This window comes from Prionailurus bengalensis, chromosome B1 (genome assembly GCF_016509475.1).
Source record: "Prionailurus bengalensis isolate Pbe53 chromosome B1, Fcat_Pben_1.1_paternal_pri, whole genome shotgun sequence".
Lineage (NCBI taxonomy): Eukaryota > Metazoa > Chordata > Mammalia > Carnivora > Felidae > Prionailurus > Prionailurus bengalensis.
Genome location: NC_057344.1, coordinates 171,235,659 through 171,800,562, shown reverse-complemented (window position 1 = coordinate 171,800,562; position 564,904 = coordinate 171,235,659). Strand labels below are relative to the sequence as shown.

The 564,904-nt window shown below is 41.9% G+C and overlaps 3 protein-coding genes across 16 annotated transcripts; 2 read left to right on the top strand and 1 right to left on the bottom strand.

The window, feature by feature from the left end:
- The first annotated feature begins 4,686 nt into the window (after positions 1 to 4,686).
- On the top strand, positions 4,687 to 18,809 carry UCHL1 (ubiquitin C-terminal hydrolase L1). Its single transcript, XM_043572779.1, has 9 exons — positions 4,687 to 4,808; positions 4,926 to 4,937; positions 5,413 to 5,541; positions 8,526 to 8,676; positions 10,749 to 10,834; positions 10,913 to 10,960; positions 11,837 to 11,903; positions 13,055 to 13,113; positions 18,373 to 18,809. The coding sequence occupies exons 1-9, from the start codon at positions 4,776 to 4,778 to the stop codon at positions 18,457 to 18,459; spliced, it is 672 nt and encodes a 223-aa protein (XP_043428714.1). The 5' UTR covers positions 4,687 to 4,775; the 3' UTR covers positions 18,460 to 18,809.
- Positions 18,810 to 82,397: 63,588 nt separating this feature from the next.
- On the top strand, positions 82,398 to 413,063 carry LIMCH1 (LIM and calponin homology domains 1). Of its 14 annotated transcripts, XM_043572765.1 has the most exons (34): positions 82,398 to 82,623; positions 209,842 to 209,912; positions 233,684 to 233,753; positions 304,130 to 304,236; positions 309,757 to 309,787; positions 311,996 to 312,106; positions 319,096 to 319,291; positions 325,300 to 325,552; positions 326,646 to 326,912; positions 334,984 to 335,286; positions 337,751 to 337,993; positions 338,767 to 339,096; positions 340,463 to 340,578; positions 340,688 to 340,799; positions 341,242 to 341,502; positions 346,511 to 346,546; positions 351,642 to 351,768; positions 353,191 to 353,348; positions 353,803 to 354,211; positions 358,100 to 358,315; positions 373,775 to 373,865; positions 375,754 to 375,917; positions 380,152 to 380,257; positions 385,229 to 385,269; positions 389,991 to 390,071; positions 393,240 to 393,332; positions 394,210 to 394,314; positions 395,678 to 395,808; positions 397,557 to 397,678; positions 397,949 to 398,072; positions 400,161 to 400,238; positions 402,073 to 402,181; positions 404,388 to 404,490; positions 410,134 to 413,063. In XM_043572765.1, exons 1-34 carry the CDS (start codon positions 82,528 to 82,530, stop codon positions 410,157 to 410,159), a joined length of 4,887 nt encoding a protein of 1,628 aa, XP_043428700.1. In that variant the 5' UTR covers positions 82,398 to 82,527; the 3' UTR covers positions 410,160 to 413,063. The 14 variants fall into 14 exon arrangements, with proteins under 14 accessions (XP_043428700.1, XP_043428703.1, XP_043428702.1 ...); XM_043572766.1 differs by lacking the exons at positions 82,398 to 82,623; positions 209,842 to 209,912; positions 233,684 to 233,753; ... (1 more) ...; positions 309,757 to 309,787; positions 311,996 to 312,106 and adding exons at positions 318,406 to 318,719; positions 384,387 to 384,461 and having other exon boundaries at positions 389,988 to 390,071; XM_043572768.1 differs by lacking the exons at positions 326,646 to 326,912; positions 334,984 to 335,286; positions 337,751 to 337,993; ... (2 more) ...; positions 340,688 to 340,799; positions 341,242 to 341,502.
- A 53,920-nt stretch (positions 413,064 to 466,983) lies between these two features.
- PHOX2B (paired like homeobox 2B) lies at positions 466,984 to 470,139 on the bottom strand. The gene is made up of 3 exons (XM_043554930.1): positions 469,525 to 470,139; positions 468,490 to 468,677; positions 466,984 to 467,499 (listed from the first exon to the last, which is right to left on the bottom strand). The coding sequence occupies exons 1-3, from the start codon at positions 469,763 to 469,765 to the stop codon at positions 466,984 to 466,986; spliced, it is 945 nt and encodes a 314-aa protein (XP_043410865.1). The 5' UTR covers positions 469,766 to 470,139.
- Positions 470,140 to 564,904: the final 94,765 nt, after the last annotated feature.

Sequence of the window (564,904 nt, the reverse complement as noted above, 5' to 3'; positions counted from 1 at the left end):
TGGTAATTACTAAGGTCCATAGGGCTGGGCTGTAGATGGAAGCAGGCAGAAGAGTTGAACATGCACAAGTTTTGAAAGCAAATGAAATTGGGTTGAACCCCAGACTCAGACACTCAGCAGCTATGTGAACTTTAACAAGTTAAACAGCTTTTCTGGAGCCTCAGTTTACTTATCTGCAAAATCAGTGTAGACATGTGGATATCCAAAAATTGGTATTGAGGAGTAAAGGAGGATAACAAATACAATGTCCTTTGTATAACAACAACAAAAAAGCCAGTATTCTTGCCTTTCTTATCTCCCTCCTTGGGTAACTTCTGTAGAAATACCCACTCCGCAAAATATTTGGGGAGTATTGCTTCAGTGCTTGAGTATCCTGCCTTCATAAACACACTGCACACTCTACCCCATCAACCAATAAAGCTCTTTTGTCATCAAGCAGAGTTTTTCTATCACCGTGATTTGTGAATGACTCCTATAGTTTTTGCAATATCCTTATAGACCAATGATACTATTTGCTTAGTATAGGTTAGATTTGCCCAAAGGTTTAATACGGGTAAAATCACAAACTTGCTATTCTAATTATACACATATACAAGAACATATAGCTTTTCTGATGAGTATTAAAATAAATATTCCATTTTTGTGAGTCACCTAAAATGCATGCAGTATGCCAGTATAGGAGTCCAAAACCACTCTAGGTATTTTAAGTAGAAAGGGATTTAATACAGGGAATTTGGTGCTTGCATAGCCACTGTGAAGTGCTGGTGGAATAAACCTGGGGCTGAGCCTTCAGGATTGACTCCCATAACACTGTAAATCTGATCTGCCAAGGACATTCGAGTTTCTGTTTTATTAAGTCATCAGAATTATCAGAAGGTAGATTTAAAGTTTTTTAAATGTTTATTATTTATTTTTGAGGGGGGAGGGGCAGAAAGAGAGGGAGACACAGAATCTGAAGCAGGCTCCAGGCTCTGAGCTGTCAGCCCAGAAACCGATGCACCTCATCGTAAGATCATGACATGAGCTGAAGTCGGACGCTTAACCAATTGAGCCACCCAGGTGCCCCTCAGAAGGTAGATTTTAAAGGTTCATCCCAAACTTTCATTATTGTTAGAAAAAGAACACTTGTGATAAAAAGAAATCCTGCTGCTGGTGCATCAGAAATAGCATGTTTATTTATGAAGGACAACTTATTCATTCATTGATTTGTTTCTCCACCTATAACAGGTCTATTCTGTTTGTCTTGTGTGTTAACTGATTTTTTAAAAATGTTTTTCTGTCACTGAAAAAAATGTGTTCCTGCCTTTGTGTATTCATTTATTTTAGTGTTTATTTATTTTTGAGAGAGAGAGAGAGACAGAGCAGGAGTAGGGGGAGGGGCAGAGAGAAAGGGAGACACAATCTCAAGCAGGCTCCAGGCTCCTAGCTATCAGCACAGATGCTGGGCTCGAACCCATGAACTGCAAGATCATGACCTGAGCCAAAGTCAGACACCCAATCGACTGAGCCACCCAGGCACCCCATGTGTATTCATTTTTAAGTGAGTATAATCCAAATGTTGACTTTTCACTTGATATTTTCCCATATTATTACATACTTTTGTAACCATAGATTCTGGTAGATTAAAAAAAGAAAAGGTGAATATAAACTGTACTATGCTAATTGGCATGAGAAGCTTCACACATATCCCTACTAAGTTTTTAACAGCTTTATTGAGATACGTTCACCATTTAAAGTTTTTTGGTATATACATAGGGGTGTATAATCATCACCAATATCTCTATTAAATTTCATCGTTTTATTTTGAACTCATTTTTCTAAATCTCATAATTCTGGCTTTTAGATTGTTTATTCTTTTTTAAAAAATGTTTATTTATTTTTGAGAGAGAGAGAGAGCAGAGTGTGAGCAGAGGAGGGGCAGAGAGAGGGAGACACAGAATCTGAAGCAGGCTCCAGACTCTGAGCTGTCAGCACAGAGCCCGACACGGGGCGCGAACCCACAAACCGCAAGATCATGACCTGAGCTGAAGTCAGACACTCAAACGACGGAGCCACGCAGGTGCCCCAAGATTGTTTATTCTTGCGTGCATGCATGCGCTCTACCTCTGCTCTAATAAAACCGCCCAAGCAAGGGTTAAAACCATTGCCAGGTGGCTGCAGGTTGAAATTACTCCATTCAGCAGCACTTTTAAGTTTTTAAAGGTAGAATAAGTAAGTAAGCTATAAAACCGCCTCTACTCTGATATCAATTGATGCCAACCCAGGCAACACGAAGAAGACAATGGGAAATGATTTGCCTGTTCTGCTAGCCAGTGACTCCAAAAGAAAAGGCGAGGTGCTGGCTGGCATAACTTGTTCTAAATGCAGCCATTCTATTTTTTCTAAGACTCCCAGAATTTTGCTAATGACTGATATCAAATCTCCCAGGCTGCAGTTTCAGCAATATACCCCTCCCCCGCCTTTTTTAAAGATCAGGATAAGATTTGTTTTTGTCCAGTCTCTGGCATCTCATTGTAAGCAGGGAGATGTTCTGTTCATTGCTCTGATGGTTCCTGGCACATAGTAGGCCCTTCATATACATATTTGTTGTGTGAATGAATGAATGCCTTTCACAGAGATTCTAGTGTTTTCATGACCATTGTTACTATTTATTGTGGTAATAACTGTCACCTGCTAACTTCTACCTGTCCATCAGCCCTTATCTTGAATGTCACTTCCTTCAGGAAGCCTTCCGGAGCCTCTCCACTAGGTAAGGTGTTCCTGAGCTCCCTCTTCCACATGACTCTTATTACTGATCAAAGCTCCATGGGGGAAGTTTCTGTGTTTATTTGCTGTGTTCACCTTTGCATCCCCAATTCTAAGCTCAATGCCCATCACAGAGTAGGTATTTAATCAGTATTTGTCGAATAGTTAAAGTAAATTGGAATGTCATTCATCTCTAAAGGCAAAAACTCATTCAACACAGCCAGGTGTTCTTGTACCTATTCATCTGTCTTGACTCTCAAGTTGTCTTTTTTTAATGTTTTATTTATTTTTTGACAGCGTGAGAGAGAGAGAGAGAGAGCACGCAAGTGGGGAAGGGGCAGAGAGAGAGGGACAGAAGATCCAAAGCAGGGTCTGTGCTGACAGCAGAGAGCCCGATGTGGGGCTCGAACTCATGAATGGTGAGATCATGACCTGAGCAGAAGTCAGATGCTCAACCAACTGAGTCACCCAGGTGCCCTGTTAAGTATCTTTAAAAAAAAAAAAAAAAAGTGCTGAGGCATGGTTTAACATGTCATAAAATTCACCCATTAGAGTCTTCTTACTCATGTTTCTCTCTCATTTTCTGTGTGAAGGTCATTTTACTGATGGTAAAAAATGGGAGAAGATAGAAGTGGATTATAGTGTTAACTTGGATAGAGAATGGGCTCCTAGAGCCCAATTTACCAGGATTTACTTCTGTTTTATTTCTCTTTGTGATTGTAAGCTAGTTAACTTCTCTAAGCCACAAATTCTAACCTGTAAAATTGTACTAGGAAGAGTTTGTTTCATTGGATACTTCAAGGATTCAGTGAGATAACATCCAAAAGATCTGTCAACTGATCCACTGTAGGGATAGTAACAAAAAAAATGTAGATGACTTCTCTTCTCTCTGTAACTGTTAACTTGGACCCCCTAAACAGGTCTATTCTTTCACCATTATCATTATTTTGTTATGAGCATATTTAAAAACAAAACAAAAGAAAACAACCTTCTTGCTTCCTTAGCGTCTCTGCAAGCCCCACTTCATTCTGAGGTTTAGCTTTACCGACACTATTCCTACAGATTTTTGTCCCTCTTTTTATTCATTCTCCCGCATATGCTTTTTCTCTCCATCTTCTGAATACGCTGGTAGGAAAAACAAGCCCCACCTGAGATCATTAGAGAACAGCGGTTCCTTTAGTTGCCATTCTCTTTCTCCTTCATTCTAAATCTTCCACCGTGAACACAGAATTTTATTTTTCAAAGCCTCCCATTCTTTTAAAAATACGTTTCCTTTTACACTCTCTTGTCTCGAAATCACACCTGTCTTTCCCCTGGATCCGTTTCTTAAAGTCTCTGACCGCCTGCCTTCTGTGCTACATCACGGTCACATCCCCCAGGTTTCTACAGCTTCTCGGCGACCCACCAATTCTTCCCCGGGAGTCACATTACATCAGCATTACTAATACAATATCGTTTACATTCCAGACTGTTTTATTCTAGGCAATCAATTAAAAACGAAGCTCGGTACTGGCTTGATTTAACATGGAGGATGAATTGTCTAAGGTCAAATGCAAACTGCTGCAAGATGTGGGAGACCTATATTTATATTCATACTAAATATATACCTGTTGAATTTGGGCTTTTTCTCAACGCTTCAGAAACCCTGAGCTCTCGGGTAACTGGGATGGTAAGAAGGATAGGTTTCCAGAAACTTCGCAAAAAAAAAAAGACTCCATCTAAAGCACTGCTCCATACGCTCAAGGAAAACCCACCAACAAAAACCATCTCCACAACCACCAGATTATCTCACCAGCAAGTGAGACTGCAAGGTTTGGGGGCCCGGCTGTACCACTCTGCGCGGCGCACGGGGGGGTTCGTACCCATTTGGTAGCGACTGACCGTTTCCCCGTCTCTTGGTTTTGCCCCTGCTCCCCCTGCGCAGGCACCTAAAGTGCGTCAGGCCGGCGCTTTATAGCGGCAGCCTGGGCGGCTCCGCTTGCTGTTTTTTCTCTTCTTCTGGGCAGTGGCTCCTCCTGCGGTTCGCGAAGATGCAGCTCAAACCGATGGAGATTAACCCCGAGGTGAGCGTCAGGTGCATCGTTGCCCCGGGAGCTCAGGGCTGAGGGTCCGCCCTGGCCAGGTAGCTGCATCGATGACTGGCCTTGTTTTTGTATTTTTTCTTTGCGTTTGCCTTTCAGATGCTGAACAAAGTGAGTGGCGTCTCGCGCCGCCTCTGTCCCCATCCCCCGGAGGCGCCCGCCGGCCCCGGCTGTCTCGCAGGGACCCAGCGGCATCCTGCGCGCTCCACAGGCGGCCGGGCTGGGGCGCAGTCCGGGCGCCCTCCCTCCGCCCCTGCATCGGGGTCGGACGGTGACTCTGCGGAACCGTCAGCGGTAGGAGGGAGGAGGGGGCTGCGCCCAGATGTGAGCGCTGGCCCGGCCCCCGAGGGCGTGGCGCGGGCCGCGCCGACTCGTGTGCCCGGGCTTCGCGGGAGCCACGTGTGGGCCGCGCTTTGTGCTGTGTCATTGCGCCCGCGGGGGTGAGGGGTGGGGGGCGGGGCGGGCCGCTACTCCTCCCCGGCTCGGGTCGGGGCGCGGAGGCTGCCGGGGGGCGACCCCGGAGCCCGGCGGGTGCCCGCGACTCCAGGGTCTCCGCTTGCCTGGCCGCCCTGTTTCCTCTCTGCAGGTGCTGTCCCGGCTGGGGGTCGCCGGCCAGTGGCGCTTCGCGGACGTGCTGGGGCTGGAGGAGGAGGCTCTGGGCTCGGTGCCCGCTCCCGCCTGCGCGCTGCTGCTGCTGTTTCCCCTCACGGCCCAGGTAGGGCGTGGGGCCCGGGGTGCTCGGGCCTTGGACCGTGTGCGCTGCTCCCAAACCCGAGTGAGGCGTTGAGGACAGTGTAGACACCCGGCTTCCCTCCTCCCGGCCTGCGCGTCCACACCTGAAAAACTGCCCTCTTTCTGCGGGGGATGGGGTGAGAAGCCCTCTGTGTCATGCTATCTACTCACTGGCTGTTAACAATTTATTGGCTCCTCGCTCGTCCATCCAGCACTGCCTGGAATTTCAAAGAGAAACAGCATCTCTGTTCTATTATCTCAGTTATCCAGAGAAAGCACTCATCCTACTCTACTCATAAGTAAGCTTGAACCTGCGCTTTTCATAGCCTTCCACTCCAAAGAATGGCTGGTTGTTTCCCTTTAAGGGCTGTGGCCTGTCAGTTTATTGTTTGGTTCTCAGACTCCCACCTTACAGTAAAACAGGGGGGCGGGCTTGCCTGCCTAGACCACAGGGAAACAAAATAGGTTGTTTAATGCTCCATCCCCACTCTTGGGTCTCCACTGGACTCCTGTTTCTTCCCATCCCTCCACTCCCTACAACATGCACACTTGGTTTTTAACCTCCCCAATGTGCTTTTAAAAAAGACCTTACTCATTTGCGTGTGGTTCCTGTGTGGGGACCTCCTTCCACCTCTCTTATCCTCTTTCCTCTCTGACCTTGTAGCTAAATGAAATAGGTGGGCATTAGAGCAGTCTTGGAAACACCTTTTCATTTCCCTTTAGATGGTCTTCCTCCTACAAGTGTGCATGGATGTATGTACCTCAAAGACTGAGCATCAGATATAAAAAGGTAGCTGGGATAATTGTTGTCTTGCGATGTATGAAATCCCACTAATTGGCATGGCATTGTCTATCTCCTATTGCTGTCACTTGACCCCTGACTGGGGAGTGATGAAATCTGCATTAACAAAACTTGGGATATTAGCATTTGGGGCATCATTCCAAACACAGTAAGCGGCACTGAAGCACCATGCTAAGGCTGGGTATTCTAGAAGCATCCTCGGCATAAATTATTAAGCTCTGTGGGAAGTTCCAGGCGTTCCTCCTAGTAAATGGGCTTTGTGTTGTGAGTTAAAAACGCTTATTAAAGCTATTAGGTTAATCCCACTGACATGTTTTTTATTGTTAGGTAAAACGGAGCCGCTAAATAATTGCAAGGCAAATTAGCTTCCCTGTTGACCGAATCAGACACCATCTCCTCTCTCCTTTGAGCTTCTCTCGAGCTCTCTTATTAGAGGAACCATGATGACTCGGAGATTTTGAGCAGCACTCACAGGCAAGGCCTCTGGGAGGCAGTGGTGCTTCGTGTTTGTCTTTCAAAAGCCCACTGCTTGCTTTTTGCTGATCAAGCTGCTCTTGGTAGAGAACCGGTCTGGTTTGAACAAGCGCGATACTTCATACAACTTCACCTCCAGCTGGGCAGTCAGATTTATTGAGCCACCTGTTCTGTGACACGAAACACCGACTAGGCTAAACACTGAGACAAATTCAAAGAAAAGCTGAAGTTTATATGTTGATTTCCAAACAAGCTGATGTTAATTTAGAAAGGATCCACTTTTGTCTAAGAGGTTATGAAATCCTAACTGGATCACCTCTGAAACATTAAATTTTAAGTGGTAATGAAAAATTTGCAGAAGTATTTCCATGCAAGAGCTCAAACAACTAAAGAATGGTGCTATCCGATTAAAAAAAAAAGTTAACCTAGAAAAATGAAAACCCTTAAGTCCATGATTAACACATTTCAAAGATGCGGTAGATCTTTGATGCTAGAACTTCCTGTTGGTTGGAGCTTGAATTGGTCTGGTGGAACAAGCCCTCTTATTCTTATGGTGTCACAGACAAGGCTTAAACTTCAGTTATGTGTACAGTAATGAGAGGCAACTGGAATTGGAAATCTTCTGGTATCGTGTCTAAATTACACTGGTTATGGGAAATTAGTGTTTCTATAACATTGGCACCTTGCTTTTAACTGAGAAGTCCTACCTTTAAGGTCTAAAATTCATTAGCAAAAGGTCCAGACAAGCCCACTAAATTACTGTACAAAGAGCAAATGGATTCTTGGAGGGACACTATCTCTACTCTTATTCATTTATTGATTTCTTAGGACTGCCCCCCCCCCCATTGTTAATCTGTCCTCAAACTGTAGTTTGCAAATGTGACACAAACAAGTGTCCTATCTTGCTCTTGTAGGATGAGACGATTTTGTAAAATCACAGCCCAGAACCCTAGACCAGTTGTCTTTCCTTCCAAAAGAATGAGGGAATAGTTAATTTTTTTTAATTGCTCCTTTCAGCAGTTAAGTCTTGCTTTGTGTTTGTTTTTGAATTATTTTTTTTTTTTCAACGTTTATTTATTTTTGGGACAGAGAGAGACAGAGCATGAACAGGGGAGGGGCAGAGAGAGAGGGAGACACAGAATCGGAAACAGGCTCCAAGCTCCGGGCCATCAGCCCAGAGCCCGATGCGGGGCTCGAACTCACGGACCGCGAGATCGTGACCTGGCTGAAGTCGGACGCTTAACCGACTGCACCACCCAGGCGCCCCTTGTTTTTGAATTATTATACTTGCACACAATAGAGGTCGAACTTCAAAGAATACTAAGATAGTTGGTGGTGGTGTTTAAGGAAGAAAATAATGAACTTGTGTGTTTTTCTTCAGGACACCATCCATTTCAAGCTAAAAGGTTGTAGTGGTGTCTAGACAGATCCTTGGGCAACATCCAAGGCCATTACTGCACTGCAGCATGAGGGTGGAGTCTCCGAGCCTCTCAGAACCCCACGGGCTGGCTGACGTGGGTGTGGGAGGCAGACAGGCCATTCTCTGGTCACTGGCCAGCACCTAGGACCAAGGCTCCTGGTCCCACATCCCACTTGTGTTCCCATTTAGGTGGTAGAACTCGCTGTGCTGCCATCTGTTAGTTCTTTGCATTTTCATTTTGAGATACAAAAATGTTTTTTTATGTTCACAGCATGAGAACTTCAGGAAAAAACAGATTGAAGAACTGAAGGGACAAGAAGTCAGTCCCAAGGTGTACTTCATGAAGCAGACCATCGGGAACTCCTGTGGTACCATCGGACTGATACATGCAGTGGCCAATAACCAGGACAAACTGGAGTTTGGTAAGTGGGTGTGGAGGGTAGTCCTCCTCTAGTTGACCTCTAGTTCACAATAACTTGTCATTCCAAAACCCCCAGGGGTCTACTCTGCAAAGTCTTTGCCTTCAATTTTTTTTGAAACCTACTTCTCCAGATATAATCAGTAGGCGAATTAACATTGATTCTCTTTTGAGGGAAGGAAACTCATTTTCCAAGAAGCATGGTCTAGCTTCTTCCACCTGGAGGGGAAGAGGGAGTGATACGCAGTTTTGTAGTGCCTCTCTGCCTCTGCTCTTCCATTTGCAGACAGCCAGTCGTCATGATTCCCCTGTGCCCCTGTGCAGGTCTCAACAATTCGGAAGAATTAGAGATGATGTTCAGCCATAAAATAGTAACACCAAGGACCTGTCTTTAATGGTTCTGGGTCTCCTAAGCAACAGGAGAACCAAAAGCCTAGAATAGCTGGACAAAGGTGTTGTGAACATTCCTTCAGGGAAGCATAGCAGCAGCTCAAAACCTTGAAAAATCCAGCTGTGAACAAAGTCATGTCGGGGGGTGTTAGCTCCCCTCCAGTGAATGCTGTGGAGGATATAGAAGAAAGCAGTCTCTGCCCTGACGTTTGTCCGAAGCACAATTAATAGCACTAAGCTATGTTAAGATACACGGTGTACCGTATGATATAGGCCAAGGGTCAATAACCTTTCTTAAAAGGTAAGAATAGGTCTTTTAGGTTTTGAGGGCCATTTGGTCTCTGTAGTTCAAAAGCAGACATAGACCAGATGTAAGCCAATGGGTGTGGCTGTTTTCAATAATACAAAAATAGGTACAGTAGTTGGCCAGCTCGTGATCTAGACAATGGATGGGAATGGCTAAGAATTGCATAATTTCAGCTAATAAAGTCCACGGTGTGGCCTGTAGCAGGTCAAATACTTTTTTAAACAAGGTAAGTGTGGCCAAGACGACTGCTAGTGTACTTTTGAAATTAAAACAACAACAACAAAACTCGTTTGGCTATAATAATCCAAATCTTCTAGAACCTACTTTTTTGAATGTTGACTTGCCATATTAAAGAGTATTGTAGCTTGATCCTTTATTTCTTCTGCAGTAAGTCTCCCTTTAGAGTACTGTGTTCGGAGGTCAGAGGGATACTGTAACGCTTTGTAACCATGGTCATGATAGAGCCAAAGATGTAATCTGAGTCCTAGCCCTCCCCATAAAGTTAAGAGGATTCCTATCACTTCCAGATTTTAAACCGTCTTCACTTAACGAGTATGTTTTCGCTTAGAGCTGAAAGTTCGAATGCAGTCTTTTGAAAAATAACTCGCTCTTACTCTAGCTATGTATTCAGTGTCTCCTAGACTTACCCATATTGAGCAATGACAAAACGCTTATTCCACACCGTCAGCCGGTCACTTGTCTCTGGGCCAGGCTATAAGGCTCTTTCCATTTCTTAAGATCCTTAAGTCAGGGCGCCTGGGTGGCTCGGTTGAGCATCCGACTCTTGATTTTGGCTCAGGTCTTGACCTCAGGGTTTGAGTTCAAGCTCTTACTTAAAAAATTGTTTAAAAAAGATCCTTAGGTTAATGTCCACCTGGATAACCATACTACGGAGATTGCATTTTCTACCCTGAAGTAAAACATCTTGGTTTGAGAATTAACTAGACTAGAATGTAGTTGCACCATGTAGGATTGTGTACTGTCAGGTGCTGTAGGTAACAGTAACACACAGTAACACACAAGACCCATAGTTCCTGCCTTTATGGGATGACAAATCTCACAAATACATGTCACAAATGCACAACCACTGTAAAGAAGACGGTAAGGGATTGGAGAGGTGAGTGTGAGGTGGGAGGGAAAAGAGGTTGAGAGAGCAGGGAGGAGATGCAAGAGGGCTTGGCACACCGGGGGAATGGAGAGTTCTGTGACTTGAATGTGGTAGAAGGGGGGTGGTTGCAAGAGCGGCTGAGGTGGAAAGGAAGGCTCTTCCACCTCCGAGACCACAGTAAAGACTTAAGTCACTGAGCATGGCTGGCTGCACCCATTTGCGTTATTTTATTTATACTAATAGACTTTTCTCCCCCCCCCCCCCCCCAAAGAGGATGGGTCAGTCCTGAAACAGTTTCTTTCTGAAACGGAGAAGCTGTCCCCTGAAGACAGAGCAAAATGCTTTGAGAAGAATGAGGTAGGAAGATGGCTTCTAGAGCATCAGTTTTCAATTCCTACAGAGGTTTTTGTGCTAATTATTCTCTCTTTCCTGCAGGCCATTCAGGCAGCCCATGATGCCGTGGCCCAGGAAGGCCAATGTCGGGTAAATACGTGCAGATACAAATCAGAGCCAGGCTGCCCAGGTGCTGTCTGTGTTTCCCCTGATACGAACAAGAACCTCTTACCTGAACACAGCAAATGTTTCCAGCCACGGCCAGCTAGGCCCATTAACACCAGAAAATTCTACCAGAATAATACTTTGACTACACCTGTTCATAAAATGGCTCCCCACAAATCTAATTGGCAATAAAATAGTCTTGAATAAATTCAAACTGATGGTTTTTTGTTTAGATCCAAATGATTCTACAAGAGTAACACCCCTCCTGGAAATTGAGCATTTCACATACTTCTCTCACAGACTCTTGGCCAAGTGTAAGATTACCAGCTAGGATTGATGGTTTCTAGAAGGCTTAAATATACCATTAATCTGAATAGAATCCTCCTGTCAACTGTTAATTAGATTTACGTTGGTTACCAGTGCCTTTATGACTATAGTTGACCCTGCCACTTTCTAGTCTTGACCTTGGGTGAGATGCGTATCCTCCCTAAGCCTGAATTTCTTTCTTAGTGAAAAGCAGAGTTCTGATAGGTACGCTATATCTACCATAATAGATGAAGGTATTAAAAGAGTCTTCTAATATTGTCTATTATATAGGAAATACATGTTAGCTATACTGATTTAAAATGGTACATAAGCGAATCAGTTCAAGCGCATACTTAGTGACAATTTATTTTTTAACAAATTAAGCTCTGCTTTTAAAATCCTTGCAGAATATGTGTATTACATCAACATGTTACACATTTTGAACTTACATGATATTAGGTCAATTATATCTCAGTAAAGCTGAAGAAAAAAAAATTTTAATGCAATGTATATTACAATAAAAACTCATTTTCAAAATATTTCTTGATTCTTCAGGTAGATGACAAAGTGAATTTTCATTTTATTCTGTTTAACAATGTGGATGGCCACCTCTATGAACTTGGTAAGTTTGTCCATTTTGGGAACCCAGTATGGTTTCATGCATTCTTTTATTTTTAAAAATTTTTTTTAATGTTTGTTTATTTTTGAGAGACAGAGACAGAGCACGAGTTGGAGAGGAGGGGCAGAGAGAGAGGGAGACACAGAATCCGAAACAGCCAGGCTCTGAGCTGTCAGCACAGACCCTGATGCAGGGCTCGAACCCATGACTATGAGATCATGACCTGAGTGGAAGTCAAACGTTTAACTGACTGAGCCACCCAGGCGCCCCATAGTTTCATGCATTCTTTCAGATGAGATTCCTCTTAACAGTATTGGTGTGTGACTTTGTGGCACTTAATGTATGTTTGTGGAGTGTATCTTCAGGAAGTCAGGACAGCAAGGTATTCTCATGGGGGCACTTAATCCTTTATCATACCCAGACCCTTCCCTTGACCAGTCAGTCAGTGACCTGCAGAAGGAATGACTTTGGTCACACACCAGTAAGGAGATCAGTGCCAGTTCAGGGCATTCATGTCAGACTTCCTCTTCCCTCCTTCCACTACAGCATTACTAGCTTAGGAGTGCTAGCAGCAACCTGACAAGGAATACTTTTGGAAAAAGATAAATGCACGTGATCTTGCTTGTATAGAAAGAATTTGGATGTGTTGGGGGATAATTTCCCTTAGCTTGTATACGGCAATAAGAAAGCTTATCCATCTTGTAAAAGTCCTCCCTTCTGTATTAACGGAGGAAGACTGGTAGCCATGTTGCCTCAAGTCAGGAACTACCTTTGAGCAAATAAATGCAAAGCTAACGTGGGGTCAGTTGGCAGTCATTGAGGGGCAGTGAAATCCAAAGCATTCCTTCTTGTCTCTGCTCCTCCCTGTACTTCGGAGGCTGCATCTGGCTTTTGTTTTGGGTCCTGCCCGGCAGATGGGGCACAAGCCTTTCTGTTAGGATGGTTACGTTTCGCTTGTGTGGACCTGTTGCTTGTGGATTAGAATTGCCTGGGATGGGCATCTAGGAGCATTTGAACCTTATTTGCTTCTGACCAGCCTTCCTTTGTGGAGTGGCAGTGGTATTTGGGAGATCTAAAACTTCCCTTTAGGCTGGGTGAACACAGTAGCCAGCAAATGTGCAGAGAAATTGACACGCCTGGCTTCTTCATTGTAGATGGACGAATGCCTTTTCCGGTGAACCATGGCACCAGCTCAGAGGACTCATTGCTGCAGGTAATCTTCGGAACCCGCCTCCGACTGGGTCCACGTTTCTTTAGCCATATTATCTACAGTGCTAATACCTTGTCAGTGCGGCCAGCACCAATCACCTGGGTTAATAGCAGTCTTTAGGGTTTAAGGATTATTCCTGTCTACCTTATCTTATAAGATACGGTTTTAAACAGGATCCTTCAGAACAGCCCCCACTAATCTGTCTCGTGTGCTGACTTTAGCCTATGGTTAGAATTAGTCTGAAAGCTGTTGCTTAACTTCCTCTCGGGATTAAGGTGACCATTGTTCTCTTGTCAAATTACATCATAGCTAATGACTCAAAGAACAGCAGCCTGAGCCTTTCCTAAACCCTCTCAAACTGATGGATTTGGGTCAGTCTTATAGGTAGTGCACTATGGATTCTGGTTAGGCCGTCAACTTCAGTTTTTTCTTCTCCTTTGGTCCACTGTTACAGCACAAGAGAAGCAGATTCAAAATCTCGATACGAACTTAAGATGCAGGATCACTATCCTACTCTAAGTGACTATAGAAACCTCTTAATTCTGGACAATAGGCTACTGTAGGCCCCTTCACCCTAAAAACAAGTTTCTAGAATCAATTTACTGTTATAAAGGAAAGCTGTTTCATCGTGATACAATAAAAAGTGCAGTTAAGGTAAAAGTACTTCATTTGTACTAATAACTAATCTTTTTTGAGTGCTTGCTATGTGCAGATGAAGGGCTGGTAAACTTCCTGTAAAGAGCCAGGTAGAAAATGTTTTCGGCTTCGTGTGGCATTTGGCTCCGTTACAAGTACAGAAATACTTCAGGGATATTGTGGGCTCTGTTCCAGACCATTGCAATAAAGGGAATATTGCAATGAAGCGAGTCCAATGAAATTCTGAGTTTCCCAGTGTATGTAAAAGTTATGTTATAGTATAAGTATACTGTGGTTTATTAAGTGTACAATAACGTTATGTCTCAAACAGTGCACCTACTTTAATTAAAAATACTTTATTTCTTGGAGTGCCTGGGTGGCTCAGTGGGTTAAGCGTCCGACCTCGGCTCAGGTCATGATCTCGCAGTTTGAGTTCAAGCCCCTTATCGGGCTCTGTGCTGACAGCTCAGAGCCTGGATTCTGCTTCAGCTTCTGTGTCTCCCTCTCTGCCCCTCCCCTACTCACACTCTGTCTGTCTGTCTCTCTCTCTCTCTCTCTCAAAAATAAACAAACATTAAAAAAATAAAAAGAAAATACTTTATTTCTAAAAAATGCCTACCATCATCTGAGCTTTCTGTGAGTGGTAGATAATGTTTTTGCTAACGGAGGTCTTGCCTCGTTCTTGATGGCTGCTGACTGATCAGGATGCCGGTTGCTGAAGGTTGGGGTAGCTGAGGTGATTTCTTAAAATAACACGGCAAGGAAGTTGGCCACATCCACTGACACTTCTTTTTACAAACAATTCTTTTTACAAACAATTTCTCTGTAGCCTGCGATGCTTTTGATAGAACTGTACCCACAGTGGAGCCTGTTTTAAAATTGGGAGTCCGTCTTCTCAAACCCTGCCGCTGCTTTGCTGCCTTGGTCTGTGTGATGTCCTAAGTCCTTTGGTTGTTTCAACAGTCTTCACAACATCTTCACCAGGAGTAGATCTCATCCTAAGAAATGTGCTCATCCGTCATCTGTTAAAGTTTGATCATGGGGTTGGAGCAACTCAGGCCCATCCTCAGGCTCCACTTCTCATTCTTGTTCTCTTGCTGTTTTCACTGCATCTGCAGTTACTTGCTCCACTGCGTCTTGACCCCCCTCAAAATCACCCACGAGGGTTGGAATCCACTTCCTTCAGACTCTTGTTCATGTTGATATTTGATCTCTTCCCAGGAATCAGGAATGTTCTTAATGACATCTAGAATGGTGAATCCTTTCCAGGAGGTTTTCAATTTATTACCCAGATCTATCAGAGGAATCCATATCTATGGCAGCTTATAAGCCTCACAAAATGTATTTCTTAAATAATGAGACTTATAAGTTGAAATGACTCCTTAATTTGTGGGGCCACAGGATGGATGTTTTGCTAGTGGGTATGAAAACCACATTAATGTCATTGCACATCTCCATCAGAGCTTTTGGGTGACCAGGTGCATTGTCAGTGAGCAGTCCCATTTTGAAAGAAATCTTTTTTTCTGAGCAGCAGGTCTAACGGTGGGCTTAAAATATTTAGTAAGCCATGTTGTGAACAGATGCACTGTCATCCAGGCTTTGTTCCATTTATAGAGCACAGAGTAGATACAGCATACTTGGTAAGGGCCCTCAGATTTTCAGAATGGTAAGTGAGCACTGGCTTTCGCTTCCAATCACCGGTTGCATTAGGCCCAAACAAGAGAACCTGTCCTTTGAAGCTCTGAAGCCAACTATGGACTTCTCCTCTCACTGTGAACGTCCGAACTGGTACCTTGTTCTGGTAGAAGGCTGTGTCCTCTGTGTCGGAAATCTGTTGCTCGGTGTAGCCACCTTCGTTGATCCTAGCTGACCTTCTGCATGTACTGCCTCAGCACGGGCTGCTTCACCGCGCACTTTGATGCTACAGAGGCGCCTTCTTCATTACACTAACTGAGTCAGTGTCTGCCAGCTTCAGACTTTCCTTCTGTAGCCTCCTCACCTCCCTCAGCCCCCGTAGAATTGAACAGAGTGAGGGTCTTTATTTTCGTTGGGCTTTGGCTTAAGGGAATGTTCTCGCTGGTTTGATCTTCTATCCAGACCCCACAGACTTCCTCCATACCAGGAATAAGGCTGTTCTGCTCTCTTCCCATCCGTGTGTTTGCTGGAGTAGCACTTTTAATTTCCTTCAAGAACCTTTCCTTTGCATTCACGGCAGGGCTGAGTATTTGGCACAATAGGTGTAGCTTTCAGTCTGTCTCAGCGATCGACGTGCTTTCCTCAGTAAGCCTAATCATTTCTAGCTTTTGATTTCAGGTGAGAGACGTGGGACTCTTCCTTCACTTGAACACTTACAGATGACTGTAGGGTTATTAACTGGCCTAATTTCAACATTGTCTCGGAATAGGAAGGCCTGAGGGGAGAGAGACACAGGGGGACAGCTGGCCACCGGAGCCGTGAGAACACACACGACATTTATACTAAGGTCTCTGGTCTCGTATGGGCGTGGTTTATAGCACCCTAAGACAATCCTAATAGTGACCGTCAGATCTCACTAAGCACAGGTCATCGTAACAAATACAAGAAAAAAGTTTGAAATGTTGCAGGAGTCACCACAATGGGGCACGGAAGCACAAAGCAAACGAGTGCTGTTGAAAAATGGCGCTGATAACTTGCTTGATGCAGGATTGCCATAGACTTTCACTATAAAAATGCAGTGTCTGAGACGTGCGGTAAGGAGAAGGGCAATAAAATGAGGGTGCTCGTATCCAGTTCTGTTACAGCTGTCCATTGAGGGACATGGTGTCCAAGTGAATGTGTGGCCATATTCTATTAAAACTTAATTCATAAAAACCGGCAGTTGGCTGCAGTTTGCCGACCCGTGTGCTAGATGCTCTTCTAAGTGACCTACAGCTTTTAGGGATGCTTTTAACGAGGCTCTGAGGCATTGTATTCACGTTTTACAGATGAGGAAAATGAAGTTAAGTGAGGCACGGGGTCGTCAGTGACTTGAATGACAAAACCATGGTTCAAATCTGGACAATCTTAGCCACTGTTCAATACTACCTTTCTGTGAAAAAGACCGGACTTTGGAACATCCTAAACCTCATGACCTGCAGGTGTTAGTGGGCCAGATTATGCCACAGTAGGTGGGGTCACTGCCTCAAGTTTGCTGTAACACACCTGAGATCAGTTAGAGACAAGTCTGGATTTACGAGGGGTATATGGGGACAGTACGGAATGAGACCTAGATATAGAAAAGCAGGATTGAAGGATATTTGCAGAGTCGAATTTACTTATGGGAGAGCATAAGAACAGAGGCGGAACTTCTGCTTATGACCCATTTGGGGGAAAGACTGGTCCTTCTAATAAGGTCTGAGGTAGTTACTGTCCTCTTGAACACTGCTGGTACGATAAGTGTGCCCCACAAAGGAAACTTAAAACTGTTACTTTGAGTAGAATTTATGAGGTGTGGGGAAGATAAAACTTTGTTTTAAAACAACAACTATTTAGAGTCTCATTTAAAATTAAATGGAATATAAACCAGCATCATAGTGAAAATTCTTATCCTCAGTAAGGCTGCTGGTATATGTGGTTACAGTTGTTTTAGATTGTCTAAACTGTAAATTACTGCTAATCTGTTAAGAAAGTAAATAAACTTGATCCAAGAATTCTGAACGTGAAAGGACTGAGGTCACTGCTCATTGTAGGGGATGGCTCTTCCCTTTATAGACACATCTTTAATGTTAATCATCATTGTGGGCCCTATAGGAAAGTCAATTTGGGGAAGGAACATCTGGAATATCAGTATATTAAAAATTCTGACAGTGAAATATGTAGATATCAATCTATAGAATCCACTCTAGTTTTTACAAGTGGTTCTAAAGCAGGAGCAAAACTCTGGGTGTGGTTGATGCCTTTTAAGGGCCAAACTCATGGAGTTGATTGGTTTTAGACCTTGGGAGCTGACTGTTGTATCCTCTTAAAGGTCATATTCAATATGGTTTGTGGAGCTGTCTTTCCACTGGACTTTTTACAGGCTAAACAGTGATTGATATTTACTATGCCAAGGCTGTTAAAGTCTAGAATTTGGTAAATAACTAACATTGGCATCAATTTTCTATTACCAATCTTTGTAATCTAGGCCTTAGAACTAGTCACACATGTCATTCCATCGTCAGTAAGAATTCATCATCTGCACCTGGAAAACCAGGCTGTTTTGTGAAATGTTCACTTGAAATGTGTGTCTCCTAGGAATTTGAGTTAGGGGAACTTTTCTCTTATGCCCCCTTATCCCTTATGGGAGAGAGGATCCATTTTTTTTTTTTTATCTTGTTTTGCTTTGAGGAGAAGAGCACTAATAGTGTTGTTTTCTTGTCAAAACCAGGCACAAGGCGGGAAAAGCACAGAGTATTTGGTGGAAGTAAAAAAAAAAGTCAGAGCTTCCGAAGTCAAGTCTGTGTGTTGTGGGTTCCTGTCTGCCCATCACCTGATTTTTGTCTTAAATCAGCCCTGGTTCTGAAGTTTAAGGGGAGGTTTGAAGTTGATCAGGGTGACCTGTTCCTTTCCTTTTGAAACTTCATTTCGAGCTGCTGCTGCTTTGGATATTAATGACCTTTCTCCTTGCAGGATGCCGCGAAGGTCTGCAGAGAATTCACTGAGCGTGAGCAAGGGGAGGTCCGCTTTTCTGCTGTGGCACTCTGCAAGGCAGCCTGATGCCCTAGGGGAGGGACACAGCTTCCCCCCACCCCTTCCCTTCAGCGTGAAACCTGTCCCCACAGTGCAGTCTAAAATGCTTCAGTACTTGTGGAACACAGCTGTTCTCCTTTGGTTCTGCAGATACGCTCTTACCCTCCACCACACCCAGGCACTAGCAGAGCTCAGCTGTTGATCGAGCAAAGTTTGATAGAAGCTTCAGATGGCGAAGCATTTTCCCCCAGTGTATGTATTGTACCTCAATAGCTAATGCTTTAAATGACTACTTTTGGTTTGTGTCTGTAAGTTCAGGCCTTGGATGTGGTTTAATTGTTTGTCCTTAAAAGAAATAAAACTTTTCTGCTGATTAAGGGATGAGCCTAAACTGGTTTTCATTTTCTCCTTTACCTTACCCTCCAGTATGTTTTCCTAGTGTTACACGTTTATGGCCTTCCATATAAGCAACTCCTACAGCCCATAGGAAAATGATGATGAAAATAGTATTGGTCCAGCGGGTCTCCAGACTTTTTCCTATATATTTATTTGTTTATTTTCAAGCTTTTATTTTTTTAAGCTTATCTTGAGAGAGAGAGAGCAGCATGGTCTGGGGAGAGGCAGAAAGAGGAGGAAAGAGAATTCCAAGCAGCCTCTGTGCCATCAGCACAGAGCCCAGTGCGGGGCTCTATCTCATGAACTGTGAGATCAAGACCTGAGCTGAAATCAAGAGTCGGACATTTAACTGAGCCACCCGGCTGCCCCTCAAGACTTTAATCTCTACGCCCAGTGTGGGGCTCAGATTTCACTCTGAGATCAAGACTTGCATGTTGTACAAACCGAACCAGCCAGGTGTCCCTTTCTGTATATCTCTATTACTGTATATACCTGTAGACTTAAAAGATTTTTAAACTTTATTTGTTTAGAACAATTTTAGGTTTATAGAAAACTGAGAGGCTATTGCAGAGTTGCCATATATTCCTCATCCATTTCTCCTATTAACCTTTTCTGTCAGTAGGAAACATTTGTTACAGCTAGTGAACCAACAATTGAAATTACTGTCAACTAATGTCCATAGTTTGTTTATTCAGATTCTTCCAGGTTTTGACCTAATGCCCTTTTTCTCTTCCAGGATCCCATCTAGGACACCATGTTACATTCAGTGGTCATGTCTCATTAAGCTCCTCTTGGCTTTGACAAGTTCTCAGACTTTGGTTTTGAGGACTTAACAGTTTTGAGGAGCACTGGACAAGTATTTTACATGATGCCCCTCTACTGAACTTTGTCCAATGTTTTTCTCACACTAGGGTTTTGTATTTTGGGGGAGAAAGACCACAGGGACCAAGTTGTCATTTTCATCACCTCATATAAAGGTTACATACACAGTATCAACAGGATTTATCACTTGATACTGACCTTGGCACCTGGCTGAGGTGGGATTTGTCAAGTTTTCTCAACTGTAAAGTTACTTCCCACCCTCCTCCCCTTCATACTATACTTTCTGGAAGGAAGTCTATGCACAGCCCACACTTTTGGAGTGGGGAGTTGAATTTTGTTCTCCCTGAGGATGAAGTATAAATTATCTGGGATCTTCTTCCAAGGGAGATTTATCTCTTCTCCCCTATTTATTCAATCATCAGTATGAACTCACAGATATTTTATACTCTGGGTCATAATCCCATAGTACGTTTTGTTCAAATTGTTCTAGCGTTGGCCATTGACCTACCTTATAAATGTAGGGGCTTTTTGTTAAGCAAGTCCTTGTTTTCCACAAATTGGGGTGTTTTTGAGCAAATGTCTGCCATTTGTTAAGGCTTACTATTTTATAGATAAGGATACGCAAAAATGTGATGTGTAAGCTTGCATTAAAGAGTAAATGACATTCTCAACAATCGATGCTTGGATATAATTGATTCTCACTAATTAAAGGAATTAAGGACAATGGGGAAGAAACTCAATGCTCTTAACTGTGATCTTCACAGAAAAGCTTTGTTGCCAGGAGTCCAGATAATTTGGGTCTCTGTTACCTTAAATTTTTCAGCTCTGATTGTTCTATGGTGGTAACACATCTGATTCCAACTTCCAAGTGAAAGATATTTGGGTTCTCAGGAGGAAGATGGTCACTACTATTGACATCCTTTTAGTGTAAAAAATAAAATACACAATGATTGAGAGAATTCTAATTGCCTTTTAAGGTTGAAGCCAGAGGGATGTGGTTTGAATTTTACCTTATTGTGTGACTTCTATACAATTACTTCAGAGAAGGACTTAAGGGAAAGGAAGCAAATCAAGGCTTCTTCCTACTTATGTGAGCTGGAAAAAAAAATCACTTGGCCTCTGAGATACAAATTATGTCACAAAATGTAACTATAAGCCTTTATACTTCGTGTACGAGAAACCTATTTATTAAAATGATTCCAAACTAACATGCCTTACCATGCCACACCATGAAAGGTTATGCAATAGCTAATATATGTGAGTGGTCCCACCCCTGGAGGTGCAGAGAAATTTCAGTTTTACAGGCACAGAGGTTAGGTTACATGCCCAAAGCCTCACAGCTATTCACTAGGGAAACTGGGCTTAGACTGTGGACTGACTACCCAAAGGTAGCTAGCATAGGTTGGGAGTCAGTAGAATAGGCATTAAGGTTTATCAAACCTGTCTTTGACCTCCACTTCTGCCTCTCAGTAACTTTGGGCAAAGGAATTACTCCCCCACCCCCGCCCCCAATCTTCATTGTTTAATATTACACTGGACACAAGAGTGAAGATGTTGGGAAAGTGCCTCTAGAAGGTTACATCCAGTAGCAACATCTTCCCCACTGCTCTCCCTGGGGCTCCAGCCATGTACAGCCCCAAGGGGTACCACTGACTTTGTATTCCATGCAAAGGCAGTATGCACCTGTTTCCCTATTAAGCCCTCTTAACTGACATCTTGGACTTGTCAAGGATCTGTGTCCAGTTGGCTTCTTCCTTTAAAATGCACTTGAAGATGACTAGTGCTTTCAACAGGCAAAGCCACCTGATGTTAAGCATCTCCCTTTTTAAACTAACACTCAAAATGTCCAACTGAGGACATCTTTAGGTTACACATCTATTGAGTATACGGTCTGTCTGAAAGACCCAAAAACATGGGAAAATATTCATGCATGAAATGAGTGAGATAGTTTTATAAACGTGGATACATATGTGCTTAGAGAAGACCATAACAGCTAAGTTTTTGGCTATATTCTGAATTAAATTTTGTCATCATAGGAGATTGGTATTATCCCCATTTTGCAAATAGAAAACTAAAGCGCCGCAAAGCTTAAGCAACCTGTTGAAGGTTATTTGGTAGTAAATATTACCGAGATTCAAACCAAAGCAGACTAGCTCTAAGAGCCCACAATATTGATTATTGCCAGGCATAGATAGACCCAACTTAAAATCAAGTTTAAGCTTCAGGGTCTTATACTTCAATCACCCCTTCCAACATCCTGGCTGTGCGACTTTGTGAAATTTGCAATTTCTCAACGTGGATCTGTCCCTGTCTCTAGATTATGGGTTATTTTAACTTTATGTTCTCTTTTTCCAAGCTTTATAAAATTGCTATATTATTCATGATAAAAAAGTGTGAGTTTTTTTTCCCTAGGACTTAGAAATCTGCAGTGAGCTCCTGCTGGTTACTCTCAAGTTTCTTTAATTTATGGTTAAAGTCAGAGGAACTTATTAACTTTGTCTTCTGTCTTCTACAGGCTCCATTATAAGGCTATTTTAGTTAATTAATTAGTTAAGTTTTAAATAGGCTCTATGCCCAACGTGGGGCTCGAACTCATGACGCCGAGATCAAGAGTTGCATGTTCTACCGAATGAGCCAGCCAGGCTCTCCCATTATGAGGCTATTTTAGAATTGTAAATAATCATCGTTATGCTCTCCTAAACCTTAAATTATTTGGAACATGTTCAATTTCCTACACAGCCTGTCATGCTAAATAATGGCTTGACATGCTAATTTGGCAGTTACTTTCTTTGTCCCTTGAATGATGGGATCTTAACTCGTTGGTATAATAGCATTAAGTTGTTCACCTGTTTGATTTTTTGACTTGGCATTAGCTGAGGAACAAGGTGTGGTTTGGCTTAACCATTCAGAGTATGCTACTGTGAATTGTCGATAGTCAGTCTTGTCTGGTGCAATCCTGTAGAATGGGAATGATAGGACCTGTCCCACAGGATTTATCTTAGTTTATCAAGCTAAGTTAAGCCACATGGAGCTTAGTACATAGAGAACATGCCTTGAGTAATTGTAGTAATGTAACATAAACTGTTAATACAGGGTTGAGGAGTGTGTGTGTATGTGAATCTTTATGAAAAAGGACAAAGAGAAGTCTCAGCAGAATAAACAGTATAGGTGATGTTTTCTCCTAATACAAAATCTCTGGATTTGGACAATTTAAATAATTTGATGATTGCCTTTCACTGCTTGTGTTTGCAATCAATATTCTTAAACCGATTCAAAATCAAATTTTATACTGATGTGTTTCCTAATTCTTAGGAATCAGACATTTTCCATAGTGTTAATCGTTCTCTAAAAAGCAGGCTTAAAAATAATCTTAACCTGGGGCGCCTGGGTGGCTCAGTCGTTAAGCTTCCGACTTTAGGTCATGATCTCGCGGTTTATGAGTTTGAGCCCGGCATTGGGCCCTGTGCTGACAGTTAGGAGCGGGCTTCAGATTCTGTGTCACCCTTTCTCTCTGCCCCTCTCCCGCTCATTCTCCCTCCCTCTCTCTCTCTCTCCCTCTCTCTCTGTGTCTGTCTCAGAAATAAGCATTTCAAAAAATCTTCACTTTAGTACGATACATTTACCACAGTGAATGAACCAATATTGATAAATTATTAACTAAAGTCATAGTTTATTCATATTTGTTTTCACCTAATGCCCTTTTTGTGTTCCAGAATCCCATCGAGGATACTGCAAATCATGTAGTTGTCATGTATCCCTTAGGCTCTTTTTGGCCGTGATTTTTTAAAAATAAAATCAATTACACGAAAGCAGGGGCTGCTTTGGCTTTGGCTCCTGGCAATGCCGCTTGTCAGTGGGACAGCATAGCTTTGTGCTTGAGAGCTGCAGCCTGTGCGGTCAGTTGCATTACCAGCCGGGTGCCTCCAAAGCTCGTCTGTAAAGTGGGTTCAGTACTTCCTCATAGGTTTGTTGTGAGAATCACATGAAAATACTTCTGAGGTTCTTGGGCATGTGCCTGGAATACAGTAGATACTATTGTTTTTATTTTTGTCATCAGCTATTTTCTTTCTATCCTTCTCTCTTTGTTTTCCAAGCTAAATCCTAAGGTAGTATGTGTCCTTTTCTGCTCATTGCCGAGCCAGACCTCATTTTCTGGGGTAAGACGCTATTTCCAAAACAATTCTTCCTAAAAGTTATCTTAAACGTGGTTCCTTGACCACTGGTGCCTGTTCTTTGCAGTGAGAGGGTACTTTTCGTTTTGCATCAAGACATGAACGGTACCAGTGTATTTACCCTCTTGTAGGGAAGGGATTTTTAAGGGACTCATGATTTAACTATCTTTTCTAAGGACAGAAGAGGTGTTTTGCAAATGGAGATTCATTGGTTTGTTTGCTTTGGTTGACATTAAGGTATCTCTAGGCATTAGAGAAAACGACCTTTAAAGGTTCAGTATTTGGATATTTACGGCCAAATTGAGAGGCTAAATAAATTCTCTATTCCACATCCAAGCCCGTCGAGTAAAAGACAAAATCTTTATTCGAAACTATACTTCTTGTTTCCAGTAGGTGGCAGCATAAGAAAACTTATGGCAATTTTGTAGCTAAGCAAGTGAACAAAATTGAGTCAGGAAGAAAAACCAATCGCTATTGGGGTCTTTGGCCCTTCTGAGCAAATGAAGTGTGATAGTGTTTGGGCTTCATTTTGGCCCAGTGTTTTGGACTGGACTAACCAGTCTTGATATAGATTGGCCAAAGCCAGCCTTCTGAATTGCTTGTTAGGTTATTCATAATTTACCCAGGTTCTATTTATTTTTTATGATAAAAATAAATAGAAATAAGCAGTAAGAAAGAAGTTCAAATCACAAGTTCACGAAATAAATACTTCGCCTGCCAATGCTGAGTTAGATATTATCCCAAGTACAATCGATGTGAGATAACCAATTCTATAATCAGTTCTGCCTGTAGTAAAACCTTGCTTCTAAATCCATCTTAATGTTAGAAAATACTGGAATTAATTGTATCGTATTAAATTGTTAGATCTTTAGGGAAGCATTGTCCTTAACACTTCAGTTAAAAAATGTCAATTTTATTTTCAAGTAGTTTCATACTCATTTCATACTTGTCTCATTTGACCCTCCCATTATAAGTACTGGGTCTGGTCCCAACGTTGACATTAGCTAGTTGGGTGACATTAACTAACTCCCTTTTTTGTTTGTTTGTTTTAGTTTCTTCCTTAAAAAAGAACAGAATTAGAAGTCCTTTGTATCTCTGCGAGTTGATATATCAGACGCTCCACTACTCATTCTCTTGGCCAGTCCCAGCTTCAGCAAGTCCACACTGTAAACCTTTGGCCCTTTCTTACAACCACTATGTGGTAATGCCTCCTTTGCTATCCTGAGACTTTCGAGTTGATATAACCTATCCACACATGTGATTTTAAAAAGTCAACTGAAAGAAAGAAAACATGGTGAAAGGTTCAGCGTTGGGAATACACTCAATGACTGTTGCAGCAAGGATAGTTGTAGGTGACGGACGGTAGGTACACTGTGGTGAGCAGAGTATAATGTATTGACTTCTGGAATCACTATGTTGCACACTTGAAACTAATGTAATGTGGTGTGTCAGCTAGACTGTAATAAAAAATGAAAAAAGAAAAGGAATACATGTTCAACAGGTAAACGCTTAGGTAATGCTATATTATTAGAAGACAGGAAGTAGGGTGAGGCCTGTATTTAACATAAAAACGCCGAGACAGGGACAGCCACGACTTCAGTCGGAGGCAGGAATGGCACGTTGACAGTTCAGATTCCACGAGCAGCCTTGGTATTGGTCATGTGAATTTTCCAAGATGGCGAATAATTTTGGGAAAGTCCCCAACAGAATAACCACATTATTTCTCTGGAAATAATTTATTCACGAAGTGCATTTATGGACGCGTGAGTGCAAAAACTGAGCAAAAAATAGAGAGAAGTTCAGAAAGCTACACAGCTTTTTCACCGACATGAATGCCTGGAGGGACATCCGAGACTGTGCAGTACCTTGTGCAATTCCTCATTGTGTGAGCTGTCATCCAGAAAGCTGGCCCTGGACACTAAGTGCCAGTGGAACCTACCTTCCATCACTACAATCCCAAAACAATTGCCCAGCAATTTCCAGAACATCCATTAGGGCTTGGTACCGCCGTACCCTGAAGATCACTTACCTAGACTGGAGAATCCTTCCTAAGTAATTTGCTGCGGGCAGAATTCTACAACGGCCCTCAAGACTCCCAGCCCCCAGTGTACAAAGACTTTCTCCCAGGTATTCAATCAAACGCTAATCTAGATGTTGCTCTGAAAGGATTTTGCAACTGTAATTAAGGTTCCAAATAAATTGGCATTAAGATAGATTATCCCTGTTGGGCCTGACCTAGTCCTTAAAAAGGATTTGGTTCCTCCTGGCAAAGGAGTGTGGTTAGCATTTAGGAGCCGAGAGTGAGTCCAAGCTGACAGTCAGCAAAGAAATGAAAATCTAAGTTCTACAACGGTAAGGAACTGAATGCGAGCAACAGCCAGGAGGAGCTTGGAAGCAGAGCTTTGCCTTAGAGCCTCCAAAAAGAAACACAGCACACCCAACATCTTAACTTGAGCTTTGCGAGATGACCAGTCCTGCCATACTGGACTTCTGACCTACAGAACTCTGTGCTAAGAAATGGGTGTTGATTTAAGCCTCTAAGCTTGTGGTCCTTTATTACACAGCAACAGAAATCTCACACGTAATTGAACAAGGCAAGGCAGCATGGTCACTGAGTCACTGGATTGCCCTGTTTGTCCACCATAAACCACCCATCCACAGTCCCCACCACTGACCCCATGGCTGCACTGGGAAGAAATCACACTGATTCTTTTCAGTTCCTTGCCCTCCCCCCATCTCTGAGTATAAGGGTGTGAACAATGTGCTGAAATGACAGGAACTGACAACCCTTCCTTATTCTACATCCTCCCTGGGGATGTTTAAGGTCACTCTGTTCCTTGGTCCAGCCCACAGCCTGAGTTTGCCTTACTAACACGTTCGTAACTCTGCTTATGGTTTTCATCACAAGGCACCAGGTTGGTGAAATATAAACAGGAAAAATGATGTGTAACCGTAATCACTTATTGAAATCTGACCTACGCATTTTACTCATTGCTATAGAAGTTCACATAAATCCAATCTGCATGAATATAATTAAAAAAAATAATGTTCTTAAAATGCACGGTACTGACCATTTACATTTCTTCTGCTATACTGTTTCTCAACATCTCAAACATTTCTCAAACTTTTAAAATTACAGCATGCATTTTATATTTTCTTCCTAATCTTTCCCTCTGATTACATTTCTTCTCCATCTTGTTAATAGCTTTTAAAGTGTGATCTACATACCATGAAATCCATCCATTGTAAGTATGCATTTCAATTATTTTAGTAAATAGAGTTGTAAGCCCATCCCCATAAATCCAGTTTTAGAACACTTCCATCAACCCTAAGAATTTCTCGTGTCTGTTTACAGTTAATCCCTGCTCCCACTCTCAGCCTGAGATAACCACTGATCTGATTTCTACCTCTATAAATTTGACTTTTCTAGATATTTCATATAAATGGAGTTCTACAAATGTAGTCTTTTGCACCTGGCTTCTTTCACTTAGCATAAGTTCATTCACATTGTAGCCTGTACTAATAATTCTATCTTTTAAATTGTGGAATAGTATCCCATTGTATGAAAATACCTCGTCTCACTTATCCATTTCTCAGTTGATGGACATCTGGGGTTTTCTTCCCATTTTGGGGATATTATGAAGAATGCTGCTTTGAATATTTATATACATGTGCTTGTATAGGTGGGTTTTCATTTATCTTGGGTAGATTCTTAGGAGTGGAGTTGCTGGGGCACATAATAAATTTAAGTTTATAAACTGCCCCCAAACAGAGAGTAACATTCCTTCTCAATAAGTACATACTATTCAAAAAGTGTGATAAGAAATCAATTTTGAAATATGTATAAAAAGTCTTATAAATATACACCATCTAATTAAATAAGTCCAATTCTTAGAAGTAATCAAAGATCTTTGTGAAGATTTCTGTATTAAGCTTTGTTCTTGACAATATTATAATAGCGAAAAAAGGGAAAAATACAATCGACCGCAGCACGGGGAATGGCTGGCTACATAACCACAAAATAGACAAAAACCTGGGCCCTTGGGCAGGGGAGAGGGGAAGGGTACAAGACAGACAGTAAACGATAAACATGTGAGTAAAGTATCTGGTACAACAGAAAGTGAAGAAAGCTATGGAAAAAAGAAAAAAATAAGACAGCAGAGCAAGACAAGAAGGCGGGGCAGGGGCATTGGCAGTGTTGATGGGGCAACCAGGATAGATCTCACTGAGAAAATGATGTGTTATCAAACAGATGATCTGGGGAAGAGGGTGCCAGGAAGCCAGTGGGGTAGGAGCGAGAGAGACCGTTGGTGGGGGCAGGTCATATGGGACCTGGAGGGCCATCGTAAGGGCTTTGGCTGTATTCTGTGTGACAGCATTGATGAGAAGCCATTGCAGAATTTTGACCAAAATGGTTTGATCTTAAAAAACAAGACAAAAAAAAAAATCCCTGTAACTGCTGGGTGGAAAATAGACTGTAGGGGGCGCCTGGTTGGCTTAGTCGGTTAGAGGGCAAGTCCAGCTTCTGCTCAGGTCATGATCTCGCTGTTAGTGAGTTGGAGTCCGGTGTCAGGCTCTTGTGCTCACAGCTCAGAGCCTGGAGCCTGCTTCGGATTCTGTGTCTCTCTCTCTCTGCCCCACCCCTACTCGTGTTCTCTCTCTCTCTCTGTCTCTCTCAAAGAATAAATAAGCATTTAAAAAATTTAAAAAAAAAAAAGAAAGAAAGAAAATAGACTGTAGGGAAATGAGAGAGGAGCAGAGAGAAAAAGTAGGAGGTTCATAACGACCAGATTTAAATGATGTTAAAACTGGTAACTTCACAGTACTGGACTTGTCCACCTTCTCTTTCAATATCTGCTTCTTTTTCCTTTTCTTCTTTCACACACACACACACACACACACACACATTCCAATATGCACACCATCACATGTGAGTGGTGATGCAGTTGGGGTTGTGGTGGGGATTCTCCCCTTCTGGTTCTTTCTCATCTCCAGCAAAACCATGTGTGAACATGGTGCTTGTTCTGGAGGCACAGAAATAGGAGAGCACAATATGTCCCAGAGAGAGAGGGAGAGAAAGAGACACAAACAGACCATGGCGGGGTGGGGGGTGGGGTGGGGGGTGGTGGAGACAAGCAAAAGCCACAACGATGCCAAGACCCAGCTGGTCATATGGTCTCTGGCACAGCCCCAGGGGTTTGGGAGGGGAGGAGCGAGATCCCTCACTCTGTGAGGATGGGGAACCAAGGGCGCAGGTGAAGCACCTCGGGTGGTTGGGGGCTGAGCTAAGCCTGGAGAAAAAGGAGGTTGTCAGGCAAACACGGCTGGCGGGAAAGTATGCCAGGCAGAGTGAAGTCCAAGGCACAGGGGAAAGCGTGCCTTTCTGGTTCAAAAACTGCAGACAACTGAGGGTGAGGTTGACATAAGGGAGGGTAAGGGTTCTGGGGCAGGGGGTGGGCAGATGAGAGGTGCTGGGAATACAGGCAGGGACCAGATTATGAGGGTTTGAGAGCCCCAGCTCAGGAATTTGGACGCTATCTTTCAGGCAGAGGGGAATTGTCGTGGGTGGGGTTTAAGCAGAGGAATGAGCTCAAATGATTTTCCGTGTAACTTCTGTGATTTTAACAGAAGTGGCAGCCCCTCCCCTTTACCATGGGGGGGGGGCGGGACTTGGAATCAAGATTATTTAATGGAGCTGGCACCATTGCCCGTTACAGCAAGCATTTACAGCTGGGTGGTTCCTCTAGTGATGCAAGCCAGGCTCGGCCGGGCAGGAAAGAGGTAAATCTCCTTCATGCAATAACAGCAGAGGCTATCTTGTTCCCGAACAGGCAGGGCTAGCAATCTTCTACCATTTGTCTGCCAGACCCCCCGCTAGAAAATGGCGAGGACAGGGCCTTATATGTACAGTGGCGTTCCCAGCCCCAGGGCTTGTGCCTGGAGCTTGGTGGACATTCAAGAAATGTGTGGGTTTTTTTTTTTTTTTAATTTAAAGCGGGTAGAAAGGGTCAAAGCCAGATTAATGGGAGAAACATCCTTTCCTCTAAATGAGAGTGCATCACATTGACTATGTCATTGTGATGTGCGCTCACTGCTCAGGTGCCCGTGGGAAATCATCTATACCTCTCTCTGGTGGGAAGACTGAATACAGTATCTGCATCCTCCCTGGTAGGACTTGAAGCGCCCCAAGCCCGAAGCCCAAGCTGAAACTGAGGCTAAGACCCTCAGAATCCTCAGCCTATAGTAGGTGCTCAGCAAATATTTCTTTGCTGACTGAGCAGAGGAGAGTCCTAATGAACATCTCGTTGAATCTAAAGCATTGCTCGGGTTTGCAAAGTGCAGGTAGAGACCAAGAGACTGGAACTCCTTTTCCTCAGTGGAGGGATTGAATTTTCTCACGGAGGTCACCAGGCTGAGGGATTTGAGATGTGGCTCAGGAAGTATAAAGCGGGTTTGGGAAAGGAGAGAGTATTCCTGGAGACCTGTCCTGGAGGAAGAGGCAGTACAAGGAGAGGTCAGAGTCAGAATTCCAACACTGTCCTCTCACATCAGACTGGCATTCTGGGTCCACTACCCTGGCTCTTCCTTGAAGGTCTTTGGATGCACAGAGCGAAAGCTGGTGTTGGTGTAACGGAGTCCATTCAGGAAGGTAGCCTGGGGAGAGGATGGGCCTCATTCTCTGCCACTGTCCTGAGGAGCGTCTGCAGAGAAGGGAATGGGAGGGACAGGTGACTGTCTTGTCACTGGTTTTCACACATGAGCCATGTGTGACAGTGGCCTCCTCAGGCTCGAGAGTCTCTAAAGCTGAATTCCCTGATGGCCCCCATGGATTCCCCAAGAGCGAATGTCAAGACCTCCTTGTAAAATGTGCTCTGTTAACTATTTTGAATGTGCAGCGAGAGGTAGTGTAAGTCGGTAAGAACTTCGGGTCCAGAAGACCTGGATTTGAATCTTGGTTCTGTTATTAACTATACACATTTCCTTGTGCAAGCAGCTTAAATGTCTCCCGATCATCATTAAGCCAGGGAGAGAATAGCTACCCAGTAGGGCTGTCATAAGGACTGAAGGAGAGAGAATGCTTGTAATGCACTTAAAAAAATCGGAATGAATATACTTTATTGTTTAAGCCTTTTTTATTCTAATAAACGACACATACAGCAAGACCTCATAGACAATCATTCAACTTTAAAACTGTTATTTTTTTAATGTTTGTTTATTTTTGAGAGAGAGAGAGAGAGAGAGAGAGAGAGTACAAGCAAGGGAGAGACAGAGAGAGAGGGAGACACAGAACCCAAAGCAGGCTCCAGGCTCTGAGCTGTCAGCCCAGAGCCCGATGTGAAGCTCGAACCCACAAACTGTGAGATCACGACCTGAGCTGAAGTCAGAGGCTTCGTCGACTGAGCCACCCAGGCGCCCGGATGATCATTCAACTTAATGAATTATTTTAAGGCAAACACACTTGGAGCCACCACCCAGATGAAGAAACCACTTTGCCTGCCGGTCGAATCCTCTGGGTGCCTGGTCTCAGTCACATCTCCCTGCCTCCCCACAAATGTAACCTTTGTCCTGACTTAAGATGGTCACTTTCTTGCTTGTCATCATTCAACAGTGCAAACCTACATGCTGTGATTTTCTCTTCTTAACAGAATCTGTCTCTTAAATCCCTTTTCATCTACAGAGCTTTTTTTCAACCTGCTTTTTAAAAAATACTTTATTTTTTAGGGGCACCCGGATGGCTCAGTTGGTTAATCGTCGACTTCAGCTCAGGTCATGATCTCGCAGTTCATGAGTTCGAGCCCCGCGTCAGATTCTGTGCTGACAGCTCCAAGCCTGGACCCTGCCTCAGATTCTGTCTCCCTCTCTTTCTTCCCCTCCCTCACTCATGTTCGGTCTCTCTCTCTCTCTCAAAAATAAGTAAATAAACATTAAAAAAAACATTTAAAAAATAAAAAGTACTTTATTTCTTAGAGGGGTTTTAGGTTCATAGTAAAATTGAGAGGGCAAGTACAGAGATTCCCATTTCTCCCTGCTTCCACTTATGCATAGCCTCCTCCATTGCCAACACCTCCCACGAGAGCGGTGCATTTTTTACAACTGATGAACCTCAGTGTCACCTCGTCACCACCTGAAGACCAGTTTACGTGAGTGTTTCCCCAGTGTTGAACACTCTATGGGTTTGGACAAATGTAGAATGACCCGTATCCATCATTATAGTATCATGAGAGTAGTTTCATTGCCCTAAAAATCCTCTGTGCTCCACCTACTCCCCCCCACCCCCTGCCCCTGTGATACACTTTTTAATACAATGCCTTCAACTGTCTACCGGCATATTCCGAGAATGAATTCTAACAGAGATGGCTAATCAAGGTCTCAAACATATCAAGTCCTAAAGAGTGAAGCCATATTGGCCTTTTAATTTTTCTCCTGTTCCTAAAATCTTCTGAGATCATCTTTGCCTCGTGTCCTTTGTACATGAGGTTGCCTCTATCTGAAATACTCTTCCTCCATATCTTTGAAAGACAGGCTCCATCCCATCATTTAGGGTGCAACTCACTTATCACCCTGGCAGTGGTATCACCCTCACTGTGAGTTAACTCACACCTCTTGCTCACTGATACTGTTTTGGAAGTTGCCTGTTTTCCCCTCACTAAAATCATCTTGAGGCCAGGGACTCTGCCTGTCTTTCCTGCACTTACCCCAATGCCTAGGATAGTGCTTGCAAGATTGTAGGACTCAGCAAACATGTGTTTAGTTCAGGATTTCCTTTCGTACGTTTCTGTGACATAGTCAATCGCTTTTCTTTTATTCAGCTCTGTACTCTACTACCTTCTAGTCATTTCAGAATTCGTGGAAACCAAAACTCCTAATCAGTTTTCCTGGAGGATCTCACATCACAGCTTCTAAGGAATCAGCAAACTTTAAAGAATTCCTGGCCAGAAGTTGGAAGATTTGTGGCAGATCTTTATGGGTCTCCATTTCATCACCTTACTGTGAAGTGTGGATAAAACGATGTGTCCTTTCTAGCTCACTTACCTCCCAAGACTGAAACCTGGAGCCCCTCCCTCATCTCCATACGCACTCTTTGATTATTTTCCCCCCAAATGTATTCAGAATTTGTCTTCTCTGCTCCATCTTCACTGACATTGCCTCAGGTCAAACTCAGCACTTCTTACTCGATTATGAAGAAAACATTTAAAAAATATTAAATTGTGGTAAAACACAACATAAAATTTACCATCTTAACCATTTTGTTTTTTTTTTTAATTTTTTTCAACGTTTTTATTTATTTTTGGGACAGAGAGAGACAGAGCATGAATGGGGGAGGGGCAGAGAGAGAGGGAGACACAGAATCGGAAACAGGCTCCAGGCTCTGAGCCATCAGCCCAGAGCCTGACGCGGGGCTCGAACTCCTGGACCCCGAGATCGTGACCTGGCTGAATTCGGACGCTTAACCAGCTGCGCCACCCAGGCGCCCCCCATCTTAACCATTTTGAAGCGTGCATCTCAGTGGCATTAAGTGCATGTACACTGGGTACGATCATCACCATCCATCTCCGGAACTCATCTTGCAAAACTGAGACTCTGTACCCATTAAATAATATCTTCCCATTTACTCTTCCCCCGGCCCCTGGAGCCATTCTTTCTGTTTCTATGGATTTGAATTCTAGGTGCCTTATACAAGTGGAATCCTACAGTATTTGTCTTTTTGTGACTGACGTATTTTACCCAGCGTAATGTCCTCGAGGTTTATCTGTGTTGTGGCACATGGCAGCATTCCCTTCCTTTTTAAGGTTCAGTAACATTCCATTGTATGCATATGCCACATTTCTTTATCTGTTCATTCATTGATGGGTACTTGAATTGCTTTCATGTTTTGATTATTGTAAATAATGCTGCTATGCACATGAGGGTACAAATATCTCTTCGAGACCCTGCTCTCAATTTTTTTGTGCATATACCCTGAAGTAGAATTTCTGTAGCATATGGTACTTTTACTTTTAGTTCATTTGAGGAACTGCCATATCGTTTTCTACATAGTTGCATTTCACATTCCTGCCAGCAATGCCCAAGGGTTCCAGTTTCTCCCCATTCTCAAATAACCTTGTTATTTTCTGTTTTGTTGGTTGGTTGGTTTTGATATTAGCCATCCTAGTGGGTATGAGATGGTATCTCATTGTGGTTTTGATCTGCCTTTCCTAAATGGTTAGTGATGTCGAACATCTTTTATGCGCTTACTGGTCATTTGCGTATCTGGTTTGGAGAAATGTCTACTCAAGTCCTTTGCCCATTTTTTAAAATCAGGTTGTTTTTGTTGTTGAGTTGTAGGAAGTCTTTATACAGTTTGGATATTTATTAGCCCTTCATCAAAGGGTTAATTTGGGCTTTTACAGAAAAAGTTTATGGGCTCTTGTTTGGATGCCTCTCTTTATGTATTCCCACTCTCAATCCTGCTGTGATAGAATATGTCACAGTATTGGCCATCTTGTCATATATCTGTCTTCTTTCTTGATTCCCACCATCAGAGTAGGGCCCATGGTAACACAATGCTTAGTATACAATTGGTTCTCCACCGATGTTTATTGAATTATGTAAAATGTTGCTTCCTACAGTATCATCATGAGGTCACTCTAAATAAACTCATTCAACTAAATGAGAACTTTTGGGAGCATAACTATGACTAGGGCAATGGAAGAGGTACAAAAGCTATAGGAAACTTGGTCACCATTCCTTAGAAGGACATGAGAATTTAAGGGTTCTTGATGGGGCACAAGACTCAAACTAAGCAGCACCTCAAAAAGAGAATGGCAAAGAGCAAAGTGGTGGTGTACATAGGGAGTGTGGAGTAGCAGCATGAGAAACCGGGTAGGATTCATTACTGCACTTGACTGCAAATGGTAATCACCTGGAATGCTATAAAGAGTACTGATGCCTGGGTCCCAACCCTGGGATTCTCATTTATTTGGTTGGGGTAGAGACTAGCCATCTGGATGTTTTAAAATCCCCAGATAAGTGATGGAAATATTCTAGAACTGGGTAGTAGTGATGATTGCACAACTCTGTGAATGTACTAAATTTACACTTGTGTGTAAATTTGTTTGTGTATTTTAACACACACACACACACACACACACACACACACACAGAGTTCCCAGATGCTTCTAATGAGAAGCCAAAGTTGAGAATCAATGAGCCTTTATTACTATTTCCCAGAATCAAGTGGAGGTCTTTATTAAATCCACAGACTGCCGGATCTCTGAGCCAGAAATTCTGATTCTGTTGTTCTGGAAGAGGGCAAAGGAATTTGCTTTCCAACTAGAGGTGATTCTTATCATGAGAGAAGGTTGGGAAACCCAGCCTAGTTTAGTGTTTCCCAAACTTGCTGAGTCCTAAAAATCACTGGGGACTCTCTTAAACTTTCAGATTCTGGGGCCCCACCCCAGACCTATCAAATAAGGATCTCTAGAAGAGAGAGGGGACTCAATGGGTTTGACAAGCTATCCACATTCTTTGAAGGAGGCAAATTTGAGAAACACCATCTAGTCCAGTCCTCAGTGTTGGATCTTCCACAAAAACTCCAGTGAGCTTGAAAAGAGGCAAATTCCCTTCTTCTAGAGATGCTGTTTCTGGGGCAGGGCTTAAGTATCCACAGTTTTGGGGTTTTGTTTTGTTTTGTTTTGTTTTTTAAGGCACCACCTCTGATTTTGAGGAATAACATTATTGTAGCTATTCCTTTTTTTCTTTCTACTTCTCTGAACCCCCCTCCCCAGCTTTGTTGAGCTATAATTGACAGATAAAATTATATGATATTTAAAGCATACAATATAGTGATTTGATATACATACACATTATGAAAGGAGACCCCCCATTAGGTTAATTAACACATCCATCACCTCACATATTTATTTTGTTTTATTGTGTGTGAAAACATTTAAGTTCTACTTTCTTAGCAAATTTCAATTATACAATAGTGTTATCAAATACAGTCACCATATTATACATTAGATCCGTAGACCTTATTCATCTCATAACTGGAAATTTGTACCATGTTTACTAACCTTACCCTATTTTCCCCACGTAACAGCCCCTGGCAACCACTTTTCTTTTATTTATTTTTAAAATATAATTTATTGTCAAGTTAGCTAACGTACAGTGTATACAGTGTGCTCTTGACTTCAGAAGTAGATTCCCGTGATTCATCACTTATATACAACACCCAGTACTCATCCCAGCAAGTGCCTTCCTCAATGCCCATCGCCCATTTCCTCCTTACCCCATCCCCCATCAATCCTCAGTTTGTTCTCTGTATTTATTTATTTTTAAATTAATTTTTTTTAATATAATTTATTGTCAAATTGGCTAACATACAGTGTGTATAGTGTGCTCTTGGTTTTGTGGGTAGATTCCCGTGATTCATTGCTCACATACACCACCCAGTGCTCATCCCAACAAGTGCCCTCCTCAATGCCCATCACCCATTTTCCCCTCTCCCCCACCCCTGCCAACCCTCAATTTGTCTTCTGTATTTAAGAGTCTCTTATGATTTGCCTCCCTCTCTGTTTGTAACTATTTTTTTTTCCTTCCCTTCCTCCTCCATGGTCTTCTGTTAAGTTTCTCAAATTCCACATATGAGTGAAAAAATATGATATCTGTCTTTCTCTAACTGACTTATTTCATTTAGCATGATATCCTCCAGTTCCATCCACGTTGTTGCAAATGGCCAGATTTCATTTTTTTCATTGCCAAGTAGTATTCCATTATATATATATCCATATATATGTGGATATATGGATATGGATACTTATGGATATGTATATGGATATATGGATACAGGTATATATATGGATAAAGATATTATATATATATATGAATATATATATATATATATATATACACATACACACCATATACCATATGAAATAATGGAAAGAGCCCAAATGTTCATTGACTGATGAATGGATAAAGAATATATATATACCATATCTTCTTTATCCATTCATCAGTCAATGAACATTTGGGCTCTTTCCATAATTTCACTATTGTTGAAAGCACTGCTATGAACACTGGGTTACATGTGCCCCTATGAATCAACACTCCTGCAAACTTTGGGTAAATTCCTAGTAGTGCTATTGCTAGATTGTAGGGTAATTCTATTTTCAAATTTTTGACCAACCTCCACACTGCTTTCCAGAGTGGCTGCGCCCATTTGCGTTCCCACCAACAGTGCAAGAGGGTTCCCCTTTTTCCACATCCTCGCCAACATCTGTTGTTTCCTGAGTTGTTAATTTTAGCCACTCTGACGAGTGTGAAGCGGTATCTCAATGTGCTTTTGATTTGTATTTCCCTGATGAGGAGTGATGTGGAGCATCTTTTCATGTGTCTGTTGGCCATCTGGATGTCTTTTTTGGAAAAGTGTCTATTCATGTCTTCTTCCCAGTTCTTCACTGGATTATTTGTTTTTCAGGTGTTGAGTTTGGTAAATTCTTTATAGATTTTGGATACTAACCTTTTATCCAATATGTTCTTTGCAAATATCTTCTTCCATTCCGTTGGTTGCCTTTTAGTTTTGTTGCTTCCTTTGCTGTGCAGAAGCTTTTTATCTTTATGAGGTAACAATAATTCATTTTTGCTTTTATTTCCCTTGCCTTTGGAGATGTGCTGAGTAAGAAGTTGCTGCGGCTGAGGTCAAAGAGGTTGTTGCCTGTTTTCTCCTCTAGAAATTTGATGGTTTCCTGTCTCACATTTAGATCTTTCATCCATTTTGAGTTTATTTTTTGTGTATGGTGTAAGAAAGTAGTCCAGTTTCAGTCTTCTGCATATTGCTGTCCAGTTCTCCCATCACCGTTTGCTAAAGAGACTGTCTTTTTTCCGTTGGATATACTTTTCTGCTTTGTCAAAGATTTGTTGACCGCACATTTGTGGGTCCAATTCTGGGCTCTCTATTCTGTTTTTGTGGCAACCACTTTTCTACTGTGTTTCTGTGAGTTTGACTTTTTGTTTTATTCCATATATAAGTGATGCCATATGGTATTTGTCTGGCTTATTTCACTTAGCATAACACCCTCCAGTTCTAACCATGTTGTCCTAAATGACAGGATTGCTTTAAAATTTTTTTTTAACATTTATTTATTTTTAAGAGAGAGAGAGAGTGTGAGCAGGAGACTGACAGAGAGGGAGACACAAAATCTGAAGCAGGCTTCAGGCTCTGAGCTGTCAGCACAGAGCCTGACCCAGGGCTTGAACCCAAAAACCATGAGACCATGATGCTTAACCGACTGAGCCTCCCAGGTGTCCCTGATTTCCTTCTTTTTTAAGGCCGAATAATATTCCATTGTATATAAATATATACCACATTTTCTTTATGCATTCATCTGTGGAGGCTCACTTAGGTTGTTTCTATACCAAGGTTAGAGTGAGTAGTGCTGCCATAAACATGGGAGTACAGATAACTCTTTTGAGATACTGATTTTATTTGTTTGTTTATTTATTTATTTATTTATTTATTTATTTATTTCTACTCAGAAGTGGAATTGCTAGATCATAGCGTTGTTCTATTTTTAATTTCTTAAGAAACCTCCATACTGCTTTCCCAGCAATAGCGCTGGGAATGTTCCCCTTTTCTCCACGTCCTTACCAGCACCTGTTACCGCTTGTCCTTTTAATAATAGACATCCTAACAGGTGTAAGCTGATATCCCATTGTGGTGTTGATTTGCGTTGTTTTGATGATTAGTGATGTTGAGCACCTTCCCATGCCCTTGGTCATTTGTACGTATGTCTTCTTTGGGGAAATGTTCTTTGGCTATTTCTTAAGTTTTTCCTGCTATTTAGTTGTGTCTTTTGCCCATTTATTTTTGAGAGAGGGAGAGAGAGAAGGAGCACGAGCTGGGGGAGGGGCAGAGAGAGAGGGAGACACAGGATCTGAAGCAGGCTCCAGGCTCTGAGCTGTCAGCACAGAGCCGGATACAAGGCTGGAACTCACAAACTGTGAGGTCGTGACCTGAGCTGAAGTCAGAGCCACCCAGGTGCCCCTCTTTTGCCCATTTTTAAATTGGGCTATTTGTTTTGTTGCTATTGGATGTTGTAGCCATTTGTTATGAAAACTAATTGTCCCCGCACTCCCTGGTTACACACGGAGTCACTGAGCATGCTCAGTTGTACATTGGCACTATACCCACAAGCTGAGAGTTCCAAGGTGAGAGACCTGGACCTGCCTGCTCAAGGGGCTGAGAAGTCACAGAAGCAGCAGAGGGATTAAGATGTACCCAAAGTAAAGAAATAGAATCCCCCATAACAACTTCGTGTTGTGTGGGGGGGAGTAGAGACCCTGGGTGACATCTCCAAGGGGCATGGTTGGCAGAATGTTCAAGGCTGGGTCCTGGGAAATTGTTCTGTGGATTATGTCCATCCTCCGGCCTGGTCCCCTCCTAATTAAGAAGTTAGATAGCTCAGTGATTAGTGCTGACCAGGATATGGTTCTACCTGGGGTAGAAAATCCACAAGACGAGGATTCTTTTTTAGTGTCTTAAAAAAAAATATTTACTTATTTATGCAATCTCTACACCTAATGTGGGGCTCAAACTCACGACCTTGAGATCAAGAATTGCATGTTTCTCTGACTGAGCCAGCGAGGCGTTCCTCTAGTATCTTTTTAGGCTTGACAAGAATAACACGAGTTTGATAATCAAGTAGAATAAATCAAAAGTCATTTATTGCAGTAGTATTTTTTTTATTTTTTATTATTTATTTATTTTTTTTATGAAATTTATTGACAAATTGGTTTCCATACAACACCCAGTGCTCATCCCAAAAGGTGTCCTCCTCAATACCCATCACCCACCCTCTCCAGTAATATTTTTTTTAAATGTTCATTTATTTATTTTGAAAGAGAGAGAGAGCACACACAGGGGAGGGGCACAGAGAGAGAAGGGAGAGAACCCCAAACAGTCTCTGAGTCGCCAGTGTAGAGCCCAAAGAGGGGCTCAAACCCATAAACTGTGAGATTAGGACCTGAGCTGAAATCAAGAGTCAGATGCCTAATTGAGCCACCCAGGCACTCCACTAATCTTTTTTTAAAAAAGTACGCTCTATGCCCAATGTAGGGCTTGAACTCACGACTCTGAGATCAAGAATCACATGCTCTACCAACTGAGCCAGCCAGGTGCCCCATATTTCAGTAATCTTTATATCTGCAGAAGGAAATCTATTTCACTTTGCCTGTCCAAGTTATGAGTTTTAAATAATTTTCTATAGCCATCATAAACATTTTCTTTCTGCCTCGCCACCATCCAAATACTCTTTTCTTAGGTTGAGAGCATAGGGGGAAATAGACACAGGCATGGCCTATTGTCCACAGCACCTTGAACAGTTGTTTGTTAGAGCAAATGCATTATCAATCCAGAGGGAAGTCCAGCCAAAGCCATGACCCATAAGGATGGTGCTTATGCAGCTTTGTCTGTTCTGGCCCCCGGAATCTTGACAGTCATGGTCAAGTAGAGTTCAGTGCTCATTCCAGATGTGAAGGAGAAAAATTATGATTTATACTCCCTCTAATTTTTTTTAGTGTTTATTTATTTTTGAGAGAGAGAGAGAGAGAGAGAGAGAGAGAGCGTGAGCTGGGGAGGGACAGAAAGAGAGGGAGACACAGAATCCAAAGCAGGTTCCAGGCTCCGAGCTGTCCAGCCCAGAACCTGATACGGGGCTCAAACTCACGAACCGCAAGATCATGACCTGAGCTGAAGTTGGTCGCTTAACCAACTGAGCCATCCAGCTGCCCCTATTTTTCTTCTAAATTACTTATTTACATGTCTGTCCCCTGGCTGGCTGAAGAGCTTGAGAAGGGGAGCCTGACTTTATTTATTGTTGCATATCCAGCAATTATTTCAGGGTCTGGTACAGAATGGAGTTGTAATTGTTGGTAAAATTAATGAATGAGATGGACTCTATCTCTTTGGAAATAACAAAATGATGGTAAGTCTAAATTTATAAGAGGAATCTAAACCATTGCATAGATCCGTCCACTTTGATACGTATATACCTGTACTCTGCTGGTAAAGTCCCAGTGGTCAAACATTCCCGAAAGAAACACTTTCTACTTGGAATTCTGTCGTTACTAACATCTGCTTCGCATGGCTTAATGCACCTTTTAATTTTTGTTCTACTCTTCAGTGCGCTTTGGAGAAAATGTCCACACCTTTGCTGTGTGCTTTATGTTGTTAGTTGCCATTTTTTCCTCCACATTTTCAGTGGCCAACTTGAATGTATTCATCGCTTGATTTCTCATCAAATCAACACTTTTGGAACTCCTCTCCTTGTTGGATTTTCCACCTTCAACAATAGTAGAGCAAGAAGGAGGAGCACGTCGGAAAGTAAACATTAAATTTCTGTCTAAGAACACAACAGAAATGTTCACCCGAGTGATTGCCATGTACAAAGGAAACCTGCCACAGAAATCCCGCTGCAAACGTTAGTGTCCATTAGAATCAGCCTCGGTGACCTAGATCGGCAGAGGCGAACCATTGTGTTACTACATTCCCCTAACCAAGCCGCTGAGTCAGCTTGTTGGGGGAAAAAACCCCACTCATTTTCAAAATAAACTTGAACTTGGATAACTGGCATCTCATCAGCTTGTTTAACGGCAGCACAATAGTGTTTGCTACAGTTTAACTTTCTTTCTGAAGAATCTATGTCCCTGGACTCTCGTCTAAGTGAAAACTGACGTTATTGCACTTAAAATGCCAGACATTCAGAACCAACAGAGAGTAAAAAGAATGGGCAGATTTTCATATGTGTCCAAAAGACAATGGATAGCATTGACTGTCAATTTGTTTGGGACTCTGTCTCACATGCTGGGCTGGCATCTCTAATCCCTACTCCTGTGGGATCTGTGACCTTCCTCACCCATACGGCCACTGTGGGAGACGCTATTTTCTTATGTGACCCCACCCTGTCATCCTCGATGGCTGAGTCTTTTCCTCGAATTTATTGTAATGTGAAGACAGCAGGAGCGCAGTGACAGATCATCGTGCCGAAATGGAGCGAGAGGCTGAGAAGAGTGACCAAAAAGGGAGCTCTGGTCGGGTTTAGGAGCGTGGTTCTGGTCATCCCTTGGGTTCAGCAACATCCCTGCTGGGTTTAGTCGTTCTGCTCTTTTTGGGTTCTACAAACCAATAAATTCTGCTTTTTGTCCAGCTGCTCCGAGAAGTGTTTCTATCATCTGAAACCAAACAAACACAGTATTAAGAGCAGTCAGTGGTCACCTCCAGGCAAAGACCTTTTTAGGGAACTTACTTCAATGATTTGTATTTCCAGACCCTGTTTGGTGCTAGATACAGTATTATTTGAGTCGCCTTCTTCATTTGAATTTGCTGGAGGAGATAAAATGGAAGAACTAATGTCCATAAAGATTTGTGGCGTTTTTTTCCCTTAGTATAAAAAGATGTTATTATGGATGTATGATAGAATGCCTTTTGAATAACTTTTTCAATAATGATGATTAACATTAGTGTGATTCAATAGAAAAGCACACATTGGACACCCACTACATGGTGGCACTGAGCACACAGAGACAAGAGGCCAGTTCCTTCTCTACAAGAAGCTTATGGTCTAGGGCCTGGTGCTTAAAGTGGTTTTTTAGCTGGCCACCTCAGCGTCACTGGGAACCTTGTTAGAAATGCAAATGAGGGGCAGTCGGGTGGCTCAGTCCGTTAAGCTTTCAACTTCGGCTCAGGTCATGATCTCCTGGGTTTGTGGGTTGGAGCCCTACGTGGGGCTCTGTGCTGACAGCTCGGAGCCTGGAGCCTGCTTCGGATTCTGTGTCTCCCTCTCCTGTGCCCCTTCTCCGCTCGTGCTCTCTCTCTCAAAAATAAATAAACATTAAAAACAATAAAAAAAGAAATTCTGGATGTGGCCCCAGTAATCTGTTTTAGGAAGCCCCCCGCCCCGGTGATTCTGATGTGGTTAAAGTTTGAGAACAACTGGTCCAGGAATTTATTATATATACCTGCTTACCCCATCTTCCGTTTCACTAATGGCACAGTTTGTGACTCACCTGAACTATAACACAAACCTGTGTCTTCCCTTTCCCCCCATTTTAATGACGGAAAATGGAAGTCATTTTGAGCTTTCTGAACAATTAAACCAAGTTTAAAAATCCTGGGAAAATCTCTCGGCTCTTTGCCCCAGGGTCAACAAGAAAGGAAGGTGTATGCTCCAGGCCTGTCTGAAGTGGCTCCAGTTTATCTCAGCAGATAAGACAGCATATGGAAATGACTGGAAAGGGTTGGTCCCTGCAGGTCTGGACTCCATCTTGGCACTGTCTCACTCAAACCCAATCTACGAGCAGGAAGTCTGTGCCAGGGCATCCTTGGGAAGGTGTCCAAGAAAAGCCACCGATATCAGCCCTCAAACCGCATTCGGAGCCCCATTCTTCCTCTATTAAAATTTACCACTTGGTTTGAAAAGAGACAGAGAGAGAGGGAGAGAGAGAGGGAAGAATAAACTGAGAGCTAATTAAAATCAAAATGTTCGGAGAATGTAGGAATTCTTCCACCCTGAGAAGTTCTAATTGGCATTGTTTTTCTGAAGACTGTCTTCTGGCTACTTTCTCTCAAAGGACTTTCTTTCTTTTTCTTTTTTTAAATTTATTTATTTATTTTTGAGAGAGAGTGAGCAGGGGAGGGGAGAGAGAGAGGGGGGAAACAGAGGATCTGAAGTGGGCTTTCTGCAGAGAGCCCAATGTGGGACTCAAACTCACCAACCGAGAGATCATGACCTGTCTGAAGTCAAATGCTTAACTGAAGCATTTCGGTTAAGCATTCAGCATAACTGAAGTCAAATGCAGGTGCCCCTCTCACAGAACTTTCTAATTTGCTCTTTTCTGTCCTTTTGCTTTCTCATTTAACTTCCTATTTCCCATCACTCAATTCAATTAAATATTCAGTCAGTACTTATCACGTGCCAGTCTCCAAACCTAGCACAATGGGATGAATAATATTTAGGGCTTGCTCTCAAGAAGCACGTAGTCTGCAATACTCCAGTCAACCGCCATTTGATGGCTGAACTACGTGCCAGGCATTGAGTGAGGTTCTGGGGGTTCAACGACGAATACAAGATGGCCCCTGCACCACAGGAGTTTGTTGTCTGTAGGAGACTGGCCTAAGTGATACATCATAAGGACTGTAATGGAGGTGAGCAGGTGCACAGAGACAGGAGTGATTGACTTTGCCAAAAGGGGTTGGGGAATGCTGGAAAGAGAATCTGCCCTTGGAGTTGGGTTGGTCGTGTGAAGAGTGGTGGACAGAGGATGGCATGTGACAAGCTGGTGTGTCCGGAGATAGAGGAGAAGCTCGTGGTGGCTAGAGTTCAGGTTTCATGGTTGAAGATTAGGTTGAAAAAGTAAGCTGGGGCTCAATTGTGAAGGATTGCGTATGCCCCAGGGCAGAAGAAGGAGTTGAGACCTGATTCCGTATGAGTGGAAGTCCATCAGGGTTTACTTAGGGAGGAGATATGGCCAGATTCAGGCTTTGGAAAGAACTGGGAAGGAGTGTGGAGGATGGATTTTTGGGTATAATGGCAAGTAGTGAGTGTTTTAGTTATCAATCACCGTGTACAAATGACCCCAAACTTACTGACTTAAAACAATGATGAAATATTATTTATTGTAATTTTGTGAATTACTTGGGTGGCTCTTCTACTGGTCTCACCTGGGCTCACTCATGTGGCAGCCCTTCAGGTGCTGGGGCAGCAGAGGGCTGGCCAGGACTCTTTCCACATGGTGTCTGTGCTTGCTCATCGCTCAGTGTCTAGGCCATGTTTTCTTACATCGTGGTGAGAGTATTCCAAGAAGGCAAAAGCTGACGCTTCGAGTCTTCTGAAGGCCTCCCATGGAGGTGGCACAGTGTCATTGCTGCTGGAGTTTACTGCTCAAAGCCATGCGGGAGAAGGAGGAGGCACAAAGATGAGAAGCACGGTTAAATGGGAGGCCACAGAACTAGGGGGTTACTTTCAGTGTCGGTGCAATAGACAATGAGGGGCTGAACTACATTAGCGGTGTGTCAGTGTGGAGAAGCAGACGTTTAGGAAATCTAAGAATTAGCCGTACGATGGGACGTTGTATTAAAGCTCAGGTGAAGTTACAGGCTGAGCTCGAGTGAGTAACAGGCTGCAGGCGGAGTGCATGCACCTGGTACTCTGTCCCTCGTCGTCTTTATCTGCCAATCCCCCACCCAGTGCTGCTGTGAGCCTTGGCCGATAACAACTCACAGGTTTCCCTTTTTCTGGAAAATTGCCCTCGGCTGGAGAGGAGCTGCCTGCCCGGGGAGGTGATGTACCCCACCCCAGTGATTGGCACAGCAGTACAAAAGGCCAGCCCCCTGCCTCCGGGTGGGATGTCCTGTGGGCTCAGTCTTCAGGAGGAATGGCATCTTGTTTAGCGGCTCCACTGTCCTGTCTCTCCCTGAGAACCTTCCTCCACTCTGCTTCTAGGGACCCCAACCTAAGAATGGAGGAGGGAAAATACTCAAATAGGTGCTGGGATTTCTGATGGCTTTGCTCCTCTCTGCTTTCTTGGTTACACCGTTTCGCCATCTATTTTCAGTTCATCTTTCTCCGTCTGCTTTCTGTCTTCTCTCCTATAACTTAGTTTCCCTCCCTTCTTACGGATTCTTCTGCATGACTGCGCAGATTTATTTAAGACTGTTTAAATTATTCTTTCTGTGAACCTGGATAGATCTATCTGCAAATGATATGGCCTTGGGGCACCTGGGTGGCCTAGTCAGTTGAGCGTCCGACTTCGGCTCAGGTCATGATCTCGGGGTTCGTGAGTTTGAGCCTTGCATCAAACTCAGATCCTCTGTCCCTCTCTCTCTCTGCACCTCCCCTGCTTGTTCTCTGTCTCTCAAAAATAAATAAACCTTAAAAAAAAAAAAAAAGATATGGCCTTTAGAGAAGTGAAGCCAACAAGCTAGCGTTAGATAAAAAAAATAATAATAATGACCTTAATCTTATAAAGTAATGGTCTCTGGGTCTAAAGACCTGGCACAGTAGCCACCTGGTGTTTTTGTTCTTCAGCATCTATTCATCCTCTGGCATATAGCCCGATGCCTCCCCTGCGGACCCTCTCCCCCACCCTGAGCCATGTTCTTCAGGAGGGGCTGCATTTCTGACTCAGAGGAGAGTGTGTAACCTAGATATCGGGCAATCGGAACATATTACCCAGGAGTTCACAGATACGGACCTCAAGTTAGGCCAGTTAGGGGCGATGAGATGCAATTTGTGACTCTTCCTTCAGTTCTCAGAGAAGGAGTTTCCTGCTTTTCTCCTGTGGTTGTGAATCAGGAAATATGGGGCTCCAGGAAGCTACTGGCCGCCATTGTTTGTGGGTGAGGGGAGACTGTAAGCCGGAGGGAGTCAACACAGAGGAAACAGAACTAACAAGTAGACAAGCTGGTCCTGATTTCATCGTGGGAGCTTCTGTGTCTCACTGTGCTTGTTATTCTTGGATTCTACAGCTATGTGAACCGCTAAAGGCTTTTTTTTTTTTTTTTTGGTTTGGTTTCACTTAAGCTGGTTTGATTTGGGTCCTGACACTTGCAACCACAAAAGACCCAACTAAAACACGTGGAATTTTTTTTTTGAGACACTTGGTCTATTATACCCACGCGCCCACTTTCTGTTGGTCAAACACATGCAGTGGATAGGAAGAGCTGATATGGACATTTAAGCAGGGCTGCAGCTTCTTAATTAGAAAGATCATAAATAAAAAAGGAGACAAGTGTTGGCTGAAATGAAGGGAGATTGGCTGCTAGGGGAGGAAAACATGGATACTTATCCCAATTCTGCCACAAATCGCCCTAGGACTCCTGGTCCAGCATCTGTTTTTGTCACATGGCTACTCAGTCCTGAAGCGCCTCCCTGCTTCCACTCCATCACTCTTATTCCTATTGGGTCTTTGGATCTTCTTCTTTCCCTCCTTCCCTTTATCTCTCTATTCAGGGGACGGAACTACAAAATTGAGGGATCCCTACAGATGATTAGAGCCCTTTGCAAATATAAAACCCCTGGCTTCCGTGTCCCTGGCCCTGTTTCAGCGACGTCACCTCAGGGTGGTTCCCGGACCTTCCCAGAACACAGCCACGCACACAGATGGCCTCACCAGTAATTTGCGAATGCTTCCATAAGTGACCATCAGCTCACATATGCTAATGCCTTCAATTCTCTGAGGAACCTTGCAGGGTATGTATTCCTGTATCCATCTTATAGGTGAGAACATTTGAGTTCAGAGTAAGGGCTTTCCTCAGATTAAAAAAAAAAAAAAGCTAAAAGCTTGTAGGTGAGAGTCAGGACTGAAAGAGCTCTGACTCCATGTGCCACGCTCTTTCCGTTCTGTCCGCTCCCTTGCAGGAGAATGCGAGGCTTTCTGCAACTGTGCTGGGGAGACAGGTACTTTTGCACACCCTCCCCCGACCCTGAAACCTCTTTGAAGGCTCTCTGGGGTTAAATCTGCATACTCATTCACTTAGTCATTCAGGAAAAATTAGAGCCTATCAGGTGCCAAGCCAGTTCCAAATGCTGAGAATACAGCAAGGAACAAGAGAGAAAACGTTCCTGGTCTTCAGAGAACATTACATCCTAGTGGGCAGGACACATAATAAACATGCAAACAGATGATGTATGTCATAGCAGGTGATCAGAAGTCCTATGAAGAAATAATGAAGCTGGATAAGCGTGTTAGAGAGTGAGGAGGTGCTATCTGAGATGGAGTGGTCGAGGAAGACACCTTTGAGGAAGGACTTTTGAACAGAGACCCAAATGGAGTGACAAAATGAGGTATGCAGTTTTCTGGCACAGCAGTGTTTTCTGCAGAAACTTTTTCACCACCATGGAGTATCATCAGCTGTAACTTCTCTGCCCTACCATCCCTCCATTAGCCAACTCCCTGCATGTGGGGAAAGCCCTGTAGAAGACAGCAGAAACTGCGCCTGTCCTGGAAGTGACCAGAAATGAAGCCACTTCTAACAAGCAGATGCTGACAGGAACTCACCTAAAAAATGCTAGCTGCCTAGGGGCGCCTGGGTGGCGCAGTCGGTTAAGCGTCCGACTTCAGCCAGGTCACGATCTCGAGGTCCGGGAGTTCGAGCCCCGCGTCAGGCTCTGGGCTGATGGCTCAGAGCCTGGAGCCTGTTTCCGATTCTGTGTCTCCCTCTCTCTCTGCCCCTCCCCTGTTCACGCTCTGTCTCTCTCTGTCCCAAAAATAAATAAACGTTGAAAAAAAAAAATGCTAGCTGCCTAAAAGCTATGTGGTAACCTGAATTGGATCCTGGAATAAAGAAAGAATGTTAGTAGGATGACTGATAGGAATCTAAATAAAGTCTATAGTTTAAGTTAAAAATAGTTACCAATGGGGGCACCTGGGTGGCTCAGTTGGTTAAATGGCCGACTTCAGCTCAGGTCATGATCTCACAGTTCATGAGTTTAGGCCCCGTGTCAAGCTCTGTGCTGATAGCTTGGAGCCTTGAGCCTGTTTCAGATTCTGTGTCTCCCTCTCTCTCTGTTCCTCCCCCGCTCACACTCTGTCTCTCTCTCAAAAATAAATAAAGATTAAAAAAAAATAGTTACCAATGTTAATTTTCTTAATTTTGGTAAATATATCATGATGTTAACATTAGGCAAAAGTGAGTGATGGATATGTGGGGCTCTGTACTATCTTTATAACTCTTTTGTAAATATAAAATTATTTTTAAATGTTTTATTTTAATTAATTAATTTTTAAAAATTTTTAGTTCTTTATTTTGAGGGAGAGCATGCATGCATGAGCAGAGAAGGAGCAGAGAGAAAAGGAGAGAGAATCCCAAGCAGGCTCCATGCTGTCAGTGTGGAGCCTGATGGGAGCTCGATATTGTGAACCTTGAGATCATGATCTGAGCTGAAATCAAGACTCAACACTTAACCAACTGATCTACCCAGGCACCTACTATAAAATTATTTTTAATAAAAAGTAAAACAAAAACAAAAAAATACTGAAAACTACAAAATATTGCTGAAACACATTAAACAAGACCAAAATAAATGGAGAAATATGCCATGTTCATGAAGTGATGGACTTCATATTGTGAGTTTTTCCCAGAAGGATCTCTAGATTTGATGTAATTCCCCTTAGCATTGCAGTAGGTTTTGTGTATATATGGAAATTGATGATTCTAATTTATATGGATGTGCAAAGGACCAAGACAGCCAAGGTAATCTTGAAGAACCTACTAGGTATCAAGATAATTGCTATAATTAAGACAATGATGATGCAAGGGTAGACAAAGAAATGAACAGAATAGGCAATCCAGAAACAGACCATATATAATAACTAGATTTATGACAAAGGATCAAGAAATTGCAAGGAAAGGAATGGTTTTTAGTAAACAGCACTGAGTCAATTGGATATCCACTTAGGAAAAAGTGAATTATGACCTCTGTCTCAAACAATACACAAAATCAATTCCATATGTATTGTAGGAAAACAAAATAAAGCTTCTGAAAGGAAACAAAAGGGATATTTTCATGACCTTGGTGTAGGCAATTATTTCTCAAGACACAAAAAACACAAACAACAAAGAAAATAAGTAATAAATTGGACTGCCTAAAACTAAGAACTTTCATTATTCAAAGATCTCTTTAAGGAGAATAATAACAATGGGAGAGAAGATATTTGTATTTCATATATCTGACAAAGGACTGGTATCCAGAATATGTAACTAACTTCTACAAATCAAGAAGCCAATTAAATACTTCCCAAACACAAAGCAATATGGATGAATCTCACCAACATGGTGAGTTCAAAAAGCCAGACACAAAAGGACATATGCTCTATGAACCCATTTATGTATAGTTCAGAAGCAAGCAAAACTATTCTATGACCATGCTGGTTGCCTTTAGGAAGAAAGTGGTTGTGTAATTGGTAAAGGGCATAAGGAATCCTGGCAATATTTTATTTCCTGGTCTAGGTGCTGTATAAAATGATGTATTCTTTTAGGGTTTGTACGCTTTTCCATATATATGTTATATTTCAATAAAAGTTTATTCGAATGCTATATGACTTAGTGGATGAGGGAAGTCTAGGTTAGCATGTATGTGACTAATTTTTGGATGAGCTTGTAAACTGGTTATTATATTTTTTTTACTGCTGCATAGCAATTATTCCAAAACGTAGCAGCTGGAAACAACAAATATTATCTCACACAGTTTCTGAGGGTCAGGAATCTGGGAGTGGATTAGATGGGTAGTTCAGGCTCTGAATTTCTCATGAGGTTGCAGTCGTCTGAAACCTTCATGTGTTGGAGGATGCACTTCCTGGCCCCTTCACCTTGTTGGCAGGACTCAGCTCCTTGCCAGCTGTTGCCCGGTCCTCAGTTCCTCGTTATATGGCCCTTTCCATAGGCTGCCTGAGTGTTCTATCAAAATGACAGCTAGCTTCCCCTGGGATGAGAGAGCTGAGGGAGAAGAGATTCTAAGATGAGAGAAACAGTGGTTTCTTTAAATAACCTAATTGTGGAAACGCCATTCCATCACAGCTGCTGCATGCTGTTGGCCATCCAGACCAATCCTAGTATAGTGAGAGGAGACTACCCAAGAGGAATACCAGGAGGTAGGCACTGGGAGCCATCTTGTTGGCTGGCTCCCCTACCCATCTTCCTCACCATCCCCTACTAGAATGATTGTAGAAATTCTAAGATTCCCAAACTTCCTTTTGTGTGTGTATGTGTGTGTGTGTTACAGTTTCATCAATATACACAAAGATTTCCAGCTGCTTGTAAACTGGTGACTCTGTTGGAAGAACTTGCTGGTAGGAGTGAGGAGAAACTTGGGAAGAGGGACAGATTCTTCCATTGCTGTCTCATAGGACATCTGTTCTATGAAGATGCCTGTTCAGGCCTGTGATTACAGAAATTCTGGCGGGATTCCTATTCCTATTACCTCAACCTAACTTCTTCCTTTGATCTCTGATGCCTGAAATACCACCAGTTGAAACCAGTACCATTAGCAAAAGCTTTTTTTTTTTTTTTCTGGTCACTTGCAGGCACATTAATCAGAACACTACAGCAGTGATTTTCCACTGCTAGCTGCTCATTAGAATCTCTTGGGTAGCCATTAAAAGTACCAATTTCCAAGTCCACTTAGATCCACTGGTTCAGACCCTTCAGAGTTGGGCTCCGAGAATCCATATTTTGAGAAAAGCTCCAAATAGGTTCCGAGAGAGTTGGCCAAACATCTCCCAACTGATTCTGCAGCGGTATTTGGAAACCCCTGATATATACCATTAATGTGCGTGGATTACAGAACCTTTCTGGAGAGTGGGTTTCAATGAGGGTAAACCATTTGTTCACAAAGAGCCCATTTTCCTTTCCACCTCCATCTGCTCAATGTGTTGAGTGAGATAATGCTTCCCGGCCCCTTTGAATGCCCTCTTGTTCCTCTGCTGCACTTTGGTTCCCATCACATCAGCCTTGAGGTGGAGTGGCCTGTCAGCACCGTGGGCTTCTGCCTCGCACTGCAGAATCCACTTTCTCTTCCCCGCTGCAGACTCTGTGAACCCATGCCAGGAGGGGTCCGGGGACTTATGAATAAGAGAACACATGGCCATCTCTTGACACAGACAGGAGATGTTTCCTCTTTGGCAAAGGACGCAATGCCTTCTAGAGTTGCCACTTAACATGAGTGAGATTACGGTTTGTGGACTGGATGGATCTAGAGACTCTTTTCTCACCTATGGGAAAATATACGAATAGTGTGAAAATCCTTCAAAGTGAATTTTAAAAATAAATATTGTTGGGGTGCCTGAGTGGCCTCATCTCAGGTCATGGTCTCACTGTGAGTTTGAGCCCTACATCAGGCTCACTGCTGTTAGCACAGAGTCTGCTTCCTGTACCCTGTCCCCCTCTATATCTGCCCCCCCATTTCACATGCTTTATCTCTCTTTCAAAAATAAACATTAAAAAAATAAAAATAAGTGTTTGTTTTTTCATTCATTTCCTCGACAAATATTTAAAAAAAATTTTTTTAACGTTTATTCATTTTTTGAGAGACAGAGAGAGGCAGAGCGTGAGTGGGGGAGGGGCAGAGAGAGGGAGACACAGAATCCGAAGCAGGCTCCAGGCCCTGACCTGTCAGCACAGAGCCCGACACCGGGCTTGAACTCACAAACCATGAAATTGTGACCTGAGCTGAAGATGGACGCTTAACCGACTGAGCCACCCAGGTGCCCTCCCTTGACGAATACTGATTGAACATTTCTGACCTCTCTTCTGCTCTCTTGCTTACCCCATCCCAGCCACACTGACCCTATTGCTATTCCCTGAACAAAACTCGCACTTTCCTGCCTTCGAGAATCTGCTCTAGCTGCTCCTTCAGCCTGGAACACGTTACCCAAATACCTGTTGGACTAATTACCTTTCCTCCTCCAAGTCTTTGTTCAAATCCTACTGTCTCATTGAAGTTTAACGTGGCCGCCCTATTTAACACTGAAACCAGCTCCCCTTCCTAACCTGGCTCTACCTTTTGTTTTTCTTCCATGATGCTTTTCAACTTTTGACATGCCATATACTTTATTAGGTTGGGCATTTATTTTTTGAGTTCTTGCTCCTGAATCTAGGTTTAATCAGGACAGAAATCTTTTTTTTAAGTTTATTTATTTATTTTGAGAAAGCATGAGTGGGAGAGGGGCAGAGAGAGAGGGAGAGAGAGAATCCTAAGCAGGCTCCACACTGTCAGCCCGGTGTGGGACTCAAACTCATGAAACTGTGAGATGACCTGAGACGAAACCAAGAGTCATATGCTTAACTGACTTAGCCACAGGCACCCCCTTTTTTATTTTTAATTTTAATTTTTTTAGAGATAGAGAGTGTGTGAGTGGGGGAGAGGGACTGAAAGAGAGAGAGAGAGAGAGAGAGAATCTTAAGCATGCTCCACACTCAGTTCAGAACCTGACTTAGGGCTCGATCCCAGGACCCTGGGACCATGATCTGAGCGGAAATCAAGAGTCAGATGCTTAACTGACTGAGCCACCCAGGCGTCCCAGAGCAGGGATCTTTTTTTGTTGTTCACCATGCATCCCAAGTACCTAACACAGTGACTGTCACATAAGAGACATTTGTTAATACAAGCATACCTCAGAGATACTGTGGTTTTGGTTCCAGACCACTGCAATAAAGCATATACCACAATAAATGAGTCAAATAAAGTTTTGGTTTCCTAGTGCATATAAAAGTCATGTTTATACTATGTTGTAGTCTACTAAGTGTGCAGCAGCATTATGGCTAAAAAAAGCCAATGTACATAACTTAATTAAAAGATACCTTATTACCAAATAATGCTAACCATTATTTGAGCTTTCAATGAGTTGCAATCGCTGATCTGGAGTTCACCATAACAAATATAATAATAATAGTTATATATTGCAAGAGTTACCAAAATGGGACACAGAGACACAAAGTGAACAAATATTGGAAAAATGGCACTGAGAGATTCAAGGCGGGTTAACCACAAACCTTCAATTCATTAAAAAAAAAACAAAACCCATAGTATTGGGATGCCTTGGTGGCTCAGTCAGTTAAGCGTCTGACTCTTGACTTTGGCTCAGGGCGTGATCTTGAGATTTGTGAGTGCGAGCCCCGTGTCGGGCTCTGCGCTGACCCTGCAGAACCTGCTTGGGATTCTCTCTCTTCCTTTCTCTCTGCCCCTCCCCCACTTTCTCTCTCTCTCCTCTCAAAAATAAATAAATAAACTTAAAAAAAATTTTTTAAAAACCCTCAGGGTCTGTGAAGTGCAATAAAGTGAAGTACGATAAAATGAGGTTTGCCTGCATTGGTTGAGTCGATAAATTGGGGCTGGAATAGTGGCAAACAATGCAAATATGATCATTGTTGTCACAGAGCTTATGATTTGTTGGAGGAGATCATTCACACAGAAATAATTACGAAGATGCGTATTCAGTGATTACAGTGATTGCTAGGATGGAAATATACTCTTCTATAAGAGGGTATGTGAGGAATCAGCTTGTCAGGGTGTTAGGGATGGTTTGCTGGGAGAGCAACATTCAACTTGAGGCTGGGAGGTTAGATGGAGTAACCCAGCTAAAGGAAGGAGGGGAGGCAGAAGAAATCCTCTTCTACATTTTGAATAGTTTACAGTAGCCCAGCTACTTATAACCATTGAGCGAGCCTACAACCGCATCTGGAGGTGCCTCTCTTTCCTCTCCAAGTATCTATTCAAATTAACTTTCTAAAAATCTGTCGACCATTTACCCCCATTTCTAGTGAATATCAGCATCTGAAAATCAACTTCAGAAAACTTCTCCTGCTACAGGGATATTCTTTGATGATATTCTTTATCTTCTGGACTCCTTAATCAGATGCAAACACAGTAAATAAATCAGCTTTCAAACCTCATGGATCTGTCCAGTCAATAAATAAAATTTAAATACCCTTGGCAATGACTCAAGAGTTTTAGAGATGTTGTCTCAGAAACAAAACCAAATAAAAGTGCTTCACACTGAGATGAAAGCCTTAGTTGATGAGATGAGTAATTCTCCAGGTATTCTTCTAAGAATTTGAAATAAAGTACTTTGCAAAGGCAAGTAAAGAAAATGTCTGTGGGGATTTGAAGGTCAAAGTTATAATAGCTAATCACCTGCTAGAGATCACCTGACTGCATTAGGCAGTTTTTTTCTTTTCGTTTCTTAGAAGGACAAACACATTTGTAACAAAACACACAGGTATGGAGTAATGAGCATACTGTGAAAGAGATTAGAAAAGCTCATAAACACTAACAGAACTTAAACATTCACTTGTTGGCCAGGACATGAAGAAAAAGAACCCTAGTGCGCTGTTGGTGGGAATGTAAATTCCTGCAGCCAGTGTGGAAAACAGTATGGAGGTTCCTCAGTATTAAAGATAGAACTACCCTATGACCCAGCAATTATTCTAGGAATTTATCTGAGGGAAATGAAAACACCAACTTAAAAAGATACCTGCCCCCTTATGCCCTTATGTTCGTTGCAGCAGTATTTATAATAGTCAAGACATGGAAACAGCTGTCATGTTCACTGATGAATGAAAGGATGAAGATGTGGTGCACACACATACACGCATGCACGTGCACACCCATGCACACACACACGCTCAAACGTTACTCAGCCATAAAAAAAAAAAAAAGAAAGAAAATTCTGTCACTTGCAACAACACGGATGGACCCTGAGGGCATTATGTTAAGTGAGATAAGGCAGACAGAGAAAGATAAATACTATTTGGCCTGACTTACATGTGGAATCAAAGAACAAGACAAAAACCAAAATAACAAAACTCGAAACTTGTAGACACAGAGAAGAGATTGGTATCTGCTGGAAGCGATGGGTGGGGAGGTGGGCAAAATGGGTGAAGGTGGTAAAAAGATGTAAAACTTCTAGTTATAAAATAAATAAGCAATAGGGATATAATGTGCAGCATGGTGAGTATAGTTAACAATATTGTGTTGTATTTTTGGAAGTTGCTAAGAGAGTACATTTTAAAAGTTTTCACCGAAAGAAAAAAAAGTAACTGTGTTGAAAGACGTTACCTAGACTTATTGTGGTGATCATTTCTCCCTCTCTCTCTCTCTCTCTCTCTCTCTCTCAGTATATATAATTATGTTGTACACCTGGAACTAGCATAATGCTATAGGTCAACGGTATCCCAGTAAAAAATTAAAAATTAAAAACAAATTCCCTTGTTAACTCACGTCTGGGAACCCAGTCGTGGAACTGGAAGCAAGAGGAAAAACAGTATCATTTTTTAAGCCCCATGTTCCCAATTTTAGAGATACCCCTGAGGTTAAGCCACACGTAGTACGTGAAAACCGACTGAATGCTTGTAGGAGGAACATGAGGGCTCCTTCATCAGAGGACTATGGTTCCATTAATAAGGTCTTTGGGGGCTGAGTGTGCTTTTTGCTTTGTTTCTGTTTTATTTTGTTTTTGCCAAGTTGTGGAGAGGAATGGTAAACGTTCACTGAAGTGTTGTGGTGGTCGTGATTACTTCAAAGGAATCAGGGACTTTATCTCAGTATTTCCCTCTGGATCCATCAGGAAAGGCTAAGCTATGCTGCTGTAACAAACAAGCCTACAGTCTCAGTGACTTAAAATGATAGAGGTTTGTTTTTCACATGACTCTATGTGTCCATTTTGGGTTGGGCAGGAGGGATTGACTCGTCACAACTAGGAACTCTTACTGATGGAGCAGCTAACATCTCTAACGCTGTGGGTCACCACACCAGAGGAGAAAGATCTCTGGAAGCTCTCCCACTGTCAATTAGTCATAATTAGTCATTATTATGTCATAATTAGTCATAATTAGTCATAATTCGCTGCCCAGAACTAGTTACATGGCCCCACCCAACCCCCAGAGGAATAGGAAGTACAATCTTTCTATATCCCTGGAAAGGAGGAAAATAAGAAATATTTGGCAAAGAGCTTTAATAACTGGCATGCCAATCCCCAGCCTGGCAACTTATCACCTGGGTATACTACTCTCTCTGAAAGAGATGGGAGTGCTTCTTTTCAAGGGTCAAAAGGAGGCTAGAAATTGCTGCCCTGGTCTTAAAGAGAATGACAGAATATGTCTCTGCCAAGTCATGGAGAGAGTAACTGAAAGGAAATTGAGAATCCACATCCGGTTATATATCTATTACTTTTATTCTTGATGAAGACTTGTGTTGTTCTCATCCATCCTTTTCTTTAATACATTTACTACGCTGATTTTAGAAAATTGTATCTGTCAGGCTAAACTTATTTTTGCTGTGGTTACAAGTAATCCCCAAATCTCAGGTACTGACTGTAACAAAAATTTACTTCTTATTCATGCTACAAGTCCACTGTAGGTAGATTCTGCTCAGTTTAGTCACTCAGAGACCTAGGGTCTTTGAGGCTCATCAGTACACATTTCCATAATCACCCTGCAGTTGTGAAGGGATATGGTGATTCTCAAAAATGCTCTTCAAGGTTCTTTTTAGAAATGACATATATTGTTTGTGCTCAAAATTCATCAGACAGAGCGAGTTATATAGCCATATCTAATTTCAAGAAAACAGTGAAGTGCATTCCTATCATGTGCCCAGAAAAGGGGAACAAACAGGAAAATTTGGAAAGCAACCCCAAAGACTACCCTCCAAGGGAAGCATGGAATACAGAGAAGACATGCCTTGGGTAGAATCACCACATTAATTTTTAGGCAGGCCCAGGATTGAGGACTGACACATGGAGTTGAGGAGTTGAGGAAGAACTTGAGTTTTCCAAGGCATTTTAAGGTTTAAAACCACTTTCCTACTCCTGTTTTTTTGTCTTTACAAGAATGCAATGAGACAGACCATGCACAAGTTACCCCCATTTTATTTTTTAAAAAATGTTTATTTATTTTGAGGGAGAGTTTGAGAGTTTAGAGTTTGAGAGCATGGGAGGGGCAGAGAGAGAAAGAGAGAATCCCAAGCAGGGTCCAGGCTCAGTGAGGAGCCCGACTCGAGGCTCCATCCCACGATTGACCGTGAGATCATGACTTGAGCTGAAATCAAGAGTCAGATGCTTAACGGACTGAGCCACCCAGGTGCCCTGAGTTATCCCCATTTTAAAGAAAAGATGCCCAGAGAAATGACAAGTTTTCCTAGATTCCTCACGGCCCCTAGTGACAAAGTCAGGACAGACACCAGAGCTCTGATCCAGAACCATTTCCCATCTGTACTTGCCAGCCACCAGCCTGGGTGCTTTCTTGGGCATTACTAGTGACTCCTGGACCCTACCTAACCTGTGTGCCAAGGTAAGGAGCCACGTAGGAGATTGGAATGGGTAATAAAAATGCAATAATTCTGGCAATTGGTTTGATGCTTTAAGTAAAGATATGCTTAGTTCATCAAAAGTAATATTCAACATTACTTTTAGAATAGATTAAATCATATAAATAATACGTGGTCATTACAAAAATGTTTAAAAATACAAGAATATTCAGAAGAAAATAAAAATCACCCCCCCATATTCTGCTTTTTAAAAATTTCTTGTTCAAACGAAAATTTTAGCACATGTAATAATGTGATATGTGATAAGAAAATACATATTTGGTTTTCATCCCTCTTTCTGGCACAGAGCTAAAACATTTGGAATTTCCTAAATGATGAAAGTAATAAAAGTCTTGATGTTCACAACAAACTCCTTTCAACCACCCCTGAGGCTACATTAATGAGGTTACTTTTGGAAAGCACCTAAAGATGCGAGTTGGTTGCCACGTGATTATAGAGGGTTGGAATTCTCAGTCCCACATCTTTGAATGCAGGAGAGGTGGGCATGGCTAGAGGTTGAATCAACAGCCAATGGCCAATGATTTAACTAACCATGTCTATGTAATGGCGCCTCTATAAAACCCTAAAGGATAGAGCTTTGGGATCGGCAAGCACGTGGAACTTCTGGGAGAGTGGCATGCTGGGAAAGAGCATGGAAGTCCTGCCCCCATTCTCCATCTCTTGCCCTATTTATCTCTTCCATTTAGCAATATCTCAGTTATAATCTAGTAAGTAAAATGTTTCTCTGAGTTCTATGAGCTACTCTAGCAAATTACTTGAATTGGAGGTGGGTGTCGTGGGGACTTCTGATTTACAGCTGGTTGGTCAGAAGCATAGGTGACTACTTGGACTTGTAATTGGCCTCTGAAGTGGAGGGCAGTCTTCTGGTATTGAGCCATTAATCTGTGGGATCTGGTGCTATCTCAGGGTAGATAGTGTCAGAGTTGAGTTGAATTGTAGGACACCTAGCTGGTGTCAGCAAATTGCTTGGTGGTGGGAACATCCACCAGTGGCCCCTGCTACCCCTGCTCCCTGGCCCATGTTAAAGAGGAAAACAGAAATGGCCCTCAAATGGAGTCACTTGTGCTAAGCCCCATGTCAGCAAACCAAGACTTAATACATAACCTAAGTGTAGTTTCAGCCTCTCCCAGGAATGTGACCTTCAACTAGTCGATCTGGAATCACCTGGTCAGCACTAGTAAAGTAATCTGCCCAGTAGACCCCTGCCTTCTCCCAAAGGAGGGTGACTTTACGTGAAACAACCGGTGCTTTGCAAGAATGTCTTCCTGGACCCACTTCCTTCTGTTTATAAAAGTCTTCCCATTTTCACAGATCCTTTGAGCTCCTTTCTATCTGCTAAGATGGGAGGTGCCTGATTCATGAATCATTAAATAAAGCCAATTAGAGCTTCAAATTTACTCAGTTGAATTTTGTTTTTTTTTTTAACACCCCTCCCCCATACATATATCAAGAATTGGGTATCAGAATCATTAGCATGTAAAAATTAATGAAAAATCGAAGTGTACTTGTCATGTAGCTTGAGAAAAAAATAATTATAATTGCAATTGAAGCTCCTCTATAGTTTCCTAATCCCCTCCCTCCTTCTGCAGAGATAACCAGTATCTAGAATATGGTGTTTATACAGTTCCCTACATGTCTAATATCTAGTACATACAAACACATTCATAAACATATATAGCATTATTGTGCATGTTTTCAAATTTTATTTATTTAATTTTATTAAAAAAATTTTTTTTAAGGTTTTATTTATTTTTGAGACAGAGAGAGACAGAGCATGAACAGGGGAGGGGCAGAGAGAGAGGGAGACACAGAATCCAAAACAGGCTCCAGGGTCTGAGCTGTCAGCACAGAGCCCGACGCGGGGCTCGAACTCACGGACCGTGAGATCATGACCTGAGCCGAAGTCAGATGCTTAACCGACCACGCCACCCAGGCGTCCCTCAAATTTTATTTAAATGACATTGTACTATACTCATCCTTGGCAACTTGTATTATTTTTCTCTGAATATTATGTTTTTAAGAGTTATTCATGTTGACCCAAATAGTCCTGGTTCATTCATTTAACTGAATAGGACAGCACAAACTTTAATTGGCACATGACTTACCAGGATCTTGTTAAAATACAGATTCTGGTTGAGTAGGTCTTGGAGCTCTCGGGTGGAGTCAACAAGATTGGTCGGGAATCTCATTTTGGGGAACAAGGCTGTAATATACTTAAAGTACACATGGAACAATTAACCTGTCTTGTCCCTTGTTGATGGACTTATTCCTTGTTTTCCTTTTTGCCTTTACAGACACTCTTACAGTGAGCACCCCTTGCATATCTCATGGCACACCTGTGCAAGAATTCTCTAGGTTATACACCCAGAAAGGCAATTGCTGGGTCATATGGTCTAAAAATGTTCAATTTTATGTATGTATGTATGTGTATATGTATACATGTATTGTTGACATACAATGTTATATCAGTGTCAGGTGTATAACATAGTGATTCGACATCTATATATGTTATAAAATGCTCACCCATGATAACTATTGTTACCATCTGTCACCAAAGTTATCACAATATTATTGACTATATTCCCTATGATGTACTTTTCATTTCTGTGACTTATTTATTTTATAGCTGGAAGTTTGTACCTCTTAGTCCCCTTCACCTATTTCACCCATCCCTCCACCACCCTCCCCTTTGGCAACCACCAGTTTGTTCTTTGTAGTTATGTGTCTATTTCTGCTTGTTTTGTTTTTTTAGATCCTACATAAAAGTGAAATCATACGGTATTCGTTTTTCTGTCTGATTTATTTCACTTAACATAATAGTCTCTAGGTCCATCCATGTTGTGGCAAATGACAAGGTTCCATTCATTTTTATGGCTGCTTAATAGCCCGTCACACGTATACATCACATATCCTTTATCCATTCATCTCTCAGTGAACACTTAGTTGCTTCCCTATCTTGGCTATTGTGAATAATGCTGCAATAAACATAGGGGTGCGCATATCTCTTTGAATTGGTGTTTTTGCTTTTGTTTTGTTTTGTTTGGATAAAAACCCCAAAGTGGAATTGCTGGATTGTATGGTAGTTCTATTTTTAATTTTTTGAGGAACCTCCAGATTGAATTCCACAGTGGCTGCACCAATTTACGTTCCTACCAGCGGTGCATGAGGGTTCACTTTTCTCTACATCCTGTTCGATTTCATTAAATGTTGCTAACTTGCTCTCCAAAGTTGCTGTTTTCACTGATTACTCCACCAGCAAGCAGTTCGGAAGCGTTCTTTTTGTTCCGGATGCTTGCTGCACATATTATTGTCACCAGTGGAGTTCTTTTTTCATATACTTATTGGACATTTGACTTCTTCAGTCTTTTCTTTAAAAATAATTTTTTTTAACGTTTATTTATTCACTTTTGAGAGAGAGAAATAGAGCGAAGCAGGGGAGGGGCAGAGAGAGAGGGAGACCCAGAATCTGAAGTAGGTTCCAGGCTCCGAGCTGTCAGCACAGAGCCCAGTTCAGGGCTCCAACCCAAGAACCATGAGATTATGACCTGCGCCGACGATAAATGCCCAACCAACCGAGCCACCCAACAGCTCTGTTTAGTCTTTTTTTTCCAATCTTGCCTGGGAGGTACAATTTCAGTACGTTAAGTCAAAAGTACAATTTTTTTCTTTTTGCCAAAGCACAACTGAATTTCAATTATAAGCTCGTATTTTGCCAGACTGGTAGAAAATTAATCTTAATCAGTTTGGGATTCTCTTACCACTTCTTTTCCATGAGATTAAATCTAAGTCCCAGGAGGTTTATGCAGTTACAGGGTGTTAGGGGGAAGTCCCTAGGTCCTTCCTTTCTCTCTTACATTGTCACTGAGATGCCCCTCATTCCTGCCAAGCTGGTTCTTCTGTATCAGTTTTGAGTGCAGTGGAAACATGTGCTCTTTTTACCACACTGAGCAAGGAAATGGCTACAAGATTCTCGAAAGACTTGGGGCATATGTTTTCCAGCAATTTCCTCTTTCTGCTTTGTGGAGTCTAGTCACCAAGGAAAGCATGCTGCCCACCTAACAACCACCTTCTGGGACCCAGTAACTATGGTCTCATCTCTTCTGTCCCATCTCCTGTCTTCTTCCCAGCCCTGGAGGAAACTTTCCTTGTACTGAGGATGGGGTGGAGTGGAATGCATGAGGGAAGTCCTCCCTCTAATCCTGTTTGTCTCATCTGCCAGTCTTCATTGTTCCCCCGAGGGTGTAGGCTTTTGGAAACGAAAGTCAGGAACACCCCTTCGTTTCTTCTTTCAGCCAGTCACATCCTTTCCTTGCGGCAAGGGGAGAAGAAAGGCCTAGCTACTCGCATGGAGGGTCCAAGGAAAGAAGGGGAGATTATGGCAATGAGAAATGTTGCCGCCAATTTGGAAAACAGTCTGGCAGTTTTTCAAAGGGTGAACACAGTCAGCATATGGGCCAACCATTCTACTCCAGTGCAGGTGCCCATGAGAACTGAAAATATATGTCCACAAAAAATCAAATGTTCGTAGCAGCACTATTCACTAGCCCAAAGTGAAAATAACCCAAGTGTCCATCAACTGATGAATGGATAAATCAAATGCAATGGAATCTTATTTGGCAATAAAAATGAATGGCTTGCTGCTACATGTTACGAAATAGGCAAACACTGAAAGCGTTATACGAAGTGAAAGAAGCCTGACACACACAAAAAAACACACATTGTGTGATTCTATTTGTAAGAACATCCGGAATAGGCAAATCTATAAGACATAAAGTAAATTAGTGGTGACCTAGGTCTGAGGGGAAGGGCTTGGGGAGAAATGGGAGTGACTGCTAGTGGGCTTGGGGTTTCTTTCCAGGGTGATGAATGTTCTAAAATTAGTTGCGGTATTGGTTGGACAATTCTGTGGATATACTAAAAACCATTGAATTGTATACTTTAAGAGAGTGATTGCATGGTATGTGATTTATCACCCGATAAAGCTGCTTAAAAAAGTGAGCCAATTAAAAAAATACTGTTACTCCCCACCAAACCACTTTTCAACTACATGGACATCATATACATTACAGATATTTTAACAGTTGGGAGCAGATCCTATATACAGGTTATCTTACTTTCCTTCCTAAATGAGTATTAGGCGCCTCCTTTGAGCAAAGTACCATGGTGGATACTGGGGAAATACAACGATGGATAAGGCATGTCCCTTCCTTTGAGAATCTTACAGTATCATTGTTTCCATCTGCTTGACTTCTAGCTGCCAAGGACGTGTTATCGATCATTTTTTTCACCTGCCCAAATTAACATCCCAAACTTTAGTGAGTTGAGAGCAGCGGTTAAAATAATCAAGAGGACAGAAGGATTCAGTAAGAAGTCATACTAAAAAGCGTTCAACTTTGTAGTCAGTAAAGACGTGTGGAGAAGGGCAAAGTTGGCTTGAACTGAAATGTACGCTCGAAATCTAGGAACCCTCACCTAAACTTTTGAACCTCTAAAGAGGTTGCACCTTGTGTTTATTAAGCCAGACTCCAAGGGTGAGATACAGGCATAGTTGGTTTGAAATGTCTCTCTTGATTCCATGTGCAGGTTGGAAACTCCTGGTTAAATACTTGAACTAAGTAGTTTGTTTTGAATAAGGGACAATGTTACTTTATTAAGGGGAGGAGCAGTTAACCTAAGGGATGCATTTCCTATCAACGAGTGTGTGTCTGGAAGGTTGGGCCATACTCAGTGTGACTTGTCTGGGTGTCTGGATAAATATAGAAGATGGCTCCCAACATCCTGGTTGTGATCAAAAGCCATCAGAGGGACATAGGAGTTTACAAACCAAGAAATAGAACCTTGGGGTAGACTGCAGAAGAGGTAGTCATCAACTCATTAAACTGGAGAGCCAGGAAAAAAAGAAATGCACTGAAGGATGTCCAAAAAGTGATTGAAGAGGAGGAAGTAAGAGAAGAGGGAAGTTTAGGAGTTATCTCCTTGAATGCTGAATGATGACTGTATAAACTGACTCAGTCTGTTTGGCTGGGTTCAAGGTAGAAATGTCATATGACTGTGTTAGTCTTATGAGGACTTATAAGCTGTAATTAAGGGCAACTGGAGATATCTGGGGTCCACTGATACCTTGGGGGCTTTACATCATGAAAGGCAATTATACTATTCCTGGGGGGTGGGAGGGAGGGGAAGGTGGGTGATGGGTATTGAGGAGGGCACCTTTTGGGATGAGCACTGGGTGTTGCATGGAAACCAATTTGACAATAAACTTCATATATTGAAAAAAAAAAGTTATTAGTCTCCACTCTTAAAAACAAAATATTGGGTTGAATGGATTCCTGACCACTCTGACTCAGTGGTTCCCAGTGTTCTGATGTCTTACATTTCTTTTTTTTTTTTTTTTTTTTTTAAGGATTGATTTGTTCAGAATGAGAATTGTGACTGGAAGTCTTTGTCCACCATACGATCCAAACAGGGACAAAGGTTTCTGTGTTTGCTCAAGGCTCTATGTTGAACAGGATGCACTTTAGACATCATGCTTTTTTTTCCCCCCAAAGCATTATCCCATTAGTAGCAATGGAATTAAACACAGAATGTCAAACTCCATATGATTGTGGTCTTGGCATTGGAGTTATGGTCTTGGCACTAGGAGCCATTTCCTGGTACAGGAACCTAGAGGAACTGCTTTCCTGTTATGTTTCAACTATCCAACTTGACTATCTTCTCTCCCAGAGTATCCATAGAAGCAGGCTAGCTCAGTTGTGGGGAAACCCCGCCCAGGCTTTTAGGACTGATAGGCATAATTTCCCATGGCAGGATGGCTGTCTGCAAAGCAGGGGCAGACAATGCATTGGAAGGGTCCGACTGAAGGTCAAATCAGTGCTGTGGAGGACACTAGCATTCAGTCAGGCAACCCGAAGGGTCTTCGGTTTAGGATCAAGCCAGATTGTCTCAGCATCTCTGAAATCCCTAAACTGAAGAGGTGAAGAGGTCTTAAGGTTGGGCGGGGGGGGGGGGGGGGGGGGGGGGGGGGGGGAGGGGAGGTTGGTCTTTCATTTCCTTCTTTGATTACATTTCCAAGTACGTTTTTACTTAAGTTCTAATTGCTTACAGGATTTAGCCCTGGAACTTTAAAAAAGTCAGAATATTTGAGATTTGAAAACCTTGTGCTGGGAAAGATAAGGAATCCTAAGGAGTCTGTTAATGCTGCCACAAAAAGCAACTGTAGTTTTTGCAAAATAAAATGGATTTTTGGCTGGTTTTATTGTGATTTGGATAGAATGAATTGATTATTGATATTAAAGTTGGAGAAATGGGTGAGATTTTGATAAAAGGGATAATGGGGTTGTGTTCTCTGTTCTAATATCTTTTTATTTGGCTACTGGTCAAATATTTGAATTGGTAAAACAAACTTGTTAAAGACTGGAATTGTCTCAATTTTGCTTTTACTTTGATATGTTGACACTGGTTGATTAAAGACATTACACATTCAGTTTATTTTCTTGAAGTTTGTTATAGAAGCAACCAAAGTTCTGCAGATTTGTAAATAAATTATATCTCACTGTACATAACCTGGGTTACATTCTTGGGTGAATCACATCAACATTGGCAGAACGTTTAAATAAACATTCTAGAGAAGGTTAAACAGAGGTTAAACAGTTTATGTTCTCCTTCATACCAAGTTCCTTAGGCATTTGAATTCAACTTTAAAGTTGCTATTTTGCTCAAAAAAAAATTTCAAAAACAAAATTTTCATGTTCAGTCTTAGTAAAAATTATTAGTATTCCTTAATATGAAAGCCAATTAATCTTTCACTAATCACTCACTTAATCTAAACAGATCCATTAAAAAATCAGTGCCCCCCAATGTCACAATATTAAAAATGTTTGCTACAGAGATTTTCTCACTATAACATTAACAGGAGTTTCAGCTTTTAACAAAGTTTATGGGTGGAGTGGGCATTGGGGTAAAAGGGATACAAATAAATGAACTAGAATGTTGGAATTCCTTTGTGTTTCTAGCAAGACCCGAAACCCCTAACTTCTTTCTCTACTAGACTATCCTTTTGAACACAGAGGTTGACACAAGACCCAAGTTGGACCCTGTCCTCTTGGCCTCAGGGATTGATCCAAGATAGACATGTGATCCAAGCTGGACCGGTTTTTGTCCTTCGTTGGAACTTTTCAGCCTGGAGTTGGAAGTAAATAGTTCTTTTTCATTCCTGAACAGGGAACTCTTGGGATGTGAGTCCATCACCACAGGCCACCATATTCCATATCACTCCTTGCACGGAGAACGAACTTGCGGAGTATCAGAGAAAGAACAGCAGGCAAGTGAAAGCAAAGAGGAACAGAGATGGATAGAGTAAGAGGAAATTGCAAAAAAATAGAAGACACTAGAACTACTCAAGTACAAATGGTTTCTTGGTAGCAGTGTTAGGAATGGCAGAAAACAGCTGTGTTTATTATTTAGATGCTATTGAAGATGCTCATCCGTGAAGTCACTCAATGCATGCTTTGTAAAGGAATACACTCCTCACTCTTCCTGTTTCCTTGTGCAGAGAGATCCTCAATGTCACACCCTTGGCCTCCCTTGCCCATTCCTACTCTGCCCTATGGCAAGAGAAATGCCTGGTTTAATTGGTAGTATGGAAGAAGGAATTGGGCATGCTCAGCTATTCTCCCTCTTTCCTCTCTGTAGAGCTTTGCCTGCCACCAAAGTGGTGTTCTGTCCTAGTTTTGTGATATGCATCCCTGAAGTGCTTGGAGGGGAGAGACAGTAAGACGAATTCATGGACAGATAGTACATACAGATAGATGCATACTTTTTTAAAAACTTTTTTGATGTTTATTTATTTTTGAGAGAGACAGAGACAGAATGCGAGTGGGTTAGGGGCAGAGAGAGAGGGAGACAGAGAATCTGAAGCAAGGTCCAGGCTTTGAGCTGTCAGCACAGAGCCCGATGCGGGGCTCAAACTCAAGAGCTGTGAGATCATGACCTGAGCTGAAGTCGGACACTCAACTGATTGAGCCACCCAGGCGCCCCCAGATAGATGCATATTTATAGAATAAAACAAGAATAGTAAAATGTTGTACAGAATTTAGGTAGTGGTATAGGTGCTAAATATAAAATTCTTTCAATTCTGCTTCATGTTTGAAGTTTTCCATAATAAAATGTTGGGGGAAAAAAAAACCAGTCTGCATTATGATGGTCTAGCTTGACACAGGCATTTAATATAAGCTGGGAAGCAGACAGAGATTATATTCCTTGAAAAGAGCCTGGTATCAGGTATTGAGTTTTGCAGATCACATAGGTCTTGCAACCAAATGTAAGTCTAGCTGTACAGCTTCAAAAAGTGGCCAAACAGGTCATACTACTGATTGTCTAGAAGAAGCAATTCTTCCTCACCGGTGAAAGCTTTTGCTCTATTCACTGGCTGGAATTTTGAAACGCAACTCTCCTTACCAGAAAGCAAAGTAATGGAAACTGGATATTTCAATAGCTGATGTGATGTAGAGGGGTAGGTTAGGGGAAAGACATTTTGTAACTTAATTGAGATAATGCTTGTAAAATGCTTACTACGTTGCCCGAATATGTTCTCCATCAATGTTAGCTGTGATTATAATTAGCTTCTTATTTAAAAAGAAAATCATATATTCCTAATATATGTAACTTGTAGTAGGTTGAATTGTGTCCTCCAAAAAGATATGTGCAAATCCTAACCCCTGGTGCCCCAAATGTGACTTTATCTGGAAATAGGTTCTTTGCAGATGTAACTTGATGATAGCAGGCTGGATTTAGGTGGGTCCTAAATCCAATGACAGGTGTCCATAGAAGACAAAGAAGAGAAAGACACAGGAACGAAAGGCACTTGAAGATGGAGACAGAGATTGGGTTATGCTGCCACAAGCCAAGGAACCCCAGGAGCCCCTGGAAAGGAACCCACACGGAAAGATTCTCCCCTAAACCATCAGAGGGAGTGTGGCCCTTCTGACACCTGACACCTTCTGGCTTCCAGAATTGTGAAAGAATAAATTTCTGTTGCTTTGTCTCCACATCTGTGGTGATTTGTTACAGCAGCCCTAGGAAACCAACACAAATGCTAAACCGAGAAAAAGGATGCGGTTTGTTACAACTGAATAGTATAGATCGGGATGGGAGTGTTTGGGGGAAATGTATTAGGATCACCTGGAGGAGGTGTCAAGTCTCAAGTACGGCACTTCTTTTCCAGGGAGGAAGGTACCAAACTGGGGGCAGGTTCTGCTTTAAAAATCACTACCTTGTTGTTGGGAATACATGGGGCCCTCAACCGGGCTGGATCTGAATCAAAGCAGGAGAACCACAGTATAGATAATAATTGTAGTATATCGGATGGCAAGCAGATGATTCTCACCTGGAAGGCATGCCAATCTATATTTGGTTGCCTAGACAACATAGGCAAAAGGAAATAAATGATCTATACTTAAGCCATTTACAGGAGATTTAAAATGTTAAGATATTGGCTGTCGTATTAATTCTCAAGGCTCTCAGTGCCTGCTGAGAGAAATAGCTCAGTCATTTTTACAGCTATGTTGTTAACTGGAATGCTGGGGAAAAAATGTCTCTGTGATGTATAAGGCATGACAAATATTTTTGAGCTTATGATGTGAACCTTAAGTGCCTATCCATTTCTCACCTATGTTCAAGTATGGTCATGGTACGTTTCAGCCATCTCAATGAACTTTTTTCTTTTAAGTAAAATTAAGAAAATAGTAACACTAGCAATCCCTGCCCATTGTAAAATAGAGCATACAGAGAAGTTTAAATTATTAATAATCGTATCAAATATTGTTACTGTTCGTTATTGGTGTTCCTTACAAAATTTTTCTATGCAAGTATATGGTTACAAGAATTTGATCATAATATACACACCATTTAGAAACTTATTTTTCTCCTCTTTCACTATATATTACAAGCATTGAATATGTTAGTAAGCATAGAACATCCTCAGTGATTTTTAATGGCTATATATTGGTCCATTTAAATGTTTTTAAATGTTGATTTTTGACAGAGAGAGACAGAGACAGAGCATGAGTGGGGGAGGGGCAGAGAGAGGGAGACACAGAATCTGAAGCAGGTTCCAGGCTCTGAACAGTCAGCACGGAGCCCGACACAGGGCTCCAACCCATGAACCACGAGATCATGACCTGAGCTGAAGTCGGAAGCTTAACTGAATGAGCCACCCAGTCGCCCCTATATTGTTTCATTTTAATAATTTATTATAATTTACCCCTGTTGAATATTTTGCTATAATTATTCACTATTGTAAGTGACACTGAAATGAACGTTCTTTATATATACTAACTTGCATGTCCAAAGATTTCCTTAAAATTGATGCCAAAATGTCAAGATCGTTTATGTTGGTTTTTTCTCCCACCAATGGTATTTGTGAGTGCCTGTTCCCCTACATTCTTAGTAATGGATCATTACCAGCCTATTTCATGTTTATCAATCTGTTAGGCAAAATAAATGGAATTTTGTTATAATTTGTGTATCTCTGATTGTTAATGATTTCTAAAAGATATGACACTCTTTCCACAATGCAGGAGTGAAAAAGCCACTATTTCTTTATTTTTCTGTACTTGGCCTCTTTTCTCAGCCTTCCAGTCCTCATTCCACTGGAAGGCTGGAAACAACCTCAGTCCCATTCACTCCTCTCAGGGATTGTAGCCAAATTCCAGGGCACTGAGGTTGAAAGCATTGGGTGTGTGTGCTTTGGGGGAATCCAACTGACTGGCAATGCCATTTTTTCCACACTAGTGTCTACTGGAATGAGATGGCCATCTATCCTTTTGATTCTTGATCACCTATCTGTCCCTGCAGGCTAAGGGACAACAAGATGTCAAGATGTCCAGAGGAGCTTTCATTGCTGACAGCTCACTTTGCCATTTCTGAGGCTCCCTTTGGGTACAGGTAGCGTTGTGCTGCTCTGTGACAGGCCGGCACTCCGGAGAGATCCTGAGGCTGTCAGAGGCTCCATCTGCCTGGTAGGGCCACCACGTCCCTAGGGCAGTAAGTGTGGAACACCCAGCTGTTGAAATGCAGGGAAGGAAGGGCAAAGGAAGAAAGCAATTCTCCCCAGTGAAAAATACCTGCTACTGTTTCAGAGTATTATCTTATGCTAGGATCGGCCAATTGCACTAATCCTTTTATGAGACGCCTGTTCTTGTTCTTTGTTTATGCCCACTGTTTTCAACTTTCTCAAAGGACCATACTCTCGTGTACTTGCAAATGTCTTTGTGCACACTTTTTCTTCCGGTTAACTCCTTCTTCGATTCTACGTATAATCATAGCTCTAGTTCCCTCCAAATTAACATTTATCATGCTGTAGGTAACTGCATATTTATTCATTTGTGGGCAGTGTTGACAATAAAACCTGCTAAAACAATTATCCTTCTCATTGAAATACTGTATTTCTTGAAGGAAAGGACTGTGTTATAGGCTTCTTTTTTTCCAAACGTCCTAAAACAGATTTAGAAGTACAGAAATAGTTTAAGCCTTGGGGCGCCTGGGTGGCTCAGTCAGTTGAGCATCTGACCTTGGCTCAGGTCATGATCTCATGGTCTGCGAGTTCGAGCCCTGCGACGGGCTCTGTGCTGACAGCTTGGAGCCTGGAGCCTGCTTCGGATGCTGCCCCTCCCCCGCTCATGCTCTGTCTCTCCCTCTGTCAAAAATAAGTAAACATTAAAAAAAAGAAATAGTTTAAGCTTTTGTTGAATACACTTCACTAAGATGAAGATTAATGAGCAGGAGTGGTTTAATGTGCAACCTCTAGAATCAGAAAGAATCGAGTAAAGCTGGAATTTGTTATTTACTAACCGTATGACTTTGGGCAAGTTATTGAACAACCTCAGTGTTCTCATCTACAAAATGGGATAGTGACTTGATACGGAATTATTTTAAAGCACAGTGCCTGCCACTTAGTAAGCAAACAACAAATACAGGTGATTATTGTTAATAAGTATTCTTAGGTGGAGAACAGAAAAGCTGACATGCTTACAGTCTTCTGCTTTGCTGATACTTGGTGGGCAGCACTACGAATTATTGAAATCAAGTAATTTATGCCAGAGAATTAGTGCTAGAGAGGCAAAAGAAATGGTTAATATAACTGATGATTAGTGACTATGACTGATTCTTTTGCTGCTTCTGTCGGGCTGGTAAAAATAATGTCTTCGGTGAGCTAGAACGTGATTGAGTTTATGTATGACTTTTTAGGAAGTGAGCGTTACATGAATTTAAGGCAGACATTGTCAATGCAAATGCTGTAGAGGCCAAGCAGCGACTACTAATGAATGAAGCAGGCTAAAGTGAAAGGATCAAGAGTGACAGGGGTTGCGGCAAATGGGAGCTCCACGCCCCTCCCAGGGGACAGCTGCTGAGCCCTGGCTTTGACAGTAATGCAGAACCAGCCACATCTTCCAAGTTTTCGAGAGAAGTTGGAAATCTAGAGTTTTGTTTTGTTTTTGTTTTTGTTTTTCCTCCCCATGAAGTTTCTGAATTTCTAGAAGCTGGTAAGTAATTCAAGCATTGTTTTGAAACACTCTGCAGGCCAAAAAACGCTGTCTGCAGGCCAGAACTGATTCACGGGTCACCAGTTTGTGACCTTTGATTTGAGATATCATTAGCATTTTCAAGAAGCACATAGAAATGCGGCAATTTTAGAGTTTAAAGGGCTGATAAAACATTACACAAACTTTGTCCAGTGTAATGTGAACTATTTTTAATAGCCCATCTAGTTAATTTGCATTATACATAAGTTAATTAAAAAAAAAACTGCACACAGTATTTTTTAACTCTTTTCATCCTTCAGCTAATTCTGCATTTGGGTTCAGCTGACTCTGTTTTCAATCCTGACCCCTGTGGAGATAGCCCAGGGAGTTCCTAAGTAAACTTCATTCTCCTAACAGGCCTCTGCATGATATCAGCTGGAGAAAGCCCTGTAGCTCAACAGGCAGATGGCAGTAAGAAATTAACTTGAACTTCAGCAAGGCCAAGGTTTCCATGGGAACAGAGGAAGCAGCCATACTGCCTGGCATTTGAACTGAATAGGAAACAGGCTCCCTATCAGCATAGTTTTAGAAATGACTGTACTATTCTACCATTCTCCCAGTGTATATTTAGTTTTCCCTCCTAGCGCGCTTTAACTTTAGCTAATAACCAGATAATAAATGATACTCAGGGACATGCTTAAATGGGTTAAAGTGTCTATGAGTATCAGACATAAGAAAGAAAGTGTAAGCATCTAATTGCTGAAATCTGAAAATCATTAATAAGCTTTAGTTGTCTCCAGCACAAAAACTGTGTTCTTTACTAAGCGAGCCCATGCCATGCAGAAATCATTGCTTTAATCTTATTTTACTTTAAGGAATTCAAAACTCAAACAAATGTATTTTTTCTGTCCGTGTGGGTTTTTTTTAAGGAATAAAATATATCATTAATATGTATTTTGTCTGAACTTCCAGGCACTCAACATGTGAGGAATAACTAACTCTGGAAAGTACTATGCTTTTCTGAATTAATGACTGAAGAGGATTCATTTCACTTGTGTCTTTCACCCAGAGGTGGCTTCACCTGGAAACTAAGGGAATTTAAGCTTCGTGTCCCCTCAGTTATGTTAGCCTCTTCCAAGGCCCTGGAGTGAGCCTCCAGAATATTCACATTGTCATATATTTCTGTAAACTTTTTGTAACATTTGTAAAAGATATTTTCATTGCAGTGGTTAAGACTGCTGTCTGTTTCCACTCAAACTTGCCCTCCATTGTAATTTCCCTCCCGTTGATGGATGATGAGATGGCTACAGGTATTTTTGAGGTGTGGGTAAGGGGAATAGAGTTGGGGATACATTAATTATGGATTCAGTGGGATATATGTGGGTCACAGTTTTGTGTATGGGTGTGTTACTGCCAGTTGTCCTGGAGTAGGAATAGCTTCTAGTAATATTCTTACTGCCCACTATGTCAATCTACAATGTGTCAGCTCCATAATACAAGGGGCCAGCTCAGAGGCTGGATTGAGGCAGGAGTATGGCTCCTGGCGTCCTGGGATGTGGGTGTGGGAGAGAAACAAAATTAAGTAGAGCCAGGATCTAGCCTGTGGAAAATTCTTTCCATCATCAGACAGGTAAAGTTACAAATGGAGGATTTGGCTTTCAATATGTTCTAGACAAATTGGAAGTTCTAGCCTATGGGAAATAGTCTTGATAATGCAATGCATACAATTATAAACACAATGTATTCTTATGGGAATTGTGTGATACGGAATTTAACAGAATTTCTATGATTAAATTCCCATCTGAAGTTCATGAAACACTGATGACAAAGGTAACATAAAAATCAATACCTGATTACCACAGTAACACCGATGACAAAATGGTTAATGAGACCAGTTGATTCAAAGAGCATTTAAGATGGGTCATTACTACAGTGACTGTAACTTACAGGAAACTTGAAAGGCTTAAAATCTCATAACTTGTATAAAAAAATTAGAAGTTTTCCCAAATTTGATAATAACCTTGAAAATTTACATCATGTTGTCAAAAATGAACTGTTGCAGCTGAAAGAAACTTTCTGAACAATAACAAAAGTCTAGAATTTATTAATGCCACGTGTGCCACTGTTAGTGATAAAATACTCCTCTTCTACAAAATCATTTACTGGTCTAAGTCCTAAACAATTAGTGCTGTTACTGTTGAGTTTTTACAACATAATATATATACATGGCTTAAATTAGTTCATCTGGTATTATTGTTCTTTAATCAGCGTTATATACTACATGGGAGTTACGTATTTTTTGCGGGGGAGGGAGTTATGTCTGAAAAACTCCCAGTTACACAGTTAACCTCAGACACACACTGATGCGGTCACATGTTTTGTTTTTGTTTTTGTTTTTGTTTTTGTGAGTAAGCTCATAATGGCTCGGAATTATTCCAATTTACCGTAAACACAGGTGTCTCTAATGCCAGTGATAATATGTACTCTGCATGTAAACTAGCAGCTTCTAAATAAACAATGATAGCATGACAATTGTAAATATGAAGAAATAGAACTTGAGTTATTTTAATGTTGTTATTCTTCATGAAAATCAACCTCTGAACTTCGCGAGTTTCTTTTTTGGAATCAATTTTTCATGTGTTTTCTCCCCCCATTTTATAGTAATATAACTAAATACAGTAATGCAACTAAAATATTAATCTATTACTGTTGTCCTTTCTGTAATGTATGTTGTGATTTTTATTATTTTATTTATTCCTCTTATGAGTATATAAAGTCTAATAAAGGAAAAGTTCGGTGAAAAAAAACCAAATGTCAATTTACATGCAAGATATAAGACTGCATCTCTCTCTGTCTCTTCTCTCTACAGAAAATGATTATACTAAATATCATATGAGGAAGTAATCAAAAAGGATAACCCCCAAAAAGGTAGGAAAAAACCTTACAGAGATGTGTCAGGCAGTCAATTAACAAAAATAATTTTATTTTTCTGGATTTTGTAATGGTTATGGTATTTGATAGCCTCTTAAAATTTGTAATTTGTTTTATTTCCTTTATCATTCTAAATAAATATTCATGTTCAAAGCCAATTTCGTATTTGTAATTTGTAAAAGGTCCAGGATGAATAAAACCCAGATCTACCCTATTCTTATTCCCCCATAACAGCAAAGTCAGTTTTTTTAGAGAAGAATTTATAGAGAGTAAAATTCACAAACCTTAAATGTATAGATTAAATTTTTACCTATTTACATAACTGTATAACCACCATCCATGAAGATGTAAAACATTTCCGTCACCTCAAAAAAATGAAAATTTCTAATATTCTCAGGTTTGAAGAGTTTCTGTATCCATGAGAACATTTTGCCAAGAAAAAGCAATATTCAACACAAGCAAACTCTTAGTAATAAAATTAGAGTTATTAAAATTAAGAAATTTAACAGAGAGACTAGAAGTGAAGGTTGAGGAAAGTTGAGGAAGGTTGAGGTTGCCCAGAACATCAAGTGGAAAGACAAAGAGATGGAGAAAAGAAGAGAAAAGGTGAGGCACAGGGGACCATCAAGAGGAACAGCCCCAAAAAATAGGAGTCCCAGAAGAAGAACATGGAAGGGAAAAAACTTTGAAAGAAATAAACATTTTCAGACTTGAAGAATGATATGACTTTTAAGGAATCTCTTACTACCCAGAAGATCCATAGTTCAGAAGTGTTATATAGTATAGTTTTTACTTGCATTTCTCTTACAAAATCTTCTTAAAATTTTGTGAAACAAATATAGTTGAAAAATTAAAACGATTAAAAATGAATATGTTAGACGTGTAATTGATCTTCACTATAGTCTGGCTCAAACTATTCGTTGGACATTTGGCCATTGTCATTCATTCATTCACTCACTCATCCATCCATCCATCCATCCATCCATGCATGCATCTATTCAGCACTTACTTGGTGCCAAGGCATGGCAGTTCAGTGTCAAAGGAAAGGACTGATTCCTACTATACATCTAACCACAGTATAGTATTATACATGCTGTTGTAGAGGCACAAAGAAGCAGCCATCCAAGTATTTATCATTGTAATTAAACAATGTATCTTTTAAATAAGTGTAATACATTTTTCTTGACTCATGCTGTTTGAATCTAATGATTCATATGTTTCATAAATTCTAAAAAATTCTAGCCATTCTTTTTTGAAATATCACCTCTCCTCATTGTCTCCATTCTCTTCTTCTATAATTCCTAGTAATTGTTTTGTGAGAAATTTGTATTTTCTTAACCATTCTTTAGTATTTTTTTCTGATTTTCCTATGCTTCATTCCATATAATTTCCAATGATCTATCTTCCAGTTCATGAATCTTGTCTTCACTTGTGTCTAACCTATTCTCTAACCCATCCTTTGCATTTTAAATGTATCACCACAATTTTCTAGTTGTTCTTTTCACACCTGTTCATATCTGTGTGTCCTTTTTACTGTATCTTGTTATTTTCTTCTGTTTGGATTCATTATTCTATGTCTTTAATCACTTAAAAATTTATTTTATAACATTTACTGATAGCTCTATTAAATGAATTCTGGGAAACTTAATTGGGTTCTTTGTTGTGTCTCTTAAAATTTTGTTTAGATTACATTATTTTTGCGTGCATTTTGTACTTTTATTTAAAAAATTTTTAAATGTTTTTATTTTATTTTTGAGAGAGAGAGAGAGAGAGAGACAGAGTGTGAGTGGGGGAGGGACACAGAGAGAGGGAGACACAGGATCTGAAGCAGGCTCCAGGCTCTGAGCTGTTGGCACAGAGCCTGATGCAGGGCTCGAACTCATGGACTGTGAGATCATGACCTGAGCTGAATTTGGATGCTTAACCAGCTGAGCCATCCAGGAGCCCCCGTATATTGTACTTTTAAACTGAAAACTCATCTTTATCAGGGTTTGTCTGTGAGAGTCCCATGAGGATTGGATGGAAGTCATGTCTTCCAAAGGAATTTTACATTTGTTTCTTCGAGGTGTCCAAGAGGTCCTAGACTCAATTCCCAGTTAGGGTCTTGGCTTGAGGGCCCTTGGATCATGTATATGTTGTCCATAAAGAGGATTAGGCTTTTGTTTACACATTCTCCAGGGAGGCTCACCCACATCCCCCAACCCAAAGCCGAGGTCAAGACAAAACAGCTTCCTTATTGTCTCCTTCTCTGGTGATGGAATATGTTCTAGTGCAGTCTCTCTCTGTGGAAGCAGTGTGTGTGTGTGTGTGTGTGTGCACATATGTGTGTGTGTGGGGGGGGCATTGCTGCTCAGTTGCATTCTCCACATGGCACAGGCCCCAGGCCTCAACTTCTATTACTTCAGTCCTAGCCCTAGGTTTCCTGGTCTAGCAGCTACTATGCACTATGGCTCTCCATGGGACAGTCAAGCGTCAGATCGTGAATCTACTGCCCTGGTTTTATCTTTCCTTTCCATTTTGCCTCCTGGGGAACCTCTGTTAGTTTCTTTTGAGCTCAGCTCTTCATGGAAAGAATATTATTTTGTGTGGCATTAATAGGAATTTTGTAGCAGAGAAGTTATTTAGTCTGTCATAGTGTGGGAAATTGAAATTGCTATTTATGTTCTTTTCATTTTTTATATTAAAACTTTTTTTTAGGTTTATTTATTTATTCTTGGGGGGGGGGCGGGTGGTAGCATGAGCAAGGGAAGGGCACAGAGAGGGAGAGAGACAGAATTCCAAGCAGGTCCTGCACTGTCAGCACAGAGCTGATCTTAGGGCTTGAACTCATGAGCTGTGAGATCATGACCTGAGCCAAGACCAAGAGTCAGATGCTTAACCGACTGAGCCACCTAGGTGCCCCTATTCATGTTATTTTTAAATGATTTTAAATGTCAAAGCAATGATGAATTGAGAATATTTTTCAAAACCCTCCTTAAATATTCTCACACTTATTTCCCTGTGTTGAGAATCACTACATTATAGGAAAAGAGAAGGAGAGGTGACTAATTTTGACTTGGCTGTTAAGGAAGTCACCAGAAAGGTGGTGTTAAAGTCAGACTTTGGAGAATGAGCAATTTGCACACTTATTTACCATCAACCATAAATCTTCAAGCTGTTTTGCACAGTGAAATTTAGAGTTAGTCTTTGTCCAATTGATTTACTTCATCTTATATATTAATCGATATACATATTTTAATATACGATGTCATCAAAGTTATTATTAACCATTGACTTCTAAGTGTCAGGCAAGGAAGCAGATGCTTTATCAATAAAACTGAAAACCTAGGAAGACTAAACAAGATTTTCACTCATGTAACATTAATGAGTGACAGGGCTGGATTCAAACATTAGTGTGGCAACTGTAAAGCGCACACTTCAGGGAGCTTAGCTGGCCAATGGCCCCAGCTGCTGTGCTCTGAGGTCCATTGCCACGTTTGCGCTGAGCCCCACTTTCCCCTGCTCTCAGGCTGTTACTAAATATGGCAGGGATACTAAGGCAGGCTTTTCTGGGGCAGACATGGGACTCCTCTGGCAGCAGACTGGCTCCCTGACCTCCTTGCTGAACCTTCCTCCAAGTGAAAGGCAGCCTAAGATGACTATCTACCCGACCTTCCTTCCCTCTCTTGGCTTGAGGTCAGGCTTACATTGTACTCTGCTTCCTCAGCATTTTCTCTCGAAGTCATTTCTCTAAAAAAATCCTGACGCCTTTAACTCCATCTTGGTTCTGCTTCTCAGAAGACCCCGACTATCACACTCAATTTGTGTGACCTCAAAACCCATAGGTTTTTATAAAAACTAAGTAAAAACACTAAAGATCGAAACATAAGAGTGACAACTGCAAAGTCGTTAGAAGAAACATAGGCACAAATCTTCGTGACTCTCGATTAGGCAACGCTTTCTTAGATATGACTCCAAAAGCACAAACAACAAAAGAAAAAAAAATAGGTAGCTTCGACTTCATTAAAATTAAAAATGTTTCTGCTTCGAAGAACAGGATCAAGAAAGTGAAAAGTCAACACATGGAATGGAAGAAAACATTTGCAAATTATATATCTGATAAGGGACTCCTATCTAGAATATATAAAGAACTCTCATAACTCAATGATAAAAAGAGAAATGAGTCAATTAAAAAATGAACAAAGATATGAATAGACACTTCTCCCAAGAAGATGAACATGAAAAGATGCTCAATTAAAGGAGCATCAGGGAAAATTAGTCATCAGGGAAATGCAAATTAAAGCCACAATAAGATGCCACTTCACATCCACTAAGATAACTATAATCAAAAAATCAGAAAATAGTAAGTGTTAACAAGGAGGTGGGGATGCTGGTGGGAACGTCAAAATGGTACAGCCATCTGGAAAAACAGCCTGGTTGTTTATCAAAAGGTTAAACATAGAATTGTCATATGACCCAGCGATTCCACTTGGCATATATCCAAGAGAAATGAAAACATATGTCCACACAAAAACTTGTACGTGAATGTTTATTGCAGCGTTATTCACAATAACTAAAAAGTGAAAATAACCCAATGTCTATCAACAGAAGATTGGGTACACAAAATGTGATATACTCCTACAATGGCATATTATTTGCCTGTAAAAAGGAATGAAGTACTGATACATGTTGCTACATGGATGAACCTTGAAAACATGCTAAGTGAGAGAAGCAGTACACAAAGGGCCACATATTATGTGATTCAGTTTATACAAAATGCCAGAATAGGCAAATTTATAAGGACAGAACGTAGATTAGTGTTTGTCAGGGGCATGGGAAATTTGGGAGATGACAGCTGAAGAGTATGGGTGTCTTTTTGGAGAGATCAAAATGTTCCAAAATTAATTGTGATTGTTGCACAACTCAGTGAATGTACTAAAAAACACTGAAATGTACACTTTAAATGGGTGGATTGTATGGTAGGTGAATGATATCTCAATAAGTCTATCACTAAAAATTTCGTGTTCTTTGAATACACTATACTATCCTTCATTTGGCATTTATCATAGAGTACCTGGTCTTATGGTTATTTTTTCCAACCAAAATGTTGCTTCATACCTTCCAAATAGTGACGATCGTTGAATTGTGGAGTTTCTTCTGGATTTGGTTTCTTCATTATAGTTTTCAAATTCTCTCCAATGGGTGTACATTACTTTTATATTTGAAAATTACATTACAGAGAAATGCAAACGTTGTTTCATTAACAAAATTATTAGCTCGTAAAGAAAAAGGTCTGTGTCCCTTGTGGATTCTTCTGAATCTGTTACACATAGTAGGTGTTTAACAATAATTTGTAGATATTCTTGATAATGGCACTAGGTGTGAACTCTATTGTGGTTGTAAGTCCTTGGGTCTTTGCTAATCTACATGAATTTCTTATTGGTAACAGAGTCCCAGAAAAGTAGGTGCTATTGTGTGATTATAAACCTTGAAAGACAGAGTATTTTCACTTAAAGAAAAAAACCCATGTTTTAGTTTGAGTGTCAGTTTCAGTAGCAGATTTTTACAGATATGATAGATTCCATCTTAATGAAAGCATTTTCAAACAGATCCAGATATGTCATCTGGGGCAGTGGTTTCCCCTCCTCCTAGCGACAGTCCTGTTAGCGTGTTCGAGTCAGTTTGTGAATTATTTACTTTCCCGTGGTTCTTTGTGGAGACAAGGTCATCCTCTGACAATATTTTATTAGCCCCTTTCCTCAGCTTGTCTTCTTTACTCGTCTTTGTAACATCATCCTTCCCTCCTTTTTTGGAAGGCGGGAGGGGAGGGATGGTCAGCTGGCTTACACCGAGCACTGACTATCTGCCAGCCCCAACTTTGGTCCTTTCGCATTCAGAAATCCTGTTTGCTCCTCACACTGATTCTGCGGAAATGTTGCCATTTCAACCTCATTGGAGATGAGGAAACTGAGGCACACATTGTCAGAGGCAGGGTCTGGACTGGGGCTGGCAAGGCAGGGCGGTGTGTGGGTAAAGGCAGATCTGGCACCAGGCTGTCTGGGCTTGAATCAGGGCTTCAGTGCTCACCAGCTGTGGGGACTCTCCCCCCTTCTTTCTCCTAGTTCCTTACAGGGTTGATAATAGTCTATCTTACATGGTTGGAATAGGGAATGAGTTAGTCAATTATTTGTAATGCACTTAGAACAGTGCCTGGCACAATGTGAGTGCCATATAAGTGTTTTAAAAGTAAATAAACTGAAAGCTGTCTGACTCTAAAGCCGGTAATGGTGGAATTTCAGGCCTGCTTTTTGTTCCATTCCCCTATTAAAGCAGCAGAATTGGGCAAAAACTAAACTTGGACTCTGAACAGGGAACAGAGACTTAGCTGCTGAGACGTTCATGGATTTCCTGCCCTGACCAACCCCTCTTGCCATCAGCCGTTCTAAAATGTGAATCCATTTGCTTAAAGTTAGCTAAGACTATTGAGTTCTTATGTACCAGCCCTGGCCTCACCTGTGGATGCCCATGCAGTAAAACCCCACCATGGCCTGACCTCACCTCCCCCTTCCTCACCCCAAGTGTGGCCTGGCCTGCGTCTCCCATGTTGTCACTCCCACTTGGTCCCTTCCCCAGCACACTCCAGTCATGCTGGCCTTCTGTGGGCTCCTTGACCCCCACCAGGCTCATTCCTATCTCAAAGCCTGTGTATGTGTCTGGAAACGTTTCCCCAGATTGCTGCGTGGTTAACATCCCTCCCATTCATGTCCCCTCATCACCTCATCTCGTCAGAAAAACCTTCCAGGATCATCCGTTGGGCTCTCAAGCAAAACAGAAGGCATGCTTCAGGAGACTGGTCGAGGGAGTTTATTAGGACACCATTAGGAGGAATTGGGCAGGGTGGGGAAACCACAATAAGATGGGGAGGCCTCTACCACCACCTGGCCTGGGGAAATAGGATGGCACAAGAGGAGGCAGGGAACTTTGGAGAACCCAAGGACGGGCCCCAGACAGAGCTGTGGTCCTCAGGGGATTGGTGCAGCCCATCTGCTTCTGCGGTAAGGGGCAGCTTAAACACTCCTCCTCCCTCTCCTCCACCCCCCCCCCCCCCCGCCCCACCTCCTGCCTCCCTCCCATTCACGGAACCTGGACACCCAGATCGGATCAGCCTCTCAGATGGAGGATGGAGAGGTAATCAGAAGTTAGCCAACGCTCTCTCTTCCCAGGTCAGCGTTTATCTTCTCTTTTACCTTCTTTTTTTTTTTTTTTAATTTTTTTTTCAACGTTTATTTATTTTGGGGACAGAGAGAGACAGAGCATGAACGGGGGAAGGGCAGAGAGAGAGGGAGACACAGAATTGGAAACAGGCTCCAGGCTCTGAGCCATCAGCCCAGAGCCCGACGCGGGGCCCGAACTCACGGACCGCAAGATCGTGACCTGGCTGAAGTCGGACGCTTAACCGACTGCGCCACCCAGGCGCCCCTCTTTTACCTTCTTAACATACATGACTCTCCACAATTATTTTGTTTTACACGTTTATTGTCCCTCCCCCCATTCCCTCTAGAATGTAGTTATCTTAGAGGGCATAGATTTCGGAGTTATTAATTTTTCTCTCTTTTTTCATCTCTGGGTCCCCAGCGCCAACCTCAGTGTCTGATATATAGCAGGAGCACAGTAAATATGGGTTGAATGAACCCAAAGACTGGGTCACAAATAGCTCTCTTGAAGAGAAAAGGCTTATAGGGGTCGATTTTCCTTTTTCGTACAAAAGGATCGGGTGAGTGAACACTCCGGAGCGCCAGGACCGAGGCCGCACCTCTTGCCCCCACTTCCGCGGCCGGGAAGGACGGCAGGTGCGGCCAGGCCACTGCCCGAGCGTCCGCCTGCCCCGCTGCGGCCGCGCCGGCTCGCCCGGGGACGTGTGCGTCACGGTGGGCACGCGTCTCCCAGGTGCCGCCAGACCCGCCCGTCCGCAGCGGGCCCGGCGCGGGGACGTGCGGGGCGGCTGGCCGAGTCCCTCTCCAGGCCCCGTTGCGGGCAGGGAGGGAGACACCCAGTGCTCCCTCGTGGTTATTTTTAGTCGGTAGCTGACACCCTCCCCCCGGAGGTGGGGCGAGCCGCCCGAGAAGGTGGGGAGAGAGGGAGCTCCCGGCGCCTCCGCGCTCGCTCCCGCCGGGGACTCAGGGCGCGGCGGAGCCCGGGCGGCGCAGGGAACAGCTGCCGCGGCGTCCTCCGGCAGCGCGCCGCTCTCCTCCGGGACCTGCGCCGGGCGGGGGCGGGGCGGGCAGGGGAGGGGAGAGCGAGCGAGCGAGCGGGCGGGCGGGAAGGGGCGGGGAGCGCGCTCCTGCGGCGGCAGCGGTGGCGGCGGCCGTCCTCATCCCAGCGGCCCAGCGCTCAAGTGCACGCGGGGCTTCGCAAATGGCTTGTCCCGCCCTGGGTCTGGAAGCTCTTCAGCCTCTGCAGCCGGAGCCGCCCCCCGAGCCCGCTTTCTCTGAGGCGCAGAAGTGGATCGAGGTAGGTGCTCGGGACTGGCGGGAGGCCTTGCAGGGGCGTCCGAAGCCACCTACCCGCACACACGGACGACAGGTCCAGTCTCTCCTCCCCCCCCCCCCCCCACTTTCTTTTGCCAGCTGCTCCGGGTCACCCGCCCGGGGCCTCGGGCGAGCTGCGATGCCTGGCACGGGTCTCGGGCGAGGGTGGGCGCGAATAAGGGACGCTGCAGTCTAGCTGCGCGCGTGGATAGCAGGAATCGGGCTCCTGCGCCTCCATCCCTCCTGCCTGCCAGCCGCGCAAATCTCAGCTCCCGCCGCTTCCACGCGGGGCCAAGGGAAGCGCTGTGCCCGCAGAGGCGCCGCAAAGGCGCAGGACGCGCGAGACCCAGAGTGCTGCGGGCGCCGCATTTCAGGGGGTCTTGCTCACCGTCCTACCTTCTGCCTCTTGACGCCCCCCGCCCCCCCCCCCCCCTCAGCTACTCCCGAGCGGAGTTGGCAGTGTCTCCACGGAAGCGCGTACCCACCGGAGCTTCTGGCTGTATTCCTGGCAGTGGGTCAGGTGTGAGCCTGGCATAGCGCACAGGGCCGGCAGCCTGCAAGACCCACCTGCGAGCGCGCCATCCGCATAGACGCTGCCTAGCCATTGGCAGCTCCCACTCCATGCCAGAGGCGGTGGGGCGGGCTCCCAGGGGCCGGGTACCCGGCCCCGCTGCATATTTCACTTCTTAAATGACTCGGTGGCAGGCCAGGGAAATCACTGGAGCTCTCGGCTCAGTCCGGGAAGCGCTCGCCGGGTGATCCTGATTCTCGATGTCTATCTGTAGATGCGGTTTGGTGGCCCTGCGCTCTCGAAATGACGTGTCTGCCGGGGATCAGGACGCTTGGAGGGCGCGAGGGGGAAAGGTGACCCCCTGTGATCCGTGCACTGAGCCTCTGTTTCGCTGGACCACCTTTCTGAAGGCTTAGCGGAAGGCAAATTTGACCCTTTTTCTCAGTGACAGGCAGCCCTCCTTGCCGATAGTTCAAAGGAAGAAAGGTACCGCTAAGTCATTGGCCCAGCAATGGTGAAGCCTGTTTCCACCCAGCTTGTCACTCAGTGACATCCCCTGTGGCACAACAGTTCTCAAGATGCTGCTGGGGTAACAGCGCTACATGGTACAGATTTGAACCTGCTGAGCTGCCTGCAGAAACCACCCTCATTTAAGGCTGCCCTAATGCTCCAGCAAGGGACCTCCACCTCACTGGGTTAACCCACCGCCCGCAGGATTGTTAGGCAGAGTTTAGAAACATCTATTTAAAAATAGGGCTAAAGAAACAGAAGAATAAACTCGAGGCTTTTTTGATAAAAACCCCAATCATATCTCTCTTAATGTGATGGCTCATGATCAGATGAGAAGACGACTCGGGCTTTTAATTTTTGGTATGTGGCTGGAAAGGCTTGGGGCGCGATGGTGCTGTCTGTGCTGCCCCCAGGGCACACAGGAGACATATCCGTGTTCGCTGGCTTATTGAGAGTTGGAGAACTGTATTTTTCATGTTCTTGAACTTTAAAATTCTCAGGCGAGATTTTGGATGTGGAGAGTAGGTAAGGGGAGGGTATCAGGGCAGGGCAATCTTGCAATTCTTGAAGGCAAGTGGTTTATCTTCAGTATCCTTAATCTAACATTGATATAGCCTACTTAAAAAAAAATGTGTTGTAGTATAAATTACATGCAGGAAAGTGCACAAATCTTTTTTTTTATTAATTTTTTTTACATTTTTTATTTATTTTTGAGAGACAGAGCACAAGTGGGGGAGGGGCAGAGAGAGAAGGAGACACAGAATCCGAAGCAGGCTCCAGGTTCCGAGCTGTCAGCACAGAGCCGGATGCAGGGCTCGAACTCACGAACTGTGAGATCATGACCTGAGCCGAAGTCAGACGCCTAACGGACTGAGCCACTCAGGAGGCCCAGGAAAGTGCACAAATTTTAAGTGCACATCTCCACGAATGTTGTCACGTGTATATATACACAATTATAGTCCTCACCTAGGTGGAGACCTAAACCGTCTCCTTCAGCCCAGAGGACCACGGTCTGTTTTTAAGTGGTGGTGTACATTAGGCTACATATTTATTATGCAGGGCAGGATATCAGCTTTTGTCTTGGTTCACTGGTTTTAAAAAAAGAAGGGCTTCCTTAGGAAAGCAGAGCCCCATTAGGCCCTGGAGACGGTCTGGCATTATTCGTCCTACCTTACCAGTATGCCAGTTTGAGCCTGCGAAAACCGAGGGGCGCGCGTGCCTTTAGGACCAGGCGCTCCGCTCTGCGCGTGCATTATTGAAGCGGCCTATCTCCTTTCAATTGCGGAGTTCGGTTTCTGGGAAAGGAGAGCTTCCCCTCCCAGGCTGTATAAAAAGGTATTTGCTCCAGGGAGAGATAGTGACCTCCCCCTTTCCTTCGCGGAGGTTCCTCTTGAAATGTAAATGCCGCGTCTACAAACCCGGGGAACCAGGGAGCAGTAACAGATGGTTTTGCACGCAGTTGCCCGGTGAACAAAGATTCCTCGGCTAATATAGCAATAATGTAGCACTCGGAGCGAGCTGAATTCCTGGATGGATCGTTATCTCGAGACAATTGCATCTCCTTTAGGGGCCCCATTGTCTTCAGCGACATCCTCATTGGTAGGGCTTTGTTTTTCACTTTTGTTCCGTCGGTGATTAAATTTCCCACAGGCGCCCCTCCCCCCCTTGAGTAGTCAGGAATTTCACCCTTTCAGAAAAATGTTCCCTTGGGTGCAGCAGGTTAATAAACAAACTTTGCAGCTTGTCTCTCCTCCTCAGTCCTTGGTCTTCCTTGAGTCATGGGTTGGCGAGAAAAGGTTCATTCTTAATAAAGGCTTGAGGAACAAGCTCCAGGAGATCACTTGTTAGTGAGGAATTTCTCAGCCTTCAGCCGGGGCTGTTGGAGGGCGGGGTTACTGGCAGGAAACGGTGGCCTGGGAACTGATGCTGCCACCTTAGCCCACCCCAGTTTCTGCCTTAGCTGGCAAAGGTGAAAAAACCCTGATGGGGGTCACAGACCATGTGGGAACAGCTCCGTAAGGCGGTGCCTCATTTTATAGCTGCATGTGTTCATGTGGGTTTGGGGCACCCCTGAAGGAAACAGCAAACTTCCAGTATTAAGTGTGGCTACCAGCAGGCAGGAGCCTAACTTCCTTCCAGATTCCTTTTGTAGAAGGCCTTCCTAAACAAAGGGGCAGCCAGGACAGCACTGGGATTAAGAGGTCAGACTTCGGAGCTGGGGAGTCTGGGTTTGAATCCTGGGTCTCTTGCCCTCTAGCTGCGTGACCTTAGGCCACGTTTCCTCTCCTTTCGGTTCTAAACATTTTCTTTGAAAGCTAGCTCTATTTGTTAAAATATATTGTGGAAAGCATCTGTAAAACAGGGGCACTAATAATAGCTTGCCTATCTCTAGTGTGAGTGTGTGAGAATTAGAGAAGTTAATAGTTTTTAAATGCTTAGAATGGTACCCACTATTAGGAAGTGCCGAGTAACTAGTGGTTGGCATTATCTCCATTACTACTGCTAGAACCACGACCATCATCACTATGAACATGATTAACACTCCTATTACTGCCATTATTGTCGTCTTCCTACAGCTGTTTTGAAAGAAAATCTTCAGGACCCTGAGTTTCTTCCCGTAAAAGTGTAATTCAATCACCTACCGATCTCATGCCATTATTTACCTTGTTAGCTCTGAACACCTGGCCTAGAACTTAAGTAGATGCTCTGCTAACTGACATTCAAAGAGATTTAGGGATCAGAGCAAAACCAGTAATGTGTACTCATAAAATGATCCTGGTAGTCCATTAATGCTTAGAAAATCATTCCTCAATACTGTGTTGAAAATTTAAGTTTAATGCAGAATCTTTGTTACTAACCACTAGGCAGAGTGCTCAAAGCCTCTCCTCTGGCAGACGACCCAGTAGTTAGGTTATTAGACAAATAGTGGCTGTCTGAATATTCATCTCAAATATGGCAGTGTTTTGTTCACTAAAGTTGTACCTGCGCCTGCTGGGAAGAAGGAGAAATCCCCCCCTCTGTTTCCCTTCCTTCCTTTCTTTCCTTTTTTCCCCTGATGATATTTACTGACTTACAGGAGTTTGTTAGCAGGTAGATGATTCTAATTTTTTTTTAGTAATCAAGACCCCCCCACCCCCACCCTTTGCCTCTCTGCCCACAACAATATTTATCTGTTCTCATCTGTAGTTCTTCTCTGCAGTGCCAAACACTTTCTGGAGAAACAGATGTCCCTTCAACTTGGTTTCAGTTATGATTTGGAATAGGTTGCCAGGTCTTTGAGGAGGGGTTGGAAATTTCAACCCAACTCAGCCTTGCTTGCTTCTCAACTCGAGAGGTCTCTGGACCCCTTTAACTTTAATCATAGCATGCCTCTGGGGCTTGGTGCTGAATATAATCTTATTTGTGACCTAATCCGTATTTCGCAGGAGTGGGAACTAGTGCTGGGAGGGATCAGTTCCTCATTTTGGGTCATTTCCCCTGTCCATATAGAACTGTTTTCTTATTCAACTGGGACCTGATTTTGAAGATTAAAAGCACCGAGGATCCCTTAGCTCTCCAAGACTGAAAGATGTTGTATTGTTTGGCAGTGGGGAAAATTTATGAGTAGTCTTTGAGAGAATCTAGCATTTAGCGGCCAGTAATATATGACATTTGCAATGTAATGACAGGTGAACATGTGCCATAAGTTATATAGTCGTTCAAATTCTCCACCTCTTAGGGACCCCATGAGTCTTACGTCTTTTTACCACAGCGAAGATGTAACTTTGCACATGCTTCTCCAGCATTGCCTGGAGACCTGAGGAAGAGGAAGAAAACCTTTGCTGGCTCGGTGGAGAAAGGAGTAGGGGTCTGAATGGCTATGTAAATTAGAGCAGGCAGCGTCTTTCTCACAAGGACATTTAAATAATCTGGCCTGTTTGTATGCAAGGGCTGCTGTGACACAAGGTTGTCCTGTGGTAGGAGCACAGAGAGGTCCCACAGATTTGGGGAAAGGGGAAGCGGAATAGGAGGTTGAGCGGGTACTTCTTGCCCCAGCATCTCCCCGGAAACCGAGTTTGCATCAAGGGAGCTCCAAATGCAAGCCTGAGCTCTGGTCACCAGGAAGGGGTAGGGTGGGACGTGTGTTCCCGGCGACTGGAGCCCTTGGCCCCCTGCTCTCCGCTGATGCATGACAATGGAGCCGTGATGCAGACATCTGGCTGTGATTCTGTGGGTGGCAGTCAGTACTAGGTGGGACCAGGCAGCTCCTGGAAATCAGCCTGCCAGCTTCTCTTTTTGCTTTGAATCATTCTGAAATTTAAGAGTGTTACAGTTAGGAGTACCATGGTAGTGATGATGATGGTAATGAAACTGAGGCTCATGATGAAAAAAGCTGACACTTACTGAGTACTTACTGTGTGCTAGGTGCTGGGTTAAAAAGTCTGTGTCTGCATAAATCCCTTAGAAGTAAGTACTGTTATCATCCCCATTTACAGATGAGAAAATTGAGGCTCTAAGAGATTTGGTATCTTGTCCAAAGTTAAAAGTAAGTGGCATAACTAGGACTTAGGCACCATTTCTCAACTTTTATGAATATCTATATCTTTAGATACCTCAAATCTATAGTTGAGGAAATTGGGGCTTTCAGGAATCAGGAACATGTCCAGAGTCACCTAGTCAGTAAGAACTTGTCAGAGTCAGGATTCAAACCCAGGCTGTCTGACTCTGCAACCCTTGTTGTCTGATCCTTATGTTGCTTTCCACATCAGGACCGGGTTTAACAGCTCCTGTAAGGACTAAGCATCCTGTTCCTCTGACTGCAGAAATCTCCCATTCCCCCACCCCATTTCCCTGTAGGTGCGGACAGGATGTGGATTTCTGAAGCTGTGGGTCCCTAGACAACTCCCATGGCTGGTCTTTTTCAGCTGCAGGACCTAGAGGCTCTCCTCACTTGGACACACCACGTGTGGGGTGTAACATTGGTGGGGAGCAGGAGACCAAGGAGGTGCGCTATGGAGGCCCTCAGGTGAGAAGTATCAGGCTCCTCACCTTTGCCTGCTGCCTTCAGACCTCACATTGCTAACATAGGCATTGGAGTTGTTTGTGGTTCAGGATTGCTAGAATCTGGTTTCTGTCTCCTGTTGTCACTGCCACAGCCCACAGTCACTCCGCTGAACTTTAATAGGGCCAAGGGGCCAATAGGTAGGTGAGAAGGTTTTAATTTTTTTAAAGCTTGCTGATTCATTATCATATGCTTGTTTAAAGAAGGCAGGTACCAGAATATTATGTTTACGATCTTCAGGACCACGGCTCTCTCATTACAGTTTTCTCCCCAGTGCCTGTTGCACAGTGGGACGGAATAAATGCATAGTCTGTGTGTGCTTTTAACATTATCTAATGGAGAAGGTGCACTATTCCATACTTTACATTCCCCAGAGAGTTTGAGCCAAGACCCATGTGGCCTGTTTTATTTTCCAAAGATGGGTGCGAAGCGATGTCTTTTCTCCGTGCTGATGTGTTTAAGCGCTGTTGGCGCATCCGTCTGAGGCCTTTCCCACAGCTCCTTCACCTTCAGCTGAGAGTGCTCCCATCTGGCTAGGATCGCACCTGGGAACAGCTTCGTTGTTGAGTTCAGCCAGGAAGCAAGTCCTTCCGAGAGAGGAGCTTGTCAGCCTCCCCTGGAGGTATCCCTGTCCCATCCCGAAGAACCAGAGGGTCTGAACAAAGCAGCTCTGTGACTTCTGGGAATCTTGGCAGGTAGTCAGCATCCCTGTCACCTCCCTTGCAGTCTAACCTTAATCGTTCTGGCCTTCGTTTTCACGGGTGAGGACTGAATCAGTTAACGCTGGTTGATCTTTGACTAAACTACTCTCACTGGAGATAGGTTTTCTTTTTAGGGCCAGTTTGCTCTTCTGTGGTTCAGAAAAATGTGCAGAACAATTTTATCATATTTCCCCTCATTTGTTCCTAAGGATGTGTGTGTGTTTACATTTGAAGCCAAAGAAAGGTCTCAGATATGGTCTTTTTGGGGTGGAGGGTTGGGTGGGAAAAAGGACAATTTCAGTGAAGTCAGATGAGGAAAGGAAAGGATAAGAGAACTTTGTTTTTAAGTGATTGGGAAATATAAAAATAGCCTAAACTAGAGGGTTACTAGATGATACGGGGGAAAAAAAATAGTTCTTAAAAAATGACAAAATATTGGAAAGACTTCTGCCTGGACATGTGGAGATGTTATATCTCTCTCTGCAAGGAAAAATGATGTCATGGAGTTCAGGGCTGCTGTGGTAGAATTCCATGTGTGCAATGTTGAAAACAACACTCCCCGAGAGATGTCCTTGTGCAGCTAACCCTGACGGGATGGCCCTTGTATCTCAGGGAATTATCTTTGGCGTAAGGGAAAAAATGAGGTGACGTAGTCATAGAACATGGACTTAAGGAATATCTTGGTGGGTACCTTTTCTCACTAAACTCATACTATCAGCAAAACTGCATCTTGTATCTAGCGTGGGACCCTAAGAACAAAATATTGGTTAGGCTGAGGAAGCTCCATGTTTCCACGGCTCTGCATTCTGCCTGTGCTAGTAACTGTGGGGTAGCTAGTGCAAGATGCAGCTTGGACACCTGGTCAACCATAGAATTTAGAGCCATACCCCACCCATCTATCCCTAAATAGCCCATTAGGAGGCTATGTAAGAATAGACCTGCACTTGTTCTTTTTTTTTTTTTTTTTAAGTAAATGTCAAGGGCAAGGGCTTGTGGCATTTTTATTTCCATGACCCAACACTGTTATAAAAAATCCTCAGCCTTATTTTCCTTAACAAGGGATTGAAGTTTTATTTATTATGCTGAGTACACAGCTCTCTCTTCCTTCCCCAAGAAACATTTAAAAAAGAATGATATTCAAACAATTATCTTATTCTAATAGGAAACTGAACGAAGGCTAGGATAGGCTCAGCCAGATGGTTTCAAATATGAAAATAATCAAATAATTATTTGGGACACTTGGCTCTCATTTGTAAGTTCACTTCAGTGTCAACACTAAAGATACGCATTAATGGTGGAAATAAATATCAGTGTGTTAAAGCGTTTTAAATGAATTAAAAAATTTGTTTCCTGGAAAGTGGTTACTAAGCTCCAACAATGTGCCAGGCATAGTGCTAACAACCAGGGTCAGGTGGTGAACAACATACCTCGACTTCCCATCTACATGAAATACACAAGGTAGTATGTGTATGAGTTGAGCTTGAACAATAAATACACAATTGCAAATTGGGGTAAGTGCTATGAAGACAAAAAATGGGGGCTTAAGAGAAAAGTATTTGAGGTGGACAAGGACTCAGTGAAAGTAATTAAGCTAAGACCGTTGAAGGGTGCTGAACGGGGGAATTAGTTGGATACTGATTTATTGAAACAAGAGCTTGCATGCTTTTAGTGTGATTATGCTTTGAGTAAAGGTAGAATAGAAATGCTGTTAAAGTTCTCCAGATGTATTGAAGGTGCGTGTATGTGGAGGGGAGGGGGCAGGAAAGGGGGCTGAGTAAGAGTTCTTGAATGTTCTTGCAGGCCACTCAGAGTAGGGTTTGCATGATGATCACTGCACCTCTTAGACCCAGGCACTGAAAAATCAGGAACTCTTGTAAGAGAAGTGACAGAGAGGATCTTGGGATTTCTTTTTTCAGCCTGGACTCTGGAATTAAAATTCTTCTAGAAAATCTTATAAAATTCTTCTATAGAAGCCATACCTCACTCTGTGGTAAGAAGAGGCTTGCAAGAAACCTGCCTGCCTTTTAGCGAGTAAGCAGAATGATTTTGTATGAGAATTTCCGTGATGACCTACACATGTCCTTTAACTGAGGAACTTGCCCCAGACTCCTCTAAAAGAAGGAACTTTCTAAACTAATAAAGTTATGTGCCATTTGGGAACCCCAGAAATTGTAAACTCTGGAGGTCTGTGACTTTGGTTTCTTTAAACCCTTGAAACCACCATCTCTAGACCCCCTTCCTCATGGTTCAATGTGGCTGCTAGAGACTCATCATCACATCATCTCTCCAGAAAGTAGGATGGAAAAATGGAAAATGAAGACTACATCCTTCCCTGATAAGATGCCTTTTAGACAATTCTTCCTGATACTTCTGCTTATATTTTATTGCCCAGATTTTCAGTACCATGGCCACTCCTGGTAACAGGGAAGGCTGCAGTGTCCTCAGGTCATACTCTGGGTTCTGTTACTCAGAAGAAAGGGGAAAATGGCTCTTGAGGTAGGGGGACCCTGGGATGTCCTTTCTTCACTTCTCCAGGGACAGATCCTTTCCAGACGGAGCTTCAATATGTCTGCCTCTGAAAAAGACTCCCTGATTCCTCTAAGCCCATTAATCCTTCCTTCTCTGTGCAAATCTGGCATTTAGTATTCTGTTAGAAACGTTGTCATGTATCATTGTAACAAATGTATGGTTGCCTGGGATCTGCCTCCTTTGATAAACCCCAGAGCTCTTGTGGACAAGGACTGGGTTTTCGTCCCTGTCCCCACTCCTCCTCAGTCTGCTCCCCACTGGAGCCCCGTGGCCACATTACCCACGGCCTGAAAAGTTTCTCAGGGAGCCTGTGCCCGGCTACAATTGCCTGATTGGCACTTGGACTCAGCCGTGGCAGAGAAAATAGACTCTGTTGCTGCCCTGACAGGAAGCAAAGCTTTTTTTTTTTTTTTAAGGCTGATTAAAAAAAGCAGTTTACCCAGTGGTTGCCTGGAGACAGTCAGTGATTGGACACTTGGAAAGTGATTTCACTGTTGGCTCTTAAGCAGGTGATATCAGTTGAAGGAATGACTTAGGAGGCCAACTTTCTCCTCAGGTTGGATTGGACCGATGTGGGGCTCACAGTTCCTGTCTGCAGGGATGGAGAGCAAACATCTCTTTCTTTAAATAAACATGCCCCCGGCATTCTGGCCTGGGACTCTCATCCCTTCCTCTCCCACCTCAGAGCAATCAGTCAGCTTCCTCTCTCTTACCTGTTGTGGGGGTCCGGATAAGTCCCACCTCTTAGCATGAAAGAAAGATCAGAGTACTTCTACTTACAGGATATTTTTTTAAAAAAAAAGGCACTGAGGAATTTTTATTACAGTGGTGGCCTGTATGAGTTCTTATTAGATAGGTATTTTTAAAAGGCGAATATCCCATAAAAACTAATGACCAGTAGCTGGCAGTAAAAAATGACCCTGGCTATGACCATCAATTGTCATGACCCAATGGAAACCCCGAGAAATAGCATCCTCTCTGCCTTTCCTGCAGAAAATGTACAAAGGACCTTTTGGAGCTGAATGTTGTCATCGGCCAACAGATGTGGTTGCCGCCTGTTTCCACAGAGACCTTGCAAGATGTCATAAATAGGAGGGGTGGGTGACAAGTGGAGCCTGATTCATCATGTTGCAAAAGTTGACAGAATGTGATAACATCAAGTGATAAAGTGGCGAGTTCAGTGCCAAGGAAAATAGTAATAGTTAACATATTTCCAGACCACTATGTGCCCGTGCCTAGTCTAGGCCCTTGTTTGAGTTAATGGGATTATCCTATATGTATAGTATATCTATACTATATATATAGTATATCTATGTTGCATAATTATAATTGTATAAGTTATATTGTATAAATATAATTGTATATATATCTATAGTATATATATATAGTGCATACAGCACACCTAGCATTGTGCCTGGTACATAAGTGCTTCTCAGGTAAGCACCATTTTATGCCCATTTTACAGACAAGAAAACTGGACTACAGTTACCTGATTTGCCTGGTATCATACAACTAAGTGTCAGGGTTGGAGTTTGTACCCAGGCAGTCCCATTCCAGAGCTTGAGCTTGGGCTAGTGACTGCTGTGCTCCAGAAGAAAAAGCAAAACTTCTAAAAGTCATGATCCCAACTAACTCTCTAACCCAAGCAGGTGACCTGCCCTCCCACTCTCCCTCCTTTCCCCTAAACAGCTGTTTATTGAACATCTTCTTTGTGCATGGTGCTATTAGTTGCTAGGAAACAGTTTTGTCTGTGCTAGTAATTTGCAGTGGTCTTACTGCCTTTTTTCAGTGTTCTGGTTACAAAATTGAATGGGATTTGAGCCTTCTGCCTGAACTCTCTATTTCCCATAAGCCCTGTTATTTTTTAGTGTGTGATTTTGCAAAACACGAGGTTGGCTATTTGTCTTACTTTGGGACATTATTCATTCACTTTCAGGGATGTGTGTATTGTTTTGCAATAGAAAGACTTGGATCTTAACGTTTTATACAGACTTACTTTCTTTTCACTCACAAGCTCTTGCGTACAGCTGTGATCTGGGAATCTGGGGTCTTGGGTCATAAGGAGACTTTTTTAGGAACTTCACATTTCCTATCCACTGTCACAAGACCTTGGACGCTCAGCAGTATGTGAGACACCCGTGGTTGCTGCCCTTGTGCGATCATATTCCACCGTGAACACAGACTTCTGAGCCCAGAATTCCACGTGTCATACATGTTCAGAAAGGGAAGAGCAGGTCGTGTGGATCGTGGAGAGGCTGGGACCACCTTGGGCCGTAGGCAGGCCTCTGAGGAAGGGCTGTTTAGGCTGAGACCCAAAGGATGAGCAGGAACTGGCCAGGCAAAAAGGGGGAAAGGGACAAAGGACAGTGGAAGGACTGCTCGGCCCTCAGGCAGAAGGTGTCTTCAGTGCTGCCTGGCCCGAGCCTGGGGCCATGGATGGCTCTCTCTGGAAGGTCAGATCTTCTTCAAACTCCCGCAAATTACCATAGTCCATGACAAAAGTTTTTGAAGGCTGGTAACCTGGCTGGCCCTGTTCTAAGCATTTTACTTCCCACCCATCCTGTGAACTCTTTTTAATTCCCACTTTATAGAGAAACAAGTAACGTCACACAGTCATTAGGTTGTGGAGCTGACCTTCAGACCCAGGCAGCCTGGCTGGTAACCACTGTGCCATGGGGTGTGATACAGGCTCTTCACCAAGAGCATCCTTGAGGGATAGTGGCGAGGGGAGCGTAGTGAGGAATGTGGGGTGGGGTTGGGGAATGCCTAAGGACGCAGGAGGCCAGTGTTGGCCTTAGACATGCTTTCGGCATTTTTGAAGAAATCTCCCCAAATGAATCTCATCACCCACTGCACTGCTTGATAGTTGGTGCCACCTAGAAAGGAGAAAGAGCTTATCCAAAGGAGGTTCCAGGCATGTCCCCAACTCCACATTCTAATGCATATGGGGACTCTGGGCCCCTAGTGGCCTGATGGACCCTGTTGTTCTGATATGGTAGGTACTGTTGTGATATGGTGGATCCCCACTTCAGAAAAAGCTGACTCAGCAGCAAAATGTTATCAGTAAGGACAAGGATTCCCTCAGCCTTTCACTGAGCTGTGCATTATGGGGCTTTATGCTCAGGATTTACACGGTGCATCCACACCTGTCCGACACTATCCTGGGAAGTCTAGGCTTTTCCTGTTGAAGGCTGGCTGGGCAAGACCAAATCCAGTCCTCATATTCTCTTTACACCCTCTGGGCAAAGGAAGGAGACCCATCCCTCTTCTGTGATCACCAGGGGAATACATGAGTTGATTAGCTTAAGCTAAACAGGGTCCACCCTGGTCCATCTCTAACAAAGATTCTGGCTACTACCCAATAGGAAAGCGCTGAATTCCCTAAAGTCAAGTCTGGGGAAGTAGATACCAACATTTTAATTAAAATGTGATAGTATATAGGAATGCATACACGGGGGTGGAAAGACTATAGGGAAAAGCAAGGAAAATTTTTTTTTAAATAAAAACTCAGAAAACTGGCTAGTTCTTGGAAGTGAGCATGAGGTTTGAGACTTTAAAGAAGGCTTTAAGAGATTGTTTTTTTCCTGTTTTTATAAGACTAGACAAGGGTCAGTTTTAAAGATGTCATTGAGGGGCGCCTGGGTGGCTCAGTCGATTAAGTGTCCGACTTCAGCTCAGGTCATGATCTCGCGGTTTGTGAGTTCGAGCCCCGTGTTGGCCTCTGTGCTGACAGCTCAGAGCCTGGAGCCTGCTTCAGATTCTGTGTCTCCCTCTCTCTCCCTGCTCATGCTCTGTCTCTCAATAATAAATAAACATAAAAAAAAAAAAAGAATAGCAATTCAGGAATTTAGTGTTGCAATAAAGTTGATTTAAAAAAAAATAAAGATGTCATTGAATGGCAGGTGCTCAACCCAGCATCTCACTGGTTTTCCTAGCATCGGGCTCTGCGCTGGCAGCTCAGAGCCTGGAGCCTGCTTCGGATTCTGTGTCTCCCTCTCTTTCCCATTCACTCTCTCAAAAATGAATAAACATTTAAAAAATGAAAAAATAAAAAATAATATAACCCATACAACTCAATAGCAAAAACCCCAAACAATCCAATTAAAAAATAGGCAGAGGAACTGAATAGAGATTTTTCTTTTTTTTTTTTTCAATATATGAAGTTTATTGTCAAATTGGTTTCCATACAACACCCAGTGCTCATCCCAAAAGGTGCCCTCCTCAATACCCATCACCCCCCCCCTCCCACCCCCCATCAACGCTCAGTTTGTTCTCAGTTTTTAAGAGTCTCTTATGCTTTGGCTCTCTCCCACTCTAACCTCTTTTTTTTTTTTTCTTCTCCTCCCCCATGGGTTTCTGTTAAGTTTCTCAGGACCCACATAAGAGTGAAACCATATGGGGGCGCCTGGGTGGCGCAGTCGGTTAAGCGTCTGACTTCAGCCAGGTCACGATCTCGCGGTCCGTGAGTTCGAGCCCCGCGTCAGGCTCTGGGTTGATGGCTCAGAGCCTGGAGCCTGTTTCCGATTCTGTGTCTCCCTCTCTCTCTGCCCCTCCCCCATTCATGCTCTGTCTCTCTCTGTCCCAAAAATAAATAAACGCTGAAAAAAAACTTAAAAAAATTAAAAAAAAAAAAGAGTGAAACCATATGGTATCTGTCTTTCTCTGTATGGATAAAAAAATTGTGGTTTATATACACAATGGAGTACTACGTGGCAATGAGAAAAAATGAAATATGGCCCTTTGTAGCAACATGGATGGAACTGGAGAGTGTTATGCTAAGTGAATAGAGATTTTTCCAGAAAGGACATGCAAATGGCCAACAGGTACAGGAAAAGATGCTCAACATCACTAATCATCAGGGAAATGCAAATCAAAATCACAATGAGATATCACCCCACACCAGTTAGAATGCTTATCATCAAAAAGACAAGAGATAACAAACGTTGGTGTGAGGGTAGAGGAAAGAGAGCCCTTGTGCACTGTTGGTGGGAACGTAAATTGGTGCAGTCACTATGGAAAACAGTATAGAGGTTTCTGAAAAATTAAAGATAGAATTACCATATGGCCCAGCAATTCTACTTCTGGGTATATATCCAAAGGAAATGAAAACAATGAGAAAAAATATTTGCACACCCATGTTTATTAAAGCATTATTCACTATAGCCAAGATATGGAAACAATCCAAGTGCCCATCAATGGATAAGTGGATAAAGATGTGATGTTTGTGTATGCATACACACATGCATGCACACACACGTGCACGCACACGCGCGCGCACACACACACAGAAATATTATGCAGCCATGAGAAAGAAGGAAATCCTATCATTTGTGACAACATGGATGGAACTTGAGGACATTATGCTAAGTGAAATACGCCAGACAGAGAAAGACAAATACTGCATGGTATTACTTACATGTGGAATCTTAAAAAAGAAAAGAATTTTAAACTCATAGAAACAGAGAGTAGAAAAGTGTCTGCCAGGGGTTGGGGATGGAGGAAATGGGGAGAGGTTGGTAAAAGGATACAAACTTGAAGCTGTAAGAAAAATAAAGTTGAAGATCTAAAGTATAACATAGTGACCATGGTTGATAACATGTGTTGTATCACTGAAATTTGCTAAGAGTAGAATTTAAATGTTCATATATATATATATATATATATATATATATATATTCTCATATATATGTTGTCATATGTATATTTGTGTTTATATAATGTATAAAAATAAATAGGTGAGAGATGAGATGAGAGAAATTCTTTCACAATGCATACATATATCAAATTATCACAATGTGTGCTTTAAATATCTTACAGTTTCATCAATTATATCTCAGTAAAGCTGAAGATAAAAGAACATAGAAAGATCCATCCTGGGGACTCCTGTTTTCCTTTCTTCCCAGTGTATCTGGACCTTTCCACTGAGTTATAAAACAGCTTTTAAAAAATATTCAAAATGAAAGTATTCGATACCAGCATCTGATTTGTTTTCCCCACTTAATTCCATGTTCCTCAGGTAACAATGTATTTTTTTAAAGCCTGAAGCCTAGAAATAGCAAAACCACACAGTTGCTATTTGCTGGATACTCTGGCTGGAGAGTGTTGGGCTCCGGCCTGTGCACTCCCCAGGCATGTGGGGCCCTTCTAAAAGTGGAGAGGCGGCTGTTGCCCACTGATCCCCTGGTTGAGTGACCCAGATTGGCACAGCGCAGCTGGGTCCTATGCAGAGCCAGCACGGAAAGGAGGAGGGTAAAAATAAAAACAGGTTGGACAGCTTAGATGGGGTCAGGATACTTGAAAGCTTACTGGTTACTTTGCTACTCCTTGATCCGATTTTCACTTCATTGTAATATTGTTTAGAAGGATGGTTTTCTAGTTTCTTAGATTTGGTAAAATAATTTCATACAGCATAGCAAAATAAAGTCTGGGTTACTTTTTGTATACATAGAAGATATGTTTTTGGGGGCACCTGGCTGGCTCAGTCGGAAGAGTGTGCCACTCTTGATCTTTGGGTTGTGAGTTCAAACCCCATGTGGGGTACAGAGATTACTAAAATACATACATACATACATACATACATAAATGCATACTTAAAAAGAAAATGTTTTTTTGTGTTTAGAACTTTTCCCCCTTGATACGAGCCTCTTATTTATCTCATTATTCAAGATACAAGAATTCAATAAACTTTGTTTCCAAAGGCATCTCTTTTATGGAGTTACTCTTTGAAATAAGATCTCTCTCTCTCTCGCTCTCTCTGTTTTGGTTAATACAATGAAATGAGCCTGTCATTATAGAGTGTTTTTTAAAAATATAGTTTTCTTTGTAACAACAACAAAAAATGAGTAACAGTGTTTAAATACGGTGTCGATTATCCAACCAGAATAATTTTTCAATCCTGCCATTCTTTGGGATTTTGACATTTGTGTTTTTAAAGTGTGAATTTGCTAGTTTTTAAAGCTCTTGTCCCTATTATTAGAAATATTGAGATTTTAGGAGCACCTGAGTGGCTCAGTAGGTGACGTGTCCAACTTCAGCTCAGGTCATGAGCTTACCATTTGTGAGTTCGAGACCTGTGTCAGGCTCTGTGCTGACAGCTCAGAGCCTGGAGCCTGCTTCAGATTCTGTGTCTCCCCCCTCTCTGCCCCTCACCCACTCACACTCTGTCTCTGTCTCTCTCTCTCTCTTAAAAATAAATAAATATTAAAAAACAAGAAATATTGAGATTTTATTTTTGGCATTTGACCAAGAGATTTTTTCTTTCAGTACTAAAGCAGATTCCATATCATGTTTTCCTCAGTTACTGATAGCTTTGAACTATGTGAGATTTTTTTCTTCCATCCTGTATGCTTTGTGGCTTTTAATGTAAACCTCTCTCTGTGATCTGTAGATCAAAATTAAATCTCCAAATGGCCTCTTGCAATAGAGTTATAAAGAATTAAATATTTATGTTTAAAATATATGGGAAATATGTGTATAAGTTATTTAAAAATGACCTTAAAATACCTAATAGAGAAACATTTCTGAAAAAGATTCTTTTTCTGCAATGTTTATATCATCCTGCTAGCTTGGAGTAAGAGTTCTAAGAATTTCCTTACATTTTTCACTCATTCAGTTATTCATTTACAAAAACCTAAGGGACTGCTAATGGCTCTGAGTGTCTTTCTGGGGTGATGGAAGCATTCTAGAATTAGGTAGTGGTCATGATTGCCCATTCATTTATAGTACCTAGTGAAAGTACTAAAAGATTCTGATATATACACTTTACAAGGGTGAGTTTTATGGGTATATGAAATAAATCTCAACAATGTCAAGGGTTCTTAATGTCCTAAGCATTGTTCTCAGCCTTCAAGACATGTAAACAAATACATGAAATTAAGACTTCTGTGTATGTATTAGTCAACTCCTGGTACAGTATTGTGGTGTAACAAACCACGTCCAAAGCTCAGTGGCAGATAGTGATGCTTCTTTTTTCTTGCTCACGGATCCAAGGGACGGCTGGAGTGGTTCTGCTTCAATCTCTGGGTTGGCCACATTCAGCTCAGGGCTGTGGGTTGGGTACAGGTCCGCTTCTCGTGTCTCTGTGTTCTCCTTGGATCAGAAGCAAGCGAGGGGATGTTGTCTTCGTGGCAAATGAATGACAGGCGCACTACAGCACAGTCAAGTCATAAATGGCTTTAAAATCTCCACTTGCTTCACATCTACTCATGTTGTACTATCAAAGCAAGAAACGTGGCCAGGTCCGGAGTCCTGGGATAACGAAAGACAGTCTAACTTAACAGTGGGAGGGGAGTGGAGGGAATATATGGTGAATAATACTTCAGTCCATCACAGAGTATTAGGAAACAAGTTTGTGTATGTTTTCTTGAAGCCACAATGGAAGAAGTGAACATTTCTTCCTTGGCAGGGATTGGCATCTTTGAGGAGATGGGTGTTGGGTTGCGGCATGAAAAATAAGCAAATATTGATATTTGGATGAGAAAGGTAAGAGTGAGGAATGGTGAGAACAAGGGCTGGAGAAGAGCCTTCTAGATTGTGAGAGTGGCTTAAGCAGAGGCATGGAGTTTTGTGGGAGCAGGGCACATTTCGATTAGCTGCATTGCTGGAGTAGAGCATTTGCTATGAGAAAAGACTCCGGGTGATATCAATGAAGGCCCTGCGCATCATGCTTTAGGATTTGGTGCCCGAACTAAAAGGGCTGGGCTCCAGAATCAGACGGCCTGAGTTAAAAACTTGACTGTGCCATTTACGAGCTCTTTGACCCATGGGGAACTTACTTGGCTTCTATGGAGACTTAGTTCATCTTCTATGTAATGGTAAAGGTATTCTCAGTGTCTGAGTCAGGAATTGTGGTTAGCGTTAGAGAATTAATACATGTAAGGCCCCAATAAAGGCGTTTGACACGCGGTCAAATGTTCAATAGGTGTTAACTGCTATTCATGTTTTAATATTGAATTTGGATTTTATCCGTAAGGCATAGGGAATAACTGAAACGTAGGGAAGGGACATAATTATAGTATTTTTCAGGATGATGACCTTGGCGGCAACATAGGGAGTGATTATAGAGGCCGGTGCTAAAGCAGAGGGGCTAGAGTTGTTGCAGGAATATAGACAAGAGGTGATGATGGTAACAACAGGGGGAGCGAATGTGAAGGATGGAAAATTGATGGAATTCAGTGGCTGAATGGATGTGGGAGGAAAGTGGAAAAATGGAGACATCGAGGGCAGCTCCTGAATATATAGCTTGGTGACCGGGGTGCAGTGATTTCCCAAGGTGGGGAAGCCTGGAAGAGGGGTGGTGTGAGGAGACAGGATGAGTTCCGGCTTGCGTGTGTGCTTTGAGGACCCCGTGAGATACTCAAGAAGCAGGTCTGTGGTTGTGGGAGTTAGGAGCACAGTGTGAACTGCTTTGTTATCACAGTGGTTGCAGTGGCTCAAGGCTTGTGGGAGGCGTGAAAACAGAGAGGGACTGTAGATTACTACTTCATGGTGCCTGCCAGTGGAGAAGGGAGAGCAGCGAGGACCGAGAAGAGAGGAGTGTGGCCACGGTCAGATTTTTTTGGTTCTGCGTTTAAGGACGGGAGAGACTGGAACATATCAGAAAGCTTTCAGAGAAGAGAAGGGGAGCTACAGCTTATCTGAGAGAGAGAAGAAAGGATTGGTAAAACAAGGTTCCTGAGATACACAGGGAGGGTATTGAGAGTATATAGAAACATAAGAAGGGACATTTCTAGCTATTTGTCAAGAAAACTTAAAGTTTTGTGATGGTGCATTTTCTTTGCTCTATAACAAATTAGCCCAAAGCACAGAAGCTTAAACCAACACATATTCATTATTTCATTGTTTCTGTGAGTCAACATTAGGGAAAGATTGAACGGATAGTTCTGTGTCAGGGTCTTTTTTGAGGTTGCAAACAGGAGGTTGGCTGGGGCTGCAATCACCTGACAGCTTGACTGGGGTGGGGAGGGCCTGTTGTAAGATGCTCACTCATGTAAGCAGGAGCTTCCGGTCTTTGCTGGCTGTTGGTAGGAGGTCTTAGTACCTTACTATCGAGGCCTCTCCGTGGGGCTGCTTGTGTGTCCTAATAACATGCAGCTGACTTCCCCCTCCCCTCCTGAGTGAGTGACTCAAAAGAGCAAGGAGGAGGGTACAACTCTTACTGTGAATTAGCCTTAGACTTACAGGCTTCCATATCTGCCACAGTCTATTCCCTAGAAATGAGTCACTAAGTATAGTCTACACTCAAGAGGAGGGGAATTAGGCTCCACTTTCAAAGGGAGGAGCCTTAAAGAAGTGGTGGACATATTTGAACCCACCACAAGTAGCTATAGAATCAGCACGTCCTTTTAACTCAGTGTTCATGTGTCATGTTTGATATATAAAGGATTCATTATTAGATATTCTAATCTGTAATCATTAGTCCTAATCTAGTCTATTTGGATAAATGGTAAGTTTGGGATGTTCTCTCTAGATATGTCTTCCAAAATGAACCTAGTCTTTTAAATTATAAGGTTATAAACAACACCAAACAATAGAGTAATAGAAGAGCTTCCAGACCTGAATCTCACCCTGATGCAGGTAATCACTGGTCCTATGGACCGTTGACACCCAAATCCACATTGCCCCCAATTTTGCTTAATTCTGGGGCCTTTCATTCAAATGAAGTCTTAGAGGAATTTGGGATATTCTCAAATTTTATTTTTTAAAATAAGCCTTCAGTAATGATTCCCATGGCCCTGCTAGCAGATATCTCTAGCTCAGCAGTTCCCGGCTCGGGTTGCACATTACGGTCACTTGGGAGCTTTCGATTTAAAATGATCTGGATCAGGGCCTGGGCATTGTTAGTTCGTAACGGTTTCCCCCAAGTGATTCCAGTGTGCAGTCGGGGTGGAGAACCCAGCAGATGACAAAACAAGGGAGTAAGTTGCACAGGGCAATATTGGCAGATGTAAGATTCAAAACTTATTTTAATGATTATTTCCGTGGGGGGTGTGTGAGGGATGTGCATCCAGGGAATATTATATTTTCTGCCAACAACATCATTCCTGGCTCATGTGATGGAATAAATAGTCAGTCTGTCATGGCAGACGCTAAAGAACAGTCTGAAATTCCAAATATCTGAGCAAATTTGACAACAGTTTCTTTAGGAGAATCTTCCTGTTTTCTGCATTGAGTCACAGATGTCCCAGGGCATGTGCTTATATCCTTGTCACTGTCCCTTTTATGAATGCATTCACTTATTCAGTAAACACTTCTTGAACAGCTGTCGTGTGTCAGGACTGTGCAGGCAGAATAAGACATAGATGTTTCCTTCGAGTGAGCAATTCTCCATCCCAGTGCAGGAGACCAGCAGGCAAAAAGGAGGCAAAGGCGCTGAAATTTTAAGAGCTGTTCTCAAAACAGCACAGCGCCTACTGGTCAGAACAGCGCCGTTATGGTGTACCAGCCATCGGCAACTGGTTTAGTGCATACCAGCTGTCTATCACCCCTGAGTGTAGGTAGCACAACATACGATATTTTAAATACGAAAAGAAAAGTGTCAACAAGAGAGAGCACAGAGAAAGGGGAACATATATAATTCCAAATTCGTGTTGCCCTTGTAGAGGGAACAGAATTCATATGGTTGACTGCACCGATGCTTCATTCTGTCCTGTCTGTGTATCCTTTGGGAAGTGACTGTAGTTCTTACTAGAGAGGTGGAGTCTGTCTCCCTACCACTTGGATCTGGGCAGGCTTTGTGACTTGCTTTGGCCAACAGAATGTGGCAGAAGTGATGATGTACCATTTCTACGCTTAGACTGTAAATGCCTTGCAAAATTCTGCTTGTTCTTGCTTCTCTGCCATCACTATGACAAGACGGCCAAGATAGCCTGCTGAAGGAGGAGAAGAGACAGTGGACAGAGCCAAGTTGCCTCAGTTGATGGAGGCCATCCTGGATCAGCTGACGGCCAGCCAACACCGACAGCAGGGTTTCTCAGCTGTGTCCCTATCGACATTTGGAGCTGGAGAATTCTTTGTTGTGGAGGAATGTCCGTTTTAGGACATTTAGCTTCATCCCTGGCCTCTAACCACCATCCGCCTCTAGCTGTGACAACCAAAACGGTCTTCAGATATCCCCTGGGGGACAAAACTGCCCCTGATTGAGAACCACCGCCCTAGACTTAGGAGTGTGTCCATCCAAGATCAGCAGAACTGCCTAACTGCTGACCTCAGATGCATGAGCAATAAGTACTTATTGTTTGCCATTGAAATTGGTGGTTGTTTGCTATGTAGAATTATTGTGGAATAGGTAGCTGATACAATGAGTTGTGTGAGTACACGGAAGCATGACAAAGGGAAGTGGAACTGGACAGTAATGAGTAGTCCCGTATGATAGTAGCACAGAGTGGGTTGCTAGGTAGAGTGGGGGTCAGTGTAGTAGACAAGGTTGAAAGCTGGGTTGGGAGCTATATCCATGGAGACTTAAGGTGCCTTGGGAAGAATTGTGGACATGATTATTTGTGCACAGAGGGGAGCCATCAGAAGTTTTATTTATGTGTTTATTATTTATCTGCAGCAGAGGGAACAGAGTTATCAGTCTATACTTGAGGCAGCAGTGGTGAAGGGCGATTGGAGGCTGGGGTGAGGGTTTTGCAGTAGTTCAGCTGATTGGTGCAGAAGGCCTGAATTAGGAGGATGACTGTGAGTTTAAAAAGGCAAGGATGGTTGGGGCGCCTGGGTGGTTCAGTCAGTTAAGTGTCTGACTTCAGCTCAGGTCATGATCTCACAGTTTGTGAGTTCAAGCCCCACATCAGGCTCATTGCTGTCAGCACAGACCCTGCTTTGGATCCTCTGTCCTCCCCTTCCCCTCCCCTGCTCACACATGCTCGCTTTCTCTCTTCCAAACGTAAATAAACATTTAAAAGAATAAAAAAACAAAAAAAGGAGAGGATGGCTGCCAGACACATTTGGGTGTAAGACTGATACAACTTGGTAACCCATACATTGCTGCCTTTGCAGATTTGGTTCCCTTGTGTGAAATGCCCTTTTCCTCCAGCGATCCTCTACTCAATCTTTAATACTCAGCTGAACACTCAGGGAGGTCTTTTGGTGAGGTCTTCTATGCCCCATCGTGGTAGAGCTCATATGGCTCTTACCTCTGTTTTGTTTTGTTTTGTTTTCTTCCTCATAGGACTATTGAATTTTCTATCTTATCATTTAATCAGTCGTAAGTCTGTCTCTTCCACATTATTGACTTCTAATTCTCTTATTAAGCATCTACTCTGTGTTTGGCTTGGTGCTTAGTGCTTGGGTATAACTGAATTAGAGAGGTATATGCTTTCTTGAAGCTTATGGCCTAGTGGAGTATCACACAGATAAACAGGCAATCACAGTAGATGCTCTGATGAGAGAGATATAGAAGGATATAGGGGGATATAGGAGGGGCACTTAATCTGGAACAGAGGGTTCCAGTGAAGGCTTCTTGGAAGAATGAAATGGAAAAGAGGTATTGGTGTGGGAGGTATTAAAGCCAGGGAACTGGGGGTTTTATGACTGGATTGAAGGAAAACGCACACATTTGAGAAACATACAGTTGAGCATAGCTTGACCATGAAGGGCCTTGTAAGATATGATCAAAGGTGTGTTGGGAAAAATCACTCCGATTCATTTTCAATCTTGGCTGCACATCAGAACTGCTGTATGGAACTTGTAATAGTACAGATTCCTGGGTTCCACTCCAAACCTGTTGAATCACCATGACCAGAGCATGTGGCCTGTATATGTGGATATAGGTACATGTCCATATACATATATGTGTATATGTATATATTTAAAACCCCATGGTGATTCTGGTGTGTGGCCAGGGTTAAGAACCCTAGGCCTGCACTAGAGATGAAGGAGCAGAGGGAAGGGGCAAGATCAGAGTCAAGGAAAGGAGTAATCTAGGTGGCTGATGATGGTGGCTCCAGCTAGAGTCATTCAAGTGGGATTGGAGAAAACATACATGCATTAAGAGATTGAGAAGTTAGAATCCGCGGACTGTCAGGTTGATTGCTTGTAGGGAGATAGAGGATGTGGTTCATGGATGACACCCAGAATGACCACAGAGTGGTAGGTAGTGCTCTTTACTGATCTAGGAAATGTCAGAGGAGGAGCAGGTTTTGTGAGGAGGGTAAGGCTTTTAGTTTTAGCTGAGTTCGAGACACTCAGTGGAAGCTTCACCTAGAATTGTTCGCTAGGTAATTTCAAGAGTCTGGAATGCAGAAGAAGTATCTAGCTTGAAGAACTGTAGATCATCACTGTATACCTGACACTTGAGGCCATGATAACGGGTGAGATTGACCAGGGAGTATGCAAAAAGTAAGAAGAGAATGCGAAGAACCACGTCATTTAAAGGATGAGTAGAAGAGGAATGTACTGAGAAGCTAGGATAAGGACATCAGAAATGCTGGTGGACAGCTAAGAGGGTGGAGTCCCAGAAGCCACTGGGAGACACGTTTTCAAGAAGGAAGGGGTGAGCACATTTGTCAGATGCTGCAAAGAAAGCAAATGATGAACTGAAAGTGGCCAATGGACATGACTCCTGAAGGCTGAAGTGTGGCATGATGGGGGAGAAACTTGGTTGCAGGGGGCTGAGCGGTGAGTGGGAGATGAGAAAATGAGGGCAGCCAAAGGCCCTTTGCATTGGGTTCTGCCATCTTGGTCATCATAGAGTTCCTTAGCACCTGGGTTGTAAGTAAGTAGAAGCATTGGTAATGGGAGAGGAAGGGGTTAAAGATGGCGCAAAATTTTAGCCTGGGAGCTTCTGGGTGGCTCAGTTGGTTGAACATCTGACTTCTGGCTCAGGTCATGATCTCACAGTTTATGAGGTCAAGCCCTGTGTCCAGCTCTGTGCTGACAGCTCAGAGTGTGGATCCTGCTTCGGATTCTGTGTCTCCCTCCGTCTCTGCCTCACTCTCTCTCAATCTCTCTCTCTCTGTCTCAAAAATGAATAAACATTAAAAAAAACCCAAAAAATTTAGCCTGATGTTTGGGCCCTTGGTAATGGCCTTTGCTGAGATTTGCAGCAAAGCAGGAAGAACAGCCTGAATTTGATTTTGTGTCTTAGGTGTGCAAAAGAAAAGAGTGCATGTGCGCTTTTGTGCTTGTTGAGTTTGATACTCTTCTTCTGATTGTTCTATAAGTAGAATATTGCCTTCAAAGCCCATTCTAAATACAACCAGGGATTACTTGCAGTTGCCAAAACTAGCCTGATAAGCTTGGGACTATGACAGAGCTTGCATGAAAACACAGTAATAAATCTAGGAATTTAAGAAAAAAGGGAATGAAACAATTCATTTCTGGGCATAAATGAAGTAGAGCTGATGGAAGAGAAACAGTCTTCTTTGGATGACCAACTTGGACTGCCTCTGTTATATCTTCAAACTGTGTATTTGGTTTTTCAGTGTATTTAACTTCTGTCCTTTGGAAATTGGGAAAATTCAGTTGTACTCTGGACCAATGGTAATTGTGATCTGGCTCTGTTACTCTCGGGCAAGCTTTGTTTCCTTAATGAATGCACTTCCTCATCTGTTAGTGATAAGCAGGCGAGTGAAGAATTCTTATCTGCATATACGGATTGAACATCTGTTTCTATTCCACTGTGTTTTAGTTTAGACTTCTCTACTAAGAAATTAATGCAAATAAGTAAGCCCTCTCTTGTGTAAAGCCATTTGGGACTGTGAGTATTTATTATCTGAACACCTTATATGGATTAAATTGATAAATCAGATTTTTTTCCTGATATTTTGAGTGATGCAGAAATCATTGTCATGGGTTTTCCCCAAATGTCTGCTGCAACAAATTTTTTGAAAATGTAATTTTGTGGACGATAGCTACCAAGTTTACCCTCTGGGATAATTCAGATTTGTCAGAGTGCTATAAGATATCTTATTCTGCATATAAAAAATGTTCCAGAATGAGCAAAAAAAAAAAAAAAAATCACCATGGAAACTTGAGAGAATGCTCATTTGTTTTTCTGAAAGTAAAATTCTAAAACTAAGAAATGAAGTAAAAGAGCAGTGGAGAACGTGTAGCTGACTTCCAGGAAGCGAGCTCAAGAAAGAATGGATTTGGTGCCCTGTGTAGGTCAGTGTCATTTAGCATCTCATTTCCCTTTTCTCATGAAGAAAAGCTATAAAAAGGTCCATCAAATAGCCTGCTGAATTTTTGTTTGCAATGCAGCCTTTTAGAAGTCACCTCCAAGTATCAAGGCCAAGGATGAATAAAGAGCTGCAGGGATTGGTGAGAGAAGTTCCTCAAGATGCCAGAATTACCCAACCTGTCTGCTTGTCAGAATCATTTGAGAAATTAAGAAAGAGCCCTGAGCCTAAAGCCCAGCCTTAGCGCCCTTGCTTTCAGTGTTCTTCCAGGTGGTTGTCCTGGCCAGCTGTGTGGGTCACCACTGTTCTGTGGCTCTAGATCGTGAACTACTGTAAATACAAGAACATGCATAGTCAATAGGTGTCGATTTCACCTCTCCTTCCGGTCTGTGTTAAATAGACGTCCAATCCGACCCTCAGAGCCCCATGGTTTGCTTTGCAGCCTTTCTTCTCATACTTAAACCCGGACTTGGTATTTCTTTGCATTCACCATGGGGAGCTAACTCACCTCACAAGCATCAGCGCTATGGATTTTTTTTTTTTTAATTTTACTTTAAAGACAGAAAAGTAGCATTAATCACAGAGCAAACAACATTCTCTTTCCCCCTAAATCCTGGGTGTCCTCTTTCTGTGACCCTCTGCCAACTTGCTGATGTATGCCTCTTATGCCACTGCTTTCCAAAGCTTAGGTGACCCCGTGTATTACTGCTGCTTCTCAGAGAGAGGTGACTCCTCAGGCTGGGCAGCCTCCGACTCCCTAGAATTCTGGGGTGTACAGTTTTGTTCATTTTGTTGACTGGTTGTTGTTTGTCCCTTTTGTTTGAGTATGTATCCTGCTTAGTTCAGCTCAGGTCATCAAATAGCTCCGGAGGGAGTGTGATGTGTAGAAGATCTGCTGTGTCATAGTGTGTGATGTTCCTGTGCTCCTGGATTATCAGAGGTACCCATGCTTTGCAGTCTAACTAGGGTTGCCAGATTTAGCAAATAAAAATACAAGGTGCCCTGTTAGGTTTGAGTTTGAAATGAGTAACAGAAATTTTAGGTTTAATGTTTTCTTTCATCTGAAATTCAAATCTAACTTTGTCTCCTGTGTTTTATCAGGCAACCCTAAACTTTCCATCAGACCTGGCTTCACTCTTGGCTTCTCCACTTGATGAGTTAGAAATTCAGCAGGTTATTTAACATCTCTGAACCCTGGTTTCTTTATTGGAAAATTAGGGTAAATATCACCTATAAGTGTGGGCTCCCCTCCTTCTCGGTGGACTTCAAGCTCACAGACAGCAGACAGTGGTTAGCTTTATGTGCTGAGCTTAGAACTTCTTTTTAAAAATTTTTTTTTTTCAACGTTTTTTATTTATTTTTGGGACAGAGAGAGACAAAGCATGAACGGGGGAGGGGCAGAGAGAGAGAGAGGGAGACACAGAATCGGAAACAGGCTCCAGGCTCCGAGCCATCAGCCCAGAGCCTGACGCGGGGCTCGAACTCACGGACCGCGAGATGGTGACCTGGTTGAAGTCGGACGCTTAACCGACTGCGCCACCCAGGCGCCCCGAGCTTAGAACTTCTTATATTTATTGTCTGGAATTTAATCAAATGGCTACACATTGCTCTGTGGGTGGCTTGGATTGGGTCTTTATTCTGGGCAACCATATGCCTAACCTACAAATTGAGGATTCTATTATATGGGAAGAACTTGGGGACAATTAACAGTCTTGCCCACACATTTTGTTTTCTTTCTACAGTACTGTTAAATAAATGCTATTGATCAAACACAATTAATAGAACAAAGGGTATTACCCAGTTGCAACAATCAAGAAATTATTTGGGTCATTGCCAAGGATGCAGAATGGGAGATTATTCTTGGATTCAATTCACTTGCTGTTTTGTTCTGCCATGTTGGGGAAATATTTTAATCCTTAAGTGTTCTACTTTTTCTACCTCTGTGGTCATACTCTGCCTACTCCCCCTGCCCCCGTTCACATTGATTGGGTCCACAGAAATAATCATAATATATGGCTGCTTATTGATCCCACTTTTGGGACACGTCACCTTCATTATATAGACCTCATCTTGTCTTGGTGACCAAGTGAAAGTGGAGGTGCATTTTTTTTATTAAAAAAATTTTTTTAATATTTATTCATTTTTGAGAGACAGAGAGAGACAGGGCACAAGTGGGGGAGGGGCAGAGAGAGAGGGACACACAGAATCTGAAGCAGGCTCCAGGCTCTGAGCTTTCAGCACAGAGTCCATCGTGGGGCTTGAACTCACAAAGTGTGGGATCATGACCTGAGCTGAAGTCGGATGCTTAACTGACCGAGCCACCCAGGTGCCCCTGTGGTGGTGCATTTTTGCAAGAATTAGGTTCTAAAGTCAGCACATGAAGCAAACATCATATGTAGTTGGAAAGCACTCCTGAGTGTGGGCTGACATGGTGACTTAACTTTGAGCAAATAGAACATGGAAAGGGAAAGATAGTATCTTCTTGGTGCAGGAACCTGGTAGCACTGGCTTTACCAACTATTCAAGGTTAATGTCACTAATGATAATGATAGTTGGCATTATATGCCCTTTGATATGATGCAACGAGAAGGGTGCTTCAAATCTGTGTTATTCTTCAAAATCCATATCCCAGACTAATAATGTGAAAGCATCAGACAAACCCAAAGGAGGGACATCCTATAAACTATCTGACCAAGTGCTTTTCAAAAGTGTCAAGATCATGAAAAGCCAGGGAAGACTGAGAAGCTGTCACTGAGGGAGAAGAGTAAACAGTCAAGATGACTAAATAGAATAAGGATGATCCTGGGGGGAAGAAACTGTGGTTTAGTTAACAATATTGTACTAATGCTCATTTCTTAGTTTTGATAAATATAAGTGGTTAGATACAATGTTAACATTAGAGAAAGCTGGGTGAAAGGCATACGAGAATTTTCTTTGCAATTCTTATTAAATCTAAAGTTACTCTTTTAATGTTTTTTGAAAAAAATACTCCTGAAATTCTCTTGAGAATGTCCCATGTTATGAATGAGAACTATGGGCCGCCTTCAAAGAAGATTAGCATGTCTGTTTTTCTTCCAGTATTAGAGCAGATTATTGTTTTATCAATAGATATTTACACATGGATTTTTCTGGTACTGGGTATACAACAGTGAACACAACAGTAAAAGAAATTCTCTGCCTTCCAAGAGCTTACATTCTTGTAGAGGAAGATAACAAACAAGATAAAAGGGCAAAACGTATATATAGCATGTTGAATAGTTTTAAGCGCTGTGGAGAAATATAAGGCAGTGAAGGAAGAAATAAAGTGTTGGAGCATTGATAAAGTTTCGTTTGAAGGCTCAAAGAAGACTTTACTGAGAAGATGACTTTAATGTAAAGACATGAAGAAAGTGAGGAAATGAGTCATATAGGCCATATAGATATTTCGAGGAAAAGCCTCCCAGACAGAGGAAATAGCATGTGCAATGGTCCCGAGGCATCACTTGCTTGATATATTTGAAGAACAACAAGGGATGCGGTTTACTTGTTTGAGCCTCAGATTAAGTGGCTAGTTTTCATTTGGGGTCATACTGTAGGCAAAACATGTTATCTTTACCTCCTGGAATCACACTCAGCTTGCTGGGATGCTTATACTGTGAGAGGCACGTGGGAACTCAGCCTGATGGGAGGGGCCGTGTTCCATCTCATCCAGTGCCTTAGGCTTCTCTGCTGAAATGGAGGGCTGAAATGGTCACAGTATTCAAAACATTATTTTTCTCTCTTTTACTTTTTTGGTCAACCACATATGGTTTATATTGAATTTTTTTTTCTTTTTTAAATTTTTGCTTAAATTCTAGGTAGTTAACGTACAGTGCAATATTGGTTTCAGGAGTAGAATTCAGTGATTCATCACTTACATACAACATCCAGTGCTCATCACAAGTGCCCTCCTTAATCCCCATCACGCATCTAGCCCATCCCCACCCACTTCCCTCCATCAGGCATCAGTTTGTTCTGTATCGTTGAGTCTCTTACGGTTTGTTTCCCTCTATTTCTCTTTTTTCCCCTTGCCCATATGTTTATCCGTTTTGTTTCTTAAATTCCACGTATGAGTGAAATCACATGGCATTCGTCTTTCTCTGACTGATTAATTTCACTTAGCATAATACACTCTAGCTCCATCTATGTCATTGAAATGAAAGATTTCATTTTTTTTGGTGGCTGAGTAATACCCCAGTGTGTGTGTGTGTGTGTGTGTGTGTGTGTGTGTGTGCCACATCTTTTTTATCCATTCATCAGTCAATGGACCTTAGGGCTCTTTCCATCGTTTGGCTCTTGTTTACATTGAATTTGTTAAAGGTGAGTTGGATGTGACTACATAGTGCATCCATAATGGACATATTGAGTATAGCTGGAAAAGGATGACTTTTTCTTGATGGCCATCAGTCTTCTCTGACTTTCTGCATTTTGTGCCCACTTTCCTCCCTGAGAGAAGTGGCCAGGAGGAGTGCGCTCTGTCTTTCTTCCCTTTGGTAGAGGATGAGAATGTGGCAGCTGCTGCAGGTAGCAAATTACGATGATTGTGGTCTGCTGTCCATGAACGTCACTGTCACCGGCAATAAAGTGTGTGTTGGGAGAGTCTGTGGGATGGCTGCACTTGGTTTTGGCAGGCCCTCTGATAAAAGGATTCCTTTATTATAGGGTCATAAAAGACAGCCTCTTTAAACATACCTGGTGAGAAGGACTGGACTGGTTATACAGTTGTGGTTCGAGTACCTCACATGCAGCTAGTCCCATGCTGGAGGCAGAATGGTGGGAAACTCCACAGGAACTAAAACAGTGAAGGTTTCTCCCACAGACCAGAGAATCATAGTTTCATTTGGAGCTTTAATACCTTACAACGAATACCATGGCTTTAAAACTGTTTAATGGGGCGCCTGGGTGGCGCAGTCGGTTAAGCGTCCGACTTCAGCCAGGTCACGATCTCGCGGTCCGGGAGTTCGAGCCCCGCGTCAGGCTCTGGGCTGATGGCTCAGAGCCTGGAGCCTGTTTCCGATTCTGTGTCTCCCTCTCTCTCTGCCCCTCCCCCGTTCACGCTCTGTCTCTCTCTGTCCGAAAAATAAATAAACGTTGAAAAAAAAATTTAAAACTGTTTAACAAAAGAAAATATGCTTTTATCTTGACCTCTTCAGCCTATAAAAATGGATCCCTTTCTTAAGCATCTAGATGCGTATGCCTGAATATAAACTGTAAAATGGGAAAGACGTGAAGATACTTGTACAAAAAGAAATAAAGTTTCCTTTTACTCAGAATGCATTTTTATCAGCTGGCTCAGACTTTGTCATTTTTAGGAGACTGAATTATCAGTCTATTCAGCCTATTTCAACTGCATTATCTCAGGTGCTATTTTTACTGTGTCATTAGGAAAAATAACAATGGTTTCGGAATAACATAAAATGTCCTTGAGTCTGAAATTTATAGGCTTAAGTAGAAACTTAATATGTGAGGGCAGCTTTTTATCCTTGTTTGGGGGATGGAATTCTTTGTCTGTGGAAACTTAGTTCCTACAATTTTAAAGTAACAGCATAAGGGATTTTCCCTCCAGTACCGAAGCATACTATGCCAAAATTCGTTCTGTTTTATGTATTATTGGCAGTTTGCGTTTGAGCCCTACCAGCATGGTCGGGAGAGGATTGTTGTGTCCCTTGTTGTGATATGTTAAGGAACGAACACTTCCAATAGAACCTAAGTTGTGGCATGTTGATAGAATCAGAAGTTGGCTTCTTAGGTTACATCTAAACCTCCCAATGAAAAGGACTTTTTATTATACTATGAAACAAGAATGAAATATTCGTTTTCTTGGAGCCTGTTAAATTCTTAAATTTCATATAGGAGGTACAGAATAAAGACCTATTGTGGGCTAAACCTAATCTGAAAATCTCTATCATACTTCTCTGCAAGCTGGAAAGCTGTGCAGTCGTACCCTCGGTCTTGGTATTTAAAACCTTTGGATTTCCTGAGATTGGCGGCGGAAGGGAGTATAGAAGTGAAAATGCCAGGGAAATTACTGCTTTTCCTGATCTGGGATTGTAGGGGCTTCTGTGACCTTTAATTCAAGACTCTTTATTATGAGTCACCTTCGTGTTCCCCTGGAAATCACATGTGTCAGGGAGTACCTAAGTAGCTGTCTCTTGGTTCTGTAATTGGGAAGTATTTAGGGCAGGGCAGCTGATTCAGAGCAGCTTTTGTGGCTGCAGGAATCTGAGTTCTCGGAGACCTTGCGGCAGGTCGTGACATTTCCACGTTATGCTCAGAGCAAGGGCGCTGCCTGGATCCAGGTCAGAGCAGAAACTGTGGACTCTGCATGAGTTCTGAAGATCTGTGCAGACCGGATCATTAAACCTAACAGAACGGCCTTGCTTCCCTCTCTGGACAAAAGGAGAAGATATACTGCTGGGTGTCAGAGAGAACGAATTGCAAATGCACTTAAAGAGACTATTACCGCACTGTCAGCATAAGACGGGAAGTACCAAGAATTTGTTCTTTACGGGTCTAGCACCTTTGTCATCCTAAATTAGTGTCTCATAAAAACAGGGAGCTGAAGAGAAAAAGTTTGCCTATGTTGGGTGGTTGTTGGGCATCACATGTTAATTTTAGCAAAATAATTTCATTGGACTCCTTTTATGGGCTTACCCTGGAAAAAATAATTTGGTATTCTAATTTATATTTTTTAAATGGATTTTCTTTATCAGCTGGTATTATACTCAGTGGTGGTATAATTATTTTCACATTTGACTTCAGGAAAGAAAGAAAAATATACTGCTCTCTTAAAGTACTTCTTAGTGGCTAGGTCTTGATTTCCTTCTCTTAAGCTTGGGTGTGCTTTTATGAAAGTCTTTCCTGCTATGGTTTCCTGTTCTCTCCATTCTTCCATTTAGCAAATATGTATTTAAAAAAAAAATTTTTTTTTCAATGTTTATTTATTTTTGGGACAGAGAGAGACAGAGCATGAACAGGGGAGGGGCAGAGAGAGAGGGAGACACAGAATCGGAAACAGGCTCCAGGCTCTGAGCCATCAGCCCAGAGCCTGACGCGGGGCTCGAACTCACGGACCGCGAGATCGTGACCTGGCTGAAGTCGGACGCTTAACCGAGTGCGCCACCCAGGCGCCCCACAAATATGTATTGAGCACCTATTATGTGCCAGAAACTTTTCTAGTTCCTGGGGATCCCTGTCTTCAGGGAACTTCTATTCTAGAGGGTAAAGACAAAAAGAGAGATACATATATATGTCAGGTAGTGATGAGTGCTATGGAGAAAAAGCAGGGCAGTTGAGATGGGGCATATTTGGGATGGGAATATGCTGTGTATTTAAGGTGGTCTCACTGAGAAGGTGACATCTGAGCAGAGACCCGAAAGGAACCAGAGAGAAAACCATTGTAGCACCCAGCAAATGAGCCAGAGTGGGGGAGTGGGTGGAGAGAGAGGAGGAAGCAGTGATAGGAGATGGCCTCCGAGAGGTCACGGGACCAGACGTGTAGGCTCTCATAGGTCAAGGGAAAGATTTTGGATCTTGCCCTGTGTGAGTTGTATCCAGTGCGATTGCTGCTCACTTTCTGCCCAGCCTCTTTCCTCTTCCAGCACCAGCCCCAGACATGGTATAAAGTTCTACCATCCAGACATGGTAAAGTTTAAAACCAAACCAACAAAAACAACCCAAAGAACAAAGTGCTAAGTGCAAATAAGTGGAATCTGGGTGTCTATTTCTATTAAAACACTCTTCTTTATGTGTGTCATTTGCTGGGGAAAGCAACATTTGCTCCTGACCTATTTAAATATGCTGAGCTCAGTGCCCTTCCCGGTCCAACAGAATGTACTGAACCCTCTGTGGGGATAGAAGCTTGATATACTGTTTGTTTCGGGATTGTATTGTGTAGTTTTGTGATTGTGTGTCTGGCTTTGAAGTTCACCTGCCTCAGGACATTTTTAGAAAGCAAGCTCTGGGAAAACAGGTATGTGTTTGGTATGATGGTTATTGTGGTTGACTCCTTGACATCCAGTCTACCCCACCCCACGCTGGTCACTGTGGTTGGGTCCCTACATCCAGTCTTTTCTACTAAGCCAGTCATGGCTTTCCTTTGCTCCTTGCCAGGGGTTGGTTATGGAATGGACGTGGCCAAAGTTGGGGCAACTTCTAGGAAGTGTTGGCTTCTAAGAAAGACACAAAGAGAAGATTGCCTTTTTGCCTCTGGTCATTGCTGTGTCTGTATGTGATGCCTGGGACAGCTGCGGCCACCTTGCTACAACCTGACAATGAACTCAGTACTCTCTGAGCTATGGAATCATCCAGCTCTGGAGCCCACCCACTTTGGGCTTTTTGTATCCTTATTGAGGTAAATTATATCCTTATGGCTTGAGGCAGGTTTGTTTGTTTATTGTTCCATTTACAGCTGGAAGGATCCGAATGGATCAAGATTTGTTCTCTTCTGGCAGCTCTTTTCAGAATACATTATGTGGATTTACACTTAGTATATTCCAGGGACGCTTGGCTGCCTGGACTCTCAAGTTACTGAAGTAATTTAGAAAATTAAAATGGAAACATGGTTGCATTAAATAGCCTTTGGATAATATCTGGAGTTTCGCATATGTGAATATAGATTTTTGCATATATGATGACTTTGTGTGTTTAAAGAGCGGATAGGGCTCTTTAGACAATAGTAATTTATTCTTTTTTTTTTTAATTTTTTTTTTTCAACGTTTATTTATTTTTGGGACAGAGAGAGACAGAGCATGAACGGGGGAGGGGCAGAGAGAGAGGGAGACACAGAATCGGAAACAGGCTCCAGGCTCTGAGCCATCAGCCCAGAGACTGGCGCGGGGCTCGAACTCCCGGTCCGCGAGATCGTGACCTGGCTGAAGTCGGACGCTTAACCGACTGCGCCACCCAGGCGCCTCAATAGTAATTTATTCTGACGATCATTACTCTGTTCTTTAAGTTAAATTCTTTAAACATCGGAACTGGCAATGCTAGAAACGTGAAGGCAAATGTTAAGGTACAAACCTATGCCCATATGCCAGATGCTTTGGGAGCTATTCTCACATAAACCCAGAGACCTTAAGAACTTAAAAGGTACCATCCAACAGCTTTGGATTCATGCCTTTATCCCGCTTATTTACTGAGAGTATCCCTAAGCACAAGTGAAAATGGTAAATTGAGACACCAGGATGCAAGGGTTTTAAGGTGGGCAGAACGGAAGCCTCATCAATTTCTGTACTTTTCTGTCACCTAAGTTTAGGGGATTAGGAACATTACTGCTTTATTTATTTTGAAGCAATATTGTTGGTGTTTTGTCCTAACTTACACATCTCTCTTAGTAGTCCTAACGGCTTGGGAAGGATCCTTGCTGCTCCAGTGAGGAGTGAGCAGGTAAAATGAAAAGTTTGGCCGAGACCCTGGGAAAATGCTAACAGCGAGTGTCTTTTCTGTATCGGAATTGAAATCTGAGAGGTTCCGAGGTTCTGCACAAGGTAGCTTTGTGCATATTCCTCTGATTGCTGAGTCTGGAGTGAGCTACGTGACAGGCTTCTGCTAATCGATTCCAAAAGATTGGAATTCTCTTTCTCTTTTAAAACCTTATAGGAGAAGGTGAACAAAAAACCATGAAATAAGTATTCTCTGCCCAAGCGTCCCCATCCCAAGCAGAGCATGGCCGTGGGATACTGACAGACTTAAAAATACTTCTCTCTCTCGCCTCCTTCACCCCTGAATGCAGCCACCCCAGATGCCTTGCAGGAAGGCAATTCCTTTTTTATTTTGGCAAAATGTAGGAACTGCTGTGTTTTGGTGTCCGCAAACATAAAAGGCGAAATCTATGAAAAGATTTCAGCTAATTAACATTTACAGGGTACCTGCCGTGCCACCATGTGATGTGTTAAGTTCTGCTGAGATAAATTAAAAATTTGCCTTTGTCTCCTTGCCCGCTTAGAGGGGAAAGCAGGAGGCGTCATTATAAAGAGGTCAGTTTTCATGTGAGGCTTAGTATAAATCAGTCTCATTACTTTGTCTTACTGTTTATGCTAACAAACATGATGTTTTATACAAAACAGACTCCTTTACTTATTTGCTTGTATACTAAGACTGCTCAATGGGATACATAAGAGGAAAACCGCCCCCATAAGATATAGAAAGGGGGCGCCTGGGTGACTCAGTCGGTTCCGCGTCCAACTTCGGCTTAGGTCACGATCTCACAGTTCTTGAGTTCGAGTCCCGTGTCGGGCTCTGTGCTGACAGCCCAAAGCCTTGGAGCCTGCTTCAAGTCCTGTGTCTTTCTCTGTGTCCCTCCCCTGCTCGTGCTCTATCTCTAAAAAATGAATAAACATTAAAAAAAATTAAAAAAGGTATATAGAGAGGCTGAAGGGGATGGGGAGAAGGGAGGGAAGGTAGAAGGAGAAGAAATTACATGATTCACAGGAAATCAGCCGAGGAGATGAAACAAGTGGAGGTATGTTAGTTCAAATAAAAGAGAGCAGTTGTTGGTTGAGAGAAGGAAGACTCCCTAATACAAGATTTTGCATGTAGCTGGTCAAATACGTAGATTCTAGACACACCTTTCAACAGTACTGGCTGATGGTTCATGGATGCTTGTCACATGGGCACCCACACTGGGAAGAAGCAAGGCTCTGTGTGCATTATTCAGTTCATCTTACTCTTAACTGTCCTGGGAGGGGAGTACGATTTTCATTTCCATTAAAAAATTTTTTTTAATGTTTATTTATTTTCGAGAGAGAGAGAGAGAGAGAGGGAGGGAGGGAGGGGCAGAGAGGGAGACAGAATCTGAAGCAGGCTCCAGGCTCTGAGCTGTCAGCACAGAGCCCGACACGGGGCTCGAACTCAAGAGCTGGAAGGGTGACCTGAGCCGAAGTCTGACGCTTAACTGACTGAACCCCCCAGGCGGCCCTCAACCCCTGTATTTCAACTCTCCAAAAAGAGTAAAATGCATATTCTGCCCAGTCAATTTGTTTTCCAGCTTGTTGTTCATGATAACTGTCAGGGCAGATCTCTATTTTAAATTGGACCCTGTCACGAGAAATGCTTGAAGAATTATGTGTACTTGGTAGCTCATACTGAATGCCAAGCTGGGATGCAGTAAATTTTCCTATCTCGTATCCCTTGTAAATTTTCTCTACACATAGAGTAAGAAGAGTAGAGCTCTCGTGTAGAGCTCACCAATAGTAACTAAGATTATTCCTGTGCTTAATTCTGCCAAGGGCTCTAGAATATAGTTCAAACATTATTTGGTGTTTTCTAGATGATCTTAAAATAGATATCAATATAAAGCAAATTTAGTGGGGCGCCTGGGTGGCTCAGTCGGTTAAGTGGCCGACTTCGGCTCAGGTCATGATCTCTCGGTCCGTGAGTTTGAGCCCTGCGTCGGGCTCTGTGCTGACAGCTCAGAGCCTGGAGCCTGTTTCAGATTCTGTGTCTCCCTCTCTCTCTGACCCTCCCCCGTTCATGCTCTGTCTCTCTCTGTCTCAAAAATAAATATTAAAAAAAAATTAAAAAAAAATAAAGCAAATTTAGAGGTACAGAAAATTGAGCCTACAATGTCAATTCTTGGACATATTTTGGTGAGAATGTGAGAGATTAGCCACAAATCACACTTTGCAATTTAAAATTTGGAACAGAAATTTCAAAGCTAAATACGTTCAAGTGTTCTTTGAGCTCACTTTTTTTTGTTGTTTTATTAAAAAATAAAAGACCTATCCAAATGCTGAAAATGAAATGAGTAGGGAGTTGGTAAGGGTGAAATATTTCATGCTGATGGTTCTATGTAGTTATCATGACCTGTTTTCCAAGTCCAAAAAACAAATAAGCTTAGTGAGTCAAATCTAGGATAGTAGACTAGATGCTGTAAAAATGCTTCCACTATCTATCAGACATTTTATGACTAAATTTTCTCTCGGGGTAAGGTTGGAAGATGGAATTTCCTACTTGATTTATCACATGAAATTTAAGATGTAAAGGACTCTGTTCCTGTTTTAAAGACCCACTACTTTTTGGTAGTAACCCTGTAATTCCTACCTAGCTCCTGCAATGATCCTATATATTTTCCAATCCGGTACATTTGAGTTGACTTATTTGTATGTTGAATTCCCATGGCAAGGTTCATTAATCTCATTAATTCCATGGCCTTGTCAACTGCTGGGAAGAAAAGTTGGAATTATGATGGCTTCTGTTGGATGAAAAGATGGAATGCTGCACTCCCTCCTTCCCTTTTCTCTTTCTCTTTTTCTGTCCAAATAGTTTGCTTTAAGGCAATATCATAAAAACATTGATCTGGGGTATTTAAGATTTAATGTGTTCGGCAAGTGAGGGGTGTTTGATAGGGTATAGGAACAGGGGAAATGGGAATGATTTTATGTGCTTAATAGCGTGTGCCTGAGCCAAGATAAGCTATATTATCCTTCAATAACAAGCAATCCCAAGATCTCACTGGTTGGTACAACGGAAGTTTTTTTCTCACTCATGCTATATATCTGATATGGGCTGGTGCCCAGACTGGCAGAAGCTTCCTCCACAATATCTCCTAAATGACCACCCTTACAATGGGAAGGGAAAGTAACTTTTTTCTGGGAAGTGAGTCACCGACCAAAGTAAGTCTTACAGGATGCCCAGCTGTAGAGGGGGCAGATAAGATCCATCTGGCCATGTGTGAACAGAAAAGACAGAAACCCATGATAGCTAACAGTACTCCCTGCCTTTCCTTGACAAAGGGCAAGATCAGTACAGGTTAAGGTGGGTATAGGGCCAGCCACTTGAATCCTGTGCTGCCCCTCTGAGAGTGTCTTCTTTTTAAAAATCTGAGAACAGAATTCAATAAACCAATATCGCTTGCGGAAGCAATGGCGGCATAAGTGGTCCCAGGGCATGTTTGTCTATTCATTCTTTTCTTCGTTCTTTTGTTCCTTTATCCCTTCAATAAATATTGATTGCACTATCATATGTCAAGGACATAACGTAAGCCTTGACTTATTTATTTCTTGATTTTTATTTGACGTGTATACTCTTTGGTGTTTGTTTCTTTAACACATTTTTACTGCCTTACCGATTTCTTGTATGTGTGTTTATTTTGAATCTGTTATTTTTTAGCCTCCTTTGGGGTATGAACCTGATCTGTTTTCTTTACCATACTATCCTTAAAAAATTTTTTTTAATGTTTATTTATTTTTGACACACACACACACACACACACACATGCACACACACACACACACACACACACACAGTGCAAGTGGGGGAAGGGCGAGAGAGAGGGAGACACAGAATCTGAAGCAGGCTCCAGGCTCTGAGCTGTCAGCAAAGAGCCCGATGCGGGGCTCAAACCTATAGACCCTGAGACCGTGACCTGAACCGAAGTCAGACGCTCAACCACCTGAGACACCCAGGCACTGCTTTACCATACTATCCTAATGTTTTCTTACTAAAGATTTGATAACCAAGGAGTAAGCATAGTGTAATGGTTGTATTTTTTCCTCAGTAGTTCCATAAAGCAATTTCAATTAAAACAAAACAATCCCAATTTATTAACATTTCAATTAACATCTTAAAATTTTATCTAGGACGCATACTTTTTCCCTTGCTGTCTTACCTATAGAGTCAAATGACAGACATGTCATACAGGTCACTCAAAACACTTCGGAATAATAAGAAACATTAATCTAGAGGAGTGGTCTCAATTAGACAGTGAAACATGGCAGAGTCCTTGAGTGCAGCTAAAAAAAAATTTTTTTCCCCCAGTAATCACTGTCCCCTTGGTTCCTCTTTTCTTTGCTTTCCACATTTCTGTTGCACGGCCTGCCTTAATGCGATTCTATAATTTTGTCTCTCTCAAAACTGGTTGAGCACAGGAAGTGTCTTACTTGTCTCTGTAGCCTACCACCCCTTGTAAACCTCACATGGTACCTCATCCATAGTAACAGGTGGATAAAAACTTGTTAATTGGATGTGGTTTTCATCATCCACAGTGGGTGAAGTTTTCATGTGATGCAATGTGAAAAACGAACTCACAGTCATTTCACACAGAAAGCAGTTGCAGAACTAAATCTGGGGGAAGGTGGGACAAAAGAGACCGCATGGAAGGTTCTCTGTATGGAATGTTCTAGCCTGCTTAGATTGTCTTGATGTGTTTCAAGGGAGCCATGTTTTTCACTTTGCCTCTACAAAATTAATGTTTCTGAAATTAAAACAACAACAACAACAACAACAGCAACAAAACCCCCTTTATTCTGATATAATACAGTGTCCATCAATCACTTGAACTTTCTTTTCAGTAACTTCAGTATCTTCCTTTCAGGAGAGTGTTTGAAGTAAACTCTTCTGGGACCAAATCCAGTGTTTCTGCCTTGGAGAAACATAATTAATTGACATTTTAAAAGCTACTCTGACTGTAGGCAAAGAATATCAGTTGATTTATAGTTTATGAAAAGTCGACATGCAGAATTTGGTTGGGTTTTATGGCAGTTCTTTTAGTTGATTAGTTTCATTTTTATTTGGTAAATTATTTACAGCAGCTGTGTGATGTCATCAGAAACTTGACTTTTCCTGTACTGTACTTGGAAGGCTGAAGCACAAGAAAATATTTCACAGTGAATGGGAAGGCTACACTTGTGTTCACAAAGGGAAGGTAACTGTGGATGACACTGTCATTTATTAATTTCCCTCTTACTGTAGTGTAGAAGCCAAGGGTTTGGACATTGTTGAAAAAATTATTGAAATGTCAAGGAGTTTGTTTTGTGACTGGGATTCTCTGAAGACTTGTTCTAAAAGAATCCAACAGTGGATTACAGTGTCACATTCTAAAGAGACTGGCAAGATTTTTGGCAAGACTGGCATTAAAATTTTTTAAAAAATACAAACAAAATTTTGTTTGTATTTAAAAACAAAATACTGGATAATTGTACCTTCCTTTGGTGTGTGTGGTAATAATTTTATTCCTCTGAGCTGAAGGCAGGGTATATATTCACTATAAAAGATGACAACAAGGCCATGAGAATCTTCCATGAGAAGATTCTTCCAGAGTTACCATGCTTCAGGAAATATGGTTGAGAGTTTGTGACATTTGTTCGGAAGCCACAGGCATTCTTGTCAGTTTCTGTGCTTCCAGGCATAGGTGACTACCACTGCTGAGTGTTCCAAAATGTTCCCAGCGTCTCATGTATCAGTTCAAGTTGATGTGCCTTGTGGCTTTAGGATCCTTTAGTGGAGCCCAGCACCATTTTCATGATAATGGGCTTCTAATGAAGAGGCTTTGTGTTGGTCCTTGTGTTGGTTCTGGGGATTTGGGTAAAAGAAAGAAACCCCCTCCTATGTGAGTCCAGATTCCCCACTGGGTGCTTCCTGTTGTCTTCATCCTCCACAGGAGGTCCTGGGGGGAGCAGTCAGTGTCCCTAGGTGGGTGGTGTCAGTATTGCCATTTGGCCCGGGAAGGTGCCAGGTTAAGAAAAACAAAAACAAGACAAAACCAAACAGCCTAAGTCTAGACTTGAATATTTGAGTATTTGAAAACCATTAAGCCAACTGCTGCTACTTTTTCGGGTTCTTAAACTCTAGGCTGTTAGTGTTCTGAATACTTCAGTTTGTCATTCAGCAGGTTCACTAAGTGCATACTGCTGGGCTTAGTTTATGAATGTCATTAAAAAAAAGTTCCTGGTGGGGCGCCTGCCTGGGTAGCTCAGTTGGTTGAGCTTCAGATTCTTGATTTCAGTTCAGTCATGCTCTCATGGTTGTGGGATCGAGCCCCACGTTGGGCTCTGTGCTTTTTAAAAAATGTTTATTTTTGACGGAGAGAGAGAGAGAGAGAGAGAGAGAGAGAGAGCCAGCAGGAGGAGGGGAGGGGCAGAGAGAGAGGGAGACACAGAATCTGAAGCAGGCTCCAGGCTCTGAGCTGTCAGCACAGAACCCGACGCAGGCTTGAACTCATGATTCACGAGATCATGACCTGAGCCAAAGTTGGCCGCTTAACCTGAACTACCTAGGCACCCCCCCACCCCCAATAAATAAACTTTTATAAAAGAAGTTCCTGGAAACAATATAAGTAGGAAGTATTTTAAGGTCATTGGCCTGGCCTCATTTCATACTTCCTCTTGCTCTGTGTCTTGTCCATAGCTGGTGCTCAAAATATCCGGTTAAATGGACGAGGAACGAGTGGTAGGCAGATTTACTAATAGAAGGGAATGAAACAAGCAAGGAACAAGTGGGCAGGGGTAGGGAGACCTGCCTGGGGGTGCTTTAATGAGTCAAAAATAAATAAATAAAATGCTCTCTAGGTTGGTGAGGTCAGTGAAGTTTGCACAGAGATGGCTGGGTTGGAGCACAGGAAAAAGAAAGATTTTCCTGAAGCTATCACTCTGAAATGTTCTTTGGAACACAGCAAAGCTTGTGGAAAGGATAGGGTTTAGAATTAGACAGAATTGGGCTCACACTTATTGGCTGTGACCTTGAGCTGACTACATAGTGTCTTTGGGCTCTTGGTACAAGTTGAATAATTAGGATAAGGTTATACACTGCTCAATATCTTCTTGAGAATTAATAATACACATAAAAGTGGCTAACAGCAATGTGTATGCATGTGTTTATGCATGTGTGTGTGTATAAAATTTCATTTTATGATTTATTGTGTGCAGCTTGGTGCTACTTTCCAAGTATTAACTTATTTATGCGACATGTTAGGTTGGTATTATTATTATTTTTTTTTCTCAGATGAGGACACTTAGGCATTGGACAGTAACAACGTGCCCATAGTTGTCCAGCTATTGAGTGGTGGGGCTGGACTGTGAACCTGGGCTATCTAAGATGAGCCAGTCTTCTAGATGCTTACAACCAGAACAAGACCTTTGAGTTCCTCCTGTGCCCACCGGGGCTGGTTAGCCTGTCCAGTGAAAATAACATAAGTTGCCACTGTGTTAGCTTTCATTGTGGTCATGTTGCCATGAACCCTCCATCCCCTTTAAAAAATACTTCAGAGAAATTTTGAGGTTAAAGATTTAGTATTTACTGGTTATATTATAGTAATAATATAGCGGTAGGGTCCCAGAAAAATGAAGGACACTATCACAATACTTAATGTGCTGGCCTTGATCTAATGCATCTTTATTTTCCTAGTGACAGCACGTAAGCAGAATTATATCGGCTATTATTTGTTAAGCATCCATGATGCTCTTAAGCACCTATAATATCTTAAATTCACTTCCAAGTCTCATCGTACACAGGGATTAGGTTTTAAACTTAAAAGTCAAGTCTATACAGTGGAAAAATGTATACAGTAAAAATTATCCCTAAAATACCTTAATTTCGACCCTTTCTCAATTCAGTTAGAATGTTAACTCCAAGGACTTGGTTGCTTTCGTTCATTTCTATAGCCCAGGGATTAGAAGAGTGATCAGTACATATTTGTTGAGTATATTAATAGTTGACTTGCACTAAGGAGCCAATTTCTTGAAGACATGACACCTTTTAATGCTAGCATCCTGTGTTGTGCGGTAAAAGGCTCATCTTAAGAATTCCCCATGGAGGGGCGCCTGGGTGGCTCAGTCGGTTGAGCATCCGACTTCGGCTCAGGTCACGATCTTGCGGTCCGGGAGTTCGAGCCCCGCGTAGGACTCTGGGCTGATGGCTCAGAGCCTGGAGCCTGCTTCTGATTCTGTGTCTCCATCTCTCTCTGCCCCTCCCCCGTTCATGCTCTGTCTCTCTCTGTCTCAAAAATAAATAAAATGTTAAAAAAAAATTAAAAAAAAAAGAATTCCCCATGGAAACTTCCTTTGTGGAATCCATATGGTTGAATTTCTGCAACCTAATGCAAATATAACATGACTCCATGGTGTATGTTTCCGTGATTACAACATGCTGCACAACATCCATTATTATCCCATTTTGGAAATGAGGAAATTGAGACTCAATAGAGTCAAGAAACACAGCCAGAGCCTCCCTGCTGGTCCTCAAAATGCAGTCTCACATGAAAAATGTTGGCTTTTCCAGTCTTTCTCCTGCAGCTGAGGATATAGCGTCTGTTTGCCCTGGACAAAAGTAGGGAGTGGGTGAGAACCAAGTAGTGTTGTTTCTTGTCTGATTCTGTGGGATCAAAAAGCAACAGGTGTTGCTTCCACCTGGATTGATATCTTCATTTTGTTTAGCCCCTTTTGAAGCATCTGTGATGGTTTGAACTTTTGAGAGTTCACTTGGACTATAATGAAGGTAAGCTTTCAAGATGGGGCAATTATTGGCCCCAACAACTATTGCCATAGAGTCTTCTAGCACTTAAATTAGTCCTGATGTTTCTGATAAGTTCCAAGATGATCAGCAGTTTGGTCTTGGAATCAAGGCTTATCACCTTAGCTGCAGGGACCGATGGCCTTGAATAATTTGTCCGCATCAGTACCTTGATTAAAAGTATTTGTGAAATTCACCACCCCTGACTTTGTCAGCCCATGCATTGTGTGTAGATCAGTGTGGAGGGAGTGTGCTTGCTTCATTTTGAGGACTCTTTCTTACATAAGCTTACATAAAGACTTTCTCACTTGACTTGAAATTCTTTGGTGTGACTTCTTATTCCTGAGTTGATGCCAGGACTTGGCTTATTTCTCATGCCAAATTAAAAAAAATATATTATTTGTAAGGAATTACATTTGACTCATTATTACTAATGAACACCTGAAGTCAGTGGCTTGAATTTTAAGTTGCTTCATTAGGAAATATTCAGCAAACAATTCTCGGACCCCCTCTGGGCCTGGAGTATCAAGGGGATTATTGCAGCTAGTAGACTATTTCCATTATGATATTTCAAATTTGAATGATAGCCTTTGAGGGGAGTCAGAAAATGTATCTAGTGATAACCAGTAATAGCTTAATATTGGGTAAATATTGACTGATTTGATTAATCTCTAAAAAATTTGGATATCCTTACTATAATTAAAAATCTGTCATTTATACCTAAGTGGAGAAGAGTGATGATTTGATAGTTGTAAGCTGGTGGAGTCTTTATTCAGAAATTGTATTGAAATTAACATATGGGTGGTTCCTATAAATGACGTCATGATACAGTAACAGTGTATTAATCTTTTAGAAGTCAATTCTTGGCTCTTTTATCCAAATAATGTTGCCAGATATTACAGCTGCAGTGTAACTTGAAACAATGTGAAAATTGCCCTGTTTACTCATTCCAAGCAAAAAGGCTAATGCTAAGTTAGTTTCCATGCTAAAAGTTGATGGAATTGGTAATAGCCAGCTGTATTAACTCTTCTCTGGTCCTTTTAATGAGAGTCTTTCCTCCAGTGCAATCCTTTTGATTTAAATTCTTTAAAACCAAAAGAGGGAAAAAAAATCCTAAAAAAGTTACTTTTAAAAACAAAATCTTCCTCGGAATAGCTGAGAAAGAGTATTGTGTTAGGAATTCCTGAAAATGAATTCATAAAGGGCTTTATATCTCATGCTACCAGAATCCTTTTATGTAAACTGGGGGAAAAAAAAACAAATCCGTCTGATTCTGAATGAAAGCACAGGGAAAAGAAAAAAAAAATGTTAGGGCTGATTTTAGTGGAGTAGCCTCAGAGGATGAATGTACTTACACTGTGATGCCTTTCCAAAACAAGGGTGATTCTGGGCCCAACTGATACCTGTGTGCTTTCCTAGGAATCTGTTTAGGATTCCTAGGGTCTATGGATTGATTGCATCTTACACAGTGTGATTCTTCTGTCTTGTCCATGAACTCAGCTTTACGGTCTTCAGTGTAGCTTCTTTTGGTTCAGTGAAGATCTGCACTCCTCTCCACATGCTTGTTCTCTTCCATCAGGGCCTGTGTTGCTGGTGCTGTAGGAAAGAATGATTTCTTCCTGTTCGCGTACTATCGCTTTTTACTTTTTTATCCGCAGTCCTTCTTTGCTTTGCTCCAAAGAATCTGCCCTCAAACTACTTTACATTTCTACCCGATGTGATAGCTCTGCTTGGGCGCACTTTAATAAAATGTGGTGAAAAATAGAACATGTATTCCCTGCAAACAGTCCCCCTCCCCCATGTTGTCCATCACTGTCAGCAGTCCCTCCCTTATCCTTGGGATTCAGAGACAAGTGTTTGGGCCCTAGACGTTTTGGGGTTGTTATGTGCTTCTGTTCCCACTGCATAATTGGTTCATTAGCTGTCTTCTGGCATTCGTCAGCTCATCCTTGAATTAGTGAAATCCTCTGATTTTTCTCCACGCTTGTTGCAAAACTCAAAAGAATTACTATCACCTTTTTGTTGGATCACGGACGCTTTTTATTTGAACCGCTATTGATTTGTCTCTGCCCTGTAGGACTCTGCTTATGGCCAAGGGACCTTCACATGCCCTGGGCCCCTTTGATTGTTTGGTGAAGCCTATGGACCTCTCTCAGAATAATTTTTAAACATATCAAATAATGTACCTAGTGCTACAAAGGAAGCCAGTTATGTTGGAATAAGTTATGAAAATGTTAAGTTTACATATGGCTACACATATGTGCTTTTTGAAAAAGCTAATTAAATGATGAGATTCAGTGGTGGATCAAAACCCTACCATAATTTTAAAGTAGTGGCAGTGGTAAAAGATGTGTTTGATGCCTAAAATTGTAATGTTACAAGCAAAACAATCTTTGCTCAGAGATTCTTTCTTGGTGACAAAAATCACAGATTCTGCCAATGGTTCTGTAGATTCTACTGTGGTTTTTTTTATTTTTATTTTTATTTATTTTAACGTTTATTTATTTTTGAGTCAGAGAGAGACAGAGCATGAACGGGGAAGGGGCAGAGAGAGAGGGAGACACAGAATCGGAAGCAGGCTCCAGGCTCTGAGCCATCAGCTCAGAGCCCGACGCGGGGCTCGAACTCACGGACCGCGAGATCATGACCTGAGCCGAAGTCGGACGCTCAACCAACTGAGCCACCCAGGCGCCCCTGTGGTTTCTTAATTAAAGGAAATGGTAAATTTCAGTCAGACTTAGTGAAGTAAAAATGTAATTTTTCTTCTTCCAAACTCACGGATACCTCCAGCATGATCAGTAGACTCCTACCTGTCTATGTGCAATGCTCACTTAACCTTTGGCTTTAGCTGACTTTCCTGCGCCACAGCCCTAATCTGCTTGGGACAAGATACCACCTGTTCTTTCTATCCTACCTTTCCTGTCTTTTCCATGTCCTGATTCTGCCCTGACCCTGAAAGCAGATAAACTGACCCATTCTGCAGTCTTGCCCTTTGTGTTTGTACATGTTTATAGAGCCCAAGAAATTATTCGCCATCATCAGATTGTTTTTTTCTCTTCTGTTAGATTGCATTTAAGACTCTCTGTCTTCTCAAACTCAATGTTTAGTAATAGCTTAAATGTCTAAAGCATTTTTACAGTGTGTATTTTCACCTCAATGTCTCATTTGATCTTAAGAGGGAGGAAAGGTTATTATTATTATTATTATTCCTTTCATCTGTCCTTCCATCCATCCAATATTTATTGAATCAACTATCTACCAGCTATCTCTACATCAGATCTAGGCACTTGGGACATGGTGGAGAAATGCTGTGTGACTGTACAGGATGGAGACCTAGTCTAATATCAAGGATGGGAGATGGCCAGAGGCCAAAAAGTTTAAATTAAGATCTATAAGATCTGGTGGAAAGAGTTGGGGAGTATGTGGGGGGAGTGGTCAGGAAATTGAGGGAATGTTTCAGAGAGAACAATTAGCAGACAATTTTCTATAGATGAGAAAGGAAATGTTCCTGCAAGTTAAATAACTTGTCAAAGCCACACATCAGGAATCCGGGATTCCTCATCTCTTTTCTTTGTGCCGTCCCTGGGTTAGAAATGACATTATCCTCTGTAGTACATAGCTACATGTGGAATTAACCATTCTGATGTATCTGTTTCTTTCCTTTTCAAGTTGGATGTTTATTGAGAAAACGTGTGTGTGTGCGTGCACGCACGTGTGTATTTAAAATCCAGTGAAAATTAAAATTCTATGAACTCAGTTGGCACCAGGGAAGATTTAGCATTTCATAATAACGATAATGATGATGATATGAAATGGTAACAGTTAACGTTTACAGAGCTTTTCCTGCGTACCAAGCACTCTTTTATATACTTTGCACATATTCACTCATTTATTAATCCTCAAAACACTCCTGTGAGATAGACAGTAATATTGAATTACATAGGGGTAGAGTGGCCTGAGCTTACAAATATATCCAAAACCTAGGCTAGGATTTGAACCCAGGTAGTCTGGCTCCAGAGCCTATTTTCTTAAATTACTAAATTTTGTACTTGGGATAATAGAGAGATAAGACCTTGCACAAAACTCTGTGCTATATATAACCTGTTTTGTTTTGTTTTGTTTTGTTTTATTTTGTCTTTTTGCCTGCCTGGTACTCTAACTGATCATGGCCAAGTTGTCTTCAGGTCTCATCAGTCAAAAGTTACTATGTTGCTGTTTTGCATTTTCTCAGCGCGTTTCCTTGCAGGTTTAAAGAGACCTTCAAACTTCACCTTTTCATTGCCTGGGTGACACTTGTACCATCCATTCTTGTGTCCTACACCTGCCCACGGACTTAGCTCCTAGAGAACGAAAACCTAGTCGTGACACAGGTTGAAAATGCCTGTTTAAAACCGATTGCAGAGAGTGTAAATTTTTAAAAGGCAACTCCATTAGCAGAGGTTATTAGCTATATCCAATTTAAATTAAGTTCCTTTTTAAAAAAAAAAATGTTTTCTCCCTCTCCTTAGAGCCTGTGACCCACAGCTCCCGTCCTCACACTCGCACCCTGGAGTTGATGCAGCCGAGCCACGATTTATTAGGTACAGATTGAAGGTTTCATATGGAGTTGGGTTTTCCTCTTGCTTCATGCAGCCACATATTTTCGAATGTGTCTAAGAAGGGGTCCAGTTGAAAATGAGAGGATGTTAATACATGAAATTATGTCCTGGAGATGCCTGACAGCTGTTGTTCTAGGTGCTGAATTGCATGTCTCAACTCATATGTTTCCTTCGCTTTTCACGTTGGAAGACTTAAAAGAATTTTTTTTTAATGTTTATTTATTTTTCAGAGATAGAGAGTGACAGAGAACGAGCAGGGGAGGGGCGGAGAGAGAGGGAGACACAGAATCCGAAGCAGGCTCCAGGCTCTGAGCTGTCAGCACAGAGCCCGATGCGGGCTTGAACTCATGAACCGTGAGATCATGACCTGAGCCGAAGTGGGCCGCTTAACCGAATGAACTACCTAGGCGCCCCCCAAAATAAAGAAACTTTTATAAAAGAGTTCCTGGAGACAATATAAGTAGGAAATTCGAGCCCAGTGTGGGGCTTGAACCCATAAACCGCGAGATCATGACCTGAGGCGAAGTTGAATGCCTAACTGACTGAGCCACCCAGGTGCCCCAAGGTTTGAAGACTTTTAGATAATTCCATCATCTATAGAGGTTACTCAAGGATACTAAGTGACTTTAGGTTTTATAGTCATAGGGGGAAATAGAGGTAAAATGGGAAACTCTCAAATATTAATATTTAGGGCAGTATTTAAAAAAAGAGCGGTAATTGGGTCAGCTTATATATGTATGCATGCATATGAGAAAGACAAATGCACTGGAAAAGGGAAGACTTTTTTGCATTACATTTGAATACTGTCACATATTAGAATAGTGCTTCACAGATGGAAAAATGAGCCTTTGAGAGGTTAAATGAGTTGACCAAGGGGCCATGGGGTAGTTAAGACAGAGCCAGCGTTGAAATACATCCTCTGCTTTCATATATGCTTCACGTTTGCCTTCTCTCTAAACAGATTGTAAAAAATTCACCATGTCAAGAGAAAAAAATGGAAAGAGCTGTTTGTCTTGGGGGCCAATGTGCTTTACCTGACTCTGATTCACAAAAATGGGTTAGTACAGCTCTGGGGTTTCCAGCTTTGTAACCCGTGTAAGTTTCAGGGCCTAGACCACAAGTGTGGAGATCCTCATCCCTAACCTGAAAGGTTTTGGGGGGATGAACTTCCCTGCTACCTCTGAGGTTAACTGAAATTATGTATATGAAAGTATCTGGTACCTGATAAATGTGAAATTTCTTTCTCCTTCCTTTACATACTGGTTTATAAATTGTTTACATTTTTCCTGATGACATTATTTGTGTTCTGCTTAGTCCTCTTCGTCTTATAACACCTTATAAAGAATGATTTTATGAAATGCAGCATGTATACTTAAAAAGTTAAAAAAAAAAAAAAGGCAGAACTTTGGATGTTGTAAGATAACTTCCAGGAGGTTATTATCTGGCCAAATGGTTTGAAGTCTTGTGAAGCCATGAAGATTCCATTTGGAATTTAACTTTTAGGAAAACAGTAGGATGTAGCCTAAACAACTGAAGAAATGAAGAGATGTTAGTAACTACACCATTTATACTCATGGCTGTGAGTTTTGTTGTGGGGTGGTAAATGACCAGATCAGTTCCACATAATGGAAGGCTGACCTCAAATACGAGCAGGATAAATGGGCTAAAAGAAAAAAAAAAAAAAAAAAGACTAGCAAACATTGCTGTGGTTTCTACGAAGGAAGTGTCTGGGGAGGAGACTGATCACTGAAGATGGTTAGGCCAGGGATAACTGGTGCAGGGTTTTGGTGTAGACCTTGAGCGTAAGAGGTGGTGGGGCCATGCCTCCCTCCTTCCTGGTAGAATGGGAAATAGCATTAGAGGGTAATAAATATATTCAGTTTATACTTCAGTTCTGTATATTTATATGAGAAGAGATTAGATTACAGATTTATTACAACTCATTCCCCAAAATATCTGGGAATGAGTAAATACCCAAATAATCCTCTATTATTCATATTAACAGGATGGGGGAGGCAGGAAGAGGGTGTGTATGTGGACAATATAGAACAATGAATAACATAAAAACCATTGATGGCTGACAGACTCCCACAGAATCTTCTTCCCGGTCTTCTGCCTGACCTTCTTGGCTGGACAACACTGGACACAGCTGAATCCTTCACAAGAGGAAGGGGAAGTGGAGGAAGAGACAACTCACCTACTACTGACAGCAGATGATCTTAAATTTTAAGAAAACATTACCCCACCCTTCCCCCTTAAAACCTGTTTTCCTCTCAAATTCCCACACTCAGTGAAATACACTTATATGCTTCTAATGCCTGACTTGATCCTCCCTGTAATGATTAGAGTCAGATGTTTAGACACACTAGGCTAATGGGCTTTGACTTGGCCACAGTTGAGACCATAAATCCATATGACAGGTACTGGGCGGCTGCCATGTTTGTTATGAATGTAAATTATGTCGGACCTGGAGCCTGATGTAAAATGATGCATTATGTTGCTGTGTCAGCTAATCATCACAGAAGCCTTTGTTTGATGTTGGTTCTGATTGTCTAATTTCAGGAGTATGAAATGCAGTAAAGGGTGCCAATTTCAAATCCAGATGTCAGCCAGCCATGATGATAAAGTTTTAGACATTCATGCTTTGAAGGAACTTAAATCTTACAAAGGGTTCTCAATATATAAAGAACAGAACTGTTCAGTGCTTTCGAAGAGCGCTGTGCACATACTGCACTCACAATATTAAAAGAATGTGTTATAGATAAAAAGGAAAGTGATCGGGAACATGAGATTTGGTTTAGGTCTTGATCCTCCCGTTTAGTAGTGAATGTCTCTGAACCTTATTTCCCCCATATATACAACGGGGAGAGCACGATACCTGTTTCATGGGGATGTTGTGATGATTAATTGAGATGATGCTTACAAAGGCGTTAGCCAAGCATATTGTGAGTGCTCAGGAAATGCTAGCTGCAATTAATAATAATGATAGAAATAAATAATAAAAGTACCACTTGTAGCATCTTGTAGTACCTTCCCGAAAATGCGGGAGGGTTAATGTCGTTGATGCGATGTTGGAGAACATATTTATTCTGTCTTTGAGCACTCTTTAGAGTCATATGGAGAGTGCCAGTAGCGTGTCCTGAAGGGAGATGACTTTATACTGATTTCTTTTTTAAACATCCAGTTAAGGTGAAATGTTCTTTAAGCTTTTCATCTCCTCTCTTGTTTTCTCCTCAAAGAGAAATTTGGTGGCAATAACGTGGGTATGAAATCTTTGCTGGCCTAAATGATCTCAATTCTTTTTTAGAAAGTGTTTTAATGTAGGGGCGCCTGGGTGGCTTGGTCGGTTGAGCGTCCAACTTCGGCTCAGGTTACGATCTTGCGGTCTGTGAGTTCGGGCCCCGTGTCGGGCTCTGTGCTGACAGCTCAGAGCCTGGAGCCTGCCTCGGATTCTGTGTCTTCCTCTCTCTCTGCCCCTCCCCCACTTGTGTTCTGTCTCTCAAAAATAATAAATAAATGTAAAACAATTTTAAAAAGTGTTTTAATTTAATTTAATTAATTAATTTTTTTTTAGAGAGAGAGCGTGCACATGTGTGAGCAAGCCAGGAGGGGGGTGAGCAGAGAGAGAGAGAGAGAGAGGGAGGGAATCCCACGTAGGCTCCACACTCAATGCTGAGCCTGACTTGGGCTCAATCCCACAACCCTGGGATCATGACCTGACACTTAACTGACTGAGCCACCCAGGTGCCCCCTAAATTCTATGAGTTAATGAAATAACGTGCTGCAGGAAAAAAAAAGCAGGATTAGAAGCAGGGGTCTGAAACCCACCCTTGCTTAGACATCTGTTTTCAGCTTTGGAGGACAGCTCTTAGAAACATCACCAGCTCTTTGATGCTTCTGTGCTTCAGGTATGCATTGCTTCCTTTGTCTACATGCCTGGTGGTGCTATTTGTGTACATGACCGCAATTATGCCTGGAATACCATATGGTTACTAAAAAGAAAAGCAGCTGCCTGTCCACCAGACTGGGAGTTGTTTGAGAGGATTTAAAAATTTTTTTTTTCAACGTTTATTTATTTTTGGGACAGAGAGAGACAGAGCATGAACGGGGGAGGGGCAGAGAGAGAGGGAGACACAGAATCGGAAACACGCTCCAGGCTCTGAGCCATCAGCCCAGAGCCCGATGCGGGGCTCGAACTCCCAGACCGCGAGATCGTGACCTGGCTGAAGTCGGACGCTTAACCGACTGCGCCACCCAGGCGCCCCTAGAGGATTTTATGTACCTTTATATTCTCAGTGCCCAGCATAGAGCCTGGCGCTGAATATTGACTTCATAAAGCTTTGTTGCGTGATTACATGGCCCGGATCAGGACACGACTGCAGTCTTCCTTGTTGGATGATCCTGTTTTTAAACCCTTCATCTCTTTGTCTCTCCATTGAGCATTACACCTAGCTTTGTCTCCTACAGAGCGTTGATGTGAGCTCAAATGAACACGTGTGAATATTTTTTGGAAATTTCAAAATGTTGGGCAACAGAAGGTAATAAAAAAGAAGTCACGGTACTGAAATGTAAGCCGTAATCTTTATTGTGGTATCATCTGGAATAGAATTGGAAACAACTGAAACTTGTACCACGAGGGCATTTGCTGAGTAGCTGGTGCCATGTACATGGCATATAATACCGGGCAGCTGATAATAAGGTTAGTGAAGTTTTTATTATGTCCCAGGTCCTATTCTAAGCACTGAACAACAATCTCATTGAATCCTTCTAACGTCCCTATCAAATCTGGATGCGATTATCCTCAATTTCCAGGTGAAGTAGGACGACATGGCTAGCACAGGAAGAGGTACTGAGTATTTTGGACTTGGAAAAAAACCAGGTTGAAGCCAGGATGTAGAGTGCCATCTGCATTTATTGAGCAGAGAAGAAACAAGCCTGCTAGGTCATCCACCAAGGAACCAACAGCGGTTGTCTCTAGGGACTGAATTTGTGGAGATGCTGTTACTCTCTGTAGGGTGCTTTTCTATTTGGTTTGATTTTTTTTTTTTTTTTACAGTGAGCATGTATTATTTTATAGTTAATAAAATGAAGCGACAAATGATAGTTCTAAACAAAAGAGACTTTTGCTTTCTTATTCAAAACAAGAGATACCCAAGATTTCTTCTTCTTTTTTTTCTCTCACCCTGCTCACCATTTTCCTGTTTCCCAGATCGCAGCAATTCCCGTGACTTTCATTTGCAATGTTTGTGCAGCGAGTGAAGTTTTAGCTTGTGCATAATATAGTGTGATATCTCCGTGACTATTAAAAAGACTACAGCTTGGGGCGCCTGGGTGGCTCAGTCGGTTAAGCGTCCGACTTCGGCTCAGGTCGTGATCTCGCGGTCCGTGAGTTCGAGCCCCGCGTCGGGCTCTGTGCTGACAGCTCAGAGCCTGGAGCCTGCTTCGGATTCTGTGTCTCCCTGTCTCTGACCCTCCCCTGTTCATGCTGTGTCTCTCCCTATCTCAAAAATAAATAAAACGTTAAAAAAAAAAAAAAGACGACAGCTTGCTGGCTGGCACATGCCTCTTTCCCTTAGGGAACTAACTCTTCAACTTTCAAAAACTGAATAAGCCAAAGGCGGGAGCGCCTGGGGGGCCCATTCCGTTAAGCCTCCGGCTCTTGACCTCATCTCAGGTCATGATCTCACGGTTCGTGAGTTCGAGCCCCACATCAGACTTTGCACTAATGGAATTCTCTCTCTCTCTGCCCTGCTCGTGTATACTCTCTCTCTCTCAGAATAAATAAACTTAAAAATTAATAAACCAAATGACTGTATCCTAGATTATATGGAAGTTGTAAAGCTTAATTAAACCTGCCTTCTTCATTCAGCAGTGTGAGAAGGGACTTCACCTGGCTGAGCAGTTGACAGCTGGCCGGGGAGGGCTTGGCCACACGTGCGCACATGTCCGTAGACCGTACGGGTCCTAACGGCGTCCAGGTCCGCTTTGGGAGTCCACCACCAGGTGACCGTGTGCCAGCGAAGTCTCCAGGCTCCCAGGAGCTGCCCAGAGGCAGCGAGGCTGTGGGTCCTGTCATCCGCTCGGCGGCCTCCCCGCGGCACCTGCACCTTGCTGCCCTTGGGATGCCAGCTCTCGTTGTTGCTTCAGAAACTTTTGTCACCGCAGAACTTTCTCACACTCGCTGGCCCAGATGTTTGCTGAATTCCAGGGCTAGAGTGTGTGGTCAGGCAGCCAAATTCCAATTTTAGAATGCTGCTGCTTGTGACTGTGAAACTCTGTTAACTCAGGCTTTTAAAGGGCTGACAGGGTGAGTGTGTGTGTGTGTCTGTTGTGTGTATGTACGTGTTGTGTGTGTATGGTGTGTGTTGTGTGTTGGGGAAGGGAACGGCAGTGACGAACAGTCAACAAGCAACTTCCAACCCGAGAACAAGCATCTATTTTGAGAGGTTTTGAATGTTAGCAGTGATAAAACAAAGGTATCTGAAAGGTTGAATGTCCCTGGAATTTAAAGTCTTCCACATTTCACAAAGGGTTATACTAACACTTTTTTTTTTAGAGGGCTAGAACACTTCTTTTACCTCTGAATTTGTAGTTATTTCACAACTTTCTTCAGTGAATGTGCCTCAGAATTTGACATCATTTCTAAGTTACAAAGTTCTTTCTAATGCTCAAAATAAGCCTTTCTCCTTATGGAGGAAATTATGGAGGCATCTGTGTTCCCTCCCTCTCTCTCCCTCCTTCCTTCTTTCCTTTCTTCCTTCCTTCCTTTTTTCCTCTCATACTTAAGTGCCTATTCTTTTTTTTCTAATTTAAATTATTTTTTTTTATTTTTATTTTTGAGACAGAGAGAGACAGAGCATGAACAGGGGAGGGGCAGAAAGAGAGGGAGACACAGAATCTGAAACAGGCTCCAGGCTCCGAGCGGTCAGCATAGAGCCCGACGTGGGGCTCGAACTCACAGACCGCGAGATCATGACCTGAGACGAAGTCGGACGCTTAACCGACCAAGCCACCTGGTCGCCACTTAAGTGCCTATTCTTTACCAGGTATTGTTACTGGCATTGAGTTCGTTGTTACTCTCAGAAATTGTCATTCCACGGGAGACAGACAATAAATAAATTAATAATTTCAGATAATTTTAAGTGCTATGGTTAAAACTAAACAAAGATAATGTCATAGAGGGTCTGAGAAGTGGAGAGGGAGGGGACTTGCTGCTTTCAGTTGGGTGGGTGACCTTTCCACTGAGACTTGAATGATGAGAAATTATGGGGGACTCTGTTGGCCAGACTCAGGAGCTTCAGCTGTCCTGTGTGTAAAGGTGGGTCAGGATGATGATACCTACCTCACATGTTGGTTGGGATTAACTGACGTAGCATGCAAGGATGCCCAACATAGTGCTTTGGCACACGATAGCCTTGAATTCTAATAATAGTAAGGCTTTTAAAAATATTTCTCCCCACCACAGTTCTGCATGTCTGTTAGTGGAAGTAGTCATCGTATCATCTGTGTAAAAATCTGTTGGCCGTAGAGGCCAGAATAAAAGATCTACCGGAGCCATGGTTTGGATTTAGCGTGTAGGACCAAACAAGATGATTCCAGAATCTAGCCTGGCCTCTTGAGATTACTGGAGGGGCTGATTGTGTTCCATAATATGCCAACTTTATTTCAAGAGTTGGCTAGAACACAGTTATTTGATAGATGAGCTGGACCTAAGACTTCAGAATATGAACCACGCCTTTGGTTTGCTTAATTCAATTCCTCTTCCCCAAGGAGGTGAGTTTCTGGAAGCCCCGAAGGCAGGGCCAACATGCTAGCCTCAGGAGGCTCCTGAGATATGCTCAGACCTTGGCAGGGTCCTCCACCGAAATTCCCCAACTCTGCAGTGCAGAGCGTGGAAGAGATGGCTTTGGCTTTGGGAAGATTTGACAGCAGGTGTTACCTTGTGGCTGCCAAGTGCTAGATGATAGAGATTCCTCATTGCAAGAATGCCGGAGAAAGCACATTTTACTGTACATGGGCCAATCGGAATTTATTCTTACCAGCCATAATTGCTGTAGACTTTATTTCAGAACTGGATTCAAGGCTTCCTGAAGTAACACCATAATAACTAATGTTCACATTTACATAGTAAATACACCTTGACCTGGATCTTTGGACCTTACAGTAACCTTGATGGTTCTTAGCATTTGCTCAGGAATGGTATCCCCAAGCGATGTGACAGAATATCAATGAGGGCCGTCGGTGCTGTGATGCTAGACTTCTGTGAGTTGAACCCAGGTCCTACCATGAGCTGTGAGATCCTGGTTGACTTCTTTAATCGCTCTGTGACTTGGTTACTCATTGCAAAGTGAGGCTCATGGTACTCACCTCGGGAGTGCTGTGCGGATTAAGTTCATATGCGTAAGCCCTTAGAATAGTGGCTGGGCAAGAACCAAGACTTTACATGGGGAGAGATGGAGACTCCAGGGGTCACGTGGCTGGCTTGCCTTAGCAGATTTGCAGAGCGGGGACCCAACACGAATCTCTTGATTCTGAGTCTGGTGATCTTTCTACTTTTTCTTGTGTTGAACAAGTTGTTGTTTTGATGTTAAAACATGAATTCAGAAAGGAGTGTATGAAGATATTTGAGATCATCGTAATAAAATATTATTATTTTTATTATTAGTAGTAGTAGTGCTGTTAACCCTGCTTTACATATGGGGAAACTGAGGTTCATAGTAGTATTTTTTTAAGGTAAGCTTTGTGCCCAGCATGGGGCTCGAACTCATGACCCTGAGATCAAGAGTTGCATGCTCCACTTACTGAGCCAGCCAGGCGCCCCACATAGTAATTATTTTGAAATGACTTCTGATGTTACTTTTGTTGATATTTTTAAAATGCCATTCGTCTTTTCATACCTGCTTCCTAATTTTATAATGAACACGGAAAGCATATGACTGAAGATGATATTTCCAATATAACAATCAAACGAACTTTCCTTGAGGGCAAGACTATAAAAAGGATGGAATTTAAAAAATGAGCAGAAACGAGGGTGCCTGGCTGGCTTAGTCGGTGGAGCGTGCGACTCTTGTTTTCAAGGTTGTAAGTGTGAGCCCCCCGTTGGGTGTAGAGATTACTCAAAAAAATGAAGTCTTAAAAAAATGAACAAAAAGGTGTAAATCATAATGCTCATTTTCCCTTCTAAAGTGAGGCTATAGTCGTCTCACTGAGGCTGTCACTCCTCCAATACTCTCTTTCTCTTTGGAAAACGTTAAGGTTCATACTAATTAAAAAAAATATTTAAATGTAGGGGCGCCTGGGCGGCTCAGTCAGTTGAGCGTCCGACTCTTGCTTTTGGCTCAGGTCAGGATCCCAGGGTGGTGGGATTGAGCCCCAGATGGGGCTCTGTGCTGAGCATGGACCCTGCTTGAGATTCTCTGTCTCTGTCTCTGTCTCTGTCTCTGTCTCTCTCCTTCTCTCTCTTCCTGCCCCTCTTGCCACCCCCCCTCCTTGTGCTCTCCCTCTCAAACTGAAAAGACAAGCAAAACAAAACAAAAACTAAAGGCATGGCAAGATTATGATTTTCCTATGTGGTTCCAGCTGAGAGGAGGATTTCAAATGCCAGTCTCCGCACCCACAGCAGCCTCAATGCAAAAGTGAATACCCTGAAAGAGACTACACTGAAGGCTAGTATTCAAAGAGCGCTTGATAAATATGGCCAGAAACCCTCTGTGTGACAGAAAGAAGTAAAAAAGAGCGCATTTAGGAACAGGCTTGAAGTCATAACTTTTCTTTCCAAGGGTAATCGCCTAAGGGAAAGTCTTCTGGCTCTGACTACAGACATCAACAAATGGAAACATTTGAATTTCATGAAGCCAGGGAGAGAGATTTGGGCGGGACACACACCAACGTGCTCAGGAGGCGGCTAAAGTAGATTTTGCAAATGAGTAAAAAAATGATTTGCATTAAATACAAGGCTGTTGTCTTGGGGTAAGAAGAAATCCTGCAGGGCTCCGAGGAGAGCACCAGCTATTGATTTGAGAGTGGGTGGAAGGCGTGGGGTGAAGCTTTGGTGGTGGTCTGTTGGGAGAGGCAGAGGAGGGCAAGTTATGGGCTTCTAGAGAATTTCCTGAAGGCAAGAGGAAGTAGTTAGCCACGTGGGGCGGCAGTGGCGGGGGGGGTGGGGGGGATAACCTGGAAGTGCCCCCAGACCAACTTGATGTAATTACCCAGTTGTCTTCATGTACACCATGGACACACACATAGACAGGAGCTGTCTGCTTGGAGCTATAGATTGGAGGATAGTAAACTCAGGCACTTCCCTGGTTTATTAAAATCTATGCAGAATCACAGATGTTCCTCATCCATTCAGGACTGAAAGCTATCAATCCGTCTGAGGCAGGACACCGGACCTACTGAATGTCTCTGAATGTGACACCGGTACTTTCTTCTAAAACTTTTAGATCAGACCTACAAAAGCCAGACGTTTATTTTACAGCGGATTTAATCTAGGATTTCCAGTCATAGCTGTGGCTCTGGTTGTTAACTTCCGCCACAACTTACTTCACTCGTATTTTAAATCGAGTCCGAGGCAGCAATTTTTGCAGACGTCAGATATGTGAATGCGTGATTGCATTTAGGAAATTTCAGCATTGGGAGATGATTTTAATTTGGTTTGAGATGAGAATAAGTTGCTGCTCATAAGTTGTTGAGATGAGAATAAGGCTGACATCATCACGAAGAATACAAGCCAGGAAGCTGTTCCACAAACATCCAAATTAAAAAGACCCTTCCACGTACCTGGTCTACTGGGGAAACAGAATTCTTGCATCCAGGGAAAGAAACAAGAGCATCATTCTTTCTCCACAGCCTTAGCTGGGAACAGGAAAGGAAAAGAATCACTCTATGATCTTGAATAAATACTCCATGTCTCTAAGTGTGTTTCCTCATATCAGAAGTTAGATTAATAATGGTATCTATATTATTGAACTTTTGCAAGAATTAAGTAAAACATATAGCACCTGGCATATTAAGTGTACAGGTGAGGTAAAAAAAAAAAAGTGTTATTTGAAGTGTTGTTCTCACAGTCCAGTGAGGTAACCTCTTTTATGTTGAGGAGGTGACAAATCAGAGTTCAAGTCCTGTCCTCATGGCCACATATTTACGTAATGGTGGGGCTGGGACTCCGACTGAATTCTTTCTGACTGCAGAAGTTCATATTCTTCCCACTACACTTAACTTTTTCTGATTGTTAGCCTAGGCTGTATAACTGAGTAAATAATAAATTCATCAGTTCATTAATTCCATCAGCTTTTATTGGATTTCATCCTCTGGGTCCACTGTGTGTTAGCTGAGTAGGCTTCCCTTAGTAGGCTTACCTGAGTAGGCGTACTAAGTTATTTCACCTTGCCATACCTCAGTTTCCTCATCTGTAAAGTGGGAGCAATACTGGCATCTATTTGTGGGGTTGTATGAGCCTTACGTGAGTTAGAACACACAAAGTGTTTACCAGAATGCCTGACACATACATAGTATGTGCTCAAGAAGTGCTGGTTATTATCAATTTTATTCTTCACACTTTTGTCATTATTGGTTCAAAGTTGGCTCACGGGTTCTGTCTTTAGTATCAGCTTCCAGTACTCCATTTGACTGCTGCTTTGGTGGAGATGGGGGTTCTGGCACTATCCCTCCAGCTCTCAGATACCAGAATTGCAAAGTGAGTGTTTGTTAAGAGCAGGCCAGCATATTCACTTATGTAATATAGGATATGTGTCCTGTATTAACTTTATAATATCTAGACAAGTCTGAAGTATAAAACGTATCCAGACTCAAGAGTTTCAAATAAGGCTCTGTCTAGAACTGTACATGGTAAGATTACTTTCAGCAGTTGAAAAGAATATTTGAACCAGGGCTCAGTATATACTTTTTGGCACAATTGTTAAAATTAAGTATAAAATAAAAACAATACTTGAGCAAGGAGTAATCAAGTTTCCTGAGACCTGTATCTCACTTTTACTTAAAATTCTTTAATTCATTTAACCAGCATTTTTTAAAGGCCCCGTATGGTGCCAGACACTGTGTTAGGCAAACAGGTCCAAAGTCCCTGCCTTTTCAAAGCTTACAGACTCTGTGTGTGTGTGTGTGTGTGTGTGTGTGTGTGTGTGTGTAAGTTTTATAAACTGATGCAGTATATCTCAGTTGGTTGCTGTGATCATCTCAAGCTGGGAGAGTTCTTGGTTGAAGGCTGAGAATTGAGAAATTAAATTTTAAGGTGAAGTCAAGGCCCGGGCTTTGGGGAAAAGGAAGGGTTTAGGGGAGAGAAGGTGCAGGTGGCTTGGGGGAAAACTGCAGGGTAGCATAGTGGTGTCTCGGGTTGGCGGGACCAGTCAGTGGATTGCTCTTTCCCCAAGAGTGATGTTCTGAGCCTTAAATAATTGCAGGAAGGTTCTGCCGATAGTGCTGTCGTGTGTGTCTGTCTCTGTCCCTGCCTCTTTTCCCCTCCCCCTTTCTCTTTCTCTCTCTCCCATCTCTCTCCCTCCTTCCCCCACTTCTCCTTCTTTCCTTCCTTTCATGACCTGTGAACATAGAACTCTGTTGATAACTTAAGCAGCTATGGTGATTCTTATTACTGATCATGTTTTACGGTTAAGACAAAAATAGAGCCGAGGCCTTCTGGAAATAAACACATTGATATCTCGCACTGTTTCAGGCGCATAGTGCTTTACAAACGTTGCCTGAATGAAAGAACACAGGTGAATGTTAAAAACTGTTTCAGAGGGGCACCTGGGTGGCTCAGTTGGTTTAGTGTCTGACTCCTGATTTCAGCTCAAGTCATGATCTCACGGTTTGTGGGCTTGAACCCCGCTTTGGGCTCTGCGCGGACCGCACGGAGCCTGCTTAGGATTCCCTCTCTCTCTGCCCCTCCCCTGCCCGCACACACACACTCTCTCAAAACAAAGTGAACTTAAAAAAACGGTTTCAGAGATTCTTATTGGCAACTTCAAATAATCTCACGAGGTTCAGATCCGTGAACACTTATCTGCAACTTTGCAGGCTAAGTATGTTTCATATTTCAGGATTTTCCAGTTTTAAGAGGTTATATTCAGGGCACATAACATGTATTATGTAACATCTCTAGGTCGCAGCACCTTACATTCAAACGCATTAATTTTTTTTTTTTTAAATGAAACTTAAGAATGTTCACGTTGAATACAGCTTCGAGTAAATTCAGGTCAGGTTTTGTCACAAACTGAGTTTTTACCAAACTTACATACTTTGTGTTTTTGGAGCTCTTGGGATTTGGGGATTGTGGGCATCAGGAATTGCGGGTCACGGTAGCACTTTGCAACTACTTCTGCTTATGTTGCTGCTGGCCGTTGCCTTTGCAAGTTGGATTCCTCTGGGTCAGACAGAGTGGCCATTGATACCATTTGTCTTCTGTTTCCTGCAGGAAATCTGTATTTCTTTCATGTTCCACGGTCAAAGAGAAAACCAGGGGAACATTCATCTTTGGTCTTCCCTCTGGGTGTCTGTGTTAGATCCTGATTAGCCCTGTAAAAGTATTCCCTCTCGGCCACCAAGTTTCCCAGTCCCTCTCCTGGTCCCTTTCTTTCTTTATTAGTGCTCAAAGAATGTGACGCCATTCACCGCTTTGAACAACCTAGGTCTGGCCGTGGATATAAATGGATTCTTAAATCCAGAAGAGCGTATCTGTTTTTCTTCTGAATATTTAAGAAGATTCTGAACTTGAAACAGATTGTAAAGAATAATCTCCTTGTTTAAATACAGAGAGAATGACTTCTAGTGGCTTCAAGTCGGTAAAGGGTTGTGATCCCATGAACAGTTCTGGCCTCATCTGTTTCTTGTTCCTCGTCCTAGGGACACCAGCTTCCACCCTCACTTTTCAATGTATTCAGGGGAATCTTTCCTGCCACCCCATCTCTATTTCTGTTGTCCACTGCCTCTGTTTCCTGCTGTTTTTTAGCCAATTATATGGATTTTTAGTTATTTTTCCACACAGATCGGGTGTCTGTGGGCTTTGGCTTGGGCGATCAGTTGCCAATCCCTAAGAAACAACTTACGTTGCCTCTTCCTCACTCTTCACATCACAGACTTCTCTGGGATTCTGCTCACATATGCAGACACTTAGACTTCTGGTTTCATGGCTGTTTTAGAGAACTGGGGTTTCTGGGCAGCTGAAAGCTGGATGTCTGACGTGCTGCAATTTTGGGGAACATTTATATGCATGTGAACAGTTTTGATCTGAAACTGAGGCTAGCTATGAAATCTGAGAGAGTGAAAAGATTCCTATAAAATTGCAGGTGATTCTTAGTTCTTTTCATGTATGTATATAAGAAGTGTTTTTCTACATTCTTCTTTCTAATAGTGAAAGATTTATTCTGTGTAGATGTTTCATAGGAGACTTTAGTGAAATTTATGAGTCATAACTGTATCCTGGCAATTTTACTTTAGAAATATTATATGCTTAGAGTAATTCAGATAACTGAATCTCTTGAAGGTTGTCTACATATTGCTGCCTTTCATGTTTGAGGAGAGATTTGGAAAAGATTATTCTCTGGGTGTAAAGAATCCAATATGTACTACAGTTGTTTCCACACGGCCTTGTCATTTCCTACCAGGGACTCTCCCCTTTAGAGTTAGGGCTGGCACGGAAACAGTATTGCTTAAATAAGCCACCCCATTCCCGAGTGCAGTTTGACAGGTTTTTGTAAACAAACTTCTTCAGCCTTGTTGAAATTCATGGACAGATCTAAGCTGTCACATTCACAATTCACAATTATTGAGCCATTGTTGGCTTCTCTTTCATGTGAAATAATCATTACAGGTAAGATACTAGGTAAAAAGTACATTCATTTATTCTTGGTATGTAAAAGCACATCTGCTTGGTGTGTTTTCATTGAAATTCTAGTGAACTTGCGAGCCCCCTGAGGCCACAGATGGAGACGTGGGGTGTTAGTTTCTACACCCACCGCCTTGCACAACCACTGGGCAGAGAGAGAGGCATCCGGTTCACATTAGGTCAGTCAACGGACGAATTATCTTTGGTACTTCCTGATTCCATCTGATAATCAGAGAAAGTGGCCAGACCTAAGTTATTTTACATTTGCACATTTCTTGGGAAGTTTGGAGGGGGAGATGTTTTGAGACTAATGGCTTGAGATCATTTGAATTTGGGGGGAATTTCCATTGCTCTTACCGCCCTACCCTCTTTCCACCATGAACGGTCTAGGGTCTTCCTGTATGCACTTTTCATTTCTTCTGACTCAAAGGAAAGCCGTTTCATGTATATTCGAAGAACTACATAAAGTTTGTCTTCCAAGTAAAGCCTCCTTTGCCAAGCTCGCAAATGATGGATTTTGTTTTCCTTCTTCTTGAGGGTCACGAGAGTGGGCAGTTTTGTATTTATCGGTCTGCATGGCCATTTCCTCTTTCCTACCCTACTGTCCTCTCCGTGTCTTATGCAAGAAATCACTTGGTCCAGTGTAGTGAGTGACCTCCTCTGTGTCAAACAATTCTGGAAGCCTTTGTGTGTGCTCATTTCCTTAAATAAATGGAAGGTGAAATATTTGAAAGCAGGGCAGTTCTGGGCTGTTCCAAAACATCAGTGTTGATTGTTTGTTTTTCTGGATTTTAACAAAGGAGCTTTAGCCAGAAGACCTTTGCACTCCTGCTCATACAGCCCCCCAATTACAAAAATACATAACAAAAATAAAACAGAAGCCAGACTTAAGGTTATCTTACCAAAACAGGACTTCTTCCTTCTTTAGATTGTACAAACAAATGAGTTCCCCAGTTAAGTTTCAATCAATCATCCCTGATGAATTCAGTGCAGGTTTAGCTTTGTCGCTAACTCATACCACATTGTCTAGTCCTCGGGGCTTAGTTTGGTTTCCTCACCTTGTTTACCCAACAAATGGTGAGTCCATTTGGAAAAAAAAATAATGGTTTACCGGTTTCTTTTCCTCTCCATGTGTTCAGCAATTAGACTGAAAAGGCTCCAAAATGTGTTCTGGGGAATAATAAGCAGTTTTCCTTGGGTGGTCTTAACAGCCCAATGGCTAGATTACTCTGAAATTGAGATTTTCAAAGGTGACCTCTTGAGGAGGCAAGGAGATTGTTGACTTTCTAGTCTTTGGGAGAGAAGGGGATGCAACAATGGAAAGAGACAGCAGTGGGCAGTGGCAAAGAACAGAACTCTGAGGCCAGTCTACTTGGTTTCCTGGCTCTTCCTCTTATTAGCAGTGGACCTTGAACAAGTCACATAATTGCTTTGTGCCTCATCTGCTCATCTGTATAATGGGGATAATAATAGTACCACCCCATGTCATGGTGATTAAATAAGTTAATATTTCTTTCTTTCTTTTTTTAAGATTTATTTAAAGTAATCTCTACACCTAGCATGGGGCTTGAACTCACAACCCTGTGATCAAGAGTCACATGCTGTACTGACTGAGCCAGCCAGGCACCTCCAAATAAGTTAATATTTCTAAGGCACTTAGAACAATGGCCGATAAATGTTTGTTATATAAATTAAAAAGAACTGAAGATGGAAAAATGCCAGGAAAGATTAGTGTCAAGATCCCTAAGGAGGGGGTCGATTTAAAATGAGAAGAGATGATTAACAGGGAGAAAAGTGGAAGAGAAAGCAAGTAGGTTGGCAGTCAAAAGGTAGACAATAAGGTGGCTGTTTGGAGATCTTAAGTGGCTTTTAACTATTCCGATGTGTGACCTTTAAGCAAGTCATTTAACTTCCCATCTATAAAAGGTGACAATCCACTGGCTAGATGGTCTTTTATGTTTATTACAACTCTGGAAGTCCATGGACCTGGTTTCTGTTTTTAGTGAAATGCTTGCAGCGGCAGCTAGATTGTGGTTTCAGGTAGGATCGAGGAGAGATTATAGAGTCCACACCTGGTATCTGTCATTATCTGAACATGAATGGAAAAAAGAGGACAAGGCTGAGGGCATGAGTTGAGTTGCTTCATGACAACAGTTGTTCAATGTTGCCTTATGGCTTTCATGGGTTTCTTACATGTGTTCTTCTTTTACCCTCTCAAACATTTGGTTCCATTTCCCATTTCTTTTTTTTTTTTTTTTTTTTTGATCCTTTCCCTTTCTAAGTTGCATGTGAAAGGGCCTTATTGTTTGAAATCTCTCTGCTTGGGAAGGAAGAAAGTGGCATGCATAAGATGCTAACAGTAACATAAATAGCAGGTGCAAATACTCCAGATGAGTTCCAACAAAGGGAGAGTGCGTTCGTGGCTGTGCTGAATTCTTTCTGCCTAATTTGATAGCATATTTTTGATATTCTGGTCCATCTGTGCACCATTTTCTTATGTGTATGGTTTGTGTGTGTGGGGGTGTGCACGTACGTGCATGGGGGGGTGCATGTATTGCTTTATTGTTTTCATTTTTCCTTTGGCCTCTTTAAGTATTCTTGTTCTATGAAGCAGCATTTGCTTTTTGCTTCTAGTACTCTGACCCCTTGGTTACTTGAATATAAATTTACTGTGTTCAGTCATTGAGTGAAGGGTACTTATTTCTGAGGTACAAATCTGTTATTCTGGCATAAGGTATGTGAACAGACTGTTCTCTACAGATTTTAGTATCTTCGAGAGGTGATGCTGATAATAGTGGCATTTGGTAGCATGATATTCTATTTAAACAGATATTCAACTTGGTTGTATTAATATTTTTATCAGGCTACTTACTGCACACTATCCTCAGGTTTGAACCTGGAAAGAATTATGAAGAAAATACTGTGAGTTCATAAGGATTCTACCTATTGTCTTCAAGTTTCCCTTTCTTGAGTTTTCTTTGTTAAAAAGTTTCATTCAGAATTTTTTTTTTTAATCAGTCAGACTGTGCTAGGTTATGCTGCAGTAACAAACAACAGTCATTGCTTAAGACAACAAAGTTTTCATTATTGTTTACATTGCAATCTAGTGAGGGCTGGCTTTGGGCCCCATGTAGACCTCATTCATGAATGCATGGTGATGGAGTCTTCCCCATCTGGAATGTTGTCAGTTACCATGGTGAAGGGAAGGAATCATGGCGAATCATGCGTGATTTAAGGGATTTGTCTTAGAAGTCATATTACTTCCACTCGCATTTCGTTGGCCAGTCAGTAAAAGGCTGGTCAAGGCAAATCAATGGCCATGCCTAACTCCAAGTGGGCAGGAAAGCATAATCTTATCATGTTCATGGAGGGAGGATAATCAGAAATATTTGGTGAGTAGCACTAAATGCTTACCGCAGACTTTACATATAACAGATACTATAATGGTTGCTAGGAGCACAAAAATGAATGGAGTGTACCCTAGTCCTAGAGAAATTAAATTTGGGAGAAACAGCTTTATGTAGGAATTTCAAAAATATAATGATGAAGTAAAGATGATTTAAAAACGATCTCTGTATTTAAAAAGATTGGGAATGTTTTCTTTATCATTCCATTTCCCTAGTTTTTATAATTATTTTCCAAAAGTTACAAATAGCTACCAAATAATCTTCAGAATGTAAATCTGTTTGAGAAAAATTGGCTTTACTTAATTTTACACAAGTTTTGTGTCCTCTTTATGAAACGCACACTTTTTGTGTTTTTGCCATGCTTTAGCAGTCTAAAAATTGAATGTGCCTAAGGAGAATAACTTCTTTATTACATGTTGGCTGAAAACTCAGCCAAAATTCCATTGAAAGCCAATTGGTTTTCTTTCTTTCTTTTTTTTTTCCCCCCTCTCTGTGTCCTTCAGTGCTGAAACTGGAAATAAACCAGCATTATGGGTTCATAACTGAGCATGTAGCGTTTCTGCACAATACACAAGGAAATTTGTCATTTAAAATATCAGACATCTGTCTGAAGTTGGTGCTGACCTTCTAAACTGCAACTGAATGTCCAGATTGTTACTTCTCATCCTCCTCAAAGGCTTTTTCAGTGCTGGGTTCGCAGCCCCATGCTTCGTGTCTGCTTCCTAGTGGGTTATGGGTTGTTTCCTAGAGTCTAGACATGAAATGAAAAATGATTGTGTAATTCATTTCCTGTTCGTCTCTGCAAAATTCAGAGCAAGGTCGCAAAGCTTTAAGACACACCACCTTCTCGTACTTGGTAGGAGGAGCAGACATTCTGGCTCTGTCTACACACGTTGAAATCTCGGCCAGCCCCTTGCTACCTGTAGAACCTTGGGCAAGTCGCATAATCTCCTTATGTGTCAGTTTCTTTCTCAGTAAATGAGGACCAGAAGAACTGTTTCAAAGGGTTGTTGTGAGAGTTGAGTATATAGTTTATAGAAAATGCCAACGATATCTGACATGTAACAAGCACCAAATAAATATTCCCTACTGGCACAGTGCTTACTGGTTTTCAAAGGATTTCATTGCATTTTTATCTCATGGGAATAAATCAAGGACATGGAAGGCATATAGCTAAATTGGTTTTCCATTTACTTGCAAAAAAAAGAGACTTTGAATTCTCTTGGAGTCAGAGTCACAGTTGACTTAGCAAAGATCTTATTTAATTATGACGTGTGTCTCTTCTCCTCTGTTCACATTTTTCCTCACTTATCATCTTTTTAGATTCTATATAGACTGAGTCCCACTAACTACCTTCCTTAATTTATAAATCGTTTCTCATGCTCTTTTGACTTTTGAGTGATTACTTTAGTGAGCAATGATCACGGACTAAAGGGGGTTAGTGCCAATACTATCAGAAAGCAAAAACTTCTGTATTTTTATTTAAAACAATTTTTAAATGTTTATTTTTAAAAGAGAGAGAGAGAGAGAAACACACACACACACACACACATACACACATACACATGCACACACACACACACACACACACACACAAAGCATGAGCTGGGGAGGGGCAGAGAGAGGGAGACACAGAATTCAAATCAGGCTCCAAGCGGTCAGCACAGACCTGGACGTGGGGCTGGAACTCATGAACCATGAGATCATGACCTGAGCCGAAGTCGGACGCTTAACCAACTGAGTCATCCAGGCGCCCTGTATTTTTAATAATAGGGGCTAACATTATTTGAATCTGTACCTACCTCATAATTAAAGACTATTTTTTCATATGAAATCATAACTAAAACTCTGTCAACCCTGTTGAGGTAGCTCTGAGGACTATTTGTACATTACAGAAGAAGAAATTCAGGCTGGGAAGTTAAGTAGTTGGCCCTAGGCAACACACTTAGTAAATGATAACAAGCAGTATTCTTAGAATTTGAATCCAAGACATTTTGACTCCCAAAGAGCTTGTTTTCCCCCACTAAGCTCTACGGTCCAGGCAAATTTGAGTTCAAAATAGGGAGGTTGTATTCCTGGCTGATGAATGCTGTGTGAGCACTGTTTGAATAGATTAATCATGGCAACTAAAAATAACAGGGTGTTTTGTTGCCTTTTTGTACATTCTACACTTGCTTGTCCGGATGACTGTAAAATACAAGCGTGGTCTGTTCTTGATTCCTGACAAAGTTTTGAGGCTTAAAAGCCTGTTGTTTGTGTAACTCTCCATATGTACTTTCAGATTTTGTGTACCTCTGGCCTTCCTAGGCATCCATGATGGAAGGGTGAGTAAGAAGAAGAAAGATGGAAAATAGACCCTGCCTTCCTGTCTGAATTGCTCCCTCTTTTTTTTTTTTTTTTTTTTTTAAATTTTACCCCTGACCACTTTCTAAACAAATTGGCCTGGTAAAGTAAATCTAGGGCTCCTCTGTCCTTGTTTGGAATAGTATCATTTGAACATGGCTTCACTGTCAGTTTTCCATTTAAAAACATTTCCTAAGGTAAATGTTATGGACCAGGTGACAGCCAATGGATCAGGATTTTTTCTTTGAATTATGATGATTACTTGTCTGGACAGCATTTTAGATGGTAGTGATCTTTCATGACTTAAAACCTGATTGCTAAAACGTAGGGCAGTTTGGAGATCTTAAAAGGCCCAAATTCTTACATGTTTATTTATTTATGCATTTTTTAAGCAGGCAGTGGAAGCTGGTGCATGATTTTCTAATCTAGTTTCACGGTCCTTTTGATCAACCACAAATAAAACTGAACAAGACAGCATCTCTCAAAGGGTTAATACCCTGGAATTTCACACTTCACAATTGGCATTATGTCCTCTGCATTCTTGAGGAATTTTCTCACTGATGTCAAAAGACTTTGGTTTGTTATGCAAGCCAGTGGTCCAGTGACTTTGCATATTACATTCTCTTAAAAGGGAGGGAAATCCTTGCATGCTAATTGGGGAAGAAAAAAAGTAGCGTAAGTGGTTCTTTGGCTACAGAATTAAATGAGTAAGTGCATTCAGTGAGAAAAAGCACAACAAAACTCTTGCAAATAAGTGGGCATTCTGTTGAAATGTCTGCTTACCACATTTTTGTCATTTTCTGTATATCTTACTATTGTGTCACCATGATCACATTTTTAAGGAAACACTTCAATATATTTATATAGTTTGTTTTCTGGGTTTTGTTTTTGCTTTTGCTTTTGTTTTTTGTTTGTTTGTTTGTTTTTTTACTGACTGCTTTAGTTACCTATTACTGGGTAAGAAACCACTCCAAACTCAGTGGCTTACAATAACACCAATTTATTATTTCTCAACATTCTCAGAGTTGACCAGCTCAGCTGGGCAGTTCTCCTTCATGTAGGGTCAGCAGGTAACCGTATTCAGCTGGTGTCAAGGCTGGGCAGGAAGGTCCAAAAAGTCTTCTCCCACCTGTGTGGTACCTCAGTGCTTCTCTTCATGATCTCACTACGTGGCTAGTTTGGGCTCTCGTATGGTGTGGTGGTCTCGGTTTTGTTGTATTTCCTCAGCTAGCTGGCTTCCAAGAGAGAGAAGACAGAAGCTGCCGGTGCTCTTAAGACTAGGCATGCAAGTCCCAGAACACTACTTGGACCATATCTTATCGATCAGAGAAGTTATGGAGTCAAGCTCAGCTTCCAGGGCGGGGAGTTGTGGGAATAGATCACACCTCTTAATGGATGGAATAGGCATGTGCCTAAAAGGAGGGAAGGAATTGATGACCAAAATTAGACAGATAGAGAGTAGTACCGAGGGCAGAGGGCCTTGTGGCTGATGGAAATGCCAGAGGCGGAGGTAAGTTTTGTCCCACTTCCTTTCTAGGGTTCTGGGCAGAGACTGCTACATGGGCTAACTTCGTGCCAAGTTGCAAGAAGTGCCCAGCAACATAAGGGGACAAAATGATGAGGTCAAGAGGGGACTCAGAAGATAGCTGATTAAGAGGAAGTGGGTTTAGGTCAGGAACTGGATGGAATGTGAGACCCTGTGCTGGCTGTGGCACCCTATGTGGCATCCCAAGGCCCTGACCACCAGCTTGGATGTCAGCAACAGATGCCCATGGAATATCCAGGGTTGAAGATCTAGCCAGTCCCTAGGCCAGGTAGCAGCCCAGACTAGCCCAGACTAGCCATTAGCAGCACAGGGCAGCCAGGGTCCAGGGGACACCATTTGATTTGCATTTTCCATCTCCCACATCATCATGACAAAGGGAGACACACACCCTCTCCTCAGGCATCTGGTTACTCTCTTGGAGATGGCCGGAGGAGGGTGACAAATCTGAGCAACTCATCATGATGCCCAAAGAGACTGAGCCTAAAATAACCGTGTAAGTTAATTGCTTTGGACTAAATATTCACCAACTTGTCTACAGTTAGGTCTTTTTCTTTCTGGTAGTCTGAATAATCCCCTCCCCCGGATGTGTTCATGCTCTACTCTTCAGAACCTCTGAATATGTTATCTTCTATGGTAAAGGAGACTTTGTAGATGTGAATACGTTAAGGATCTTGAGTTAGGGAGATTTTCCTAGATTATCTGAGTAGGCCCAAGGTAATCACAAGGTTTCCTTATAAGAAGGACACAGGACATCAGAGGCAGTAAAAAGAGATATGATGATATAACCGGGTGCTGGAATTATACATGTTGAAGACAGAGGAAGGAACCATGAGCTAAGGAATGCAGGTGGTCTAAAGGCTACAAAAGCCGAGGAGAGCTCCCAGGAAGCCTGGAAAAGGAATAGAGTGCTACCAACACCTTGATATCAGACTTCGGAAACTGTTAGAAGAATAACATTTGTGTTGTTGTAAACCACTAAACTTAATGTGGTAATTTGTTACAGCAGCAATAGGAAAGGAATCCACCCCTACCACCTTCTGCCAAAGTCCCTTGGAAACATTGAAACTGAAATTTCTTTGTTCATGTGAGTGCAGAATAAAGCACTCCCCATTCATTCTCCTAGTAAGATATCAGTTCTGTCTATTTGATAACTAAGAACATTAGGGGTAGGGAGTGAATTCAGGAACTTCGTCCAGATGGAATGGTTGGTTAGTGATTGAGCCAGGATTGGAACTCGGTTCTAGAGCCATAGATGAAGCTGTCTGGGAACGCCATGCAAGAGCATGGTCTTGTACCAAAGCATGCCAAGTACAATGTATCAGGCAGAAATCTATATGAGTCAGCTTTCAGGATCTCAAAAATCGTATCTTAAAAGTCCTGTGTTACAGAACATACTGACATGATGCTTCTAGAAGTCCTATGAAAAAGAGTACCGCTACGGGACTAAATGACCCACTCATCCTTAAGAAATAACAAGTACACCAATACTGGCTCTACTTTTAATGCTACAGGCAGTCTTCAATTCACTTACAGTGTTTTACGAAGTTCAATTCAAATTTCTCTTGGTGGGGAAGTTCATAGAGCTACACAAAAACATCTCTTTACACTTTGGTTTTCTATTAAAAAATAATAATAAAACTACATTCTGACTTCTAAATTAGGATGCCAGGCATCTTCCTTCCATCTTTGGAGGTGACGTTGATGGCGGTGGTTTGAGCCTCTTGTTTCCTCACCTGGATCTTGGTATCTAGACACCAGAATTGTTCACTCTGTACTTCCCCATCTGGATGTGGGCACACCTCCAGGTCACTTCTCCTTCAGCTTTTCTGATTTAAGGAAGGTGGGCAGTGGGGCGCCTGAGTGGCTCAGTCAGTTAAGCATCTGCCTCTTGCCCTTAGCTCAGGTCTTGATCTCAGGGTCGTGAGTTCGAGCCCTGTGTTGGGCTCTGTGTTGGGCTCCTCACTGGGTTCCACACTGGGCGTGAAGCCTACTTAAATAAAATAAAAAAAAAAGTAAGAAAGGTGGGCCGTTGTCTGCAGTGGTGGATTGGGATTGCAGGCTTACTCAGGGCCAGCTCGTGAGCCTGGGTCACTCAGAAATCATATCCATATGTTGGGGACAGCTTGCATTGAGAGTAATCTTTGTGACCCAGTTAATACCCAGAGAGATTTTTTCCTAACGTTGTCATTGTGCTATTTGCAGCACCAGTTCCAACAAAACAGCTTTTGCATGTTGTCGTTAGGACTGTAGAGGCAGCATGGAAAGTAATAGAATAATAGCGCCAGAGCAGTCTATGGGAGACATGCTATTGGAACTGGAAATGGAATGCAGGCATTTGAAAATTTCTGTGCATGAGCTTTGGTCACCCCCCAAGCAACTATAATATGCGTTTTGCTGCTTTGCTTACAGAGGATGGGGAAACTCAGATTTGGTCAGTGTGCAGGTCTATATTGGAAATGTGGTAAAAAAAAAAATCCACCAAGGATATGGATTCTAAAGGGGAAAATTAGGGTAGAGATCCCTGGTTTCTGGCTGGTCTTCCACACTTCCTATCTGAAAGGTGAATTCTTTAATGTGAACAATGAAAGCCGTCTCAGAGGCCCCCAGGTAACATGTCAAACACTGTCATGGTGTTCCCATCCCTTTAGTTATGCTCTTTGTTATTTCTGAACCTGAGCCTGACACCAAAATCTTCTCTTAAGGAGGATTTCCAGAAGGGTTACTGAAGCTGTGTGCATGCTTTAGAATACAAGTAAATCCATTTCTCATTAAAAGAAAAAAAAAACCCCAAAACAAAAGAACCCCACAAAAACTTAGTTTGTGCCCATGAAAAATATCTTTGCACGTCTAGACGGTGGTGCTGATCAGTTGCCTTTCGTAAGGAGGGGATACAGAAAAAACTATTCTTCTCTGCAGAAACCTTGTAAGGTCCCACGTGACCCAAGTGACCTCTCACTCAGCTAGTGTAACAGGAGCCAGAGGTGTGCAAGGAGCCTGAGCTTGATGACTGACATGGTAAATCGGTGCTGGCATTATGGAGCTTTCCTGGTTTGGGCTGGTAGCCTCTTGAGGACTGTTGTGGATTGTCCTGCAGGTTGAGGGTGAAGAAACTTGTAGAACCAGTGTGAGTAGCATCAGTCACATATTGCGAGGTTGCCACCCGGACAGCATTTATAACAGACAGAAAGGAAACTCCCTAATGTCATTAACTTAAATAAGGTGAAGGCAGAATTAAAACATAATTTTACAGGCAAAACTTGCATAGACGGATCCAAAGGGAATGTTTATTTCCTATCTGCTCTTGCCAGATATTGTGCTCAGGGTATTGCAGATGGCCTTTACAATAACGAGAAAAGGTTTCGGTTTTTGTTTTGCGTTTCCAGAGTGGCCGGAATGCTTTATGCATGCTAGTGAGAAGTGATCTGTGTGTTTCCCTCCATTTTCCACATAAGTGGAATTTTTCTCCGTCTTGTTCTCCTAGACATCATCTTCCATGTTTATGACTGTAAGTCATTAAAGCTGTCCCGGAAAGCTGTTTTTAGGTCTTCAGCTGTTGTTGGATGGAGTTGAGAAATTTTTGCTTTCACAATGGCCCAAAGCGAATTGTCACATGTGGTGAAGTCTAAACCCCACAACGACCACAGGATTATCATATCCACATCCAGTCCATTGTGTGCGGGATTCATTGCCAAGACACTTTCTACCTGGGGTATGAGAAGGTGCTGGGGCATTCACTATGCTATTGCGGGTTAGCTGTTGCCCAAAATAGCTATCGGTTTGTTCACACAGCTGTGGAGCAAACCACATTCAAAGCATTTTCAAGTGTGTTGAACGCACGCTTCAATTGTTGCCCAGTTCGTGAGATGGAGAGGCAGCAGTGCGTTTAGCAGAGACATAGCCTCCTGCACACAGATCTGCTCAGAGAAGAAGACAGAGGTTCAGAGTGGCTCAGTAACTTGCTCAGGTCCCACGATCAGGTGAGTGGTAGAGTGAGTGGACTCATTCCTAGGTCTGTCTCCAAAAGTCTATGCTTTTTAAATTTTTTTTTTAACGTTTATTTATTTTTGAGACAGAGAGACAGAGCATGAACGGGGGAGGGGCAGAGAGAGAGGGAGACACAGAATCAGAAACAGGCTCCAGGCTCTGAGCCATCAGCCCAGAGCCTGACGCGGGGCTCGAACTCCCGGACCGCGAGATCGTGACCTGGCTGAAGTCGGACGCTTAACCGACTGAGCCACCCAGGCGCCCCAAGTCTATGCTTTTTATCACAGGGCTTCTCAGACCTTTATGGCAAAGGACTAATTTTTTTGTTTGTTTGTTTCTGGGTGTTTTTTAAATTTCTAATCCATTGTAATACTGTACCTGTGTATTATACATTGTAATACTGAATGTACACAATCAGCACACTCTGTATCCTGTGCGACTCACCTAGGTGGTGAGCCCACACCTAAACGTTTACACCTGCTCGGCAAGATGAGTCCACTGATCATGTGCTTGGATGTAGGGCAAGGTCACATTGCCATGACGATTTCTAAGTGCTTCTTCTCAATTCCTGTAATTTATGACATCATGGACAGGTAATGATCAGTTCACAGATCACACTCTGAGTGGTGCTACGTTAGTGTAAGGGTGAGGGGAGCATATGCCATGCGAAAGCCCGACTCTGGCTGAAGAGAAGCTTTGGGGATAAAGCTGAACATGTGGACGATCAACCGGTCAGCTGGCAGATGGTATGGTTTCCTTATTCTCTCAAAGACAAGCCTGATCCCGGTGGCCGTGCTCTCATTCGGTTATATGCAGGGAGGGCATTGCTCTCAAGTCAGATAGGAACACACTGCAGCTTCCTGTGCAGGGGAAACACCAAGTGATTTCTAACGCCTGCAACAGAATTTGCATGTGGTGGGGTTGGGAGGAGAGATTTCAAAAGGGGAGGGCAACAAAACACTCATCTTTACAGTAGTTTCCCCTAAAGTCCTTATTAATTCACTTGGCAATCTGTTCGGCTCCTGTACTGAGCCTCTCCTGTTGTACACCAGGCACTTTAGTAGATGTTACGTGATTAAAGAAGTGTTTCTGTATCTTGTAGCTTATTGCTGCTGGAGGAAGGGAAGAAGTAAAAGACACTTAAAAAATATCATTAAATAGACATTAGTATTAATTTTGTTATTAGTTGTTATTACTCTATAAGTAACAATTATAAGAAAATGTTTAAAGCTTGATTATATCCTTTATAGGCAATTAAGCATGGTTTTTTGTAGTAATTGTATTTTTCAAGGGAATTAACCAGGAAACTGGCATCTGATTAGAACAATGCTTCTGCGGGAAAATCACATCTTGCTGAAATATTTTTGACTTTAACACTTTCCTCAGGAACAAAACCTGTCAGACAGAAGTGAGAAAACTGCCCATACGTAGCAGGATAATTTGTTATGTGAGCCAGTACGGGCTAAATTGTGCAATATGGTACCATTTGGGTTTCTTTGGCCCAAGATGTCGTAAACAATCTTCTAGAATTTTAGAGTCTACAAAATAAAGGAAAAATACCACTGTCTGTCTTTAGTAATATGGGCAGACCTAATTCTATGGTGACTGAGTATAAAAAAAATTAATGACATTCTCAAAAGCCTTTAACAATAAGGCTGAATACGAAGTGGAAGAATAATAAACGTTGTCTTCAAGTCTTTGACTCTAATTGTTCACGAATTCTTTTCCTGCCTGTTAGATTTCACTTTTTGTTTCGTGGTTTGGGTGCCTGCTTCACTTGGTAGTGATGTATAGGTGTTACCAACTTCAATTCCTTTTCCTACCACTTCTTTGTCTGGGAAGGTCAAAGATGACCTGGGTTGCTAGGGATTCTCTTTTAAACTGATCTCTTGATTGAAATTAGTTTACAGGGAGAAAATATGGCTGCACTTCTAAGTTATTATAGAAATCAGTAAAAGATGAAATTTGCCTTTGTTTTAATGAAAAATGAAAATTAAGCAGCTTCTTTGTAAATAAAATCTATTCATAATATCTTAAGTGAAGATCTAATTATTAAAAAAATACTTGTGTGTGTTTTAGGTTCCTTGGCTCAATCCTCTCTCTCTCTCTCTCTCTCTTTTTAAAGTTTATTTATTTATTTTGAGAGAAACAGAGAAAGTATGAGCAGAGAAGGGGCAGAGAGAGGGAGAATCCCAAGCAGGCTCTGTGCTGTCAGCAAAGAGCCTGACATGGGGCTCAAACCCATGAAACTGTGAGATCATTAACTGAGCCGAAGTCAAGAGTCAGATGCTTAACTGACTGAGCCACCCAGGCGCCCCATCAATCCTCTCTCTTGCTCTCTCTGTTTTTATGTTTCTATGGAGAAAGATTTAAAAACTTAAGGTGTGCTGTCTCTCAAGTCTCTGATTTTTTTTTTCCACTTTGGCAAAGGCATTATTGTGCCTTGGTTTTAATATGAGGGAAAATGAAGATGGGGGTGGAATTTGTATTAAATATTTGGAATTTTTCTTCTTCTCCACCCCCAACATCTAAATATGCATGGGATTTGGAAAACACATTAGAAACAAGGTCTCTCACAGATACTCAAAAGATGCATTTCTAAATGGTGACAAATTCCGATTTCTGAATAGTGCTATTCCATTTAGGAACTTTGGTTGCTAAATTGTATGTGACAGTCTCTATTTTTCTTTCTCCTTGGGTTTTATTTTGACTTCCTAAAGAACGAAAGACTTCTTATAAAAAAATTAATACCAAGTATTCATTTTGCTAATACAAACTCATTTGCTAGAATAAACCAATAATAGTATAAGCTAAAATATATTAATTTTACATATATATGTATACATTGTGGGACATTTGGTAAGGAAATATAAGGTAGTTAGAATCTGGAATAGTTTTGCTTCTTTGTCTTTCTCTGTCCCTAAGCTTTTGGGTTAGTGGGAGCATGGAGACCATACATGAAACAAAAGATAGGATTTCTTCTCTAGGCATGAATTCTAAAATAGAAAAAAACAGGCCACCAAAAAAGCATTTTGCAAAAGGTGCAAGTTTGGCCATTTAGGGTTAGTGTTTATTTTTTCTCACTATTATGTACATGCTTAGCATATTTCCTGGCACATACACAGCCCTCAGGATATATTTGTGCAGTGAATGAGTGAAGGAAGAAATTGGGTATGTAACCAATCAACTAATTGACTGATTGCAGTGATAGTTTAGAACTTCATTTGTGTGGGTCACCATTGCAGAGTGAAATCACCTTATTTTTCAAATAAACTTTCTCTGTATTCGTTTTCTCTGTACTCCGTGTTGATGAGGGAAGAGACTACCACCCAGAAGTCTAAATATAGCTTCTCACACAAGTGCTCATGTTACAGTGATGCAAATGGAAAATAATAACAGACTGAGTTTTAATCACGTAAGTGGCACATGTCTCCTTGTCCTCCTCACTCAGTTTTATCACAGATACTTACATTGCTAGGCATCAGGAGTTTTTACCAAGATAGACAATAATTGTTGGAAAACTACAGTTTTTCATTTGAAGAAAGGGCTTGCTAAGTAAATGGAGGGGAAAAATGCGAACGTCTTGTGTTTGGTGATTCTTTTTGTGTAGCCATTTGTTTAGCAATTCGGGAAGTGACTTAAATTTTGCCTGCCAATGTTTGATGCTAGATTCTTATCAAAGGAAGGGTCATATCGTTTTTCATGTGTGTTTAGTTAGAGATTTTTGTTAATGGAAACATAAGCTAGCAAGCAACAGTCTCACTTCTAGGGAGCAAGTTCCCTCATGAAAGCTTTGTAGTGTAAAGAGAAAAAAGTCATATTGGATGTCTTTTCTTTCTGGTTTGGAGAGTGCATCAGACACAGCCAACAGAGTGAGTTCAGACCACCTGTGAGACTCCAGATTGCTCTTCCTGGATCTATGTTGAATTTAAAAAAACAACATTTGATTATAGTATTTAAAGCAAATCAAGGAATATTCAGACAAATCAGTGGATAAACACATTTAATAGTATGGACCGTGCTCTTATTGCAAATGGATTATTATCCAGTGAAACCATTCTTCTTTCATGTTGTAAAGCTTTCCAGATTTCAGGAAGCCAAGGCAGCTGTATTTTTCAAAACCTTCATATGTCATCCAAAAGCACCATTTCCTAGGAGAAATGCAGATCTGTTCATATACAGTATTTGTAAGCAATGGCTAACCTCTTTTCTGAGAACATCAGAAATACACCTGGTGAAGGAAAGCCCTCATGCCAGATAAAATGGAATGTTCTCAATTAACCAAGGGAGCAGTTTGGATAAGAGAGATCCACATTGCTGGGGCTGCTGGGCCTCTCATTCCAGCATGCGAAGGATGTGAGGAGATTTGCCTGGCCCCCAAGGATTGAGAACCATTAACATGAACAACTCAGCAACTCCCTACTTTGTTACTTGCTTTGTCTTGAAGGATGTGCCCACATGAAACTCACTGACTCAAGGAAATGCAAGCTGCTTAGACCTAACTCAAACTGTGATTGATAGAAAAGGCTGTCAGAGAAAACTGTAATCAGAGACAGTGCAGATGTTTCTATCTGATTGCAATTGTCAGTGGGTCTGAAGGGAGTTGAAATGTGTACAGATGACTCAGAGACTGAAGACCTCTTCCAGTTTGTAGGAGTCCGAATGGTTCCAAAAACTTAGACACTCATTTAGTTTAAGTTCTAGCAGATTTTCTTTGTACAAAATTTTATTTTTGGTACTCCTAAACAGCCACGTAACGATTCTTCAGTCATATATACATATACACACATATATTGTTCAGGACATAGTGTCTATGGAGAGGTGGTAAGGATGACATACAGTTATAGAGTTTTAGGAAAAATCAATAGTAATACATTAGCTTGACCTTAAAGGTAAGTCACTGGTCCTGGGAATATTTGGTTGGTGCTGGGCCAGCTCAAACTTGTGTTTGTGGTGACTTCATTGCCCAACACAGTGGCATCTTTGCCTGGCAAACTCTACCTCTCATTAAGGGGGTCAACATATCACAGCAGCCCTTCCCTCCCCAAATAACCCTGGGAAAAGAGGAGCTAACACAACCATTAGCCCTTGCCAAGTACAACAACATGAGATTCCATCTGCCCTAAGGAGGGGCATCTCTAGAAACCTGAGTGCCCCTGAGCTGGCCATCAGAGCAATGGGATTTTTAGTCTTGCTCAACATTGGGGATTTGAGTACCTCTTTGGATAATCTTCCCTTCCCTAGTGGTTAGGCATATGGTTTTCATAAAAGAAATCTTCTGTGGACTATATTTTGCTCAAGTCTGCCCATCCAGTCTCTGATGTGATAACCAGACCACCAGACTGAGGTTAAAGTGCTGCATGATTTATTGGTGATGTTGCCAACTTCTTTTGGCTTAGATTGTCTTGCTCAGTAACCACTATGTGCTTTTGTAGGTACAGATTAAAGGGCTCTTCACCATTTCCCCGGTCTTTATTACCTTGTAGGAAGCATATTTGGATCTCAGGCCTCTGACTGATGATGAGTTGATTGACCATGAAAGGTGGACCGTCCCATCCTGAGTTTGCCAGCACTAGTTTAGGTTGAAAATGATGGCTGTCTTCTGAAATGAGAGCCCCTGTAAGGTAACCATAAAGCCAGAAGGATTGAAGACACTTGTGGAATTTTTGTCCTTAAACTTTTTGGCAATAAAAATGATAATGGGAGCACTCTTAGTATTTTCAAGAAAAATAGTAAAAGTGAATTGGTATAATTAGTTCCTCCAATTAGGTATCCCAAGAAAACATGAAAGTTTGTGAAGGTTTCCTTATCTGTGTGTCTGCTGACTTGTATCTTTCCACAGTACTTTTCAAATGGAGCTTATTTAGCCTAAAAATGGAAGTTAATTTTGTTTTGTTTTTGTGGTTTTTTTTTTAACGTTTATTTATTTTTGAGACAGAGAGAGACAGAACATGAACGGGGGAGGGTCAGAGAGAGGGAGACACAGAATCTGAAACAGGCTCCAGGCTCTGAGCTGTCAGCACAGAACCCGACGTGGGGCTTGAACTCACGGACCGAGAGATCATGACCTGAGCCGAAGTCGGCCGCTTAACCAACTGAGCCACCCAGGCGCCCCAAAATGGAAGTGAATTTTGCAGCAATGGCCTGGAATTAGAGTCTCTGTGCATTCTGGAGATAGGGGTAGCTACTGACCTTTATATCTTGCTTTACGACTGTTGCTCTTGGCGGTGCCTTTCTCTTCCAGGACGCATTCCCAGAATGGGTCAGCGAAACAAACCCAGTCTTTGGAGGACTTTGGCTATTTGTGGCTGAGATAAATATATATCAACTTAGAGTGGGTTTTATTTCCCTCTATGAATGAATTCCTAGAGAATTACAATTGTGGAAAGAATTAAAAGTTCAGATATAACAGAATGACGTTTCCCTACAGGATTATGGTTTGAAGCCTCAGTACATTGAGTAATTGTTCTAAAATCGGTCTTTCTTGTCAAGGGGCTTGAGGGTTTCTGCCAGTCCATTTTCCAAGCAGAAGATGAGGGGAACACGTCGCAACTTCAGGTACAATTGGAACATAGTGGAGAAAATGTCTCCATCCTGTCAGACGTTGCTTGTTTGAAGCACAGATGAAACATAAAAGATCGGGATGGCGTGGAGGTGGGGGTGGGGGTATAGCAGGGTATCGAGGAATTAGGCTGGCATTTCCTATTCATTCCTGTTGCACATTTGAAACGTCCAAAGCTTTTAAGGCTCTGTACAAGTGTACATCAAAATAGATGAAAGACTAAATCCCTCATCGATACGGAAGGGGAAGATTATCCCAAGAGATTCACAAATGTGGATAATTAATGGAACCATAACTTTTAGAAGTCAGTATACAGAGAACAGCATGGGAATAACTGGAATGAAGTGAGTTTTGAATGCTGATTGCTTTACTTTCATACTAGCTAATGAGTTAATGTGCCACACATCCTCTAACCTTTCTGGAATGGTGAACAAATGGAGAGATGTGCTGAGTAAGTACTGGAAGACAACATGAGCCCTTAGGCAATTAGCTGGAATTTAAAGGAATAAACCATGCGTTTATGATTAAACTAGTGAAAGCCTGTGTATAAACCCGATTGGTAACACTTCATATAATGACAAGTGATAAAACCCTTATGCTTTTCTTGATCTTTCAAAGTTTCTTCAAAATGAAAAGTGGCTTCAGAAGTTGAATTAGCAAGAGAGGAAAAGGAAGAATGATTGTAGGGTGTGTGTGTGTGTGTGTTTGTGTGTGTGTTTCTCTGTTAAAATATTAAAGATTCTTTTTTTTAATTAAAAAAAATGTATGTTTTATTTATTTTTGAGAGAGAGAGAGCTCGCACAGGCCGGGGGAGGGGCAGAGAGAGGGGACAGAGGATCCAAAGCAGGCTCTGGGCTGACGACAGCAGCGAGCCCCTTGCTGGGCTCGAACTCAAGAACCGCGAGATCGTGATCTGAGCCAAAGTCAGACACTCAACCGACTGAGCCACCCAGGCTCAACACTTTGAGCCTCAAAGTATTAAAGGTTCTAATGTGAATCTGTGTAATGGAAACATCAGAGACAAATTAGAAGGTTAATTCATTGCATTTCAAGAGAAGCAAGTGTTGTGAGAGGTTATAGGGCCTTTGGTTAAGTTGGGCCAAATACTGATTTCTGCTGCTTTCACAGGGTCACCACTCGTGTCTATGTCTGGAAATAAGATGATTCGTAGGCAGCAAAATGCTGTTTTTATTATTATTGCAGTGATGTCAATCCAAAGTAGATGACTATGAATCATGGAATCTTCAAGGAAAACCAAATATTCTTTTTTAATAAAGTAATGGAGTTGGGATTTGCACATCTGCTCTTAAAAATCTGCTTTTTATAATATGGAACATATGTTAATCGCTACATCTTTTATTAAGTGGAGGGAAAATTTTTGTCGAGGGCATTAATACTAGATCCTGAAAATGTGGAAAAATGGAGGAGACCATACTGAGACAGATGCCTGTTTGTCTCACCTCTGGCCCATAAAGCAGTGGCTTGCCCACTGCTGGGTGTGACCGTGGCAAAGATAAAAACATCAAGTAATGCATTGTGAGTTGCATTTAAAAACAATGAAATGGAATAGAAAATATCGTGTACACTGAGCATAGTAAAAGGTAAGTACTGTTCTGTGAACTTTGTATCAGTGATGTGTGTGTGTGTGTGTGCGTGTGTGTGTGCGCGCGTGCGCGATTATGATGTGAAATGTATTTTTCCTGCATTCCAGAGCTTCAACGTCGGAGGCTGCTTTAGGCTTGGCTAGACCAAAAAGTCCCACCACAGACGAAGGCCATGTCTGATTTAGGGAGCTGTTTCCCCTACAAGCCCCTGTCTGTGCCCCCACCCCAATTTGATGCCCTCAGTTTAGTGTGGACTGCCCAGTTGGGTTAGGGCTCAGCTGAGTTCTCAGCCTCTTTTTCTGTCCTCCAGCACTCCACCCTCCTTTTCACAAACGCCAGCCAGCTTTCCTAGATGCTGAGGGTATTTTTCATGATGCCAAAGCCATGTCCTAGCTGTTCCCCAGGCCTGGGATTCTCTCCCTCCCTTCGTCCTTCTGGTGGATTCTTTCTAATCCATAAAGAACATGCGGGTTTACGTCCTCCACTAATTTTCCTAAATCTCCTGAGGACAGAGGCACAAATTCTCTGCCTCTCTCTTCCCTTCACATTCCAGAGCTGTTTACCTATCTCCTATGTCAGTTAGCAGGTTTGTGGGTATCCCGCTAAACTTCAGGGATTACATTTGTAGATTGTTTACCTTTTTTTTTTTTTTTACTGTTCTAAACAGTGTTATGAAGAGCAACTTCTGTACATGAATCTCTTCACTTGCCTTCTTAGGATAGTTTGCTAGAATGTTGATGTCATTTTTTTGTCATAATGAAAAAAATGTTTTCAGAAAAATAGGTTGGGATCAGATTGTGGAATTACTTGGATATCAGATTGAAGTGATTCTAAGCCTTAAGACTTGTTTATTGGGATATTGCTTGTGTCAGTTTGATAGGGCAGCTATAACAAAGTACCATAAAATCGAGTGGCTTAAACAATGAAAATTTGTTGTTCCACAGCTCTGGAGGCAAGAAGTCCAAAATGTGGGTGTTGGCCCGGCTGGTTCCTTTTGAGGGTTTTGAGGGAAAGATCTGTCCCAGGCCCCCTTCTATGCTGTGTTCATGGCAATTCTCCTGTATGTGTGCCTGCATCCAAATTTTCCCCTTTTATAAGGACACCGGTTATGTCAGATTAGGGGCCCACTCTGCTCCAGTATGACCTCAGCTTAACTAATTACATCTATAATGACTTTATTTCCAAATAAAGTCTCTGGGGGTTAGGATGTCAACATATGAATTTTTGGTGAGGGACATAATTCAACTCTTAATATCAATTGGTACAAAATTAAATTTATATTTTATTTAGGGAGATTTCATGTATTTATAATATTGACTTTTTCTTTTTTTACAATTTTTTAATGTTTATTTTTGAGAGAGAGAGAGAGACAGAGAGACAGAGACAGAGTGCCAGTGGGAGAGGGGCAGAGAGAATGGGAGACATAGAATCTGAAGCAGGCTTCAGGCTCTGAGCTGTCAGCACAGATCCTGACTTGGGGTGAACCCACAAACCATGAGATCATGACCTGAGCCGAAGTCAGATGTTTGACTGAGCCACCCAGGTGCCCCATTATTGAATTTTTCCTATCAGGGACAAGATCTACTGTTGGTTGGCCCTTGAACAACACCGTTTGAACTGTGGGTCCACTCGTATATGAATTTTGTTCGATATAGTGCAGTAGTGTAAATGTATTTTCTCTTCCTTATGATTTTCTTAATAATGGCTTTCTTTTCTCCAGCTTACTTTATTGTAAGAATACAGTGTATAAGACATATACAAAATACGTGTTAATCAACTGTTTATGTTCTCAGTAAGGCTTCTGGTCAACAGTAGGCTGATAGTAGTTAAGTTTTGGGGGAGTCAAAAGCTATACACCCGATTTTCAACTCTACAGGGATTGATGCCCCTACTGTATTGTTCAGGGGTCAACTGTATCTCTCTGTGTAAGCCCTGTTTATCACTGTCAATTAAATTTATAGATTTATTGGATTTGGGGCACTTAGAAAATTGCAGTATTTGAAAAATAACAAAAGAATAGGAATGTGGGGTAAACTGTGTTAGGAATGTATGAGAATGGGGGGGGGTACCTTGCATATAGTTGGCGTTCCATAAATATCTGTAGAATGCATTTGCTGAATAACTAGAGAGACAGTAGAAGAGGAAGGCGGAAAATTTAACTTTGGAATATAAAAATTGTAAGAAATGTTGCTGGATATCTGGGGTTACTGACATATTTGAGTTAGTCTAAAATTGTCCTTTATCAGCAGACTGAGTTTTTAAATTGATATTTCACTATGTGTGTTTAGCTTATCATAGAAGCATAGGATCTGAAATACTATTATGAGAAGTTTGCGTAAAGTAAATCATTACTAAGGTCTCCTTTTATTTTCAGAAATACAGGTAATTGAAAGTTATTTGTATTACACAGAAAAAAAATAAGAAACACCCTTATTTATAATACCCTTATTTATAAACACCCTTAATTATCATAATTACCCTAAAAGGGTAATTCTTTTAAAACATTTGTCTTTATGGTCAAAAGAAAATTCAAGTCTGCCTTCTGCTATATACCCTATTGCATTTCCAGCTCCGGGGACTTTTTCTGCCTCCCGAGTCCTCTTCTTCCTGGTGGAGTGCTGGTTCACGAATATGTGAGGATTGGCCTATTGTGTCAACACTCAGCATTTCATATTTCATCTCAAGTCCTATAGATGAAAGGAGAAATATTTTAAGTTTTGAAAGCATGGGGATTTTTTTCCATTTCACAGATCCACAGTTCTGGTTTCAGATGGTGGCTTTGATGTTTGCGACTTTACTCCAGTGCTTAGTTTAAACTACCTTCAGGGTGGCACCGCACATTCAATCATTGCGTTGTTTCCTTTTTCTATCTTCTTCTTTTTATTCTGCACGAAAATTGATCTCCTGAGCTAAGCTCCTACCTGCCCCATCCTTTTACCTTTTGGGAAGGCTCTGTCGGTTTCAGGCTTCTTTCTTATGAGAGTCTGCGGATTACCACCTTGCTTCCTCAGAAGCCCCACGACAGGCTTTCTGGATGAACTCTTTTCTTCTTAGAATCAAACAATCCAGCCCCAGCTGGGATTTTCTCTAGGCTCAAGCTCTAGTCCAGAGTCTGACACCCACCCCTTCCACTTCTTCTTCCCCATACAGAAAGAAAAAAGGCAGGACTGTTTCTGCTGCTAGGGCAACCACTGCCTGCCACTTATTAGCTCATTTTGAAGTTATTTCTTAGTTGTGAAGGTTAATTTGCATAACAGTATCAACCTGTGGGCTAAATGCTGCTAACCCTTCCCAGTCCTCACTAGAGGGTTTTGCCTCACTTCCTTTTGGAACCCTTTGTTATAGCTCCTACAGTGCAAGGATTTCTCCACTGCGGATATGTGGAGTGTGTGTGTTCCCTGCCCATTGGGAGCATTGTCTTGAGACCTACAAGTCCCTCTGTGTGAGAGGTCCGTCAGCTTGTTATGCGCTGTCAGTGTGAAAATATCTTTTGGCAGACTTGTAATTGGCTGCAAATCCAAAGTAGGGTGGTATTTTCAAAACTGCAGACTTGAGAACACACGATATAGATCACTTTGGGCCTCTGTGAACGCAAAAATTCTTTACAACTCATAACAATAGGCTACTTTAATTCCTACCATTAGAATGGATGAAGATGTCCAGAAGATCGTGGGAAAACACAAAATTGTGTGCAGGCAGTGAAGAGGAGCATGCAGATGGCTTCTAATGACACGGTTCGGAATTTGAGGTCCCTTCTTTTGGATGGTCATTGAGGCAAAAATCCTAAAGTCTTTAGCGTCACATGATTCCTGAATCCCGTTTATGACTTCTGGACCAAGACGATTTCTCTATTCCACCATCACTACCTTCAGGGTCTGGAAAGGGTCTGCTGTTTAGGAGTCTTTGGCCATCTCCTACTTAGTTAGTTAGCTCTTTCTTCTTGAAACTGCCTTTCTAAGATCTGTCATTGTGTCAGCTTATTACAGGGTTTTCCAACTGTTTAAATTCCCTAGACAGTAGGGAAACATTTGCATTTGTTGTGTGGCTAGAAGAGACAGTAGAAAGAAATGATGTGTCCAAGCAAAGCCATGAGAGACAAGCATCCAAGTAATGCTCACATGAAATGTTAATTCATCAACTCACTCAACAGATTTTGAGAACTAATGACTTGTGAGGCATAGCGCTAGATGATGAGGACTTGGAGACCGGAGTTGTGCTGGCTTCAGGAGCGTCCAGTTTATCTGGAGAAGGAAGTATATATAATATATATATGAAGCCTACTCTATCCCTGTTCCCAATTCCATTCTCTTTCCACATTTAGAAGCAATCACCAATCTGATTTTGGTTTTATCATTCCCATGCATGTTTTTATATTTTTACTAAATATGTGTGTCTCCGTAAATTATGTGTAATATTGTTTTGCATGTATATAGAAATAGCAGCACACTGATCCCATCATCTTGTAACTTTGAGATTTATGCTACTGAGTCTTACTGCATGAAAAAAACCACATTGCGTATTCATACCACTTGTTAATAAACTCTTAAGGTGTTTCAACTTTTCACGGTGGCAAACCCTGATGGATTGGACAATTCTGCACATGCCCTTGTACAAGAGTTTCTCTGGGTCTGTTTGTGTAATTGTTGAATTGTATGATCCATGTGTCTTCAGCCTTTTTAGATTTTGGTCAGAGTTAGTTGCTCCTCAAAGTGATGATGCCAACTTAATCTCCCCCCAGTGCTGTATTTGAATTTCAGTTCCATGCACGCTCACTCACACTGGGTTTTGTTGTCTTTTTGATTCTTGCCTCTATGATGTTCTCACGGCTTTCTGAGCTTTTGTCTTCTCATCACACTTGTTTAATCTCCTTGTCAAACTATAGACTCTAAGAGGCAGGGACAGTGCCGGCTTATTCATCATTTCACCCCCAAGAGTTACCCAAATCCAACTCCTCCATCCTTCCTCTGTACTGCAAGGCCAATTTTGGATGCCCTATCTTCCCACAAAGCCTGCCTTGCTCACTCCAAATCAGACAGCTCTTGCTTATTCAGGGACAAACGAGAAACACTTTGTTTGTACATTTTATGTTCACCATAGTCTACCACGTCTTATATCTAAAAAATACTTTTTGTTGACCCCATAGATTAGTTCTTAAGGGTAAGCAAGTCTTACTTATCTTTGCAGCACCCACAGTATCTGTGCCCTGTATGTTTTAGGTGCTTGGTAAGTAAATATTTATGCAAACATTTCAGTGCCTGGTATGTTCTAGACAATCATTCACACCCTTCTTATTTCATAATATTCAGTGGGGTTGCCAACAAAAGATAGGCGCTTATTGTAGGCTCATGCTCTGGAAGGACTTCAGAAATGAGAGGACTTTCCACCTCACATCTGCCCCATGCTGGCATTCATCTGTCAGTAGGACAAGGAGAAAATGGTATCTCTTTGCTTTGATTTATTTTCAATATTAGTTAAGATGGACATCTTATAAATATTAGCTAGCATAAATATAATATATATATCATTATATATATTATAATATATATATTATATTCTTTTTTTTCCTTTAGTAAGATTTCTGTTTATGTTCTTTGTTCTTTTCTCTTTTAGGGTGTTTGTCTTATTGCTTGTATGACCTTTTTTCTGCATTAAGAATTTTAATACTCTTCACATTAAGAATTTTATGTTGCCTATTTATGTATTATGTAAAGCTTGTTTCTTAGAATGAATTGCCTGCCTGAGTGCCTCCACTCATACTATTTCTCTGGAAAGAACATTCTTTCTCTTCTACCCTTCTCTTCCTCCTCCACCCTCCTCTCCGTGTCCCGCCTCCTGTAACACTCTTAACCTGGTCAACTCGGACTCACTCTTCATAGCTAAGTTTCAATACTGCCGCTTAGGATAGGCCTCCAGTCCTGTGCTCTCACCTCATGTGTATCAACCCCTCTCCTTATTCTCTTCCATAACTTCCTTCATGCTCCCTCATGCAACCCCCCCCCCCCCAACCATTTGCAATTATATGCATGTTTAATGTTTTTACCCACCACTACAGTGAAACCCCTTCAGGGGCTGGGATTGAATCTGTTTGGTAAATAAGGGAATGAATAAATTAGACGGCCAAGTGATTCTCTTTGATCACTGTTTTATGACATTAAACTAAAATTTAATTTCTATTTCATCAGGTGGTAAAGAAGTTGTTTAAAGACTTCCACTTGCATTCTGAAAAAAAAAAACTTACATGTTTGCTAAATGACAATTAATGAAAATGGGAGTTTTGTCAAATGGGTGGATGAGAGAGAGAATTCGCATTTGGGAGCCAGACAGCTGCATATTTGGGAGTAGGTGTGGTCAGCTGTGCACCCTGTTTCAAGGATGCTACACCCCTCCCGGTTTGTTTGCCCGTGTCAGCTCTGGGAGAAGTCTGTAATATTCAAACAGCCTTTTGAGAGTGTCTTAAGGCGGTGGGTCTAGTGGCAGTGCACATTTTACAGCTATTTCTAAAAGATAAAGCAGAGGCATGAGCTATGCAAGGCACGTCAACATTCACAGCAGGCTGTTTTCTAGAGAGCACTTGTGAATCTGATCTGATTATCAGGCTATTTTCACACATGGTAGGTGTTTTTTAAGGGCAATCCCTTGCTCAGTGGTGAGAAAATGAGAAATCGAAATCCTGACCTCTTCTGATTCTGCATCAAATGCTTTGATAGCACAGAAAACATATTTTTTAGGGTCTTAGAGCTGTGTGTGTATGCGCAGAAGCATGTGTGTACGTGCGTGTGTGATCAAATTTAATGCAAATTTGCTGCTTTGACTGGTTAGTTGGGATTATTGACACGGATACTCTAGATACAGCCATAAAATGTAGTGTGTTTCTTTGCGGGTTTGACTGTTATAAATATTTATGTGTAGTTTCTTTTCTAGAATACGGTTTTGCCAGTTTAGAAGGAAAACAATAACTGCCTATTCTGAAAGATGAAGAAACGAGAGGCTGCTATTAATTATAGTGTTTGAAAGTATGGCTTTAGATAAAAGGATGAGTTGTTGTTTAATGTATCAAACAATATTGTGAGCAAATTTTGGTTGACCACAGCAGGGTGTGTTCCCCTTGACCCTTAAGGAGAGGGGTGAGCCAGAAGTGATGAGGTTGGAAGCAATCCACAGGGCAGAGAGGGTGGGGCTGGATTGTGAGGAGGGGAGAGAGACACTGCCTGGGTTGAACCTTATAAATGAGCGTGGGTATTTGGGGAAGACATCGCTTTAGTCCAGCTGTGCAAGGTCAGCTGCACATGATCTTTAGTTGTTTCTTCCAATCAGCCTCTAACGATGCGGCTTAAACTCAGCTCCTTTCGGGTGGCTGGCATCCTCAATGGAGTCTTCTCTTAGATCAGTTTCATCCATTGCCCAAAGTGATTTAAAACACACACACACACACACACACACACACACACACACAGCCATATTGCAAACATGCTGATGACGACCTCTGCATCTGCTTGCTTTGACTCAGCACACAGATAAATTTAATGCTGAGTTTGAGGAATTATCCAAGCCCTAAATTGTTACTGCTGTGGCTAGTCTATAATGTCAATAGTTTTGTTCATCATTTTGGCTATATTAGCCTGTTGCTGAGGCTAGACTGGCTTCAGATAAGATATCTGATAGTAGTCCCATCTGACTTGATCCTAAACACATAGAAATGCCTGGTTTTTTTAGAATGACTAGTATAATTCTTTAACTAGTTAGTGAGTTTATATCTTAACATTCCTTTATTTCTAATTTTATTTAGCTCCTGTGTCTGAGATACTTACTTTTTTTTTTTTTGTCTGCATGGCAAAAAAAAAAAAAAGTATCAGGGAAACAGCTAGATCGATATCTTTTATTACAATAGTGGTTTTGTCAGTGGTTTGGTCTATTGATGTTTATAAAACTTACAACTTAGTAGCAACATGAGCTTCGTCAGCCATTATTTTGAGACATGGTTAGGTTTATATTTCTCACACAGCTTATTAACTTTGGTTTTAGGGTTCACATCATATCATTTTATCAATAGAGAAAATTAATGATCAACAGGATTCTGTATTCCTGTAATTTTCATAAATCTGTACCACTCTTTGATACAGTTTCTTATTTCTCTTATTTTCGTTTGTTTTTTTTGGTGATGTTTCCTTGCTCAAGAAAGGGACCACAGATTTCCTGGGTGCACCAAGTAATATGCCTTGTCTTAAACAACTAATTAGACAATCTATAATAATTCATTATTTTAATAATTTTCATAATAATTCTAATAATTTTAGCTAAACTCAGCTTTATTATCAGACTGGTCTAGATTTAAAACAATACTGTTTGGTCATCTTCTTTGACCAGTGTTGCAATTTTGAGGGATATATGCTAAGGCACAAGCAGGTAGAAGCTACTGCTTTTATCAGTTAGCTATTGCTGTGTAACAAACTGTCTGCTATAGTTATTATGCCTGCTTAACAAATTGCCCCCAAACTATGTTGCTGGAAACGATGATAGAATTTATTTCACTCACAAACCTGCAATTTGGTTAGAACTCTGCAGGGATAACTTGTCTCTGCTCTACTCAGTGTCTGTCAGCCAGGTCAGCTCAAAGCTGGAGGCTGAGATTCTCGGCAGCTCACCGGCTCCCACATCTCATGGTTGATGCTGGAAGTCAGCTGAGACCTTAGCTGGGACCAGTGCCTTCGCACCTACATGTGGTCTCTCACATGGCCTGGGCTTCCTGGCAATTATGGGGGCTGGGTTTCAAGGGCAAGGACAGTATTCTGTATAGGAAGGGGAGGCCACCTAGCACTCTGTCACTGGCCCTGAGACCATCAGGGCCAGAGCACACAAAAGGAAAATACCACTTGGAAACTGGGCATAGCAAACATACAAATTGAGAATTCACACATTGATTAGATACAGAGAAAATACACGTGCATTCTCTACAATAGGCGTGACAGAACGAATCTCTTGGATTTGTTGGACCTACAAGCTCTCAATGTAGACAAACTGTGAAATATTTTAACATCTTAACTGTCAATTTTATCTTGCTTTCACAGTTGTATGGATATATTCTGCTTGTAGTAAATTTGATTATCTTGTATTATAGGTAGATGATTTATTTTCTGGAGGCCAGGACGAGACCTGAGAGAGATTATGGATCTGAGATTTTTACTTCCATGGCTAAGAGACTTTATGTGCATTTTAACCAAGCGCATCATACTGATTTGAGAGACGATTCCATATTAATAAGAACTCACATTTATTGAGCTTTTAGTATGTTCCAGGCACTGTTATAAGCACTTTATATAAATAGCTCCTGCATCCTCTCAATAGTATTATGAGGCAAGTAGTTTATTATCTTCATTTTATAGGTGAAAAAACAGTGGCCCATGTAGTTAAACATAGGCAGTTAGACGTTTTTGGTGATAGAATCCATGTCCTTAACTGTGGTGAAGGTAGAGACTTTGGACAAACCTTAGGCCTTTGACTTCCATGTCTCCCGAGAAACCACACGATGCTGCATGTGTGAAGAGTGATATAAATGAACTCAACAAATAGATGCGGATCGTCGAAGAGGGATTTGTAAAAGTCACTCTTAGATACAGATAGATTTTAAACATTCCTTAAAACACCACCTTTTTTCTCAAGGGCTTTACTATTTGGTAAAGATACCACAATAAGAACATAACTGGAGTAGAAGCCAGACAATGGAAAACTGAAGGAGAAAGTAAGGACATGGGGAGAAAGATGAGAGGACTGGGCTTTGGAAACAGTAGGCAATTAATAAATATTTATTGTGCTGAAACTAAATGGAATTTTGAGTAGGTCTTGGGAGGTCTCTGAGTGATAGAACTGGGTGGGAAGACACAGATCGTGTATGTGAGGGAAACAGTGGAGAGAAAGCTGGGATGCTGGTAAGACGAAAGGAGGAGTCAGGACTGGAAAGGTGAGTTATAGTTCGTTACGGAGTCTCTTGTGAAGATTAGGCTGAGGATGGGGAACTTTTTCCTGAGACCATGGGGCGTACTGGATGGTGTCAGACAATGTGCTGGAGTGGGAGGAGCTGGCAAGAACTTCTGAGGCATGCAGAAGGTCTCTTTGTTGCTGTTTAAGCTGCCTAAGTTAACCCTCCAGGCCTCATTATCTTCAGTTATAAAATGGGCATAAAAACACTGGCCTCATAGGTTTTATAAGGAACAATGAGCTATGATATGGAAAATTCCCAATGTATTTATTTATTAAAATGTTTGTTTATTTTGAGAGAAAGCACAGGCATACACATGTGTGAGTGGGGGAGGGGCAGAGAGAGGGAGAGAGAGAATCCCAAGCAGTCTCCTCGCCGTCAGTGCAGAACCTGATGTGGGGCTGGAAACCACAAACCAAAAGATCATGACCTGAGCCGAAATCAAGAGTTGGTTGCTTAACTGACTGAGCCATCCAGGCACCCCCTAAAATCCCCAGTGTAATGCATGACACGCAACCACCGCCTAAATGATGATTCCTGATGTACTTTCATATCATACATTATTTAGATGACAAAGATGATTATGGCTGGCTTCATGGTGGCCATTGTCAGGATGAATTAGAGCAGAGTTAAAGAAGAAACTCCAGTTAGTCTTCAGTAAGAAAAATAAAAACCATAGTAGGTGTTTCAATGGAGAGCATTTAATGGAGGGAATTGGTTATATAGATGGTTTAAGGGGTATGAAGCAAAATGGGACCGTGAAGCAACCCAGAGATTAGCAATGGCAGAAAGCTGCCACTACTCCTAGGGCTAAGGGACATAGGGAGAAAATAGTGTTACCTGAGCTCAGAAATGGTGCTGCTCAATGGGAATTGGACCGCAGTGAAGGCTGCCATTGCTAGATTGGGATCTAGCAATGTAGAGGGAGGGGCTGGCCGCTGCTAGAGATGCTACCTGAGGCACAGCAAGGGAGGGGACAGCTCCCTGGCTTTTCTACTCCTTCTGCCCTAGTCTTTCTCAAAGCCTCTCACTGACTTCACTTACTTGGAAGATAGTTGTCAAGAGAGCCCGGGAATTGGAAGTGCCCTGTGATATAAAGCAGAGAGTGGGCGTAGGCAGGAGGGAATAGTTCTGAGAGCAAACAAAAGACTGGCACAGATGGAATTATAACTGGCTGTATCTGTGCTGTGCAGTGTGGTAGCTGCTAACCACACATGGCTATTTAAATTAAGTTTGAAATTCAATTTCTCAGTCGCTAGTGCAACTGCACCAGTGACTGCATTTCCAGTGCTTAAGAGTCACATGAACGTGTCCATCATTGCAGAAAGTTCTGTTGGCAGTGAGGAGGTAAAATGAACAGACATTATAAAATCATCGTGGCAATAAAGACAAGACAGAAGCTTGTCTTTGTGACAAATGCACTGATAGCGCTTTTAGAAGCAATGGGGAAGCCGCTTTGGGAGGGGAGAGACTAAGCTTATTTTGGGACCATGATGGGTTTGAGGATCCATGCAAGCTGTATGTGTGAAGGTGTTTAGGCAGCTGCGTGTTTGGATCTGGTTAGAGATTGGGCTAGAAATACAAATTTGAAAGTTCTCATGGAAGTGATTTTTGAACTTTTAGGAAGAGAGCCACCCACTAAGGATTTGTGACTGTTGAGTATACAGGGACAAGTAGACCATGTCGTTCAAGCCTTGGCAAGTCAAGAGATGATGACTCCATCTGAAATTGTCAATCATGTGGCCCAGGCTGTGTGGGAAGGTCATCAAAAGCAAAACAGAAGAGACAGATTTAGGAGAATAGGGCAATTGGAGATCTTGATGGAAATGGAAAAGTCAATTGAGTAAGTGGGAGGTAATGTCAAGAATAAAAGGGAGAACAGTTTCCTGTTAGGAAACTTGAGTTTGTTCAGGAGATGCTTGTACAGTATTGGGTGCAGACGAGGCTTGAGGTGAGGCAGACATGGGGTGGAGGGGCAAAAAGGAGATTCAAAGAAATTAGTCCCTTTAGAAGTTGAAATTGCTGTGGATTCATCCATTAAATAAATATCTGTGAACATTTGCTGTGTGCCCAGCACTATGATAGGCACTGGGCATAACCTATTAAAGATAGAGCCCTGTCACTTCCAGGAAGTCATAGTCTAAACTAGAGTAAGGATCTCCATGGGGTGGGGGAGGTTGTTAAAAATGTGGTGCTGGCCCCACATCCAGAGAGTCTGAAAGATTTGATGGTTGGAGGACAGAGGAAATGGGTGGGCTAAGACACTAGAACTGAGAGAGCAGAGCTGATTCTAGTTCTGAGTGGGGGCGGGGGAGGGGGAAACATTGCACACCAATGCCAAGGCTACAAAGACAGTTAAGAAAGAGGAAGGAGAGAAACGGGCAGGTTCTAGACCCGTGTTAAGGCAGGAAGGATGCTGAAGAGGTAGGTTTTTGTTTTGTTTTGGTTTTGGAGGAGTTTGGAGAACAAGCCAGTTCTAAAATTTCGTGAACAATTTTTCTACCTATACCTTTGTGCTAATATTTAATAAAATCACATGTTTCAACCTACAGGGCAGACTTAAGGCGACTTGACCTTGGCATTCCAAAAATGAGATGGTTATTACTTCAGACTGGTGGTGAGGTTATAGCTGTCACTAGCAAGCTCTGGTCTACCTCTCGCAGTGGCCACCAGTGCAAATGGCCCTGGAGCCTGGCTTTGTCAGGCCACCTCCCAACTTACGTTTCAGCTTGGTTCACTCTTTGGAAAGAGCCATCTGCTTTGGTCACAAGTGCCCCTGCCCATCATTTGTATGCCATGATGAGTGGCTGGGAAGGATGTCCCTTCACCTTTTCCTTTTCTAGATAAGCCTGTTATTTCAGTTTGTGTAGTCGACTGAGGCTCAGAACCAAAGTGACAGGCTTGGTGGCAAGGAAACGCCTGCGCACATGAACTTCGCGCTGTCCTCGCTTCCCCTGGGAGCGGGTGTGTAGCTGGTGCTAGGAAATTGCTGGGTTTTGCTTTTTTGTTTTTTGTTCTCAAACACGTCATTTATTTTATTTTATTTTATTTTATTTTATTTTATTTTATTTTATTTTATTTTATTTTATTTTACTTTACGTTTGGGTTTTTTATGTTTTGGGGAGAAAGAACATGTGCACAAGCAGGGGAGGGGCAGAGAGAGGGAGACAGGATTTGAAGCAGGCTCTGCACTGGCGGCAGAGAGCATGATGTGGGGCTCGAACTCACAAACTATGAGATCATGACCTGAGCTGAAGTCAGATGTCTAACCGACTGAATCACCCAGGCGCCCCCAAACACATCATTTCTTTTCTTCCTGGTTTCTTTCTATTTGTTTAATTGTCAAGATACAGCAATCCGGTTTGTTTATGGTTTTGTTGACTAGTAATAGTGAACACTTATGTTCTGGTTACCGTGTGCCAGGACCTCTTCCAAACATTGGCACTTCCTAAGCACCTACGGATTCACCGAATCTTCTCAAAAACATTAGCACTATTGTTATCGATAATTTACAAAGGAGGAAACTGAGGCAGAGCGTGTTTAAGTATAACCTGCCCACAGCTGGGAAGTGGATAAACAGGGTTTCAGACCCTGGCAGCCTGGCTCCAGAATCCTTGCTGTTGGCCTTGTTTCTCTCATTCGAGGCCTAGATTTTTGTTTTTTGTTTTTTTTAACGTTTTATTTATTTTTGAGACAGGGAGAGACAGAGCATGAACAGGGTAGGGTCAGAGACAGGGAGACACAGAATCTGAAGCAGGCTCCAGGCTCTGAGCTGTCAGCACAGAGCCCAACGCGGGGCTTGAACTCACGGACCGCGAGATCATGACCTGAGCCGAAGTCGGCTGCTTAACCAACTGAGCCACCCAGGCGCCCCTCGAGGCCTAGATTTAATGCTAGATAGTTTATTTGCACTTACTTCTTTGCTTAAAATGATCAAGGAGATTTTTGCCTCAATATATGGTTGTATAGTGAGTTACACAATTTTTCTGTCATTTGCTTGAAAAAACAACAAGATGAAAAACATGAAAGAAAATTACATATGTTGGGGCGCCTGGGTGGCTCAGTCGGTTAAGCGTCCAACTTCGGCTCAGGTCATGGTTTCACGGTTTGTGGGGTCAAGACCTGCATCGGGCTCCGTGCCGATAGCTCGGAGCCTGCTTTGGATTCTGTGTCTCCCTCTCTCTCTGCCCCTCCCCCACTCATGCTGTCTCTCTCTCTCTCTCATAAATAAGTAAACTTAAAAAAAAATTACATGTGTTTTTTTTGAGAAGCTGAGGGTCGGTGGTCCCATTTCACTGTATTGGTACCTAATGCCTGCCTTAGATCACACGTATAGTCTTAGCTTACTGCTACACTCCCTTAGGATGTCTATGACACGCTTAGCTCAAAAATAATAGAAAAGGCCTTCCTGGGGGGCACCTGGGTGGCTCAGTCGGTTAAGCATCCGACTTCGGCTCAGGTCATGATCTCATGGTCCGTGAATTTGAGCCCCGTGTCAGGCTCTATGCTGTCAGTTCAGAGCCTGGAGCCTGCTTCGGATTCTGTGTGTGTCTCTCTCTATCCCTCCCCCCTTCACTCTCTGTCTCTCTCTGTCTCTCAAAAAATGAATAAACGTTAAAAAAATTGTAAAAGAAAAAAGAAAAGGCCATACTGGGGTTGCTTCTAGGGCTGGTGCTTGATTTCTGTTAGGTTTGTGAAAGCTTGGCAGTTTCTTAAGGGCTGGGAGGCCCTCAACATAATCTGGATTTTTTTTTTTTTTGATGACTTACAATTGTGAAAGCCATCAGCAAAACATTAGCCCAAATGGCATTTCCCCTTCACATCCTGTCCCTTTACTTTGCATGGAAATGATTACCTTAGTTTCAAAACATAAAGGAGAAAAGTCCTCAGACCTAAGTTAAGATCCTAATGAAATGAACATGTGTGGACCATGGCCCTTCATCGGGGCTGAGACCATGATTGATTGTTCTGCAGGACTGTCTAAATCAGTAGCATGTTTTTGGACAGCTTGCAGAAGACCAGCCTCTTTAGCATTTTGGCCAGCGTTACTGAGGGGTCTGCTGCTTCATGTCTGTGCAGTTCTTTGTATGATAAATAATTATAAAGGGAACTGTCAACTTGAGCATCTGGCTGATGGAAAGACTGACTTGAAAGCATGCTGAACTTTGGGTGTATACAGCCCCAACATCTGGTGTGGGGACTTGATGGGTTTGGGGGGGAGGGCAGTATGCTTGGCATCTGTGTATTTAGGTCCTAGAATGTTCCTTTCAAGTTGTTCGTTCCGGTCCCAGTTGACTTGTATTCTCTAGGAAATAAAAAGACAACTGCAAAAAGGATTAATTAGATTCCATTTCTCTGGAAAAACAAAATCTTTATTGGTAACTTACGGTTTAAGATGAGAGTTTTCATTGGTAATATAACTTCTGATGGGTTTGACTTCTGCCTTGAGTAGTACAATCCAGGAGATGGCTCAAGAAGAAAAAAAAAGTTCAAACATCATAAAGGTAAAAAGATAGAAGAAGAGAGAAAAAGAATCCCACAGGAATCGTGAGAGCATTTGGCATAGAGAAGCAGAAGTAATTCGAACACAAGCTGAGAAAAAAAAAAAAAACGCTTTGAATCACATAGAAAAGCATAAGTAAATCATCAGTTTGTGCTGGATGCATCCTGAAATTTTGAACTTTTGTACATTACATAAACTCAAAAGAGCACAAGTTTTATACCAGTGACCCAAAACCACAAAGCAATTTACTTTTATTAGCATTGGAGTAAATACCAGTGTTTTCTGGCTTGTGGCTTGGATATGAAACATAAAAGAGGAAAAGTCTGTTTGGATTTTTTCCCCCAAAAAACTAATACAGCTGGCAAAAGGCAACATTTTGCCTTACTTGTAATTGCCCGGAAATTTAAAATAGACCTTTTACTTTTTCGGAGTTTATATTGAAATTCCATCTTGACATGAAGTCAGTGAACATAGGTTTAATAGCACACATTGGTCTCTCATGCGTACTTTGTATTACGTGAAAGACCAGAGCAATTTTGAGCACCAACATGGCATGATTCTTAATTCTCTTGGGATGGGGGTGCTTGGAGAGGATCCAGGATCTTGAATATTGAATCAAATATTGAACCAACCGAATATTGTCTTCTGTGCTACTGCAGTCATGTCCTTCCTGGAAGGTCTCAGAGGGACTTCACAGAGAATCTGTTGAGAAAATTCATGCTTTTTTTTTTTTTTTTTTAATTATCAAGCTCTTTTGCAACACCTCCGAGGCCCCCTGAAGAGCTTGGGTGGGGTGACCAAAGTGTCACCTGTTTAAGATCTAGACACAATTGAGTTCCTAGAGGTCATTTTTTCTCTTTAGGATAAACCTGCATTTATGTTATCAGTGATAGCCTAGAACAGAGATTATGTTTTCTGTTTTTAGAGCTCAGAACGGGAGAAAACAAGAGAGTCTTCACGGTTTTATCTTTGCCAGTCAGTCCGTGACAAATGTCTAGAATCCAGGGCATTTTGAGTTGGTAGAAGTCTGCTATCATTGGTGAATTGTGGCATGGTTTCTGGTTAGGAGTCTACAACAAAAGCATGCCAGTGTTGTTCTGCATCTACTCTCGTTTCCCTTCTAGTCCTTTTTCTTCACCATGGGATCTTCCTCAAACATTCGTCTGACCTGTTACCCTTTTGCCTGACTCAGCTTCATTCCATGGCTTCCCACTGTTCCCGGGCTCAGGTGACATATCTTCAAGTGCTTTGCGACACTGTGCTGGTCTTCTTTTCCACCCACCTCTCTCTCCAGGTGTTGGACTCTGCTCACCTTGCTCCCTGAGCTCCTGATGGAGTATCCTTCTTTGCATGCCTCACGCTTGCCATGTTCCCTCCCTGCACGGGGCTGTGCACGTGCTATTTCCTCTTTCTGGAAGGCTTTTCCATCTCTCTTTCCTTCCTGACCTTCTACTCATTCTTCTAATCTCAGCTCTGGAGCCATTTTCTTGAGTAGATCAAATCTCCTCATAGTATGCTCACCTACAGCCGTATGTTTTTCCTTTGTGGAACTGACAGCTGTTGTAACTTTACATGTCTGTAACTTAAGGACCGCTTCTCCCCTCTGCATGGCTCATCACCATTCTCATCGTAAGTACACACAAATAGTTATTGAATCAGTGAATATTCTGCAGGGTATAGCTATTCCTGGATCACAGTGACCAGAAGCATACCCAATCTGCTTGCAGAATTAAAACTTTGCAATCGTGGCGCCTCTCATCTCTTTGTTTCCTGGGATCCTAGTTCACTATTTGATGCATATTCAGAACCTCAAGCTTTCAAACTTTTCTTTTGGACATTCCTAGCAGCCCAGAGTTGAATTGAGCAGGCTGCTCCAAAATTAAAGGAGGGACTTCCTCCTTTACATTCCGCACAGCTTTCTCCTGCCTGTTTCTATGTTTTCATTCTCAGCTGAGTCCCCAAACTTTGCCACTCGTATGCTGCCATTTGTTTCTCCCTGTTTGGATCTCTAAAATCTGTGAGCTGGTCTCCTGGGATGGTTCTCACCTGCCGCCACATTTGTTCCCATCTGAGATGTCAGCTCAACGGGTTTAAAACTGGTGGTGCCTTTGGTAGTGATTCCCAAGTCCCTGCTGCCAGCATGCCCGTGAGGTCCAAAATGTCCTCGGCCAAATGATCCTGCTCAAGGCTCGGCTTCCCTCAACTTTTGGACCCCAGGCCTTGGGTTAGAGTTACCTCCTACCAACATGCCTTTCTGCTACCTCTTCTGCAGCCCAGATTACAATTCCTGTTCTTCCAGTGCTTCATTTCCATTGTTTTTGTTTTTAAATCCAAAACTAGTGTTTTATATTGGCCCTACTCCTCTCTGCATTTGAAATTCTCCTGCCAAAGCCCAAGTAATAGTTTTCTATCTACTTAGAAAATCTGAAGCCTTCTTTTCCTCTAGAGCAGAGGTCAGCACATTGTGGCCCACTGCCTGGTTTCAGAAATAAAGTCTTATTGGAACCACACCCATTCACTTAGGCTTGTTTATGGTGGTTTTCACACTACAAAGGCAGAGTTGAGTAGTTGTGACAGAGACAGTGTAGGTTGAAAAGCCTAATTATCTGTCTGAAAACCTTTGCATACCCCTGCTCTAGGTCAGTAGTTTTCCACCCTCCCTGTGCATTAGAATTACCTGAAAAGGCTTTGAAAGAAATGTCAGTGGTCAAGCCCTGCCCCAGAATGATTAAGTTAGAGTCTCTGGCTGGAGCTGCATTTCCAGGTGATTGTAAATGTGCAATCCAAATGAGAAGTGCTGCTCATAGTTTCCCCTTTCTTCCTTCTTGATTATTCACTGAGCTCTGCCTCCTGGGCCTCCCAAATTTATGACCATTATCAAGCCTTCGAAACCGCTCAGTTGCTTAGCCTCAGCTAAGAGAGAGAGTATGAATAGAGTGAACCCCGTGCTGCACATCATCTCGAAAGCCACCAAGCTGCTCGCTGAAGGTCACTGCAAATTCCCGAGGAGATACAGTTCAGTTTTCTTTTCCTGTGAGTCTCCTACATAGATAACTTCCTAGTTCGTCCGTATACTTTTCCGTGGAATTTTGGACTTTTTTTTGGCTGTTCCTTATAGAGTTCCTGTGTTATGTTTCAGGTTGTTCAGTACATTTTTTTTTTTCACACTATGCCTTTTTGTACTAGGAAATTCCTTGTTATTATTTTGTGGTAAAATACAGATAACGCAAAATTTACCATTAACCATCTTAAGTAGACAGTTTAGTGGCATTAAGTGAATTCAGATGGTGCAACCATCACAGTCATCGATCTCCAGAACTCTTTTCATCTTGCAAGACTGAGACTTTGTACTCATTACACAATAACTCCTGATTACCCTGTCCGCCCCCCCCACCCCCCCCCACCCCCCGCCGCCCTTGGTAATCACCATCTACTTGCTGTCTCTGTGAATTTGACGGCTCTAGGCACCTCACATCAGTGGGATCATACGGTATTTGTCTTTTTGTGACTGGCTTATTTCACGCAGGATAATGTCCTCAGGGCTCATTGGTGTTAGGACACGTGACAGGATTTCCTTCCCTTTTAATCCTGAATAATATTCCATTGTATGTATACATCATGTTTTGTTTATCCATTCATCTGTCAACTGGTATTTGGGTTGGGTGTTGTCTAAATGGGGTGTTTAACTGGTTGGGGGCCCCCAGGTGTGGGGCGATGATCAAGTGGAAGCCGGTGGTATGGGAGGTGAAAGAATTCACCTGAGGCAGGAACAAAGGAGATAGAAGTTTATTGAATACATTGCAAGGGAGCGGCAGGCAGGACAGCAGGGGAGAGGCCATCTGCCACGAGGCAGTGGGTGAGGACTGTTTTTAAAGGGGGAAGATGAGGAGGTATGGTGACATATGGAATGTCCCCTTTTTTGGTAACTGCACCTCGTTTTAAGTAGCCCACTGGTCATTTAGGGCCTATGGATAGTTTGAGGTGAGTCACGTGATCGGCCTATCTGTATTCAGCCAGGGGTCCCTGTAACCCTTTCTACCTTCCATCGTTCAAGCCTGTTTGCCTAAACACAGCCTCTATGCGTTGCTCCTGCCTCTTGGCTATTGTGAATAATGCTGCTATGAACGTGAGTCTACAAGTATCTCTTCAAGTCTATCACATTCCTTTTTAACTTGATATCTCTGATCCTGTCTATGAGGAATTTGAACCTGGCGTATGGTCCTTATTATTCTCACATTGGACATGATGTTCTGGGAAAGTCAGTGGTCACTAAGCATTGTATATCTTGCAGCTTTACCAGAAAACAGAATACCAACGTCATGCTTATAGGTAGCACTGAGCCCAGAGGCCACGTAATATTCAGCGTGTCCCTCACCGTGCGGTCAGAAGCTACTCCAGAGATGGGGCTTGCCTGTTGATTTTAAATATTTGATAATCTTCATGTTTTCCTTTCGCTTTTCACATGGTAAAAGCGCCAGCTCTTTGGGAGTCTGGAAGTTAATATGGCACGTTTACAAGCCAAACTGCATATTGACTTCTCCTTTTATAGGTCCACGGTCATTGGGGCACAGTTACAAAACCTAAACCGCTTTGAGAAGTACAAGTTTTCCTTTTAATTTTAGGTTTTTAAAATGTGGGGTTTTTTTCTTCTTCCTTTCTTCTTCCCTCCGCTGCTTCCCTCCCTCCCTTTTCCTCTCCCCTCCTGTGCCCTCCCCTCCCCTATCTCTCCCCTTCCTTCCTCCCTTCCTCCCTTCCTCCCTTCCTTCCTTTCTTCCTTCCTTCCTACCATAATTCATTTAGTGGCAAAACTCTGACCTGATCTGAAATGACTTCATGGTATTCATTATCTTCATTTACTATTTACTCTATTTCATGTGAACATTCAAACTTTTTACCACAAAAATATTGTGTTTGATTACAGGGTACTTGGCTAGACTTCTTGGAGGTGTTACATAGGGGCCAGTACATACATTCAATTACCATTCTAAAATCTAATACATCGGGGGCAAGGCTTCTAGCCCTGCGTTATCAAGTATCTGTTTTTCTCTCATTCAGATAAGATCAAGGTTGGTGATGACATTCTAACTCCCCTTTGGAGTCCTGTTTACTTTTACACACCCTTTTCTGTTATTTGGCCACCATAGCATGTGGGTAGCTGCTCAGACTTCTAACTCTGGGCCTTTGTCTGTTGGGAATGTGCGTGAAGCTCGTTTGTGGAGAGATTCTTATTTTTAAGAAGTTACAAAGCTGCCATACTACCCTTGAAAACCCAGGCAAGATGTGTATCTTAATGATTTTCAAACCCTTCTCCCAAGACACTCTGTAGAGGATTTGTCATAATGGCTCCACTTAAATATCATCAACTGGACAGCTTTTCCCATAATTATGAAGCTGTCACAGGGTTCATCCTATGAATCAATTGAGCTATACAGACCATCATACCTCCTAGGAGGTGGAAAGTTGGTAAGCTGCACCTCTTGGTAATCGGACATTGGTATGTTTAAACCACCACAACCACTGAAAGGGAGCCAACTACATTTGAGTGACTGACACTCTTCCACCTTTGCTGAGCTTGCTTCCTTTTTTTGCAGAAAATGGGATCCTTAATATTACTCCAGAACATGTGAGTGTGGTCACAACTCAAAACTCAGACCATGCTGGTTTGTTTTCTGTCTCCTTTAATTCAGTAAAAGATTCCCCAAGTCTGTTTGAAGTATTGTTTCTCTGGCATGTCCCGCTTGTCAATGACTCCCATGTACTTGTCAAAATGAGAGGTGAAGGTGATTCTGAATGTGGGCTGTGGGCCATGCTTGCAGTCCTAGGCGTTTTCATAGTGTCTCAAGTGTGGCTGGCTACACACAGCCCACAAAAACTCTCCTTTTAGAGTTAATACCCCTTTTCAGGATAATATCTTTGCTGGTTTTGAACAACTTGTAAAAGTTCCTCTGGCTTTGCGTTTCTTCTGGCTTCAGGTTTAGAGTTTCTCAGAGAAGTAAGGCTCATCTTGAAGCACAAGTCCCAGGGTTGTGTGCTTTTGGATAACAGCTGCAAAGCTGCACAGGTTCTTGAAGGAGAGCCAAAGTAGGTGGTGAGGGAGGAATGGACCATCAGATGGCAGCGTGAATGTATTCACCACCCACGTATCAGTTCACTCTCCACCTTTTTCTTTCCTAAACCTCTGATGCCATTCTTTTCCCCATACCCTCAATGGATGCCTTCTGAAAAGCAATCTGAAAAGATCTGCTTATCTTCCTACCATCAAACTTGTCATCTACCCTGCTCTGTACCCATTTACTCTGCTTTCCTTCTGTTCCAATGAATGATCTCTCCCTGCACATCTGAAGCCAGACCTTCCCCTTGTGATCTGCATCCCTCCACAGGTTCAAAAATTGGCTCTTTGCTCCCTCAATTGTCATCTCTCTCTTTTCTACATCACTGACTTCTTTTTGCCACTGAGTCCTTCCTTCAGCACATGCCCTTTCTAAAGTGCACGCCCATCTCCGCCTGCTGCTCCAGATCTGCGCACTTGAAGAGTTGACTGTGCTTTCCTTGCATTATCTACTCCAGAGGATGCACATAGTCACCATTCCAAAGAAATTACTCATGTCAAGGTTACCTGTGCCCTTCACTGCCCAAATCCAACAGATATTTCCCGGTTTTCATCTTATACTACCTCTCAGCATGGTTTGACCGTTAACGACTCCTTCCCTCTTCAAACATTTTTTCTCCCTTGGCTTCCAGACCATCCTTATCTTATAACTGCCCTCCTAACTCCTTAGCTATGCCTTCTGGTTCTCCTTTTCTGGACTCTCCTCTTTTTCCTGACTTTTAATTGTTGGCTGGTCTCAGGGTTCAGTCCTTGGACCTCTTCTCTTGCACATGGCATGGATGATTTTATCTTGTGGCCCACATCTAATCATGTATCTCTAGCTCTGTTCTTGCCTTTGAGCTCCACTATGTCTAATTCTTTCCCCAGTGTCTCCACTTGGATATCACACGGTCATCGCAACCTTAATAGGACTGAAATACTGTTCTTGATTTTTCTTTCCAAAGCTGCTCCTATCCAAACCTTCTCTATCTTAAGAACTTGTACTACAATGCATTCTGTTGCTCTAGGTCAAAATATATAGATATTCTCTACTCTTCTCCTTTGCTGATATCTCTTATTTGGCTATCCATCAACAAACGTTTTAGCTTCTATCTCCAAAATAAGCCTGGGATCTGACCACTTCCTACCCTCCCCTCAGCTACTAGTCCAAGTTACCATTTTTCTCAACTGGCTACACAACTGTGTCTTCACTGTCTTCCTGTCCCCAGTCTTGCCCATCTGTTTCTCCATGTCAACTCTCCATACAATGGCCAGAGTGGCTTTTTAAAAATGTTAATCAAGGGGCGCCTGGGTGGCGCAGTCGGTTAAGCGTCCGACTTCAGCCAGGTCACGATCTCGCGGTCCGTGAGTTCGAGCCCCGCGTCAGGCTCTGGGCTGATGGCTCAGAGCCTGGAGCCTGTTTCCGATTCTGTGTCTCCCTCTCTCTCTGCCTCTCCCCCGCTCATGCTCTGTCTCTCTCTGTCCCAAAAATAAATAAACGTTGAAAAAAAATTTTTTTAATAAAAAAAAATAAAATGTTAATCAAATTGTATCACTTCCCTGCTCAAAACTCTCTTTTCAGTGGCTTTGAATAGCACTGAGAGTAAGTTACAATGTTATTATTGTCTATAAGGCTATTAGCTACCTCTCTGCTCTCATCTTGTTGCCCTGCCACCCTTAACTGGCTACATTTCAGCCATACTTGCTTCCTTCTTCGCCAGAAATTCCACGCTCACACTGACCTGTGGGCCTTGAACTTGCATTTCTCTGCCTGGTGTGCTTTTCCCACAGCAATGAGCCTTCCTCACTACCTCCTTCATCCATGTCTCTGATTATGTGTCACTGCTTTGGAGAAGCCTTTTATATCTAAAATATCTCAAGTAGCCATCCATTCTTTGCCACTTTTTATCCCCTTGTTTTACTCTATTTTTCTTCATAGCTCTTATCACTACCTTATACTGTATGTTATATTGTTTATTATCTTTCTTGTCTACTAGACGGTGCCATGAATTCAGAGACCACATTACCAGGGTCTAGAATAATACCAGTTACAGAACATGTACTCTGTAAATAACTGTCGAATAAATTAATCAGGAACACAGGGGCAAAACATAGAAGTATTAATGACAGTAGGTAAGTTACATGAACAATTTTCATGTGCTCTCATATGCATAACCTCATTTAATCCTTACCTAAGATCAGTGCTATCATTTTCCCTATTTTACAGGTAAAGAAAGAGCCAAAGTACAGATGTACCTTCCCCAAATCACAGAGAATTAGTGGTGAAGTCAGGATTTAAGCCCAGATCTTCTGATTATAAATCCTGTCTACTTCATGTGTAAGAGACAGTAAATGCTTTAGGAGTTGGAGAGAAATGTGGTTTACAAAGAGACACCAGGTACTAGTGGGTGCTTTGTAGAGATCTTAGAATATTTGATCTGGAGATTTGAACATGGGATTGGATACAAGTAAATAAAGAGTAAAGGTATTCTGGATATCGTAAATGGCATATAAAGAGCCATGGATATGTGTGGTGAATTTACACAAGGAATAGATTCATTCAGCAGATTTCTTGATCAGCAGTCCAAGGAGTTAGGGCTGGAGCTTCAGGCAGTAGGAAACATTTGGAAATATTCGAATCAAGAATGCCATATGCAGTCAGGTATTTTGAAGATACTCCAGCTTGGCCAGCAGTGCAAAGAGAAAGGAGTGGAGGGGATCAGAGGGGGAACAAGTGGAACAGAGGCCTGAGTTGGAAGGACTTGCTCTGAAAGAAGGAGAGGCAGTTCTCAAAGGTAGAAAAAAAGGTGCTAATGTTAGGGAAGATTCTGGTAGCTCCCAAAGTTTTGGGGAGTCATCTTTTTTGTGTCTGAGGATGCCAATCTTTTCAAAGCAAGGCATTCTTTTGAGAATATAGGTAGAAGACTAATCGAGTCTGGGGGTAGCGGTTTTGGGCTCTTAAAGAGAGTTGGGACACGTGGGTGGCTCTTGATTTTGTCTCAGGTCATGATCTCACGGTTTGTGAGTTCGAGCCCCGTGTTGGGCTCTGCACTGACAGCACTGAGCCTGCTTGGGATTCTCTGTCTCCCTCTCTCTCTGCTCCTCTCCCACTCATCCTCCCCCCACCCCCACCCCCACCCCCACCAAATAAATAACTAAACTTAAAAAAGAGAGAAGTCTTGAAAAGAGTCGTCATGTGAAAAATAACAAATTATAGAACAGCAACAGTTAGATCTTAATTCATAGTGAGAAACACGTTTTGAGCTCCTATCATGTTAGATCTAACTTCCTAATAAGAAAGTACTTTTGTATTTTTTTTGTTTTGCTTTTTAGACTGTGCTTATCACATTGTGGTGAAGTTAAACTACTATGCATCGTGACTTGAGGCAAGGTGGAGCTTTATTTTAGAAGCTGACTCACTTTGAACTGGTTTTTAATAAATGTTCTAGGATGGTGGAAAGATCTGGGTGGAACAGTGCTTAATATTTCAAAGTGACCACTTGAAAATCTATTTCTGCTTCTCAGTAACAGGATCTCTGAAGTTCCAGAATTATTTTCGACCGGTTCACTGGTTCTTGGAGGCCCTGCTATCCCAGGTCTGTGGAACTGGAGAGGATTTTGACGTGATTGCTTTTGCACCTGGCATTTGATGGAAATTGTTTGGGGAATTACTTAGTCATATATCTCAGAAATATCTGGTGTTTATCCTCTTAGAGATTGGGTTTAATGGCCAAGAGGTTTGATTTGACCCTATGTATGCCTCAGAGCTACTTAATTATTAAAATTCCTGACTGCTGAGTTCCTCGATTAAATTGCAAATTTAAATCAAACATGTGTGTTTCGTGTCTCTAATTTGAGGCAGTCTGTGATCTGTTTTTATGGCTTTCTGATCCCAGCCCTGTGCTTGTGTTCTTGGACCTTCCTTTCTGCATATATCCCCCCTTTCTTCCTGCCCATCTGAGCTCATCCCTCTTTTCAGAAGACCTCTTTACCATCCCATTCTCACTCGCTTTGTTTCACTTCTCTGAACATTTATATGCAAGCGCACTTGTAATTTTTCTTTCCTTAACTTTGCCCCAACCTGGATGCCATATACAGTTTTTTAAAAAAAATTCCTTTATGGGGGCGCCTGGGTGGCGCAGTCGGTTAAGCGTCCGACTTCAGCCAGGTCACGATCTCGCGGTCTGTGAGTTCGAGCCCCGCGTCAGGCTCTGGGCTGATGGCTCAGAGCCTGGAGCCTGTTTCCGATTCTGTGTCTCCCTCTCTCTCTGCCCCTCCCCGGTTCATGCTCTGTCTCTCTCTGTCCCAAAAAAAAAAAAAAAAAAAAAAAGTTGAAAAAAAAAATTCCTTTATGGTTTAAAATATTCTGCACAGAGAAAGCAAGTCTGTGGGCACAGCATGTTCCATTAGTCCAGTTTTTTTTTTTTAAGAGAAGCAATAAAGACCCTTTGTTGTTGTTTAAGTATCAGCACTTCTGATTTTTTAATTTTGGTGGCTTTTTCAAATTTTTAAAAACCAGGTGACCAGGTGATACAATATGACGAAGGCCAAACAACATGTGTGAGGCCCTATTTAGTTCCCCAGGCCAAGAGTTAGCCAGCTCTGCAGAAAGCCAGACTTTCTTATGGTTCCACTCACCAGAGACTTTTCTCAAAAAGAGGTCTTGGGTAGACGGATTGGGAAGTGCTATGTTATTCCCCACTGGAGAATGTCTGTGCACATTAGTCTGTTACTAATGTTTGAGCTCTGAGAAGCTCAAAGTTGAAAAAAAGCGGGGTTTTTTTGTTTTTGTTTTTTTTTAAACACAGCGTTCCTCAAACTTACTTGACCATGGAGCCTTTTTTCCACATCACATCCCTTAACATCCTGTGGAATTAGGATACTGTGGGACACCGGGAAATGCTTCTGTTAAGTATTTCCTCTCTTGGGTAGGCCAAAGAGTAAATGTGAAGGCCAATCCCCATGAAATAATAATTTAATGCCCCTAAAGACATGATGTGAAGATCAAGTATTGTCTTGGCATTTTAACTCCACCCTGTGCCATAAAACGACAACTCAATACATTTTGGTGAGTAGGTCTTTGAAGGGCCGTCCAGTACCAAGAGTGGGGAGAGGACACGTGTGGGCTCTTTGCTGTGTATTCTTTGAGATGTTGGGTCTGCTCCCTTGTCTTTCATCAGGTTTGTCATTGTGTGCAGTGGCATATACGGGTCCCATCACCGCCAACGTGTTGCATAATGGATGAAGCTAAAGAGACTGAGGCAGCAGGTGTTCTAGCAATTAAAAAAAGAAGAAGAAGAAGAAGAAGAAGAAGAAGAAAGAACAGAGCTGTTGATTGTTGGAAATAGCATTCATCCTCCCTCCTTCCTTCTATAGACAGCAGCTCTCTGTGTCCATCAGGGGCGAAATAGCACTGTTCGTTCTGATTGCCTCCCTAGCAGTGTGGGCAAAGCTTTTGTTTGATAGTTTCTGTTCTTAAGTTGGAGGTGGGATGTGTGTTTGTCCTCTGTAAGGGTGTTACATCCTGGTAAATATCCACAAATTTATTTAGTTAAAAATTTCGTCGCGGTATGCTAGAACGGATCTGGGAACAGCTACTAGCTTTGCTTATAATTCTTGGCCCTCCTAATAAAGGAGGAGCCGTGTCTTCAAATTTAGGACTAGAGAGCATGCAAACTTTCGAGGACCTGAGCTGTATCCCATATCTCAGAAACATTTACTTCAGGAGAACAAAAGTAAAGTTTTTATATTTGATTTCAAGTGTTTGCAAAAGGCCTATTCTTTGGATTGTTGCTACTGCTCCAATGTTCGGGAATTTAGTAGAGACCTTTTGCTTTGCTTTCTATTGCTTTCCTAGTAGCCAGTAAATTGGAAGCAGCTATCTGAAGAGATAATAGGCTTGTATTGTCATAATAGTTGTGTGTTCTGTAAGATGTTGACTATTTACACAGAGGAGTACATGCAAATTTAGAAGCATTTACATTTTTGTGTGGTCATATGCTTTGTTTTCAATTATTATTTGATAAATTCTCCAATATCATGGATATTTAGAAATTGTAATACATTTAATACATTTGAAATATTGTATTTAACTGTTAGCCTCATCGTGTCTATGTAATATGGATTGCAATTTTGCAGTGGTATTTCAGAGCCAGCTTCTATGGCTCAGGAGAGAACACTGTGTGTATCTACTCCTCTCTGTGTTCAGTGACATCAGGTTGAGTTTGAACTTGACAGCGGTGGGCATTTTTACACCACGGGGACTGGCAAATGCCACACATCAGGGCTTCCCCCTCTACCCCCATGAACCCATGGTTAAGCATTTAGCAGAACGGTATTGGTTCTAGGCCATCTCTGAGGACATCTCGATTATAAAAGGTTTTTAAAATATAATCAAGGACCTCTTAGAACATAGCACAAGTTCTAATAATAACAGAGTTACCCTTTAAACCTCTTCTCGTTTCTTCCTCTCCCCACTGTTTTGGTTCATGTTTTCCAAGATGACGTGTGGGCAGAAGTTCTCATTGTTGCTTTTGTTTCATTTTTGGTTAAACATGGCTCTCGCCTGTTGAGTTTACAAAGAATAGTCTTCTTGTTTTTTTCTTGAATTTGCCTGTAGTAGTCCTGTGTTACCCTATTTTCTTTGTAACACCCTGAAGACAGGACTCCTTCCTTGTTGACGGGCACATTATTTGTGCAGGAAGAGGTAAGGAGAGCTAAATACACAGCCTGAGCAACGTTTGCTTCCCTGGATGCCAAGATGGCAGCTGCTTCCTCAGTCTGGGGCTGCCATTACACTGAGGTGTCATGAGGCCCCATGATGAATGACATTTTAGTGGGCTGGGATTACCACCTGCTGTCTTCATCACAAATCAGCCAAAAGAACAGATTTCCTGCCGTAATACATTATTTGTAAGTTTAAAGAACCAGAGGAAGGTAGGGAAATATTTTGTTGTAGAAATGCCTAATGGTCTTAAATGAGGCATCTTGTCTTCCTTCCTTCTCATCCCCTCCATTCTCCATTAACGGATATTTATTTTTCATTCCATAGGGAATCAAATTTTGTACAGGGTTATTTCAGTTTGGATTCTTTGGATATTTGTGATGATCCTTTACATACAGAGATAAAAATGCAGTGACGTCACAGGTTGTTATTTTTTTATCCCCATGGTGGTGAGTGAATTGATAGTAAATGCGCAGACAGTTTGACATTCTTCTGGATTTGGGGGCTTATTTTCTTATGCCATAGTTTAAGGAAAAGAAGGTGGCACAGGCAGTGAGAAGTCAGATCTTTAGGAATAGTTTACAACTGAACTGATAATAGGGGAAAATCACAGGGATACAGATGTATTTAGGAAGCATAGCATGCTGTGTAGGAACATGGGTCAGGAGCCAGACCACCCAGCTTAGAGTCTGGACTCTGCCACCTACCAGCCATATGAAATTGGACAAATTACTTACTGGTCTTTACTTCAGTTTCTTCACCTGGATAACAAGGATAATAATAGTACTTATATCTGAGAGCCCCTTGAGCAATTTTATATAAAGTCAGAAACACATCTGAGGGTAGAATGTATGAGTTTGGGTACAGACAGTGGCTTTTTTGTGTATTTGGAAAACGTGACTTTCCCTTCAGAAGAGTTGGTGTGGTTTCATAAAGAGAGCCCAGGCTGGTTCTTACCCTCAACTTGTCTCCTTGGCTGGGCACCCTTGTCCAGGGCACAACCTGTGTAACCAGCCATGGGGAGATGAGGAGTACATGAGTCAGTTAGGGTTCAGTAAAAGATGCTGTTAAATTTCAAGGTGAGAGGGTATGGTGGAAGAGGGTTCAGAAAGCCTATAGATTTGTGCAGGGCTGTCTTGGACTTAGAGAAGTGAAGTGATTTGCTAGAAGCTGTTGGTTATTGGCAGACCTGTGACTAGAACCCTGTTGTCTTGACTTTTGGCCTCCTACCAACGCTGAGTAGGTGTCACTAGACAACTGCGTGATTCAAACAAAAGTGCCATTGATATAAGATGGGAGTGAGGGGCGCTGTGGCCATTCCCAACACCAAGTGCCTGCCTAGAGCTGTTCACATGGCAAATTTGCAGAAGCTGATGTATCTTTTATTTTTCAAAGCTAAACAGTACTTTGGCTCATTTGTCTGATATCCAAATAGTTTTTTAAAAATATACTATGTAGAGAGCATGTGTAGATCCCAGCCACCATTTTAACAGTGAACTTGAGGAATATTATTACATGGAGGTATGCTTCATTTGAGTGAAAAACCTTTGGAAAGTGGCACTTTCCCACTCCAAAATTCTCTAAGTAAAACCAAATGGAAAATGGCTTTAGTTACTAAACAGAGAAAAAAGAAATGAGGTTGAGTCATGATGGAGGTTGGCCTACGTATTCCCTTTTAAAATCTTTTAAATTGTAGGGGTGCCTGGGTGGCTCAGTCAGTTAGTTAAGTGTCCGTTTCAGCTCAGGTCATGATCTCATGGTTTCGTGAGTTTGAGCCCCACTTTGGGCTCTGTGCTGACAGGCTCCCCAAGAGCCTGCTTGGGATTCTCTCTCTCTCTCTCTCTCTCTCTCTCTCTCTCTCTGCCCCTCCCCTGCTCACACTATCTCTGTCTCTCTCAAACAAATAAACAAAAAAATTAAAATATTTTAAATTGTAAAATGTAGCATAATTATAGAAAACCACATGACACAAACACAGAGCTCAGTTAATTATTGAAGATGAACAGTCTTGGAATCCCTGTGTCAAGAAGTAGATCCAAATCAAGGAGTAGAATTTTGCCATCTTGGAAGCCCTTCCTGGGCTCTCCCCAGTGAGATGGCTCTTGACATTTATCTTGGTCACTTTCTTACTTTTCTTCATAGTTGTGTTGCCCAAGCCATACAAACTTCTCAAAGGATAGGCTATTTGTGTGGTCATCCTATCTGTATAATGAGCATTTCATCATTTTGTAAAATATAATTAACATAAAATGATATCTTAGTTTCAAGTGTGCAACGTATTGATTGGACATTTCTATACATTACTCACGATAGGCATGCTCGTCATAAGTGTGGTCACCATTTGTCACAATACAACATTATTACAGTATTATTTATTATATTCCTTATGCCGTGCTTTTCGCCTCTGTGACTTATTTATTTTATAACCACAAGTTTGTATCTCTTAATCCCTTTTATTTATTTCACCCATTTCCCCTACTCTGCTCCCCAACTGGATACCATCAGTTTGTTGTCTGTATTTAAGAGTCTGGGTTTTTCTTTTCTGTTTGTTTGTGGTTCATTTGTTTGGTTTTTTATATTTCACACGTAAGTGAAATCATATGGTATTTGTCTTTCTGTCTGACTTCTTTCACTTAGCATAATGCCCTCTAGGTCCATCCACGTTGTCTCAAATGGCAAGATCTCATTCTTTTTCACCATGTTTTATTTTCATTTAGTAATCTAATAACTTGTTTGGGTGAATTCTAGTCGTTTTCTAACTTAACTTAGATGCCTTTTGAAATGCCAAGTACTGGTGAAGTACAGCAGTTTTGTGGTTACTTTGGATTCTTAGCTAAAAAGTATTCATTTATTAGAATATCAAATGGTGAAATCGATCAGTTCTTCACACAGCTCTACAACTGTCACAGGACTGTGTGTACTTGGCAGGGCCTCTGGTTCTAGTTCTCGTCCCCAAATCAGGAAGCCAAGGGGCTTGACCTCTCTTTCCTTCCCATCCTCAGTGCTCACGTCATTGATTTGACGGCTGGCAAGCGCCATTTCTGTGTAGTGAGCCGGTGAGGGAGTGGGTTAAATATAAATGAAATGACCAATAGTGAACTGGTAAGTGACTGTCATCAGTGTAGAGATAAGAGAAAGTGCTCCAGGGAAATGAATGAGGGAATGAATGAATGGAGGAAGCACTGGTCAGGTTGTTGACCTGAGTACTCTGTGGGCACTGCTTAATGACTTTCAGTCCTAGTCCCAGACAACATTTTGTTATGAATATATTTGAAACATTTGAAAGAAGGAAAAGAAGGAAGGAAGGAAGGAAGGAAGGAAGGAAGGAAGGAAGGAAGGAAGGAAGAAGATAGATAAGTTCAAAGAAACCCATGTAACTACACCTAGTTTCAGTGATTGCAAACATATTCTGTATTACCTCTTATACACACATACACACATACTTTCACACATACCCCAACTATTTTTTCAACCATTTCAAAATGAATTGCAGGCATCAACACTCTTCCCCTCTAAATACTTTAGTGTGCGTCTCCAAAGTGTAATAACATTCTCCTCCATAACCAGGCCACTGTCAGTCTTAATAAAGTGGAGTAATGCCCTAGTATTATCAGGTCACCGGTATGTATTCAGATTTCCCTGGTTGTACCCAAAATGTCTTCTATAAAGTTTCTTTTAAACTAGGATTCCCTTTGGGGCACCTGGGTGGCTCAGTTGGTTGGGCGTCTGACTTCAGCTCAGGTCATGATCTCGCCATCTGTGTGTTGGAGCCCCACGTCAGGCTCTGTGCTGACATCTTAGAGCCTGGAGCCTGCTTCGGATTCTGCGACTCCCTCTCTTTCTGCCCCTCCCCTGCTTGTGCATGCTCTCTCTCTCTCTCTCTTTGTCTCTCTCTGTCTCTCAAAAATGAATGAACATTAAAAATAATAAACTAGGATCTCCTTAAAAAGCAAATAATGCAGTTGGTTGTACCTTAAGTCTCTTATTTTATAATAGCAACCCTCCCCTTTCCTCATGATATTGGCTTTTTGAAGGTCAATTTTCTTATAAAATTATCATATTCTGGATTTGCACAATTGTTTTCTCATGGTGTCATTTAATCCAAACCATGTGTATAGGAAATTAGCACATTGACTTCCCTGTGTGATTTTGTACCCAGCACCTACAAACCCAGATCCATCTACCAATGAATGGCTGGTCTGCCCCAGCGATACTCACTTTCTCCTGAGTACTGTTTCTGAACAAAAACTGCAACCACTTGATTTAGACACTTAAATTGTGGGTTTCTTTCCTCCTTAGATATAAAGCTTGGAGGAAAAAAGTAATAGAACTTCTGATCAGCATTAAATATCCTACTAGATGGTTTTCACTTATGATTTGTAACAGGCTCCTGCAACTGTCTTTTAAAGACAAGAGAGCTGGGGCGCCTGGGTGGCTCAGTCGGTTGAGTGTCCGACTTCGGCTCAGGTCATGATCTCACAGTCTGTGAGTTCGAGCCCCGCATTGGGCTCTGTACTGATGGCTCAGAGCCTGGAGCCCACTTCCGATTCTGTGTCTCCCTCTCTCTCTGCCCCTCCCCTGCTCATGCTCTGTCTCTCTCTGTCTCAAAAATAAATTAAAAAAACATTAAGAAAAAAAATTTAAAAAAAAAAGAAAAAAAGAAAAAAAAAGATGAGAGCAGGTCTGAGAAATTAAGCCATTTGTCCAGTGTCACGTAACTCCTGAGTGTCAGACCTGAAATTTGGACCCAGCTTCGCCTAATTCAGAGGTTTTGTACTTCACTGTGCTGAGCACTAGATGACAGTTACATACACTGATTTACCAAAATTAGCCTAGAACTGAAGTATTTATTTAAAGAACTAAACATGATAGCCAGGTAAAAATAACACCATGGCTGAAGCATGCCTCTGCCCTTTGAAATGGAGACAACATACATAGCCCAGAAGCCCTCCACTAGCCATTTTCTCTCTGGACTCTTCTTCCTCTTTACTCTCAAATCAGTCACTAACACTTTCTGTTGTGTTAAAGCTCACTTTGAGTGTTGTTTTCCTTTGCAGCTTCTGTTCTGTGTCTTTGTAAGGCAAGAACAACTTGAGGATGTGCAAACACAGTTACTGCTAAACCCACTCACATGTTCCCGGACTGACCCATTTTCTGTGTCTAAAGCATACAATGGCTAGATCAGAGGATTTAATGCTCCCAGGGTGCTTTTGAGCATTGCCTGTATTCTTAATTATGTATTTTTTTTAGTGGAGTCTGTCAATCTGTGGCTATAAACAGCGCCTTCTGGTTTTCTGATGACATGATGAAAATATAAATGGATTCTGCAGATTGCATTTTATTATCCTCAGTATTAAGCACTCAGATCTAGTGCTGGAGAGGATCATGGTCTGATAATGTTGATTAAATAATCTCAGGCCTGGACTTCTGTGCTGTTTCTTTGCCAACTCAAACTGAATGGATATAAGAAGCTATTGTTATTAAAGAGAGTATGGCAGTGTAAGTGTCACAAGAAGTGCCTTCAGAAGGCAGTGTGATGAGGCAGTGAAACCCTGGCCTGGGTGAAGGAAGGCCTGATTCTAGTCTCATCCTTGCTGATAGCTAGCTGTATGATCTTGAGCAAGTCACTTAATTTGCAGGATGTTACTTTTCTTAAACGTAAAATGAAGGGGTTGTGTATATGACTTGGACTTATTCTGGGTAACGAGAAGGGACACAGGATGGATCTATAGAAAGATTCCTGGGTGCTGCATGGGAGGCGGTTTGCAGAAGGGCCACAGTGGGAGCAGAGAGACCACGGCAGTGGCTGCCATTGTTATCTTGAGGAGACGCAGTGGAGGCTTGGGCTGGTGTGGTGGTGTAGAGATGAGGGGAGGGAGCAGGCATAAAGTACATTTAGAGGGAGAAGCGTTGCCCTTCTTGATGGTTTAAATGCATCTCTGTGTTCTTAGGGATGGGAGATGGTGGTGCCTTCCCTTGATATGGAAGAGACCAGGAGTAGAACAGGTTGGACCAGGGGACACACATCACAACTTTTCTTTTGATCTTGTTCGTTAGGTACCCAAGTGGAGAAGTCAAGTAAGAAATTGGATGATTTCATTTTGACTTCAAGGGGGAAGGGTCAGTACCACCTAGGAAAGTGTGTGAGTTAGGATATGCCAGATATTTAAAGGGGGGATATTTAAACTCATAACAGTTCATGAGTTATTGTGTGTGACGTATTTAAAGGCATGGGGCTACCCAGGGAAGGGAATGTGTGGCTAGAGAGAGAGAAAAAGGCAGCGTGAAGAAAGGAGAAAAAGAACCATGTTGTACAGGTAGGAGATGAATGAGGTACATGTATGTAAGGCTACAGTGATGGGGTATTTACTGAAATGCTTACTTTCTACCGAGGTAGAAAGAAAAGCAGGAGTGTCTGGTTGTGGAAAAGCCTAGAACATACAAGTGATCCAAACAGGGGTGAGTGGTTGACTGTCATGGTGCTGGGGCCTTGATGCACATCAGCAGAGCAAATGTCTCAGTGGATCAGACAGTATGGTAATACTAGAATTTAAGAAGAGAACCAGTAAACCATGGCATCAATTAATATCATGGAGGAAAGACCTGTAAAGAGTATTGGAAAAAGAGAAGTCAATAATGCGATCTAATTCCAGTATTGTTGCCAATACTAACAATGAGATTGACCAAACTCTTGCTGTGGGTCAGGTACTGTGGGAAGGGTTTGACATACACTAATTCATTTACTCTTCCTGAAAACCTTTGGAGTAGGTATAAGTATCATTTCATAAGTAGGAGAGCTGAGGATTAAAAGAAGTTCATTAATCTACTTATGATTTAGCTTGTGCTTGTGGAGCTCAGGGTCAGAGTCATGAGTCTCAACTCAACCCTCTAAGAATTTTCGGTGAAGTAAATGTGGACAGCTTGTAGGCACCTGAGCTATGATGATAGGGGCAATGGGTACTGGATACTCGTACAGGGAGTTTGGACTGTGAAAAACAGGATAGTTGATAGGGCTAGATTGAATTAGCATTCTTAGGAGAAGAGGGAACTCATTCAACCAGCAGGGAGGTAAAGAATGCTGTGGACCAAGGGGTAAGGTAAGCACCTGGGGAAGGGGAGGGATGGCATCCAGAGTCTTGATAGAGGAAAGAGAAGGTAGATTTCTTCCTTTTGAGGAAAGGTTGAAAAGGTAGGTGTAGGTACTGTATATAAAGGGATGTGTGGGAGGCTGGAAGCAGTGGTCCTAAAGGAGGTCTGGCCAGATGGCTTCCATCGCACTGTGATTCCAAAAGCAAAGCCATTCTATATTAAATGGGGGTGGTAGAATCTGCAAGGAAGTAATTGAGAGCAACAAGCAAAATGTCATTTTGGGACTGTCTCTTTGGGAATGGAGAATTAGTGGGAAATGGGGAGAATGACTGCCAAAGAACCGCACCCTTGCCTTCATCTTCTTTTGTTTCAGGGGTATCTCTTTTGTTTCAGGATCGAGTACAACCCATAATTGTAACACGTAGATCCTTTACTGTCTGGGCCATGCTCACTCTGGCACGTCATGTTCTACCACCCCGCCCCTCCCCACCTGCCTCCCTCCTGTGGTCAGCCCTTAGAACTTTTCCTCTTTGCTCAGAGAAACCCGTACAAGTCTTTGTGTCTGCCTGGAGTGTCCCACTTCATCTTCGTACTTTGGAGAATCCCTCTTATCCTTCAGGACCAACTCAAATGTCAGCTCCTCAAAGGTTTTCCTTGACTGTCTTAGGCAGAGAGAGTTCATTCCTTTGCTCAGAGACTGCACAGAATTGTGCTTAGGAACATGAACTCTGCAGTCACACTACCAGGGTTCGATCCTGGCTCTCCTATTTAGTAGATTTGTGTCCTTGGGCAACTTACTTAACCTCTCTGTGTCTAGGTTTCCTTGACTTTAAAATGGTAATTGTCCTAGGATCCACCTTACTGGGTTGTTATGAGATTACATAAAATAATATTTGGCGAGCATCTAGAACAGAGAGGGATGTGATACGGTAGTTAGTTATGTGAAGGTGAACTGTTATCCTTCAACTGTTCCTTTAGTTGTGCAATTTGTGTTAATTGCTTCCTCTCTGGTCTTGCAGAGCTGTGTCCATATTTCTCTTCCAACACCTACTATACTGTTTGATCTTTCCCCTTGGATTGTGGACTCTTACTGGGTAGGGTACAGAGCTTGTTATTTTGGTTTCACACACACACCTATTGCTTTGCCTGGGATGAAATAGGTATTCAGTAGATGATTGATTGGTTGGCTGCTAATTCTGGTTCAGAGGAATATGACTTATGATTGTTTATGAAGAGTTCCCATAGAAACTTGGTTTGATTTTTCTAGCAACCCCACAAAGGAGACGGAAATAGCAGCGGATTTGTTTCTCAGTAAATGTGAAAAATAAGAGCAGTTCTGTACTGTTTTATTTTGCAATTTAAGTGTGAAAATATGCAGAAATGTCCTTTTTTATTAAATAAGTCAAATATGATCAGAAGACAAGGGAGCATAATAAGCCACAGATAATCTTCTTTGGTGAATTTTAAAGAGGTATTATTTTTCATTTACTGTTTATAGTAGGAAATCACTACCTTCTGAAAGCATACCTTTTTTTATTATTATTATTTCAACAAATATTTATTGAGTACCTACTGTGAGCCAAGTACTTTTCTAGGCACAGAGTATGCAAAAGTGAAGAGAACAAAGAAAATTTCCCATTCTCACCTGACTGGGTGGAGCTGGACAATAAACAAAATAATAATGTAATATCAAATGTACCTGTTTTTGTACAGCAATTTAGAGAAAATATCCATGGTTTTCAAAAGTTAAGTCAATCTATATTAAATTCTGTATTTTCTTCAATTGCTTGAATCCAGGGACCATTATTTATCAGCCAATAGAATCTCCTCTTGAGATCATTATAATAGGGTTTCCAACATTTATTTAAAATCTTCTTCATTAGGGCACCTAGGTGGCTCAGTTGGTTGAGCATCAGACTTCGGCTTAGGTCATGATCTCATGGTCTGTGAGTTCGAGCCCCGCATTGACTTGCTGCTCTCAGCACAGAGCCCACTTTGGATCTGTCCCCTGTCTCTCTGCCTCTCCCCTGCTTGTGCTCTCTCTTTCTCAAAAATAAATAAAAAACATTAAAGAATATTAAAATCCTCTTCAGGCTTACAGTTTATTGGTGGACTTCAGTTTACCCACCAGATTGCATTTAAAAAAAACCCTGAAGATTATGAAAACATTTCTGAAATACAGTTTGTATAAGTGATAATGATCAGGCTGGGAGACTGATTCTTGGCAATCTTTCGCTATTCATGGCAATTAATAACAGTGGTAACAAAGTCATTAGCAAAGTGTAGCATTTTGATATATAACGTGTTACATTATAAACACATCATAAAAATATCAGCATAAAGTTCTGTGGATTTTTATTAGACTATTTTTTTTAAATCCTCCATATTTCAGTTATTTGAATGGTTTAGAGTAGTGCCATTGACATGAACAGACTCAGAAACATAATTACCTTTTAGATCAATGAGAGGGAAATCAAATACAGATGAGCTTACTTAATAATTACGTGCATATAGTGAAGGAAACAATCAGCAAAACTAAAAGGCAACCGACAGAATGGGAGAAGATATTTACAAATGACATATCAGATAAAGGGTTAGAATCCAAAAATCTATAAATAACTTCTCAAACTCGACACCCAAAAAACAAATAATCCAGTGAAGAAACGGGCAAAAGACATGAATAGACACTTCTCCAAAAAACACATCCAGATGGCCAACTGACACATGAAAAAATGCTCAGCATCACTCATCATCAGGGAAATACAAATCAAAACCACAATGAGATACCACCTTACACCTGTCAGAATGGCTGACATTAACAACTCAGGCAACAACACATGTTGGCGAGGATGTGGAGAAAGAGGATCTCTTTCGCATTGTTGGTGGCAATGCAAGCTGGTGCGGCCACTCTGGAAAACAGTATGGAGGTTCCTCAAAAAATTAAAAATGTAACTACCCTATGACCCAGCAATTTCACTACTATGCATCTATCCACGACATACAGGTGTGCTATTTGGAAGGGACACATGCACCCCCATGTTTATAGCAGCACTATAAACAATAGCCAAAGTATGGAAAGAGCCCAAATGTCCATCAATGGATGAGTGGATAAAGAAGATGTGGTATATATATATACAATGGAGTATTACTCGGCAATCAAAAAGAATGAAATCTTGCCATTTGCAACTACGTGGATGGAACTGGAGAGTATGATGCTAAGTGAAATTAGTCAGAGAAAGACAAAAATCATATGATTTCACTCAGATGAGGACCTTAAGAGACAAAACAGATGCACATAAGGGAAGGGAAATAAAAATAATATAAAAACAGGAAGGGGGACAAAACAGAAGAGACTCATAAATATGGAGAACAAACAGAGGGTACTGGAGGGATTGTGGGAGGGGGGATGGGCTAAGTGGGTAAGGGGCACTAAGGAATCTACTCCTGAAATCATTGTTGCACTATATGCTAACTAATTTGGATGTAAATTTTAAAAAATAAAAAATTAAATTCAAAAAAGAACTAAATATAATTGGAAAAAAATTGAATTAAATTAAAAACATAATTACGTGCATAAAATAGTGTGATGACACATTGTGATGTCCTCTTGCTTCTGCTTTTGCTTAATTGTTAAGATAGATGAAAGTGCTCCTTTTCCTTTAAAACAATCAATGTTCCGGTAAGTTATCCACTCATTGAGTATTTTAATCTGACACTTATAGCATGTCCCTCCATTGCTGTAAATAGCAAATCTTTTGCTTAGTAATGAAAGCGAATTAACCCTGAACCATAAAGCAGGAAAGAAATCTGTTATTTCTTGAAAGAAAGAAATTTCTAGAATTTCTTTCTTTCTGTTATTTCTAGAAAGAAATCTGTGCTTTCCTGAAACGCACACAGGACGTAGATGCGGATATAACTGCCACCATAAGTGCTTCTGAGGATCTCTTTGAATGGGGAGATGTTCATTATGGCCACCCTTGACGTCATGGTGGTGTCTAGGGTTTGGCCCATGTGCTCCTATCAGTTTTTTTTTTGTTGTTGCTTGTTTGCTTGTTTTTCTGGTGAATACCTTCAGGGAACTGAAGGAACTTTGGCTTTTACTATGAGTGAGATGAGGAGGTATTGAGGGGGTTTAAGTGGAGTAGTGGCATGATCCAACTTTATGGGATTCCTCTGGCTGTTCTATTGAGAATAGATGGAAGGGAGGCAAGGTAGAAGCACTGAAGCCAGGTAAGGGACTTATCCAGGTATAAGATGATGGTGGCTTGGAGTAGGTGGTAGCATGGAAGCAGTGAGAAGTGGTTGGATTTGCGATAAGTTTTGAAGGGAAAATCAACAGAATTTGTTGGTGGGTATGATTGGTACGAAAGGTAAGGGTCAGCTGAACCCTTGTGCTAAGCTGAACAACTGTAAGGATGAAGCTGCAAGGATTAACTGATCAGATGGGTGAGGATCAGCAGCGAGGGGAGAGCAGGATTTAGGGGAAATGATAAAGTGCTCTTGACATTTCAAGTTGCTCTTCCACTGCTAGTCCTGGGATGCTCCTGAACCTGGATTCTCTCACCACCCACTCCATGTCCCAGGTCCCCATTTCAGGTTCTCTTTAAGAACTTTACTAGATCTTCCCATCCTGCTCTGTGTCCTTGGAAAATCATAAGGAGCTCATGGCTTGGCCAGCACCTTGTCTGAGAGGTTATTGAGAGTCCTTAGTCAGTTGGGATCCAGGTGGGAAGGTTAGTGAAGAGTTTGGGTGGTTATTGTTCCCTTACCTTGCTCACAGATTGTTGGTAATGGTGGTTGAGTCTTGGCAGCCATATTGTTTTTTATAGCAATGGCTTATGCTGTCATTAAGGGAATAGTAATTAGTCTTTAGAGTTAAAATAAATGTGTGGCATTGTAAACCCATGATAAAGATGTTGCTGAGAGGCGTTGTTGAGACAGTTCATTCAAAATCCTGATTCCAGTTGAAGGTCCTCCTTTTCTGATTCTGAACTGTTGGCTTACTTTTGTATACTAGTTCAGGGCTTTGTAAATTTTACTTTGCATGTGAATCATGGGGATCTTTTTTGGATGCGGTTCTGATTAAGTAGGTCTTATAGGAATGGGAGGACTGATAGTCTGTATTTCTAATGTTAATTCCAGGTAAAGATGCTGCTGCTACTAGTCTAAGAACCTAACTCTTCAGTGGCATGGTCCTTGTTGAATTTCTGGGGTCTATTCCACTGATGACCCTCCCAACAAAGATCTAGACACCTCTATACTAAATAACGTGGCCCTGGAAGAAAGGGAGACATTAAAGTCAGTGGAGAGCAGTGAGAAGGTTATGCTGGGACCTGTAGGCGCAGGAGCAAGGAAGGAAGCAAAAGAATAGAGGCAGAAATGATCACCTGCCTCCAAATGCATGGCGTTTGTTCCCATCTCCAGAATTGGCAGTCTAGGAAATTGAATTTAATCAGACTACATCTTGGAGGATGTGGATTAGCAGGCTGACTTGGGACTGTTAAACATATCTACTTGCAATATTTCACTGGCTACATGTCATATACAATATAATTTTAAATAGCACATGGGCACTTTAGGTGGTCCTTGGACCACCAATATTTTCTTATAATCTTAATGGTCCTTTTACTGTCTATTTATGGTATGAATTTAGATATCTGCTCTCCTCTGCAGTCTGTGAGCCTTCTGCATGCAGTGACCATGTCTCATTTGTATTTCTATCTCTAGGCCCTGCCCGTCATTATGGCTCAATAAATGGAAAGGGGCTGGGTTATCTTGGCCAGAGATTCTGTAATAGATGTAGGTAAATTCTCTTGGGTTTCATTGTTAGTTAGCACCATTTGTGCTAGAACGACCTGGGGGAAAATGTTTTCAAAATTTTCTAATGACTTCTTGGTGAATAGGGGTCAGTTTTATAGATATTAGTGGTGTTTTGAGAATATAAATTAGGATTCAGGAAGAAAATGCTAAACTGTTTAAAGTCTGTGTTTAAAATCTTAGCTTTGTAAAGGACATCTTTCCTATTTATTTACAAACTGTAAATACAAAATACTTTTTATACATTTTCTCACCATCCCTTAAATAAGAATGAGAAGATATTAACAAAGGACTTCCTTCTTCCTTCTTTCCTTCCTTCCTTTCTCCCTTCCTTCCTTCCTTCCTTCCTTCCTTCCTTCCTTCCTTCCTTCTTTCCTCTTTCCTTCAGGCATACATTTTATTGACTTGTGATTTGCCTTTCTAGTGGGATTGGCAATGAGGATGTTTAATAATACAATTTGAACTATGGTTTACAAGGAAAAGTTGGGATCACTTAGTTTCCTTAGACTGCTCTTTAAAATACAAACAACGGGGGCACCTGGGTGGCTCAGTGGGTTAAGTATCTGACTTCAGCTCAGGTCATGATCTGCAGTTTGTGGGTTCGAGCCCCGCCCTGGACTCTGTGCTGACAGCTCGGAGCCTGGAGCCTGCTTTGGATTCTGTGTCTCCCTGTCTCTTTGCCCCTCCCCTGCTTGAGCTGTGTCTCTCTCTGTTTCTCTCTCAAAAATAAGTAAATATTAAAAAAATAAAAAACAGACATCAAACAATGTTGGATTTTCTGATGATTAGTAGTGTGTATTAATTGTACAACATTTTAGGAAAATAGGGAAAATTTAAAGAAGAAAATAAAAATCACACCTGCTTTCCACCATGAAGAGGTAACATGTTGGCATATTGTGTGTGTGTGTGTGTGTGTGTGTGTGTGCGTGTGTGTGTGTATCTGCCTATTTTGTAATAATATTCTTGTCTGGTTTTGGAATCAGGTAATGCTGGTCTCATAGAATGAATTGAGAAGTATGCTTTCCTCTTCAGTTGCTTGGAATAGCTTGTGTAGAATTGCATTATTTTTTTCTTATATAGTTGTTGTAATTTACCAGGTAAACCTTCTGAGCCTGACATTTTCTTTTGGGGAAGTTACCTATTTCTTTGTTGAATGAACTTGGTTGATTGTGTCAAGAAATTTCTCTAGTTCATCTAAGTTGGTGAATGTATTAGTATAAATTTATTTGTAATGTTCCCTCTTAATTTTTTTAATTAAAAAATTGTTTTTACATTTATTTATTTTTGAGAGACAGAGAGAGACAGAGCTCAAGTGGGGGAGGGGAAGAGAGAGAAGGAGACACAGAATTTGAAACAGGCTCCAGGCTCCAAGCTGTCAGCACAGAGCCCAGTGCGGGGCTCAAACCCACAAACTGTGAGATCATGACCTGAGCCGAAGTCGGACGCCCAACCGACTAAGCCACCCAGGCACCCCCATTATTCTTTTAATGTCTATAAAATATGTAATGATATCATCTGTGTCATTCTTGTTGTTGGTAAGTTGTGTCTTTCTTTTTTGGCTAAAAACCAAAGGTTGTCGATTTTATTAGCCAAAGATGTATCAATCTGGCTAAAGTTTTCTCAATTTTATTGGTCTCAAGTAAGTAACTTTTCATTTCATTGATTTTTTTCTGTATTGCTTTTTGGTTTTCTGTTTGATTGATTTCAACTGATACAGTTTTTTTCCTTTTTTTTCCTACCTAATTTGGGCCTAATTTGCTTAAGGTAGATGCAGAATTTATTAATTTGAGATTTTTTTTTCTGATATAGGTGTTTTGTGCTATACATTTCCCCAAAATACTGCTTTAGTGTCTTTGTCACATACTTCCACTACAAAATATATTCTAATTTCTTTTTATTTCTTCTGTGATCAATAGGTTTAACATTGTGTCACTTAATTTAAAATTATTTGGGGATTTTTTTCCTAAGATATTTCTGTTACTAATTTCAAATTTAATTCCACTGTGGCCAGATGACATGCTTTTTTATGAATTGAATTCTTTTAAGTTTGTGGAGACTTGTTTACAGACCTAGAAATTGGTCTATCTCAATACATGTTCACTGTGAACTTAGGAAAAAAAATATGTATTCTGCTACTGTAGGGTGAAGTATTGTTGAAATGTCAATTAAGTCAATTTGGTTGACAGTGTTGTTCAAGTCTTCTATATCCTTATTGATTTTTTGTCTACTTATCAGTTATGAAAGAGAGATAACATACTTCTGGCTCTAGTTGTGAATTTGTCTATTTCTCTTCACAGACTTTTTTTGGTTTATGTATTTTGAAGTTTTTATTAAATGTAAAAATGTTTAGGATTTTTATGTCTTCCTGATGAGCTAAACCTTGTGTCATTATGAAATGACTTTCTCTGTCCTTGGTATTATTATTTTTTCTAAAATTTTCTTTGATACTAATATCCAGCTTTTTAAAATTAGCATTAGCATGTTATTATCTTTTTCTATTCTTCTATCTTTAATCTACTTCTCTATCTTTAAAGTGCATTTCTCCTAGGCACCACATAGTTCGGTGTTACTTTTTATTTCCAATATGACAATGTCTGTCTTTTAATCGGGGATATTTAGTCCATTTATATTTAATGTACTTATTGATATGGTTAGGTTTAAGTTTATTGTGTTGTTATTTACTTTTTATTCCATATGTTCTGTATTCTCTTTTCCTCTTTTTCTGTCTTTTTTCATTGTTAAGAGTATTATGATTCCGTTTTATTTCCTTTTTAAGCTTATTAACTGTAACTTTTTATTTTGCTGTTTTAAAGGTTGCTTTAGGGTTTTTAGTATACATTTTTACCTGGCATATTCTAGATAGTCAATATATACTTACTGAATGAACAAATGATTGCCCTAGGTGCCTAGGGCAAAGGGCTGCTGAGAGCCAGAGGTATCAAGAATGGTCATCAGTCCTGTGTTGTTAGTCATTCCTTTCCAGCTTTTATCTTCCTCTTTCACACCAAGTTAGTATGGATATTGGCTTTAATATTCCTGTCTTGATGTTTGTCTCTTGAGGATAGGTGTCTGTATCTTCCCCACTACTCCCCCCACCCCAATAATATTTTAACAAACATGTTTTATCCTTAGGTGGTGCTTTCTGCAGGCTTTTTTGAAAGTGTGTGGATTGAGGCTGTGGCCTTGACTTATCATGGCCAAACCCTAAAAGTAACACCCTTATCAGGAAGAACAAACATTTAAGGAATTGGGTAGGAAAAAGCTTCAAAATAATGGTCTACATTTAGGATTAGCTGATCTCAGCAAACTACACATAGAAAAGAAATTCAGACCTAACAGATTTTCTCCATTCTTGGAATGCCACCAGTTATTTCAAGCCTCTTAAATATTAAAAAAAAAAATCATTGAAATTCTTGATTAAAAAAGAAAAATTTATGCTCTCTCTCTCTCCCTCTCTCTTTTTTTCTCCAGCAAGTAACCGGCAGAAGTTTTGGTGATAAAGATTTTCGGACAGGGTTAGAAAATGGAATCCTTCTCTGCGAGTAAGTATAGCCTATTGTTCAATTGGTTTTGCTCAAGAAGAATCATCAATACTGTTCAGTTCATCTGTAAAGCTTCGTATTTTGTTTTGCATTTTATTCATAGTTTGATTCTGAGATTTTAAAAAATCACTGGGCTAGGCAGTAAACCTAAGTAGGTGAGGAAGTTTTAGTGTACGGTAGGGGGGGAAGTGATGGGGACTGTGGCATTTGTAATCAGGTAAAGAAGATGTATCTGGTAGCTGCTATTCAGTTCCAACCAATATTTGTAATGTAGGAATCTGGGCCCAGGTAATTGGAAGGATGTGGACCCATTTGTAGTGAAAGTAGCAGCTTTTCTCCCCTGTATCCCCCAAGCAAAAGCAATTTGTGCCATGTGAAGCAATGCATCTAATTACTTACAACTTCTTAAAGCATGGCAGTTAATGTTCCTCACTGGGCTTGCTCCCCTGATGCATTTTGAATATATTATGCTACTGGCAAATTTCAAATGTGAACAATAACTGCCATGTTTAACTTTTATGGTTTGAACCTGGGTTTTGTCATAAAGCGCGGCTGTGGGGATGGTTTCAAGAGCTTTCTGTGAAGTGGTTCTAGACACAAAATAAACTAGAGACTTAACACTTGGAGATGGATGAACATACACTTTAAGGTCTCAAAACTTGAACTTAATAGGCTCTATAATTCAGTTACTTATTTTTGTTCCATTGAGGTGAAATGTACACACAGGAAAAGCACAGCTCCAGATATACAACCTGATGGATTTTGAGAACTGTGTACATGCATGTAGCCTAAACCCTGATGAAGATATAGGACAGCAAATTCCCTCTTGTCCCCTCCCAATCCATCTCAACCACCTCTAGAAAAACACTGTTCTAGGGGCGCCTGGGTGGCGCAGTCGGTTAAGCGTCCGACTTCAGCCAGGTCACGATCTCGCGGTCTGTGAGTTCGAGCCCCGCGTCTGAGCCATCAGCCCAGAGCCTGGAGCCTGTTTCCGATTCTGTGTCTCCCTCTCTCTCTGCCCCTCCCCCATTCATGCTCTGTCTCTCTCTGTCCCAAAAATAAATAAACGTTGAAAAAGAAAATTTAAAAAAAAAAAAAAAAAAAAAAAAAAGAAAAACACTGTTCTAATTTCTATCACCATAGCATTTATTTGCCTTATATCTTGAACTTTGTGGATGTGAAATTACATAGAATGCACCTTTATTTTGGCGACTTCCAGAATATTGTTTGGGACCTACCAATGTAGTTGAAAGACTTCCGGTTTTGGAGCCTGAGAGCTAGAAATGCAAGTCTTACTGTACCCCTTAGATCATTTAACCTTCTTGAGTCTCAATCTTTTCTTTCTAAAATGGTAATGAAAAGTTACAACTCTTGCTTACTTCATAAACTTTTTATGAATTTCAATGAGATAATGTGGGTGAGGTGCTTTGAAAAATTACATTTGCTATACAAATGTTGATTATAGGCAGCACTTTTTAACACAGTTCATGCCAGCATTTTTTTCCTGCTCCCCACTGTCCTTTTTTCCTCAAAGAGAAATTAACATGCCCTGATTGCTGTTTCCATTCCTTCCTTCCTGTGGAGCCTCTTCTCTCTTCTCATACTTTACTTCCCTCATTGCCTCTTTTCCCTTTATTAAATCTAAATCTGAGCTCATCTCTTACATAAACCATACTTAGTTTAGCATCTCCCCAGAGATAAACCCAGGCAGACTCCAAACACTTCCCTTGTGTTCTAACACCTGCTTCTCCAATGATTCTGGGCTTAGCCCTCTCCTGATGTTACAGACTAGCCACAATCTGATCTAATTTATGTGCATCATGCTGTCTTAATTCTGTTGAAGTGGGTCTTTGGTACCAATTTTTGTTTAGCTAACATTTGCTTCAAAAACTCTTGTAGGCGTCCATCTCTCCACTATATTCCTGTGAATAAATCTGTGAAGGAATAGCATTGCTTGCCAGACTTTAGACTGAGAAGGCTCATCTGAAGCTGAAGCTCTGGGTCTGGAGACATTTGCACGCATAGAACTTGCTTCTTACCTAGATAAAGATGTTGAATCAGAGGATGGATTCTGTCATGTGAGCAGTGGCACTATCCATTGGCCTTTCACACACACATTACTGAATGTTAGAGTTGTTTAAGGGTGGAGGGATGGGGCTTGGGCCTAGGAAATATTATGGTTAGCCAAGATAGAGGCACAGATTATAACCAGGGGCCTCTTTAAGTTATAAAGGGTTTGGACTGCTGACAGCCAAGAATGACGCTGAGTGAACTGGCCAACACAGAGGCTTGGACAAGTGTTACTGAACGGCCAAAATAAGTGAGTTATTGTCTAAGTCTTCTACACATGGAAGATTAGACCCACTGGTGTATTTGAAGGAGTCTGAGGACCAGGGTCAAGTCTTGGCTTCCTTGTGGGACTCCAGCTGGCAGCTCCAGCAGAGTTTGCTAAGGTGAAATGAACTGCATCAAAAGAGCCAGTAGCATGAGTCTCAGTCAGAGGCTTTGAGGGAAAGCTGGGTCAGCAGCTGGAGAAACCAGATACAAACAGATTTCTAAGTCCAGGACCCACAGAGCAATGAGAAACAAAAGCATGGCCCAAAAGCTGAATGCACTGAAGGTTGGGAGCAATGGAGGAAGATTTTCCCCTCGTCTTTGGTCAGGGCGGGGGCACGGCTAAGTTTTATCCAAGCTGGAGCATACTGGGCTGCTGTAGACTGAGATCAGCAGGTTTGTTTTCTGGGACTTGTATCCAGAGACCCATCTGGCAAGAAGAGGGACTTGCACTGTTCCAGGGGTGGGGCTGGTTGATGGCAAGGACCAAAAGGCAGGAAACTCCGTTTGGAGGGTCTCAGGAAAGTGTGGGTTCCCAGACAGTGGATCCATACAGGTTTTAAGCACCTGTGTTTGGAGAGTAGAGAAGAATGTGTAAGGCCGTGCCACTCTGTAGAAGCAGAGGGAGTTTCGTGGATGCTGGTGATTCAGGAGTTCTAGCTCCAAACCTCCACTCATGTAGCAACGCTTAACAACGTAAGAAGAAATCCCTATAATTTCAGATTTAGAAAACTAGCAATTCAGCTCTTCTGAGACAGGCTTTCATAACATACAGCCCTCTTTTTAAAAATTGTTGGGTTTTTCAACTTTATATTATTCAAAACAGAAGCCCAGTTGGTGTCTTGTAATAGTGTAATGACCCCAGTTGAAAAATACATGAACGGCATCAGTGAATGATTCCTTTTGTTCAGCAAACTCTCGTCTTTTTGTCTGAGTTAGATCAGCTCTAAATGGTGGTTGCAACTGGAGAGACATGCTCTTTGTTCACTAAACATTTCCTGAGTTGTTTATGAGTCTGGAAAAAAATTCATAGTTCTCATCAAACAGAGGTCACCCTTCTGTGCCTGGGGCCTGATTTCCCTTCTTACCAAACTTCCATGTGGCCTGTAAGAACTATTATCGTACCCATTTGACAGAGGAACGAAGAGCGGCACAGAGGATTCAATAACTTGGCTGAGGTTATACAGATAAGAAAGCTTTACATTCAGAAGTCCGATTCCTTAGCTTTTTTGCTCTGAACGACTGTCCTGTGCCTACAGTTGGGATTTCAGTGGGAGAGAGAAGCAGGAGGTTTGGGTGGAGGTTAGTGATGGTGGCATGGAATTGGTGCCAGAAAACACTGAGCAAGCAGAGGAGGGCAGTGCAGAGGATAACCACTGGGTCTCAGCATGACGGAGTGTGAAGGAGGACTGCATGGGGTTGGTGGTCTTGGGATGTAAGTATCAAGGGCCCGGTGGTCCTTCTTAAGAAGGCAAGTCCCACGAGAGTGAAAGCATGAGAGAGCGAAGAGGCTAAGGAGGCTCTAGTCTGCAGAAGATGTAGGGATTTCAGCTTTCTTACATACAGCCGTCAAAGCAGATGGAGACAAAGGCAAGGGTGCTGATGTTTACTAAGGACTACAGAGACAAGAGAGAAAAGACTGGCGCCTACAGGCAGCATATAAGGTGGAAATGGAGTAGCGTCAGAGTCACCCTGGGAGGTTTTTTTGACTTTGCCTGTCAAGTGCAGTACCCGTGGCTTTGCATAGGCTGCCCCCATATTCAGTAATACTTCGGCATAAATGTATAACTCACGGTAATAGCAAGTACAAACCAGACTCTGCGTGTGCCAAGTAGAATTCTAGTAGATGTGTTTTTGCTCTAATCATTTCCCTCTTTCTCTGTTGATTTTGCCAACTGTGTGTACTTGAAGTTTGGAGGTTAAACGATCAAATGATGTGAGTCCTCTGCGGAGCAGTAAATAAAATGGGGTCAAAATGTGGCAAATATGTGACTTCAGGGTTTAAAAGGAAGGCTGCAAATAACTATTCCCTAAGGAAGTCCCTCCCAGTACAGTGTTGCTGATGACTGCCGTCTACTTCCCTGTCCCTGGATCAGACTGTTTTGAAATAATTCCAGAAAGGAAAGTTTCTGACTTGGTTTCCTGGCTATGACTTTATTATTTAGATAGAACTCTATGGAATTCTATCTATATCAGGGGTTGGCAAATTATGGCCTTTGGCCTGTTTTTGTACTGGTTTTCTCACTAAGAATGGTTTTTATATTTTAAGAGGGTTGTAAGTAAAACAAGACAAGAGTTGGTATATGGCTCATAGAGCCTAGAATGTTTACTATCTGATCCTTTACAGAAAGTTTGCCAGCCCATAAGGACTATGGGATCAATTTTGGATGTAATTGTTTACCCACATAAAGTTAAGTGAGTTTGGGCAGTGCAAAAATGCTGTTCAGGTAAATGAAATAACTTTTTAGAAAAGATTTTCTCAGGACTTTTTTTTTTTTAAGCTTATTTTGAGAGAGACAGAGACAGCACGAGTAGGGGAGGGGAAGAGAGAGGCGGGGAGATAGAGAATCCCAAGTGCACTCTGCACTGATAAGATGTGGGGCTCAAACCTATGAAACTGAGATCTTGACCTGAGCCTAAACCAAGAACCAGATGCTTAACAGACTGAGCCACCCAGGCGCGCCCCGTTCAGGACCTTGCAGAAGTCCTTCTTCCACCCAACTTTTTATTTTGAAAAATTTCAAACTCATAGAAAAGTTATAAGAATAATATAAGGATTATGCATATAGCCTGCAACTGGATGCAAATGTTCAGGAAAAAAGAGGCATATGCAGAAAGAGATCAACTAAGTATGGCAAGATGATATTATAGTTAGCCCTTGAACAACATAGTTTGAATTGTGTGGGTCCACTAACATGAGGATTTTTTTGATAAATACAGTGCAGTGCTATAAATGTATTTTCTTTTCCTTATGCTTTTCTTAATAACATTTTCTTTTCCCTAGATTATTTATTTATTGTAAGAATGCAGTATATAATATGTATAACATACAAAATATATGTTAATTGATTGTTTCCCTTATCAGTAAGGCTTCTGGGCAACATTAGGCTAATAGTAGTTAAGTTTTGGGCAAGCCAAAAGTTATACATCAATTTTCAACTGTGTAGGGGGTAGGTGCCCCTAACCCCCATGTTGTTCAGGGGAACTGAGCATACAGGGTGTATGCTCTCCTACCTTCTCTGTTTGATTTCTCATCCTCCCTCACCCCTTTTACTTTCTTTTTTGTTACCATCCAAAGATACACATTTAACCAAAGCCAATTCCTGTGCTTTTAGGAGATGGTATAGTGGAAAGTGAATGGATCGGGGAACACTTAGGTTGAACCCTATGCAACTATACTAATAGACCAAAAACAGTCAGAAACTGTGGTTTCCTATGGTTCAACCGAGTTAACAGCTCACATCCTCGGTTTGTCTCCTATGTGTCCCCAAGCAAGTTACCTAACTTCTTAGAACCCCAGTTTCCTTAGCTATAAAAACCAATGTAATTGTACCTAATTCATAGAGTTCTTCTGAGGATTAAATGAATTGATGATATGGATAAATCTCTTTGTTTAGTGCGTGGAACATAGCAGACACTTAAATATTAACTTGTCTCCCTTCATCTATGGAATGAGGAAATCACTACCTCATAAGGTCCCTGAGAGATTCCAGGAAGAGAATACTGTAAAGCACTCAGCAGTGTTTGGTGCTCGCTTGGCACTCTGGACCACTAGCTGTTCTCATTATTATTGTTGGAAATAGGCCCGAAGTCAATTATGAATATAACATTGTCAATGCAACTCTATGTCAAGGGGCACCCATCAGCTCTTTCTCTAGGACAGCCAACAAGCTACAGGATGAACGAACTGGGATTTTCCTTTCCAGCTTCTCTTGCCTAGCCTGTGATCGAAAACTGGGCAAGAAAGTTTGAGTCCCTTACAAACTTGATCATCTGTGAATAATGAGCTTTGGCTGGCAGAAGCTTGAGGCCTAGAGTGATTGTTTTGAAAACAGTAACCTTGACCTCTGTGGTGATGTCATTTCCTCTCACTGTCTCCAGCCTGGTTTCTTTCTCTGGGAAGCTGTTCCAGAATCCTCCAGGCAGAGTGAGTAGGTTCCCATCTGACTTCTAAGGACCTGTACCACCTCAGGGCTGGCATGTATCACAGTGTTTCTACCTCTTTGTCCCACACCTACTTCCTGTACCAGAGTGAAAGCTTCCTGAAGACCCCTTCTGTTTATCTTTGTATTTCCTTCACTGGACACTGGTCTGGCACATAACATGTCTATTACAGGCACCTGTTGAATAAATTGAGTCCAGTAGTAAGATTGCTATCTAGATTACCTAATCATCAGTGACCTTAACTTTCTCCTAGTCTTAGTTGTCATTGTCAGTATCGTCCTCTGTCTCTGTCCCCACCCGTCCGGTCCCCTGCCCTCTTCTTTTTCTCCTTTTTCCTTTTTTCCTCTTTCCTCCTCTGCCTCCCCTCCCCCCCCTTCCTTTCACACACACACACACACACACACACACACACACACACACACACTTTTACATAAAGAATAGGGCTATCCCTGAAGTCCAGAGACCAAAGCACAGAAGTATCTACTTTTAGTATAAGAGTTTCCACTACATCCCCATCTTCTTTGGAGTTATAGAGGTCAAATTATGGGTTTTGTTCTACAGACGTGTTTTCATGGAATGCAAAGTCTGAATATGTCAGTTTGCAAATAATAAGTGACCAACAGAGAAAGTCTTGGTGTATTTTTGTCTCAGTTCTTATGTTGGTGAAATAATTGTCTGAAGATAAGAAATCTGTTGGCAAACACTTGTCTATATTACCACTGATGAATGAGCTGCTTATTCTAAGAAGGAAGGCTTGTCCTGGATCCTTGTCCTGATTTCAGCGTGAGATGTGGTGTGCCACAGATGTGTACTAGCCTTCTAGGACAGGTTAGAAGTTGATGGTGTGACTTTGCATGGAGACGCTTTGTCATATGGAGGATTTGTTAGATGTTGACCATGTTCTGCACAGCCCCAAAGGAGGAACTGAGAGACATGAAAAGGGAATGGAAGGCGTGATTCCTGATCTTCAAGAGTTTTATAATGTTTTGGGGGCTTGAACACACTCACAAAATAGTTAAGTAACAGTGTAAACCAATATGTGAGTAAATGCAAGTGACCAAGATTTAATAAGACGTTAGACAAAGGAAGATTGTTATAGTTTGGGAGATAGTTATTGGAGAGATGCTACATCAAGTGAATTTTACTTAATGAGAATAGTCTGAGGGAAAGAGAAAGGCATCCTATGCAGAGACAAGGGCAGAAGGCAAGGTTTGGGGTCAGAAAGGAGGATGCTGTGTTTAGTATACATAGAAGAGATCTGCCTGACAGCAAGGAGGGTTTCTTTTTCTTCATTCAAGTAACATTTTGAAAAGCCCACTTACAAGTGTGGTAAGCTACCAGAAAGTCTAGTCTACTCTACAACTAAATCATGTAACAGGGGTGCCCTGATCAGATCTGGAATCTAAATCCTGACTCCACAAGGGGCATAAACCCCACTTCTCTTGTAGAAGAGACATTAAGGTAGAGATCTGAATGAAGAGTAGAGATTAGCCAGGAAATAAGGAGGGGAGATGGAAGTAGGGAAGAAGCATGTTATAGACTGAAAGAGTAACATGTCTTAGGTGTATTAGAGGAATTACAAGGGACTCATTGGGCCAAAATATAGGAAACAGAGGATGATGGTGTGAGATGATGTAGATGGAGAGGAGGAAGAGGCAGGGGCAAGATTGCTCAGGGCCTTGGAAGCCATGGAAGGACTTTGGGTTTGACTTCCAGAACAATGGAAATAAGAAGAATGCTGAAGAAATCACAGGACTTAGTAAGGTAAAGGATATAGATAAATGAAAGAAATGACTACAAAATAACTAGTGTTTCAGTTATTAATGGCAAGCAGAGTAGGGCCCCTGATGCACACTGAAGAGGATCCTTTATTTGTTGGGAGAGGTCATGATTTCAGTTTGGGCAAGGTGAGATTTGGATATAGAAGGCCCACCTAGGGGACAGTCCGGCGGACTGTTGGGGACAGGGGCCTGGAGCTTAGAGATGAAGCAATGCCTTTCACTTTCTCAAATATGATTTGCCAGCCATTGTTGGACATCAGGGCCAAGCTGTGATTTGTGACAGTCTCTCTGCAGAAAAGATCACATCAAGAAAGAATAGCAGAACAAGGTCTCCGTTTGAGGAAGCTTCACCACCGGATCAGGGACAAGAGAAAAAGAAGCTCACAAAGGGGGATCAGAGAGATGAGAGGAAACCCAGGAAAGTATGTCTTGGAAGACTTTTAAGAGGCTGGTGGTCACCTGTATTACATGGCCCCAGCAGAGGTCAGCTTGCACAAGACCTAAGTAAAGGTCTGCCTTACTGGTAGAGGGAGGCACTGGAGACCTTTGTCAATTAATAGCTGTCTCTGAGAACTACCAGACCAGTGATCATGATTCCACATTGGTTGTAAGTCTGGCTCATTCTGTTACATCATTTCAGTAGGCTCTTGGTAGAGTCCTTATCTAATGTAAACTACATATGCAATATTTTCCTCAGCTATTAAAAAAGAAAAGAGGTTCATCTGGCCTAATGTCTTCTTTGTAGAGCGACTATATAATATAGTTTGTCATTCAAATGAGATGGTTTTGAGAGTAAAAGGGGGTGTCGACTGGCCAAGACACTAGAACGACAAATGAAATCTGAGCCTGTCCTCAGCAAACGGGGTTGTGTGTGGTCGGCCCGGTTGTTGGCGACTCCAGACTGATGCCTTCTAATCACCACTGCTTTGATCAGTATCTGCAAACCCAACCCTTGTTTAATCCTCACAGCAGCCCTGGCAGGTGAACAATCTGGGTGAGCTCTTCCCGCCTCCCTTCGTAATGATGAGATGGAGACCCGGGACGGTAGAGCGCAGTGTGTCTTCGCACGCTTTGTCTGGAGCTCTTTCGCTAACCCAGATGCTCACTCAAATCTCAGCAAGCTTGGGTCCTTTTGCCTTTACTGATTTTGGCCTTAGCAGGCTGGTAAGAATTTGATAGGCCTTCTGTGTAGGGTTCTCCTTTGTCTTTTGACCATATCACAGTTGGCTTCGCTGACTTGGCCAGTCTCCCACTCTTTGGCACCAAGACTCATTAAGCTTTTAAGTTCAAGTGAGGACATTTCAACCCACTCTTTTTTTTTTTAAGTTCTCCAGTGAAAAGCTGCTTTTTGTTTGAAGATTGGCCTGGCTTAGGTGGGGACTTAAGCAAGAACTGAGTATCCCAACAGCCTTCTGTTAGGAAAGATGAAAACAGATGAAAACCATAGCAGGAGAATCTGTAGGATTCATAATGAGCATAATGGACTCCCAGTGTTGTCTTTTTCCTTCTTTCGTTCTCATGAAATAAACAGCCCTTGGTTCCTACTCAAAAGAGGGACTCTTAGCGCAGTGTGTGTGTGTGTGGGGGGGGTGGTTACTGTCCCCATTCAAACTGTGCCTTGGCATCAATCACAGGAGTCTGCTGGATGGGGGAGGGGGGAACGTGTGTGCATTTGAAACATTCTCAAGCTTATCCATCTTTGCAAATATTTTGTCCGTTAATATTATATAATCCTGGTCGCAACTTCTTTTTTCTTAATACACAGCTTTACATGACCTAGACTCAGTAGGGAAATTATACACTTGTCTTTATGCTGCCAGAAAACGTGTTTGAAACTTAATTGGTACAGTTATCATTCAGGAACCATTCCTCTCAAAACGTGGTGATTTCTTTCACCCTGCCAATCTGTGCCTTAAAAAAAGTATTCAACTTCTGCTCACTGAAATCACATGCTTAATCTCCTTACTCCTGAACAAATTTATTCCACATTTGTTGGAATGATCAATTGACTAAAAAAAATATAACAACAGGTTTAAGTATGGGCTGCTTGTGTGGTAGAGGGGAAACTGGCCCATCTCATTGCCTGCCTTTGGAGTTACATGCTGGATTAGGCTTTGCTTGTATTTGAGAGGATTTAGTAGCTCCCTAATTGTATTTCCATAATAATCCATTTTTTGATTGTCTCTACTGGGCTGTCAGGCTGGGTGGGCTGACTTCCCACAATGAAGTGTGCAAAATTCCTGCCTCAAGCGTGCCATTCCAAATGTTTCCTTTGGTAACTCACAGAAGAGGACCCTTTTAAATAGCCCACCAAGGACCCGGTTTTTAAATGATCTTTTTTTTAAAGTTAACTATGCAGAAATAGACTTCCCTCTTTATATTAAGGAAAAGAAGAAAGAGTGAATGACATGACAAATAGAAAGTTAGGACTTTATGGCTGAGCGATTAGCTCTGGTGCTTGCCTTTCCTTATACCACTGTAGACTCTGCCATGAGGCCAACATTCCCAGACACGACCTCATCATGCCTGGTACCCTTCCCCCCAAATAGGACATAATTCAAGTTCCTTTGCCTGGAACCCGGTGTCCCTCACTGGGTGCAGTGTTTCTATTCTATCTTCACCATCCCTTTGCACTGGCTACAGAAAATTATTGTATTAATGATTTTCTTTGTGTTTCCCCATCTCCGTGCCTTTGCTGCATTTTGTTCCAGCCACCTGGGGTGTTCACTTCCTGTCCATTTCCATCTCCCTAAATCCTAAACCCACATGTTGGGTGTCTTTTCCTCCACTAAGATATCCCCTCACCGCAGCCTACATTCAGTGCTTCCTTCCTCCTCTTAGCAACCATGGTGGGAACAACCATACATCCTGGGGTGGAGACAACTGTGATTTCAAGTGCTCTGTCTCTTGTTTCTGGTCTGAAAAGTGTTTTGGCTATGCCTAGAGCAAGTAATTTGTCTTAACACAGGGCACTACTCATGAGGTTGTATGTTTTAACTTTCTAGTTATGAAGTCTTGATACAGGGACAGTGACTCACCTATCTTTCTATGCTGAATGATGCTTCTTGTGTAGGAATGTAAAAAGCATTTTGGAGGAAGAGTGGGAAAAAGGAAGATTACTCCAAAATTCACATTTTCAAATTATTAACATGTTTATAACTAACCAATGTGTATTAAAAACATGCTATATTAGCTGAAAATGCATTGTAGACCTAAATGTAAGGGCTGAAACTAGAAAGTTTTTAGAATAAAACATAGGAGTATATCTTTGTGACCTTGGATTAGGCAATGGTTTCCTGCATATAACATCAAAAGTACAAATGACAAAAGAAAAAGTGGATAAATTGAACTATATCAAAATTAAAAGCTTTTGTCCTGCAAACGATACCATTTCCCAGCTCACAGAATGGGAGAAAGTAAGATGATATTTGCAAATCGTATATCTGAGAAGGGACTTGTATCTAGAATATATAAAGAACTCATAACTCAATAATAAAAGAATGAACAATCTAATAAAAATGGGCAAAGATGTCTGAATAGATACTTCTCCAAAAAGGATATAAAAATGGCCAATAAGCACATGAAAAGATGCTCAACGTCATTAATTTTTTGAGAAATGCATATCAAAACTATAAGATACCACCTCACAGCCACTGGAATGGCAAAATTAAAAAGGAAGGCCATGAGTGTGGTATGGATGTGGAGGAATTGGAACCTTCATATACTGCTGGTGGTAATGTAAAATGGTACTGCCATTGGGGCGCCTGGGTGGCTCAGTCGGTTAAGCAGCCGACTTCGGCTCAGGTCATGATCTCGCGGTCCGTGAGTTCGAGCCCCGCGTCGGGCTCTGTGCTGACAGCTCAGAGCCTGGAGCCTGTTTCGGATTCTGTGTCTCCCTCTCTCTGACCCTCCCCTATTCATGCTCTGTCTCTCTCTGTCTCAAAAATAAATAAACGTTAAAAAAAATATTAAAAAAAAAAATAAAATGGTACTGCCACTTTGGTAAATGATTTGATAGTTCCTCAAAAGTTTACACATTAAGTTATCAGATGACCCAGCAATAATACTTCTAGATACAGATCCAAGAGAAATGAAAACATATGTCCAAACAAAAACTTGTATACAACTGTTTGTGACATTATTCATAATAGCCACATGTTGAAAACAACCCAAATGCCCATCAACTGATGAATGGATTACAATATTATTTGGCCATAAAAAGGAATTAACTACCAATGCATGTTATAATATGGATGAACCAACATCATTATGCTAAATGAAAGAAACCAGTCACAAAAGACCATGTCTTATATAATCCTATTTATAGGAAATGCCTGGAAAAGGCAAATCTATAGAGACAGACAGTAGATTAGTGGTTGCCTAGGACTGGGAGTTGTGTGTGGGTGGGGTGGGAGTTAAAGCCAATGGGGAAGGGGTTTCTTTCGGGGGAAGGATAGTTAAAATTAGTTTGCAGAGATGGTTGCGTGATCCTGTCAGTGTACGAAAAAAATTGGATTCCACACATTCAATGGGTGAGTTATGTCTCAAGCTGTTAAAACACACACATACAAAATGCACACCCGTACACTCACTCACAATGGAATTTAAAATTTTTGCTTCACGATCTTTCAAATGCTATCTAGAAGACTCATTCCAAATGTCATTTAGTGCATTTCTAGAGGTACTAATATCATATTGTAATGTGCTGTTAATATTCTAGAACTTTATTGAAGAGCATGTACTGTAGATTGAATATACTAATATTCTACTTCCAATAAGATTTAAAGAAAGTTTCATAATGAAAACTAAAATGAGACATCATAACATTAGACGTAGAAAGGCCATGGGATGGGGAAATGAGGAAATTTTGTTGATTAAATACTGTAGTTTTTCTTCCCTTAAAGGTCTTTTTCTACCACAGACGAAAAGGCTTTACTTCTAGTCTGATTCCTCCCCTGCCAGAGCCTCTGACCTCCAGAACACATTCTCTGTTCCTCTGAATAAGACTGCATTTTGTATTTCTACTGCACCCACAGTAATGTGGCCTGCCCAAGGGGAAGTGACCATGGTGTTTCCTCCCCGGTACCCTTCCCATTGTGTGTCCTGTGGGACATCAAAAAGAAGAACCTAGAGACTTTACTGCTTCCTTTGGGGCCAACCAGCTCCCAACAGTCCTTTAAAGAGGAACAGGGTGACTCCACTCATTTTCATCCCGTCCCACAGACCCAACAGGAACTTACTAAAATAATTGTAATTGGTGGGAATGAACCAGAAGCCTTGTATGGTGTGATTTCTTGAACCCAACTCTAGTCTTGGTGCTGAGAAACTGGTTAGGATGTGATGAAGAATAACAACCAAAGTTGCCACATTGTTCGTGGCTCTGAAGTTCATTGCAGTTTCAAAACTGATGTTTTGGATTTCCCAATACTTTGCAATTGTTGCTCATTTTAATATCACTTTACTCAGCAAACAAACATTGAGGCCCTACCAAGAGCTAGCCCTTCCAGTAGAGATGGGGTTGCAGAGAGAACTAACCCTTTGCCTGATGGGGATGTTGGACAATTTCTGTGATGTGTGATAAGTAAGGAAGCCAAAGAGTATTGGAATCTAGAGGTGAAGATATAATCTGTACCTCAGAAATGGGTGAAGAAAAGGTAACATGTAAGCTGGGTTTTGAAGGATGAGTATGAGTTTGCCAGGCCACAAAGGGGTCAAGGGAGGCCTGTGGTAATGGCAAGTCAGAAGGAATAGCAATAACTTGAAATGCTCAGCAACACGAAGGTGCTTTGAGTGTTCAGGGAAGAAACTGTGACCAGAGCCTAGGACAAATTCAAGATGGGGCAGGCTGGAGATGAATGGTGGGTATCAGGTCAGTTTTCAGAAGACCTTGAATAACATGTTGGGGAGTTTCGATAGCATGTGGCAAGCAATAGGCAGCCAACATGGTTTCTGTATAAAGGGGTGATGGGATTATGTTTGTTTTCTAGGAAATGACATCTGGTGATGGTGGAGACACTTGATTACTTTCTGCTGTGCACCAAACACAAATATTTGAATAAAATGCTTTGCCTCCCAAGGAGAAGCAGAGATGTTTCCTACACTTGTCTTACTATGTCCATCCTTAGTTTACAACTCCTGTATGTATACTGTGTTTCCAAAACTCTCTTCCAAGTCACCATTTAGAACCTGGAAGTTTCCCTATAGAACTAATGTTCTTCACAGTGTTATGTAACTCCTATCACATCTGAAATAATGACAGTCCCATTGTAGACCCCAGTTTCTGAGGGCATCTGAGCATAGCTCAGCACCTGGTGTGGGGTAAGCATTTGATAACAGTATGTGGAATGGATAGTAAATCAATTCAGAATTCTAACTAGCCTTATAGGGGCTGACCTCCCCTTCCTAGGATAGCAAAGCATCTCTTCAGCTCTTGGCTTTCCTCCATCACTCTCAGGATGGCAAGAGAGGTAGGGAGACAGGAGCAAGAGTTAAAGGATTAGCCAGAACTTGGCAGGAAAGCAGGGCCACCCGCAGCTGTGGGCACAGCTGCAGTGTAGCCGAATTTGTCTTTGGAGCTTTTTACTGCCTTTCATTTGTCGGCATCCTTCCTTCCTTCCTCCCTATCCCCAGCTTTGGAGACTACGCCCAGAGACATAGTCTCTCCAAAAGGACTGACATTATCTCATTCCTTCCCTTCTGTTTTTTCATCTCTTCCAACTCTCAGCCTCCCTCTAGCTACAGGCAGGATACTTGGGAGGAGAGGTGAACAATGATGGATATGTCAGATTTCCATCTTCGGGGAGAGCTAAGGTCAAAACCTGCATGGAGATGGTAATATCCACCGCCATTTGTCAAGTGTATACTACACGCGAGGCTGGTGCCAAGTGTATTACATGCACTATTTCACATTCTCATGCCATGACTCATAGGTATTATTGTCCCCATTTACAGAGGAGGAAACTGAGGCTCAAGGATACTGAATACTTAAATAACTTGCCTAGTGAGTTGCAGAGTTGGGATTTGAACCCATGTCTTTTTGTCTCTGGAGGCTACTCTTACTCTTGGAATTTTGAGTGCCAATCCTGTAACTCTTGGTTTTGAGCCCTTCTTCCTGAAGTGTGGAGAGCAAGGGCTGGCTGTGTATCCTGCTCAAGTCGGGCTACAGAAGCTTTCAGAGATAAATCACAGCACTTGCGTGTTCCCTGTTTTCTTTCCACCCTCCTGACAGTAAACCTAGCAATACCAGGTTTTAGTTATGCAAAAGAAATACTAATTACTATCATTTATCCATAATTACTACATAGCACAATTGTGATCACACGTATCATTGCCTGTGTCAGGGTAACTCTAGTTTCCATTTTATTTGGTTATACTGAATTCTGTTCATATATTGCCAGGTTTCACAGTTCATTGATCACACATGCCATCTCAAACTTGTGCCTTATAAAATCAAGGAGGATCTTGAGTGGGAGGCATGATGGGGAACGCAGTTTGGTGGGGGGAGCTTGATTACCAGGTGAAGGCATTTGGAGGGTGTCCTGTGGGCACTTGGGAGCCTAGAAGTCACTGGGGGAGGGAAGCAGCATGGCCAAAGCCAAGATTTAGAAGGGGTCATTTTGGTTGTGGTGAGCAGATTGATTCAGATAGTAGATACTAGTAGCTGGAGATTATTTCCTGAAGTGCAGAAAGTGAAGCATCAAAGGAAAGTCGTTTCTCAGATTTAGAAACGTGAGTTTGTACTCCTAATACCCCTTACAAGCTCTGACCTTAGACTTGTGCCTGATGGCAGTTTCCTTATCTAGATTGATTTATTGATTTTTCAGCCTTTTCTAGTCCAAAACTCCCGTAATTGCCTGACAGCAGGAATGGCCATAAAAAGGTTGGACTGTGGGAGAGACTGATAATGAATCAAAAGGAATCCAGGATGCTCAGATAATTGCTAGAGTTTCTCTTCCACGCTTATAGATTAGTTCGTTAGTGTTAGTTTTTTAGTATTGAGGACGGAGCGATACGTAAGAAGAGTTTTCCTCTAGCAAATGCGGGAAAATAAAAATGGGTCCACTTGTTTACAGTGTGTCAGTTGCTAGTTCATCCCCTTCTAGCTGCCCTCCCAGTGAGCCCCAGAGGAAAGGATGTGCCAGGCGTTCAATTCCGCATTTTAGGACGGGATTTTCTTGGGTATAGTTTGGCAAAGTAGGGCCCCTTTTTACAGGAGAAAGACCTGTCTGTGATAGGTAGGGTAATGCTGTGATGTCAGTGGTTTAAAACCATGGAAATGTACTTCTTACTCTTGTGTAGCCCACTTCTGGCGACAGGGAAGAGTGGAGATGACTTTGCTTCCGGCAGTGGTTCAGGGATCCCAGCTGATAGAGACTCCATCCTCAACACCTGACTTCTTTCTCAGGTCTTCCTGGGTGTCAACATCTAACCCGTAAATGCTGGAGGAGAGGGAGAATGGAGCAGTACTTGGGAGGCGTTTTCGGGGCAGGCCTGCGTGTGATATATACTACTCTGCCTACACCCCATTGGCCAGAACTCTGTTATATGGCTACAGAAAATTGCAGAAGAGGGTGGAAAATGTAGCCAAGGTGGGAAATATGTGCTCAGGAGGAAAGGAGACAAGTGGTGGGTTTTCTCTGCCACAGGAGGTGTGTTAGAATACCAGCATTGCTGAGCTGAACAATTCACAGAGTTGGTCCCAACTTCTTGGAATTGTAAGACAAAAACCTTCTAAAGCCCTCCTGATCTCTTCTTTGAGTACGTTCAATGCAGGTGGCTTAAATAGACCTATATTTCACACATTCTGGATGATGCATAGCACCCCTCAAACGTTTGGTAGATATTAATGATGGCAATTTACATTCCATCACTGTTTTGTTCATATAAAACTCTTGTTTGGTTCAAGTTTCACTTTTCCCTACAGTTTAGTCCATTTTTTTTTTTTTTACCTCAGAAGGTTTATTAACATTTATCCTTCTGCCGAGGCAACTCTAAAAAGAAGTCTTTAAAAATGACATCTGTAACAGGTTTATAGTCAAGGTTAAATTGATCTCATGCTTAGGTTCAAAAACAGTTGCCATGTTAGATTAAATGAAAGTGCATACACCTTCATTCAGGATGCATAGTCAAACTCAGAAAGTGATCAAGGAAACCACGTAGAAAAACACTATTGAGCCAAATTAAAAGAGACACAAAGTAGGTAATTTTGTGATCATAGCTGCCTGTTGCAGCTGTACAAACCAAGCTAATGAGATGGTGATGTAATCTCTTGTTGCAAAGAATAAAGTGATTTCCCATGAGATTAAGCATGACCTTCCCAACCCTGTGCTCAAGGTCTAGATAGCTTCTCTGCTCTCCTCCAAACTCTAGGATCATTATTAGATGTGAATTTATGAATTGAATGATTTGTAGGGTAAGCTGAATTCTGCAATTTTTAAAAAAAATCTTGCCTTTAATGTTTATGTTATAGTTCAGTAACAAACTTCTCATTGGTATAATTCTTAATGTCTGGATGGTCTTGTAATGTATCCTTTGTAGCTATATTCTCAGTGTTACGTCCCTTGCAGAGCTATTATACTGGCTGCTGGAAGAATCAGAATGAACCAGAGTGAAGTAGAGATTTGAGGTTTTTTCTTTTTAATCACAGATAATAACAAATTTCTTCAGTTTGTATTTTTAAAAAAATTTTTTTTCCAACGTTTTTAATTTATTTTTGGGACAGAGCGAGACAGATCATGAACGGGGGAGGGGCAGAGAGAGAGGGAGACACAGAATCGGAAACAGGCTCCAGGCTCTGAGCCATCAGCCCAGAGCCCGACGCGGGCTCGAACCCACGGACCGTGAGATCGTGACCTGGCTGAAGTCGGACGCTTAACCGACTGCGCCACCCAGGCGCCCCTTCAGTTTGTATTTTATAACCATTAAACAATGATTGAGGGTTGCCACAGCTGGATATTAAGTGTTACAAAGAGTTAATAAATTCAGCCTGTGTTCTAATCAGAACATCAGCATAATTCCTAGGTGTTTCAACAATTGTTTCTTTAAGGAATCTAATCTTTAATCTTTTAAGAACTATATTCCATAGAATTTGTGCAGAGCATGTCTTTAATTCATCTTCCCCAAAACTCAAGATGGCCATGCATTAGGTTGTGTGACAATGAACTACATATGTGCATAGTTCTGGTCTTCCTGTGGGTTTTAAATCTACTAGTGAGCATGCTCCATGAGGAAACAACCTGGGGTCTCTCCTGCCTTCCTTTATATCCCTGTGCCGAGCTTCAGGCCAGAACATCATGCATGCTCCATAAATATTTGTTGAGTACGTGAAGGAACATATGAAATATCCTTCCTTGAAATAGGTCACAGTGTGTTTCAGATTTAGAATGTGAGTTCAGTAGATAGCATTTAATTTCCATTGTATAAGAAACACATGTATTTTTGCTTACCTTTAATGTCATTAACTTTTTCATAATTGAGGATTATCCAAGATCATGACTTGCCTTCCTGTTTCTAGTCATTTCTGACCACACATATATTAGGCAAGCTATACACATTTGTTGAGTTGATTCATTTATGTAAGATTTTTGTCCAAATGTAGCCAGAAAAAGAAAATAAGTAAAACTTATCTTAGTCTTTGGCAGCTGGCTGAAGGAAAAATTGAAACTAAGATGACCTGAACTTACTTAGCAGAAAGAGGTATGCTCAGTATACTAAATGAGTATGAATATGCAAATTTCCACTTACCAAATGCTAGCAACACGCACTGTCCCACTGGCTCCTCACTACAATCCTGGATGGAAAGTGAGGTTTTCAAAATCCCCGTTTTGGGAATCCCAATAAGGGAAAACTGAGATTCTGATCAAGTGACTTCCCAAAGGCACATAGCTAATGAGTGTTCAATTTAGCTTTTAAAACCTAGACTACTTACTCCAAAGTCACTACACCTTCCTATTCATTAAGTGTCAAAGGTTCATTCTCTCATTCTCTCTCTCCTTCTCTTTGTGTGTGTGTGTGTGTGTGTGTGTGTGTGTGTGTGTGTGTGTGTGTTGAGTTGTACTTTGATGGTACATACTGAAGCCGGACTTTCTAAAGCACTAAGTTTCAGTATAAAATGACTGGCCTAAGACATAAAGGCTGTCCTGTCCCTAGGACATGAAGGTCTTCACATCTGTCTGGAGCTCAGTCTTTTCTTCTGTAAAAATGGTGGAATGGGGGCACCTGGGTGGCTCAGTCGGTTGAGCGTCCGACTTCGGCTCAGGTCATGATCTCACGGTCTGTGGGTTCGAGCCCCACATCGGGCTCTGTGCTGACAGCTCAGAGCCTGGAGCCTGTTTCAGATTCTGTGTGTCTCCCTCTTTCTCTGACCCTCCCCTGTTCATGCTCTCTCTCTGTCTCAAAAATAAATAAATGTTAAAAAAAATTTAAAAAAAAATGGTGGAATGAATACATGACCTGTCTCTATAGGATAGGATAGTTGGAGCTGGTACATCTCAGAAGGTTCATGAATATGAAATATCATCATCTCTTTATGTCATCAGTAAGTATTTATTGAAAATATTTATATTTTAGTTTACATAGGAAGGCAATAGTGGTTTTCAATAAAACTGCGAGTGAATATCCTTGACTCTTATTCATAGCTTTATTTTGAAACGTGCAAGAAACATCCTCAGTTTAATGCAAAATACATGATAAGCAGGTGTTGGGCATTCCTGCAATGTAAATTCAGTGTAATCTTCTATTGTTGTGTACTGTAAACTGTGTACAGAGCAGGTGTAATGTTTGTATTAGAAAATATACCTGCCTTGATCTTTTAAGAATACTTTGGCATTTTATTTTTTAATTTGTGGTTAAACATTTTGACAGATGTCATAGTTTATTTGCTGCTCTTTTAATTAAGGTCTAGAATCATAGTTGTTTTTTTTGACATCATGTGACAGGAAAGATTTCTGCCTTATAATTCTACAAAGGAAAAATATAATGAAGTACTTAAGACTTTGAAAAATCTAAACCTGGATAAAAGAGGGGTTGGTGAGCATTGTTATTAAAATTATTAATACAAAGGTGCCTCTTTAAAGGAAGAGTTTTAATTTATAAATTCTTTGTTAGGGTGTTTGTTGTTCTTTCTGCTTTGGCTAATCAGCGGCAAAGCTTGGGGATCTTGTAGCAATGGTATTTCTATTTCATTAGAAAAATCTAAAAGCATTAGAGAAGATGCTTTATCTAAAATGCTATGAATTGAATTAGTATAAAATAAATGCTTACACACAAATGTAGAGAAACATTTATAGACAGCTTATTATGCACCAGGCTCTGTGCTAGCGCCTTACATATTTTGTCACATTTATGCCTCAGTGATGCCAGTGCAATTGGTATTATTGTATTTCTGTGTTATAGTCAAGGAAACTGCAGTCATTGGACTTGGCCCTAAGTAATACTCCTAGTGAATGGCCGAGCTGGGCTTTGGATTCGCCAGTTGGACTCTGGAGCCAGTGCTCTCACCCCTGTCAGCTCCATATCTGTCTGCAGTCAACAGCTATTAAAAAAGGACACAGGTCCACGTATATAGATAAGGCATACTCTCAAAGGTGCATTGTTCAGCCTCCAAGTAATATTGGTAAGTGGCAAAGCAGGGTGTAGGACAGTGCGTATGATTTGCTACATCCGTCCTTTTAAGATATATATATATGTATGTGTGTGTGTGTATATATATATATAGTATATATATATACACACACACACACACACACACACACATATATATATATATATATATATATATATATATATATATATATCTTTATACATTTTCTTTGCAAGGTCTTTAAGGTTACCTTCCGGGAATAGTCTAGGGCCCTGTGAGACTGGGGTCACAGTGAGACTTATGTTCTATTGTATATCCTTTTGGATTATCAATAATGTGCACAGAAAACATTTTTTTTTAAATTTTTTTAAACGTTTATTTATTTTTGAGACAGAGAGAGACACAGCATGAACGGGGGAGGGGCAGAGAGAGAGGGAGACACAGAATCGGAAGCAGGCTCCAGGCTCTGAGCCATCAGCCCAGAGCCCGACGCGGGGCTCGAACTCGTGGACCACGAGATCGTGACCTGAGCTGAAGTCAGACGCTTAACCGACTGAGCCACCCAGGCGCCCCAAGAAAACATTTTAAAATCCAGCTTAAAATGACACTGTTAAGAACTAGTGAGAAAAGTAATACAACTTAAGAGTTTCATATATTTAAAAACTTTGCTTTGGATACATCATATCTATCTGCTTATTTTAAACCATAAGATATGGGACATTAACACTGCCCAAGAGAGCATGCTGATCCAGGAAACTTGGGTGCTGGGCCTGATTATACCACTAATCAGCTCCGGAGAAGTTACTCATTCATCATCATCATCAGGCTTCAGTTTTCTAAGCGGTAAAATGAGGAGGGAACACATTGTCTTCTGACATGAAAAACCAATAATTCCAAAATGAGTTATAAAGAAGCGCTTGTTAAAAAAGATTAGACTCACGGTTAAAACTAAGTGGGGTCACGAAAAGAGTGCCGTCTTGACTCTTGGCAGGCGAACAGGCACGCATCTGCTCTGAGTGGTGCCTGTTGGTGGCAGTGCGTTGGAATTGCAGGGAAAGTTACCAAGAACAGGCAACTGATCCTTGGAGCAAACCACTGTCCTGTCGGTCATAAGCACCGGGGCAATATTTCTCAGTTCATTAATACGCAGGGTGTCAGAGTCAAACATAGGCTGTGTTTAAGACTAATTCACTGGGGCGCCTGGGTGGCGCAGTCGGTTAAGCGTCCGACTTCAGCCAGGTCACGATCTCGCGGTCCGTGAGTTCGAGCCCCGTGTCAGGCTCTGGGCTGATGGCTCGGAGCCTGGAGCCTGTTTCCAATTCTGTGTCTCCCTCTCTCTCTGCCCCTTCCCCGTTCATGCTCTGTCTCTCTCTGTCCCAAAAATAAATAAATGTTGGGAAAAAAAAATTTAAGACTAATTCACTATACTGTTTCAACGAATGTTTTGTTACTGATTTGTAGAGATCTATCAAGCATAGGGTCTTCAGAATTTTCTATAATTTCGGATTCCATGAATTGTAACAGAAGTTGGCAGACTTATTCTGTAAAGAGCCAAATAGGAAAAATTGTCTGCTTTGTGGGCCATATGTTCTCTGTCATAGTAACTCAACTGTGCTGTCACAAAAGCAGCAGTAGATAGTACATAAATGAAGGGGTATGGCTGTGCTCCAGTAAAACTTTTTTTTTATTTAAACATTTTTAAAATTAAGTTTCTTTATTTATTTTGAGAGAGAGAGAGAGTGAGCAGGGGAGGGGCAGAGAGAGAGGAAGAGAGAGAATTTCAAGCAGGCTCTGCGCTGACAGCGCAGAGCCCGATGTGGGACTCGAACTCATGAACCGTGAGACTATGACCTGAGCCAAAACCAAGAGTAGGATGCTTAACCAACCCAGGCACCCCTACAACTTTGTTTACAAAACAGGCACTGGGCCATGTTCGGCCCATGGGTTGTAGTATGCAGAACCCGGAGTTGTAATAAACCCCTGGCCTAAGTTTCTCTTTGCACTGCATCCTGAGATAAGTTACCCGATGGCCTCTCCCCTAATTCCTGACTGTGGGAATAAATGCATGCATTCTACATCTCCTTACCTTCAACTATTCCTTTCTGAATAACCTGGTTTGTAAATGCGACGCTCCACCACATCACCCCGGTGCCAACCCTATTTTCGTTTTACAGGTTGCCTTCCTTATTTCTTTTCACTCTGAACTATTTCCTGAGGACAAGTAGTTATAGTGGTTTCTTTTGCATTCCTTTGCTTATATTACCATTTTTACGTGATTTCAACCTTTACCCCCCCCCCCCCAAATGTTTTGTTCACATATCTTCTGTACCTAGGGAATTGTGGTGAGCCTTATTTAGAATCTTTAAGACATGATTGGTTAACCTCTGGCTAAACATATTCTTCCCTTTCTTAAGTGAAGATCACCCACATTTAATAAGCCACTCTCGAGGAGCAGAAGGGTCTGGAGGTAGAATTAGTCTTGGCAAATTATTGCAAAGACAGATGTTGGTCCCTGAACTTAATACATTCCTGGAGAGACCCCTGCCTTGGCCAGGAAATTTGGGAACAGGCCTTGCCTATAGTAACAGTTGGCTTCAGTCCTAGACAGTTCCCTCCCACCCCCATTCCAGTTCGAATCCTTGTCCCTTCCCTTGATACAGCTCCCCGTCTCCATCCCTTCTTCTCTCCCAACATTTCTAAGTTCTAAAACTTCGCCCACTCTGGACAAACTTGACGTAGGCAAAGCTTTTCACTTGTACGCATGAAGGCTCATAGATTACTGAGATTTACTACATGCTTTAAATTCACTACTTTTCCTATTCAGCAATTTGGCTATAGCCCCGGATAAAGGTGATTTGTGTGATCCATCTTGCTTTAATGTCTCACTTGACATTCTGCCTTTTTCGTGACAGGTTGCTGAATGCTATAAAGCCAGGACTTGTTAAAAAGATCAATAGATTGCCTACCCCCATTGCGGGATTGGTGAGTATCCAGAATTGAGATTTATTTTCCAATATTCCTTTGCTCTAACCTAAGGGTCATGACAGTGCCATTTATTACAGTGCTCCCCTGCAATATATATTCCACTTGAATGAGAATGCATTGAATCCATTAAACTGAGAGGTCACTTAAAAATGGAAGATCGCAGTTCTGCTTAAATGGCATCTTAGCCTTTGTTTGTATTTTTCCCATGAGTGATAAGGACTTTCATTCTTAAAGAGGTAAATTTGTTTTGAGGTGAGAGTATGATAATTAGGTTGACCCCAGGGGAAGAATGTGATTGTAATGATTTCAGTTTTTCACTGCATTCCCCTGGAAGGAAGGGGAGTGGGGGTAAGGAAAGAGAAGTTCATGATTAACAAACAGCACTTCCATCATAAACTGCTGTTTTCACCCTTAAAATCTACTTGTGTTTAAATACCACATTTGTAGACCAACTCTTCTAAAGACATAATGGACACTAAAGTGATCCTTACGTCATCTGGAGAATTGTTGAAGCAAAGCCCTTGCCCTTCTGAACCTGTCCGTTTAAACAGACAAAATTCACATGTTCACACGTGGCTAGAGGCAGGTTTTTATGCATTGATATGTTTCCTAACTCTTGGCAACTAGTCTTAATTCTCTAGTTGATGTTGCCTTTGATGTAAAAAGGGGGGAAAGGTGGACAATCAAGAAGACAAACACACCTTAGTTCTGGAAGGAACATGCACACATACACATGTGCACAAAAAGCTGAGGATATGTGTGGCCTGGTAAGGACTCACTGTGTCCATTGTGACCTCCTTCTCTGCATGTGGTTTTTGCAAAAAGCAATTAGAAAAAAAATGTCAAGAATTTAGGCAGCCTCCTACATAGACCTTATTGGTTGTTGTTAAAAAATTTCTCAGCCATATCAGGATGACTAATTGAAATTAGATGTATCCATCTTCCCCCAATCATGCTCTGTCTCTCTGTGTCTCTCAAAAATGAATGAACGTTAAAAAAAAAAAAGAAAGAAATTAGATGTATCCCCTCCCCCCGCAAAAAAACTGTGTTTGAGAACATGTGAGGGTCATGGTAATAAGGTACCTGATTTCAGCAAGTTAACGAAGTTGATTTTTTTTATCATAATAATTGCTATTTCTGTGGATGCGTTTTATTTCCCATACTGGTTAGTAGTAAGCTGGTGACTAGTCACTAAAAACCCCTCTAATTTTATTTATCAGAATCATGTAGCCAAGTAAGTTAATAAATGGATAGATAGATAGACAGATTTGGAAGGAATGGATTTGAATAATTTTATAAAATAAGTAATCCATATATCTGTATTATATATTATATATGTAGTAATGTGTACATATATTATTTTAAAACTTTTTATTAAGTCCATTTCTTCCAGATGTTAAGGTCATAGTCTTAATGATGCTGACAAATATCTGTGTGGCCCCAAGCCTGTGGCATCTCCTGACCTTGGAACTCTGGGATTTCATGTTATCGGAACAAAATGTGTAGCCTGAAGTCAAGGGAGGTCCCGGTACAATCCATGTCAACAGAAGCAAGTAGCCCAGGGTCCAGAAAGCTAAGGAGAAGGGGTTTTGAAACCTTAATTCAAATGTGAATCATAAATCATTTTAGTAAAATTAAGGGTTTAGGACATGTGCATTGATCTTTATATCATTTCTTATCATAGATCAAATGTTGTTCTTTACGTGATGCCTCTACTTGGAGCAGGCAGGAGTTCGAGTCACGAAAACAAGGGGCTCTGGTTGCTTTGCTTCCATTTATGTCCTTGACTTTTATTTCTCCTCTTTCCTTTTTCATTTGAGTGTCCTTTTTACTTTATCCTTTCCATCATTTTTTCTCTCTCTTGCCCTTTTCCAAATAATACTTCCTCACTTGCCTTCATTATTCATCACTTACATCTTCTTTACCATTTTATTATTGTGATACTGTCATTTATAATAAGAAATAAATACTTGGTCTTTGTCCGCTTCCGGCACAGAACTCCTAAAACCCTTGGAACTTCCAAAGCAACAAGAACAGCAGCGGGGAGGATCTTTGTAGTGATGTTTGGTCTTTTGTCATTGGTTCCTGAAATAGCTCCAGTTCCTGAGGTTTGAAGGAGTATCTTGTTATTCATAACAAGCCCTCCTGGCCCCCACTTCAACCACACCTTAATTTATGTAAATAGGTGACTTTTGGAGAGCCCTAAGGGGTGTGGGGGGAGCTGGTTCCCAGGGGAACCAACCAGGTGATTAGAGGGCTGGAACTTTCAGCCCCAACCCCCAAACTTCAGGGAAGGGAGAGGGGCTGGTGATTGAGTTCAATCGCCAATGGCCAATGAAGCCTCCATAAAAACCCAAAAAGGACAGAGGTTTGGAGAGCTTACAGGCTGGTGAGCCCATGGAGATTCGGGGAGAGTGGTGGTCCCAGAAAGCATGGAAGCTTTCTGCCCTTTCCCACATGTCTTGCCCTATGTACTTTTTCATGGGGCTGTTCATTTGTATCATTTAGAATATCTTTATAATAAACTGGTAACTGTGTGCACATATTTCTCTGAGTTCTATGAGCCACTCTAGCAAATTAATCAAGCCCAAGAAGGGGGTCATGGGAACCTCAGATTTACAGCCTGTTGGTCAGAAGCACAGGTAACAACCTGGCTTTGGGATTGGCATCTGAAGTTGGGAGAGGGGCAAGTCTTATGCGACTGAGCCCTTAACCTGTGGGATCTGACACTCTCTCCAAGTAAATAGTGTCAGAATTGAGTGAATTGCTTGATGGTATTGAAAAAACACACAACAGAGTTATCCTTAGTTCAAAAACGTACTTGTATAAGTATAGTTAATTGCTACCCATTCATTAACGATTCCTGAAACTACAAATCTGGTCAAACCCTTTTTCTCTCCTCCGATTACCTTCAAAACAACATTGCCAAAAACTAGGGTGGTAGTGGGGGTCCTGGCAAGAAACAAAACTGCTACCCTTCTCCCCTCCATCCCCCCATTCTGTTAATGTCCTTCTAGGTTCTCTCTTCAAACCTAAGGTCTGCTGCCTTTCCGTACCCATGTTCTTGTCTGTCTCCCTGACTCCAGCTCTTTATAACAGTGACCCAAATCATCACTGCTCACCACTTTTTTTTCTCCTGAACTCTGAACCTCTTGTTCTGTTTACTGGACAGCTCCATCCCAATGTCCTATCAGCACCACAACTTAACGTATTCAAATTAGACTTAATTCAAATTAGACTTAAATGACCACTCCCACTCACCAATTTCCCAATGTCAGTAACGGCATCATAGACATGCACAGGCCTGGTTCAGCTCCCAAGAGAATTTGGAAACTTTCTCCAATCTGTCCGCTTGTCTGACTCTCCTCGGCCACCAGACAAGGCCTAGAGCAAGCCTCATCTCTTGCCTGGATTATTACAGTCAACCCATAGTTCCTCAAATATTATTCACTCTCATGCGCGATGCCTTTGCTCATGATACTTCTTATGAATATAATGCTTTCCCCCTGGATTCTTGACACAATCCCATTTATTTATCAAGACCCACTTCCTTGGTGAAGCCTTTAATGTTTATGGTGCATACAGTCTTATTATAGAATACTGTTAGCATTTCTTGGTTTAGGAAAAATGACTTAATATATTAGAGAGATCAAAGATAGCTCTGTTGAAATACGCTTTGGGGAGTAAGATTTTGAATAACTGTTGTTAACAATTTGAAATAGAAGGTATGTAAATGGTTTAGTATTCATGCTAAGATATTGTAGCTTTAAACAGCTGATTGGCCATAATCAAACTTACCAATACGTATAATGGGTACAAATGATGTAAGGTGTCCTAGTGATGCACTAAGAAGTCACAGCATCACATCGATAGAGTGTCTGCCAAATCCAACTCTGAGGGTACAATCAGACAAATCCAATTTGAGGAGACATACTGTGAAAACACCTCCCAAAGCCTGGAAAAATGGTTACAGATGAAAGGTGACTTCGGAGATATGCCAAAGGACATGTGATCCTTGGTTGAGAAGGAGCAACTATGATAGACGTTATTGGGACAATTGGGGCAATTTGAGTGTAGATTGAATATTGGATAACAGTATTCTCTCAGTATTGAACTTCCTGCATGTGACAAGTATATTGTCAAAGATAGTTGTATAATTAGGGGAATGAATTCTCTTGATGGCAGGAGGCGTATCTAGAGATGAAGTGTCACAATGTGTACATTAATCCTCCAAGTGTTCCGCAAAAAGAAGTCAGTGTATGCAGTGTATAATTTTATATATACATACACTGGACAGAGAGAGACAAAAGAAAGAAGAGAAATGTGGCAAAATGTTGGATCTAGAGAAAGGGTATAGAGTTTTCATGGTACTGTTCGTGCAACTTTTTGGTAGGCTTGAAAATTTGCAATATAGAGTTGGAGATTAAAAAACATTAATTCTCTTATCTTTTCTTGAGGGACTGGGTGGGGTCTTGAATAAGCAGTAGATTTGAAGATGGCAGAGGCCACCTTGGGTTAGCAGAGATGCAGTCCTTTATGTGGGCATATTCTTCACGTGACATTTTCTTCCTCTTTTATTGGTGACAGGAAAAAGCAGACAGAGCCCCTCAGATGCACCTACAGACTTCTAGGCTGGTTTTGAACTTTGTCAGGGGTTGACAGCTCACTGACCATCTAGTAATCAAGAAGTCCTCAGTAGCGGGGGCTATGGAGATCTAGGAAGCGTGGCAAGAGGGCTTTTCATTCCCGGAACCCATGCCTGTGTGTCTTAATGGCCTGGTGTTGAGAAGAATCCATTAAGATGGCCCAGCTGCTTGACTTGAAGATAAATAGAAAAGTGTGTTTTCACATAGCAATCGCAAATTATAAACACGTGTAGATTTACAAAGCATGAATAGGTGTATTTTAGCCCCTGAGTTGAGCTGTGGTTACAAAGAATTCAGGGGTGAAGGTGTTAAAACAAAGTAGTTGAAAATGATTTCCTGGCAAGAATGCAAAGACCCTGGATCCAGGTCTGGGTTTCTTCTGTAACGATTGCTGACACATGAAGCCGCGTGGTGACTGCCTGCAGATGTGTGCATTCTTTTCTAGGTGTTAGTGATACTGTTAGCTCTTGCCAGAGAGAAAGACCTCAAATTTAGGTCTTGGCATACCAAAGACTTGAAAAAACGCTGCCCTGTAATCTGCCAGTTGGTCAGGATTGCACAATCGAGCCACATCCTGAAACTCAATTTAATGGTCATTAGAGATTGTGCTAAATTGTTTCGTCCCAGAAACAGACTTTGTGCAAGAGACACAAATGTACGAAATCCTTGCTAACAATAGGAATTTAGGGATCAAGCTTTTTCTTGCCCAGATTTTAATTGTTACAGCCATTGTGTATGTGGGGGTGTGTGTGTGCACGTGTGAAGTATAATTGGAAAGAGATGATACTTGGGGATTCTGCCCCCGGGTGCTGAACCTTTCTAGAGCTGTCATGAAATATTTGCTTGATCTTGCATGGGAATCCATGAGGATGAAAGTGATCTGAGAAAAAGAGAATTTTACAGCTGGAAGGGCATCTTAGAGATAATTGTTTTACAGATGAAGACATGTGGGTCTATAAAGGGGAGCTATTTGCCCAAGATCACACAGAGTAAACGCTGAGATGGATCCAGAGCCCAGGCCACCCTCCTCCCTGGTTGTGTTACTCATAAATGCTCCCAGAAAGAGGAGAAAGCAAAGACTTGCTTTTTTATAAAGTTCATCTCTCTTTTTCCTTCTTTCCTTTTGGCTGCTACCTTCAAAATATCTTCCCAAGCTCTATAAAAGGCTTTCCTTCATGGAACGTCCCTTTGCCTGATGAATGCTGGAAATTCGACTTTAGCTGGAGTTCAATAGAATATAGCAGAAATGAAACTGGTCGAATTGTCCTACCACTTAGTTACCCTAGCCCACTCAAAAACTTATTCTTTAGAAAGAGGATGTATTTTTCTTTAATCAAAAGATAATATTTCAAATATACTTAGAGCGGAGCTTCCTGAAATGGATACAAATGTAAATTTCCATAAACTTTGTGTACTTTAGGAAGCTTTCCGGGGTTTTCTGCTTTATTTTATGAAACTGATACCAGAACAGTTGATATTTCATTTTTCGAGGGAGGTCAGAGCAGGGGAAAAGATGAAAAGGCAGTCGAGGTTTCCACATTATGAGAAGATTAAAAATATTATTCAGGACAAAAGGCAAATGCACGGAGCTGTTGAAAACTGAGTAGCAGTTGTGAAAGCCCTTACACAAACTTAATAATTTTAGGAAGATGACAACACCATAAATTTGAGTCCCAGGTGTTTTGGGTGTCTGTCTGCCAAGGACTGGTTTCCTGCAAATTCTACCTGGAGGTTAGCTCTTGTGTGCCTCAGCTCATCCCCAGCAGTGTCTGATATTTTAGGTTTATATTCCACAACTGCCTTTGGAATTTCTCAAGCATTTCCCTTCTCTTCAGCAATCTGTCTTATAGGTGTCCTCAGGAGAAGCTGGTCCAAGTTGTGTTCTCTGCCTCTGTTTCTCCTCCAGTTAAAGTTAACGTTTTAGGCCAGGAGGGAGGCAGAACAGGCACAGAGGGAGGCCAGAGGTGTAAGTGACCAGAATGATCACCCAACTACCTAGCATGTGTCAGGTATGGTGCTAGATCATCCTTAATCTTTACAATTGCCCTGCACTGTAGTTATTGCTGTATCTTTATACGTGTCAGGAAACAAAAGTGCAAAGAAGTAAGTTGCCAGCTTTCTGAAAAATAAGAGGCAGCATTGAAATTTGGATCCCAGTTTGCCCAACTCCAGAGACCGTGCTCTTTCTACCGTGTTGCACTGTCTCCTTTAGGCCTTGCGCTGTGTCATTGAACCTCATTGTGTCATTGAACCTCCCGAGCATCCGCTTTTGGAGGTGACAGCCTCTGAGGAGACAGCATATGTTTTTAGAAGACAACTTCTCATCCCTCTCGCTTAAGATTTATTAACTTTACCAAATTGAGACAGTGTCCTGTTTTCAATGTAGTATTTCTGCTCTTCTATGAAATCACTCTCCATGTGGCCACACCTCAAGCATCGTAGTCAAAGAAGCACCGGTTCAACAAATGATAAAATAATAGGAGAACATTAGAAATCTTTACTGAATCTTTCAAAAGAATGTCATAGAGTGATTTCATTTATAACATGCAGCAAAACTTTCTAAAACACTCTCTATTTTTCTCTCTTTACACACACACACACACACACACACCCTCATGCTTGCCAACTCACTTCAAATCTCTCTCCATCTCCAACTACCTAAAATCTTCCAAACTCACACTGTACGAGGTCTTGTCTGTCTTGCTTCTAATCCCTTTCTCTGTCACGAATAACCCTCAGCCTTTTCTAGTGCAAAGCAAGCACTACACTCAGCTCCTTTCAACTCCCCCTTCACACATGGTTCTGATTCTGGGTAACAAAAACGCGGTAAGAAGCAGACAGAGAATTCTCCTTCATGGCCAGGGGAGGAGGAGGGACTTGGAATACTCCCACTCAGGGTATTTTTCCTGCCTCACTCTGCTCTTTGTGGTAGTTGCACGGTATGATGAGGGGTCTCTGGAGGTGGTCTCGCTCTTCTTTAGGGGACAGGTAAAAGCTAGTAAGTGAGTGATGTTCTGTGTGAAGGAGGTATTTTTGCTGAGAAGGAATGAATAGACCATGTGAAGAAGCTCAGCCAAAATTGAATTTAATGACACGCTTTCCGTTATCCTCATCCTTGGCACGGTGAGAGAAACCTGGGTTGTTCCCATACCACACACAGAAGGAGCGCTCAATTTGCTGCTTTTGAGTTCGGTACCAAAGTAGGGATGGTGGTTAGCGTTTTAGTAGGTTTGGACGTAACAGAACCCAGACTGTAGGAAAAACAACAACAAAACGCATGAGGTCTTAGGTACTCAATCCCGCATTCAGTTGAATGGTAGAGTATGAACCTAGAGGGTGCTTGGTTTATTTGATGCCCCTCCCCCAAGTCCGTATGGCTCGTGCACTGCTCGGTGTAACAGCGTCCACAGGTAGCTTCTAAAAGTACAGATTGTCTCACGTCTCTTATCCTCTCAAATAACTTTGTATAACTGCCCACTGCATTCGGAATATAATCCAAATACCTCAGAAAGACATTGTGGCTTTCTCTGAGCTAAGGTGACATTCGAGGTTTATTCTAGGTTTATTTCCCACTGAATATATGACTCTTACGAACCAGAATGACAGTTCATTGGTGACCTAAATCAAAAGTCTTGGCCACATAGGGAACACAACATGAAAATGTGACCACTGATGAGAACCATTCTCCAGTGAGTTGGACAGAGTGAAAGGTAACTTTGATTACTACTAATGTGATTGGATCCAACCAATAAGTTAGTCTCCTTGCACATCTTTTTTGAGTACTTGGGAAGATTCAATAGAGTTTTTTTACCCTTCCCGTTCATCCTGTGTTTATTGTCTACCTTCTGATTTTCTTATTTGGTGAGTGTATTAGTTATCCATTACTGTGTAACAAATGACCCCAAGATTTAGAGGCTTAAAGCAACTTTTATTACCTCATACTTCCTGTGGTCAAGACTCTGGGCATGGCTTAGCTGGGGCCCTGGTTCAGGGTCTCTCAGGAGGCTACAATCAAGGAGTTGGCCGATGTCATGTCAAGACTTGATTAGGGAAGGATCTACTTCTAAGCTCATTCATGTGGATACTGGCAGGATTCAGTTCCTTGCAGGATGTTGGCCAAAGCCATCCTCAGTTCCTTTCCATGTAGGCCTGTTCACATAAAATAGCTCACAATGTGGCAACTTGCTTCCTTAGAGTAAGCAAGCAAGAATAACCAGAGAGAGAGAGAGAGAGAGAGACCAAACAAGATGGAAGTCACAGTCCTTTATAACATAATCTCAGAAGTGACATTTTATCACTTCTGCCATATTCTATTAATTAAGAAGTCACTAATCCAAGTCACTAATCCAGCCCACACTCAAGAGGAGAATACATAGGACCTGTATACAGGAGGAAGGGTCACTGGGAACTATTCAGAAGCTGCCTGCCACATTGAATGAAATAGTATGCTTATTGAGAAATCAGGGCATGGATTTCTTCTTTTCCTGAAAATGCATCTCTTATAGTTACAGGACTTTAAAGATAACACAGTTTTCTTTGGCCCACCTCTCTTGCATGGCATCTAAGAAGTGTCTTCCAGTTTTCTTCTGCACACATACACCAAAGAGAGATGGTATGTTCTCTTTTGCTTTCCAAGTAAAAATCTACTTGTGACTCAAGACATAATTCCTGCCTCTCAGGAGATCACCTTCTGGGAGACAAATACACAAATAAGGTCTAATAAAGGTTGGCTGTGAAATGTTAATGAAATAGAATATTCAAGGAAGAACAAGGAAGAACATTCTATTTGAGATTAAGAACTTAGGAAGTTGTGGGATTTGAACTGGGCTTCCACAGATAGTGAGGAGCACTGGAGTTGGGGGAAGCACATTCTAGCCTCTGAGGACGGAATGAGAAAGGTTCTGAGCCACAAGAGCCTGGGTCTTGTCTGAGAGGGGCTAGTATTTTTGCCTATGGCTGCAGCTGGAGCCTCAGGATTCCTGAGAGAAATCAATGCTGTGGAAAATGGACAAGGAATTGCAAGCTGAGACCAAAAATGCCACCTGGAGGTGTTTGGACAAGTTTTGTATGTGGTAAGAGCCACTGGAAACAAAGGAATCTTGTGTTCCAGACAACTCTGGTGGGTATGTGGAAAGCAGATTGTGTAAAGAGACCAGCAGCAAAAATCAATCAGGAGACAAGTAGTCCAAATAAGAGATGATGAGGACCTAAATCTTGGTAGAAACGGTGGGAGTGGAGGTGAGGGGACAGGACTTATGTTTCTGTGGTTTTCCTTGAATAGAATATGCCATCAATTATAAAAGACATACGATTTTTTAAAGTATGACTAATTGAAAAAAAATTGCCAATTAAATTATGGCACAGCACTTAGACACCAGCAATGGAAAGATGCGTCTTTATTTCAGAGGTTAAAAAAATGTACTTTGTAGAATTGATGAAATATAATAAATAATCTTAGGAAGATGACATCTACATTTTGGACTTGAACAACTTGGAGGAGAATGATGCCATTAACAGGAATCGTGGGAGCAACGGATGAGAGGTGGGTTCCAAGAGAAAAGATGAATTCTCTTTTGGACATATTGAGTTGGCTATATCTAAGAGATATTCATTCATGTGCAGATGTCTGGCAGACAACTAGAAATGTTGGTTTGGAACTCAAGGAAAAAGTTAGAAAAAATTGGATGAGGTTAATGAATGGATTATTTTGAAGTTAAATCCTTATGCTTACACATATATGAAGACAAATTATTTCTTTTTCGGAAGCCACAAGCTTTGAAGCTTTTCCATCCCAAATTATAGTCTTATCTTTGGAGTGTGTGAGCTACATTGGCAGAGAGAGTGGGGAGGAAGGAGAGGTGTTGAAATTAGTTTGAGACCACGGGAGGAGCCCTTAATAATCGTACTTAGATACGAAAATTATGACAGATCGTGACTTAGAAAGATCTTCGTATAGTTGACTGTTCATTGGAGTATAATATCCCACCAATCCCATACCCTCTAGCCTCTTTTATATTCTGTGATCCTTCCCTCTTAATACTAGGTAGGCAGGTTAGTTTGCTAGGGCTCCTGTGACAAAGTACCACCGCCTGGGGGGACTCAAATAACAGAAATTAACTTTCTCACAGTTCTGGAGGCTGGAAATCTAAGATGTAAGGGTTGGTTCCTTCTGAGGCCTCTCCCCTCAGCTTGCAAACAGCCATCTTCATGTGGTCTCCTTTCTGTGTGTGTGTGTGTGTGTGTATGTGTGTGTGTGTGTCGGTGCCCTAATCTCTTCTCATAAGGACACCAATTATATTGGATTAGGGCCCACTCTAATGACTGAATTTAGTTCAGTTACCTCTTTAAATACCCTTTCTCCAAATACAGTCACATTTCGGAGTTACTGGGGCTTCTGACTTCAACATATAAATGGGGAAGGGGACTACACAGTCTAGCCCCTAACAGTGAGTAAGCCAGCTGAGCACTTAAATTCTTGTTTGCATATGTTATGAATGCCTAGACTTGCTAGCTAAAATCCTCTTTACGCACCACAAATTATTTTTCCAAGCTTGTTTCCATAATTATTTTGTGTCTCTGCCGAGGTGGAAGGTTATATATAGCAGTGCTATAAAACTTTTTTTTTTTTTTCTAGTCCCCACCCCCCCTTCCTGTCCCTGGGGAAAAAAAAAAATCCAAAACAAAAAAACCCATTCTTTGAAGAAAGAAACCACTTGTTCTCCCTTATCTTTCATTGGACAGCATTTAGTAGTTTGTGACATTACATCAGTTCCTCAGGAACAGACCTTCAGTTAGGAACTGTGAGGAAAAAATATATAATAGCAGGAAATACATATTTCAGTCTAAGTTTTACTTCTTTTTTATACATATATATATAGTCATAGTTTACCTCAAGACGAAATTACTGTAAAGTTTTAAATTACGCTCCAAACCTGGAGTTGTAGGGATTCTGCTGTTTGACAACAGGAAGAAATTTCACCTAATATCTGCAAGCATTGTATGAAAGGCTGAGACCACGCTAGGTTGAACCAGGACTTCTCTTAAAATATGCCATAATCTGAGATTGTTTTTGTAGGAAGTTTGTCTTGGCAAGAGTTTCAAAAGAACTTGCTAGACACCTCTCTTGTAATTAGCTGGCTTCCTGCTGGAATCTTAAGCCTCCCATCACCTCAGTGGGTGCAAAAATTAGCCTCCTTCTCTGTCATTCTCTTGCCAATATAAAATGTTCTATTTCTGAGTCAATTAGTTGGTATTTAATTTATCATTTGTTAGGAATTGTTGATATTTAATCTTATTCAGTTTAAAGTTTTGATTTGATTAAATAATTTTCCCCGTTTATTAAAAAAACAAGATGACTGGGGTGCCTGGGTGGCTCAGTCGGCTTAGCGTCCCACTTTGGCTCAGGTCATGATCTCGGGGTTCAGGAGTTCAAGCCCCGCATCGGGCTCTGTGCTGACAGCTCAGGGCCTGGAGCCTGCTTCGGATTCTGTGCCTCTCTCTCTCTTTGCCCCTCCCCACTCACGCTTGCGTGCTCTCTCTCTTAAAAATAAGTAAAAATGTTAAAAAGCAAAAAAAAACCAAAAAACAACCAAGATGCCTGACATGATGTTATGACAATGGCACTTCACCCCAGCCATCTTCCTCCATGAAACCCATTACCCTAGTCTAGCCATGAGAGAAATATGAGACAAACCCAAAATGAAGTACAAAATACCTGACCAGTGCTCCTCTTAACTGTCAAGGCCCTCAAAAACTAGGAAAGTCTGAGAAACAAGAAAGTCCAGAGGAAGTGAAGGAGATAGGATAACTAAAAATAATGTGGTGTCCTGGATGGGATCTTGGAAAAGAAAAAGCACATTAGGGGAAAAGCTAATGAAATCCAAACAAAACATAGAGTCTGGTTAAGAGTAGTATACCCATGTTCGTTCATTAGCCGTGTCGAACATGCAGCGTAGCAGTTATCAGGTGCAGGGGGTGGGTTATGCTGGAACTCTCTGTAGTCTCTCTGCAATTTTCTGTGAATCTGAAAACTGTACTGCAATAAAAAGTTTACTTAAAAAATAGAAGGAAGATAAAGATAGAATAGAGCATAATGCACGGAAACTATAAAATAGACAAACACGGAAGTTATTAATAAATGTTGACTGTCAGTCTGCCATGTGATGTATCAATAAATGGCAGGATACCAGTGAGTCTGTTGGCATAGCAATCGGATGAACTTTTACAAATGATGAATTAGTTGTAAACACTGCGTGTTATGGCATTCGAAGATTCCAAACAGTCAATCCACACACGAGCTTTCTGTTCACGTATTTCAGGATCCCCGTTTTTAGAATCTGCACAAAGAAATATTTCATGTCCTTTAGGGAGGTTTAATAAAAAAACAACAGGTGGGAAATGGGTTTTGCAGTAGCACGAACAGTCATAACCGTAAATACTACTACCTCAGAATTAGACCAGCAGCGGGTCGTAAACACATTAATCACGCAACAGTGCAGAAATTCCATTCTCAGATGTCATCTCAATTTCAGGCACAAAGATTAAATGCCTACATTTAAATTCAAACCACTGAGTAGATACGAGGATTCTTTTACTTTCGTGGGGATTCATGGAGTGACTTCACCAGTTTCCTCATCTATCAAATGGGGTTGATAAATCTCATCTCACTATTGTGGGATTAAATGAGATGATATATGTAAAATGCCTACTGTGGTGGACGGCACAGAGTAGGTTTTCAACAAATGGTATCTGCGCTTATTACTATGCTCATGATTGTGACGATGGCTTTAGCATTTCAGAACCAGAAGCTGTTGAGAGAGAGATTTTTGAAACACCGTTGTTTTACAAATGAAGAAACAGACTCAGAAGTGACTTGCCTGGGGTCATGCAGCTCCTTTTTTCCCCCGCATCAGGACTTGAACTCTTGTCCCTCAGGTCCTGTTGGGTGCCTGTTCCAGATCCACATCGACTGATAGTATCTAGTGCCTACTGTGCACCAGCAGCAACGGTCGCAGAGTTGTCCTGCAGAACTGCATGTGGGCATCTCTACCTCTTGGGGATTCCGTACCCCTTCCTCAGAGAGAGCAGAATTCTCCGCCTCCCTCCCCAATAGGTGTGGCAATCACGCTCCCTTCCAGTAAGTTCCCCTTTCCCTGCATCAGCACTTTAGGCTGCTGCAGCCTGCTCCTGGGCAGAGCTGGGTTTGCTGTGTTGAGGACAGTTTGGGGAAAGGGAGTGTAAAGGAATGTAGCAGCTGCTGTGTGGGGACTGACTGTTGGAGCACCAAGGAGGGATGCCTGCCCGTCTCCCCGGGTGGGCACGCTGGAGTTTAATGCAGAATATGAGGACTTGGGGGGGTAAGTAAAATCCACCAAGTGTACATGTTTATGGGTGTCCATGAGAGAAGGAAGGAAGCTATTTCAATTTTAACACTTGTTTAGAAAAAAGTTCCTTTTTATGCCCTTTTTATGTGGCGAAAATACTGCCACAATTACTTTCCTAGAGAGTTCACCTTGTCCCCTGATATTTCTACTACCTGTTGCTTTTAATTCTTCTTCGTTCTCTAAGGAAAGCTTTGTTGGTTGGTCTGTATTTCTCTTGGGGTATGCCGTGGCACTTAGTTTCATCAAAAAAAAGAAGAGTTTCAAGGATTTTGTGAATTAAAAGCAATTCTGTTGCATCTGAAAGCTTTATTCCGGCAGCCTGGGCCTCAACAGCGTGTGGCGTCATGGGGAAAACATGGCTGCCTACGTCTGAGGTGCGCTTTCACCTGAGCCCCGTCTCACGTTCTGTTCCTGTCTCCACTGACCCCTTGCTTTCTAAAAATTTCCATTTCTGAAGAGGAGGAGGGAAAGAACGGAGAAAATCGGGGAGAGAGTCTGAAGGGACGCTGAGTCTGGGTTCAAGGGCTGCTTCTCCCAACCTAGCCCTCCTAGAACCTTGTCCTTCAGAGTCAGTATTTATCGCAGGCTGGGGAAGGCACGGAGGTTATTTCTGGGCAATTCTCTAATAAAATCCTGTCAGACCTGTCTGAATGCTAACGGCTTCATGGCACTGGTTATCTAGAGGAAGGAAATTTTCCTTAGTCAAATTTATGAGGCCGGGTTGAAAACCAAGCTGAAACAGAGCCTAGCGAATCCCCATGGCAAAATGATTCATCTTCGTAGAGTCGGAAAATCTATTTTTATCACCTTTATTCAGCCAGCTCCTCATTTTTATTCCCTCACTGAACGGCTGCTATTTCCTTCATGGTGCTGAATAAACCAAACGTCTCGGGAGTCTGAAATTTCCCTTCGGGTTGTTCCCAGCCTGGCTGATTCAGCAGCCCCCGGGAGAAGGGGACTGTTCTGCACCGCATGGGTGGGTCCTGCGCAATGTGAAGGTCAGACCGAACAGAGGCTGCACGCGTCAGCAGCCAGCCTTTTATTCAGAGATTCTGCCTGGGGTACCTGCCACTCTGCCTCCTGCCTTTTGTGTTAGGTGTATACGGGGACCCCCTTCTAGCCTAGACGACCTTTCCAAGGGTGGGAAGAAGGTGCAAGAATACACGGCTCTCTGTCTGGCTTGCCTTTTTGGCTATTTTAAGCAGAGCACGGAAAGGTTGCCAACACACCTCTTCAATCAGTAGAGCAGAAAGGGACTTCCAGACACCATTTTATTCATTTCTTTATTTCCCTTCAATGTCTGTGCCATTCGAGGCTGCTGCAGATTGCCAATGGCTCTTGCTAGAATTCCATATCATGCTGACAGGAGTCATGACTTTTCTATAAGGAATTTTAGAAGATTAAGACAAGGAAAAAGAATGGCTCTTACTGAATTTCCTACTCTAACAGATTCTGCATGCTTACTGTTTGAGAGATATGATAAGTGGCAATGAGGCTAGCAACGAGAATGTTGACTCTGACATAGAAACAGCGTTCATGGCTGTTGGGGGTATTTTCAGCATCCGGTATATAGTAAGCACTCAATAAATGTTTTATTGAACGGATGGCCAGGATATAATTCTTCACAGCCGTCGGCTAGTTTCTTAACAGCTGTATTTCAGGAGGCATTGTAGTGTGGTGATGAAGAGCTGGTGGTGATCCTGGAATCAGATGGCCTAAATTCAAATCCTGGGTTTGTAATTTAGCTGTGTGCTCATTGGCAGGTTACTGAGTCATTTGAGGCCTCTGTTTCCTTATCTGTAAAATGGGAATAATATAGTAACTGCCTTATGTGGTTTTCATGAAGATTAAATAAGTTAATACAGGTAAAGAGCCTAGATTTTTTCCCCCCTGTGTTGTGGTTCCAGATATGAAGAAGAAGAAAAGTAGGAGAAAAGGGGGGAGGGCGGGGGGAGGAAGAGGATTGGTTATTGGGATGAATTTGGGAACTTTTGAGATTTTGACCCTGTCTTTTGAGTTTAGTAATTCCCTTAAACCATGATTTCAGTGATTTATAAACCCACCTTTGTTTAGTACAGAGAATAACTTGAGAATAGAAGAATAAAGTAGAATTTAAGGGAGAAAAAAAGATTACTTGTAACCTCTCAACAAATAGTTATTGAGCTCCTACTCGATGCCAGGTACTAAACTAAACATTGGGTATTCAGTGTTGAAACAAACACAGTCACAGATGCTGCGGTCTAGAGTCTATTGGGCACTAAGAATTCATTGGCTCCGTGCATACAGCTGCAATATTCCTTTTTCTCTATTGAAAAGGTATGTTGACCTAAAAGAATGATGCTTTCAAGCTTAGCTCCCAACAACAAGTGAGGGGTAAGGAAGTGGGGAGACGTGTATGTGTGTGGAGTGGTGTACAAAGCCCGATTCTCCAGTGAATGGTAGGTAGGCATGGGTGCTGGACTGACCTATGAAACTGGTGGGAAATCCAAAGCAATGGTGTGGATAATCAAGCCGTGGAGCATAAAGGAACACAGGTTAGTAGTGAAAGAATGAGAGAAATAAAGCGGTTGTTATAATGATAGGAGGTAAGAGCCGCTAGGCCCTCAGAGTCTCCAAGCTCAATTTTGAGAGTATAGATTGGAGAAGGCTGGATTTCTTCAAGGTCCCCTCTCTGTTCAGCTCCTGGCTACTGCCATGGCAGGTGGGCTTCTGTTTCGTCCTTTTCAGAGCCTGGAGCTTCCCATCTCTTGGAAATTCAAGGATACATGTGAGCTACTTACCTCCATCTGGTTTTGGCAGTCTGCAGAACATTCTGATCTTTTAATCTGGAGAATCTTTTTTTTTTTTTCTTACTTTGGAGAACTTCAATAGTGATCCATACCAGCCCTTTGAAACCATCCCCACAACTTTGCCAGGTCTGTGTTCGAATGACAGTTGTATCCTTAGATGTCTTACAGCCCAGAAGTGGTAGGTCACTGGTGCGATTTGTGGAATGGAATAATTAACAATTTCTCATTCATCCTGGCAGCTGGATCAATTCCTGGGGTCTCTGTTTTCCGTAAACAGTCATTTCTTCCACAGCAGCTGTCTGTGGAGCTTATGAAATGACTGAGACATGTTTTGCATGGCTGTATTCAGTTCGTTCTGTTTGATTCCCTTGTAAGCTTTGGCAGTGATTTCCGCACCGTTTTTGTGGGTGGTGCTGGAGAATGAGTTTGGTAAACAGCCCCCTGGCTGTCGTTGGCCGGGTCCCTATGTATACCATAAAGGGTACAACTTGGATACTCACTGAGGTTCCCCTGCCCTTCCCAGAGCTGACCCCAGGACTGACATCTGCAAACCTGATCTCTGCCACATTGTGATCTGAGCAGCAGCCAGGAGTTGGCCTGTGTTTGCTGCCTTCTTCTCGGCTGCTCTGTGCTGGAGTGCAGTTCCAACTGCATCAAGTTTCCTTTCCTCTCACTGCACATCCTAGGATTTTCATCCTAGCCCTGAGTCTGCTGGAGTCTTTTTTGATAGACTCTCATTTCATCCTCCTCTGTTTGAATTTTCATGGCCAGAGTAACTAACCAACCTTATAAGTTCCCAATTTGTTGATTTTATCCAGACTATTGCTGCTGTATTTTGCTTTTAGGACTATGAAGAAGCCTAGGAAATTCTCAGATATGTATATATATATATATATATATAGATATAGATATAGATATGGATATATATACACATTTATATGATATGTATCCATATTTATGGATAGGGAGAGATGTATGTGTATATATATATATTCATGGATATATATATATATTCATGGATATATATATATATATATTCATGGATATATATATATATATATATATTCATGGATATATATATATATATATCCATGGATATATATATATATATATACACACACGCATGTGTATTCTATGGATAATGATATGTGTGTGTGTGTGTGTGTGTGTGTGTGTGTGCATAGTTTGTTTTCTGAGAAGGTACTGTGTACTCTCAAACTATTCAAACAAGGTAATTGAGGACTAAAACTTTAAATAAATTAAATTAGCAGTAAAATCAGTAAGAAGAAAAGAAATACCTAAGAGAAAAAATTGACTTAGGTGGACTTGTAAAACAGAAAGGAGGTGGGGAGGAATGAGAAAACTGATTGGCTGGCAGCTGAGCACCCTTTTTTTTTCTTCCTGGCTTTTTTTTTTTTTTGCCTTTAAATAGCCTATGCTACCTATTTCCAGAAGTTGACCTATTTTCCCTGTTTCTCTCTTGTTCCATTACTGTAAAACAAATATTTGTAAGGTTTTTTTTTTTTTTGTCACATAGATATTTCAGTTTTGTCCAAAAATCCCTCCATAACTTACATTTTATGATACTATGAGCGGACCTGACCACAGCATTTTCTTATGTCAGTGGACAGTCTTACATCAGTGCAAGTATTAACAGTAAGAGAGAAAAACGTACTCTAGTGTGCTTATATGGACGAACTCTAGTACAGTGAAAACTAACAAATTATAAGTATAATTTGGACGAACAAATTATGAAGTATTCCTCATACTACTGCTAAAGAATTCTTCTGTTTTGATGTAAACAAAGCTGACTACCAAATATAATGGTCAAGGGATCAGTTGACTTTCAAGAAGTAATCAACAGTCTTATCTTTGGAACCATCAGCATGTTTTTTGGTAAATGACATATTGGTTTGATGAGAGCTAAAATTTGTGACTTGTGAGGGAGAAAGTAACCCACGGGACTGTGTCTAAGAGATACAAGTGTTAATTCTGCTGGTGGGTCCAGCACTTCCTTCCCTACTGAGGAGTATTAGTCCCTAAGACAACTGGTGTCCTTTAAGCGCAGAATGTCTAACTTGGCCTAAAGTATTTAGTTTTTACTATAAATATATATATATATATATATATATATATATATATATAGTATATCTTTATGTATTTTAATAGAAATACTTTAACCTACGTTTAAAGATTTAAATGTAAAAACATTAAACACATGAAATAGTGTTTTAGGTATTAGGTATGGTATGGTTTTAGGGACATCTTTGAGCTACGGCATAGACAGTGTTTTGCCCCTGCAAGAACCTGAATTTTAAACAGTTGGATTTTTCATGAAATTTACTCAAATAAAACAACAGACCAGGTTTAATATATGCCAGTTAACCTTTAGGTCCATTCTGTCCCCAATTCAAACTTTCTTCTTTTTCTTTGAGCACAGGGATCAAGGCTGGTGTACTATCCAGTAGACTGAAATGTATCCTTTGTGACCATTCTGTCTGCATTATGAGCATGACTAGTTGGACAGCAGATGAAGGAATGTTGTCACCATCTCAATTTTGCTGTCCACGTCTGAGCTCTCCCTGCAGGCTTCCGAACCCCAGAGGAGTGCTATGCTCTGGGGTCCTGATGTCTTGGCCAGGTTTCTGATTAAAAAACAAAGGCATTCTGTGTCATACTTTTTATAGAGAGCATATGGTGTGTATTTATTTTGTGATAGGCTTTTATCACTTGGTAGAAAGATGTTACTGTATCTGAAGTGAATGATCATTCTCCCCATCACTTCACAGATCCTAGTTGTTTCTTCACACGGGTGACAGATTTAGGGGATATGTCAACAAGACTGCCTTAGAAATATTTCCTCTCCAGACGTTTACTTCTATCTTTTTATCTGAAATTCAGTCTTTTTGCCCATGGACATGCTTTCCTGAAGCAAATAACATGGTGAACTCTTGGTCTTGTGTTTCTAACACCACCACCCCCACCACCTCAACTCCAACCCATGATTATGCTGGATGCTTTCTGTGTTATGCTTTGGCTTGTAATGGGCCAGCTGAAAGATAAACTGCTATTAAATAAATCTATGACCCTTTTGAAAACAAATAGAGCTGTTGAAAGAGTTTAAGAACATAGGGACTCCTTGAAAGATTGTCAACATTCTTGAACCCTTTGACTAAAAACGAATTGTGTGTGTGTGTGTGTGTGTGTGTGTGTGTGTACTGAAATTTATAAAAAAGAACCTCAGTAGCAAGATTTTTGAAGCCTTTTGTGTTCTTAACCTTGCAATGTTTTTCTTGGCAGGACTTGAAGAAAACTTAGCTGTCATCTATTTTCTGCTCCTGTTGAGGGGAGCAGCTGGGCTATGAGACTCTGGGGTGGCAGGGAGAAGCCTGCAGAGGAGAGAGAGGCCCAGGTGACACTGGGGGCCAAATGCTTACCTACTTATTCCATTGCCTTCACCCTGCTCCCCAAGGCTGAATCTTTCTTTTCTCTTTTCTCATGTGTCTTCACTGGTGTGGGGCGGGAGCGCTGGATTTTACCCTGGACCACACACATCCCCTATTGCCGCCAGGCTCCTCTCTGGACACTAGATGAGTCTACTGCCATTAGGGTGGTTACGCTTCCTTAGGGGTCTCATTTGTCTGTGCTGGGGCTGCTGGTTATGATCGTGCAAGCTTTGCTGTTATGGGGTTAGCTCTCTGTGGGACTTCCCAAATTGCCTGAGTTGCCTCTTGGGTATTTGATCTAAACTCTGGCTACCAGGTAACAAAGATGCAGTGATTTGAATTGGTCTCTCTCCCCTCTTCTCTCTTGTTTGTATCCTGAAAACAACTGCTCTGAACTGGACAACACCTCCCGGGACGTTAATGTCATAGGACAGGATACTTCACTTCTTTGTGTAACCTCAGAGTTACTGCCAACATAGGGGGGAAACAGATTTTATTCATCATCCTGAGTTGCAGTGTGATGTAAGTTGGAATGCTAAGAGCAACTTAGAGGTATTTTTAGAAAAATGAAATATTTTGATGCATATCTCTCACCTGAAATTTTTCCCAGATTTGCTATTTGTACCCTCTTAGCAATCTCACAAAGGGGTATTGTATTTGAGTCGGAAGAGAAAAATATTTTTATTTCCTGCCCTTGACGTTTAGTAGAATTGATAAAAGCATCAAGGCTCTTTGAGTTCTGTATTTCTCCCCCACCCCACACACACACCCACCCACAAGACATTATGTAAGAAAGAACTTGAGTAGTTTTTTCCTGTTTGTCAGTATGAGGGGAGAGTTACTGTGGAAAGCGGTAGGCAAGTAATAAGCAGGAATGGAAAACAAAGAGCCTTGCTAAGAAAATCATAGCAAGAGTGATTGGACAGCTACCATGTCATCTGGCTCTAAACTTAACATTGCCCTTGACTGATGGCTTTGACCTTCCCTCTGCAGGTTAGTTCAAAGGTTTGACTCACATATATTCCTGAAAAGAAACTGGTACAACTTGAGCTGTAGGGTGTTGGAGCTACATTGTGTTTTATTAAGTGGTTATTTAATCAGTAAATGAGTGAGTGATCGTCCCTTATGGTTGATCAGAAAATATTCATGAAAAAAGCCATGAGTTTGGCTTTTCAAAAAGTTAAATAAACACAGAGTTCATGTACTTAAGCAGTTGGAAGACAGAATGATGCATTTAGTCAAGAGTATCCATTTCATTTCATACTCATTTGGCATTTTCATTTTGTGAGCCATGGTTTAGATGGCCCAAATCTTCTGCTGGTTACATTTGCCAGCATAAAGTATTAGCAAAGGACTGAATACTTTACAAAAAATAAATTATTCCTGCTTGGCCTACCGATTCATCCATTCACCAAGATTTTCCAGGGTTCGCAAATAGATTTATAAGCAGACATCTTGTGACATATTGTTGTCAGTGCACAGGAGACAGCCTTCTATGGGGAGTAGAAAGAAGCCGTTGCCTTTCTCTATTTTTTTTTTTTAAATAAAAAAAATTCCCAGGAGACATTGTCTGCATTGTTCCATTACACTTGTCTGTCCGTGGAATGAAATCAATGTGTTGATTGTTTTTATTTCTGACCTTTCTCCAATGTTTGCTCCCTTTTAACACTCACTTGATTTCTTTACTCCTAGGTCTTTTGGGCATTTTCAGTGCACTCTTTCCTTGCCTGATTTAATGTTCCGCCAGCATGGCATTCTAGGCAATGAACGGATCGCTTCCCCTGTGATAAATGATGGCACTGAAATACTAGTGAGCTTTAGTGCAATCGCAGCAAAACTTGCTCTCCTGGGTCAGCTCCATTTTTCCTCTACTCAATTCCACGTTCTGTTAGCCGCAGAAATGCCAAGGGTTTCCCTCCCCGCCTCCCCCCAGGAATTTCTTAAGGTCTTCACTGTATTTCTACCTACCTGTCATCGTGGGTTCTTAATACTGAGAGAGACAAAGATTTGCAAATGAACATTTTCTTTGCACTATCTCTTTCCTATTATCACTATTTTTTTATTTTATTGAGGTAAAGTTGGCATGTAATATTGTGTTAGTTTCAGGTGTGGAACGTACCGATTCATTAGTGTATATATTACGAATGATCACCACAAGTCTAGTTGCCATCTGTCACTACACATAGTTACAGAATCTTTTTTCCTGTGATGGTAACTTATAAGACCTATACTCTTAGCAACTTTCAAATATGCAATACAGTATTATTAACGATAGTCACCGTGCCCAGATTTATCTTCTGGTTTAACCACTTCCAGGCTAGGTGACTTTGGGTCATTTATTTAACCTTATTCTAAACTTCAGCTTTCTCATCTGTAAAATGAGGAACCACTGTAGTAGCAACCTCATAAGACTGTTGTAAGGGCTAAATAAGCTAATGTGAGTAGAACTAGGATGTTTACCTGGTACATAATACAGGAAAATGTAGTGATGCTATTAGTGTTGATACAAGTGGTAGTCACTCACATCCTTCCTGAAACCTCTATTTTCTCATCTGTAGAATGGCATAGTAATAGTACCTGACTCACTGATTTTTTTTTTTAATTTTTTTTTTCAACGTTTATTTATTTTTGGGACAGAGAGAGACAGAGCATGAACGGGGGAGGGGCAGAGAGAGAGGGAGACACAGAATCGGAAACAGGCTCCAGGCTCTGAGCCATCAGCCCAGAGCCCGACGCGGGGCTCGAACTCATGGACCGCGAGATCGTGACCTGGCTGAAGTCGGACACTTAACCGACTGCGCCACCCAGGCGCCCCAGTGACTCACTGATTTTTGAGGAATAAAGATATATGGACCAGCTTAGTGTGCTGGCGTCTTAGATGCTCTTAGTGAATGGTGGTAAAGACTTTTGCAATGATGTAGATTCATGATGCTTCTCCTGTTTATCTCTATTATTTGTTTAAGGCTTACACTTTAAGCCATAAACCAATCCATGAGGACCTGAAACCAAACTAACCAAGTCACTTTGAGTCAGGCACTGGCACTTTCTGTTCCTATTACTCATTGTAAAATGACAGCGTTGAACTAAGTGCTCTGAATAGTCTCGTCCTCTGAAGTATTTTAGCAATGATCATTCCACAGTCAACTCAATTTTGAAAATACCTCTTAATGAGAAACTCATACAAAAGAACTTCTTTGCCTCCACCACCAAAGACCTTAGTAAAGTAGTCTCCATCTCTTAGTGAATTTTCTTACTTAAAAAATCAGGCTGTTTTGTTTATATTAATTGGCCCTATACAAAAGTGTAACTGACCAGTCTGTAATTTTCCAAAGCCATTCTTATGTCTCATTGTTACATTTTTAATCTGTAAGCCCTTGGCCAGTTTTACTGAAAATTAAATCCTGATGCCTTTGTGATACATCCCTATGGAGGAACATTATTTAGTTTTGTCTCTTTGCCAATAGCTGCTCTCACTTTGTTCTACCCCCCAAATCCCCATCCTCTTTTTGGAGAATAGATATGAAAACTGGTTTCCATTCCAATCTCATCATCCCTGAGGTAGGAAGACCAAGTATGCAATTTGGTCTCAGACCAAGAACAGTTTCCAAGAAACTGGAAGCCTAAAGACCTGGGTTACAATCCAGGCTCTGCCCCCAGAGCTGTGAGGCTATGGATAGTACACTTACTGTTGTTTGAGAGAGAGAGAGAAAGAGAGAGAGAGAGAGAGAGAGAGAGAGAGAGAGAGAGAGAGTTTGAGAACCATAAGCAGTCTCCACGCTCAGCATGGAGCCTGATGCAGGGTTCAGTCCCACAACCCTGGGATCATGACCTGAGCCAAATCAAGAGTCAGATGCTCAACCGAATGAGCCACCCAGGCACTCCACCTATCCCTTCCCATTTTATCTCACACTATTTTGGTTTTTTGTGGCTTATTTTTATTTTATTGTAATTGAGGTATATTGGATATACAATATTATATTAGTTTCAGGTGTACAATATAATGATTTGTTATTTGTATATATTAGGAATGATCCTCACAATAAGTCTAGTTAACATCTATCACCATACATAGTTATAGAATTTTTTTTCTTGTGATGAGATCTTTTAAGATGTACTCTCATAGCAACTTTCAAATATGCAATGTAGTATTAATAACTAGAGTCTCCATGCTGTATATTACATCCCAGGAATTATTATTTTATAACTGGAAGTTTATACCTTTTGACTCCCTTTACCCATTTTGTTCACCCCCACCTCTGGCAACCACCAATTTGTTCTCTGTATCTATGAACTTGTTTTTTTGTTGTTGTATTTTGCTTTTTAAATTTTACGTATAAGTGAGATCATATGGTATTTGTCTCTCTCTGGATTGTCTCACTTACCATAATGCCCTCAGGTCAATCCATGTTATCATAAATGGCAAAATCTTGTTCTTTTTAATGGCTGAATAATATTCCAGTACGTAGGTAGGTAGGTAGGTAGGTAGATGGATAGACAGATCTCATAATTCCTTTATCCATTCATCTATCAGTGGACACTTAGGTTGTTTCCATATTTTGGATATTATAAATAATGATGCAGTGAACATGGGTGTGCATATATCTTTTCAAGTTAAGGTTTTTGTTTTCTTCAGATAAACACCCAGAAGTGGAATTGCTGGATCATCTGGTAGTTCTATTTTTAATATTTTGAGGAACCTCCGTACTGTTTTCCACCATGACTGCACCAATTTACATTCTCCCAACAGTGCACAAGGTTCCTTTCTCTCTACATCTTTGCCAGCACTTGTGATTTCTTGTCTTTCTGATAATGGCCCTTCTAACCAGTGTGAGGTGATAGCTCACTATGGTTTTGATTTGCATTTCCCTGATGGTCAGTAATGTTGAGCATCTTTTGTATGCTGTCAATCTTAACTACTGCTTATTTGGTACCTATAAATGTCGGATGTTATTCTGAGTTAACATTAATTGAGTGCTCATTGTATGCTAAGCACTTTACATCTATTATTTACTCCCCACAGTAACCCAACAAGGTAGATGCAACTAGTATCCTTTATTTATCTATCTATCTATCTATCTATCTATCTATCTATCTATCTATCTATGCTTATTTATATTTGAGAGAGACAGAATGTGAGCCGGGGGGGGGGGGGCAGAGAGAGGGAGACACAGAACTCGAAGCAGGCTCCAGGCTCTGAGCTGTCAGCACACAGCCCGACACCGGGCTCGAACTCAAGAACCGTGAGATCATGACCTGAGCTGAAGTCAGATGCTTAACCGACTGAGCCACCCAGGCACCCCTGGTATCCTCCTTTTATAGATGGGAAAACCAAGCTGCAGGGATGGTAGGTGTATGCTCTAGGGGAATAAGGGAGCACGCGAATGTGTAATGGAGCTGGAATTTGAATCCAGAAGTGTGATGCCATACCCTTGTCCTTAGTCATTTTATTATACATCATTCCTAAGCACTTCCCTTTTACTTCCTACAGTAACACTAGGAAGGATGTAATGGTACCCTCAATTTGTAGATGAAGAAACTAAGCACAGGGAGGTAAAACATTTGGCCATAGTAACCCAACTGGTGTGGAACAGAACTGGGGTTCAAACCCAAGCCTGGCTCTTACCCAGCACATACTGTGGCCTTAGTGAATTTCTCACTGCTCTCATAGGTACCTTTGGGATTAGTGAAAAGCTAAATGATGGTACATTTTGTTTTTGTATTTTATTTTTTTAAGCCTATAAGAGGCTTTTAAGTGATGAGATTTTTTTAAACATGTATCAGATTTATTCAGAGAACCAGGTATAAATCACTTTGTAAGCAACATATTAATCTATTTGCAAATAGATTCTTTTTACTTGGTAAGATATTACAGTTTAATCTAGTTCCTGTCTAGTTTGTCTTAGATTCCAAATAATGCTATTTGAATGAATAAAACTTCATCATGAACCCAAATTGCAAGAGATGACAGGCTTCACTCCCAACATCTTTAATGCAGCTCTAATTACTTAACCTGAATTCTTTACTCTGCTGTTCAAAATTTATTTCCTGTTTACAGGAAGGTGAGACCCAAAATTCGATATAGAATCTAATTGGTTAATTTTTATTGTATGCCTGACATACAGTAGGTGCTCAATTAATGCCTGTTGGCTGAATCAATGAGGAAAATAATTTGATACCCTTACTTCATTTTATTCTCCCAGGCATTAAAAAAAATTAGTTTTCTACTTTTTTTCCTAATGTTTATTATTTATTTTTGAGAGAAAGAGAGAGCACCAGTAGGGGTGGGGCAGAGAGAGAGGGAGACACAGAAACCCAAGCAGGCTCCAGGCTCTGAGCTGTCAGCACAGAGCCTGATGCAGGGCTTGCACCCACATACTGTGAGATCATGACCTGAGCCAAAGTCAGACGATTAAGCGACTGAGCCACCCAGGCGCCCCAGGTCTTCTACTTTCTAAATGATATGGAGTAAATGACTCAAGGCCAACCCATCTCACCATCTCTGGGTGCATCAAGTTGGAATCAATCACACACCACTTGGCCTGAAATTTTAACTTAGAGTTGACAGAAAGTGGGCAGGAGTTGATAGTTTGCTTTTTATTGTTTGTGTAAATATTAAGCTTCATGGCAACAAAAAACTAACAGCCAGATGAAGAACAGAAACATATGGAGAAATGGAAGGCAATCTTCTAAAAGGATATTTGAAAGAAATGCTTCATTTGGCCTGTCTTGATATGAGGGTATTGCTCACATTGTTTATTCTGTTTCTGAAGAAAAATCAAGATATCACTGAGGGAAAAAGTAAAAGCTTTGAGCATGGAAAATCTCAGTATAACCAAAGGATAAATATCTTATTTAATTTCTATAAAGTTGAGGCACAAACTTGACTCTGACTTTTCTGGCAGCCACAACAAAAAGGAAAGCATGATTAATTATAAAGGTTTTTCACTTCCATGAGACACAGTCCTATTAATTGACTTTTAGGGACAAGGCTATTCTTAATATCTAGTTTTAAAACAAATTCCTTTGTAAGTATTTCTGTGGGAGACCAACTCTTTGATTCTAAAAACTCAGAGTGTTTCTTCTACCTTTCTACCTCCACGGTAGGAAATTGACACCATTCATGAGAATTAAATTTAAAATCCTTGTCAGTGTAGTTGTGCAATTAGATACAAAATACACTGGCCTGTCATGGGAAATAGGTATCTTTTATCCCTTTAGCACTGTCTACAGGGTTTATAAGTTTAGTTGGACTTTCATAATCATGGGTATTTATAACAGCCTTTCGTTATATTGCCAAGTTCATTAGAGACCATTCAAAACAGTGCTCGACCCTCGAAATTTTCTGAGGGGGTTGCTTGGGACAGAGTAAGCCTAGTAAGTTTTGCTTTTCCTTATGCAACTGTAGCATAAAACTCAAAGTTGCTCTTATCAGATCAAAATGGTCACTACTGAGAATCTCCCAGGGGCAGTCTACTTTGCTAGCATTGGGAAGTAGGAGGATCCAAATATGAGATGAAATTAGAGTGTTCATGTAGAGAAGGTGTCAGCAAACTATGACCCACAGGCCAGCACCTGCCCACTGCCTTTTTGCATGGCCTGTAAGCTAAGAATGGCTTTCAAATGGCTGGAAAAAAAATTGAAGAAGAATATTTTGTAACGCATGAAAATAAAGCGAAGTTTTAATTTTAGTGTCTGTAAATGAAGTTATATCTGACTATAGCCATGCTCATTCATTTACGTATTGCCTATGGCTACATACAGCCACAAAGCCTAAAATACGTACCATGATGAAAAGCTTTGCTAACTCCTGGTATAGTGGAGAGAGTACTTTCTGTGCATTCATGGGCTGTGCAAAGGGTCTGTAAAAACAAGAGCTATTTTCTGTAAGGGACAGGGACCTCTCTAAGCCTCAGGGGCCTCTATTCATTTGGCTCATCTCTTATAACCTTGTGTACTGATCTTTAAAACATGTCATCTGCCAAGCCTGCATCAGGATCCATCTGAGAAGAATGTTCCAGAAGGCTGGAATGATGAACCCAAGGCCCATTATATTTATAAATACCATCACCTTGCCTTTGAAGCCTTTCCTTACCAGCTCATGTTCTCCTGGAACTAGCGCCTTTTCCCTGTTCCCTGCTTCTTGTTGTCCTAGGCGGCTTCTCACTAATCTGTAAAAATTATAAACATGACTATTTTAGAGTTTTGTGCCACGAAATATTCAATATGCTTCTACCTTCCCTCGACACTCAGCCTGTTATTTATTACTCCTGTTCCTTTTCTCAGGAACTTGGAAAATAGCTTTTATAAATATTTTTCTAAATATTCTCTAAATATTTGGTTAGATCTGTGTGGCTTCTAGACCCGATTTCAACAATTTGCCCTCTTGGATTCAGGGACTGGGGGCCAGCCTTGCCATCTCCCATTCATTTGGGGTTGAATAAATATCTATTGACTACCTACTATGTGCCAGATCTTGTGCTACTGTCTGAATGTGTAAGGATGAAACAACAAAACAGATAAGGTTCCTGACCTAAGCGACTGGAGTCAAGCTCTCTAATGTTAAGCCAGGACAGGCCAGGTCCAGCAGCCCTGGCTTGCAAACTTGTAATGGGGTGCTCAGCTTTGCTGGTTTCTAAGCTCAGATTCAGTAAAGCCTATTTGTTTGATGGATGGCTTCAATCCTTATAAAGCTTCAGTTTTCTTTCTTTTTTTTTTTTTTTGAAAGAGATAGAGAGCAAGCAGGGGAGGAACACAGAGAAAGGAGACAGAATCCCAAGCAGGATCCACACTGTCCATGCAGAGACTGATGTGGGGCTTGAATTCACAAACTGTGAGATCATGACCTGAGCCGAAATCAAGAGTCGGACGTTTAACCGACTGAGCCACCACCCAGGTGCCTCAAGCTTCAGTTTTCTAAAAGCCAAAGTCTTCTTCTTAAGAGCCGCTAAGGATGAATTAACTCTTCCATTGTCATCTCCTAAAGAAAGAGAACTATTTTGCTTTCTCTTATATATAATAGGCCATCCACTATTTCTCTATCAGTCATCTGTGTTACAGTTAAGCTATAGAAAAAATCACAAAACCTCATGAGTGTAAAACAAGCGTTTCTTTTTTTTTTAACTTTTTTCTTTCTTTTCTTTTCTTTTTTTTTTTTTTGGACAGAGAGAGTGTGCACATGCACAAGCAAGAGAGAAGTGCAGAGGGAGAGAGAAAGAGAAAGAAAAAGAAAGAATCTTAAGCAGGCTCCACACTCAGGGTGGAACCCAACACGGGGCTTGATCCCATGACCCTGGGATCATGACCTGAGCCCAAATCAGGAGTCAGATGCTCGACTGAGCCACTCAGGTGCCCTGAACAAGTGTTTCTTGCTCACATATCTAGGTTGGGTAGCTTGGTGTCTGCTGGGCTGGCCGGGCCCTCTCATATGTCAGGGGGGTGACTTGGCTGACAGCCAGGGTGATAGGGCCGATCCAGTGCTGTCCCACTTGTCTGTCTTGCTTCAGTTGGCTCATGCCTCGTCATATTCTCATGCTACCCAACTCCTTCCACTATTACCTCTGAGACTTAGCTCCTGAACTCTTAGGTTCAACTGGTTACCTCTCTTCCAGGTGTGGTTTGACCAGCTCAGAATGCAAAGGAACCTTTTTTTTTTCTTACTCCCAGGACACATGGCTCTGTTAATTGTTAATTTGGGCTCAGATGGCATTAGCTTATTTAGCCAATGAATTGCACAGTTGGCCCTCATCTCATGTCAGGCTTGGGAAAAACAAAACCTCTCAGATCTCTTTCCATGATTACTGCTGCCAAGTCTCATTCATCCCGTTGACCAAAATCTTTATCTACTCCTCGAACTGTGTCAGCTGAGTTTTGTAAAGAGTCTTTGAAATATGTATTGAAGAAACAGTACCTACTTACCCTGTGCTTATTAGGTGCTGGGCACTATGCAAGGAACAAGATACTGACATTGTCCTGGCTTTTGTGGAATCTGTGCTATAACCGCAGCATGGAAGGGTGGATGCTAAAGATTCAGCAGTCAGGAGTAAAAGGCATGATTAACTTCATAGCATCTTTTTTTTTTTTTTTTTTTTTTTTTTTGCTATGGCAGCCTCTCCATTCTTTTGAGAACTCCTGTAGTTGATTAACATTCCAGTCATTGCCATTTGATTGATAATTTGGTGAGATGTTGACACATCTGCTTGAACAAGGCATGAATAAGTTAGCGGATGTGGAAACTGTTCACAAATTTCAAAAGGCAGCTTTCTGTTCAACATTATGAACTTGATCGACATCACACTCACGGTGATGTTGATTTAGCAAGAGTTTCCTACTGTTTTCATGGAAAGTTCAAACATCTTTCCCTTGATGGGCATAATGTGTGAAGGATTTTAGGCGAGGAAGCACGTTGTGAATACGTAAGCCTATCTCAGAAAAGCTTTCTGTCCCTCACCCTGCTTGGTATGCCTGTGCTAGGGCCCGTTACATGCCTTCCATTGGTTCTGGGCACCCAGTTAGCGATGCCATTGGTCTTGCCCTGACCCTAACGCTGATGTGTGAGCACTGTGAGCAAGCAGTACCTCCTTCAACTGACCCGACATTCAAATACAAAACAAACCTAGGCGAAGTTCTTCTTTCTTTCACTTAATAAATATCAAGAATTCACTAAATGCTGCAAGTGTATCTGTGGGAAAACCAGACAAAATTCCTACCCTTGTGAGGCTTATATTCTAATAGGATGACAGATACTATTACCACTACCATCACTAATAATAATAATGATAACAACTAATACATAAGAAAATGATAGAGTATGTTAGGTGATCATAAAATGTTGGGAGGAACAGCTGTTGGTTGTCCTGTTAAATAGAGTGATTGACTGGTCAGTGTAGTCCTCCTTGAGAAGATAATATTCGATCAAGCATCTTAAAATAGTAAGAAGGGAACCATGTAGCTAATGGGAGAATATCATAACATCCAGAGATAACAACTAGTATCTAAATCGCCGATTCTACATTTTTGTAGTTAACTCTGTCAGCCAGCCAATAATATTGCTACTGAGCAGCTGTAACTGACCAGACATTGGACATTTTGCATATGTTGTTTGGAATCTGCCTAGGAAGTAGGCTATATTATCAATCCCCATTTACAGTTGAGGAAACTGAGAGATAAATTTACAGGTCTCTTATTAGAAGCATCCGTGGAGATGGGATTTGAATCCATCTGATTTTGAACTCAAACTCCTGAAGCCTGAGCATTTTTCCTTTTGCCATGTGGTTTCTCTCATGTATATAACGTTGGTGGGAACAGACTGGGGAATTACCCTTTGAATCAAGAGATTTGGGGAGTGTCCTTGGAACTAAAAGATCAGGTTTCTAAAAGAGACAAAATTACATCGCTCACGCATTCTGCAAATTCTGCCTCAGGAGCCACTTTTTTCCTGGGAAACCTCCCCAAATAAGGCAAAGTATTTGATTTGATCATCCAGCTAAGTTAGAGCTCTTTGTATAACCTATCTACATCTATGTTTTGAACCCTATAAAAACAGTTATATATGGGCGTCCCATGTACTATTTAGTGTACTTATAGCACATTAAAAAAAAATACAGCCCCACTGTCTCATACATAGAATTTACGAGATCTGGGAGAGATGATTTGGAAAGCCCAGGTCTCTTTAAAAAGATATCCACGTTTCTCAGGATCCACATAAGAGTGAAAACATATGGCATCTGTCTTTCTCTGTATGACTTATTTCACTTAGCGTAACACTCTCCAGTTCTATCCACGTTGCTACAAAAGGCCATATTTCATTCTTTCTCATTGCCAAATAGTATTCCGTTATATATTTTAACCACAATTTCTTTATCCATTCACCAGTTGATGGACATTTAAGCTCTTTCCATAATTTGTCTATTGTTGAAAGTGCTGCTATAAACATTGGGGTACAAGTGCCCCTATGCATCAGTGCTCCTGTATCCCTTGGGTAAATTCCTAGCAGTGCTATTGCTGGGTCATAGGGTAGATCTATTTTTAACTTTTTGAGGAACCTCCACACTGTTTTCCAGAGTGGCTGTACCAGTTTGCATTCAAATGTTTTTACTTTTATGTGGATCCTGAGAAACTTAACAGAAGACCATGGGGGAGGGGAAGGGGAAAAAAAAAGTTAGGGAGGGAGCCAAACCATAAGAGACTCTTAAAAACTGAGAATAAACTGAGGTTTGATGGGGGGTGGAAGGGAGGGGAAAGTGGATGATGGGCATTGAGGAGGGCACCTGTTTGGATGAGCATTGGGTGTTGTATGGAAACCAATTTGACAATAAATTTCATATTAAAAAAAAGATATCCACATTTGATACTTTTTCTTTCAATAAATGGTCCTAACTTAAGCAAAGGCATTAAATATATGTATTTTAAAATTACAGCTGCTGTATATGTGTATATGGATATATGTAGGGGTGTGTGTGTGTGTGTGTGTGTGTGTGTAGATAGTGGTCAGAATTCTTAATAAGGTGGGACCTGAAGGGCAGAACCAATACAGATTTAGTCACCAAAGTGCTGAAACATCACTAGTAATTTAAGGTGATGAGGAAAACTTGTTTTAGAATTCTCTCCAGGTGCTACATGCTTGAAGCGATCCTTTGATAAGTCCCATTGGGTGCAGGCGGAGCAGTGAAGGCATCTCCAAGGGAAGTTCTAAGCCATATCCTAGTGCAGGTTGAGTCAATCAATGTGGGGCTTTTGTGGGGGCTTCAGTTGTGGACTTAAGCACTGACTAGGGATACAGAAGAGCTAAAGCTGGCATCTACACATACTCTTTTTCCAGCCTTCCCCGTGCTGACCTCAACCTTTCCTGAAAATTGACATTCAACAGACAGGTTTTAAGGGTTGCTGATTCTTAGCCTGATTGTGGTGCCCGCACTTGCCAGCCTGGTGGTTTGAGTTTCTCAGAGACTCCTCACGGTGCCTGGTTGTCAGATTTATTCAAGTGTAGCTGCGACATTCATGTCTGACCAAATAAAAGCCGCCCATAAACAGTATTTGCTTTGGGGACACTCTTTGACACTGTGTGACAACTCGCAGACTAGTTCACTCTTCTCTAAAAGTCATTAAGAAATAGATACCAACATTAAAAAAATAAAAGAACTTCAAAATTTGTTTCTCAGAGTCATAAATGGAAGAATGAGACAGGATCATCCTGCCTTAGATGTGTGGAAATACCCTATCGGGAGGGAAAGGGAGGATTCAGAGAAGTAAGAGTTGAGCCATCATCTAAATAGATGGCTTGAAACAGCTTAGGCAGTGGTTTCTGGTTATGCTCCTTCTCAGTTCAAATTCTTTTATTGGTTCCATTCCCCAGCAGGATACAATCCATATTTTTCCCCAGTCTTTTCCCAGCCTCATTTTCTGCTCCTTCCTTCCTACTTGCCCCACCACCCAAGGCTGTTATGTCCCTTCCCTCTTCAGAGAAGAAGCAAACTGGAAAGTCATCTTTGGACACCCAGCTCACACCACCTCTCTGAAGCTTCCTGTGGGCACTTCTAAATGTTTTCCCACACTCCAGTACAGTTCTATATGATAGTGTCAATCAGATTGTATTTAGGAAGGATGAGTTTGTGTTTCTCCTTAAGACAGTAAATTCTGTGGGATATGGGGACCATTTGCTATCAATCCCTTCAGCGTGTGGCATAATTCTTGCTCGTGAGTGATTGAATTAATGCTATAAATTGTGTAAAGAGGAAGTTTCCTGCATATCATCTCAATGCAAGCAGGGCTTCCTTCTTTATTAAAATCCTTGAATTTTGTGGGGCACCTGGGTGGCTCAGTTGCTTAAGTGTCCAACTCTTGATTTTGGCTCAAGTCATGATCTCCTGGTTTGTGAGATCAAACCCAGAGTCAGGCTCTGCATTGGACATAGAGCCTGTTTGGGATTCTCCCCTCTCTCTCTGCCCCTCTCTCTGCTCACATGTTCTCTCTCTCTGTCTCTCTCTGTCTCTCTCTCTCAAAATAAATAAATAAACTTAAAATCCTTACATTTTTAATTTCAACATTCATTTCAACAAACATGGCTTTACCATATAAAATATGATACATTTTTTATTTAATAATGAAGAAATTTTGCCAAACACATGTAGAATTTTGAGTTGATTTGTTTACTTTGTATTACCCCCGAAGTCCTCATCTTTGTAATGAAAGAAAAGTAAATCTTTTGTCCAGTTTGGGAGGTTAGCTTTGCAGGGCGGGGTAGGGTTATGACAGTATGTGCCAGAAGGTAGGGTTTCTAAATTTTGTCTTTTAAACCTAGTCTTGTAAGAATAGTAGGTTTTTAAATAAAATTCTCATGCTATTGTTGCCCCTAAAATACAATAAAAAATAACTTAAAAGTCCAGCTTCAACTTGTCTTCTAGAAACACCCTCAACTTTCTTCCTCTGTATCCCAGATGTTTTTTGGAGCCTGTGTCTTGTGCCCCTTCCCCCAATCCTGTCTTGGTCCAACTTTCTTCTAGAATCTTCGTGAACCAGGCTCCACTATTGTAGCTCATCTCTTTCACATTTTCCATCTCTCACTTCACCACCAACTCCTTCCCTACAGTCTACAAACCTCAGCCTCTTCTTACCCTTAACACGCCCTTTCCTGAACCTGAACCTTTCCAACTTCTACCTCTCCACCTTCTTCTTCAGGGACAGACTTGTTGCAAAAACATTCTCCATTTACATCATCCATTTTCTCGGCATGTTTTCACATTTTAATCCTTTACTGGCTTCCATCGTTGCATTAAACCTACTCTCTGAGTCACTGGGGGTCACCAACTACCTTCCATGTGATTGATCCCATTGGTTAATCCCTCCTTGAAATTACCCTTCCTCTTGATGTCGCAACCCTACAGCCTCTAGTTTCCCCCTTATTTCCTGTATTTGTTCCCTACAATGGGGGGCATCTCTTTAGTTGGTCCTTTTTGCACCTCTCTGTACTTCCTTCTTCTTGACAATTCTGCGTACCCCCTTCATTTCAACCACTGTCTTCATGCTGAGGGCTCCAGGTCCATATGTCAAGGACTCCCAAGTATACTCCCAAGTATTTATTGACAGCCCCAACCTTCTCCACGGGTTTGCTTCCTTATTTCCTGTGTTCCTGACAATTCCTTAATTTCATTCTGTTGAAAATAGGATTGATCTCACAACTTGTTCCTACATCAGCATGCCTTATTTCCCTTAATAACCTATTTCTCTTCATGGCAACACCATCCTTTTGGCCATCATGCTTGAAGGCATCCCTAACACTCACCCCTACATCTCATCTTCCTCAAGTCCTGTAAATTCTACTCAAGTCCTCTCTCACACGTCCATCTCCTCCTTTCTCTTCCCACCGGCCTTTGTCAAAGCTCCAGTCACACAGTGGGGATTATGTTACTACCCTGCCCATTAAGTAAAACAGTGAAAGACTTCAGATTCCATTACAAAGGCTTTCAAGACCACGTGGGTCTGACTGTAATTTACTTTATATAATTACAAAGGCATGGTGGAAGGCAACACCCTGTTAGTGATAAAAGTCCAGGCTTCTGAGGCATACAGATACTAACAAAAACCTTGGTCCTCCTCACTCTCAAATCTAATTTCTTCTTTCTAAGCTTCATCCTCTTATACTCCCCTCTCTACAGTCTGTCCTGGGTTTGGGTACAAAACTATTCTGACTCTTTTCCACTGCAGGGTATTTCAGGTCTGTGAGAAGACCCAAGGGGAGAGTCGAATCCGTAGAGGTTGCCAGGCTTTTCCTGACCCTGTATTGCTTAATCCAGCCAACCTAAATGTGAAAGGAAAAGAAACAATACTGCTCTAACACGTATTTAAATCCTTTGTAAAGAATTCTCCCTTCCCATCTCTCTCCCGCTGGTTTAGAAATGCCATACTTAAATTTAGTTTTGCTTCCTTGGCTATATATATATATATATTTTTTTTTTTTTTCCAGCACTGTGTGGATTTTTCTGTAGGTGTTAGAAAATCTAGATTCCAATTAACTTTGCCACTGATTGCTTTGTAAATCTTGGTGAGTCAGGGCTTGTTCGTAAATGGTGATGAAAATTTTAAAGTTCTTTGAGCATGGCAGTGCATGAGCGGAATACAGATAAACTAATTAGAATGTATAGTCGCTGCACTCGTATGTGTGGTTTCGAGAAGAAGGCTGTAAATAAATATGGAGCTTTCAATCAAGTCTTGTTTATGGTTTTCAAGGGGAATTTGTGTGCTTTACCCTGTATGAAAAACTGGTCTGTAAAATTCTCTAAATCTCTCTTAATCTTAAATTCATATTCTCGGGCATTAAAATATGGAACAAGCATCGTGAAAAAAAAAAAGAAATGGATATTCTTCAAAAATTCCACTGACATTGAATAACTAAACTGCTACTAGGAATTTGATCAACAAGGGACGAAAGGCAAAGCAGGATGCAAAAAGTCCCCAACAATTCTATTCTTTATGCCTCTTAATTATACAGTGAAGAAATAGGAGGATGTCACAAGAACACGCACTTCAATAAACATTTGCTTGAAAATGGTATTTAAGAATCCTCAGAAATCTCCCCAAAGGCCCCTAAAAATCCTTCTGTCTGGGGAGAACTCTGATGATAAAACGTTTTCTGCACGTCTCACCCTTCTTTTATAGGCAGTGCCGTTATTGCTTGTGGGCTTGGGGTTTCTTTGCTTTTGCTTCTGTGGGGAGCCTCTGAGCAGCATTGAAAGGTAGCCAGAGTGGCTGTTTCCAGGTGCTGCTGGCACCGGGGCTGGGCCTGGGGTGCGAAAGAGTCAGAATTCAGCCTCCCCTTTGCATGGTGGGTAATCAGCCACTTCCTCACTTTTCAGCCAGAACTTTCCACAAACTCTTTGCTTCCTTTAAAATATTTTTTTAAATCTTACCACAGGTTGAACGATGGGGGTGGACTGGGGAAGTTTGCTCCTTTCAATGTCTTAAGGGCGAATCATGCTTTCTACGTTGTTATTTTTAGCTTTCCTTTGTCCCCGCTAGCATTCAAAGAAGTCATAGAAAATGTCAGTTAGCGAAGTTTCTATCTAAAAGTGAAAGGAAAAGGGGAAATGTTTAATAAGTATGGTTGTAGGATAACTGTTGGGGTGAAATGTTTAAATAAAAGGAAGTATTTTCTGACCTACCATGAATGGTAGCATGGGTCCAGTTATCTTGTCCTGAAGGAAACTAACTTAGACTTTAAATAAATTGTGCAGTCAGATAGCAAAATCTGTCGCTAAATTTAAGATTGTTACCCCTAGTATTGGACTACTACATATTCCACTGTGACCATGATCATTGGTGTAGAAACATTTAAAATGGGAAACTTTAGGTTTTTTGTGGGTCTAAGGGTTTGACAGAATTACCTTCATATTATGTAAATATTTGAATATCTGTACCAGGGAGAAAACATTGCTCTTTCTGGGCCATTGTGTGGGAGGGTGGTTCTTGCTTTCCCTTTTACCAGAACTGATAGACATTTGATAGAAAAATCTTCAGAATGCCATGGGCAGTAACGTTACACTGGCAGTGTATTATGAAAGGACGTAATTCCCTAATTATAGCATTCCTAACTAGATGAAGTTGAACAGCACAATTTCTTTTTTTTTTTAATGTTTTTATTTAGTTTTGAGAGAGAGGAGTGTGAGCGGAGTAGGACAGAGGATCTGAAGCAGGCTCTGAGCTCACAGCATTGAACTCACAAACCGTGGTATCATGACCTGAGCTGAAGTCAGACGCTCAACCATCTAAGCCACCCAGGTGTCCCGAACAGCACCATTTCTAACGGAGATAGATCTTTTTTCCTCTCCAGATGGAACACTGGAAAGGATGGTCTTGTAAACTTCAGTGTTTTTAAGTTGGGAAGTTTTATCTTCCACCTTTAGTAGTGGAAAGTTTATAGCATGAACTATGGACTATCTGGACCTTAGTTCGAATCTCAATGCCATCACTTGTGACAGTGAGTCATACACCTCACAACACTCAGTGTCTTTGATCTGTGAAACTTAGTGGTAATACGTTTAAGGGACTGTTGTATGGATAAAAGATGATATACACAAAGTGGCCAGCACCGTGTGGGTCTACAGTAAGCTCTCAATCTCCTGATGTCCATGCTCTATGTGTGTTATTCCCTCCCGGGATATATCTGAACATGGATAATCAAAGCCCCACAAAGAGCTTGTGAGGTGAACATGGTAACCACTACACTGCAGAAACGTGGTGCCCACAAAGAGCTTGTAAAGAAAAGGGAGTATCCACCAAATTCAGGTCACCAGCCCAGATACTTGCAGACAGACTTTACTATTTTTCCTGTACAAAAAGGTAGAATTCAATTACTCATAGTGACAGATACCAAAAGGAGAGCAAATTTCTTGTCTCCATTGTTCTAAGTCAATATAGTTTACTGAGAAATTCTGGGGAAATTTTCAGAAACCCAGTGAGTCAATGGTTTGAAAAGCAGCTTTGCTTTGGAGAATAGCACCTCCCTCCTGCCATCCTGCAGAAATGCACCACTTGGCTTGTGAATGCATCGCACAGTGGCATTCCAACTTCCCTCCTTATAAACCACCCGGCTTCAAGTCAAGTGTAATACATAGCAGCTCTCCTCATACTAACCGGGTATCATCAGATTTTATTACCTAAGTCCTAAGATATCTATATGAGAGATGGAAACAGAAGAATGATGTTTTGCCTACTTCTGCATTCTCGTACCAACAATCAGAAACTTTTCCATCCAGGGCCTCCTGTCCGTTCCCTGTAGGTCAGGAGTGCTGGAGTCCTTAGCAGTCTTCTTCTTTCTGTCCTAGAGCAGGGGGACCTTTACACCGTATTACACTGTGTTCTACACACGAGAAAATGGTGAAGCACAGTGGCTGAGTGGCTTACCCCAGGCCTTCCACCTAGCAAATAATAGAACAGTAGTAACATTATACTGGGTGCTCACTGTAGGCCAAAAGCTCTCCTTAAGTATTTTATATGTTATTTCAATTACTTCTCATAAGGATCCTAAGAGGTATCACGAATACTATTATCCCCATTGAACAGATAAGGAAAGGGGTGCAGAGAGATATCAGGTAACTTCCCCAAGATGGTAGACCTGGGATTAGAATTCAGGTGGCGGACTCCAGAGGCTTCTCTCACCCATTTGCTCATCCAACAGAACTGGGAATAGAACTCAGATGGAGGCTGTTTCCAGCTTTCTGTAGAGAGGATTCCTGGTTCTCACATAAGCCCTATTGCTCAAGGTCATTATGATGAAAAATAAGGGCCTGCTTTGGTGCAATTCAGGAACATTTATTCAGAAAAGATTTATTGAGTACATACTATGGTTAAGATCTGTGCTAGGTTCTGTGGGAGGGGAGGAAGGAGGAGGGATACAGAGAGAGAGATGATCCCTGCTTTGTCCTCAAAGAAAATATGTTCTATTTCTGAAACTTCACAATGACTCCAATAGTGTTAGCATGACTAATATCAGTTTTCACTATAAGCCCTGTCGAGTCTTTAGGAAATCTGAATTACTTGAAGGGTTAATAGTTCCTATTAAATAAGATACTACTATATGAATAAAGAATGTCCCCAGATTAGACCCTGGATAAAGTGGTGGAAATGACTTGATAGTTCTGTGTTGGCAGTGTCCAAGAGCTTGAGTGGGTTTGCAGTGATTTTCGAGTTGCTGCCATCCTGTTCCGGGATCAGCCGTCTGAGCCACGGTTTCCTTAGTTTATGTATAATGGCTCCATTGCTTTTCATCATGGGTTGACATCCTTGGAAAGAAGGTTAGAAGTAACTTAACTCCCGGGAGGGGGGGGGGATTTAGCTACTTGGGTAATTTTTGTTTTCCAACATGGTATTCGTCTAGTGTCTGTTTTCATTGATCCGAACAGATGCCTATAGTTTTCAGAATTTCTCATCTCATGGTTTCTCATCACATAGTTTTCATATCTTTCACTAAGAAGAATTCCATCCTGTTCGACACAGTTCAGGTAGCTGTTATCATTAGTACGCTTGAAGTGGTAAATAGTTAAATCTCCAAATCCCAGGTAAGTAACGTTGAGAAAAGGAGAGGCAGGCATGTTGGCTCTCGTTCCCGGAACTGGGTTATGATGTGTGTGATGGGAACTTAGGAATCATCAGAGTGTCTTTCTGGCTCTGCCTGTGCTGTCCTGACTCTGGACCAGAGTGGGGGACTCATTCCCACTTGTGCTCCTGCAGTCTCACAACAACTATGAGCAGCTAACATCTTGGGATATGTACTGTGTACCAGGCATGGCACTGAGTTCTCGGGAGTTCCTTAAAAATTCTTGGGGATTTCTTAATCCCCGTTGCTTATCATATAGATATTCTTATTCCTGTTTGGCAGTTAAGGAAACTTGCCTCAAGTCACAGAAGTAGTAAGGCAGAGCTGTTGCTCAAACCAATGTCAGTCTCATTCCACCCCCTAACGGTTAACTGCCAAAGTGGAGATCCCTGGTGGAGTGGACACCAAAGGCCATGCCACATGGATGGAAGCAATTGTGAGGCTTTGAGTGTGGGAAAGAGAAGACAGGAGACGTGAGGAAATAGCACAGTATTGAAGGAGAGTTGTGTGGAGGACAGTCTGAGTGTGATGTAGCTAGTTTCATGGAAACAGAGTTAGAACCAATGAGGAGAAATCATTGGGAACACCATGTTGGCATGAGACAAGAAAGGGTTTTCTGTCACATTCAGAGTTATCCAAAAATGGATTGAGGTGCCTCAGAAATTGATCACCGCCTCATCACTGAAGCCCTTCAAGCTCAGGCTGGATAGCTCCATGGTAAGGACTCAACCACTGCCAGTCTTACAATTCTTTGATTCTAACCAGTAATGCTCTCATAAGTGCCCCAGAGTGCCCATCAGAATAGTTGCAAAGTTGTCCACATACTCTGACTTCTCTGTCATTGAACCTGTTCTTCCTTTCACCAAGTTTGGGGAACTCCCAAGGGCTCTGTCAGATGGTCCATCACAGCACAAGGCAAGACTGATGGATATGCACGGAGGGTGGAAGAGAGAATGCTCACGCTAAGGGTAGGGTGTGCCAGGGTTTGGACCCTGCCTTAGCCACTCGTTGTGTGTGCATGATGAAGATGCTAAGCCTGTCTGAGCACAGGTTTCCTCCTACATTATGCTGTAAAAAGGCTAATGTTAAAATAGAGATCTTTTCGGGATTAAGAAGTTAATACGTTTAAAGCCCTCAGAACAGTGCCTGGCGTGTTTTGGGTGCTCAGTGTTAGTGTTAGCTGTATAAAGGTGATGTGCTTTTGACTTGCTCTCAGCCAACTAAGTGAGACATTTATTCAATAATAATCATGACAAGCTGAATAGCAGCAGCAACCGTAGTGATAAGTTATAGTGATAAGCCAGAATTAAATTCCAGAGTCCATACTTTTGACTACCTACTTGGTGCTGGGTGCTGAGTTAAGTGCTATACCTAAATCATCTCACTTATTTCTCAGGAAAACCTGGTACATATGTTTCATCACATTTTACAGGTGAAAAATGTGGGCATTAGAGGGATTATGTAGCTCACCCAGTGTCACCAGTAAGTAGGAAAGCATGATTAGAACCCAGGTCTTTCTATGTTTATCTTTGGACAGATATCTAGCTCTGTGCAGTAATAATACATTGCCCTTTTTTAAAACTCCATAATTAAGTGGCCTCAGAAATGATTACAAGTTTGTTTCACTTTGTAGGTAATGTCCTTAAGATTTGCAGCTCCGACATTTACTTAACATAGGCATTGAGAATAAATGGTCATCAAGATCCGGTATTTACAACTAAAAGTGATCACGAAATTACAGACTCACCACAAAGAAAGCTTTCCTATCACTGTACGATAAATCACGTGACCAGAAAATAATTTTTGTAGGAAAGAGTGTTAAGACTCAGCCTTGGGTCCTGCTCATGCACTATTTGAAACACCGGAATGACAGGACAAGAATTGCACAGTCCCTTGCAAAGGGGTGTCATGGAATTTGACCCATACGAACACTGAGTTTGTGTATTCAAAACAGTGGTGACGTAATGTTCTACTTACTTTTGGACCTAAATATCTTCAAATGCCAATGTTAGAAAAATACTCAAAAATGGATTATTTCTTCTGGCTTTTCTTCAGAAAGACTGAGTAAGAAAAATATGATGTTGCTAAAATGAGCCCAAATGTTGATGAAATGTCTATGGACATTCTAGCATCTAGTCAAATGTAAATTGTCTTCTTTGTCATAAAATAGAGCTAGACTACATTCTAGGTGTTGGCATTTCCTATGAATAGTAAAGAACTGTTGAAAGACAATGCTTGACTCTGAAATTGATTGCAAGAATAAACATTTAAAAGTGTTTTCCCAAATTCTAGGTCTTTGAGACATGTTTACTTTCTACTCAGGTTATCCTGCCTGCCTTGGCTCTTTGGCAATCTCACTAAATTTTTCTCCTTTTTTTTTTTTTTTTTTTGGTCTATTTGTGTTTGGGTTGCCACTTCTTCATCCCGTTGACCTTCTAGATATTGGTGTAATGAAAATACACACTGAATGTAATAGAGAAATGTTCTAAGTAATTAAGAAAACAATGCTGTGCTTCTTAACATTGTACTAAAATAGGAATTCTCCACTAGGGAAAATAGAAAAGAATCGGCTATGTAAATATCTGAACCCTAACCAGCATAGATATTGTTTAATAATTGGTTTTGTTTTGCATTATAATAATGCCCTATCACCTGTTACCCTACTTGAGTGATGTAGAAGTTAGTCAAAGGTCAGAATGCTCACTTTCTTACTGATAGGAACTAGGTTGAAGACCATGACTTTGGCCTGGCAAGTGTGCTTGCTACTGTTTCAGCCCCGACTAAGCTGGACTTAGCCAGCCAGCCCACAGAGAACCCACAAAATGGGCCTCCCCTGAAGGAGGTGGGCTTGTAAAACTTATAGTGGGGAGGAGGAGAGAAAGCAAACTTCTTGCCCAGAGGCTTGGCCGAAAATGCTGTCTCTTCTCCTTTTCTTGGCACTCAGATAGCTCATGAGTAGGATGACAGAAAAGTGCCCAGGAGCATTATTCTCATGGAGCCCCCTCTACCTGGAAATAGGAAGCAAAGGAATAAAAGGGTCTGCCTGCCCTCAATGAGAAATTATAAAATAAGATGCAGCTGAAATCTAGGACTTTTTCAAAACCTGAACACATTAATTACAGTACGTGGTGCTTACCAAGTAGAATAATTAAGATATCATACATATGCGGATTACTGGAGATGGGTTGTCAAGGTAGTAAAGCCCAGAGCCATATTCAGTACTGGGGAGAGTTTCAGAGATCATGGTACATACATAATAAGGAGTCCAAAAATGCCACTAAAAGCAATTCTCAATTCTGGCTGTGCATAAAATTCACCATTGAAGAAGAACCTGTTGATTTCCCCATCATCAGGAAAGCGTTTATGCATAAAAGTCCCCGCACCATTTAATCTACTTTGCATTTCTCTTGCTATTACGACTGAATCTTTCTTCAGTGAGGAAAGGAGAAGACAAGCAGCCATCGTAGCTTCATGGCTGAGAGGACAGCTGAGGGTCGCACAGCATTAGCCACAGGTTTGCAGGCTGGTGTTGTGGCATCAGGTCCCCATGTGTGATATTAGGCATGGGTGTCATGGATGTGTCTCAGTAACATGCTGCAGTACCCTTGACAACATACTCTGAGACTCCCAGAAAATAGGAGATACGCTGCATCCTCTTGAACACTGGAAAATGGTAAGCCTGCCTGGCACTTACAATCCTATAGCCATTCTATGATTTAACCAAGATTCTTAAACAAAGCTCTTTACCTGAGGCATTCTGTTTATAACTCTAGGAAATCTTTGTCTCCCATGGGGTTTAAATAAATGATCAGAACACGTGGCCTTACCTCTGCTTAATCACTATAGAGATTCCATGGTTTCAACAGGAGCTATTGAATCTGAAGTTTAAGCCTCGCTTTTGTTCCATTCAACCCTCTTTTTCATAGGTGATATGGTTTGCATTTATGTTGTAGTGGGGCAGCTATAAACCCATATTTATTTTCGTTCGCATGCTTACACTTAGGCAGACATTCTGTAGACAGGACGAATCATGATTGTGGACCTTAGCACCAAGGAAGGTAGGAAATTGTCATTTCCTGCAGGAAGTCTTGAAGGATTCAAGAATTATAATTGTTCCAGCAAAGGTAAATACCACAGGGATGAATGGTATGGCCCAAGAAAAGACCAAGAAGAGAAATCAGCCATGGGGTATGAGTGGGGGAAACCATCAGTTCCAGAACAGGGAGAAAAAGGGACTCAGGAAGAAGACTGAGAAAAAGGGGACAGAGAAATATTGGAAAGTGGAGTATGATTGCATCAACAGGAGGGAGAATGTCTCAAGGAAGAAAAAGTTAATGACTCTGTCCGACACAGGCAGTGAATCAGCCCATTGTAAGAACTGAAAAGTCTCCCTTGGATTGGCATGATTGTTGACCTTAAGAACACTTATGCCAGATGGTGGGAATTGAAGTCAAGTTGTCAGGGGCTCAAAAAGGAGGAGAGAAATAAAGACTGTTACTGGCGACAATGCTTACAGGCATGAAAGCTGCGAGGGAAGCAGAGAGAATGGGTGTTAACCTGAGGGAGACCCACAGTCCATGGAGGATTTTTCTATAGGGCAGGGACTGTTTTATCTTGTTTATAGGACAAGGACAATACTGGTGAGGAAAAGGAAAAAAAAAGAGGAGAGAGGGTAAACTCGATGGAATGATGTCTTAGAAGATAGGAAGGGATGACCTTGATGAGGAAGGAGGTTTGTTGCACAAACACACAAAGAGAGACGTGGGAGCTTAGATTTGTTGCTGAGGGGAACGGGAAAGTGCTCTCGGCGAGGACTCAACTGGGTTTAGAAGTCACAAATTTATAGTGGAGCCAACATGTTCCATTGAGTGATCGAGGGGTTTGAAGTTTGTTATGAAGTTCAAGAACCAGTGCATTTTGAGGATGAGAGAGAGAGCTGGATGGATGATGTGTTGGACCATGGAACAGGGCACTGGATTTTCCAAGATATTACTAAAGGTAACGAAAAGAGTTACAGTGGGTCTCCAGAGTGGAGCCTGGCCTAGCAGGAAAGTAATACAGATGGCTCCTGTGTGGCTTGATGTCAGGAACGCTGAAACACCATTGTCACCGCAAAAAGTCACCCCTACCCCAAGTAGGGATTCATAGGAGCCTAAAATTCCTATCTTGGGTGCTATATACTTCCTTGCTTTTATAGTAAACTAGTAACAGAACTGACACTGGTAATATTTTCAGATGTAATGACTTCTAGCTAAGCCCGAATGAAAGATGAAAGGGACAGTTGTCAGAAATGTTCATTGGTTGGTTTGTTGGTAGGGGTAGGAGCAGCTGGAGAGAGTGAGTGTGAGCTGTGATGACAAAAGAAAGAGAGAAACTTCAGCTGCCGAGCTGAATTCACCTCGGTCAGACTTTCCCAAGCAGCTCCATCGGCAAATGTAACATAATTAGCGTCATCTCAGATTCATAAAAAGTGATCTTGCAAATGCCCCACTCAAATGGTTATAAATAATATAGAGATACTTAACAGTTTGTGGGTTTAGAACCAGAGAGAAGCAAATATTTGACAATTAGCCATGTACTGGATTTAGGTAGATTACCATTAGAATTGGTGTTCTACTCCCTTTCAATGCCTAAGAATGCATAGTCCATAACTGATACAGTCCTGGTTTTTTACTTAGAGAAAGAAAAGAGAAGACATCTTTTTTTTTTTTTAATTTTTTTTTCAACGTTTATTTATTTTTTGGGACAGAGAGATATAGAGCATGAACGGGCGAGGGGCAGAGAGAGAGGGAGACACAGAATCGGAAACAGGCTCCAGGCTCCGAGCCATCAGCCCAGAGCCCGACGCGGGGCTCAAACTCACGGACCAAGAGATCGTGACCTGGCTGAAGTCGGACGCTTAACTGACTGCGCCACCCAGGCACCCCAAGAGAAGACATCTTAATGGAGGAAAATTATAAGTAGAATTTGAGTGAGAAGGGATTTGGCAGGGAAGTAGATACAAAGGGTCCATGAGAGAAGACATTCTGGCAAAAGAAAACAAGGCTCTTAGCAAATTTTAAATGAGTAGTTAAGGAAAATAATGTGAAACGGATTATTTTATAATCAAGGACAAGAGAACACAGAAAGGAAGAATACAAGATCAGACTGAAATGAACTGGAATTAGAGTTTGTGACAGTGGATTACCAGAATATTGCTACACGGATTTTAGGTTTTGATTTCAGTATCTTAATAGACAGGACTTTGGCTTAAAAGCAGGGAAGGACCTAGTTAAGTGAATCTCTGGTTGGTTAAGGACTTTCTAGTTATGAGGCATCAGGAGATGGAAGGAAGAGACAGATGAGAGCATTCACATAGGAGGAGGCAGGCACTTCACAGGGGCTATTGCCATTCAGTGACGTCATGGAAATTCTTAGTTGAAGAGGTTTTTATTCCTTGAGACCAAGATATGGTTGTCTGCGGTAATGGAATAATTTAGACATCAGAGGTTATATAGATAAAGGAAATCTCTAACTTCAGTCACTCTGGACTTTCAAGTCTTCTCCAAACAAATGTATGGCAATCACTCTGTCCTACTGAAAAAGCTGGCTTTGAGTTTTACTATCTCATGCCCTCTTCCTACACTGGTGATAATACCTATAAGCGATGAATTGGTCAGACTGCAGAAAGCAAAAGAGAAATAGTGCTGCCTGTTTGACTTGGCTGTAACTGGAGACAGCTCATAGCTGAGAATGTCAATAGTATCAACAACCTATGTAAAGGTTCTTTTTTAAGGAGCGCCTGGGTGGCTCAGTCAGTTAAATGTACAATTCTTGATTTCAGCTCAGGTCATGATCTAACGGTTTGTGAGACCGAGACCTGTGTGGGGGTCTGTGCTGACAGTGCGGACCCTGCTTAGGATTCTTTCTCTCCCTCTCTCTCTCTGCCCCTCCCCAGCTTGTGCTGTCTCTCCCAGAAATAAGCAAATAAACATTTTTTAACCCTTTAAAAAAATACTATTTGTTATCTTTTTCTGGATTTAACTGTAATGTATAATCATAACATCTACATTTTATGTATAAACAGAAAAATAAAAAAATACTTGAAAGGAAATAAAATTATGCGTAATAGTCCACTCAGATCTTTAGCATTCTGGATCAGTCTTCCAGTTTTTTCTCTGTATGTATCTATGTATACAGACGACAGAGTTGATGTTACACTGCATATCAGTTTTCTGTCTTTCATTTTCGCTTGTCCTTGCTGATGAGGATTTGTCTGTGTCGTTTTCTTTGAAAACACCATTTCGATGGCTCTATAATTTTTCCCCACATGGACGTACAATATTATTATTTAAGTGTACCCTTTTTGTTAGGCATTTGAGTTATTTCCACTGTTAAGTTATTATAAACAAACTTGTGATGAAAAATAGTGTACATAAATCTTTTCTTTTTTCTCTGACCCCTTTTTAGAACAAATTCCAACTGTCCAAAGAACAAAGGAAACCCACATCTTTAAAGTTTTTGAGACCTATCGCCAAGTCCCTTCAAGAAAGTTGTAATACACACTTTGCATACGTGAAGCGCTATGAATGCCTAAGGCAGGATACTTGATTTTACAGGCTAATGGCTATTCGGTCATGAGCTTTGAGACCTATTTGAAAAATGTTGAGTCCTGAACCTTTGCTATACGCTCCCATATATAATATAATTAAGAAGACAAATCTTTCTTATATGCCATTGGTGAGGCAATTTGTGCCAAATTGAACAAACAGACCTCTTTTTTTATAAAGTAACCCCAGGAGGCAGGAAGTACCAGGGGTTTGATTAAACTAGCTCTATTCCAGCCAGATCTTAAGTACAGTACAGGTGGGACCTGGCAAGGATCATTGAGTGGAAGTTTTAAAAAGGCACAATGTGTTCAGGGTGTGTGGGAGGACCGGCCCGGATTTCCCTGTTATCCATCAGAGTCTGTCTTCATATCGTAGGTTCTAGCCCCATCGCTGGGGGACTAGCACAGGCCCCAAACCTATCTGCTTAACCATCACTGCTGCCATTGTTTTAATTTGTTGAGTTTAAACTCTCAAGACTTCAAGTGTGGCTTGAGTCCTCTATGATGCTCTTTGTTTGGAACTTTATGGGAAAACATTTTTGAGACTGTAAAGGAGTGGAACAGGCAGGACATCGAGGATTGGGTTAGAACTCCAGCTCTACCATTTGCTGGCTCTATGACCGAGGGGAAATCATTCCATTGCTCTGAGCCTTCGATTTAATTTTCTTGTCCATGTATGAGGAGCAACTCAGCCCACCTTGTAGGGCTGTTGTGAGAACAAAATAATAATGTCTTTTAAATTCTTAACACAATTTTACTTCTAAGATTTTTATACTACAGATACACTCCCACTTGTATGAAATCTCTCTCATTCTCTCTCTCTCTCTTCTTCTCTCTCTCACACATACACACACACACACAATTTATTATAGCATAGTATGAAGTAGAAGATTGGAAACAGCCTAAATTTCCATCCACGTAAGACTAATGTAATCATTCCATGACTGGTAGCTGTTGTTACTGCTTTAAGTGTGAGGATACTGACAAGATTAGCATTTCTTTAACATCTTGGTGGTTTTTTTTTTTTTTAATGTTTTATTTATTTATTTATTTGGAGACAGAGCAAGAACAAGTGAGGTAGGGGCAGAGAGAGAGAGAATCCCAAGCAGCCCCTGCGCTGTCAGCAAAGAGCCCGATGCCCGGTTGGATCTCACAGACGGTGAGGTCATGACCTGAGCTGAAATCAAGAGTCAGTGCCTTAACCGACTGAGCCATCCAGGTGCCCCCAACATCTTGATTTTTAAAGGAATTACAATTGAGAAAGCACAGTGTTGCCTGTTAACTCTGTATTATGTCATCAGGTGCCGTTTTAATAGGTAAATGTCTGTCTCACCCCAAATTCAATCGTTCAGGAAATATTTATTATGTGCCAGCATTGTGCTATGGATTCACATGCTCATTACAAGTTCAAAAATTAAAAATTGTACTCATTTTGGTGTGTAGTCGTTGGAAATAATTTTCAAATGGTGTTTCATCGTGTGGATATGAAATTCTTACAAAAGCATCCATAGAGATCCTCCCTCATACATTTGAGACCGCTCTGTAGTTGGTTTTGTAACTTCTTGGCATACAGATTTATGTGGTAGATATTAAAGCTCATATTGGGAATGTCTTGTGAATAGTAGGAAGAGGTTTAAGGTTAAGGCCTGAATATATGAGATTTATTAAAACATATTTTGGCAGGTGTGGATTTCATTTAATAAGTGAAAGAATCCGTGGCTTGTCTGCCAGAGCTTCTCTATACACGAAGCAAGAATGAGTCCATCCTGGAGGCAGCGTGTATCTGCCTCTTGCGGTGTTGAGATGGCCCAGTTTTAGCGGACACTCGAGCCCGTTGGCCCTCACCAGAGATTTCCCTGCCACTTTTGGGTTTCAGGTCCAGCATCTGTAACAGATACTGTGGGCACTACAATAGCTGCCCGGAAGTCTTAGAGCTGCCTTTTCAGAACCGTTTGTTCTCTGAAAAGAAAAAAAGACAGGCTTCTGTCAGCCATTTCTTGTCACTTACTGACTTCAAATGAAAACTAACTTGGGGCGCCTGGGTGGCTCAGTCAGTTAAGCGTCTGACTTTGGTTCAGGTCATGATCTCACGGTTTGTGGGTTCTAACCCTTGAACCCTCTAACTGCCTAATCTGTTCATTGGCACCGTTTCTTGTGGGGGTTGTTTGTTCCTGAAACTTGTATATGGTCTAAGTATGCTCAATGTTAATTACTCCCAATCTTGTGTTTCTATATGTGTTTATGATTAAGAATGCTTCAAACTTGCAGGGCCCCTGGGTGGCTCAGTCGGTTAAACATCTGGCTTCGGTTCAGCTCATGATCTCACAGCTCATGAATTCAAGCCCCGCATTGGGGTCTGTGCTGACAGCTCAGAGCCTGGAGCCTGCTTCAGATTCTGTCTCCTCTTCTGCTCCTCCCTGGCTCATGCTCTGTCTCTGTCTCTGTCTCTGTCTCTCTCTCTCTCTCTCTCTCAAAAATAAATAAATATTAAAAATTAAAAAAAAAAGAAAGAACACTTTTAACTTGCTAAATCTACATTTTCACATTATTTAATTTTACAAGTTTATTTAATTAATAAATTATTATTAAATATTAACTTATATTAAATATATACATATTAGTTTATATCAAATAAATTATAGTTAATTGTTTCATCTTACTATAAAGCAATACTTCAGAAAAAATGAAAATAATTCTTTTTAAAATGTTTATTTAGGGGCGCCTGGGTGGCGCAGTCGGTTAAGCGTCCGACTTCAGCCAGGTCACGATCTCGCGGTCCGTGAGTTCGAGCCCCGCGTCGGGCTCTGGGCTGATGGCTCAGAGCCTGGAGCCTGTTTCCGATACTGTGTCTCCCTCTCTCTCTGCCCCTCCCCCGTTCATGCTCTGTCTCTCTCTGTCCCAAAAATAAATAAACGTTGAAAAAAAAAATTAAAAAAAATAAAATGTTTATTTATTTTGAGAAAGAGAGAGACAGAGCATGAGCCAGGGAGGGGCAGAGTGTGTGTGAATGGGGGAGAGAGGGAGAAAGATTGGGAGAGAGAGAGAGGGAGAGAGAATCTTAAGTAGGCTTCATGCTTAGTGTGATGCCTGATGCAGGGATCAATCCCATGATCCTGGGGTCATGATGTGAACTGAAATCAAGAGTCGAATACTCAACCAATTGAGCCACCCGGGCACCCTAAAATAATTACCTTTTTGGATGAAAGTCTGGAAATATCTATCAAATAAAAATAATGCAGCTGTCCTTTGACTAAGCAATTTCACTGCTAAGGATTCTGTCCTACAGATGTACTCCCATGTGTGTGAAATTTACATATGTCAGGTTTTTATAACAGCACTTTTTGCTCTAGCAAGTAATTAGAAAAAACCTAAGTTCCATCAAAAAGGGAACTGGTTAATAAGTTGTGCTCACTTATGGATAGGATGACCACATGTCTAGGTTTGTCTGAGACAGCCCTGCTTATGCACAGCCTGGCTTATGTGTGCTGTTTCACTATAATTAGTAGTAGCATCCCTTTCAAAAGTGTCTCGATTTGGGCAATAAATTATTTTTACCCTAATTTTGGCCCACTCATACCATAGAATACCAGATAGTCATAAAAAATGATGGCATTCTTTATCTGTTGATTAATATCATTTTTAAAAAACAAGGTGTACCTACATTGGTTTTTTTTTTTAAAGGTGGGAGAGGAGGTTGAATATATGTAAATAGACTTGTATACACACAAGATCCTTCTGGAAAAATATACGAGAAACTGGAAATACCCATTGCCTTGGGAGTGGGAATCTAGAAGACTGCAAGACAGAAGCATTTTGTATATTTTTTTAAACATATGAATAAGCCACCTCTTCAAACATTCAAAAGAATTTTAGAAAGAGGAAAAATTATTTACTTACTAAAAATCACTTAAAATTATACTAATGCTAATAATGCTTATTCTGAGTATTGAACGCTAAGTTAGTTTTTATAATCATCTTTTAAAGTATCTGTATACTTCGTACTTCGGGATTAAACTGCCCAGATTCCTCAAATCATTTTAGTGCCTAACATAAGCATATACCAAGAGGAGCATATACCACAATAGTTTCCAATAGAAGTACAGTTCTATTTAAACAATCCCCTGTCATTGAACATTTATGTTTTCAATTTTTCATTTGCAACAACATTGCAATGGACCCTCATTTACAAAAAATCTTTGTGAATGATTCATGTTTATGTCTTTAGAACATAGGGGAAATTGCCAAAGTGGAAATTGCCAAAGCCAAAGAATCTAAAATCCTAAGGCTTTTGGCACTTTTTTTTTCTTCCTGAGTTTTTATTTAAATTCCAGTTAGTTAACATACAGTGTGATATTAGTTTCAGGTGTAGAATTTAGTGATTCCTCACTTCCATACAACACCTGGTACTCATCACAACAAGTTGGCACTTATTTCTAAATCACCCCTGAAAGGTAGTATAGAAGCGATTTACACTCTTGGTAGCTGAATAGCGGACCTACCAACTTTTTCATACTTTCCCCAACACTGGACCTTCTTGTTTGTACTCATCTTGGCCAATCTGGTAGTAAAACTATTCTTATGCTGTTGTCTTAATTTGCATTGAAATTTTTTCAGTAGGTTGAAATTTCCCCCACATATTTATTGGTCATTTGTATTTCTTATGAAGGAAAGTTAGCAAAAGAAATATAAAGAAATTTTAGTGGGATAAATGCCTTAAAAGAACGTTCTGGGGGGCACCTGGGCGGCTCAGTCGGTTAAGGGTCCAACTTGGGCTCAGATCATGATCTCACGGTTGGTGAGTGCGAGCCCCACATCGGGCTCTGTGCTGAATGCTCGGAGGCTGGGGCCTGCTTCGGATTCTGTGTCTCCCTCTCTCCTGCCCCTTCCTCTGCTTGCACTCTCTCTCTCTCAAAAATAAATAAGCATTAAAAAAAAATGTGGGAGGATGGGATTATGTTTTTTTTTTCTTTTTGCTTGTCCATGTACTCAGATTAAAAGCTTTTACCAATATCAAATATAAAATGATTATGTAAATCTACAGGCCAGCTGCCGTGTTATACCGGACTCTCCCTCTCAGTGTCAGGGCTGTTCGCCACGTCCTACTGCCTGTCCTAAAAGAGTCTTACCCCCTCGCAGAAACGGGCCAGCCAATTATATCACCACTTCTGATTCTTACATGATGGTATTAACACAGAAAGAAGAGGTCTTAAAAGTTAATTGTAGTTTGTTGAATGATTTTAACTAACAAGAGAATGCTGTACCCTTAAACATGGGGGGGGGGATCATCTGCATTAGGATGGTTTTACCTTAATCTGCTTTTCAAATGGTGCTGAGTCAGATGTCTCGACACAGTCACCGTCCATCTGGCATACAGACGGTCATCATTAATCCAGCAGCTATCTGCATCATGTGTATATGTCCAAACATCAAACAAATCAAACTCTTTTGATGTCCTTCTCAATCAGTCTTTAGTTTCAAAAATACTCGCTACAGTGCTGAGTATAACAGCAAAATTGCTTTAAGTCTCCTTCTCCATGCCCCCCCCCCCCGCCACTCTACTGCTTCCACACATTCATACAGTGTTTTAAGGGAATTAAAAACACTTAACTGCTTCAAAGCCACTTGGTCGGGGATGACCGCCTTTTTCTAGAATCCTCTGGGGTGTGTGGAACATACAAGGGTGTGTGTAACGTCCATGCAGTGGTATGTCCGTTTCTCCACACCGTGTGGTCCCAGGCACCTGACAAGACACAGTCCCCATTTGGAGGGTTTTCTTTGCCTACCAGGGCTGCAGAGAGCTGCTTCTTAAAGGCAGTATTTTGATGACTAACTGGAACTTTCAGGAAGGCTCTGTAGACAGAGTACGCCAGGTTATTTAATTTTCTCACTAATAATATTATGATTCCAGCAAGCGTGATTTACATTGTATAGATCAGGTAACTGAGACCCAGGCCTACAAAGGGAAGAGACGGGAGTTTTAAATTCCAAATCTCATGCTTTTTCTCATCATATCATAGTAGATATCCTGGAGGACAATTGCTGTGTGAACTGATTTCATGTCAACTTTGCAAAGATCATAGTCAGTCAATAAAAATAGCCAGGTAAATGCCCCCAGTCATTTATAATACTGTTGCCTTTCTCCTGAATCATGCTCTTACCCACAAAAACACCTTCAAATACTCAAGGACAGGAGGGAGATTTAACAGGGTGCTCTCCCTCGTTGTGATGTGATGAGAATAGAAAGAAGCAAGAAGCAATTTTTAAAAAACCTTATCCACTTGCAAATTCCAAAGCTCTCTCGTTGATAACCCTGGGAATCAAAAAGGAAATCAAAGAAGAAGTAAAGTTATTGGGGAAGAAATCGGTAAAGAACATTTTGTTATGAGGACTTCTAAGTGTAGTGAAAGCTGTACTCAGAGGAAGTGTCTTATTCTTTGTTAAAGAACAAAGAAAAAACAGGGCAACTTATTACTTAGGAAATACACAAAATAAAAATTAGTAAGAGAAAAAAAACGTTAGTAAGAGAGAATTAATAGATAAAAGTTTAAATTAAAGATCTAGGTGCACCTGGCTGGCTTGGTCACAGAACAGGGGACTCTTGATCTCAGGGTTGTGATTTCCAACCCCATGTTGGGTGTAGAGATTTCTTAAAATCTTTTAAAACATGAATTAATTAATTAAAGGGATAGATATAATATACACCTGAAACTAATATAATACTGTATGTTAACTATGCTGGCATTAAAATTAAAAAAATAATAAAGGGATAGAATGATGGATAAATAAATCCCAAAGCTAGTCCTTTGGAGAGATCAATAAAATAGATTAAACTCCTTGCAAGCCCAATTAAGGATAAAACATGATAGCAAGAGAATGCAAACCAAAGATTCGGAAAAAAAAAAAAAAAAGAAATGGCAAAGCAAAAGACAGAAGAAAAATTAAAATCATTTTGAGACTTGTATAAACAAATCTGTGGTAAGATTTGTGGCAAGAGGTTTGAAAACCAACAGAAAAGGATGATTTCTTAGCAAATTATACATGATCAAAATTGTCCCCCAAGAACAGTAGAAACCCTGAAGATGTTGAATTATAATAGAAGAGACTAGAAAGGTGAAAAGTTACCATTGGCAAAGACTGGAGAACTGGAATGTGAGAGAGCTAACCTTTGAAGAACAGATAATAGCAATATTATTTAAACTATTCTAAGTGAACTAAGAAAAGCTTACTGAAGACATATACTAGCCATAGTGCTAATCCTAAAATCGTGGGTACACGTGTGAGCATGAATTCGTGTGTGAGAGCTCATGATACAGTGGAAAAATAAGTCCTAGACTCTCACCAGGGAACACAGAGCTGGGTGTACATGTTACTTCTGCCATGGTTCAGGCAGTACCAGGGGAGCATGGCCCAGAGCCACATGGCACACTTTCTAGAAAGCAACAGTAAGGCCATCTTTAGAGTATCTTCCTCAGAGACTTTATGTGAACTAACGTTGATTAACCCATCTAAACATTATTTATAACCTATCAACATTTCTGGTTTGTGAATTATCTTGAGACTAATGAGGTTTATGTCTTTCTATGCTATGTATATAAATTTCTATGCCAGGAGGCAGTAAAGTGACACGGTGAAGAGTAGAGGATCTGGGATCAGACTGCCTGGGGTTTGATCAGCTGTGTCCCCTTGAGGAAACTACACTACCTCTCTGTGCCTCGCTGTCTCATCTGGAGGATAGGGATAACCAGAATATCTACCATATAGGGTTGTCGTGGGGATTTAGTATGTAAGTACACATAAATTGCTTAGAATATTGTCTGGCACAAAGTGAGCGCTCAAGAAGCAGAGGAGAAGGAGGAGGAGGAGAGTATTTATTATTATCACCATCATCTTTATCATTATTTTCGAGAGATGCAGAGAAAGACTGTAGGCTCTGAGACAGACTGGAACGCCTCTTAGCCTTGTCACAGATGCACAGTGTAACCTTGGGAAGTTACTGAACTTACCTTTCCTTTCTTGTGGTAAAGTATATACAACAGAAAATTTGCCATTCAACTAGTTTTGCGTGTACAATTCGGTACCATTCAGGGCATTCACGCTACTGTGCCACCATCACACTGCCATCCATCTTCAGAACTTTGTCATCACCCCAGACTGAAACTCTGTACCATTGAACAGCAAGTCAACTGAACTTGTTTTAAACGCCGTTTTTTTCCCACGTCTGTTAAGGTAGGCCTAATTAGGGCTGCGCTGCTAAAATTAAGTGTGCTAGAAATTGTGAAGTCCCAAACATCTTAGTACTTTGCATCCTTTGGTTCCGGCCCCCTGGATGCGACTTCAGAACTCTGAGCGTGTAGAACAGGGTCGTCTGCAGCCACATTGGTGGCCCTCTACATTCCTATGCTCATCCTCCCCCACCCAGCTCCGGTGACTTTTTTTGCTCAGATATCTTGTTTTGTGAACATGAACGGCATATGCAATGTGTTAACTCTTTTCCGATGCCAAGAATGTGCTAGGTGCTATTTGTGAGAGATAACTTGCCCATTAGATTTATTGTCTAAATTAGGCCAAACACTAACTTGGAAAGAGGAAGCCAGTATCCACGGAAAATTTATTGTTTTGAATATACTTTTTTTTTAATGTTTCTTGAAGATGAAATGTGGTTTCCACTTGTGCGTGATTACAAAGTCGAGAATCTAGAGTTATTTGAAGATAATCTTTTCTCCACACCTTTTTCGAATTACATAGAAAAAAAAAATGGAATAGTTAAGGGGGCCCTGACTTGGGTTAAGAACCTGATAAACTTGAAAGAATAAAAAGAGTGGCCGTGATGTTTTCACCAGATTTCTCTTTTTTGCTTCCAATTCCTACTCCGCATGCCTCTTCTTCCTTTTCGCATATGTTTTAATATCAGCAGAACATCTTAAGTGAACTTTTCTCCAGCCAAAAATTTTAAATACCAAAATTACTTCAGGCCATGGTGTATGTTGACGAGCGCAAAGGTTGATTTTGGTGTTTTACTTTGGTATTTCCTTTCTTGCTGGCTTTTTCGCCTTCTCAGTAGAGAGGTTGTGACCTCTAAATATGATAGGGGTAATGGTATTTGGACCTATCAATATGGCTCCTGCTTTGCACTCTCATTTGCCCTCTAAAAGCCTGTTTCTTTTTCTAATGTCCTCCACATGTCTGCCCTAGACCATGAGGTACTTTGTTCTTGGGGTCATTCTGACTAGTAAATTGTTGGCTTCACTGGGAGCCCTATAAAGGCAGATGTAAAATGTATCCTTATTGCGAGGCTTGAGGGAGGCAGAGATGAACCAGATCCTGGCTGTTTGACTCCTGTTAGCCTGGTATGCCTTGGAGGTTGGCATTGTCAGCATGGGAATTGATCCGAGGGTCTAAGCAAAGGTTGACAGTTTTAGATGAGGGGCCACAACCTAAGTGTGGTGACTATTTCACTCTCATTTGCGTGCGATGTGGAAGTATAAACCATGTTTCGGTCATTCTTTGGGAGTTCAGCATTTCTTTGTGTTTTGTGAGAAAGCAAAAGGTGTATATGGGGGCAAAAGGGTTCTGAAGTCCACTACATTTAGGAAATGCTGAGTTAAAATTAAGAGTTTAAAATGAGAAGAATAGGGGCGCCTGGGTGGCGCAGTCGGTTAAGCGTCCGACTTCAGCCAGGTCACGATCTCGCGGTCTGTGAGTTCGAGCCCCGCGTCGGGCTCTGGGCTGACGGCTCAGAGCCTGGAGCCTGTTTCCAATTCTGTGTCTCCCTCTCTCTCTGCCCCTCCCCCGTTCATGCTCTGTCTCTCTCTGTCCCAAAAATAAATAAACGTTAAAAAAAAAAATGAGAAGAATAGAAGGAGTTTCTCAGAAGCGTTAGTCTAAGCCTTATGAACTCCAAGGAGGGGCAGCACTTTGCAAGTTTTATTTGATTCAGGACCCCCTAGGAGATGTGCACACTAGGACAGAAATTTACAATTGTGATGAAGAATAATTGTTGTTGGGGGGAGGGGTGTGTGCATTTTTTATTGTTAGGTAAAATACACATAACATGAAATTTACCATTTGAACCATTTTTAGGTATATAATTCAGTGGCTTTATGTATCCTGATAATCATCACTATCCATTTTTAGAACGTTTTCATCATCCCACACTGAAACCCTGTAGCCATTAAACAATAACTCTATTCATCTGAATCTCTAGCCCATAGTAACCCCCATTATACATTCTGTCTCTGTGAATTTTCCTGTTCTGGGTACCTCATACCAGTGGAATCGTGTAAAATTTATCCTTTTGTGTCTGGCTTACTTCACTTAGCATAATGAATTCGAGATTCAACCGTCTTGAAGCATGTGTCAGAATTTCCTTCTTTTTTAAGGCTGAATAATATTCCATTGTATGTATGTATCACATTTTGTTTATCCATTTGTCTGTTGATAGGCAGATGGGTTGGCTTTGTTTCCACCTTTCGGCTATTGCGAGTATGGACATTGATGTATAAGTATCTGTTAGAGTCCCTGCTTTCAATTCTTTTGGGTGTATATACCTAGAAGTGGAATTGCTGGATCATACTGTAATTCTGTGTTTAACTTTTTTAAGAACTGCCAAACTATTTTCCGCAGAAGCTACATTTTTACATTCCCACCAGCGGTGTACAAAGATTCCAGTTTCCCCACATCCTTGCTAATACTTGTTATTTTTCTTGTAGTTTTTTTTTTAAATAGCCATTCTCCTAGGTGTCAAATGGCATCTCATTGTGGTTTTGATTTGCATTTTTTTGTTTGTTTGTTTACCTTCTAGTCTAGTTTGGACTGATACGTGATCCTGCTACCATTCACTACACAGTTCCCATGATATGCAGGTTGGATAACGTCCAAAATGGTGTCTGCCTTGTTCAGGGAAATGTGCTATTGATCATATGCTTGGATGTGCTTAGAATGCCAAATTGTTATTAAAGTTTTTAAAACCTCACTTCCGGTTCTGCGTTTGTCTCATCCTGCCCAGCAGTCCAAACCTGCAGCAGTCCACAGACCACAGTTTGACTATCAGTGTCCTGAGAAATGCTGCAGTCATATATTCCATGTCAACAACAGTTTGGCAGTATTGTTTAATGAGGTATGAGAGCTTGAACAGTTTTATTCTAACATAATATGAAGCTATTTTTCATTAAATTCCCAAATGCAAAGAGAGAATTATGCCGGAAAACAATCTGGCGATATAACAATAGCATTTAGGGTTAGTCTGAGTAGTTTGGGGAGTAGTGTAGTCATTTTTTGGAGGCATAAAACCTTGGAATCTAGACAGTTTTTCTGATAGACTGGAATCCCAGTTGTCCTGAGATAGTACTGAGGTATTGACCCTTGAGTAGGCTTGAATGTCAAGTCCTGACGAGGAGAAGCAGCTGCCATGTGGACAGTCATGAGTCTGGAATCCAGAACAAGAGAGAAAATCAAGGTGCTAGACCTTTGGGATTGGGCACTCTATTTTCCTACATGTCCTGAAAGAAGAAGAGCTCAGCTCCAACCACTGTATTGACCAGGAATTGTGCCTGAAAGCTCTTCCAACGGAGTTAGTTCATTAATTATGCTTGTTTCATTCTGTGGTTAGCCACCTTTGGCACCAGGCCTGTTAAGTTTGGGAAACTGAGTCTGCATTACAGTGTAACATATAGGCCCTTTCAAAAGAACATCTTTAAGTACATCTGTATTCTACTCCGTACTAACTTTGAGGAAAAGGTCCACATCTGGTCCACCTTTGTGAAGGTAGCTAGTGTTCTTATCTTTGTCTGACCTGGGTTAGGGAATCACATTCTCCTTTTGGAAATTCTTCTGCCCCCGTACCCTTACCCCACCATTGATGAAAATGACTCATGGTCTCTTTTACCCATCCGTTAGTCACTGTAGGAGGGGACCTCACCAATACGGGTCTTTTCCTTTTCCTGGGATTTTTTCGAACTGCACGGGAAAAAAAGAATTAGTCCTCTTAGGGGGTGACAACCTTCGTATATGAAACTTGGTAACTAGGGATCCATGTGGAGGAAACCTGTCTGCAATGAAAGCAAATAAGTCAACCTGCAGAATGAGCAGACAAGAAATGAAGCAATGGCAGGTTCCAAACACATGAGGTCCTGGCTTCCAGTTTCAAAGGGTCAGGTGCATCCCCACTCCCCTGAGGCTGGGGTGTACTGGGCTCTGTAATCCAATATATGTCTGTTTCCATCCAGAGTTCTCTCACTTGCAAATAAGAGTCCCAACTCTTACCATGACCCCCTTCTGCCCAAAGCACCTAGCACAGTACGTTGCCTTTCATTTAATGAATATGCAGTAAATATATTTGAATACATTCAGAAGAAATAAACTAAAAGTAATGTAGCATACCACTGGCTGTTTGATCATCACTGTAACGTAGACTTACATTTTGCACCCATGGCTGAAAAAATGTTATCAGATTGTTTTCAAATGCCTTAAAATATCCTACTTTATATTCTTTTTTTAAAAAAAAGCTTTCATATGCAGAACTGGGATCACCCAGAGTGAAGGGATTTAACTCTTGGGGGCTAATGACATCTATCTGTGATGGAGAAGATGAAGGCATGAGAGATTTTAGAAGGCAGAGGAGGCATGTAAAAACCTCAGCAAGGACCGGGAGAGGGGCTGATCAAAGACACCTAGAAGGATTACCAAGTAAATCCAGTGGGGCTCAGTGAGGTGGAAGCTTATAAATTTATAGCAGCCCCAGACCCAATAACAGCATCATTATTTCCAGTAGCACCAGGGGCAGGCCATTAGGGATTTAGGGAGATCGGTAAATAATACTCCTCTCTTCCCCTCTCAGCTGAGGCATAAACACAGGAGGCAAATAGAGACCAAAATATCAGATTTACTTCTCATGAAACAAATAGGAGAACATGGGTTCAGAGCTGTAGCCAAGTGGGTTTGCTAATCCTCACTCCTGAATTAACTTTATCCACCCATTCCTGGCACAGCTGGACAACCACAGCCCTCCCCCACAGAGAGAAGCCTCTTACCACATGGCAGAGACAGACAGGACACATATGTCTTACAGACAGGCTGTCTTCCACAGAGGGGAAGTCCAAACTGGCTGAACTGAGCATGCCCTGTTCTTTCTCCCACACCAACCTGGCAGAAGAAGAGTGAGGGGCCGGAAGTGTTGTCCCCTCATGTAGAAACATGAGGAGTGGGCATACCTGATCCCTCTTCGAATAGAGGCAAGCGATGGCTGTGTTGGTTGGCCACCAGGCTCATTTCCAAGGCTAACTGTTCTACCTGCGCTATTTCCTTTTCCTAGTCTTTGCCCCTTAACAGAAAGACAGAGAGGTAGGGGTGCCAAAGACACAAGAAGGGGAGCAGTAGAAGAGTCTCACTGGTCTGGACTGGATCATGAAGGAAACCAGGCAGCAAGGGGAGAGGGAAATGGACTGAGAGAAAAGGGGCATCTTGGGTTGGAAGAGCAAACACTATGGGAGAGAAGGAATGAGGAGCCCGGAGGGAGAGGGGCTAAACCCACAGTAGGATGTTGGAGTTTAAAACTCCACAGGCCACGTATGGGTGACGATTATGACCCTGAAATAGGGCGTGTAAGTAAAAACTTTTGGAATCAAAGCAGTTAAAGAACTGGAAGGAAGGCCAGATTATCGAACAGGCTGCCCGTGGAGAATTTAAAGTCAACTAAAATGTTGATTGTATTGAGTGGTGAGCTTGGCGTCAGCGTCCCCCATGATTGTGACAGAAATAATGAGTAGGATGGAAGGTCACTATGGTGGAGAACTGATGGTTCAAACCTCAAATGAATGAGCATTGCTCATGAGGATGATAGCATCAGTGGTCTGGGAGGGGCAGGGAAGCTCTAGGATGAGCAAGGCGCCACGTTTCTCCTGCCATGCAACTTGCCTAAAAGAACCAGTCCGCCAACCTTCCTTTGACCCACCATCCCTCACCTCAGAATCTCTTCTCTGCCAGACTTCCCAAAGGTGTCTCTGTGTGTTTTCTCCAATGTTTTTGGTTCTGCACTGACTTCCTAACTTTGGCAGTCTGGTTTCTTACCCTATCATTGCAGGGAAATTCTCCCAAAAGTCAGTAATGTCCTTCTAATCAGAAAATCCAGGGGTGCCTGGGTGGCTCAGTCGGTTAAGCCGACTCATGATCTCGCGGTTCATGAGTTCGAGCCCCGCGTCGGGCTCTGTGCTGACAGCTCAGAGCCTGGGGCCTGTTTCGGATTCTGTGTCTCCCTCTCTCTGACCCTCCCCCATTCATGCTCTGTCTCTCTCTGTCTCAAAAATAAATAAACGTTAAAAAAAATTTTTTTAATAGAAAATCCATTCGTTGACGACTTAACAGTTTACATTCTAATAGAAATAAGTATCATAATAGAAAACACTCATCGTGCCAAACATTGTCCTCTTCTAAGCACTTTATGTATATTTTCTTACTTAACTCCTCACAGCAGCCCTATGATATTATGAGTATCTCCATTTTGATGGTCATTCATTCCTTACATGCATATTTATTGGATGTTGACTTACTATATACCAGAGATTGTTTTAGGTAATAGCTAGGTAAGAAAAAGAGCAGTGCAGAGGCACTGGCAGGGTTGGCTGAAGACCAGCAAGGAGTTGGGCCTGGCTGCAGGGAGAGGGAGGGCGGTGGAGATGGGGTCAGAGAGGTAGTGGGCAGCAGCTTCTGGAGGGCTTTGGAGGCCGTTGTGAGGATTTACTCTTTTAGAGGAGGAAACTGAGGCAGGGACCAGGTAAGCAACTTGCCTGTGGCTATTCAGCCAGTAAGTGGCAGTGTGGGTACCCTAGATGCAACATGGTAGCATTTGGCTCTGGAAAACACGGGGCTCCCTGAACAGTGCTCTCATTTGGCTTCCCTGGCAGTCTTGCCTGGTTCTCCTGTTCTCATTTGCCTCTCTTCAGGCATAATGAGCTCCTTCTCCTCGGATGGTTCTTTAAATGTTGGCATTCTGGATGGTCCTGTTTTAGTGTCTCCTGTCCTGTCTGAACTCTCCTGGGCAGTATCATGCTCCCTGTCCTGCCATGGGCACGTCCTGGTGATTTCCAAACCTGCATAATTCCACCAGAATTCACCCCTTAGCTCCAGACCCAAATAGAAGCTCCCAAAGAGCTGTGGTTCTTTGAATACAGAATGTTCCAGACTTAATTTATCATTTCCAGTTCTCGCAAATCTCCCCTTCCTCTGTTCCTGAAGATGGTCTCAGTGGTTAAAAACCTCAGCACCGCCTCAAACACCCTCCTTCTTCTCATTTTCTACTTCCAAATCTACTCAACTGACCAGCCAACAGGGGTGCTCACAACCGCCCCCTCTTTTCTGTTCTTGTTGCTTCTGTGTGGGTTCAGGCTTTCCTCATCTCTCCCTGAGCTCTTGTAATAATCTCTTAAGTGGACCCTGTCTTCCAGCCAGTGGATCCCCCTGCTGCCACCAGACCTTGTCTCTGTAAATAAAGGTCAGATCCGCAGACTCCTTCCATCCTCCTCAGCTGCCCTTGTGTCCTCACCACCCGGAGAACAGTCCAGATCCTTCCCAGAGCTCTCACATGCTCCTCCAGCTGCCCTCTCCTGGCTTTCTTCCCCTTCCCAGCTTTTCCTTCTCTCCCTGCCACCCGCCATGCTTCTGCTCATTTCCCATCCATAAATTGTCTTCTGCTCCTTCTAGCAGCCACCCAGCTGCCACCTTCTGGGTCAAGCTTCCCCAGAACTGCCGCCCCCCGCTCCTCCCCCACCCCCACCCCCCGGCATAACAAGCCAGCTCCCGGTGGAAGGCCTGCTATCCTCATTAAGCACTCCCGGCAAATATAAATGCATTGAAAGTCTGGCCAGTGTTGATTGTTCTGGGCACCTGCCAGTTGCTGGAGCTTGGCGGGAACCCATACAGGCTGGGAGAGCAACCGTGAGCACACGGCAGGTCCAGGAAATCCCCAAATTCTATTAATTGTGGGGTAAGTTCCTGGAGATGTTTTGGTAACGTATTCCTTAAATTCTGAAATCTGTAATTGCTTTTCTGCTAAAGGGAGTTTGTTTGCTTCACTTGTAGAAAACCTAACAAAAGTCATGTTTCTTTAAAAAAAATTTTTGTTGATGTTTATTGAGTTTTGAGAGAGAAAGAGGAAAGGACAGAGTGTGGTGAGCTAGGACGGGCAGAGAGAGAGGGATATGCAGAATCTGAGGCAGGCTCCAGCTTCCAGGCTCCAAGCAGTCAGCACAGAGCCAGACGCGGGCTTGAACCCATGAACTGTGAGATGATGACCTGAGCTGAAGTCGGACGCTTAACCGACTGAGCCACCCAGGTGCCCCCTATTTCTTTCTTTTTTTTTTTTAAATCAAACCTTGTAATATAATACAGAAAAGTAATATTGGTATTAGTTATTGATTCTCCAAAAGGATCTGATCCTCTCTCATATACTTGCAAATCTTTTTGAGATATCCTAATCCTTATTAAGATTTTTAAGGCAAATATTTATTATAGAAAATGTATTAAGATAAGAAATTCAGCAGATGTCATCGCAGTTTACATTTTATTATTTCCACTCAGTCTTTTCATTTGTTGAAACAGAAAATTATATGGATGCTGGGTGTATATGGCATCTTGAATACCTGGCAGTGTAGGCGTCTAGGTTCACTTGAAACACGAATGAGCTTCCTTTCATTTTCTGTGAACTCCAAACCCACCATCATGTTGACCTTTCCCTGTTGGCTGTAAAGGAAAGAAAGCCAAGGAGATCGGACAAAGAAGGCAGCCTCTTACCACCTGTTTGGTTTCCCTAGAGAACCATTAAATGCTGGTTCCTTCCCCGAGCTGGAAAGCTGCAGGCTGTTCTGCAGAGGATCAAGGAACAGAGAAGTCCCTGTCCAGTTGGAAATGACAGCTGGAGAAGGGGAAAGGTAGCGGCAGGCTCCTACCTGCCTTCTGAAGATATGAGGGGGAGAAAGGATCAGGCCGTGGTGTGATCAGAGGTTTGCGCTGAATTGCTCGTCCACCCTTCTCCCCTCCTCCCTCCCGTGGTACTGCCTTGGGCTGATGAAGCTTTTTCTATGGCCTCCGGAATCCTGGAAGCCAAGAAGGCTGCGTGCTTGGCTTTTCTCAACGCATGCACTTTCCCGCTGAAATGTTGTTCTGCTCAGCAGTTAGGTTCGTAATATGGTTAATACTCCCTCCACGTACATTTTGGATTAGGCGGGCATGTTTGGTTCTGGGAACCACCATGCAGAGGTTGTTTCTGTGAGATAATTACAAATGACATGTTAGCAGCTGTCTTACAAATGGACTTTTGGTACATAGCTTGTGAGTAACTTTGAGGTAGCCTGTAGAAAAGTGACAAGTTGGCAGTTAATAATAGTAACTAAACAATAATAGCAACTACCTTTTTAAACTTTCTTTATCTTTTTCCTTTCTGTTTTTCCCTTTCTTTCTTTCTATCTTCCTTCCTTCCTTCCTTCCTTCCTTCCTTCCTTCCTTCCTCTCACCATGTCCCATGTCACTGGCAAGGGCTGTAGTGTATATTTATAGTGTATCTACACTGTGTCTGTTTTTCATGGACGGATAAACCATTCCTCATTTCACTTTCCATAGGCCTTTCTTGACCTGAGTTGACAAGAATATACTAATAACTTCCATATAATGAATGCCCAGAAGGTGCCAGACATTGGCTGTGTTCTTAATATATATCCTCTATAATTCTGGTGTTTCTGTAAGGTTGATGGCACCCCCCCCCACCCCCCCACCCCCCACCTTACAGATTCAGAATCTGAGGATCAGTAAGATTCGGAAACGATGCCCAAGGCCGAAAGCTAATAAATGGATGGGACTGGAATTCTAACTGGAGACCTTTGGACTCCAAAGCTGTTTTACAGTGTCCCTTGATATATTTGTTCTTCTCTCACTTCCACTGTCTGATTGGAAGGCAGACCTCTGTTTAGGGATGTCTTGAACAAATCCAGCCATTTAATGTATCATGGAAATTAATCCAGAAGATAAGAGACTTTCGTTGTAAGTCCTTATGAATTTACCTACTAGAATGTCAGCTGCATGAAGATAAGGAATTTTATTGGTTTTTGTTGTTGTTGTTGTTGTTATTCTCATAAGTCCCTAGAATGCAGCACTTAATTTATTTTAAATATTGAGTGAGTACCTACTATAGGCCAAGGATACTGCTACACTCTGGAGGTAGAGACCACCCTGGGCTTTCCTTCATTTTGCCTTTGAAGCAAGAAAAGCAGGTAGCAAAGTACAAGGACTTTTTCAGAGAAGAGGCCCTAGGGAGGGCGGAAAGCTCAGGCCTTCTTAACCCTAGAGCCCTGGGGAGTGTTTTCACGCATGGGGCAGGTCCACAAATAAATGAAATGGGAAACCACTGCACCAAGAACAAGGAGGAGCTAATGCATGGTAGTTACAAAAACAGCAGTCTAAATACACACATTAATATTAGTCTAACACAAAATGGACTCTTTTTAGGAACTTTACATTAAGTACCTGTGTTGAATTGAGACTCGGGTTACAGTACTTTCCAGTTAGCCAGAGATGGTAACTTTCCATCAGTGGCACTTGATCACTTACCTCAGTGACTTTGCAATAGTTGACTCTGAGGCAACCATTATTTTCTCCTTGAATTTTATGAAATTGGTCTTGCCAGCCAAGCCATGTAGCTGAATACGCTTCTATAAATTTAAAACCCTTTTCTCCCAACTTTTCTTGGAAAACTTCCAAAGGTACAGAGAGGTTGAAAGAATGGCCTAGTGAATGTCTACACAGCATTCACCTGGCGTAGGCCCTGTGGACCATACGGCCCGTGGGCCAAATCCAGCCCAGTGCCTGCTTTCGTAAATAAAATGTATAGGACTACAGACATTCCCATTCATTTATGTATTGTCTGGGTGCAATGACAGAACTGAGTCATTTTGTCAGAGACCATTATGGGCCCAGAAAGCCATATTTACCACATAGCCTTTTGCAGAAAAAAAGTTTGCCAATCCCTACTTTAGATTCACCAATTGTTAATATTTTGCCATATTTGCTTTATCTCTTTCTTCATGACGGGCAAATATTCTCTCTCTCTCTCTCTCTCTCTCTCTCTCTCTCTCTCATATGCACACACCTTTTTTTCCCCTGACTATTTGAAATTATGTCATAGACGTTATCATAAATCATCCCTAAATAATTCATATGTTTGCTTAAAAATAAAGACATCCTCTTATATGGCATCATCATCCTGCCTAAGAAAATTAACATTTATTCAATAATGTCCTCCAACATACAGTCCATATTTAAATTAGATGTTTATAGCCTTATTTACTTTTCTGTTTTGCATCTAGAATCCAATCAGAGGTCATAAATTACATTTGGTCATCGTGTCTCTTCAGTGTCCAATTTTTTGTTCTTTAGTGACTGACATGTTTGAAGAGTCACTCAAAAACTTTTTTTGAAGGCTTACTAAGTTTTATTGGGTTTGTAATACTACAATAGGAGGAGGTAATATAATGGTCACTGCCGTAAATCAGTGTCTTTTACTTCTTCTCCTGTGGGACCGAGACTCTGTTGTATAGTTTGGCTTCTGGAGGTACAACACGAAGATGGGAGTTTTTCTTGGAATTGTACATGTGGAAAAATCTCAGTGTGAAGAGCAAGGCAGATGGGAATTTGCAGAATGCATTTTATGTAATTAAAGGCACAGTCCTTTTTACCCACTCTGGCTGCTGCCCCTGTGAGCTCTTGGCTGTGGAGCTTTTTCTTGGGGCTTTTCTCCTGACCGGGGTCTGGCTCCCCTCCAGTCTCATTAGGTTGCAGCAAGGAGCTGAGAGGAGGCCGGCAGTCATTGAAATCTGCCAGCCCCTATCATTCAGCCCAGCTGGCAACGCAGTCTGTGTGATGAATATAGCAGGCGTTCAAGGGCACATCTGGGGATGCCTAAGGGAAGAGCACCTCCTTGCCTTTCTTAAGGACCTGAAGTGCCACAGTCGTGTGCCTCTTGTGGGACTCCGTGGTGGTCAAAGGTTGGTCCTTTTATTGTGGTCCCAAATGATTCCTAGAGAATACCAGGACCCGTCCTTTGTTTTCCTCTGAGTGAGAAGTCCTCAGAGCTCACAGACCAACCAAAAAGGTAGTTGCATGCCCTGGAAACGACTGGCATGCGCGTCTAATAAAACTCTAGAGATGGGAGGGAAAGGAGGAAAACTTCAAGGAGAAATTTGATCTTTTTAAAACATGCAAAGTAACTGAAGGAGAGACTATCAGGGGTGTGGCTAGCTTTGGACTCTGACCAGCTTTTGTCACTCTGTAAGAGGTGTGTGAATGATGCAGGTCTTGCGCATGATGGCCCATCGTGACTGCTGAAGAAAACCCAGGACACGGGAAAGACACAAAACATTCTGGGAGGGGTCACCTCCATGGAAGCGAAGTGAGACTGTAGTATCTTCTCATTGGTCTCCCTGCCTCCTGTCTTACCGCTCTGAAGTCCTTCCTTCACACTCTCTACTTCCCCCTAGGCCTACCCCCAACAGTCTACTTCTGCTGCAGATCTGAGCACCATTTCTCAGATGACAGCCCCTCTGTGATTTCTGTGGTCTGCTTTCTATGGCCTTCAAGGCCCTCTGTGATCAGCCCCTAATTCCACAGCATCATCTTCCTTTGGTGCCGGCCTCAGATTTGATGCTCGTGTCCATCTTATATGTCATGTTGTTTTTGTACCTCCATCCTTTGCTGGCTGTGTGAACTTGGGCAAAGTGCTTAATTGTTCTGTGCCTCCGATTGCTCATCTATAAATGAGGATGACAGTAATACCTGCTATCAGCGCCTACAAAATACCTACTAAGGTGAAATACCTACTAAGGTTGTACAGGGGTTAAATGAGTTAGTACATATAAAGCTCTTGGGAGGACGCTTTCAATATAAGCTATATAAAGGTTAGCAATTTATTGCTATTGCTCTTGTTGTTTTGAGCCTGGGTATATTAATTGTTTGGTTGCTGCATAAAAAATTACTATAAACTTAGAGTCTTAAATCAATACCCATTTATTATCTTAGTTTCTGTAGATCAGAAGTATGGACATAGCATGATTGAGTCCTTTGCTAAGAGTCTCGTGGGGCTGAAATCAAGGTGTTGGTTGGGGCCGAGGTCCTATCTCTGCTACCAAGGTTCCTCCAAGCTTATGTGCTTGTTGACAGAATTCATCTCCTTGCAGCTACAGAACTCATGGCCACCAGGAATTCTGTTCACTTTCTTGAAATCCTCCCCTGATTATGTCAGGCCCAATCAGATAATCTTCCTTTCAATGAACTCAGAGCCAGCTGGTTAGTGAGGTAATCACAGAGTCATATCCATCACATTCACGGGGCCCTAGCACTCCAGGGGAGGCGATTGTTACAGGGTGTGTACACAAGGGGGCGGCATTCTTGGGGGTCATCTTAGAATCTGGCCTACAGACTGGGTAATTGGGAAACACAATGCTCTTTGGTTTACTTTGTTGAACAGCACTTGCGTGAATATAATTCCGTAACCACCATCATTTCAGATTTTTGTAGTAACTTTCTTAGAGTATTCAGATGGATTCACACTGGTTGGGCCCCTTTATTATTCCTCTCCTGTAGGTCTCTCTAGCAGAAGTCTTCTAGGAAGAGGACAGTGAAGACCTTGTAACCAACAAACCCACTGCTAATGCCCTGCAGTTCCAGAAGGGTGACCCACAGTTGTAGTCCCTTTCAGAGCCATCTGTTTATTCTTGACTCTCAACAGGTGAAGGGCAGGATCGTCAATGGTCAATGGTGCCTCTTACTCTGCCAGTTCAAAGAGAAAATGTTCACGTTGGAAAGGGTCTTTTGCATTATTTGCAAAAGCTTTCAATGCCCCTCTTTTTTCTCTTCCCAATTAAGTCTAGACTGTTTTCCCATTTATTTTTGTTAACGTTTTATTTATTTTTGAGAGAGAGAGAGAGAGCGCACACAAGCAGGGGAGGGACAGAGAGAAAGGGAGACACAGAATCTGAAGCAGGCTCCAGGATCCAAGCTGTCAGCTCAGAGCCCAACATAGGGCTCAAACCCATGAACTGTGAGATCCTGACCTGAACTGAAGTTGGACTCTTAACTGACGGAGCCACCAGGTGCCCTAAAAGATGCTATATTCTGCTTTTCAATGATATTTTACTTGCAGTTGTACACAGATGTATTAAGGTAAAGGAAAAAAAATGAATTTGGCATGCTGTGGGTTTAGAAATTTGAAAGTGTCTGTTTACCTTGGCATATCCTAACCAAATATGATTTTATTTTCCAACAAGCCATAATTTAGGTCTGACTCTTGCTGTCTTAATGACTGACATCCCTTTGGTAATTTGGACTATTAAAGTGGAAGGGCTGGATCATAAAAATAATATAAAATAATATAGACTTGGATTTCTTTTCTTCCCTCCAGGACAATATCATCTTATTCTTGAGAGGCTGTAAAGAGCTCGGCCTTAGAGAATCTCAACTTTTTGATCCTAGTGACCTACAGGATACATCCAACAGAGTAACAGTCAAGTAAGTAACACAAGATTTATGTTTAAGGGACTGGTCAGAATGGCTAATTAACAACTCAGGAAACAACAGATGTTGGTGAGGATCTGGAGAAAAGGGATCTCTATTGCACTGTTGGTGGGAATGCAAACTGATGAAGCCACTCTGGAAAACAGTGTGGAGGTGCCTCAAAAAATTAAAAATAGAACTGCCCTACAAGCCAGCAATTGCACGACTAGGAACTTATCTAAAGGATACAGAAATGCTGATTCAAAGGGGCACATGCACCCCAGTGTTTATAGCAGCACTATCGGCAATAGCCAAAGTATGGAAAGAGCCCAAATGTCCATCAACTGATAAACGAATTAAGAAGATGTGGTGTGTATATACACACACACACAAACACACACAATGGAACACTACTTGATGATGAAAATGACTGAAATCTTGCCATTTACAGCAATGTGGGTAGAACTGGAGGGTATTATGCTAAGCGAAATAAGTCAGAGAAAGACACCTATCATATGATTTCAGTCATATGTGGAATTTGAAAAACTTAACAGATGAACATAGGAGAAGGGAAAGAAAAATAAGATAAAAACAGAGGGCAGCAAACCATAAGAGACTCTTAAATACAAGAACAAACTGAGGGTTGGTAGAGGAGGAGCTTGGGGAACTGGATTATATAGGTGACAGGCATTAAGGAGGGCACATTCCGGGATGAGCACTGGGTGCCATATGTAAGAGATGAATCAGTGAGTTCCACTCCTGAAGCCAAGACTACACTGTATGTTAACTAACTTGAAAATTAAAAAAAAAAAAAAAAAAGATTTATGTTTAAGGAAAACCTATTTATGGTTTGACTTGTAACTTTGCAATGATGTTGTAAGGTCTAAGAAGCAGAGTATTGCACGTGTCTCATAAAATAAAAACGTGAAGGTAAAAATCAAGCTTTCCAAACAAGACATATTGGCCCTCCCCCTGTGTACGGCTTTCATTCTGATCAAATGTAATTTTTTTAAAGCAAAAATCACACATGGAGAGTTAGAATGTTAAAAAGAACGAGAAAAATGTTAGGTGAGACTTACTGGAGGGAGAAGCAAGAGAGAAATATGCACAGAATCTGTGTTAGACAAAAAGCCTTTATTGGCTCTCGTTGGGCATTTGAATAGGCTTTTGGAAGACTACAAACTTGGTAAACAGATCTGAGCACTATTTGTTATGCAAAGAGGGCAATAGATTCTGGAGAAATCGCTTCCTCGTTTACATTTGTAACTGTTTTCTCATATGTCAGTGATCAGGTTCTTTGAAGATGGATTATTGGCTATTTGACTGCTGTTGACTGTGTCTACTCACTGAGCCATGTTTGCGGCCAAAGAATTTTTGGGATAGAATGGCTCAATAAAAGAAAAGGCAGTGTGCTTCTCTGGAAAGGAATGGCTGGTGACCAGGGTAATGAGAAGAAAGATCGTCATGAGATGGTAGAGATAACTTTCCTGTAGCTTAGAAGTCCCTTCACACTCTACACATGACATACAAAACATTTCCCACTTTGGTCAAACAACATTTGGCATGAATATGCCCTAATAATAAGCTTAATTACATAGATAGGGTCTGTGGATTGCATACACTTCTTTTGATTACTTTTGGGCCATTTATCATGGAGGAACAGAAAAGGGAGAGAAGCCAAAACTCAGGGCTCTTAATTGTATACTCGTTGCCAGTATTGATTGGGGGGAAAAAAAGGAAGCTACTGAATGAAATCAAGTTAGTTCACATTGGATTTTATGATTCGTGACTGGGAATTGATTACATAAAATCATTTCACTCTTGTCAATATACCTTTCTTTAATATTTCTCATGGAAAAAAATTACTTAAGGGCACAAACAGAATACCAATTATGGTATTTGAATATGGAAACCACCATAAACCTCATTTTAGACATCACATGCTCCATATATTAATCCAGCCTCTATAAATTATTCATTTTAGGAGATGGGTTCTGCCTCATCTGACATGCATAGTTTGACCTAGGTGGCAAGTGGCCAGAAGCAGTAGTAACTATAGATATCGTAACAATTAGTGATATGCACATCGCCTGGAGGGTAAAGGAAAGTTTGCTTTGACGGTGTTGGCAACTGCATTTTTTTTTAAGCTATTCTAAATCAATGTGTCACTAAACCAGGAGAATTTTGAGATAGTTTGATTTTAGAGATTCAGAGTTTATATCACCTCTACTGCCTATCTACAAAAACCTGGGTATCAGGAAGCCAGGAGTCTGGCCCCTAGACCTGCTACTCCCTGGGTCTATAATCCTAGGCAAGTTCTCTTGCTTCAGTAGGGCTCTGTGTCTTTATCTATAAGATGGAATTGGACAGAATGTTCTCACAGGTATGATTCTAGCTAAAGCTTGCTCAGTGTTCAGCTTGCTCAGATCTGGGAAGATGGTCCAACCAACTTGTAAGGAAAAAGACACAGAAAACAACCTAAAGAGGAAAAGTCACTTAGACTAATGAATGACATACAGTCAGTCCCTTCTCAGTTACTGTATCATCTTCCCCTTCTCCTGTCTTTTTTTTTTTCCTTCTGTCATTTTTCTTTATCTTTCCAGCTGCTTCTTTTCTCCATCTCCTTTTCTTCCCTGTGCTTCCCCTCTCTTCTTTATCTTGTCTTTCCATCTCTCTCCCCTTTTGTATTCTTTTTCTTCATTTTCTTCCCTTTTTGGTTCTTCCTTCACTTGAGAATTATTATTTTCTTTAGGCAAGGCTTTCCTATCACCTTCCGTAACTTTATCATTTTTCGTTCATTCATTCAGTAACTATTTACTGAGCGGCTCCTATGTGTCAGATACTTTCCAGTCACTAGACAACTGGAATGAACAAGATAGCCAACACTTCCTGTTCACAGGTAATTTACACACAGTGTCAGGAGATAAGAAATACACAAGTAAATCAAAAAGATAATCACAGGGAGTGAGTGATAAGTGCTGAGAAGGAAGTAAAAGATGATGTGAAAGATAGTGACCATCACAACATATACATGTATCAAATCATCATGTTGTGTTTTTTAAACTTATACAGTGCCATATGTCAATCTCAGTAAAACTGGTGGCCAAACATAGCCCCTCTAAAGAAGTAGCATTTCAGCTGAAGGCTGTGGGCTGAGACATGAATGGGAAGCAAGAACCAGCCATGTGAAGACCTACAGAGCATTCAAGGCAGAGGAAGTTCAAGTAGAAAGCCTGGAGAGGAGCAACAGACTTGCTCTTTAAAAAGGATAAGCAAAGTATCTGGTGTGGTAGAAGGGTAATGAGCAAGAATGAGTGTGGTAGGTGGGCAGCCCACAAACCTGGCAGGATGCTGAACCTAGAATCATTACGGAGAAAAGTGTTTCCTTCACTGTATGAGTTTCTAGAAGAACATAAGGAACTTTGTATTAAAATTATACCATAAATTCATTTACAGTACTTAGAAACCCATTTCTAGTTTTAATGAAGGGTGGGGCATAGAATGAGCTATCTGCTTCACAGCTTTTCTGTAAATGATGCTGGTTTCATCTGGCACCAGACAGGGAACATTTGTAACATATGTAGATTCTTATCGCTATGGTAGATTAAAATACAAGTGCTGCATCTTTCTGCTTTACCCTCTGAGGGTTGAGCAGAACATTAGTAGAGATGGAAAACACCCCTTGACACCACTAATTAATAGCGTAAGCCATACAGTACAGGGGCAGATCCCACAGAGCAAATGTGGATACTTTCCTGAAATGTTTTTTTTTTTTTAATATAATTTATTGTCAAGTTGGCTAACATACAGTGTATACAGTGCACTCTTGGTTTGGAGGGGTAGATTCCCATGATGTGTTTTTTGTGGGTTTTTTTTTTTTAATGCTCTTTAGTTTAGCTTTTATTGGAGGTAATTTTTCTTACTTTTCTTTCTTTCTTTTTTTTTTTTTTTTTTTGAGAGGTAACTTGAGTAGACTAAAAAGAAAAAAAGAAAGAAAGAAAAAAAAGAGGGACAAGCTGCAAATGATTACTGCATGTGTAATTTAGTGAACTCTACCTGTAATGGATGCCAGACAACCTTGATGGGGAACGAAAGCCTAATCCAGAAAGGCATGCCGCAAGTTTATTCCAGGGAATTGAAGCAATTGCATAAAAATGAGGAAAGGCTATGGCTTGCTCCTGAGCATGTCTCTGAAAATTTTGGAAGCGTTTTCACACAATTGGTTGTTAGGTAGAAATCATTCAGCAAATATTTTGTGAGCTCCTACTATGGGCCCAGCAGGATTTTTTAGAACTGGGTCACAATGATAGTCAATGAAGTTTCATTATCAATACAGAAAACATTTTATGCTCCCCATTCTTAACTTATCTTTCATTACAATTTCAAATCTTGCCTAGATTTTTTTTTTGTTTTCATCATTTTGTTTTGTTTTTGTAAGTTAAAAAATCCCAGCAAACATCTAAGCAGGTAATGCCATAATTTTTTTTCTACTAAAAAGGGGAAACTTGAAAACTTTCTCTTAAATCCGAATGAGACCAACGTTTCCTTCAATCCAAGCCCTTGTTGATGGGTTTATCTCCTTAGCATATACTATCTTGTTTTCTATTCCCTGAAATATCCACTGACTTAAAATTGTACACCTATTTATTAATATGTTCTTTGGGTCAGAATAAGCAGCAATGAAGTAATTGGTGTCTAAGTGCTTGAAGGAATTCTTGACTGGTGTTTGCAATACAATTGTATTCACCCTTCCCCTGCTCTCCACCCCAACTGAAGTTACTGTGGGAAAAAGAAATGCAGTCCTTCGTTTTTCCTAGCATTTATTTGTTGACATGTTAAAGAAACCTCGGAATAATTTTGTAGAAATTTTTATATTCCACTGTATGAGTATTTTGAAAGTATCAACAACTAGCTTTTTTCGTTTATAGTTTGAGAATAAGTACTTATGTATTTTTTAGAATGCACATGTGTATATTCGAACATAACACACATATTTTCCTGCTTATGGCTAATTCCCAACACTAATTTCTATCTGTAGCAGACAAGAACAAGTATTTGAGTAACATTGCCTCTTCTGCATATATTTTCAGGTCTGTTTAATTAAGTAAGGTTCTAGACCCTTTAGACTTTTAGTACTACTTGCACAAAGATTTTGGAAGGGTAGTAAGATTTTGATTTCACAGTGGTCTGTAATCAAGGCACAAATTTTACCTTAACAGCTGAGCTTTGAGAATACAAATATAAACAGTCCTAGTTTTTAGATGGAATCCTTCATTTTCCAGATATCAAAAGGCATTCATCTTTGCATGGTGCACTTTGGAAGGCTGATTTTGTCTCGTCCTTTTGCATCTTGCTTCCTAAATGATTTTATTTAGGACCTGAAATCACTCATCATAGACCTTAGAAAAAATGATATATTCTGCTGATTTCATGATATGTGTCTGCTTCAAGTACATCTTAGAGGTGTTTAAGGGAAGATCACAGGGAAGCAACTGCTATTCTGACTGTTATTTTCTTTTCCTTTTCCTTAATTAGGAGCCTTGATTACAGTAGGAAGCTGAAAAATGTAAGTGTTTTCACTTCACTTTCAAAACATCTTTCCTTCTAATTTTTGTGGTTCAGGTGTAAAATTTAGCTCATAAGTTCATTGCCTTCTGTATGCCTTGCTAGGAAGAGTCCTTAGAACACAAAGACAGGTGTCTCTGATAGAATAATCAATCACTGTGATAGAAACAAAAATTATAGATGGGGGAGTTTTCTGTAATTAATAAGGAATCATTCCAGAAGTAAATAAATGAAAGCTTGCACTCTGCAGTTGTTTCTTAAATACAAGATGATCTGTCTCAGCATTAATCTCAGTTCCTTTCTGTTTGTAGGCACAGATGGGATTATTAAATAAAGCAGCTGAGCACACTTTTTTTAGGGAAAAGATCAGCACGATATAAATAGTGTTGACTGTCATGGGCCTGTACTTTTTCTATTTTTTTTTAATTGATCTTTTGGGTTTTTATTACTACTTCCCCAAATCAACTTTTTGGAGTTGGATCTTATTTTCAAAGAGCAAGTACATTAGTGCTTTTTTTTTTTTTAATGGGAGAGGGTTAGAAGGGGTAAAGGGAGAGAGAGAGAGAGAGAGAGAGAGAGAGAGAGAGAGAGAGAGAATCTCAAGCAGGCTCCACACTCAGCACAGAACCCAAAACAGAGCTCAATCCTACAACCCTGGGATCACGACCTGAGCAGAAATCAAGAGTCAGACACTAAACCGACTGAACCACCCAGGTCTCCCAGTGCTCATTTATTTTAACTTTAAATTAGGAATCTAAGAAATGACCTTGTGTATATAAAATTTAAAAGTGGCTATGACCCCTCCTTTTTTTTTTTTTTTTTTAATTTCCAGGGTGCTATTATATTTGGTTGACATTTTCATTCTTGTCTTCTTTTTCCTCCTGTAAAACTAGGGCTATATGCCATTTTTTTCTCATGCATTTAAACAAATTGGAAAACCCATAATCTAAAACACAACACCGTTCTATCTTTCTCCTGTTACACCTTTCAAAATAGCCTCATACTCTTAGCCCACATTAGTTAGTTTATGGTCCTAGTTAATGTCCTGACATTTGGAATTGTCTGTTCTCTGGAAATTTATTTGTAAGCAATCAGTTTAACAAGACTTTCTGGAAGTTTTGAAGGATTCCTGAAGTGCAATTTTCCCACAGAGGTGGAAAACCGAATCACATCGTAGCATCAATACCCACAACCATATTTTGGGCCTGTTGCCATCTGGAACCATGTACACATATCACATTGTCCAAAGCATTTCCTGGTCTAGCAAGTGGAGGGAGGAGGTACCATAAGTACTTCCCAGCCTGATTGAAGCAATAAGACCACATGTGAAAATAAAATAATAGCTTTTCCGTAAGCTTCAGATCCCAATAAGTCAGTTTTAAGGAGCTCCTCTTCAGCCTTCTGGGTTTTGTGGAAAAATTGATGCAAAGAGCATTTGCTTTTGTGGACAGTTTCTTTGGAAAAACAGAAAAAAAATTAACTTGGGACCGCAGCTTCAGACTCTTGAAACTTCTTGGACATTTGTAAGCATGCAAGGTTATTTAACTGGCAGTAATCTTGTCCAGGCTACAAATTCCCGTCTCAGATTAATAGGAATCTAACTATACCCCAAAGCTGGATATCTGAAAATCGTACTCTCTATTGGATTGCTTTCTTCTGATTTCAGTTAGATGGGTTGTGTTGCTCTTGTGTTGGGAACCACTAACTAACCTGGCTCACTCCTCTGAGGTTTTGCAGTTGATCTTAGCAGAACCTCTCTGCCCACAAATAGAAATCGCGAGCCTCTAAAAACACCTTCTCTCAAAAGGGATTGACAACCCGTTTCCTGCTCATCTGGGTAAAGGCTCTAGAGTTATAGAAAACTTTTACTTCCTAATTTTGAAACCTTTATTACATAAAAATAATTCTGGAGGATTTGTTTCTCCTTCTTGCCATCTTAGAGATCGTTTTGTTGCAACCAACCTTTTCCTAAAACTGGAGCTTTATTTTAACTACCGAATCATGTTTGTGTTGACTGATAGAGCGTTGGGTTCTTATTAAAATGATTTTACATTTAATGGATACCTCATGGATGGTGGTTTTTATGCATCGGTGTTGCACATTCTCTCCTTCCTGCTTTCCTGTTAGTGGAGCATTACTGATCCCTTAGCTTAAAAAGTAATTCTCGAGGGAAAATTCTCCTGCCCTTGGGCATGGTTTTGTTTCACAGGTATTAGTTACCATTTACTGGCTGGGAAAAGCAGCAAACAGCTCTGCATCCTATAGCGGAACCACACTGAACCTGAAGGAGTTCGAAGGCTTGCTGGCTCAGATGAGAAAGGTAACTTGACTTTTCTTCTTTATCCCAAGAGGTTAAGATAAGAAGGGAAATCAACACACTTGCTCCTTTTTAAGATGATGGTTTGGTGTGGTGAAATTGCACAGGCCAGCGATGTCTTGCACTCAAGGGAAGGACCGCTTGTCTTACCAATGAGTTCTCTGCCTTGTGTATCCCATGCCTACTTGAACTTTTTGTAGCCTTCAGAGAATGGAAGGTATGAGCTCTCCCCAACTTTAATTCCCAAAGAGCAAATTCAGTCTGTGAGTATGTGGCTTTGCATGCCAGAGAGCTCAGTGCTTGTTTTCTTGGGGGAGTAACGCCTGAGTTAAACAATACAGTATTATACGAAAATGAAGACTTGCTCTGCATTTGTCCTAAAGGTCATTTTGCTTACCCGTCAGGGCGTTGGTGTGGGTGAGAGGTAAGTCTGCCAAGTTCTTGCTGGGTGGGCATCCACTGGGCTCTGACAAATTAGAAACATTCTCTCCTGAGATGTGCATTTTATGGCCATTGTATTCGGATGACCTGGAAACTTGGAAAACATTTTTTACAATATTCAAAGCTTTATTTATTTATTTGATTATGGGAAAGACTGATCTAATGTAGGAATTTGTCAAAGAAACAGTGGGATGTTTTATGTGTGCCCGCCTGTATGGTCCTTTTAAGGTTCAGCGATGTATGTGAACTCATCCAAAGTTCTAGGATATAGTATTACCTGTGAGCAGCCCCACCCAACCAGCCTAGCGACGTGGTGAGGCTCACTTGAGGCTCACTTGTATCATCCGTGGGTTTTGGATAAGGTCCGTATTGTAGCACAAATAGTTAAGGCCTTGCCCTTCCTCATTTCTCAAACATGCAAACTAAATGCACTAATGAGACCCCCTGAGAGACATTCGCACTTTGACAAACTTGCCCCCTCCCCCCAACCTGTCCCCACCAAGACAGAGAGTGAGCAAGTGGCAAAGGGGCAGAGGGAGAGAGAGAAAGAATCTTACTGGTAGATGGGTCATCTTTCTTTTAGATTTTTAGAGAGAGAGCACAAGTGGGGGAGTGGGGCAGAAGGAGAGAAAGAGAGAGGAAGAGAGAGAGAATCTTAAGCAGGCTCCACACTCAGCATGGAGCCTGATGTGGGGCTCGATCCCACGACTCTGGGATCATGGCCTGAGCCAAAATCAAGAGTCAGACGCTCAACTGACTGAGCCACCCAGGTGCCCCACGTCATCTTTTTACAACTGTTTAAAAGCCCTGCCTCACAGTTCCTCTCTTTGCTGGATTCTCTTGGAATCTGATTTATTTTTGTTATGGACATTTCTTACTAGCTCAGCTCCTCTATAATCTTCAAGTCTCTTGGGGCGCCTGGGTGGCTCAGTTGGTTAAGCGTCCAACTTCAGTTCAGGTCATGATCTCACAGCTTGTGGACTCGACCCCCATGTCAGGCTCTGTGCCAAAGCTCAGAGCCTGAGCCTGCTCCAGATTCTGTGTCTCCCTCTCTCTCTGCCCCCCCCCACCCCCATTCATGCTCTGTCTCTCTCTCTCTCTCTCTCAAAAATAAATAAACGTTAAAAAAAATTATAATCTTCAACTCTCCTAGCTTCCCCTTCTATTGAGACCATTCTCTATGTCAGCTGCCTTGAAATGACCTGTTGTTGTTAATAGCTGTTCCCTTTTTTAAAAAAAAAAAATGTTTTTTACTTATTTTGAGAGCGAGAGAGAGAGTACGTGCACATGCATGCATGGGGGAGGGGTTGAGATGAGGGAGAAAGAGAATCCCAAGCGATCTCCACGCTGTCAGCTCAGATCCCAACATGGGGCTCAATCCCACGAACAATGAGATCATGACCTGAGCCTAAATTAAGAGCTGGACACTTCATCAGCCGAGCTACCAGGCGCCCCAGCTGTTCCCTTTTTTTAGTGAATGTAGACAACATCACAGGACATGAGGGAATACTTGGTATCCCTGGACAAGACATGACTTAACTAAAATGGCCCACTGTGGTATTCCCATACCTCTAGGTAGAGAGTAATTGACCTGAACTTCACACCTGGAGGTGCTGGAGATATCTGTTTCTCTGGAATATATTTTATTTCATTTTATCTATTAAAACTGGGCTTATCTGGGCTTATGCAGAAAACCCTAACACTGGCTTAAATAAGATAGAATTTTATTTCAAAGTCACATAAAAGAGGTCTGAATGTGAGCAGTGGGCAGGTGATCATCAGGTCGGGCACCCAGGGTTCTTCTTTTTTACTCCAACATCCTCAACCCTTGGGTTCTCACCTTCTGGTCCAACATGACTGGACAAGCTGTAGCCATCTTATCCACATTGGGGTCCAGAGAAAGGAGGGATGAGGGGAAGAAAGGCCTATGCTTTCCCTTTAAACACACTTCTGCGAAGTCATACACGCACCTCTGTCCCATTGACCTAAACTCAGTCACACATCCATGCCTCACTGCAAAGAAAGACTTGAGAGAGGTAGACTACCGCAGCTAAAAACTGTGGATATTTTCAATGGAGAAGAAACGGAGAACAGATATTGAAGGGACAGCCAGGAACACTTCTGCACGGATGCAGGCTGAAATAAATTTGGAATTAAAATGTTTTCTTTCACAAAGGAGACTAGCCAGAAATTTTTTATATTCATTTTCCTAGGGTGAGAAATGTGTATAAAAATTATCAACTTGTAAAGTGACACATGTAGAGCCCTTAGCGTAAGCTTCTGGCACATAGTGGGTATTCATAGTAGATTGCTGTTGCTATATACTGAGAAAAGATCTCTGAAAGCATAGTGACGGTGGCCTGTCAGTGAGCCTGGATATGTCAGAGGGGGGTCTCCCAAAAGAGGGGACTGTGAAGTGGAGCAAAGGAGAAATATTGCAAGAACGTTGAGATTGAAGGAAGAACCACGGGGACTAAGGTGGCCTTAGAATCGTGGGGACGGGAGCTGGAAGGCAAACATTCTAGGTTCTTCCTCTCTACGGCTCTCTCTCCTTGAGATATCCTCACATCGGGGAACATGGCCAACAGCGTCCACAGGGTTACCTACTTCTAGCTCCTTGTCCAGAAAGCAAGGGAATTCTTCCTCCTTGGCCCGGCTGCACAATTGCTAGGGCTTTACCCTGGCCCAGTGTGGGTCCTATTCCTGAACCAGGCTCTGTGACCGGGCCAATGGGTGCCGTGACTGACCTAAGCACCATTGCTTCAGGAGGTGAGGGATGTCGAGTAGAGCAAGGGATGAAGAGCAGGGAATGTGATAGGCAGGAACAGACCTCTGCCAACATCAACTTCTCTTCCCTTATCCTGCCTTATTTTTTCATGATACTACCGCCCAACTTTGTATTCATTTATCTGTTTACCTTTGGTCTCTTCCAGTAGACCATAAGGCCTGCGAGGACAGGATATTTATTGGCTTTGCAGAACGTTGTGTCCCCAGCATTAGGACTGCATCTGGCCCACGGAAGATGCTCCGTCAATATCTGAGGCGTAAATAGCTTCCCCGACCAGAGTGTGGTGGGTGCAGATGGGTCATCAGGTTGGAAAAGTAGAACCCTGAAACACTCCGGTATGGGAGTTAGCCACTTTATAAATCACAGAGAAGAAGAAAATGTTGAGTGGTAACACAGCGGCATCTGGAGTTTCTCGGATACTGTAAGTCACCCGGCAACCTTAGCTGGTTCTCATTATCTCTGACAAAGGGGGATAAGAAGAGGACAGATGAGTGAAACAATCCAAAAATACCAGAGATGTTGGTAGTTCACACTGCATTCGTTAGCTCACGTCTACTAGAACAACTAGCAATTAATGCACTGGACAGATTTGAGCCTTCTCTCCCGTCCCTAAAGTGCTCTCTGTAGAAGACAAAATGCTGCTGGGCTCCTGGACAAAAACCATCGATGACATAACTAGACCCCACAAAGAAAGGAACTTAGACTGCGCTAGCCTTTGTGTTGGCTGATAGCTTTTGCTCTTCCCCAGAAGCTTAACTTTGCATGACTTGATGGACTCCAATAAAATTGTTCACCCAGCTAATGTCCACATCTTTATTTCTGGCAGAAGAACCAGCTTCTTGCTTCACCCTGAGGTTCCAAGGGACCAGGTTGGCCAAGGATGACCACGGGTGGCTTGTTTTTCACTTTACAAACTGGCCAAGCCTTTTAGCTTCCAGCTCTTGCTTGATCCGCGGTTTCATTCTTGGCTTTCTACGCAGTCATGAACAGAATGGCTTCTCTGTTTTTCTTTCCCATAACAAGCTGTGAGAAAGCAGCTGAAGCTCCAAGAGACATGTTGACTTTCTCTTTCTTTCTGTTCTCTTGTGGTTTGTAGGGTAGGGGGAAGAAGACATTTGGGCCTTTGGGGGAGCATTTCTGATTATTATTATTTTCTTGAAGATCCAGTTTGTCCCTGTCCCCTCAGCATGCCTCCCGCGGGGGAGCTGCTATGCCAAGCAGCTCGTAAAACTGTGTCCCTTCTAGATGTGACCAGTAGCCTAGCTCCAAGTGTGTGCCCTCCCTGATGAAAATTGCATCCAAGGCATCTAGTTATGGGGTATAAATGGAGAAGGAGAAGAGTATCAGTGCATGTACAGATTGTGTCCTTAACTACATTCATAAGTTCTGTATGACTTGCATATTGACATGCACATGCCCAAATGAATGCATGGTAGTAATTATAACCATAGCTAACACTCTTTGAGCACTTAGGCGTCAGGCATTTTTCGATTGCCCAGCAATCCTGTGAGATAGATGTTATTACTAGCTCCATTTAATAGATGAGAAAACTGAGACCAGGTAAGGTGAGATAACTTGCTTAAGGTCACACAAATGACAAGGTAGACCCGGGATTTAAACCCAGGCAGTCGAGATTCCAAGACCATGCCCCTACCTACCTCTGTTTTGCAGTGTTAATAGTTTGGTGATTTAGGCATAAATGGCATTTAGCAAAAGAGCGTCATCCAGGTTAGCATCGTTCACAGAGTAAGAACCTAGTGAAGGTCCAGTGGTTGAAGAGATGATGCTGGTAATAGCAACTATAATAACACCCAAGTTGATGGAACGTTGTCAGGTTTTACTACTTGGGATTTGGAGACGGAATCCTGTGTTGGAATCACAGTTTTCCTGCTTACTATGTGACCTCAGTGAATTTAGGTAACCTTTCTGATTCTTACTTTTCTCTTCTATGAAATGAGGACGAGACTAACCACATCACTGTAGGGTTGTGAGGATTAAATACATGTACAAAAAAGCATCACGCATGGCCCTAGACACAGTAAGGATTCAGTAAAAGCGACCTTCATTTTTTCAGACATTTGGCCCAATCTCAGTGAACAAATAACCCAAGATTATTATTTGCATTTCCCAAGACATTAAATACAAAACCATATCCAGTTTAGATCTATGCTTTTCAATTAGTTATGAGTTCTTTCTTTTGCAGCTAGTCGGGCCTGGCTTTTGTTCAAGTCCCCGTTAACTTTTGACCTACAAATAAACTGCCTTAATTTCCATAACTGGAATTTCTGCCTTCCTCTGGAGGGTCAAATGGGCCACCCTCACCCAGGCCACTGGACAACCTATTCTTGGGGGGCAGTAATCAGGTCCTAGGTGTGGAGACTGCAGAGTGCTCCTGTCGGTCCTGCCCGCCCCTCTCGCACTCCTCCCTTCCCTCCAGGCAAAACCTGTGTGTGCCTTGTGAATTACAGCCTCCCTGTCCCCTCAGCATGCCTCCCGCGGGGGAGTGTGTCAGAGGGGCTGGATAGAACTGACAAAAGCAGCTGGCAAAGGCACTTCCTACAAAGGCATTGGCTCCAGTGGGCATATTAGTCAGCTCAGACAGTTTCCAAAATTGCTAACATGGAGAGAATATTTGTTTATTTTTCCTTTCTGTTGGGAATGTGGAAGGGACCTTCCTGATCATCCCAGGACATCCACAGTGTGACATTCCAGTCCTTGCGGATGAGAACATGCCCCTCTGCCAGCATCATCCACAGCCCTCATTTTAAGCGACAGTCTGGAGGAGATTAAATTGAGGTTTATCTTTGAGTGACCGGAGTTATTTTTGTTTTCGTCAGCCTGGACTATTGTAATTAATGCGAAGACAGTGGCGGGAACAAGGCTTTTATTATAATACAAGGGTGAGGATGGCTTTGACTGACCTTTCTTCTGCTGGGGTTTCAGTGTTTTAGTATGTGCTGCTTGCGCTGGAAAGAATTTATAATCACAGGCTGTCAAAGACGGCCATTGTTCTCACTGCTCTGAACATGTGGGTCAGCCACAAGTGCTTTCAGCTCCCCCAGCGCCAGGAGCTGGCCGAGAGCGAAAGCATGCCTGGATTCTTCTGAGGCATCAGGAAAAGCATTTTGCATATTTTTCATTGCTTTTTTTTTTTTTTTTAAACTTTCTGCCTCAGAAAGACAGCTCCCTTTCAGAGCAGGAATTTCCCTTCAAGGTAGCAGGAGATGGAAGCATGCCGCTCCAGGACTTTACGGAACTGATTGTGCTGCAAAAAACAAATGCTGTGTGCATTTGCCAGATAGCATAAACAGGAGCAGTTGCGTGGCTACGCCGGGGGCTCGGTCCCAGACCGGGCATGCGGTTATGGATTCCGAAAGACGGGTCAAGGTTAAGGTTTCCGTTTTTTATTTTTGCTTTTGTCTGTCACTGTATCCTTGTGAATCCAAACGTAATGATCTTTTACTCTTAATTCCTTTGATTTTTTTTTTTTTTTTGAAACGTGGTGGGGTAGGAGCTACTTGGATTTTTGTTTTTATTTATTTATATTTTGAAAGGCGCACAATTTTCTGATCGGGACAGTAGCAGCAGGGAAGGTCCCGGAACGAAATGTTGGCTTATAGATGATAATCCGTGCCATGGTTTTTCCACGCTGACACTACATGCGGGATCTTTGGAAGATCACTGGAGACGGATTTTCCTGGCATTGTAGGCGCTCCCTCTGTTGCTGAAGTGTCTATAATCCTTTCGTTTTATTTTTGGACAGGAGACGGATGACATTGAGAGTCCTAAACGTAGTATCCGAGACAGTGGCTACATAGACTGCTGGGATTCTGAGCGCAGCGACTCCCTCTCCCCCCCTCGCCACGGCAGAGATGATTCCTTCGACAGCCTAGATTCCTTTGGCTCCCGCTCCCGGCAGACACCTTCACCAGATGTAGTCCTCAGGGGAAGCAGCGATGGTAGGTCGCAGCCTTCATACACTGCCCATCTTTAAACTAAACATTAACAAGAGCCGCCTTGTCCCTGGTGGAGGGAGGCAGGCTCCGTATCCACCTTGCTGGAACCTGGTAACTCTAAACGGGGAGAAGAAAACGTGTTTTCGTGTCGGTTTTCATGGTCCTTAGAATTTGGGTTGGCTTTGCCAGCGGTCTGAACGTTGCCTCAGTGAGTGTATCTTCTAGCGGAAAATACGTTACATCATGCCTCCCCTTGGTCTCCGTGAATCAAGACGCTGTGCAGGACATTAGCTCATAAAGTGTGCCGAAGGTTTATGTGCTCTGGGTATGAGGCAGGGAAATGTTTGCGCATCACACTGTATACGTGAAAATGAATCAACTTCCAGCAAACTGGAAATGCACTATACACACATAGGAAAGTTCTGAAGCTCAGGAAACTTTAATTGGCGGGGTTTTGGCAATCTGTTCCATGCCTGTGATACCTGACCGTTGGCTGGAACCACGCGGGTGGCCCTTAATGTACACAACCCAGACTGCCTGCTTGCTCTGAGTCTGGGTTTGATTTAAATCCCATGGATTTTATATCACCTGCAAGGAATGATCATTTCTCTTTGGAGAAATGTGTGGTCATGCAACCTGATGTGAATTTAATGCCTATTTTCCAGAAGCTGTTTACGTTCTTTATCTTGCACCTTTGTACTTTTAGGAAGGGAAGATGGCTTACTTCTGCATGTATAAACTTGCAGAAAGACGCCAAGGCTGGTGGGGAATTTTTTATTTGTTTCTGAGTTTTTTAATGTGTTGCTTGATTGTTGCTAATGTTTCTAGAGACTTAAGGCTTCTCTCTGAGATAAAAATTCTCTTTTATGGCTAAATGACTCCTTTCAGCTATAACATTCTATCTAAAGTACTTGAGTGTTTAAGGTGCCTAGGTCCTGAGTTAACTGCTCGACAGCTAGTATCTCATTTAGTCCTCAGTGCAGATTATGAGAAACATAGTTTCTCACTTAGCCCTCCCATAAGCCTGAGAGACATTTCTTATTTGTATTTTACAGATGAACCTTAGAGAGGTTAAGCAATTGCCCTTGCGTTGTTAAGTGACAAATGTCACCGTTATTAAGTGGTGTAACAATGTTTGCCTTAAGAAGCGTGAGTCCAAAACTTACACTCTTAAACTGAATTTGCGCACACTTCTGTTTACCTAATAAATTTTTTAAATTCTAGAATGACTGAACTAATGTTTTTGTGTAGTACTTAAGCTTTCCAACAAATAGATGGACCAAGGGGCCACATAGTCTTTGACTCCAAAAGAATCCCATGGTGCATTGTGAGCTGCTTGGGAAACATTTCTAAAATTGTATACAACATCTTAAGTACCACACCCACAGTATTAGAAGTTACAGTACCAAGTGCAGGACTGAATTGAGGTTTCGGCCCCACCAAAAGGTGGGGATTTACTTTCACAAAACCTATCGAAACCAAACTATCTCCTATTATTTTGATTGTTTTTTTTAAATTATTGTTTTATTCATCTTGGTGTTCTGGAAGTGGCAACACAGATCCTTTATTCTGTCACCAGCTTCGAGGGGTTCAGAGTTTATAACGAGCCACATCTTGAAGAGATTTGAGATGGTAATTACTAATATTGCACTAATATGTGCTTGGGCACAATTTAGCTTGCAACAATTAAGATTGATAAGCTAAGGTCTTTTTTTTTTTAATTTTTTTTAACATTTATTTATTTTTGACAGAAAGAGATAGAGCGTGAACAGGAGAGGGGCAGAGAGAGAGGGAGACACGAAATTGGAAACAGGCTCCAGGTTCCAAGCTGTCAGCACAGAGCCCGACGTGGGCCTGAACCCACAAGCAGTGAGATCATGACCTGAGCCGAAGTCAGTGTTCAACTGATTGAGCCACCCAGATGCCCCTAAGCTAGGGTCTTTTTATAAATATTTTGTCCATGTAAAGAAAAATATGAAATTGATCTTCACAAAACACCATCCATGAAAGAGCACCTAATATACAGATTTCACCAAATAGCCCGACACCTTCAGGCTTATGTTCTTGTAAACCGATCAAGACCTAGTGAGGTTTTTAAAAAACAAATTAAAAAAAAAACATTTTTATCTGCCTTAGAAAATGTAGTATAATTTTATTCAAATAGGTGTTGTCTTTATTAGATTTTATGGTATTTTTTTATGTGTATTTATTTTTGAGAGAGAGAGACAGAATGTGACAGGGGAGGGGCAGAGAGAGAGGGAGACACAGAATCTGAAGCAGGCTCCAGGCTCTGAGCTGTCAGCACAGAGACGGACACGGGGCTGGAACGCACAAACTGTGAGATCATGACCTGAGCCAAAGTTGGGCACTTAGCTGACTGAGCCACTCAGGCACCCCGATTTTATGGTATTTTTTAAACGACACTTACCAAGAAGATTGCTAGTCCTAATAAACACCTTTGGATTTAGAAAAACATATTTAAGTCTTGGAATTTTATTTCCTAAGCACTCACAATCAATTAGGGAAAGTCTTAGCATAAAATTCTCTGGCTGTATATTGGGGCAATATTTTATTGTTATTGAGGCCCACTGCCCCATTCGGTGGGGACAGTCAGGAGCCACTAACAGATGCCATGATTCCATGGGTTGCTCATAAGAGCTACCTGGTTGGGAAGCTGTGGTCTCCGGGGTCCGTTCAGCCAATCTGTCTTGCTAAATAGGTGCCAGTTCCTCCCTTACCTCCACTAGCATTCCTCCTGAAGCCATAGAATGGACTTCGCTGAAGAGGAAATACAACAATTCACGTGCTTTTAAAATTAAGGGCATAGTTTATAAATATGATGTATTTTGTTAAATGAATACTCTTTTATAGAAAAGATGAGTTGAGGGCGCCTGGGTGGCTCAGCCAGTTAAGTGTCCCACTCTTGATCTCAGCTCAGGTCATGATCTCACAGTTTTGTGAGTTTGAGCCCCACATCAGGCTCTGTGCTGACAGTGCAGAGCCTGCTTGAGATTCTCTCTCTCTCCCTCTCTCTCTGCCCCTCCCCCCACCTCTCTCCCTCTGAAAATAAATTTTAATAAAGAGAAAGAAAGAAAAGATGAGTCGAGGGAGAGAAACAAGGAATGAGAGAAATTAGGCAACGACGAGAAAGGCAAGGGTTGGGGGTGTACATGGCAAAGATAAGGGAAAAAATAAAGACCCCCTAGTTCCTGGAAGGGAGAGAAATGTAGCCCCATGGAAAGGAAGGACCAGACTTTGATAAAGTCATGTCATTGTCATCATGTGCTGTGTTGCCATTTCCTAACTTTGGGAATAAATAGAGGAGCCACCCTAGTATATTTCTACGTGTTCAGGATGAATTCAAAATCTTTTGAAGTCCTGGCCTTACATTAACTGAGCGTATACCATACTAGGTGCTTTGTGCCATCTCATTTAATCCTCACAGCCACTGTGAGAGCTGTGTTACCATCTCCATGTTCCCAGTGAGGACCCTGAGGGACAGAGGGTTTACGTTTTGCAGAGAAATTAGACCCTTCTAATTAGAAATTAGAAATTAATTAGAAATTAATCCTCACAGCCACTGTGAGAGCTGTGTTACCATCTCCATGTTCCCAGTGAGGACCCTGAGGGACAGAGGGTTTACGTTTTGCAGAGAAATTAGACCCTTGTCCAGAAAACTACACTTCTTTCAACTGGGTCACTCTGCCTCAGGGCATCTGCACATTAACTTTCCTTGAACTGTCTGTTGAAGACATTTATTGGAGGGTAATTGTGGGAAGGAAAAGGGTGATCTGTATATGTACTAAGCAACCGATTTCAGGCTTTCACTAAGATTGTTACATATAATACGTTTTTATAGATACTGGACACAAATAAGGTTTGTAGATTATAGGATTTTAGAAGTGAGAAAACTGAGACAGCTCCAATTTATTACTAAGCCTTCATAGTTGATCTAAGAATCATTTTCTTTCATTTATTTATTCAACAAAGTACAGCGCTACCTCTAGTCAGGATGCTTTAAGCAAAGGACATTTCTCCAAGAGACGTGGCTCACAGAGGAAGGGACTTTGGGCTGGAATCTAGCGAATGGAAATTGGGAGTCCCGAGCTATTACTTACCAGCCACAGGAAAGGGGCTCTATCTGCCTTTCTGAGCCTCTGTTTCCACCTCTATAAAATAGGGATAATGTCAAAGCAGGAAACAAGTCCAAGAGTTTGGCAAGGCAAGGTAGTGTTAGTGTTTGTTCATAAAGCATTTCACAGGGGCCTCTAAATGTTACTGAGACAGACAGATATACTTGATGGAAGACTTGGGTGGGGAGGTGCTGTTATGAATCAAAAACCAGCAAGTACTGAAATGGTCAAAACTCCATCCAGAAGGGAGGCTGAAAAACCAAGTTACATGAATAATTCATAAACTGCATATTTATTTCATCTGCAACAATGAACAACTTGTTTATGGTCAATGCTTTTAACTTTTAAAGTCTTTTAAAAGCCATGAAATCATTTAATCTCCAGGGCAAATCATTTCATTCCTATTTTTACAGAGAAGGACAGTCAAGCGTTAGAACCAGCCTAGGAGCCCGCAGCTCATTAGTGACAGATCCGAACTCTTAGGACAGAAAGAGCGGCCAACACTCATCAAGCACTGACTCTGTACCAAATACTCTACCAACAGTTTACAAGTACCTGATCCACACCCCACCTCCCCCCACCCCCCCAAAGCCCTCTGAAGTAGGTGGCATTATCATCCTCACTTTGCAGATTGGGGAAACGGAGGCTTCAAGAGGTGATGTCATAACGGCAGAGTCTCAGAGCTAGGGAGTGGCAGAGCTGAAAACATAGTGGGTCTGGCCAGTGACCCTGCATCCTGCCACATCTCTTGACTCAGTTGAAGGCTCTTCACAAATGTAAAAAAAGTAAATGTTATTTGCTCTCAGCGGAGCTGAATAACCTATTCACGATGCTGCCCTTGATTAAGAGTTCCCAACGAACTTTCACACGGCAGCTACCTGTAAGGGTAGTGTTTGTTTCAACGACAGCATCACTCTGTCAGGTCTTACCCATCTAGTGAGACTGAGACTCAGGAACACAAGGATACGATAAAATTATTGGGCTCTTGCCCCTAGAAAACCGATTAGGCAACGTTGAATTCTTTTGTGTTGTCGGAAACAGTCTTTAACCCAAACCAGTTTGTTTATTCATCAGGTCTTCTGAGGATGCCCACTTGGGTGCAAAGACGCTGTGATAAGTGTTGTGAATGATGTAAACCCTTGTTCTCGAAATAGCAGGTCAAAAGTGTAACATGCCCAAAGAAAAGACTAGATTGGGCCATGGGCTTCACAGGAAGAAAAGACTGCCGCCAGCTATGGGTACCAGAAAGGGCTCTGCTCTAGAGGAATATGCATTTATTATAACTCAGACCACTTCCTGGAAGGCAGACCTTGGTGTCATCTCAATCTGCCACTTTTCTGAATTCCTACTGTTCATGTATGTCTTTGCTCTTTGATTATCACTAATACCCTCCAGGTGTTTCATAGATTGGCTAAAGGTACCTCAAAGACAAAATGTCCGTTTTATGACATTTCCTTTATAAACAGAGTCCTTTATAATTCTTATTTGTGGGACTGTCTCCCACGGTGCAAGACGTGCAACAACAGGTACTCAGTAAAAACTCCATTGGTTAATTTATGGCTTTTCTTTTGAGAAAAGACATTTTGCAGAATCCTAGCAGGCTCTAGTTCCGCTGCAAATGTGTTGTGAATCATGATTCTCAGATACCATTAGGTTTATCTCTATTTTTCCAGTTTGATCCCCCCCCCATTTGAGTTCAGAGCTTTTCCCAGAATAGGTTAATTTAGACAGATACTTTAGATTTGTTAAGTGAATAACTGAAGGACGGAGTCCCCAGAACCCAGCGATCTAACCGCATCCCTAATACTCCACGCTTGCCGCTGGGAACTTTTCTGCGAGCCCAGCACGCCTTCTCAGCGCCTGTCTTCTCTTCCGCAGGGAGAGGAAGTGACTCTGAATCCGACTTGCCGCATCGGAAGCTGCCGGATGTGAAGAAGGATGACATGTCCGCGAGGCGGACTTCCCACGGTGAGCCGAAATCAGCAGTGCCTTTTAACCAGTACCTCCCGAACAAAAGCAATCAGACGGCCTACGTCCCCGCTCCTCTGCGAAAGAAGAAGGCAGAGCGAGAGGAATACCGGAAGAGCTGGAGTACCGCCACCTCGCCCCTGGGTGGGGACAGGCCCTTCAGGTAAGGCCCGAGCCACGCCGCTCCCATCCTGGCTTGAGCCCTAGCAGTGAGGGAACCACAGCTCCCACGCACAAACGAGCTCAAATGACCCTTTCAGAGCTCCGATGTAAGACGACAAAGGGAGGCGGGCAGGACAGACCTTTCTTTGGAGAGAGATTGCCATGATCGAGTATAAGCTTCGTGAAGGCACCTGGGCCAGTGCCTGGCACACAGTAGGTATTCGACAAATCCTTGTCCGAAGAGCAGATTTTTGAAACCAGTTCTGTTGACAGACGTTGAGTGTGAGTCTGTCATCCATGCCCTTCCGTGGAGACTGCCCACCTCCCACTCTTGTTAAATTAGGTGCAGAAAGCCTGGTCTTCGTGCAAAAAAAGGCTTTTTCTTAAATCTAGATACATGCTTGTCTAGATACAAGCTCAAGTAGGTAAGGAATGCGTGGAACGTGTTTCAGAATCACATGTAGAAACTCAACAAACGGGCGGTACATTGAACCACTCATCTCTTCTGAGAAGTAGCGGTGATTTCCCCTACACTCTGCTTATGTTTTTCTCTTTGTTCAGCAAGTATTTATTGAGCATCTAATATATGCCAGGTGCTGCCTTTCAGGCACTGGGGACTCAGTAATCAATAAAATAGAGTCTCTGCCTTCAAGAACCTTATAGTCCAATACAAGAAACCTAGAGTCTAGTCTACTCCTTTGAGGAAGACCATCCCGATCATTGCATGGTTATTTCCCATAATCCACCTGCATTACCCACAATTTCCACTGAGTAAACATTTTATTAAAAGTTTTAATTATTGGATAAAATGTGAATTTTCTCTTTCCGGCAGAAAGGGTGGTTTTTTTTTTTTTTTGCCTTTCAATACCAGTATTGAAATAACTCTTAATAATGTTGAGATTATGACGCATTGGACTTATTAACAAATTAATGGTGGCAGTTCACTTTCTTCACATCACCAGGACCATGTTGCATGCTGTGACTTTTTTTTTCTTTTTAATGAAAAGTAATGTCAGAATGACCAGGAGAGGACATATGGTCTGCTCCCCAGCCCAGGCTGTTAGTTTGGTAAACCATATTGTCCAACTCACTAGCTATCCTGAGACAATAGAGGAAGAGGGAAGTGAAGTGGGGTCTCCCTGTGAAGAGGACCCAGTCGGCCAAATGGATCCTAGTGGGAAGCCTTCTGATGGTGGTTTAGAGTTACCCACTGGCGGTGGCAAGGAGCAGCCTCCCCACGAGGGGTCTGTGATGACACCAGCTCCCAAGTCGGAAGACAAAGATGCTGTTGAAATGCAAAAGCGCAGGAGGCTAGAGCAAGCTGGAATCAAGGTCATGCCGGCAGCACAGCGCTTTGCCAGGTTAGCTGTGCAGGCCGAAGCCTGGCCTGGCTGGCTCTGTGCATGCCTGGGGTTTGGAATCTGTCTGGCTTGGAGTTTCCGTCTTGTTTCCCACTTCCCGCTTTTCCCTTTGCAGCTCTCTTCCCTACGGGAGCAAATAGAAATAGCTGCTCGTCTTCACCTCAGGGCATGCCTCTGCCAAGAACTTGGTTGTTTTCAATAGAGGAGAGGAATGAGCTTCTTGCTGCTTGATGAGACCTTGTCCTAGGCTCGTGGTCAGTCACTTGTGGGGGCAGGATTTACCCAGCAATAACATCTTCTTGTTCAGTTGTTTGCGGCTTGTTAATTTTCACGCTACTCCTAAATGGCTCTTATCTTACTTTACACATCACTGGAAAATGGTTCTTTTGAAATGGGGAGCCATCTCTTTAGAAAGAGTAGTTGGCTTACAAAAATCTACTTCACTTGCTTTGTCCCAAGGGAGTAGTAAGATTGTGCTTATTTGACTCCCTTTCTGAAGCCTGTTGATTTCAAAAACAAAGAATGGAGTAATTCCTTCTCTTAATCGTAACAAAGGCACCAGTATACAGCCCTGATGACTTCATATTACATGTGTGATGGAAACCTTCAGCAGCCGAAGTCACAGAAAATGATAGTTCTACAGTTTTACGTAGTGTTTTGAGAAGCTGGTTAATTTTTCTCATACAGTAACCACAAAGATCCTAACAAATTACAATGAGACCAAAATCTAGTTGACAAATTAAAATCCATAACAATGTGACAATTGAAATTCCTTTGCCACTTGCTGTTCCATTTAATCAGAAGAGGTAGGTGACATACCCATTTTCAAGAAGAGTAAACTGAGGATCAGTGATAGTAAGTGACTTGCTGGTCTGAGAGCCAGTTACCGTTGACCTGGTGGCCAGACTCAGGTGTTCTGACTACAGTGCCACATCTGCCTCTCATACATTTAACAGAACATTTGCCATGTCTCTGTACAATTCTAATTGTAGTTAGTGCCACATGGTCTCGTTCTCAAACTGAAAGTTCCAGCATTGACTTACACAAATTTAATCCTAAGAGTAGCTTTGTATTGATAAAAAACCAAGGATATCCTTCTTCCCTGTCTGTGGTATCCCACAGATAAGTATATCTGTCCTAAACATATATGGGCTTCTCAAAAACTCTACCCTAAAATTGTGTTTGCATTACAAGGAGCTCTCTGGGTTTCTGAAATCAGGAAAAGTAATGTCGTAGAATCTTAAAAAACAAAATCAAATCCAGATATCCTATACATTTTGGAACAAAGACCTTGTCAGATACATATTTTTTCAACATTTGAGCATCTATTTATATCAGAGAACAAACTAGATATTGAGAATACAAAAATGAAGAGTATCCCCTTACCATGTATCATTTTCTGACTTCCTGCTTCTGTCTTCAAACCTAGGGCCCAGTGGGAGTAGGAGTATAGGTAAGAGTATGAATTTACAAAAAAAAAAAAATCTTGATATCCTTGACATACATTCCTTCATTTTTATCACACCTGTGATGTCTTTAAGCTAAAATTTACCAAAGATGCCATGATCTTTATTTTTTTCTATTTTATTATCATTGTCAAAAATTACTACTCCGCCTGGTTAAAACAAATCTCACTTTTAAAAATGGATTTGTCTATAATTACCAATCTAGTTGAATGTTAGGTATATTGGCTATTCGGGTTTCTTCTTCCATAAATTGTCTCATATCCTTTGCCATTTTGTTTTCATTTAAAAGAATTTCATGTTATTGTGGTAAGAAGACTTAGCATGAGATCTCCCCTCTGAACAAATCTAACTGTACAATATAGTTTTGTTAACTGTAGGCGCAATGTTATACACTAGTATCTCTAGAATTTATTCATCCTGCCTAACTGAAACTTTATGCCCATTGATTAGCGACTCCCCATTTCCCCCTCCCCCAGCCCCTGGCAACCACCATTTGACTCTTTGATACTATGTATTTGATTCTTAGATGTTTCATGTAAGTGGAATCATGCAGTTTTTTTCCTTCTGTGACTAGCTTATTTCACTTAGCCTAATGTCCTCAAGGTTCATCCATATTCTCATATATTGCAGAATTCTCTCCTTTTTAAAGGCCGAATGATATTCCATTATATGTAAATATCACGTGTTTTTATCCATTCATCCATTAGTGGACATTTGCATTGTTTCCACATCTTGACTATTGTGAATAGTGGGGCAATGAACATGGGAGTGCTGCTATCTCTTCAGGATCCTGATTTCAATTCTTTTGGATAAATAGCCAAAAGTGGGGCCACTGGATCTTGTAGTGGTTCTGTTATTTATTTATTTATTTATTTATTTATTTATTTATTTAGAGAAAGAACATGCATGCAAGTGGGGGAGGGGCAGAGAGAGAGAGGGAGAGAGAGAATCCCAACCGGGCTCTGCACTGTCAGCATGGAGCCCGACTCAGGGCTTAAACTCACAAATCATAAGATAATTACCTGAGCCAAAATCAAGAGTCAGACACTTACCCAACTGAGCCACCCAGGCGCCCCAAGGTAGTTGTATTTTTAATTTTTCAAGGAACCTCTACATCATTTTTAGAGTATCCAAAAGAGCCACAAGAGATGAGTGGGGAGCTACATTGAGCTAACTCAGGACACCCAGGAATCATGGTGATGTAGAGAAAAGAAGAGATTGGGCCACTTCCGTAACTGCGAGGTTTATTTTGTAATGAGATGCTGACATCTTTTATGATGGTTCCCATTCTGTGCACAAACCTAGAATCATGGTTAGTTTACAAACGTAAGTCTGATGGATGAATATTACACTTATGTGCTAATTTTTGCTGCCAACCACGTTTCCTGTTACCTGGCTTAATTTTTTACATGTTTTGTCCAAGTTAGCTCTGTTAAGCAAAAATTCACAGGTCCATTAATATGGCCACACCTCGGATCCTCTGACTTAACACCTAAAAGTGGGTTCCGGAAAATTATGCATATTCCCAGAGAATGTCCCCAACAACAGTGTGACACAGCTACTCCAGACACCCAGAATTCATTTGTCGGCAGACTGTTCAGCTGCTAGCTCTCTCATAAACGTTTTATACATACCACGGCACTAGCCTGGCCTGTCTGTGTCTCTGTCACTTACTTATTGCAGCCTTCAGCAGAGTTGAGAGCCATTATAAGTTTATCCACATTTGGAATCCTGCTTTTAATGTGGCAGAAAGTAGCTTAACTGGAATGAAGCACGTATCACGAAGATGAAAAGGCTTCTTGGCATCTGGAAAATAAGAATATAAAATATGTAAATATGCCGATGTCTCTTAAAACATTTAACCTCCGTCTCCTGTCTTTGCCATCAGATGGATTCTGGCCACCACATCTTTGAACCCAGCAAGAGGCCCAATATAAGTCCTGTGGCCCCTTTTGTAGCCTGGAAAGTCTGCATTTGTAGAGATGGGTAATAATATAAAGTCATAGGTGAGGGACGGAGGCACACAGACAAAGAACAAGGCTTTAATTTTGTAGACTGTTTTCTTGTTTTTTTTTCCCCCCAAGTCTTGTCAAACGCCTCCTTGTATTATTTCTAATACAGTATATAAGAAGGAGCAAAAGTGCATGTTATTCCATTTTCACATGAGTTTAGAAGCCTAGAAATCCCAAGCTTCCTGTCAAAACATATATTAGGAGGTATCTTAGCATCGAGGGATAGAGTAGGACTTCTTAATAAATGTGTGGAGTTTAATATTTCTTAGAGTCACCATTGAAGTAAAAAGTATATAGACTATTTTTTCTTCTGTTTTAGTTTATGATTAAGTGAGCTTAATTACCCCCCCAAATCTGAGACTCTGCCAAAAATAGCCAAGATTTCTGTTTTTAAGAGGATAAAATAGGAACCAAGATTCACTTCCCCTGAATTAAAATGCCATGGAGATTTGAGTTCTCTTACTTGGTGTTTCCCATTGGAGAAGTAAACTTCTTTTATTTTTTTGGACTGAATTATAGGTTTCACGTGATTGTGCTTCTTTTCTAATTGTTTTCATATGTTTCAGCATTCAGTCTTTCCTGCCGGTCTGTGGATCTTCTCGACCACATAGTAATTAATTACAGAGGGGGGGAAAAAGGCCTCCAAGGAACAATAGACATTTTCAAAAACTTTAGAGGAAGGGTGGGTGCAGCTGAGTGCCAGACACGTAGTCCTCTACACCCTGCCCCCCAGACACCTGTGTCACTGATTGTTGCTGAACCGATCCTTGGGGATCGGGGACCAGATACACACAGAGCTCGCGTGAGCCTCTGTGACTCTGGATGCGGCAGCACTGTTTGGGCACCGGCTGAGCGGGGAGGTTTCTGGTGTTGCCCCTGGCATTCTCAGGAGACCTAACAGGCACTTCTGGAGAGCCCAGTTTCTTTCAATAGGAGACAAACTGGCTGCCAGTCTGAGCTGGTTGCTTGAGTGTTACCAAGTGAAAAGGGGTGAAAGAGAATGCCAGTTCTTCCTTATTTGAAATCATTATCTCGTTCACTTTGAAATATAGAACTTCGAGAAAACAGCCTTTTCATTCCCCTCACCTGCTTCGTTCGAGCCCATATTCTCTCCTACAGAGATAGCCTTCCTTGTTCCAGAGGAGGCTGGACAGGGTTGCCAGGTTGGAGGCGGGGCTTGGCATTCCTTGCGTCGCACTGCACTGTATTCCTTCTCAGCGAAGCGGTGAGCTGTGCCCACAGAGTAGCCCTTCTTCCCAAAGTGACTCATCTATGAATGACTTGGAAAAAATAAAAACGTCAGATCTCCCCCATGAATATCGAGCCAGATAGCCCGAGTCTGCCCCTTAAATTTGCTCTATTTATCTAAATTCAGATGACTGGGGCTGGAAGCCTCAGTATTCTCCTCTGCAAAGTAAGCATGGTAAGTCCTGTCTTACAGGTCTGTCATGTGTATCTGGAATAGACTAGCTGCTCAGAGAGTTATAATTATTGAGAACTGAAGGAGAACATACTGAAACTTTCCAGTAGACTGCCCTTAAGGTCCTTCAAGGGAAAAAGAAAAGCACGTTATAAAAGGTTATTTAAAAATTTTAGTGACTAGACACCTATGAACACAATCCTACGTATCTGCCTTATACATATTATTTATTACCACATGACCAGCCTCACTAGTCCAGATTTTGTGTCATTATTTTTTTTCCTCTTTCTCTGAGTCTTCCTTGAAACTCTGAATTTACAGGATTCAAGCACGTAGCAGAAAATCATTCATTATGACCGTTTTTTTTCAAGTGGGCAGGGAGTGGCTTTCAGTGGCCAATGATACAGAAAGCTTTCTTCACCCTCTTTTTTTTTTTTTTTAAGTCCACACATCTAAATTGAGATCATTTGAAACAAGTCTTGCCACACTGGGCATTTAGCCTAAAAAGAAACACCCCAGGGAGTTTGAGGCCTGGCTTGGGCTCATGTGATGCTGAGAACACCAGATTCTCCCTGCTCAATTGGCATCACAAATTGGCATGGTCATTTGCATAAATGCGTATGTTTTATTCTATAGAATTCTGCCTGAGTTGGGGGAGATTGTAACCCATGACCACCGCTGCTCAAAAACTGAATAGAGTGCTGCTTTTGGACTTAAGAGGTTCAACTAGGGGCCTGCTCCCCTCTAACTTGGAGTCAGATCAGCTGAAATGAGATAATGAATGTGAAAGTGCTTTGTAAACTGTAAAGTGCTGTGCAAGCATTGTAAGGTATGATTAGTTAGCATTCTGCTACCAGTAATCCCGGAAGAACATAGGGGTCTGTGACCAGCAGTGCAAATCACAACTCCAGTCTAAGCACAGCACACAGGATCCCTTGATTTGGTAACCAAAATACTGCTCTTTCTCCTACTTCATAGTCATGGTAGTGCCTTTTTTTTTTTTTTTTAATATGATGTTCTGCTTTCAGTACTGTTCATGGCCTGGTCCTTTGCGAAACACATGGTACAGTGGTTACAAACAGAACCTCAGAGCCAGACTGCCTGAGTTTAAATTTTAATTTCACCACTGGCACGTTGACGTTGGGCAAATTTCTTAACCTGAAACCTAGTTTCCGCTCTCTTAAAATGAGTGATGCTAATAACACCACGGTTGCAGGGTTAGTATTGGGTTTAAATGAATTAACACTTAGAAGGAATTCTAGCCCATATTGGGTGCTCAATAATTGTTAGCCACTGTCTTTATCATCACCGTTGTGCTATTTATTTATTTATTTATTTATTTATTTATTTGAGAGGTGGGGAGGGGCAGAGGGGGAGAGAGAGACCATTTTAAGCAGGTTCCAGCTCAGTGCAGAGCCTGACATGGGGCTCAATCCCATGACCTTGGGATCATGACCTAAGCCAAAATCAAGAGCTAGATGCTCAACCAACTGAGCCACCCAAGCATCCGTGTTCTTTTTAAATAGTGCATTTTTGGAGAGATTAATTCAATGGCCTATGATTTCCATTGGCTATTCTTTATGGCCATAGTCAACCAACATCAGTTGGTTCTTGCCAGATACATTGGCTAAGGAGGCAGGAAAGCACCATTCAGGGTTGGCCAGGCAGAACACTGAGGGGTTAGGTGTGCACCTCAAAGGCAGGATTTCATATTTTAAGAAATAAATTTATTCAGGGAGCAAAGCACCACCAACCACTTCCAAATTCTGTGTTTTAAATTTTTATTGAGAACAATGTCAGCAGTGAGAAGAAGGAATCTTCTGGACGTGATTGGTGATTAGTGATTTGATTTTCCAAACGTCAGATGGAGTGAGGGCCTACTGTAGTCTTAAGATGATGCCCCTGCAGGAGCAGTATGGGGCCGAGCAGCTAACATGGGCTACCAGATCGACCAGGGAACACAATTTCATTGTTCACTCTACACCTAGTTAGGCTAGTTCAATTCCTTCTTCGTTTCTGAGATGAGTTGTCCTTTGAGGATGAAGAATTTACTTTTAATCCTCTCTTAGAAATTGGATACAAAGTAGGTGAGCTTTCTTTAGATATCAAGATATTTTATGACATGGGAAGAAGAAAATAAATGACAAAAAATGTTTTAACGTTTTATTATTACTTACGATAATAATTACTTAGAAGCAAGGCTGATCTTCTGAGTAGGGGGAGAGGAGTTTGTGTGAATACCAGATGGACACATTTGACCCTACTCCTATCCCACACGCCTCCAACAAAAACTAAAACTAAAACTAAACTAAACTAAGTGAAAAGTCCTGATATTCCACCATTAAATTGCATTCAGGGGTTTAAAACTTGGGGCCTTCAACATCTCTTTGAAAATGGAAATGGTGCAAAGTAGTAATTTTTTAGCCATTTTGGCAAAATGTTTTACGACAATTTACTTGACATTTAGCACACGATGAAGAAAAGCTGAGAGGTGGACAGTCACTGGGGTAGAAGATAGAAGACAGAGCTGCTCACGGGAGGGGTCAGGGGCAAACAAGCACTTATGCCTCGGGTCTATCCTGTGAATGGCCATAAACTATTCCAGATGTTTCAGGTTAGCTCAGCTCTGCAGAAAGACCTTCCTCACACTTTGCAATCTGGCACATATACTAGGTTTGCTGTTCCCCCAGCTGCATACATTAGCTTTCCCCCAGCTCAGTTTCTTGGTGCCTCAAATTTTTGCCCTATCACTCAAAAACAAATTGAGTACCTGTTGGGTGTGTTGCTCATGTGCTAAAGGAAAACAAAACAAAACAAAACAAAACAAAACAAAACAAAACAGCTAAAAGCTTTCATTCTTCCCGGTTTTATGAAAAGAGTTTGGAGGGTCGCGCTCAGAGCCATTTAGGGTCCTGCATTGCTGATGCTGATGGGGCCCTGTCAATTACATGAATTTTTAGTCTTGCTAGTAGCTGGCTAAATTCAAGGTTTTAAAACCCACCCTAACTATGCTACAACTCTGGACTAAAATAGTAAACAGATGTCACCTACACTAATGATGTTGAGAAGACCTTTCACTAACAACACAGCTGTGTGTCTGGAGATGGGGATTTAAAAAAAAAAAACATTCGGTCTGATCACGTGTAGAGTTCTATTTAATTTTGCTCTGGCAGCCACAAGCAATTAAGTAATGAGAAAGAAGCCGTTCACGACATTATCCTTCGCAAAGAAAACCCTTTCCTGACCCACGAATGTGGCAAAGATCCGCAGTCAGAAGATGAAGTTGTGTGTCGACGGCCTGATCTTGAGAAAGACGATTTTGCTGCAAGGAGAGTGAGGATGAACCAGACAAAGCCACCGGTGCCATTGAACCAGCTCCTCTATGGGCCTTACCGAAAAAAAGAGGCAGAGAAGTCAGATAGCAGCAAACAACTCTCAAAGGGAATTTCAGAAAAGAAAAGTCTAGAATATAAAAGGTGTGCACTGTGTGTGTGTGTGTGAGAGAGAGAGAGAGAGGGAGAGAGAGAGAGAAGGGAGTGGGGAGAGAGAGAGAGAGAGACGGAGCATAATTAAGTGAAGGTGACTTGTGCCATAGCCCCCCATTCCTTTCTTTCCTGCCTCGATGACAAGGAATTGGTAATGGTTGATTTTGAAGTGGAACTCCAAAGATCCAATCTCCCTAAAAGCAGTGGCAGAAAGTAGAATGGCCATGTCCAAACTAGAGCTGAATTTACCAAATAAACTTTGAGTTCCAGTGGACACATCACCACATATGATTGGTGTTGTTGGCACAAGCAGACATGTGCCATTGGCTCTCAGTGACAGCCACCTCTCACGGCTGCTCCAGTCCATTAACAGGAAGCTGAAAACACTGTTATTCCTTGTCTGTAGGCTCTTCTCTCTGATTAGCTCCTTTTAGATATTGAAAGGGGGAAAATGAGACTTGCTCTTTCTGCGTCCCAGTGAGATCACTTAGGCATTTAATAATGGAGATTTCTTATTACAAAAAAAAAAAAAAACCTTCTCAAATGTAATATACTTCCATTTGTTCTATTATGGAAATTGTTTTTAAGTGAGTTTTCTTCTCCCAGCTTTTCCCCCATCTTCTTAATTCGGGAAAGGAAAATTGTAGCGAAATGGGTTTTGGCTGGTGATTTTCATCCTTGGAGGGATATGATTTTATTTAAGGTGTCACCTTGCTAAATTTCATCCCACAGAGTTGATCATTCTTATATTTTTTTCCTTATATCAAAATCAGAGATTTGCATCGTCAAATTGCCATCCCTTGGCCTGTCGTTTAAGAGGTTTGTAAATTCTGTTGAACGAAGAATATAAACATCTTAACTGTGTTTTACACGATTCAAATGGTTCTTTGGACAGAGTCACTGAGCTCAGTGGAGTTGTTAGTGTTGTCGTTGTTACTGTTGCCGCTGCTGTTGTTCTGGGAGGTACCAGATACAAAGTGCATGGAAGATCCTCAGATATAGAACAGGGTTTAGAGCACAGAGGCCCTGGCATGGTTTTTTTTAGGACACATTATAGCTTCAGGAGTCTCTGGCTCTGTGCCGTTCCTGTTGGCATGCCTTGTAACAAACCATTCTAGGAGGGCCTTGTGGGAGGGATCAGTTGTTGCACATGAAAAAAGGACTTCTAGACAACGGGCTGGCACCAAGGCACATTGATGGTGATCAGCAACTTGAGTTAGGAAAAGGAATAGCTTTTGTATCTCCCTTTTTTCCTTTCTCCTGCATGCAATTTTAATTGCTGGTATTTCCAGCCTCATTTGTCTGTTGTCACCTGACTCTGTGTTTGGGGACACAGCTCTGAGTCTGGGATGGCCCATGACCTCTTGTGAGAGCATCAAAGAACGGATGAAAGAAGATAAGGCCCCTCGTGGCTCTCGGCTCTGCCCTTCCTTCATTCCCTTTCCCAAACTAAAAGTAAACATCCTACTGGCAGAGGCTTTGCAAATACACCGTGTCATCCAGGTAACAAGAGAATACCTCACAGTTTTCTCGCTTGGATGATATATTTTTTAAAAAAATAAATAGTCCTATTTATGTAGGTTTTTGAGATTTTCTATCTCAAGAGGCGTATTTAATTGGAAATTGATCTTTAATGCCATAGAATGTTAATGCACGGGGATGTCACAGCTTCTTCGATGTAGATTACAGCATTGTCGGCATTAGCCACCTGACATCCACTTCTTAGAAGAACAATTGAAAATATCAGTGTTAACATCAGTAAAGATGACTTATTAACACAAGAGACAAATGGGTATTGGCTCTGTAGGTCCAGATAAATGGGATACACTGTTTATTCTTCAGGTTTACATCACCCAAATCCAACCGGTGCTATCGGGGACCAGAGGCTGAGTTTGAACATAAAAACTTTCTGTTCTGAATTGACTTCAATGTACTTTCTGGCAGTTGTGTGTTTACGGTTGAGATGTTTAACATGTGAATGACGTTCCAGCTATCTCCGAACTAATCCTAGCATTTGGATCATGCAGAGCTCGTTACTAACATTTTACTGGTGCTGTAAAAGACATTCCAAAAGGGCTCAGGGATTCAATCAGAAAACTTGAATTCATTATAGTAACTTGAATAGTGTGGGAATTGGGCATCATTACTCTCAAACCGAAATCTCATTACCATTCTTAATAGTCTTTCAGCAAGCCCTGGCTTCCCTTCCTAAACTAAACTTGAGACTGTCATCGGGTGGAAAAACTTCATCTCATTAGAGTGTCAGGAGGGCAGCATAGGCAAAGGGAATCAAGACTCCAATTGATTCCATATTTTTTGAGAAAGGGAAAGTTGCTTCCATCATTTCCTTCTGTCCTTAGCCTCTGAAGTTCCTTGCTTGACATTGCTCTTTGTCTGCTCCCCTTCCTTGAACCTGATTTTTCCAATGATATGGGGGTCCGGATAAAATTGACAGAAACCAGGGCCAAATAGAAGAAGCGAAGTCAATGGTGACCTGTGTTACTCGGACTCAGGAGAGCGAACCTGCAGAAGAAGGAGTGAGGAAGGTGCCAGATCTTTACAAGGATGACCTGGCTCAGCGGAGAATTCAGGGCCACCTTGCCCCTCACCGAGAGGCTCCAAGATTTGTCACAGTCTCCAATATAACAGAGGCTGACTTGGAGACGTGGGAGAGACTGAAAGTGTCAGGAAAGACAAGGTGTGTCATTTTTTCCCCTGGTTTTCCCCTGGCAGTAGTATTATTGAACTTTGAAGGAATCAAATGCTTATCCTATCATTTTATATTCTCAGGGCTAGAAAAACAAAAGCTCTCAAAACACAGTATATTCTGCGTGAGTTGAAAGTTACTAATACTAAAATTTACGAGCCACTGGATGGAAAACATCCTCTTTAATCGAACCAGCTACTGTGAATGGTTATATGGATAGGCTTGTTTACTGTAAGCAATTTAGACTTGAGTTTTAGCTAATTTTAGTTATTTCATTGTACCTAAGATTTTCTTTTTAAAAAAATTTTAAAAATATTTTATTTATTTTTGAGAGAGAGGGAGACAGAGCGCGAGTGGGGAGGGGCAGAGAGAGAGGGAGACACAGAATCTGAAGCAGGCTCCAGGCTCTGAGCTGTCAGCACAGAGCCTGACATGGGGCTTAAACTCACGAACTGCGAGATCATGACCTGAGCCGAAGTCAGATGCTTAACCGACTGAGCCACCCAGGCGCCCCCATCGTACCTCTGATTTTCTCATGCCATCATTTATGATGTTGGAAGTGATATTTTGAAAGCCATAGAAGCTTCAAGCACTATTACCTAGGCAAGACAATGACCATTTCTTCATTTGATTGATTAATGGAAAATCAATTCTGCTGTAGCCATAGAAGTGTTTTTCATAAATCTAGTATTTAAGAAAAAGAGCTCTTTACTCATTTGTACTTGCCTTAGAAATCTTTGGAACTCATTTCTGGTTCTGACTAGGGATGGAGATGTTGAGCACATCTGTGCCCCTGAGCCTTCACCAGAAATTAAAGCAGAAACTGCCATTCGTGATGACTTTGCCAGCCGCAGAGCAAGGGCCTATGAGAAAGCTTCCAGCCCCAGGCAAAAGTTTGTGCACTTTGGACCCGTGACAGAGATAGATCAGCAGAAGTGGAAGCGACTCAGCATCGGCAAGGCTGGGCCTAGGGAGGATGTAGAAGAAGTCATGGGTCACGGCAGCAAGATTGAAATGAACTCTGTCACCCCCGCCTCAGCGGCCACGTCCGGTTTACAAAAAGACCGAACGCTTAATCCGCAAAATGACTGCAGGTATTTCTCGCCATACATGTGCAAGATCTGCATGGGAATCACTGCTGCTTTTAAAGAGCCTGCTGAAGCACATTAAAGAAGCCTCCGGAGATCACGTAGTTTTAACAGGCTCTTTTGCTGGTTGGCAGAGAAGTAACGTTAGCGGGTCGCCCTAGGGAGGCGCATGTATGTGAACGTTAATGGCAGGCGTCCATTTTGATTCTGTTGTCACCAGAATCACTGCCTGGGAATGCCAGTAATCTTGGCGAATGACCCTTTTTCCCTGGGCTGCATTAAGCACTATTTTATTAGTTGGAAATATTGAATGAACTAGATGGAATGTTTTAATGATATCCCTAGTGTTTCTTCTAAAGATCTATGGATAAAAATCAGGTTTATCTAAAACCTCCCTGTTTCTTATCCCATGGAAGGAGGAAAAAATAGTTATTAATATCGTTAAGTCCAAATCTGGACAAAGAAGGAGACAAAAAGAAAGTAAAGGTCTCTTCCCTCCGCTACTTAAAAAAAAAAAAAAAACTATAATAAATCGTGAATGGAAAAAGACTTCTCTCTTGGGGTTCCTATGAGTGAAGAATTTCCTTGGCTGAATCACCATCCACATTTGTGAGGGATCACCTGGGTAAAGCCCTCATAGGCCCACCACCAGTTCTCATCCTCACTGGAGGCCTTCCAGCTTTGAATTACCAAGCCCTCTTTTGGGGGTTCAAGTTCAGGGGGCTGGTCTCCCTTCCAGGAAGCAGGTATAGCGGGTTTTTAGGAGTCTGGATTCTCTTGGGAACCTCCATTCCACCTGCATGGTGGGAGCAAAGTAAGGCTATCCGTGGCAGCAGGAAATGCTCAAGATACCTTCCTCATGTCTTGGCCTTGCAATCCAAAGAAAACAGTGAATGGTCCATGACATACAGAGGGGTATCTTTGGTCCAGTAGTGTAGCCAACACCATGGAGGATAGCAGACTATCCTAGATATACATAACCTATATATCCTAGATATATATATCCTAGATATATCCTAGATATACATAACCCTAGTAGACCAGAAATACGTAGTTGGTGTTTCAGAGGCTGATAGGGACCTGGGGTGGAGGAGGTGGGGATGAGACATTAGTAAGAAATGCATTGTTGAGTCCTTGACTACTGAGGGACCCATCATCCAGGGTCATGCCAGCCTTTTTTTGACCTGTCCCAGGCCCTCGCTGGGGTTCACATTCCATTATCTCCATCTGAGTATGTCATCCTTACTAACCAGCTTCCGGAATGAGAGCAATGAACTCTCTTAATTTCTCAGTCTCAACAACTTTCGTTGTGTCCTTTCTTAATTCTTTTTCCTCTTCTCTCTTGCCGCCACTGTTACTTGATTATCAACAGAATAGTGGATTCTGGTGTAGATGACCATTGCAAAAGGGTCTCGCGGCTGGCTCCTGTGCTGGAGACCCAGGAGGAGCATGCCTGCAGTTTGGGCGAGTGCCCAAGAACAGAGGAAGGTGAGGAGGACTTTCTCTCCCTTCCCAGGAGGTGAAGGATGACAGGTGGGGGTCAAGGCCTCTGGTGTGAATTCTTCCCTAGCAGTAAAGCCGTCCTCTCTGGCTTTAGTTACATGCAAACAGCTGCCGCAGGATGGCAAAGAGGAGAAAGAAGGAGCCACTCAAAGGGATTCTGAGACGCTGCCAAGGGCTGAAAGATCAGAGGAGAGCGGCCAGCCACTGTGAGCGCTTGCCTGCATTCCAGGGTGTGCTGCCTCTGCTGTGTGTGGCTGTTGTGTTCTCAGAAAACAGCTTAGAGCCACAGTATGCACTTGATGACTGATGTGGCGTGGAGTTAAGTCTCTTAAAAGAATGCACCCATCCCAGGGTCAGAGTCCTGCTTTCAGTGCCCTCTCCGGGTAGAGACTTGAGCCTTTGCATGTGGTTGGGTGCTGGCCAAATTTCATTCTCAGGGATCGTGAAAATCGGAAAGGGAAACCCATTCCTGTGTAAGTACCAGTTGCATGATGGAGGTCCACGGTATTAATACTCAGTTGCTATGTGTGCTGCTGCCTCCATGGACATTGGCTTCTTCTGTTTTGGGTTAATGCCAGTGAGGAATGCTACTGAAAACATCTTTAGCAATAAGTGGCCTTTGACTGGCTGGCCTGAATGTTGCCCTAGTTCTTGTCCCCCAGCCGCTGAATGCAAGGCTTCAGGGACAGAAGAGAGCTCGGAGAAGATGACAGCTCCTGCCTGGAGTGGCAGGGGACTGAAAGGCCAAGGAAAGTTGTATGATTCACAAAAAGATGACATGATGGTCAGGAGAACCGGGACATCTCTTAGACGCACTGGATCCAACGCAAACCAGTTCCTCCCAGTTCCATTTGCAAAGCAACAGGATGTGGAGGAATCTGCCAAAGGTCCGCCAATGAAAGATAAGAGGTCAGAAGACTATCCTGAGCCTTTGTGATTTGTTTCTCTAGTCTGAGCCTTCATGGATGCTCTGAGTATGTTATTAACACATTATGGTACTTACCCACTATTGCTTGCAGAAATGGCCCAGGCTGCCAAGACTTTTTTTTTTCTTCCTTTTTTTGCATATAAGCAGGTATGGAAAAAATATCCAGTTGCAAGTTTTCCTGTTCAACATTTTTTCTGACTCTCATCTCGTGGGCAACCTAAATGGGTAACTCTTTTATTTCTTATTAGTGCATGTAGGAGCCCTCAGGTAAACGAATTGACCTTCTTTCTGACCTACTTAATTTCATTTTGATTCCTGGGGGGGTCTTCAGGTCCAAAGAAGATGTGTACCACTTAGCAGTTTGTAATTTAATTTAATTTCAACATTAGCAAACACTCAGTGCTTTCTAGAGGTAAGATTTCTTCTATTCCATGCCATGACTTGATTTAAAGGGAAGAGTAAAGAAATAATCTGGGGTTTATTGTTAAAGGCCTATTTGTTGAAGCCTCTGTTGCTATTTAGTAAGAGTGATACCTTTTTGTTAAAAGTGTGGTCTGCCAGACCTGTGTAGGGTAAAGGAGTGAGGAGTGTTTTGCATAATTATATGATCCACTATAGGGACGCCTGGATGGCTCCGTTAAGTGTCCGACTCGGTTTTGACTCAGGTCATGATCTCACGGTTTCATGAGTTCGAGCCCTGCATTGAGCTCTGTGCTGGCAGCATGGAGCTTGCTTGGGATTCTCTCTCTCTGCCCCTCCCCTACTTGCATTGTCTCTGTCTCTCTCAAGCAAACATATAAACTTAAAAAAAAAAAAAAAAGATCCACTATAAACAGGAAGTGATGGAGTTCTGCTTCACGAAGGACCTTGAAGGGAGCGCGGCAGAAGGTAGGATGGGGAGCAGGGAAAACCTCAAGTAACATCCACATTTTTAAGTTAATATCCTAGCTATCTTTATAACCTGGATCTAACCTCTGCTTTACATTCCTCTGAATCATACTAGTACTAGAGTAGAGCCTTCTTGAAACATTGGTTTCAGGAAGCAAGGGTAATACTCGTAATATTTGTGGCCCTGTCAAAGTGTGTCTGTTCCCTCCAGCTTGCCTTCTCCTGGCAATTCACAGGTAGGGTGACGTCGAAGGAAGCGAGGGTGTGGATCACACGCAGATCCCGGTTGGTCAAGGCCAGTCAGGGCTGGTTAGTGACGGAGGGACTGACTGGGCTGCCCGGTCCACCACACTCACTCACTTTCCAGACGCCCTGACACAGTGCAGCCGGGGATTATGGGCGCTGCTGTAAAGCCAGTTAGAGCGAAAGGGAGGAAGGATGCAAAGCCCGTGGCCGCCTACTAGACACTTTCCAGGTGTTTTCCCATTGATTTAGTCCTCACACAGCCTTTGGGAGGAAGAATTTTCATCTGTATCTTGCAGTTAGGAAACCGAGGTCCACATCCGCACAGTTGTAAGTACAGTTCCAACATTCAAACCCAGCTCTGCCTGAGCTGAGCGGAAAGCCAATGCCCCTCCTTCCCCCACCGCCCAGCGCATGGAGGAAGCTGTGGAAGCCTGATGAATTGCCTGTCACTTTTATCTGCCCCCCTATTTGTGATTCAGAGAAAGTCCTCTTTCTATTCAAACGAGAATGAATGGCTAGTTTGAGCAGAAGGAGATATGGTCAGATTAACTGTGTGACACAGTTGTGTGACTGAGTAAGCATTCGCTTTGGGAACTCATGTTTCTTTTCCACAAGTATTTATCGAGTAATCACTATGTGTAAAACACTGGTCTGGGTGCTAGGGGATAATTTTAAATGGGCAGGAAACCCGTTCTTCCCTCGCACTTCAAATGAAGCATATGCCGGTTCACAATAAGGAAGTTTATAACTAGCCAATTATTGATCCTGAAATGCTTTGTTAGTGCTGAAAGTTACATGCATGCAATCAATAGATGCATAGAATATTCTCTTTATCTTTCTGAATATCCCTACCCTCACAATTAAAGTTTATTCGTTGCCTTTTTCTTTCTTTCTTTTTTTCTTTTTTCTTTTTGGTGGGATGCTTATACCAACTGATTTGTCTGGCCAATTTTGTACCTATTGACTCACCTACTTTGCATTTAAAAAAAAAAAGGAAAACCTCTTTATTAGTGATTTTTTAACTTACCTGTACTTTTCGGTTTCCCATAGGACAACTGAGAAAGCCATTTGCAGCCCAAGCTTAATTATCTTTTCCTTAACTGCAAAGGCAGTTCTGCTTAAATTGATGCCCTCTTAAAACTAATAAGTTAGTCTGAGAGGAAATTCCTTAAACCCATAAGTATAGAGTAAAGGGCTAAATGAACATTATCTTTAGGAACTGCACTATTCTTTTCAGTTTCCAGAGTATTCAATAAATAGTTGTCGAAGTCCTGGTCTGGTCACCATCAGGGAACCCAAAAAGAAAAATCCCTGCCCTCATGGAGCTTACATTTTAGTGTAAATCTACATTTGTTGACAGAGATTTCCATGAAATGCTGTTAAATATTTTGTGTAGAAGCAGTTTAAATTCAAATATATCCTACAAGTGGGGCGCCTGGGTGGCATCATCGATTGAGTGTCCAACTCTTGATTTCGGCTCAGGTCATGATCCCAAGGCCATGGGATTGAGCCCCATGTTGGGTTCCATGCTCAGCATGGAACCTGCTTGGGATTCTCTCCTTCTGCCCTTCTCCATTGTTCGTGTGCACCCTCTCTCTCTCTCTCTCAAAAAAAGAGAAAAATAAAAAATGGGACGCCTGGGTGGCTCAGTTGGTTAAGCATCCAACTTTAGCTCAAGTCATGATCTCATAGCTTGTGAGTTTGGGCCCCACATCATCAGGCTTTCTGCTCGTAATGTACAGCTGGCTTGGGATCCTCAGTTCCTCTTTCTCTCTGCCCCTCCCCCAACACCTCCTCAAAACTAAAGATTTTTTTTTAATTTTTTTTAACGTTTTATTTATTTTTGAGACAGAGAGAGACAGAGCATGAATGGGGGAGGGTCAGAGAGAGGGAGACACAGAATCCAAAACAGGCTCCAGGCTCTGAGCCGTCAGCCCAGAGCCCGACGCGGGGCTCAAACTCACGGACCCCAAGATCATGACCTGAGCCGAAGTCGGCCACTTAACCGACTGAGCCACCCAGGTGCCCCTAAAGATATTTTTAAAAAAGAAAATATATCCTACATACAGCATACATATAGCTGAATCTCATCAACAAAATGTGTTAAAGAAGCCAAACTCAAAAGGATACATACTATATGGGTCCATTTATACAGCAGAAAACACTTGATACTAATCTCTGGGTATATATGGTTTGTGTAGATTCACTAAGGAATGTGTGTATGATAGGTGCACTTTCTGCAGCATATATTATACTTCAATAAAACATTAAGAGAAATCTTCAGATAGAAACACAAAAACACATGCTAACTATTAATTGATTGTTTCTAAGTTAACTAGGCATAACTTCTCTGCTCTCTTCCATAGATAATTTAGAAAACACTGTATTTGCATAAGCCTGTTCCAACAGGCCTATTAATTAACTGGGAAGCATAGATCCAGTCTTCAGAATGAACACCGCTTATGCACTCTCTCATTATGGAGGAATCCACTGGTCATCTGTTTCAATAGTAGTATTTTTAGAAACTTGAGGGTATTAGGTTAAACTTTAGCTCCTTCTGAAACTATCCCCTGGAGAAACAGAAAATGAGCCTTACTACCAGAAGAGAAATATCCACAAACCTTTTGGCCATTTTAACAGAAACTTTGGGTTTTGCACTGGTTTCGTTGCCTTCACTGTAAATGAAAACAATTGTTAATGAATGCAGACTGTTCTAGAATGGTAAGAGCATATAAGAGAGAAGGATGTGTGCGTGCACCCATGAATTCCAGGGTGTTTTCCCTAAGATTATAGGAAGAGATCTTTAGAAATTTTCCCCCATAAACTGTTATGAAACTGAACATGAGACTAGATAATTTTTGCTAAAAACCCCAAAATTTAATTTGCTGGAAACTGAAAGCAGGACATTGTTTTCTTTACCCAAATAATTCTTTGTCCACCATCAGAGTGCAGAAATGCTTTTGGGGCATAGGTAAGAACCTTCTCTTAAAATCTCCCTTTGCTGAGGAGATAGTCATTTGTGGAAGCCGCTTTTTAAAAATGTGCTTTAAAATATGCCCTATAACGTCCTCATATCTTTTTTCTAATTTAACCTTTTTCCTTGCTTTAGCAAACACATTAAAATCGAAAGTGTCTATATTGTAGAAGGTACAACTGTGTAGACCTAAATAATCAGAAGAATATAGAAGATTAAAAAAAAAAAAACATTGGTTTTTCAAGTTATGGAATATTATCCAAGCCTGGTTTTGATTAAGGCTGCCAGTTTTCTAGGAATTGTGGTTTTTGTCAAATGCATGTGGAAGGCACTGATTGGGGTTCTGGTTGGAGTTCTGGTTTGCTTTCAGAAAAGTGCAGAAACACTCTTTGATGTCATTTGTGCAAATGCATTAACACATCAGGGAAAGGGTCAGTAAGCGTGTGCTTCTATGTTGGGTGTCCATTACAGCCGTTACTGCAGAACATAAAGGCATGAAGAGCTTAACTGTTTGTGAACAACCATAATACAGGTTTTGTTTTGTTTCTTTTTAAACCGCCTTCTCTAAACATTGTGGGTTGCACCTAAGCCTTTCTGTGTTTGTATTGAACAGCTTCTTTTTTGTGGGTAGCATGGGGATTATTTTCATTTCTCCTCTGTGTTTTAATACACAGTTTGCATTCTTTAGAAATGCCAAGACTTTTCTTTCCTTTTCTGTAGCTCATGAATATTGCTAATTGTATAATGACACTTCTCTTCCAGTGTGATCAGCAAAAAAGGTTTGGCGTGCCAATATTTCACCAGTAGTGTTTGTTTCCAGCTTGGTTACAGTGTTTACCTTCTGTCATGCCCATCCTCTAATTGTGTATTTGGTCTTGTAGATACGGTCCGAGAACTCCTGTGTCTGATGACGCAGAGTAAGTTGTCTTGTGTTTATAGGAATACATTAATTATTAGCTTAAACTGCATGCTTCCGGTACTCACTACTAATTGAAACACCATTGATGCAACAGTGAACTGAACAGCTAACTGACTCATGCAGCCTCAGAAAAGCACTTGAACTTGGAATGCAGAACATATGTTCTGTGCAGGACAGATGAATGAAGGAGTAACAAGCATGATTCTAATATGCAGCTGCTGCTTAAACTTAACATTTGCTTTTCCTAGACGTGGCACGGTGAGGTTTTTCTTCTTACGGTTTGGATGTTGGTAGCCCTTCTGAACCACAGAATTATTCTGCGTTTTACATTTAATTCTTGATATGTTAGGACTTGGAGTTAACAATGGAGCAGTCATTCTTATAACCATATTTTTCTGAACAAAGAAAACAAATCCTAAGCCACTAATTATAGATTCAGAAGCCCAAGTTCCTCCCAGGTTGGAGTAATATAAACTGTGGGGTGCTCCCAACCAGGCCGTCGGGGTTATATTCCAGTTCTGTGGCATAGCAAGGGGTCAACATGTCAAACACGACGTGGGCTTCCTCTCCCTGCCCCTTAGTGCCGGTCCTCTCAGAGATTCATTCCCCACCTCCGCCTCACGTCCAAATTTGAGAAGAAGCCAACACTCTCCCGCTTGTGACCGCATTTACTCCATTTCAAAAATGGATTTCCCATCTGCAGAGCATTCTGAAATAGATATCTAAGGCAAAAGTTTTCTTTGTAGAATGCTAGCTTTCTCAGATTTGAGTAATTTGTGTTTTAAGAATCACAACATCAGTGGCCTGCTGAGACTGATGTCTCCTCTGTGAGAAGCATTCTGTGCCCTCACGGGAGTCTGAGCCATCGGAGAAGCAAACGCTGGCCTAAGACATTTAAGTCTTGGCCTTAAAGACTTAAGTGGCCTCGGGGCGCCTGGGTGGCTCAGTCGGTTAAGCGACCGACTTCAGCCAGGTCACGATCTCGCGGTCCGTGAGTTCGAGCCCCACGTCGGGCTCTGGGCTGATGGCTCAGAGCCTGGAGCCTGTTTCCGATTCTGTGTCTCCCTCTCTCTCTGCCCCTCCCCCGTTCATGCTCTGTCTCTCTCTGTCCCAAAAATAAATAAACGTTGAAAAAAAAAATAAAAAAAAAAGAAAAAAAAAAGACTTAAGTGGCCTTAAGTCTTGGCCTTTAAGTCACCAAGTGAGGAGTCTAAATAAGAATGTAAAACACAAAAACCATTGCCACCAACAATAATGAGATTGGGCCAAAAAACTACTGTTTTGAGTACCTGTTCCATGTCTGTGTTCAACACATCAGCTTGGTTTGTACTCCCAGCACTAAGCGGTCTGACTCCAGTGCCAGGATATGATCCCAACGTGCGCTCTACGATTGCTCTGCGGCTGATGTGCAGAACAGTCATGTCTCAAAACCAAGTTCAGCCTGAGCCTGACTGATTGCACGGAGTTAAGTAGTCTATAAAATTGAGCCCTGGTTATTACTTTTAAAATCTGCAGTGGCAATATGTAACATTCACTGAAAGGTGGATTACATCAGATTGATAGGTAGAACACTACTTTGATATGGTTAGCAAAAACATTTTGAGGGAATGGATTTATTCTTCATCAATGCAAAGCCATCATGCACTTTACCTAAGACGGATCTCTGGGAAATCCCAAAAGGTGGAAGAAAGGAAGGTACGTTAAAGAGGTTTGAATCTTGCCCGTACCTGAATGTGAAACCTCACCGACAGGGAAAGTTAATGATCTTTAAAAGGGGTGGAGGTGGGGACTCCCTTCTCCGCTCTAAATCTACAAAAAGCAGCCTCCTGGAGTAAGAAGCATAAAAACTTCTTTTCCAGAGGTCTTATCTAGGAGTATACAAAGTGCTGAATTTCCTTCTTGGAAGTAGACACAACTTAACATGAAACCATGCGGGGAGCCAAATGCAAAGTTTATATTGGGAGTTTCGTTTTTAAATAGAAATTAATATATGTTTAGTTTATTCCCCAACTATCTCCCTCCTTCAACATCTTTAAGGGCAATTATTGGCACAGGCTCTATTTATTCGGAATTGACACATTCTTAAAATACAGCCCAATCAAAAAAAGATGTGCCCTTTAAGGAAAATGCAGGTCAGGGGCAGACCTACCACACAGGCAAACAGAGATTTCCGCCTCCTGGCAAGCCAAGAATGTTTCCATAGATGTAGTTTCACCTTCTTGCCCTTTTTTTCATTTGCACACTGCTCCTCTCCCAAGGCTCTCCCCACCAACAGAGCGAGTGTACCGTGAGAGCCATGGACTATTTTATTCCTAATTCGCTCACCGTAGACCTGGCCCAGAAACCATTTTCCAGGCTCCCCTTGAGGTGATTTAATCCTGGTCCTCAAAAATGCCAACCTACCACCAGGAGAGACTTTGGGGCTCTGTAGCCAGGGACCCTTGTCCCAACAACACAAGGCTGAGAAGCACTGCTCGAGTGCAAGTCACATTAATATGAATATTCTAGAACCTGGGCTCCTCCAGGATCCCCTACCCTGTCCCTAGACATACACTTCTTCATTTTGGAGGCTGAGTCCAACCTCTGAGCTAAGGAACATTTTCTGAATGGTGACTCAGGCCATTTTCTGTCTAGTATTATCAATTTTCAAGTTGCTTAGTTCCTTTTTTTGAAATAGCATAGAGATATTGCTCAGAGTTCAGTTATTTTATTTTATTTTATTTTGGGCAGTTTGCTGGTATTTCTTTTAAAATAAATAAATAAATAAATAAATAAATAAATAAATAAATAAATAAATAAACAAACCCCTCTGGGGGGAAATAGTGCTTCCTGGTATATGAGAGGGCAACCAAGTGTTTCTCTTTTTTCACTAAACAGCTTTTGGCCGCATTGGGGCTGAGATAATTAGAACTTCATGGTGGGAGCAGAGATAGGAATCCTGGACAGAAAGAGGCAATTCTCAAGGCCTTTTGCTCCCATTCTCTTCCAAGTGACATAACCAAATCCCAAATATTAGAGAAGACTGCCTTTTTTTCCTGAGGTTCTAGAAGAAGACCTGGCTCTATGGCTACCCAGTGTGGCCTAAACCCAAATTCTGCCCTTTAGAAATGGTAGATAGCGAAGTTGAAAAGGGGGCCTCCTTTCTAACCCACAGTCTGCCAACGACTTCGATTAAAAGAGAGCCCCGCTTAGAGAGGTTTTTATCTTCCACAGTCTTCATGAAGACTGTAAATTGCCTTTAAAGATGAACTGACTAAATTGGATCTATTTAAGGTTAAGGGTTTTTTGGTTTTGTTGTTTTTTTTTTTTTTAACTGAGAGGAGAAATGGGATGATTTTCAGTCTCTTTCTACAAAGCCTCCTTAAGTGAATTTTCATCCCTGGAGTTTAAAAAAAGTGAGGTTAGGCTTTTCAGCCTACCTCTGCAAATTCCTAAATCTTTCTTAAACAACATTGATAAGTAGTGTAAAATGGATGATAAATCACAGCCCCTTCCCCCTTTGAGGACTGCAGTTTAGCTTTTTGGGAGACATGGCTGCCATAGTCCGCACCACCCTCTGAGTATGTAGAGGCATCTTCACACGGTGGTTTGTCATATTTGTGCTAATAGATGGTGAACGTCCTATGCAGTCAGAGTATTAGAATACTTGTGGGGAAGACAGATCCCAAGTACAATCTTCAGTTTTAGCTCTCTTAGGTCAGATTTAAATTGTCCAACATCTAGAGAGAGGGAAGAGGCACCCAACAGATCCATGCAGATTCATTTTGAATGTGGGCAGCCATTGCCTTGAGGATACGTCTTCCCCTTCCAGAGAGCTGTCTGCCAAGGAACCCACTGGCAGCCAGTGTTGCCGATGCTGTTCATTGTCCGGCTGTGGGGATAACTATTTTGGACATCACTGATGATGTGTAGAATTAACTGGTGTCTAAGTGCATGGCTTTTCTTTTTCTTTGTGTTAAGCTGGCTTCGAAAATGGACTATCATAGTCTTCTGTTCTTAGAGTTGAACAGTGAACCTCCATTTCTTGATTTTGGACTGTTGTGACTCACTCGGCCCCAGAGCTCATTTCTTTGAGAGGAAAAAAAAAAAAAAAAGGAAGGTTTTGCTTTGGGTTTTATTTCTGTTTTCACCTTGCTGCTTCAGCTTCTGCTGTAACAAAGGTCTATGTAAGCACCATAGAAAAGGCCCTATGGTCTTGTCCAACATTTAATAACCTCCTATAGGACATATCAATTATACGTACAGCCTAAGGGTTGAAAAAATTGCCTTCCCTATCCTTTTTCTTTTAAAAGAGTAAATTCAGTAGTATCCTGACAAAAATAAGGTAAAATGCTTGTGAGACTATTAGGATACAAAGTATATGCTGATTTATATATTTTATTCCTTAATCTTACTACAAAATACCTTATTTCCTTGATTCCAAGATGCTCTCAAACTGCACTTCCAATTTACAGACATTTTTTACAGGAAATACAAATAAGTGCACCAAATATATGAATCACTAATGTGTAGTTATCGGATGCATCCACAAGTCAGAAAATACAATATGAAAAGGTGGTGTCTTAGACTTGAGGCTGGATGATTTTTTTTGAAAATGGAGAAATTGCCTTAGGTAATGTAGAAAGCATGTAAGACAGCTCTTTACGCAAAGAAGCCTTTATGGTAATAAAGTATTTGCTGCGTGGAATGGCACCCTCCTTCCTTCCCCACAAATTCTCCCTACGTTATACCTTGTAATTCTCTTCATTTTATTTTCTAGTACATTTCCAAATGAGAAGAGCCTAGAGCTCCAAATACCTTTTTCTAGCCCGTCCATAAACATATTTTGGCACCTACGGATAAAATGACATTGGCTTGCTGCAGCCACCACGGAAGGCAAAGATGGCCACGTTTTGGCTTTCGCGGCAAAAGAAGTGGGGTGCTAGCATGCCCGCTGCAGGCTGGGGGATCGCAACTGGCCGCATCACGGGGCTGGCTTGAGCTGCTGCGGGGAAGGGGCGGTTTTCCAAGCGCGGTAGCGCCCCCGCGCGGCAGGACGCGCAGACACACCCCGGGCGCCGGTCCATTTTTGTCTCTCCTCTCTCCACGCTCAGGAGCACGAGTATGTTTGACATGCGGTGTGAGGAGGAGGCCGCGGTGCAGCCGCACAGCAGGGCCCGCCAGGAGCAGCTGCAGCTGATAAACAACCAGCTGCGAGAAGAGGACGACAAATGGCAAGATGTGAGTGTCGGCCAAGGCCACGGGCAGCGCGGAGGCTGCCCAAAGCGTGGGTCAGAGCCCCCTTGGAGCAGGAAATCAGGGGGGTGGGTAGACAGGTTTGAAAGCCATGCAGGGGGAGGGAGTCCGTAGAGGATTTCAAACCAGTGACGGGAAGTGTGGGATTAGTAAGAAAGTTAACGGCAACGTGAAAGGTGAAGGATACAGATGTGTATTCGACAGGTACTCTTGCTAGAAGGTTGGCCACAAAGGAGGAGGAGCAGGAGGGAGGCAACCGGCATGGGATGCAGAGTTGAGGATGCCCTGTCTTTTGTTTGAGATGATACATTGAAATCAATAACGATGATGATGGCAACAATAATCGCCAACATTGAAAGCCTGCCGGTTACAGGCACTGTTCTGCCTTGCATGTAGGAATTCTTCAGTTTCCTTAGTAACCCGATGAGGTAGCAACTGGTATCGTCCTCAGTTCCACACATATGTCCCAGAAGAGCTAAGTAACTCACCCAAAGTCACACAGCAGTGAGTGAGGTAGCCAAAATTAGAACCAGAGAAGGAAGTCTCTATGGCCTGATGAGGGCCTTGAGATCGTCTCTGTGCTGAGAGCAAAGAGCCAGGGCAGGGAAGAATGTGAAGATAGGGATGACAAGAAGGACGGTGGATTCTTCCATGTAATCCTCACAGAGCACTCTGAGGTGGCTAATGCAAAATTGGTGGTCCAGAAGTTAACATTTCCAAAGTCTACGTAGTAATAATTATGACTACAATATATTGGGCACTTACTCTGTGTCTGGCACCTTATATGTACTATGTCATTTAACCCTCACAATAGGCTGGTAAGAGTAGGTGTAATTGGCATCCCTGTTTTAGAGATGAGGAAACAGAGGTACAGACAGGCTAAGAAACATGCCTGAGATTCCAAAGCATGGAAGAGATAGCGCTAGGATTACTTCCCACAGCTGCACTCCCATCCACCTGACTCCAGACTCCTAGAAATAATTATTTCTGCCTTTTCTTCCTTCCCAGAGGAAATTGTGTAGGTCTGTGGCTGATTCCTACTATCCTGTTGTCAGCAAGTCCATTCACAATGCACAGGTCATAAATCGGAAGAAATGAAATTTCTTGTGATACCCTGTGAAGCAATACTTTAAAATTTAGCAGCTGACGTGAAATATGATTGCATTTCACATCACTGTGCTTAAATGAATGCATTGCCCTGCTGTGGATATTGTAGCTCTATCTGAATATTTCCTGCCTTTGAGGCATTCCTGTTCCAACCAGACTTACATTGGATTGGGTGGCAATGCCCTAGCATAGTGCTGGGCCCATCGCGAGTGCTCACTAAACTCTAAAGAGTAGACATGGAGTTGTGTGTAAGCCTGGAGAAGTATGTCCTGTCTACCCCTGACCCCCCACCCCCACTAGGACCTGGCTCGTTGGAAGAGTCGTAGAAGAAGCGCTTCCCAGGACTTAATCAAGAAAGAGGAAGAAAGGAAGAAAATGGAGAAGTTACTGGCTGGAGAGGATGGAACAAGTGAACGAAGGAAAAGCATCAAAACCTACAGAGAAATTGTTCAGGAAAAGTGAGTCTTTTGTTGTTTTTTTAAATGTGCAATATGCTGGGGCGCCTGGGTGGCACAGTCGGTTAAGCGTCCGACTTCAGCCAGGTCACGATCTCACGGTCCATGAGTTCGAGCCCCGCGTCAGGCTCTGGGCTGATGGCTCAGAGCCAGGAGCCTGCTTCCCATTCTGTGTCTCCCTCTCTCTCTGCCCCTCCCCCGTTCATGCTCTGTCTCTCTCTGTCCCAAAAATAAATAAATGTTGAAAAAAAAATTAAAAAAAAAAATAATAAATGTGCAATATGCTCTAGATGTGCTTTTTCTAAAAATTGTTGGTATTCACAGAGGCTCTGACACCAGTATGCCACACTCCCCGTGCTCCCCTTTCAGCTCGACCTTGGTTCCTACCAAGGTCTTCTTTGCCATTTTTGTGACTGTTGACTTTGTTCTTGCTGCCCTTCCCATGCTCCTCCTTTAGAGAGCGGAGAGAGAGGGAGTTGCATGAGGCCTACAAGAATGCACGGTCTCAGGAGGAAGCAGAGGGGATCCTTCAACAGTACATCGAAAGGTTCACCATCAGCGAGGCTGTTCTCGAACGCTTGGAGATGCCAAAAATTCTGGAAAGAAGCCATTCAACAGAGCCAAACTTAACCCCCTTCCTGAATGACCCCAACCCCATGAAATACCTGCGGCAACAGTCACTGCCTCCACCCAAGTTCACTGCCACTGTGGAAACCACCATCGCTCGCACCAGCGTTCTGGATACCAGCATGTCAGCAGGCAGTGGCTCTCCAAGCAAAACTGTCACTCCCAAAGCAGTGCCTATGCTGACACCCAAGCCTTACTCCCAGCCCAAAAACTCTCAAGAGGTTCTGAAGACCTTTAAGGTAGGATACGTTCCTTAAGAATAGAAGCAAAACCAAACCCCAGGTAAAGAAAGAGAGCATCTTGCCTCAAGAAGATGGAATTATTTGTATCAGACAAAAGAGGAATGTATTAGCATTTACAATTGTAAAGTTTATGCCTCAGGAAATTTGGTTTGCAAATAGTTAAAGGACAGATGTTCCCCCCAATTCCTACTGTTAATACTGATAGACTCCAATGAGATTGATAATTGAGACATCTCCGTGAGCAAGGCTTATTTTTGAATTTGATATAAGGGCATGGTCTCTCTATAGTAGTGGTAACAGACCCTTAGTTTAGTAAAACCCTGGGTATCCCAGGATACCCTGGGGCTATAGCAAAGTCCTCAGAACAAAATTTTAATTGCCTTTGTTTTAAATAGAAGCATAGGCAGCCACCTCTTCTTTTTAAGGAATTTGACATCCTAGCCAAAAAGATGCTACAATTGAAAAAAAAAAAAGAGTAATACAAGGAGTACATAGGAACATGGGATGTACTTGATTCCCAGATGACATGGGTTTTTAAATTTTTAAGTGGAAAGAAACTAGGTTGTTTCCTACCAACATGAATATGTAAAATACTGTTCCAGAACGAAGGATCGTTTGACAACCAGACATCTTTTCACTTCCTCAAACCTCAGTGTTTTCCCTCACATCATGAGGAAGCACTCATTCTTTGGCTTAAAGCTCTTTGGATTACAAAGAAAAATCAGTTCTCATGGTCCCTGCACGCCACATGGGTTCTTAATAGAAGACAGAGGTGGACTTCATCACCAGGAGACAAGGGCACATGACTGTGAAGAAAGTTTGCTCAGCTAAAGTAATTGAGTAATGTGATGTCATGTATCTTCCTGTTGAATTTCAGAGGGAACCAAAGTATATACTTTCTGACTATTGCTTACATAACTCAGAATGGATCTTAAATATCTGTGCTTTAGCCTTTGACAGAACAAAAGGAAAGTACCCTGGATGTCTCATCTGGGTTGAATAGAGATGTGTGTCCCCCGAAGGGCTGGAGCTGTGTCTTTGTTGTTCACAGCTTCTTCCTAAGAGCCTGGCATAGGGGCCTGGGAAATAGTAGGCACTCACCAAGTTCTTATTGAATAAATACATGAATGTTCCTTGAGAAAATGAGCCACTCATCAGGCAGGCTCACACATAGATAATCATGTCCCCATACATGCTCAGTATCCCACCTGAGTACTACACCAGGTCTCCTTCACCTAGGGCTCGTGACCATGAACTATCTGTGATGTTTCATGAAGGAAGATTTGATATTGAGGTGGCCCAGAACAGGGGTAGATAATACATTTATTTAACTTGGTATCCAAAGCATCCAATCAGATAATGTAGATGTCCATTTCCCTTTCTTTATATAAATAGTGCAAGTTGATCATTTAAACAGAAGAATTTTGATAGATGACTTTATGGCAAGACTTTGGCCCTGAGGAATCCCTGTCTCTCACCATTGTGGCAAAACAGTGTCAAAGGTCTCAGGAAGAGCATTCATGGAGGAATGGGGAGAAGAACTTAAGTAGAGATCTTTTTAGAGCTGGGGTTCACTCTTGACCACCAATGAGCCCTTGACTCATCATAGGCATTTATGGCTATCGGCCCCATTCATAGCCCCACCACTCAGTGGGTGAACCCAGTTATGGTCCAAGGTAGTATATAAATGGAAAGTTGTTACCAGATAATGCCAGGGTAGAAGCTAAGGGGTACGTGTGTGTGTGTGTGTGTGTGTGTGTGTGTGTGTGTGTGTGTGTGCGCACGCGCGCGCTCATGTGGGTAAGGCAGTGGGATGAGGGAGACAGAGAATACGGGCTTAGTTTCCTAGTACAACAGAATTAAGAGTAAAGGAAAATCAAGTGAAATAGTTTAAGCCAGTGTTTTTCAAAGTGAGAATTATTACCTGTTGCCAGGTTATGAAATCAATTTAGTGGCTTAGTATTAGCATTTTTTTAAATTTTTCTTTACCATTTATTTATTATTGAGAGACAGAGAGACATAGAACGTGAGCAGGGGAGGGGGTAGAGAGAGGGGAAGACACAGAACCTGAAGCAGGCTCCGGGTACTGGGCTGTCAGCACAGAGCTGATGCGGGGCTTGAACTCACAAACTGCGAGATCATGACCTGAGCTGAAGTCAGTCGCCTAACCAACCGAGCCACCCAGGCGCCCCTAGCATTTTTTAATAAAGTAAAATAGAATACAAAAAAAAAATAGTGCATCACATAAAATAAAGGTAAAAAGTATTTTGCAAAACCCCTATTTCAGCTATAGTTATGTGGGTGTGCTCAGTTATGATTTAAGTTTCTTTCTTATGGATCACAGACAATAGATTCTTTAAGCCACAGGCTTAAGGTAAATAAACCCTAACTAATATCTGGGCTTCCATTATTCCTCTTGAAAGATTTGAGAAGGCCTAGTAATAATAATGGCTAATGTTTATATACATAAATTGTGCCAGATATTGTTGTAAACTCTGTACATATGTTAACCCATAAAATCCCCTCAACAGCACGATCAGGGAGATGCCATTATAAAAGTTTATAGATGAGGAATCTGAGCACAGAGGATAAGACACTTGTTGAGGATTATGTGGTTTTTAAATGGTAGAGCCAGGATTGAGTCTTAGGCTGTCTGACTGCAGCTTCCTCTTACAACCACTGTGTATATTGCCCCAGACTTTAAGACGGAGGTGAAGGTTCTAGGTGCCTTTCAAGAAGCCAAACTAACCACCCTCTCTGCTCCTCCTTTCTTGCTTTTCCACCTTCCCTACACATGGGTACAAAACAAAAATATTTTAATGTGATGGCCTTTTTGTTCTTGGAAAAATTGGGATTGTAAAATTAACTGGAAATGGGGATTCACTGTAATATAGCATAGTATCAGGCCCCCTGCCCTTCGTGTTAGCTTCCAAAAATATACCCATTGCCCCCTTACCACAGAATAACCTATGGAAGGTTCCTGAGCTGAGGTGGGTTCTACCTAATTTATATGATAGCCAGAAACAAAAATCTCAAAACTGTGGAATAGTAATCAGAACTTGAATGAAGTACACTGTAACCCAAATGTGTGACATGTATTTATACTTAAGATTCTTTAATTTTCTATACTTTAAAATAAGAGCACAGACCAAGTGAACAGGAAATTTAACCCAAAGTGAAGTGGCCCGAGAAGATTGATGAATTTTAAAAGAGGTTCTGGGCACCTGGGTGGCTCAGTTGGTTAAGTGTCTGACTTCGGCTCAGGTCACGATCTCACGGTTCTTGAATTCAAGTCCCGCATTGGGCTCTGTGCTGACAGCTCGGAGCCTGGAGCCTGCTTCAGATTCTGTGTCTCCCTCTCTTTCTGCCCCTCCAATGCCCATGCTCTGTCTCTCTCTGTCTCTCAATAATAAATAAACGTTAAAAAAATTGTAAACTAGGAGCACCTGGATGGCTCAGTCAGTTAAGCGTCTGATTTCAGCTCGGGTCATGATCTCACAGTTTGTGAGTTCAAGCCCCGCGTCGGGCTCTGTGCTGACAGCTCAGAGCCTGGAGCCTGCTTGGGATTCTGTGTCTCCCCCTCTCTTTGCCCCTCCCCTGCTCGTGCTCTCTCTGTCTCTGTCTCTCAGTAATAAATAAATGTTAAAAAGAATTAAAAATAAATAAATAACTTAAAAAAATAAAAAGAAATAAAAGAGGTCCTTAAAGAGGTCATTTATGGGGGCCCTAATTTCCAGAGCCAATGGAAGCATTTGAGAGGCCTTACTTTTGGTTGGATCCTGATTATTAAGTGATAGTGTTTTACCGTGACTCTGAATGTGTTCTTTTGTTATGGTCTTTCATTGGGGAATAGCTTGTGTTTTTTGTTCACTGTGTTTTTTATAGGTAGATGGGAAAGTCAGTGTGAATGGAGAAACAGTTCATGGTGACAAGGAGAAGGAAAGAGAGAGTCCCACGGTGGTACTTGCCTCCTCATTAACCAAATCCCAGATGTTTGAAGGTGTGGCCAGAGTGGACGGGTCCCCAGTGGAACTCAAACAAGACAACAATAGCATTGAGATCAACATAAAGAAGCCAAATTCTGTTCCCCAAGAACTGAGAGTAAGAGCAAACTTTTTTTTTTTTCCTTTTTGGGATCATTCCACTGTGAAAGAATGTCTTTTTAAAAATAAGTATTGGTTTCAGGAGCAGAAGTCAGTGATTCATCACTTACATACAACACCCAGTGCGCATCGCAACAAGTGCCCCCTAAGTCCCCATCACCCATTTAGCCCATCCCCCCGCCCACCTCCCCTTCAGCAGCCTTCAGTTTGTTCTCTGTGTTTAAGAGTCTCATGGTTTGCCTCCCTCTCTGTTTTTATCTTATTTTTCTTTCCCTTCCCCTTTGTTCATCTGTTGTGTTTCTTAAGTTCCACATATGAGTGACATCGTATGATATTTGTCTTTCACTGACTTATTTCGCTTAGCGTAATATACTCTAGTTCGATCCACATTGTTGCGAATGGCAAGATTTCATTCCTTTTGGTGAATATATATGACATCATCTTTATGCATTCATCAACTGATGGACATTTGGGCCCTTTCCATAGTTTGGCTGTTGTTGATAATGCTGCTATTGGGGTGCATTGTATCCCTTCAAATCAGTATTTTTGTATCCTTTGGGTAAATACCTAGTAGTGCAATTGCCGGCTCGTAAGGTAGTTCTATTTTTAACTTTTTGAGGAACCTCCATACTGTTTGCCACAGTGGCTGTACCATTCACATTCCCGCCAACAGTGTGCAAATGTTCCCGTTTCTCTACATCCTTGCCAATTCTTATTTTTTGTCTTATTGGTAGTAGTCAGTCTGATAAGAGTGAGGTGATATTGTGGTTTTGATTTGAATTTCCCTAATGAGCGATGCTGAGCATCTTTTTATGTGCCTGTTGTCCATCTGTAAGTCTTCTTTGGAAAAATGTCTATTCAAGTCCTCTGAACATTTTTTAACCACTTTGGGTTTTTTGATATTAAGTCATGTAAATCCCTTATATATTTCAGATATTAACCCCATATCAGATGTATGACTTACAAATAACTTCTCCCATTCAGTAGGTTGCCTTTTTGTTTTGTTGATGGTTTCCTTCTCTGTGCAAAAGCTTTTTAGTTTGATGTAATCCCATTTTTTTTATTTTAGTTTTGTTTCCCTAGCCTAAGGATACTGGTCCAAACAAATACTGCTAAGACAAATGTCAAAGAACTTACTGTCCATAATTTCTTCTGAGCATATTATGCTTTTAGGTCTTACATTTAAGCCTTCAATCCATTTTGAATTTATTTTTGTATATGGTGTAAGATAATGGTCCAATTTCATTCTGGGATTTGTCTTTTGAAGAATAAAGTGTTCTTTCTCAGAGGAGCTGAGAGGATTTAATTCTTCCCCACAGTGCTCAAATCCTATGAAAGACTTTCAAATTGGAATAAACCAAAATAATTTCCTCACCAGGGAAATGTGTTTACTGGTCTCCAGGAGCAAAGTTTTGTGATCCAGGCAAATGCTGAGTCTGTCAACCTGGAATTTAATTTCACTTTTCATTTGTGTAAATGTTACCATCTCTGAAGAGTTTTTACCAATTATCATAAGATGAAATAGTGAGTTTTGCTACTAGCATGGAAACTTTACTGGTAGAGTCAAACATATGCCTGTAAGTTAGATGCTTCTAGAATTAATTAGGCATTACAGTGGTAGAATTGCTTTTCTAGGACAGTTAGTAATTCTGTTCTTATTTATCTTTGCCACACTTAATGAGAAGCAATTTTAAGTTCCTTTCATAAATACCTTTCCATGACTCAATTTGACTGTGCCATCAGGTCGCAGGGCCTTTGCACATAGTGTGGAGCTCAGCAATTTCTCATCGTACTTTGGAAAAGCAACAGTGTTGGCGCTATGCTCATCCCATGACACTTACCACATAACGGAGGTACACAGGGCTTACCAAGGCCCGGCAGATTAATTATAAACACAAATCCTGAGCGCTCTGCTATCAGGAACGTGTCTACTTTCTACCTCTCACCATTTCTTCCCCTACCATTTTGTTATTTGAATTTGGGGGAAACCCTGCTCGTGGATGAATGGATTTTATTCCTGATAGAAGTTAAAGGATTAAGTGAAGAGATTAGATGGTGTGTAATGCCTAAACTCCCTAAACCAACTATTTAATCTCTCTTGTTCTAAGTTTTTAACGCTTTGGAAGGAAAAAAAAAACTTTACTTATGACCTTAAGTAGAAGACTCCTAAAACAGAAGAAAACGGAAGTTGTTTGTTTTCAGAGCAGTAAAGCCTCCCTTTAAAAATATACTTATTCCTGGGACACCTGGATGGCTCAGTCGGTTAAGCGTCTGACTTCAGCTCAGGTCATGATCTCATGGTTTGTGGGTTCGAGCCCCACGTCGGGCTCTGTGCTGACAGCTCGGAATCTGGAGCCTGCTTCAGATTCTGTGTCTCCCTCTCTCTCTCTGCCCCTCCCCTGCTCATGCTCTGTCCCTCAACAATAAGAAAATGTTAAATAAATATATATATTTAAATTATATATACTTGATAAAGTACTATTATATATATTTGATAAAATTACTATTATCAAGAATAGGTATATATATATACATGCCATATATATACATATGTATGTGTGTGTATATATATATATATATATATATATATATATATACACACACCCATTCTTGGTAATAGTAATTTTTTTTACTTTCACAATGAGCATATTAAAAAAATAGCTTGTTCTCTTTTAATGACAGGTATTTTCCACTGTAATAGTAGTAAAACTCCCTAAAGGCAAAGAGAAAATGGATTGAAATATTTCACATTGATTGCATATCCCCAAAAGTATCTTGGTTTAAGAGAAGCAAAATTAGATGCTCTGAAAGAAATCATGTTATTTCAGAAATTTACACAGTGTAACAAGGAAAATTCCAAACACAAGGTGGCCGGGTGGTCTCTTCCCCTGAACCAGTCCCATCCTGGGCAGTCTCAGGATGCAGGCCCAAACTCATGGAAAAGCCTGGGAGTCTCTTCCTTTGTTGTCCAAGTATCTCTTACTTGGAAGAACTGCCTAGTTTTGGAGTAATTTCTAGTTCAATAAGTCCTAGTGGTTGTGAATAGGAAGTGGCATTTATTTACCCTGGCTCTGGTACCTCTGGCTCTTGAATAAACTATGGCAGCGGCTCTTACGTTATTTTCTGGGTAGATAACTACCTGTATATGTCTGTTAGAGTCTAAGCCAAGTTGTTAGCTATATGACACAAGATGTTGGCTCATTATTAAAACACTCTTCATGGTCTCTTACAACGTATGACACCAAAAGTTTTCCATTCTGAGTGTGTTGTCCGAAGAGTCATTTTAAAAGAATCTCTTCTCCAATAAACTTACTGCTCATTTTTCTTCCTTCACCGTATTCCAAGAAAAGCATTTCTTGACTGTGTTAACAGCCAGTGTATTCCTGTTGAAGTGGTGGAATTCATTGGTCATGGCAAAATATGGCGGCCGGCTTAAAACAGGGCACTGCGCTTCACAGCCTCCCCAGGCTTGATACCAGCTTGGACTTGATTTGCTGTTTCTAATTCATTTGCCCCATTCTGTGGGGCTGTCAAAGGAATAGTGTTCTGTTTAAATGGTGTCTTTCTTCCAAAAACTGCATTCCCAACAGATACACTCTTTACAGAGGAGTTAGCCTCACCCACCACTAAAATGTCACGGCTCTCCAGGGCAAGCTGGAACCGTTCAAAGGGCATAGCGGCAGTGGGCAGGAGCGTTAATTCAGACCGTGGAGGCAGAGTAGCAGAGAAGGGTGATCGCAGGCCTCCGGAAGGGGGGGGGGGGGGATGGACAGGGTGAGGTTGGAGCATCAGCATCTTGGGCCAGCATGACCACTTTTGTACAATATTATGGCATCTCTTTGGCTCATTTCTACCTCATCTTTCTCATTGAAAACTCTTGGGACCATGGCTCTCTCACTTTAGAAATAGATCCCAAATTAAGTGAGGCTTGCTATTATCTTTTTTTTTTAATGCTCTGGCTGTATCGGTCGATACCAGCAAACTCCAGATCATCCTCCGTTGAATCACCTTTAAGGTAATGAGACTGTGACGGCAGTTACCTTGCCAATGGTTGCCTGTTAACCAAGAAGCATGATTTAAGGACTGCCCTCTGCCCCATTTTTGAGACAGGAAAAGAAACTCAGAAACATTCCAGGAAGGCAGTTTTCATAAAGCAACCAGAAAAGTATATAAAATAATATTTGCTTAAGTGGTAGACAATAGGGTCGGCAGACTAGAAGGGTATAAGATTGCAAAGAACAAGTAAGATCATTATTGTTTGCGCTTAGTGGGAAAGGTTTTGTGTGAGATGTGGATTTTGAATCTTGAACTCAAGTGTGGGATTTGCATTGGAATGGAGGAGGCTATTCCTCATGTTGGGAATAGCGGAAGCAAAAGCATGGACAGTGGGGAGGAACCCATGAGAAGATTCCAAGGTGGGGGGAGGTGGTCACAGGACTAAGAGGTGATGAGGGTGAGTAGGATGCTATATCCTCCAAACAGATGGATCCTGTCTCCTGTGACCTTACCTGATTATCCCTAAGATATTTCCCAGCAAAAACCTAACACGTTTATTTTTTTTTGCATTTTAGTATATTGGCTTCTGTGATTAAATCATGTCATAGCACAAATGCAGACTCCTAGAATCCAGGATTAGAAAATAATTTGGAAGTTCTTCTTCTCTGATGATGAATTTATTGTGTTTAGTAACCCACAGAATGACGTTTGTGTCTCCATCAAAGCTAGTCCAGTGTTTTCTTGATCCACTGTGAGTTGTATTTGTATTTAAATTTCTTCCTTCCTCAGTGGTACCAAAAATGACCATTTCCTAAAACACCTAGAATACTCCATGCAGTAGGTCAAAGATCTAACCCCGCCTGCGCCTCAGTTTATATTTAAAATAAGGGAAATAATAGTATATGCATCTGGTGGTTATTGTGAGAATGTATGTATAAAGAGCATTTGGCATAATGTCAGGACGACTCACAGACAGAGGTGTCCTTAAGTTATTTTTAATATGGTCAAAGAACAAACGGGAGAAAATTACAATATATTTTTCAGAAGCCCCAAAAGGTTAAGTAGGTATAAAGTTTTTTCAGTTAGAGCAAGATCGTCAAAATTACCCTCCCTCTTGCACAGGTGTGCATTTCAAACAAATGACACGAATTCCTTGTCATCGTCCAACTCAGCTTGTCAGCCTTTCCAGCTATAATTCACTAAGAAACACGCAGATGTGAATAGCTTTTTCCAGAAGGTGATCGCCTTTGCAGATGCTCGTGTGATTCTTCCACAGCCCTTTTTGCTCCTCCTATTATTCCCCCTTCCCCAATTCTGGCTTCCCTCTGCCACCTAGATCCTGCTGATCAGCTCCCACTTGCCAGCTCATCCCAGGTGGTGCCAGGCAGGCGCCCCCTGCTGGCCAGCACCTTCTTACCAGATTTGTGGCGGTTCTCCCTCATTGACCGAGAAGGGCCAAACTTCACCAGTAGGTATCCAGACTACTTCATCTGCTTTTCTCAAACTAGGTAATAAGGTAGGTAGGTCTGTTTTTTCAGCCTTGAAAACATCAGCTTTAGGCCTTCCTCTTGAAAATTTAGTACTTTACTAACGTTTTCTGATCCAGGAAAACAGACAATCAGATCTTTCTTGAAACATTTCATTTTGCAGTGAGAGCAAGGGGAAGGCATTTGAGTAGGTGCTGTTTTCCTTACAACTGAGACCAACTGCAAATTCCTTTTAGATGTCAAATGTCATCAGAGTTTTTTCTTTAGAAACTGTTTTTCTCCATCTAGAAGTAATTGTAAGAGTGTTCAATTTAAGGCCCTTTTGAAATCATTAAAGACATTTAGGTACAGAAGCAGTGACAGGCTTCAAAAAAGTATACATCAAAGATAATTTACAAAATCAAAGCTGGCCCATCTTACCTGTTGGTTTGAAAAGTTTAAGGCAAAAAGAAAAAGTTCAAGGAATGGAGAGTCTGATTCTTCACGTGGATCCTCTTTCAATCCACTGAAAATAGATACTTAGAGGTTTAAAAGGGAAAGGGGAAACACATGCACCACATCTGTGGCACCTGGCTCACGGTACCAAGACATAAATAGACGGATTTTCCAGGCCTCTGTCCAGAGAAGTTATTCGAGACTGAAGCCAGGAAATCACTCAGTCACAGAATAGAAGCTCAGGAAAGGACGTTGGGTATCACATCTTCCAACCCATGGAGGTTAAATGATCAGTCCAGCTTCTCATTCTTCCTCTGTCCTGGAAACAGGACCACCCAGGCTCTGGGTCTCAGCACGGTTTTTGCTCTCGTGCTTCGCGTTTCCAGTTCCTTCTCTAGTGTCACTCTCTGGGCCAATCCACCAATCAGATCCTTGTGAGAATGAGCAGCCAGATGCTAGGTAGATTTTGTGGCTAGACCATGTTCCTCTTGGGCCAGGAATCGGCTACCTCCCACCTACGGCCTCAAGGCCAAGTCTGGCCCCAGACCTAGTTTGCATGGATCAAGTTCTCAGTCCAGGAGAAGCTCATTCCTCGCTTAGACCCCAGCAACCTTTCTGTGCGTTCATTTATTCAGGCCCAGGGGTCCATTCTTATTTACTTGTTTTCATTCTTGAACAGTGTTCTGTTTGGAGAATTGAAGACCTCTCTCTGTTTAGCTGTAACTGAAGGAAAGTATGGGTCAGAAAGTGAATTTTCCAGCAAGGCAAGGTTTGTTTCAGGCAAATTTCTAAGTCTATCAGTAGTGGTTAAAACTGCCAATTTTGAACTCATTTCCTTTGAAATAGTGATGTGAGTACAAAAATAACAAACCTTCAAGATGCAGTATCCAGACATGAGTTAATTAAACTGTCTTTGGGGATTTCCCTTGATTATATACACAGTTGACCTGAACAACGTGTTTGCAGCTGTACCGGTCCATGTATATGTGGATTTTTTTCTGATAAATACAGTATAGTGCTGTACATATTTTCCCTCCCATGTGATTTTCTTAGTAACATTTTCTTTTCTCTAGCTTACTTTATTTTAAGACTACAGTATAGGAACACCTGGGTGGCTCAGTCAGTTAAGTGTCTGACTTCGGCTCAAGTCATGATCTCACAGTTTGTGGGCTTGAGTCCCTCATCGGGCTCTGTATTGACAGCTCAGAGCCTGGAGCCTACTTGGGATTCTGTGTCTCCCCCTCTCTCTCTGCCCCTCCCCACTTACTCTGTCTTTCAAAAAAAGAAAATAAACTTTAAAAACAAGAATACGGCATATAATACATATAACATGCAAAATATGTATTAATTGACTGTTTATGTTATTGCTAAGGCTTCTGGTTATCAATAGGCTATTAGTAGTTAAGCTTTTAAAGAATCAAAAGTTACATGTGAATTTTTGATTGTGTGAAGGGGTCAGCACCCTTAACCCCACCTTTGTTCAAGAGCCAACTGTGGTCTCTACATATTGCAGAACACAGAAAGGTATAAAGAAAATAGAAACTACGTATTGCTTCCAGCCACTCATAAATGGATACTAAGATTCTTTTTTATTTTTTTTAGTTTATTTCTTAGAGGGGAGGAGGAGAGGGAGAGAGAGAGAGAACTAGCAAGGAGGGTCGGGGGGGGGGGGGAGAGAGAAACCCAAGCAGACTCCACACCACCAGCACAGAACCCGATGTGGGGCTCGAACTCACGAACCGCGAGATCATGACCTGAGCTGAAACCAAGAGTCGGATGCTTAACCGACTGAGCCACCCAGGCACCCCCTAAGATTCCTTTTCAAATGTGTCTCCTTCTCCTCTTTTTCTCAGTGCATATAAAATATTTTTTAAGTGGGTTAATGTTATTTAAATTGTGTCACAGCTTGCTTTTTCTCTTAATTTATCCTGAATATTTTGCTATTTAATCGCCTGATGTGGGTGACTAGCATGTCTTTAAAATAAGCTGGAGAGTATAAGTTCCATAAATAATGCACAGAATATCTGCTTACCTAACATGGATTACACATCTGCTCTATGCCAGATACTGTGCTGTGAGCATCCCTGACCCCTCAGAACCGGGGCTGATGGAAAGCCCCAAGATGGGGTGGTGGCTGGGGGCTTTCTGGTCCCAAGCTGCCCTTGGGAGTAGAGACTTAGCTAAATTGCCTCCTCTCCTGAGAGATTCCGGAGAGTTTTCATCTTTTGCAGGACAAATGGATGAGAAGTAGAATGGAAAGAATGAGGTAGAATGGATGAAAAAGAAAAGGGAATGGAAAAGGCAGTTTGAACGATTTCAGCAATAAACTTGGGGACTCTCAGGTTCTTAGATTGCTTTTTTACATTTTTTAAAATGTTTGTTTATTTTTGAGCGTGTGAGCGGGGGAGGAGCAGAGAGAGAGGGGAAAAAGAAGATCCGGAGTGGACTCTGACAGCAGAGAGCCTGATGCAGGGCTCAAACTCACGAACCGCGAGATCATGACCTGAGCTGAAGTCGGACGCTTAACCTACTGGGCCACCGAGACACCCCTCTTAGATTGCTTCTTAATGATCAAAACCTTTAAATACCTGGGGACAATGTGGAGGTGCCTGTGAGACCAAACCCAGAGAATGGAGCACTGGGGTTATCAGTACCGGGTAGGGTTCCCACCTCCCCGGCTTACTAGCAGTGTGACCCTGAGTAAGCCACAGCCTCCTGGGCCTCAGTTTCCACACCTGTATAAAGAGAATCATATCGATACATACCTTTATAAGCTTGCTCTGAGAATCAAATGAAATAATCCACGTCAGATGCCCCAACGGTGCTGATACATGGTAAATGCCGCAAGTATTGTGACTACAAGATGTAACCTTTAAAGCATCATTTTAAGGGAAGAAAAATCGAGTCATCTGGGAACTCAGTATTTGAGTGTTTAGCCATATAGAAATGCTTTCAGAAGTGTGAGCATTCTTGGAAATGGAAGTTCTCCGTTGGTCATGCATAAGTAAAATCTTCCTGGAATGTGATGTGCTAGTAAAATAATCCTTAGTGAAGGAGTGCTTGAGGATTTTGTCTCCTTTGCATTATAAATTATGTGCAAAGGACTTCATGAATTATTTCCTTGATTCCAAGTGGCACGCTTTCCACATTGGAACGTTTCTAAATCGGTATATATCTTACAATCGGTATATCATACTTAACAGACAGTATATTTTCTTTCTCAGTAGTACCTAAAATAATACCACTTAAAATTGCTGGCATCTGAGGTTTAATAAACCATGCCTGTTTCGTTGTTCATTTTTGGAGCGGGGAGGCTTTGGCCTGGTTTTTGTAGTTAATTTTTTTTTTTTAGTAATTGGAAACACTAGTGTTCTCAAAAGCATTATTCGTCAGTATTTAAATCTCCAAATTTGATTCCCAATCTCAGATAGCCTTCTATAATCTAATCAATTTGGGGGCAACCTAAAAATCAGTATTTCTGATGGCATTTTATATATTGACATCATAAAACAAAAGTACTATCACGTATTAATATTTCTATGTGTATGGAGGGGGAAGCATGTTAAATTATAAAACCTAACTTACTCTTTTGTAATGCTAGGCTGGTTCATCCTCAAATGCTGCTATCATGTCAGTCATTCATATAACAATGTAAACACACACAACATATACATATACGTATATAATAAAAGAGACTTTGGTTTCCTTGACTATTTTCATTCATTAGGTCTCTTTAAAGGAATTCAAGTCAGGCTTGTTAATGTAGTAAAAAGTTACAAAACCCATCGAATAATAAAAATAAAAAAAATAAAAATCGAAAAAATAAAAATAAAAATAAAAATAATAAAAATCTTATTTCCTGCCTAGGGTTTTAAAAGTGTATTTTAATATGGGGCGCCTAGGTGGCGCAGTCGGTTAAGCGTCCGACTTCAGCCAGGTCACGATCTCGCGGTCCGGGAGTTCGAGCCCCGCGTCGGGCTCTGGGCTGATGGCTCAGAGCCTGGAGCCTGTTTCCGATTCTGTGTCTCCTTCTCTCTCTGCCCCTCCCCCGTTCATGCTCTGTCTCTCTCTGTCCCCAAAATAAATAAAAAACGTTGAAAAAAAATTTTTTAAAAAAAAGTGTATTTTAATTTAATGTTATGTTCTTTCAGAATTGACATGGTTATCCATCATTAGAAAATGCCCATGTAATTCTGAGGATTTCAAAATCACCCCATTCTCCAAAAGAAAAAACACATTTTGCCAGTAGACACTATTATAAAATCTCTTAGAAAGCTTGAAAGGCTTGTTGCCTGAAGTTGCTTTGTGTTTTTTTATTTTATTTTATTTTATTTTTTAATTTTTTTAACGTTTTATTTATTTTTGAGAGAGACAGAGACAGAGTGCGAGTGGGGGAGGGGCAGAGAAAGAGGGAGACACAGAATCCGAAGCAGGCTCCAGGCTCTGAGCTGTCAGCACGGAACCCAGCGTGGGGCTCGAACTCATGAGCTGTGAGATCATGACCTGAGCCGAAGTCGGACGCTTAACTGACGGAGCCACCCAGGCGCCCCTGTGTTTTTTTAAACTTAGAAAATTTGCAAACAATTTTTTTACAGTGGTTTTTTCCAATTTTTTTTTATTGTGGTAAAATACACATAGCATAAAATTTACTATCTTAACCATTTTCATATGTATACTTCAGTGGTATTAAGTACATCCGTAGTGTTGTGTAACCATCACTGCCATCCATCTTCAGAACTCTTTTTTTCCTCTTGCAAAACCAAAACTCTGTAGCCATTAAACAATGACTTCCCGTGATACCCCTGCCATCAGACCCTGGCAACAACCATTCTCCTTTGTTTTCCCCTCCCCTCGTACCCCATACCCCAGCTTCTGGTAACTACCACTCTACTGTCTGTTACTGCAAGTTTGGCTTTTTTAATTTTTATTTTTTAGATTCCACATATAACTGAGATCATGCATTATTTATCTACGTCTGGCTGATTTCACTTAGCGTAATGTTCTCCAGGCCCATCCATGTTGCAAATGGCAAGATTTCCTTCCTTCTTGTGGCTCAGTAATATTCCACTGTGTGTGTGTATGTCCGTATGTGTGTATATAGGTAGCTAGAGATAGATATTTATTTGCATATATATACAAATTATATGTATACATATGATCAACTTGTATATAATATTAACATCACATTTTATTTGTGTACTTCGTTATACATATAATGTAATATTTACATATCACATTTTCTTTATCCATCTATCCATTGGCATTTAAGTTGTTTCCATATCTTGGCTATTATGAATAAAGCTGCAACGAACCTGTGAGTACAGATAACTCTTTGAGATACCGATTTCATTTTCCTTGGCTATATAACCAGAAGTGAAATTGCGACATCATATGATGGTTCTATTTTTAATTTGGGGGGGAGTCTCCACACTATTTTCCACAATGGCTGTACCAACTTACATTCCCACCAACAGTGCACAATAATTCCCTTTTTTTCATATCCTCGACAACACTTGCTATGTTTTGACTTTTTAATTATAGCCATCCCTAGCCGGTGTGAGGTAATATCTCATTGTGGTTTTGATTTGCCTGATGATTAGTAATGTTGAGCATCTTTTCATGTACCTGTCGGCCATTTGTATACCTTCTCTGGATTGTCTGTTTGGGTCTTTTAACTATTTTTAATGGGATTATTTGCTTTTCTCTCCCCGCCCTCCCAACTATGGAGTTGTACGAATCCCTTATATATTTTGGACATTAATTCCTTATTGGATAAATGATTTGCAATTTTTTTTACCCAAGCTATAGATTACCCTTTCGTTTTGTTAATTATCTCCTTTGCGGTAGAGAAATATTTTAGTTTGTTGTTGCGGTAGAGAAATATTTAGTTTAGTTTAGTCCCATTTGTTTATTTTTGCTTTTGTTGCCTGTGCTTTTTGTGTCAAATCCAAAAAAATAATTACCAAGATCAATTCCAAGGAGCTTTCTCCCTGCTTTCTTCTAGGAGTTTTACAGTTTCAAATCTTACATTTAAGTCTTTCATCCAATTAGACATTGATTTTTGTGTATGGTGTAAGATAAGAATCAAATTTCACTCTTTTGCATGTAGAGACCCAGTTTTCCCAACCCCATTTATTGAAGAAACTATTCTTTACCCAGTTTGTGTTCTTAGTGCTGTGCCTTTGTCAAAAATTAGTTGACTGTAAAAGTGTGGGTTGGTTTCTGGGCTCTCTGCTCTATTCCATTGATCTGTGTGCCTGTTTTTATGCCAGTACCATGGTTTTGATTACTGTAGCTTGCTAATATAGTTTGAAATCAGAAAGTATGATGCCTCCAGCTTTGCTCTTCTTGCTCAAGATGGCTTTAGCTATTTGGGATCTTCTGACATTCCATATGAATTTTAGGGTTTTTTTTTTTATTTTGTGAATAATGCCACTGGAATTTTGATAGGGATTCCGTTGAATGTGTAGATCGCTTTGAGTAATGTGGGCATTTTAACAATATTATTTCTTCCAATCCACAAACACAGGCTATCTTTCCACTTATTTCTGTCTTCTTCAATTCTTTCATCAGGGTTTTCTAGTTTTCCGTGTACAGATCTCTCACCTTGGTTAAATTTATTTCTAAGTATCTTCTCCTTTTCGATGCTATTGTAAATGAGATTGTTTTCTTCTTTTTTGGATAGTTGTATATTGATTTTGTATCCTGCAACTTAACTGAATTCATTTATTAGTTCTAATAGTAGTAGAGAGTGGGTGTGTGTGTGTGTGTGTGTGTGTGTGGAGTCTTTAGCTTTTTCTATATATAAGATCATATCATCTCCAAACGGAAATAATTTTACTTCTTTCTTTCCTATTTGGATGCCTTTTATTTCTTTTTCTTGCCTATTGGCTCTGGTTAGGACTTCCAGGACTATGTTGAATAGAAGTGGGGAGAGTGGAAATCCTGTCTTGTTGCTGATCCTAGAGGAAAAGCTTTGAGCTTTTCACCATTAAGTACGATGTTAGTTGTGGGCCTGTCAAGTATGGCCTTTATTGTATTTAGGCACATTCTTCTGTAACTAATTTGTTGAGAGCTTTTATCATGAAAAGATGTTGAATTTTGTCAAATGCTTTTTCTGCATCTATTGAGATGATCACATGATTTTTATCCTTCATTTTATTAATGTGGTATATCACATTTTTGATTTGCATATATTGAACAATTCTTGCATTTTTTCATAAAATTTCTTTGCTCTTAAAGAATTCAATAACAGTTTCCACCACTATATTAACTTTCATCTCATCAAAATATGGGTCATTTTGGTTAGTTGAAAAATGGGTCATTTGGTTAGTTGAAAAGCAAATTTTGATTTATGAATAAAATATATATACTTAGACCAATAAATTCATAGCTTTCTGAGAACCTATGGGAATGTTTTATAAAGCATTTAATAATGACTTTTCTGAAGCCAATTTTAATATTTATCTTAAAACCTATTAAAATTTATTATTTTATACATATTTTTAAAATTCTTTAGCCCTTTACAATAAGATACTATTACTAAAAAACACAATAGTCTTTAATTTATTCAGTTTGGTTGTTGAGGTATATTCTAGCCAGTATTTAATTATCCTTTCATTCGTTTTTCTCAAGCAAGTACTATAATATCAGTCGGAGAATTTTGTAATCACTCTGGAATCAATTGACTCCCAAGTAAAGATAACATAAAATTACAGTGATATTGTTTTCTGATTACAGAAGCAATACATAGTTATTGGAGAACATTTTAGAAAACAGAAAATATATTTATAAAGAAGAAAAAGTCATCCAAATTTAAGCACATTAAAAATAATCACTGTTAACATTTTAGTATATTTCCTTACTGTCTTTTTATGTATACTTTTATATATGTATTAGCAGGTATATTTGTGTATACATACAGCATATATAAAATCTTACATGTGTAGATTATAGGCATCATACTGAATATATGTTTTACATTTTTTGACTTAACATTAGATGACAAGTATTTCACATATCATTAACAATTGTTCAATACCCTTTTTTATGACTGCATAATACTTCCTTCTAAGGACATACTGTAATCCATTCACCCATTCCCCAGTTGTTGGACATTTAGGTTGTTGCAAATTTTTTTGACATCATAACTTTTATGAAGCATAAAACAGATAAAACGAAGTGCTTCTGAAGGAGAGGAACACAGGCATAAAAGTGATTTACTAAAGTACTACTGAGAGAGGTGAACATCATGGTGATGTGCCAAGTGAATTAGACAGAAAGATCCAAATCAGAGAGACCCTTTAGTGGAAGGACAAAGGAGTCAAGGATAAACCCAGGCCCTAGCTTATAGAAACAGTAAGGAAGAGATGGATATGAAAATTATTGTGTTAGAACCTTAGCAGGACTTGACAAATGATGGGCAGTTGTGAGATATGAATCAGAAAACACTTAAGAATTTTTTTGTGGGGGGCACCTGGGTGACTCAGTTGGCTAAGTGTCCGACTTCGGCTCAGGTCATGATCTCACGGTCCGTGGGTTCAAGCCCCATGTTGGGCTCTGTGCTGACAGCTCAGAGCCAGGAACCTGCTTTGGGTTCTGTGTCTCCCTCTCTCTCTGCCCCTCCCCTGCTCACACCCTGTCTCTCTCTGTCTTTCAAAATTGAATAAATGTTAAAAAAAAGTTTTTAAGAGTTTTTTCATGTGATGCCATAAACAGAAATAGTCAGATTTAGAGGCAGAGCTTATTTTAAGGTAACTTTTAGCATGTCTAGTGTGAGCCATTTACCATGACATCAATGTGCTAGACTGAAGCTTTGATGAACTCTCAGGGCTGGAGGTGAAAGTACAATTCATATATGGATAGAGAATGTAACGGTGAGTGCGTGAGAATAATTGATACATTTGAGAGTGATTCAGCACAGGTGATGGAAAATTGTTGAAATTTTTAGAAATGACCCTTATTTTGATGAGATGAAAAGGAGTAAGAACCAGTCAGAGAAGAGGAGAGAGCATGAGAGAAATTGGTAATAGAGAGTTCTTGAAACCCCAGGAAGAAAAAGAACACCAGGAGTAAAATCCACAGCGCTAAGAGTTATAGGCATCTGTGCTGAAGACAAGCTCTGGGAAGGTTAATTGTAACCTTAAAAATTTTTTTCCCACTGGTGATATGACCCTAAGCCAACTTTAAAGGCATGTGTGAGCAAGTAGGTAGTGACTATGATTTTGAAAACTCAGTGGTGATGGGAAAGGGAAAATGGGATGTGCATCTGAGACAGTAAGAAAGGGAGGGGGTGCGGTGGGCACGTGTGACCTCATGATGCCCCTCTCCTCCTTCACAGTGTATCTCCTTCCAGCCAATCCAGCCTTTCACCGTAAAGCTGCCCAGGAAATTGAAAAGAATGAGTTCATACAGGCCGTTTACCTCGTTGGCCTAAAAATTCCTCCTCAAAAAGAAAGCAAGAAATCTTTTGTCTTTTAGAACTACCAAAGGGATAATTTAGTCAAAGGGAAAAAAAAAATCTTTTTTTTTTTTTCCAGGAAACCACTGAAGAAACTGAACCCAACAGTCAAGAAGATGAGAATGATGGCAAAGAAACACAGGAAGGGAATACAGAACTTGCCTCACCAGGTTTGTTTCCTAACAAACTAGTTTTAAAGGAAATCGTGATAACTGTTAAGTTACGATGCAAATAGAGTCAAGAATTTCTCCCACTGATCTGTAGAGATGTAGGTAGAGTCAAGGCTCTACAATTGGGTGTGACTGTGCTGCCACCTAGAGACTTCCTGGGGAAATCCTGACCGTAGGATTTATCTGGCTACAGAAACAGGAGCCCATACATCTTTGCTACTGTGGTATTTCTTGGTTTTTTTGAAAGCGTATCTCCATCATCATAAAGATGATGTTTCCAAAAACAGTTATGCTAATAACTAGGGGTCATATTTTAATACACAGAATATCAATAGATAAGATATAAACCAAAAACACGTTATCAAAATAGACACTAAAATGATAAAGCTGGCAGACAGTTTAATAAAGTAATTTTTTTGTTTTTGCAAACATAAAAACTGCCCACCCTCTTCTAATACCAAATTATTTTTAAATGACATTTTATTTTATTTTATTTTATTTTATTTTATTTTATTTTATATTTTGTTTTATTTTGTTTTATTTCATATTTTATTTTATTTTATTTTATTTTATTTTATTTTATTTTATTTTATTTTTGAGACAGAGAGGGTGCATGCACAAGCTGAGAAGGAGCTGAGGGAGGGAGAGAGAAAGAGAGAGGGAATGGGAAAGAGAGAGAGAGAGAGAAAGAATCTTAAACAGGCTCCACGCTCAGCACAGAGCCCAATGCGGGGCTCAATCTCATGACCATGAAAAATCAAAAGTCAGACACTTGACTGACTGAGCCACCCAGGCACACCTAAAGTGGCATTTTAAAATAAATTAAATAGGGGTGCCTGGGTGGCTCAGTTGGTTAAGCGTCCGACTTCGGCTCAGGTCATGATCTTGTGGCCTGTGAGTTCGAGCCCCGCGTCAGGCTCTGTGCTGACAGCTCAGAGCCTGGAGCCTGCTTCGGATTCTGTGTCTCCCTCTCTCTCTGCCACTGCCCTGCTCATGCTCTGTCTCTCTTTCTCTCTCAAAAACAAATAAACATTAAAAATTTTTTTTCTTAATAAATTAAATACCATTGGGGCGCCTGGGTGGCGCAGTCGGTTAAGCGTCCGACTTCAGCCAGGTCACGATCTCGCAGTCCGGGAGTTCGAGCCCTGCGTCAGGCTCTGGGCTGATGGCTCAGAGCATGGAGCCTGTTTCTGATTCTGTGTGTCCCTCTCTCTCTGCCCCTCCCCGTTCATGCTCTGTCTCTCTCTGTCCCAAAAATAAATAAACGTTGAAAAAAATTTAAAAAAAAATAAATTAAATACCATTATTACAAATTTTAGCATATGCTTTTTCCAAATAGATTGCACCTCCACACTTTGATATGCCCCTCACTCTAGAGCATACCTAATTCTTCCATATATATCAGAGAACACTTTATTTTCACTGCATTATATATACCACGCACTCATTAACACATTTCAATTATGAAAATGTAACGGTTAAAAGGGGCATTGAAATTCAAAAGAAGGAGTCAAGCTGCCACTCAGTCATTTGGAAAGAAAGTGTCTATAAGTATTCTCTCATCCAACCCACCTACCATAATATTTTGTGTCAACATTTTGTCTCATGTCATGCTCTTCATATGGAAACTGACTCTTACGAAGAACTTAAGTTTTTCATGGTGGGCTTCTTTATGTGTCTTATGTTGCTTGATTTCTTTTTAATGTCTTGAAAGAGACTGGCCAATTCTGGCTTTCTCAGCCTCTTTATAACTCTCGTCACACTGTAATCCAACTTCTTACGGCCCAGGACAGGATACGTAGTGGATGTATTTCATGGCAGTGCAGGGGAAATGGTCCTTCATGGGATGTCCTTCTTTTTTATGTTTCTGAATGTAACTCCATTTCAGAGCCACAGCATTTTACAACAACTGTGACTCGGTCCAGCCCGACTGTGCCCTTTGTGGAGTTTTCCTCGAGCCCCCGACTGAAGAATGACGTGCCAGAAGAAAATGACCAGAAGAAGCTGGAAAATGAAATGAGTGGAAAGGTGGAGTTGGTGCTGTCACAGAAGGTGAAGTACACAGTGTCCAAATTAGTGTGGCTTCGTGTTGTAGCTGGCTTATGAAGGGAACTTACATCAGTGGCACTTGCTCATAATGAGGATTTATTTTCTCTCCGAGTCTATTCCTATCTTTAATCTGTATTTACTTCTAAATGCAACTATACTACATGTTCTTTCTTTAAAAAAAAAAAAGAAATGCGTATAGAAAGATACACACATTAAGTCACTTGGGCTGCTATAGCAGCCACAGGCTGGGTGGCTTGTAAATAACAGACATTTACTTCTCATAGTTCTGGAGGCTAGAACTCCAAGATCAAGGTGTCTGGTGAGGACCCACTTCCCAGTTCACAGGTGACTTTCTTGCAGTGCCCTCATTTGTTGGGTAGTGCGAAGGAGCTCTTTTGAGTCTCTTTTTATAAGGGCACGAATCACCTCTTAATACCACTATCTCAAGGGTTAGGATTTCAACATATGAATTTTGGGAGGCCACAAGCATTCATTCTGTAGCTATGCATTTTTTAAAACTTATATGTATATTTATAGTAATGTACCTGTAAATACATGACAAATCTGTCAAATAATATATGTAAACATATAAAAAATAATATATAAATTAAAAAATAGAAATAAAGCAAGCGAGGGCGCCTGGGTGGCTCAGTTGGTTAGGCGGCCGACTTCGGCTCAGGTCATGATCTCGCGGTCTGTGAGTTCAAGCCCCGCATCGGGCTCTGTGCTGACAGCTCAGAGCCTGGAGCCTGTTTCAGATTCTGTGTCTCCCTCTCTCTGACCCTCCCCCATTCATGCTCTGTCTCTCTCTGTATCAAAAATAAATAAATGTTAAAAAAAATTTAAAAAAAAAGAAGGCAAGAGAGATAGCCACTGAAACCTACCTCTCCTAGTAGCAATTGATACATATTGGTTTATATATATTCATTCAACATCTTTTAAATTTTATTTCAAATAATTTTTAATTATGCAGTTATATATTTAAAAGAAAAATGTAATGGGCCTAAGCTTGCTTATCTGCAGCTTACTAAATATTCTCTCACATTTACCTGTTTTATAGCAATGATACTTCTGATGCCTCTGGACTTGCACAACAAGGAAACTAGAAAATTATTATTCTGATATAATGAGTTTTAATGTCTTGTTTTTATTAAATTTCTTCCTTGATTAGAGTCTCATCTCATTCATACTAATTTGGTTTGTTTTCAGGCACAGTCTCAAAGTCTTCGTCTTTATTCCAGTTGCTCTCAACCTCGGCTACCCTTTAGAATTCAAAAAATACCAAGCATGCTCCATATCAAATAAATCAGAATTGCTGAGGGAAGGTCCCAGGCATCTGTATTTTTAAAAGCTCCCCTGGTGATTCCAAGAGGGCCACCAACATAGACAACCATGGGCTTGCACACTGGCGTACTGTATGTGGTGACATTCCAGCTTTAAGAATTAACCCTAAATTTGGATTGGACATTTTTACCACTTCTAGCTCGTCATTTACTCAGCCAGTATTGACTGTGCACCTCCTCTAAGCCAGGCACTGTACTAAACACTGGGTTTCAACAGCAAACAAGATACAGCCCCGGGCCTTATGGAGAGGACAGTGCTGTGTCCTAGGTAGAACGTCAAAAATGCCTATTGTCTTGATGCCTTTGGGGGATTTCAGACTCCAGTTATTCCTCATTTTTATACATGGAGGATTAAAGAATGGTCTAGAGGTCTGAAAGTAGGAACTAAGCCATAGGAAAACGTTGGGGGCAGGCAGGATTTCCCACCTTTGCAGATTTGCCTTATCCACATGACGCTTGTAGCCATTATTTCATTTTTATTCTTCCAAATGAACTTTTTTCCCACTTAAGTCTAAACCGGAAGGAAAACTGTCTCATCACTAAAAAATATTTTTTTATGAAATGAAGTAAACACAATAACTAAAAAGTATTAATCTGCATATCTCATCTGCCTAACCTCATCTGTGTGGCCCATCTTTAGACCACCAGGGTCATGTCTACCCTACTATGGAAAACACTGTTTTCAGGGGTTCTTAACTGTGTGTGTGTGTGTGTGTGTGTGTGTGTGTGTGTGTGTGTGTGTTTACCAGACCCTTTGGCATCTGGTAAACAGTATTCTCAAGATAATATTCTTTTTTTTTTTTAATTTTTTTCAACATTTTTTATTTATTTTTGGGACAGAGAGAGACAGAGCCTGAACGGGGGAGGGGCAGAGAGAGAGGGAGACACAGAATCGGAAACAGGCTCCAGGCTCCGAGCCATCAGCCCAGAGCCTGACGCGGGGCTCGAACTCACAGACCGTGAGATCGTGACCTGGCTGAAGTCGGACTCTTAACCGACTGCGCCACCCAGGCGCCCCAAGATAATATTCTTAAAAGTATAAAATACACAAGATTACCACATTTTCCTACGTACCAAGTGCTATCAAGGAGATACACCCCTTAAATTCTGTTCTGTGGACTCCAGATTAAGAATCTCTACTAGTTGGTTAGCAGATGCAATAATGGTTTTGGATCCCAATGCTTTTTGTACGCCGTAAGAATCCCTCCCCTCTATTTTCCATCTGTGGAGTTAACACTTAGGAAAAAGGAGAAAGGTGATCACTGTGGTTGCAGCAGCTTTTGTCTTCTGACTTCTCTTGAGAGTGTTACCTTTATAAAACAAAGTGTTCATGCACATGGGCTGACCTTTTTACGTAGTGGTGATTTGGGGCATTTCTGCTAGTAACATTCATTTACAACTGAGCATCACTGAAACACTTTTTTTGTCAGTCTCAACTATGGAGGAAATGGTATAAGGTTAAGATTTGGGGCTTGTCAACTTTGGTAAGTCTAAGCCTTAGCCTTTGCTGCATATTTAACATTGAAGTTCATTGGGACATCTGGTTGACCTCTGTAATGCAGAATGAAGTGATTAACTATTTTCTTCAAGATTCCATTAGGGCCAAATATATTATTCATAAAGAAAAATAAAATCCTACGAAGAAGAAATTATAGGCATGAAATCATCCTGAGAACCAAATCAGAGATCAGCTTATGATGAAACAAATGCTCTACAGCCTGACTTGCCCTGTTTGCTATCAAGTTAGTCTACTGGGAACACAGCCACTAGCCAGAGTGAACCTGAGCAAGTCCTGTAAACAGCCGAAAGGACACGAACTGATATAGCCATGCCCTTCCTTCTGATCTTTGCTCGGAGTCTACTGACTCTTGTTTTAGACATCAGTTTGGTAATCCGGTCTTTCAGCAGTTGATTGGAAGCAATAAGTCAGAAGAAAGGTGCTTCTTCCGCCCAAAGCCATTCAGATTGGGGAAAAACAAAATAAGATTAGATAACAATAAGAAGAAAACAATCTATTTCTACAAAGCAAACAGAAGAATTCATAAAGCTTAAAATTTTGAAACTATTTGCCATAAGGACAAGTGGTCTAATCTGCCTCAATAATCCCCTAATGGCACCATTGCTAGGACACTAGTGGATGGTAGTTATTTAAAACGACACTTCTTTGTCAACAAGCAAAATATATTGCCTTTAATGTGCTCTGCATAAGTTTGTGGGAGGGTGGTGCACTGTCTTGAGAATAATGTCCACTAGAAGGTGATATTATTTTAATACTCAGCACTTACATAGTAAGATTTATTTTATCTTATGTGGAGCATCTCACTTTCTGATGTTACAAAATCAGTATTATGTAGTACCAAGATCAAAATATACCAAGTATGTGGTTGATTGATCAGAAAATAGTACAGAATGGTGTATAATCCCGAAGATAGAATATTATCTTCTGGGTTTGGAGAAAAGTGATCATCATACTTCCATGCTCTAGTTTGATTTCTCTGAAAAAAATTGGCCTCTATATATTTTTTTAATGTTTATTTATTTATTTATTTATTTATTTGAGAGAGAGAGAGAGAGAGAGAGACACACACACACACAGAATCCAAAGCAGGCTCCAGGCTCTGAGCCCAATGTGGGTCTTGAACTCACAGACCATGAGATCATGAACTGAGCGGAAGTTGGACGCTTAACCTACTGAGCCACCCAGGCACCCCAGGCCTCTATATTAATGTAGAAAACACAAAAGAGTTTTGGGGAAGGGGCAAAATTTTCCATTTAAAAGTTAGACGTTTGGGTTTATTGACTTATGTAATAGCTATGGTTCTTAAATTGTATTTCACCTGTGCAATTTTTAATGGAAAATATTAGAATGTTTCTGTTTGTTGCCCGTGATCCAGGTGGGAAAGCCAAAATCGCCAGAGCCAGAAGCAACCCTGACGTATCCATTTCTGGACAAAATGCCTGAAACCAACCAATTACATTTGCCAAATCTCAATTCTCAAGGTAAAATGAAAGAAATATTTTATTAGCTCTGCCTGTTCTCCTGGACCCATCTGCAGTAAAATATTCTTTATTTAAACATTTTTTTTTCAACGTTTATTTATTTTTGGGACAGAGAGAGACAGAGCATGAACGGGGGAGGGGCAGAGAGAGAGGGAGACACAGAATTGGAAACAGGCTCCAGGCTCTGAGCCATCAGCCCAGAGCCTGACGCGGGGCTCGAACTCACGGACCGCAAGATCGTGACCTGGCTGAAGTCGGACGCTTAACCGACTGCGCCACCCAGGCACCCCAAATATTCTTTATTTTAAAGGAAGACTACCTCCTTTATGTTAACATCCCTTTAGCCATGGTGTTTGCAAGAATCCGTGGTGGCTAAATTAAACAACTTCAGAATGGAAATCTGGGATCGCACTGTCTATGTGGCCCAGCCAGAAACCCAGCTACTGACACTGTTTTGTCAGCCCGGGGCTGTAGGCACAGTAGGACCTACACAAGTGTTTGATACCTTAAAAGAATTTTATTGGGTCCAAAATGTTTTTTAAAATTACAAAATAAAAGATCAATAACTTTAATAAAAAGTTTATCATCTTAATGGTTACGTCAACTTCATTAACTGTTAATTATCTCATCTTTACAAAATACTCATTTCCTTTGACAATTTGACTCCTTTGGAAGAAAATCAGATTTTCTTACTCCATAATAATTCCCGGGTGTGCATGACGATTACTGAGAAGTCATTCACAATCATAGGTTAAACGTGTTCTGCAAACTCCCCAGGTAACTCACAGGCCATGTACAGGTTGTGAATTCACCCCTTTACTCTTTAAGAGTTCCACTTGAATCTCTTTATCCTTGTGAAAAACTCAGGTGCCCACAACCACCAGAAAGGAGCCTTAGGGGTGTGAACAGGATAGGGGAGTGTCCTGAGAATTCCCTGCCTGTTCTGCAAAAACAGATAGACTACTGGGCATTACTGGTGTGAGTTCTCTCTCCAGATGTGAAAACAGCTAGAATTTAGGAGGCAAGAGCGGTGAGGTTTCTTGTTTATCTTTTTTTTAATGTCCTCTTCCCAGTACACTTTATAGATTTATCAGCTCAGGCAAAGAGAAGATGGTACAGGGTCATTGTGGCTGGGGATTTATTTTTACTTTTTTCTTTTCAAGGATGGGCAGCTATTTGGGGCCACAATTGGCAGAATCTCGGTTGGCTTCCTTTAGCCCTGGTTGATGGCTGGGTGATAAGGTGGGCTCTATTTGTATAACAGGAAGTACTTTGGAGGGAATTAATTAGTACATACACTGATGATCTCTGGTTCCTTAATGTGGAAAAAAGTTCAATACTGCCTTCCAAGCATTTGTTTTAAATTTGTCGGCCCTACTGTCCTGAGGGGAATTGACAAAAATAAAGTCTTCTAACTGGGCCAGCAGTTGACCATATTTAGACAGGTTTTAATCCTGCCCTATTTCTACCACTTTTTAATTGTGTGGAGAAGTAATAGAGAGAGGAAGTATGTATTTTAAGCCATCTTAATTAGTTTTCTTGTCTCACATGTTTTTACATTCTGTTACCTGTTGTGCATTTCAACTTTGCGAAACGTGCTGTTAATTAAGGGACCTTACATCATGCTTTATCTGAGTTGAATGATAAAAAGTAAAATTTAGTACCACTAGAGAATTTCAAAAATTAGTCTTCAAGATAGAAGTATATTCGATGTACACTTGTTCTGTACTCCTGTCCGGTTCACGGAAGCTGTAATGACAGCTGCAGGCTCTGGAGACAATGCTTGGGTTTGAATTCTTGCTCATCTAGTTCTTAGCTGTGTGATCTTCCCCACCAAGATCTCCTAATCTCTTATCATCACCTGTAAACTGTAAAATGGAAACAATAGTACCAACTTCATAAGAGTTTTGGAATAATTAAGTGAGATAAACAAACAAAAAAAAAAGTGTTTAGCTCAATACCTGCCCCAGAATAAGTGCTAATAATATAATCTGGTAGTTTCAGAATAGTAGGAATAGAAGTACAGAGCAAGATACCAGGCAATAATAAGATATTCCTTTTTAAATTTATTTTTAAATGTAATGTAATGTACTTACATATATTTTTGAGAGAGAGAGAGAATGAATCCCAGGCAGGTTCTGCAGTCAGTGCAGAGCCCAACACAGGGCTCAGTCTTACAAACTGTGAGATCATGACCTGAGCTGAAGTCAGGAGTCAGATGCTTAACCAACTGAGCCACCCAGGTTCCCAGTAATAAGCTCTTCTTAAATGCTTGTCTTAAAATACGAATGGATACTGTAAAGATATGGCTTTAAGCAGTAATTTTCAAATATGAGTACATGCCAGGGTTCCCTACAGGATTGGTTAAAACACAGGTCCCTGGGTTCCATTCCTACAGTGTCTGAGTAGGCCTGGGCTGGGGCCAGAGTATTTGCATTTCTAACAAGTTCCCAAAGGTGATGTTGATGCTGGAGATCCAGAGACCACACTCTGCAAACCACTGACTTGAAATATGTGTTTTAATTGCTGACCAAAGACATTGTCAAGAGATATAAAAATAGCAGTAATACTTTGTTCACAGTGAATAAATTCCTATCTTCGAGAAGAAAAGGCCTCTAATAAATGTAACCTTAAAAGACAGAATTTGTCTTAAATTGGGAGGGGAGAGGGGGAAGTATAGGGCTTTGCCCAGATGTAAAAAGTCAGAGGGAGTGGGAGATACGGGCTTCCAAGTATGGAATGAGTAAGTCACCGGATGGAAAGAAAGTACAGCTCAGAGAATACAGTCCATGGTATTGTGACAGCGTTGTGTGGTGACAGATGGTGACTATACTTGTTCTATGTGTATGTGCTATAGCATACTGTATAGAGTTATCCATCACTGTGTTGTGCATGAAACTAATGTTGTGCATCAGTTGTACTTCAATTTAAAGGAAAAAGTCAGTGGAACTGTGTAAGTGACTAGTCTGTGGTCACACATCAAGTCCAAAGAAGCTATACATTTAGGATCAGGAATCTTGGAGCCATACCTAATACTCTCTCCCTTAGACAATGATATCTCCCCCATTTCTACAAACTCGTATGTTTATAGACTGATTTACAGGCTACTGAAGATCTGGTGGTGGGCCCTAATGATATTTCACAGATTCCCCCTAAGTGCGCACACACACACACACACACACACACACACACACAGGGAGTCTCTTTTTCATTTATTTTTCTTTTATTATTTAAAACAAAATTTGATGTTTATTTATATTTTTGAGAGAGCGAGCATGAGCAGGGGAGGTGCAGAGAGAGAGGAAGACACAGATTCTGAAGCAGGCTCCAGGCTTTGAACTGTCAGCACAGAGCCCGACGTGGGCCTCAAACTCATGAACTGTGAGATCATGAGTTGGACACTTAACCAACTGAGCCATCCAGGCGCCCCATAAGTAGCCTTTAAATAATCTGAAAACATTCACAGAATACATTTGAAGGTGACAGTTTTCCTTTTCTCAACTATCTCCCAGCAGTTCAAAGATATATTGGTGTTTTGGGAAAATACGTGCACATTTTAAAACTGATGTCTTTGAACTGAGAATGATGTGAGAGTTGCACAGGGCCCAGTTTAAGGATGTAAATGCTGACCGTGAGCTTGTGTCTATACAGACAGACATCTACACATCCTTTTGCTACACACATGCATAACTTTGGCCTCAGACTTCCATACATATGCTTTATAAAGGATAGAGAAGAATCATTGAACTCATCTCTGCTGTCTTTTATACTTTCCCAGGGTTCTCCAAAAGCAATTTAAACTGTGCGTTTTGCTCTTGCAGAGCGTATCATCCTATCATTTGAGATTTAACTTTTAACAGTATCACCATTAAGTATGCGCCTATAAAATTTCACCTAACGCCAAGGAAGACCAACCACGGCAGGAACTGTCCCATTTCTACTGGCTTTTGTCCATGTCTTCAGGTTTTGTATGAGTTTTATTGGGATATTTTGTACTTTAGAGTCCCTCCTTCTCAACTCTTGTATCGACTACAGCCAAACGTCCTTCAGTACTTGAGAGCGTGGTTCTATCCAATTCTCACCCCGTCCTCATGGTTTTCTGTTTGTTCTGTTCTGCCATCTGATCTAGAGTCGCCTGGCATTGCCAGTGTTCCGCTTAGAGTTCAGAACTCTTGGCGACGTTCCCAGTTTTTCTCCCAGTCAGGTAAAATGCATACTGGGTAGCTGTATCTCTTTTGTGCAAAAATCCATGTTGGGGGCAGCCGATACTGTCTGGTATTCTTCTTCATTTCTGATTTCAGAAAAAAAAAATGCTTGTTTCTGACACACAGTTAGCAAAGAGCTGGTTCTTTGGTAACGGTACCAGTTATACTAAAATTGGAAGGAAATGCATAGAATTTTATTTTGATTTTGAAAATCTAAAGACATAATATTCAGCTCTTTCTTTTAAAAAAAAAACAAAAACTAGGCATTCAAAATCATTTTTTCTGCTCTTCTCTTTTTTTTTTTTTTTTTTTTTTTTTTTGTAAACAAAGGTTAGAAGTATTTGCCAGGAACCGGTAATGGTTCTCTTGTTAACTGTGTCCCTCTCTTTACTTTCTGGATGGTGTCTGGCCTCTCCCTGTATGATAATTCTCCATGTCAGACAGTGAGGGAACCGGGCAAGCAAGCTGGAATGCAGGGGGCATTAAAAACCAGCACCTATAATTTTTGCTTCTTATAGTCTAGTCTCTGGTGCTAATTGATGTGATCAATCATATGACACTGGTCATAACTCCTTTTGGTGATGGGTACAAATTGCTTCAAGGGTCTGCTTTGTTATGATCTTCTAATGCTCTTGGCTTACCAAAAAAAAAAAAAATTGATCTAAGGCTGACATAGGAACCACCCTCCACTCAGAGGATCAGAGAGATACACTGTTAGCAGCTGCTTAATCTTCTTTTTTTTTTCCTTTTCTTTCTTTCTGTACAGTGGATTCTCCAGGCAGTGAAAAGTCACCTGTAACGACACCTGTAAGTAGCTGTGTGATTTTAATTTATAAAGTATTTGATTTGCTTAAAAAGAATTCAATCAAAAATGGACTCTAAATGATTATAAAAGAATAATTAAAAGTCTTGTGTAATGCTCTCCGGTGCAATGTGAGGAAAGACATTATACGGGTGGTTTATCCTTACACAGAGTTGTGATATGCCTGGAAACAAAATGGTAAGTGAGTTAGGAAAGTAAAATCTGATGAAGGTGACCATAGGAATTAGTATTAAAACATGCAGCTCTTATCAGCATTCGACATCATTGTTTTAACCGAGGGTAATACTTCAATACTTGAAATAGTGTACTGTCGACAGACAGGGCGCAGCTAAAACTCCCTGGGAGACCCACGCTGCCCCTGTTCACTCCTTTTCACAATGAGTATCTTGAGTAATATTAACTGTATGTTTAGTTTTCAATATTTTCTTTCAATTACATCAAAAAAAGTCATTTGCTAAAAGTAAACATTACGACACATGATGCTGTGGCAACCGCTTGCTGCTGAATTGTACGTGAACGCTCTCTGTAGACCTGACTTTTCTCTGAACTGCGTGTTCCCAGTGCTGGGCCTGGCATCTTGTTCAGCCTCTGAAACTCCACTGGCTTTGGAGACTTCCTCGATGGCACAATCAACTGTAGCATTTCCCCGGAGCCCCCGAGGTGTAGCCACATGATCACCGTTGCACCTCTGATTCCAGATTTACTAACATATGACCCTGCAGATGTTATATAACTTCTTTGGACCTTATATTCCTTGATTATGCAATGAGATCATAATCTCTCCTTTCAGGATGTTGTGAGCTTTAATCGAAATAATTACATGAAGCCTCTAACACAGTGCCTGATCCATGAACAAATCCTCCCAGTGGCTAATCCAAAAGGCCCACCATAGCCAATAGGAATTCTTTTTTTTTTTTAATGTTTGTTTATTTTTGAGAGAGAGTGTGTGCAAACGGAAGAGGGGCAGAGAGAAAGGGAAGCAGAGGATCCGAAGCAGGCTCTGTGTTGACAGCAGAGGCCAGTGCGGGGCTCAAACTCATGAATCGTGAGGTCATGACCTGAGCTGAAGTCAGATGCTTAACTGACTGAGCCATCCAGGGACCCCGCCAATACCAATTCTTATCTATAGGTACATTGTCGCACTCTGAGAAGTCCTAAGTGTCTGTGCAGAATGGGGAAGGGTCACACAGCCCTAAGTATTTCCAGCCACATTCCAGAACTAGCAACCACTTGTGCAGGCTGAGTCTCCAGCCAGTACTGGGAATCTTGAGTTTCTCAGGAAGCTGGGTATACTCCCGGTGCGTGGGAACCCCCAGAAGGATCCCAGAGGTGGCATCCTTGGCACATTAAGAGTATACGAAACACATTGATTTCCATCTTAATTTACATGGGAGCAACAGAGTCATATTGTTCTTGTACCCCTAGGCAGGGGTGGAGGGGAAGGGTGCCCTGAAGAGATATGTCCTTATTTCTGGTTTATGGAAACTAGAACAAGAAAGAAACAAATTACTGACCTATATAAGTGAATTCTCTGAAAATACCCACCCAAATTTGACATTCTTTCAATGATAGCTCTTCATAGAACAGAAAAATAAGTGACATTTGAAAATAAGAGAAGCTTGAAGAGGAACTAAGCTTGGATTATGCTGACCTCAAAAGATGAGAACGCTTGCAGTCAGACTTGGAGTGGCCTGGCTCAGCGTCTAGAAAGGGGAGAGAAGGAGATGCATTCCTTGGCCTGAGGTGATTCCATCCATTTATTCAACAAACATCTGTTGAAGGCCTAAAAGTGCACGGTCCTGGGATACTTAGGGGGATAAGGGGTCCTCTCTGCCTAGGAAACCCCAGGCCAAAGAAAGTACAGATTTGTAAACAGATAAATTATAGAACAAAGTGGGCTAAATGCTCTTCATTCTGACTTTCTCTAGCAGCTTTTAGATCTCTTTTATGATAGTTATCACACTGTCTTCTGGTGTCATTTATACATTGGTCACTCCTTCACAGCCACCCTCCCCACACACTCAGTTGTGAGCTCCACAAGGCTGGGACCCTTGGCCAGCTGGTATCCTCACCTGGCCCACACTGGTGCTCAGCAAATAGTCACCAAAGGAAGGAGCGGGATCACTTTGCTTTCCCTTTTGTTTATCACGCAAGTATCTTCCTCTTTATCTTTCTTCCTCTGAAGACATTATTTTTGTCTTTCTTTTTAACAAATATTCCCTATTTTCTTCTGTGTTCAATCTCCCTACCCCACACTGCTCCCTTCTGTCTGCTCACACTTTACTTATTCTTGCAATTACTGCCTGGTAAAATCTGAAAATTGAATAATTCCTAATTGTTGTTCTTTTTTCCACCACGATTGGACAGACTCTCCCCACTGGACTCCCTATGGCTTTGTTCACAGAACCACACCCTTTTCCTTAAAAGACAAAGAAGGGTCATTCCTTCGAGAGGTGTTCTGAACACTTAAATGGCTTCTTAGTTTTAGGAAAATGCCAAGTGGAGCCAACCTTTAACACTGTTAATTCCTAATTTATTATCTGGAATCCCATTTGGATGACTTTTTATGATCATCCAAGGAAATTTGGGAAATTTTGAATTATATACAGTTAAATATCATAAATAGCTTTTCTCCTGCATAACCTGTCAGAGCCTTTAGTTTACCAATCGCGGTATGAATCCCAAGAGTGGTGTGTAGGAAATACATTCCCCTACCTGATTTGCCCACCTTTCCTTGATTTTTTTGTGGGTATCATCCTAACCATTTGCCGGTACCATAGCAAGAGTACCAATGGAGGCTCACATTTCATGTGTCTACATACATTAAAGTTATAAATATTTATCTTGTTATAAATCAAGCAACACCCATGGCTGGCCTGCATTCTCAGCCCGGAGACACTTCCTTGGCCCAGCTCAGCCCTTGTCCACCTAAGTGGTAGCATGGATCTGTTGGGGGCAGGGCAGAGCCGAGGGTGAGCTGGCCCAGGTGTCTTGGGCAGTAACTAGACCCATCTAAGCCTCGGACAGAACTGACCCTGTCCAGCTTCTCAGGCAGCTCAGGTAGATAGATTCTGCCTGCTGCCCACCACCCCCAGGCCCTCCCCCCCTCTCAAATTCCACCAGCCTCATCTTGCTTTTTTTTCTTTCTAGATTCCTAGACAGTTCTAGGTGCTTCCCCAAACCAGCCCATCAGAATAGAGGGAAGGGAAGAAGCACAGTTAGTGGGGAACGTGGTTTGCTTTGGCACCTCCCCTGGGTGTTGGGAGAGGCCAAGTTTTTTTTTTTTTCAACGTTTATTTATTTTTGGGACAGAGAGAGACAGAGCATGAACGGGGGAGGGGCAGAGAGAGAGGGAGACACAGAATCGGAAACAGGCTCCAGGCTCTGAGCCATCAGCCCAGAGCCCGACGCGGGGCTCGAACTCACGGACCGCGAGATCGTGACCTGGCTGAAGTCGGACGCTTAACCGACTGCGCCACCCAGGCGCCCCTGGAGAGGCCAAGTTTAAATGCCGCCAGTTTCCCAGAGGCCAGCTGTGATCTCTCTTCCCCTGTGGACCTCCTCCGTCTTGTATATTGTGTGACCCGGTTGCCCACTTTGGTTCTTGCATCCTTCTCCCGTTATTCCCATTCATTTATTGCTGCCAAACCCTTGGCATTCATTGCTGCTCACAAAACCCTTAAAAAAAAAAAAAAAGTCTTTAAGTTTGTATGTTGGTTATTCGGCACCAGGGCAGGGACTCCCTCTTGCCTGAATCACAGGTGATGCTGGTGAGCATTGGTGAGTTAAATAACCCACTTTAGAGACAGCTGTGATGGAAAACCAATAGCAGCATAAAAGATGAGTTTTGGGGGCTCCTGGGTGGCTCAGTCAGTGAGGTGTGCGACTTCGGCTCAGGTCATGATCTCACTGTTGGTGAGTTCGAGCCCCGTGTCGGGCTCTGTGCTGACAGCTCAGAGCCTGGAGCCTGCTTCAGATTCTGTGTCTGACTCTCTCTCACTCTGCCCCTCCCCTGCTCGTGCTCTGTCTCTCTCTCTTAAAAATAAATAAACATTTAAAAAAAAAAAGATGAGTCCTATAGGGGACACCTCGGTGGTTCAGTCAGCTAAATGACCTTGATTCAGGTCATGATCTCACAGTTCATGAGTTTGAGCCACTTATGCTGACGGCTCAGAGCCTGGAGCCTGCTTCAGATTCTGTGTCTCTCTCTCCCTCTCTCTGCCCCTCCCCCACTTGACTCTGTCTCTCTCAAAAATAAATAAACATTAAAAAAAAAAAAAGATGAGTTGTATAGTATGGCAAACACCACTTCTCACAAAATACAGTTCTGCTGAAATAAGCATTCCGATTTGCTTGGACCAGGATCGATACGCAGAATGAGTATCTCATGCTTAGAAGCGTGCATACATTTAAGAGATCACTTCTAAAAGAAATGAAGCCAAAGCCTTCCCATGCCAGGGGCTAGTTACTTCGTGTTTTCATTAGCTGCAAAAAGGTTCACAGATCATACCAGCTTCCTGGAAGTAAACCAAAGAGGAATTAGGATTAAAAAGTGGTTTCCGGCAGCAAAGAGGGTCTTTAAGACATGTGGAGGCTTCAACTTCTGTATGTCGGAGTGCCAGTCTGTAAGCTAACTGCGTCCCTTGCCCCGTCCTGGCCTTGAGGACGTGGCTTAGTTCTGATCGTGGTTTTATTTTCTAAGCAGTTTAAATTCTGGGCATGGGACCCAGAAGAGGAACGTCGGAGACAGGAAAAATGGCAGCAGGAGCAGGAACGTTTGCTCCAGGTAGGACTGGGCTCACTGCTTTGTTATTTTCCATTAGATGATGCTCTCATCGTTACTGTTAAATAAGTTTTTAGCACAGGAAAGCGTGGAATTGGATTCTTCTCAGAAGTTGGTGAGTCTAAGGCCATTCCCTTGGTACCAGTGCAACAGTGTCCTGTGTCTGATTCCTCCTGCCAGAGTTTACACTGATGAACACAATGAAAAAGCATTTCACTTAAAAAAAAAAAAAAAAAAGAAAATCCAAGGGGGCACCTGGCTGGTTCAGTCGGTAGAGCATGTGACTCTGAATCTTGGGGTTGTGAGTTTTAGCCCCACGATGGGTGTAGAGATTACTTAAAAATAAAATCTAAAAAGAAAAAACCCAAGTATTAGGGGCCAACCCATCCATTCATCACCTCCTTAGTTGCCACTCAAATTCCAGTCCAAGTAGCAGTGGGGATGAATGATCAAAAAACTCTTTGGTAACATACATGTGAAATAAAATGTGGCCTGGGTCTTGTTCCTTCAGTGGAAATGTTTGCTCCATGTTTGAGTAAAGGCTGCTCATTTTTAATCCTAGAAAACTTTTGGGAGTAAATTGATCATGGTGCTGCTTGTTCCAAGCCAGTTTTGTAGAGTAGTGAGGATTCCAAAAGTAACCTACTAATCTTAGAAACTAACCTGAGTACTTGCATGTGCCAAGAACTGGCATATTTGTTGGTGCTTGATACATCTAATTTAATCCTCATAAAACTCTTCAAAGTATGCCTTATAGTCCAAGTATGCAACTGAAGAAACTAAGTTTCAAAGAAGTTAAGGTCAGACAGCTAACAGTTATTGAGCCTGGTTTCAAATACAAGTCTGTATGAGTTTAAAACTCATGTTCTTTCTGCTGTATTCCAACTAGTGCTGATTTTACCAAAAGAGCATAAAGAAAAAGAATGTTAAACCTCATGAATTTTGATGACTTTAGGCTGGTGTGTTTTACTTCTTTTTCCTTATCTTTTTGCTTTGACCGCCACTCTTGGCTTAATTCCCAGGGGCTGGGAGCAGGGGTCAGTTTAGATAGTTAATTATAGTATAGCTTTAGGTCTGCCAGTTAAGTTTAACACTTTTCAAAATTGCACAGGGTTAAATCTTTAACCCAACGTGCACAGGGATAAATACCCACATATTAGTGAGAACCCAGATTGAGCAAAGTCCCAGAACTGTGGGGACTTTCAGGTCCACTGGGAGACCCCAGACCAGCCATGGGCATCTACTGTTCCCTTGGAACTCAGATGCCCATTGCCCAGCTAAGTGGTGAACAGCTAAGAGTCAGAAATCCCACAAAGAAGACAAGCAAGCGTGCTTCCCAGGGTGGCACTCTGTCACTTACAGTCTCCAAGGAGGCCACCGTTACAGATGCAGACATACGTGTTATTCTTATCCCACCAAATTGTTACGCAGCATGGCACTGCAGGGTTGTGAGCTTTGGGGCAAGGTGCCTGTGCGAGCCTGCCGGTGTGGGCACGTGTGTGTTCACGCATGTGTCCACACGTGTGTGCACGTGCTGGTGTGTGTACACGTGTGTGTTGGTATGTGCTGGTGTGTGTGTGTGTGTGTGTGTGTGTGTGGCATAGATGTATGGCATCTTTCACTCCCTCACTCAGTTCATCCTCCTGGTGAGGGGAGGATGTGATGTGAGCTCCTAGAACCAATAAGCCTAAGCTTTGCTTGTTTTTCAGTTTCTGTTAAGTGTTAGAGTCTGTTGCCTCTCTCTGAAAGGCCCCTAAAGTCCCTCTCAGAAACTTTATAAGATTAGGTTTTGATAACAACATTTTTACCTAGAGTTAAAAGCTGGCCATGGGTTGGCCAACAATGGCTTTTCCAGAACATTAATAAGAACATCAAGGCTCCAGGCAATCCCAGTAGAGCCCTTTTGCTCCTAAGATAATGACATCACAGGTGATACCTGGAGGAAATCTCAGTGCCTTCTCCAGCAAGATAGAAGCAGACTTGTTTTAGCCTCAGAGAGAAGATTGACAGTAATTAGACTAAAATATTCGACTGTGTGTGGTACACTTCAGTGATGCCGTTGTCTCTGGCATGTCACAGGCACCATTCCCAAGACATCTGGGGTGTCAGCTCCCATTTTAGGCACTAATTTTAATCTCCATTTATTCATTTCTTCTAGTCAGCTGTCCAAGGGACTCCAGGCACATTTTTGAAGCCATCCTTATTCAGAGTGTTTTTTTCCCCCAGAAGTGGTGACTGGTGTTGTATTGTTTCCGAAAACAGTAATGGCAGTTCTGATGCTGGAGCCTTCTAATGGGCTGTTTACAAGCTACTCTTAATTCAGAAGTTACTTAAACCTGGGGAGATTCCATTCTGGGAGAATGGCTGCAAGCAAAGAATAACTCAGCTACTCAGCTAATTATCATCTTGTCCACTTTGGACCTTTCTGCATTGTGTGTCTTGAAACCCACAAGGTTTTGTTGTTGTTGTTTGGTTGGTTTCTGGTTTGTCTTTTTTTTTTTAATTTTTTTTAACGTTTATTTATTTTTGACACAGAGAGAGACAGAGCATGAACGGGGGAGGGTCAGAGAGAGAGGGAGACACAGAATCTGAAACAGGCTCCAGGCTCTGAGCTGTCAGCACAGAGCCCGATGCGGGGCTCGAACTCACAGACCGCGAGATCGTGACCTGAGCCGAAGTCGGCTGCTTAACCGACTGAGCCACCCAGGCGCCCCTCTGGTTTGTCTTTTATCAGACCCTCTCAGTGGCAACATATTTCTATTAGTGAAATGGCAACACTCCTCTCTGAAGGGCTCAGTAGAAACAAACCATCAGTTTAGTCTACCTCCCAGGACAAAAACCAAGTGAAGGAAGATCTTACAGTCTGGTAGTCCTTCTATCCTTTCTCTTTCCATAAGCAAATGTCCACTCATATATCTGAAAACAATTCTATAGCACACCAACAGCAGAAAATTGTTGCTCTCTGGTAGGATTTTTAGGCTCCTAACATGTTGGGAGTACCACAAAATAGCATTCCCCTTTTGCTGTGTGAATGGATTAGACTCAGAATGTCGTAGCAAGATAGTCTTGTGATAAATTGTTCACGGTGGTTTAGAGGTGGGAGAGAAATGTCCCAGTGATGTACGTGTGCCACGGTCAGTTCAAGAACTATCTGTGGGAATTCTGTAACAGGAGAGATACCAGAAGGAACAGAACAAGCTGAAAGAAGAGTGGGAAAAGGCTCAGAAGGAGGTGGAAGAGGAGGAACGCAGATACTACGAGGAGGTAGGAAATTCCCAAGAAGGAATTTGACTTGTAGTTTTGATTCCTCAGATTCTATCAATGCATTTTTTTTTTTTTTGTCCGTGGTACCTGTATGCATGCGGCTGTGTCTGATTCTCCTTACCCACAGCCGAGCCCTGTCTACTTCTCCGAAGAGTCATCTCCTATAGACTCTGAAAGACCACAATTCCCCCCAAATATAGTTTGTGATAAAAGGCATGTTGAGTCCCGGTCAGGGGTGACAATATAATTTTATCTTTTCTCTATGCAGAGAGTCAGATTCTTGACTTACCTTAGAGAGATGACATGAAAGTATTTATTTGTGGGTTGCTTTGAGGAAAGCATGTTTGGGAGTAGTCAGTTCATTTGGGGAGGATGATTTTGGTAGTGAGGCTAAGTGAATCCTTCCCACTGCATTCACTGTGTGGCACTAGAGAGATTCGGAGGGAGGAGAATTTGGTTTTGTTGGTCTCATTTCTTTAGATGAACAAACCAGACCACATTAGAGAATTAGAAGGGAGCTACATTTAACGTATATTATCTAAAATTTGTTTATGATTAATTTTCTGAATTTATCTTTAATCATTTTTCTGCATAAACTGATCCCTAAAATCATTTCCAATTAGGCTTCTTGAATCAGACTAAGTAATTCACAAAGACTTTGTTTTTCTAAACCAAATGCTAATTTCTAAATCGTTTCCCATAGAAAATGTTATCTGATTTACATGCTTTTGGGAAATAATACCTTTTGTTTTTAGTGCCCTGCTTCTTTGCACATAATTCCAATATTCTTTTCCTAAAGTTCCTTAATGAAATTTTTCTCATGACAAATATGATTTTATATTTTCTCCCTGTCATTAATTCCTATTCTTCCCTTTAGGAGCGCAAAATAATTGAAGACACTGTGGTTCCATTTACCGTTTCTTCAAGTTCTGCAGACCAGCTGTCTACGTCTTCCTCTGTGACTGAGGGCAGTGGGGCAGTGGTGAGATCACAGATTAAAAGCAATTTTTGAGGGATGCCTGGGTGGCTCAGGTGGTGGAGTGTCCGACTCTTAACTTTGGCTCAGTGATGATCTCACAGTCATGGGTGTGAACCCTGCCTCAGGCTCTGCAGTGAGCATGGAGCCTGCTTCAGATGCGCTCTCTCTCTCTCTCTCTCTCTCTCTCTGCCCCTCCTCTGCATTCTCTCTGTCTCTCTAATTAAAAATATAAAAATTAAAAATAAAATCGGGGTGCCTGGGTGGCTCAGCCAGTTAAGCGTCCAACTTCAGCTCAGGTCATGATCTCGCGGTTTGTGGGTTCGAGCCTCGCTTCAGGCTCTGTGCTGACAGCTCGGAGCCTGGAGCCTGCTTTGGATTCTGTGTCTCCCTCTCTCTCTGCCCTTCCCCTGCTCATGCTCTGTCTCTCTCTCTGTCTCTCTCTGTCTCTCTCTGTCTCTCTCTCTCAAAAATAAATACTTTAAAAAAATTTTTTAAATAAAAAAATAAAAATAAAATAAAATCAATTTGTGAAATGAATAAACCTAAATAGAAGTACTAAACAATAAGGCCAAGTTTCTTACCGGTTTAAATCCAAGACTGGCTATTTTCCTGGAATCATGTCAGCTACTATGTGGCCATGGTCAAAACTCCAGAGACACTTCCTAGGGAGCAGTAAAATCATTACTGGGGCCATGTCTGCTCCCACAGGCTGGCAACCAAAGTCTCTCTGCACTGGCTGGCAAGGTCCTGATTAGTGGAGCCCCGTGCTGGAATGTCCTTCTTACTCCCCATCATTCACTTCTTCAGTAGACATGTATTCCTCTCTGCCACACCGTACGTTCCTTTGCACCACATAGTGGCAACAGGATACCAACAATATGCTCTCCCACCAGCTTCCATGAAAGTTGCTTCTAACTCACTCTTCAGATTCCACATGAAATTTATATGTGTCTTCAGGGGCTGGAGACAGCCTAGAAAGGCAGGTCTACCTCCATATCCTCCCAGTAAGATGGTGGAGATATGGAACTGAAGTCATACCAAGACTTGAATAGTCCGTAATCTGTGTAAAAAAAAAAAAACCCATAATAACTCATGAGCACTAGAAAGCCAAGACTCCTCTGACTTTATTTTGAAAGGTGGGTTTTCTAACCATTTCTCTTTCATGATAACTATCGAGAGAGATCCAGATTACACACTTATTTCAAATCACTGGAAATCAGTTACCAATCAGTTAAATTAGACAGTTGTTTTTTTAATTGTAGGCAATGTGATTGAAAAAATGTTTCAAATATCCCATGGCCAGAGATGAGTGTTGTCCAGTGTGTTTAAAAACTATATTCAATATTATCCTTGTTTTCTCCATTAGAATAAAATGGACTTGGAAAACTGCCGAGAGGAGGAACAACAGATAAGACAGAAGAAACCAGTCCAAGGGGACAAAAATGATTTATTATTGCTCAAGACCAAGGAAGGTCATTCACTGGAGGAAAAGGGCAGGTATGAACTGTACCAGGCTGTCCATCTAAATGTGCAAAGCCAGGCTCTGCCCATTCGCTCCCAGAAAGGGTACCCATTTCTAATGCAGATCATATTCAGCCTTGAAATTATCATTCCAGTAATACATTACATATTGCTTAAACACATTCTAATAGCTCTGAAGTCAGTCTGAGGAAGGGGAGATAGTGTAGATCGTCAAAGGAACATGCTGTCACTTCAAAGCTCCAAATCTAAATATCGTTCACCTGAAATGGTTAATGTGTCTGGAGGGAGGGAGGTTGAAATGAGGCCCTAGGGTCTTACCCACTGTGGTTTTACTGGACTTTGCCACTATCCTCTGAGGTGCGAGAAGCTGCATTTATTCTGGGTGACAATATAAAGGATAACTAACACATTGGTTGTGGCTAATCACCCCACCCCGTGGGTTCCACTGTGTCCCATGGGAGATCAGAAAAGGACACGAAGAAACCTGTGGAGCCTTCAGAGCTGGCTCAAACTGGAACAGAATCCAGTTGTAGCTATCGGCTATAGTGAGTTTATTCCTAGAAGGAAGGAGCCCACAGAATCCCAGGAAGCTGGCAGTACCCTGCCACCAGCAAGTTTTTGTGAGACAGATGTTTGCTTCTGGGACTCTGAGATACCAGGGAGATATTAGCAAACATGCCAGCATGTGTGTGCGTGCACATGTACAAGCGTGCATATATACAGCATGTGTATCCACACACAGCATCCGCAGAGGGACCCACAGGCATGAAAGGCTAAGCGTCAAAGATGGTCTAATTTGGAAGTGTGGCTGGGAGCTGAGCTCTTCTGGTGGGATTTGCTCTGAGAATTCTCCCATATCCATCAGCTGGAAGACCGGTTGAATTGTGGACATAGGAGCTTCAGGCCCAGGTCCAGAGTCTGCAGAGTCTCTGGAATATCACGCCTGTTTCCAGTTAACGCTTTTCAAAGGAACTTCCAAGTTTCGTGCAACGAAAGCCACTACTCGGGAATATCTGAATGAAACTGCCAAGCATTATACATGGGTTTCCACTGGTTCTCCAGACACTCCCTGTCATCTCCTGAAACTTGTTTTTCCCAGAAACTTTCTTAAACCTCCTCCATCTCTCCTTCCTTTGCATACAGAATCTACTGCGAGGCCAGTGATTAGTATGGGCTGCCCAAATCCTATGCGGCCTAAGTGATTTCTACAATAAGTCCTCTCCCATGAAAATCTGGGAGATTCCAGTTAGCCCTGGCATCCCTTGATATTATTGGAAGAAGAGCTTTATGGACAGGGAGGTGGGGAAGACATCAGAAATAATGGTTTCCAAGCTTATGAAACTGGTGGGTCATGAAAATGTGCAGCATTGTCCAGTGTTTTAAGTCTACTTTACATCTGGTTTAAAATGAAAAGAATAGGGGCACCTGGGTGGCTCAGTCGGTAAGTCTCCAACTTCAGCTCAGGTCATGATCTCACAGTTTGTGAGTTCGAGCCCTGTGTCAGGCTCTGTGCTGACAGCTCAGAGCCTGGAGCCTGCTTCAGATGCTGTGTCTCCCTCTCTGTCTGCTTCTCCCCCACTCACACTCTGTCTCTCTCTCAAAAATAAATAAACATTAAAAAAATGAAAAGAATAAATGAACATTTAGTTAGTCCCATTTCTGTTTTCATATTACAACTGGTACTTCCATGCCCTAAGGGATAGGATATGTTTACTTCAGTTGCTTTCATTTCTGTTCTGAAATATACTGGTTTGTCTTAACAGCCTAACTCAAGGGGCCATGGCTCATTCTAAGAGTCCTGTATCAAAAGGAATCCATCAGGACCGTCAGCTGGATACAGAAACTGGAGCCCTACACTGTGGGATGAACCCACAGCTAGCTCAGGGTAAGAATGGGGATTTAAACCCAATGATTAAATTATTGTAAACCCCGTAACGTGGTTCAGACAGGTATGACCTCTGCTGACTGCAAGCTTCTCTCATAGCTTATGTTAAACAGCACAGTGAATAGATTCCCACCAGGGTGGGCCCAGAGTCTAGATGAACTCCCCGTAAGACCACAGCAGGCATTAGCACATTAAAGAAAGGTGACATACAAAGCACGAGGGTGACCTTGTTGAACACTAACTAAGTTTATGTTCTTTACTTGGCCTCAGATCCATCCCAGAGTCAGCAGGTATCAAACCCACCAATGCACATTTTAGAAGATGTGAAGCCAAAAACCCTCCCTTTGGATAAAAGCATTAACCATCAAATCGAGTCTCCGAGTGAAAGGCGGAAGTGAGTAGCCAAATAAGACGCATGTGGAATTCCTTTTGTTTGTTCTTCTTTAACTAACAACGGGAAAAGTAGGATGAGATGGCAAGATGTCAGCAGCATTTTTGTACTTCTCTCCATTGACTCTGAGTGACCAGATAACAAGTATTTATGGATGTTTGAGACAGTCTTCTTGGCAAGTAAATATTCACTCTGATTTTTATCAATCTGTCAGAGCAAGGTAATGTTTTTAACCCACAAATCTAAACACTGGGAAGAGTTTACAGGCCTGTTGTATTATGAATTTATTTAAGTGAGTTAAATTGTCTCATAGACTATCAACAAATGTTCTTTCAAGGAAAAATAAAACTTTTTCTCTCATTTACATGCTGTCCCATTAAGTAACTACCCCAGGTTATATTCTAAGTTTGCAAAAACTGTATTATTTTACAATAAGAATAGTTCCTATCATTTTTGAAGCATGTCAATGTATGAAAGTGTGTTGAAGCGTTTACATATCTCCCCTCTTTTTTATATGCATTTATGCACTGAACTCTTCCAATAACTTTACTGGGTTATGGTTTCCATTTTACAGACGAGAATCTTGAGGCTCATCCAAAGTATTTGACTGGTTAAGTGGTAAAGGAAGTCAAAATAAAGCCATAGTTCCACTCTAAGATCATATTTGGACCAGAGGTTCTTGTAATCAGTTCTTAAAAACTAGATTCTACCTAGAACCAGACCACCTGGATTCAAACTTGAACTCTGCCACTTGCCTGCAGAGGACTTTGAGCAAGTTACTTCATCTTTCCCTGCCTCAGTTTCTTCATATGTAAAATCAAGATAATATTAGTACCTGCCTCAGGGGGTTTCATGCCTGGAAGATAGCAAATGTAGAGCTATGCATTGCAGGTGGTGGTGGTGACTCGTTTGTAAGTTCACCTTTTTACCTTATTTTTCATGTTACACTTTTTTTCTCAATGACGCATTTTCCCTTTTCTCTTACATCTAACCAGTTTTGTTTCCATGTGTTCCAGCGACATGCAAAATCAATAGGTCACATCACAGAGAAGTAATCATTATTGTTGCTGATTCCTGTGTGATTTTCAACCTTTTTAAAAATTTTTTTAACGTTTTTATTTATTATTGAGAGACAGAGAGAGACAGAGCATGAACGGGGAAGGGGCAGAGAGAGAGGGAGACACAGAATCTGAAGCAGGCTCCAGGCTCTGAGCTGTCAGCACAGAGCCCGACATGGGGCTCGAACCCACGAACTGTGAGATCATGACCTGAGCTGAAGTCAGTCGCTTAACCAACTGAGCCACCCAGGCGCCCCGATTTTCAACCTTTTTTAAAGGCAATGTACTTATACTTTGGGGTATTATATGCAAATCTGGTACTCTGGAGAAGACACACTCTCTCTGAGGAGGGAGGTTTGAGTGGGCAGCGCTTCAGGGAGTTTTTCTGCAAACAGTTTGAAGACAGATGGACTCGTCTCGTTCACTTGTTCACTTCTGTGCTGGCGCTTCTCTTTTCTTCCTTCTTTTCTGTGTTCTGTCCCTTTCTTTACAAATGAAATTAACTTTTAAAAAAAATTTTTAGTGTTTATTTTGGAGAGAGAGAGACAGAGAGATACAGTGTGAGTGGGGAGAGGGGCAAAGAGAGAGGGAGACACAGAATCTGAAGCAGGTTCCAGGCTCTGAGCTGTCAGCACAGAGCCCGACGCGGGGCTCGAACCCACGGACCATGAGATCATGACCCGAGCAGAAGTGGGACACTTAACTGACTGAGCCACCCAGGTGCCCTTAACTTTTTAAAAAATATTTATTTATGTTTGAGAGAGAGAGAGCGTGGGAGTGGCAGAGAGAAAAGAGAGGGAGACACAAAATCCCAAGCAGGCTCCACGCTGTCAGCACAGACCCCAACGCTGGGCTCGAACTCACAAACTGCAAGATCCTGACCTGAATTACCACTAGGGCACTCTGTTGTCTTTTATTTGGTTGTCAAGGGAGTTTTGTTTTGTTTTGTTTTGTTTTAATCTAAAATGTTTTTTCTCGTGGGATGGGCTTCTCTTTATTTCTCATAATTTTTGGCTCCTTTACCATGTTACAGGAAAAGCCCTCGAGAGAATTTCCAGGCTGGGCACTTGTCCCCCTGTTCTCCCACTCCTCCTGGCCAATCACCAAACAGGTACAAGAGGTTGGAAAGCCTTTCTGAGGCTGCTTGGTTTTGCCTAGAGCCTGCTGAGCATGTGCTTGCCAGATGATTTTAAGAGAGTTGTCCGTCTACCTCTCTTGCTACACACACACACACACACACACACACACACACGGACAAGAGGAAAGAATACAGTCGCCATCCGCCTGCAGATTTTCTCAGCCCATGATAGAAAAGGCCAAGTGTATGATGTTGGCACGGATTTGGCCATAGGGCTTTAATTACATTGTGCAGACCTGCAATCTAATAATAAAATCCACTAGACAATTGCTGGGCTCCTCAGCCGGCGCCTCTCCCTCCGAGTTGGCCTGGTCCTTCTAGGCAAGGTCTGCTGATGGCTCTTACAGTGAACCGGGCGGGGGCTAGCTGCGAAACTTCATCCTTCTCTTTACCCCACCAAGCTCTGTCATGATTGCTTCTGGACATTAATTGGGCCCCATGATATTCTTAAAAGCTGCCTGAGTTCCCATTCACGGGAGAGACGAATCGCTGAGTACTCAGATGTTTTCTTTGATTTGGAGATTTCATTTAACTACCGGATAAGAGGGAAATCCTAATAAATAGAGTTTGCTTGGAGCAACTCTTCCTCTTTTCTTTTGTCTTCCTTTCTGTTTCTTCAGTTCCTCTGTACCCTGTTGGCTTTGGAATGAAATGTCAGACTTTTAAATGTCTTGTGTAATTCCAAGAGCTTTCCAGACAGTAGGCATCGTTGCAATCTGATCTTAGTCGTGGGAAAGCTGCCTTAGAGGACAGCCCTCTAGTGCTGTCTGCGGGGTCCCATTCTCGTCCGGTGGTGGGCCCTGTGCTAGAGGCTGCAGGGGTAGCAGAGATGGGGGAGACTCGGCCCAGGCCCTCCGGCTGCTTACAGTGCACAGAGACAGCCAGTGCCCAGCTCATGGAGGCACAGAGTGTTTGCACTGGAAGAGGTGGTGGGTACATAAATCCAGTCCTCTCGCTTTAAAAATGAAAGGGAAACCCAAAGTGAGTTCTTTACACCAGATCATAGAACTTGGTGACAGAGCATAGCGTAGGTCTCATGTCTGCCTGGTACCTATTGGGACGTATCCCAGTTGCTTCTCTATTTTTAAACAGCCACAACAGTTTTTTTTCTTTTTCTTTTTTAATTTTTCAGTGTTTATTTTTGAGAGAGACAGAGTGCAAACAGGCGAAGGGCAGAGAGAGAGGGAGGGAGACACAGAATCCAAAGGAGGCTCCAGGCTCTGAGCTGTCAGCACAGACCCCGATGTGGGGCTCAAACCCACAAGCTATGAGATCCTGACCTGAGCTGACGCCTCACCAACTGAGCCACCCAGGAGCCCCCCCAATCTTTTTTTCTTAATAAATTAAAAGAAATGCCCTAGTGGGCCAATGAGCCAATTATAGAACATTTTAAAGCAACACTGAAACCTTAGTGGAGCTAAATTTGATGATCTTTTCGGACTTAAGAAAACCTATGACAAATAACATTGAATCATTTCAAGGCATTTAATCATTGTGGTTGAATAGACACAACATAGACTTCTTAAAACAAATAACTGAAACACACGCGCACACACACACACACACACACACACACCCCAAATTCCATACCATCACGGAAGCCTATTGTATTTAGCAGTTGTTTGCAACTCATCTCTAATGCTTAATTCCTGCTCATTATCAGTTCAGTAATCGCCATTTCATTAATAACATAAACATTTTTAAAATCCGTGGTTTGTTTTTTTTTTTTACATGAGGCTACATGTTTGTGTGTTTGACCAACTATTCTAAACGAACATTTTATTATTACGTATATTTTGAAACCTAGGTCTATCAGCGGGAAGAAGCTGTGCTCGTCCTGTGGGCTCCCTTTGGGTAAAGGAGCTGCAATGATCATTGAGACCCTCCAGCTCTATTTCCACATCCAGTGCTTTCGGGTATGTAAGCACCACTCTCCTCCCCAAGTGCAGCTCCGTGATGTCTTCTGGCATCGTTCTGGGCTGAGAAAGTACCTCCTGGAAACCCTGACAGCCTTTGCTTGGAAGGCCAGCCCCTCTAGGTTGTACAGAAGTGCTGTTCTTGGAGCCCATCCTTCAGGATGAAACCGTCCTCCAGCACATCCCTCTGGGATATCGGGCAAGAAGAGGCAAAACCAATTTGCGCAGTGTCTTTCCAAGACTGTTTTCGTTGCTAAAGAGCATATACTCCAGCAGGAAGCAGAGAAAGCCACCCTGGCAGGACAGTGATACCTCTGAATCTGTGAAGGTCATGTGGATTTATTTGCAATATAACATCTTCGCTGCTTCTGACACTCAAGTGACTTAACCTCAAAGGGTTTTTGCCTTGACTTCATGAAAGATGTTCTGTCAATTAAATGGTTAATAGCTAGTTGCAGAATTGTAGGTCTCCGAACGAATATGCCTGTGATGACAGATTGAATATCGCCCCCTCTGAGAAGCCGCCCTGCCCACCAGACTAAGTCAGCTGCCTGTGTTACAGGTCCTTAGAGAGCCTTTCATGGCCCTTGTCTCTCACCTTTTTAAATGTGTCATTATCATCTCCTCAAATAAACTGTCAGCTCCATAAGGGACCATGTCTGTCCAGCTCACCACGATTTCCTCTGAACCTGGCAGAGATGGTGTCAGTAGATAGTTTTCAATGAATGAGTTGATAAATACATTGAAAATGAGGAAGCCTACGTTCTAATCCCAGATCCCCCGCTAAAAGGAGGTGCACTAACCACTTCTAGCTCATTTATTACAAAACTTACAAGTTGTGCTGTATCAGCATTTCCTTTTTGTTTTTCACTCATGGACACAGTTCAAGTTAATATCTAATTTTGAAGCTAAACCCTCAAACTCTAAACAAGAGTCATTTCTTCCTCTTCACTAATCTAACACGCTTTCTTTTCCCCTCTTCAATTTTGTTCTGTTTCTTTGTTGATAGCCTTTTCAGCTATGAAGTAAACTTGCATGGGTTTAAAATAACTCCCACTTTACCTATTAGCTCAGAGAAAGTGAGTGAATTACTGATGTTATTTAATAATCTAGCAGTAATTACTGGAAAGTAAGACTTATGGGCAAAACACTACATGGGTACTTAATTAGACTGAATTTATCAATATTCTCATTGTAAAACGAAGCTAGACATTGTATATCCTAAATTGTCTCAGAGTGTTTTGAGGCTCAAAGAATATACTTTTTAAAATTTCATGACAATGCCAAGGTAACATGTTCCAACACCAGTTTGTTCTCAGAGACCTTCTCTGAACTTGAAATAATCCAGATGGCAGAGAGTCTTTGCAGTTTCTCAAGGGATTGGAGACTTGCCTTCTTAGCTGTCAAGGCCTTCATTCTCTCTAATTATTCACTTCCTGGAGCTGGTCTGACATTTAAGGCACATCACCTCTTAGATTTATCCCCCAACCCCTGCGAAGTCGGAGCTTCTCACGTCATTTGGATGAAGCCTTCCTCTGCCCCTGGTGACCTCGGAGCATGAGTCTGAGGCTGGCCCTCTACTTGTGATCTGGGTCTTAATGCCCCCCCCACACACACACCCACAAGAGGCTGGCCTTTGAACCAACCCCCATTGCCACTTTCTCTGCTCCAACCAGTGCGGTTTAGCACCCAGTCTCCTCCTGCACTCGGGCTGACTTTGCTAAGAGGTGTTCTATTCCCAGCGGGTTTGTTACTCTGGATGTTACTGCTTTTAGTATGGAAACGTAAAATGGAATCGCTGTTTCCTAGTAATCCTGATCCAGTAGAACAGGCCAACAATTCTGGAAAGCACTTAAAGATTATTCACAGACAAGTGTCAACTGATAATCCATTGGTCGTGGATTTGTCTGTTTGAAGTGGCTGTTCTGTCTTGATTTGGGACCAACCTGACATCACCTACCAGCTTTCCAGCCCTGAACAAGTCAGGGAGCCTCTGAACCAGTGTCCTTCTCTGTAAAATACAAGGAGTTAGGATAAATTGCTAGAAGCGTGTTGTGGCTGTAAGTCAGCTCGTGGTGCAGCATCTAACACAACACATGTGGAGGTTGTACACGTGATTGTTGTGTATTTGTGGGAACCACAGCTAAGCATTGTAAAGAAATGACTTCTCGTACACCTTATAAGTTCTGTTCTTTCTGCCCTACAGTGTGGAATTTGTAAAGGACAGCTTGGAGATGCAGTAAGCGGGACGGATGTTAGGATTCGAAATGGTCTTCTAAATTGTAATGATTGCTACATGCGATCCAGAAGTAAGTACTGGGGTGTGGGGAAGGATGCTTCAAAATGAGTGAGTGTGATCACATGCCTCTTACAGAACCCAATTTAGGAATTCAACCTCCTCATTGATTGACATACCTACTCTGAGGGTAAGATTTATTAGCATCTAGGTGAAAGAAACAATAATGAAATAATCTCTGTTTACCGTTTGTTTCCTACTGGAAGTGACATTTACTGTGTGGGCCAAATTCTTTTTATCGGGAAAAAAATGTTTTTATCCATTAGTACACCAGCAGGTAAAAACTGTAGACTAAGTTTGAGACCTTGCTTGAGCTCACCATAGAGATTTGGGTGAGATAGAAGAAAGACAACAAGGCCTGTGAAACACTCCTCATTTGTAGAGGCATGTCTTTAGAAGACCAGCACCGTTTGGGATGGTTTAAATGTGAACAGTGGCTCTCCAGTGTTCATCAGATCAAGCACCAACTCCGCAATGTCTGCATTCCCTGCACTCAGGAGTTTCATGACATGATCTGGTTTTGTTTCCAACTGAATTAAAAGCTCCTTTAGAGACAAAATGATGGGTTCTACTTCCCTGTGAATCCCCACCCCACCTTCCTCCAAAACACCTGAGGACACAAACAGAGCTTGACAAATCGGTGCTGCCCTGAAGCTCCTTTGAGCAGCCTGTCCTCTGGTCATGTCTGGGTCTAAAACCATAGAAGGTTCTTGTTGGTTTTGAGGGCACCAGGGGGTGCTGTTGCCCAGCTGCTTTCCAGAAAATTCTGCAAGTAGCCAGTGGCTCACCTCTGAATCCTCTCTCCATCATAAGTCCTTCTGCCCACAGTCCTTCTGGTGGGCAACCTAGAAACCAGGAGACGTCTAGCAAATTCAGTCAGAAATTCTACCTTTAAGAAAAAAATGGGAGTGAAGAGATGGAGTTTGAAATGCAAGAATCTTTTATCATTTTTCAAAGTAAGTGAAGGGACATTTTTGGTCTTTTTTAACAGGTCTCTAAATCTGCAAGCCCGAAGATTTTAAGAGTACAATTGAAATTAAGTTGTTTTATTGCTATAGGTTTACTAAATTCAGAGAGGCATATTCCTATTTTAATAAATAATGGGAAATAAGAATTGGATCAAACCCAGGTGGTTTTGATCTGTGATAAACGTTTGACTTAAAATCAAAACAGTTCCAACTTTGAGCTTCTGCCCTCAAACTGAACTATTTATACCACATATTATATAGAGATATTAATTTTAAGCTTTTTAAAAATGTATATTTATTTTTGAGAGAGAGAGAGACAGAGAGAGAGAGAGAGAGAAAAAGAGAGAGTGCAAGCAGGGGAGGGGCAGAGAGAGGGAGAGAGAGAGAATCCCAAGCAGGTTCCATGCTGTCAGCATAGGGCCTGACATGGGGCTTGAACCCACAAACCATGAGAGCATGACCTGAGGTGAAATAAAAAGCCAGACACTTAACTGACTAAGCCACCCAGGTGCCCCTAGAGAAAGTAATTATAATACATAATATTGAATTTAATTTTATATTATGTATTATTCATATATGATATATATAAATCTTGAAAAATCTTGAAAAAGAGCTAAAGTCCATAAAATGATCAACAACAACAAAAAAAAACAGTATACTGTGTATAATCTGTAAGTATACATACATATATAATATATAGTAATTAAATATATTTATTCAAACTGTATTTTTGTTTGTTTTGTTTTTATACATTAGAATGGAGAACTAAACGCTTTCCTCCCAGATTTCAAAGTGATTTTTCCAATCACCTTCCGTAAATTCCATACATTTTTCTCAACCTCTGTGAACCAGATGAATGTGAACCATAGAACCAGAAGAGGGCACTGTTAGGTTGAAGGACTGTTGAGCCAGATTTTAAACGTAGTGTAAACGTGCATTTCTTTCATAATTTAAAGTGCTTGAAGGATGTCAGCAGAGAACAAACCTGAACCCACCTCTGGGTGACAGTGACCTGTTTTCATCCAGATTTTTATTTTGATTGAGACATTGGGTGACTCATTGTCATTTCTTTTGGAACCTAGGTTTTTGGATCTAGGCCAGCAATTTTTTTCTTGCGTATCTATAAAAAAATTTAACTGCTTTTAATTCCAAATCTAAAGACAAGAACCATGGAGTTGGAATAGTCTATGATTTGTAATAGTCTGGTAAGATGAAAAATTAAAAAGTGATTGGAGGCAGACTAAAAGGATTTTTTTTTGTTTATTTTATATTTGTAATTAATATTTTCCCAGGATTGTTTTTCTTTGGATAGTAAGAAGAAAGCAAGAAGGCTCATCACTTCCCTGCCTAGATCACTTCTATAGACATTCAAAAGAAAAAGTAAATAAAATTATGAATGGCATAAGGTTAGAAAACTGGGTTGTTTAAAAAGATACCAAATTAAAAGTGACAGTCTCCAAAATTAACCACTGTGAGAGAGGGACAGAGTGTACGTTTATATATGTGTACCCACACACATACACACAGATGCGTATGTGTGCAATACGTCTACCTACACACGTATTGTTTTCACAAAGCTAATCGCATAGTCAAATGTTCTGTTCATTTTGTGGCTCTTGTTTTTAACTTAATGATATATTACGGCAGTTTTTTCATATAACGTATTCTTTCTCCACATTCTTTTCAAAGGCTTTTTAATTCCTGAATACCATCCCATTGTATGGACTTACCATAATTTAAAACTAATTCTCCATGAATGGGGGCTTTGGTTGTTTCCAGTTTTTAGATATTTTTGTAAAGGCTCCGGTGAACGTCCGTGTATATATGTCTTCATGAACAGTTGAAAGCCTATCTGTAGGGTAGATTCTGAGCCATGGGACCGCCAACCATCATGTGCTTTTAAAATTTTCAGGCAGGGGCGCCTGGGTGGCGCAGTCGGTTAAGCGTCCGACTTCAGCCAGGTCACGATCTCGCGGTCCATGAGTTCGAGCCCCGCGTCAGGCTCTGGGCTGATGGCTTGGAGCCTGTTTCCGATTCTGTGTCTCCCTCTCTCTCTGCCCCTCCCCCGTTCATGCTCTGTGTCTCTCTGTCCCAAAAATAAATAAACGTTGAAAAAAAATTTTTAAAAAAATAATAAATAAATAAATAAATAAAATTTTCAGGCAGCGTGGCTCATTATCTTCCAGAAAAGCGCACTTTCCCTGCAAAGTGTATGAGAGAGCCTCTTTCTCTCTCCATGCTGTGTCGCTTCTGGATATCATCAAACTTTTTAAATTTCCACTCTGTTATGTTAGAAAGAGAAAACCTCATTGCTTTGATCTGTATGTCTTTTAACTATAAGTGAATTTGAGCATCTCTTCCTGTGTTTATTGACCATTTATATTTCTTTTTTGCTATAAAAAATGTATCTTTCTTCTCTACCTTTTACCCATTGTTCTATTGACACTTGATCTGAACGACTTGATCTTTGTGTATTAAGGAAATTTTCAGGGCACCTGGGTGGCTTAGTCAGCTGAGCATCCAACTTCGGGCTCAGGTCATGTCTTCACGGTTCATGAGTTCAAGCCCCACGTAGAGCTCTGTGCTGACACCTCAGAGGCTGGAACCTGCTTCGGATTCTGTGTCTCCCTCTCTCTCTGTTCCTCCCGGACTTGTGCTCTGTCTCTCTCTCTCTGTCTTTCTCTCTCAAAAATAAACATTAAAAAAATTTTTTTAAAGAAATTTTCCCTTTATTTTATATTTGCTGCTTATTGCAGTTGTCATTGGTCTTTCCACTTTGTGAACTTTTTTCATAGAAAAGATTTTCACTTAAGGTAGTTAAACATATCGTTAGTTAGTTAGTTAGTTTTTGGATTCTGGGTTTTGCTTCCTATTTAGAAGAACTTTTACCACTCCAAGGGTTTAGCTGAGATTTCTCCTAGAATTGTTATTTTCTTTTTCACATATAAGTATACAATCATCAGAAATGTATCTTAGGATAAGAAATGAGATAGATATCCAGACTTATTTTATTCCCAATTAGAAGTCGTGCAAATATGATATAATAATCCCTTTTCGTTCTCACCAATTTGAAATGCCAGCTTTCTCATAAACTAAGTTCCCATAAATATTTGGATCTATTTCTGGATGTTTTATTATGTCTTACTAACTTATTTTCTCATATTGTATAGTTTTAATTATTATAGCTTCATAATATGTTTTAATACTGAGTAATAATGGCCACTTTGTCTCCAGTTATTCTTTCCAATTTTTCCTAACTCTTCTCTCATGTTTATTTTTCCGGATAAATAGTAATAGTGTTTTGGGCTAAACTTTACTCAGCACATGACAGGGACAATGACCAGCATACCTGAGCATAGCACTTCTCTTTTGGTGTCAGAAGAAGAAAAATATAGCTTAAGAGTGAATAGTAGAGGAGGTAATAACTGGCTTGAGAAGTATAAATACACTTGAATTGGTTGAGTATATCCCAGATGCAATAAAAAGAGGCAGAATGGAAAGAAATGGCTAAAAACCATTTTTCTTTCTTTTTTATTTGATTTTGATCTGAGTTGCAAATAGGGGAGATGGGTAGATGTGAGAGGTGGTTTACATCATAGGCATTCTAAGTGAAACAAAATAATTTCATTGTGTGGAATAATAAAACCTGAATATATAATCCTATTTTCTTCAAGTAACTAGTCACATTTAAATGAAATTTTTCTCTTGGAGGGGAAAAACAGCATAACAGCATATTAAAATGCAATTCCTAAAAGCAATGTAAACAGTTTTTAAGTTCATATGTAAATGGGAATGGAAGTGCAAAACAAATTACCTGTCACAAATCAAGCCGTCACGTCACGTGGCTAACTTGTGCCATTTGTGCTTGGGTGTTGGATGACTGTGCCTCTGTGGCTGTTCCATCATTTACTCTGGTGAAATGCATTTAAAACAAAATCCCCGGGGTCTTTTCCAGTGTCACGATCGCCTCATTACAACTGTGGCGCCTAAAATGAAGGAGAAACTTTGTGAAGGTTTCAGCAGGAAATATGCAACCCAAACCATCCTTCGCCAGATAAAATACAAGATGCGCATTAAATTTTTTCTGCCCTATTAAATTTGAATTTCAGATAAACAATGACCTTTTTTTTTTTTTTTTTTTTAGTACGTGTGTGTCCCAAATATTGCATGGTCAGGATTTAGCACAAATATCTCTCAACTATCACATGGGATACACTTACACTAAAACAATATTTGTTGTTTACCTGAAATTCAAATTTTATGGGGCGTTCCGTATTTTTATTTACTAAATCTAGCAATCCTATTTATAAAAGTTCACATGTGGATCAGATGCTACAGATGTTGCAATGTTTTTATTCTTAGAGAAACCAAAACCTAAAGAAACAGAGAAGAGAGATTATTTTCTTGCTTATTTGCCCCAGAAGACAATGTAGAAAACTTGATGAAGATCATCTGATTTAGGATGTTAAGTTCTGGGATGGGACTCAAGAAGGGCATTTCTCACAAGCTCAGGTGATGTCAATACTGCTTTTCCTGGGGCCACACTTTGAGTAGCAGAGACAAGATTCCCCTCCTAGAGAGAAGAGATTTGGGCATAGGTCATTACTAGTACTGGAAACGTCTAAATGTTCTGAGGCAAGAAGCGTGGAGTCCTTTAACCAAATGTTACTCTGTGTTCTTTGTCACAGGTGCTGGCCAGCCCACAACATTGTGACGTGGTTTTCAAGCTTCCAGATTACTCACCGTTTCTTTACGGAGAGTGTCCCCTGGCAACCGTTTAACAAAATCCCAAGTGCAGGGGCTGCTCGGCATTTATCTAATTTTTGAAAGGCTATTCCTAAAGATGGTTATCTGTTCTTTTGTAGCACAGTGTTTGTGTTCTTCCGGTTTTTGTTTTGGTTTCGGTTTTGGTTTTGATTTTGTTTTGGTTTTGCATTTGCACAGAATATACAAAAGAATACTGAACTGTAATGATCCTGTAGTTCACAAAAAGATCTCAGCATGGGCCACCAGGCTTATGGTTTCAAATGTGTTCATTCTCTTCTCTGAGAATTAATGAGGTAAATGATACAATATACCTGTTTTATTTTAGTCTTTCTAGGAATCAAACACTTCATGTTTACAGAATGGAGCTGCAGAAAGTGCAAGGCATGCCAATTTTGAGATATGTGCTCTTCTGAGACAGAAGCATACGATTCATGCATTTCGGAAACTAAAAATCACATCCTATAGCTCTGAGCTATAACTTGTTTTTAACGCAGAGACGCTAGTCTGATAATGTATACTGTAATCCTGAACCATTTGTTACTTACCTTTTGAGGTAGAAGTCATACCAATAAATTATTGCACCGTTAGTGTTAGATTTTGTGTGCTTTGGAAGTTACGTCATTAATATAGGCTGGTCTATATTAGATAAAGAGAACCCTCCCAATATCGGCTAGACATACACTCTGGGACATTGCCCAAGGGTAGGAAGGAACCATAGGGAAATATCTCAGTCATCATTTCCAAAGTCATCACCAAAATCTGTGAGGAAGTTTAATCTTGAGAAGAGTGGTGGGCCAGTGATAGCCGTGAGAGCTTCGTTGCCGGCTTCTCTTCAGGCTGTAGATTGACTAAGAGACTCAATAGGGGGCATACGGAAGCTGTCATCGAGATCAGTCTGTCGTTAGGTGTGGCCACTGCGCACCCTTGCCTGCAAGTTCTTGAGGGCCTGAAGCACAGGTGTCTCAAGAAAAGCATTAAGTCCCTCCCGGTAGGATCCGATGACATATGTTGTGATAAGCCACTGACGTGTGATCAGCAAGAACCTACAGTTCACATCGTGCCCCACCCACTGCAGTGGACGACTGGTCTCTTCCATTCTCCTTTATCACCAACTCTCTTTACTATCGAGAATTCTGGACCTTGCTCCTGGAGACGTTTAGAGAGGAACTCTTGTGGAGAGCTGGTTGACTTTTTGCCCTGTGTGATGAGTTTCAGCTGGCCAAGAAAGGAATCAAATTACTAAAAAGCATCACGTTTTAGATCTCCAGGCTGTTTTCTTTAAGACTGGGGAAAGGGGAACTATTTATTCTGCCTTAAAATGATGGCAAATAAGTGAGGATGATATTTTGTGAATGTAGACTATGGATATACTCCTAATAGGTTAATGTAGTCATAAAAAGAGATCAAGTAGCTGTTCTTCTGTTGTGTAAGCAATAATTTTTTTCTGTGTCTTATTTGGTATGGCTAGCAATTATTTATTTACATGCTAGACTGTTCTCTGCATGCGGGTTCCATGTAAGTGCAGAAATTTCCTCAGCCACTGGAGGTATTTTGACCATTTTGTCATTTGGATGAGCTATTGTTAGATTGAAATTTATACATCATTTCATTAAAAAATTGTGCCTTATAAAATGCAAAGCTGTTGCACATAGTCAGTGATGAATTATGGATGCAGTACATTGCGGAGATGAAGTCACTTCCAAGTCACCAAGACTTCCCATGGAGGTGTTTGCTGTCTTACAGGAAAAAAGAAAAAGAAAAGAAAAAAAAAAAAAGAAAAAGAAAAATAGAAAAAAAATTAAAAAGTAAAGTTTTGAAAATGTACAGATTAAGTTCAATATTTTGATTAACCACCTGCATGTTTTATTAAATATTTTGATAATGTGGATGTTTACACTTTGCATGATATTAGCAGAGTACTTTACCACAAGTAATGCACAAAACATGTACAATATGATCATTCATAACCAATTTTTATAGAATACTTTTTACATGTGGAACTCATCCGTTATGTAAGGATTATATGAATATTGCACATTCTCTTCTGGTTTCACAAACCCATTTATACATATTTCTTAGTGAGACTCATTGTACATGTATTGAAGCCTGAATCGAGTCAAGAAAAATAAAGCCCCATTCTCCCAACTGCGAAATGTGCTTTCCCATAATGAACAATAGTCACCAGCACAGAATAATCTCCAACATTTTCTAAATTCTAATTGCCAACTGTTTCTATTTATATTTGATTTAGATTTCATTTGGAGTCTGTTACATGGCAGCTTGGGCAGACTAGATCTTGTTTTTTCCAATGCAGCATAATGAGTATGATCTATTTCTTTTCAAATAATCTTTGAGATCCCAGGGAAAAAAAAATGCTCTGCTCTGTTGAGCTACAATGTAAATGTGTTCGTTTAAAAAACAGATGAGGCAAGTGAGTGATTTATTGTTCCTGAGGAAATAGATCTGATTTTTTCCCCTCATACTCCAAAAGCTAGTCCTTTCTCTTCCTTAAGGAAAAATGGGTCACTCTTTGTTTTTCACTAGCAAATTTTCATATCATTTCCCCATCCTTTCTATGTAGTGTTATTAATGCAATACATAATATAGTTATCTATACACAATGTAAGACTTAACAGACTGAAACGATCCACCTCATGTGTGAGTCCGTCCAAAAGATGTTACTGTTCTGGGTGGACCAATGTTCTATATCAGTTATACTAACCTTCATTTAAAATATTTATTCTAAAATGCCTCTGAGAAATAGTAAAAAAAAAAAAAAAAATTAAAAGTTGTCTAAAATGCAACAGCTTTTATAGTAAATGTACATTTATAAATAAAATACTCAAATCAACTTTGTATTCCATTAATTTGGAGGGGGGTTGAGGGGTCAGCTTTCATACTTGGGGAAGAGAGAATCAAGCCCCCCCCTCCCCCCCCCCCCCCCCCCCCCCCCCCGCGCTCTCTGGTAGCTTTTGGTCCAGGGTTATATGGTCAGATGATGGCAATGATACATATTTGCATATGCATCTTGATGCGTTTTTGAGGTCAACTATTGAAGGCAAGTCAAACTTAGCAGCTGGTTGTAGGAGTCACTAAGGAAGTGCCTTGCACTGAAGGATTCAGACTCCTTAAAATGAGACACACAATTACCAGGAGAGACCATGCAAATGCCAGTGGAGATTATCTGAAGCAACCAAATGATGGTCAATTTCCAGCACTGGCTAGAGAGAACCAAGCCAACGCCTTAAAGTGGCTAGATTCTGCCACTGTCCTCAGCACTTCTCCAGTGTTCCCTCTCACTGTATACAGTCATTTTACTGAGGGCTTTTTTTCTCTGTTGAACCAGGAAATATTCTGCTCAACAGTGGCTTCCAGCTGATTCTGTGAACTTTCCAAAGTACACGTGTATCTTGCCTGGCCCTCTGTTCCAGATTTGTAAGGACAGGAAAGTGTGCATACTTAACAATAGCAAGTAAATTCTGTGAAAGTCCCCATTGCTCTAAAATGCAGCGTTCTAACTGCCACCACCAGTCGTATTCTGATTCTTTTTGCAAAGTTTGGTAGGCAGTTAGCAGTTGCTACTGTTTCCATAGATAAGTGAATCCTTTCCCTTTCATAAGAAACTTTCACTTGCTATCAGAGTGATGTCATATATCCGTTATTTAAATGAGAGTCCATTCAGCTACAATGCATTTCAAAACAAAGACAAGATTGTTCTTACAACATGTGATCTCTAAAGAATGTCTTTATTAAAAGAATAACATTCTACCTCAGATATGCTGAGCTAGCTTTCTTTCCATTGACTTTCTTCAAGATGTAAGGACTTCCTCTCAGGGTCCTGATCTAGACCCCAAAGGATCCCTCCCCAACCTTTGGCATTACCTAAGTCAGGGCTACAAACTCAAGTGACCACAGGGACCAGTTATGCACCGTAAATTGGAACCAAAAGTGGATGTTACTGCGTGGTGTGGACTACAGCCAACTGACAAATGAACAGTTCTGTCTAAAGAAAGAGGCAGCTACTGGGACGCCAAGCAATTGTTTTCCTATGAAATCTCCAGCTTTTTCAATGTTGACAACAATTCAAAACATTTTGCAACATACATCAACCACAAAACACATCTGCAGGTCTGTTTGTTCTCAGGCCACCGGTTTGCAACCAATGACATCTTCTCTTTGCTTATCTATCTGCTACTACTAATTTGCTCTCCTACGTGTCATTTCCTTTGACAAACATATCAAGAAATGCCTAAGCAACATATTTACTTGCAGAGTTTCTTGAGTCATTCCGAGAAGGAAACTAATGAGTCATCAGTCAGCTGGGTGTCTTGCTACAACTCATACCACTTTGGGGCAGCATTATTTGTGTGTTGTCACCAAAGACTGCTATTTTCTAAACACCCACGTGCAGTGTTTTGCCGAACCATGCCCTTCCCCTTAATAGTTTCCTCCTTTCTTCTGAGTGACTCAAAAGGACAGCAAAGTGTGTGTACATGACAAAGTAGAATTTTTTTCTAAACTACTTTTTTTTTTAAAGTTTATATATTTATTGGCGGGGGGGGGGGGGGGGGGAAGGCAGAGAGAGAAAAGGAGACAGAATCCCAAGCAGGCTCCATGCTGTCAGCACAGCCCTATGCGGGGCTCGATCTTGCAAACCATCAGATCATGACCCGAGCCGAAATCAAGAGATGGACGCTTAACCGACTGAGCCACCCAGGCGCCCCTTTCCTCAAGTTCTTAAGCATCATTTCGTCAAATGTAGTTTTGCCAGCATCGTTTTATCAAAAAGCATTTTTGGCGTGCGAGAATATACCCCTATTTTATAGATGAGAGATGGAGGTGTAAGAGGAACAAGTGACTTATTCTGGATGTGTGTAAGATTTTATATCATTGTGTATTTCACCAGCTGTCCCCAATCCGGGTGACTTAAGTTCACCTCCTACCCAACTGTGCCTGGCTCTTGTGTCTGGGATCTCACGTGAGACCAACTAGGAGGACTTCTGAACACAGGTGGAATTTGGCAGAATTTAATCTACATTCAAATGGAAGGAGAACATTCTTTTTATAGTAAATTTGCACTTACAAAATTTTCAGATGGACCTGGAATTCCATTTTTATCCCCTAGGGTTTGATCTCTTTCTCTGAGAAGAGAGAATAAATCTGGCCCTTGTGACTTGACCTTGGGTATCTTGGTGTTTGCTGGAGTGGAGGCTAAAGAGTCTCTCTCCAGCCATCCACACTCCTGGCCAAAGCCCCAAAGGCCTCTACCCTGACACACAACACCTCCAAACCCTCTCTACCCTCCCCAAGTCTGCTTTCCAGAGCTGGGAAAAACACGTTTGTCCAGCCCAACCTTTGTTTCACAACTGGATCTCCACTTTCTCAAATTCAACAGAAAAGGCCTAAACAAAGGAAGGGCCTCTTTCTAACCACTCGGGTGGGGAGATGACCCTGAAGGCACACCGTGTTGATTCCTCTATCACAATATTTCTCTGCTTACAGATTCACTGATACATTTAATCAAGACATTCCATTTTTTCAGCAGGAAAAAAGTCTATTTTCTTCACTGTCCACCAAAGGAGACAGAATTATTTCAGTGGGTCCCATTGGTTTAGAAAATACTGTGGCTAGAAAGTGACCAAAGTACATCTCTAGAAAGTCCCATCAAATGTTTTGTCAAGCACAGCACTCCTATTCTCTATGGGCCAGGCATTAATTACTATCCTGAGCTCTGTTCCTGGAGCATTCAACAGTTGCTCCTGATTCTATGAAAAGTTCTGATGATAATATTTCACGTTTTCTAATCCTGTGAAGACTGAGAAGCTACACCTTATTTGTATAATAGCACTCTGGGAAACAAGTGGAATGTTTGATTAGCTAAATGCAGAACGCCTATTCTGAGATGATCCAAGAAAGTTTGAAATGAAGGAAGAATCAAAATAATTTGCCTTACCAAACAGTAAAATTTACTATAAAGATAACAATAAATAAGGGCATATCTTGGGCAAGAATTAATAAACATTATAATTAACACAGCAAAGCATACGGCCCAGAAACAGGCCCAAGTAAACATAAAAATGTTAGTGTATATTAATGATATCACAAATCAGTGGCTAAAGGAGAAACAATTAGTATCACCTCTTCCAACAAAATTAATTCCAGATGAATTAAAGTGTTAAGTGCAGGGGCCCCTGGGTGGCGCAGTCGGTTAAGCGTCCGACTTCAGCCAGGTCACGATCTCGCGGTCTGTGAGTTCGAGCGTCGCGTCGGGCTCTGGGCTGATGGCTCAGAGCCTGGAGCCTGTTTCCGATTCTGTGTCTCCCTCTCTCTCTGCCCCTCCCCCGTTCATGCTCTGTCTCTCTCTGTCCCAAAAATAAATAAACGTTGAAAAAATAAATAAATAAATAAAATAAAATAAAAATAAAAAAAAAAATAAAGTGTTAAGTGCAACAAAAATGCAAGAAAAGGAAGAATGGTAGGTTTAAATATGTTTAAATACATAATAAAAGGAATTTAAGCAAAATTTAAAAGTAATGAAAAACTGGGGGAAATATTTCCCAGCAAATAAGCCAAAAGGTTAATATCTTCAACATACAAAGTCCTTTACAAATCAGTAGAAAATGGGCAAAAGGACATTAAAAAGCTGGACACAAAAGAACTCTCAATGGTCAGTAAACATGAAACAAATGTTTAACCGTACTTGTTATTAAAAAAAATGTAAATGAGGGGCGCCTGGGTGGCGCAGTCGGTTAAGCGTCCGACTTCAGCCAGGTCACGATCTCGCGGTCCGTGAGTTCGAGCCCCGCGTCGGGCTCTGGGCTGAGACTCAGAGCCTGGAGCCTGTTTCCGATTCTGTGTCTCCCTCTCTCTCTGCCCCTCGCCCGTTCATGCTCTGTCTCTCTCTCTGTCCCAAAAATAAATAAACGTTGAAAAAAAAAAAAATTTAAAAAAAAAAAAAAAATGTAAATGAAAACAACAGTAAGACAAGACTCTCCCTACATCTCCCAAAATACACATTCAATTATATTAAGAATTGAAAACTTCTATATCACAAAAGTTTTATTTTTATTTTTTTATTCTTTTTTTTTTAAGTTTATTTATTTTGAGAGGCAGGGGGCAAGCAGGGGGGTCAGGAAAGAGGGAGAGAGAATCCCAAGCAGGCTCCGCACTGTCAGTGCAGAGCCCGATACGGGGCCCCATTCCACGAACAGCAAAATCATAACCTGAGCCGAAATGAAGAGTCAGACACTTGACTGACTGAGCCACCCAGGTGCCCCACAGAAATAAAGTTTTTAAATGTCTACAAGCCAAGAGAGGTTTTGCCACACGTACAACCAACAAAGAATTAGTATCCAAACTATATAAAGAACTTCAAAATTCGATAAGAAAAATACAAATAAGTGAATAAAAAAATGGACAAAAGACATGAATAGTGAGATCATAGAAAACATGAGCAATAAAAAAAAGCAAAAATATATTCAGTTTTATTAAGAAGGAAATGCAAATTATAACCATTATGAGATGCCATTTTGTACGCACCAAATTGGTAAAAATCTAAAGCTTTGATGATACCCAGTGTTAGGATACGGAGCAGTATGAACTCCAACACTGCTGATAAAATGTGTATTACAAGGGCACCTGGGGGGCTCAGTCGGTTGAGCATCCAGCTTCGGCTCAGGTCACGATCTCATGCTTCGTGGGTTCAAGTCCCACATCAGACTCTGTGCTGACAGCTCAGAGCCTGGAGCCTGCTTCGGATTCTGTGTCTCCCTCCTTTGGATTCTGTGACCCTCCCCCACTCATGCTCTGTCTCTATCCCTCTTTCTCAAAAATAAACATTAAACAAATTTTAATGTATATTGGTAAAAGGTTAATATCCAAAATATATAAAGAACTTGCACAACTCAACACCAAAAATAATCTGACTTAAAAACGAGTGGAGAACCTGAATAAACATTTTCCCAAAGAAGACATGCAGATGGCCAACAGACACGTTAAAAGATGCTCAACACCACTCATCATCAAGAAAACGAAAATCAAAACCACAATATCACCTCACACCTGTCAGAATGGTTAAAATCAACACTTAGAAACAAGTGTTGGTGAGAATGTGGAAAAAAAGAAACTCTCATGCACTGTCTGTGGGAAATGCAAATTGGTATAGTCACTGAAAAAGAGTATGGGAATTCCTCAAAAAATTAAAAATAGAGGGGCACATAGGTGGCTCAGTCCCAGGGTCATGGGATCAAGCCCATGTTAAGCTTGGGATTCTCTCTCTTCTGCCCCTCTCCTCCACTTACCGTTTCTCTCTCTCTCTAAAATAAAAATAAGAAGTCTAAAAACAATAAAAAATAGAACTAACATATGATCCAGTAATTCCACTACTGGATATTTACCCCAAAAAACAAAAAACACTAATTCAAAACAATACATTCACCCTATGTTTATTGCAGCTTTATTTATAATAGCAAAGATATGGAAGAAACCTAAGTGTCCATCAGTAAATAAATGGATATAGAAGATGTGCTTTATACACACACACACACACACACACACACAGACTGGAATATTACTCAGCCATAAAAAAAGAATGACATCTTGCCATTTGCAACAACATGGACTGACCTAAAGTGAAATAAGTCAGCTAGAGAAAGACAGGTACTATATGACCTCCCTTATATATGGAATTTAAGAAAAAAAAACCCACAAATGAACAAAGAAAGAAAAAAAAAGAGACAAACAAACAAAAACCCCTTAAATACAAAGAACAAATTGGTGGTTGCCAGATGGGAAGTGGGGGGCGGAGGGTGAAATAGACTTTTTTAAAGAGAATGTATATTGGTAAATAATTCTGCATTAAATAGTGAAGTTGCATTAAATAGTGAAGTCATACCCCTTAATGTAGCATTTTCACTTCTGGAACATAATACCTTAGCCTAGACTCTAAAGAAGCTCAAAAAACTCTCACGGATGTCCTCCCTGAGACGTGTTTAAGAATGTCCCTCACAGCACTGTTTGGATACAAATTATGGCATCTCATTTTAGCAGTGAAAAAAATGAGTCAACTATAATGTACATACATACATCTAGATGAATCTCAGAAAAAATAATAGGCTAAAATAACAAGACATCAAATATGACATACATTACGACACCATTGATATGAAGCACAAAGATAATGGAAAATTAACTATTATAGCCTCCTGGGAGGGGTACCTAATATGTGATAAAAAAGTAAAGCAAAGGAATAATACAAAAGTCAGGATTTGCAGTCAGAGGAGGGAAATGCTGTCAAGAAGGGCACATTGGGAGTAGCAACTTTATTGCCTTTTTATTTTCTGTCATTCATTCATAAGTTCTGTTTTGAGTACCTTCGGCCTTACTAGATATTCCCAAGCTGCTTTTTATTTTTTTATATATTTTTTAAAATATATTTATTTAGATTTACATCCATTAGTTAGCATATAGTGCAATAATGATTTCAGGAGTAGAATCCAGTGATTCATCCCCTTCGTATAACACCCACTGCTCATCCCAACAAGTGTCCTCTTTAATGCCTCTTACCCATTTAGCCCATCCCCCCTCCCACAACCCCCCCCCAGCAACCCTCAGTTTATTGTCTATATTTAAGAGTCTCTTATGTTTTGTCCCCCTCCCTGTTTTTATTTTATTTTTGCTTCCCTTCCCTTATGCTCATCTGTTCTGTATCTTAAATTCCACATGAGTGAAGTCATATGATATTTGTCTTTCTCTGACTAATTTCACTTAGTATAATACACTCTAGTTCCACCCATGTTGTTGAAAATGGCAAGATTTCATTCCTTTTGATTGCCGAGTAATACTCCATTACATATATATACCACATCTCTTTTACTCATTCATCTGTCGATGGACATTTGGGCTCTTTCCATACTTTGGCTATTGTCGATAGTGCTGCTATAAACATTGGGGTGCATGTGTCCCTTCGAAATAGCACCCTGTATCCTTTGGATAAATGCCTACTAGTGCAATTGCTGGGTCATAGGGTAGCTCTATTTTTAATTTTTTGAGGAACGTCCATACTGTTTTCCAGAGTGCCTGCACCACCTTGCCTTGCCACCAACAATGCAAAAGAGATCCTCTTTCTCCACATCCTTGCCAACATCTGTCGTTGCTTGAGTTGTTAATTTTAGCCATTCTGACAGGTGTAAGATGGTATCTCATTGTGGTTTTGATTTGTATTTCCCTGATGATGAGTGATGGGCATTTTTACACATGTCTGTTAGCCATCGGGATGTCTTCTTTGGAAAAGAGTCTATTCATGTCTTCTGCCCATTTCTTCACTGGATTGTTTGTTTTTTGGGTGTTGAGTTTGATAAGTTCTTTATAGATTTTGAATACTAACCCCTTTATCTGGTATGTCATTGGCAAATATCTTCTCCCATTCCACTGATTGCCTTTTAGTTTTGCTGACTGTTTCCTTTGCTGTGCGGAAGATTTTTATCTTGATGTCCCAATAGTTCATTTTTGCTTTTGTTTCCTTGCCTCCGGAGACTTGTTGAGTAAGAAGTTGCTGCGACCAAGGTCAAAGGGGTTTTTGCCTGCTTTCTCCTCTAGGGTTTTGATGACTTCCTATCTTACGTTGAGGACTTTTATCCATTTTGAGTTTATGTTTGTGTCTGGTGTAAGAAAGTGGCCCAGGTTCATTCTTCTGCATGTTGCTGTCCAGTTTTCCCAACACTATTTGCTGAAGAGACTGCCTTTATTCCATTAGTCTTTCCCACTTTGTCAAAGATAAGTTGGCCATACATTTGTGTCTATTTCTGGGTTCTCTATTCTGTTCCACTGATCTGTCTGTTTTTTGTGCCAGTACCATACTGTCTTATGATTACAGCTTTATAATACAGCTTGAAGTCCAAAACTGTGATGCTTCCAGCTTCGTTTTTTTTTTTTTTTTTTTTTTCAGGATTGCTTTGGCATTCAGGGTCTTTTCTGGTTCCATACAAATTTCAGGATTATTTGTTCAAGCTTTGTGAAGAATGTTAGTGCTATTTTGATAGGGATTGCATTGAATATGTAGATTGCTTTAGGTAGTATCAACATTTTAACAATATTTGTTCTTCCTATCCAGGAGCATGGGATATTTTTCCATTTTGCGTGTGTGTCTTTCATAAGATTTCTATAGTTTTCAGTGTATAGATTTTTCACCTCTTTGGCCAGGTTTATTCCTAGATATTTTATGGTTTTTTGTGCAATTGTAAATGAGATTGATACCTTGATTTCTCTTTCTGTTGCTTCATTATTGGTGTATAGAAATGCAACTGATTTCTGTGCATTGATTTTATATCCTGCAACTTCGCTAAATTCATGGATCAGTTCTAGCAGTTTTTTTGGTGGAATCTTTTGGGTTTTCCCTATAGAGTATTATGTCATCTGCAAAGAGTGAAAGTTTGACTTCCTCTTTGCTGATTTGGATGCATTTTATTTCTTTGTGTTGTCTGATTGCTGAGGCTAGGACTTCCAATACTATGTTGAATAACAGTGGTGAGAGTGGACCTCCCTGTCTTGTTCCTGACCTTAGGGGGAAAGCTCTCGGTTTTTCCCCATTGAGGATGATATTAGCAGTGGGTCTTTCATATATGGCTTTTATGATTTTGAGGTATGCTCCTTCTATCCCTACTTTCTTGGGGGTTTTTATCAGGAAGGGATGCTGTATTTTGTCAAATGCTTTCTCTGCATCTATTGAGAGGATCATGTGGTTCTTGTCCTTTCTTTTATTAATGTGATGTATCACATTGATTGATTTGCGAATATTGAACCAGCCCTGCATCCCAGGTCTAAATCCCACTTGATCATGGTGAATAATTCTTTTAATGTATTGTTGAATCCAGTTTATAATATGAAAAAATATGAACGTTACAAAATATAGAAAGCAAGCCTTCTTCTACATCCACACCAGATAAGAGAGTTTATTAGAATTTATTCAGTTAAAAAAGTCTACAAAGAAATGTAGTCTCAGCTTAACCAAAGAGAGAATTCATCTGGGTATTGAGAATTTTTGCATCCATGTTCATCAGGGAGATTGGTCTCTAGTTCTTTTTAGTGGGGTCTTTGGTTTTGGAATCAAGGTAATGCTGGTCTCATAGAATGAGCTAAACTGCTTTTAAAGTGATTGTTTCAAGGGATTCCTGGGGGTTCAGTCATTTGAGCATCCGACTTCAGCTCAGGTCATGATCTCGCTGTCTGTGAGTTCAAGCCCCGCGTCAGGCTCTGTGCTGACAATTCAGAGCCTGCAGCCTATTCCAGATTCTGTGTCTCCCTCTCTCTCTGTCCCTCCCCCACTCATGCTCTGTCTCTGTCTCTCTCTCTCTCTCTCTCTCTCTCTCTCTGTCAAAAATAAAATAAACATTAAAGTAATTAAAAATAATTAAAAATTAAAAAAAAGTGACTGTTTCAAGTACTCTGATAACAATATGTGGAAGATCCATTCCCCCATCATACCCAAAACTCACTATGTCAGGCTTCATTTTTGCCTGTCGGCTGGAAGGGAAGTGGTGCTTCATTGTTTTGATTAGTATTCCCCCAACTACTGGTGAAACTGAGCATATATTCATCTTTATTGAATGGTTTAGTTTCCCTTCTGTGAGTTGCCTGTTCATTTCTTTTGCCAATTTTCTTATTGAATTGCTGTTTTTTTTATATTACTTTTTAGGGGTTTTGTGAATATTCTAGATCCTACTCCTTTATCAACCACATACATTGCAAATGCTTCTCTCAATCTGTGGCTTGTCTCATCAATTTTATCATGTCTTTCAACAGCCACTTGTTAATTTGACATATAAATATATGAATATTTGTATGGGTTTTGTGCTTCCTGAGTCTCACTTCAGAAATCTTTGACTACTCCAATTCTGTAAAGATATACTGATACCTACTCTTAAAATTTTTTTAAGTTTTGAATTTCACATTTGGATCTTAATCAAGTAAATTCTTTTTCCCTTTGGATAGTCTATTTTCCCAGAACCACTTATTAAATACTCATCCTTTGCTGATTTGTAATATCACTTCTGTGAAAGACTGTTTTGCATAAGCCTGAGAGTCTGTTTCAGGACATTTATTCCATTCCATTGGTCTGTTTGTCTAGCCCTACACCAATATCATTCTTAATTACTATATTTTTATATTAAGCCTTGATCTATGGAAGGGCAAATTTCCTTCTTTTCTCAAAACTGTCTTAGCCACTTTACTCCTCCATATGAATTTTAGGTTAAGCTGTAAAGCTTCTCTAAATTGCCTCTTGGGATTTTGATCAAAATCAAACTTTATAGACTATAATTTTCTAGTTGGTTTTGTTAGTATACAAAAATGCCATCTTTTTTTTTTAATTTTTTTTTTCAACGTTTATTTATTTTTGGGACAGAGACAGAGCATAAACGGGGGAGGGGCAGAGAGAGAGGGAGACACAGAATCGGAAACAAGCTCCAGGCTCTGAGCCATCAGCCCAGAACCTGACGCGGGGCTCGAACTCATGGACCGCGAGATCGTGACCTGGCTGAAGTCGGACGCTTAACCGACTGCGCCACTCAGGCGCCCCCAAAATGCCATCTTTTTAATGTTACTCTTGGGCCAGCAACTTTGTGCGACCCTCTTATTGGTTGTAACACATTGTCATTTCTCTTGGATTTTTTATGTGGTCAATCATCATCTACAAAAAAAAAAGGATTTTTGCGTCTCTTTCCAATTACGTCTTCATTTTTTCATTGTTATCACATTTTTTTAAAATAATTTTTTTAATGTTTATTTACTTTTGAATGAGAGATAGAGCATGAGCAGGGGAGGGGCAGAGAGAGAGACAGAGACACAGAATCTGAAGCAGGGTCCAGGCTCTGAGCTGTCAGCACAGAGCCCGACACAGGGCTTGAACTCGGGAATAGCAAGATCATAACCTAGGCCAAAGTCAGACTCTTAACCAACTGAGGCACCCAGGTACCCCTTGTTATTGCATTGTTAAGATGACTAGTAAACAGTGATAATGAGTATCCTTGTCTTACATTGCTATTTTCTAAATTATTTCACTTTTAAATTTCATTTATTTTTAATATTTATTACCGTAATATACAATGCTATATTGGTTTCAGGTGTATAGCATGGTGATTTGGCAATTCTATATATTATTCAATGTATCCCATGATAAGTGTAGTCACTATCTGTCTCCGTATGTTATTACAATATTATTAACTATAGTCACTGTCTTTTGTACTGTTGTACTAAAATCACATCGCTATTTATATTGGCAAAACAGCTAGAAAACATTCTAGATACCTAGCAATAGGGACATAGTTGTGAAGATTATGGTACATCATTATAATGCCATTCTGCCATTGAAAAATTACATTTGCAAAAACATTTCATTTAAATTATTAAAACTGCTGACACTAAAATGCTTCATTAAAAAGCCATGAGGGGCGCCTGGGTGGCTCAGCTGGTTAAGTGTCCAACTTCAGCTCAGGTCATAATCTTGTAGTTCATGAGTTCAAGCCCCACACCAGGCTTGCTGCTGTCAGCACGGAGCCAGCTTCCCAGCTTCTGTCCCTGACTCCCTGCCCCTCCCCCACGCTCTCTCTCAAACATTTTTTAAATTAAAAAAAAATAAAAACCCATGATATCTAATGATACATATTATGATTCAAATTTTATATGTAAAATGTATTATATATTGTGTGTTTTGTGTTCTATATGAAACCCAAGTGTCCCCAGTGTTCAAGACTTACAGGACTGAGTTTCCCCCATAATATCCAACTATAAATCCACACCCAATCCTACAGGGCTTTGGGAAGTCTAGTCCCCTCTGTGGTTATGATGATCTTTGGCATGGCCCGGTTGTTGTTTTCCACCTTCCATGCTTGGCTGTTCCGCAGGCTTCTTCTTCAGTAAATGTGTCATTCTTTTGAGACTTAAGCCCCAAACATGGACACAATCCGTCATTTGTTTATTCTTCAGACACCAGCTAACAGAGGGCTCTTGTGGTTTAATAAACTTAAATATGGCTTAAGCATAGCATAGTCAAGTTAAAAGGCAAGAAAGAAAAATACCAAATTATACTTCATGTGTCATTGCTCTTAAAATCCATTGGCTGCACCTGTTCACAGGGAGCGATGTCTTTCCTTCCTCTTTACCTATGGCCTCTGGCCAGCTGCCGCATGAAAGACACAACCAACTAGGGTTTGCTCTTCCTTTCTCCCTCTCTTCCCCTCATTCCCCATTCCTGCCACTTGGCGTGCACCCTTATCTATGAACATGCCAGAGGAATCAGATGAAGCCAGCTGTTGTCATGATGATTTCCTAGGGCTATTCTCAGTCCACAATGAAGACAGCCTTACCTTACTACATGTCTCAGTTAACATCTCAGTCTAAAGAAGGAACACAGACTCTGGAGTTGGAAACGTCCAGGTTCAGAGTCCAGCTCCATCACTTCCTACTCATGACCTTGGGCAAGTTATTTATCCTCTCTGTGCCTTGGAGATGAGGCATAATAAAACATACCACACAGTGTTATTGTGAGGATTGAATAGGATAATGTATTTAAAACAGGACATATTCTAGCATATAAAAAGTGTTCCCAGTTTCCGTTAGCATCAGGATCGCCATGTTATTGGTATAATACGGTACAAGTTGTAGCAGAATTATTCTACCAATATTCAGGGCTACAGTATGAAAAACTCCTGCTGAACTTGTATCTCTATGGCTAGACAGGCTTACCAGTGTAGCTCTGCTGAGAGAAGAGAGTCTACCCCCAAAATAAACTCTAGCTTACCTCACCAGGTCCACAAAGAGTACAGAAATACTCTCAGGCTTTTGTGCAAAATAAATACCCACCAACTCAAAAGGAAATAAAACACCGAAAGAGATAAACCAAAATACTGACAGCAGTTACTTCTGATTAATGAGATCATGATTTTTATTCTCTCTGCATGCTCTCGTGTGTTTTGCCCACGCTGACCATCAACTGCTTTGATCATATGAAAAAATAAGATTACGAAATATAGAAAGCAAGCCTTCTTCTACATCCACACCAGATAAGACAGTTTATTAGAATTTATTCAATTACAAAATTCTACAATGAAATGTAGTCTCAGCTTAAACAAAGAGAGAATTCATCTGGGTATTTCATCCTGGCAGAGCCTTGCCATGGAGCTGTTCTGGGAGTGGCCTGGGAGCTTTTCAGCTGCAGTCCCTTCGTGCAGCAATTAGAGTTCTGTTCCCTTGGGGCTGACTCAGATCTTAGCATGCACTTGTAGCTGATTCCAGACCCTCATCTCCTTTTACAGCTTACGTGTGCAGCGTTCACCCTTGCCTTCAAAGTGGGTTGGAAAAAATGCTTCCATAAACGTATGTCAGTTGTCTAAAGCCACCATGTTACCACTTGCCAAGTTTATTACGACCGCGTATTTACATAGCAAAATGTGCTTTAAGATGGGGAAAAGGATCCAGATAGAGGTTAATGGCAAATGTCCTTCTGCCCTCAGAAATATGACAATTAAGATGAATCGGAGGCTTCTGATTCTGAATCCGATCTGCTCTCCTTGAGAAAATAGCTTCAGGGCCTTTTTCCATCCTACTGCTCCTTGGGGAAAAAATGGCAAAGCATTTCTTTCTTACTGGGTTCTGTCATGGAATAGAATCCTAGAAACATCTAATAACAAAGGCTGACAAAAGATGGTCAGATTAAATAGAGTCCCAGAAAACGTGGTAATTTGACATGAATGAGCATTTCCCAAAGTGTGTTCCTCAGATGTATTATACGAAATGCTCTTTAAGCAAAGAATTCCATGGTCAAAGATGTGTGGAAAGTACTGCATATCCTTTTTCTTAGAGACATAGAATGCATATTAAAGGCCTGAGCAATTCTGAAGTAGTCCCATTTGAATGTGCTAAACCCACATTTTCCTAAATATATTTCGCCAAGAAACTCTATTCCTGACTCTTCTCACAAATCTTTTAGCACTTGGGTTCCACAGAATACACTTTGGGAGATATTAATTGAACAGCTGATACCTTTGGGAAATCAGACAAGTACCTTGATAATGGTCCAATATGTTTTTTTAATTCTTGGGCCACTTTTTAATTCTTAACGTCCAATCTCAAGAATGGCAACAATAAATACAACTGGGATACTTCCTGCCTGGAACTATGGAAGTAGGAAGTGACGTCCATGAGGGGGAGGGGCCAGGGCAGCTGTGGGAATTGTTGGACTCATTAGCACTTTTTATTCAGGGGACTAATTCTAAGAGCGTTCCGGTGGAAAGTAGTGCTTTCACTAGGAACTCTGTCAAGAAAATGGTTGAAGTGTTCCTTTCTCAGTGCAGGAATAATAATTTCTCAAGTACAACGTTTGTAATATGTCAAGAGTTGAATATTGAAGAAAAGAGTACTTGCCCTATCAAACATGTCCTTCTCTCTCCTTGCTTCCCCCAGCACTCAGGAGAAAAACCTCGAAAACTAGTATCCAAGGATCTCAAGCATTACCCCTTGTCCTGAGGGCCGGTGGGCCCTAGAACATCCCATCTTAGAACATCCTAGAACCCATCCTAGAACATCCTAGAACATGAATCCATGTATACATCCTAGAACGTGTATAGCTGCCTTCAGCTAGATTTAAGGAGAGCAGACTACCCGCATGAGGTGGTATTAACAAGGTGTTATGAGACAATCTATTGTGATAGACAAAGTGAGGAGTGTCTGCAAGTCAGAGAGCCAGTGAAAGAGCACTGTTAAGTTCTGATGCTGGTTGCCTACGTGACCAACTCAACCAGGTTCTACTCTTTGGTGTTTCAGAAGAGTATTCAATGTGTGCTGTTGGGTTTTTTTCTATTTGGAGAATCTTTTGAAGGGCAGAGTTTATCACTTGCCTTTGTCTAACTTCTTTGTTTTTGTAAAAAGGAAAAAAAAATGTAAGGTAAAGAAATATCTTTTTCTTTAATAAATCATTTTGGTTGTTTTGGGAAAGCAACATTTTGGTTGTTTTGGGGTAGTTCCCAGCTTCAGTCTCGTCTACCTTGATCCTCTTGAGTAGAATTTGAGAATTATTTTTGACTCTGCATTGAACAAGTATGCAAATCAGTATACTTTTATGTGGATTCATAGAAGAAAAGTCTGAGAACGTAAACAAGGAGACTCTGTTGAACAACCTCACAATCTCTCCTTCTCTAATATCTCTCAGAAAGGGGCCTCAATAAAAACACTGAGATTTCTAGTAACTTTAAAGTAACCATTGTGTTCTTCACTGCCTATCATAACAGATATCCCAAAGATGGGGACTCTTGAATGCACTGTCTCCCAAGGTACCTACAGTGGGAAGTCTATTGCCTGCCCAACATCCATTCTACCAGTTGTGTTGTTTAGATGAAACTAATGGCGCCGTCAGCTCCAGGGCTCTGGTCTGATTGTTATGATCCATCAGGATAATCCCACCCTCTTGCCATGGATATTGGTTTAAGTGGCCTTAGTTTAAGTCAATGGCTCAGTCAGCAGGAATCTCAGAACTTTTGTTTGTTGAAGAAAGCACTCTTTCTCTGGAGGAGAAAAAGGAAGCATGTGAACCTAATTGTACTGACAGATATCCTATAACCTCAAGGGGCCCAGCCTTAGGGTGAAACCCACACTATTGATGGCAGATATAACTTAAAAAAATTGAAGAAACAGAGTCAACAATAATATCATCGAGCTCCAGACTAACCAGTTCGGGAACTCACACCACTGCAGTCTCATGAAACCTATTAATTCCCTTATTTTTTAATCCGATGTGAGTTGGTTTTTCCGTTACTTGGAATGGAAAGCTTCCTAATTGAGGAAGACATATTAGGCTAGGGCACAGCCATAAAATCACATTCAAATGAGCACAGGTAATTACAATTTCATTCCTGGTAGTACCTGGGATTTTTAAAAATTATTATGCTTATTTTAAGGTCAAAATTGAATAGGCTCTATATTTTTTCCTTAACACCCTTCTTGCCTTTAATATCATTGAAGAAAGGTTTATCTTTCTTCGTATTTATTCTTCTTCAACACCACTCTCCTGACTTTCCTATTTAAGGGGAAACTAAAACAGGGGGAAGAGGTTTGATATCTCTTTTATTTTTATTTTTTTAATATGAAATTTATTGCCAAATTGGTTTCCATACAACACCCAATGCTCATCCCAACAGGTGCCCTCCTCAATGCCTGTCATCCACCCCCCCTCCCTCCCACCCCCCATCAACCCTCAGTTTGTTCTCAGTTTTTAAGAGCCTCTTATGTTTTGGCTCCCTCCCTCTCTAACCTTTTTTTTTTCCTTCCCCTCCCCCATGGTCTTCTGTTAAGTTTCTCAGGATCCACATAGGAGTGAAAACATATGGTATCTGTCTTTCTCTGTATGACTTATTTCACTTAGCATAATACTCTCCAGTTCCATCCACATTGCTACAAAAGGCCAGATTTCATTCTTTCATTTCATTGCCATGTAGTATTCCATTGTGTATATAAACCACAATTTCTTTATCCATACATCAGTTGATGGACATTTAGGCTCTTTCCATAATTTGGCTATTGTTGAAAGTGCTGCTATAAACATTGGGGTACAAGTGCCCCTATGCATCAGCACTCCTGTATCCCTTGGGTAAATTCCTAGCAGTGCTATTGCTGGATCATAGGGTAGATCTATTTTTAATTTTTTGAGGAACCTCCACACTGTTTTCCAGAGTGGCTGCACCAGTTTGCATTCCCACCAACAGTGCAAGAAAATGGGGGCACCTGGGTGGCTCAGTCAGTTAAGTGTCCGCCTTCGGCTCAGGTCATGATCTTACGGTTCGTGGGTTCAAACCCCGCATCGGGCTCTGTGCTGACAGCTCAGAGCCTGGAGCCTGTTTCAGATTCTGTGTCTCCCTCTCTCTCTCTAACCCTCCCCCGTTCATGCTCTGTCTCCCTCTGTCTCAAAAATAAATAAACGTTAAAAAAAAAAAAAGAAAAAGAAAAAGAAAATGGATAAAGGACCTGAATGTGAGACAGTAAACCATCAAAACCCTAGAGGAGAAAGCAGGAAAAAACCTCTCTGACCTCAGCCGCAGCAATTTCTTACTTGACACGTCACCAAAGGCAAGGGAATTAAAAGCAAAAATGAATTATTGGGACCTCATGAAGATAAAAAGCTTCTGCACTACAAAGGAAACAATCAACAAAACTAAAAGGCAACCAATGGAATGGGAAAAGATATTTGCAAATGACATATCGGACAAAGGGCTAGTATCCAAAATCTATAAAGAACTCACCAAACTCCACACCCGAAAAACAAATAATCCAGTGAAGAAACGGGCAGAAAACATGAATAGACGCTTCTCTAAAGACAATATCCAGATGGCCAACAAGCACATGAAAAGACGCTCAACGTCACTTCTCATCAGGGAAATACAAATCAAAACCATACTAAGATATCATTTCACGCCAGAGTGGCTAAAATGAACAAATCAGGAGACTATAGATGCTGGCGAGGATGTGGAGAAACAGGAACCCTCTTGATATCTCTTTGCTCGCCTATTTGCAAGGGGCCTACGCAAACAATGAAGTGCAATTACTCCTCAGGCTAACCAAGTAATGGAAAACATGTGTGCCAGCCCAATTTTGTTGAAAAGCACACAAAAACACGGCCAAGTGTGGTCAAATCCAAATCCATGGTTTCCCCCCACCCCAAATTTAATGTTGTATCTTTTGATTTTTCTAAGAATCATTTCACTTTCTCAAATGACCTATTCTGGAGATGAAAAGCTAACTGATGTGGAAAAATATTATAATATTGATAATTTTATATTTATAATATTATACAATTTATAATATTTATAATATTCAAATATTGACGTCTGGGGTTGAAAGGCCTCTATAGACCGGTTTTTCGTGGGTCCTTTGGAAAACATACTATGGCTTTCCTTCGTCAAGCCACAAGGCAAATCTCTGATTGACAATATTTGGGCCAAAGCACCAGAAAAATGAATTATGTGTATAAGACAACACCTACGTACTTAACCCACAGAGATTCGTACTATTTATTTCAGAGCCAAGGTGATTCCCTTCAGCAACCTGTGCTATAGTTGGTAGGCTAACGGGCAGAATTAGCAAGAGGTTAAAAGAGTTATTTCTACTTGGTGACTAACCCCATTTGATTGTCTTAAGTGTGTCTGGCTTCTAGAGTGTGCTTTTATTTCAGATGATTATGAATGTTCCAAGTGGACTCATTGCAGCCACCTGGCTTAAGGACTGTAAGGCACTTCGGAAATCAAATTTCAGGAAAGAAGATTGGTTTGAGAAACAATGAACAAGGAGAAATCTTCTCTTTGCAGAGCTGCTGTGTGTCAAAGTTTATCCTCATTATATTATGGTAGGAAGAAAAGAACAAATTAAGACATTTAACTGCTTAAAATTTGAGACCCAATTACATTTAACACTGCAAATCTTGTTACAGGACCTGTGGGCTTACCTTTTCCCTGTGTGAAGTCTGGTGTATGTTAGCAAATAACATTTTTTTTAAATCATGGAATGGATCTGAGCTAAGTGGATAATCACTGCTACACATTCTCTGCCATATAAAAAAAGAGTCTATAGAATCCAAAGAGTTTTATAATTATATCAAAAGTCCTTAAAAAGAAAGCCTTAAAATATACTTCTTCCCTGCCCAGCATTCTAGTGCCAGCATGCTTTAAATTAATAGCAATTACATAACTGCACGGGTCCTAATTTTTAATATTAGGGGCCATTCAGATGCTCAATCTATCCTTTTAAATTGGCTCCCATAATGAAAGAACCATTAAGGGCTTAGTGATGTTCCAAGAACTCTTCCCAAAAGGGGGGGGGGGGGAGAGGGAGGGAAGGAGAGAGAAAATTGGCTCCTTCTCTTTGGCCAGTAACCCATGTTTTAATTGAATTTTGATGAGATGATGGATGTTGTCCTGTATTCCAAGTCTATATGCTAAATTAACAAGGCTGTCTGCTTAGTTTCCTCTTTTGAAGGCACACTGAGATTTCTGCTAATTCTCTTACATAAAGTATGATGTGGTGTGTCTCAAATTCTTGCTTGGTGCCTGGAATTGCCATTTTCTCCAAGCTGTTGCCATGCTGAAGCACAAGGTATCTGGTTTGAGGAAGAACTCCTAGCTGAATTATGTTCAATCAGCCAGGAAGAATCTATCTCGATATTTCAAAGGCACGCACCGAAGTACTTAAAACTTCCTAACAGTATTTTTAAACACTTGTGCATCTCTTTACAGAAGGAACATGTCTCCGGTGTTGAATGCAGGCACTTCATATTTGTCTATAAAATAAGAGTGATGAATGGAGCAATTGAGAAAATAGGTAATTTCAGCAAATTCTGGCACACAATTATTCACTCGTTTCCCAAGCTTTGTGCTTTAAGAAAAGTTGGGGGTAAACTCTATAACTCATTTTTCTCTTTATTGTGAATAGTTTCAAATCCACGGTCTTTTTTCTTTACAGTGTAGTTGACACATAGTATTACATTAGCTTCAGGTGTACAATTTAGCGTTTTGACAAGTTTATACATTATGCTGTGTTCACCACAAGTATAGCTACCATCTGTCCCATTATATCACTATTACAATGTCACTGACTATATTCCTTATGCTGTGCCTTTTATTCCCATAACTTACTCATTCCATAACTGGAAGCCCGCATTTCTCTCTTGCCTGGACCCAAACCACCCATTTTGCCAAACCACCATCTCTCTCCCCTCTGGCAACCATCAATTTCTTCTCTGTATTTATAGGTTTGATTCTGCTTTTTGTTTGTTTATTCATTTATTTTGTTTTGTTTTTTTAGATTCCATTTATGAGTGGAATTATATGGTAGTTGTCTTTCTCACTTTCTCAGTCTAACATATTTCACTTAGCATAGTACCCTCTAGGTTCATTCATGTTGTCTCAAATGGCACAATCTCATCTTTCTGTGGCTGCATAATATTCCTGTGTGTGTGTGTGTGTGTATAAGCTAGTGTCTATTGATGGACACTTAGGTTGCTTCCATATCTTGGTTATTGTGTATAATGCATAATGCTGCAACAAATATAGGGGTGCATAGATCTCAAATCCACAGTCTTAAAGATTGACCCATTCCCTAGAATATGAGGGCTCAGGAGTAGAAGAGATTATTGAATTTTGTTATTTAGAATTTTGAGTCCTTTTTAATACTGGCATAGTGGTTGTTTTACTTTTTAAATTTCTCAATGCAATAGACCTGCCCGATTATTGAATATAAAATACAAGCTTATTCACCATTCTGGTGCCAGAAAATAACATACCAAATGGCAGCTATCCACCTCCTACAGGCTGGATGGGTCAGAAAAGACCCTTCACCAGAGAAGCCCAAACAATGTAGTCTGGACTTGAGGTATGGCAGCCACAAAATTCTCAGGTGGCCAGGGAAAGACATAGACCCAGAGCTTGGGTTTGTGCTAGAAAAAAACTGATCCCTGCACATCCTGAAACCCAGGTCTAAACTTCAAATTCCTCATATGCATCTTGGGCTAGAACTCATCCCTCGAAGTAAACCAGCTACCAAGAATCTCTGCAATCCATTTATGCCATAATATCCCCTTTTCTATGATACTGCTACAGACTGAATTATGTCACCCTCAAAATTTGTATGTTGAAGTCCTATTGCCAAGTACCCAGGAATGGACAAGGAATGTGATCTTATTTGGAAATAGGGTCATCACAGATGGAGTTGATTGAGGTCATATTAGAGTAGGCTGGGCTTCTGATGAAATATGTGTGGTATCCTCATAAAAAGAAAAAATTTGGACACAGACATACGTACATGGGGAGAGCACCGTGTGCACATGAAAGCAGAGATTGGGCTGATGCAACAAACCAAGGAACCCAAAGATTGCCAGCAAAATGCCAAAATCTAGGGAACAGATGCTCTCATAGCCAACAGAAAGAATCAGTTCTACCAACATCTTGATCTTGATTAGACTTCTAGCTCCCCGAACTGTGAGACAATAAATTTCTCTTTTTTAAGACACAGTCTGTGGTACTTTGTCATGGCAGCCTCCCAAACTAATACACTAACTGAAGCTCTGTTATTCACACACCCCAGGAGGATCGAGTGTAATCCAAGTTCAAATACAGATGTCAGAAACATTCATCCTCAATGATGAGCCAATTTGTCATGTTTGGGGTGAAGGTAGTCTAAAAGAGTATGACTAGAAAGCCAAAGTTTCCCCCTGTTCTTGAGGATATAAGCTGTATCAACATTTAATTGAAAACGCTAAACAAAAGGTCAGTTTTGACTAACGGTTGCATGTTAGAGATCCAATAAATCATATCTTCTCTGGGTCTTATCTTCCCCTCATGTGTGATGACAGGCATAGCAAAATAACCGTTAAGATCCTGTCTACCTCTGTTTTCTATTAATTATTATGCTGTCACTTATTGCAGTAAAACAATATTCTCAATGAAAAAAACATTTCAGAAACCATAGAAAAATAAAGTTCACACCTATTCCCAGTACTTAGAGAAACCACTCTGGAATAAAGCCTGCATTTTAATTTAACAAACAACTATTACGTGAAATGTTGATTTGCATCCAACACACTTTAAAAAGGACTTGTGGTGGCTTCCTATATATGCCTAACAGTCCAAAGGACTACTGAAATTAGGCTAAAAGTAGAAGGCTTTGCAACAAAGACAAGAACCTCATTGACCAGAAACAGTGATGCTAAGAAGAATAGAAACGGATGATACCCAACATGTATCCCAAGATGCCAGGGATTTTGCCTGTTTGTATGCCCATATAGGGTTTGGTGGCTGCTCCAGGCTTATTGCAGAAATTACCTTGAAATGGGACCAAGAATGAGAAGTAGTTATCTGAAGACTTTTAAAGATGGTAGGCTATTTAAGAAACTGGTCTACTTAGCATTTTCCAAGCACCTAACAGCCAACCAGGGGCAGAGTCATTACTGAGAGTGGCCACAATTACCAGGTCTTAAGCACCCTGGAAACCACTTATCTTTGAGGCATATTGGTCTTCCAGAGTAGATGAAGATATTTCTAACACCCGATCTTTTTGTAGTAAATATATTCAAGCTCTTTTCGGAGTACCAGAAACTACCAATGCTGTCTGTGAAATGACACAGTGACTCTCTGGCATTAGCTTTCCTATCTAGCCTGATGTTTACAATGGTCCAGAATCAAAGCCGCTGGCATAATACTGAATGGTCTCTACTATAACCCTTTAATTTGTGGATAACTATGCTTTCAGAAAGCCAAACGGGACTTAAGTTTTTATCCTAATTTGTCACGGAAAACTGTACTTTGGCTCCAATAAGCCATGAACTTTTTTTCTTGCCAAATATTTACTAAAGTATTAAGTGGTGTGTTTATCAGAAATGAGTACTTATTGAATAATTATTTCCTCCCGCTAGTTGTACCATCTATGGAGACTACGTTCAGTTTCGTTCATTCATTACATAGGCAATTGAACATCTATTATGTGCTAAACACTGGGGGTACAAAGTAGAATGAGATAAACAGTCTTTTTCCTCGAAGAGCCTGCAGGCTAGTGGCAGAGCTAGACAAACAATTCCAGAACAGGATGATGAGTGCTATTATAGGGAAAGGGTGACATAGTGTATGACTCATAGTATAAGCTCAATAAAAATTTGATGAATGAAAGAATTGATGAATGATATGAAAGCATTTGGCAGGGACAACTAATCCAGGCTTGGAGGATTGGAGAAAGCTTCCAGGAGGAAATTATATTTAAACTAAGACCTGAAGGATGAGTAGGAATTTGAAAAAGGAGAAAGGGAAGGGATGACCACAGGAGAAAATATTTTAGGTAGGAAGGACAACCATTAAAGGAGCCAGGAGTCAAGACACACATGGCACCCTGAAGAAATTGGAACCAATCGAGGATGATTGGAATGTAGAGTCACATAAGAAAAAGCTGGAAGATAGGCAGGGATGAGACCCTGCACAGATTTTATTAGAAAGGTTAAAAGGATTGAATTTTATCCTAAAAACAATACAGATCAATGGGAAAGTTATAGAGGGTCACCAAAAACCATGATGATATTTGCATTTTAGATGATTCCTCTTGCTACAGGAAGGATCCCATACTAGAGAAGGGGATGATGGTAATCTGGAGTGGGCAGTGGCATATAGGAAAAAAGGGTACTATTCAGGACATATTTAGGAGGTATAACCAAAGGGGCTGGGAACTTGATGTGAAGGGTGAAGGGGAAAAAGGAAAAGATGATTTCCAGATTTCTGGGTATAGAGTGTTTCAGTTACCCATATTGCTGTAAAACAAACCACTCGCCATTGAGAAAACAATGTTTTATTTTAGCTAAACAAACAACTGCTTTATTATTTTTCAGTATTCTGTTGGTTGACGATGCTCAGCTGGATGATTTCTCTGCTGACCTGTTCTCTCTCATGTGTTACAATCATCCAGCAGCTTGGGTGACATCCAAGATGGCATCAATACATGTCTAGGGCCTTGTTGCAGATGGCTGGGAAACTGGCTCATCTGGAATGTTGGGAGAGTTGAGCCTCTCCCTTCTTTCTATATAGACCCAGGGCTTCACTGGTTCTATGGGGACTCCCCAGAGGGTACCTGGACACCTTTGGTGGCAGTCCAAGCCTCCCAAAAGTGCAAAAGCGGAAGCTGTTGGTGCCATGTCTCAATTCCGCCACACTCTATTGATTAAAGTAGGTCACAGAGCCAAATAGATTCAATGTGGGATGATGTGAATAAGAGTATGAACACAAAAGGTATGGTTCATCGGGGCCATCTTTGGAAAATAACTACAATACATGGTGATACCATTCACTGAGAATCAAAAAAAAACAAAAACAAAAACAAAACAAAACAAAACTGGAGGAGGAGCGGGTTTCAGAGAAGGAGAACTTTTAAGTTGAATTTTGAATACACTGAGCTTCAGATGCATACGAGACATCCAGTAGGAAGGAGACCAGTATAGGGATCTGTAATTTAAGAGGAAAGACTGGACTAGAGGTATGGATTGGAGAGTCCTCATCATATGGTAATTGATATGAGAAGAGTGAGTAGAACAAGAGGACAAGACAGCCCAGGGTAGAAAACTGAGAAACTCCAGTATTTAAAGACTGGGATTGGGAAGAAGAACCTTAATGGGAGACTGACAAGATGAAGTGAAAGGAGTCACAGGAAAATCAGGAGAGCTTTGATTCGCAGGATCCAAGGAAGGTCGGCAGTGTTAGATGACTTCAAACAGGGTGTAAGCCAGAATAAGCTAGGTGACAATGCAATAACAAAACAAACCCTTGAATCACTGCAGCATTATACTAAAAGTTTATTTCCTCCTCACACTCAGTCCGCTGCAGGGCTCTGAGGAAGCTCACCCTGAACAGCGATCTAAGACGCCAAGCCAATTTCATTCTCTGTCCCTGCCAGTTGAAAGATAAGGGCCCAAAAACCCTAACAGAGAAAGAGAGGGCATGGAGGGTCACACATGCTTTTCGGTGCTTCAGCACAGAAGTCACACATGTCACTTTCCTGTGGAGGTTTTGGCCACAGATAGGTTTCAAACTAACTACAGGGGACCCCAGAAAATGCAGTACTCCTGTACCTCGAGGAATAGGAAAATAAAATAGAATTTAGTGACTGCATAATATTGTCTTTGTGACAAAGGTCAAGGAGGGTGAGGATAAAAAGTGTCTTTTGGATGGGGCAACAAAATTATCTTTGTATCCTAAGCAGCTCACCATGGGCCTGCAAAAAAAGATGTTTATTGCGATGCTTAAGCACCGACTGCATGCATAAATGTGCTTAAATCTCGTTCTGAAATAACCCCTAGTGACTACTGCAGACCTAAGGACCTTGGCTTTGAACAACCAGCTCTCCAAGTCTATATAATAACACCCACCAAGACCATGAAACATCTGTAAGGTGTCTTCCATCATGGTATATAGCAATTTGAATGAACGTATGGCCAATCTGACTGTCTTTGTCTTTTCAGACAGTCAAAAATAAGAATCAAAACAGTGGCTGTGTGGAGGCTGTAGTCTAAGCCAGAATCTTTAATTCCATTAAATAACAAATAATTAGAAATGACTGTTTCCTACCAGTCTGAATTACAAGATGATTATTTCCCTTTAACATTCGCTGGCTTCTTGGCATTGCAATACTGTGGTGTTATTAAAAATACACTAATTATTGGAGAAAGTGGCCAATGGGGAGGAGTGTTCCGGCTTTCAGGGTCAATGGTAGTCACAGGGACAAGCAAAGTGGGAGCAACTAGAGATTCCATGAAAACTCCACTTAAGGGCTTTTCAGAGGGTAGTCTCAGCAATATTGACATGTGACTGCCCAGAAAAGCCCCCTTTCAAATCAGCTTTCCTCCTTATGAATTAATTAACCAAGAACATAAATTTGGGGTGCCTGCGTGGCTCAGTTGGTTAAGCATCTGACTTCAGCTCAGGTCATGATCTCACAGTTCATGAGTTCGAGCCCCACATCAGACTCTGTGGTGACAGCTCAGAGCCTGGAGCCTGCTTCCGATTCTGTGTCTCCCTCTCTCTCTGCCCCTCCCCTGCTCGTGCTCTGTTTCTCTCTCGAAAATGGACAAACATTTGGGGCGCTTGGGTGGCTCAGTTGGTTACGCATCCGATTTCAGTTCAGGTCACAATCTCATGGTTTGTGAGTTCCAGCCCCATGTCGTCGGAGCCTGGAGCCTGCTTCGCATTCTGTGTCTCCCTCTCTCTCTGCCCCTCCCCCACTCATGCTCTGTCTCTCTCTGTCTCTCAAAAAGTGAATAAATGCTAAAAAAAAAAATTTTAATGAATAAACATCTTAAAAACAAACAAATAAAACTAATAAAGGTAAGGTAGTGGTGAGTGGGAAAAAATGTTTTGCCTCTAATAAGAAGAAATGATTATAGGCTCTTGGGTGGTTCAGTAGGTTAAGTGACCGACTAGTGTCCGACTCTGGACTTCAACTCAGGTCATGATCTCATGGTTCATGAGATCCAGCCCCAAATCAGGATCTGTGCTGACAGCATAGAACCTGCTTGGGATGCTCTCTCTGACCCTCCCCCACTCTCTCTCTGTCTCTCTGTCTCTCTCTCTGTCTCTCTCTGTGTCAAAATAAGATAAACTTTAAATAAAGAAAGAAAGAAAGAATAGAACTTTTTGAAGAAGAAGAGGAAGAAGGAGAAGAAGAAGAAGGGGGGAAAGGAGGAGGAGGAAGGAAAAAAAAAAGAAGAAATGATTAATCAGTACTAAATAAAGGGTGAAACCACTCACTCCCTTCACCAGGGGGAGAATAATTTCAGTCTTCATAATGCGGGGGGGGGGGGGGGGAGGCCTAGAGAAAATCAGCCCAAGGAATTATTTTAGAGTGGTAGGTAAACATCATGTTGTTTTATAGGCATCATTTCCCCTAATGACGGGAAAGAATCAATTATTTTAAAAACATGAATGTGGAAAGTAAAGGATGCATTGAAATTACAGTTCTGCTCTCCCTCTGGCAAAAATCCATCCAAGCTGGAAAAATTATAATGAGCAAGTAATAGGAGCACACAATGCAGAGAAACTTTTCATAGGACGGTTTCTTCACAGTGGAATTACTGCCACAAATAATATAATGCCTCTGCTTTCTTTATTACACATCTCAAAGGAAGAAAATTGAGTTAAAAGCTTACAGTTTTCACATTTTTGTTTAATCCTTGTAAATTATATTCGAGTTTCAAAAGACAGTGTGGCCCCACACGTGTGGCAGTTTCTCTGACACGGGTATCTGAGCAAGTGAGGGCTAAGAGAGGTAGAGTCCACACAGTTAAAAGTGGTTGATCTCATTGGGTCCACAGGACGGTGGAATTGGGATGGTCCATGCGGACCACCTGCAAAGCCAGGTATATAAGGAGCAGTAACCAGAGACAGGCAGACACATCTTGGCATTTTGTTACCGATATAACAAGGTAAGGAGGGCTTACAGATGCCTGTGTAGTGGTCAAAGGCCATCCCTATAAACATATAATAATCTGTGGTTACTAGGGCAATGAAAAAGTAGAACTGAAAAAAGCAACCAATGAAAGAAATGGTTTTTCTCTCCGGTACAAAGTAAGCCAGCCTCTGAACTGGCATCACAGATCCACAAAGGAGAGGTGATGGAAGAAGAAGTACACTGGGGTTCTGAATCGCTTCTGATGAACACAGTCGTGTCACGTTGCCAATTACTGCGAGAAGGTAAATGACTAGGAATAGGACAGAAAGGATAGGCGCAGCCCAGCTCCACCTGTCAGCCCCGGGAGGATTAACTCGGTCGTGGCGTGTAGTTTTCCTCCATCACTGCAGTTGCTTGGCTTTCAATGGAGTCAAACGAAAATAAAAAGGCATTTGTCTTTTGTCATTCGTGCTTAAAAAAAGAGCATGGCTGCCTTGAATCTTCCATAGTTTCAATTGTTTTGGGACTCCATGAATGACATAACATTTAATGTGAAGAGGTGTCAAAATAAAATTCAGAGAGCCTTCCTTGATATGAAGACTTTATCGAGCGAGAAACAAACCATGAACAGGGAGACTTCACATCTGACAGTGGTAAGAAGCTTGGCTCTCAGCAGTTACGATTCAGTTTCTAAAGCATGAATGACCAGGTACGTGTTTTGGTTTGGTTTGGTTTGGTTTGGTTTTAATTGTGATCAGTTACTAGAAACTCTCATTTCTCGCAGGGTAGTAGTAATTCTGCGTAAGCTTACTTGTTTGTAGCTGGTTGGCTAGGAAGCTGCAAGATGAGGGTTACGTGAAGAAGGCTTAAGCTTTGCTTAAAGTCACAGTCAGCATTTTGGGAAAATCAGAGCAATTGTAACTTGGGTTACGTGGCTATGGGTGGTTGCCTTAGAGGTATACTCAGACTGTGGCCTCCATTTTGGTTTCTCTTTAACAGAAAATAAAGCGTGTGGATTGGCAAAATAGGAAAATATATTCAGAGGATTCAGAAGGAGGAGGCACAGCACATGTGAAAATGCGTGCTTATTACTGATTTTATAATCATAGTTGACTATGTTCTTCAAAACAAGTATCCTTTAAAAGAAGATATTGTTACTTTGGGGTGCCTGGGTGGTTCAGTTGGTTAAGCATCCAACTCTTGATTTCGGCTCCGGTTATGATCTCACAGTTTCATGAGTCCAAGCCCTGCATTGGGGTCTGCACTGGCAGCACGGAGACTGCTTAGGATTCTCTTTCTCCCTCTCTGTCCCCCTCACTTGTGCTGTCTCTGTCTCTCTCAAAATAAATAAATAAATTTTTAAAAAGAAGATATTATTCCTTGAAAGTTCAGCAAAACTTCATGACCCAGTAGTTTCTTCTCTTTCTTATGCTCTGAACAAGTGAGTTTCTGCCTGCAGAGGGGAGGGAACTTCCCCTCCATCCACCCTCCCACTTTCCGATCTCAGACCGGCTGAGATACATATGGATCCCCTATTGTTTTTTTTTTTTTTTACCAGAAATAATTGTTTAAGTATTTAATAGGCAAGAGATTTAAATGATTTTTTTCATTGTGTCTATACACCAAAATATGCCAAGACGAGCAGGAAAAAAAAGTTACTTGAGAGAGAGAGACAGAGAATTTCTCCCCCTCCAAAAAGAGAGAAATATACTTGTGACTGCATAGAAAAACTATTCTCTAAGGGCACACTTCAAACTTTTGACCATTTGTGATGAGAGATGAAGACAGTTGTAAGGAATGGGACCTTTTAAATGTTATCCACCTTACCATTTTATCTTTTCCCAGTGAATAATTTCTACTTTGATAACCATTTAAATATTTAATTTTTAAAAAATAAAGATACTTAACTAAGGGTAGTTGGGGGAGAAGATTGTGAGGAGATATCACTGAAAGTTATTATGCATAGAAATAATGTTGACTTATTTAATGTAACTGGACTACTATATGTTGGGAACTAAGGAGAGAAGAAATCGTTCATTTTTAAATTACTGATTCAACAGAAAAAATATTAATGTTAATATTAATTAAGTGGCCTAATTAGTAACAGGTAAGTGGGTAGAATTTTGTAGGGAATCTGAGGAAATCTCTGAGAACACCAGACGGTTTGACCACACTGATTCCTTTTCATGTTATCTACAGTTTCAATGTTTGTGTTTGTTTATTTTACCTTATTATTTTCAGCACTATCCTTTTTTTTATGTGTATTTATTTATTTATTTATGAGAGAATGAGAGAGCGCACACCAGCAGGGGAGGGGCAGAGAGAGAGGGAGAGAAAGAATCCCAAGCAGGATCCACACTGTCAGCGTAGAACCCAACATGGGGCTTGAACCCACAACCTTGAGATTATGACCGGAGCCGAGATCAAGAGATGGACGCTTAACCAACTGAACCACCCAGGTGCCTTGATCAGCACTATTTTATATATATATTAGACAGGATAAAGTTTTTTTGTTTTGTTTCTTTCTTTTTATTATTATTATTTTTTTTTTTATTTTTGTCCCATGGTGAGAAAAAAGGAGAAGAGGTGGAGAGAGTTATGCAGAAGAATAGCAATTTCTCAGGAAAGAAAAAGAGACTCCTGAGCTAATTCACAATAGTTTAAGAGGGAACAAAGAGGAATGTGTTTCAAGAATACCTACATGCAGATATGAGGCAGAAAATCAGCAGGATAGAGATAACTAAACTCTAGCTGTTGAAAAACAGGATGGGAGAGGACAGGATAGACTCTGTATGCTCTCCCTTCAGGAGAAAAAAGGAGGTACTTGAGTGATAAATACATGGGTTCAAACAACTCCACAGTGTTACCAGGAGGTGGGGCCATTGTCTTAGTGTGGCCTGGTTGCTGTCCCCAGTGTGCGGCAATCTATTCACATTCTATGATTCTGTGTGTCAGGATTTTGCAACTTGGGGAGTCCTTGTAATTGATTTTTATTTTTTTCCTCTTCCTTTTTAAGTTTTCTTTCTTTATTTATTTTGAGAGAGTGCACACGCACTTACACAAGTGGGGGAGGAGCAGAGGGAGTTGGAGAGAGAATCCCAAGCAGGCTCCATGCTGTCAGCACAGAGCCCCATGTGGGGCTTTGAACTCATGAGCCGTGAGATTACGTCCTGAGCTGAAACCAAGAGTCAGATGATTAACCAACTGAGTTGTAAGTGTCCCTGTAATTGGCTTCTTTAATAGTGTCAACCTCTTTTGATGTGACCTCAGACAATCTCTATTACTGATCTCAAATTAAAGAGATGACAAAGGAGAAGTTGACTTCTCCTAAAATCAGAAAGGAAAATTTTCCCCACCCACCCAAAGGTTGTAATCGGAGAAAACATTTTGATCAATAATTAAAATCACTGTGGACAGTGCTTGCTGCATCAAGAATCTTCAAATACTATCTGGGCTTGGTTATTTATCAGATCTTCCATACCCAAGTAGATGTAGCTTTTAATGTGACTTTAAAAGTTTACAGACCATTGCCTTTAAAATTCATCTTTATTGATTGATACTCAACAATATTGATTCTACTGTATTAGATTGAGTGGTTTGTTTTAAACTACAGTGCAGAGAGCAGTACTTTGCTTGAAAACAATAAAATAATAATGATAATCATTTTTTCTCTCCCCCTTTTTTAGGCTTTGACCAGGAGAGAATAACTACAAGAAACTACTAATTTACAAAATGTGCAGATGACCTAGTTTATTCATAACCATAGGAGTTTTAATTTATTAAGCAACAATTTAATATAAACAGTGCCTAGTAATTCTAGTTCGCTGTGTGTTTTGTAGGAGAGTAATGTATTACTTAATGGGGAAGATAAATCTATTATTGGAAAATTTTAATAATGAACAAAATTATGTTTGGGTATTTTCATAGGAAGTAATTAGTTGCAAACTGTCCTTCCCTGAAGTGTGGCAGTATTGGTGGCAATTGTTATTTAGTGGTGAATTTCTTGCTAAACGACCTACCTATGTCTTGCTGCAGAGGAGGAAGAGAGGAAGAAGTGGGAAGTCCAGACCCTGGAAGAGGGCTCAGAAAATGAGGTCCTGACATCCACTAGCAGCCCCTGCTCCCAGCTACCGCAGAGGGGATCTATAGACAGAGTAGAGGCTGGAAGTGAAAGATTCTGCTTCATGGCCCCAAATAACTGGAGGAGATGCAGAAAGTCCAAGTATCCCAGCAAACCTCTCTCCCGATGGCTTGCTGAACTGCCTAAAACCTGTTCCCTCCACTGAAAAGTCTCCTTTGCATCAAAGCATTAGTTCTAGAAGGTCCTTGGTAAAATGCAAATGTTAAACCAGATGAGGAACATATTAATTCATGTGAATCTATGAGAGCTTGGCATTAATTGGTAATTTTGTTATAGATAAGCCTTAGGAACTGGCCATGTACTATAAGAACCCCACAGTGACAAAAGCCCAATTTAAGCCAGCTTCAGCAAGTCAGGAATGCATTGGTTCACCGAACTGAGAAACTGGAGGTAGCTTATGGGAGTAAGAGGACAGCTTCAGGAATAAGGTCATGTGGTCTGGGAACAAACTTGACACCACAAGAATTCTCTCAACCTGTCTTCTGGGTTGAGAGTTCTGTTTCTCTCCGGGTGTTAACATAATATCTTGTTACAAAGATGAACTTACCCCATACAGCCAAGGAAAATTAATACAGACAGATCTATACTTTTGTTATCCTCACTTGGCAGCATCAATAAGAGAGATCCCTTCTTTCATCTAGCATCTATCAATCCCAGGGAAAGCCATGAGTGGCCCAATGGGTCACATACCCACCCCTACTCTCACAAGGAAGGGGCATTATGATCGGTACACTCTGGGACATGTGCCTGTCCCTGTGGCCAGAGACTGAAAGCCCCAGTAGAATTCCATGAAGTAGAATAAGAATTTTCTCAATGGGAAGGAGAACTATTACCAGACATAAAAGAGACCTAACACTTATTCCTCCTTGTACAGAAAAAAAAAAAGCCTGGAACCCAACACAGAGCCTTAGCCATAATACAGTAAGTAATGAACACTCTCTCCAAGGCTCAACATTTATTTCAAAACACCCAGCGGAGTCCCACACGTACCTGACTTCTGGTGACACAGACTACTTAAAATGTCACTCCCCCTCCTTTTTTCTTGAGTGATGCCAACTGTTGTAATGATATTGTGAATCAAAAGCTCTGATGGCTGGGGTGCCTGGGTGGTTCAGTCGGTTGAGCATCCGACTTCAGCCCAGGTCATGATCTCATGGTTCTCATGAGTTCGTGAGTTCAGGCCCCACATAGGGCTCTGTGCTGACAGCTCAGAGCCTGGAGTCTGCTTCGGATTCTGTGTCTCCCTCTCTTTCTGCTGCTCCCCCACTTGTGCTCTGTCTCTCTCTGCCTCTCAAAAATAAAGAAAACTAATAATAAAAAAAAAAGCTCTGATGGGCTTTTGAGCAATTCCAAGGAATCTCTGAAGTGGGTAGGCAATACAAACACCCTCATCTGATAGTTGGAGTTTCTGAAGTGAATGGTGGTGTCTGGAATTGATCTTGGAAATGGGTTTAAAGTGACTGACACAAGTAGTAGATATATTCTTTGTACTGGGGAAAAAAATGTCTTAAAGTGTGGGGTACGTGTGAGATTGATTCAGAGAAATCCTCAGTGAAGAACAGAAAAGCACCAGTGAAAGGCATGTCTGGAGAAGAGCAGGAATAGATAGGATCACAGCTAAGACCTTGGGGAGAAGAGAGTGAAGGAAAGAAGGAGAAGATGAACAGAAGGGGCATTCTACAGGGACAATGGGAGATGGCAGGCTAGCTTTATCAATTCTCTATTTCTGCCAGGATGCCCTCTTCTGAACACCATAAGCCACCACGCAAACCAGGAACACCTCTCCCTTCCCCAGCCCACCTCCATCATTTATCTCCAGCTCAAGAATTTCACCTCTTCACAATTCTCCCTTTGTCTACTTCTGCCTCGTTTAGTTTAGGCCACCATTATTTTTCACCTGTTCTACCACCACAGCCCTATACCTGGTATCTCAATCTTTAATTCCTGCCCACCCCCCAATCTGTTCTTCATACCAGGGTGATAGACATTGGACTGTGTTAATTTTTTTTATTTATTGTTGAAAGAGAGAGAAAGAGAGAAAGCAGGGGAAGGGGCAGAGAGAGAGGGATACTGAGGATCTACAGTGGTCTCTGCACTGACAGCAGAGTGCTGACTCAGAGCTCAAACTCACAAGCTGTGAGATCATGACCTGAACTGAAGTCAGACGCTTAACTGACTGAGCCACCCAGGCACCCTGGATTGTGTTACTGTTTTACTCAAACTCTTCAGGAACTCTGCCTGGACTCAAAATAAAGTCACAACAGGGGCGCCGGTCTGGCTCAGTCGGTTAAGCATCCGACTTCAGTTCGGGTCATGATCTTGCGGTTCATGAGTTTGAGTTCCATGTCGGGCTCTTTGCTGACAGCTCAGAGTCTGGATGGAGCCTGCTTTGGATTCTGTGTCTCCCTCTCTTTCTGCCCCTCCCCTGATCTCTCTCTCTCTCTCTCTCTCTCTCTCAAAAGTAAATAATCATTAAAAAAGTAAACTAAAAAAATAAATAAATAAAGTCACAACATGGCCCCTAGGGCTGATCTTTGCAACCTCTCCTCTCAACAATTCTCCCAAACGATCCATGCTTCATCCACACAGTTCCCTTGAAGCACTTCTGTTCTTGAATTTTGATTTTGGCTTTGTTTTTTTTACCTTACAGGCTCTGTATATGCTGTGCTATTTGGACCCATTGTCCCCCTTCTCTCTTTTCAAAGGTAGTAAGCTATGGGAACCAATTAATGGCACCTTAAATAAGAAGTAGTTGCTAGGGCAGAGTCTAAGCTGCTGTGAAAAAGATCTGCTAATATTGTTTGGCTTAAACAAGAAGGGCTCAACATTTCTTTCCCCTGTTTCAGTCCAGAGCTGAGCCCAGGCTGGCAGAACAAATCTGCCACCTTCAGCATGCAGCTTCCTTCTGGCCCAAGGCGGCTACTCGATCTTTTGCATGCATCCCAGTCACCAGAAAGAATGAAGGGGCAGGGGCACCTGGGTGGCGCAGTCGGTTAAGCGTCCGACTTCAGCCAGGTCACGATCTCTCAGTCTGGGAGTTCGAGCCCCGCGTCGGGCTCTGGGCTGATGGCTCAGAGCCTGGAGCCTGTTTCCGATTCTGTGTCTCCCTCTCTCTCTGCCCCTCCCCCGTTCATGCTCTGTCTCTCTCTGTCCCAAAAATAAATAAACGTTGAAAAAAAAAAAAAAAAAAAATTTAAAAAAAAAAAAAAAAAAAAAGAATGAAGGGGCAAAGGGAGCCCACTCATTTTGTTTATAGGTATAGTTTAGTACAATCCCATTGGCTAGAACTGATAAATAATCACATTGAGGCTCAAGGAAGGGTGAGAAATGTAGTGTGTAGCTGGGCAGCCATGTGTCCAGCTAAAACTCTAGAGTTGGTTTATTATAAGAAGGGAAGAATGAATGTTGGTGAATAGTAGCAGTCATTGCCATAAAGCATTATTCCCTGAGGCTTGCAGCATAGCTAGGAGGAGGAGGAGAAGAAGAAGAAGAAGAAGAAGAGAAGAAGAAGAAGAAGAAGAAGAAGAAGAAGAAGAAGAAGAAAAAGAAGAAGAAGAAGGAAGAGGACAGAAAGAAGAAAAAGGAGAGGAGGAAGAATAAGGAAGAGGAAAAGAAAAAGAAGAAAGAAGAGGAGGAGGAGAGCAAGAAGAGGAAGTAGGAGAAAAGGAAGAAGGAGAAGGAGAAGAGGGACGAAAAAGACTAAACAACCACTCAAGGTTGCATATAGGCCCTTTTATCCCCTCTACAGAAGCAAAGTCAACTCAGGATAGGGAAGTCACCTGTTGGGGGAAGTGGGATTAGGAGCTCGAAGGTGGGGAGAAGGGCCAGAAGTAGAGCCACTATGCAGTCAGTAGGCACCAATATGGCCACACTTGTTAAAATAGTAAAATAAAGCTGTGCCATTTGATAAAGAATTGCTCCTCTAAGGTCTCCTGAATGGCTGCCTGCGATCCTGGCCTCTTAGTTCTTCTCCTGGGAACCTCAGACTTTTTTCGTGATCCAGCTGCTAAAGGATTAATGTCTGGCACAGAGAGGGACCTCAGAGATCAAATTCTCTCTGATGGACAGTCTATTTGATTGGTCACTGCTGATTATTGATAGTTTGAATATCACGCCTGGCTATAAGTACAACATCCAACGGCCTTCTTCAGCCACTGAATCCACTCTAAAAGAAAGACAAAAGCGCAACGGACCGAGGCTATTGAACCTCATCCTTATTTTCCATTTGAAATCTTGCTTTAGATACACAAAACCTGAAGTTGAATCCGTCCTATTTCCATGACCCATAACATCAGTGAATATGACCCTTCTGGGCAATGTTTATTTTGCTAGAGGAGAAAAAAGCTCAGCTCATGAATAAGAGAGACTCATGCTATGTGTCCAAAACAATGCAAACAAGACTTTAAGAAATGAAAATGTGGGAAAGACAGAATTAATTAATCGATTCTCCCCACCCCCCAGCCCTCATCCCCACAAGGACATCTTCAGAGCATCGAATTTTTCTGTCAATGGGTTAGAGAGGTATGACGGAGTGGAAGGAACACTGGATGTGGGGCACTAAGGTCTGGATACTAGCATGGAATGCTGAAAAGAATGGGTTTGAATCCCAGTTTCTTGTTTACAATATGTACAACTAAGCTCTACATTGGTAGAATGGGGGATAATAGCACTTACCACAAATTGCTATGTGACTTGAATGAACTAGGGTATTCTGGGTGACTGGATGCAATAGGCACTCAATAAAACTAAGTCTTCCTTTTATTCTCCTTTCTTGTCCTCTATCTTCACTCTTTTTCTACTCTTACCCATGCTCCTGGTCCCCTGTGGATTAAAGCAAAGATTTGTCATACTGGGTAGTTAATGTGAATCGTCGTGTCAAACAATCCTACCTTTCAGAATATGCTTGGCCCAGAGTAGGTACGCAGTCAGTACCCCTTGAGTAAAAGAATGGATTTGTGTTGAATCTGATGACCTTGTAAGGCAAAAACAGCATAAAGTAGGATGTACTTAAGGTGTGTGTGGGCTTATTTCATACCAAACGCAGACTAATGTTTGAAAAAAGAAAAATGAACCAGCTCATGAATTATGCTCAAGTTTTACACTTCCCTTGAACTGGCAATTGCTTTAAGAAGAGCCTTCTGCTGGGGCACCTGGGTGGCTCCGGTCGGTTGAGTGTCTGACTTCGGCTTAGGTCATGATCTCACGTTTATGAGTTTGAGCCCCGTGTCAGGCTCTGTGCTGACAGCTTGGAACCTGCTTCTGATTCTGTCTTCCTATCTCTCTACTCCTCCCCTGTCCATGCTCTGTCTCTCCCTCTCCCTCAAAAATAAATAAACATTAAAAAGAAGAAGAGCCTTCTGCCTCAGTCATTGTCAGCTAATAGATGAAAATGTATGCTTTTCTAAATGTGTATTTGAATTTCTAAAATCTTGTGTTTCACACCAAGAACCAAATTTCAGTCAACATTTCCACTTACTAAAAGGAAGTAATCGATGAATAAACTTTGTTTCTAAAGAATTATCTTTGGGAAGGGAAGTAGAAATCGATGCATAATTCATGAGTTGGCAAATGATTTTTCTGTGTTTCTTTAGCATTGCTCTCATAAAACACCTGGCCAGGAGGTGCAAAATACCCCAGTTCTCTGCAGATCCATCAACAAGTATTTGTTGCATATCTTCTAGACTCCGTGTTACAGAAGTTTAAGGTGGTGGCAAGAAACCATTAGAGAAAGGGCAGAGATCTAATCAAGAGTTAAGTTTTAATGTTAAAAATAAAACACATCTTTTAAATCAGATGCTATTTTGGGTAAAATTTGGAAGGCTAGGAGAAAAAGAGAAGTCTATGGCTGGTGCCTCATGAAGGACCTTGTGGCCCTATTAAGGAATTTAGATTTTATTATACTAACTGGGAGCCATTAAATATGCTCAGTGGCATGTGTGGGGTGAGGGAGATCTGTACTTTGGAAAGATGATGCAGGAAACTCATGGAGGATGGATTGGAGGAGATTTGCTTGGAAGGAACTGAACAGAGGAGGCCCCAGGGATGGCTCAGGTAATCAATGTTGTGTGGGGAGTTGGGGAGGTGTTGAGCTCAGGCCATTCGACTGAGGATGCAGATTAAAGGCGGGTCCAGGGATTGTGAGGGAGGGAATCGATAAATATCTGAGGACGGGCGGGGAGAGCACTTTGCTGTCAGGACTGACAATAAGATTTAAATGGCTCTTAAACAAATTTAAATTATAGGTTAATCTTAGGGGTGAAGTAGTGAAGTTAGATGCTTCTTCTGGCTTCTTCTCATAGTGTTTTATCTATCTATCTATCTATCATCTATCTATCTATCTACCTATCTATCTTGCTTTTAAGATTTTATTTTTAAGTAATCTCTACACCCAGCATGGGGCCTGAACTCGCAACCCTGGGATCAAGAGTCATATGCTCACCAACTGAACCAGCCAGGCACCCCCTTTTCATGGTGTTTTAACTAAAATGTTAGTTAATTTGCATTTCGTATGCATGGCACCCTGGTCTGATCTTTATTTGTCTAAATGACAGTATTATTTGGAATTTTTTAATCTCTATTCTTCAGGTTTCAGGAAGTCTATCATGGTTTACTCTTCCTGGCATCTCCATTCACCTGGGGCAGTGACCTGGGGAGGGGCCTCTGGGTGAGAGAAGACAAAAACATCTTTTATTTGCCCTAAAACCTTAAATCTTGGGACTCCTGGGTGGCTCAGTCGGTGAGGCATCCGACTTCAGCTCAGGTCACGATCTCACAGTTGATGGGTTCAAGCCCCACATCGGGCTCTGTGCTGACAGCTCAGAGCCTGGAGCCTGCTTTAGATTCTGGGTTTCCCTCTCTCTCTGCTCCTCCCCCATCATGCTCTGTCTCTCTGTGTCTCTCAAAAATAAATAAATGTTAAAAAACTTTTAAAAATAAAAAAAATAAAACCTTCAATCTTTTATCACTGATAAAGTGAACCTTGTTCTAGAATTTTGGCACAAAATAACACAGCTTACTTAGAGTTCCTGTTTTAGGACCTGGAAACTTAAAATTATTATGTTCTTATTTCCCCATAAAGGCCCACAGTATAACATTGTGTTCACAGAGTACGGTCCATGTACCATTGGTAAAGGTAATATATAGATATATGTTTGTTTGTTTTTTTCTTTTTAAAGATTATGCAATCCTGGGGCACCTGAGTGGCTCAGTTGGTTAAGCATCGGCTCTTGAATTGGGCTCAGGTCATGATCTCAAGGTTCGTGAGATTGAGCCCTAGCCTGTGCCCCATGTCAGGCTCTGCAGGGGCAGCATGGAGCCTGGTTGGGATTCTTTCTCTCCCTTTCTCCCTGCCCCTCCCCTGCTTGTGCTCTGTCTCTTTCTCTCCCAAAATAAAATAAAGAAACATGAAAAAAAAAATTAAAGATTATGTAGTCCTTTATGGTCTCTGTTTACAGGAAGTCATGCTCTTTTCATTTATAATAGTGATAAGAAATGTCCTTTGAACATAAATTTATTTAGGTTAAAAAAATAAGGTTAATGAAAAGGAAAATGGTAAATTACATAGAGGTTCTCTGATGTGTCAAAGCTGCGGTAAGAGAGCGAATGAAATCTGGGGAGTACTCGACCAGTAGGCAGAATATAGAATTCCAAGTCAGAAGATTCAAGCCCCAGCTGGGTTATAAATAATCATGGTTTTAAGCAAATTGAGTGGTTTAGTTTTGCTGAATTTCATCTGTGAAATGGGAATGGTAACAGCCACATTTTAGGATCTTAATCAAAAGAAGCAAAGTATCTGATGGCACTTTGAAGCCTGCAGGATGCATTTGGAATGTCACTTTTTATTGTCACGACAGGTGCTGCAAACTGTGATGTTCAACCACTGATTTACGATTGCTTTCCCCGAGACGAAACTATAGCGCAGGGGGTTTACCTCCCCTCCACCGTGTAGTGAGCCCTAAAATGCATCTGTTGCTTCCTGATGATGTTGTCAGTCTTTAGGAGAAGGAATTTATTGATTTGTTTCCCTTAGAAGCGCTTCTGCGAATCGATCTGGCCATTTTGATGTTGCAGGCTTGCTAATGCCTCTGCCGTCCCAGGCTGTGGTTGGAAATGATCTTGCTGCAGGGAAAAGGCCGGATCATTCTGACACTCTCGGGTCTGGCCTGGCTCCTCTGGGTCTGAATGGCCTCAGAGCTGATGCTTAACTCCTGCAGGGTTCTTGTTATTCAATAATAACCAGTGATCTCAGAGTGTGCTCTGCTCCCAGCAATATTTGGGTAGGCGATGGTATTTTTATGTGTAATTTCCTTGTTTAAATTAGCCAAAGGGGGAGGTGCAAAGAATGTCATGTGTGCCCTGAGTAATTAAGTCATTTCTATACTTTTTCCATTCCAGACATAGGGTTAGTGGAGGCAGCAGAACCACTGAATTAAGTGCACGGGGTTTTGAATCCAAATTTCCACCACTTATCCTGCAAGCAATCTGACGCAAGTTATTTATTCCCATACAAGCCTGAGTTCATACGTCTGGAAAATGGGAATAAGAACACATACCCATAAGGTTGCTGTAAGGAATAAGTGAAATTAATCACACTCTGACTCAATTGGGGAGCACGACAGGTTCTGGACCTATAGTTTGGGGACACTGTTGGTCTTTGGTTATGTGCCATCCATTTATCACCTGCAAAAGATGTCCCAGGCTCAGGCTGAAAAGTGTTGGCATTCCCGAATTAACCTGCTACAGTACTTACCAAAGTGGGATAGTGACTTGGGCACTGTGCTGGGAAGAGGAACTCTGCTCCTAGGAAAAAGTCTTGGTTCACAAAGAAGGAGGACCTAAGGACAGACTCCTTGTCGTCTGGGGCCAGCCTCGTAAACTGAACCTCACATGGCTGCTTCTGGCTATCCTATGTGAATGGGACTCTGAGAAAGGGTGCCCGGGAAAGGACTGATGGGCAAGGAGAGGAGCACCCAAAGTAGAGACCCCACGAGGATCTTACCCACTCCCAGAGTACCTTGGAATCTTTCGTGCTCCAACTCTTGGGCTTGGTGGACACCTAGCACCACTAAACATAGACTAAGTATTAGCCGGTGGAAGGGATATGCCGTTGAACCTGTAGATTATTGCACACAACGATAAAAGACTCTTGAATACTTACAAGACTGTGCACAAGTACTGCCTTGTACACAATCAAGATCTTCTGGGGTCACGAGGAAGATTTTATGCTCTAATGTATGAGTGAGCACAAGATTGTTGTATACAACCAGATGCAGTGAGGCAGAGTAGTCTCTGGAGCCAGGCTGACCCGAGTTGAAATCAAGTTCCAGCTCTACTGTTCACCAGCTGAAGGAACTTAAGCTACTGAATCTCTTTAAGTCCTGGTTTTCTTACCTGCAAAATGGGGATAATTGCAATACCCATCCCATAAGGTTGTTGCCAAGATTACATGAAAGAATACACGTAAACTGCTTCGCACAGTTTCTAGTACACGATAAACCCTGAATAAAAGTTAATATTATTATTTGCAATCAGTAGTGGGTTTCCTTTTTCATGAAGGTAAGTATGTTTCTAGACCTCCTCTGAAGTTATTTACTGGGTACCTAATCCCTCTAATCTAGTCCTTGGTAAGGTTGCTTTATGTTTCATGGTAAGGTATTTTGAGAGGTATAGACGATGCTGGCACGCGAGGTTTTGTAAGAGGTCACAAGTTGCATTTTGAGGAATTGATTTATTTACTTTAAGACAATTATGTCTTTTTGTTAACCCAGGATGCTCCTGTCCAGAAAGTTTCTACTTAAAAGGAGAGAACCGTATCTAGACGAGAACCCTGTGGTTACTTTCCCTTTGGAGAGACTGTTAGCGCTAGGATTGGTTAGGACTGGTTTTCATGTCATTCTAGTGGAAAAATCTATTCTGGGATTTCCCAGTGAATCACAAAGTAGGCAGTTTATATGGGTAATACCCACGTCCATCACCATTTTCCAGGGGAATAAAAACCTTAAGTGAACATCATACTAATGGTGTTGCGAAATGATTATGGACTCTGATGACAATAGTCCTGAATTATCTAATCTATCTGCCACTTACTGGCTCTTTTAAAAAATCATTTAAGTTTCCCCAGCTTTGTACATGCAATAGCCTGGAATGCCATTCTCACACCCCAGTCCATCTAGTGAATCCTACTCAACATTCAGCGGTAATGTCAGATATTCAAGGATACATCTTTTATTTAAGACAACGGTTCAGTTGTCTAACACAGACCAAACAATTGCCAGAGGAGTAAGTTTATGTATTTCTCTGCAAAAATCAGTGAAGGATAATAAGGGGTGCCTGGGTGGCTCAGTCGGTTAAGGGTCCGACTCTCGGTTTCAGATCAGTTCCTGATCTCACGGTTCGTGCGTTCAAGCCCCACATCCAGCTCTGCACTGACAGTGAGGAGCCTGCGTGGGATTCTCTCTCCCTCTCTCTCTGCCCCTCCACCACTGGTGCTTGCATGCGCTCTCTCTCTCTTTCTTTCTCGAAAAATAAATGAACTTTAAAAAAATCAGTAAAGGGTAATAGGATGATTCTACTCCAAGGAGCTGTCCATGGGCCAGGCACCTTATATTTTACCACCATGTCTACCATTCTACCCCACAGCAAAAAGAAAAGAAGTTGAGAGTAAGTAGCTTTCTTTAAAGATCATGACCTAGAAGTAGCACATGTCACTTCTGCTCACATCTCATTGGCTAGAACTTAGGCATATGGAAATGTCTACATCCAAAGGAGGCTGGGAAATGTATTCTCTATCTGGATGGCCATGTCTCAGCCAGTCAAAAAACCACAAGGTTCTTTTACTAACTGGAAGAGGAGACTGTTTATCAGGGAACGGTCAGCAGTCTCTTGTCACATTCTTCTTTCCCTTCAAGGTACCGTTAGGAGTGTTGGAACCATGTTGCATTCCTTTTTGGAAACCAAATACTATGCAGCCATTAAAAATAAGGCATATCTACAAGTTTTGACAGGAAATGAACTTTGGGATATATGTTAAGTAAAATAAAAATCCAAAATATAGAAATTGAGTATAATGTAATGGCTTTGGTGCTCTTAAATATATTGACTATCTTAAGAAAGATAAGAAAAAAGAAACTAACATAGGGGGACAAAGGGGGAGGGAAATATACCTTTCACTGAATAACCTTTTAAAACATATATATATATATATATATACACACACACACATATAAAACATATATGTGTATATATATATATATATATATACACACACACACATATATATACACACACACACATATATATATATAAATGTTTATTTATTTTTGAGAGAGAGACAGAGCATGACTGAGGGAGGGGCAGAGAGAGAGGGAGACACAGAATCTGAAACAGGCTCCAGGCTCTGAGCGGTCAGCACAGAGCCCGACGCGGGGCTTGAACTCACAGACCGTGACCAGTGACCGTGACCAGTTTCACATAAGAGTGAAAACATATGGTATCTGTCTTTCTCTGTATGACTTATTTCACTTAGCATAACACTCTCCAGTTCCATCCACGTTGCTACAAAAGGCCATATTTCATTCTTTCTCATTGCCGCGTAGTATTCCATTGTGTATATAAACCACAATTTCTTTATCCATTCATCAGTTGATGGGCATTTAGGCTCTTTCCATAATTTGGCTATTGTTGAGAATGCTGCTATAAACATTGGGGTCCAAGTGCCTCTATGCATCAGCACTCCTGTATCCCTTGGGTAAATTCCTAGCAGTGCTATTGCTGGGTCATAAGGTCGATCTTAAAAATGAAATCTTAAGGGGCACCTGGGTGGCTTAGTTGGTTAAGTGTCCCACTTCAGCTCAGGTCATGATCTCACATGAATTCAAGCCCTACATCAGGCTTTCTGCCCTCGGCAGGTTGCTGCTTCGGGTCCTCTGTCTCCCTCGCTCCCTGCCCCTCCCCTACTTTCTCTCTCTCTCTCTCTCTTTCATTTTCTCTCAAAAATAAATAAACATTAAAAAAAATAAAATCTTTAAAAAATGGGCAGAGGAACCAAATAGACTTTCCGAGGAGGGCAGCAAGATGGCCAAGATACATGAGATGATGCTCAACATCACTAACCATCAGGGACATGCAAATCAAAACCACAAGGAGATATCACCTTACACCTGTTAGAATGGCTATCATCAAAAAGACAAGAGACAAGTGCTGCTGAGGATGTGGTGAAAAGGGAACCCTTTTCCCAACCCATTGTTTGTGGGAATGTAAATTAGTCCAACCACTATGGAAAACAATATGGAGGTTCACCAAAAATTAAAAATAAATCTACCACTCAATCCAGCAATTCCATATGTGGGTCTATACCCAAAGAAACTAAAAACAGGATTTTTTTCAGGTTTTAAACTTTTTATTAGCATATTTTAAAAATTGTGCATTCTGATAATTAAAATCATTTGAACAAAGAAATGGCATTCTGATTAAACTGCATTTTACAGCCTGCAGGGCACCTTGAATTGGCTTAGTTTTTACTCTAGATTTCTCTGTCAATCACACCCAGCTTCTTTCTTCCCCAACACGCAAGTTCTTTTCCTTCCCTGCCAGCTAAACAGGCAGATGGGAGAGGCTGGAGTAGCCTTCATTGTCAGTATTTCCCGATTATTTGATGTGAAAAGGGGCAGCTCAGTCACATAAATTTGATCTGATCTGTTTGCATTTTACAAAGTTAAACAGCTAAAAGAAGGCAATGCTTGTGAAATATACATACAGTGCATGCTGATGGCACACCCCTCATTACAACTCACCTGCTTGCTTCTCCTGTTCAATCGTTTCTTTTGAAGACAGTGGATTTTTCTCTTGTCTTTCTGTCTTCTTCAATTTCGACTTCTTGAGTTTCTCAATCTCAGGCACACTGAGAGTGTCAGACATGGTTGCAGAGGAAGCAGAGCCAGATGCACCAGTGAGCAGAGCCTGATCTGTGCAGTGGCCAACGAGTGCCTAAAACCAAGACTCTGACCAGACATTTGCACTCCCTTGTTAATTGCAGCCTTATTCCCAATAGCCAAGATATGGAAACAACCCAAATTGATTTTTTTAATGTGGTACATATACACAATGAAATATTATTCAGCCATGAGAAAGGAGGATATTCTTTCATGTGCCACATGGATGGACCTTAGGCACATTATGTTAAGTGAGATAAATCAGACAGAAAAAAACAAGTACTATATGATGTCACTTATATGTGGAACCTAAAAACGTTAAACCTATAAAAAACAGAGTAAACTGATGGTTACCAGGGGATGAGGATTGGGGGAATAAGAATGATAGAATAAGTACTAAATAAGTCTAAATAATGAGTACTAAATAAGCCATAGAGATCTAATGCACAGTATAATGAACAAAGACAATAATATTGTACTACAATTATTACTCTTAGTAATGTAATAAATATCACTACATCAGCAATAATATTACAATATATAAAAGTATCCAAGTAATACGCTATATACTTTAAACTTAAACAATGTTAAATGTAAATTTATTCATTAAAAATTTTTGAGATATGATTCACATACCATAAAATTAATTCACCCTTTTTAAGTATACAGTTCAAGAGGTTTTAGTATATTCACAAAGTTGGGTAGCCATCACCATGATCAAATTCCAGAACATTTCCATCACACTTTCTACCCTTTTCGACATTGGCCTAGGGAGTGAGCTGTGGGCTAAGGGCAGTGCCTGGCTCTAGACTGTTACCTCAGCCACTCCTCTGGACTCTGAGACCCCTTAGAGAATAAGGTTTGGGGATCAAAGGGACAGGGGTTTGGAGCACTTACCAGCTCTAGGATCTTAAGTAAGTTGCTCAGCCTTTCTGTTACTTGTATTTTTTTTTAATCTATAAAATGAGAATTATCTACCTCAGGAGTTTTGAAAACCTACAATATATCACAAATGCAAAACAGCTAGCAGAGTATCTAACACATAGAAAGGACTATAGCACAATATCTTATGACTCAGACAAACCAAGTTTACACTCTACTTTTGCCTCAGGTGGCCATGCCACTGGGACCTTAAAGAAATTAAGTTTTACACCCAGGCTCTTCCTGTTCTGGAAATCACTGCTTAAATCATTGGATAGCAAATAGCAAACAGTCATCCATTTGGTTCCCTAATGAAATTATGTCCAGGTAAGAAGGCTTTACTTTCCCCTTGATGTCTGACTTTCCCCAGAGGGAGGTCTTTGACATAAAACACATGGCTAAAGTAACATCATTGCTCAATCACTTGGCCTTGGGGTATTTTAACAAACCAAATAGCTTCAGGTTCAGACAAAAAATAAAGTGAATGACAGCTAGGCAAATGAAGAATTCCTCCCCCCCCCCCCCCCACCTCTCTCTCTCTTTTTTTTAAACTTTTTAGCATATTGTTTTAGAGGCTGGGTTTGGGTTGAGTCCTGACTTCACCATTAGCGATGTGGCTTGGACAAGTGATTCAATAGCTTTTAATTTCAATAGTGTAAAAGAAAGAATGCATCTCCTTCATCACAGAGGGTTGCTCTGGGGTGCACTCAGCACAGTGCTTGGCTTGTGCACACACTCAGTAAATAGTAGGCGGGCATTCAAGTCCCACTGAAACCTTGGAATCACCGCCTCTTCTCCACGGTCTCCTCCAGTCAGCCAGTGATCTTTAAAATCCTAGAACTTTCTTTGTTCAGCTTTTGGGGTTGTTTTATTCTATTTTTTCTTTGAAGAAGCATTGTTGGGTTTAAAACTTTTCTAAGACTTCTTCCACCTGTAGAGCAAATGGATCACAAGCTCTGGTCCTAATAAAGGTTCTGAAAGCCAGAGCTTCACCGCATGGGGGGCGGAGGACGGGGGGGGGGGGGGGTGGAGGGGGGGGGTGGCACGACACCTGCTCTCATCAAATAACCAGGAGCTGTCACCTTTTTTATGTGCCATAGACCCCTTGGCAATCTGGTTATGTCTATGCACTCTTCTCAAGATAACATTTTTTTTTTCTGAAATTTATTGACAAATTGGTTTCCATACAACACCCAGTGCTCATCCCAAAAGGTGCCCTCCTCAATACCCATCACCCACCCTCTCCTCCCTCCCACCCCCCATCAACCCTCAGTTTATTCTCAGTTTTTAACAGTCTCTTATGTTTTGGCTCTCTCCCATTCTAACCTCTTTTTTTTTTTTTTTCTCCTTCCCCTCCCCTATGGGTTCCTGTTAAGTTTCTCAGGATCCACATAAGAGTGAAACCATATGGTATCTGTCTTTCTCTGTATGGCTTATTTCACTTAGCATCACACTCTCCAGTTCCATCCACGTTGCTACAAAAGGCCATATTTCATTTTTTCTCATTGCCACGTAATATTCCATTGTGTATATAAACCACAATTTCTTTATCCATTCATCAGTTGATAGACATTTAGGCTCTTTCCATAATTTGGCTATTGTTGAGAGTGCTGCTATGAACATTGGGGTACAAGTGGCCCTATGCATCAGTGCTCCTGTATCCCTTGGATAAATTCCTAGCAGTGCTATTGCTGGGTCATAGGGTAGGTCTATTTTTAATTTTCTGAGGAACCTCCACACTGCTTTCCAGAGTGGCTGCACCAATTTGCATTCCCACCAACAGTGCAAGAGGGTTCCCGTTTCTCCACATCCTCTCCAGCATCTATAGTCTCCTGATTTGTTCATTTTGGCCACTCTGACTGGCGTGAGGTGATACCTGAGTGTGGTTTTGATTTGTATTTCCCTGATAAGGAGCGACGCTGAACATCTTTTCATGTGTCTGTTGGCCATCCGGATGTCTTCTTTAGAGAAGTGTCTATTCATGTTTTCTGCCCATTTCTTCACTGGGTTATTTGTTTTTTGGGTGTGGAGTTTGGTGAGCTCTTTATAGTCAAGATAACATTTTTAAACGCAAAAACTAAAATGCATAAGATTGCAAAAGAAACCAATTAAAATAAAATCATCAAAAATGTTTTAATTTTCTTATGTATTAATTTTTTGTTTTAATTCCAGTACAGTGAACATACAGTGTTATATTAGTTTCAGGGGTACAATATAGTGATTCAACGCTTCCATACATCACCCAGTGCTCATCACAGCAAGTGCACTCCTTAATCCCCATCACCTATTTTGCCCATCCCCCCACCTACCTCCCCTCTGATAACCATCAGTTGGTTCTCTGTAGTTTAGAGTGTGTTTCTTAGTTTGTCTCTCTCTCTTTTTCCCCTTTGCTTGTTTGTTTTGTTTCTTAAATTCCACATATGAGTAAAATCATATAATATTTGTCTTTCTCTGACTTATTTTGCTTAGCATTATACTCTCTAGCTCTATCTATGTCATTGCAAATGGCAATATTGAGATTTCATTCTCAATAATACTCCATTGTGTGTGTGTGCATATATATATATATATATATATATATACATATCACAGCTTCTTTATCCATTCATCTATCGATGGACACTTGGGCTGCTTCCATAATTTGTAATATAGTCATATATGTGTTTCTTTATTAATATATTAAATAACAAGATATAGTGGCTAGTCTAATAATTACCATGATTTCAAATTAATGGGGAATATAAATGATACATTGAGATAGTTTCAAAAGCTCCAATGTGAAATAAAAATATCTATGACTTCCATTGGTGACAGTCACAGGTACTAACAAAATGTGGCTTTGTGGCCCACATTGATCATGAACAAAATTGCTCAGTTTCAGGTAGAGATTACTAAAAAGTCTAAAAAACCAAGACTAACACGATCCAAAATGTCTACTGTGGTGCTAGGGACATGGTTATAGGCTGTTTGCGGATAATCCTGCCTACTGGCCTAGGGAAGTAGCAGGTCGTTGTTTTCCAATATGGAGGTACCACTGGGTGAGGCATTCAGTCATTATTTACCCATGTAATTTTATGAATACTCACTCTAGAATCAAGGCTGGAAAATTAAGGATTCAGGTGGGCTTTTCCCATTTGCGCCACCTATCTGTCATGTCAGGGATAAATAAGCCTAGAGGTTGACATCTACTCTTGACATCCATTCTGATCCACTGGCCGATGTTCCATTCTTCATAGACATAACTGTCTTTTTTCCTTTTGTGTTCCATACCTCTGCCTACTCCTTGTCTTGTTCACTTACCAGAAAGATACCATGAGCTATAAATACGCTGCCTTGCAGAGAACATTCTCCCTCCTCCTGGGGATCCCAAAGCCTGCCCCCTTTCAGGCTTTGAACTTCATTTCGAACCTGGCTGGGATACTTATCCCAACACCACTCCTCCTGTTGCCCTTTCTAACTTTCACTTCCCTTTCTGAGTCTTTTTGCAAAATGAGATCTCTTCCCGGGTCTGGAAAGGTATGATTTTGTGGGCTGAAATGAATTCTTCCTCTTGCAGAGACTGTAAAGAACATGGGTTGTGGAGACAAACCAGATGGGGTTGGCTTCCTGCTGTGTGATCCTGTCCATGTTACCTAACCCCTCTATGGCTCAGTTTCCTCCTAAGAAAAAAGTGGGAACAGTATTTTTTCCAGGGGGCAGTTGTGAGGACTAAATGCTTTAAAACTTGTAAGCTTAAAAATGCCTGGCATAGGGGTGCCTGGGTGGCTCAGTCAATTAAGCATCTGACTCTTGATCTTAGCTCAGGTCTTGATCTCAGGGTGGTGAGTTCAAGCTTGAGTTGGGCTCCACATTGGGTTCTGTGCAGGGCACGAAACCTACTTAAAAAAAAATGTCTAGCATATAATGAGCACTCAGTATATATTAGTATTTTGTCAGCCCTTGGCTGTGACTGTGACCCTTAGCAAAGTTCTCCAAAGCCAACCTTTGCATATTCTTCACACTCTGTATTCCTGGGCTACTGACGTCAGTGACAATTGAGGGCTCTTTTTAACCTTCTGAAGCCTGGGCTAGAGAGATCAAGAAAGGATCTAGAAGTTTCTTTGTCATCATCATCATCATCATCATATCTGACATTTGTGGAAAACTTCCTGCTATGCTGGATGCTTGTACATTTTATTTCATTCCACCAATAACCCTACAAAGTCTGTATTATTATTCACATTTATAGTTGGTGCATCAGGCTCAAAGGGATTAAGTTACTTGCAGTCCAAAGTCATGTGGATCTTTTCCCTGAATTGAGGATCATCTCAATCTAGTCACAGGCTGTATTTCTAAGGATGTGGTATGGCCAGAGAGAAGCATCTGGGTGAGTTGTAGACAGCTACTATTTGCTTGGTTACCTGCTGTCCTCAGAAACCACTCTCTGGTTCTCTGTACTCAGCCATCTTGAAGGAGACTTGGCTTAGAGGTGGCCATCTGGCATCAGCTCATGCAGCTTTTGTGAAGTCACATGTGGTCCCGCAGTTGCCAGGAAAAAGGATGCCTTGATGAGCCAAAATGCAAATTCTTTAGGAGAGGAAAAGTGGAAGTGAGCTTGTTCACACTGTGCAGAGCTCCAAGGAAATGACACAACTCAAGAGACACAGTGTCCTGCCACTAGGCTCCATCATATTACAAGGGCATTATTTTGCATTTGATCATAAACTTGCCTCCTAATAGTTTGCCTCTTTGACCAGTAAGAGAGGCAGAGGTGACCCAAATTAAAAAAGAAGTTAATATTTAAAGTACTGAAGCTGGGTGCTTCCAGACACTAAAAATGCAATCCGTTGGGAAGCCAAGGCAGTACGGGGATGGGAAGCATGTATTATTCCTCATTAATCTCCAGAGTTTCCCTTATCCTGGAGATAAGTTGCTCAAGCAAGTCAAGGCCAAGAGAAGGAAATTTGGGGATCTTCATCTAGTTTGCACCCATCTGAAAGGATTTCTAGGACTTTCACTGAGGTTTCTAAAATCTCTACTTTGGCTATTTGTTTTTCCTCTTCCTTCTTTCTCTTTTGTTCCTCTTTCTACTTCTTGTTTTCTTTCTTTCTCCTGGTCGTAAGTTGTCCAGAATGCCTGCCCACTGTTCTGGCCATCAGCTTACAGTGGCCCTCGATGCCTAAGGGAAGGCTAATTTTCTTCTAGCCAAGCCTAGGACTGGGTTACCTGGACTTTGAATGTTCTTTTCCGCTATAAATTCCTGTCCTACTTTTTGCCTCTCCTAGACCTTGTAAATTACGCTTACAATCAAGGGATGGGATCTAAGGGATCTTGCAATTGTTGGCATTTTAGATCAGAACAATTAATGCCATTTCTTATGGAATATTGTCTTGGGAGTTTGCATAGAGCATTTAAAAAGATTTTTAAAATCTTTTTTTGAATATTTATTTTTGACAGAGAGAGAGAAACAGAGCATGAGCGGGGGAGGGGCAGAAAGAGAGGGAGACACAGAATCCAAAGCAGGCTCCAGGCTCTGAGCTGTCAGCACAGAGCCCAATGTGATGCGGGGCTTGAACTCACAGACTGCGGGATCGTGACCTGAGCCAAAGTCGGACGTTCAACTGACTCAGCCACCCAGGTGTCCCAAAAACAGATTTTTTAGACTACTTAAAAGTCCTTTAGAAACACTATTAGAAATTAGATAAAACCCAAATGTTTGAAAATTCTAAAGGAAACCTGCCTGATTTGCTGAAAGCCATATTTGGATGCCTAAGGTGAGAAGCTCTGATAAATTCAAGCCAGATCAGTAGCTAATCCTCAGGCCAGAGGAAACAGACTATGGACTCTCTTCAAATGAGGAGAACTGAGTCATCTATTGGTAAGGCCTGGAGAAGTACCACACAGGCTTCTGCTTGAAGAAGGTTGACCAACCAAACAGTTCAAGGAAGAAGCAGATTCCATTTTGGGGCTGTGATGGTGATTCCCTCCTTTCAAAAGGGGATCACTGAAGCTGCCAGCACTCCCTCCTCAACACACACACACACACACACACACACACCTATTCCCAAGGTAGTCCCAATTCTGGAACCTTCCTGTTTGGGTTTCTTACAATGTTGTTCAGTGGTTCTCATATCCTCTATAGAATTCATTAAAACACATAAATTGCCAGCCTGCACTCCCAGAGTTTCTGATTCAGTAGATCTAGGATGGAGTCTAAGAATTTGTGTATCTAACAAGTTCCCAGGTGATGCTGATGCTGCTGGTCCAGGGACCATACTTTGGGGGGACAAGTGGGGTAGTTAATGTCCAGGCTCTGTAATTAGAGTTCCTGGGTTCAAGGGCTGGCCCCATCACTCATACACTAGAGACTCTAGAGCAAGTTAACTTCTTTGTCACTTTAGCATCTCATCTGTTTATAAGAAAATGAGTATAGGAATATTACCTGCTTTGTGGTGTTGTTTTGAGGGGTAGATGAGACAACACATGGAAAGCACAGATAGCTACATGCAAGTGCTCACTAATTTCGGTTGTTGCCAGTGTTATGTCTCCAAACACATCAACCTTGCAGAGCTGTTCTCAGGCCAAGGCCTTCCGGATCCACTTGCCCACACAGAGACCCTCTGGTGTTCCAGGGTGCTGGCATTCTGCAAGGCTTAAGGAGGCTCTACCATTCAGACCTTACTAGATGCCCTTGGTCCTGAAAGCACCTGCACACGGAATCCTCACTTATGAGTCTTTCTCCAAGCTGGGTATTCAAAAACTACTTCTGCTGTCACTGAGTCCCCTGGCCTCAGTGTAGGCATCCATGTGAACATTTTTATCAACGCCCTAGTTGTGCTTTTATGTTTGGTGACCGCAAGACAAATAAACACAGACCAGAGAATCTTGCCTGCTATCCCAAGCACTAAATTTTATATTGGCTGAATTTGGATGCATGCATTTAGACTCCCTAATCTGCTTGGGTTTCCAGAGCTACAGTGGCTTCTAGATATTTTGTACAATTTCCTCTTCCTCTGTCCTCCCTTATAATTTCTAAAATTAAATTTTAAAAAAAATCAAGGAAAAGTCAGAAGAGTTCAATTGCTAGACTTGCTTTTTGTTTTTATTATCAACAATCAAGTTAATGGTACACTCTTGGAAAACTATATGCACATGTAGAAATATTTCCCTTTTAAATAGAAGCATTCATTATAACACATATAAATAAATTTGAAAATCTGAAACATAACTTATGACGCTTATGTTCACAAACGTAGTCCAACAAGAAGAAAAAAGAAATCAGACAGACATGCACCTGATAACAAAAATATATACCATTGTCTGAACCTTGGTCTCTCTAAACACAAAGGAATTGAACCCGTGAGAACCTTATTACTCCATAAAGACACGCCATAGAGACTACAAGAAGAGAAAAACATTATACGGTCACGTAGAGGAGACGGTCTGTACTGATATTAACACGATACAATTGAGTCACAGAACACAGTTGTAGAAAGACACGGAAAAAGTTAAAGCCTCAACATTCAACTAATATCTATAGTTTGTGCCTTTTAAAATAAAAACAAAAACAAAAACAAAAAACAAATTCCAACAGAGATGTCTAATCTGCTTGAAGAATGGAATCATCAATATACAGTCCATCCACCATACAGGATGTGAGTCCATTTCCTATCAAACAGAAATGCAAACCGAGACACTTCTGCAAACTTGTGTGCACGCCTTTCTTTGCTCGGTAGGTTTCTCTGCAGCCAGTTGCGTGGACTGCAATTGACTCTAATCCAAAGCAGTGCCAAAAAGTTCGGTAAAAGCTGGTGGAAGAAGAAAATGCCGGTGGGAGGGGTTTGACAGGAGAGAAAAAAAAAAGGGAAGAATTGCGAAATAGGAGACCGTTCGCAGAGTTTGCGGATGAAAAGGCATCTCATGTATAGGGCATCTTTCAGGGCCGAGTGGCTGCAAAGATTCGGGGTTGGGAGTTGCAACTGTGTGGGGTTCGGATGCGCTAATGGCAGGATGGTGTTGGCGAGGTGGGACAGGCAGGTGGGAGCGAGGAAGTCACCTTGGCCGCGGGGACAGTCTGCACGAGTCGTCGCCTCAGCAACCCGAACCCAAGGACACGAGGGGAAGGGGGGCTGGAAGGCACCCTTACTTTCCCTTGAGGAGGAGCCCCAAGGGAGTCTGTGCTGTCAGGAGGGCGCAAATTTGGGGGTTCACAAGATAGAGCCCTCAGACGGTGCTAGCTTTAGCCTCCCTTCTTCCCCACCTTACTTGTTTTCCCTTGGATTTAAAAGCCTTTCCGGGTTGTTTGCTTGTTTTTAAAGTGATCTCTGCCTTACTAAATTTTTTTTATTTTAAGTTGAGGGGATTGTTTACTTTTTTCTTTTCCTAAGCAAGTCGCTGAGTCGGTTGCGCGCCCCCCCCCCCCCCATCTCTCCCTGTCACCTGCTCGGGCCACAGACACACATTCCCCGAGACAGACATATACCGACACGCAGACACAGCCCCCCTGAGAGTGCCCCCGAGTCCGGGCCGCGCTGCACACCCCCCACCCCCCCACCCCCCGCCCCGGTCAGCAGGCTGAGCCCTGGCCGGTCTGCGCGGCCCCGAGGCAGGTGCCAAGCCAGGGAAGTTTTGAGTTTTGTTTTGTTTGGGGGTTCACGATAGGGGGAGGAGGGGAGTTGAAATGGGGGCGCCATTTTCTCTTTATTCTTATCGCGATAACTTCGGGTTCTCGGTGAAAAGCCGCGGCAGCAGCAACGACAATAGGCTTGGGCCTACCCGCTCGCCCGCTCGCCCGCCCGGACCCGGCTCGCCCGCCGCCGCCGCCGCCGCCGCCGCCGCTGCCGCAGGATCGCAGATCAGAACATACTGCTCTTCACTAAGGCGGCTTTGGCACCGTTGGGTCTTTGGAGCGAAGATAGGACACTGGCGAAGGGGCCCCCGAGAGAATCCGGGATGGAGGTGATGGGCCCGGGGCCGGGAGCCCAGCCTTGTCCAGGGCCCCCGGCTGCAGCCAGACCCCCGGCCGCTGCCGCCGCCGCAGCCGCAGCAGCCGCCGCCGCAGCCGCCGCCGCCGCCGCCGCGCCTCCCTTGCCGGGTTCACCTCCCGGGCCCCCGGGCCCCGCAGCCCCCGGGGCTCCTGCCGGGCTGGGCCCGCCGCCGCCGCCGCCACTCGCCCCGCAGCTGGGAGTGGGGTTGGGGTTGGGGCCGGGGCCCCCAGTGCTGTCCGGGTCGGTACTCTTGGCCTCTTTGCTCTCGTCGTCCCGGGACGAATCGGACTTCTTTCCCGAAGAGCCGTTCTTGGCCGCGGCCGCGGCGGCCGCTGCTGCCCGCTCCTGCTTCCGGAACTTGGCGCGGCGGTTCTGGAACCACACCTGGCGCAAGGGGAGAGGAGACGCGGTGAAGCAGCGCGAGAAAGCAGGAAACCCGCAAGCCAAGCGCGGAGTAGGACGGCTCACGTGCCGTATCTGTTTGTTTTAAACTCCTGGCGCGACCAGGACCCCTGCGCGCACCCCGCCACCAAGTTCGCCCCCGCGGGTGCGTCTTCGGAGAAACTTTCTTAGGGTCACCTGAGCATGCCAGGAAGACGGCGGCTTGCAGGAGATGTTAAAAGGCCCCATGTCGCCGAGATTCCCTGAAAGGGAAGCCTTTGTATTGGCCAGCCTTTGCTCAATTTCTTGAGCCACCCCAAACTCTCCATACCCCTCTAGGCCGCAGGTCTAAGGTTAAACCCTAATTGTTTGAAGGAGGGTATCTCTGGGTTTGACGCTCGCCGCCCATCCTGGCCTTTGAGCCCGAGGTAGCGTACAATGGGGCTCATCTGGAGTGGCGCCTGGCCAGCTCGTGAGTGCACCTGTGACCCTAAAAGGTTAGGGTTAGCCGCGGTTCATGACCTTCATGGAGTCGCAGCCCCTTTGCAAATGTGATCCCAGTCATAGTTACCCGGGAAAGACACCTATACTCCACGGTTCCAAGTTAAAAGAACTTGAGTTAGGAGGCAGAAAAACAAAAACAAGAAACCCACGTATGATACGGGGGCAACGTCTGCACCCCCGCCACAAGTCATTTCCTGTCCCCCAAAGCCCTGCTCATTCACGTCCCAAGACCCCGAAAGTCTCTGCAGGGCTACCTGGGGTGGAAAACGCTTTGCAGCTGTGCACGTACAAACACGAGCGCACGCCCCAACCCTTCCTCGCGTGCACAGCCCTTCTGGAACTTGGCCTCTCTGTTCGGTCCTGGAGTCCCAGGCCCTCGTGTGGAGAGGCCCGGGTATTCCGAACCTCCAGGAGCACCGCCCGCTCCCCGCCTCCGTACCCTACCGGGCCGGGTGTGGCGAAGCAGGGTCGGTTTCTGGGCGCGCATACCTGGACTCGCGCCTCGGTGAGGTCGATCTTCAGAGCCAGCTCCTCCCGGGTGTAGATGTCAGGGTAGTGCGTCTCTGCGAAGACCCTCTCCAGCTCTTTGAGCTGCGCGCTAGTGAAAGTGGTGCGGATGCGCCGCTGCTTGCGCTTTTCGTTGAGGCCGCCGTGGTCGGTGAAGAGTTTGTAAGGAACTGGGGGACAACAGAGGGGACAGAGTGTGAGCGATACTGTCTGGAGCGCACGGGCCGCGGAGCCGGAACGTGGGGACTCCAAGATCCGGTAGCGCTGGAGCGGCCACCGACGCCGGCGCGGGAGACTGGCTGAGAGGAGCTGCGGAGAAAAACCGAGCAAATTAGTTATATACCGAAACAGGCAAACTCCGGGCTTTGGCAGGGTACCTCCTGGCACGAGCACCTTTGGGTGGGTTAAAACAGCGCGCGGGAGACGACTGAGGGCCGGGGCACGGGATAATGCTTTGAAGAGGAAAGACGAGAGAGGAAAAAAAGTCCAAAAACATCAGTCGGAATATCAGGGAACCAGGGAAGAAATTACCCCATACTCCCACTGTTGGAACTTTTCAATTCTCAGAAGTTGACCCTGCCCAAAAGTTGGGGGAAAGTGCTGCAAAAAATAATGATAATAATAAATTTAAGAAATAATCATAAAAATGACCGGCGAAAGAGGTGTGAGCCGCTGTCGGTTCTTAAAAAAAGAGACACTGCCAGTAATGAGCTTTACTCTTTGTTATTTAATTATTTTCTAAGCTTTACGTCTCATCGCAAAGTAAATAAATTATGCCTATCATTTTGGCAGCTTAAGATAATTTTGTTGGCGGTTCGGGTGTGACTAGGATAGTGTAACCCTGTAAGTGAATTACCCCTCCCTGCAATCGCTTCTAACGTGATAAATTCTTTCATTTGTGTAAGCAAATTTCGTTTGGTAAATACTAAACACATTTCCATTTTCAAATGCAATCAAGGCTTCCTATATACGAGCGGAAAGGCGGCTTCCTCCGCTGAGAAAGCTGGCGGTCCTTACCTGCGGCGTACGGACTGCTCTGGTGGTCCCTGAGGGTGCCGAGGCTGCAGGATCCCGGCGTGAGGGACGGGCAGCCGGACGTGGCCCCAAAAGTGGTCCTTATCGGGTTATACTGGAAGCCACTGGCCTGGCTGCAGGAACTGAAGTCAGCATAGGCTGAAGCCAGGCTCGAGGTGTCCATCCCAGCCATACAGGACTCGTAGGCAGAGGAATTGAGGTAAGAATATTCCATTTTATACATTGAAAAGGCTCTGGATGGCTCAGCCAAGTGGAAAAATGAAATAAAAGATGGGTATGGAGAAGGTGGCTGGAGTGGGGAGATGTGCACAGCTCAACGCCTGCCTCCAAACTGGCCTCCTTACTACCAGCAGAGCCTAGTTTTATGAAAAAGCCTCCTATGAGATGCCTTGTCTGAGGTCTCTAGAGCATATAGTCCTCATAATAAACTTGGCTCTTTCCACTTGGACAATAGCAAAGCGGTTGGTCTTATTGCTGGCGCTTTTTACATGACAATAACTCATCCGTCTATTGGGCTGGCACTGGGGAACTGAGCTGTCCAACCTCCCTATCATTGATTCCTGCATCTCTAATTAGAATTTAATACCACACCATTACGCACTGAGCCCCTGATCCTCCCTTCTAACCAGCTCCCTGCCCTTTAATTCAATCACACTACTTGGAAATAATGAAAGTTGGGTGACGATTCTCCCTGATCCAATTTCCCCGAGCTTTTAAGCCTTTTTAACTGATCATATACCTTAGGCATAAATTGAGATAGTGTGTGTGTTTTCCCTCTTCTTCGTCCTCTTTTTTTTTTTCTTTCTCCCCCTCGGTTAGGGAGAAGAAACCTTGATGTCATAGAAAACCTGTTTTGTAAGAGCGTTACACGCTCAATTTAACAACAAGCCTACCCCCCGAAGTGCATGAAATGTTATAAAGGACTGGGACATTGGCAAGACTCAGGCGCCCTGTAACATAGAGTAAGTGGGCCAAGGGGGTTTATGTGAAGGATAAGCGGATTTCTTTAAAATACACCTGGTAGAGGGGGTTTAAAAAAAGAGAGCATCTTATAAATTGCATTTCTCGTCGCTGCTTAACGTGCTTTTTCTAGAGACTCCGCTTACACAGCTGTTTAAAAAATAAAACAACATCTGAGTAAAGCTCTTGAATGTGAAACATCTGGCTTGTCAACCGATGGCTTCTTTGAGGTCCGCTCTGGGTCTTTCTGCGTTAGCGCGAGGTTTGCATTTTTGTTGGTTTGGCAGTTCTGTGCGGTTTTGATTTTAATTACTCCATAGCTGGCAAGTGGGCAAGAAGTGTCCCCAAATGTGTCTCCTCTTCCATCCCTCTCGGGCGCTCTCCTCTTTTATCACCTACACTTTTTCAGGTGCCCACAGCCCCCCACAGACCCGGGGCTTCGAAAAGAAGATTCCTGTCTGCTTGCCCTTCAGGTTTGTTGACCGCAGTGAGCACAATCTTTGCTCTTTAAATGCCCAGGCTGCAGGTCGGGCACTTTCCTTGTCCAAACTCCTCAGGCTCTTGGGTGCTGGCAGCAAGGTGCAGACAAAGAAGCGAGCGGTGATTTGTGGACCTCGGTGGCCCCATGATTTAAGCGGAGGGTAATTTTCATTTGGTTCGTTAGGCTCTAGCAGAATAAGGAAAACTATTTCATTAAATCCTTCCTCTCGGTGGACAAGAGGAGGAATGCTTAGTTGAATCGCCGTGTGGTGTAAACAAACCCTGGATATTTTATATGAATTAAATGTGTAGATAATTAGTTTTATTGCATTCATTACCCCCTTTATGTGCTCTGTAACAAGTCAGTAATTAAAGTAACAAACTCATAAAGTCTTTATAGGGGCATTTAGGCGTTCAGTGTTTGCCAAACTAAGTGGTTTAATTCGATGCTAGTGCTGGGGAGTGGATGGGCGCCGGCTCTCCACTGCCACCGTGTTTTATTGCGCACTAAACTGCAGCGGACGCTGTAATGGATTAAACAGGGACTTCGGGCCCCCCAGCCTCGTGCTTCTCTGCTGGGTGAGTTTCAGGCTGGTTTCAGGTGATGGCGCATCCTCTGGACGCGAGGAAAAGCTAATGTCGGGAGTGCACGCAGCAGGACCCGCGGAGCAGCCTGGTGATAGTTTTATGGGGAGGGCTGATAGTTTTATTGCAGTTGTATGTTGTACAATGCGTATTTGATAAAGAAGGGCCCTTGGTGACCAGTGTGCACTTTTTTGTGCACGGGGGTGAAATGAAAATAAATGTGTACAAGGTTGTACTGCGCCGAGAAACAAATTGCAACGCTCTAAATGGTTTTTCTTTATGGTCACCAGACAAGAGGAGAAAAGAGATGCAAACATCTGTCTTCAGTCCCCTAAACCTAAAGGCCAGCAAAGACGGATGGGAATCCAAGTGTTATTACAGTGGGGATTTGTCTTTATTTATCCCGTTCTCATGAATATGGATCTGCATTTGGACGGGGAGGTGGCTGTGCCCCTTTGGACGCTACACATGGAATCCCCCCCCCCTTATTTACACCACCACCACCACGATCCCCCCCCCCCTTTAAGGGAGGTGGAGGATAGGTTGTCAAGCATAAGGCTGCGATTGTCCAAGTTTCTAGAATCCCTCGAACTTTTGGGAGAGGGGGGTGCCTCCTGGTTTTCCGAACACGACCCTGCTTGCCCAGGCCGGCATTCAGGGGGTGTGGATGCAGGGAGCACAGACAGGTCTGGATGGCACCCAGCAAGCCCCCTCCTCCGGCTCACGTGGATTTTAAGCGCTTTTCTCTGCAGGAGAGTGACACAGTGCGTCTGGGCGGCGATGCGTTTTGGCTCCGAGGCCCGCGTTTGGCAATTACCAGGCTTACACCTCTCTTGGCGCCTGTGCCTTGGTGCACCCGGGGTTGTGTCTCCGCCGGGTGTAGAGCGCGCGCTCTCTGCCCAAGAAGCTCCATCCTCCGGGAGCCACGGCTCTGCGCCCGCCCGGAGTGCAGGGCAATTACACCTTGCGTCCTAATCTGCAGACAGTCCCTAGAGGTCCCTATAGCCCTTGGGACGGAGGTGGGCCGCAGACCCCGAGTGTGAGGGGAGCTCGGAGGTGCAGGGTTCATATCAACAGCTATTGACGGTGGCTCTTGAGTGACAAAGTAGAACTTTGGGATTCTGTCGGTGCACGAGGGCAGTCCCTAAGCGCTAGAGCTGTTGGCGTGGGGAGTGCGGTGTGCAGGTCGGGGGAGCTGGATCTGGAGGCTTCCGAGGGGGGAGACGGGAGAAGCCCAGGGAGCAGGGCTAAGACTCCGCCAAAGGGCCCGGGCGAGGGGCGTGCGAGGCTGGTGGGGGGTGCCAGAGAAGGGTGGGGGTGAGGGGCAGGCCCAGCCGAGGCCCGAGCTGGGCACCGCCTCGCGCTCCCCGAGGCACCCTGGGCCCCCGGACTGGGTTACTCCCCACCCTGCGCTCCGCGGCTCCCACCCGTCTCGACTCCCCGCCTCCTTCGCCCCACCGCACCAGCCCTCTCCCCGGTGCCCGGGTCGGCCCTGGCCTCTCTCCAGGCGCCCCCTGCCGCCCGGCCTCGCCCGGTCGGGGTGCTGTGCGCCTCCTTCTCTTTGTACCAGGGGACCTTTCAGCGCGGGGACCGCACGGTCCGATGAGCAAATGCGCTTGACTTCATTTTCCCCTTTGTAGGCCTTGTAGGTTTATTTTGTTCAGTGTCACCGTCCCCCTTCCCACCCCACCCCACCCCACGCCTCCCCACCCCCACCGTCCCTGGCCGGTCGTCCCCTCTGTGGGTCTTTTGTGGCCCGGGGTCCTGCTTCTGCTCCAAAGATGAAAGGCATGCGGGGCTGGGCCAGACCGGAGCCCCAGCCCCAGCGCCCTGTTTTGTTAAGAGTTGTGCTTTCTACACGCGAGCTCTCCCCTAAAAGTTGTACCAAATGGTTAATTTAATTATTCCAACTATAGACCAACTGCTTCAGCAGCCTCCACCACGCGTCTGGGAGGAAAAAAGAAACCATCTATAAGAAATAATCTAATAAAAGTGAAGTGTAGAAAAACCCCTCCTGATTTTCAACCGGCACAAATAGAATTAGAGCTTCAGCATCCTTTTCCCAAACAGACCTTTTGTCCAGATCACAACTTCAGCCAACCAGCAATGGGTACAGTGCCTGCTATTTATTCTAATAGAAGCGGGCGGGTAGCGAGCTGGATTGATAGATAAATGACCACATGGATAGATGGATGGTTTGGTCCATCCTCTTCTGCCTTCCCTTTCTTAATATGTGTACACGGTTGATTTTTTTTTTTCCCTGCCGATTTTCTGAATCAATAATGGAAAGGCAATGCTATGCGGTAAAAGAAAGAAAGAAAAAAGCCATTTAAAGCACACAAAAAAAGGGAAGAAACTACCGGCATATATACCATGGGGAAAAAAAAAAAAATGTTTACATGCTACCCAGTACCAAATGAAAAAGGTTGAAAGTTTAAAAGAAACTTTTCTTTCCTTTTCTTTGCCATTCATAGGAGGGTTTCTTTTTCTTCTTCTTTTTTTCCTTGAAAGTCAGAAAGAATGTTAGAAGACAAGGAAACAAAACAGCAAACAAAATGCCATTGTATTGTAGTAGCAATTCATGGGAAAACGCTTGTCAGCCTCCTAATGCCTCACTCCTAGGAGGCTGTTTTGAGGCTGTTTCACCGCAGGCGAAGCACAATAACATGGGAATGAATAAAATATTAAATACCAGTGAGAGTTTCAGAGGAATTTTCTTTTTGATTGCTTTATTTGGTACTGCATCCAAATTATCCCCGGCACAGCGAGACCACTGACTGCCAAAGGCTCAACTCAGAACCGACAGTTCTCTTGACCAGAGAATTAAAAGACAAGATTTGTCCTTAGGTTTCTCCAAAAAGATTTCTGCAGGCAGCAGCCTTTCCTACTCACCTGCACTAAGAAGATAACCTCGTTAGAATTTATTGAGAAATTTCCCCAGAACGTCAAGCAAACTGACCACAGCATCCCCAAGTCTGAAGATCCACTGATAGAGACCTCCTCCCAGCATTTTGGAATTTTTTCCGCATTTTCCATTTGCCTAGCAACCATAATACACATGTTTCATAATAGAAACTCTTTGTATTTCTGGTAACTAACCTCCTGGCACTGTGGGACTCACAATTATTGTGTACAAAGCAGTTAGCACAGTGCTTGGCACCTGGTAAGAATTCAGTGAATGTTAGACATCAGTATTATGATGATGGTGATGATGATGGTGGTGATGATGATGACGACGACGACGATGATGATGGTTGAGTCTCCTTGAATTGCATATTAAACACTTGGCTTTGGAATTTAGACACTCCATGGACCCTGTCTTTCCTACTGCATGTTTATAATGCATATGAAAGAGGGGAGACAAATCAAAGAGCAGGCTCTGGGATAGCAAATGGTGGGGGGGGGAATAAAGCAATCAGGCAGACATTTTCTCTTTTAAGAATTTACTGGAGAGGCGGAAAAAAAATTTTTTTAATTAAAAAAAAAGAATTTACTGGAAGACATGTATGTATAGAAGTTGCTTATATGTTTTGTCTTACTTTATGCGCAATATTTATGCATGAGTAGTGTGGTGCTTTACTCCTGTATGTAAATATTATGTGTTCAGTGTCATGTCACTTTAAAAGGCATTTGCCCTGGGTTAGCTGTGCGGGTTTGGGTTGGAGCTTTATGGCTAACTCATAGATGGTGTTTCTGTATTTAGATTAACTTCAGAGATATCCCCTATGTAAGTGTTAGGTTCTGTATAGCTGACGGGATACAAATCTCCAGTATACATCTTTTTAAAGACATCATCATGGAAGAGCCCTGTTCTACTTCTCTTGTTCTCTCCCCCCACCAATGTGATGATTAGCAGAAGAGGTTGCCTGTTACCTTTTTTTTTTTTTTTTTTTTTTTGCTGGAGTTTGGCTAATAGTAGTAACATCTGCTGGGCTGGTGGTGGGAAGACATGGGGCATTTGATCAGAGTCACAGATGTAAAAGTGACATCTGCTTGTAACAAAGAAAGGAGAAACAAAATTAAATTAGGCAGGGAGGCCTCTCTGTCTGAACCAAAAAAAAAAAAAAAAACTATTTGAAAAAGGAGGAAAAAAATAATCATGAGCCCTGAGCAAGCTTGCAGGGTGCAGAAGAGCATTTCCAGAGAGGATCACGATTTTCCAGGCCAACAGCTGCTGTTGTAACTGGAATAGCAACATGCTAAGGTAGCGCTGTCCTGAGACTTTGAAGGCATCTTCTTATGCTCCAAAGAAAAGAGTCAAGTAAGATTATCCTTCTCAGCTCGGCAATGTCCTGACCTGTGTGAGTATAGCATGGGTTGCGTTGAAGACAGAAAGAGGGTAAGGGGAAAGCCTCTGGGGTTAATAAAAATATCCCAGTATATTTAGAGATGAGTTGGGGCAAAAACAGACTTTCATTTCCTGGCTATGTTAAAACTCCTAAGAATGAGGCATTTTTTCCACTGGGTTTATATATGTGCTTAGAAGGTGGTATTTGGCAGTTAAAATTGTCCACATGGTGCCTGAAATGGGGCTCAATTTGGGGGATTGTGTATAGAGAGAGGCAATATGCCTAACGTCCTCCCAACTGTTGTGCTAGGAAACCATAAGTATTACAAAACGGCATCCCTTTTTTCCCCCCTATAATGATCACCTAAATTTCTCTAAGTGGAAAGGATTATGGTAGCTTTATATAAGTCAATTTCACAATAACAGAAGCCACTGAACCAGATTCCCTAAACTTCCTACTTCGCAATCTGTAAACCGATTCACATCTGTGCCCACTTGCTCCGCCATTGTTCCTACTGCATCCAGGAGGGAAGCCTATTCTAATCTAAAGCCAATCCCTCCACCATGGTTTAGAGTCCAGTATCTTCCACTCGCACAGAGAACTTACCCAATTCCTCCTTTTAAGAATCTTCAACCCCTTATGCTCATCTGGACGTACCCTGTTGTCCTATAAACGTGCTCAAGCTACACTCATACTAATTACTAATCAACAAACACTGGGGCTCCTTAACAAATATTTCCAGTTCTCCCCATTTCTAGTGTGATTTTGCTTCCCCGTCTAAAAGTTAGATGTGGCTATATGACTTGCTTTGGGCAATGAAAATTGAACGGAAGTGTAAAATGTGACTTCCAGGCAAAAGCCTTAAGAGTTAGTATCTAAGTCTCTACCCTCTCTCTTTTGCCCTGTTTCATGGCAGCTGACAGAACTCAGGTAGTGGCTGCTTTGTCAGCCTGATTCTGGAATAAGGATGCCATGGGGAAGAGGTCCCAGTAGACCCATAATGGACATGTAGTTTCTTAGAGTCTCAGGGAAGGATTCTGGCAGAGGTGACATTCTCTGTGCTGGGTACCAAAGAGTAGAAATAAACAAATAAAATGGTGGTGAAGTGGAAAAAGAGAAAGTTGCAGGCATAGGAATCAGTGATAATCCATGACTCTGAAGCCAGAGAACATGGAGTGTGTGGGAGTCTATAAATAGTTCCACTTAGTTGTTTTTTTTAATTAGAGCAGGAGAAATTCGGGAGGTGGGGGCCACACAAGAGAGGGGTGTGATGAGACCAAAGGTAGGACAGACAGGCTGGAATCAGGTCCTACAGGACTATGGATGCAGTGTAATATGATTTGCAGGGGCGGACGGGGTGGGGGGATGAGGGAATGGGGAAACCAAGGGACAAATGAAGAGGCTTATTCTAGGCAAGAAATGATGGATACGTAAGCAAGAGAATCGAAATGTAGGATGAAGAGAAGGAAAGGAATTCTAGAGATGTTATAGAAGTAGAGTTTTAGGGCAGGCAGAGTATACAATTCTTCTGCCCAGTGCTGGGATTTCAGGGGACCCAAAAGGATACCTCAAAACAAAAACTATCCCATATCTGAGAGCAAGATCTTCACTTCTGTTACTTGGGTCTAGTGACCCTCATTAACACACTTCTCTGGGTTTGGTAGCACTTGATGGTGTCAACCATTCACTCATCTGACCCATATTTATTAAATATCTATGGTACAATGTCCTAGAAATCTTTAGATTTCTAGAACCACTTTAGAAGTGGTTCAGATATTGTCTTGAAAGCTCATTTTTAAGATGGAGCAAACCCAAAATCTATGGGCTTCTGAGTAGAGAGGGAGCCACTGGGTTGAAGGTGAGGACCCCCCACAATATAGCATGGCTTTGTCGGGGCACTGAATTTGCAGAATCTGGATCTCTGCACTGGACTGGCCATTGGACCTGTCACTGCTCAATCTGGGGAGAGGCTTTAGTAGCCTCAGGAATTGAGATATATATTTGTGAGGTTCTTTTAAGTCCTAACATTTTGTTAATTGATTTATTATTATTATTATCATTATCATTATCATTACTAGGGGGGCTTAGAACCTCTTCTATGTATATTTCCATATGAAAGAAAGAACCTTAGGGGCAGTGTGTTTAGTGGGAAATCGAAGGAGGTATTTAAGGGGTCAGAGAAGAGCCCAACATGGAACTGGAGAGAAGAGAGTAATTGTCCTCTGTTCCTCCTTTCTTTACATTAGGGTCTTAAAATTTTGTACTCTGGGAGTATTTTCAAACGAAGATGCCAAAAACCAGATGTCACAGAGGGAAGAAGCACTGATGGTGACAGAATGGGCATTCTAGACAGGGGAGCAGCTTCTTTAGGTGGCCCTTCCCTACCTATGTCACTCCTGTCACACCCGGTAGGTAACCCATACCCACAAGGAAAGCTTGCCTACTTCCTGGTACTCAAGGGCTCTATGTTGCCTCCATGACACACAGAATTAATTCCAACAAAATGGTCTTGCATTTGACCCAGCCCAGGGAGCCCACTGAGAGAGATGTGTCGGGAACAGTGGAGTCATTCACTCTCTAATCTGCTCAACCTTGAGATACATATAAAAATGCATGAGAATTCTAACACTTCTAAAGATGTTTTCCTTTCTGGGTTTTCAAAAGGTCTTGCTGTTGTTGTTGTTTGTTTATGTCATTTTGCTTTATTTGGGAAGTTTGTGGGGTTTGCCAGTAACGTACTGCAGCATCATGCATTTTAATGTGAATTTCAGCTGATTCAGAATTTAGAAGCAAACGTAATCCAGTACTCAGGGACAGGCACCATGTGTCCTAGACCTTAGGAGCCAGAAGACAATAAAATGGTTATAGTGATGCATGTTTGTAGTATTTCCCAAGTTATATATAATGGAGAATATTAATTTTCTTTTTAAACACACAGCATTTCTCCTCTCTGCTCCCCACCGCCTTTTTCTCCCTTTCTCTGTCTCCTATTTGTTTAGGATCATAAGTTTCACAGCAGCCTAGAGAATGATGAGGCTGAGGGTTCTAATCACAAACTCACTCCTAACTCTCTGGCTTATTCATAAACCTTCACCATTTGCGATTGGGTTTAGTGGGGAGGAAGAGGACAGACATTTTTTTTTTTTTTTTTTTTTTTGAGGACAGACATTTTTAAGAAGAGGCAGGGAGGCTGCAAGGAGGGAGGTAGAACATAATAATGGACAAAACCTCACAGTGAGTCACACAAGAGACTACAGAGCAGAGGCCAACAGCTTTAACCCAAACCCCAGGGAAACCTCTTGAAAGAACAGTGTTGACCGCTGAGAGGTGAGCCACAAAGCACGGAACAACCCCAGGGTGCGGCCAGCCCGTGCCCTTCCAGAGGCCGAGGTGAGGCCAGAGCGGGCTTCTTGGGCTTGCCTTGGCCAGCCCCACGCTCCCAGGGCAAGTTCCTGTAAATTTAGCAGCTACTGGGAAGCAATCTTCCCAACGTCCTACTGAGGGAGTCCCTCATTCTGCCCCCTCCTCTCTGTGCACAGAGGGAGCACGGCAAAAACCCTCCAGAGGAGGTAGACGACCGCTCCCCGGAAGTGAGCAGGCCAGAGAACACTGCGCACAACTGAGAGAGGACTGTGAAGAGGCCAGAGCTGGCCTCGGGGGCCCTCTTCCTCTTTTTATTGTTATTTACTTTGTTTTTATTTCAAAGTCATAAATGCCCATTTGAGAAAATGCTATAGGCATATATTCCTTTTTTGTTGTTTTTTTTGGCGTGTGTTTTGTTTTGAGAGAGAAAGAGAGAGGCAGGGGGAAAGGGAGAGAGTCTTAAGCAGGCTCCCCTCCCAGTGCAGAGCCCCGCATAGGGTTTGATCTCACCACCTGAGATCATGACCTGAGCCGAAATCAGGAGATGGACACTTAACTGGCTGAGTCACCCAGGTGCCCTGGCAAGTATTCCTTGAAAAGAGTTAGACTTGAATTTCTCATATAATTTTTTCAGTCTTTTTTTTTCCATATGTAAATATAAATGTTTTTAAAATGGGAAACCTTCTCCATAGAGTGCTTTGTTGCCTCCTTTCGCCTGTAAATTATGTGTCATGAACATCTTCCCATATTATGAAATATTCTTCTAACGTATCTTTTACGGCTCCGTGATATTACGTGACAAGCCATAGCTTATTCAGTCAGCCCTGTTTAGTTGAACATTTAATTTGTTTCTAATTATTAAAGTATATTTAAAAAGCACTGCTCTGGATCCCTTTTAGCTAAATCTCTGCATATCCACCTGACATGCTTAGCGTGTGTCCCTAAAAAGTGAAATTCCTCGATCAAAGGGTACCCATTTTATTTCTCCTTGTTTTTAAGTTTATTTATTTTGAGAGAGGTGGGGGCAGAGAGAGAGAGGAAGAGAGAGAATCCCAAGCAGGCTCTGCGGTGTCAGCATGGGAGCCCACAAGAGCTGTTGTGTCTCACAAACTGTGAGATCATGACCTGAGCTGAAATCAAGAGTTGGTCGCTCAACTGACTGAGATGGCCAGGCACCCCGAGGAGTAAACATTTTCAAAAAATCATTGGACACGTGTTGCAAAATTGCCTCCCAGAAAGGTGGTTCCCCTTTATATTTTCAGAGCAGAATATGACAGTATCTGCTTTCCAAGACTTACCGTACTCACTGAAATTGTGTAATACCAGTGAGTTTTACCAACCCTCTTCCTACTCTGCTATTATAAATGTGCAAAAATTCTTGTGAAAGAGGAGAGGGTTGCCCAAAGAAATTAGCAATCCTATGCAAAATAAGGAAATCAAGAACAGGTCATATTTAAGGATAGCAAACAGTAAGAATAGAGTCAAAATGCCATAAGCTACCTTTATTTTTTTTAAATCTAATGATGACAAAAGGTCTTTTTCTTATGTTTAGAAAGTACTAGGCAATAAAAGGAATACATTTACCACTGGAAATTGCTTTTTCTTTTTAATGGTGAGAAATGATAAAGAACGCTGAATAAAACTCCAGTTTTATTCAGTAAAGACAGTAAGTAAAAGACAGTAATTCTGCCTTTTCTGTCATGGAGAATGGGCTTCCAAATGGAAAGGGTTGGCGTGAGTGTTAGTGGCAGAGACCAGAGTCCCGCGTGGTCAGAGTGCTTGTGAAGGGTCCTCACCACCTTAATGAGTTCTGCAAGGTCTCTGTCCTGGGAGCCCAAGAGAACTTGCCAATGAGATCACCACACAATTTTCAGTGGGGTTTCCTTTTAGGAAAGGATGGAAAAGGAACGAAAAGCTGCTCTTCTAACAAACACATTTTCAGGAAAGGAAGGAAAGGGGGTTGTGAAAGCAACAGATTGCTGGACTCAACAGTTTCAGGGAAGTTCTAGATTCAATTTTAAAATTGTGATAGAGGGGCGCCTGGGTGGCGCAGTCGGTTAAGCGTCCGACTTCAGCCAGGTCACGATCTCGCGGTCTGTGAGTTCGAGCCCCGCGTCAGGCTCTGGGCTGATGGCTCAGAGCCTGGAGCCTGTTTCCGATTCTGTGTCTCCCTCTCTCTCTGCCCCTCCCCCGTTCATGCTCTGTCTCTCTCTGTCCCAAAAATAAATAAATGTTGAAAAAAAAATTTTTTTAATCGTGATAGAAAATGTCCCTCAGATACAAAGGAAAAGAACAGCATAAAGAAAACATCGTGCGGAGTGCCTGGGGGGCTCAGTTGGGTAAGCATCCAACTCTTGATTTCAGCTCAGGTCATGATCTCACAGTTGGTGAGGTGGAGAGCACAGAGCCTGCTTTGGGTTCTCTTTCTCCCTCTCTGTCTCTCTGCCCCTGCCCCACTTGCACACGCACGTGCTCTCTCTCTCTCTCTCTCTCTCTCTCAAACTGAATAAATAAACATTAAAAAAGAAAAGGAAACATGGTGCACCTCTCATCCAGAAATGACCGTTTTTGGCTCATGGCTAATCTTTTTTCCCTACCCCACCCCACCTCCATCATTCTGACCCCTCTATGCCCTAACTAGATTGTTTTGAGGAAAATCTAAGACATCATATCATTTCCTCCTTAAATATTTTCGTATTATCTCTAAAAGATGAGGATTCTTTTCTAAAAATACATAACCATAGTGCCACCGTCTCACCAAAAATATTAACAATAATTTCTTTTTTTTTAATGTTTATTTATTTTTGAGACAGAGAGAGACAGAGCATGAATGGGGGAGGGGCAGAGAGAGAGGGAGACACAGAATCGGAAGCAGGCTCCAGGCTCTGAGCCGTCAGCACAGAGCCGGACGCGGGGCTCGAACCCACGGACCGTGAGATCATGACCTGAGCCGAAGACGGACGCTTAACTGACTGAGCCACCCAGGCGACCCCAACAATAATTTCTTAATATCTGGGGCGCCTGGGTGGCTCAGTCAGTTAAGCATCCATGTTTTGATCTCAGCTCAGGTCTTGATCTCAGGGTCATGAGTTCAAGCCCCACGTTGGGCTCTGCACTGGGTGTGAAGCTTACTTAAAATTAATAATAATAATAATTTTAAATATCTTCAAATATCTGGTGTTCAATTTTCCCTAATTGTCTCACAAGGTTTTTTTAGTTGGTTTGAGTGAGAATTCAAACACAGTTTACACACTGCATTTGGTTTCTGTCTCATGAATTTCTTTTGATCTATACATCCCTCCTCCCGTTTTTTGCCTTCTTGCAACTTATTTTAGAGGAAAATGGCTCTGGTGTGCTGTAGAATTATACATATCCTGGGTTTGGCTGATGGCCCCCACATGATGGTGTTTAATCTTAATCCTTATTAACTCCTGTAAACTAGTAGTTGGACTTAGAGGCTTAATCAGACTCAGGTTTGATTTTTTAGCAAGCATACTCATAGGTGCTCCTATGGCACATATCAGGAGGCTGGTTGTCTGTCTCTTTATGATACCAGGCTTGATCAGTGGGGTTAGGGTGTTATCATCTGGAATTATCCATTACCAAGTTCCCCATGAGGTTGTTCCCTAATGATTTCAGGAGCCATTGATTAGTGTGTTGGCTAGATTATAGGATTTCATTCATTTAAGGAATGAAAATGGTAATATTATAATTATATCATTTTTGTTAATTTATTAGCTAGAATGTTCCTATAAAGAAAAAAAAACCCTTCTTTTATCAATCAACGGGTACCTAAGATATGGTTGGTATAGTAAGGTATGGCAAGTCAAGATACATACTGAATCTATTCCCTTTATACGCCAGTCGCAGAATAATGAGTTTTTTCCTTAGTGTCCTTCAAAGATCAAATAAAAAGTGGAGCTTTTTGATTTGTTTTTGGGTTGTTTTTTGTTTTCAGCATTATGAACTCATAGGTCTAAATATATTTTATGTATTTTCTTTCATTGCAGTGTTTATTCTTATTTATGCCCAAATTATCCAAACTTTGACCAGGGGAAGCCTCCTCAGTTTGGCTTCTCAGTTCTTTTGACAGGACCCTAGTGGTCTTTGAGAGCTTCTTTGCTAGCTGGTCTGACCAGATATCCCAGCCTCTTTTTTTATGCTCTTTGCCTAGACCTGGTATCAGGCGTTTCTCCAAGGAGCCCTGGTCCTTTTTAGTGGGAATTGGTATTTAGAAACTACACTGTTGGCCCTAGATTGGATTTTGGAATGAGTGATTTATGAGTTTTTTGGAAAGGAAGCAATGGTCACTAGGCACCAGGGTCTAGTTGAATTAAAGTCATCATACATCTATTAAATAAGACATGGCTCATTCTAGATGAAGGAGAGGAGACTAAGCATAAACAAACAACTGGGACATGATATTATGTATAAAGAGCTTTGGGGAAATAAACCAACCATGAAATAATTATGCCTGGAGTCAGGGAATAAAGCTTCAGCAAGAAGGTGACATCTGAGCAATGGAAAGAGTCATGCAGGCAAGGTGGAATGGAGAAAGTTCTGAGCAGAAAAATAACATGAACAAAGCCTCAGAATTATCAAAGTGCACAGCATGTTTGAAGAAGAGTCAGATTTGCTTCATTTCCTGTGACAGGGATAGTGGATTCAGAGAGCAGCCAACCGCAGTCAACATAATGTATCTGGACTTCAGCAGGGCATTTGTCCAGGCCTATCATGATATCATTATGGACAAGATGGAGAAATATGGACTAAACGATAGGACTATTAGATGAATTAACAACAGTTAGGTGAATAAATGAACCCAAAGGATGCTGATTAGTAGATGGATATCAGCATGAAGATGGTCTCTAGTGGAGTGACATGGGGCCGTGTCTAGGTCAACGTTTTTTTCAATGATTTAGATACAAGTATAGAACAAATACTTAACAAATCTGCAGATTATCTGGAGCTAGGTGGGATAATGAGTAGTCTTAGTGACAGGGTCTGGATTCAAAGAGATATTGGCAGGTTGGACCTATTGAGATAAAATTTCTAGGGATGGATGTAAATTTCCATAACTGAGTGAAAAAACAAACAAATGAGCACACAAGTGTACATGCACACACACACACACACACACACACACGAGAAACATGGGTAGTAGAGTGCACATGAGAAAAGACTTAGGAGTTCAGTCCTGCACAAGGTATTATTAGTGTGCATGGATAACAACAGAGTGCACAGAACGTGGTGGGGGTGCTTATCACTGGTGAGATGCTCAGATCCCTCTTGAAGAATAGTTTGAAAGAGCAATTGACAAACTGGGGTAGTTCATGGGAGAGTGGCCTAACTGGTAGAGGAATTTTCAAAAACAATAATGAAAAAGTCAGAAACCTATAATCAAGGAATTCACAAGACTACAGTGGCTATAATAGCTATAGAGCTGCCATTTTGAAGTCTTTTGCAATATTCCTCTGAGATAATGCAAGCATACAACTGGGACCATTGTCATACTGCAGCAAGACTCCGGATAGATGGACTGTAGTTTCAGTTCTTTTCCTGCTAATTCTAGGACTTCAGGTATGGTAATGGTCTCAGATTTCTTGTTCCTCCCAGTAAGGGATGGAGTTGAACTTCCCCTCCCCTTGTATCTGAGCTGCTCTCAGTGACTTGCTTCACCAACAGAATATGGTAGAAGCTATGGGTCTCCTAAGACTGGATCATAGGAAGCCTTGCTGTTTTCACCCCAGCTTCTTGGAATGCTCATTCTGTGAGGATCCCCTGTGACCAATAGGGAAGATCAGATTGGGAGAGATGCCCAGAAAGTCACAGTTGTCCTAGCCCTCAGATGTTTGAGTCACACCAGCTGAAGCCCCAGACATCATGTGGGGCAAAGATATCATCCCCCCCAAGATGAGTCTAAATTTCACATTCAAGAGAAAAACGAATGATTGTCATATTTTCAGCCACTGAGTTTTGGGGTGGTTCCTAGCATATGAAAAGGTAACCAGAACATGAGGTAAGTCACCCTAACTCTATGGGAGATTGATTTCCAACCTGTAAATGATGTGAGAGGATTGGACACATTTTTTAAAAAATGTTTGTTTTGAGAGAGAGAGGGAGTGTGTGTGTGTGTGTGTGTGCACGTGCACGTGTGAGCAGGGGAGGGGCAGAGAGAGAGAGAGAGAAAGAATCCCAAGCAGGCTCTGCACTGTCAGTACGGAGCCCATCTCGGGGCTCCATCCCACAAACCATGAGATCATGACATGAACCAAAATCAAGAGTCGGACACTTAACCAACTGAGCCACCCAGGCGCCCCAAGAGGACTTAATACTTTTTAAGGCTGCTTCTCACTCTGACATTCTCTGCAGCAAACATTTGTGGTCCCATGATTCCTTTACGCTCTTAAAAAATTATTCAGGCCCTCAAAGAGTTTTTGCCTATGTGGGTTATATCTATCGATATTTGCCATATTAGAAGTTAAAACTGAGAAGAAAATGTATAATTTATACTTATTAATTTATTTAAAAATAACAAAAATCCACTAATTTTTTACATGAACAAAATGTTTTTGATGAAAATACTTTCTTAAACAAAAAAAATACTGTAAGAGTAGCATTGCTTTATATTTTTGCAAATTTCTTTATTATTTTTTAACTTGCATTTCTTTTCCTTTTTAAAATGTGTATTAATTGAGGTATAGTTGACTTACAAAATTACAAAATCAGTATGTTGTATGCCCCAAACTTTGGGTGTATATAATTCAACAATTATATACATTACAGGTGCTCCTGGCTGGCTCAGTTGGTAGAGCATGGCTGTTCTTGATCTCAGGGTTGTGGGTTCAAGCCCCACACTGGGTGTGGAGATTACTTACAAATAAAATCTTTTTTTTTTTTTTAACGTTTTTATTTTATTTTTGGGACAGAGAGAGACAGAGCATTAACGGGGGAGGGGCAGAGAGAGAGGGAGACACAGAATCGGAAACAGGCTCCAGGCTCCGAGCCATCAGCCCAGAGCCCCACACGGGGCTCGAACTCACGAACCATGAGATCGTGACCTGAGCTGAAGTCGGACGCTCAACCGACTGAGCCACCCAGGCGCCCCTACAAATAAAATCTTTTAAAAGCATATTACTTAGAAATAAAATCATATAAATATAAAAACGTTATACACATTACCAAATACTGCAAGTTTTTGTTTAATATCTGGCTTAAGAGAAGACACCTGGAGGCTCATATCTGCTTCTGCTTGCAAACTGTTGCAATCACATGTCATGTAACCTCTAGAAAACTTCACTGTACACTTGAGAGAGAACGAACAAGGTCAACCATGTATCTGTATTATTATAAGAATAGTTTTGACCCCACAGACCCCTCAAGTGAACACTGGGGATTTCCAGGGATCTCCAGACTGTACTTTGAGAACCACTGCTCTAAAGAAATGATGTATAAAATTAATCCATAATCATTCATTTGTAGGTGATAACACTTACTAGGTTCAAAGTTTCAGAGTAAATTGCATTTTACTAAGAAATAAAGTCTTCCTCAGACAGATCAATCTCTAATGGCAACATTTCTTTTTTATTTTTTAAATGTTTATTTATTTATTTTTGAGAGAGAGAAAGAGAGAGTGGGGAGGGGGGTTGGTGAGGGGCAGAGAGAGAGAGAGAGAGAGAGAGAATCCCAAGCAGGCTCTGCGCTGTCAGATCTCATGAACCGCGAGATGATGACCTGAGCCGAAATCCAGAGTTGGACACTTAACCGATGGAGCCACCCAGGTGCCCTGCTCACGGCAGCATTTCAAAACCACAGAAGGTCTTTGGTTAAGGATCCTCTGTTCTGGTCCACTTCATGGGCTGCTACCCCTTCAGCCTCCACTGAATTTTGCTCCAGACCAAAGGGAGGCTGTGGCCACAAGACTAGACCCATTGGAGACAGGAAGAGAGCAAACTGGCTGCCACGTTCAAGTCTTCCAGAGCCCCTGCACTTTAAGAGAATATCTCTTTCTTGATTTATGAACAGAGAAGCGTTCTATGTGTAATTAACAAAAAACTTGAGATTGCTAACCAACTATCCTTGTCCCCACTTTCAGCAATTAGACCGGGTTCTTTGTCGTGTTGGACACTATGCTAAGAGACTGTTGTAACATGGAGGTAATATGCTTGTTTATTTTAATTAAATCATTGAAAATCAGAAATGATATCATATCTAGCCCTTCCTAGCATTACAGACATTTCCCAGAACTTTTAACTGCAGGTTTTTAGTAATTGCATTGTGCTAATCAACTAAAATGGCCCAGTATAAATGTTAATAAATAAGCATAATCATAATCATGATCCTAGACATACCCAGTTGCCAAGAACTTTAAGAAGCCATTGAATCCATCCCTCTGCCTCCAGGCATGCTTTATCTTCCAGCCAATTCTCTGCAGAAAAAAAAAAATGTCAGAGAATATGTTCTATGTTGGGTACTTCTTCCCACCTTTCTTACATACATTTTTCAGATATCCTAGTCCAGAAAAAAAGGACAATTAATTCAAGTAATTTTAGAAAGCGTTAAAAAAAATTGAGACACTGAGAAATCTGTTTGAAGGAAGATTGAGATTACCAAACGAACGTTTGTGTTTTTTTCCTAGAAATGAGGCAATGAGTATTTGACCAAATGCTTGCAGACCTGCCGAGTCCACATATGTTGAATATGTTTCAGTTCTTTGAGGGCTGGCTTAGAGAATTTTATTTTTCACTTTGGTAACAGCCAAATTTTAGTTAATGATTAACTGAGCGTTTTTGACCTAGTTCCACCAGGAGTTAAGTGTGTCTCGATACATTTAAAAGTTTTTGGATTTGAGGGGCACCTAGATGGCTCAGTCGGTTAAGCGTCCAACTTTGGCTCAGGCCATGATCTCACAGTTCAGGAGTTCGAGCCCCTCATCGGGCTCTGTGCTGACAGTTCAGAGCCTGGAGTCTGCTTCAGATTCTGTGTCTCCCTCTGTCTCTCTGCCCCTCCCCACTCACAGTCTGTCTGTGTCTCAAAAATAAATTAAAAAACATTGAAAAAAAAGTTTTTGGATTTGAAAAGATATACAGACTGTATGTAAGCTATTACTTATCTGGGGGTAATTACCAAACTTTTCAAAGATTTACATAAGGTTGAGGTTCTATTTTGTTACCTTTAGGAATAAATAATTTCTTAGAGAACGTTAGATCGTATCCTTTACTTTTGGCCCTATGGGATTTTTTAAAAGGTAGTTACTGAGCTATCAAGGACTCTTAAAATAATAAAAGAAGCTTCTGGTAAGCTCTCCACATACTCTGAGACCTAGAAAATAATTTCTTCTTTTATAGTCTATAAAAAATCTCTGACCCAAAAGCCACAAACATAAACAGAATGCTTAGATTTCCAGAGTTCTACCACTTTCAAAGATGAAACATACATTCCTCTCCTTTCGCGGGACAAAGCCCTTTGTCCAGACCCTGATACCCAGGGTCTGGCCGCCATTCCTTTCACCGCGGCCAACTTTGTTGCAGCTGATATCTTCCACCTCAGTTGTCTGGAAATTAGTCCTCAAGCCTTGCAGAAACCCTGTCATGTTTAATACCAACTCTATGGTTTCAATACTCAGTCTTGAGTACTGAGAGAAAGTTCTATCACAGGGCCTGAATAGAATAGCGGAATGATTAAAATACCAACTTTGAGGGCTAAGCCTGTTTTACCACTGTCCAGTTATATAACCTTGGACACATCACTTACCTTCTGTAACTTTAGAAGTTTTTATGTATATGAAAAAATGTTCAACATCACTCATCATCAGGGAAATACCGATCAAAACCACAATGAGATACCATCTCACACCTGTCAGAATGGCTAACAGTAACAACTCAGGCAACAACAGATGTTGGCAAGGATGCGGAGAAAGAGGATCTCTTTTGTACTGCTGGTGGGAATGCAAACTGGTGTAGCCACTCTAGAAAATGGTATGGAGGTTCCTCAAAAAATTAAAACTAAGACTACCTTACGACCCAGCAATTGCGCTAGTAGGTATTTATCCAAGGGATATAGGTGTGCTGTTTCAAAGGGACACATGCACCCCAATGTTTATAGCAGTACTATCAACAATAGCCAAAGTATGAAAAGATCCCAAATGTCCATCGATGAATGAATGGATAAAGAAGATGTGGTATATATATATATATATATATATGTAATGGAGTATTACTCGGCAATCAAAACGAATGAAATCTTGCCATTTACAACTATGTGGATGGAACTAGAGGGCATTATGCTAAGTGAAATTAGTCAGAGAAGACAAAAATCATATGATTTCACTCATATGAGGAATTTAAGAGACAAAACAGATGAACATAAGGGAAGGGAAGCAAAAATAATATCAAAACAAGGAGGGGGACAAAACATAAGAGACTCTTAAATATGGAGAACAAACAGAGGGTTGCTGGAGGGGTTGTGGGAGGAGGGATGGGCTAAAGGGGTAAGGGGCATCAAGGAATCTACTCCTGAAATCATGGTTGCACTATATACTAACTTGGATGTAAATTAAACAATAAAAAATTTTTTTTTCACGTGTAAAATGGGGTTGTGTTAGTCTTTTGGTGGTAAGACACAGAAAACCGAAACCAAATTGGCTTATTAATCTCCCTCCGTCTCTCTCTCTCTCTCTCTCTCTCTCTCTCTCTCTCACACACACACACACACACACACATACACACACTGGGATTCACTAGCTACTACAACTGCATAACTGCAGAAGCAGAGGAAGAAAGCTAGAGTTCCTTTCACATGTGGCCAACTTGAGGTTCTCAAACTCTGGCGTGGGAATTGTTTCTCCATTTCTGAGTTCTGCGTTCCTCTGTACTGCCCACATTCTTAGCCAGGATCTCTCCAAGAAGGGGCGAGATGGCCACAACAGCTCATTTCCAGTTTATAAAAACAGCTTTAACAAACGCAGGGAAGGAAGTGCCTCTTTGCCAGGAGTCCCAGCAAAAGTCCCCAGAGTGGCTCTCTTTGCCTGTGATTGGTCCCACTTGGGTCCCAGCCCAACTTTGAACAATTGCTGTGGCTAAGAAGATGTATGTTTTCACCGGCAAGGCTTGAGTCATGTGCCTAGTGCTGGCGTTAAGCACGGAATCAATGTCACCTGACTACACAGACTGAGGTCGTTGTTGGACAGTTCTTGGAAGAAAAATTGAGTTGCTACTTGCAGACGAAGGGACAGCGGGTCCCGAGCAAGACAGGAAACAAAACAAAACTAATCTGTATCTGTCTACTACAGTGGATGATAACATCTACCTTAACTTCATGGGGTTTTTATGAGAATTAAATAGTAATGCAAGAAGGGCACTTGGCACGGTGCCTGGCACGTCGCCAGAGCTCCATAACATTAGCTATTATATCCCTCAATAAATCGTTGTGGAATGAATGTTGAATGTTAGTGTAGCTGCAATAGTAACCACTGTCAGTGGATGGCATTTCACATATTTAGTGAAAAACTTTAAAAGCGGAGTGGCGCCTCCCATGCCCAGTCCATTAGGGACTGTTTGGAGTGCTGTGTTAAGAAGGATTCTGAGGCTTACTCTCGGCCCATTAGGAATTTGTTCCACGCTCAGTTAGGAATGCCTATAGACCCCGAGTTCTCTCTTCTGTAACAAAAGCCAGTACATAAGGCTACTTAGGGAACCATTTTACCTGACTTCGGGTTGGGGAATTATTAAAATATAGAATTACAGATAGACTTCCAATTCATATCAGGAAGGTTAGAAAGGACCATATTAGGCAAAGTTAGAGAAAAGAGAGAGTGGGCATAGGTCTTATTCACTCTTAGAGATTCAGCGCCTGGCACATAGTAGAAACTCGGTCAATATTTTTTTTTGAACGGAAAATAATTATGTTATACTGAAATTCTTCCCAGGAACCCAGGGGGGATATTGGTAAAATTAAACCATGTGGAACTTGAGTAGTGATAATGTTGTGTTCACAGATTTCATGTATTTTTGCATATAATGCATGGCATTTATATTAAATTCATAAATAAAATATTCCTGTTGGTGTGAACTCAATAAAGCATTTTAAAAGAACAACAAAATGTCCTCCTGCCCTCTTCTATATTTATCAGTAATTTCACTGATTTCTCAGTTCTTTAAGACTTAATGAAAGAACTCTGCACTTGGCAAGTTAGTGACAGCAAAGGTGGTCTGGGCAGTCAGACACGGGCAAAGCCTTAGGCAACACGTGTGCAGGGATCGTGCCGGCTTCAAAAAAGAACTGTTCTGACCCCATCAACCCCTTCACATCTGAGATGATGGCCATTCACGTTGTCATGAGGGGCATGTTGTGTTTTCACTGCACACTTTGGGAGAATGTATATTAGAAATGACTGCACGACTACACATTGGGTGACTCAGGCAAGGCTAATGGAGAGCGGAACACTAGACTGAGGGGCCATGGGAGAAAAATACCCTGGGTAGTACCAAGAACATCGGTTTGAAGCCAGACTTGGGCTTCAAACCCCAGTTCTACAAGGACTCTCAATAAGTTACTTCATCTCTGTGCCTTAGTTTATTCGCCTACAAAATGGAGCTAACAATATATTAAAAATAAAGAAATGTCAGCCTCGTAGATGACTATGAGCATAAACAAGATAATAGTCACAAAGGTCTTGGCATAGGGTAAGCGTTTAATACATGGTAGTTATTGTTATTGTTGTTTTGATTTTAAGCCCTAACTCACAGGATGTTAGTAGGTAAAACCATACGTTGAATTTAATCTTGTAGATTAAATGTATGCAGAAGCATGTGTACATGCATATCTAATAACATGATATTGTGGATTACCTATTGCTAGATTTCATTGCTGTAATATTTCCCAAAATATTTTTTGGGAAATTTCTGAAGTTATACTCCCATTTATACATGATGTAAAGAGTCCACTTCATCCTCTTTGGAATGCTTTTTGAAGATTTATTCCTTCTTGGATGTCCTTACGAGTCCTTGGATATATGCATTGGGGCAGGATTGAGCAAAAATTTAACCACATAGTATTTTATAAAAGGAGACAGAAACATCTAATCACGCTATTTTTGCCATTAGAGTCCAGCTCCATAAGGATGGGGCCCATCTCTGTCATGGTCACCGTGGAATCCCAAATGACTGCTACCTAGTAGGCCTTCAGTGCGTGTTTGTTATTGTTGGATGGTTGTGAAAAAGTTAAGAGGGGCTTCAAACAGGTGGCGGTTTTGAGGCTGACTTTGCAAGTTGGCTATAATTTTAACTCGTGGAGTTGAGGGAGAAGAAGGTTCCGACGAGGGGAAGCGGCATCATATCTCCCTGACAAGGTTATTGGGCTTAAATGAGAACATGTATATGAAACACTATATAGAGTCGTGCATTTTTGTAGCAGGGAACTGGGAAGACTGGAAAAATAGAATGATGTCTTCTGTAAATGGTATTTAATCCTCATTTACAGATGAGGAAACTGAGAAGCCAAGAGGTAAATTCATTTGCCCAAACTTGCCACAGCCAGCGAGCAGCAAAGCCAGGATTTGTACTTAGGACTGGCTAGCTCAAACCCCATAGAGTTAACCACTAAACCATACTACCTCTCATGTCAAAAAAATCTTGAAATGCCAGGATGAGGAATTTGCACTTGATTTGATGGGCCCACTGGGCAGGCCGGGACTAGGGGGAAGCCAATGAACGACTCACCTTGGGCACACAATTTCAGGGCTACCAAAAACCCAGTAATCCAGATCAATAATATTGTAATGTGATATTTTTAAAAAAATTTTTTTTTCAACGTTTATTTATTTTGGGGACAGAGAGAGACAGAGTATGAACGGGGGAGGGGCAGAGAGAGAGGGAGACACAGAATCGGAAACAGGCTCCAGGCTCCGAGCCATCAGCCCAGAGCCTGATGCAGGGCTCGAACTCACGGACCGCGAGATCGTGACCTGGCTGAAGTCGGACGCTTAACCGACTGCGCCACCCAGGCGCCCCTGTAATGTGATATTAAAAACAAAATAAAATCAGCAAACTACAGCTCCAGTCCCTTTTTTGCTTTCTTTTTTTTGTAAAGTTTGATTGAAATCAGGGGCAAGATTAAGGTAAGGCAAGTGAATCAGAGCTGGACAAATAACAGGGCTGGATCCTATTCTTTACTTAACATTTTTATATTTTATCATTCTGTTCAGCAATAATTTTGATATGAAAATATTGCATTAAGATAATATTTATCTTGATTACTGAGCGTTTTACGGCGCCCTGAAAATTTGCACCCTCGGTGAGCCCTCTACCTGCCTCACCCTTGTTCCAGTCCCCCTGGGAATTTGCTTTCAAAACAAACAGTAATCTGGCAGTGATGAGTGATGACTTAGAGTGGGAGCTGAGAGTGGGCTGGTGCAAAAATATAGCCAAGAATGGCTCAAAAGCAGTCAAATCACTGTGTTTAAAAGCTTCTTGAAGCAGTTTCCTTCCGTGTGGTTATGTCGTCAAACTGATACCTACTTGGATCGTTTGGCTAATTTTGCTTTTGAATCTTAGCTTTATTTTTTGATTTAGTTTGTTTTATAATTAAGTAAAATGCGTGGCTCCAAAGTCAAATCTATAAAACAAGATAGCTGGAGGAATCCAGCATCTAGTTCTGTACCTTCCATCCCGGTCTTCACCTACTGCCCTAAGTAACCGTGAAGAGGGGCGCCTGGGTGGCTCAGCTGGTTAAGCATCCGACTTTGGGCCAGGTCATAATCTCACAGTTCGTGAATTCAAGCCCAGAACTGGGCTCTCTGCTTTCAGTGCAGAGCCCGCTTTGGATTCTCTGCCCCTTCCCCTGCTCCCCCTGCCCCCCAGCCTTGCACTCTCCTTCTCTCTCAAAAATAAATAAACATAAAAAAAAAGTGACAAAGAAAAGTTTATCCCTCAAAATGACAACAATGACAACAATAATAATGAATCAGTACCCAAATAAGGAAATTGGGAGTGAAGATAGAAAACACAGGGAGAGGAGAGCCTGGGTGGCTCAGTCAGTTGAGCATCCCACTCTTGGCTTCGGCTCAGATCATGATCTCACGATTCGTGAGTTCGAGCCCCACATCAGGCTCTGAGCTGACAGTGCGGAGCCTGTTTGGGATTCTCTTACTGCCCCCTCCCGCTCCCTCTCTCTCTCTCTCCCTCTCTCAAAATAAACTAATAAACTTTTAAAAAAGAAAACACAGGGAGAGACTTTTTAGACGAGAGTCTGTATCACTTGGCAATGGACAACACGTGAGAAAGACAAGGCCGAGGACCCTAAGACAACTGCATGACTTGGAAAGCTAAAGGTAACTCTTGAGTTTCAGAAATGTGTCTTGTTAGTCAGAGCTGGGAAATCAGGGGAAAAACCCTGGTTTGGGAGGGGTGATGTCAGCCTCAGATTCAGGGGATGTGACAGCCAGCATGCATTGGAGGTTTTTGTCCTATTGTTAGGCTACTGACATTGTTATATAGCAACTTCAGAGTATAAAACGGTTGAAATAATTGGGCCTGTGATTAGAACTTGGAAATAATTTGGTTTACATTTTCATGATATATTTTTGTTATTTTGGTAATAAGGTTTTGGCTTTTTGAGGATAAAATGACCATAATGTCAGTTTCTCCTCCCTTTCATGGAGGAAACCAAAGACAGGATTTATTTATTTGCTTAATATCTAGATTTTCCTCTTTTGATCTTACATCAGGCATCTGAAATGCGAAATATCTTTTATCTCTCTGGGGGGTCTTCTACCTTCATAAGCATTCACCCAGCTACTATATTAGCTAATTTTTCTTTCTTGAAATCCCCTTACCTGAATTATTTAAGCTGATCTTTTCTGAACTCCCTCTAAGTATTTTGCTATTTCATAAAGCAAGGCATTTTAGAATGTGTCCATTTACTAGAAATGTCTTTGGAAGGCCTTTCAGCCCATTGTGTGACACAATACCCTATTGTGTATGTGTAACCCAAACTAGTTTCAGGCTATTTTTACCACACACGCTCACCCTGGTTTGAGCATTTTAATTAAATCAGACGAACAACCAATCACTAACTTAGTAACCATTCACTGAAAACAGTCAGACAGATTGTGTCCGTAGATATCGCCTCAATCTTTTTGTTAACACAGCCATTTTGGTTTTCTCCACTTAATCTCATTAAGGGTGCCCCCCTCCCTCCACCTGACTTACGACTTTCTAGGTTTCTCCGGCCCAGTGAATGTTTAGGTTTCCAATTACATGTCCCCAGATGCATTTGTTCTGCTTTAATTCTTTTTGTTCTTTCCCTTCGATGTATTTAATATATTTTGATCCACTGCATTTTTCATTTGTCATAACTAGTTTTTCGACTGGTTTCCAGTTTAGGGTCTTATCGTTTTAGTATTAGGTATGCATACCATCTGTGTGTGTTGAGGCATTATAATATCCTTATCTTGGCTTCCTTTCATCTTTCCCTCATCCTGGGGATGGACGAAGGCCTTGTGTCTAATAAGTCATTTGCATCAGCATGTCCCAAATGACCAAGAGATGAGGATAGGAGAGATTAGCATGGTAATCTCATTCTGATGGATAAAATTAGCAAAGATATTCCCCACAAATGGAGAGCTGCCATTGGCGAACTGCTGTGCTTAGAATCAATTACTAAATTACTTTGAGCTCTAAGTTGACATTAACAGAAAAAAATTGCCATCGACCGAAGGGAAATAAGATAAAAAATATGCGATCATTAAATCTCTCGCTACTATTCACAAATGTGACTCACAAGAATGGTACACAAAATAGGGCAGAATTTAATTTCTGACAGTGCCCCCTGTCAACATTTCATCCTAAGCTTCTCCGTGGCCATTCCCATTCAGTCTTTGTAAAGGAATGAGAAGCAGGAAGGGGAGGAGAAAACAGGTAAGGAGAAGAGGTCTGGTTCAATCCCTTCACTTTTGTCCTGGCTCAGCAGCTAGCTGAGCAGACCCAAGGGCGATTTCCGATTCCGCAGCCGCCCATCATGCCAGGGAGGGATTGGCGCACTGGCCCTTTGTGTCCGAAGGAAAACCACATCAGAAACGGCCTGTTGACATTCTGGATGCCTTCTGATCCACGTCAACAACAGTAATGTAAAGCTAACTCTCTCTCCCCATTTGTACTAGCTCGGTCTGCCAGGGAAATAGTAACTAAACATTTCCTCAGACCGTCGCTGATGTGATCAGCTTTTCTAGAAGTTGTTTAACTCGCACAGAATTTCTCATTAATATAAAACACCTACGTTAAGAAAAGCCTTTCCCCATTCAAAAATTCATCCTTGTCTCAGTGGAGAGACGGTGCTGATGATGGGTACAAACAAGGACATCAGCTCATATCAGGGAGGGAGAAGCTTTAAGATCGCTTTTTTTAGCCAGAGCCTGGGGAATCCCAGTGGCATAGTAATTGTTAATATTATTAGCACAGTATACATATCAGCTGTCGAGATATTATGAGGACTTGAATTCAGTCTCTGTTGGGTGAGTCAGGGTCAACATCATTAACTATAGATCTTGTCTCAGTTTCCATATAGATGCCTCAGGGCGAATGTCTGCCAGATACATCTCTATAGATGGGCATAACCATAGGACATACAAGGGGCCCATCACACACATCAGTAAGAGACAACAAGCTTTTGTTTATCTGAAGGTTTACTGGAATTAACTGATTAGTGTCAACTTGACACAATAACTTTTGTCTACGATGCAGTAGATCATTTTGATGGTTTTATTGATGGCGTGTGTTGCCTAATGTAAATTGTAGGAGAAGTCGAATTTAGATAAAGTCTGGCACATTTTTCTTAAGAGGCTACTGGGAAAACTGTTTGTAAATGCACCCTTGACAGGACACCTTCTGCAGTCTTATGGATATTACAATAGTGATTGTGATATTAATAATAATAATTACGAGGGAGAGTTGTAATTGAAATGTATGCAATCCAGTGGTTGGCAAATGCATCTTTAAGAGGACACATTTTGTGCTCTTACAGATATTACAACCAAATTGTGATATTAATAACAATGATTAGAAGGGAGATTTGTAAGTGAAATGTAAGCAATCCATTCTTAAATTAAACTTGGAACACAAAACCATTAAAGGCAAATTAGAAAATAAGGCTAGGTTGTTAAGGGTGACACAATTTGCATGTAAAAATTGCCTGTGAAAATGGCAGAGAAATTAAATGGGAGTAAGTTGGAGTGTATATAATTTACATGGAATTTTAAATAACTGTAAACAAATTTTGTTTAAAAAGCTAAATTCTAATCTGGGGGGAAAATTAAAAATGGATGCTGAGCTTTGAGGGATTATTTGTGGGAAACATCAACATAGCAATCAAACGAACTGCATGCACAATTTTGAGACTTAGGTAAACCCCATCCCTTCCAGAATAATTCAACAGGGATATTACTGGTGATTTAAACTTTCCTAAATTCAAATAGTGTCTAGAAACAATTCAGTACTTTAATTTTCTCTTCAGTTTTGTCCTAAAGTTCTATACTGAAGTGTTAACAATTGCAGTTGTCTGAATCCACCTTCTGAAAAAAGAAGTGGCTTGCCATGGTCACAAGAGAAATGACAGGATTTCCCCCTAAAAGTAGAAACAGACTGAGCGTCTAAGAATTGAAGAACTTTGTAAAGGAATAAAAAGATGAAGCAGGCATTTGGTAAACAGGCACAATTTAACCCCCACATCACTTCCTGCTTTGGGGACCTAACTCTTCTCCTTCCATAACAAGGTGTTTTATCTAAAATACAAGACACATTTTGAACCGCCAAGTGGAGTAATTATATTCTGAGTGTTGCGTGCACAGTTTCTCCCAAAGGCTGCAAGCAGCCATTTCAATCCGCTTTTAGGTGAGAATTATTTTTTAGTCTTCATGAGAGAATATCCCACCATCTTGTCCCTGGTTTCTATGTCTTTCTTTTCTCTTTCTTTCTTCCAAATTGTTCTAAACCCGCTGCAGTCATTCTGTGTTGCAAATAACAACCACACGGATCGCAGAGTAGCGTTAATTCTTTGGGAATTACTGGTCACATTTTCCTCCCAGAGTCCCACTTTCTTCTTCTGGGCTCTCGAGACTAAAAACATGATAATGCCAACAGAATCTCGTCCTGAGAAAGGGGAATTGCACTCTCTGCCTTGCAAATGTTGGAATAGCTTCTTCACACGTGCCTTTAGATACTCATGAACAAAAAAGTCACACGTGGTTCCTGTGCCTCCTGCACACTCAGATTCTCCAGCTAGGACAGGAGGTCACCCGAGGGTCACCTCTGGCCCCAGTATCCTTCAAACAAAAAGGACCTCCATCTCCATTCTCCAAACCATGAACCTAGAAGAACAAAACCTCTGGGGGAGAGGAAGGGAAGGGAGGGTTAGTAAATTAATCTAGGCATAATTGAAGCCATTTAACTAAGTAGAAGAAGATTACATCAAAACAGGAGTGTTTTAAAATAGAAGAAAGTAGTTCCTCTGGATACCAAGGCGGGCAATATCAATATCAGCGCCCATGTATTGATTGGCAAACACAACCGTTCAATTTTACTGAATTCTTTCAGCGCATTCTGTAAATTAGGGATCCCCATCACCATTTTATAGACGGGAAAACTGAGGTTCCACCAGGCGAAGTAACACAAACCAAAGTTACACAGATAAATGGCAGGGCTGAATTTTAACTCAGAGTTCAAGAAAGAAGTCTGATTTTCACGGTGCCCTTCTACCTCCCTCCTTATGCCCTCCTGCACTGGGGTTCACTTGGTCTCCCACCCCCACGCCACTAGGGGTAGCCCCAGACTGCTGGGGGAGGGGTGGAGAAGCTGAAGGCTCTTCATTGTTTATGAGGCAGGGCTGGGGCTGGGCGTCCAGTGCTCTGCCCCAGGCAGTGTCTGAAGCAGGAGTCTGCACAGCTTCTGTTACAATCACTGACAGGGCCAAGGGCTCCGAGAGCAGAAAGCCCCAGCCCCGGGAAGGGGAGGAGGGGGGACAGGAAAAAGAGCCTCTTTCACCCCTCACTAGTCATCCTCCAGATTCTTCACAGGAGAGAGAGAGATCATAGCAGCAGATCAAAATTTGAGACTATCTCCCACTTAGGCCCAGCCTCTGATGATCAAACCCTTGTACCAGGTCATGTCATTTACATAATAAGGACCGTTTGGCCCAATGAAGTATCCAGATGGGCAAAAACCAGATATAAGAAAATGTAAAAGTCTAGAACCTTCCCTTTCCTTCTTCTGTAGCTCTCTTGGTCGTTGTTCCTGTTATTTCCTGGGATCCAAATGTTGGGTCCTAGCTAGCCTCAAGTCTCCTAGCATCCAGCTTCCATCTGGTCCTTTCACACTACGGGTTTTTCTCTTTCCCTCCATCTCATTGCTGGGACTCTGCAACGAGACACTCTTCCTGACTCTCTGAATTTCAAACTCTGAGCATCTCTGCTCTGACATTCGGTACAACCCAGGTGTTCGACAGAGTGCCAAGCAGGTGAGGACATTAGGGTACATCCACTCCGAATAGGATTTCGACATTTCAAATGATAATGCCGAAGGTAATAGAATAGTTTGGGTAAAGGCTTATAACACGAAGCTAAATGCAGAGAACCACACGCAAACTTGCACGAACTCCAATGACCGTGTATCAAGGCGATGGAAGCAGGGATTGGGGACTCAGGCAGACGTAGACTAGAATCTGCTGCTTACAAACAAACTGTGCGACTTTGGGCAAATCCCTTCCCCTTTCTAAGCTTCCATTGTTTTCGTCAGCAAAATAGGAATAGTTAGAGCCAACAGAGAGGTGTGAAGACCACCCGTTTGTGTCTTACCATAGGACTAGGCCTATTCTAAGTATTCGACAAGTAGTACCTGTTACAATCAGAAGGAAAGTTGAGTCACAATGGGAGAGAAAATTCTCTGAGATTTTTGTAAAACTTTCCCAATGATTGAGAGCAGGGTAAAAAATAAAAAATCTCGGGGCGCCTGGGTGGCTCAGTCGGTTAAGCGTCCGACCTCGGCTCAGGGCATGATCTCACGGTTCGTGGGTTCGAGCCCCGCATCGGGCTCTGTGCTGACAGCTCGGAGCCTGGAGCCTGCTTCAGATTCTGTGTCCCCCTCTCTCTCTGCCCCTCCCCTACTTGCACTCTGTCTCTCTCTGTCTCAAAAATAAATAAACATTAAAAAAATTTGTTTTTAAATAAATAAAAATTAAAAAAAATAAAAAATCTCAAGAGAAGAGATATCTGGTGGGACGAGGCTAAGGGACCACTGCCCTTTGGAGCCTAGAAATGAGAAGGCAGGGCAGGGTCCACCCACTTGAGATCAGCCTGGTCAGCCTTCTGGATCCATTCATATGAGCACTTCTTAGGCTGTGGACCATTAGATGGAAAAACAAGAACCTGTGATTCTTGGCACATTTAGGATCTATTTATATTCCCTGCTTGCTTCAAATTCAGTATTTTAGGGGACCCAATTAAGTAAAACAACCATGAAGAAAAAAAAATCTACCTGGCAATTAGAATCCCTGGTGGGGACAGAAATACATTAATTCTTATGATAATATGCCATTCATCCAAACATTCTTTTTTTGTATATAAAGTTTATTCCTTATTTATTTCGAGAGAGAGAGAGAGCACAGGAGGGGCAGAGAGAGAGGAAGAGAAAGCACTGAGTGCAAAGGCTGATGTGGGACTCGAACGCACAAACCGTGAGATCATGACCTGAGCCAAAATCAAGAGTCAGACACCCAACTGATTGAGCCACCCAAGCACCCCTCATCCAAACATTCTTTATTGAGCACTCCTCTGTACCACGCCCTGAGTCCCCTGCTAGGGTCTTGGAAATAGACCAGACAGACACAGCCCTGCTTCCCACTCTTGCCCACCTAGTATGCTGTGCAGAAAACCTCACAGGGGACAACTACTAGGTAATAGAAATATATACAATTTGTTTCTTTGTGTTATTTCATGCTTTCCTGTTTCTATAATAAAAAATGTGTTATTTTTGTTTTCAGCAAAAAAAAAAATGTTATTTAAACATACCTGCTACCAAATCACGAGTTCCAACAAATTTTTAAATTTTCAGTTGATGGGTGGGTATCAGGTAAGCCGACCTCAGGGGCTCCTGCATTTCTCGTGATCGTGAAGTCAGCTCTGTGTGGTTCCAACAGTGAACCTCCTTGAGCCCCAAGACCTGCACTTTGGCAAGAAGGTAGGAGCAGCAAGTCGTGATTTTCCTTTCTTCCTCTCTCCTTAACATGGACTCAGAAGCCCACAAGATGTGGTTTGGGTTACTTTCAAACCAGGTCATTTTTAAGAATTGACTTCATTTGGAAATTAATTTCCATAACTTAAAATTGTTGCTCATGTTTCTTGATCTGCTACATTGTCCTAAGCATTTTGTATAATTGTCTCATTTAAACTTCACAGAAAAAAAAAAAAAACTTCATAGCAAACCTAAGGAAAAGTTGCATTATTATTAAATAAATTATCAATAATTATAATACGTGTGAGGTCCAGATTCAAATGCTGAAAATCAGACTCCAAAACCTAGACTTTTCACCACACTGCTTCAGTGCATCCTGAAAGACTTCTTCTTACCAAGTGAAACGGGGTTTGGGAATCAATATTTGAGATGGACTTAACTTCTAAATTCCAGAGAACCAACCAACAGATTTCTTGCTGTTTGAGCCCAAATGAGTAAGGAGTAATTCCCCTTTCCCTGCTGCCCAAGGTGAACACCAGCCCCCTTTGTAAGATTTCACTGAAAGTTGCTATCAGGGATGATGTGGGGCCACAGAACTTAATGACAGTTGGCAAATAACACGAAAAGCACGTCGTCATGAGATCTGTGAAGGACAGGTTCTCACATTCTTATCAATGTACAAGATGAATCATTATGTTTACCATGTTTTAAGCACTTATTCTGTATCATGTCCTCTTGTAAGTGCTTTAGACACACTACCTTGTTGATGAGGAAACTGAAGCATGGAAGACTTAAGTAGCTTGCTCAAGGTCACAAAGAACATGGATTCTGACCTCGACCATCTGGCTCCAGAGCCCATGCTGTTAACCGATACAACTTGAATTGCCTTTCCTGGCCAGCATAGCTCCAGAGGGCAGTAAGGGTAGAAAAGGATCTCAGCCCTGTACAAGAGAAACCTTCCAGAAGCTTGAAGCTGTCCAACAACAGGGTGAGTGCATAGAATAATGAACACTCTGCTACTGGAAATGTTGTCAAGGCTAGGTTTATGCACTCTGGGATGCTGGGCAGCGGATCCCTGCATGTGTGAGAAGTTGGAACAGACAGCCCCAAAAGAGAATTCAGTGAGACTGGCAGTTTTCAAATTTTGTGCCACTTCACACTAGGATCCAGCTTCCGCCTTCAGATTACTAGCGTGGGACCTCTGAATTCCAAATGGACCGGCATTTACTATGAAGCATCAATCGTTTCCTTATCTAGCCCCATCAAAACTCGAGACCATGCAACTTGGAGACCAGGACAGGTATCTCTGTTGTCACTTCTCTTCCACGAGATGTCCTCCTTTTTTTTTCTATTTTTTTTTTAACGTTTATTTATTATTGAGAGACAGAGAGAGAGCATGAGCAGGGAAGGGGCAGAGAGAGGGGGAGACAGGGAATCTGAAGCAAGCTCCGGGCTCTGTGCTGACAGCTCAGAGCCCGACGCAGGGCTTGAACTCAAAAGCCGTGAGATCGTGACCTGAGCCGAAGTCAGACGCTTAACCGACTGAGCCACCCAGGCGCCCCTAGATGTCCTGCTTCTAAGAACCCTTCCAACCCTGAGGTTCTGCCATTTCCTCTGTAGGATATTAATTGGTGAAATGGACCCGGCATGCAAAACAGGGACCCTCATCACAATGCACAAGAAGTCAGCAGATCCTAAGAATCATATCAAAGGCTTCTCTCAAGCATATCCTACCGCTTCCACTGTTAACCACCTTGGGCCAATCACCATCTTCAGCAATCAGAATCACTATGGCTTCATCATTATCTTCTCGCACTCTTGTCCCCTACATTGAATATATACATTCAATGTAGTGATCATTAAAATTGACAAATCAAACCATGTCACTCCTCAGTTCAGAACTCTCCACTTACTTTCCGTTTCCCTTAAAATGAAAGACAAAGCCTTACAGTGGTCTCCAAGACCCCCTGTAATCGACCCTCCTCCACCCCAACTTTACTTCCTACCACCTGGCCCCTCAGTCATTCTGTGCCAGCCGCTGGCCTTGTTCCTCTAACACACCAAGAATTGCTCTGGCTTCAGGGCCTCACATTTGCTGTTCCTTCTGCCTAAAATACTCTTCCCTCAGGTAGGCGTGTGACCCACTTCCTCACTCTCCCCAGGTCTCTGCTAAAATGTCACCCTTATCAAAGCCCACCACTATCCTCACTTTGGTACCGTCTGCTAGGAAATGTTCACAACTCCATGGATGTGTAACAGCCAGAAGGGGAAAGGCAACCCCTGGGGTTGTGTGAAACCCATCCAGCCAGCCCAGATGAGGGGTTCCCTGACTACCCACACCCACAACCCCCTGCAGGACTCATCTCCCTTACCTCGTGCATCCTTCTCTCTAATACTTATGACCATCTGAGGTAGTAGCCCTCTATTTGCTTGTTGTTTGATGCTCTCTCCACCCACCACTAGAAAGAAAGAAGCCAAGGACTTCGTTTTGTTCACCTACAAGAGTGCCTGCTGGATAGAAGGCACTCGGAGACGCTTTGTTCAATGTCTGAGTGACCGAAGGAGCCCGTGCCTCAGGCACGGAGAGCCCAGAGTCAGATGTGACTGGGCAGTCGTAGGAAACGTGCAGATCAGTAGCCGCAAACAGGAAAACGCGGGGGGAAAGTTACAGGGGTAAGCGCGCAAACGACATATAAATGGAATGATTACACGAAGCTGTGCAAATGACTGAGCAAAATAAAGGAAAGAAAACCAGGAGGGACGCTAAACCATCTCGTCGCCTGTGAGCTATGCTCGCCAGCAGTGACAAAGTCCAATCTGTGGAGGCTCGAGGAGATAGAGGTGTGTGCGAGGTTCCGAGCCGAGGTGAACATGAACGTGGCCACAAGAATAAAACTGGTCCTCTTTCAATGTCCCCCTTTCGTCCTCCCCTCCAGCAGCCCACACACACCCGTATGAAGGGAAGGGAGAGGAAATCAAGCCTAAGATGCGACTGAATTTCCTCCCTTTGGAGACACAAAAGCAGCACGGAGCGCTGTCCAGCTGAACTGGAGTGCAGTGCACTGGACTGTGTTGGTGACGAGCAAATGAACAGCTCCGCTCCCTAGGATGTCACCGTGCAACAGGGCATCTGAGGACATCAGATCAAAAGGAACGCTTATGTGCAGCTGGCCATGCGAAACAACAATAAGGGAGACAATTGAGCAGAGGCAGGTTCCTAGGGAAGGGGAAAATATTGAAATCTCTTTGTTCCAATGACACACTCCTCCGTTGTGAACACACAGAGCAACATGGAGCATGATTTGGGTCATTTCTGCTGCGATGACCTATAAGAAAAAAGGGTTTTCTATTTTAGCCGAAAACCCCCCGAAAGGACAGTAAGTACAAGTCATAGTGGAGAGAGCCCTGGCTACATACTTCCCATGGAACATAAGCATACGTTGGAGGATTTTGTTTGGTGCTTTGTGACAATTTAATCTTCCACATTCGATCCTCCTCTTCAGGGAAAAAGATGGAAACTCTCCCAAGGTCAGAAGTGATGCAATTTGGGGAATAACATCTCATCCGTTTCGGAGGCACATATATTTTGTTCTTAAATAATTAAAACACTTAATCCCAGAATTCCTTTTCTGCCCCTAAATGTGTCATCTCATTAACCGGGGCTGTGAGCAACAGCAATTCATTGAATTGCATTAACAATTTTTATTGTAAAACAATATCAGAACTGCATGTGATTTACTAGAATCCATTTTCTGTCAGGCATTTGACTTAATGATATTTCCTCTTCTACTTACTTATGCATTTCATTATCTGTTTTTGTGTCTTCAGAAACACAATAAACTATAAGCAACATGAAAAGATTGGTACATTTTTCAGAGCATGCTTCATTTTTCATCTTTAATGGATCTTTTTGCAGGGTTCTTGCAACCAATTGAAAGAGAATGAAACATTTCCCTGCCTCATACCAAAAGTACTGCTTACACTTGAGCAACTCTCGGAAGGAAAGGCCTGGCTGCTAAGGTCCAGGAAAGAAAGCGGTGGAAGAAAAGGCAGGTGCCAGGACTTTGAAGAAGAGTGGCCCCCCTCCAGCCACAGACACGGCAATTGCCACGGCCCTCCTAACTGCCCTCCACTTCCTCCCATCTGCCTTCCTTTCCTAGGTACGCTGATGTTTGGGTTCGATTCTAATTGCATTTGTTTGCCTGCTAAGCACACAGGGTTCTCTGTTTCAACAGGCATCATCTGTGAAGATCTAAAGCACAATTTCCTCCCTCCACTCCTTTTAAAATGTTTTTCTTCCCCTTTTACAAAATTTCCTAAGGGAAGAGCAAAGTTCGATCTGGTCACCTAGGACTTGGCTACTCAAACTGTGGCCCTTCGACCACCACCGTCACCGGGAAATGCAAACTCTCAGGCCTCACCCCAGACCTACTGAATCAGAATCTGCCATGTAACAAGATCCCCAAGGTGGTCCGTTGGCACATTTGAGTTTAAAAAAGCACTGACAGGGGTGCCTGGGTGGCTCAGTCGGTTAAGCGTCCGACTTCGGCTCAGGTCATGATCTCACAGTTCGTGATTTCAAGCCCCGTGTCAGGCTCTGTGCTGACAGCTCAGAGCCGGGAGCCTGCCTCGGATTCTGTGTCTCCCTCTTTGCCCCTCCCCTGCTCGTGTTCTGTCTCTCGCTCTCTAAATAAATAAATAAATAAATAAACATTAAAAAAAATTTTTAAAGCACTGACTTAGGTCAAATTGGGTAGAATACATAAAGTCGAGTGTAAGTTTAGATACGGATAGGTAGTAACATACAAAATGACTTTGATCTCCTAAGAAGGCAGTAAAAGAAATGAGAGGTTTACACAATTAAAATATTTGTTCCTATCTTATCTCTTTCTCATACGTTTCCCAAGTGCCCAAAAGTGTACAAATGGAAATACAAAATGTCCCAAGAAAACATTTATAAAACTCTGTCTTGTGAGTTTGTTTCCTTATCAGAAATTGAGGACACAGAAGAAAGATGAAAACACTAGATATTCAATACCCACATGTAGTGACGCAGTGTGGGGTACTTGGGTGCTAAGCTCCCTCGCCCGCCAGGTGACACAAAGGGTCCCTGTACTCTTGGATAACTACAAAATAAATAGACCCCCAGCAGCCAGACCCCCCTTAACACTTTCAGACGTCCCCCTTTCAGTGTGTGCCCTAAGATGATTTTAAACGCAGAAACTCAGAGTCGATTACATTGTTACCGTTACGTTGCTGCCCTTTTCTTTTAAAAAAAAATTTTTTTTCAACGTTTTTTATTTATTTTTGGGACAGAGAGAGACAGAGCATGAACGGGGGAGGGGCAGAGAGAGAGGGAGACGCAGAATCGGAAACAGGCTCCAGGCTCCGAGCCATCAGCCCAGAGCCTGACGCGGGGCTCGAACTCACGGACCGCGAGATCGTGACCTGGCTGAAGTGGGACGCTTAACCGACTGCGCCACCCAGGCGCCCCTGTTGCTGCCCTTTTCAAATTCACTAGGAGAATTTGGCTTATTGGCAGACAAACACCTTGGTAGATAGTAACAGCCCATCCTGGTTCCTCTGGGAATGAGCCATTTCCCAGGATGCAGGATTTTAGTTTTAAAACTGGGGCAGTCTCAGGATAACTGGGCTAGTTGGTCACCCTATTCTAACATTGTTAATGAAACGTAATTGGCCTAATGGAATTGGCACACAGAGACTAACTTGTTAGAAGCAAACAACTTTCATAGAAATAATTTACTGCAACTGCGGGCTAATCCTCGGAGCCCTCGCACTCGAAAGCACAGAATCGAACAGATCATCCGAGCAGATTTCTTTCAATTGGCTGGAAGTGCACAGCTCTCGTTGCAGCATCGATAGACGTGTTCAGTTTCAACTAAGCAGTTCACTAACTGCATCGATTTTTAAGGCTAGGCTGAAGGTATTGAGGAAATATCCAGCAGACACAGAAAGTGGGGTGTTTGGAGGCTTCGGCGAAAGAGAAATTTTGTTCGCATAGCTCATTCCTAGGAGCCCCTCTAGCTGGGTGTAGATATCCCAGGGCTGCTGGTGGTTTTAACCTTTGGCCACTTGATGATTGGCTCGTTCTAGTCCATCCCCTGCCTAGGGGCTCTCAAAAGACTCCACGGGTACAAGTTCTTGCTCAAGGTCCAACAGCTGTCAGAGCAGATGGTTGGGGATTTGTTTACTGTGGTCCTAAGTATCACCCTTTAGCTCTAAGGCACTGGGAACAATTTGACAAATTTGATTAACTGAGAACAATATGATGCTTGCCTGGGAAGCTCACTCTACACTTTCACAGAGTTCCTTATGTTCTTTTCATGGTCCAAGGATACAGGATGATATTAGCTACCACCTCAGTCCAATGAGACTATCAGAGAAAACAAAGACAGTCACCCTTGGCTACCCCTTTTGTCTTAGAGCCGATGGTCTCGCCTGGCCCGTGAGATCCACGATTCACACTGCAGCCAGCTGTGCTCTGCGGATGGATGCCGGGAGCAGCCCTCGTCCTGCCTCCGATGAATGGAAATGTAGCTGCACGTTCTAAGCCACTCTCCGGCTTATTCGTCATTTACAAAGCACAGCTGCTTTGTGAAACTAAAAATAAGCAGTCTGCTGGAAAATCTTATCTGCCCTTGCTACTTGTCTCTGCTTTTCCTCCTCTCAACTTCCAGGGGTTTCCTTGGTGAGCCCCCTGTGGATGGTTTGCCGGGCGTTTTGTGCTTTGAGATGGCGTGTGTGTCCTTGGGTCTGTGAAATACCGTTGCTGCCGGGTGGGGAGACAATAGTCCGCTCTGGCAAGTTGGTCTGTGGGAATTCCTGAGGGAGCTGTAAGTTGCTATGAATAGCCTGGCATTTGGAGGAGAAGAGTGGGAGAGGAGTCCCCCGCTGTGCCCTCTAGCTCTCAACTTGATGAAGGAGGAGAGCCCAGGGCCCAGAGGTTGGGAAGGGCTGGGGAGGAGGCCCATTAGGGGACAGGCTTTCTTGTGTCCAGATTCCACTTGGGTGACCCTGAGGAGAGAGACTGCTGGCTCTTTTCCGGGGCCACAATGCTCCATTTACAAGCTGCAATTAGTCGCAAACAAAATTTGTGCATCCACCACTAACTGTCAGCTCAAGAGGTTGAAAGTTCAGTCCTGGGGAGGTCAGGATGCCTTCTTAGGGGCTGATGACTTTGCTCACAACCTCCCCCGCCCCATGATGCCTGGGGACCCTTCTCTGGGGGAGAGAACTGCATTCCAGCTTAGGATGCCTGCAAAGCTGAATGACCAATGTCAGAGGGGCTCTGGTTCTGGGACTATTGGTAAGCAAGCCAATGTACCAGTGAGACAATGACCTTTCTGCAGCAGAATGTTGACTTGGTTTATAATAAATATAGCCCTTCGAGAAGAGCAAAGCAAGAAATGCTCCAGTGATTATTAGGCTGTAGCTGATATTTGAAAGTTCAGCCAGTTTTGCTTGCATATTCCAATAAAAAAGCCAGAAGGGCCCAGAAAAATGAGCTGTTCTTTGCCAAATCAAAATGTGTAAATAGTTCCTCTGAGGGCATAACAAAGGGCCCATTTTGCCTTTAAACACCAGAGCCAGAAACAGGAAAAGGCTACAATTAACTAACTGAAGCACAATGTGAAGTTAATCACTAATGGAATGATTATTATGAAGATGTCATGCATTGGCTATACCTACTGCATGAGTGTCTCTTTCAGAGTATGAACATTCTTCCAAATTCCAGATACTTTTTTCCCCCTTGGATGATATATTTTCTTTTTGCACTGTCTCCGCAATCCTCATCTGCAGTCCTCTGAGTCTCAGTACCAACTGTGACCAAACTCCTTTTCCCCCACCTGTGGTGTGCAATATTAGAATCCCTGAATCGCACCCCATTTCAGAGAAATGAAAGACGTTTTCTTCGGGACACTCAGCTGGCAAGGATTGCGTCGTTCTCTCAGATGAGTAAAAAGTAAAATGAATGATTCGATTTACGCTGAGTAAATCACGTCAGGTCTTCCCAAGGCTCCACTCGGGACCCCAAACACCGACGTCAGGGCTAACCCAGAGGAAGGCTTTGTGACCTTTCTGGAAGTACCCGAACGGATCTACCCAACAAATCTACCCAACAGCCCAGCAGCTGAAGCTAGAACATGGTCCTGGGTGGGGGAGGCTGGGCTGCCTGCTCCTCCATCCTGGCACCTTTGCAGGAACCATACCTGCCTGAGACGGGCAGCACAGTTTTAGACTTCTCTTCTAGGCTCCCGTTTGGACCAGACCCAGATCTCCAAATGTAAGGCCATCGGTGATGGTGCACGTAGTGTGACAAAACCAGCCACTCAGAGAGCTTCCCCCCCCACCCTCAGTGGAACCTCTGCTTCCTTCCCTCCCCTCTCCCCTTGAAGTCACCAAAAGTCACTTGCTGATGTGTGCCTGCTCCCACTCAGAAGGAGGTGCAATGGGGCTGCCTTCACAGACAGTGCTCTGGGAAGCAATCTTTCCCTTCACTCTTCCTACCATCTCCTTGCCCTACCACACCCCCTGCACCTCCCCCCCCCCCCCCCCCCCCCCGCCGGGGTCAGCCATGGAGAGCACAAAAAATAACTGTTCCTGGGTGGGCGGAGATCGCGAAGCCAGATTATGATGCCTGATGATAAATTAATGAGAAAACACCCATCACCTGGTGGGTAATTTTTTTCTAATTAAGTTAATGGGATTTTTTTTTATTATAAAAGGAATGCATGCTCATTATTAAACATTTGTAAAATACAGAAAAACAGAAAGTTTGGAGGACAAAAATAAGGCCTACAGGTGGGTAATTATAGTCCCAGAATTATTAGTCATTTTGACTGGGCCCTGGTTAACCCATAAAGTAGGTTTTCAGAGTCAACTACAGTTCCACTTCCCAGTGTAACCACTTGTGTCTCCCCTAAGTCACTGCCACAGTTATTTACCACAATCCCCAGGGAGAAGGCAAAATCCTATCTGTCTGGACTTTAGACCCAACTTAAAATTTTGAGGCAAAACCACCCTCATCAGAGTCACCTGAGACTCCCCTCCTGGAATTCTTCCACTGAGGCCCCAGGGTCTCTCCTTATGGAAAGCCTTCCCCAGGCTAGGCCGGCTCCCTGGACATCAGCTTTCATGGAGCACTGGAACTCTTATTTTCTTTTTTTCTCCACCATCACACTTCTTTAAATTTCTCTGAAATCTGCTGTTTTCATAAGGTGTCCCAAGTCTGACAGAATTTCTGGCAATTAATCTCTTTATCCCCCTCTCTGCAAAGTGTGAACATCTCTACACAAGGATAAAAGCAGAATAATAAAGCAAACATCAGGCAAGATTTTGGCTCAGGTACAAAAATCAAATATCCATCGACCTCAGCTGCTTACAGCTCAGGAGGCAATAGATTAAGGAAGTTTCCTAAGCAGCCGAAGCAGCATCACCAAGCCAAGGTCCCAACAGCCACACGCCCTCTCACTTTGTCACTCTTATTAGAACCCCCCATTCAAGAAAATAGGAGTTTTCAGTTTCCGTAGCTATGTGGAGCCAACTGCAAGGTGACAATGGGTTCTGGAGGAAGGGTGAGAACCCAACAGAGATGAAGACACAAGGGTTCAGAGTGCATGGCAATCTGAGCCCGTCTTATATGGGGTAAATAGTTCTCTGCACCTCATTGCCCCCTGATGTATTACTGTATTTCCACACAATGCAATTATAGTGATAACGAGGTTGAATTGCATTCTGTAGAGTTGAGAAAAAAAGAATATGTGACCCATTTTAGAAATAGTTTTTAAAAAACTTTCAGTGAGATAGCTCAACTATATGGTAAACACAATTATTAGAACAAGTTTATTGACCGGGGGGGGGGGGTGTTCGAGACGGCACTGGGATAGTTCGTATGGCTGACCAAGAAGCCTCCTGAAGCCACTAACCCCCTCTAAGCTTATAAGGGCACAGCTTGATCTATTTGCAACAATGACACTGGTGGTACATAATCGATGCCCAAAGTGATATTTGTTAAATAAATAACTGAAAGCTGATGGGAAGTCTGGGTGGCAGGGATGAGGAGGGGTATAAAGAACACTAGCAAGGCATATTCTGAAAATAGCTGAGTGTCTAAGACTTGGCTTCAGGAGATACCTAGGATACTGTGGACATCATCTGAACCTTGAAGATGTTCCAACAGAAAAGTATTTAGTTCTTTTTTGTAGCCAATAGAGTAGAAGTAAAATATTTTGAAGGATCTTGAAAAACACAGTGAAATATATGTATTATAAACTGCTGTGGCAAATAAACATGCACAATAATAAAGACTCAAGCACAACTCGCCTGGTTGTGGCTCAGCAGGTTGAGCGTCTGACTTCAGCTCAGTTCATGATCTCGTGGTTCATGGGTTCGAACCCCATGTTGGGCTCTGTGCTGAGAGCTCAGAGTCTGGAGCCTGCTTCGGATTCTGGGTCTCCCTCTGTCTCTGCCTCTTCCCTGCTCATGCTCTGTCTCTCTCTCTCTTTCAAAAATAAACATTAAAAAAAATTTTTTTTAATACTCAGGCACAACAAAGTTCATTTACTACAGTAATGGGCAGGTGAACAGGTCAGCCCTTCCTCCCCCCCACCCCCCAGTTGCCCAGGGACACACAATGATAGAGACTCTGCCATCTTCCAGAAGGGGCTTTCAAGGTCACTCTCAGGGAGGAGGTTATCTTCAGTCCAGCCTACAGACGGGAACAAGGACATACAGGACCTCCACTCCCATCTCAGTGGTAAAAGCACAGTCTCATGGCCACGCCTACCTATAAGGAGGGCTGGGAAATCCAGTTCTGCTGTGTCCAAGAAGATGAGAAAATGGGTTTGGACACCTACCATTGTCTACCATGACTTGATTAGCTGAACTTAATGATTATCCTCCCTCCGAATGGTTCAACTAGCAACAAACTTCTTCACTTTGTTTATCTAGAAAAAAAAATTATCCCCCCTCAGCCATCTAACAAATGCTATGTACTTCCATTCTCTGAGAAATAACATACATAAGCAAACAAAAGTTCTTACAAGAAATTTGGGCATACAGGGTATGTCTTGAATTTATCACAGTTGTAGTCCAATCTCCTGTACTTTCTACGAGAAATGATAAAATCACAGTGCTTTAGAACTGAATATGAAAACAGAAGTCGTGTAACTCCATACCCTCGCTTTGTGGGTAAGAACACAAGTGTTAAAATCCTCTGTGATTTTCCCAAGATAATAAGACTAGTTCGCTTGTGACAGAGCTGGGGCTAGAACCGAAACTTAGAAATAATCATTGAAATGAAGAACAGAAACCCTGAGTTTCCAAAAGACCTTTAACCATTGAGGACAGTAGGTCCATTATAATCTACTCGTAGGACTAATGTTTTCTTAGAAACATTTCCATCAACAAGAGTTGAAGTCAAAATGATTGCCTTTCTGAATTGATTAAAGATGATGGATTAAAGATGACCACAAATTCTTTCCCAATCCTCCATTGAGAGGTGGAGACCATTCCTCCCATCCCCCTGCCTGTGTCTGATTCTGGTGTGGCCCTGTGACTGACTTTGTCAACAAAATGTAGCACAGGTGACAAGGTATAACTGCCAAGGCTGAATCTCAAGTAATCAGCAGCTTCCGAGTTCATAGACTCAGCTCCCTCTTGGAACCCAGCTGCCTCGCTGCAAAACACCTCCTGAAGAGGCAGGTGGAGGAGTACTAATGCATTCAGGTAGACACTCCCACCGCTGACCCCCAGCCTCTAGCCCTACCAGCCACGTAGATCCACCTGCCCCGTAGGACCTCACCTAGATTGTAGAATCATGAGAAAATAAACTGGTTTAAGCCACTAGAGTTTTAGGTGGCTTGTAATGCAATGATAAATGATTGAAGCAACTTGCTTTAGCATCAAGCTGAGGGAGGCTACATACTAATTAATTTCATCAACTTAGTAAAAAACATTCCAATATTTGGGGCAATATTTGGAGAAAATAGTGTTGAAGTATTTCCTTAAATTCCTAGAAATAAATGATAGGGGCATGTATGTGATTAAGAGTGGTCAGTAGAGGGATGCCTGGGTGGCTTAGTCGGTTAAGCGTCCAAATCTTGGTTTGGGCTCAGGTCATGATCTCATGGTTCATGGGTTTGAGGCTCACATCAGGCTCTGCGCTGACAGTGTGGAGCCTGCTTGGGATTCTCTCTCTCTCTCTCTCCTTTTCTCTCTGCCCCTCCCTCACTCATGCTCTCTCTCTCAAAATAAATAAATAAGCTTAAAAAAAAAAAGAGTGGTCAGTAGAGCTCTTCAATAAGGTGAGCAGACACCTGAGAGAAGGAAGGGATCAGGTGTGTGAAGTCAGAAAATGCAAAGGCCCTGAGATAGGAGAGGACTTGGTGAAACTCAAAGGCCTTCCTCTTTACCTCCACCTCGAGTTCAGACAGAGATGGTAAAGAAGACTGGGTTTTTTCTTCTCTGTCAGCCCATTTATCTATTCCTTCATGCATACATTCAACAGTGGCTTATCTAATACCTGCAATGGCCAGGTGTTGTGATGGGGTCTCAGGATATATATGCTAATGAACAAGAGAGATAGGGGTTAGCATTAAGGTCAGGGCCGACATATCCAGAGAAGAGAAGACTGAAGTGAAATAAGTACACAAATGAATAGATGAGATACTTTGGGATAGGTAAGTTCTATAAAGAAAACTGAAAAGGACGAAATGACAAGAAGTGACTGGAAGAAGACTACTCAGATTTAGAGCTCGGGGAAGGGCTCTCCAAGAAAGTGACATTGGTATGAGACCAAAATGACAGGAAGGTTACAGCCATGCAGATATCTGAAAAAGAGGATTCCAGGCAGAGGGAACAACAAATGCAAATGTCTTGATCCAGGAATGAATTTTGCATCATCAAGAAACAGAGAGAAGGTCAGGGGGCCTGGAGAAAAATCAAGGAGGCAAGTAGTAGCAGATGAAGTCACAGATAGACAGGGCCAACTTCATGTAGAAATTTGTTAGCCATGACACGTCTGAATTTGATTTTGAGTGCAGTGGAAAGCCATCGAAGGGTTTTAAGAACAGGAGCTCTTCAATCTGATTTGTGTTCTTGGAATGTCACCCTGGCTGGCGTGGGAGGGTGGGGGAACAAGACCAAGTGAAAGATGATGGTAGCCTCGAGTAGGGTCGTGTCTGCAACAATAGGAGGAAGTATTACGCGTGTTGGAAATATGTTTGGGATATAGGGTCATTCCGATCTCCTAATGGGCTGAAGGTGGGAATGAAAGAAAGAGAAATCAAGAAGGACCACTATCCATTGAACTTGAACTAGGGTGACAGTGGTTCCACTTATTGAGATGGAGATAATTGTAGTAAGAGTGGGATGGCAGGACACCCTGCCATGTTGGTCATATTAAAATCCAGAACCCATTAGACACAGACATGAAGATGTCAAATAAGCGATGGGGCTTTTGAGTCTGGGGTTCGATGGGGAAGACACAGCCGGAAGAATGAGAATCATTGGTCATAGGATGGTATTTAAAGTCTTAACAGAGGATGAAAATTCCTAGTGAGTGACTGTACAGTGAAAAGAGAATGAAGTCCAAAATCAAGTCCTGGGGGACTCCAGCGTTAAGGGCTTGAGCAGAGAACACATGAGCAAGAGACAGTGAAAGGGGCAGTGATATAGAAGGGAAACTAGATTCCGTGTGGCATCACAGAAGCCAAGAGAAAATACTCTAAGAAAGAATGACTGGATGTGTCCAATAATTTTCAGGGCTCAGGTAATTGTTCTTCATCTTCTTGTTGTTCGGGCTAAAAGCCTGACCACTCTGTCATCCTCTCCACATCCAGTCTAACTGCACATCTGACTGTTCTTCACCATGTCCAAGTCACCTTCTCACATGGATTACTGAAGTAGCCTCTTAGCTGGTCTCTTGGCTTCTGCCTTTGCTTCCTAGGTTCGTTGTCTATTGCTGCATGGAAATTATCCCAAACACTTAGCAGTTTAAAATGAGCATTTACTACCTCACAGTCTGTATGGGTCAGGAATCCGGTTTAGCTGAGTGGTTCTGGCTCCAGGCATCTCATGCGGTTAGCATCAAGATGTCATCTGAAGGCTTGACTGGGGAGTCTGCTTCCAAGATGGCTCATCGACATGGCTGTTGCCACGGGACCTCAGTTCTGGCTACTGACAGGAGGTTGAAGTCCCTTACCACATAGGCTCTCCACAGGCTGTTTGAGTGCCCTCATGACATGGCAACTGGCTTCTCCCAGAACAAGCAAATGAAGAAAGAGCAAGGAGGAGGCTGGGCTACACCTTACACTTGATCTCCAAAGTCACGCACCATCACTTCCACCACCTTCATACGTGAGAAGTGAGTCACTAAATGCAGTCCCCACTCAAGGGGAGGAAATTAGGCTCCATTCTTTGAAAAGAAGAGCATTAAAGCATTTGGGGGGAGGGAGGAGAGGGGCACCTGGGTGGCTCAGTCGGTTAAGTATCCAACTCTTGGTTTCCACTCAGGTCATGATATTGGGATTTGTGAGTTCAAGCCCTGCATCAGGTTCTGTACTGACATTGTGGAGCCTGCTTGGGATTTTCTCTCTCCCTCTGTCTCTGTCCCTCCCCTGCTCACTCTCTCTCTCTCTCTCTCCTCTCTCTCTCTGTCTCAAAATAAATAAATAAACTTTAAAAACCCATTGTGAATTCTCATTAAAAAAAAAAAAGATTTGTGGGCACATATTTTTAAAGCACCACGATCCTCTATAATCTCTTCTCAAAGACAGGACCCAGAACGATCATTTACGTCAATTCTCTCCTCAGTGGTTTCTCATCTCACTCAAGTAAAGGCCAGATTGTTACAGTGGGCTTTAGGGTCCTCCAGACTCCGGTGCCCCTGCAACCTCTCTGACCCACTTCCTAGCCCCTCTCCCTTATTCTCTCTGCTCCAACAGCTATAGCCTCCTTGCTGTTCCTGCTACCTCCCCAGGGCCTTGGCACTTGCTGTCTCTGCCTGACATGCAGAGCCTCCCAGATACACAAATGACTCATTACCCCACTTTATTTAGGTTTTTACCCAAGTGGCACCGTCTCAGGGAAATCACCCCTCGGCACTCAACGTAAAACTGCAACTCTCCACTTTCTTCCATAGCAATGATCTCATCTGCCACTCTATGTATTTTGCCTAGGTCTTTTCTGTCGTGTGTGTCTCTCCCCAGTAGCATGAAAGCCCCAGATGCGCAGGGGTGTTTGTTTTGTTCACTGCTGTAAAATCAGCACCTGGAACGGTATCTGGCACAAATAAGGCACTCGGTGAGTATTTCCTGAATGTCTGTAGCCACGGGTTAGAGAACAGCTGAGGGGTCATGCTTCTAAAATGAGAGTCTGATCTGGTTCTCAGGGGTTTACATCAGTGAAGGTCTGTGGAGTCCAACAAACCTGGATTTGAATCCTGGCTCTGCTGTTCACTAGCTGTGTGACCTTGGATAAGTCACTCAATTTCTAGAAGTCCCAGTCTCCTGATACAGAAAACGGCACTGGTGATACTTCTGTCATCAGAGTAAGCTCATACATGAAGAACGCTTGGGTGCGCAGCTGTTCAATATGCACAGCTAACCTCCCAAGCAAATTGGAATTAAATGTGGGACCTAACTTCCCATGATGAGACGTCTTAGGTAAAGAGATTGCAAATACTCGTTCCACCAATATGTAGCCCAGGGACTCTAAAGCAGGGGTGATTTTGCTCCCCACAAGACGTTTGGCAGTGTCTGGAGATATTTTGGATCACAAATGGGGAATGTCACTGCTACCAAGTGGGCAGGGACCAAGGATTTTCCTAAACATTCTGCAAATGCATTGGACAACATCTCCCCCAACCCCAGCAATGAGCTATCCCCCCCAAAATGTCATCAGTGCCAAGATTAAGGAACTCTGATGTAGACACTCAGAATGAGGCCATTGAGGGGCGCCTGGGTGGCTCAGTCGGCTGAGCATCTGACTTCGGCTCAGGTCATGATCTTGCGTTTTGTGGGTGTGAGCCCCGTGTCAGGCTCTGTGCTGACAGCTCAGAGCCTGGAGCCTGCTTGGGATTCTGTGGCTCCCTCTCTCTCTGCCCCTCCCCCTCCCTCAAAAATAAATAAACATTAAAATTTTTTTTTTTTGGAGAATGAGACCATTGAGATACAGCCATTTAAAGATCTCTCCTCATTATTCCCTCAAGCCTTCCCCCCATGCTCCCAGACTCTCCTCCTACCTCTCACCGATAATCCTCCAAATTTCTACTTTTCTTGAAAATCCCATCTGAGCACTGCAAATTCTCTAAGGAGTATAGACACAGCCATCTTCACAGAGGCAAATTTCACTTCGATGAATATGGTCACGGTCAAAAACTACCTCACCATCACATTTGCTGCTTTCTCTGCCGGGAGCCCTCCACCCCAGGTGTTTCCATGGATTGTTCACGAGCTTCATCTGCTCAAATGTAATTTCCCAAAGAGGCCTTCTCTGCTCATCCTTTCAAAACCAGCCCACGCTGTCATTCTCTAGTCCCTGCTGCATTTGCTTCTCAGAGCCCCTGACATCACACCCCATGCTTGTTTGCCTAGAACAGACGATCCTCACAGCAAGGATTTGGGTCTTCTTCACGACTATATCCCCAAGGCCCAGACCCATGGTGGCTGATCAGGAAATATTTGTGGAATAAATGGAGGGGAAAAAAAGCTTCTGGGGGCTCCTGGGCTGGTTCAGTCGGTAGAGCTTGCAACTCCTGATCTCAGGGTCATGAGTTCAAGCCCCACATTACGTACAGAGGTCCTTGGTAAAAAAAAAAAAAAAAAAATTTCTACGTCACATACAATGACACCTATATTTCATATTTAATAGTCAATGCAGTCATTTTCTCAAGTGCAAAAAAAATGTATTTAAGTCTCTAGGAACTCTCACTAATAGAATCTGACCTTTGTCAGAGAGTAGCGTGGGGAGACAGAGACAGACACATAGGGAACTGATGGAGGTCTAAGGCTTTCCAGCCCCAGTTCTGTTTCTGACACATTCACCATATGAGTAAGTGTGTCGAATGCATGTAAGAGAGGGCGGGGAATTTGTGGAAAAATCCAGATATTAGGCTTGCTCAAATGTTAACAACACCACCAATAATAAAAATAGCTACCATTTATTGAGCATTACTAGCTTCCTGATACTATGCCTTGAGTTTGAGCATACTCAATTATTTAATTCGATCCCCTTTATAGCCTCTTAAGGCATCATCACCCCATTTTTCAAATGAAGTAGAGTCCTAATGAAATAAAGCAACTTGCTCCAAGACACGCAGCTAGCAAGCTGTGGGACTGGAGTTGGAACCCAGGCCTCTGGGCACCTGGGTGGCTCAGTCGGTTAAATGTCCCACTTCAGCTCAGGTCATGATCTCGTGGTTCGTGAGTTTGAGCCCCACAACGAGGGGCTGTCTGCAGTCAGCATAGAGCGTGCTTTGGACCCTCTGTCTCCCTCTCTCTCTGCCCCTCCCCAACTCCTCTCTCTCTCTCTCTCTCTCTCTCAAAAACAAATAAACATTAAAAAAATAATAAGGGGGTGCTGCCTAGGTGACTCAATCAGTTAAGTGTCCACCTTCGGCTCAGGTCATGATCTCGCCGTTTGTGGGCTCGAGCCCCACGTCAGGCTCTGTGTTGACAGCTCAGAGCCTGGAACCTGCTTCAGATTCTGTGTCTCCCTCACTTTCTGCCCCTCCCCTGCTCGTGCCCTGTGGGCCTCTCTCTCTCTCAAAAATAAATAAAAAACATTAAAAAAAAAAAAAAAAGAAAGAAAGAAAGAAACCAGGCCTGTGACTCTAAAACCCATCTTACATATTTAATCACTATGTAAACTCCAGCCTGAACCTGAATTGGGGGGAAATTCACAAATAATAAAGAACTATTCCCGCTGCAGCACATCGGGTTTTTTCCTTTTGTTCCCTTTTTTTTGTTGTTGCTTGTTTTGAAGTAGAAAATGTCCTCTTAAAATTGATTCTTTTAGCCATCCCAGCTTTACAGAACCATGCCTAAAAGTTTGGACAATTTTATCAAAATTGGTTTTTAAATAGTACAATGTACTTTTTAAGCTAATCATTTTACAGACTGTCCAATGTAGAAACAACTCTGCCAAAAAAATGGGATCTCCTCACAGCCAAGAAGGAGAGACCAACTTCTCTCCTCCCAGCTCCCATGGTAGCCCAGGGCCTGGTACAAAGCAGGAGCTCAGCTGGTGCCGAGTTCACCTCTGCCTGCCGCTCCTTCCTTTCATCTACAAAACGAGAGGCTTAGTCTTGAAGGCCTCCTCCCCGGGCACAGGGTCCCTGAGGTAAGCATTTGCTAAGCACTCGGTAAAGCTTGGTCCTGGCCTCCCCTTCCCCACCCTTCAATCCATTCATACTGGAGCTACTGGTCACCTGCTCCTTAATTCCCTGGCCTCCCAAAGGTTTGGTTCAAAGTGAGTTACCCTTCAAAACACAGCTGCCCCGGCTATGTGGCTGCTGCTTCTGCCATTTCTTGCCAATTATGTGTGATTTAAGCTGCCCTTAAATCATGGCCTGTTTAACCATGTCTTCTGCCCTGCCCGCTCCTGCCATACTCTCCCAACAACACTGGTCCAGGAAGAGTTGGCAAAAATCCAACCTCTGTCTTTACTACCAAGGCAAAGACTAGTCAACATGCAAACTCTCTCTGCAGAACTCCTTTGGCCATGTATAATTCAGGGAGTCCCAACTTGAATTTATTTTGCTAGAAATTACGATCTGTATAGACCTCATACCTCTCTTTTTTATCCTCTGGCATAACCTCAAATGCCATTTCAAGGTCACTTAGTTGTTCACAATTATTGGACTGATTGCATGATTTGCTACCCATACAAAGGTTCCTAATATATCTCTCATCTAGAAATTAGAGCATGTCTTCTTTCTACTTGGAAATTATATTCATATTATTTTTTATATTGTTATGCTGCTTTGCATAAACAACTTTGCAAAATTGTTTCTTATACTGATCTCAGTAATAAGTCAGAAAAAGATTGTAAGCTTCACAGAGGCATGGACCATCTCTCTTATTCCTCACAGAGTAGGTACGTTAAGTATGTTTGCTGAATGAATGGTTCATCCTGGATTAGAAGCCAGGAGTCCTGGTTTCTAGTGCTTGTTTGTTCATAGTCTAAGCCAGCACTGTGCAAGAGAAATAGAATATAAGCCTCATACTACTTAGAATTTTCTAGTAGCTACATTTTTTCAATTAAAAATAAGAGTGAATGCACTTCAATAACACATTTGACTTAATATATGCCAAATATTGTCTTCCTATCATGTAATCAGCATAAAAATTATTAATAAGATATTTACATCCTTTTCTTTGTATAGGTTTTTAAAATCCAGGGTCCATTTTATAGTTACATCTCAATTTGGACTGGTCACTTTTTAAAAATAGACTTTGGGGCACCCGGGTGGCTCAGTAAGTTAAGCATCTGACTTTGGCTCAGGTCATGATCTCGTGGTTCATGGGTTCGGCCCTGCCTGGGGCTCTGTGCTGACAGCTTAGACCCTGGAGCCTTCTTTAGATTCTGTGTCTCCCTCTCCCTGCCCCTCCCCGACTTGTGCTCTGTCTCTCTCTGTCTCTCAAAGGTGAATAAATGTAAAAAAAAATTTTTTAATAAATAAATAAAAATAGACTTTGTTTCTATAGCAGTTTTAGATTCACAGCAAAATCACGCAGAAGGTATAAAGACTCCCCACTTACTGACTCCACACTTGCACTCGGCACTGGCACAGCCTCCCCTACTATCAACAACCTGCTCCAGAGTGACATTTTGTTACAATTGATGAACCCACAATGATACATCATCATCATCCAAAGTCCATGGTTCACATTAGGATTCACTCTTGGTGTTGTACATTCTGTGGGTTTTGACAAATGTAGAGTGATATGGATCCACCATTATAGTATCATATAGACTGGTTTCCTGCCCTAAAAATTCTCTGTGCTCTGCCTATCCATCCTTCTCTCCCTGCTAACCCATGGCAACCACTGATCCTTTTACTGTCTCCATGATTTTGCCTTTTCCAGAATGTCGTATAGTTGAAATCATATAATATGTAGCCTTTTCAGATTAGCTTCCTTCACTTAGTAACGCTCATTGAAGTTTCTCCCATGTCTTTTAATGGCTTGAGATACCTCAATTTTTAACACTGAATAATATTCCATTGTGTGGGTGTACCACCGTTTACAAACCTGTTCCCCTACTGAAGGGCCTCTTGGTGGCTTCCAAGTTTTAGCATTTATCAATAAACCTGCTATAAACATATGGGTACAGGTTTTTATGTGGACATGAGTTTTCAAATCATTTGGGTAAATACTAAAGAGCACAACTCCTGGATTATAATTTACTAAAATTACTAAACTGTCTTCCCAAGTGGCTGCATCATTTTTTTTTTAATTTTTTTTTTCAACGTTTATTTATTTTTGGGACAGAGAGAGACAGAGCATGAATGGGGGAGGGGCAGAGAGAGGGAGACACAGAATCGGAAACAGGCTCCAGGCTCTGAGCCATCAGCCCAGAGCCCGACGCAGGGCTCGAACTCGCCGACCGCGAGATCGTGACCTGGCTGAAGCCGGACGCCTAACCGACTGCGCCACCCAGGCGCCCCTGGCTGCATCATTTTTTATTCCCACCAGTGATGAATGAGACCTCCTGTTGTTCTGCATCCTTATGAGCACTTGGTGTTGTCAGTGTTCTGAATGTTAACCATTTTAGTAGGTACATAGCGGTATCTCACATTTGTTTTAATTTGCAGTTGCCTGATAATAGGATGTTGAACAACTCTTCATATGCTTATTTGTCATCTGTATATCTTTGGTGAAGTGTCTGCTCATGTCTTTTGCTTATTTTTTAATTCTTAAAAATTAATTAATTAATTAATTAGTTTAAATGGGCTTCATGCCCAGCATGGAGCCCAATGCAGGACTTGAACCCATGACCCCTGGGGTCAAGACCTGAGCAGAGATCAAGAGTCAGACACTTAACTGACTGAGCCACCCAAGCACCCCAATTTTGCTCATCTTTTAATTGGGTTGTATTGTCTTATTGTTGTGTTTTAAGAGTTGTTTGTATGTCTTAGATAATAGTCCTTTATCTAGATATGCTTTTGCAAGCGTGCTTTCCTGGTCTGTGCCTCATTTCATTTTCTTAACGGACTAGCCATGTTTCAAGAACTCAATAGTACTCCACAGTAATAGTATTCAATAGTACTAGCAGTTACCGTATTGGACAGCACAGCTTTCGGAAAGATTTTACCCTGGTAATGGGAGGTAGCCACTCAAACTCTGAGATGAGACATCCAAGAGGAGACACCTAACTAGTGGTTGAATCCAGGAAGCTGGAGCTCAGAAGAGAGGTTTGGGCAGAATTTAAAGACTCGAGTTATCAACAACGAGATGGCACCTGATGTTCACAAATGATGATACCACCTAAGAAGAGGGTATTGATTAGGAAGAGAAGAGGGTCTAGAACTGATTTTTGAATAACATCTCCATTTGGGATGGTGGGGAATATTCTCAAATTCAGAATATTCCCTACACAGTTCATTATTTCCCCTCTCTCCCAGATCTTACTCATCCACCAGCTGGCACAAGCTGGAGATCCAGAAGTCATCCTCAGCTCGTCCCTGAGCTTCCAGGGCTCGTCCGAGGCCAATTCCTCCTGCTGACTCTGTAGCCTAAATTGCTCTCACATCTGTCCCCTGTTGTCACGCTCATTTCATCATCTCTCACCTGGATCACTGCCATAGCTCCCTAACTGGCCTCTCCATCTCCAGTCAGGCCTCACTCCAGTGTATTCAGCACACTGATGCCACAGTGATCATTTAAAAGGTAAATCTGATCGTGTCAGTCCTGACTTAATCCTTCAATGGCTTCTCATTACGTTCATAACAAAGTCTAACTTCAACATGGCATATGGGCTTTCATGCTCACCTCTCCAGCTACATGCACACATACCCTGTGCTCCAATACAACCGGGTCTGGCTGGCTCATTCTTGCTCTCACATCCTTCCTTCTGCACGCTACACACTGAATGTGTGTTTCCTCCTCAAATTCATACATTGAAGTCCTAATCCCAATGTGTTGGTATTTGGAGGTGGGGCTTTTGGGAGGTGATTAGAGTTAGATGAGGTCATGAGGGTAGTGTCCCCATGACTGGATTGGTGCCTTTATAAGAAGAGGAGGATACAGCAAGAAGGTGGTCGTGTGCAAACCAGGAAGAGCGTTCTCATCAGACATCGAAACTTCTGGCACCTTTATTTGGACTTCCCAGCTTCCAGAACTATGAGAAATAAATGCTTGTTGTTTAAGCCACCCAGTCTGTGGTGTTTTATTATAGCAGCCCGAGGCTGACATGTTTCCCTCACCCTTCCTCCCATCACCCCACCACCACCCTCCCCCTTTTCCACCTGGGTAGCTCTAGTCTTTTACTTTAAGACCCAACACAGTGGCTTTCTCTGAGCTTTCTCATGCTAAGCTGGGTGTCCCTCTTCTCTTCTCCTAGATCACCACGTGCGTGCCTTTAGTATCATTTTGTGAGTGTTGTATATCCAACCGTCTTGCTACCTGGCCTGTGAACACTCCTGAGGTAGTCATCTCTGCACCCCCAGAGATTTGTCCAGTGTTTGGCAGAAGGTGCTTGATAAATTTTATAGGATAAGAGAGCCTCACAATGCCAACCTAGTACCCTGAGAAGGATCAAGCAGGGCTCTCTCATCATCTCACCCAAGGAATTTCTTCAGAGTTAAATTGTTGGGTGAAAGGAGGAAGTAGCCCCAGAAATATTGGAGGAGTGAAATATGCTTCATGTTAAGTGGTAATGGTTAGGATTTTTTATGACTTTATCACGACTTAATGATCAGATTAGAAAAGTCATAGTTAGGGAGTTAACATCCACCATTGAACAAACCCAGCAAAATTCCTTGTTTGCTACACATGCGTTCCCACTTCTTGTTGTCCCCTTATCTGCCATTCCAGAGTGGACTCCCACATGCTTTTTGTAGGTTCTCAGCCCCATTTGATGGGCCCTGTATTTTTATGTGGGGCATGCCTTGGAGGTACTCGTGAGTCCACAAATACATTACCTCTTGGAGGCTTCAAAGACAGAATGTCTTACATTAGTGGGATCCTAGAGAATTTTCTAGAACTGTGGGAAGCCCTTCCTGTGGAGAATTCATTTCAGCCCACCCTAGGTAACAGGGTGAGAGAAGCCAAACAAGTATTTTGGACTGACCTGGTGGGGATCTGGCTTTCAGCCAGCATCAGAGGAAATGAAAGAAAGAATTAGTGGCTTGAAACGGGTGGACAGGAATCCGTTTGGTGTGTGCCCCAGTGAAGGGATCCATTTCACGCAAGGGTTTCCTGGCTGCCATTAGGAAGCCTTCTTCTCCCCAGACCTTCCAGGCACCCACCTCCTTCCATTGTAGCCCTTACCAATAGCAGCTATGATTCTTTGTTTAGTTGTCTGCCTTCTCTATGTGGAGAGGAGAGGAAGCAAAGTATTAAGAACTTGGGCATTGGACTCAGAACTGAGTTTGAATGTTGGCTCTGCTGGTTACTAACCGTAGGCAAATTATTTGAGGTCTGTACACCTCAGCGTCTTTATCAATTTCCTGCAGCTGTTGTAACAAACGATCACAAACTTGGTGACTGGACATAACAAACATTTATTCTCTCACAGTTCTGGAGGCCGGAAGCTGGAAATCAGTGTCAGCAGGCTGAAATCAAGGTGTCAGGGGACCACACTCCCCGCCGGAGACTCTAGGAGAGAGTTCTCTCCGTGCCTGCCCCAGCTTCCCAGGGCTGTGGGCAGTGGCTGACTTGTGATCACATTACTCCAGTCCCTGCCACCATGGCCCCATTGTCTCCTCCTATTCCTTGGGTATCAGAGTTCCCTCTGCCTCGTCACGTGAATCATTTCTGAGGATGAATATGATGGCATTTGGGGCCCAATGGATAACCTAGAATAATCTTCCATCTAAATATCCTTAATCACACCTGCAAAGACCCTTTTTCCAAAAGAGGTAACATTTACAGGGAGCAGAGATTTGGGATTTCACATCTTTGGGGCCACCGCTGCATTTCTCAACTGTTACAGTGTGCATACTAATTGTTTTTGAGCTTTCCCTCCTGGAAGGCAAGCCTGAGACAAGACTTAGGCAGGTAGGGCTTGGGGGGGTTGGGGAGCGATCCCAGGGAACAAGAGGGGGAGTAGGAAGAGTAAAACAGGGAAGGAGAGAAAGTCATACATTATTGAGCTGGTGTCTGTGTGCAGCTGGGGCTCCATCCTGCTGAGGACCCTCTGAGGATGTGTAGGATGACCTCGGAGTTGTCCTTTTGAGGGACAGAAGAGGGAGCATTTATCACCCACGTGGCTTTGGCCCCGTGGGCATCACGCTCACACTTTCACTCTGAGCTCCCATCAGAAAGGCCCGGGCAGTTACACAGGTGCAGTCGTTGGTGGCGGCAAGCAAAGCCCCGCAGAAAGCGCGACATGAGCGATGCAGCTGAAACAAGGCACGGCCGGGCCACACCTAGAGGACACTGGTTGTCATGGCAACAGCTGGACTAAAAAGATGAGTGGCTCAGTCCGTTAAGCGGTTAAGCAGGGGACTCGTGATGTCGGTTCAGGGCAGGATCTCACGGTTGGTGACTTCGAGCCCCGCGTCGGACTCTGAGCTGACAGTTCGGATCCTGCTTGGGATTCTCTCTCCTTCTCTCTCTGTCCCTGCCCCACTCATGTGTGCAGACGCAAGTGCACGGGCGCTCTCTTTCTCTGTCAAAATAAATAAACATTTAAAAAAAAAGATGAGTGAAGAAGAAATGGGGTGAGACATACAATGGTCCTGTACATCAAGTGATGTTGGAAGGGTTAAATGCAGCCCTGTGTACGTCAGTCACCTGGTAAACACTCAAAAAACATTAGCCATTATTTTGGTGGCTGCAGTTACTAAGATCTGTCCTTATATCATATGCCTAGCCTAGTGCCTAGCATATGGGTCACTCTCAGTATCTCTTTGCTGGCTGGCTGATGCGTGGAAGAAAGGAAGGACAGACCAAAGCAAACAAACACACCGATCCACGTTCAGAAGAAAATAGCTTGGGATTTTTTTTTTTAATGTTTATTTTTGAGAGAGAGCCCACGCCCAGGGGAGGGGCAAAGAGGGAGAGAATCCAAAGCAGGCTCCGCCCTATCAGGGCAAAGCCCCATGTGAAGCTAGATCAAAACGGTGAGATCATGACTTCAGCGGAAATCAAGAGTGGGGCGCTTAATCGACTGAGCCACTCAGGTGCCCCTAAAAAAAATTTGGTATTTTAATTAGGTAGGTCAAATGTGAGTGGCTTTGAGGCACCAAGTGACTACCACAGAACACAGGCCTAGCACCCAAGATTAATGCTTTTTTTAGCCTAACTGGTTTGGTTGTTTTCTTCCGTGGCAACCAAAGTTAAAGGAGACCTTTTCTTTTTTTTTTTTTTTTAATTTTTTTTTCAACGTTTATTTTATTTTTGGGACAGAGAGAGACAGAGCATGAACGGGGCAGGGGCAGAGAGAGAGGGAGACACAGAACCGGAAACAGGCTCCAGGCTCTGAGCCATCAGCCCAGAGCCTGACGCGGGGCTCGAACCCACGGACCGCGAGATCGTGACCTGGCTGAAGTCGGACGCTTAACCGACTGCGCCACCCAGGCGCCCCAAAGGAGACCTTTTCAATTCACTTAGTTTTCATTGCCCTGGGCAATTTTGAGATTCAGATCTCAGCGATTTTACCCTGGCTGTGAATAAATTAGAGGTCTCGTGATGTGTTGGGCTGGAAGCGACTTCACTTTCAGTCCTGGGGTGAAATATTTTCTTAAGACCCCTGTACGCTCTATTCTTGCCCTAATTCTGGGGTACAGGATTACAGGTTAGCGAGGTGCCAATACCCTTTAGGAGAGAATGTATACTTCCTCACATCATCCTTATCCTTTTCCTCCCCCTGCCCCACTCCACTTCTTCTTAAAAAACAATCCATGCTAAAGAAATTGTGGTTTATATACACAATGGAGTACTACGTGGCAATGAGAAAGAACGAAATATGGCCCTTTGTAGCAATGTGGATGGAACTGGAGAGTGTGATGCTAAGTGAAACAAGCCATACAGAGAAAGACAGATACCGTATGTTTTCACTCTTATGTGGATCCTGAGAAACTTAACAGAAACCCATGGGGGAGGAGAAGAAAAAAAAGGGGGGGTTAGAGTGGGAGAGAGCCAAAGCATAAGAGACTGTTAAAAACTGAGAACAAACTGAGGGTTGATGGAGGGTGGGAGGGAGGGGAGGGTGGGTGATGGGTATTGAGGAGGGCACCTTTTGGGATGAGCACTGGGTGTTGTATGGAAACCAATTTGACAATAAATTTCATATATTGGGGAAAAAAAAAACAATCCATGCTTCACTAGACTCTTACTAGGCAGTAACCCCTGTGATTTGGTGCTAAGAATAAAAGATTCATATTCCTACCCCAAATGAACTTATATTCTGTTTGGGGACATTGTATAGTTACATAAAAATAATGTTGTTAGGCAACTTATAATAAGGGTTGGTTGAATGCTTCCAACAAAACTCCTGAAGTTCAGGGGTAGGGGGAGAGTGCTCCCCAGTTACTGTAGCTCATCGAATCTCCCTGAAGGATAGAACAAACTCAGGCCTTGAAGTAAGCGTAGGACCTGGGTACTTAGAAAGGGGACAGGAGGAAGTGATTCCAGGCAAGAAGAACCGTGTGGGATAGGAGCTCATAACTCTCTAAGGGGAGCTCAGAGCAGGGGCTTTTAGGCAGATGAGTTTGCAAACAGGATAGAGTAAGAAGTAATGCTTTGCCACTCATCGTAGCTCAAGGAGGAAATGCTGCTACCCAGAGCTGAGCCAGTCTACCCATTTCTGAGCCAGGGGCAACAATGCCAAGAACAACTTAATCTGGGATTGAGGCTAGTGAGATCACACTTGGCTAACTTTCCTCTAGCCAGATCATGGTTGGCTGATGCTGTCTGGCAAGAGTGTTAAGAAATAAAGTCCCTCTTCTTTTGACATTTTAACCATATGTATTCCATCTTTCCTGCCTCTGCCTGGTTCCACAATAGAAGAGAAAAATTGTCCCCTTGGGTTTACTCGTATATTCATCTGTTCAGGCAACAAATGTTTATTGAGCAACTACTATATGCTCCACTCTATGCTAGGCATTGGGGTGTCAATGGTGAGCCAAAACAACCACAGGCCTTGCTCTTGTGAAGCTAGTAGTCTAGTGATACAGACAGTTACTAATTTGATCCCAGCAAATGCAAAATCACAACTGTGGTGAATTCTCAGAGTTTCTGCATGTATGATATGGGGTTCCTGAGTCAGAAAGGTCAGATGGGACATGAAGGCTGAGGTCTAAAGGACAGCAGGCTCGGCTAGAGTTAGCCAGGTGTAAGCGCGGGGCAAGATCATTCCAGACAGATGGAACTGCTCATACAATGCCCCCGTAGTGGAAGAAGGCACAGCTCATTCGAGGAACCGAGAGAAGGCCAATGATACAGGGACAGAGAGACGCAGGGGAGCAGAGGATGGGCAGAGACCATGCTTTGCAGTCTGTGTCACGGATTTTGGTCTTTTAGCCTAAGAGTGATGGGGAGTCATCACAGACCCCGAGTAAAGGTTGCCATGGAATGGTAGGGTTGGCTGCCAGACTGAAGTGCAGACAAGTTCAAGTATCAGATGCTGTGGTAGTAAAATATAAAATTTTCCAAGTTAGCCAAGCACTAACAGCTGAGTGCTGTAACAGAGACCACAAATAATAGTGATTTCAGCCTACATCTTTCTCTAGGGCAACATGATGGCTCCACACGTAACGGATCAGGTCCCCCTCTCTTCTGTCACTCTCATGCACATGGTTCAAGATGGCCCACCACCTGGGCAGCATTCCAGCCAGCAGGGAGGGAGAAAAGAGGCCACAGACGGGTACAACTAGTCTTCCAAGGGCAGAGCCTAGAAATTGCACACGCTGTTATTGCTCACATCCCATTGACCAGAACCACTTTCTTGGCCCCTCCTACCCACAAGGGAAGCTGGGAAATGTGGTCTTTCTCCTGAGTAGCCAGGCACCTGCAGCTAAAAATTCGATCTCACCTTCCAGAGAAGGGAAAATAAATATTGGTCCCTCTTATATTCCACCAATAAATATTGGTGGAAAAGCCTCTGCCGCAGGGCCTTTAAAGATCACCCAGCACCAAGCCAATTAATGCAGGTACACATTCATTCAATGACCACCTAAAGTTTGTCATGCACGGTGCCAGGGACAGAGGTTATAAAGATGAATGAACACGGTAACTACCCTCAAGCAGCTCACTGTCCACTACAGTGGAGCTCAAACTTGGCTCGGTGCCAGTCACCAGAGGAAGTATTAAAACCCTCAGCGCTCGTGTCTCACCTCTTCCCAGTTAAATCAGTATCTCTGAGAACTAACTACAGGTGCTGGCCGTGTGCTGCCCAGGCCAAGAAATCCTGGCTTAGTGGAGGAGAGAGAGGGGTCAAGAAATAGCTCCAACAAAAGGCAATCCGGGCCCTAAGAGAGAAAGGTACAAGCCTCTATGGGAACACGAGGAAGCATCTGACTCCTCAAAGAGACAAGAGTCATCAGAGACTGCACAGAAAAGGTGACACACGAGCAGAGTCTTAGAAGATCAGTGGCAGGTTGCCAAGTGCACTTGGTTGGGACGGGCATTCCAGGTAGAGCAAGGAATACGGACCAAGGCATGGATCTGGGAACAATTTTTGGAATTCTAAAATAAGCGGAAATCTTTTCCTCAAATTATACGAAGTTCTTTTTTTTAATGTTTATTTTTGAGAGAGAGAGAGAGAGAGAGAAATTGTGCATACCCATGTGAGCAGGGGAGGGGCGGGGTGGGGGGGGGAGACAGAGAATCCAAAGCAGATTCTGCACTGTTCGAGCAGGGCCTCGAACTCAAGAACCGTGAGATCATGACCTGAGCCAAAGTGGGCGCTTAACCGACTGAGCCGCCCAGGCGCCCCCAAATTATGTTAAGTTCTAACGCTTGCTGCCATTGACAAGTCAGAACCCTGCTCTTCATCCCCGAAAGCAACTTCTAGCCTGCACATGACGAAATATTTAACATTTTATACTTATTCCTCTATTGCTGCCTGTAAACATTTAGCCTTGTGAGTTCCTGGGGCTACCTTTGAGTGCACCTGAGCTATGGCACCATGTGAGAGCGTGTCTTTCCAAAGGGGCATGGCGATGGCACCAACCAAATAGAATGGATACAACTAGATCCCCTGCTGTGCTCACCTTTAACCTTTTTGTTGCTGAAACATGGGGATCTGATGGAGGGAATCCTAAGGGTTGGGCTGAGAAGGCCAAGTTAGCACTTGAGCGGCTCGGACGTTTTAGCAAATGCTATCACCATACAGTTGCTTCCTAGCTTCCTGTTCACCCCGGGCAAGGTGCTTAGAGTGTCAGAAAACTGGCTGTTACCCCAGTCACATGCAAGATGCAGGTGAGGCTCAGAGAAATGAGGCCACCAACAAAGTAGAGATCAGGCAAAGGACAAGGGTGACAAGATGGAACACTAAAGCGTTAATCGAGTGGGGGAAGGAATCCAGATGAGGGAACATAGGGCGCCAGTAAGAGAAGAAAGGAAGGAAGACATCATGGAAGTCAGGGACAAAACAGAGGCCTGTGAAATGCTGTGGTCTGAAGCTCCTGGTATCAGATCATTGGAAAACATTTCTCTGCAGCCATCTTCAGTCCTTTCCAGTCTCTGACCCGGACTGAGGTTATGCAAAATGGCAAGAACCAAACTTCTGGTAGGGCCAGAGTTTTCTAGTTCAATCTGTGATTCCTCAGAGGGGAGAGAAGTGAAGCAAGCAATGGGCCAAATACGGCTGTCACCCATGAATGCTCACAGCTGGCCCAGGAGAGGAAGGTCCAGGAAAGAGCTACTTATGTCAGGCTTGGCTTTGGCCCCTTATCCGAAATGAGAAGTGGACAATAGGAGGCCATTGTGTATCCAATCAACTCTCAATTATCCAGGGGCAGATTCTCCACTCTGTGGGTCCCCCCGACTCCCTTTGAGTTCCCTCCAGCTGTCTGCCCTTTGACCGTTTTCCTGCCCATCAGAGCCACTGTCAGAGGGTGGGCGGACAGAGGAAGGGCAAGGAAGTAAAATTCAGATCAGTCTTTTTATAGTTGTTCCTTAGACTCTCTTGCAAAAGGGGGAGAATCATTGGTTAAACCAACATTCGGTTTATTTGGGGTTTTAATTTATCAGGGCTCTGCCTCATTCTTCATTACCATGGATAATTGGTAATTGGTTAAGTGATATTTATTCAATCTGTGGCGCCTCTGCTATTGTATCTGCCTTGTTTCATTTTAGAAGTCGTCTGCATCAGTAAATGCTATATTGAAATGATTTTCTTAATGCACTTAGAGCTCTGCTATTTTAGCATAAAACCTACATCTGCATTCCCTATATGGGGGGGGGGGTAGTTTGGAAACAGTGGGAGAAACCACAGATATGGGGGGCATGTATCCACTGGAATATTTAAGTTAAATGCTTTACAGTTACATTTATCTCACTTTCAACTATAAGCAATTCAAATCTGAAACAGATATGTGTGGGCATTTTTTAAATACCCCCCTTGAGGTTTTTGTATGGTTGAGGTGAAGGCTGAACAAATTCTGGATTCCTCTTGTATCGCGGCCTCCTCAATTCAGAGAGCATAAAACAAAGGTGATTCTCTTTCTCCTGGAGTTTAAAAAGTTGAATCCACTTATGTCTGGACAGAAAAAAATTCATTAAGTTTGGACACACCATTCAGGTTTACAGAAGCATTTAAAATGAAAGCTTATACCTAGGCAAACCAGGGCAGGGTAGATGACTTGGTTTTATTACCAGGCTACAGTAGGAGGGAAGCAGAATTTACATTTTAGAATTAGAAATAACATTCCATTGTGGTTTTCTGCGGTACTTTTATTACGAATATTCCATGGTGTTGTGAATCGTTTAGTGTTAGATATTTTTTAAAGGAATAGGACCGGCCACAATTAACCACCCAAGAGTTGGGCTGAGATGTGGACAAATTAGATCTCACACTTTGGGTTTGGTATCGAGCAGCCTGGCTGAGAACGTGGCTGAGGAGTTGCCTCTGAGCACAAATCTGCCCTCTGAGGGACAGGGTGATATTCTGCAGGGCACCTGCTCTACTCCAAGAAGCTCTGGGTTTGACCCCTAACTTTGTCACGTATTTGCCAGCTATTAGGAAGCATCCCTAAGCCTTGATTTCAGCATCTGACAAATGGGAGTGCTAAAGGCTTCTTATTCCCTAGGATGTGAGGAAGAATTAAGTGCATGAGCGTGCCCAGCACGATGCCTGCCACATCACAAGTGCTCCATACACGTTCAGTATATTCTAGACTTGGATTCACAGCAGGGTCTTGGCGCTCTGAAAACCATCAGTAGTTGTGAAAAGAAAGTATGTGAGGAGTTGAAAAGAACATAGAGAGAAGGAAGGATTGCATTGCATAAAATGATCTCCTCCAAAGTAACATACTTAGTTATCCATTCATTCTTTAATAAGTCCGGTTATATTATGATCCCATAATATAGATATGGGATAGATATCTAAATTGGCTTAGACGAGCATGTGCACCTTACAACCAGATTTTGCTGAGGGTCCTGAAATAGTTTGTTGAAATCTTAAAATATTCCCATTTCTCAGCTAGAGCACCCCACCAGATCTAGCCAAGAGGGCAGACTGTGGGGTAAACGATTGAGCAGATATATGCCTGGTCTCTTAAAACATATGGAACTGCTGCCTCCTGTTTGGGCATTTCGGAAAACATCTGAATTGCTTTAGATGTCTTACCATGCTAATTAAATAAAATATGACTAATTAAATGTCATAAAGCATGATGTAAACTTGTTAATGTCAGGGGAGATCTTTAAAAACAACTATCAAGATGGGCAAATTTGTCACATGTCAACATTTTTAGTTAATTTTCGCTGGTAAATAAGTAAATTTTATTTAAGAAATGTGAAAACGGGCGATGTGATTAGGGCATCCTCTATTTTGTGCCTGAGTCGACTGTGGCTTATACAGGGGGCTGGAGAGTCTCTTCTGAATAGTTAACTACCCATTTTTTCAATTAAACATAATGTTATGTTAACATCCTTAAAGAGGTAAATGATGGCACAGTAAATCCAATTAGAATACATACTTACAACTGGATTCTCTTGCAATTTTCAAAAAGCTGATTGCATTTTACATCTTCCCTGCTATTGTCAGAGCGGCTTGAGCACAAGTTGCTTGCACCCCCGCCCGGTGTCTGTGCCTTTTCGTGGTGACCTTTGCTGGAAGAGCGGCTGCAGACATCACAAACTCTCACATCAATTTGCCACAATTGGATGTGGCATCTTGCAGCTAATTTGATTTGGGAAGAAATGCACCTGGCTCTGTTTTTTCCCTATAGAATGTAGAGAGAGTTCTGAGTCCTCACAGATGCCATCTACCCGAGGAGCCCATGTGGTTTTCAAGGTCTAAGCAGTTTGTCTTCGTCTCCCTAAATACAACCCCTTACAAAGGGAAAGGAGCTGAATTATTTAATGCAAAAGTAAATTAGATTGGTGGCGGGAGGGAGAACACGAAACAAAGTGAACTGAAAAATACAACTGTTGATATTACGTCCGGTCTTCTTTCCTTAAAAGAGAAGCAAGCCCTTTTAATTTGGCTACTTCTCTTTGTTTTTATCACATCAATTAAACACAATTTCCCCCATACCAGAATTCTAAAGAAATGCCAACCTGTCAAATTCATGCTATTTGAAAGATATACAAACATACAAATAGAGTTATATGGGTTTTTTTCTTTTTTTTTTAAGTTTCAAACTGATTTGAGGTTGTGGAAAATAGATAAAATGGTAATGTGCTTAATCTATTATTGATGAATTTAAATAGATCAAAGGGCTGCTTGTTGAAGGAAAAATACACGTCTCTTTTATTCAGTGACCCACATTTTATCTCAATTATACTCCAGATATTGAAAAACAAAATAATCAACAACAACAACAACAACAAAAGCTGCCTTATAAATATGATTTACATTGAACAGGTGAGGATGTTCCAAAAGGTAAGGGGGAGAAAAAGAATACTGAGTATTTGCCCCAGAGACACATCAGATTTAATTTGCATGGGGAAAGTGGATTCCTGGAGAAGTAAATAAATGTGTATTGTACAGAACTCTCCAAGGGTGGTTCATATCGCCCTAAGACTTACATACAACACAGCTTATATACAGTAAAGTGGGGGCATTCTTTGGAATAATATATGTTATTGTTTTTTAAGTTTACTTATTTATTTTGAGAGAACACGGGAGAGGGGCAGAGAGAGAGGGAGAGAGAGAATCCCAAGCAGGCTCCACACTGCCAGCGCAGAGCCCGACATGGAGCTCAAACTCAGGAACTGTGAGATCGTGACCTGAGCTGAAGTCAAGAGTTGGACGCTTAACCGACTGAGCCACCCAGGCGCCCCAATCTGTTATTTTTTTTTTTTAAGTAATCTCTACCCTCAACGTGGGGCTCAAACTCACCTGAGATCAAGAGTCACATGCTCCACTGGCTGAGCCAGCCAGGGGCCCCTAAATCTGTTATTTTTAACAGTGAGTCTACACTGGGTCAAAGGTCAAATTGAGACCGTGTCACTTATATCTCCATTTTAAGAGTCTAATTCCACATGATTCATGCACATGGAGTGGGGACGTGAATGATTCTCGTCAGGGAAGGAGGGGAGCTATAGAAAACTCTAAGCAACAAGAGGGCAAGGACCATCCTGATTTTACAGCCCTCCCCCATCTCTGGTGCCAAATCTGTAGTTGACACTCAATAAATAGTTACTGCATGAGTTCCTGAAGCTTTGTAATTTCAACTCTCAGTTTCCTTCTGCGTGAATAGACCTAACCTAAATATGTCTACTAATAGCCTGGCCTATCAAGAGATGACTGCAAGCTGTCTGTGCCTAGTGGACTGTCTGGTGATTTTTACTTTGAGAACTGAGAGGGTATGATTATTGTCATCATGATTCTTTTGTATACTCTGGTTTCTGATTCCCCTTCGTCTTAAAGATAGGAGGTTTTATAGGAACTTTCATGCTTGTAGAGATGAAGGGCAACTCACTTTTGGCTGGTGGGAGTGAGAGATTATGTCATCTCTAACAAAAGGTGGAAGGCAGAGAAGAATTCAGAGCCAAGGAGCAGGAAGCAAACTCAAAACAAATTTCTAGAACTCTCTGCACTCCACAATTACATCACCAATGGTCCTTCCAGTCCATCTTCATTCTTTTCTCTGAACTTGTGATTTTCAGATCATTAGACAGCCCCATTTTTAAAAGCAGGAAGATACTAGAACACACACATAATCATTTTGTGTAATATTCTATTTGGGTTTATAGGAGCCACAACTCATCTCCATGAGACCAGTGACCTGGAGAAGGAAATATTTCAGGAGGTTGCTTTAACTCTTCAGAGCCTACCGCAGAGTAGGGACTCAATAAACATTTGAATGAATAAAGAATCAATTAATCAATGAGCACAGAAACTAGCATTTATGCGTCAGGAGAGGCTAGCTGCATATAGCAGATGTCAAACAAGCAAAATTACCGGGGCTCACCCCCAAAAAGTTGATTTCAAACTCATGTTAATGAATTCTGGAGTCAAACGGTATGAGGTTGATACAGACGGCGGTTCTATGCTGTCTTCAGAGACACAGGCTCCTTTCTCTGCAGCTATTCTCAGAAAACGGCTTCTACCTTCCTGATTTAGGGTAGCTGCTGGAGCGACTGCCATCACATCAGATTGAAGGTTAGAAGACAGGAGGGTAGAAGGACAAGGGAGCCCCGACAAGCTGAGGCAGCTACTGTTCGGCACCTTGGAAGCCCCCACGACAATTCCGCTTACTTCGGCATCTAGAATGTAGTCATAGGGGCACCTGGGTGGCTCAGCCTGTTGAGTGTCCGACTTTGGCTCAGGTCATGATCTCACAGTTCATGGGTTCGAGCCCCGTGTCGGGCTCTGTGCTGACAGCTCGGAGCCTGGAGCCTGCTTCCGATTCTGTGTCCCCCTGTCTCTCTGCCCCTCCCCCGCTCATGCTCGCGCGCGCGCGCTCTCTCTCTCTCTCTCTCAAAAATAAATAAACATTAAAAAAAAATTTAGAATATAGTCATAAAGCCATATGTACCTGCAAGAGAGGTTTGGAAATACAGTCTTTTGTCCAAGCCTGGAATTCAAGTTCTAGTACTAAGGAAGAGAGGGCAAATGGATATTGGGTTAGGCAATAATATCCACTACCTTAGCCTACGCTCTGCAATAGAGATTTGTAAAAAAAAACAAAAACAAAAAAAAAATGAATTGATTCCTCCATCTGGACTGATTATTCATTTCCTCCACATACCTGCCAGGAGCAGAAGAGGAAGAGGCAAACGGTTTCTTTAAGCATAAATGTCAAAGGCATTGAATGATAGCACAGCGTTGCTACGTGCCAAGTACTGTTCTAAATACTTTACCTATATTAATTCATTTACTTTTTACAACAACCCTAGGAGAAAAGTCCTTTTACTCTCCTCATGTTACAGATAAGCCTCTAAGACACAAAAGGGCTGGCTGACTCACTTGCCCAAGGTCAATATATGTGACGGCAAATATGTAAAGAGCCAAGATCAAACTGAGTCAGTCTGACTCTTAACTTACTCATCAGAAGTTGCCAAAGAAAGACTGAACAATCTAACATAAAGTTAGAGAGCAGATTCTTAGGTTTTCACAAAATGCAACATCTTCATCAAAATATGAGATGAAGTAAAACTCAAGAATTAAAGCCCCATCCTTTTCTCTTACTCGCCATTTCGTCAACATTTTCTTAATGCTCCTAGAATGCTATTTTTTATCACGTTTTTGTTCGTGGTAGATGGTTCAAAGAAACAAACATTAGAAAAACTTGAAATATACTTTGGGGATGAAATAATTCAAATTTTATTCTCCTTCTCATTTTAGCCATACATTCTCGGAGCATACACATGAGTCTCAAAGCTAAATATGTAGAACCATGAAAACATGTGACGTGAAAGAAGGCAGACACAAAAGAACACATATTGTATGATTCCATCTATAGGAATTGTCCAGAATAGGTAAATCTATAGGCACAGAAAGTACAGCTGGGGGTGGGAGGAAGGAATGGGGATAGACTGCTAATGGGATTGGGTTCCTCAGGAATGGGGGTCAGGAATATATTCTAAAATTAGATTGTAGTGATGGTTGGACAACTCTGAATATACTAAAAACCACCGAATCATATCCTTTGAAGTGGGTGGATTGTATGTTTGTTGACAATCTCTCCACAAAACTTTTTCAAAAGAAAAACAAAAGCTAAATATTTAACGGTCAGTGCAAGTCCTGAGGGCCTGCCATGCTGATAGCTCTGTGGCTGCGTGGGCCTCAATAGCTTGTGGTTACAACCCGGTTTGGCCTTCCTCCTCTGTGCCCATCTTCTCCCCAGGCAAACTGGCAGACCCACTGTCCCCTAAACACAATTGTGGGGCGCTTGTTTTTTAACTTGTTCTTTGTTGACTTTCCCGCCATCTTGGATTGCCTTTCCCAGCTGCTCTCTGCCTGTCCTTCAAGGCCAGCTCAAATCTTACCACAAAACTGCTGACCCACAAAGTTGCTCCTCTCTCAGCATTCCTGACATCAGTAGATGCCACCACCATCCATTTAGTTAGTCCCCCTGTTTCCTCCCTTCCTCTTATTCTCTGCACAGGGCCCTGTTAACATAAATGTCAAATGTGCCTTGAATCCATTCCCTCCCCCGTTTCTACTGCCATCGCCTCCTCAGGCTACCGCAATAAGCTTTCTGAACTGGTTTCCCCACTCACATTCTGCTTCCTGGGCTCTTTATTAATCTGTTTTTCTCACTTTCTAAACTCTCATTTGGGTTCCTGCAAAATACATTTCTGCTTCATAGGGACTACAAACTGCAGCTGTTCCTATTAGGTTCTACCCATAGGGGGTCCTTAAGGGACACTTGAAGGCAGAAGGAGAAGTGAAGCAAAGGCTCAAAAGAGAGGTAAGGTATTCTACCTTAGAATAAGCTACCAGCTGCCAGTGTTCCATGGGAAAACCCAGAGGAAACCCCTTTACTGAAGCAATCACCAATGCAGCAGTAAACAGACACCCACCACTATTGAGATGGCTGTCCTCCATAGCAGAGATCAGCAAACTCTTTTTATAAAGAGACTGAGAATAAATATGTTATGCTTTGCAAGCCATACGGTCTCGGCCACAACGGCTCAACTCTGCTGTTGTAGCACAAATGTAGACAATATGTAAGTGAATGAACATGGCTGTGTGTTCCAATAACACTTTACTTACAAAACAGGCAATAGGCTGGATTTGGCACGTGTGCAGCAGTTTGCCAATCTCCAAGTGATAGGTGATAACCGATGGTAGACCATGTTGTTCGCGAACTGAGCTCATCGATAGCATTGAGGGTGATAGAATCCTAAAATAATAGAGGCGAGGTAGTGGCACTTAAAAATCAGAAGCAAAGTGAGTGCACATATCATAATAGGCAGCAAGGTTAGATTGGCAGCAAAGAAGGCCTGACCTCAGAGATGTATGAAGATGGTTAATAGGATACGGAATACCTAGGGACAAGGCAGATGGGTAGCCCACGAGGATTTTGCTCAATTTACAAAATGAAATCTAAAAAATCAAAGATAGATAATCAGGAGACTAAGGGAAGCTGCCCTAATATTTAGTCATGATCCTTCACCTGATTTTGAACATTGAGCCAGTTCTCAATCCAGAACTCATTGACTAAAGAAGACAATAGGTCCCGTGGGAAAAGGCCTGGCAACAGAATGGCAATAATATACAGTAAGGATTCCTTTGGTCCTTACCTGAAGGGACCAATGACCATTTATTCACGTAACCATACACTAAGCAAAGGTAAAAGTCAAGATTCTTGAGGACTGTTAGACAAAACCTCCACATTTTATGGACTCTACCTGGGCACCTGAAACATTATCAGGGGTGCCTCGTTAGAGTGGGAGCATATGGGAGCCAAGGAAGTTAGGCCTGAGTTTGGTTACGTAGTCCACTGAATCCACAGATTCATCTGATCATCATATCCGTGGTCCCCAAATGCATACATACAATGGACACACTTGGTAATTGACAGAGTTCTATATGGGTTACTTGGCCAACAGTGTAAGAGCTGTCATAGTGGAGAAAGATACATGGAAACCTCTGAAACTGGCTCATCGACACAAAATAAAACATCGAAACAATTTCACATCCCAGGAAAAGAATGGTAGAGATTAGTGCCACCTTCCGGCCTACCAGTCTGGTCCCTACAAAAACCAGATGGATCCTTGTGGACACCAGTGGACAACTGCAAGTTCAATCAAGTAGTAGCCCCAGAGACAGCTGTTGTGCCAAATGCAGCATCATTGCTGGAGCAGTTTTATGAAGGCATTCTTTTCCATCCATACAAGGAAGGGGGATCAAAACCTATTTTCATACACAAGGGATGGATAAGAGTGTATTTTTATAGGTTTGTCCCCAGATATATCAACTCTTCTGCCCTGTGTTATAATATATTCCAAAGGTATCTGGCCATCCTCAGATACCACGAAGCATCACATTGGTCCACTCTCTCAATGACATACGGTCATCAGACTAGATAAGCAGGAAGTAATAAGTATGGTGGAGGCTTTCATAAGATCCATGTATTCCAGCGTGTCAAAGATAAACCCTGTGAAAATTCATAATCCTCACACGTTAAAAAATTTTATAGGAGTTCAATAGTCCAAGACATCTGGGTAAATATTCTCCACAGTGTGCCTCTCTTACCTCTGCCTCTAGGAAGAAAACCCCATGTCTTTTGGGGTCTAGAAGAAGTGTGTTCTTTTTTTTTAATGTTTATTTATTTATTTTTGAGACAGCATGAGCAAAGAAGGGGCAGAGAGAGGGGGAGACAGTATCTCAAGCAGGCTTCTCACTGTCAGCTCAGGGCTCAATGTGGGGCTCAAACCCACAAGTCATGAGACCATGACCTAAGCTGAAACCAAGAGTAGGACGCTTAACCACCTGAGCCACCCAGGCACCCCTAGAAGTAGTGTATTCTAAATGTTTGAGTATTACCCCAATTAGCTGACCAGGTGACATGGAAGGCTGCCAATTTTGGTAAAGCCCAGGGCAGTACAGGGCTCTGAAGTAGACCCAGGCCCCCGTGCAAGAAGCTATGCCATTTGGGGCACCTGGGTGGCTCAGTTGGTTAAACATCTGACTTCAGCTCACGTCATGATCTCACAACATGTGGGCTCAAGCCCCACATCAGGCTCTGTGCTGACATCTCAGAGCCTGGAGCCTGCTTTGGATTCTGTGTCTCCCTCTCTCTCTACCCCTAACCCACTCACACTCTGTCTCTCTGTCTCTCTGTCTCTGTGTCTTTCTCTCTCTCTCTCTCTCTCAAAAATAAATAAAAACATTAAAAAAAAAAAAGAAGCATGCCATTTGGGCCATATAACCTGGCGACCATATGCTAGAGATATCTGTGTTGAGAGACAATTTTCCATGGCTTTTTGTGTTATTGCATGCAAGGTGAGTGATGCACTAATCTTTGTTCTGGACTAATCTTTTCAAAGATGTTTGTATAGCAAACAGCCTTGGAAGATAAAGATAGTACTTCTCTCTGGAGGAATGGACAGGCATACTTACTGCCCACTATAAAGTATTTGGGTTCCCTAAATGCAGGGTCCCTCTTCTGTGACAACGCACTGTGGATACAACTGTGATGTGGCACTCTTTGCAACACCTTATGGGAATTGGGGTTCAGACACTCAGTTCAAAAATGCTAATATTCTGGCTATTGCTACAGCTGAATAAACTACTCTTCATCTCTGACCCAAAAGCCTCATGTCTTCTACCAGCCTCCATGAAATGGTGGCAGGCTAACTTGTTAGCATGCAAGTAGGGTAAAGTTTCAGACCCTTCACACTTCTTGAAACTGTGATGGAAACAGACACTGTGCAGTCTATGGCAAACCCCGATAGAAGAGTCATAATATAGACCCCTAGGGTCCTGGGCAGAGAGCAAAAGAGAATTTTTTTAATTAAGGACTTGACTCACATGGCGGTGGGGGATGTCAGGTTTACAGCCTGAAATCTGTAACGCAGTCTGAAAATTCAGGTGAGAGTTGATATTGCAGTCTTGAGGTCAAATTTCCAGCAGGCTGAAAACTCAGGCAAGGTTTTTGTGTTTCAGACTTAAGGAAAACTCTTTCTTCAGGAAACCTGTCTTGCTCTAAAGGTCTTCAACTGATAGTACGAGGTCCATTCACATTATTGGATGGTAATCTATTTTGCTGAAAGCATAGTGATTTAAATTTTTTTTAACCTTTATTTTTTTTGAGACAGAGAGAGACAGAGCATGAACGGGGGAGGGTGAGAGAGAGGGAGACACAGAATCTGAAACAGGCTCCAGGCTCTGAGCTGTCAGCACAGAGCCCGACGCGGGGCTCGAACCCACAGACCGCGAGATCACGACCTGAGCTGAAGTCGGACGCTTAACTGACTAAGCCACCCAGGCGCCCCAGCATAGTGATTTAAATGTTATTACACGTTAAAAACAAAACAAAAACAAAAACAAAAAAACCTTCACAGCAACATCTAGCCTGGTGTTTGACCAAACAACTGGGCACCACAGCCTAGCCAAGTCAACATAAAATTAATTGTCACGCCAATCAAGCTGTAAAGCTCCCCAGGAATGGCTCCCCTGTTGCCCCTGCCCCTCAGTCTAACTCCTGACCCCCCACTGCCTAACCCTGCTTCCCCTACTTTCTCACTAATTTTGTTCCCAAGAGCACCCCCCAGTAAAACTTCTGCACGTATAACTCCTTCTGAGAGTCTGTTTTCTCAGACTCCTGAAATAATACAGAGATACCATAATGAACAAAACATACTACTCAGAATAATAACCAAGTCTAAGTCAGCAGCTGACTCCCAGAAGTGTTGTTACTTTTTAAAATATTTGAAATCACACAGTCTGTAATCTTTGAGAGAAATGAGCCAGTCTTATGATATGTTGAAAAAGCCACTTGACTCCAAGAATAAAACAACTGATGGATTCAACAGAAACCAAATAATGGTTTAAAACAACAACAACAACAACCCAATACCTCTCTTACTTGTTTTTCTTTGTCTGCTTTTATGTCTGAGCAGGAACTGCTTAGAGTTTTAGAGCTTCAAGCCCTCGATCTGTTACTCTTATCCATGCCCATGTTTTGGGAGTGTGTGCCCACAGACATTCAGCAGATGGTCTCAGGCTGGACATCTGGAAGTCTCATCAGATTAGGGGGCACAAATTTGTGATAATAGATTTAATTCAGTTTTTGCTTCACATTTTTTTGGCTGGTTTAAAGACCCTGGGGTCAGTATGGAACTTGGCAAGAGTTTTACAAAAATTGTTCTGAATTTACCATCAATGGGCTGATCTTACACAATATTTTGTTTGTGCAACTCAGAGCAGCTGGGTAAAAGCTAATGAAAGGAATGCAATTATGGGGGGGGGGGCGGGAGGTACATGTAAGCCTTATTAATGCATTAGTCATTCTCTGCGCACCCCTGACCATCCATCCCACAAGTGCTGCTGCATAATGAGTGCAAGATAACCTTGGGGGAGCGTGGCCATCTTCCTTTATTTTCTGATTTGAGACTCTAGAAGGTGTGTTCATTTTGACAGTTAAGGGACAACGAAGCAATAAACGTAACCACATAATTTGTGTATTATTATTAGCAATAGTCTGATATAAGCCTCAAGAACAAAAATGTAAATGAAGAAAAGGTTCATCCTAATACAACACTCACCTGAGGTTAAAAGAAGCTTTCTCTCTCTCTCTTTTTTAAGTTTATTTATTTTGAGAGACAGAGAGAGCATGAGTGGGGGAGGAGGAGAGAGAGAGAGAATCCCAAGCAGGCTCCTCCTGTCAGCGGAGGAGCTTGAGGCAGAGCTCAGTCTCAGAGCTGTGAGATTGTGACCTGAGCCGAAATCAAAAGTCAGGCGCTTAACTTACTGAGCCACCCAGGCACCCCTGAAGCTTTCTCTTTTCATCATCAAAAAGAGTATTATACATCAAGTATTTGTATATAAGAGACAATGCATTTTCCATACTTCTTTCACGGTATCTGCCCCCAACTTTCATTCAAACAATATTTTAAATGGATGGATGGATTTCTTTCTTTTATTTATTTAAAGCTAAGATGAGAATAAGCCAAGAAGAAAGACTAACAACCCATTAACAAAGTAATCAGGGGTGCCTGGATGGCTCAGTCGGTTAAGCGTCTGAATTCAGTTCAGGTCATGATCTCATGGTTCATGAGTTTGAGCCCAGCTTCAGGCTCTGTGCTGACAGCTCAGAGCCTGTAGCCTGCGTCAGATTCTGTGTCTCCCTCTCTTTCTTCCCCTCCCCCGCTCAAGCTCTGTCTCTTTCTCTCAAAAATAAATAAACCTTTAAAAACAGAAAGTAATCAAAGAATATAAACATCAATAACAGGAGAAGAAATCTCAATAGCCAATAAACATATAGAAAGAAGGGCAGCCTCAGTATTAATTAGGGACATCAAATTAAATAACAATGAGATGCCATATCACACTCTTCAGATTTGCAAGAATTTAAAGAATGACCGATGATTCCAAAGATTTGCAAGAACCCTCAGACATCCCACTTGTAGGTTTACACCCTAGACAAGGACACCAGTTTACCCATGTTCATTGCAGCATTGTTGGAAATAACAAAAACAAAAACAAAATTGCAAACAACCCAAGGGTCCCTCAATGGAAGAAGGGAAAAATACATTGTGGCGAATTTATACAATGGGATACTATACAACAGCCAAAAGGGATAAATTACGGTGACATCTACCAACAAGGATAAATCTCAGAAGCAGTGACCAAAAGAAGTAAATTGCAGGAATTTAGAAAAAATGCCCCTCAAGAAGTTGAGTAAAAACTGAAGAAAAAGTTTGGATGTTTACTTATACAAAATATGTAGAAAAAAATGACTAAATATGCATGGGAATGATAACCACTGAAATAATTAGTGTGGTCACCACTAAGGAGGAAGGTGCAGAAGTAGAATTGGGGTTCAATAATGGCTTCAGCTGTATCTATAATATTTATATGGGGGGGCATCTGAAGAAAATAAGGCAGTATATAAGGCTGGTGCTCTTTCCATAGTTTTCTATTTCTTTCAAGTATGTTTAAAATATATGATGATTGTTTTAAAAAATCAGTATTTAAAATAAAGGAATCAAGTTTAGGGGCACCTGAGTGGTTCAGTCGGTGAAGCCTCCAACTTCAGTTCAGGTCATGGTCTCATGGTTCACAAATTCAAGCCCCACATCGGTCTCTGTGCTGACAGCTCAGAGCCTGGAGCCTGCTTCCGATTCTGTGTCTCCCTCTCTCTGTCCCTCTTCCGCTCATGCTCTGCCTTTCTCTCTCTCATAAATAAATAAACATTAAAAAAAAACAATCAAGTTTGTTTAGAAATCTTAAAAGATCAGCTCTCTTAAACTCCATAAATTCAATAATGTGAGGGAAGACATGAGCTAACTCTAATACAAGCCCAGCAAGCAGACTCCCAGCTGCTTCTTTTCCAGATTTCCAATGAAAAATCACCAAAGACAGCATGATTTGTCTAGGAGAGCTGAGCTCATCCTCTCCCAGAGAGTGTGCTAAATTTCCATTCATTTCATTGCTTACACAAATTAAAAAAAAAAAAAAAATTGAAGCTGCCTCTTCAATAAGCCTAGTTTGGCAAAGTCTGCATTAGTAGAAATCCCATCAACTACCAAGCTTCTGGTTTTAATTCTGCCACATACTATAAATATTTTTACTTGGAATTATTCACACATACAGGCACACACACACACACACACACACACCCCTCCCCACACCTGCCTAGGGCCTTGGAGCAAACATGACCTGATCCAGACTTTATTTATTTCTTAAAAAACAAAACCAACAAAAATCCAAAACCCTCCCCTGCCACCTCTGATTATGATAACAATACATGTCCTTTGTAGGAAATTCAAGAGGTGCTGAAAAGCACTTTGCAAATCAAAAAAGTCACTTGTAATCTCAAGACTCAGAAACAACCACCTTTAACACACCCACATTATCATTTTCCAGGTTTGGTCTATGTATATAAATACTTAACACACACACACAATTGGAATTATACTGTGTCTCCTGTTTTGCATTTTTCTCACCCAACAACATATTTCATTCCATTATCTATCTGGAGCATCATTTTTATGGTTCACATAGTATTCCCTTGTGCAATGTTCCACAATTTAAAGAATCTTCCATTGTAGGGCATTTACATATTGCCAGATTGCTGTTCCTGAAAGCCTGAACCAATTTAGACCCCTATCAGCAGTCATGAAAATGTCCATTTCCCTCTTGCCTTCACAACACTGCTGACCAAGTGGTTTTTCTTCCTCCACAGAAAGATAACCAGAGACTCTCATTACAAGTCATGAGCTTGGAGAGAGGGATTTACTTGTTACCAACACTTTTGAAATGTGCATCGAAAGTGCCGCTTAATTACTAGAGAATTGTTATGCGGTTTTTTCTATTCAGTACAAGATATTCGAGTAGTGGTTGACACTGAGGATTTCAGGATAATGTTGATTTTAGTTAACAGGCTCTTCCCACTATGCAAGCTCCTTGGGGCCAGAGCCTATGCCTCATTTATTGTTGCATCTCCAGCATCTCACACATAAAAGGCTTTCAGTAAACGTCTGTTGAAGTCAAGAATAAAAGAAAGTTAAATCCACGTCAGGCAAACCAATGGTCAGTCATGCTATGGAAATTACTTTATGTGTCAAAGCTGTGTTTTGGAAATAACATGAAGATTGGATTTGACTTTTCTAGTTTAAAAACTTTGGCTCTTTGTGTTATTCTCAACTGCTACATTTATTTTAGGACACTAGACCCTGACTATGTCTACGCGGGGTAGTGGAAAAACATAAGAGTAAAATAATGTCACATGCTTTGTCTGGCGATGTAAGTAGCCTAAGGACTAGAGATGTTTTGGGGATGGGGGTGGGGGGGGGGGACTAGCGACGTTTTCAAATGACTTAGGCTGTTGCCTGGGTTTTTGGTCTACACTGAGAATACTCATGTCCTTGGCAGTAAGAAAAGACTATCTCAGCCGCCAGCATAGGTTCCTAATGAGAAAGACCCAAGCACTGGCTGCAGACAGGCAGTGAGGAGCTCCAACTTCAAACCAAAGCAAGTCTGCCTCGACCACATGCCAGACCAAGAATGGAGCTGTGTCTTCCCAGCCACTCACAGACGAACACAATTCCAGGAATTCTTTTGGGGTAGATTCGTAATAAGCTGCGGAATGCCTATAGAAACAGCCACAATTGGTGTTCTATAGCAAGACATATTTTTAGATTCAACTTTCAACTCTGGTCACACAGAGCACGGGCTCTGGACATTGTCTTCGCATCCTCTTTCCCAGGATTTTCTCAAATTGCTGGAGTGGGGGAGGAGGGGTTACGACCCTTACAGGGTCACAGAGAGGAAACCAGCAAAGCATCAAGTAGAGTTTTTTGAAGCCACGGTGAGGGCGAGATTCTCTGCTGTCAGTGATCCCCACTGATGCCTTCACTGCCATCCAAACCGCAGAATTCCCCAGTCTTCTCTCCATTTATCAGTAATGACAGCTGCCTCTGGTTTAAAACTTAACCAAGAGCCAGGCACCATTTAGGTGCTTTGGTTTCCAGTGCTTCCTCACATTTTTCACATCACGAAATGCAGAAAATGATACTATTTGTGCAGCTAGTGCACAGGCTGAGAGGATCTGGAAGCTCTAGGCCTCATGCAGCTGGTCTGTCATCTGAAAAATACAGTATCATGCCACTCTTGTGATCCATTTGTGACACACCATCGGGAAACTCTGCTTTATAGGGGTTATCTCATATAGTGAACATAGTTCTATGGGTTATGAGTATCACCCCAATTCATAGATGAAGCTCGGAAAGACTAAGTGCCTCATGCCTTGATCATATCAGCTAGTTAAGAATTCAGACTCAGGAATTGTAGACATATTATTTATTCACAATTCTTTTTTTTAATTTTTTAATGTTTATTTACATTTGAGAGAGAGAGAGAAACAGAGCGTGAACAGGGAGAGGAGCAGAGAGAGAGGGAGACACAGAATCCAAAGCAGACTCCAGGCTCTGAGCTGTCAGCACAGAGCCGGACGCGGGGCTCAAACTCACAAATTGAGAGAACATGACCTGAGCCGAAGTTGGATGCCTAACCAACTGAGCCACCTGGGTGCCCCTATTCACAATTCTTTATTCCTTTCCTACCCTCACAGTGCTTCCTTGTAAGATAGAAAATATTTCTCTATGCTATTAACTTTGGGCTTGGACATATGACTCGCTTTAGTCAAAAAATGTGAGTGGATATGCCAAAGCCAAAGAAGGGCTCCAATCTCATAAAGATATCTGCACTCGCATGTTTACTGCAGCATCACTCAGAATAGCCAAGATATGGAAACAATGTAAGTGTCCATCAATGGATGCATGGATAAAGAAATGTATACACACACACACACACACAGTGGAATATTATTCAGTCTTGAGAAAGAAGGAAATCCTGCCATTTGCAACAACTTGGATGAAATTTAAGGACATTATGCTAAGTGAGATAAGTCAGATGGAAAAAGACAGCTACTGTACTATGGGACTTATATGTGGAATCTTGAAAAGTCAAACTTCCAGGGACGCCTGGGTGGCTCAGAAGGTTGAGTGTCCAACTCCTGATTTTGGCTCAGGTCATGACCTCACGGTTCTTGGGTTCGAGCCCCGTGTCAAGCCCCATGTTGGGCTTCACTCTGATGATGCAGAACCTGCTTGGCATTCTCTTTCTTCCTCTCTCCCTCTCGACCCCTCCCCCCTAAAATAAATAAATTAAAACCTAAAAAAAAGTCAAGCTTCCAGTTATAAAATTAACAAATTTGGGGATCTAATATACAGCACAGCGATTGTAGCTAATAATACTGTATCAAATACTTGAATGTTGTTAAGAGAGTGCATCTTAAATGTTCTCACCACAAAAATAGATGGTAATTATGGGATGGGATGGAGGTGTTCACATAATTTGCACTATACACATGTATCAAATCAACACATTGCACACCTTAAACTTATATAATGTTATGTGTTAATTATATCTCGATAAACCTGGGAGACAACAAACAAAAAAGCTCCAAATGCACCTGCGTACTTTTAGCTTGACCTCTTAGGCTCCTGCCATCTGCCACAATAACGTGCCTTAGACAGAAGCACTAGAATGAAGATATGTGAGCAAAACCAAGCAGAGCTATTGCCAGCCTGTAGATGTGGGGTTAAGAAATATCGTAAAACCCTGACTTGGAACTTACACAGCACAAGCTGACTGATGCATGAAGTGTGCCTGGGTCTGCAATCCGGGCCCTTTCCATCTTGCCCCATTGCTTCTCACCCCAGTGCCTCAAGCTCTCCCCACATCAGCCTATTTCCTGATACTTTTATTTTTCATAGCCCCAGTAAAAGAACCTCTCTTTTTGTCTTTTTTCTAGTTGTGATACAACTAGGCCACTCAGAAAATCCCAACATGAAAGTAAGATGAATGATTCCTTGCAAATGAGTAACAATCATAAAGTCCATTCAATTATGTCACTATTGCTTCCATACTTACTACTCATGACATAGGCAGGACATTCTTGACATACTTCAGTACTCAATGCTGTTTATGGCATGGGACAGTCAACCAGTATTCATTTTGTTTATGGGAAAAAAAGACTCAAAGATTAATAATAATAATAATGATGATGATGATAATCTTTGGGTTTGTTGCTTAGCCATAAGACCATTTCTGTGCTAAATGCTGTTATTTGATCCCTACAACTATCCTAAAAGGCAGGTACTTGAGAGACAGCCAGTTGTGCCCCAATGACCATTTTTCCTGACTTCCTTTAGTAATTAGAAACCAGGAGCTAGGCACATGGCTATCAGCAAATACCACATTTTCCAGGCTTCTTTGCAGTTGGTTGTGGCCATGTGGCTAAAGTTTGGCCAATGGAATTTTTTTTTAACGTTTATTTACTTTTTTTGAGACAGAAAGAGACAGAGCAGGAACGGGGGAGGGTCAGAGAGAGAGAGGGAGACACAGAATCTGAAACAGGCTCCAGGCTCTGAGCTGTCAGCACCGAGCCCGACGCGGGGCTCGAACTCACGAACCGCGAGATCATGAACCTGAGCCAAAGTCAGACGCTTAACCAACTGAGCCACCCAGGCGCCCCGGCCAATGGAATTTAAACAACTTCCGACTCATGCTGGGTTTTTAAATTTTTTTTTTAACAGCTGACTTCTCCAAGAGCTACATTAAATGTTTATTTATTTTTGAGAAGTGGGGGAAGGGCAGAGAGAGAGGGAGACAGAGGATCCGAAGCGGGCTCTGCACTGAGAGCAGACAGCCTGATGCAGGGCTGGAACCCACGAATTGAGAGATCATGACATGAGCCAAAATTGAACTTTTAACCCCTGGGCCATCCAGGTGCCCCCCAAGTCCTGCTCTTAAAAGAAAAGTGGTGTGGCTTCCCTTTTTCTTTTCCTCCTTCCCTCTGGTTAGAAGCAGACTTAATAGCAGTAACTGAAACTTTGATCATGAGATCAGAACCCAGTGTACATGAAAAAGGAATAAAATTGTATGTTTTAAGCCACTGAAGTTTGAGCATTCTCTCTCTCTTTCACACACACACACACACACACACACATAGAAACCTATCATCTATCCTAACTGATGTAGTAGGTATTATCACTTTTTTGGTTGGGGAAATTGAAGTTAAGATTGATTAACTTGGGGCGCTTGGGTGGCTCAGTCAGTTAAGCCTCCGACTCTTGGTTTCCGCTCAGGTCATGATCTCCCAGTGTTGTGGGTTCGAGCCACACATCGGGCTCCGTGCTAACAGAGCGGGACCCGCTTGGGACTCTGTCTCCCTCTCTTTCTGCCCCTCCTCCCCTTGCACTATCTGTGTCTCTCTCAAAAGAAACAAATAAACTTAAAAAAAAAATTGATTAACCTACCCCATGTCACCCAATTATAAGCACTAGAGCCAGGACTGGGATCGACGTCTGACTGATGCCCAAGGCTAAGCTCTTCCAGCCTCCACGGGTCAATTTTTCAATGGGGGGGGCTCAGCTTTTTCTTACTCCATTGCTAAGATTTCAACTACAAGTACTATATATACTGCAGAGTGTAAAATTCTCTCACCCATTAGGAAAGAAACCTTCTTCAGATGCTACCAAAGATGGAAGGATACTATTCTTTGGCATGAAAGAATGTTCTTCAACTGCTTCCCTAGCCAGGATGTTGCAAGAGAATGAATCAGGGCAGTCTACCCCATGGGCGGACAAAAATGAGATGAGGGCCCCATGTGACCCTTTGGATACACAGGAAGAAAATACTAAAACCTCTGCTTGTACTCGTAGTTTTCGCTTTACAAGCCAGAAATGTAACTTCAGTAACATGTAAAATGTGGGTTGGCATTGCTGTTGTGTTTGGTCCCTCATTCAGAGATTCTTACATTTAATAGGTCTCTCCCAGGGAAAGGGCAAGAGCATTCAGAGGGCTCTTCTCATGATTGTTTGCTGATGGTATATTGAAGCATATTGCAATTTACCATATGCCCAGTTTAACAGACCACGAATGATATTTTCTAGTGTTAATTCGGCTAGAAAAGTGGAAATGTACCTTAAAGGGAGAAATCACTAACGGAAGGGCGTGCCAACAAATCAGACACAAACAATTTGAAAATGGCAACGTTCACTCTGCTTCTACTAGAAAGGCTCTTCAGGTACAACAGGTGTTGTTTTGTCTTGTCTTTAAGATGATATAATCAGGCCTGACAAAAGTCAGCTAAACAATTTTAAAATTATCAAGAAATATCCTATTTTCAGTATGGGTTAACATACACTCTCCTTAACACGGACTCTCACCCTAAGCATGTATTGAGCCTTGAGATACTGGCTGCTGAAGAGTATCAAGTCATCACGATGAGGAATGTATCTTGTGCTACAGGTGACCTTTGTTTCCTCATGCTAAAATTGTTACTTTTGTATATGTCTTGTGATTTAATACTATAAAAGAATAGTAGTGTGTGGTATATAAATATATATACTTTCATATGAATACTAAGTGGACATCATTTATATATGATTTTGAGAGTGCATGCTTTAAAAAGTTTTGCTGATAGGGGCGCCTGGGTGGCTCAGTCAGTTAAGCATCCGGCTTCGGCTCAGGTCATGATCTCACAGCCTGTGAGTTCCAGGCCCATGCTGGGCTCTGTGCTGACAGCTCAGAGCCTGGAGCCTGCTTCCGATTCTGGGTCTCCCCCTCTCTCTGGCCCTCCCCCGCTTGTGCTCTGTCTCCTCTCTCTCTCTCTTTCTCTCAAAAATAAACATTAAAGGGGCTCCTGGGTGGCTCAGTCAGTTAAGCGTCCGACTTCGGCTCAGGTCATGATCTCACAGTCTGTGGGTTCGAGCCCCGCATCGGGCTCTGTGCTGACAGCTCAGAGCCTGGAGCCTGCTTCCGATTCTGTGTCTCCCTCTCTCTCTGCCCCTCCCCTGCTCATGCTCTGTCTCTCTCTGTCGCAAAAATAAATAAAAACATTATAAAAAAAATTTTTTTTAAATAAAAAACATTAAAATTTTTTTTAACGTTTATTTATTTTTGAGACAGAGAGAGACAGAGCATGAACAGGGGAGGAGCAGAGAGAGAGGGAGACACAGAATCTGAAACAGGCTCCAGGCTCTGAGCTGTCAGCACAGAGCCCGACGCGGGGCTCGAACTCAAGGACCGTGAGATCATGACCTGAGCCGAAGTCGGACGCTTAACCGACCAAGCCACCCAGGCGCCCCTAAAATTTTTTTTAATTTAAAAAGTTTTACTGATAAAGGACACAATCAAAAAGGATAGTCTGGCCTATCAGAAGGATGAGTCTATCGATTTTCCCAGCTAAGGGCGCAAGCCTCTCTGGCCTTTATCATAAGAGTTGGATGCATAGGGCTAAACATGAGGAGGGAAACATGACACATAAGCCCTCAACTCTTGGTCTTGGAAAAGACAGATTTCTTTCCATATGCTTTATTTTTCCTCAGTGCAATAACCTGTTAAATAATGGAATCAAATTATTTCACATCGGACCAGCACATATTGGATAAACCAAAATGGGTTAAAATGAAATTTCTGGATGATGGTGTATTGTGCATGTGGAAAGTGTCAAACCAAGCTAGTGTCATTTTTATGTACAAACAAGGGTTGCCAACCATCTTTGAATAATGCATTGTTGCATTTAATGAGTGTCTACAATGAGGGGAAATTTTTGTCCATGTTCTAGTTCATCTTTGCAGCACTAACAATAAAATAAACACATACATCTTTGTGGCAGGCGCTGCCATAAGCATTTTGCATGTATTAACTCATTTTGTTCTCACGTGAACTCTCCAAGGGATTGTCCCCATCTTCCAGATCAAGAAACTGAAGCATAGAGAATGGAAGTATTTCACCCAAGCCCAATAGTACATGGCAGAGTCAGGATTCAACCCTAAACAACCTAACCCCAACTTCACCCTTTTAGCCATACGTTCTACTACTAACAACCTAACAAGGCGCATATTATTAGCTCCATTTTAGAGATGCAAAAGTTGAGGCACTGGGTGGTAAAACCAGGACTTGAATCCAACCTAACTCAATCCAAAGTCTCTGGTCTCACCACCATACCTTGGTGCCTTCCTAATGCTAATATTGTCAACATTGGTCCAGATCCTGGAGAATGTTGGGAAAGCAATACTTTATCTTGTTAACAAATCCATTCTTTATAGAAATATAAATGTCAGCTCTGCCATTTTCTTATTGTTTTGATTGCAAAAGTCAGAAATTTAACTTAAAAGTTTTTTTTCCCTTTTAGAAAAGTATTTTTAATTCAGAAAAAAAATTTATATTGCGTGTGTACAGCTCAATGAACTTTTATAAACTGAGAACTTGTACTTTCCTCAATCTGCAGTTTCTCTCTTTTTTTAAAAGGTTTACCTCACTCATTTTGAAAGAGAGAGCACACAGGAGGGGCAGAGTGAGAGGGAGAGAGACAGAATCCCACGCAGGCTCCGCACTGTCAGCGTGGAGCCTGATGTGGGGCTTGAACCCACCAACCGTGAGATCACAACCTGAGCCAAAATCAAGAGTCCGACACTCAACCAACTGAGCCACGCTGGCACCCCTGCAGTTTCTCTCTTTTTTTTTTAATTTTTTAAAATGTTTATTTACTTTTAAGAGTGAAAGAAACAGAGTGAGAGCAGGGGAGGGGCAGAGAGAGAGGGAGACACAGAGTCTGAAGCAGGCTCCAGGCTCCGAGCTGCCGGCACAGAGCCCGACACGGGGGTCAAACTCACGGGCCCGAGATCATGACCTGAGCTGAAGTCAGAGGCCCAACCGACTGAGCCACCCAGGCACCCCTAGTTTCTCTTCTTAAGACACATTTTGTGAGGGTTTGTTTAGTTAAACGTACGTTAATGGTTGGAAGCTCAAACTGTACAATCAATCAGACATGATGGATATTTATTTCCTGCTCTCGGAAAGGGCAAAACAGGTGATCTTGATTGTTCAGCAGCTCTCCTCCAAGTGACAATTCGGGCCCGAATCCCTTCACCTTGTGGCCCTCTTATTGTCTAAGGTTATGATGCTTCAGATGAAGGGGAGGAGCCTAGAGAATCCCGGGTATGCAGTGTCCCCGGGCCAGGCCTGGAAGCGGTGGGTATCACTTCCGCCAATGCTCCACCAGCCAGAACGCATACGACCGTGCCTCACTGTAAAGGAGGCTAGAAACAGAGTCCAGTCCTATGCCCAGGAAGAAGAGAAAACAGGTTCAATGGACAGCTAGCTGGTTTCTGCCACAATGGCACTTGCAAAAATGCGGAGGAAAATTTAAACAATTGATATTCTAGTTATAAATCCTCTTTAATCAAGCAAGCCCTTTAAAAAGGCCTCTACTAAGCAACAAATTATTTATCGTAAATCATATTGTATTTCATTAAGGTTAACAAAGGCATCTTTCCTTTTCAATGATTTGTAATTCATGTTTTTGAAGCAATTCAAGCCAACTTTTCCTACAATTAGGTGAAATTGCACAATTATAGAATTTTAGTTTTGAAAGAAACCTAGTGCTTGTTTCTCCTTTTACTAATGAGAAAACTGGAAACAGAGAGGATGGGAGGCTTGGTCAAGGTCGCACAGCTACTTACTGAGGTTTCCCCGCAGAGCCATAACGTTTTTCTGTTATAAGTTTTAACTTCCTCAAGTAAATGTCCTTCATGTCTAAATATAATTTGAACTTTTCTAAAGACTCTTTTTTTCCATTTCTTCCCATTAGGGAAATTACTTTTACTCTTTGTTCAAAAAATTGACATCTCAAAGGGCAAAATATCCAAAATAAAAAGAACTTACTTTAGAATTCCTTTCATCCATACCCAATCCTAGGAGTGGTCTGTTCTCTTTTAAACTGAGACACGATTTGAACCTTCCTCACTTTATGCCATATAACCATCTGAGAGTGAATAAAGTAGGATAATCTGTTCAGCCCACATGTTTTCAAATAAGGCATTGTATTTCTAAAGGCATATATCAGTTCTTTCCTGTTGTTTTTTTTTAATAAAGAAACCTGGTCAAGCGGTAATTATGTGCTTAAAAACACTGAGCCCCCAATGTATGGCTTCTAAAAATATTTATTGAGCACTTATTATGGGTCTAGTGTTGTGCTGGATGCTGGTGATACAATGACAGGCCAAATAAACACTGTCTCCTTTCATTACCTGCAGGATGGCAGGGCACTTACTTAGCCACTCTTCCCACTAGAAAGAATCCAAAGTGATGTATAAAGTATTTTTCCTGTTTAGAAAAGTATAATATATATTCCGGAAAATGCAGATATCTTAGGTGTGCAGATCAGGGAATTTTTGCAAACTGAACAGATCTGTGTAACGGGCAACCAGAACAAGAAATAGGTTTCAACGTTGAAGACACTTCCCTTATGCTCCCTTCCAGTTACAAATCCTCCAAGAGTAATCGCCACCCTGACCTCTAACAGCATAGATCAATGTGCTGATTTTGAATTTTTTTTATAAATGGAATCACATTGTATGGTCTCTTTCGTGTCTAGATTGTATTTCTATCGGGTATATATCTTAAAATGCACCTAGGTTTAGCCTCAGTACACACTGTCAAAGAAATTTCCAAAGTGGTTGTACCAATTTCCATCCCCCCCCCAACCATCTGTGAGTGTTCTTTTATAAAGTTTTTTTTAATTTTAAATGTATCAATAAGTAAAATAAGTAAAGACTATTCAGAGGTCAAAATTAACTGAGAAAGCAGAAGTCCAGAAAAGTACTTAGGGTCCCGAAGTTAAGTTCCCCCTGGAAGTATCTGCTAGGCCCACACGATCTGAGGCTTGGAGACTCGTGGCCTTATGGGACATGGAGTATGAGAGACAAAGTGCCCAAGCGAGAGTGAACTTAGAAATAAACTTTTTCTCGGGGCACCTGGGTGGCTCAGTGGGTTGAGCGTCCGACTGCGGCTCAGGTTATGATCTCACAGTTCGACTGCAGCTCAGTCATGATCTCACAGTTCGTGGATTCGAGCCCCATGTCGGGCTCTGTACTGACAGCTCAGAGCCTGGAGCCTGCTTCAGATTCTGTGTCTCCTTCTCTCTCTGCTCCTTCCCCGCTCATGCTCTGTCTCTCTCTCTCCTTCAAACAGAAATTTAAAAAAAATTTTTTTTAATTTTTAACAAAGAGGGGCGCCTGGGTGGCGCAGTCGGTTAAGCGTCCGACTTCAGCCAGGTCACGATCTCACGGTCCGTGAGTTCGAGCCCCGCGTCGGGCTCTGGGCTGATGGCTCAGAGCCTGGAACCTGTTTCCGATCTTGTCTCCCTCTCTCTCTGCCCCTCCCCTGTTCATGCTCTGTCTCTCTCTGTCCCAAAAATAAATAAACGTTGAAAAAAAAAATTAAAAAAAAAAAAAAGAAAGAAATAAACTTGTTCTCAAAGAGAATGGTGAGAAAAATGTCTCTCTTGAACCTTGGCATTGAGTGGAAGAGGTTAAGGAGAAATCCCCCCCGGATATTTCATAACCAAAAGCTGGCCCTCACAATAGTTTGTAGCTCAAATTCATATTACCTTAGAGATCTGAAAAACCTCAAGCAGACTGTTTCCATTTCTGTCACTACGGCCACTGTTATTTTGAGATTTTCTATTACTTGGGGTAGGAATAAAGCTCCCTAAATAATTTTCCATTTCTTTAGCAAAAATGAATCTACCCAAATGTTTCCCAACTTCAGTCCTTGATGTACCACCTGCATGATTTCTTCCACAATTTAATTTTATTTGAATTGACTTATTTTTAGAACATGCATATTCCTACTTTAGCTTAGCCCTGAGCAATAATATCCCAGAATCACAACTGTCATACACAGAGTAAGCTTCTAATACAATTTAAAAGAAAGACTTAACGATTACTTTTCGAGTATCTGCGCAGGGGCTATCCAAAATAATCCTGAGCACTACCAGGATTACAGGAACCACGCCTTACAAAACTAGCCTGGAATATACCACATGCAGTAGGTCAATTTCATTTTGAGGAAAGAAAGAGTCAAAGGCAAGGTGAAGGCTGAGGGTAGAGACAGAAGGGATAGATAGCATAGATGTATGGGGGAAGGGCAAGTGAAATGCCCGGAAAGCAGAGCAGGGAAATACCCAAGATGCAGCTACCTGATTTACAGATGTGTCGAGGAACTGACCTGTGCCCACTGATTGTCACACTGACATCACACACTGATGGAAGATGCTTAGCGGTCTCCTGGTTATCAACGGTGTTCACACTGTCGTGTTCTCAGCGGATGATACTCTCGTGGCTGACACACTTCCATTCCTAGGACATTTGGCTGTAATTCACTATGATGTCTCCTCTCTTCAAGAAAGCAAAATCAAGAGTACACGAATGCAAAATTGCTTGCATTTAATTGGAAGGTAAAATTAAACTTCACAAACCTCTACACTTTGACGTATTTCCGATTACTTTCAACACATTTCACAAGTCAAGACATAATCTGATCCAGTCATTCCATTTTACAGACGAGGGAAGTAAATCCCAAGAAGGTTGCTTCTTCTGATAGGCATCCCATTCGCCCTATGGCCTCTTCTCTTAGCCAGAGGTTTAAACATAATGGATTTGGGTTTTAAATCAGTTGCCACATTTCCTTAGGTGACAATCTTTTCAAATAATGAGCTACTTCTACCAGGAACCCAAATCTCCATGCTAGGAGCCAGATTTTTCTGGCCTAAATACATCCCTCTGAAGATAAGAAAGCCTCTCTCTGATCCTCGAGAAGAACTTTTTGGTCCGTTCAGCTTCTGGGGCTTCTGCAGCGATGCCACTCAGACACATGGAGAGATACCTGTCGGATTCAGCAACTGAGGGTTCTCTGGGTCCACACAAGACGTAGAAATGAGGGATCACCTCAGAATGCAGCTGGGCTAGCCTCTCATACTCCCACTCCCTCATCTAGACAGATCCAGATGGGTAATAAGTATTTCTCCATGTTGGAAAAGTCTACATGGAGTGGGGAAGAGCAAGCTAGGAGCTGCCTTTGAGGGGGGAAAAATGTGGAATCCCACCGTTCCTTTCTCTCTTCCCATTTCTATTTTCTCTCCTTTGTGTGAAGAGAACAGAGAACACGAACGGCTTTCACAGGAGCCTCTATGTTCCACAACACTAGGGGGCGCCATTCTCACTGTATATTATGAAAATGAGAAGAGCACAGCTCCATGTAATATGAATGGGGCCGCGGGAGTTATGCAATGTAGGCAATGTAGCAACATCTAAATCATAGGGAGTGGGGGCTGAGGGCCATTAACGTTTTTAACTGAAAGCTAGAATGCTCCTAACTGGGGACAATGGCCCACCATGGCTTTACATTTTCTTAGGAGCAACATAATTCTTGCCCTATCAAAAGGGATAATTTACCCTTCTACTACATAGATATATAATGAATCGCATTTCTTCAACAGCTCAGCTTACAAGGTTTGAAGTGGTTAGGCTAGTCCCAGCATCAGAAGCCAACCCTGTTGCCAAAGGCACCCAGCCATGTGAATACTCCCCCAAGTCTCCATCCTTGTTTAAAACTACCTTTACGATCGCCCCACAGGAGCCTCTTGCTTCAGTCATAAATTATACATTTCTAGGAATGCTGCTTTTCTCTTCATTGACTGCCATTTCCAGGAAAGAAGGTTGTTGGGTTTTTTTTTTTTTTTCTTTTACTGCACTCAATGGAAGGCTTTCTGCTGACATGGTCCATAATTAAAAATCAAAGTAATAAAGTGACATTCTCAAATTTGAATACTGGGTACAAAAAGCTTAATTGCCAGTCTTCGTTGCCAAATGGCACAGTGACTTCAACATTAAGTCACAAAGATTTTCAAGAGAGTGATTAGATAGAACTTTAAAAATGCACGCATTTAATTTTATTAGAACCAGTTTTAGAACCGTAAGACAAGCTGCAAATACTGAGTTACATTTTTTTTTCTTTTCACATTTTATTTATTGGAGAGTTATTTAACAACTGCCACTAATATCCACGTTCAAAGATCTAACCTAATAGTGAATGTCGGTAAAGTTTTCTGGGTTTAGGTTGCTTGTTTCCATATTGACGTATAAAAGCAAAGACACCAGGGCACCTGGCTGGCCCAGTTGGGAAAGCATGTGACTCGTGGTCTTGGGGATCATGAGTTCAAGCCCCACGTCGGGTGTAGAGATTACTTAAAAATAAATAAACTTTAAAAAAGAAATGAAGACACCATGGCAACTTTTAGCCTCCCAAGTGACCTACACCCAGTATCTGACTTCACAGGAGAGTAGGGGATTACTAAGTCAATTATGACTCTTCACAGAGTGAAGTTGCTTCAAGTCAGTTTAGTTTACAGTGTCTTTCTCTGTCCCAAAGTATTGATTCAATGAAACAAGTTGGGGGGCAGATGACATTTAACATGTTCAATGTTTTTCTCTTGACCCTCAACATCTCCAAAAACTAGAGAGAACAAAACCATCTATTGCATCAAAAGATTTATCCGTATTAGATTAGATTTTATTAAATCTTTGTACCTTTCTTCCTAAGGTATTACTGACAGAATATAATGGGGTTCTGCATATAGATGATTTAGCCACATATGCTATTAAAGTTGATTTTAAGAAGTAATAAAGACTTGTATACCCACATGGGTATATTAAACATGGACAGTAAAAATTTCAGAATTCTCGGGCGCCTGGTTGGCCCAGTCGGTTGGGCATCTGACTTCAGCCCAGGTCATGATCTCACGACTCGAGAGTTCGAGCCCCATGTAAGGCTCTGTGCTGACAGCTGGGAGCCTGGAGCCTGCTTCAGATTCTGTGTCTCCCTCCCTCTCTGCCCTTCCCCCCCACCCGCCCCGCCTCATGCTCTGTCTCTCTCTCTCTTTCTTTCTCTCCCAAAACTAAACATTAAAAAATTTTTTTTAATTTCAGAATTTTTATAATCTGGGAAGTCATCATTATTTATCAAGTGTGATATCTTTTGCCTGATATAAAAAAAAGATATGTGCTTCTACTGTACTTTTTTAACTGCAATACTCAAGAAACGATTTTATTGAATCATGTGATCTAGCAGTTAGACTGTTTTTATTTCAAGCACGGAATCTGTATTAAAAATAACACAGTTTCATGTCCTTCTTTCTGCATTTTCTCCTGGCACAAGGGAAAAAACACATTCCCTAATATATTTTCTGGGAGCACTCTCTTTGTAATATTTCCTTTGCAAAGGTCCTGTTCATATTTGTATCTTATTACTTTTCTTATACTGGATTTATTGATAGTTTCTAACAAAAATATGATTTCAGTATATTTACTGAACAAAATTCAATATAACAGACCCCAATTCAATTTTTTTCATCAAAATGGAGAACAATAAAGAACCTAAAGTCCTCAGTTCAGACACATAGCATCAGAAAAACTTATATTGTTTAAAGAAATAACTCAATAAGGAGGAAGTGATAGATATTACTTAAAGAGCAACATTAGCTTTGTTTATTTATCTATGTTTCTAATAATCCTGCCTCTAACTTAGTAAGCGACAAGCATTTTTGGTGTTCCTTGGTTATTGAATCTTACATAAATATAGTCATTTTCTAAAAATAGGGGGAAATGGTGATCATGCATTTCAAAGTACCCATGGTCTATATTTACTGTTAATTGTCATTTCATGTATTCAAATTTAATTTGAGAGAATTTTTAAGAACCTTACTGAGTCTGTTTCCCAGATTATTTTGTTATCGCACCAGTATTTCTTATAAGTTAATCATGCGTATGCTTTTGCATGTTTACAAGAGTTTATATCCTGAATTTCTAATGTCCTGCTTTTGAAGACCGATTACAGAGGATTTTCTTCATTGACCATTAGGTAAAGGGTTGAAAAACAACTTTGGTTTCCAATAGATTTTTACTTTAATGGATGGGTGTATTCATTATTTACCTGTTTTCCGTCTCTTGTGTATCGCCTGGTGATGATTATAGTTGTTTTAAGGATGATCCTCATTTATGAGCTATTGCATCATCCTGAGATTTAGTAATGATTTTAGATTTTCCACCTAAATTACAGGGCACTTTCCACTGAAAATGGTAAACAATATTACAAACTAAAAAAAAGAAGTAATCTGATTTCTGGGAAGAGGGAGCCCCGTGAAAGATGTGTGCTTTTATAAGGATGGACAATGGGAAGCAAAATAATAACTCCTAACTTTGATTGTTCAAATATATTCTGCAATACAGAGAGCTGCATGCAGGCTGGAGCAGGCATGGGGCAGGAAGGTTAAGTAGAAGAGAAGGCACAATACTTCAGATTGGCAGTAGACTGCAGCAAGAATAATCTAATCAAAACGAAATTCAATTATCTAGTCCCAGGGCAGGCTCCTGGGACTGCTGCATTGAATGCTAGCAGAGCCCCTCCTAGACATTTTTCCCCAGTCAAACTCACATGATGAATGCAGATGAAATTTGAAATATGAAAATCTGAAATAATTTATGGAAGTTGTCAGAAATTTGGCCTGCTTGTGGTGTAATTTCCTCTGAGACGAGGCAGGCCAGCTCACTGTTGCAAGAGTAGGAGCGGCTGCTGGCCTTCCAGTGGATGGATCAACCCCTTTAAAATGCTCTTCCAGACAAATTACAGCTCATTACACACAGCCTTGCACCATGCCATTATGTCAGAGGAAATCTTTTTTCATTTGCACAAATTTGCTTGGAATTCTCATATTTATTTGAGCATCCATTATCGAATCTGAACATTGAATTATCCACAATTATTTTCTGGGTACGCGGATGTTTGTGTATATGGAATAGATGGTGACTGCGGGGCTATAAAAATATTACAGTGTGGCTGAAAACCCCACGTACTTGGTAGCTGTGTTACAAAGAACATTGTTTGCCTGTTGAAAGAGAATGGACTTTTGTGAAGATATTTGCAAGATTCGTTATCTTTCTGAACCCACTCTGAAGGAGACTCGCTCTGCTCTTAGTGACTCTTAGGGATAAGAATAACAAATTATTTGTCACATCTGGGTTAAGATTCTCTTCACCCTCCCCATGCAATTTGTTTTTGATGGTCACTTCCACATTCATCATATACCGGCATACATTCTTGAACAAAGCATTTCTTCTGACTGTTCAAAAGAACACCACTCTCCTGAAACCCATTTCTTTCTCTGTCATCTTCCTCATAACGTCACCATGGCAAAAGTGGGCTCCGTTGCTCAGAAACACTGCAATAGAACCACAAAATGAAATCGTTGTCTGACAAAATTAACCAGCTTTATACAAATCCTAATCGCAAGGGTGTTTTATCACGGCTTTTAAATGGTTGCTATTGCTTAGCATAATAAATCCCTGCTTCGTGCAATATTTCTAAATTGAGTGCAGTACCTCCCAATATTATTTTATCCAGTCATTCCGGCTCGTGTCTAAATGCCTCATCAACCTTTCCAGTGACTAAAAAATTAAATGCTCTCTATTGACTTGTTGACATTTCACTCGTTATGGCAGGTGTATATTCAAAAGAAAAATGCAATCATTCTCCAAAACCAGCTTATTTTCTTGTAGGCTTTTATACATAGAAAAAATCAACTTGAAAAAAAAAAAAACTCTCAAGTATACCTGCAATATCTCACTGTGATTTTGTAAGTCTGATTTAGTTACAACAAGATGAGATGTACTTTTGTATATAGGATTCATTTTGGTTGAAGAATCCACTGAACTTAAAAATCAAGGTGAGTAAAATGGCTGTTTATACAACCTATTGTATCTCTAGCCATAATACATAAACATTAGCATAATATACTTTTGCAAGAAAGAAAATAGATTCTATGTAATATAAGTAGTGACTACCAGAATTTAAGAAAACAAAACAGGCTACCAAAGTAATGGAAAAGCCGGATGCTTGGATAACACCAAAGCAATCGCATTCTATACTTCAGCCCCCCAGGGCTTCGAGTCCTTTGCAGGCCACTGCAGGGCTGGAACATGTCGCAGCCTCCCCAGCTTCTCCTTACTGCAGGAAACTTTGTAATAGCACTCAAATAAATAAAGAAACTGGGTTGGAGATTATTGCTTTCATTGTGCTATTGTATATGTGTATTATATAGTCACTCCATAGTTTGACACCATCGGTTGAATGTGGGACAAGACAAATGTTGTATATGACAGTGGGGTAGTATTGAAAGATGACCCCATATCTAGAGGGCTAAGAGTTATGGACGCATTGATCGCTGCTACTAACATTTTGAAGCGTGGCTGTTAAATTTTGCCTGCTGGCTTCTGGCTGGAGGCCGGCCTGCCTGGCCAACGGAGCAATTGAAAGGAACTGCAGGCAGCTTTTTTTCAGTATACATCAAGGAACTTTGTTCTTCCTTTATTATAACTGACCACTGACAGGAGTGGCTTCTGAAGAAAGCAAGGCATACAAGGCACACTGAACACTTTCCAGCTAATCTTTGTTGTGCATTTTATTCACTTCCACTGGGCACTGCGCTCTTCTTAAAGAACTGTTTAAATTTTTAAAGACGTTTCTAAACCAGAATATATAATGAAAATCACAGGAAAGACCAAGAATATATAGAGAAAACATTTTCCATCAGTAGGGTAGGACTTACTGAGAAGATAGTTTATGGAGAAAATGAGATAGTGTTTTTTTAAAGACCTGTGGGAAAAATATATAATAAAGAGTCTCACAAAAGTATATCTAGAATATTCGAAAACTAGGTTGTGAGTGACATTTCTTTTCAAAAGCAATAAATAGTTGGATGGCCTTTGAAACTATGGGGCATGTTTTATATGCTCAAAGGAACATGAATCGTTTGAACGTGAAGCTTCCAAGTTTGAATGGACGATGTATTTAAACAACTACATAGCTAAGGTCTTTGTAAGACATTAATAATGACTAACCTCTTTTACAAATTAATTTGAAAGTATATTTTAGAAGCTGGGAAGAAATGTTGCTATTCGCCAAATGGATAAACACAGTGGACTCTAAGAGCCAAACTTTTCTATCTTGCTAGTGTATTTAACTTAATGACCCCTTACAGCTTTATCAAGAGGTCTAAGGAATTTGGACTTGAATTAAGACCAGGAGGTTCTTTTGTTTTGATTTGCTTTTACCATAGAAGTTGCAAGAAATAAAAATAAAAGGAATGTGAATGCAGCTATCTATGGCCTCATCTAAATATATAAACAAAATCCACCTGTATCACTATCAAACAGATGTACCAAAACTATAGCCATGTAAATATCAAACATCAATACTTCCTGCTTATGAAACTCAATAGTCATATAAATAGTTATGTGAATCCCAATGTTTATGAAATTCCATCCTACATTTGAACAAATGCAATTTTTCAGTCACTATAGCTAGTTATTTCGTCATTTCTTTCCAGATTTCCCTTGAGATCCAGTGAGGACTAAGCACATAAAAAGTTTCATCATTTTTATTCCACAGCCAGCCAGTTTTCAGAGGAAGAGCAAAATTTTTCACTGTGCACTTTTAAGCTAATAAAATATTCCTGGAAAATTATAAGCATTAAAAAAAAGCTATGCAAATGTGTATATAACCTTAGTAATGATG

Excerpts from the sequence above, each read along its gene's own strand:
- PHOX2B (XM_043554930.1), bottom strand. The coding sequence starts at position 469,765 with ATGTATAAAATGGAATATTCTTACCTCAATTCCTCTGCCTACGAGTCC. Across the intron at positions 468,678-469,524 it reads GAGCAGTCCGTACGCCGCAG|TTCCTTACAAACTCTTCACC; the intron begins GTAAGGACCGCC and ends GTTGTCCCCCAG. Across the intron at positions 467,500-468,489 it reads TCACCGAGGCGCGAGTCCAG|GTGTGGTTCCAGAACCGCCG; the intron begins GTATGCGCGCCC and ends CCCTTGCGCCAG.
- UCHL1 (XM_043572779.1), top strand. The coding sequence starts at position 4,776 with ATGCAGCTCAAACCGATGGAGATTAACCCCGAG. Across the intron at positions 10,961-11,836 it reads CCCAGGAAGGCCAATGTCGG|GTAGATGACAAAGTGAATTT; the intron begins GTAAATACGTGC and ends TTGATTCTTCAG. Across the intron at positions 13,114-18,372 it reads CAGAGGACTCATTGCTGCAG|GATGCCGCGAAGGTCTGCAG; the intron begins GTAATCTTCGGA and ends TTCTCCTTGCAG.
- LIMCH1 (XM_043572765.1), top strand. The coding sequence starts at position 82,528 with ATGGCTTGTCCCGCCCTGGGTCTGGAAGCTCTTCAGCCTCTGCAGCCG. Across the intron at positions 82,624-209,841 it reads AGGCGCAGAAGTGGATCGAG|CAAGTAACCGGCAGAAGTTT; the intron begins GTAGGTGCTCGG and ends TTTTTTCTCCAG. Across the intron at positions 404,491-410,133 it reads TTGCTACATGCGATCCAGAA|GTGCTGGCCAGCCCACAACA; the intron begins GTAAGTACTGGG and ends TCTTTGTCACAG.